The sequence below is a fragment of the Rhyacophila brunnea genome, unplaced genomic scaffold (genome assembly GCF_057557595.1).
Source record: "Rhyacophila brunnea isolate RB1 unplaced genomic scaffold, BYU_Rbru_1.0 scaffold_7, whole genome shotgun sequence".
Taxonomy (NCBI): domain Eukaryota; kingdom Metazoa; phylum Arthropoda; class Insecta; order Trichoptera; family Rhyacophilidae; genus Rhyacophila; species Rhyacophila brunnea.
Window position 1 is genome coordinate 1,162,439 of NW_028233339.1, and position 564,237 is coordinate 1,726,675.

General features: G+C 33.1%; 1 protein-coding gene, 1 long non-coding RNA gene and 2 other non-coding genes across 5 annotated transcripts; 2 read left to right on the forward strand and 2 right to left on the reverse strand.

Annotated features, from left to right (window-relative positions):
- Positions 1-40,391: 40,391 nt before the first annotated feature.
- Positions 40,392-432,639, reverse strand: Eip75B (Ecdysone-induced protein 75B). 2 transcript variants are annotated; one of them, XM_085957892.1, is made up of 5 exons: positions 430,810-432,639; positions 118,407-118,495; positions 68,520-68,664; positions 47,808-48,043; positions 40,392-43,906 (listed from the first exon to the last, which is right to left on the reverse strand). In XM_085957892.1, the coding sequence occupies exons 1-5, from the start codon at positions 431,570-431,572 to the stop codon at positions 42,296-42,298; spliced, it is 2,844 nt and encodes a 947-aa protein (XP_085814018.1). In that variant the 5' UTR covers positions 431,573-432,639; the 3' UTR covers positions 40,392-42,295. The 2 variants fall into 2 exon arrangements, with proteins under 2 accessions (XP_085814018.1, XP_085814019.1); XM_085957893.1 differs by lacking the exon at positions 430,810-432,639 and adding an exon at positions 136,260-137,225.
- Positions 51,692-53,451, forward strand: LOC147064368 (uncharacterized). The gene is made up of 2 exons (XR_015071911.1): positions 51,692-52,425; positions 52,619-53,451. It is a non-coding gene; the product is annotated as an uncharacterized LOC147064368 (long non-coding RNA).
- Positions 432,640-489,709: 57,070 nt separating the features above from the next.
- Positions 489,710-489,781, reverse strand: TRNAD-GUC (transfer RNA aspartic acid (anticodon GUC)). The gene has a single exon. It is a non-coding gene; the product is annotated as a tRNA-Asp (tRNA).
- A 36,241-nt stretch (positions 489,782-526,022) lies between these two features.
- On the forward strand, positions 526,023-526,094 carry TRNAD-GUC (transfer RNA aspartic acid (anticodon GUC)). The gene has a single exon. It is a non-coding gene; the product is annotated as a tRNA-Asp (tRNA).
- The last annotated feature ends 38,143 nt before the right edge of the window (positions 526,095-564,237 follow it).

The following is a 564,237-nucleotide window of genomic DNA, read 5'->3' on the forward strand; positions in this document are numbered from 1 at the left end:
CATCATTGTGACGTACTACCGGAGTGATAATAGCATTCGAGAAATTAACGCTACTCAAATACTGGCGTTATCCATTGTCCCCATACACAAATAGGTGTTTCAGCTCTCATCTATGATGAGCCGTGTGCGTTGGGCGGCTTGCCTCGAGCGTGTATTTGCTTACGTCACAATTACGTCATGTCGTCGGGTGACACACGAGTCGATAGTTAGGAAATCGCAGGCCAGTCGTATTAATTCGAATGTGGAATGATGTAGATATTGTGAGGAAGGAAACAGAAAGGAAATCATTTAATTCCTCTCAATAGTGCCGTGAAGGAGTATATGCTATGACGTGCAAAAACCACATCACGTAACAGTATCAGCGCATGCAGGACTGTGACGTAGAAGACTTGATATACAGGGGTTACATGCAGAGACGTATACACGCTCAAAATGGCCCTGGGCTAATATTTACAGACCTACAAACTTATCTGAAGAATGGATGGGGGAGCCACAGTCGAAAACTACCCAATCAAGACTCGCAACTCGACAGAATCTGACATTTTCAAAATGGCGTCCATATGGTAGTTCGCAGTTCCATTTTTGACCGTTCTTCAGATAAGTTTGTAGGACTGTACCTACCTAACAGAAAAATATTTATTAAAACGGCATTTAAAATATTTACATCTTTTTTTATAGTACTAAGTACGCTTACTTCTTTGCTTTATATTACACGTCTTTCAACCACATACGTTTTGGCTGATACATGCAAAATTGTCATGACGTCTGAGTTTGGTGGTTTCTGATATACAAATTTCTGCACAGTAAATTTTAATATCTCTTCTAGTTGCCTAAGTGTTGCTAATATTTTTGCAAATTCATTTGCGTGAGGACAGTTGCTTAATCTGCCTCGAGGCATTTTCAAAGGCAAGGAACCCCGGGGCTCCTATCAATGTGGGGGGGCCTGGGCCATAGCCCTTTAACCCTGGTAACATGCGATTAAAGCGCAACCCACATTGAGGTACATATCGCCTACTGTCACGCTATTTCGTCATTTAGCAGAATATTTTGAACGTGCACCATCTGCGTAAATTGACTGAAGAATGACACTAATGAAGAGTGCCAACTATAATGCATTAGTAATTTGAATTATTATTAATTATTCATGGTAATTTCAATTAATTTTAACAGTTTCTACGTGTGCGTACGTTAAAATTACTTTTGACATGACATCCATAGATAATATTTTGAATAGAACCCAACCTGCAGACCATATATAATAGACAACATTCTTATAGAAAATACATTGTGCCAACCGCTAAAAACTTGTTTTGACATGACAATCGAAAAGTGTAGGCATGTGGAATATGATAAAAACGTTCAAAACGGCATGCAGGTGTCGATGCAGTGCAGTTCAACGTGAGGTGACCTCATTGTTGTTTTAGTGATTACGGCAGATTTTGCCAAATGACAATGTTCGTTTAAAGGTTCAAAATGTGCTACGGGATGGGAGCATCAGTCTGATAACATTTTAAACACCAAGAACAACGACATTACAGACTTTTTCCCGTAGCGTCAGCCCGTGACAGTAGGCGACATGCATCTCAATTTGGGTCGCGCTTAAGGGTTCTTTCAGTGTGTCAGACAAGATTGAAAAAATGTATTTTAAATTATTTTTCTTTATCAATTTTTCTTCGTTATCAGTGAGCGATTAACCTTACTTAATGACTGTCTATTATTACCTGTTCAATGATAACATTATAGGTAGATATATGCCATTCATTACAACAAAATTGTCCATCAATTGCTTTAAAAGTAGATTGTCCTCGTCTGTGAAGTTTTTATCGTCGAATTATGTTAATTCTTTGTAAGATAAAAAGTGTCGCTTGCAAAAATTTATTTCATTGTAATGAGATGAGATATCTCTCTTGAGAGATTGACATTGAATTGTTATGAATACCCTTGGGGGAACCTTGCGATATGGATTTGCATAAGAGGTCGCAGTGACGTACCAATAATGGATATGAGATAAGAAAACTTGGCATTTATAAATTAATAAACACTAATAAAGTATTTTAGAGAGATGAGATCGCGAGGGATGTTTAACCGGCTCTCATATCTAAACTCGCCTCGTCTGCCGCACAGCCATAAATCAAACCTTCTAGGAACGTCGATCCGGTGTTGAATATGAAGACCGCGCAAATCTACATAGCGATAGTCGCACGTAACCTCTCGAAACATATAGATATTTGGATGAGGCGATCGGCGAGCTGGTATAGGAATGACCAATTCGTAGGTTTTTGTATGAATTCTGGAGTCTTCGACTTGCACTCGACTCGCAGCACTAGATGGTTTTTTCAAACTAAGAAGCCGCATTAAACCAATCTGCGGAGCTCCATTTGGCATAACGTTTGTGAATAACGATGACGTCACATCGACGTTTTCGACACGTTGCAGACGAGGTGAGTTTAGATGTGAGACCCGGCTTAGCCCAGTCGCATATTGAAAATCGTCTCGACTGGGATAATAGTGATAAATCAAAACTGAGCGCAACATGCAACTTTCTTATGTGGCCGTGCGAGGACAGTGACGCCACTCGGCAAGCCAAATTGAATGACGAAGTGCGACATATCGGGATTATACCTGCGCTGCATGTTGGGGGAAAATAGTTGCATGTGCCTCCAGATGTTTTTTTCAAACTAAAATGTTTTATTCCAGCATTGTGCGAAGGTCCATAAGATATCGTGTTTGTGAATAATGATGACGTCACATCGACGTATTCGACACGTTGCAGACGAGACGAGTTTAGACGTGAGAGCCAGCTTAGGGTCCTATTCATGGCCCCCACAAGGGGAGGGTTGACAGGGCTCTAGCCTATGGGCCCAGCGTGGCGTGTCGACCACATAATTGAGATAAACACACATCTTAAATATGCTACAATACTAAAAAAGGCGCTATTTTACTGTAAGGTTATTACCATTTTAAAATATAATATGGTTGTGCGGTGCAATTTTTGTTTATTGTTTGTTGATAGTCGACAACTACATAATTCGATATGTTAAAATCGCCAACAATACACTGAATTTTTATTGACCTCAAACACCATTCAGAAAACGCCACTGTATAGCGTTAGACTATAGGTATTTAACCTTGCTGATAGATAGGGGGGCCCGTCAAAGATCCTGGCCTAAGGGCCCGCTTCAGGATGTATGGAATGAGATCCTTATGGGTGACACTTTTTCGCGGTGTTATTACTTGCTTCACCTTATCGTGAGTCATTCGTGTACAAGGTCGCACCATTTTCTTCGTTCTCATACACATTTAATAAATAATTATTATTACATTGAAGCAAATAGGATAACAAAATTAGTGATTGATAAAACAAATTCTAATATAAAACATTGTTTAGATTATTCATAAGATATAATCAATTATTTATAATACGATATCGTGACTAATATGACAACAAAATATACCATTCATAAGGAAGCATTTCATGTCATAGTGGTCGCTAAGCAGATTAAATAGAAATAGTCTGGACATGTCGTTGGACAAATGCCGGCATATAGTGGTACCCAAGGTGTACTAAACTACCACAGAGACGCCCTAAAACCCGCTGGAGCGATGAATTCATAAAGTTAGGTGAATATACATGGCAGCAATGACATTAGGATCTGGAAAAAAAATGACACTCACTTTTTTGTCGCGTCTGCCGAATGGCATAATCTGTTCTAACGCCATTACAGTAAAGATGATATTGCTATAAATTCCCGATGCTTTTTGTCGGGTCTGCCGAATGGTTCGGTTCGAACGGGTTCGCTTAAATGAACATTGACACTAGAAAAACTGTTCTAACGCCATTACAATAAAGGTGATATTGCTATAAATTCCCGATGCGTGATATCGCATAATGAAAATACCTACAGTTGAAATTATAAATTATCAAAAAAATGTCTCAAATTGCAAGCTTCGTATTTTTCCGCTAGGTGCCTCTGCTGGCATGCCTCTCCCCCTTAAATATTATAGTGCAGGATCCCATAGACTTGTCGTATACATAATATGCGGAACGCATTCTGACAATTGGAATAGGTTTTAGGGGTCACCAAGATATATAATGTCGATGTTGCCAGGCGATATTAGTGGTCAATTTTTTTTTATTGAGGTTTTAATTTTTTTTCTTATAACCCACCAAAAATTGTTCTGAGTTCTTCAATAAAACCATGGCCGAATCAGTAATTGATTGAAAATGCAATAATTGTACCATGCCATCGGCATGGTCGTAGAACGGTTCGTCCCATTTGAAAAAATAAAAATAGCGGGTACTGCAATGTGTTCAAAATTATCGATTCTTAGGATCCTCCTTGGCTTAAATTATATTTTTAGTAGCATTTGTGTATAGAATCACCCAGATTGCTTTCTTTACTATGTTATATGCATATGACATTGTTTTAGTATTATGGTTAATACAGAAATAGTGTAGGTTGCACATATAGGTTGGTGAATAAATGAAATAACGATAACGACTAACCACACTAAGTAAACACTTAATAAAAAAAAGAAACAAGTCAAGTGTTCAAACTGCTTTAAGTATCATGATCACAGTTTTTCCAACACTACTTACACATTTGCACAATGATATGCATGTCAAAGCCGATTTCTTATAGCTACATGATAGTGTACGGCAGTTAGAATTACAAATAGTGGATCAGATGAGCTTTTCCATAAATTAACTTGTGCTGAAGCCTAACAGTGTAAATACAATGAATCATATGTGCATATCACTCTTGACAAATTTAAACTAAATCCAATATTTTTGGAAATAAATTTATATCGAAGTTCATCCGCTGTTGTTTTTTGTTTACATAATAAGTAAGTGCAAACTTTTTCCAGGTCTTGAAACTGCTGTGGTCTCCAACAAACCATTTCCTAAAGCTGAAAGTGCATCCTGAACAAAACTCTTTGACGAGATGGTTAAAGCTTGTTTTTTTGTACCTATGCAACTAGTGGTGTAGTAGCCGGTTAAAGAATGTAATACTGGCAAAATATTACAAATATTTTCACCAAGAGATTCAGCTGCCAAATGGCATCCTAAAACACGGGATTTCTTTTGAGATCCCTCAAACCATAATCCACGGCAACCAATCGTTGCAAGTTTATTCCAGAAATAAATGCCTAAGATTAAAACATCTGTATCGGGAGTGTGTTAATCTCCAAATTTTGCATTTTTTACAGCATGAAATATATAACAGAACATTCTAGAATCTAGAGTTCATTCTAGAATCTAATGATTTTGATTTTAAATCAATGGCGTCATTAAAAATTGATCACTACAATTTAAACCATTGTGTGGGGTCGTCAAATCCACCACAAATCTACAGCTCACTTTCTTCGTTGATTTTTGCAAATGTGGGAGCATTTTCGCAAATAAATTTAACAAGCTGTAATTTATTTTGAGGGCTCACAAAATAATCTTTGCAATTAATCCACAACATCTAAGGGAAAATCTTCAAGGATCTTTCTTTATCTTTAACGCTGTTTAAGGGCTTCAACACAAGTTTATTTATGGAAAAGCTCATCTGATACACTATTGAGCCTACTGATTTCCTACAACTTGGCTTTGAGTAACGAGAAAATAATTCGTATCCAAGAAAAATGACGAATGAACCTCTACCAAATTATTTAGTTAGGCCATGCAAATGTAATTCTAACTGCCGTACATTATCATGTAGTTATAAGAAATCGGCTTTGACATGTATATCATTGTGCAAATGTGTAAGTAGTGTTTGTAAAAACTGTGATCATGATACTTAAAGCAGTTTGAACACTTGACTTGTATCTTTTTTTTTTAAATAAATGTGTACGTAGTGTGGTAAGTGGTTATCGTTATTTCATTTATTCACCTACCTATCTATATGTGCAACCTACAAAGTTTCTGTATTAACCATAATACTAAAACTAGTGTCATATGCATATAATATGGTAAAAAAGCAATATGGGTGATTCTATACAAAAATACTACTAAATAAAATAATTTAAGCCAAGGAGGATCCTAAGAATCGATAATTTTGAACACATTGCAGTACCCGCTATTTTTATTTTTTCAAATGGGACGAACCGTTCTACGACCATGCCGATGGCATGGTACAATTATTGCATTTTCAATCAATTACTGATTCGGTCATGGTTTTATTGAAGAACTCAGAACAATTTTTGGTGGGTTATAAGAAAAAAAATTAAAACCTCAATAAAAAAAAATTGACCACTAATATCGCCTGGCAACATCGACTTTATATATCTTGGTGACCCCTAGAACCTATTCCAATTGTCAGAATGCGTTCCGCATATTATGTATACGAAAAGTCTATGGGACCCTGCACTATTAGGTATGGCATTCTCCGACGACAGTATCCGGGAGATGGGAGTTTGAAACAATAAGCGATAAATCAAATCTTTATCAAACGTATTGCCAAGACATTCATTGTACTGCTTATTAACACTTGATAAGAATAATATAAAGATAATTTCAGATCGCTGGGCTATAGCAGCATAACCCGAGAGCAGGTGTCAGAAAGAAGAACAAGCTTAGAATGACGTATTCTTGACAGGTGTTTAAGTTTATCGCATATTCTGCCACACTCGAGCTCGGTTGCCTCTACAGCCGTGTATTTCAGTTGGCATTAATTCCGTGTTCCCTGGTCGGGGTCGATCGAAGATGATTGTGACTCATTATTTTTAAGTCGTGAAGATATGGTGTATATAAAACCATACACGGGACGCTACTGTGAAATGAAATAAATTCAAATTTAAGTTTCTCAGAAGGCTTTTAGTCTAGCCTGTTAGCAAATCATGAATTAGTTATTTATCTCTCGCTATCAAGCAGATCCAGTGGGACATTTGTTTTTATAAATCGCAATTATTATAAGATCCTTATAATAAATTAATGAGATAATGCCTATCATTAACAATTGACAAACAATATTCAAATGCGTACAATATAAAATTACTATAAATTATTGAAAAATTAGTTAAGTTAAAATGACACATTTAACAACTCTAAAATTCCGCTTAACCGTCATGAATCAATCATCGGATTGCCAACATTGTACCTACTGCTAATAATACTTTTCAATATTCTAATAATTAGTTGTTCAAGCGATTCGCTCGTTTCGTTCACCGCCTTGACGAAAATATGTATATTCCAAGCTTGCTGGCTATACCTCAGTTGAGGCATGGTCTAAAAAGATCGTGGCTAGGCGATCCGCCGATTGTGAAAATGACGCGTGCCGAACGAAATATAATGTGTCATATAAATCCAACAAGCATCCATTTAATGTTCTGTTTATTGTTCTATTAGTAACAATAATAATATATTCATTGACATGTTTTCTTTTTAACGTAAATGAGTAACGTTTTTAGTCATCTTTACACGATTTAAGAATTAATACCCCCGTCGCCATCACGAAACAAATTGACGCATTCACACCTCGACGTTCGCTCTCCGAGTGCCAGCGAGTCCAAAATTACGTCACGCCTATATTTGAAAATTATTTGCCGTTTCACTGAAGTATCGCCTTAACGAAATGATACATTGAACATACATAACTCGAAAACACCTCAGATATATACTTACCCACTAGAAAAAATTAAATTTGAAAATGATACGACGCATGACGGGATTTGAACCCGTGTATCCACTGGCATCGCGCCAATATGCTTTAACCAATTAAGCTACAGGCCTCCTACTTAATTATGATAATTTAAACTAGCATGTCATACATGAAATTCTTATCAAATTGCGTTATTATTGACTATCAGTTTTTATTTTTTAAATCAAGGAATATTAACTGCTTTAATTAAATTTAAAAAACAGATTTTAATCATATTGGCGCTTTACCAGTGGATGCACGGATTCAAATCCAGTTAGACATCGTGTTTTTTTCGAATGTGATTTTTTCTAGTACCTAGGTATAATATATCTGAGGTGTTTTCAATATATGGATTTTTACATTCTCAATACTTGTAAATTATTCATTGAATAAAAGAAATGGTTTATTAGAAATTTTACATAGGTACTTATTTAAAAAAAATCTTTTATTCAATAAGTAGATATTGGATATTATACACAGCATTTAAAAATGTTAAATTCTTTCTTATTGAAAATACATCATTTTGGAAAACTTCATACTTACAGGTATATTTAAAAAATCATAAAAAAAGTATTGGTCCAAGGCCCACTATAATAGTCAGACCGTGACATGAAACTATACACTTCGATGGCACCTAGTGCTAATTATTATTACCCATACTTCGAATGTAATATGGGAAAATGTTTGTAGAAAATGATTATTTTTGCTTATTGACATAAAGTATGCTATGAAGAAAAATATTCACTTATTACGAACAGGTTACCGCACTGTATTTCTAAGTTAATCAATATTTCGAGGGCTTAGTGTCAAACAACACTATCTACAAAAGTGCAACTTTACAGGAGAGCCAAAAATCGATATTTTAGATTCTTGTAACTTAACAAGGGAAACGTTTATTTAAAACCTAATGTTAATATTTTATAATTTATTGTGTATTTATTTATCTTATCATTTATCATTTATCTTGCTTATGATGATGTTAAAATTTATAGGGATAGTTTTAAAAAAATATGAAAACAAGGGTAACTTATGTAATTAGCGTTAAACTTTACTGACGATTTAATAAGAAATTAGAAAAGATTGACATAACGTTGTTTGACTATCATGTAGCCGTAAATGTAAAATAACGTTATCTAAAAAAAAAAACACTTTTTTGTAGATAACGTTGTCTGACTTTAAGCACTCGATTTAGTAGTACTATCGTAATTCTCAATTCAGTGCCATGGCCTGAATACAGTTGACCTTAGCTTTTATATCATACATTTGCGGTGTTGGCAGCGATCCCTATAAAAAGCCCTTATTCATTAGACATTAAACCCCATCCATCACAGTCGTATGGCTGATTCCCTGGTAGGCGGTTGTGGCCTTGTGGACCGTGTTTTTTTTTTTTTTTTTTTTTTTTACATATTGTGGACATTACAAATTATAAGTTTAAGACGTTCACAACATGACATTTAGAAACAAAGAAATATTATTAAAACAGTACTATGTACATAAAAAAGAGATAGATCAGTATTAAATTATTCAACAGTAGATATGTGAAAATACAAAAAATATAAAGTATATAGGTACAAGGAAGTACACCGGATGAGTTAAGCAGATCCTATTTTAAGAATTTATAAAACAACATCCACCTATACTCATCTCACGTACATGGAATATATCAACATCCTAAGCGATTTGGTTGAACAGAGTTATTGCCCTCCCAATTGGCATCACTAATGGCAGGTTAGTTCTGCTCCTCGGGAGAACAAACAACTGATGCTCCCGATTTCTAAGATAGTTATTATACTAAGGGTCGTATGCATGAGATTCCCAAAAACCTTATAGGCTATATACTGCACGTTTGTATGCATGAGTACAAACGTAATTCGTTGTATAGTGACTAGTAGATAATGGCAATCTTATAAAATTACATTCCCCGATCAATAATTCAAAATTTTGAAATTGTAAATGTGTCTGAAAGTGTGCGAACGGTACCATATAAATTTAATAATTATAAATGAATAATTATTATGAACTTTAAATAATGTATCAGTTATTTTATCACATTTATTTTATAATTCTACTGTACGAAAGGATAAAATATTTCCAGTACATAAACATTTCTATTTGGTGGTAATATTGAATATTACATACATATTATTATGACTAACTTCACTTCAATTATGAGATGTCAAAACAGAATAAGAATAAATGACAGAAATGCAAATGGATTTATATAATAATAAATATGTAATGATCTCTGTATGATATTATCATTTATACCAATCACCGTATGACACTAATGATGTATCCAGTGTATTTGAGAGTTGTGCCTTGTTTATTACAGTTATCTTACAATAATTAACTAGGTAGGTAGGTACCATAATATTTTGAAGAATGCTTCCAATTGCATATTTTAATGCTAGATACAGAATTAGGTACCTATTTTTGCGGTCGTTAAGCGGAGATATTTTATCGTAATCTTACGTAAATCCATCTTATCTCTCCATGAGAAATATTGCGCTTCGTACTCGAAATAGGTACGAGGCTTTGTATCAGTTACCTACTAAAATGACATTTGAAAGTGACAGATGAAGCAGCCATTTTAAATGGCGTGTGACGTCAGATTGCTCACGTCACAAAGAGTGCTATACGCTATATGATGGAAAATCGGTTAAATAGCTTATTAAGAATTTGGGAATCTCATACATACGGCCCTAAGATAGCATTATTTATACCATTTAAATATCAATTAGAATGATTAGATAACAAGGCGAGAGCAATACCCTGAATTTAAACTACGGAGATAAATGTTGTTTAACCACAAACAATAAATATTCAACAAAACGGACGCCACAGATTTCATTGATAAGATAACAAACATTCTAACAATTGTATTTCATCATTTTTTTTTTGCATAAACACAAATGACATAACAAACAACTTTACCCAATAAAAAATAACACAACAAAAATTTTCCTTGATTGATAAATAAATTACCGACGGCCAAGGTCGCGCATCTTTTCAATGCGTATTGGAACTCCTGTTTTTAATAGTTTCCCAAGGTCAAAAGCAATCTGTGTGAAGAGAGTCGCAGAAGAAAACGCGGAAGCGATTTGCAGCTGAGTGTTGAACGTTCTATTAGCGATTGGTCACCCTACAGCTAGATTTATTACTCTAATTTTCTTGATTTAATCGTATGTGACATATCAACTGCGACTTGCCAGAATAAGTGATGATCAACCAGGTTTGGAAGCAAACTAATTTAGTAAATATAACTTAGATACACTTAATAATACGGTATTTGAAATATTGTGCTGGGGAAAGATATTGAGAGTCTCGTGAACGGTCAAATGAACAAACAGGTTCATAATCAACGAACTCCAACAATTGAAATAAATTCGCCTTAGTTTGCCTATGTATCATATTCGTATCACAGTGAAGGTGGGAGAGGATGAAATAGCTATATCTGTATGCCGGGAATGGTGGAGCCAAGTCGTGAAGAAGACTGACCTAAATTTACAGTCGATTCCCAATATAGAAGAGTTATAATATACTTGGTAGAACATCACGGATAATCTATTTATATATTACATTCAACAGATTGGTGTATAAAGATATTTCGGTTATCACACCATCATCAAAATCTTATATATTGGCCTCTATTACGCTCATTTTTACTACTTACCTAAAACTTTTTATTAATGTAACTTCTCTTCTCTTTTATAAAGTAGTATTCAATGAACACATAAAAATGAGACGATGCCACCATTCTACTATAGTCATTTTTCAAACCAAAACCAATTAAAATATTTTTTTCATATTGATAAAATTTTTAGCCAAATATTTTTTTGATTTCTGAATAAGATTATAATATGACAATGGGGTGAGGACGGGATCCGGGACTTATGGGCCCTATTTAAATAAAAATATATATTCGCAACTATTTTTAAAATAAAATTACCTTTGTGATAGATTTATAAACATATTGCCACTTGCCGAAACGTGTGTAGAGGATGAATCGAATGAACCATACCATTGTTTGAGGTTACACAATATAAATATCTACCTACTTCATACACAATAATTGTAAAATGTTATGATATTATCTTCATAAAATTTCTTCGCATTTCCCTCAACTCTTGGTAAATCTGACAAATAATAAGGCGTTTTTTTTAATTTGTACTTACCACGACAAGCAAAAAAAAGTCGCCGGTGGTACAAGATTATTTAGTAAGGACTTGTACGACACAACATATTTTTTTTAATTTTTCAGCTTTTATGCGAAAATTTTGGTATAATTAGATCGTTCGGATGATTTATAATAACACATCTACAGTCGAATAAAATAAATTATGTTGTAAAATCATTATAATGAACTTATACATATTTTGACTTTTTAATAAGTTTGTTTACATAAAATAAAGTGATTGGATATTACTTTCGATCTTTATGATATCATGGAATCCTTGATTATTTTTAAAAGGGGGTCGAATATTAAGTTCCGCTACTGCTCTGGGAGCAATATCATATTGTTTGTGATCCAATTGTTGTAAACTCCTCCCAAATAGATCATTGTAACAAATAGACATAAATACATAATGGCGGCGATTTAAATCAGTTTCCACGTGTCAGTCACGTAATTGTCATTAAAACTGACACCAGACATAGTAGGTTTCGCTAGGCAACGTTTGTAATTCCGTTTGAGGCATTTCAATGTCCAGTTTAACAATATATTATGTAAGTAACTATCTACTAGATAAAAATCTCTTACATGACAATATTATGGTAACATAGTCTGGCAGAAAACACTAATTTGAAAAATGACATATTGAGTTAGTACCAAAATGTTCCTTATTTCAATCTTTACCATCTGGAAACCTTCTTAATAAATAAACAGACTTTATTTTAAAGTCATCCTTTTTACGATTACTTAATAAACTCACATGATAGACCATTATTTCAAACATTTTAACAACTTCAAAGTCAAATTACTCAAAACTAGTATTCTCCAGTTCGTGTGTTCTGCCAGAACAGAGACGGTATGTTTCTCACCATATTAATAATGTTTTGGATAGGTACCCAAAGAAATTGAACTAGGTAATGTAACCTCAAGAGTCAAGACTGAAGGTTACTTTTGAATGAGAGGCAGAAGACCAGATTGCAAGGTTTAAATGACAGTCCTCGCGCAGTCTCTATGTTTTTTTTAATGTACCGCTTTTACATTCTTACGGGGATATTACGGACAAAACCTTCTCTGTACCAATAGGCCAACCAATAAACGGTTAACTCTGCCTTACGAAATGTCGAAACGATAGGTAAGTCGGCTCTCACATCTAAACTCGCCTCGTCTGCAAGGTGTCGAATACGTCGATGTGACGTCATCGTTATTCTCAAAACACACGTCGCCATATTATGGAGCTCCGCAGATTGGTCGAATGCGACTCTTTACTTTGAAAAAAAAACATCTAACGTTTCTATCAACAAATCGCATGCTTCTCGGGCTGCGACTCGAAGACGCCAGAACGCATAATATGAACACTTACAAATACACAACAAATGAACAGTTAAAAAACACTCGCCGATCGCCGCTTCCGATCGATGGTACCTAAATATACGATTGAAACAAACGGTTGAATATCATATTATTATTAATATAATTATTTCGGTTATATTATAGTTTCACACATTACTATTTTATTTATTTACATTACTAAGTTTATCTAATGTTATAAATTTATTTAATTTTTCCTTTTCACGCTTGTTCGGTCATGGTTGAAGATCGTGACCCCTTTGAATTGCAGCCGTTTTGTGTCTTCGGCCAAGACTCCCGGGTCCCGGCCTTCTTAGATAGCAATACATTATTTTTCCAATTGAATCAACACAGGAAATAGCTAAGTATATATAAATAGTTCAGACTATTCTAGTATTGTTGTGATATTTTTACTTGATACTTTGTTGACATGACTTTTGAAAAACCCTGAAAAAACATTTAGGTACCTACTACATACAGAAATATATTAATTTACTTTCAAAATGATCATATTATTTTTCTTTATTCATCATAGAAGTTTCTTATAGAGAAAGGTGTCTCAAAACCCTTTAATTTGTTGCGTTTCGGTGAAGCTTCCCCTTAACAGTTTTGACATACTTACATACTATTCAATTTTCACACCAATTATGAACATATGAAAAAGAATCAATTTAAATCTCTCAAATCTAAAAATGGGATGGGATGGGGCATAGTTAGTAAAGCACCCATCCAGTGACATACCTACCTATACATATTGGGCCACTATAGAAAAATCATGCAAGGCACTCCCTGTGTTTTTTTTTTTTTTTTGAAAATATCCAAAATGAGTATCGAGCTTTTTTTAACGATTCCTTCCAAAACTAGCTTGTTTCAGATACCCATATATTACTTTCTGTATTTTTTGTAAACAGTATAATATTATATAATCTAAAATTTAAAAACAGTTAATATCGGGCTGAGGTTACTACGCCACTGTGCCTGTCTATGAAGTCATGAATCACGAAATCCCGCGGATGGCTAAAAATACCTATTGTTTTTTCAACGTGTGTTTATCCAGTGAAAATTTCTCATGTAAAATTCATTCTGAAGAAGCCCATATTAATGCTCCACTTAAGAGCGACAATTATTTTTGCGTTACTTAGTATAAAGCACACCTCTTTTCAATCGACAATATACCAATATTTATGATACATATAGGTTTACCATACGTCCCAGTTTGACCGGGAAAACCCTGCTTAGGGTAGGGTATGTCCCGAAGTCTCAGCTGGTTGATTATTTTGTCCCCGGTTTGAAATTGAGCATACATACCAATCAACTCTTCAAGAATTTAACGGATCAACATATTATTTGAATACCGAATCTAAGCCTAATTATAAAGAAGGTGAGTATATTAAATCATATTTACTACTCCGGAAAATGTGTCTTCCATCCTAAGCAAAGTTTTTTTAAAAAAGGCGCGATTTGGAATTTGAATGAAAACTTTAAAAAAAAGCTCTCGACTTGTTACGTTTTAAAACTTTTTTGAAAGAAAATCTTAAACACGGTCTAAACCCGATAAAAAATGTATCTAACAATATAAAATATATTAAACCTACCTATTACTTATGTTACACTTATATAATAATATACGAGTATATAACTATTTTATTAGTTCTCTGCCGCGGTGTATTTGTATTACATCCTGGTTGGTGTGACCATGTACAGAAAAGCTTTGACCTTGTCACTCGGGACAGGTCGATTGGTGGTTAGTGGATACTTGCTAGTCGCTTACTCAATATTGAAAGAGTCAATTTAATTTCGTTTATCGTCACTACACAACACAACACAACATTATTATAAGCCAATTTTGACTCGCTGCTACGTTACATTAAATCATTATTCACTACGAAGCAATGCTATAAGAGGAACGCTTGCTTTCAACTGTGGGAATTCGACTTCACCAATGTATTTTACTGGACGATTGCTCTTTTCTATATTATGTCATTATGAGGGTCCCGACAAAACCGCGCGGACATTAGGTACCGCCAAACAATTCAGAAATGAGACAATTTTTATTTATATTTTAGATATTTTAGGTACTTACCTACTTAAAAAATATAAATTATTTCAAAACAAATTTCAATATTGTGTGCTCTTCTTAAATATTTTAAATTAAAATAATTACAAGATAAAAAGAACTTTTTATATACAACGTTTTTAAATTTTCTGTTCAATTATTATGCTTAAACTTGTACTTGATATGAAGTAAATAAAAAACAAACAAACAAAAAAATATAGAATCCTGAAATGTCATTTTGATTTCCATAGTAACGCACGTATATATTAATAATTTAGTTGCTAGGACCACCCTCTTAGCAACCAATAACAGTCTTTTACTTTTTACGGATTTTTCTGAAATAACTTTCCATACAAAACAGAATTAACTGAAAATGAATTCAATTCTGCTTAAAGATGGCTAAAAGTATTAAAAGAATGCATTGAGCATCGTGTTCTGATAGTTTAGTATATATCTCTGATAGTTTCAAATGTCTAGCTAGTCGGGAAGTTAGTTAAAAATCGATTGCAAGATTTATTCCGGACAACCTCGTAGCATAGTGGATAATACGCGGATTGGGGCGTAAACCCAGGAGATGCAGGTTCGATTCCTGTCGGGTGTCTTACTTTTTTCAAAAAGATTTTTTCTCTTGGTTATAATATATTTTCTCAGAAGTGTTTTTCAAAGTTATGTATGTTCAATAATTAGAAAGGTACATTCTTAAATATTGTGAATTATTCGTTGAATAAAAGAAATAGTTAATCATTATATTTATATTAGAAAAACACTTTATTTTAATATTTAGCAGCAATAGTATCTATTAAAAAATGAACTGGAACAATATAAAAAAATATAAAAATTAAAAAAACTAAAAATGTCATCTTCCCCCACTTTGTCGGGGGAAGATGCCACAAACTAAAAAAAAATAAGACTTCAGCTACAGGTCGCAAATGTCCGGATTAGACGTGCTTGTTGCATGTATCCATTTTTGGCACCTTACACATGCAATCTAATCAACTGTATGACCTTCTTTATCAAAGTAATATCCCTTGCAAATGGCGCAATAGGTTTCTTCATCACTGAATTCACTGACATCAGAAAGATCATAATTAATGATGAGGTTTTGCAAAATACTAAAAACTGAGATAGTGAATGATCATAAATATTCAAAATGGCATCTTTTCCCATTTGTAGGGATAAGATTCGAAGGACAGAAATAAAATAACGTCGGTATGCAACATAACCTCAAACAGTAAAATGTGATGCCAAACATAGTGTATTTATTCAATGAGACCGAACTTAACCATGAATCAAATCAAATCTTTACGTTGAGAATATTTTGAGTAAATGTGTAAATAAGGTAGGTACCCACCAAGAAAAATGGGTACTTCCCTCGTTTTTTAAGCATATTGTTTCAATTTAAAATTTGACAGGATCAACGCCTAGCATGTGTTCACCGGTACTAATGACAGATCATAAAAATGGTTACTGCACCGACATTGTAGCGACGGACGAATAAATTAATTGAGCTTTCGCGTCTTCTCCCATTAGGCATATTCCTCCGACTTACCTTATGTAAAAATAAGCAGATATAAGGAATATTATATTATATATCACATCCTCATCAGCCTGATTTTATCCACTGCTGGATGAAGGCCTCTTCAAGCTGCTTCCACTTCCCTCGGTCATGTGCGTTGCCACGTACTTCCGCAGAACTTTATCATCTCATCGATCCAGCGGCCTCTACGTCTACCTCGTGGACGTTTTGTACCTCTTGGATACCACTGGATGACTAAATTTGTCCAACGATTGTCTCTTCTTTGAGCTATGTGTCCAGCACATCTCCATTCAAGGCATTTAATGAACTCTATTAAATCGCAAACCCTTGTCTGCTTCTTTATCCACTCATTCCTCTTTTTGTCCTTTCGCGTTATGCCCAGCATGCACCTCTCCATACCACGTTGTGCTACTCTAAGTTTCTGGATCTCTCTTTTACTTACGGTCCATGTTTCGCACGAATTTGTGATTACGGGAAGCACACACTGGTTGAACACTTTGCGCTTTAGGCACAGTGGAAGCTCACTTAGAAGACATTATTCAGGCGGCAAAAAGCACTCCAGCCTACACTCACAATCACATAATATTATGTTATTAGTTTTACGTTATAAAAATCAATAGATCAATTCACGAGCCACAGTTGGGATGTGTGTCCACATTATAGTGGGCGGGTTCGTCGTCCGCCCCAAGGTCACCCGTCCAACGAGTTTCGCCCGGTCAGTGACGTCATCGGACGCTTCTTCGCCGAGTGACGAGTGGCAAATTATGGCAAGTGGCAAGTAGTGGCAAGTCGCAGGTTGTGAACCCCCAGAGACGCGCCAAGGGTAATTGCTACCTTTGGCCAATGCCGGAATCATTGGGAATTCGAGAATTTCAGCGATGTTTGAGTAGGTAATATTATTTGCTGACCTGTCAATATGACTATAACCACCATCACCGTATCTTTATTATATTATAAGTCGTTATGAATCAATAAAATAATTAAATTTGTATTATACTGCCACAACTAGACTACTCAATGCTATTTATTTTTATTACCATTAATATCTATCAAAAATGATAGTAGTTGATATATTTGTTTTCTACGAATTTCTTCCTCTTCATTCTGTCCCATCTTTTATTGAAGGTTGGCGACCAACAAGCAGTACACCTCCCTATTCTGGGCCAATCGTACCTGTGCATCTATTCTATACACAAGACTGCTTTCGGCAGGTACAGCAGCTATTTAGGGTAGATTTGTATCGAAGTATTAACACTTATTGTAACAATTACAATAAGTTAGCCGTCTAAACAGTCAAAACTGTCGATCTCGCTCTAAAAATTACCACAGCCAAAAGAAGTGCTGTTAAAACATAGCACTTAACAACTAACGTATTATAATTGTTACAATAAGTGTTAATACTTCGATACAAACCTACCCTAGTTAGCTGCCGTAGCGGCCGAAAGCAGTCTTGTGTATAGAATAGTTGTGCAGATCCCCAACGTCTTGAGACATTGGACTGCTTGCGGAAGTTGCGTAGCCAAGCGTTCTGGTTGAAGTAATTAATAAATCATACTTGTCATTTCAGAAGATCGAAGTATGCAGCTTTCCAGCTATAAGTATTTATCTTGTCTTATTGGTTCGTTGAAACATCATCCCAGGAAATCTGTAGGGGCCACCGATACAGACACATCCTGAAAGCCTTCAGTCATCTTATTTACTTCCCGTTCCTTAAACGTCCAGGCTTCGACTCCGTAGAGAAGCACGAGTATGATGTAAAACCAGATCGCCTTTCATGCCAGGTCAAGCCAGGCTAAGTACTCAGAGCTATTTCTCTATTACAGAAGAGACGTTTGGTTTTTTAAAAAGTGCTTCTTCTCATCTCAATTATATGATCTTAAGGGGGGACATGCTCGTCGTAGGTCAAAATTGAGTTACACGCGCGTTAACATCATTTTACTCCCTACTTCAATTATAGTTTGTCAATTTATGGCTACGGCCGTATGTTGTAGCTTAACCACTGGGGAATGCCAAAAGAAATGGCGTATTTCAAAAAAACACTACCTTATTCTTAGGTCAATAATTATTATAAAGCACTCAATATTCGTAGGATGTTTATCACACTTGAATGGTCAAAGACATAACTTATAATTTATATCTGTAGAATTATCTTCAAATGTGTTAATCTTGCCGATCTTTTGAATAATAAAATGCCTAATTCTTGTCAAATTTGGGATCACAGAGATTATCAATATAATTTTTTATCGTAAATATTTTACTAAATTTATCTCGTCATTAATTATACTAATGGTTTTATAAATGCGTTTAAAAATTAATAAATGTTAAAAATCTTAACACCACTGCACATTCATGTACCGAAATATAACTATATTCTAAAACATTAGAACGAGAGGTTTAAAAGAATACTATTTTATGTAATAAAAATACTTTACGCAGTCATCAAATGTTTAAAATAAATATAAAGGATAATAAGGCTTCAAAATTATATATATAGATTATCTACAACGTTTAAGGAATGTCCAGGATCATGGTTTGAAAATACAAAAAAAACTCAATTTTGACCTACGACGAGCATGTCCCCCCCTAATCTTATGGTCAGCGTCTCAATAATTTTTTTGCTGGTATTTACCAAACATCTTTAATTTTAAATTTTAACCGGAAAAACGGAATGAAGTATTCACTTTATAATATAAATAAATACTGCCTGTAAAAGTACAGACTACTTTGATTATTGTACATATGTAGATATGCCCGCGATGGACGAGTGGTAGAGTGTCCGCTTTTGGATCGTGGGCTCGAATCCCGAGCATAACATATTCACATGACTTCATATTATGTTGAGATAATAGCTAATATCCATTCATCCATCAATTTGACATAAAGGTTCAAAGTCTGGGTTATTGTTCAGAATGTTTTTAAACGTTTCTTTAAGTTTACGCGGGAATACCTCTGGCAATGAAGAGTTCATTTGGCGGATTTAATTCATTAACTGAATGGATTCAGTCAACGCCAAACCTTGAGTTTCAAGCTTTTAAATAACCGCAGGTATGTGGGAAAAATGAATGCCAATCACAGCTATGTTTTTTTTTTATATACACACTAGAATCGTTAAATGCTTCCTTGAACTGACAAACTGCCATAGTCTCTACACCATCGAAGCCATTTACTAAGCCTTTGATAGCCTTGAAATGTGCATTATAAAACAGTACAGCTTCAATCCACGTTCCCCATCGAGTTACCACTGGTTCGGGAGGTAAAGGCACATTATTTGGCAGTTTTTCTTTATATGCCTTATTGGCAGTGACATCCCTAGACAAAATGCCGCCCCATTTTTGTATACAATATTTTTTATCATCCGTGTTCATATCGTTTCTGGTCACCAAGGACGTCGAAGGGAAACGGAAGTAAACTAGACATCATGTAACCGACAAAAAAAATACAGCCCTGTTAAACGTTTTACGTTAATTAATGCATTTTGTTTCTAACTAGTGAGCTGATTTTTATGAAATATATTTTCGTTATAAAGTACTCAGTTTAGGTAACTATTTCTATATATCGCTCATGAGAAAACAATACCTCGTATGCCACAAAACACGAGATGAAGAAAACTCTCTCTAGTCACTATCAAGGCATAAAAATTCTTCATTTTTTGTATATCACTATTAAGATTAATAATAGAATACGAATAATACGTGATAAATTTGATGGAATCATAGAGAATATAGATATTTTTTCATCTCATCCACAAAAAGTGTCATGTACGTATGCGTACATGACACTTTTTGTATATATGTATATGTACCATGCGACGTATTGCTTTCTCATAAGCGATATACCAAAATATTCTCCTCGATTTGCCGCCCTTCGAGTAACTGTCGCCCCCAAGCGACGCTCAATCTGCCTACCCCCACGGAACGTCACTGCTTATTGCAACCAGGTGCGAAAATATGCATCATCACTAGATTTTAGCTAAAATATGCAATAACCGGTGAGAATGTGCTAAATATGCAAATGCATATAATCCGGTCTCTAGTAATGATTATCCACGTTGATGCCTCCCTGGATTAGAGTCGAGCGGATAGTATCACCGCGGGAGCGTTGCTCGCGGCCATTAGTTATAATTTGGATGACTTCTCATCACATTATTAGCCGGCAGAATACTCAATTCGAAGGCCAGGAGGTGGCCACTAACCGGTACGTTCACCCGGCCATTATCTATTTTTTTCAATACAAATTACTCGTTCCTGCTTACGTAACTACACTTCATATCTCATATCGAGGGGGAGGAATAATATTATTGTTTTATTGCGACGTGCATTTTGTAGACGAAGCGACATTTCCACGATATTGCGATACAGGATTTTAGTATTTTTCAGTGGCCGTTTTAAAGATGTGGGAACTATTTTGGTATTCTAATTTTTTTTAATTGATTTTTTTCCGACCATGTCCGATCCTAATAAGATCATAATATATGGGCCTCCACAAAGTGGAGGTTTGTATTAAGGCGATACTTCAGTGAAACGGCAAATAATTTTCAACTATAGGCGTGACGAAATTTTGGACTCGCTGGCAGTCTGAGAGCGAACCTCGAGGTGTCAATACGTCAATTTTTTTCGTGATGGCGACGGGTGTATTAATTCTTAAATCGTGTAAAGATTACTAAAAACGTTACCCATTTACTTTAAAAAGAAAACATGTAAATGAATATATTATTATTGTTACTAACAGAACAATAAACAGAACATTAAATGGATGCATGTTGGATTTATATGACAAATTATATTTCGGTCGGCATGCGTCTTTGCACCCGCGACCCGCAATCCGCACATCGCCTAGCCACGATCTTTTTAGACCATGTCTCAACTGAGGTATAGCCTTAAGGCTTCAGCTGAGGCATGGTCTAAAACGATCGTGACTACGCGACGCGCAGATTGTGCAAACGACGTGTGACGAACAAAACATAATTTGTCATAAAAATTCAACATGCGTCCATTTAATGTTATGTTTGTTGTTATTTAAGTAATAATAATAATATATTCATTGACATATTTTGTTTTTCGAGTAAATACGTAACGTTTTTTAGTCATCTCTACACGATTTAAGAATTAATTCCTCCGACGCCATCACAAAACAAATTGACGTGCTCACAGGTCGACTATCGCTCTCCGAATGGCAACGCGGGCGAAATTACGTCCCACCTATTGCTGAAAATTATTTGCCGTTTAACTGAAGTATGCTCTTAACAGATTTTGTTTTTACGAGAAATGGATGTCAGCCACTTGCTCAACCTATTAGGTACATACTCTGACTCATACACAAATTGTAAAACAATATGTAGGTATGTGTACTTTCCAGACCCAGGGTTCGAACCTGGGGGACGACGCTATAAGCCGACGCTTAAGCCACGCGGCCATTGTGTGTTAAATACTTTTTTTACCCTATAATAATATGTAGGTTAGGTACCTACTACTATCCACCAGCGGAGTAGCTACCTCAATGGATAAAGCTCTCAACCGCCAAGCGAAAGTTTTATGTTCAAATCCCACTTGATTCAACCCTATTTGTTTATATTTCATATTGCATTTAATACATTTTGCGGCGTCGTATTATGGACGTGATGATCTCTTCACATAGTTTTGTCGGTCCGTGTTTTAGATTTGTTTTTTGTATCATATCTATATATCAGTAAATTCATTTATTTCTGTTAAGTTTCCGTGCATTTCTGTCCCATGGCACTTTTTATTAAATTACATCTTTCAGTAAACTCAGTCAATCTCAGCGATCTCGGTATTGGGCATCTGCTCCTGAGACATTCCCAGGCGTGAACAACTGCTGCTGCTTCACATCCAAACGTAGGGCCTCGTGATCGCTCGATTAAGACCGAATGTGGTGCGGGGCATGCTAGTTTGGAGGGGTCCATGGTTGTGTTGTTTATATGCTACGCGCTATATATATGAATTTTCAATAATAAAATGTTAAATTCTAAATTCTTGAATTGGTACATTTTGTTTTCAGTGACAAGGAATAATTAATGTTTTTCTTTTCATTTACAAGGACCTCAAAACATTTTTTTTAATCTGATGCCGTCTGTGGATCAAATTTATTAAAGTTGTTCCCTTGGTTTAAATTAAAATACAATCTGTAAACATTCTCAGGTAGGTTGCTAGAAATTATCCTCAATAAATGACATTATTTTGCTTGGTATATAATGGATAAAGCACTCGCCAGCCAAGAGAAAGTGTGTGCGATTCCTACATATTATCAATTATGATGGTCCAAGATTAATTTGTTCTACGACTTCTGTATTTCTGAGACTGTCACAAAATTTGTATTTTCAATAAAGAGAATGCTAGATTCTTAAATGTTGTACATATTCAATATTCGTTGTTAAAAAAATATGTACCTGATAATAATTGGTAGAAAAAATCGGCTTGATTAACGATTAGGTACTTCAATACAATGACATTATTAATGGACAACGCACTCAATACAGTAGCTAGCAATTAAATTCACGCATAGCGACATTTGCACATCTATAGGTAGACGTCACGCAATTTCCATCATGCGATATCACGCATCGGGAATTTATAGCAATATCACCTTTATTGTAATGGCGTTAGAACAGATTATGCCATTCGGCAGACCCGACAAAAAAGTGAGTGTCATTTTTATTCCCAGATGATTCGTCCATATTAATGTCATTGCTTCAATAAATCAATCCGTAAAACTAGCAAAGCTTGATTGGGATGAAATCGAACTCTATTATAGTTCAAATTCTATTTGGTAGGTACACATATTTCTCTATTATTTCTGAGGTAGGTATTATGTATTCACATTAAATTGGTTAGTACCTAAGCTTAATCTTATCTACCGAATAATCAATTAAACACTGTATGAACGATGGATGTACATTATGAATATTAGTTTACCATCTACTTGTCCAGATATAATATACAGTTAGTTATCTTGTTATGTATAAAATACAATAACACCCAGATTTATTATGATGTCAGATTTTTATTAGATGTTGGAGCTGTCTGGGAGTGGAAAAGTTCAATGTCAGTTGGACAGGCTTGTGGCGCGTGCCGGTGTCTTTCAGTCACTGGAATGGGCGGGCTGAAATTTAAAAAAACATTACTTAAGAATTTTTATACTCGTTCAAGGTCAGGCGATAGTATTTTTAGAGTTTCTGGTAAACAGCATAATTACTGACATCACCACACGGAATTTCGCACGAAGTTAAGCTGAATATTGATTATACAATAACAATATTATTATTGTCTATTTTTCACAGTGATGAAAATTAATATACAGCTGACCCTAGATTTACCGGGAAAGATATACATAATATGTATACTAAATCACATAGGTACGTATTATAAAATGACAATGCGACTAGAGATTGCAATCTTGGACAGAATATTCAATACCGTGATTTCGGGACTTTAATTCTCGAGCCACATTCCCGGAATCGCACAGTACCCAGTTTAAAACATAAAATTAAAAATGAATTTTTGAGTGTTCACGTTTTTAATTAGACTAGGTACCTACCTACTTAAGTTAAAAGTTATGCATGTTTTTTCAAAATTGCGGGCAATCGCAAAATTGTAAGTATAAAATTTTAAAAAAATCTATCTATCGTTCCTATTATTGTGACGAAGCGTCTCCACCATAGATGTATTAAATAAAAAGAGGTGTTAGGAATCAGCTTTCTCATACAACTGAATGAAGCAGGCCAACAATAGCCGACAACTTATGAGAAAATAGCGACGCGATAAAAAGAAAATGCAGGGCATCACGGAGGATTTACTTTGGTTATTATAACGTACCCAAATAATATAATGTTAACGTGGAAAGTTTGCCGCAACTTGATTACCAGCCTGCCTCACCATACTTTTTCACCATACTTGCCTGCTTCACCATACTTTCATATAACCTGCAGCCCCTAGGTCTCCACCCTCAAGTTATTGTAAACCAGAGATACCTGGCCCTTTGTCCGCGAGCACTTTCGCGTGCGCCCATGGACTTGTATTTTTTTTAATATATTCTATCGTCGATGTATGATTGTACAAGTTAATTAATTTATTTAGAAATGTTTAAAACTGCGTACATTGGGCGCCGCAAGGGTGACTTTTGGAGAAAAAGACCTGTAGAGATCTGAGAAAAACGACGCGCTTATTCGATGAAATTTAAATAGCTCACTGACGACATAAAATTGAGCGATGAGTTTCAATTACGTATTTTCCTAAACATTAATTAATACACATCAAAAATCATTAGATAAAATTAACTGTTTTATTTATAACGGTAAATTATCTAATTTTTAATTATTTTGGACAAACCTGCAGTCATAGACAATAATATTATTCGCAAAGGTTTTAGGCTTCGCCATCGGAGCCTACGATATTACATACAATGCAATAGACAGACTGAGGTCACGTGACGTAAAGTCCGAACAAAAAAAAACATCAACAGTCCTCGACGAATAATCCGATATATACGTTAAAGACAGACATCACGCTGTGGCATATTTTTTTAATCCTTTGACAGATTGTTCTGTAATCTGTACTTATTTATACCTAATACACAATTAAAAATTATCATTCTAAAGAAGGTAGGCTTTGAATAATCGCCTATTATGGAGTATTTGTCACTGTTGGGAGCAACCAGCGGTCCTGTCGCCTAGCGCAGGTTAAGTCTATAGTCTATACCAGAGGGGGGCAAACTGCGGCCCGCGGGCCGCATGTGGCCCGCCGGGTATTTTTTTGCGGCTCGCCATCATTAATTGCACTTCTGATTACGAATAACTTTTTTATAATTTACAATAATATATATTGATATAGATTAAAATTTGTTCAGCAATAGTATGCGATCCATTTTCAATAGATATTGATAGTGTACCGACAGAAATACAACTTGAAATTATTGATCTGCAGTTTGACACAGATTTAAGAGAATTGCATGGTCGTGAAGAAATCTCCAAAATTTTACAATGCCCTTAATTCAGATAAATTCGACCAACTTAAAGATTATGCAAGAAAAATGTTCGTTATTTTTGGATCAACCTATACATGTGAACAAACATTTTCGATCATGAACCTCAATAAAATTTCTTAACGATCAAATATCTCCGATGCCCATTTACAAGCAGTTTTGAGAATATCAACTACAAAACTAACACCTGAATTTAAAAAAAAATGTTAAAAAATGTACAACAGTTTTATTCTTCTCATAATTTTTTTTGTAATGTTTATTTTTCGTGATAATAAATAGTGTATATCTAAAAATGGTATTTTACTTGCGGCCCGCCGCTCATTTTGAATTCTTGAATTTGGCCCTCCATCCAAAAAGTTTGCCCCCCCCTGGTCTATACCTATGCGCATACTGGGTTGTAACTTTTATCATTACACTGCTTTTTTGACATTATTTTTTTCGTACCCAACAAGGAGTACTTAATCCAAATAAATTAAACTATGAGGCTATAAATTCAACGTAGATTGAAAAAAACATAATTATTGTTTTATTGAAATAAAGCATGATAAATCAATTAATTTATTGTTAAATTGTCAATTACTTAATTAAATTCTCATTCTTTTTGTTACATATATTTTTAAATTCGACGTTCATACTTATATATTATTACAACGTTTTTCTTAGCTCGTATTCGTATTTGTCCAGTGGTTGTTTGTACGGCACAAATCTTGCAATCGATTTTTAACTAACTTCCCGACTAGCTAGACATTTGAAACTTTTAGAATATGTCAAAACACGATGCCAATTCCTTTTTTTAATACTTTTAGCCATCTTTAAGTAGAATTTATTTCATTTTCAGTTAATTCTGTTTTGTATGAAAAGTTATTTCGGAAGAAATCCGTAAAAAGTAAAACTATTATTGATTGCTAAGTGGGTCCTAGCAACTAAATTATTAATATTAATATATACGTGCGTTACTATGGAAATCAATATGACATTTCAGTATTATTTCTATCAAGTACAAATTTTTTTGATCGTTTAAGCTAGTCAAGTCAAGTTTATAAATGATTCAACAGAAAATTTAAAAACGTTGTAGGTATATAAAAAGTTCTTTTTATCTTGTAATTATTTTTTTATTATAAACATTAGGTACCTAAATATTTCTAGTTAGGTATCTGTGTCATTATAAATAATGGTTTATTATTAAATAATAAACCATTTACAACTTCATTAATACGTTAATATCGATTAGGAATGGTTCAAAAATCAAACTAATATTTCTTTGTCAATATTGTTTGTCTAAGTTGTGTAAGTTTTGATGGAAACAAAGAAAATACATGTTGTAAGTATATTAAAATTATTTATTAAATTAATCAAGTATTAAATTATCTACTAAAATTAGATGTTACGAGTATTTTTTCGTTAATATTGTGAGAATTACTGTAGATAATAAAGTAGGATTATGTATAAGTAGGATTTGACAATGCTCTCTGTTTCTGAGGGGTTGAAATGAGGTCACCAATAACTATTACTACATCGTTGTGTATCGCGACAATTGCGATGTTTGGCTGTGTGATACGAATCGTTTGCCAATGCGTTTACCGGTAATACCACGAATCTGACTGATCCATGTATTGACATTGACATCTATCGATAAATAGCCGATCCCACCTGGTAAAGTAGAATGGTCTCTAGGCCCTGCCTTCCTGAAACTCGGCAGTCGAAGAATATAGTTTTTTATGCAATTTTGACATAAAACACAAATTGATATTTTCCGGCTTTATATTATTTTAGGTCGTCCTACGCTGGTTTTGGCATGTTTTCGGAGGGTACCATAAATATAAGGTATCACTACCTCTACAATGAAAACTATATGTTATAAGAAGGATTGTGGATTTATGATAGATTGCCCTACGCCAGTGGCGGCTCGATGACTTTCTAGGTGGTGGGGTTTAGTTATTAATTATCAAATATATACAAGTATGTACATACCTACATTCTCATATTATTATAGGTACGTTATGTACGAAACTACTTACAATATGATTTTATTAATGAGGAAATGATCAATTTTTCAGAATAAATAATATGATTATCTGAGTCGTTACTTAATCACATCTCAAAATCGTGCTTAAAAATACAAACTTAATTAATAATAATAATTATTATAGATTTACCATCATCAGTTTTGAACAACAACAAACGAGCGTTTTTACTCACCTATGGGGTCATTCTGTTTGGTCCCTAGTATGCATATAATAACGCTGATGCATTCACATACTTTGTAGTAAGAGATTTGTACCGCAGCAACGGGATGGGACTGAGTGACCCCGATCAGTGAAAAGTAGACGCCATAGCTTTCTTAATTTGTACATAGGTGTCACCGTGAAATAGGGCGTATTTAATTTAATAAGCTATTTTAATACCGCGTAATTATTATTATGTTATTACATAATTTACAATTGGTGCTTTATTTATTTGTATAATAATAATAATAACTATCTTTCTAAAATTGCGACGGGCTTAGATAGATGAAATAAATTAAATAATTCATTTAATCATTTAATTAACTAGGTATATTATGACAATGATAAAAATATCGGACGTTTTTTACGCATTCTCCACATGATAACGATGTGGGGATGGTCCCTGTAAACCCTTAAGGTAGAGCCGCCCCTGCCCTACGCCAAATCGAAATCCCACCAAAATTCCGATCGAATAAACTGAATTATTGGAGAGAGAAACCAGCATTTATTAGTTGCTCAGTGAATATCATCTTATTTATGTGTGTAATATCTCACACTCAGATAAGATCTTTCATAAATTTTCCTCGCTATTATTACGCAAGGCATGGCCAACCCCCCGGCCCCGACCGCCGTTTTCCGTTCGCCGCTCGCGTGCCGAGGACGTTCACCTCAGTCCACAAACGGACCGTTACTCTATACTAGGTATAGTCTTAGGTATAGAGACGTCACTGCTAAGTTAGCCAATATTATTTTTGAACTTATAAGTATTTGTGTCCACGTTTCATGACCCCACATTCTTCGCTTTACTTCCTGGACTTTACTTGAAATGTATTGGATACACCTTATACATAATGTATAACAATTGGGTCTAGGAACGTTCGCCACCGAAAATTAAAATCACTTTCCGACAATTCATCGCCTCAATAGAATATATAATTATAATAAAATATAATATTTCGCGTTAATAATAAACAATGAGTGGGTGTATCAACCTTATTCTTATTGTGTCATCCCTTACCAATGGTAAGGTTTCAATCGGGGCGATATATATTACATACGAATATCGGCGAATTATATAGCTTAATTTCACGCTTTCAACTAGTAAAAATAACGGCGGATTATAGAAGTTGTCGGATAATCGAGCGGTAGATTACTGAGAGTGAACTGTATATGTTACGCTGAATGTGCGAAATTGACTATTACATGAAATGGGTAAAATTTTGCCTAAATCATGAAAAATGCAAGCCCGTTGCCTTATTCATGAATTATGCAAAATATTTGCCGAGTGCGCAAATTCGGCAGTAATTTTTCTGCCTAGTTCATGCATTGGACCAATTAAATAGTAGCGCTACGGACTACGGTGGTGTTTTATGCAACTAAACCAAATGTGTCAAATGCTCATGCATTGGTCAAAATAGATGGTCACGCTCCGGTGGTGTTTTTTTGCAACTAATCAAACTAATCAAATGTCATTGATTATATAAAAATATACCAATCAATAACTACAATGGCGTTCATATCCATTTACTGTACCCAAAAAAATCTAGAACTATAATATGATAACGGAAGAATTTTATTAAAAGGTATTTTCGCGATTTGATTCGTGCATGGGTATCAATCGTGCAATGGTTGATTGTTTGTTTGTGATAGTATGATTTGATAGTTTGTTGACACTTGTTAGCTAACCTCAAAATGGACATTCAGTTGAATTCAGAACTATAAAACCTAACCTAACCTAACCTAATAATAATAATATTATATTATGTCCAATTATAACTAATAAAACCATCCGTATTAAATTTACTTTTTCTACTGTCATGTTGACAGTTTAAGAATTCCATACCCTGGCGAATTCACGCACTCGGCAGATAATTTACCTAATTCATGAATAAGGCAACGGGCTTGACTATTACATGAATTACGCAAAATTTTGCCCATTTCATGTAATAGTCAATTTTGCACATTCGGCGTAACATATAATATACTATATATTATAATCAATCTTGGGTAGAGAACTGGATTATTTGCTGTTCCCAACGCACGGCCTCATAGAATATAAGCCTTGCTATCTCGACATTTGGAACAAGGTAAAATGTTTGTTACACGCCTTATAACTAACTTTTATATACTATGACCTTAATAATACATATTATTACATAAGCAGCACCCAACTCCTTGTAATAAAGCCGTCAGAAGCCAGCTTTGACCCAATGCCTGAAGGGGAGCTCATTTTGAAGATGTTACTGTGACCATAATAAAAATATTGTTATTTGCAATACTGTATACGTACAATAAATGATTTTCTATTACGGTCTTTAACGAAGTTATGATCATTTTCGATTAGGTAGTTTGGAAATTCGTTTTATTTTTATTTTGAAGCATCTAATGTAATAAATCTAATTAACTTTGTCTTTATTCAACGAATAATTCACAATATTTAAGAATGTAACATTCTTTTTTATTGAACATACATAATAAAACACTTCTGAAAAAATATATAACCAATAGAAAAAATCATTTTTCAAAATAATACACACCCAGCAGGAATCAAACCAGCATATCTCGGGATTCTCGCCCGCGCACAAAGAGCAGTTAGTGAAAATTTGTCACCTATAGCATTGTAGTTGATGTGCGTGGGCGCGAATCCCGAGTTTCCTGCTGGGTGTCGTATTTTTTTCAAAAAAGATTTTTTCTATTGGTCATAGATTGTCTCAGAAGTGTTGTATATCTAATACTCTAAGTATTAATACTGACTGATATTGAAGGCCCGTTGAGTTTTCCCGATGTAGACCCGGTCTCATATACATTGCATGCTAATTCATAAATCTCACTATTATCTAAATGTTTTTTTTTGTCTTTGCTATTTGAAAGTATTTTCTCTAAATGTAAGTTCTATGTATTTCAGTTATGTATCTAAGTATGTAAGTATCAAGTCTAAGTTTCTAAGTATGTATTTCAGTATGTTTCATAGTGCGATTATGAATAAAGTAAGTAAGTATAGTATTTTGTTTATTTAGAATTACTAAAAATAAATAAACCTATTAACACATTTATTTATTTAGAAAAGAGTATTACGGCATTACAGCGATTGGCCAATGCGCCGTAATACATAATTAATACAAAATTATAAAAAAATGACTTAATTACAAAATAACAACCAGTACATATAACATGAAAGTAGAAAAGACAGTACATATGCTTATGTAGATATTATAGTAAAATGATAAACACAATTATATATTTAACCTATTTAACACGTCCACCAACATGATATCTAATATATAAAAATTAATATTTGTGTGTTTGTTTGTTCGTATTTAATGCGCAGCCATACCGTTCATCCGATTGCAATAAAACTTTGTAAACTTATTGCTTGCACTTGCGGGAAGAGTATAGGCTATACTAATATATAAAAATGAATGTCTGTCTGTCTGTGTGTCTGTCCCGTATGCGTTCCTATACCATTCATCCGATTGCAATGAAATTTTGGTAAGTGGTTGCATGCACACCCATGAAGGTTTCTGAATTAGAAAAATCATCATCTTCTTCTTCTTCTTCATTATATTTTCTTTTATTCGTATGGTTCCTATACCATTCATCCGATTGCAATGAAATTTTGGTAAGTGGTTGTATGTACACCCATAAAGGTTTCTAAATTAGAAAAATCATCATCTCCTTCTTCTTCTTCATTCTATCTTCTTTTATTCGTATGGTCCCTATACCATTCATCCGATTGCAATGAAACCTTCGTCAGTTGTTGTGGTAACACCCTCAATGGTTTTTGAATTAGTACAACCATCTTCTTCTTCTTCTTCTATTCTATATTCTTCTATTCGTATGCGTTCCTATTCCATTCATCCGATTGCAATAAAATTTTCGTCAGTAATTGTGCCAACACCCGCGAAGGTTTCTGAATTAGTACAACCATCTTCTTCTTCTTCTTTTTCTTCTTCTTCATTCTATCTTCTTTTATTCGTATGGTCCCTATACCATTCATCCGATTGCGATGAAACCTTCGTCAGTTGTTGTGGTAACACCCGCAATGGTTTTTGAATTAGTACAATTATCTTCTTCTTCTTCTTCTTCTTCTTCTATTCGTATGCGTTCCTATACCATTCATCCGATTGCAATGAAAATTTGACTAAGTGTTGTGTTCACGCCCGCAAAGGTTTCTGAATTGATACAACCATTTTCTTCTTCTTTTTCTTCTATTCGTATGCGTTCTTATATCATTCATCCAATTGCGATGAAATTTTGACCAGTTGTTGTGAGTACGCTCGCAAAGAGTTCTGAATTAGTACAACCATCTTCTTCTTCTTCTATTCGTATGCGTTCCTATACCATTCATCCGATTGCAATGAAAATTTGACTAAGTGTTGTGTTCACGCCCGCAAAGGTTTCTGAATTGATACAACCATTTTCTTCTTCTTTTTCTTCTATTCGTATGCGTTCTTATACCATTCATCTAATTGCGATTAAATTTTGACCAGTTGTTGTGCGCAAGCCCGCAAAGGTTTTTGAATTAGTACAACTGCCTTCTTCTTCTTCTTCTATTCGTATGCGTTCCTATACCATTCATCCGTTTTTTTGGATCCATCCGGAACTTTGGTGAGTTGTCGTGCGCACGCCTGCAAAGGTTTCTGAATTAGTACAACCATCATCTTCTTCTTCTATTCGAATGCCTACCTACACCATTCATCCGATTTCAATGAAACTTTGGTGAGTTGTCGTGCGCATGCCCACGAAGATTTCTGAATTAGAAAATCATCTTCTACTTCTATTCGTATGCGTTCCTATACCATTCATCCGATTGCAATGACATTTTGATCAAGTGTTGTGCCCTTGCCCGCGAAGGTTTTTGAATTAGTACAACCATCTTCTTCTTCTTCTATTCGTATGCGTTCCTATACCATTAATCCGAATGCAATGAAACTTTGGTGAGTTGTCATGCGCGTGCCCACGAAGATTTCTGATTTAGAAAATCATCTTCTTCTACTATTCGTATGCGTTCCTATACCATTCATCCGATTGCGATGAAACTTTTGTCAGTTGTTGTGCGCACACCTGCGAAGGTGTCTAAATTATTATTATATAAAATACAAAGTTTGTTGTTTGTTTGTTCCATCCAATTTTGATTTTTTTTTTACTACATATTAATAACATTAATAACGTTTTCATATTTTGGATTCGATTTTAATTTAGTGTTCTTATGTTTGACCTTTACTCCTATTAGAATTATTTTCATATTGCCATATTGTATTACAAAGATATTTTAATATTAAAAAAATAATTACCTATTATTATTTTTCAAATATCTAAGATAAATATAACCACGAAGCGACCCTGTGCGAAGCCGGGTACTTCAGCTAGTAATTAATAAAAAACAAATCAACCGTAATGGTGCCATCACATAAGTCGTTAATTGCACGATACACAGCATCATGAAACATCACATCTGTTCTGCGACGGGCTATCATGAAGACCGTAGAGCTACGAGTGATATTGATGGGAACATGAAAATTAATATTTGCCAGTATATACGGATTGTAAATGAACACACGAAGAAGTAAAAAGAAATGCTTTAAACCCCAATTGCTTCCGGTTTTCATGATTTTATAACTTGTAATTTTAGAAACTATTCCACTCCCAGATTCCGGAAAATCTTACTCACGCGCAACGGAGCAGAAGTGGAATTTCGATGTACGTGCAAAAATAAATATTGTCAATTCTCGTATGTCGAGATAATACCTACATAATATTCAGAACACCGGTAAACCAATTTTAAGAATAATATTAGTAAATAATTAATGTGTGCACATTTTAATTTTAGAAAATGTTAAAGAAAGGATGGCGATATTAAAAAAAAGTATCATTTTTACGCATTAGGCCAATATTTCCAAAATTGGAATTCGTTAAGACGTGGTGGTTTTTTGAGGTTTTTCCAGAGTCATGAAATAGTTCAGTCAGCAATAGTCAGTACCTATTAACTAAAACCCACTATTATTTTTAATTCCTGCAAAATTACACAGTAGTTACCATGTTGTGTGTAGTTTTGGTCTCCTTTCCATAAACATCGCAATATTTCATCAATCAACCAAGTCTTCGATACCGGAAATTCCACTATGTAATATACATATTCCAAAATCAAATATATTTGGTTCAACCTCCAAACTCAAAACTAACAAATCCCACAAAGGTACCACAGGTTGAACTGGGGTGACAGTTTCTGTAATCAACGATAGATATATTATATTACGCAATAATATATAATTGGAGAAAACTTTAGGAATATATAATAATAAGGTATTACATACAAAATATTCCGTGTACCAATATCTATCTCTTTAGAGGTCATTAACGTAACTTTGCGAGGAGCGTTGACCTGCCGTTGAAGCTTTACTAGTTGTGCCATTATTATATTCTGCCAACATTTTATATTTACTTACAAATATAATATAGCTTTATTCTAAACATATAATATAGATAGTACATTAAATATAAATACATCTACTGAGGAAAGCAAGTATAATTTTCGCGAAAATAATGAACAATAATTATACCGTATGTCTATCAATATTCTTCTTGTGCCATCACCTATCGGAGGTCCGCCGCAATCAGGGCGATATTCCCTTTATTGAGGAACAGTTTGGATATGCACGCGTATCAATCGCATTCTTTAGTCAGGAAATGCAGCGTATTTCTTTGCCACGTAAACTGTTGAATTTTATCAATTTCAAGTCAATAAGCCAAGTAATATAAAGCCCCCAGAATACCCACAAATATTAGCAATATTGAATGCACGTCGCGTTTGTAATTAATATCAAGTGTAGAAATCGAAAAGGACGTAACTCTCACCAGTGATGTCCCGTGGGGGTAGGCAGATTGAGCGTCGCTTGGGGGCGGCAGTTACTCGAAGGGCGGCAAATCGAGATTTGGTATAGGTACTTATAGAAATAGCTAAAAATATTTTGTTTACATGTTGTACCTATCTGTCAGAAATATCAACCAAATACGACATCAGACTTTGATGATTTGGGTAAGTGTCTAACTTAATTATATTTAATTAATTAATTTTAATTTTGTATGCTTTATTGGTACTTATATATTTTGTTAGTAATGTATCAATACAACACATTTCTTAGATACTGGAGTCATGAAAGGGTGATAAAAATACTATATAAAAAATGAGGCGGCTTTTTAGCGCTGCCTAGGGGCGGCATTTTGCCTAGGGACGTCACTGACTCTCACTTTTTTCAAAGAAGGCTTTATATATTATATTGGATAATAACGTTGCACACAACTAAATAAACGTAGTGTCCAAATGATGTAAGCTGCAAATGCCTATTTATTATCTAAAATTAGCTGACAATTTAAAAAAAAAGAATGAAGTGAAGTGGGAAAAACGACTTAACCATCTATTCTTTAATTAGGTAAATTAATAATTCATATCAGATTACGAATATAAAAACTAAATTACTAATTACGAGGGTGGGTCAATAAGTCCTTAGAAAAGCCGACAGGTGGCAAGACTAGTACTGTAAGCGGTTTGTTTTCATGCAGCGGCACTACCGATTCAGTATGCTGCGAAGTTTCAATCAGATTGGTCGGGTTGTTGTTTTTTATTTTCGTACATTTAAAAAAAAAATTTGCTTGTTTACAAAAATGGAGAAAATTGAGTTTAGAGCTGTTATTAAACATTTTAATATAAAAGGGTTAACAGCAAAGGAAATAAAAAATGAGTTGGATTTAGTTCACGGCATATCTGCTCCTTCACTTGCAACTATTTATAACTGGTTAAATGAATTTAAACGTGGTCGTACATCAACAAAGGATGAACCACGCTCAGGACGTCCTGTAGAGGTGACTACACCAGAAATGATCAATAAAATCCACGATATGGTGTTAAGTGACCGAAGATTAAAGTTGAGTGAGATAATTGAGGTTACAGGGATCTCAAAAGGTAGCGTCATTTCTATTTTACATGACAAATTGGGCATGAAAAAAGTTTCTGCAAGATGGGTGCCGCGTTTGCTCACAGTCGACAATAAACGCAATAGGGTGGTGGCCTCTAAAGCCCTGTTGTCGCTCATGCAACGCAATCCGGATGAATTTTTTCGTCGCTTTGTGACTGTAGATGAAACATGGATACACCACTATACTCCCGAGACGAAAGAACAGTCAAAGCAGTGGATTGCGAAAGGCGAACCATGTCCAAAGAAGGCGAAAACCGTAAAATCAGCTGGTAAGGTTATGGCTACTGTATTTTGGGATGCACGTGGAATTATTTTCGTTGACTATTTGGAAAAAGGAAAAACAATAACAGGGGATTATTATGCATCTTTATTGGACCAGCTAAAAAACGAAATTGAAGAAAAACGGCCTCATTTAAACAGGAAAAAAATCCTCTTTCATCAGGACAATGCCCGTGTTCACACATGTTTACGATCAATGGCTAAAATTGAAGAATTGAAGCTCGAATTGGTCGACCACCCACCGTATTCGCCAGATTTAGCCCCCAGTGACTTTTTCCTTTTCCCAAACTTAAAAAAATGGCTAAGTGGACAACGTTTTTTTTTCAAATGAAGAAGTCATCGATCGGACAAATGCTTATTTTGAGGACCTTCCGAAAACTTATTTTTCTGACGGTTTAAAAAAAATTGAGAAACGTTTAACCAACTGTATTGAGCTCCAAGGAGATTATGTTGAGAAATAAAAAAAAAATACAAAAATAAAAACTGTTTTAATGCTTTTTTCTAAGGAATTATTGACCCACCCTCGTATCATGCACTTCAAGGTTACCTACGTCTATTTTGTATTTTGACTTTGACCGAAAAATGTAACAAAAACCGTTTTTGTGTCTCCTGTAAAATTTGATTTGTGTGGATTTCGTCCTTTTTCCTTTCTAAAGTCGAATGGAAAATAACATTCGTTAACACGTGTTTACGTTGATCCCATATATCTCATACCTTCTCACAACCACACCCAGAAGGAAACGTTCTTCCCATTATTTTTGTGTTCCCTGTTGTCAGTATCCCCAATCGCTGTTTCTATTACTATTCCAAAAAAACAAAATTTAAAAATTTAAAGAAAGAATAATAAAAATAATTAAAAAAAAAACATTAAAAATAATTGATTATCACTAAATAATTCTCTTTTACTGTTAGTAAGTTTTATAGATGTGCAAATAAAAATGTTTTTTCTAGACTTTCAGTTGCCAGCTGAGAAAAAACGAAAGGATGTTTACTCGAAGCGCTTTCATTCAAAACGTTCCACAATCTATTTCAAGCACTCCACATTCCATTAGAAAATACTAGACAGTAGTGAATACTTGGTGAAAGATATTATCCATGTCTACTAGGTATGTCACAGTTACTAATCACTATACAATTACCAGTGTACAAGCGCGCACGCAAGGGTGGATTGGTCCGAACCTCCCCCTCGTCACCCCAGGAACCAAAAAAATATAAAATATTTTGGTAAATGGAACATTACATCTTCATCAGAATCGTGGCACTGATGCTTTGGCTCTCGAACATCGTTTTCAACAGGATGGCCCGATTCTTCTCGGCATTATTGGTGTCAGCGGAAGACCTGTTAGTAGCACTCATGAGTTGATGCAACCATCTGGCACATTCTACTCTAACTGATATTCTGACTTGACATGTGCGCGAATGGTACAAACGGATGCTTGCGATCCTATTAATAATTATAGACCACATGCACACTCGACAACCACTTGTGGGCACGACAGGTCGCAGTAACTTGTAGTTATAACTGCAGGCCAGATGTTCATCGCTAGGCTAAAATTAATATACTTATCAAGAAAAGTGCGGACCCAGTGGAACCGGCGTAATTCCATTAACACAACTCTCGGAGCTTTAAAATAGGTTTCAATACAATAAATAAAATTGGACATTTTTTTCGAAATGGATGCCAATTTCTGCTAGTGTAGGTACTAACTATTATTACTTTTACGCATTTGAGAGAAAACTGATTTATAATGGCAATTGGCGAAAATAATAATTACAGTTACCATTTGTAATAGGCCATCCATGGACTGAAACCGTATGCGGTTTCGAACCGTGTGCTTATACTAAGCTTATCTTTTCTGGTCATGGAAATATATTTCCGCAAAGTATATTATAAGCATCTGATCGTATCCGTTCATACCGTAACACTTACACTTACAAATTTAGTGAAAATATATTTTCATGATCAAAAATCTAATATGGTATTAAATTTTAAAAAAATAAAAAATAAAATAGTAAAGTAAAATAGTAAAAAGTAAAATAGTAGCACACGGATCAAAACCGTATACGGTTTCAGTCCATGGATGGCCTCTAACACTGTGTTACAGCCATCACGGATTATGTTTAGAAGAAAAAATTGAGACTTCCTTAATTGAGCTTGTATGGATGCTATCGATGGTTTCATCCAAATGAATTTCCTTATGTATGCTAACATAATGTAGTTTCAGATTTAGAAGACATCTTTATTCGGATACGTATTTTTCCTTCGTATATGCGCGGTCTAAATGAGAACTCTGCCGTTCTCGCTATTTTTGATATGGGTTCCTCTGTAACTTGCCTTATAAATCGAGAGCAGCAGTTGTTTGTTCTCCTAATATACAGTTCCTACTAGCCTTCTATCGGTAATGCCAATTAAGAGGGCAATAACAGTAATCAACCACGTCGCTTCATTGGCAAATTAATCTTGACTGCTAGTGAGTTTATGAGGATGTGTTTTTATGAACTCTCACTCGGTGTACTACCATTTTTCTATTACACTATTTAAATTTGAAAAGAAGGTATCATAAAATGTTGTTTTTATCTGTCTGCATACTGTTACTGTCTGTTGTCAAATCAATATTCATTCTTATACTTACCTATTTTTTTTATTTCCCTACCCATCTTGCTCGCCATAACTGTTATTGCTCTTCTAATTGTATTTTAGGAATGTATTTTCCAATACTCTAAAATCCAACAATAACATTTTGTTTTAATTTGCTTGTGGGCCAGGTGCCATTTTTTGTTTCAATCTACAGTTTACATAGAGGTTTAGATTTGCATCAGTTAACATAATTATAATTGTCGAATAAAATATCAAATGATATAAATTAAAATATATTTTTGCAAGTGCAATATTACAGATAAGAATGAAAGATGAGAACTCTGGCATCTAAAACTGATAACCAATCAGTCACGTAAAGTAAAACTCAAGACAGCAAGAAGACAACTCACAAAGCAACCCTAATGCATAACGACGTGGTCTTTTGTGTCCACTTTATTGCAAACGTTTTTTAAAGAAAACATTGGTACAGTCTTCTTGATCCAGCAGTGGATCGACAAAAGATGATGCTGCTGATGATAAAGCGTATATAGCTAATAACATGATTTTGATTTCTTCAAAATTTTAAGGTGTTTAGGATAAAGGTAAATACCTACCTATTTTCTGTTCTATTACATTATTTGAAGTGTAGTTTACTGCATTGTGGGTGACGTTTGAATGTATAATCCTTATTTAGCACCTCTCTCTCTCTAATGTTTTAAATACATACATATTAAAACTCTGGATGTACTACCGCTTTCTCATTTGACTGTGTTCTTGTAAAATGTAGTTATTCATTATTGGATTTGTAGTATTACCGTTCTGGCAACGGTAAAAATACTTTTTTTCAACCACCTATTTTATTCTATCAATCTGCCTTTGCTATCAGCAGTGCTAATCTGTCATGCACTGTCATATAATAAATAGGATTCAATCTTTAATTTCAATTGACTCAAAACAAATCAATCGCATTTATAACTGCGAGCATGAATATTTAAATTGAAAAGGCCTATATCAATTATTAATATAAAATGCAGTGTGTCAGTCTCAAATATGTTCAGGAACTCTACTGCCAGATAGAAATTTCTGTGATTTCCCTTTCAAATTCGCTGATGCAAGTTCCAATTGTCCATGCAAGCTCGACGAACTACTCCTCCATCTCTTCGTAGTTTGTATGAAAAAAAAATGTTTAACGAGTTGTTTTTGGTTCACTTCAATTTGTTTAGGGCGTTTAGACTCCCATCTTTACAGAGTATAGAAGATTTCCGTTAGCATAGTTAGTGCGTATTTATTTAGAATTGATAAATTATAGTAAAATCTCATATTTTACTAAAAATATCAATTAGAAAAGAGTATCTCTTTGTAAAGTATCATCACCCAACCTGAAAAGCTTTGTGAAAATATTGTCTTCATTTATGTCACAGGTTTCTAGATTCTTCTGGAGGCTTTCTTCAACGTCTGACGCTTGTAAAGTAACCAAGTATTTTGTACTATAAAATTACAGAATTTGTAATTTTTCAAATTATTTTTTGTATCAGTTAATTCTTGTGTGTTGGGGAAGGAAAAAAGGAGAGGAAGCAATGTATTATTCGAAATGAAATGCATTTTTAAATTTCACCTGACTTTTTTTGAAATTTTTTTTATTCTGACGCCCTCTCATTTTCATCGTGTAATATAACAATTAAATTGAGAACTGACCCAAACTTACAAAATACTAAACATACACACTTGGCAACCGTCTTTGATTTGTTCGTCGACTACTCTTTACAATGATTTCAATAGATATTTAATCTTAATACAGTGCGGGTATGAATGATATGTCACGCACGACCATTACAGATATAAATGAAATTTTACAATCAACTGCTCGATAAGGAACACCCTGCATTATTTTATGACAATCCCGCCTGGCTCTCGCTTCTTGCGCTTACAATACTATTGATTTGGGCTTGCGGAACAGCGAGTACCGGGCGGTCACCAAGTGAATATATCATATTAAATAAAGTGCACACGGCGGCGACCGGAAATTTGGTCACCGCCAACCGGGTCGATCGATTATTATTTAAAAATTCTTTCAATACACGGTGACGCTACTGTGGGGGGAAACAAACAATCGGACAATATGGATAATTATATTTGTTTTACAAGTATATCACACTGTCGTCACAAAATGTTGAATTATTTAATAATGGTATAACTGCAAGAGCTGTATTTTTAAATCAATCAATTTACAACGAATATATTATGTATGACGATACAAGTCTCATCAAATCAGTTAATTACAACAATAATTACTCTGTTTATTTAAAATTATTTTTAAGCTATGTTTTTATACAATTTGATATCGACCGAGCGCTCGGGTGGTGAGAAAAATAAAAAAAAATGGCGCCGGTTCGATCAACATGGAAAATGAGTAAATGCGAAATCAACTAGACGCTACGCAGAGCGCCAGCTTGGAAATAAAACAGTCGAGGGTGATCGGTCAAGACAGTGTGGGTTAACTACCGTTACTCGATAACGGTGGACTGTCGGAGATCAGCCGATAACCCTCGATCCGTTCTCTATAATTTGGATTTAGTCTAAATCGGACTCAGCCGACCTATTCGATTTTTCTAGTGGGGAATTTAACATCGATCATGCTGAAAATAATGAAGATTTACACGCGAGACCGGAAGGCTTTCGGGGGTTGTACCTCCGAAGCCGGCCGATCGCGTTGAGAGGTGCGCGGGGAACAAATTTACTCCTCATCCCCTCCCTTCATCTTTTGTTTACAAGTTTTTTTTTGTTCATTTTTTTACATTTTAATATAGTAACATTTTATTTTACGAGATAGTTTGTTCACACGTACTGCTTTTGTTTGTATTTGTTTAAATTATTTATTATACTAGTAATTAATGATAGCGAATAGAATGAAAGAAATGCCGGGCCTGTGGGGCCGACCTGCACGAGGGTGCAAGTCCTGTCGGCGGATTGCACCTTCAGACTCCCCGAGAGTCCTCGCCGTTTTTCTTTTTTAATTTAATATGTACAACCGGCCGCGCCACCAGCGCCACTGTCGCCAACGCGTCACAACTATCATTATTATTCACAAATATAATAAACTAAATAATTACAACAATAATAATAAAACGTAACATTTTCATAGAAAAGGTAAATAAAATTAATGTCCGATACTTAAAATAAATAGTCAAAATATAAAACATTTCGATCCGGGCTTAAAAAGGAAACGCGAGCGGCCGATGCCGCCCGTCAGGTAATTAATCGTAACTAAACTTTACAAAACTAAAACGCTCCTCGCTCAACTTCCGGCGCTTCATCTGTCCATCTGTCCATTTTACACTCTAACTTAGCGAGGTATAAAACAATAAAATGAAAGTTTATCACAAATATATTTATTCAAAATTTGAAAATCCTAACTTAAGCCGTAACACGATAATAGGATGGCGGCGGACGCGTCCCTCTGTCGTCCGACGTCGCTCGACACATTATTTGGTTGTCGCTGAGAAGCGCTCACTACGCTTCCAATAATAGTTTTCGGGGGCGGTAGGGCGTATGCGGCGGGGAGGGGGACTTCTTCGAGAGGTTCAGGGGCTGCGGAGAATCCGCGATGTCCACCTGGAGCTCCAGGCGGGAAGGCGCAGGGGGAGAGAGTGCGGTGGGTGCTGGCGGTGCGGCCGTCCACCGCGTGCGAAAAGCCGCGGGATCTCTCGACGCACTTTCGCCGCGCATTATATAATTTTGGATGATGTCCGTGCGCTTCATCTGCTCTGGCGTCATTCGCGGACCCTCCATGAGTGAGCGCGCCAGCACCGAATGGGTGCTGGAGAGCGAGGGTGTGGCGCGGGAGAGGTGCATCTGCAGTTGTGAGGGACGGCCGGTCATCGGACACTGTCTGCTTTGTCCGACGGGCTCGGCCTCAGCAGAATCTCTCTGGCGCATGGCGCGGAATTTCTTATGCGGTTTATACGCCTCATCCATTAAACTGCTCGTATCGTAGAGCGGTGGCGCTTGGAGTACGCGTTTAAGAACGGGCATGTCATCGACGGGTCGAGGGCGGTCGTCACTTCGCTCTTCGAGGGACGATCTCGGACTCGAGCATCCGGAGGAAGTGCCCGCCCGCTTTTCGTGCTTTTCATTTCCGGATTCGATTCCTGAGTCGGTGGGTGAATCTAGTTTCCGGTATCGCAGGTGGGGGTGTGCATGAGGGTTTATGTGCGCGGGGCGACCGAGGGGAATAACGGTTAGACCCGCACCTCCAGCGGCGGCGGGCTCATCGTCCCCGGACGAAGCGGATCCTCTGGATCCGCCGGAGTCAGCTCGCGGTCGCACAGGACAACGTGCGCCAGCGAGCGTCGCGGCAAGCAAAGGTGCGCCAGCGAATCGGTCGGCCTCGCCCGAGCACATAGATTCAGTGCTCGAGACGGATCCGAGGGGACTCTTTACGGCTTCGTCCATCGTCACGTCCGAACCTGAAGACCAGGACGAACTGCCGGCGGGACTTTTGCCACTTTCGTCTTCAACTGACCACATTTGCTGACGTAGAAGTTCTTTATGCTCCGTTCTAAAGACGACAAGTTTTTCCGTGTGCAACGTGCTCAGCGTTCTTAGGTCGGGGAGTGTCTTCATTAACTCGTGCAAGAACTCAGGCTGTCCAGGACGGTTCTGGTTGATGACCGACTGCAGACAAGACTTGAGTTTAGTGTGCATGCGCTCGACGAGTTCAATGTTCCGCAGGCCGGGGCGGTCAGGGGTGATAAGGACGATGGCGCAGAAGAGGCCGACTTCGGCATCTGTCAGACACATGGAATTAATTCTCTCGGCGAACTTGAAGGTGGAATCGACAAGGAATCGAGCATTGGCGCCATTTTGAATGGAATCACGTTTCATGAACTGTCCATTGAGACAAATGATTCCGTCCGAGGGGGCGTCGAACATGCATATCAATCTGATAAATAGCGCGTCGAAGAGGCCGCTCTTGAGGAGGGTAAATTTATCGTCTTGGGTGAGCAGCTGGAACCCGGGGATGAGGCCGGCAAAATCGATCACGCCGCGGATGACGTGCGCGAATCTCTGGGAGAATTCTTTTTCAGATTGTAGTTCAGGGGCGGGGTTGAGCGGACAAGCCTGTGGACAAAAAGAAAAGAAAAACATTAATAACCAATCAAAAATAAACTTCATGAAACGGTCTTAACTCCTTGGAAGATTATATTAATAATTATAAGTTTCGATAGGAGATCGACAAGGTGACAAATAATCTGGGGGTTAAAGTACATAAGCAAGTTTACGCGTGCCGAAACAAATAAGGGATGGGGGAGCGCCTCGTGGAGACTTTCAAGGTCTGCAACGTGCGTAATCGCTGACGATCGATAATGACACAACTGATAAAACCGGAATTAAAATTTTAACTTTGTAATATTCACCTGACCGACACGTTACTACACAATAGAGCGTTGCTTTCATCACGGTAATAAAACCAAAATAGTATTATAGTTGTGCGTAGATTAACATCAGCATGTGCATAGGTAACACGAATGATAATAAATAAATAAATATAAATTTAACTAAGTAGACGTAACTGACCATTTGAATTGACCTTTAGTGCTCAATGAGAACTGGTTCTGCGGCGACCATCGCGATCGCAATAAATTAAAGTTACTTTCATCTAGGAAATGATTGGAGGCGCGCGAGACTGCGACCTCTGTGGCCGGATTCAATGGCATTAATACTAAAATAACGCTTCCTCATTGTCAGTTGAAATGCACTCGTAATTGTTATTTGTATCATAGTAAGTCAAAACACCAATCAGGCAATTAATAACGTAATACTTCCTAGTCATTTAACATTTGGATTGAAGCAATAGATTATAATAATAATTAATATAATCACAAATGGTAAAATATTGTTTTATTGAAGAATTTTCATCACACGCATATTAACACTGAACTATAAAAAAATACGTTTGGTTTTATCATGCGATTTTCGTAAACTTTGAACGGAATTTATTTACATAAATATTTGAAGGCAGCTTTCACGAGAAACGATATCTCCCAGAGAGAAAGAGACAGCGATAATAATTTTATATTAAAATACGTAGTAATTTTATTGTAGAAAGGAGCGAGCGAGGGAGACACAGAAACCTTGAATGTTTCCGTGTGACGCAAGGTCGGCTAGTCTGGCTGAGTGGGTTGATCGCTTTGTTCTCATTTGCCCTTGCCAATAACGACATCGAGCCTATTACACGTACGCAAAAGGGTGAAAATACTCGGGCAGAAATCATTCAAATTGTGACGTTCCGTTGTGAACCCCACCGAAGGGTTAGATTGCGTTAAAAAAATAAAATTCAAAATATCAATATAAACTAAACTAACAACGATAGTTCTATCTCGTTTAGATGTATACATAAGTATAGAGATGAAAGACGGTAGTTCGTATTAAATATAGAGGTTATTCCATTTGTATTAGGGGTCGAAGCACCTTTTGTGTCTAGAGTTCACAGTAGAGGTCACGTAACGCTGTTATTCTGAAGGTGGGGCAGTCTATGACATTGTGTGATCGTGCTAATTTAAATCGTTCAGAAGACGATTCGACCGTCGACTAATTTAAATAATCCGCACACGTTACAAAATATTTTTATATAAAATTACTGAAACATACACTGCACAGCGAAATAATAATCAAGTGCTTTGATGTGCGCTCATCCGAATATCCTCATATCATATCCTGTGCCCTTGTATAACAAAGGGCGTGGACGGGATCCAACTGATATGTGGGGGAACTCGGTAATAAATAGGGACAAGACAGCGATGACTTCCGCCGCGGCCGGTCGAAGGTCCGGGGAGAGAAAGTCCAAAGCTCCCAAGGCTGACCCAACTGACGAACATTTGGTTCACAGCGAGGCGTCAACTCACCAAAACAAATGCGTCGCGATACTTATATCTCTCGTGAGTCAGTGTCAAGAAAGTTTTTAAAAATTGAGATTATAATATAAAGAGTGGCGGCCTTGCCGTGTAACCTTGCGAGGAAGCGAGCGAGGGACCCTCAAAAACTTTCACCTCGTAGATCACCGCTGCCCAAAAGTGTGCCACCGTTGTAATAAAAACAATATTTTTGAGAAGAATTAACGAGTGTTGCCACAAATCATAATATTATTTACCGAGAAACGATAATAAAAGAATTCGTTAGTATTGTATACAACTGGATGAAATACTATGTCGTCCATTGATCACTACTAGAAAGTACCTCGCGACGGCAGTTTGGCCAAAGGGTCTGCGATAATGTCAGACATGCGGGAGGCAAATTAACCAAAGTTGCGCATTCTAATCAGTCATAATAAGTTTTAATGATTTGAAACAGCTCTGGTACTAGTGAAATAAAATCTTTGGTAAGCAAGTTGGCAATTGGTAGCAGACTACAAATGTTATTGATATGCAGGTGTTGGCCACATCATTAATGACAATTCTATTTCGCACATAAGCAGTTACTTTGTAACGATTGCAATTTATTTTTGTATATTATTGAAACCGTAAAACGTAGGGAAAGGGCAAACCGCACCTGGTTTTACTGTTGGCACAACGGTTTGCAATAATCAGTAATGACACTGTAATCATGATTCCATTTCCGTGTGGACTTAAAGTTCAAGCGTGACCTCCTTGCCAATAAACCATCTACTCGATAGCCTCCAAAAATTTTGCAATACCTCTAAAACAATCACCGTTTAATTAAAATATTATTTATTTATTTACCGTTCTGTCTCTACTTACGTCAAAATAATAATTAAATGAATGAGCACCGCGGAAATAAGTTACGATAAACAAAAAAAAACATTAAGTAATAGTGAATAGTGACCAGATTTATTACTGTTCTGAATGCCGTTTTATTCAGAAGGCCAATAAAAAAGTACACATAATGCAACAAAAATAAGTTAAGTAGGTATAAACAAAGAATAAACTTCAAATATTTAAATCATTTCTGATATTATACCTGCCGATAAACCGAAGGTGGATACATTTTTATAGCGAAAGTATAATGTAACATAATGAATTACTATCAATGTTTGAATCACTTTCACTTTGTATGAAAACTAGCCCCGGTCTAATATAATAACAAACTGAATGAATTCGCTCTTCGTCTCTGTCAGATCTTAAATCGATATGAAGAAACAGGAACCAGCTCTTACATGCTGATAAAATATAAAAAAAACTACAAAAGTTATCGAGACTTTATATCGTATTTTGAATGAACGAAATACTTTAAATAAGTTGCTGATAGCTTTCTATGTATGACAAGAAAAAAAATAGTCTCACAGATTGACAGTATAGAATATGAGGTGGAAAGCCAGTTTAAGGGTAAGGGACGTGCGACAATAATCTAGTTAATTGATACATTGATTGAATCAATGTTTAAATACAGTCAAACTCGGTTATTACGAGGAAGATGGGACTGACTTAATTTGCTCGTTATAAGCATTACTCGTTATATAACATTTCGCGTCATGTTCTAAGCATACAATATTGTGCTTAGCCGCCGGCGCTGGTAGGTATCTACTGACTTCACAAAGCTTGGATTTTTACGCGCAATTTCAACCATATGCGTGGATACTTTTTCAATATTGTCGGCAAAAATACCCATTAGGTACAAACGATTGACACATTTACAGTTTTGCTCGGTATACCCGAGAAGTAGCTCGTTATTAAAGTGAATAGATGTATGGAGAAAATCATAAAACCAAAATGTCAACGAATGTTTTCCTCATTATATCCGAGATCTCGCTATTTCCGTGATCGTAATAACCAAGTTCGACTGTAACTAATTTTTCAATGTGTGATGGATTTTGAAAACGAATGACAGCAAAACCATGTGTTTTGAAAATCTATCACAAAGTTAAAATTTTAGTGACGTCTGTGGATCCTTTGCCACGTCAATGTCAAATGTTGAAGATTTAAGCTTCTAAGAAGTTTGGCAATTATTTGGAGAATTGAGACCCAACATAATGTTGGATTGATGATAATAAGGACTTGAAACTTACCAAAGTAGGCATGGAGTATGTGGGGCAGTCCCTCGCTCGCGCTCGCATGGCTGCGACGCGGTCGCGAGTGAACTCGCACGTGTCGACGTGCGCGCGCACCACTCGGGAGAGTAATCTGGGCTCATCGTCCAGCTCCTGGGCCGCGGCCCGCTCTTGAGATCGACTGCTGCTGGACTGCTGCATGGCGGCGAGGATTCGCGCCTTCTCCCGCTTCGGCACGCGACCGAATCGCACGGCTGGAAATAAAAAGAAAAGGGGACGTTAGCATACATCGTCAATGACAACAAACAAGAACAGTATTGTAAGATAGATAGATATCAAAACAATTTTAACACAAAATGACTACCTTCGCTCTCAAGAGTTAGGAAATACATAGTTCACTTTGTATTGCTTAAGTCATTAATTATAGATCCACCAGTATAGGTTGTCGTGATGGCGCCACATGCCAACATTTGACATATTATCATCATTTAATATTTTTTATACTGTGATGAACTTTGTTCTAAATTCGAACACGGGACGATTTATGATGGTATATGTATCATAATACAAATAATAAGACATTTTCTAAATAACCCTGCTATAAATGCATGTTTTAAATTAGATAAAAAGCATGAATTACCAGTTACGGAATACAAAATAACGTTGGCTACCTCGCAATGGACGAGTCTAGACTAGACGCGGAAGTATTCGGAATAGATTTTATGGGCCGGTCAGCGACGCGATGCATTGCCAACTTCAAGTAGGTACCGACCAATTCATCAACTCGATAATAATAGAATAACTGCACCACGTTACTTCCGCACGTGACGTCACATTTTCAATCAATCCAAGATAGTGACGCACTTCCCTAGCGCGCTGATCGTCATCAGCGACCATCGACAAAATGTCACGCCAACAAAGTTTAAAAATATCCATCTAATTGCGGTTTTATAACCTTCTAATGATACAACACAATTGCGTCGTATCGAAAGAAGTTACTCCATACATGTACATATATTTTTTTAATTCAACGATTACAAAAATCCGTTAGAGTGAAATACGTTACAATACTGAATAGGCAACAGTTGTAAATAGTAAAAAAACACCCCTCTTAATTTAAGAATAAATAACGCAGTTGAGGACAAAAGGTTCATCGAATCGGATGAAATGAGAATGCGGCGGGAGCGGCGAGGGGTTGGCTTGCTCATGTAGCCCGCGTCTAAATTTTGGGGTAGGCCTGCCAGACAGACAGATGCAGGAGCCGCAACCTTCAGACGGGTGCAACGACCTCGCGACGAACCCCATGCATTTTCGACTCGTGTGCCCAAGGAGACTGCAGCGTTGAGGGTGAAAATAAAAGATTCGTCGATTCAATAGCCATACATTATACATACGAAAGTAACTAATATGGCTTCGAAAAGGTGGTCTTGTAACGGAAATAATGTATTTATAACAATAGAAAATGTAATAAACGTGCATTTAAAATTTGGTTGAGATTTAATTTGAAGATTATTGTACTATGCAAAGAGTCTTATAGAGAAAAATAATGCTACGTATAATACGTCAACAATAATGAATATTTAATACAACGAGTTTGACATATTAAAAGGTCTAACTTTTATTCGTTAAAACTCATCCACAGTTTTAAATTCATAACTGTAATAGGTATTTATTTGTGGCAGTTGGTATGAAACAAAGTTACTATAACCATTTTATGATAACGGTGTATATCTTTGCATCATTACGAAGGGTCGGCCATCGCCATCGTGACAGTGTAATAAGAGGGAAGGGAACTTGAAAAAATAATATATTTCGGGGAAAGAAAGAAGAATTAATAAAGAAAGAGCTGGGCTCGGTTGGTAACGGAGCGCCAGGTGGCGTGCGCGTGCGACAGACATCTGCCAGCCAGCTGCGGCCCCCGCGACAATCAGCCCGACGAATAATAATGGGGGATGATCACCGCTGAATCGAAGCCAGCGGCAAGCATGGGGTCAAAGCACTGGTGAATGCACACCCGACGCACGAGGGTCGATGCGAGGCAGCCTATCTAATGCTCCCATCGGCAGCCACGACAAATAGATTAGAATACATCCGAGGGGTGAAACTACACGAGAAAACTGAGAACTACTCTATGAAAGCTAGCAACACGACGAATTTTTATAATAGGGAGTTTATTTGTTATAGTAAATCTTGACTTTAATTTAAATCGAAAATATTACTAGCAATATCAGTATGGTTGATAAATAGTAATTGGGTCTGACTTGTCATTTCGTGACACAGTTGAATGAATGATCCAATTTCAAGAAACACAGAGAAAGTGAAGAGGCAATGGAGAACAATGGCAAACAATAAAATTTCTATCGTGGTGCGAAAGTGAAGCACAATAATTTATTCTTCTTAATCATGTTTAATTTGCGGGTCCATCCGATCAATTATTGAAAAACAATATAATATGCTACATTTACTTCATTATAGTATAATAAAACAAGTGTGCGCCAGCCTCTTGAATATTATAGTATAATAAAACAAGTGTGCGCCAGCCTCTTGAATAATGATTGGCAAAGTTAGGATAAAGATTGATACAGCGTTGATCATGCCGTGGAAATCTGCAACCAATGATTATTGATATGTGATATCAATAACAAATTATATCGATAAGAAACGGATATTTGTGACTGCCCACGATCGTCTTGTCTGTAAAAGTCACGAATCGAGAACGGGGAAAGTAAAAGTTTTCGGTAACACACTTAGATCGCATCGAGCACTAAGTAGTGTACCTTTGAGTAAAGCCTGGTCGGAAAATAAGGTTTCTATCGATAAGTATATTTCACAACATCAATCAAATAAATACCTAGTTTAATAAAAAATGAATTTTCATTACAATTGCTGAGAATGACATTCTGTACAGAAACTTAAATCTTTACGTGTTGTATAGGAAGATGACCTACTTAACATTAACAAAGTTTGATACACATACAACCTGACACCTATTTCGATAAATCCTATTTAGGATATAGGATAACAATAACAAAGAATAGTTCAGTATATCTGATTATCCTATTCGTAAGTAGTATATTAAATATTATATCTACATGTTAAAAAATACATGTAACCGAACCATTTATAAATACTTGGTTTGATTCGCATTTTACAATGAAGAAATTTTAAATTTGAACCTGAATTAGGTACACTTCTTCTCTCAGTTCTAAAGCATTTCGGGATGATTTTTAATAATCCTATTTCACTGAAACAATATCAGACATGAACAAAATTAGTAATACCTCATATATAAGTAATATTATATTATCTACCTATTAGTTTTGGATAAATTCCCTGTCCAATGTGTATTTTCATCTCCTAATGTTTTTTTTCGCTTTGTGTAAAATGTAGGTTTCTCTTTGGATTTGTAATAAATACAGCGCTGTGCGTTTTCTGTCACGGTGTTAAATTTCATATTCAGTGGTATATTCTCCACGCGTCGACGTACAAATGCGGAGAAGAAAGGAGAGAAAGTGTTGGCCTTTACGGTCGACCCACGTACGGCGCACGGCGGGCGACGGATACAGGTCACGGGACCTGGTATTGTTACAACGACTGACCCTCTCTACACTCACTCTCTCAAGCCATCGTCGTAGCAATGAGGCAAATTGCATACACAATGAATGAAAGAACAATATAATGAGATCTCATATTCTCATCAAAAAAAGACGCATTCGAAATTTAATTTTTGAATTTGACTGTGGAATAAATTTATCAACGTGTTTAATAATTGCATACTGAATGCTGTTTGGAGCTTCATGGAATTTTAAATTACGAACAGAGTAAAGATTTATATTATTTAGTTTTGGAACATTTACAATGGAAATAATTGTGTAGAAATGTTTTTTTTTTTTTTTTTTTTTAAATATATGTAAGAATATGGCACAAAACACGAATTACACCAGGACTTTTGACAGCATAATAAAATTTGAGACTTATTAATTCATTCATTTTAATTCCACAGTCGAATACCTATATAGTGAGATATAATTATGTTAGGAGGGTCTTAATAAGCATTTATTTTTAACATTACGCGATTCTGAGCCGAGATGTATGTGGTCAATATTCACTCTGGAGGGCGATTGGTACAGACCATCGAGGTTCTCTCATCGTAAAGTGTGTTACCTACGGCAATAAGCAGTTGAGCGAGAAAGTTAGTCGGCGAGGAGCTCGGCGCCCGAATCGCTGCCATTGTAGGTCAAATTTGAATGCCGATATCGCCCCCCTCTCAGTCAATTAGAAGCCACCATTAGCGATAATAAATAAACAATTGAATATTGACAAGTTGTTTGCCAAAAACCTTGCAAAAAAAAATTTTGAGCGGGCAATATTCGAAAAAAAGTTTTAATCAGATGTTATGAAATTTATAATTTCTTTTCGGCTGGTGAGAGTGTCTTTATAGAATTCGGTAGGTAGTTAAAATGGCATTATCAATCATATTATTATAGCAGGGTACCTTTTTCATTACACATTTAATATTTGATTAGTTCAATGTAAATTCGCGAGATTATTCCTCATCATTAAAAGAAGTACCTACCTATCATCAGCTCACTACACAAACCTTCCATGTCTGTTTTACATAAAAGTTCAAGAGAGAGTTGAAACGTAATAATAATATGTATAACATTTCTTTTATAAATAAAAAAGTATTTTCTAAAATATTATTTAAAATACTCTTTTTTATAATATATAATATGACAAATTTTAAACTTTTTTTTATTTATACATAAAAGAATTGTAATAAATAATACGTTTAAACTCTCTCTTGAACTTTTTTCTAAGTATAACAGACATAGAAGGTTTGCATAGTAAAATCCGACACTATGTAGGTATCTAGATAATGTTGTCTATTATTGAGACCGATCTTAAAAGATTAATAATAATTGTTTAAAGTTGGAAAAAACAATTTGCATTGATTTTGCAATTATTATTTCCGTGTTTGTTTGAAGTATTGATTAGCAATAATAAATTATATTTTTTAGATTTAACTAAATTTGGATGTACGTATTAAGTCATATCTATTCAGATTGGCTGAAATCTAGACCGTTTATGAATGAGAGAAAACATCAATAGGTTGTAGACTTAATAATTTGGGGTTGAAGGTAGATAACTCTTATAAAAATATGTTATACTATAAAAATAAATAAATAAATTGAACGTACGAGCATTGTGATATTTCACGACTCCGTTAAGGATCCCTTTAAGTATTGGTAACTCTTCACCCATTTCCAAAATCATCAAAACAGTTTTCACAAAACTATTGAGTCACTAAATTCGAACTAAATCACTTCACCACTTCAGGTTATCAGACACGTCCTCCACGTCGAAACTGTAACCAACAATCCACGTGACATTTGAAGGGAATATAATCCAACAAAGCAACACCAAACTACCACTGTAGATCCTCGAAAACACAAACAGACACTTTCGGAAAACTTAGCAACAACTTTCCACTGCACACAAAAACAGACTCCAAAAATGAGATCAACGTTTCACACTTCCACAATATTCCACTAATATGATTATATTCTTTAAACTTTTGTTAGAATGTATTTGGATCGAAGTTAGAATTCGCGACCGTTTGTCTGTCACGACCGGCCGTTGTCAATAAACAGTTGAGAAATGCGCGCAAGTTGGAAAACGCTTTTCGTATAACGGTACTTTCTCGTAGCACTGGCTTGTACTATATGGCTTGGGCTACACAACCTGCTCGCGAGGCGGACTCCCTCGCAACTGGAGAGTGCGCGACGAAGCGGCCGGCGGGAACTCCTCCCGCCCCCTCGCCCCCCGCGCCGCATGCCGCCCCGCGACCGATACAATAACTCTAGTGCCCTTGAACTTGGTTCGAACGGCGAACGAACGAACGCGCGCGCGGCGCTAGAAGCAGACGACCCCTACCAACTGTCACATTCGAAGCGCGTTCGATTCTTTTGTTTCGTTTTCGCGGATAGCGCAAACGAATATTAGGGATGTTTTAATAAATTATATTATATAGGTAAATAAGTGGGTATTTAGATACCTATACCCAATTGATTTATATACAAAAATGTATTAAATTAAACTATGGAGCACATGGAACGTTCTACAAAAAATATACCTTCGAATATTAGGGATGTTTTAATAAATTATATTATATAGGTAAGTAAGTAGGTATTTAGATATCTATAGACAATTGATTTATATACAAATGTATTAAATTAAACTATGGAGCATATGGAACGTTCCACAGAAAATATTTCTAAACAAATGTTTTATATTATGGGCATGACAATAAATAATTGATTTTTTAGGAGTAGCGTTAATAATAACATAATATTAATTTGATTCAGATTTTTATTAATTTTGCGCCATTATAACGAATTCAAGGAAACTGTTTTCGTACCTGATACCGATGTGTTGAAGAACATTTTCGTACCGTTAAACCTAGGGTCCTAGGGTCATTCGCAAATGGTCAAATAATACGTTGCCATTCTGTCAGGTTGGTAAATCGACAAATTCAGTAAACATGTTGTTTACAAAAAACACGTCCACGAAAAATACCAATATTTCGTCATTGAAAATTATTTAGAATTTGTTGGTAGGTATCGGTTGTTGTTATAATTAATGTGTTTCCATCGACATTGGCCGGTCGGGTTTATTAAAATTCATTTGTCTATAATTAAGCTCGCCCTTCCAATGACACAGGACGAATGAAAAACGAACCGGGGTTACTCATTCGTTTATCGCAATTTGTGGACACAAATAATGAGTTGAAATTATTAATAAATAAACAAAATGTTTTATCTTTAGTTCGTCATTGCATTGTTATTTTGTTTTATTTGCATGTCTTGTGTTATTTAAATAAAATTCTGATTCGTGGAAAAAACGGGCGATTGTCTGGAGCGGCCGCAGACGGATTCCATTTGGACAACATCGTTGCCCTTTTTCGACCTTGCTGGATCCATCATAATAATTAATAATACGAGTGTTTAGTCTGACTTTATCGATTAGTTATATACTCTACTATGATTCGCAAATAATGAATAATATTAGGCACCTATGTATTTATTAAATTTAGTAGGAAAATGATAGATTTTATTATAAGCATGTATTGAATAAATTAATAATTTAATTGAATTATGTACATATCACATACTATTTAAAATTAAATACTCGAGTAGTATTTTCATTAATTGCACAACAATATTTATATAGCTATTCGCGTATATTTTTATAATATATTTTAATGTCTTTTGAGAACATATAGATCAATAAATTCCCAACGTCGAGTATTGAAAATACCTCTATAAGAGTTTTTAAAATAATTCTGTAAAATGTACAAATAAAAAATAACGTTGTAATTTAATCTACCTATTTAAAGAAATCGAAATTAATTTATAGTATACACAATAATAATTATATGTAATAAATAGCTTTTATTATATATAATTACTCTTGTTATTTATACGTCTTAATTTTGTGGACAATGTGTAAATTAATGAACACCACAAAAGATCGCTGGTGGTACAGTCAAATAGAATAGATACACGAGCGACAATGCACGCTTTTCTGCTGCGTGTTCGCGAATGACGAAATGAATAAAAAAAAAATGGCGTCGAGTATTACAACTTTGCGAGGTCGCCGCGAGCATAGCGCGGCGCTAAAAAGGCATTTTCCAACCGCTGCCTGCCATCTAGCGCCGGTGAGCTGAGGCTCCGGTCATTGGCGGGACCGAGGCGTTCGCGAGAAGGAGAGCGACAACAATAACAGTATTTTATTTCAGCGATTAATATCAACAATAAAAATAGAAAGGACAATTTCTTTCTTTAATTATAAGTTAATCATAGTGCACTTAGAACTTACAACTAATCGAAAAAACATTGTATTTATAGTACCTCGGTAAAATTATTTTGCTATTGTCAAGAATTTTATTGTGCACAAAAATTTTAAATTTAAGAGATGCGCATAAGAGTATAAAATTTTAATTATATTGAAACTATTTATAAATGATTATGATTCCCTATACATTATAAACTAGAAGGAAATAATAAAAAATAATAATTATGAAGGTCCGTTAACATCAGTGGCTGCGGCCGTGGAAGGTCGCTGACCGTTAAGTCAGGCGTTTGCCGCCAGATGTCGTTGCTCGCGCCAAATTATTATAAACGTGAAATAAATAACATTACCAACACCAAAATGTGTCTCGGCTAAATAACCGAATTTTCATATACATAATAATTTTACTATCATGATATTATTACGAATAATAAAAATGTTCTCAGAAAAATTATCAATTACTTAATATTCTGTTATCGACACACTGTTTTTAGCATACTTCATAACAATTATATTCAGATATCAAGAATAAACCAGAGACTTAATTATTATAGGACTCGTAGAATGGCGTTTCTATTTTTGACGTATGTGTATATAAAATATTGTTCATTACGTTTACTATAAGTACATATTATAATATACTATCTACAATTTATTATATTTTGCATGCTTCTGAGATTAATATTGAAACCGGTTCAATAAAATTAACCACCTTGACGATTACCATAGTAAACAGACATGGCGTAACAGGTTAATCAAAGTCAACACAATCTCAATCGCAATGGAAATGAAGAGAAGGGCCATTACTCTCGCAAAATAAAGAGAGATCCGAGAGAACATTCACCTTAATGGGAGGCTGTGTTATTATTATAAAGTGGTGACGGCCAGTAAAAGTTTTCGCTTAGAAATCGAAAGTGAAACTACGTGGAGGAATCAAATTTCTAACTGCCATAAAAAATATTGTCATCGTCCAAAGAGAATTATAATCATAATAACATAATTGGACGCAGATGGCGACAGGGCCCGAGGCGGATATGAACACAAAAACTTTAGAATGTAACAATTACATCAGTATTCCAAGAATAATTATTGTCTATTATCGAATATTGACATCGGTGGGATTCCCAGTATGGCAAAAAAAAACCACCGCATAGGACAATGACAATAATATATTCACTTAGCAAGCAACATACTACATTTTAAAATGCAAATTAATTATAATATTATTATTACGGTTTAAATTAAAAGAACTCACAGGATAACATTTAACTAGTGTAAACTGAAATACTTCGCTGTGATAGGAAATGTTTATTAGCCTTTAGATGAATTGAAATAAATATTCCTAATTATATAAATTCTTAAATAATAATATGATAAAAACATACAGATGTTACTTATATTATTTATTACAGGACAGACAAAAAAAAATTGTATAGGTACCTATACCTATAATATTATAATATGCCAGTTAAAATATAATATGTTTCAAATGGCAAAAATACAAGTTAATGTTACTTTACAACAAATTAAATATATATTTAATCAATCAATTAAAAGAACTGATAATTGTTCTTATACCGGCATAGAATAATCCCGTATATTTTGATTTTAGTAGAAGCTTCTGCCTAACCTACTATAATAGTATAGTAGTAGGAATTCCTATTGGTCATTATAGCAACTACATAATAATCTGTCATTATTTGCACTAATATATTTATTAACGGGAACCTACTGACACCCACCCCATGAATGACACCTGGGTTGGGGAGACTGGGATAAATGCGATAAAAAACAATTAATAAATACGTCTTCCAGTAATTGCTAAAAAATGTTAAATCTTTGTATATGGATTGATTAATTAATTTTAATTCTAATCAAACGTCTATTAAAATATTTTTATTACAATACAATATAACGCTAATGCATATTTATACGCGACGACTATACAATTTACGATAGTGATTTGATGGTTATTATTAGAGATTGGTTACATTATAAACTTGATCGGTGTCTATGACCTTAGAATGGCAAACGATTATCCAAGAAAAGAAATTGGATAACGTACTTACAAGTTAATAATATCTGCTGTCGTTATTTCATTACTTTATAGACAGACGGCTATCATTGCAGCAGCAATGATAATAGGAGGTATGTACATTATAAACTTTCAGTTCTAGTAATAGGCGCATAAACAAAACAGCTTAGATATAATAACAACAACAGCGACGAGTAAAAAAAGCGTGTGTAATTTCTCTTTGGTTACAAAACAGCGAACAGCTCGTCGAAGTGGCGAGCGAGCGAGAGAAAGGAGTCCCACTTTCTCCGAGCGGCGGTGAACCGAGTTCAGTCACTCTGTTCGTTACCCATCCACTTTCGCTGCTTTCTTCTCGGCTCTTACTTCACCGCCGGCGCCGGAGAGGTGGTTCAGCCGTGGTCGTGGAAACCAAAGCCACTCTTGCGAAACAAGACTCGCTGCTGCTTGCGATAATTCGCACGATATGTTGGTATTATTTGTTGTTATCATTAAGATTTGAATAATATAAAATCTGCAGAGTTATGAATGTTCAACTAGCATCCATCACCCGAGCCTATGAGTGTTAAACGGTCATCTCACTCATCATAAGAAAAATGTTACGCCAAAATGTCCTATGCGAAAACACTCTCATTACGCTCAAACACGCTCTTCCCTATTTTTTGCTATTAAGAGATAAATGGAATTAATAATCTTATTAACTTAGCACGATTGATGAACTACAGATTTTAGTTTTTATTCGCTACTAAATGACTAAGTAATAATAATATAATACATGGTCATGGGTTCCTGTACATTTTGGCTACCTACTTTTATTATTACATTTTTTTCGAGTCCAGCAAGTCCGATCCTAATAACGGAGTGGAGGTTTGTATTTTAACAGATTTTGTTTTAACGAAAAATGGGTGTCAGCCACTTGCTCAACCTATTCGGTCCATACTACTCATACACAAATTGAAAGACAATATGTGTACTTATCAGGCCCAGGATTCGAACCTGGGACCCACGGCGTTATAGGAAGACGCTTAAGCCCCGCGGTCATCGTGGGAAGAATTTTGTGTGTCTGTAGATGATTCAAATCTTTGTATTTTCAGAATTTGACATTGATAAGTCACACAACATAATATTATTATGGGTATGTCATGTATCCCATTTGTATTTAAGGTAGATACTGAAATTAATAAAAGAGTAAACGGGGGCAACTTCATACGATTATATATGTATATGGGTAGTAAATTTGTATCCATTATCTTTTCTCCATCCTACTAAAGTAATGAAAATCGCTCTAACGTATCTATATACTAATCATGAGTAGCTTAGCTTCTAGCTTAGTTTATTTTCGGAAAGAAAACTAGGTTAGGTTAGAAGGCGTTGATAAGACAATAGATATACAACACTACGTACCTACAGACTTTTATTTTTCGCCTCGCACGAATCGGCGAAATTTCATAAGCTCGGCCCACATCGCATAATATTACATGCAGAGATCCAATAATTTATTTTGCTATCCTACTTTCAAGTTTACATCCGTATGCAGACGGCGTGCGATGCGGTCAAACCGAGTTTGTATAACGTCATGCAAAGATTATTTAAGAATTCACTTTCATCGAGCTACAATATAATACGGCTCATTCACAAGCGGAGATGTTACGAAAGTTACGATTAACTAAAGCAATACTCACACTTACAATACACACACATATTATAAAAATATAACTAAGGTAAAGATGGTCGATTCATTCTTGCATCTTAGCATCTTGATTAGCATGTGACGTTGAAATTTAGAACGCAAAATACATAATCTAATAAATCAAGGAACGTTTTATGAAATACAACGTCGCCTTTAAAGTTTTTCTTTTTCATGTTCGGTGAAATGGTACCCAGGTATCATCTATAACAATTCATCTGCAATTTGATAACTTCGTACATCGTAAATTATAATGCGAATTGTGTAATAGGTATCCTTCTGTACCTAGAGCGAAAAATCTTGAAGAAGTCATGGTGTTATCTTTTTATAGCTAAATAGGTTATAGGTGTACAGAAGATTTTCACATTCTTTTAATGGTGAAAAGATACGTGTGTACTTGTAATCACAGAACAATTTCATACTGGAACTCGTATGAATTCAAGAGATACGATTGTTCAAACTTGTAATAGAATTGTGCAAATAATATGAGTTACAGACTTAGTTATATGGGCTAGTTGGATGGGTATCAGTGTTGCTATCTTTTTCTATGCTGATTATAGTACAAAGGCGTAAAAAATTTGGTATTTTACATTTTTCGCCGAATCAAAATTGTAGTATTGTACTTGTAGTACGGTTGGAAACACTGATTGGTTTAGCTTTTATTGGCAGAAGAAATTATTGAATATATTGGTCGGTGAAACGATATATCGGCTCATACGTGAAAAATAATGAATGATTATTATATGTTTTGTTACATTATGATTCTTTCTCTTATCGCGTGCGTCACAAATTCGCAATCCTCATATTATTATTTCATGCGAGCAGCTTGCTACATCAGTGTGGGTGAGCATGCAACGAGCGCGCACACAGTCGCACGAATTTCGGCCTATTTTTCGGCAGAGTTCATCGCACTCGGAGTGCCAAAGCGTCCAAGTGGTGGCAGTGCTGCCTTTCCAGTCTGCTAATATTGTTTACCGCCAGCCATTAAATTATTTTATTATTGCGAGACGATTCATGTCGCTTGGCGAATTTTATTGGACGGACAAGACGAAAGGAGAAAGAGAGTAGCGCTCCAACGCGGGCACAAGGACGTGTTGCGAAAAAAACTCGCGCATCGCCCAAATTTTTAGAAAACGCCGTCAATTTGCAAACATATTATACTCACTACATTTAACTATCAACTATAGTAAAAAAAAAAACCTTATTTTATCCATTAGAAAGTAAACTTTGTTCAAGATTATAACGAAGAGAAAAACAAAAACTACAAGGAGCGTAACGTGGCATGAAATAGCGTAATGTGCATGTTGAGAATAACACGGAAATATCACAAAATAAAGTAAGGAGGCAGAGAAGAGGAAGAGATCGCCAAGCTGATCAAATAGCTATCGGTCAGACGTGTCACTCAGTAAGTGGATAACCGCTGAACAAATACAAATGCAGTAATATTCAAAGGACATTAAAGCCCGCTGGATTTACGAACTGAGTAAAAAGACCTGGGGTGAATTATTTTCATCAAGCATCCGATCAACCGCGCTGATGATGATGACGAAGAAAATCAACTGACTTCTTGAATGATTTAAATTATAATGTTATTTAGAAATACACCTGTTTTAATTTGTGGAACCACAATTCGTGAGAAAATTCCATATTTCGCTGTTATTATTAAATACATTTAAATTGTCAAGATACCAAGCAAAAGAATTTAATGCAATTAATACAACTTCAATAAAATTGTAATACAGACATTCTTCCGTAGAAAAATAATACAGCTGAAATCGAAATTAATGAATGTGTTAATATTGTAACTTGACAGAGAGATAATATTATCATCTTTTGGAGTAGGTATACGTAAATCAATGCTCAGTAAAATCAAGCGATCGACGCGGTCGGCTAGTTCTCGCATTGAGAATGCAATAACGCGTCCAGAGGAGAGACCGTGTACTCATTTTCCCCGGCCTACCCACTGCAACAGTTGCAAAACACCGCGACCTTCCGGAGGAATTTGCTGCGAGCCGCTCAGACTAAAGACCAATAAACCTATCAATATCAATTTACGCGAACAAAATTAATACCAATATGCAATGCTTGGATATACTAATAGGACGTTTATCGTATCGACAATGCAAAGCAAAATGGCGTTTAGTTACAAAATTAGCAAATTTATAATATACTACCTATAGAACCATTTGAAAAAGGAACATAATTTCTTGGATACACTAATAAGACGTTTATCGTATCGACAATGCAAAGCAAAAAGGGCGTTTGGTTACAAAATTAGCAACTTTATAGAACGATTTGAAAAAAGAACATAATTTTTAGTCTCGCCATATTAGCAATCTCGGCACTATTTTATTGTAAAATTAATTATTTTCGCATCCAAATATAATTATATAAAAAATAGGGGGGGTCTGATATAATGTGATAATTTGTGGAAATCAGATCAGGGGGTGTAGACATTGTGACGTCACAAACAAGCACCAACGATATTATTTGATTTTGATATAGTATTTAGAATTATTGCCTCGTATAATTAAATTTTGTCAAAAAAGGTTGATTTTCATTTCTTCCTCAATAAGTTTTAGTTTAATTATTTTGTTTGAACTAATTATCACTGTTTTATTGTATTTAAATAAAATGGTAAAATTAGGTGACATTGTTTCGTTTGTACCTATGACAATATACCTACTTTGGATCACAATAATGTGGGTACTTTGACATATAAGTCTAGTATACCTACATACCATAGATATTCGCGTTTTATAGCCGTTATTGTGATCGCTAAATCCGAAGACATAGTGTTCAGAAAGAAGACTGACGATAAAAAGACCAACCTCTATAATATAATAAATAAATAATTCTATAACAACAAATTACGCGAGGACAAAATAGCTCCGGAAAGTAGGTCGGCTCGGGGCCGAAGCGCTCGGAATCGCAAGCGACGCTTTCGACCCCGGCGGAACATAGCCTCTAAAATGTTAGACACCGCAATGTCGATTAGGTTCATAATCGTATGTAGGTTACGGCGAGCCGCGAGAGGAGTGAATGACCCGCCGTGGCCCGTTTACGAGTCACTCACACTGCCGGCGAGAGGGACGGCGACAGGTCGGACCTCTCGCTCGCACAACCGCGGCTTGCGTAACCTAGCCGAACAGTCGGTGAGGTTGGTGTGCGTGCGGGCCGCGATTTAAAATTCCCGCTTCGAATTTGAATCAACCTCGCGAAGTCGCTACGATTGGGACCGAGGCTCACGTTCGGATAAATCAAACAAAATGGAAATACTAATATCATTTTAAAAGATAATAAAAATCATGCAAATCCTTGATCGGAAAATCGCTTTGACTCTGTTTCATGCAACACGAATTATTTATCAATAAATTATTGACATTCTGCATTCCTGCCATCAAAAAACAAAGTATCTAGTTCTAATATTGTGTACTTTCCAAACTCAGGATTCGAACCTGGGAGCCACGACGCCAAAGGCCAACGCTTAAGCCGCGCGTGTGTATGAGCCAGAGTATGGACCCGATGGGTTGAGCAAGTGGCTAACATCCATTTCTCGTAAAAAAAAAAAAAACAAAATCTGTTAATACAAAACCTTCACTCTGTGGAGGCCCATATGATCCTATTAGGATCGGACATAGTCGAAAAAAAATAGTGTGTAATTATTTTTTGTAGAAGCAATCATACCTCAAACTTATAAAAAATATACACAGATGGTAATAATGGTTTTAAGAATATAATTTTATTAGTCCCTAAAGACATTAATATTTTTCATTAACTATTTTATCGATTACATATACATTTTTGGTTATTTATTTGACGTCATTTCGCGCGTAGATTAGCAAGAAACAAAAACATACACGCCTTTGTTGTTTGTCAGCCATTTTTACTACGCGAGTAGACAGCTTTACACACAATATTGAGTGTACTAATATAATTTGATCTCAATTCAGGTATTGAGGTGGCTCGAAATCGAGGCGAAATGCGTTATTATTCGTATGGTACGAAGCAGCCCGGGGTCTGGCCGACTGACTTAACTAAATACCCAAGTGGGTCAGTCAGCGAAGGGGTCAGCGCTCTCTGCGAGCAATATGGAACGCGCCGAAGGATTTTATGCCGAAATTCGTACGCTGTGATCTACATTTCCAGTTTATTCTCGTTGACGCTGCATGCCCCGATGCGAATTAATACTAGGCGGCTCGCCCGAAGAAAAACATATACACCTCAACACCTACGTGACGCATTTCTGCTATGCTGCCCTGATATCTCGAAAAATAATATTCTTAATCAGAGACAATTATTTAAATAAAACAAAATTAATACCCAATAATTTATTCCATCTACCACAATATGAGAACAGAAAACTCTCAATTTTATTCATTAATTTTTCTAAAGGTAATTATTTTTTCGACCATCTACTCTTAGTCAGATATATTATATTCTTTTATTATAAGTTATTTTTTTGTGAACCTTCTCCTACTTCTGGTTGAGTCAAGTGTAAAAGAGATAAATAAATAAGACACAAGATGTACTGTGGTAGCAAGTGGCGCCCAATAATATTGATTAAGAAGTAAGTGGTTAAACACAATTTTGTGTTATACCTACTCAATCAATTCATTAAACATTCAAAAAAGTTGATTTCACTTGTTTCGAATGTTCTATATTTAAAATGTGTCTTTATTGTACCTATTCTGGTTCGGTTATCTACGTTCGAATCGAATACCTCCTCGAATAGTATTGCTGCCTGATAACTTATATATTATTAATATGATATTTCGTGACGAATGTTGGTCTCACATTCCTTTCTTTCAGACGATTTTAATTCAATAATACAAACAAACGCATTCTTTAATTATTGTTTAAATAAAATTTTGTTTTAAATTGTTTATGTAATGAAAAATATAAATAATAATATATCGGGGCTCCGCGATTTCACATTTTGTGACGTTGACAGGTGAAACTGACAACATTATTATATGAAGCGCTGGACAGCAAGTGAGGCAGATGACGCGCCTTGCGTCACCAGCAATGACAGCAACGTACAAGGCGGACGAGGAGTATTGTGCAATGGGCTGGTCTCGCTGATAAAATTACCATGGACCACCTCCTCTCCACGACAGATTAAATTGTTTCTTATAATATTATCCATCCATCAAATGGTGCAGATAAGCATAAACTAAAAATGAAATATTATGCATTAATAAAAAAATGGCTCGTGCAAATTATTACAGCGAATACGAAAAACTGATAGCAAGTTTTTGATTTAAATTTTTAATTCTATTACAGTATGTTTACGTAACATATGAAATTAAATATAGAGAAAAATAGATCATGTTTAAAATATGTTGGGACAGTTTTCGCATTAATCCACAACAATTGGAAAGCTTGATGTGTCCTTAAAAATTTATATTACCGTGGGTAAGTCATTACGTTGAGAATCTGAAAACATTTGTAAATAAAATGTAGGTAATTCGGTGACAAATTTAGTAATTTGCCGATATTACTTTGCGTTGGCCATTGTGATACATCTCGTTTGTAAAATACATTATAATCGTACGTGATTTTCGTCATTGTCCACAAACAGTGCGTTCTTGAAGTCGAATCACGATGCCGTAACAAGACCAAATATATATTTTTTCATTATCTATTTTCATTATTCACGGGTCGTAGATATTAGTACAAAAACCAACGGTCTGAGCAAACTATGCCGCCATTGAGAGCGAGCTAACCGACGTACGGCCGCGAGCGGGAGAGGGAGACGGAGCGGCTCGGTTCTAGCGAACGAGGGAGAGGTAAACAATGTAAAAGTGTCTGAGTGAAGAGGGCCGCGGTCGGTCGGTGTGCCAGATATTGGGTTCAATGCTTGACGGTGGCCCTGTGGCCAAGGAATGAGTGACACAGAGCAAGCAGCGAACGGCATATTTTGTAGCGCGATCATTGAACAAATCTACGTGACTGATATAAAATAACAATTCATAGAAACACAATATAGCTAGTAGCTACTAAAAATATATTAAAGAATCGTTATACATCAAAGATCCTACTGGTAAGTCAAAATCATAAAAACCATACACTCATCAGTATAGGAATTTTCCAATTTCCGTGGGAGATAAACCTGTGATCTTTGGTAATGAAAATTTAAAGATTTTGAGAGTACTTTTGTTGTTATAAATCCAAACTACTAAAATAATATGATCGTATTTGAAGACATGTTTTTCTTTCGACCATGTCTGATCCCAATAGGATCATAAACAGATTTTTGTTTTTACTACAAATGGATGACAGCCACTTGCCGAACCTATTAGGTCCATATACTCTGATTGATACCTACACAAATTGAAAAAACAATATGTGTACTTGCCAGACCCAGGATTCGAACCTGGGACCCACGACGCTATAGGCCGACGCTTTAGCCGCGCGGCCATCGTGGGTATTGCAGTCACTCTGTTTATAATGAGAAAAATGTAAGTGTTGTACTTAATCATAGATTTTTGTATAAACAGTATCATTTAATTCCGACTAAAAATGTAATAATACCTACTGAGTTTACTACAGAATGTATCGTATTATTTTATAAATAAATAGGTAATCATAATTTTACTGTTTATCTTTATGTACTTATTATTTTACTAGTTGCTTGCTATTCATTCTGACTTGAGATTGTTTGATCGCATACCTATTGGACGAATTATTTTAATTGCTAAAATCTGGACTACGGTAGACTGGGGTAAATTAATGAAATTCAATTATTATTTCGTACCCTATTCGTTCATTCAGCGATGAATATTGATAAATATATACATTTGTATCCTAATTTAAATCATATAAGATAGTTTGGATATTGCTTAGTTTACGTCTCGGCTATAGAAAGAAATATCTCTAGTCATTTGTAAACAATTGTTATTGATTTTGTTATTGTCTCTTATCGAACCTGCAAATGTGGTGAGAAGACAGACATTTTGGATTGAAAAGTGAATTGAAAACAAGAGCGCGCGAGATCGAATGCGACGCTGGTACAGTGTGTAAATATGCAATTATTAATCGGGCGCGCTTCGAGTGAGTGGGTGACCTCAACACGGATTCTATTTCGAACCGCGGTCCCTTCACCGCGCACGCCTGACACTACTGGCCCACGCGGTCCAAAACCCCCCGACGACTACTGTGACAGCCTTCAGAGACGGGGACCGCGGACTGCGAGTCGTACAGCCCTGAACGGAGTAGTATCAATGTATCAGAACTGTGTACTTTATTATGATCTAATAACAATGACGCGAAATATACGTGTGGGCTAATTTAATAACAATAAATACATAATATCAATTATTAAACACTTTTTAAATATATTCATTCATATTGAAATATTTACTACTCTAATGTTGCATAAATCGCATATTTTGTTGTTTATTTCAGTGTATGGGCGCCCAAATAGATTGAGCAAATTGCCAACATGCAATTATTTTTATAATCATTATCTGCATTAGAAACATAAACGCTACTTATTCATTAAAAAAGAATATGCATCTACCTACTTGGAACTTTTATTTATGTATTCAATATTACAAATGACGATATACCTACCTATAGTGATTTTGATTATTTAAAATAAATACAAACTATTGCATTAATATTGTCAAATCAACAAGAACTAAGAGGAAAGCTTTCTTTATAACAAAAATGTTAATATCACGGATAAAAATGAAAAATATGAACATATTAAGAACACAGATTATAATTATCGTCTGTACAAGAAAATTTAGTTTACACACTCCCTCACAGAAAATTCATTAATATTAATCATTAAATGTATGATACATTAGGTAATTTAATGTTTATAATAATATTAGTTAACTTCTAACTAATTGATATGCTACCCTGCTGTCGACGGTCATACGAAGTAGTTAGACTGCGGAATAAATAATAAGAGACGGATTGTATGATAGAAAATCAGGTGGCTAGTTAAGTCATTCATACTACGAGAGCGTAGCACGCCGTAGGCCGTAGCGTGGCGTAGAGATCCGTAGGTCGTAGCGTGACGTAGACCCGTAGGCCGTAGCACCACGCGTAGCAAATAAATCAGATTCATTTAAATAACGCATGGATTATTTATTACTTATTTGTCACTATTACTACCTACGTAAAATTATTTATTTTATTATTTTGTATATTATGTTGTATAGTTGTATAGTATATTATTTTGATGATTTTCGGGAACAAAACATTATACAAATTAATTAACTACGTCCTACCTACGTATTGTATAATATTTTTAAAATATCCATTAATATCAATAAATTTGATAGAAATGAATAAGCTTCAGAAATATGAGTATTTTTTTTTCATCTGCTATACCTATTTATCTAATCATACTTTATAATGGAATGATTGCCAGCCATTTATTTATTCAATCTGTTGATTAACATACGCAAAATTATTGAATTTGCAGCAAACGCTGGGATAAAATTTGTGAGGGCAGATAAAATTAAAAATATAAGAAAATAATCATTTAATTGGAATATCCAACGTGGGTTATTTGTGGATGTAAAACATAATAAATACATTTTGAATTAGACAAAAGGGGTTGGTTGCCGATGCTTTATTGAGGGCAATAAGTTGTTGCTGAATGTGTGAAATTCCTGCAGACGTTAGCTGCAACACAAAGTGCTGGCTCGATAAACCCTAGGCAGGCGGGTTGAGTACGCGAGGTCGCATTCGGTTCAGGCCACGGCAGGGTTTTGTGTCAGACCAGGTTGGTCGGATGGTTTAAGGGTCGTCGGGGTGGATGACCGTCGGCCTCCACCGCGCATGCGCCACAACCTGCTTCACATCCAATACACCCCGCCCCCGCCTTCCGACTGAACTGCTGATACCCACCACATCCACTGTCACTCGTCAATTATTCAACGTCACTGGCTTTTGTTGAGTTGATTGATAGGATACTTCCCTTTAGCACCCTCGCGGAATACAATTTGCGAACGACATTGCAAAAACCCTAATTGCCTGAATACATTATTAGAAATTTTCTTATAGGATTATTTTAAATGGTGAACTAATTATTATTCCCCAACGTTAAACGAGTAAAAAATATGGTAATATTATATAGTTAAATTAAAAATAGAAAAATAGAGTAAACATTAAAAAAACAAGAGAGTGAACTCACCATCTCTGCTCATGCCGACGGCGATGCACTTCTTGAGGCGGCAGTACTGGCATCGGTTCCGGTTGATGCGCAGGATGGAGCACTGCTGGTTCTTGGTGCACGGTCTGTACTGGATCTTCTGCTGGATGGACCGCCTGAAGAAGCCCTGCGAATCATCATCATTGTCAGCACAGTCGCTCATTTCCGAATCAGAAGCGGGCGCGCAGCGACAGGAGGCTTCGCCCCCCGAGTCACTATCGCACCCGGAATCACTAGACAGGCTCTCCACTTGGGTGCCGTCGAATAAGGGTTTCGATTCTAACATTTGTACGAGCACACTGTGGGTCTTTTTCAACAGGTCCGATTTTTTTGTAAGCATGTCGCCCTGCGGCGCTGAATGCTCTTCGTTATTATAAACGCAACCCATTTTGCTAATTTTTCTATATTTGACTATGAACAACGTCGATCAAAACATCACAATAACAATAGAGTTATTTAATTAGTATTGTCTCAGAAAACTATGCGTCGAACAAAACATCACAAATCACAAGATCCGTATGTCATTACTATCGTTCAAATAAACACAAGTTTTTTTAGCGTAGCAGAGTGTAACACAGACGACTTGCTCGGTTGAAGTCTCACGTCAAACTGACCGACTGAGAGTGCAGAGCGGTGGAAGAACGTCCACTCGATGCGAAACGTTAACGTGAACTGCGAGTTCATAGCTCCCGCGACGTCAAACGGGCAGAAGGGGGCGAAGCGGAGAGCGGGGGGCACGGGGGCCGAGGCCCCGTGGCCTACTTGCAGGCCGCTGAACTGCAAAGCCCCACCGAGGGAAAGTGAGAGTGTCACACCGCGCTCCCCCGCGCCGCACCGCGAGAGATATCATTTTGCAAAAATACTTTTCCAGGAAGACATAAGAGTCATATAAGATAACGTCCGATGGAAAATTGCTTCACAGAGTCCTTATAATCTCGACAATGCATCGCCCTTTGGACCGAATTGGAAGAGCGAGTCCGGTCGACCATGTCTCACTGAGCTGAAACGACTTCGCACTGAAGGTAAACGCGGTTCGTCGACCCCACTCACCGGCTAGCGTAATATGGCACACTTTTTTCAGTTCAACTTGTGAAGTTATGCTGTGACTGTTTTCAACGAAATTCTTGAAACAGGAACGAGCGCACACAAGCTCCACAATATGCAACAATTTAAATTATTATCAGCCAACATTATGTCTCTGAATTCCAAGCATATGGTTAATTACATCGTACAATATGGAGTATAAATACATATTATAAGCTTACTATTTTAACATATTGTTTTAAACAAAGAGACGATGAGGTTTTTTTGTTTTAACTCTAACTGACTCTGACCGACTAGGTATACTGACTTCTTCTAATAAATTAATTACTTGGTGGTGATTTCCCGGTTTAGTGTGATTTAACCAGTGCCAAAAGATAATATTATTATGTATAGCATTTTTTGACGTTTTATTCTAATGAAGGTATAAAATATCTACTGTTTTTTGCGTTTAAATATTTTCAATAGGTAATAAATTGTTGTTCCTTGTATTACAAAAAAAACTTCCTTTATGCTTTCAATGAGTATTGTTGATTAATTTAATAAAACGCATTATTTTAGTAAGTTCTTATTCCACTTTTATTATTTAATAAATTTGGACGGTGACAAAGTACTATTGGATAGATAATGCTATGTATTGGTAGATTATTTGTGCCTCCTTTTTGGTAAATCAATTTTATAATAATCATTCAGTTGAAAATGTCTCTTTGAGACGGATGAAACCGGTCCAAATTTATTAAACAGGTAATAAAAGTGGAATAAGTGCTAATTTTTTTTGCGTTTTATGAAATTAATAAATAATACAATGCAGTTCCATCATGACTTGACAGTTAACACAATAAAACGACTTTCAATGAGTGTTGGAAGGCTTTTTAATATTAAGAAGGACAAAAGGCACACGACAGACGCTATGTTTAGAAATGGGAGACCCTTATTCACTTATCCAGCAGTGGACGTTTAAAGGCTGAATGAAGAACATATAATATATAGGTTTACTTCAACGTGCTCGACATGGGCCAATCTTCTTTGCACACATACAGAAGAATTTTAAATCAAGGTACCTACGATCGGTTGCCATTCGAAAAAAATTGGTGCAATATTCATAAGTTAACTCTTATTATCTACTTACTTTATTGTGTCATCGTTATCATTTTCATTGAATTCTACGAAACAAGGATGGGTGGCGAATCAAAAAACACAGATAACGAAACTATTTTTTTGGGTCGTGCGAACGATCGAGCGAATTCGGCGACGCGAGCGTTGCGTCACACGGTCGCAGCGCAGGTGCGGCTGCGATGTGTCGGTTGTGAGTTGTGACATCGCGCCGCTTTGAATAATCCACCAAGGATACTGGATTGAGTGCACGTTACCAATTATTATGCACAATCCGATTTTAATAACTAGGAAAATTTTAACTGTTATTTGCAAACGGCTAACGAAATGACTAACTGACCGTACGGGTGAAGTAACTAGGTGTCAATCATTCAAGATAAACCGATTTTCCATAACTTTGACAATCACAATTATTAAAAAATATGGAAATTGATTGCTAACAACGTGACTGGCGCGTTTGCATTACCTGGCCATTAGATATAATTAACATGATATTTAAATGTGGTACTTGAATATTAATTAACAGGTCAGCAGTGATTGTGTTAAACCAAACCTTCTTATATAAAGAGTAAAGCTAAATATCACAAAAATCATTGCATGTGTAGCATTAGCAAAACTCACATTTTTGCTTGGCATTTTTTTGTCAGGTCCGCACTGAGGGTATTATTTTTTTTAATTAGATGTGTTAAAAATAAAAATTTAAAATAACAATGAAAAACATTCACAAATAACATTAGGCAAAGTAAGCAACCAAAGCAAGATGCCATCGCCTATAATATTTTTTTTATAAGCCAACAATGAGAATATTAATTTTTCTATAGCTATAAAGTAAGATAAATTAAATAATAATACCAAAATCGTAGTTACTTCGCTATCAAATAAAAAAAATATCAGTTGATTCTCGCATGCTACCTAGTTATAACCCCTAACTCTTGATATATTTTTTGTAGTAGTCATTAACTACATAATACTGAGATACGTGGATGGTAATAATTTTTAAATTGTAGATAATACTGTAACAAAAAAATATAAGTTTGTTAAACACTTTGAAAGAATAATGTGAAATTTTCCTTAAGTATTAGGGGATCAGAAGCATCAGGATGCGGTTTACCATAAATAATTCATAAGAAGGCAAGTGACCCACTAGTTTGAGCACCATTCTGGAGAGCGGGGCGACAGGAGGCGAGAGGGTATCCCGAATGGCCCGGCCGTTTAATCGGTCATCGACTCACAAAGGTCGACGACCGACATAGACAACAGAGCGGCGTTGCACAACTCTGGTTCGTGCAGCGCTCCGTACCTCCTACCTCCTGCGCTCCTTGCTGCCCTGATACAACCGCCCGCTACAACTCATTCATGCGTTTTTACAAATTTACTATCCGAACGATTTATTTATTTTACGAGCGACAATTATTATTTAAAACCCCCAAATTATAACATAGCATAGTATTCATTCATTATGTACTTATGACTCCAATAGAATTAATGATTCATGAATATAAAAATAACAGCAACAAAAAAACTTTCAAATTACACGTAAAAAAATTAAATCACTGTTCTATATCGAGTCGCAATGAGAAGGTAATTTATTTTACTCTTAAAAGAAACACAATAATTTACATACATCTCCGAAACTTGCAGGCAACGTACTTGAACTACCCAGGGTGTTCTTTACGAATTTTTATTATTATAGCACTTACTAGCGTGGTTGATTTGGTAACAACAGGAAAAATAATATTTACCACGCATTTAAACATGGCAAAAAGAATAAGTAAAACCTAAGTTATAAATTATATAAATTCTGTTTTGGTAATATTTTAATATGATTAAATTACTATTTAATTCAAATTCTTGCGACATATAAATACACTTTTAGACAAGTATTATATAGACACTTTATGACTTAGGTACCTATTTAAATTCTGGGTCACTTTGATAAGAATAAATGATAGTAAAAAATAAGGTGCAATGACTGATAATAATAAGTCGACTTAATGCAGAATAATATGTCAGTTTATTTACGGATGTATTGTAAAATGAATTGATAAAAATGTCTGAGAAATTTGATGAAATGTAAGAATTATCCATACCTATTACAGTGTTTTAAATTTACATTAAAAATTAATTCAATAGAATTTTAAAATGTTTTAAAATGCAAAATAAATAGCGCTTCAAAATAGAAATTGTGCAACAGCGAATGATTGATTTAAATCCAGTGAACATGTGACTGCAATATTCTGTTGTTCAGTGATGTACGCGAATGTTCGTCAGCTAGGGCTAAGACCTGAAAACGGGTCAGCAGCCCACATTTCGTTCGTCAACTCGATTTATATAATCGTGGATAATATTTCCACTTGATTCTCAATGATTTCTCAGCGGCCCATCTTATGTGACTGATTCGCTATGTGGGCCATCAGGATAAGAAGTCATTGAACCAAAAAAATTGCCACCTACATAACGCTGATCGTCGATCACAATAATAATGAATCACTAACACGATTGGACTCATAGAACGAATCATTTAAGTCTTCGAAAAATGATCAGTTACTTCTATTCAGCTTATGAGTCAATTAGAGGATGGGTGAACTGGATAAAATGTCATTGAACCCAAAGAATCTTCCCCTTATTCATTATTGGTCAGATTTAATTCTCTAGTAGCAGTGTAATAATTATCGTGAATCATCCGAGTACTGGGAAACAAAACGAGGTCTCGACGATTCAAAAAAAAAACCATGACTACAAAATAATATGCAGATGATACAGAGAATAGAATAGACTAAAATAGTAAAATAATACGATTCATATTTTGAGCAATTCTACTGAAGATTAGAATGAACTACTTAAATATTTATTATCTATGAATTTGACATAATCTCATTTTTTTAAATAACACATGACAATTTTTTGCATTATTTAATTCACTACTTATCGTTTCCATACGTAGATTATGACGTGGTCTTATCAGACCATTTAACCTAAAAAGATTCTTTGTTACCCAGAGATCTTTGATCCCATTCGTTTGCTAATTTTATTCGCGACATTAAAAATCACAAATCGCATAAGTAGACTGATCGGCCTTTATCGTGTATATTTATTTTATGTGATCACCACGCACGGCAGAAGTAAAACGTAATAACGACAATTAAAATGGTAATTAACGACTAGATATTTTAACACATTTGAATAAAATCAGAAGTACCAACAAATAAAACATGAATTTTAAGAAAATCGTAGAATATTAAATTTATGACTTTTGTGTTTTTAGGACTAGGATCCTCTATCCTCTTCATATCACACCGTTTTTGTTACCAACATTAGCATTTGTGTTATATTATTAATTTAAGCCGGGAAATTCATATTAAGAACTTACTTCCAATGTTCTACGAGTATATTTAAAACATTGTCTTTATTTATTTTTGGTTCATTGCATTCAAATCGAATACCTCCTCGAACTTTATATTGCCCTGATACTTTATATTAATATTTCGTGACGATTTTTTATCTCAAATTCTTTTCTTTCAGGCGATTTTTAATTATTAACTTAATACATATTTTCCCGGTACGTTACATTTTTGCACGCGCTTCAATGTCCATCCTGCTAAGTATCCATCTACCTGTAAATAATAAAGTAGGTACCACGACTTGACTCGTTTGTGTGTTGGCTGGAGCCGACCGAAGGGCCTAGGTTCATTGCCCGGCCATGAGGGGCCAGAGGAAAGAGAAGGGGGCTACAATCCCTCCCACTCATTCTATCCGTGCAATAACACAGAGCTACGGCGCGGAATGGCTCGCACAGACAGACATGCCAATACCAACGGTTTCCCGTTATATTTGGAGCCGATGTACCTAGTTAAATAATGATACTTTTGTTATTGTTTTTTTTCCGTGAGAGTAGATAGGTAAGTAAGTAAATACCTGCTGTTCGTACAAATTACAAATGGTAGGAAGTCCAAATAATAATCGTGCGCGATATAAAGGTGTTTATAAGAAAGAAAGAGTACCTACGTACGTAACAAGAGAATTGCGTGATTCGTCAATTGCACAATGCGCATTAGTGAGTTAAAAATTCACCTTACAATAGATACTTATTAAATTCACAATCAACAAACTTATGATTTTCTGATATAAAAACTATGATTGCGCTAGGTACTTTTACTACAAAGACTTCTTTTGATAATATAATAATTATAAACAATTCTTCAAATTATATTTTTCCCTGTCATGTAGATAGGTACCTAAGTTCCGTAGAACCATCTCGTGAACCCAGCTGCCCTCAAGTGTACCTTTTCTCGAGTCTTCTGTAATTCTGATAACCACTGCGTGACTATATTCGTCCTGCTTTTTAACAAGTTTTTCACTTTCCACACCTAACCTTGTTTCTTTAGTTTCTATAATTAATTTTTGTCATTAAATTTTATGCCCATCAATGAATATTTGCATACGAAGTTTTTAGACGTCTTTACTCTAGTCTCCGTGAATCGCGTAGTACATAATTAGTAATATTTTCAATGTATACGAACTATCAATAGTTTTAATTGCATACGATCAAAATAGCATTGTCGATTCGTGTCATTTTTTGTTGAAAAAAAAACTACAAGCACGCTTTCAGCGTCGATTTCATAACGCTAGCAATATTGTTCAATGTGACCATGGCGCCGAATTATTCAGGCTGCGCGTAAGAAAAAAACGCCAACGTACAGTCCTTTCTCTGAATTCATTCAATTCATAAGCATTATAAATTTTCATAAATATAATATACCTATTATGTACATACCAGTGACCGAATTGGAAAATAAAATGAATATCTCGGTACAACATTTTCATTAGTTAGGTAACTCTATTAAATTCCCAATACGTTACCATTGTTCCCAGAATGGACGATTTTACACCTCTTGAGTGTAGTATTTTAATTGTTTATAATTACTCATGATCTATTATTAGGTTTTGACGATTTATACGCTTATCGAGTGTATTATTATTTATTATATCATTTTCTTAAACTTAAACCAAATATCATAATAAATATTAGCATTTTATTAACTAAAATCTTTCAGTGGGTGGTAACTGGCAATTATTGAGAATGTGGGGTGATCATACCTACGCAAAACAGATTCAATTAAACTTGCGGAAAACCGAAAATCCGCGTCTATTTCCAGTGCTCGGAATGGGATCAAGCGTTTGCATTCCATTATTATTCACGAACAAATAAATCAAAAAATTGGCCGCTTTCTGTGCCGCCCCCGCCTACAAACTCGAGATTTCTTGCTCGGTCTCCAAAAGCTGCACGCTTCGTGAAGAAAATTATTTAAAAAAAATAAAAATGTCGAAAACAACTTGATCGCTTCTCGGGATCCGTGTTTGTTTTTTTGACCGACATTTGGTTATTTTGTTGCCACGGTATTTTTACTCGGTGTGCGCGCGGCGCTACTAGTAATCGGAATAGCTTAGTCATTCTCATTATCGGCCATGCGAGGGGCGAAAGATGCAGAGCAGAAAATAATATGACGATGACCGATGGACTTGAACATCTCTCGAAAGAAGAAACCGCATTACAATCGGAAAAAAACAGACAAAGAAATATGAAACAGACAAGAAAATGTTTGATTAATCACGCAGGCTTTACTCTTCATAATATTATTTTTAATATATAATAAAATATGTAAGTATCAATATTCTAGCAAAATATACATACCTATTGACCATACTTGCTTGAAGATGAATTTTCCTTAAGACCTATAGGAAGATAAATAATTTGCCCATAATCTACAATTAATGTAAATAATATTTGACGCTTTCAATAATGTATTGTAAGAATTTAAAAAAAGGGCTAATTAGGGAATGTCATTATCGTTACCTAGCTCTACAGTCTACAACTCTACAGTATGGTGTGATAGGAATAATATCTCCATTTGTTTAAACTAATATGTCGATGATATAGGTTCAACGATTTGAACTTGCCACACGAGTGATTCAAACCATCAAACAGGCCATCAAACATCAATTCAAAACACATTTAATATGAACTCCTTTGGTGAATAAAAAAAGTGATAGATACAATGCGAAATTAGTGCATGAATAAAGAAGTTATGATTGATACATGAGAAGTTTTAGTAGGCACGGTAAAAGTAGCCTGACAATTTTGTTAGTCGACTTGATGAGAATTCCGAGATTATAGAAGAACGGTATTCGGATCGATTCAGGCCGCGGCAGCTCTTCCTGAATGCCCTAATCAGCAGAGGAAGCGACTCCTCGCGTCCTGCGCACCCACACACGCGCGACGCACGCAACGCGCGTACGTGCAGCACGCAACTACACTCGCACCTCGCCGATATGCAAAGCCAAAGAGCAACGACCCGCCGGCCGTTGGCCCCGCTGTCAGAAAGTATATTCGCTGGCGTGACGTCACTGCTACGTCACGGCGCCCCCTCCGCGGGCGGCGAGCACTTGCCTACCTCAACGATCCGTCGCGCCGGCGCCCCGACGCCGTTTGCGAATCACCGTCCATCCCCCGCCAAAAATACGCGGCGCTCGTATTCGAATTTTGAAATTGCCGACGTCCTTCTGCAGCTGCGTAACGATACATTCAACTCACGGCGTTTCAATTATTTGTATTTTTTTAATTCCCGCATTTTTTTGCGAAATGCTATCATTACAGTGTATTCGTTTACATTACAGTCTATCGCAACTCGATTTAAACGAAATCAACAAACTTTGCTGAATGCATTTCTCCTAGACTAGAATAATGCATTTACATTATTATTAACCAAATTCATTTCAAATATTATAAATTCCAACACAAACTTTTGCCAAATCATAAAATATATATGTAGCAATGTAATTATATTATTAACGTTAATCCAACAGGATCTTCAATTGTTATCGGCAATTCGCTCAGCTAAGTTCAGGAATAAACTGAAGGAAAATCATGAGCAGAGTACCCAGGAACTGGAATACGAAAACAATAATCCTCAGTAATAAGACAACGACTGAGAAGTAACACCCTATATTAGATAGGTAGCTAAATTGTCAAAAAATTGACATCGACCATCATATTGGGTAAGAATACCTACGTTGAAAGCTATTAAGCTTTCAAAAGGCGATAATCGAAATTGTCATTTTAATATTGTAGTTTAAGGACAAGAATGAAATTTCAGTAGACATCGTGACACCATTAATTAATAATATTGTGTAAATACAAAAGTTTTAAACTCGTATATCTATTGATTTATTTATTTCAAGCATCCAACTTATTTGAATATATATTGATAATAATTATTATAGTCTAATGCGTTTTTCAATTTAGTATGGATCCTTACTTTTGGTCAAATGAGACTAATTTGATACTACTCTGTTCGACGTGAAAATGGAAGTCATTATTAAATTATTTATAAAATACAAAACGTTGGCTCGATATGAATACTTTTACCTGAGAGTTGTGTTGATAATGAGGTTCGCTGGAGCGAAGAATATTTTCATTACAGCAAACGTGAGACTGTTTTCATCTCGATTCTCGATCGAGTGTTGTTATTTTTTGTCGTGCGCCACATAAGGCGGTCGGTTGCGCAACAACCACTCATAATAGCGTATCATTTCAATTGCTAATGGCGAAAAATATAACAACTACTTCAATGTATTAAAGTAAATGAATTCACAAATGGTAACAACGCTTATTGCGCCTTTAATTGTATTAATTGTCTGCTTGACACCGATAGTAAATAAAATGGAACGATGTAAATATTGCGTTAGACAGGAAATTAATTTGATTAAAATAATAAAGAAATATTTCGCTATGAACTGAATCCAGTACTAATTTACGTTACTTCGAACAATTCAACACTAATTGTAATTATTGTCTACGACGTACGTCCTCATGACGTACGGGGTTGTTTTTTTAAGTTCTACGCTGGACAGATGTTTACAGTAGGTAACATTAATAACAAGCATGTCCATTTCGTTTGTTGAAAGCAGTCAATTAAAACGAGTGTCTTCCGTCTTCAATCGAGATTAAAATGAATACTTAGGTACTTATAGTTACCATTGAAAAAAATATAAACCCATGTAGGTACGGTACCATATTTAAATCGGTCACCATATTTGGAATTGGTCAAAGATGATCTTTTGCCTAAAATATAATGTAAAAAGAATTTTATAGTAATGATAGATATAGGTATAAACGTCAACCGAATTCTGGAGCCCTGAAAAGCTGCTAAATTACTATTCGCAGGGTTTATACGGTGTAGCTACGGGACGTTACCATAACGTGGAAATACGTAAGAGCCTGACGAGCGTCAGGGATTTTTGGAGGCGCCGCGTGGTGTCCATATCTTCCAACTAAATAAGCAGATATGAGAATTATATTACGATTTACTTAATTTTATTTGAAGGTAGGAACAGGGTAAATTTGTTCACAAATAACTTAAATTAATGTATACATAAATAGGTAGACAGTATACATTACGTGTGATTTGTGGCCAAGAAAAGGATGAACGTCTAAATTATTATTTTTAGACTTCGTTCAATGGGTAATAAATGAATGTAATATTTTATATTACAGGAATACGAATATGATTTATAGTTTTAAAAAACTTCTTAACGAGTGTGATCAATCGTCAATAATCTGTGTGATTGCTTGCCACTCTTCAAATCGATTTAAAAAGAAAGGAGGCAATTTACATGCTATTGATGCAGTAACAATAATCTTCATTTCCCACGACCCGCAGACATCCATCAGCGCCAAGTCGCGTGATTTGGAAAAGCGCACGCGGATTGCATCGAGGCGGAGAGGCGGACCTAAACTGTCATCCGTCCAGTTTCTTCGCGTCACAACTGGACAAGTTCTGTAACTTTAGCAGTCGGTGAATTTAGCCGGTGATCTCTTTACTGAAGAGTGAGGCGGCCGCGACCGTCTCGTAACTCCGCGAGAGTTCAGTGCACCGTAAATCCAACGTAAACAGTCAACCGACGTAAGATGCCAAAAGATACAATTTCATGGAGAACCATATTAATATCTAGTTTACCACATTTTAGTAGGTAATTATTGAAGACAATAACTGACTGAATCGAAAAACACTCAGTCAAAAACACGCAAGGAGTTATATTATAAGCTGTGAAGTATCATTAAATTTATAAATGTTTTTGAAAAACTTAAAAATCAATGTGACCTAACGTCATCAGGAATTACCTATATGGTGATTAGTCAACGAAAGAAAAAATGGGCTTGGAATATTTTGATACCGGTTGTTTCCATCCAGTTAAAGATTTAATCAGGACCACTAATACCGTTCATTGTCCCAAAATCCCTCATGATACTCCAGCTAGTAGCTAAAAGCAAGACATGTAATATTCAATGGCCAGATTTAATTTCGGAAGTAATTATACAGGACGAATCCGTCAATTTCCATTTTGTTTCCACTCTCGCATGTAGTGCCGGCGGATATGCAAGTCCCGTGGCAAGATGTGAATCCAGTCTGACCGGAGATAACTGGTAAGGCGTCAAGCGACCGAGATCGCAATGCGACCACTGTCTCCGTTCACGATAGGTCAGCAGCATGCGAAAAATACACATAATCGTCTCATCACTACTTACTCCATTATTGCATTGGCAGGGTTAGCAATATAACATAATTGAATTCGTATTGTTTATCGCACATCGATTGATTGTTGATTTATAATACTATAATATTTAAAGTCAAAAAGACGTCCTCGAACATGCCCACGGTTGAAAATAAATTAGAACACGCAATGCAATGCATTTATAGATCAAACTACACGTTTTTGTAAACCCGAAATAATTAGCTTTTAAGTTTTATGTTTTTAAAAAATAAACAGGGAATCAGTTCTCTTAATTTGTGTTGTAAAACTTAATATTTCATTAAATTGTTTTAATAACAGTTGACAAAACATTTTCTTGTAAATTTCTACCGTGTGATACGTTTATTTTATCGTAAAAATGATTTATTAAATTTTATAGCGTCGTGGGTCAGATTAGAATCCTGGGTCTGGCAAGTACACATATTGTTTTTCAATTAGTGTATGGACCAGATAGGTTTAGCAAGCGGCTGACATCAATTTCTCGTAAAAAACAAAATCTGTTAACACAAAACCTCCACTCTGTGGAAGGCCCATATGATCTTATTAGGATCGGACATGGAGTAAACTGATATTTTGATTATTCACGTCATAGATTTAAATAAATCAATGTAAAGAGGGTTAATATTTATTAGACGTAGACACATGATCATATCACCAGATTACAATAATATAGTATAATGTAGCCACACAATGTAGTCATACCAAAAATAGCTGCAATCACTTGGTACATTCGACTGTCAAAACATCCACGTGAATGCAGTAATACTCCGTTTTAAATCAAGGAAGCGCCAAACCAGTAAAGAGGCTAAACATTTCATCACATCGTTTTTCAACGTCATTTTAAAAGAGTTTTAATTTAAGCGTTGCCAATTACTATTGCGCGGAGGAATACTTTCTTGCGGTGCATATCTCATGGTGTCGCAACCCTCGGCTCGTTGCGACGACGCTGCTATTATGGTGGAGGCAGTCTCGTAAATATCTGAACTCTTGCTACTACTCACTAACCAGAGAAATGACGTGAGAAACTGCATTTGCTAGAGCGAAACAACTGCAACTAGGCTTGACTTCCTCGTTGCGTTGCATCTACTACAGAGATTATCAAGTCGCCAATACACATAATGTCATTAACCATTATATTCTTACCATTTCATTTAATATAACGTACCTACCAATGTTTTTTACATTTGCTCTATAATCCTTGGCCTCCTCGCGAATAATGGTTGTCAGCCATTCTATAAAATAATTCTATAAATAATATGTTGGGTATACATTGGAAAAAATATGTAGGATTGCAAATTAACCATTTAAAACGTGTTAAAACACGAATTTCAATAAAATTATAAAAAAATATGTATTTTTTAGGACTAAGAAACCGTTTTCTTCTCACACCAACGAAACATAGATATGATAAATATTAACATACTATTTTGTAAGTTATAGTTAATAATGTCCATTGTCAGTGTGTTTACCTTTTGGTAAGTATACACAGCACCTGAAATGCCGAAAGGCGAAACCCGGGTCGCAAAAAAGGACTCAAATGGAATTGTACAAAACTTAAATCTATTAGAATATTATTTTATGTTATACTTAATCAATTCATTGATCTGATAAAAAAAATATTTCACTCGTTTCGAATGTTCTATATTTAAAATTTGTGATTGATTTTTCAGATCTGTTCCATTCGAATCAAATAAAATACCTCCTCGTTTATCATACTGTCTTGATACTTCGATACAATAACTTCGTGACGAATATTGGTCTCACATTCTTTTGCATCAAGCAATATTACATACTTAATTAAATAATTACTACTTAATTAAATAATTATATAATTACTAACGTTTATAATAAAATTATCCTAAATTGAGTTACATTTTGTTTTAAATTGATAGCATCTGACCTAATGCAACTGATTCTTGGACTTTTTCGTAAACGCGGAAGAGCCGCCGGTGAACTCGTGAGTCTGTGATCATACGTACCTACCTGCGTCTCGGCATCCATCCCGAAGCGTCATGAGCTCAGAACGCTCTCGATTCCAATACCAACAGAAGATAGCAATTCCAATCGAGAGCGGAATGCAAGACGCAAGGCGGTCAGGTCGACGCTCAAACCATACTCCTCTCGCGTCATATAAATTGTCTATCCGTTAGTTGGATGCATAGCGAGCCAATTGCCATTTACTTCTACCTCCATGTCGACAGATGGATCCTTTTGGAACCAATATATTAGAATAGTAACAAAACGAGATAGGTTCAAAGAACCACTTTATGATATAAGATGAAATTTTTTAATGAATTAATTACCACCATTTAAGATAAAACTATTGTTTTATAGAATGTAGATACACTCGTTCTACATGTATATCGTCACCTCAATACTACAACTAGATAACTCTGATTTGGTTATTGTTGGGAAAATGAAATTTAAACTTTACTTGTTGATTAACATAAATCTAGGCTATAATTATTATTAAAAATAAAAATGCAATATTGTGCTTATCTAATTGGGAAGAAGTTCCCAATTGTATAAAAATATATTGTAGATATACATATTATTTTATTTAATTAATGCATTTGTGGTTTTAAAGTTATCTAATAATTTCAACACAAAATTAATACCTACAGTTCCCATTAACTTCTGACTTATCTAGTTTTATCATTTAGTAGAGAAGGAAATGTAGAATCATATTCAATACATATCTAATAAACAGTGAACGATATAGGTACACAATAATATGTGTATGTGCGAATACTAAGGATGGGTTGAGTTATATTAACATATTTATTTACGTTAATATTATGACGTAAATAATAAATAAAACTTGATAATGACAATTAAAATCCAAATTAACAATTTGAAATCGGTTAAAATACGAATAAAATCAGTTAAATATACTAGGTACTAAATAATAATTATTATTTTAAAATCTGTAAAATCTTGTTTTAATTTATTGATCGAAATTGTGTTACGTATATCTAATGATTTCATTCTTATGACATGAAAACTCATTTCACTTGTAAGGAATGTTCTATATTTAAAATGTGTTTCTATCTTTTCGGGTTCAGAATGTATTTATGCTGCCTTGATACTTTAAAATATTCCGTAACGAATTTTGGTGTCACAGTTCTTTTTTTATGCATTTTTAAACTATGATAAAGAAGTTTACTATAAATAGTATAATGAAAAATAATAAAATTGTTAAGAAAAGCGCCAAAAATCCAGAATCTCATTCAAGCAAGTTGCGAGTTTCCCGGGCGAAGTCAGGTAGACGTTCGCGTTCGAGCGGCTGGAGGAAAAACAGCGGTGACCCGGCGCGCAGGAGCGGTAAGATACTTTGCAGTAGGTCAATGAACCAAAGGCTTCTATTTACCCACATAGACCGCGCAGCGATCTATTTGCGAGCCTACGGGGCGATATGCAGTTATCCGGGCGCATGTGTCTGTGCGGCGCGCCGGTGTGCGTGTGACATACAAACCGTGTCGTCACATGCTTTCCTGGTAATCCGATTGTAGGCAACCGTACCTATTTTGATATAAGTATTATAAATAATAATTCGAACGGTAAATAGCGGCGGATTCCAGAAATTTTGTTTCTTGAATAGGAATGTAAACACGTTTTACCTGGTTTGGGTCAATGACTGGCAGCGCCGACGATGACATCATACGCGAAATTCCCCAATGAATGGAACAACGTGGAAATTATCCATCGTTAATACTGAGAAGATGGTATGTTGATTTTTCTAGATAACACACTCGACACCGGAAAAAATACTAGGTATTTCTAAAAAAAACTTTTACATAATGTGCATATATTTCCGAAACAATAGAGTTCTAGCAAAAATACTACATACTTTGTAATAATATTTTAGTATAGGTAGGTGCTATACTGCTATAGTAACCATTCTGTGATACAATAGAGAATTCGTAGGTATGCTTACAATCGTTGCCGATACAACTACGAATCGCTTTTGCCGTCCCATCCACGGTACGACTGTTGAATGATTTACCTACCAATACTAATCTTCGTCACTGTTCTGGCAGAAGACACTAATTCTAAAAAATGACATTGAGTTATACCAAAATGTTCCTTATTTCAAACTTTACCGTCTGGAAACCTTCTTATTAAAATAAACAGTCTTTATTTTAAAGTCATCCTTTTTACGATTACTTAATAAACTCACATGATAAGACCATTTCAAATATTTTAACAACTTCAAAGTCAAATTACTCAAAACTAGTATTCTCCAGTTAGTGTGTTCTGCCAGAACAGAGACGTCTTATAGATTATTCTGCAAAACAATCATTTTGTTATAAAGAAACATTTCTCATATATTTCGTAATTCTTGATAAATTATGTATTTACAGATTTTGTCCAAAAATGGCCAAAGATATTAAGACAGAAATTTGCTAGTATTGTTCTACTATTGATCAAATTAAATTATTTATTAATTCAAATACCTACAACACAACAGGTATACCTATAATAATATAGTACATTGTCAAAAGTTATTTATATGTACAAATAGATTTTTTTTAAAACGTGAAATGTGTCGAATATAATTGGTACCTATGTTTCGTAAACAGTGTTGCAGAATAGAAAACAAAAATATAACATCTCAGCTTCACCTCCATTTTGATAACAATGTAGGTATATTAATGCATTTTACGATGGCAGGTTAGGTAATTCGTGACTTTGGTGCAAATACACTCACATAGGCTTGTAATTTAAAATGTAGTTTTAAGAATTAAAAATGAATTTAATGATTGTATTGAAATAAAGGTAGATGCAGTTTACGAGGGCAGGGTACTTCATGAGTTTGTTGTAGAGACACTTTTGAACATTGGCTTGTAATTTAAAATGTGGTTCTGCAAATTTAAAATGAATACCTATATAACAGATGATTGAAATAAAGGTAGATAAATGAGTAGGTAGTAATTGCGCCACAAAGGTCGAAGAAATCCATCCGATTAAAGTTTTGGCTAACAGTAAAGTAAGAGTCGTAAAAATGTAACCGCGGTTCGATAGTCGAGCAAAATTTGATCGCCTAGGTGTGCACCGCGCGATGCAAGGAAGCGTGGTCGACCGTCAGTTGAGTCGCTCACTTGGGCAGGGGTCGGCGAACCCCGGCGACCTTCCGGCGCAGCGCGGGCGTACGCGCGGGGGGCGGGCGGCCGCAGGAGTCAACGACCGCCATACTCCTACTACGAAGCCGCCCCGACCAGATATAGGTCACGGCGGCTGTGGGCTGTGGGCGGGTCGCCTGCCGCTGCTGCTCCACGAGCGCCGTTTCCGTTTACCTCCTTCGACCACATGCTCTCCTGTGCAAATTGCGAAATTTAACTCGTCCAAAGTAGACACATTTAAAAATCTAACTGTGATTCATTATTTTGTGAAATAGGTATTACATCAAAAATTCCATTATATCGAAGATTAATAATTAATGTATATTTTTGATTCAGTTCGGCAATTTACTAGTATCATTGGCGAAGGGTGGAGGTAGGCTGTTGCACACTAAACTTTGTCAGTCATACGTATTTGTTTTCATTGATATAAATAAGACAACAATTTACAGACGGTGTTGGTTAGTTTTTAAAATTCAATTAAACCCTGCGAAACCAAGCCATAATACATAATAATAGTCAAAAAATACTCGTATATCTATAAAATATCTAAAATTATGCAATTAATTCATACATAACTTTGAATATTTCATAGATATAATAATATTTTTTTATCTATTATAGTTTGGTTTAGGCAGGGCTTAATAAATTTAAAAATACCTTATTACAACATTGTGAATAATATTGATAGGTATGGCTATTTTATGAATTCCAGTTGCAGGACGGTTTTAAAATTTAATACCAAATACCTAGATATATCGTTCAACATATTAAACAGAAAAATTGAAAAAGTCGTTATTATGTTAGTGGGTAGTAGTAGTATTCATGATATTATCTTCCACTCTTTTTGATATGTTTTAATTTAAACTTATAATATGGTGTACGTATTTAGAACTTTAAATTCCTAGATGTAAAACATTGTGTGTACATGGATTCGCTTATCATAAGAAGTCGTACGGAAAAATAAAGTTCCAAAAACAGTTTATCAATTACGTAATTATTGTAAAACCACATGTTCATAGCGACATTTTCGGTCGGGGTCAATATCCGCAATCAATACTACAAACGCGTTAATTGCTGTAATTAGGTAAATCCACAGTCTTTTGTTTGTAGTGTCCATATGAGTCTTTTGGAGCACATTACTTATCTTCGAAATCCCATTTACAGCTCACCTGAGTGTCGTGAATCACAGGAATGTGTTTACTAGTGGAAATAAACGGTAAATAAAACTACTAAATGATGTGTTAAAAGTGTCGTAAATTAGAGTAAGAACCGTTAAAGGAAAGAAAGAACCTATAATACTACATTACAAACGCACTTGTGTGACTTATGTAGTAGATAAGTACCGAAAAGAAGTTAGAATTTGTCACAGAATCAATAATGATCTCTATTCGATTGTTGGTCAACACATTGTATCTAACGACAAAAATTAACGGTGTTATAATTGGTTTATAATTGTTTAATAATGATAATTTGGTTACTTTTATTATTGTAAACATACACATTATAGTTTATAAAATACAATAAAAACAGCTGAAATAATAAATTGTATTTCAACATCAACTATGAGGACATCGCGAAAAGTAATTATTCATTATTTGAACAGTTTTTTACTTGAATGAATACAAACGTAAATAAATACGTTTGGTTTACATGCCGGCAAATACGTGCAGGTTAATAACCTCTGAATTTTTCATAAACAAATAAATGAGCCTACTTTAATACACTGTTACTTTGTCTCTATAACAGCAGAGCATAATTTTGTGAACATTATTTTTTTTTTTTTTTACACAGGTAATTTCGATTCAACTATTTTGTAATAATTATTAGCAGCACAAATAACAGACGGAAAAATCAATATTATTATATTTGACCTAATTCAAAACGCATGTAGATACGTTCTTAATAGGTACCAACACATTGTTTGATAATATTGTTGAACTAGTAAATTCTAAAATCTAGCAACAACTACAATTCCGATGGTTAACGTAACATAGTTTAATATATTTCTAGGCTTTAATTTACCGAAAATGCAGCAGTTTAATGGATAAATTATTCAAAAATTGCGCCAATTAAAACGCGGCACGATTGCCTGTCTTCTTGCTTCCTGTTTGGGTTGATGAATGGCAGAACACTAGCGTGTGTGTAGAACTTCGGAGTTGAAAACAAATCCAGGGTATAGGGGGCATTAGATAAATGCAAGATATTGGGAAGACGAATAGGTATGTCCTAATATGTTATAGTTACATATTGTGCCCGCTGTAAGGCAATGGTGAACATGCTAGATCAGTCAAACTAGGAGCTAGGGTTTTAGGTTCATATTGGGACGCATTTAGAAAAGCTTTTGAAGTTCATTTCTCATTCGTTACACATCGGTATAGGTACTCACTCCTGTAACGGTGGGGGGAAAATCATGCATTGTTTTTTCCTAGCATGGCCTAACTCCAATTTAAATCAGACGGGTATGAGGAAACTATGAATGAATCAGTTTCCCAACGCTGTGTTAACGTAAATTATTGGAGCCCATGTTAACTTATTAAATTTATTTTATGGAAAACTACTCATGCATTGAATCTTATTTTGAGTATACGATAGTTTTTCATTTGGACAAATGAATTGAATGAATCACTAAGAATCGATCCTCGTAATAACCATTGAACATCTTGGCTCTAACCTTCTTGAAAATTACCGAGACTTACTGAAATAAATTTAACTTAACTGTTCCTATGTTGACAAATCGTAAGTGCTGACGGTATTACAATAGAGACCAAGTCCAGTAGAGTTCGACTGACTCGGTTTTGTGACTGAGGTCGACGAACTGCGCTGCCTATTGACCTAGCGCAAGATTTTTTTCGCGCTGAAATACGCTGAACACTATGAAACGCGGATTGTTCCAGCGAAAATCAAAGACAGCTGTTGTTCGACAGAGGACCGAACCGAGTGACAATCATACGGTAATTTATTTTATTTTTTTACAATCGATTTGAATAAAATATTTAATAAAATAATTAAATACCTACATGCAATTTAATTTAGTATGCTATGATTTCTCTCAATACAAACAAATTACTTTCAATCTGATGATGTTTAAAAAAAAATATTAAAATTTAGAACAGTACCTACATTATATTGAATGCATTCATACAGACGGGTAAAGGTAGGATTTGTACTAATGCAATAGAAATTAAATGCATTTGTCGATTTAACTAAGGTTTGAAATGCATTAATTATCTAAAATTTACCAATAGGGAGCAAAAAATAAAGACAATTGTTTCTGAAACAGATTGCATAGGTACCTATAGTAATGTTAAAAAAATGAGTTTAAAGTTTTGTGAAAAGATTGCTTTATTTACAGATCCATACATAAAGCTATAACGCGGATTGGTAGACATTGAAAATTCGAGACGATCTGAAAATTAATGAATATGAAAATGTAAAAATATCAAAGAGCAATTTTAGGTTGGGAAAAAAATGTATAGATTCGCGAAATTTAAATAAGCCCCGTTACTAGATGTACCTAATCTGACCCTACGGTGTTTAGTGTGTTTTGTGTACACACATTTGTGACGATTAGGTCTCGTTTGGAGGCAACGACCGGATCGCATTTTTTGCGGCACACGAAATACTGTTAGGCATCCCAAAACCTGCGTTTAAAAACGAATTTAGCTTTTTTGGGTAATTTTTACCACAGCAACAATGGTGTAAATTTGCATGAGGATGTGTGGCACGTGCTCTCAAAATTATTTCAATGATTCAACAACGTGCAAATTATCTTGTATGAGATATTATATAAAAAAAACCGGAATATTATTTACATAATATGACGATACCAGGCGGAAAATTAAATAAAAATCTTTCCAGGAGGTTAAGTATATTAAACTTATATTATTTTTTTTTGATCGGCCAATAATTAAAGCTTTCACAGCACACAACAGATAATAAATAGAATACCGATAGGGTAAAATTATAATATACCAATACAGTTTTTTTGACGCAGAGTTTTGAATTTGTGAGTGTCCTACGAAAATGAACCACGCATTATAGACGTACAATAGTGTGTGTAATACACGAATATTAAATGAGCTTCAATGCATAAACCGATAGTAGTTGTCAGTATTCGACGTATGACGTGTTTACATGTCGTCGGTGTTTTGAGAAAAGGGCGAATTAACCAAAATGCTACTTTACAGGAGGAGGATTTTTAACTTTTAACATTTATTTGTTTTTTACCTGTAGATGATTATAAACATCTAACAAGTTTATAATAAAGCTTAGAAAGAATACTGTCATTATAATAGGTATTATTATATAATATTTTAAAAGGCCTAAATATGTCACATTTGCTTTTTATTTCGTAATTTTAATTAATTTAATTTTAGTCGATTATCGTTTTTAAGTATTTTCCTGTGGAGATAAAAATTCGCCGTTTTTACACAACAAAGCTAGTGGGGTACATATTGTATTTTCATTAAAATCTCGATTTCGCCAAAATGGTTGATTCGCCCTTTTTACAAAACACCGACGATGTATCCCGTATTCTTCCTTACTCGAGATCGGTTGCCTGCTTCTCCTTACCCGTTAGGTATTTCAGTTCCCATTATTTCAGAGTTCCCTGTTTCAAGTATCATATTCCATTTTTGCTATCATTCGCACTGCCAATCCTAAATAATTGTCCTTTCAGAATAAGATGTCAACACCACAAATCATTTATTATAACATATCGTCGGTGTTTTGTAAAAAGGGCGAATTAACCAAAATGCTACTTTACAGGAGGAGGATTTTTAACTTTTGACATTTATTTGTTTTTTTACCTGTAGATGACTATAAATATGTAACAAGTTTATAATAAAACTTAGAAAGAATACTGTCATTATAATAGGTATTATTATATAATATTTTAAAAGGCCCAATATGTCACATTTGCTTTTTATTTCGTAATTTTAATTAATTTAATTTTAGTCGATTATCGTTTTTAAGTACTTTCCTGTGGAGATAAAAATTCGCCGTTTTTACACAACAAAGCTAGTGGGGTACATATGGTATGCCTCAAATGTCTTAACTAAACCTACAAGAATATGTAGGACGACATTTTTATACACATAAGAAAATTCATACAAAGATAACTAAGTAGTTTAACGGTTTTGAGGAAAAAGTAACAAATAATCTCCTTATTATTTTTGAGATGCCAATAGAAGTGGTAGGTATCTTATAATATGTAACTGAAGTACATATTGGTGTTTGCTGTTTGCACCAGGTCAACGAACTGGAGAGATTTCGTGAACATACACGGAAAAACCGTGGCTAAAGAACACTACATCCTACATCAAAATTTAGTTGACATTACTATGCTTTCGAACCGCACAAACATAATATGACGATTTAATAAAAATATTGAATATGTACAAACGTCATTAAAAAGGTAACTATTCCTGTCAATGTTGTGTATCACATACATATTGCAATTAAATACAATTGTCATTCAAAAGGCACACTGCGAGAAAAAGCTAATGTTGTTTAGACCCCTATGCTATTAAGATCCTAAGCTTCAAGGGAAGAGAATCGATGTCTCCGCCGAATCTTAGGGGTACATTGGTATGACAGCGTTACAAACACCCGAGTTCGTGAGCAGACACAGCAGCCTTCGGTGATTGAGGTAAACACGAAGACACGTTTTACGTGGCTGGGACATGTGTTCCGGATGCCGCACAAATAGTGTGACACTTCGTACCCTTGTGGCACGGCCTCAAGGGTTCCATCGACGTGGCCGGCCTTCCCTCACCCTGCGGCGGTGCTACAAAAGCCATCTACGCGCTGCATGTCTGGTATGGCGGAAGGCGCAAGAGTTGGCGATGGATCGAGGGAAGTGGCGTGAACTTGTGCTTGCCCTATGCCCCAATATTGGATCGCGACAGGGTGAAAGAAGAAAAAGAAGTTTAGGCCCCATGCGCCGAGCGTGCACCGCACAGCTTCTTACAGTGTGCTCCGCCACAAACGCAAGGCTTAAAAAATATTATTAAGTGTGTAAATTTATAACAAGTACATAGACGCATACGCCAAGAATACAATTTAATTATATAATTTATTACATGGTATATAAACATAATTGACTTCTTAAATAAAATCCAAAACGATAAACAAAATTAATTAGTGTCTAATATAAACTTTCAGCAGATTGGTATGAAGTAGATGTTTTAAATGTTTTAGGTTTGCCAGTCTGCACATAGAGGCTGACAAACCCCAATCACTGGTTCAGAGATCTGGTCCGCCGAAAAAATCGCATTGTACGGAGCGAGATTAAATTTCGATGGCGTCCACTGTAATAAATTAGAAATCTGCCTGAGACACCTGTCCTCAGGTCAAGATATAAATAAAACTAACACAGCTTGCCTCTAATAGAACGCTTGCGCAATAAATCACTTATTTATCTCGACATTATGTTAATATTTTTTTTACTTTACGACTTACAAATCTTACATTTTGTAAATTAAGCAGTTTGATAAAAAAAAATCAATAAGCTATGAACAGTAAAAATATTTGAATATTATTCAATAAGTTATGACTAAAAGGATTTACGCCCACGGTGGCCGCGCGGCTTAAACGTTGGACTAGTGTCGTGGGTCCCAGGTTCGAATCCTGGGTCTGGCAATTACACATATTGTTTTTCAATTTGTGTATGAGTCAGAGTATGGACCTAATATGTTGAGCAAGTGGCTGACATCCATTTCACGTAAAAACGAAAATCTGTTAATACAAACCTTCACTCTATGGAGGCCCATATTATGATCCTATTAGGATCGGACATCAAAAAAAGGATTTAAGGAAAATTTACCGCAAATGAAAAACTAGTTTATAAGTAGTTTAATTTAAATTTTTCAACCGATACTTTCTTTATTTTATGGTTGCAGTATTATTCAGTGATGTAACTATACAAAATAACAATAAGGTATGGTGGGTCATTTAAATTTCCGTTAACTAAAATTATACCTTCATATTAAATGGGGATACTTAAGTCCGTATTGAAGGAAGGCTATGGGTGTGGTAAAATAACATAATAAACAGAATTATAGTTGTTTTGATATAGTTTTTAATAAGATTGTGGATCTGTTTGCAAGTACAATATACCTAGTTCACGACGATCAATAATAATTGTCTATTTATATGGAAAAAGTTGTGCCAAATAAAACTACTGTAGTACATACAGTATGTCTGTGTACCTACTTTGTATTTTCAAATATGGAATGATTCAGCTCAAAGACAATTAATTAAGTACAACATCTTGGTACACTTTTCAACGTGTCAGCCACGTGGCAACCAATAGAGTTATTTTTATATACACGCATTAGGTAAAAATTGAATGATAAAAAAACACTGAATTCTGTATGTAGTTATTTTATTTTTTAATTAATATATCTAGAAATCAATAAAAATAATTGCAATGTGTGAAAATGACAATACAATAATTAAATTATAGATTTTTGTGGTGGGTATTTGTGTCTTTCAACTGTGGTCATTTCGTTTCAGATGATGCTGTGACGAAACACCAAATCTTGGCGCATGCTCTTGTTTACGACAAGATGATCAAGCTATGGGATCGCAAAAATAGTTCACAGAGAAGAAGTGGCAGGTGGCAGGTACCTGGTGTCTAATGAATTATTATTGTTGTTCGGTCAGCATACGTGTTGGCCGATACGTAAGCGCCGCGGGTGGGTCAATAAACTAGGACTCAAGAGTAACTACATTGAATAATCCCTTTATATAACCTGGGAATGTTCATAAACATTCTCATTGCGTCAACCGCCATCTTGCAACAGATATTTAACGAAAGCTGACCTGCAATAACTGCATAAATGACCGTGCAACGATCGACAATACTGCCTGAGATAAAATTGTTGCAAATTGCATGGCTGCAACTGCCTATATAGGTATCTCAATAATTCATTCTATACTTACATTCCGTAAAATAGAAAATTTAATGATTTAGTAAAGTGATACTTATGGGAAATATCGTGGGAATACGATCGAAATCGTAGGTGTACCTATTTGATTATAAATGACAATATAAAGATATTGAAAATGTATACATTTTCTCATTTGATCGAGCGGGAGGCTGTAGAGAAGACAGTAAGTATATAGAAATATAACACATAAATAAAACGGCATTATCAGATATAATCCACACTACACTAGAACGACAACTGTAGAGAAGCCATCCGTGAACAGCATGTCAGAGCGTTTTAAATCAGATCGGTGGATGGCAGAACGTCCCCTGGAGAAGGCATATAGGACACATCTCAACAATATAATGTAGACAGATTGGATGCCTCTGCGATAAGACTACAACATATTTGCGGGAAAGTTAGAAGTCTGGTACCTAACCTAACCTAACCTAACGGGTGTGGAGAAACAGGCAACCGATCTCGAGTGTGGAAGAATATGGTATAAACTTATACACGTGTTAAGAATACGATTGTCTTTAGTTCTGACAATTGCTCTCGTTTTATGCACCGCCGTTTACTTTAATATTGGTGTATTTGAAGGTTGCAACACACACTATTGCACCCTATGTGTGGTTCATTTTCGTAGGATACTTATTAATCTGTTATGTCTGTCACTTTTCATCCGATTGAAATCTACATAGCATTTTTTTAATAGTTTTTATAATATATCGTCAATTATATGTCATTGAACCAAACGGTCACCAAAGTGAATTTATATAAAATGTGACTGAATTATAAATAATTTTTGTATTATATGATTTTTCGATGTACAATAATAATTATGGAATATTAATGGAATTATGACCTCACTTAATTTGCGGTCAGGATTTCCATTTTTATTAAAGTCGTAAACGTCATAAAAAGGTTACGTGGGTTCATAAACAATAAGGAAAAGTATAAGAAAGAATACAGTCGGCTAATTTGCCGTGATAAGAATACTGTACTTATTGCTGAAGTACTTTGGTTGAACAAAGCATCTGGGTGCAGTACCTACCTAAGCCGGGCATTATCCGATGCATGTAATTGGTCATAATAAAGAAGAAATTCACCCCACACGTAAGTATAATATGCTTAATTTTAAACGGTAAATCGTTAAACAATGCACTTTATTGTAAACCCGGTCAATAATATCGCCGGCTGACCATTATCGCTCTTGTTACGAAAAAAATTCTTTGTCCGACGATTATAAATAATAATAAAAAAACGATTAAAACAAAGCCCAAGAAAGAGAAGGGACAGCGAGAGATCGTGCGCGAAACGAGCCCGAATTTTACAATGGGAGGTGAAGTGGCCATCTTGCTTCCCGCCTGAACTCTTTCGTACACAAAAATCTCGGTCTTTAAGATACCGAAAAATAACAGGTAATTATATGAACATTATGTATTTGTATGACACTTCTTAGTAAGTTTACCATAACAGAACATTATACAACGGTGTACATACTATGTAGCAGTAGCGAAGGGTGGAGGTAGGCTGGATCCTTAAGATAAGATGTTTTCATTTAAATAAGACTACAATTTACAGATGGCGTTGGTTAGTTTTTAAAATTCACTTAAACCCTGCGAAAACCGGGCCATAATTTTTATAATAGTCAAAAAAAATACTCGTACCTATATCTATAAAATAAAATATCTAAAATTATGCAATTAAATCATACACAACTTTGGATAATTTATAGTAGAATAATATGTGTTTATATATCATTGTTTCGTTTAGGCAGGGCTTAATGAATTTAAAAAAATTAACCAACAATATAATATGTGTAATATTATATTGTATTCTTAATTCAACGAAAACAAATAAGTACTATTATGGTTTGGTCTATGCAGGGTTTAATTGTTTTTTTTTTAATTGACCAACTCTATCTGTAAATTGTAGTCTTAGTTCAATAAAAACAGATACGTATGACTAACAAAGTTTAATATGCACTATTTACGGCGGATCTTAACAGCCTACCTCTACCATTCGCTACTGCTATATAATTAGCCTTAGGGGATCATGAGGATAATCCCTGGTTTACTTTAATAAAAAAACATTATTGATTAAGTATACCATTGAACAATATGTAAGTATTAAAATTATTATATTAGGAAGATTTTCCAATGCCTTTTTTTATTAATCTGGTGTATTTTTAATGACAATAACACACTGACCAGATTTTTACTGATTAATTAATATTAAATATTTACCACAGATAGGTAATTCAAAATATTTATTAAGTGACTTTTTGCATATTGTATTGATTTTGAGTTTTCTTTATTGTATACTACGTGGAAATCCCTATTTATTCAGCGCGTCATTTTTGTGTTACCATCTTTTAGGGATGTATACGTATAAATTAATTCATCCCGGCCTTGTTTTCACAATATAATTTAAAGTACAAAATACACAAATAAAACCGAATATATAACTTTAGTTCGGTATAATAATAAATTAATCCCTACGTTGGCTCTGTTGCGATATTACAGCACAGAATAGAATTCGTTCGCACAAGCCTCTCTGATTCTCAGCATTGTAAAATGAAAATACAAATCTCTTTTCATTGCTATTGTAGTAGGTATCTGTATTATTTTATTTTTTGTATTTTCGTCATCACAGTAGGCAGGCAGTTAACTTAATGCCCACTTTCTCGGTAAAGAAAGCGAGCGATATGAGAGATAGTTTTTGATGTTTATTGTTTTTAGGCGCTGAGTTTATCAGCCGCCATTTTGTTTCGTTGACGAAATGAAATTTCTCTTTTGTGCACAAGACAATGAAAATCGATCGTTTTAATTGTCGCGTTTATTATGTATCGACACGGTTTCGCAAAAGAAAATAAACGCAAGCGAGTAACCAACTATTCGATTCGTTTGAGCAACTCTGCCGCGTACCTATTTCAAGAGTCATCATGAATTTGTTATATAACTCTCTCCGGGTATTGCTTTTATTAGAGTGTATTAATTAAATAAAATTACATGGCGCAAAGCACACTGAATAACACACCTAAAATTAAAATGTTGATACTTTAAATTGGTGGAGGTAATAATATTATGTGCCTTTATGAAATCACTCGAAATTATTATTATAATTTAATAATTTCATTTATTAACACATACGAACATTATAAATTTAAATCATTCACACGAAAATATGGCAATAAATTAATTAATAAAAACCATATTGTGTTAAAAATTATTTTACGTTATAATTGACAGCTGAGTACACTGAGAGACCTACCCAGTTGTCCGAATTTCTAAAACAACGTCCTCCTCGTATACCTATAATATTACTGTCATGTTTCCTGATTAATGAAAATACAACTTTACACTTAATTCATACATTGATCAATATTATAAATTGGTTATTTTATTTAAAAAAAACTAATTTCTTTTTTTAATTAATAACTATTTTTTTATTCAACGAATAATTCACAAGATTTAAGAATGTAACATTCTAATTATTGAACATAAATAGAAAAAATCCCGCAGGGGTGGCTTACTTTTTTCAAAAAAAAATTTTTTTATTGGTTATAATAATATTTTTTCTCAGAAGTGTTTTCAAAATTATTTATGTTAACTAATTTCTTATTAATTTATGTATGCATGTAGATATTATAATTTGTAATTTGTACTTTTTGAATCATTGTTGTTTTTTTAAATTTTATTTCTTTTGTATAAAAATATTTTTTGCTTTCTTTTTTTCCTCCACAATGTTTTTTCTGATTTTCCGAACTGATTACTTATAATTTTTATTCTAAATGTCATGTTGTGAACGTCCTGAATTCATAATTTGTTATGTACTCAACGTGTCTTTTTCAAATAAATAAAAAATAAATAAATTATATCAGAGCAAATTGGTAAGATAAGATAATAATTATTACTAAAACCTGTCATTAAACGTCGGAAAGGTAAAGGAACTTTGGAATTTGGATGCATGATTTTGAGTAAGTTTGATTTATTGCTACATATCGTGCAAGGAACTATGAAGGTAACGGAGGCGTAGGTAGAAGAAAAGCTCAGCAAGCAAACACAATAACTCGCGCTTAAAAATCCAATAAAATAAATTGACGTACGTTTCCCAGCGTATTATTATAACTTATAACAATATGATGAGAATCAATTTGAATTTTGCGCGGGATACTTAATTCAGTCACATAAGATATTATCGATTACGCTCATTAGGTTTATTTATTTATTTAAAAATCCGATAACGGAGTAGTTTAGTTATAAAAGTGTTTCGTAAGGCGATAATATATTAGCTTGATTACAATATTTACTGAGAGTGCCATAATGTAACGAACGAAAAGAATATTTTACCATGGCGAATTCATGATTCATAATCATTTATATTATCATCATCCAGTGGATTTCTATTCTCCCGTTCGATTCAATGTACCCGTACTAGGTCATCACACAAACAATTAAATTATTCAAACATTCTCAATTCTGATATAATTCCTTTGTAGTAATAGTTACATGATCAGTCAATCACACAAGTAAACTTAAATGAATTTAATATTATTTTTTTCTTTCTTTACAATGCCCTCATATTAATTACCAGTGGGATTCTATACTTATCGACCGCTAAAGTGATAAAGTGATAATTATTATCAAACATAGGGTGGGTTTGTATCAAAGTATTAGCACTTATTGTAACAATTACAATACGTTGGTTGTAATTGTTGCAATAAGTGCTATATTTTAACAGCAGTAAGAGAGGTCGATAAGTATAGAATAGACCCACGGGTATTCATTCTCGCAATCGTTCAGGATTTGCGCAACAATAAAATTATCAGTACGTTATTCGTTCACAACAATAATTCGACGGTTTATGTATGTCCAGTTATTGTATATTTTAAGAAAACTAAGAAATCTTTATCAATATTGGACCCTATAGTTCATCAGTTAAATCGGAAGCCATGGTATCGGATAGACAGAGAGATCAATAATTATATTATAAGTAAGTATCTACTTATCTAGTATTGATATAGTAATACATCAGTGAACACCGAAGAAATTTGATTGTAGTGTATAATATAAATACCCAATGCTGTCAGACGGAATTTTTAAATAATAGTTTGTTAATTAGTTTTCAAAAATATCAATCCTATTATTAATTGAGTAAGCATTTATTTGGTAGATTTCCATTATACAAAATGATAATATAAATTATATTAAATTCTAGAGGTATTTTATGACTAATATTATATAACTAGAATTATGTTAACTACTTAATTAAAGCAGACAAGGCATGTACTATACTTTTATAATCGCACAAATAATTTAGTAAAACCATGGGAACAGTGATAATTTTCTAATATGAAAATTTGTAGAATCATAATCAATAAAGGTATTAGATATTTTTAATAATGTGTCATAGAAAGAAATGTTTCATTATAATTTGGACGAAAAATATTAATTAATGTGTGATGTGTTTTGTATAATGCATAATCATACAAAATTTGATCAAATTAATATAGTCGTCATAATATGAGTAAACTACTGATAGGAAAAGATACATAGGTATCTGATAGTTTCATGCGTAAGTCCACAACTTAGACATACCACATTCAGTTCGATACATTATTTTGACAATGATTTTTCGTATGTAAAGATATGAGATGTAATATATTATTGATGGCTGTTATTATTGCAATAGACACACGGCACAGGTAGATAGATAAGGTGAAATGTTTCCCGCTGTGTGGTGCGCATGCGTGCAACGGTGATCCGTAACGTCACGATTACCGGAAATCTCTTTACAGGCATTGCCCTCTATAAGAGTCATTCCAGTCTCGTTATTTATACATATAATTAAGTACTCACAAGTGACATGTTGGCGACAAATTATTCATCTTCCAAAACAATTAGGTACAGTACATTCTTAAATATGAAAGTAGAATAATTTTATTGTAGACCAAGAGGATAGGTAAATAAACCCGTCGATTGATTAGCTACGATGACCGCCATATACTCGAGGTACACCATACCCCGAATTGGAAAACATCCACAATGCGCATACATACCTAATATTTTATTCTGTTCTGACTTCCCTATAATTAACAGACACCCGTTCAATATTTATCAAACAATGTGTTATAGGAAAAAATCATTACGTATATAGGTATTAAATATTATAAGTCTATGTCACTTTCGATCCGCCATAAATGGTGCACACTAAGCTTTGTCAGTCATACGTATTTGTTTTCAATGAAATAACACTACAATTTACAGATGGTTTTGGTTAGTTTTTAAAATTCAATTAAACTCTTATACCAAGCCATAATAGATAATATTCAAAAAATACTTGTCTTTCTATAAAATATCTTAAATTATGCAATTAAATTGATTAAATCATACATAACTTTGAATATTTTATAGGTAGAATAATATTTTTTATTTATTATAGTGTGGTTATGCAGGGCTTAATGAATTTAAAAAAATGGACCAATAATATGTGTGATGAATGTATTTTCAATCCAACGAAAACAAATAAGTATGCATAAAAATGTGTACAAAAATAGACCAAAACTATTATGGTTTCATTTATGCAGGGTTTAATTGATTTTTAAAAACTAACTAACACCATCTGTAAATTGCAGTCTTGGTTCAATAAAAACAAATTCGTATTATGACTAACAAAATTTAGTGTGCATTATGTATGGCCGATCTTAACAGCCTACCTCCACCCTTCGCCACTTCACTCACCTCTAGCGATCATAACTAATCATTATTTAATTAACATCAATTACATATTAGGAGAAAACTGTCGTTAGTTCGTAATTTTCTCTTGTAAACATCACCAAATGAAATGGTTATTTACTGACCTTTTTATTGCTTAGCGACACAACATGTCTCCAAAAAATGAGACCGCGTGATCTCTCCGAATTAAAAAGACATTTCGCTATGGTTTTGTTGCGAGCTAGTAGTAGTCGACGGCGACCGGAGCCTGCATCGGTCGATGGTCGACCCATTTAGAGGTGAACGCAGTCGCCGCTCGCGAACTAGTTCGTTCGGTCATTTCATTTTATTTCATTTTGTTCCCTCAAACTTTTGAATAGAAGTTGCGCGTCTGCTGCCATTTATTTGATAGGCGATGTCGTTCCCGCTCCTCGCCAGTGACGTGCACGCACACAAATATATTGCCAATTTACCAAAAACGCCAGTATTTTTTTACAAATAAGAAAAGAATATAATATGATCGCCGAGACGCGCTGGCAAAGACATTTTGGTATAGGTAAATTGTTTTACAGTGGCACCATGGGTACGGCAAATGCGGCTTGCAGTTGTAGTGGTATTGTTTGCTAGCATTGAAACAGGCATTGTCGCAAGCAATTCAATACACGCGCGAATCGCCTATGGTGCCTCTGTACAATGATTTACCTATGCTTCGGATTGCATATTAGAGTTGAAACAAGTAAGTAAATTTAGATAATTTAGTAAAAGAGATAATATTATGTATTGTAGCTAATTAATACGGTGACGGGATGACATACTCCTGTGAGTTAGATGAACAAAAGAATATATTAATACATATTTTTATATTCAATACTGAATATACATGAGGTTTAAGAATGTTACATTATATATTGTAGAAAAAAGTTAAGTTACAATAAAAATTAGTAATGTAATTTACCTAAGCACCGATACTATTATGGCTGACATACCATCATAAATCGTCAGGTGTCCGAAATTAGAACTAAGCTCAACACAGTATAAAAAGTATTTAATAATATGTCAAATGTTAGCATGTAGCGCCCTCACTCAGCGGACAACTTATACTGGTGGTGCCAATCTTATCCACAACTACAAAAAATAAACAATAATAAAACTGATGATACTGGTAAATTAATTGTATGCAAAAATAATCCTACATACTTATGTAAATTATAAAAAATATACATATTCATTAATTTGAACGATTGACTCGAAGCGGCATTGAATAACAAAAATGTCAGTATTTAATCTTGACAATATCGAAAATAAAATTGATGTTGCAAAAACGATATAAACGACTTCGGCGATGTTACACACATATCACATTCTATTAGGTGCTACCCGGCAACGCTAATACATTAAAATAAATATTGATACGTTAATAGGTTAATATTATTATATGGCATGGTTTTGTCATGCAATTATCAATGATAAACGTGGTGGCTTGTTGGTACACTATTGTTAAAATAATGCGAAATATAACAGTACTTATTGTGAATTAAATCAATGCAGACTGGCGCCAACGAGTAATTGGTGAGTAGGTATATGTAATTTTGGACTAACTATTGGAATAGATTTTCTATTTAAGCCTCCCGGAAAATAAATTAGGTAACACCGCTGAGCAAGAGCGAATTGCCGTTATTTTTGCCGCCATCATTTCGAAGAAGTCTGCGATGGAATGTCCGTCACTCACAAGTCACAAGAAGTTCCCCACAACTCTTCGCTGCACAGAACAACATTAAATTCTGCGCTTTTCTAGTCACACTTCGCAGACGCCTAACTTGACTGTTGTATGTTTACATTTACATTAAGGGGGTACATGCTCGTCGAAGGTCAAAATTGAGTTTTTATTGTATTTTCAAACCATGATCCTGGACACTCCTTAAACGTTGTAGATGATCTATTTATATAATTTTGAAGCCTTATTATCCTTTATAGTTATTTTAAACATTTGATGACTGCATGAAGTATTTTTGTTACATAAAATACTAAAATAGTATTCTTTTAAACCTCTCGCTCTAATGTTTTAGAATATAGTCATATTTCGGTACATAACTGTGCAGTGGTGTTAAGATTTTTTACATTTATTAATTTTTAAACGCATTTATAAAACCATTAGCATAATTTATTACGAGATATTTTTTGTAAAATATTCACGATAAAAAATTATATTGATAATCTCTGTGATCCCAAATTTGACAAGAATTAGGCATTTTATTATTCAAAAAATCGGCAAGATTAACACATTTGAAGATGATTCTAAAGATATTTATTATAAGCTATGTCTTTGACCATTCAAGTGTGATAAACATCTTATGAATAATGATTGCTTTATAATAAATATTGACCTAAGAATAAGGTAGTGTTTTTTTGAAATACGTCATTTCTTTTGTCATTCCCCAGTGGTTAAGCTACAACATACGGCCGTAGCCATAAATTGACAAACTATAATTGAAGTAGGGAGTAAAATGATATTGACGCGCGTGTTTGAACATGTACCGTTTAAAAAAAAATTAAAAAAAAATTGGTTAGGTACATGTTCAAACACGCGCGTTAACATAATTTTACTCCCTATTTTAATTATAATTTGTCATTTTATGGCTACGGCCGTATGTTGTAGCTTAACTACTAGGGAATGACAAAAGAAATGGCGTATTTCAAAAAAACACTACCTTATTCTTAGGTCAATAATTATTATAAAGCAATCATTATTCATAAGATTTTTATCACACTTAAATGTTTAAGGACATAGCTTATAATAAGTATCTTTAGAATTATCTTCAAATGTGTTAATCTTGCCGATTTTTTGAATAATAAAATGCGTAATTCTTGTCAAATTTGGGATCACAGAGATTATCAAAATAATTTTTTATCGTGAATATATTACAAAAAATATCTCGTAATAAATTATGCTAATGGTTTTATAAATGCGTTTAAAAATTAATAAATGTAAAAAATCTTAAGACCACTGCACAGTTATGTACCGAAATATGACTATATTCTAAAACATTAGAGCGAGAGGATTAAAAGAATACTATTTTATGTAACAAAAATACTTCATGCAGTCATCAAATGTTAAAAAAAAACTATAAAGGATAATAAGGCTTCAAAATTATATAAATAGATCATCTACAACGTTTAAGGAGTGTCCAGGATCATGGTTTGAAAATACAATAAAAACTCAATTTTGACCTTCGACGAGCATGTCCCCCCTTAACGATTCAAATTTAGAACGTCCAAAAATTAAAATAATATTGTATAAGTAAGTAGGTACTATCTTTACACACTCCTGTGGCCCTGATACTTTTGTATTACTAGACTCCAAAACGGCAAGAACCATAAATGATGTTGGAGTATTTGGGTTTCTTTAATATCCACATCCGTCTCCTGTTTAACGCTGTTGGGGTTTAATTAAGTACATCATTTTTACTAGGGTTGGACCATTTTTACAAAAATACCGTAATAAAATACGTAGGTACCAAACATTATAATAGTAGGTAAGGTACTACCAAAATGTGGTTGCATTTTGATTTTTAAAAATCTAGATCAATCGTTATTTAAAAATTAAAAAAAAAAAGAAATAAATAGGTTCTCGAAATTTGGTTAATTTAAAATAAAGCTTTACGTTTACATAAAGAGCTGAACAAACATCGGACTAGGAAACTGGGTCAGTATAATTTCCATAAAGTAGGTTTGTTTACATGTATCTTATAATACATAATTTATTAGTCACATACAACCGTCACAGATGATGGGACAATGATCCAAGGCAGTAGGTATAAATGGCGTTGGAAAAAATGCATGTGATATAATTCTATACCTACACAATTAAATTAAATAATATTTATCATAGAATATATTTTTTAATGTATCAACCATGCCTGAGGCGAAAATAGCCGAAGAGAGAAAAAAAGTATTAGGCGACTAGAATCGCAACATGGTAATTTTCAAATTTAGAAACTTAACGAGGCGTAATTACAGCAGTGTTGTTTATTGGACGGAATATTATGAAATTAATGCAGCTTTGTGTGGAAGGAATGCATGTGACCCCAGGCCGGAAAGAGTAAAAAAAAATGTTTTCGCAAATTCTCGGGGAGCGTAAAAATTAAAACTGGTCGAACGTTCGAGAAGTTGCGGTTAATGGCGCGAGCGCGTTGACCCGCCCGCGACGGTCGTTGACCCCCCGCCTATTCTCACTGCGCTACACTTACACTATACGACAGGCGGCCCGCGCGAAAACAAAAGCGCTATGCGCTCCCGACAGATCGTTGCACTCTCGCTGTGATTGCGAAACCAGTTTCACCGCAACGCTCCCGACGCTGACGAACGACAAGCGGCTCTATTTCAAGTAGTCCGCTACGGTACGACTCGTCTACGGTGCGGCGGCGACTTACGACGTTTGTATATTGAGCGTGCGTCAGTCCATTGCCCTATATTTGAAAAGGTATAACTACGTTACGTTTTGTGCTCCTGTTATATACATAGCTCGCCGTTCGTTCGAGAGTAAGTTCTCGACTTGATCTGAAATTCAAACGAATTTATGCCGAGCAAGCAACAGGGCCGAGCATTAAACAAAAATTACATTAATTTATTTTATATAAGCTTTTCTTTATTGCAAAACATTTAATTTCTTCATAAAAAAACCTTTCAGTGAATTAATTATAATAAGAAAAGAAATTAGTTGACATAATAGATTTTCTTTCGTTGCGTATAATTAAATATATCTGTTGAATGAATTAATGAATAATTTTAATATTGTATACAAAAGAAACCCAGTAAGTAAAATATTTAATGAACGAGGTACAATAAGTGTATAAATCAGTAGGTAACGACATAAAAAAATTAAAAACAAAGTTTTAATAGTGATTTTTAAACACCATAAATAATTGTTTATATAAAAAAGAAAATTTAAAACTTGGTAAAAAAAATATAAGAACATAATATTTTTGTCGCTACATTTCAAAATCAGCTTAGTACACCTTTCGGTATTTTTTACTTTTTTGTGAATTGCTGAAGAACTACTGCTTTCTATCATTTCTGCATTATCAAAACGTGGAATTTATTAATTTTAAATATTCTATACTCGAAATAATATAAACTTTCACCCTTGTCACTGTGTATTTCAGAAAACAAAAAGCTGTTTTTCTCCTATTCATCCATTATGGTCTTAGCTGATTTTGAAATCTAGCGACACAATTGAAGAGTGACATTCCAAACCGGCCTAAGTCTAAAAATCTGATTTTGAGATAATCATATTTTTGTGATTTGCAATTTACCTCTTAATTTTTCGGTACTATAATGTTTGGCAATTTCATAGAAAATTCAAAGACTCGAAAACATAATATATAAATAACATTAAAAAGTATAGTAAAACTTCAAAAAAATTCATTCAAAAACTGGCTTTTTTTTCAAAATGGCCCTAAGTCTGTACTAGGTACAGTTTGGGACACAATAAAGTAAAGTTGAGTGTCTTTTGTGTATACAATTATGATTGTGTAATAGAATGTGGTCATGGACAGGTCTGTTGGGATGATTAGTGAATAAAAATAATATAAAATTTCTTTCACTTTATTGCATTTTTTGATAAAATGTAAACGTTGTAACTTTTACAGCAAAATAATATATTATATAATAATACTACAATGTAGGATCATTTTCAATAAAAAAAATAGTTTACTGATGTGCACATGAACTTATAAAACACAAATTCTCTAATATTTCGTCTGACATTTCTAATCTGACGGGTTACAATATTATATTATGGCCGCTTGGAGCGTAAATGTTGCAAAAAAGTTCAACTGCGCATGCGCATATAACCTTAGGCCAGTTTGGAAAGAATCAACCGTTACCTTAGTGCTGTTTTGAGAAAAAAAGGCACATTTCGACATCAAATTTAAGAGACTTAGGATTTTTTGTAAAATATAAGTTTTAGTGAGAATATAGATCTCAGCACACTCTATCGGATTCCATCAAAACATGAAAATTTGTAATTTTGGACTAAGGCCGGTTTGGAATGTCACTCTTCAATTGTTGTCGGTTGTCACATGGAAAATGCTAATAATTGAGAGTCAACCCTTGAGGAGACGATGAGTCGATGACTAGATGAAGAAATACGCATGTATTTTTACCGAAGAGCTTTTTCAGCGCAGTCGTTTTAAATTTAGAAAGAACACGTAGACCACTCGCGTGCAGATGCTTTTCGAAAATAGAATACAGTTTATAAAAAAGTGGGCGAACACAATAATGTGAAACGCTGTCTCGACAGTATTAATTGGTGTACATAGAAAAATACGCTACAATATAATATAAGTGTCAGTCACTTAGGAGTTGTTTACGTGTTGTAATCGCGTAATGTTGTATGATTATTTTATGTACTCGTTTAAAATTGGGAAATTGTAATAGTTACCTAGTCTTTTCATTGGTATACTTAATTTTTTATTGGGTCAAACTGATACGTAAGAAAGTGTTAAGGAAATGCACCCGGTTTCTTGTGAAATGATAAAAATATGATCAGTGATGCTGACAATATTGTCGTCAAGTTGCATCGGTTCAGTTATTTTATTTGAGCCGACAAAAGACTGTCGCAAACGCAACAAAACCCAAATCTTGGAAGTAGGTTTCCAGAAATTGAGCAAACATTTGGAATAAAATAAACTGGCGAAACGTTTGAACGTTCAATGTTTCAAGTGTAAAAGTGTCCGGTCGACGACCCGATGCGCAAATTCAGCGCTTTACTATTATTATAACCAGGCAATACATCCAAAACGACGGCACGTATTTATTTATCTACGAGACTGTAGTTGTAGTGGATTACAACTCATTTACTCGGGGCCAAAGCAGACAACTTACCGTACACCGCCAGCCGTTGCAGGTTACGTAACTCGTCACCCATTCGAAAATATGGCGCGCGTTCACGAGCTACGAAATGAATTCATTATAATTCTATAACGTAGTACTACCACCTAACCTTTCCCGCCAACGCACCACCATCACCAAAAATGGGCATCAAAATTGACTGCGAATACAATAGCCTAAGTGTGTATCGTAGAGAGGTAGATAGTAATGCTTTACACACACTAAAATGGCTTCGAATAAGTTTCTAAGTGATTAACTAAGTGAACAAACAATACAACAATTTGGAAAACGCTTCGGAGAGTATCAAAAGCCATTAGTTAAAATTTGTTGCAATTAAGTATGGCTCCTTTAACATAGTGATCTATGTGGGTGGGCGCGATAACCGAGAGGTTCGATTCCGATTCAAAAAGATTTTTTCGTTATATATATTTTCTCAGAAGTGTTTTCAAAATTATGTATGTTCAATAAATATTAGAATGTCACATTCTTAAATTTTGTGAATTATTCGTTGAATAAAAAAAATATTTGAATATAAACAAGGATTACATGCATATAAACGAAAATGTAGATTATTATAAATACAACTAACACCGTAATTCTGGAAAAAAGACTAGTTAAGTATTATATTTTTTTTATTGCTGGATTACCTTCCTACCTAATTATTTATTAGACATAGATACGTATTACATATTATAAATAAGATAAATTTAAATTACTGTTAATAACAATCTACTACTTATGCAATCAATAAATTAGTAATAATAATAATATGTGCGATATGACATTTGTAGGCAAGCATAGAAAACGTGTTTTTCACTATAGGTGTTTACTTTTTTTTGGTCAAGTTCGTTCATTGACACCGAGCGACGATATTCGCGCGTAAAAAGAAAAGAATATCATCGTATTCTTTCATTCTATTCCGTGAACTTTCGTACACTCCATAAGTATTATAATCCGCATAACTGTAATATTTATGTTTGACGTAGAAAACCATGTGAAAATTAACATAATCAATCGGGACACAAGTTTAAATAATTTATGAGCGATTTTTGGTAAAAAAAATAATAATTATCCTTACTAACGGAGTTATTATATCAAACTGAACCAATAACAATATATTGTAAAAAAAAAAACAATAAGTAATATACCTACATACTAAGTAGGTATTTACTATAAATTAAAAATAGGAAAAAAACATTACAATTTTTTTGTCCCTGCAAAGAATTTTTTTTTGTCATTTACTTTTTATTATAATTATTGGAACCATTCAAACGTCATGTCAATAAAATATTGAAACAAAATCTTTCAGTGACTGTGTAAGTATGTAGATCGGTTAGTTTTGTTATTTTAGTTATTTGAAAATAGAACGCTCGTGATTCGTGAGTGAGCGAACAATGTTTTAGACTGCGCCATCTGTGATTCAATAGCGAAATTTCTCTACGAACGGTAACGGTACCGCACGCCATGTTGCTTGTGACGCAATTCGTTCGTCAGTATAAAATTATTATTTTTTATGCCACTAGATTTTACTTAACAATCGGTCAATGAAACCGAGTGCATTGAACCTGCATGCCACACAAGATAAGTGACATAAATAATAAGACCTTTGATTGTATGGAAAAGCCAGTGCATTACCGACATTACACACAGCGCGACAATGATAAATAGAAAAATAATGTAATCATTTCATTACGATTTAACTCTTAACTAATTGCATTACAAACATTTAAAAATGGAACACGATATAAATACTTACTATTAAATAAATATAATCTTACTACAATAATATGTAAAAAGAAACAAAAGAACAATCAATGACAAGACATTTAAGAAAAATATTATCTCCGTTTTTCCATTTTTTAATATCTTAAAAATCATGTCATGAGTGATAGCGAAATTTTAAAAATGTGAGGTTCAATGACCGGGAAATCTTTAGTCAACCAATTTTTTTAAAATTCATAAACAATCAATCAAAGAAAAGGGCATAGTGCAGTGATAGGTATTATGGCACACGCCTTCTAATCTCTATGGAACGATTGCTTTCAGAGATATGAAATCTGGGTGATGTTTAATAATACTAACCGAGATTGCTTGAATATTATTTATTATAAGCTAATGCGATATAAAATACTATGTCACGTTAATGATAACAACATTATTAATTAAAATTTATACTAAATTTAATCGACCAATTTTAATGTGGTCAAAACAATGAAATTTAATTTGAACTTGATCTATATTGTTCTTTTGTAGTGCCATCTATTAACAGTATTATAAAGCACATGTTTTTAACTAATTTAAAAAAAAACATGCTATCTAATATAGATTATAAACTATTTTTTTTATTATTTTTTTTCCTCAATAAGCAATGTTGTAATAATATTTATATTATTTGTATTATGAATACTGCTAGCGCGCCTGTTGGCGTATAGCGAAAGCTGTTCACGAGGTCGCGCACCGGTCAATGACCTCGCCGAGGGCAACGATCCAAGTCACGCAATAACAAACGCACGGTGTAAAATACCACGTAACTACTGTAAACTAACATGTATACGCATACAACTCAGTATCGACATGGGGGGAGATAATATTATAACGATAGATTGGATACCATAATAATTAAAAAAAATATATGTTTACAATAATAATATTGTGTCAAGATTGATCGATGAGCTAAAGCTAACATACCTGCCATGTATATATGTATTTAATATTTTTTGTTTTTATAAGTACAATAATAAATTAAAACAAAAACACAATTCAGAGTAACTAAAGGAAGAATACACATAAACTTTCCTATACCTATAAGTACCTACCTATTGCCAGACTAATTAAAAATGTAAGAATAATAAGAGCAAATTATTATAATAGACTACATACATATTATAACATGGTTTACTCATTTATTTAACATACATAAAACGTCGATCCAATAGCAGTGTTGAATTTATCAAATTTTGGCTGCAGGCTACTTTAAAAAATAGTAGGTATAATAGCATCTGTACAAAATATGCATAATTTTATAATAGTGTACTACATTGAAATTTAATTTAATAATCAAGATACTTTCGAGTCAATCATGCGGTAGGTAGGTTGTTAGTTACAAGGTTACAATGAATATAATATGTAATACGCTACTCGGCCATAGATGGCGCTAGTACTGCGAGAGATAATAATTTTAATATCAATATTTTCATAATAATATAATGTAATACAATATTTTTTTATTATTTACTGTAAATAAATAATAAGACATAGTACGTAATTAAATATTATTTCTTCTCGCATCATTTCACTGCTCGACAAAACGAGACAATGTAAAAAAAATCACAAAACGAAAATAAAAGATACTATATATATTGGAACAGGAAGACAGCGGTCGCAAAACTTAATTTCGATTTCACGCAGCATCCTTTTTAGAATTGAACGAAATTTCTGAAGAAAAGATAAATGGGGTTAAAAAAATTATGAGATTTATTTAACGATATTACTTTGCCATGATCAGCAGATTTTATATGAAGAAAGCAAAATGAATTGGGGTGGGGATGTGCATTGAAATGTTATATTTATTATTGCAAAATGATTATTACAAAATACATAATTTGTTTAGTTTATTATTTACATGCGTGGAACAATTACTATTACTATTACGACCACCTGTGTTCTTCATAATATTATCTAGTACCTATAAAAAAATTGTTCAGTTAATTTCCATTCAAGATAATATTTTTAAAAAGTGATAAAAGTCTTAAAATAATTTATTATGAATAAATCAAGCTCGGAGAAGCATGGTGACCTAAGACCTTTTTTAGACAGATCGATAAACTAATGTTCTTTTATCGATCGTCTTTTGTTTATTAATTGTACTACGAATAATATTGATATTATGTACCTAATACATTCAGATATACTGTATCCGAATGAGTTTATACATTAATTAATAATTAAATTTATTAATTATCCTAAACAATGTTCCCCTCGAATTATTATCGCTATTATTTAAATTTTAAATACTAATGCATGTTTAGTAAATATAATATTATGTTTGTTTACTATCTGTCCAGCCGACGATACCAACGGCGGTGCATGAATGGTCGCCGATCGCCATTGAATTGTATAACCCTTACCTGCCCCAACGGACCCAGACGCAGAGCGACAACGGCTGAGGTATTCGGGATGAAGTGAAAAGGCTCGCGAAAACATCCCCCAAGTCAACAGAGCAGACAGACGGCGTGTTTTGTCCGCATTCATCGTGCAATATCGTAGCTTTGTTTACGAAGAATGCATCCGTATAACCGGATTTTGTAGGTCAAAGAAAATTGCATTCAAGATTTCTTGCGGGCCCCTTTATCGAAAATCATTATTACCCAACGGTCCGGATTTTATTGAAATAATAAAAATGTACCTAATGTGCTATACAAAATTAGTATTTTTCGTATCTAGAATGTATGCTTCATAACATTGCACTCTTGCTCTAGGATGAAAACGATGTAATACCTATATTCTAAAAATATTTGTTTACATATAATACAAGTGAATACTTATCATTTGATCTAATCTTAAGCGAGGTAAACAGGCAAATACGCGTTTCAGTGTGGTAAAAAGTGCGCTAACAAGTGCAAAGTTATAAAACGTATAGGTACTATACTATGCCTATTATCAAACAATGCCAATTAATGATCTTTTAAAATAGCTCACAGACGTCAGAGTATGCACATAGTATGTTTTATTTTTAAGAATGTGTAATTTAATACAGCAATATTCTTGTCAAAACTGGAGTAAGCCAAAAAAATATATGCCTCTAAGTCTAAAAGGGTACCTATGAGGATATCATATGTTTGTAAACACAGATCTTCTATAAATACCTAAATACTATCATTAAAAAATACAATCTTGATTAAAATATAAGGTACCTATTATTAAAAGTATAATTTAAGGAATGGTGCATACCGGGATACAAATCAATCTTTCATGAAGCGAATATTACAAATTGTAAATTTAAAACGTTCACACCATATCGAACAGTAAATAGATACAACGGTATAAATATAAAATAATGTGACATGAAAGAAATCAAATATTTTCAAAGATCTAAAAAGCCGTCATTTAATATTAAAATATATACAGCTTCTGTGGTTCACTTTTTCGATGCAATAATACGAGGGTGGGTCAATAAGTCCTTAGAAAAGCCGACAGGTGGCGCGACTAGTACTGTAAGCGGTTTGTTTTCATGCAGCGGCACTACCGATTCAGTATGCTGCGAAGTTTCAATCAGATTGGTCGGGTTGTTGTGTGTTGTTTTTTTTCAAATGAAGAAGTCATCGATCGGACAAATGCTTATTTTGAGGACCTTCCGAAAACTTATTTTTCTGACGGTTTAAAAAAAATTGAGAAACGTCTAATCAAGTGTATTGAGCTCCAAGGAGATTATGTTGAGAAATAAAAAAAAATACAAAAATAAAAACTGTTTTAATGCTTTTTTCTAAGGAATTATTGACCCAACCTCGTATAATATAAGTGAACCATGATTTGTTTTTAATTATCAAAGTATTAGTACATATTGTACCTATCATACCTATAATAAATAGGTATCCACTTATTAGCGTATTGCTATTGAAATTGATACATACATTTCTGAAATTATTTACACACGTGGGCCGTGGCTGATTAGGTCTCGTTGTCAACAATAGGAGTTAATTTCATGTCAATTTATTGCGTGGCTCATAAATTTAGCAAAAATGAAAGGATTAAAGTGAAATCTATCATGATAATAATAAAATTCGTGCACCAAACTCTTTTAAAAAGTGAATCTTTGTCATACCATCCCATCATCATTGTGTTTTAAAATATCGAATTCGCGGCAGCTGCTGCTTTAGGTTAAATTTAATGTTTAAATGTTTGTTAGCATTTTTTTGCAAAATCTCCAAAATCGGAGCGAAAGGGCTGAACAAGGGTCGGCCGTATCAAATTTAGGGTCGACCTTTTTTATTCGATCCGCACAAATAGTATAAAAGGATAAAATACAAGGTCAGATCTATTTTCGGCCTCAAAAAAAACATTTTCTGTAGCATTTCTCCTCGCGGCTTTGTTGTGAAGAGTTTAATTTCCGATCTGTTGTATGTTTCTTTTAATTTTAACCCTTGCAGCAAAAACTTCAATAAAAGGTTTGAAATTTTAGGGTTGCAAAAGGTATGAAAAAGTTTGATGCAACTTGAATAAAAAAATTGAAATAGGTACCTACTTTAGTAAATATATCTGCACATTGCAATAAAACAGTAGATATTAGTGTTTGCCTCGAAAAAGGATAAGTTATAAAATGATATTATTAGGTACGTAGGTATTAAAAATGTTAGAAAACAGCCCGCACATTCATTCATATTAATTAATATTGTTTAGATAGGTACTTATATATGTACTTAGGTAGGTACTAGATTATTAGAATTAAACTAATATAAGTGGATCGAGAACCAAGTTGAGTGACTTTCCTCTGTTTTCAGCATTCTGTAAATAAGGTCTCATTTTCAAATCATCGTTTACTTTATTATATTCTACATAAAAATATTGACATTCCTTAATTAAGTAATTAGTTTTTTTATTTATAAACGGGGCATTCAACTATGAAATTATTAATGTTTTTAGTGATTAAAAAAGGACAAGTCCAGCCAAAAAAATATTATTATAATATTATAATTACTTAATGTCACTATGAAAACAATAAAGTTATATTTTAATACACCATGTTCGTGGGATATTATATTTCAATATTTATAATAAAAAGTTAGATCTTTTCATACAAAGCAGTTGTATTTTTGAATTCTGTTTCACGTACTTATAAATAAATATGTGTGTATGGAGATGTGAAAACAGCTAGCTCCTTACATAACTAGGTACATAGTTATATGTATATTATTACGTCGCTTAAGTTTAATCTTCGGGGTACTATAATTTATTGGTTCCTATGTTTATCTATGATACGTTTTCAATGTTATGTTCGTAACCATTGTTGTAGGTACCCACAAGATATCCTATTAGGTACCAAAGAAACTGGGTACCTATGCAACATGAAACAAATAAAACCATAGACTATGCAGCTTGTGAAAATGTCGGTTAAAAAAGGAATAATGAATAATTTTTAACCTCGAACGCATACCTACTGTCTGTCCGTTGAATGTTGAATCAAGTGCATTGGACGGGAAACGCATGTGTCGACTGTCGCTGCCCCGGAGAGAGCGAAATAACACACGATAGTGACACACGTCTGAGAGAAATAGAACTATCCTAATGTTTTACATATTTTCTACATATCGGACAATGAATAAAACATAAACGAACGGTGGCGTTTTTTGGAATAAGACTGACAAAAGTTTTTTTCAGATGACAGGAAAGTTTCAAAATTAACTTTTTTTTACTTATACACGAAAATAATTGCAGCGCTGTGGAACTACGGAGTGAAATTTTAGACTATTTTGACAACTGCCAAATTCAGTTAGATTTACACCGATATAAATAAATACGTACTAAAATTCATTTTTATTAGACTTCCTGCTACAAAGAGGCAAGTATTTTAAACCATGTTATGATTTTATCCATGCCAATTTATTATTATCGACTCATCGTGCTATTTTTGACAAGAAAAATCTTCGCACAATTCATTGCTATGTACCTATATAATATTATAATATTCTGGTAAATTTGAATTTTAATACACCCGTCAATTACATGCGAGGTCTTGACTTGACTTGGTCATGACTTATTTTGGGTGAAAACTGTTTCGTCATGTCAGGCTCACCAGGCTGTGCGGCTGGTCAATGCACTCCCTCGAAATGTAGACATTTTTAGCGATTGCATTATGCATTCTGTTTTTAAAATTCTATTTTATTGTTTTTTATATGCTTAGTTTTTTTCTCTAGTTGGTTTACTTGTACTGTTTATTCTAAATGCCATGTTGTGAACCGTCTTGAATTGATAATTTGTTATGTGCTCAACGTGTATTTTTTAAATGAATAATTAAATAAATATATTGTGGATTTTAATTACAATTAATAGTTTCACTTTCCGCTTTGTATTTCGACTTCTGGTTTACCAGGAGCACATAAGATATGAAGAGGTAAATTCGAACTGTGTTGTGGATTCATCCTTTGTATGTAAAATGACAGCGATATATTATTTTCTTGGCTCTGCGATCAGTGACCGCACCGCACCTATGGGACCTTGTGTTGTACACGCACACCACATAAACAACGTCAAGTAAATGCACCCATTCCCGCGATAAAGTAAACGTCTGGAATGTATACGCGTCTCAGTATGCATTTCAGTCGGTTAGTGTGCATCTGGAGTAGGACGAGTGGGGGGCGAGGGCTGAGGAGGGCGGAGGAGGAATCTATACTCAGAGGGATGTGCGTCGACCGACCCTGAACTCTTTTCAACTGCTTTGTGGTAAGGAGCTGGAAACAGACGATGCACTAATGTATACGCAGTACCTACCTATGCGACAATGGACGAGTTCTAAGTAACAATTCATTTATTCTTAAGTAAAGACATATAATAAAACAGATCGTGAATTTGAATCATAGTATAATACATATTTTAAATACCCATCTACGTATATATATAAAAACTAATATATTTTGACTTGTTTAGTTAATTAAAAACTAAAACTTTAAAAAAAATCTATGATTTCTGTTCCAATAATAAAGTTATTTACACAGGATTACCTTATCTGCGAAAATAGATTAATATTAAAATGAACAAACACAGGCACTGGATCTGGCATATAGGTATCTATGGTTAACCTCGAACAATAACCTGGTTGGGACCTTGATGTCCGAGAATGTAGATAGCTACGTGCCTAATAGGATCGTATAGCTTACCTTATTATAAGCTTGCAAGTATGGTACCTATTACTGACTGAGGTTTAATAATATACCTAATACTTATAGGGAATAATAGGAGACGAAATAGCTATAGGAAAGCCTTCATCCAGCAGAGAATCGACCACCAATGGCCGGATGGTGGTGGCAATATCAAATTATCGATATTTTAATCAATATCTATTTTTAATGAGTGGATTTAAATATGATGTACCACGTGAATTCACTATAATGATAATGTAAAACTGCATTCTGTTCGTAGATATCAACAGTGTGGAGAAAGTATTATGGACTGAGTCCCATTTTTGTGAAGTATTCAAAAACCATATTTTTAAAGTAGGTAGGTATCCTGGGCAATGACAAGGTTATGACGAGCATTAAAGATGCATAATTCGGCCATATTTTCCATACTGAGAAGTATGATTTATTACTCATAGTGTGGAGAAAAAGACAGCTGAAACGTAGGTATGTTAAAATAGATTCACTTGGCTACCTACCGGCTGACAGACTGGCCCAGGATATGGAGTTGTATGTACTGCAAGTTGGTCGCAAACCTTCGACAAAAGTCGGCAACAAAGGAAGAAGAAGAAGATTTTAAAGTCTCAAGAAAAGCTAGCCAATAATAACGTCATGTACAATAAATAACCTTCACTGCAGTATTTCAATGTCTACATAATTTGAATGGGAGTCAATTCTTACAATTTATAAAAACGCGACCAGCTCAACAACGCGAATATTTTCAGGGTCACAACTTTCAATGTCACCGGGGGTCATTCTTGACCTTCCCTACCTGTTTCCTCCTTTGAATCGGGGTTGACAGCTAGACTCTATTATGCTTCAAATTTTATTTATTCAATTGAATAAAATATTCTCCCCTATAAATCTCAACTGATTTGCAAAATCGCACCCATTGTGCTGACTGCTCTTTATTTGTTGCCCTCTGAATGAAGGTTGAGGTCAACTAGGTCGTTATTATTTATCACCCTAGGCCCTAGATACACAAATATTTTGTATAATGCACTTATACCTATATTTATAAACATAATTCAAGTGCAAATCATCTTGGAAAATCTATTTAACATAACGTAGAATATCCAACCAGTAGGTATCCAACTTTTTTTGCTGTTATTTTATTTTAGGATAAAAGTACTAGATACCAGCGGCGAAGGATGGAGGTAGACTGTTAAGATTCGACATAAATACAATAAACTTTGTCAGTCATTCGTATATTCGAATTTAAAAAAACTAACCAACACTGTTCGTAAATAAAACTGTATTCTTAGTTCAATGAAAACAAACACATTTGACTTGTAGTTTATTGTGGACTATTTATGTCAGATCTTAACAGCCTACCTCCACCCTTCGCCACTGCTAGATACCTATCTAATAGTTGGCCTCTGCACATTGAAAATTACGAATTTAATAAAAATGGTGTTATTTTGATGATAAGTTACAAATCGGGAGCTATATTACTAATAAATAGGCCAGCCCACACGGCAGGCCGTATTGATTTTCAAATTATTAGCATGTCAGTTGTACACATATATACCTATATATAAAAAATAAAAACAATAAGAAACAACCGTCTCCCACTTGATTTCATAAGAGGCTGTTGGATATTCGTATCTGTTTTTTTTTTCTATATGGGGTTTTAAGGACATCGATCAAATGCTTCCCGGTTCAAAAAACCAAACGAGGTTAACAGGTATTTTCAATGCCAACCGCCGTTTTACCTACCGAAATAATCATTTATGTATGCATTCGCGCAAGATGACTGATGGGCCAGTCGCAAAAATATTCAAAATAACCCTATTATCATATCATTATATAGGCAGAACCTCTAAATATAAATTAAATTTTTATTATACTACCGTTAATTAGAGTTGAGTTAGTCATTTGAAAATTATTTATACCAAATTGTTTAATAATTGAAGGTGTTTTAATGGAAATTACTCATCTTTACAAAATAGTGTAATACACAGTAAAAACACGATAATGATGATCATACTACAAACAATATTACCTATTGGAATCGTTAATTTTTAAATGTATTAGCTGCTACTGTAAAAAAATATGTCAAATTGGACTCTCAATAAAACTGAATACAGGTATATTATTGTTAACAAGTATATTTTGACGGAAAACAATAATTTTAAATTTGTCATGCATACAACAGAAAAAAAAAACGATTGCGTCATTAGTTTTCGCAACAAAAAAATGCCCTAACCCAAGTTCAAAACCGCGACCTTCAAAGCAGGCAGTTATTTTATCATTTCCTTACTATGTAGGCACATAAAAATTAAGGAATTTATACGTTTGAACAATTCTCGTAATATCCACAGTATGCTCGTTTTACTTTAGGTAGTTTCAAAGTAGAGTCGTTTTGTATCAAAGGTAGAACTATCGCATTTATTATTATTTATATGGGATAGTTCTACATTTGATACTAGACGTATCAGTTGATATAAATTTAAAGGTTATAAAATTTGAATTTAGAATGATTGGGGACTTAGGTTACAATAATTATTCTTTAAGGGAGGTTTTTAATTAAATAATAATGTAAACACGGTGATTATTTATTACTTACCTTGCAACCCTCACAGGAATGTACGCCATAGTGGAATCCGCTCGCCTTGTCGCCGCAAACGCGACACAGCACTGTTGTTCCATCAAATTCTGAAATAAAACAAAAGAAACCAATGAAAATCTGAACTAACTTTCATCAATAATAGATCTTTAGGCATTATTTGAACTTATCGTAACACTGTACATAAATTGCAATTATTTCAGAGTAGTTTTCACAGTTGTATTCTCAATGAACGCTGGTTTTGGCGATTGAGTTTAGAGAGCTTTGAGAGCTAAGGTGTACATTTAGGGAATAAAATATGTATTTACGAATATAATTGTGTCGTAAATACAGAATCAAACACAGATACATGAATTTTATTGATACAAGAGAAAAATCTTTAACTATACAAACGAGTGTATTTCGTGTTGATCAAGTGTACAAAAATAACTTCAATGTCATTGTTTTAAAGTGAGTAGGTATGGATATAATACGTATATACAATATTGGTCACGTTTAGTTGTGTAAAAGGATTTGTCTCATTTTGATGACTATATTATCAGCAACCATTTAAATAAAAATCAGCGATGATACGTTATCAAACATTGATATATTATTATGTATTATTATTACATATAATATATTAATAAATATAATATTATGAACGCATAACAGTAAAGTCAAGGCAAGTCATAGGAATAAACACCGATTTTAAAAAGGTGTAAACATAAGACTTATTACTTATTAGTCAGTAAGGTCAGTAAACTTCCAACAGTAAAATATTAATAAGCAGTAAGGTTTGTTGAGCTCGTATCTTGTCCTTATCGCCAGCGACGTCACTCAAATTAGCTGACTCCAACAACAAGTTCCGTATTGTGGAAAAGCGTTAGACATCATTCAAAGCACAATGCCATAGCCTTCAAATTCGCTCGGATTCCTAGCGTTTTATCAAAAATCTAACGAATAATAATAATAAATATCGCGATAGTCTTCCGTAAACACGAATGAACAGTTTGCTGATCATGATCAAACATTGGTAATCACTTTATCGTGGCCTTCCAATGTCGCGGATTCAAACCAGCCTGTATAAATATAATAAACTATACATAAGCCACGCAACACATGTTTCTTTGAGTAATATCTCAGATTGGGTTATTCACAATCGAACGTAATTCACTTTGATTGGAGCGACCTTCACGTAGGTTTATTAGATTATAAATAGGAAATAATAGAAGAACACGTGTCGTCTTGAGTAAGCCTTTTTTTAAATCAATCGACGAAGATAACATTGCACTTAAAATATAATAACGTAACTATTAATAATTAACAGTGGTGATGTTGGCAATATTGCCAACTGTCATTCCCAAAAATATTGCAGAAAATAAAAAATATTGGAGACAAAATAAGCCATAGGTACTTTAATTAGAAGTATCGTTTTTACGAGATCTGTGTTAAATAGGTTAATACTGCAGATGAATTTATGTTTCACAAATAAAAATTAACGCAGTTACATACGAATTTGTAATGTACTAATTCAAAAATGAATAGATCTCGCAAGAAAGACGCTAAATTGGCAAGGTTGATGGTAAAATAATGAAATACTAGTAAAATAAATAAAAATTTGGAATTAAAGACGTGAAAAGAGATACGACTTTCAGAGTAGAATGAAAACGACACTTTTACGAAAATACAATGTGAGAGTTAACACGTTTTTACTTTGGAATCAATTTAATCATAATCCACGAGTGTCAGATGTACCGTATCAACGTGGTCTGCTCTTTTTGGTGACTATTTGAATGGAAGAAAGGTTCTGATTAGATAAAATTAACACTAGGTACTACCAAAATGTTGATAAGTTAGCACGTTTTTATTCTGGCTGCAAGATTATCATAATCCATGGGTGAGGTATCATAGGAGGATGTGTCAATATGACAAGTATGTAACAAGACTTTAACACAAGCCGGTCGCTGATCCCTTGGTGACTATTTGAATGCATCCAAGATTATGCTTAGAACGTAGACAGGATTAGCATAATGTCGGGTCCACACTGGCAACATGTCGCGCGACAACCTCGTTAAATTTTACGATTAGTATGATAATTATCGTAACATTTAACGAGGTTGTCGCGCGACATGTTGCCAGTGTGGACCCGGCATTAGGTACTTCACGCAAGTTTATATTATCATTGTGATTCTATATATTATACAAACGAGTATCAATAATAAAGATTATGACGTATGTAACACAGATTTAATGGGGACTGAAATACCTAACGGGTGTGGAGTAGCAGGCTGAGGCAACCAATCTTGAGTGTGGAAGAATATTGTATAAACTTAAACACGCGTCAATGGTCAATAATACGTCATTCTAAGCTCGTCTTTCGTTCTGACAACTACTCTCGGTTTATGCACTGATGATCATTCAATATTGGTGTATTTGAAGGTTGCAACACACACTATTGCATGTCTATAATGTGTTTCATCTTCTTAGGACACTCGCACATTCAAAACCCTGCTTCCAAATGTAGTGTATTGGACTATTGGAGTATAGTATAGCCTATCTGAATTATATTTATTAATCTGTTCTGTGGTTTTCACAAATGCACATTTAGATAAGTAGGTATGTAAGTGACATAATAATTATTATCTATGACTTATATTATTACGAATTATGACGATACTCAATGATTATCTAATGAAGATATAGTGTAAGCATATAATAAAATAATTTATAGATAATATTATACCTAATTAAAATATTATGATAGGTGAAACAGTAATGGAAAATTATGAATCCAAAAATAGCCGAGAAAATTGTGTTACCCAAAGAAATAAATAAAGTACTTATACTTCACTCGATTTGCTCTTGATGTTGTGACTATTTATTTTATTGAACACGCTTTGGAAAATAATGTGGATTATGAAAATATAAATAGTATTGAAAATGTATGCAAAAATAATAAACAACCAATAAATAGATAAGAGCCAAAAGCAAGGACGTTGTTTATTATGTTTTGTATTTTTATATCGGGAATGTTTTGCTCTGAAAAAATCTTAGCTTATCTTTTCGTAATACACATTACTAGTACCTACCTAGCACCTATTAATATTATGGGTTATATTAATTATTAAAAACAGAATAAGGAAAGAATTTTAAGACAAATTAAAATAAAGTGTGAATTTGGATGGCTGTTACAGTTAGCTATGTATTATATTATTATGTTGTACAGTGGTTATATATCTATACATATTATACTAGTGTTTCTCAACCGGAGTCTGCGAATTTATGACGTCCAAAATGCATATGCTGAAATTCCAATAAAATCATCAAAACACGTGCACCTACAAGTACCAACCTACTCTATTTTATAAATAACCTATTTTTATTTCTACGTTGGCGGTCCACAAAACGTTTTTTCTATTTTCAGTGGTCTGCAGGTGTAAAAAGGTTGAGAAACACGTTGTATAACCGATAACGGTTATACAACATTAATAGAAACTACATTAAGAAAATAGTATAAATCTTATCTGTATTTTTAGCAATTATAATCTGTAGGATTTGTGTTTATAACTGGACACCTATAATAGGGCAGTTGGTTTAATTTTTAAATAATATAGGTAGGTACAGACTGTCAAATAATAACGTTTCTTTGAAGTAAAAAGATAGACACCGTCCTTTCTACGTATTGACATCCTGTCAACGTTTTGGGATATTGACAAATTTAATATTTCGTTCAGCAGATGTTATTCAAATGATTGCTTGCCAAATTTTTGGCCAGTGTGTTTTGTAGATAGGTTTGTATATTATAATGATTTAATAATAATATTATGTTGCCAGTCAGTCTCAGTGATTTTCATTAGTCGAAACAATAGAGAAAGACCGATTTATATTTCTAACGTGCAAGAGCTGTTTATAAAGAAATAACTACTACACACGTCTTCATATATGTATTCATGTAATGTTATAGACATCAAATTAATTTTAAAATAATACGAAACAATGGTTTTACCTTGGTAATTTTATAGTGCTGGTTTTCACAATGGCCCAAGTCAGGCGAATGGTCACCATTGTGAAGAGTGTCACCTACGCGTCGGCCGGCAAATGTTTGTCATTTTATCTCACTCACCTTGATTTGAATCATTTTAAAGGTAAAGGGTAGCATTAAATGTATTATTATTTACCTCAAATATGATTGTTAGACATTTCGAAGGCCCAGTATTGAACGGTAACAAGTCAAAATTCGACATTTCGCGATATTGGTAGGTAGATATCTATCAAAATATTTGTAAAAATGAGCTCTTGCGAGTTTTGTACAGAAACAATTAAAAATAAATAATTTAGATACCTTGAAAGCCAATAAACCCATATGAAATTTTACAAACTTTCAAACAAAACCAGTTTTGTACATATCGATTTCGAACTGTTTCCATTTAAAACTGGCGATAGATACATTCCGACATGTTTCCTGTTAAAAATTGTGTATTGTAAAAATATTCAAATTTTATTAAAACAAGATTTTCTCAAAGTCTCTTCTTGAGTTGTTACTGTTCAATACTAGGTCATCGATTTGCTGAACTCATGTGGGTCATGTTCTATATTCCATTAAAATTTTTAAAAACCAAGTGTAAATTCGATTCATTTGCGGTAGGAATGAGTTATTTCGTGGGTGTACTAAAACAATTTTAATTATTATGTACACTACTTAGGCACATAATTTAATGTTTATCTAAAATTTAATAAATTCGTGTTATTGAAAAAGCGAACGAAAGTGCTTCACTTGGATGTGTGGGTATTCGCTTTTATGGAAAATTATTACGTATAGATAACTTTGAATTTCGGTGTGTGAGAGTTATGCAAGTGTGCGGTGCGTGTGAGAGAATAAACACTCGTATTTGGCGTGAAAGTGTTCGTGCGCGGGCAGCGTGTGTTAGTGCGTGACCCACAAAGAGGACGTCGACCCGCCCGATGTCTGAAAATAATCTGAAAAACAAGTGATTGTGGGGGGAGGGTGGAGGGGGCACAGGGGAGAAGTTCAATAAACCAATATCACTGGCGGACTTAATAGATATGTCGTTGTGATCGAAAGTTTACCGATTATACATAGGTATTATCGCTTATCAATATCGCATAAGTAATAAAAAAGAAAGATCTCATTGGGTACCATGCGCACGTAACCCAAAAGAGAGCGAGTTTAAATGCACATTAATAAAAAAAATATTCTACCAATCCATATTGCTAGGCTGAAGCCATGTCGCAAATCTCCTTACATTGCAAAATGTATGCTAATATTTTAGATATTACCACAACACATACCTACTTATTACATTTATACGTTAGTTGAAAAATTAACATGCATGACAATCATCGTTGTAGGTATAGACCTACAAACTTATCTGAAGAATTGATGGAGGAGCCACAATCAAAACTCGCAACTGGACAGAATCTGACATTCGAATGGTGTTGGCAAAATGGCGTCCATATGGTAGTTCGTAGTTCCATTTTTGACCGTTAGGTACTGTACAACCCTTGGCAGGGCTTCGCCTCCAACGAATAATAGGCACGTCTAATTATTGAAAATATTAGTTCATATTATGCAACATCTATTATAATTATAGGTACTTGAGCATATTAATTTATTGACCAATACCGTGCCTATCTGCTTACAATAATTGAATTGGGTATTTAAAATTTCAATATAACTACCGAAATAATGTAGTGCTCCTGGAGGCTAAGGCCACATAGGCAGGTGTCTTGCTTGGTGGCTACGTGCTAGGTGACATATCCTTGCGAAAAGACGCACACTATACTATCGCAATTGCCACATTGCACGCTTCCACCTAGTGAGTCTCCCGGCGAACAAACGTGTTGGTTATTTTTATTGAGTCACCTAGTGATTTCGCAAGATGGCGAATGTTTCTTCAGTATGACAAACGTAAAACACAGTATATTTCGAGGTTATGGATAATGACGTATGGGATGAATTGACATTAGGTATGCACCCAACAAGTTTAAATTTGAGACTTTCGAAATTTTAAACTTAAATTCTCTGTGAAAAGTAGCTTTCTGGTTAGTTTTGAGAGTGACATATCGTTGTTGACTTGAGCGCTCCCAAATCTCAAATGAATTTGTACCTAAGCACGTACGTGCAATGTGGCAGTAATGTTTTTTGTAGACAAGCATAGCACTTAGCTCAGCACAAGCGAAGCACCTACCTATGTGGCCGAAGCCTGAGAGTTTTCAAATGAAACGTCATTGCGCATTTTGTATCCTTCGGTCTGTATATTAAAACTAAACAATCAATAAAAACTAAGCCGCACAAAGTAGGTAGGTAAACTATAATATATTTACAAAACACAAACATAATTAATTATTTTGGCGAGATTCCTCATCTAGTGTGAGTGAGATACGCAATACGTAAAAATAAATCGCGGACACGAAAATACTTCCCAGTTCACGGTCGTTCAAGATAAATTTGATCGCAGTTTTTCGTTCGCGGAATCGGCGCAGTGGCGCAAGCGTCGACTGCCGCCCTGTTAGCCATTGGCACACTGACATGTTTCTATTTATTTTTCAACGCTGAAAGTAGTTTTAATTTCTCCAATCTCCTGCTAAATCAACAGAAGATTTATTGCTTTGAAATAATCAAGGAAGCGGGGTTTCACTTCCTACTCGCAAGACAGAACTTAGCAAAAGAAATATACGGTATAAGTAGGTACTTGGCATTACAACACCTCCAATTAAAATTCAATACAAAATGACGAATGACATAATTCCAATTCACATAATAGGTACCAATACTTAATAACTATGCTTAAAGCCTCATTGAGCTTCTTTACGAGCTGTTTATTGGCGAATTTAAAAGCGGGCGATTCAGCTACTGCGATTTGATGATTACACACAAAACTTTCATTTCGCTGAGAAGCCACAAGCCAGCGACTATTTTGACGGAACGTAGTTCGTTTTTTTACCGGGAGGTTGGTACTGCGCTCTACTGCGCAGACGCAGTAGGCCCACACGCCGGCGTGTAGCGTGTAAAGTTGACCGGCTTTCAACTTTTCTCGGTAGAGTGTTTACAACCTGCTTATTAGCTTATTCGATGATTACACTGGGAGACTTTACAGGCAGATAGTAAATTCGCCAATAAACAGCTCGTAAAGAAGGTCAATGTAATTGAGGCTTAATTTGTTTGTTATATTTTTTTATTGTGACCCTTGTCTTGATAGGTAGTGGAGTTCTTAGCTACCTACTTTATTGTATTGATTTGTTATATAAGTCAGAGTTAATAGTATTCTATTCTCGGTGTGTTTATTTGCCTTTTGACGAGTTTACACAGTGCTTGAAGATGCCGAAAGGCGAAACCCGGGTCGCAAAAAACGACTCAAATGGAATAGTACAAAACTTAAATCCAATAGAATTTACATTTAAATTCCATCAAGTAGGTACCTTCGGTCGATAGTACATAAATTAGTATTAATATCAATATATTATATGTACAGACTTTGTAATAATAAATATTATTAAGTAGGTACCTTACCTATACATTATATTATACAAAACCCCTATCTCGCCATAATTACATTTACGGCATGCTGTAAGTAAAATATTGTACATACTTAGGTACATCCAAATAGGGCACTTGAGAAGATATTACTATCAATTTATTCGAACTTTTCAAATCAATTTTCTCAAGATAAATCAAGATGAACATACCAAATCTGTGTACGAACCAATCGATATCAACTGATATTCTTATTTTTACAGCATACCTACTATTCCAACGATGCAAAAATAAGTAAAGCGAAAAAAATATGGAATATTCCTATTTGGTGACATTTTTTAAATTATGTACTTACCTATATGTTTATAAATCACACCGTTAATCTTTGCCTACTAGGTACAACACCAAAACAGTATTTTTAATTTAAACTAAACAATACTAGGTAGGTAGTTATACTTTTAAGCGCCAGGTTTAGATAATAATAATAATATGGATTATATTATAATTCATTATGTTTTAAATGCGCTGTCATTTTCATGCATTATAAATTATTATAAAAAAGAAAAAGCAATGAAAGTGGTTTTCAGTCAAGTTTCACTATCATTTCAATGGCTGAACAAAGAAAAGCAGCGTCGCGAAGAGTCCCAAGATATTTTCCTACGCGGAGAAAGTAGGGGTGTGAGTGAAACGGCGATATAAAGAGAGTCTGTTATTTGCCGGCGGAGAAATGATCGTATTACGAGAGAATGCGGGAGAGAGACTGCACGTAACGATTCGATACGGAGAAAGTACGTGGAAGAGCGAGACGCGAGAATTTTTTGACATCTCGCGCTACTTTCACCGGAACGAAAGAAAGAGAGAGAGCATTCGTGTATATTATGAGTACGAAAGAGAGAGAGTTATTTATATTGCTTCAATAAAGTAATTTCACCCAATTTCATGCTGCTTTGAACATTTTGAATGAAAGTGAAATTTAGAAATGGGGTCAGTTTTTTAAAAAATACAGACGATGAACCTTGTAACTTTTCATGTTGTGTAAATACGTCATGCAATAATTAATATCATGTGATAAATCTCCAGAAAATATGAAATTATATAATATCAACAACGACAATGTGCATTTCTAGGTAGGTAGTACCTATTTTAGGACTGGTGAAAACCATTGCAAATATCTCGATTAAATAAGTACCTAGATATGTGCCTGGATTACCTACCGCAAAAAAATGGAAATAAGGTCAAAAAATAACACTGTCACGTATTTTTTATGATAGCAATATTATAACATGATAAACACCGTACGGTGAAGATAATGAACAAAATTCGCGGAAAACGAGTGATAAAATTGATAACATTGAAGTGGAGTTCATTCACCCCGAGGATTATGCAGTCGACCATCATTTGTAGCTGGAAATGGGTCAACAGGCTGTTCTCACATACCACAATTTGTTTAAATTAATAATTACCTATAATAATATTTTGTTCAATGTCACCCTAATTGAAATATAAAATTGGTCTAGTCTACATAATTATACCCAGAACGCAACATTAAAGTCATACACACAAAAGGATAAAACAATTAGTGCGTTTTATACATTTGCTAATGGTTTAATTTTAAAAAATAAATGTAATCTAGCCTTTTCAATAGGTAGTCATTCGATTCTGTCAAATCAAAATAGGAAATTTAGTCTGTCATAAAAGGTGGCGAACACCTAACACATCGATGACCCAGTATTAAACAGTAACAACTAAAAAAAACCTAGTTTTGAGATAATCATCTTTTAATATTTTTAATATTTTACAACACACAAGATTTGACAAGTTTTAAAAGGATACATGTCAGATTTATTTATCTATTCTAAATTGAAACGTATGGTCAATCGCCAGTTTTAAATGGAAACAATTCGAAATGGAATGTACAAAACTGGTGTTTGAAAGTTTGTAAAATTTCATATGGGTTTTTTGGCTCTCTTGGAATCTAAATTATTTTTTTCGAATTGTTTCTATACAAAATCGACAAGAGCTCATTTTTAACGAATGTTTAGATACCAATATCGCGAAATGTCGAGTTTTTGACTTGTTACCGTTTAATACTGGGTCATCGACACGTTCGATTTGTCTTTAAATCTAAAAATAAATTGAAATCTTATTTATGTTCTAAATTCAAAATATAAGTGCATAGTTATTGGAAAGGAACAATATTCATAAGTATTTAGTAAGAAATAATATTCTATTGGATATTTCGCTCAAAAATACATTTTTTTTAAATTAAAAAATAAAATATAATGTTTTACATTTCCATGGATAATAGATAGTTCAACATATCGACGTAATATGGATAGTCCTACTGTTAATTACATTATTTATACGACTCACATAGACAAAGTTTTTTCATGGCAAAAAATATATCGAGCAAGTGGCAGAGATAGTAGTTAGGTAAATAACAATTAAGTATTGCAGCCGGTTGAATGCACTCGATGCATGTGAAGAAATGCATTTCACCGGGGGGTTAGGTAACCGTAGCATAACGACTAGAAGCACATTGATATCAGCGAAGGTAAACTCTGTGAAACAGGTAGATAATACTAAAAAAAATAAGTTTAACGCGATGGCTGGCGGAGAAAGCAAACGTTCAGCGATGCGGCAAGCCGGGTTCGACTCCGAACGAGGCATGACAAAAATAAGCGTGCGTATCTCGCCGTCCACCGACGTGCAAAACGAGTTTGCATTAAACATACACGTGGGTTAATAACCTGTAAAAGTATAAACCATTAGTCGACGATGGAATTCTATTTATTTTTTTTGATTTTATTTAAAACAAGATCAAATTTTTATAATGTCTCAATTTAACAGTTATTATGAAGGTATATTGTATTATAGTATGTATACTTATATATTTTTAATATTAGGTAGGTAGGTACCTACTACAAAGTATGTTAATATGAACGCATAAAAATAAGAAGTGCATTTCCCTGCATAATAGAATATAGGTAGTATGCACAGAACAGATAATATTAATTCTGAGTTCCCTGGTAGTATGCGTCATTGGGTATATAGTCACATAGTGGAACATATTATAAGTATAGCAAGACTCGAAAAGTGCGAGTGATGTTTTCTTTTGTTTCTACATGGTACCTAGTTGTATATTGTGATAGAGATCTATTTAAAGTATATCGACTTCTTAATCTGCAAACCAGCCAATTGCACTTTTGACCAAAACTGAGATTTTGATGGCATTTTATTATAAAACATGTTTTCTATGCTCACACAAAAATTCAATCTCCTAAACCTGTAAATTAATGCGTTACCATTCTTCACATAAAATACTCAACTGCAGGTGCCAAATTTCCAATATCGTAAATGGAACAACTTCAACTAGGTATAAAAGGGAGCTAAAATAATTGTTAAATTCCGCTCGATAGTTAAATTATTATGTTTTTTCTCCTTCCTGAACAATTTGCCAAAATGGAGTTAGCCGGTTTGCAGATTAATCAGTCGATATGCAATAATTATTACACATCATAGATAAGAGTATTATAAAATATTTTCGAATCATAAAGATTCACACCAATCTATCTACATACGCTTTAAATTGTCTACAATAATAACTTAGGTAATTAGCAATTTTCATCTCGCAAAGTATTAAGAATCGCAGTACGATTGTACCTATTATCTAACGCAGGTATGCTGGAATGAGGGGGTCTCACCGCGGACAGGTTTTTTTTATGTAACTTCACTTACTATTGCCTCTTTCACTGGTGTTTGCGACTGGCAAAACCAGATTATCAGGACAGGAGGTCAATTTCTCTCGCATTTCTCTTCTAAGATATTTAGCAATTTGCTAGTATCGTTGAATCATTGGCAGTTAAACACGCTACAAGATAGTAAATTATCTAGTATTTGCCACAAAGTTATAATTACTTGCATATTAAATTAACTAGATATTTAAACGCAGTAACTGTGTCATGCTGTATAAAATTTCATCAGAAAGATAAGAAAATAACCAGATCCATAAGTGAGAGGTAATTAAGTAAAAGGTAGGAACTGCGTGCACTGCAGTAGGCTCAGGTAGAAATAGTTTACTAGTAAGAGTAAAAAGTACGTACATACTATGCAAAATAAAAAGGTAAGTATAAAATATGTTTTAAAAACATACAAATTTTACTTATCTGTTGTTTACTGAAACAGGTAATTTCTCAAAATTGTGACACTTTCGATGATAAAACCAATAGGATAATGTTGACTAATTCAACGTAATCAGCTGGAAGACCCAGATATTAAAATGGCTTCCAAAGAGCTGCCACCACATTGAAAGACATATGTGGAGATTTAAGAAGCGGTTAATATCTACGCCAGATTATAGATAGGGTCAATAAAATAATTTAATCCTCATACATGTGTGGATTACAAATGAGCAGGTTTTAATTAAAATGAGTCGATAAGTAAAGAGGTCTAATGGCTATCATCAAACACTGAAAGGCTGCATATTTCTACCATATTTTCCACAATGAAAAGCATAATTATTTACTCCAGCTCTGCAGGGAAAGTTACGAAGACAGCAGAGCCGTGAGAGATATCCTAAAGAATTGGAAGACACAAAATGAAAAGGCTTCAGAAGAGAAGAGAACCTACCACAAGGACAACAAGTTATGGCTTGAAGCAGCTAGGATTTACACTGGATTAACTATAAGTAATTAATAATATACATAGTATAACCTTGTCGACAGATTTGGAATTTACTTTGTTTTATCCAGACCACATATATTTTAATGAACACTAAATGATAAACTATTATAATGTGAAATAGTTTAAACTTGCATGGAAAGAGATATTATTAATGTTCGCCTTAACTATATTGAGAATAGTAAGAAAATAGATTAACAATAAGTCAAAACTAATATCTAGTTGCAGCTGTCCGGTCAAGAGACGAGTGTTATTATGATTACATTCATGCTTTTCATTGTGGCAGGTTGCATGTTACAATAATACCTACAATGTATCGTCTCATCGCTTGTTACCTAGTTACGTGTTAAATTTATTGTTTGTTGATTATTGAACGCAGTGTACATAATACGAAGGCTAGTCAAAACAATATCTGTGCACAGCGGTCGGTGCACTCAAAAGAGAATTATAAAAAAAATCCAACGACTATGATTACTTTTAATTGAGCGTTTATGAAATGAATCGAGAAAGTAGAATGCAGCTGACATAGCATGAAATTGACGATTTAATCTGTTTAATTGCTGAGATATCACGATAATGTAAAATATTTTATTGCTTTATAATAACTTATCTACATTATTTCGTCTATTCGGCATTAAAATAGTGAAAAAAATAGATTAACCCATCGACATAACAATGCCAGGTAATTTTTCTGCTAATAAGATTTTACTTGTCCATAGTATTGTCTAATATTGATTATCAAAACTAAGTATTCTAAAAACAATTAAAAATACATTTTAAGTAGTCAGTGGGTCTAGCTTTTTTACCGAATCTATGATTTAACCAAATGACATTGCATAGTTGCACCGTACGTCTCTACAACTCACTAATGTCTAATCTAATAGTCGAATGAGATGTTGGTAGGTATAATGTATAATTATTTCTAACGTATTTAATACAACATCCATAATTTGATATGTCGGTTTTTAAATCATATGTCTAGCTGCTAGCTTGTCATGTTATTGAATTTTATTTGGACAGCTAGAGCGTCAGAACTGTCAGAAGGATACTATGAAACTTTTGCTGGCATGTAGGTATATTAATTTGTTGTATGTTTTTATCACAGCCATTGAAATTATGTGGTCAACCCAGTGTTTCCAATTGTCTTTCATATAAATATGCGTAAGAAAATAAACTAGTTGGAAAAAAAATGCTAGATTTTCACAATATTAAAAAGAAACTACTTAACAATTCAAAAAGTTAAGTCATAATCTAACCAAAGTAAGTAAGACCTAACAAATATTCTGTATAATTACAAATGAATGATACGAAAACTGTACATTACTTTTATTGTATTGCAAGTTAGGTCAGCATGTTAATTTTCAAGCAAATATAGTGCAATATTCCAGATTTAAATTTATAGTTGTTTACGGCATCAGAAAACTCAAAATTTAACGTTATTATGCGAGCTAAGACGCCTATTAAAAAATGCTACAGAAGGCCATCCATAGACTGAAACCGTATGCGGTTTATAACCGTGTGCTATACTAAACTTATGATTTCTGTTCATGGAAATAAGCATCTGATCGTATCCGTTTATAGGAAGTACCATACACTTACACCTTACAAACTTAGTGAAAAAATATTTTCATTAACAGAAATCATAAATTTAGTATGGCATACGGTTGTAAACCGCATACGGTTTCAGTCTATGGATGGCCTCTAGATCTGGTAATAAAAACGATAACTTGGCAACGCTGGATCGGTCACATAGCACGCGGGGAATTACACGGGCAATAAACTAGCTCGGGTGCTAGAAAGTGCAGAAGCGGCGAAGACAAGAGTCACCGCTCCGAGTGAAGTAAGATGCTCCGAACCAGCGTGGAAAGTGCAGTGAGGAGAAAGCTTGCGTAATGTATGAGCCGGCGCGCCTATTGCATCGTTCTCAGTCAACATTTCTTCTCCGCGGCACACTATCATTCATTATACCACCTACTTATTGCATCACATGTTGTTTTGCTCTGGGAAGTTGTATACAAGGTGTATCATTATGAAATAGGTGTTGGGTCGGGTGACCAGCTTGTTAAATACCGCCACGGGTGGTCGGATTTGCATTTGGACCGCTCTATACATTTTTGCGAAATATAGATAAGTAATTGGTTTTAAAGTATTATTAATTATTATCACGTAACAGATTTGTGTTACCTGCTTGTCATATTATATTAAGTAAATAAGAAATCGATTCAATCCAATGACATTAATATGGACGAATCATCTGGAAAAGAAAATGACACTCACTTTATTGTCGGGTCTGCCGAATGGCATAATCTGTTCTAACGCCATTACAATAAAGGTGATATTGCTATAAATTTCTGATGCTTTTTGTTGGGTCTGCCGAATGGTTTGGTTCGAACGGGTTCGCTCTAATGAACATTGACATTAGAAACACTACTCTAACGCCATTACAATAAAGGTCATATTGCTATAAATTCCCGATGCGTGATATCGCATAATGGAAATTGCGTGACGCCTACCTATACATGCGAATGCGCGAATTTACTTGCTAGCTACTGTATTGAGTGCGTCGTCCATTAATAATGCCATTGATTCAATCACACTTCAATAAAAACTGCGCTTGGCCAAAAACTCAGTAATACAGTCCAGTTGAAAAATGTATAGATAGATAGATATGCAATGCATTTCAATTAACATTATACAGAAAATGAAGACGAACTCTCAACACCACTAAGTAAATATTTTATGTTCGAGTACTTTGGGATCGTACTTAATACGTATCTACGTAATTTAAACAAGATAATTCTCCAAAAATAATATAAATAATGCAATTATCAGAAATAGCGCGAATTGATTCATAACTAATTGTATTCCATCTGTATGTTCAGTCACTCGTCTAGCAGTAGTTTATAAACGTAATGAAATTAAATTACAATGTAATTTGTGACACATTTAAATACTACGAAATTGTATAGTAGGTACGTAATCGTAACTAATATTTGTATGAGTATAATAATATGCAATACCAAATCTCAATTTTGAAATGCCCGAATACATTACTAAATTATATTTAGTAAGTATGCATATTTTCAAATTCACGAACTATGCTAAATATGTTACGACAAATTGCGGGATCTTACTACTTAGATATACATACTATAATATTACCTATAAGTACTTAACCTACTTAATTTATAAAATAAGCCTAGTTGAAATTAGTATTATTATTGTGAAGTCTATTACATTGAAATACGTAATTTATAATATTCCCATCTCGATTAAAATAACGTAGGAATAATAAAGTTAATAATTATATAGCAAGCGAGCCCCACATGCAGCTCGCGAAAACATGGCCGCCCCCAGTGCAAGTCAGTTATTGGTATGTGCAAAGTGTGCACATTTGAAGCCAATAAAATAAAACAATCCAGCAGTATAACGAGGAAACGATACACAGGAGAAATGCAGGCCATGATATAATATTACATCGATGTTTGCGAAATTATTAATTTCAAAAAGCTGCTGATCGAAAGGATTGATTTCAATTTATTGCGAATTCTAGATAAATAATATGTTTACTGCCAGCACCGTCGGAAGAAAAAAACAGCTGACGGCCCTTTCTTCATGAAGGTTATTAGTACAAATGTATCAGATTATAGGTAACATTACTTATTGATTGATAAATAATTAAAATAACATTAAGATTCGACATAAATAGTGCACACTAAACTTTGTCAGTCATATTAATTTTGTTTTCATTAATTTTCAGTTGGTGCTGGTTAGTTTAAAAAAATCAATTAAACCCTGCTTGAATCAAACCACAATAGTTTAGGTATGCTATGGGCGATACGACAAAAATAGTGCAGACCTTTTCAATTATAGGTATTTAATTGTTTTTGTTGAATTAAGTATAGGTACATATTATGGTGGCTAGTTTTTTAAAAGTCATTAAGCCCTGCCTAACTAAACCAAAATATCTAAAATGATGTATGGTTTAATGTTTAATGGTATACTTTTTTATAGATAATCGAATATTTTGTGACTTGGATTAGGCAGGGTTTAATTGAATTTATCTACACATTGTATGTAGGTAGGTACCTAGTCTTAATTCAATGAAAACACATACGTTTGACTGACAAAGTTTAGTGTGCACTATTTATGTCGGATCTAGCCTACCCTTTTCTTCGCCACTGATGTGTTATATTATATTCCATTGAAATAGGTAAATCTGAACAATAAAAACGAATTAGGATAAAATAACGACATTTCGTCGTAATCAATTTCATGCTTCAGGGTAGCGTATTTCCTTCTACAGCGGAACTAAACAGCAAAATTTGATTGATGACGTTGTTGATTATGGAATGAAAGGGTACAATATTTTGCAAGACGATCATCACATCACAGAATGTATAAAAAAATCACAATTTTCATGAGAAACAGAAAAATACGTAAAAAAAAGTTTTTAGTAAGTAAATAACTTTCGAGGCAACTTGCATGCACCCCAAAAAGGAAATTGCATCATTAATCTTTGTATCGCCGTTATCCTACTGAAGTGTTAATCGTTTTTTACAAGTCGCTGTGGATATAAACAATTGTCAACTAAATACACAAAATAACAATAATAAAAATATATTTTTAAGTAGTATTTGTAATTCAGTGGGCTTGGGTAAAGCATCGTCAATACGCTGTCAAGGTTTCGAAAATTAATGATGTTTGCAGAAGAAATGAAATTTAATTTCTGTTTCAATATTGAGAGGAACGCTCGCAGTCGAATTATTGTTTATTGTAGTTTTCAACGACATTTTACTGTATAACAATTATTGGATACCTGAGATAAAGTAGGTAGGTAACTACACAATATAACATTAGACAAAAGTAACTTCCCAGGTGTTTTATTTACTTTATCAAATTACCTACATAATATTATGTGTCAATCTAAACTGAAACATGAGTCAAATCAATAATAAATTGGTTTTCAAATGAAGAATTTAATGGATGGTGAATAATTGAAATTGTCTTCAATGAGTGAGTTTGTCAGTTTAACCACAATCATTGGTGTTTTAACTATCTGTGTGAAAACAATATTAGAGGTAAAGGAGCACCAATGTCATACCCACCTACATAAAGTCAGGTAAATAGTTTGACAGGTAAGTATCTCGTTAGGGTCGGTACCCAGTTAAAAAAATAAGTACCTAGTAGAGGTAGTACGTACTTGGTAAGTTTTAATTAAATATGTACAACTTTCTGGATTTGGTATGACAAAGGTAATTGATATAAATAATGTTCCCATTATATGCCAGAAAATCTCTATGATAGGTGTACTAAATTCCTGCGACGATGAGATCATATTTATTGAAATTAAATTATATTAAAGGTCTGAAGCAGTTGAAATACAATGTACCTACTTACTGCTAGAAAGGTTACTTATGATGCGTAGTTTTTCTAGTTTTTCCATTTGATCTATAATCCAATGTCGATCTTGGCGGTCATCATAATTTATTTTTAACGAGAAATGGTTATTCGTCATTAGCTCAACCTACTGGCTGGTGCATACTTTGGGTCAAAAGCAATATTTTTAAAAACTACGTAAGTTTTCCAGATGGGGGAAGCTACCAAAAAGTATTTCTAAAATAACCATATACGCGTTATTTTATTATAAACATCTGGAAAATTTTATCGAAATGTAAGACGACAAAAATACACACCAATATGCAGTTCGGGCTCCCTCTGTCCTCCTGAACTAACGGTTGTGTCGCCCATAGGGTAGTTGTCACTGGACGGTCTGGGTTCCACGGGGGACACGAAAGTCCGCGCGTAGGGCTCCCCAGGCGAGAGGGCCCTGCTGTAGGGCTCCTGCTTAATCTGAGAAGGCCCCATAGGAGGGCATGACGTCGTCGAGCCGACTGCAGAAAGCTGCACCTGCACCCTGCAGCCGTAGCTACTGTCCGGGCTCATGATCATCGTCATCTTTGCTTCGCCAATTTAATTTGCAACGAGACTGGTAAAATTCAGCATCGGATAATCCAAGTTTTCAACTAATATTGAATGTCACCAGTTTTATTCAAGTTCTGTCATACAGATATACTTAACACAAAATAAACACTATACTTATTATTTATCTATCACCAATTATTAATTTTAAAAAAAAACTAAATAAGTACTCATAACAGTAGTTTATAATATATAATTTGTAAAATATTAAAAACAGCTTGTTCACCACACCGCACAATTTTTAAAAATGTGTACTTGATTACGTATAGAAAATTTATAATTATTAAATATAAATTGCACATTAGCCGAATAGTTAAAGAGTTTGAATAAACAATATTCAAGTTCAAACAATTACAATGTTAGAAGTTTTCATTCATCGTCATGCACTTTGGAAATTGTTCCAAAACTTTTCCACATACAAATGCACTAGCATCATTCATGGTTCAATGATGCACTTGTCACTACGGAAACACTTCGATCGGTGTTGCGTAATTAGTATTTTCATGCCGATCCACCGGCCGTTCGCGAAAAAATTAGCAGAATATTAACAAGATAAAGAATAATTGAGCTAATATTTTCACAGATAAGAACTCCGAAAAAAACACACGAGAAAAATAGTATATTTTTTTATTTAGAGCCAACGTAAAAGGTCCACTCCGGTGCGCGTTTGTGTTGCCACTGACGGATGGCGAACGTATATGGGACGCATCGAGTCCCGCGAGCGTACCGAACAACCCCAAGAGTGAAAGTCTGCGAAATGAGACGCGGGGAACTCCATACGAATGCTTCGAAACGGGGCGCTAACTCGGCAAGCCAATCTCGCCTCTAACGTAGAAAGAGAACTAACCGGCAACTCTTTTTACTACTCCACTACCGACAATAGAGTTCAATGCATTTCGAACTTCGAGGTCATTGCCGCGCTCGGAATTTCCAGCCAATCGCGACGCGGTACCGAGAGCTGAGAGCGCGGCGATTCGTCGGTTCGAGTAGAGAGGTCCCCCCACCGCCGGCGAGCTGTGTTGGCAGGGATAGGAAGTTCGTAGACCCGAACCTTGGATTGCATTAGCCAGACGGGATGGCCAAGGTCACAGCTCGGAGCGTTCGAAAGCGAATATCGCGCTCTCGATGAGTGTTGGATAAACGCGCGAGAGAGCGGGACGGCGCTACCGGCAGTGCGTCGTTTTGTTCGGCGCGCGAGGGAGACAAGTATAATCAACAGAACGAAGATATTTTCCACTTGGATGTACGCAATGGAATTGATGAACTTGAAAAATAAGCGGTCGATATTTTTACCTTCGAAATTCGAATGGAGGGAATTTGACAGCGAAGAACGTCTTTCTTCTGTTATTGATTTATTTTTATATTTACGAACAAGTTGTTATGGTATAACTATTTCAAAACATTTTTGAACGTGCAAAAGTGATTATTTTTGGCACGTTTAACTCATTAAGTGCATTTTCATACACTCACTGACTAAAATAAATAAGTAAATCAACATCTTACCTATTCAAATATATCTTTTGTGGAAGTATGTATAAAAACATTGGAAAAGTTGCGAGCACAGCATGAACTAGTTAACTGAAGTATCATATTATAAGGATTTTTTAAGTCTATTTTAATTTAAAAAAATGCATATTTTAAGGTATATCTAACTAGGTATAAACAAATGAAACAACCAAGAAATCGAGTCTTTTTGTTGCGATACCAAAACAGATAGAAAACTAAATTTTGATGAGGTTTCTATAATATTATCATTAATGGTTTTAGTACATTAGCACGCGATGGCGGACTTAGTGACCTGGAGGCCCGACGCATACAATAATTTTGAGTCATAAAAACCATAAAAAATAAAATAAAAACCACAAATTCAAACTATTTTTTGTGTATAATAGTTGGTATAATTTATAAGTATTTTTGAATATGCAATATGTATATAAGAAATAAGCATGTATTAAAAAAAGTGTACCACAGGTTTGACCGTTTCGAGGCCCCCTTTTAAATTTTCTGACGAATCGATTGCGTTATCTGCGTCAAATAAAATTGCCGCTGCGCATGAGATGTACCTACATACCTAGATCAAGAGGTGGAAGGATATCGTATTCAGTGACTTATTGAGGTTGGAAAAGTTAACCGCAATTTAGGTACCTACCTGAGTAGGTACTTACCTATACAAAATTGATATTAGATTGAACCTTCCTTACCGGTCGAGGCCGGCCGTCGAACCGACAATTCCGCAAACGAAAATGATCCTTGCAGGACCTTGGGTCGCCTACAGAGGTATGGCCGAATCTCGCTTGCAATTAGCGATGGCATTGCGTCTATTTGCCGTTGGAATTGTCACTTACGAATTGGTATTTTCAATGTCATGTTATCGAATTTTCATGTTATAAAACAATTTACGAAAGGTGAGTCAGTATTATTAATATTATAAATAAATTAAAACAATTACTAACTAGGAAGGTAAATATTACTTATTAGGTAGGTATCTAGTTACATTTAAAAAACAACATGTAGGTATAAATAATATAATAATATAAGTACCTACGTATCTATTTATTTGTCAAAATGATATTTTATTATTAATTCTGCAATACCAATTAGTCATTCATTGGTAACCTACCTACCTTACTGAGTCAATATCTTAATTAGTTGAAAACTTATAACGCGAAATTGAAAGTGTAAAAATTGATAGGTAAGTACCTACCTCAAAAAATATTAACTTTCTAATCCACAATTAATAATACCCGACCATAAAAAGGTTTTTTTTCACAATAAATTTAATTTTCTTAATAATTGAAACCACAGTTTTACCTGAAATAATACAATTGAGTGACTTTAATAGTTTTTATGTTATTAAGAAATCATAGAAAGATTTATGAGGTATTTTGTATAGTGGTAAACATTCTCTGTGCTGTTGTAACTACACCCACGATGGCCGAGCTGTTACGTGTTAAGCTTACAATGTCGTGGATCCCGGGTCTGGAAAAAATCCACGTGTTGTTTGGATTCTGAGCATGCATTTATTTAATAGGATGATCAAAAAGCTAACATCCATTTCTCGTAATCAAAAACCTGTTAATACAACCTCCACTCTGTGGAAGCCCATATCATTATGATCATTAAAAGTTATTTCAGATAATGATTCAATTTGCAATTAACGCATTCGCTGCTGAATAGATAATGAGATTTTAATTGCCTTCTTTAAAATGCACGTTAATTACATCGATCGGCCGCCTGGTCATTACGCGCCGTGTGCGTCTTCCGCGTCCAAAGTATTAAGCACTTCGTATTGAAAATTATGTTGTAGCAAGCTTCACAATTGGTGCTATGAGATTTATTTACTATGAAAGAACAAAAAAATATATAAAAACGCCTTTTGAGACGCGAGTGCAAAAGAAGTTGCCAACTGAACAAGAATACTGCCAACGAAGAGAATATTATCTTTTCAATTGGTAGTTATTTAGGTAGGTAGATACAAATTTAAGCGTTTTAAAAACATACTGGAATTGCTGTAGTTTGTGACCACGTGACAGTTAATAATTGTGAATTTATGATACAAAGAGTTTCGTATGACTATACCTGTCAATTCAGTGGCAAGGTATTGTTGTTTTTATTTAATAAAACGCAATTTTTTAATTAATATATTAGGACCGGAAGGATTAGAAGTGGAATAAGTACTATAAAAAAAAATGCGTTTTATTAAATAAAAACAACAATACAATGCAGTTCCACCATGAATTGACAGTTAACAAAATAAAAGAAATCAGTGGCAAGGGTTGGAGGAAGGCTGTTATGATCCGACATAAATAGTGCACACTAAACTTTGTCAGTCATATTATGTTTTGTTTGCATTGCACATTTTTTTAAATTCTAGTTAAACCCTGCCTAATCCAAATAATAAGTAGATAGGTACTAGATACAGTATAAAAATATTCGTTTATATATAAAATATCTAAAATTATGGCATTAAACCATTTATAGCTTTAAATATTTTATAGATAGAATAATATTTTTATCGATTATGGTTTGGTATAAGTATAGAATTAAAAAAAAACTAACCAACATTATCTGAAATAATATTAATTATTCTTAATTGAACGAAAACAAACAAGTATGACTGAAGAAAATTGCACTATTTTTGTATGGTTTAAATGAATTTAAAAAACTAACTAGGACAATCTGCAAATTGTACCTACTTATTCTTAGTTCAATGAAAACAAATAAGACGTATGACTAACAAAGTTTAGTGTGCACTATTTATGTCTAATCTTAACAAACTACCTCGACTCTTCGCCTCGACTTTTAAATATTACTTGATAAAATAGTGGTATGAGTGCAGCTCCGCTGAACTGTTATCTATAGAGTAATTAAGGAAAGATAGCCCCGATAGTGGCCGACCTCCGACAGGAGATGTCACGAAAAGAATAAAAATAAAATTGGTAGGTACCTACATAATATACCAACGTAGTAGATAGGTACGTAGGTAGCGCGTGTCTGCGCGTTTTGGAAGTTACTATTAATTATTGTAAATAGGTAAGTACCTACCTATCTAGATATCTGCTTATTTAATTATATTATATTATCTAAATGTAAATAAATACATATAATATAACAATAACGTAGTCGTTGCATTGTACCCACCTTCGAAGATAGTGGTTAGAAAAATTATAAATAAAACCTTGAATATAGGAAAATCCTTGCAGGTTCATTTAATCACAATGATAATTTTATTGATAAGATAAACCCGGAAACAAAATTTCAATATGTACAATAATAAAACTTAATTAGTGGATCAACGTGCCATGAGTATGTTAAGTTGTTGGTTGACGTAATGTTTATTAAATCGATGCGTCTTTATAGAGTGAAACATAATGCGTAATTAAATAACTTTAGGAAATAATATTGAAAATACTCAATGTATTATTTCTGATGGAAACTATAGTAATATGTATTATGAAAGCCCATCTCGAAATCCGGATTCCGGTATTATCAGTATCTTGTTTCGGGATCTACAAATCGAGCCGGATCCTGGAATTGCAAACCCCAAATATTTATTACATAGATAGATATTATTTTACACATTTCGTCCCGGAAGTTAAAAAAATCTGGAATGAAATTTTAAATGATCGATGAACGTATAGGATAACGAACGAACTCCTTAAAGAAAGTAGAGTAATATTATATTTTATAACAGCTAAATCAAAATTTTAAACAACCACATGTATTTCCAGCATTAACAAATTCAAATCAATCGATCTCAATATTTCAACATAAATTATATTTAAATTTTAACAAACTCTGAAACAAGCCACAGTAAACGTTAGATAATTGTTTAGTATTGATTATTCGCTACAGGCTGTCAGCAGAGACGATTTTCTTTAACGCAGACAACGCGATCGATTTTTCATAAAATTTAAAGAGGGGCCTCAAAACAGTTCACAACCGTCGATAATAATATTTTTAGTTGCAGGATGTGGTTTCTAATAAATGATATTTATGCTAGATACGTACCTAATGTATTGTTTTTATTTAATAATTGTTTATCGTGAGGGGGGCTCAAAATCGGTCAGCGCCAGAAGTCTCCACTTTCTTAAGCCCGCCACTGGTTCACAGTATGATAATATTGATGACATGATTTGAGTTACCCCATATCCACCCACAATGTATATGCAGCCGCGATCTGTGCACGGCCGCCTTCAATGACGCTACAAATGTGTCAGAATGAAAAGATTTTAGTGCCACACTTCCTTGTCGCGAAACGAAGCTGCACGGGATGATGTAGCAACCATGCACCTTGGTGCTTATTAAAGAAAGAATATTGATGACAATAGTATAATAAGTAAATCCGTTAGGAAATAACCTCGCTAATAAGTGTAACAGAAGCATGATCAAAAGTGTATTGTGAAAATTTTTATCAGCCACGAATGTCATCTCCAAGGCAAGTGCAATACAATATCTCAGATAGCCAATCCAGTCTGGTAGCTCTCCAAAACCCATCATCGACACACCCACTTGTAAGAGACATTTTAACACTGTCAACACAGCTTCGAATGATAGGAACAAACCCCAGATTCTTCTGGATAAGAAGTCACACAGGGATAGCCGAAAACGAGGAAGCTGATAAATACGCTAAACAAGCCACAACTTTGACCTTTAACCTATACACACTTCCCTCTGAGTTACGCAAAACAAAAACTAAACGAAGATACCATAGAGCTATGGAACCACAGATACACAACATCCGCCACAGGATCAATAACGCAGAAATTTATTCCAAACATAAACTGTGCCATCACTCTTGCCAGGAACTTAAAAATATCACACGAACTCACACAGATACTAACAGGCCACGGATCGGTGCGAGCTTATCTAAAAAGATTTAAATTGAGGGATGACGACTGTTGTCCATGTGACGGCAACACATCTCAAACTGTGTGGCATGTCATCAACGACTGCCCTATACTAGAAAGGGAGCGATGGACTCTCACGACTCTATGTAGACAACATAATCACGAAATTGACCTCCAAAAGCCTCACGAAGCACTAAGCAATAGAACAACACAAGAACACTACACAAAATATTTAATCCTGGCCATAAAGAAAATTAAAGATATAAATGGAGGCACCTAATTAGCCCCACATCAATGCAACTAACCCACCCAACCACCTTGTACGAAAAAGCAAGGGTATGGTTATTATATAAAAAAAAAAAAAAAAAAATACAATATAGCTCTACCTAGGATATGAAATAATTGATGTGATAAGGACAGGTGTAGAGTGGCTGATATTATAATGTAATATTAACAACATCCATACATACATACGAAATATAATATTATTATTTCTTATCCAACCGATAAAATAAAATTGAAAAAATACCGCGAGAGGGTAATGGCCTATCGAAGGACATCCAACGGCCAAAAAACAAAACGCTTGGCCAATCATTTGATTTGCGCCGTTCATACATGTTTTCCTAAAACGATTTTACTTATCTCTTCTCAGCGAATATTATTGATTGGAGTTGGTATGAATGTATTTTAGATTTTTTTTGTATGTATGTACTATTTTAATTTCGTTAATTAAAATAGGTGACTCAATGATTACGGATGATAATATGACACATACTAGGTAGGTATCTAGTATAGTATCCCACATCCTAATATTTTTTTATTTAAGTATTTTGTTAATAGGTATCAGGTACCTATACATTTGAATGAAATGTAGATAGGTTACGTACTAAATTTATTTACACTACCTACTTGACAAGTTTCTTTCTTTGTTTTGACCATGTCCGACCCTAATAGGTATTTATAATAATTATTATTATGGGCCTTAGCGTAGGTTTGTATTTTTTATTATGAGAAATGGATGTTAGCCACTACTTGCTCACCCATTAGGTCCAAACACAATGTGTATTTTCCAGACCCAGGATTCGAACAGAATACGACATTATAAGCCGACGATTCAGCCGCTTGGCTATCGTGGGTGTTGGGTGTGAGTGGTGTGACACACCGATGGGTTAATGCACAGATATCATAGTTTTCAACTAGGTTAGTTAATGTTATCAATAATTAATAATTATCATACACAAAACTGATACAGCCATGGTGTAAAAATATTGCACGTATAGATAGACTATTTGACAAGATATCCTATTATTGTCTCATCAAAAACATAATAATAACCCAATAATTGATACTTTGATATAATTATTATATAATAATAATACTTGGTTATATATTAATAATTATTAATGTTGATAGGTAGGTGTTATTGCAATCTTTTCCGTCAAATACATATTTTTTAAAGATCAACATTGGTTCTCAAAATGTAGAATGTCTCATTGTTATCAATATAATAATAATTATAAATACACTGCATTTTATTTGGAAAACGACACTATATATAGAACGTCAGACTGTCTTTAACCTTAGCGATAGGTAGGGAGGCCCGCCAAGGATCCTGGCCTGGGGGCTCGCTTCAGAATGTGGGGGTCATGGTTTGTACATATTAGCTAGGTACCTATATTGTTATACCTACATAATTATATTAGAAAGAATAATGTTCAAAAGAAACTGACGTACTTAGTTAGTATACAGGTAATTACTATTTATGAATGGCATGATATCGTTATGATTGATATAGGTACCTACTCGTACCTATTTGTTGTAGAAAACGTAATTTTCAAAAATAGTTCATGTCTGAATAAATTAGTTATTTCATACGCATCACGTGTTATTCGAAAGTTATGAAAGAATCGTGTTATTGTTATTAATGTTGTTATTATAAAAAAAACATTAAATTGTAGATAGAGCGGTTATCGCTTGGCTCAGTCGACCAAGTGGAAACATCAAGTCAGTGACCTGACGAAGCAAACTTATGCTGTCAACTTCAGTCACCATTCACAGGCCCCTTATCGTTACTTTATAAATAAACAACTCGTTTTAAGTAATGCACATCAGGAGCAAAGAAAAGTGATAAGGAAGAATAGATAAAGAAAACGGGGAAGAAAAAAATTGTTCTCTATTGGGCGCACCTGACCTCTGACTCTAACTAAACTGACAGTACTAATTGGGTTCTAATGATTTTTATTATTTTTATTATCGTTTTCTATCATGTCCGTGTAAAACTAAAATCTGACGAACTGGTTGGTGATGGAACTCATAAACTGGCCAGTGACGCTTCTCACACGGCGCTACTGAAACCTAATAACCTCAAACTGTCAAACGCATTGTTTTTCCTACTTCATTCTAAATTTTTCCGTAATATTTTTACGGGAATATTCTGGCAGCACATACAGGCAGATTTCTCAACATCTGCCACATATTTTAAATTAAAAATCGGTTCGCCCATCTTTAACTTTAGACTTGTTTAGTTCAATTCAGTGCTACCAATTTTGGTAAGAAAATATGATTTTTCATCGAATCTACTGATATTGGTACCACTGTTTTATGGGTGACTGGAAACTTAGAGACCGGGAGACTAGCATGTCGCGTTCTTCGGTTTCGGTCGCGGACGTTTTGAAACTGAGAGATTCCAGTCTTACTTTCATCGAGCCGCCATTGTATTACATTAGCTAGATACTAGAGTTTCAGTCTCATCTTTTTTGAGTATTCACGTTGAACGGATGGCCTAAGGCCCTATTCGGCTGATTTAGGTAACATAGTAGTCGATGGTACAGGTGGTCTCTGCGAAAGGACAGACTATCACGTGTTTCAGTTAGTCCTTCCTCATATTATTATCTGGTTACTCTGACCCGTACACCGTTTATCGCCACCCAAACTGCGAAGTCCTGCATACATATAGGACCTAGGTGAAAGATATGTAGTCGCATCTTTCATGCCGCGTTATATTAACAATATATCAAAACCAAGAAAGGTGGTAGGCAATATTAACATGCGACGCATGGTTATCAGCTAATTTCAGCATGATGCACGTGGCTTAATACTAGGTACAGCACATTAGGCAGAATCGAACGAATTCAAGTAGATATCGATAGTATATTCTCTAAAAAGTATTTTTCTAGGTGACAATTAAATGCATATGCAATAACAGATAGCAGCAAAATGTTTTAGTTTAGTTTAGATCACTCAACTTAAATGACTGGTTCATAATATATTGTGTTATTTTCTGTTGAGTAGTTACTAAATAAAATATTGTATTAGGTATGTACTTATATAGGTACGTATTAATATTATTATAATTAAATCAGTTTTTATCAAGATGATAATACATGATTAAATAAATACAAATAATTAACATGGGAAAGATAATAATATTAGTATCATAAATACGTAAAAATGATCATAAAAAGTTTCAAATTTACATGCCTTTCTTTTTGGGTAGAGCACCGATGAATTCATTGGATCCATTCTAATTGATTAGGTGTTTTTCCTACGATTTAACATTGATTTTTAAATTTAACAATAAATAAACAAGTAAAAGTGACTTTCGCTGTACGGTGGCGCGCAGTCCGCCTGTAAAATTTGCAAATTTAGTTACTGTAACTTAACTTGTAAAAGTGCAGTGAAAACGTACAATTAAAAGTGGACTCCGCAAAAATTCACAACACTTTCTATGATTGTGAGTTTAGTTGATTTGAAATCTGCGATTAGTCAATTATCCTCTAATCGGATCGAATTACAAATTCACAACAAAGGCGAAATTACAATTTTGTTTTGCTTCTACTTCGGTGACTTTAGTCACAACATTCGATCATACGCTGCTCTCCAACAACGCAGTCGTTCACCAGCAGCATTTACCTGGTGCCCCTTTCCACATTGTGTCCCCAGCGAAGACCCGGCAACACGTTACATGGTGTGTCACCTAACAATTTTCATTCTGTGGGCGAAAGCCATCATGTTTTCAGTCAATAGCGGAAATTCATTAAGTATTATGGGACACATTTTAAGATAGCGCGAACATTAGCATGGAAATGTAGGTACCAAATTAAAAAAAAACTTAATTAAATTCATTAAAATGTAATCTACAAAAGACGTTACCTAAGTATGGCAGTATGTTCACTGTCACATTATATTGTTTCAAGTTGAGTTTCAACTGTCAACAAAGTCATCATTGATAAACTTATCACTTTTATTTATAATTGTATTTTTTTTAAATGGATAAAACAATTTTACCGTCCAGAGTACCGTCAGTAGTTCAATGGCAACACATGCACGATATCAATATGTACAGTAGGTATACTAAACCAGGGAACACAAAATTAATATCTATTCTGTGTACCAAACATTAACTTACCAATTAATGGACAAAGCACAAGAAGAACGTCCATGTCTATTTACAGAAATATCATTCTTTCGTACACACTTACAGATATAGTATTTATCTATATAAAATGCTGTGAAAAGTTTGCATTCAATTTAAAGCCAATTCCCAAAATCGTAAATACCAAACACTCCATAATACACCATGGTGCTATTTTTTCATAATTAATAATTCGTTATAGTGCTGTACCTAGGTTACCTAGTTACAAAAAGTTACTTTGTTTTTAATCAACGTATATTCCGGAGGTACTTGGTCGATATAGAATATATTTCAATAAGGGTGCATTTTTCGATTCCGCGTTCAACTCTCTGCAATATTGTAGTTATAATAAAACTCTATGATTGCATTCGGAAAAGAAAGCATTCCAATAAATATTTTTGTTCCAGATAAAAATTAAGAAAAATACAACAACTTCAAATTTATGGTAGGTAAGTTTAAAAATTTAGATTTAAGAAACCATATTTATTTTATGATTTTACCGAGGCTTTGACTGCGACTCGCTGCCATATCTCGCCTCTTCTCATCTGGAAGATGATCCGCCGATCAGGCCCTCACTCCAATTATGAGAACTTTACAATTCTGACAAGCTCTTCCGTCCTACCATCGCCAGGGCACCTTTCAATTCGTCGAAGATATCTGCTAAATCGTGCATTTGACGGCGTACGTTTTGATAGATAAAAAATATATAATAAAATAACACAACACACAACCAATCTACTATATAATGCCCAAAACTACACACATTTGTGATAAATGGTAACAGTGATAACATTTTTTTAAAAACGTCTACTTTCCCCTACAAGACAGAAATGTAGTGACGAAATCATAATATAAGTAATGCGATATGACTGCTACTGAGTACAGTACACCGACATCCACACAAGTGTAACCTAGGTATAAATAAAACCATGCGTGAACCATTCGGTGTGCTATAAAAAATATCCACTTTCCCTTTTCTCCCCTTCTAGGTTCGAGTTTCAACAGGAGAGGCGGATGCCGAATAAATTGGATCAGATATCTTTGTCCGTTGTTTGTCTGGTCGGTGTATTTACTTTCTTTTGCCTCTCATGCGGCACTTACAGCTTTCAGTATTAACCAAGAAGTATAGTTACACCACTCGACAAACTGACAACGTTAAAAATCCCATTTAGGGTGTAAGTAAATAAACCCTAGATTAGCCATTGAAAAGAATTTAACATACAGCATTATGAGTAAAAAAAAACATAAAAAAAGTAATAAAACAAGTAAGATGTATCTAGGTACTTACAATTTTTTTTTCGATAGGTATATATGTATTATATAAGCTATAAGTATGATGTGAGACAGGGATAACTGATAAAATGTCCAAGTTACAATAATATTTTTTGAATACAGGGGATGCCAATTTTTAGTATGTTAATTCAATTCAATTCAATTCAATTTATTTATTTTTACATATTGTGGACATTACAAATTATAAGTTTAAGACGTTCACAACATGACATAAATAAAAAAGATATAGGCGACGAAATTTCTCACTAAACACCAATCGGAGCAGACACGAGGTGTCCACACGTCGATTTGTTTTGTCATGGCGTCGGATGAAAATATTCTTAAATCGTGTAAAGATGACTAAAAAACTTTACGTATGTACTTAAAAAAGAAAACAAGTCAATGAATATACTATTATTATTAGTAATATAACAATAAACATAACATTAGATCGACGCATGTTGGATTTTTATGACAAATTATATTTCGTTCGGCACGCGTCATTTGCACGATCTTTTTAGACCATGCCTCAACTGAAGTATAGCCTTAAGTATGTAGCGTATTATTATTACTGTTTTAATTATTTCTTGGTATTTCAAAGTAGGCAGTACTTACCTATACTTATTTTTCATTTCCATCAAATTAAGTTTTTTTTTAAATAAGTACATAGGTATTAATTATCTAATGAAGAAATAAATATTTTCAATAAGGTGGCCAACAAATTGTAAAAACATTTTTATTACACTAATTAGTAAGTATCGAAACTTCGAATACCTATACATAATATAACTTGTCTAATGTCTTCGACTTATATCCACGAGATATTATTTTCTTTTCCGGTGCGGAAGACAATAATAATAATATTCAAAGTCATCTTAAGGAAGGGGTTTTGTGTCGCCCACACCACCGAGAGATTCTCACCTTGGCCCATCCATTCATTACGCAAGCCATGCAACAATCTTGCGACATGTGTTGCATCAAATTCATCTCTGCAGCACCTCGGCGCGGGCCGATGACACCATCGGGCATCGCAAACTGTTGGGACAACCAGCCATCAGAGTTCGTAAAATGATATATTGTAGCCTCGAACAACAAGTAGTATTGTGTTACACAGTGAGTTACACTAATAGTAACAAAAAATGGTAGTATGGAGAAATGCATGTTGGGCATAACGCATTGGGATCAAAAAAATAATAAATAATTCATAAGAGAGAAAACAAGTGTTAGATATCAAAGAAAAACGTAAATATCTTGGAGTAAACATAGACAGACAGCGAAGATCATCGCTCGAAAAATCTTGGCATAAAGTGTAAGGCACACGAGATACCTACATTAAATGGTCGTCGAATGAATATTGTTTTGTTTCTTGTTAAATGTCGTCTATATATGACGTCACACAATTTTCGGTATGTTTACCTACCAAATTGCATTTTTTTCCATATTACCTAAGCCTAATAATTCGTCTAATTTTAGCAAATTTTACAATAATCCTTATCAGGTTGGTATAACTTTTCAAAAATTATAATAAACTGTTTACCTATATAATTCTATACCTAATAAGTATTCTATAATAAATTAATTAGTGTACGTTCCTATATAATAATATGTTGTCATAAATATATAACATTTAATGCCTGATATGACAGTGGCGTCCTCGCTATAATACGTACCTGCCTACTATTTACCACCCAGTACCCACCATGTTGAATAATTGTAGAATGTAGAATATTGTAGATGCAAAGTTAGCAAATTCTGAATAGTTTATGAATACGAAGCAACATGCGATGTAGTAGCTTTATCAGTTTATCAAATAAAATAGCAAACATTTTTGTAAGTAGCTCTATTTCTAACAAATAATTATAGCGGTGACCATATTTTTTTTACTTTGGCGATATCAGCGTAATTACTGCTAATATATTACAAATTTGCATACAAATTATTTAATTGAGATTACATTACCGACGTGTATGCAAAATTCCACAATATTATTAATCGTTGCTGTATTTTTTGCTGCTAATTCAAATGCATGCAGAAATGTGCTATCGGAGACGTGACTTAGGACGAACTGAACTGAATTTATCATCATCTCATCCACTGCTAAATGAAGTCCTCTCTTTGCTGTATTCACTCTAATCAGTCCTTAGATATTGATATCATTTTCACTCTTTAGGTCTTTTAAATACAACATGTAATACGGAGTTAAATGAATCTCTAGGATGGTTAATAATTCGCTGTTACTTCATTATGCTTGTATTGGAATTGGAAAATACCAGCAATCATAGCTAACTTGGTGATACATTATTCATTTCAATAGTAAAAACACCATCGAGGAATATAAATGAACTGGCACGTGTCGAAGTGCGCACAACGCGTGCTCAGGTGTGAATTGGCTAAAGTACCTACATAATTTTATTATACTGCCCTTTGTCTTTTTAGTTTTAGTGAAATGAGAACTCAAATTTTAGACTACCCTTTCTCTTAGGTACATATTATTTAAATTATTGAATTGTTTTGACATAATCTCATAATAGATAGTATATAATATTTAGTTAGAGTCTATATCAAAACGATTCACCAATAATTTTAAATAATGCAAGAGAAAGGGTAGTTTAAAACATGGTTTTCTCCAGGGAACCCAGAAATAATGGGAACTGAAATACCTAACGGGTAAGGCGATAGCAGGTAACCGACGCGAGTAAGGAAGAATCCGGATTAAACTTACACACGTGTCAAGAATACGTTTTACGTCGAATACTGAAAACTGCTCTCGGTTCATGCATTTACGCTCATTTAATGTTGGTCTATTACACACACTATTACACGTGCATAATGCGTGCTTCATTTTCGTAGGACACTCACACATTCAAAAACCCTGCATCAACATGCAGCGTATTGAATATAGCCTATCGGTATTCTATTTATTATCTGTTCTGTGGTTTTCTCATTTTACTAAAATCAAAAACACTGGATTTTTACTTAGTTAGCAGGGCAGTATGTATTTCTTACCTCACCTGAGAATCTATAAATTAAAATTAACCATTCATTGACATGCAAGTTATCAAGAGTTATGCAGAATCGTGCAAAGGTCCCAAGAGACTAATTTTCTCTGATTTTTAAAGATGAAAGTACACTACAGGATATTAATTTTTATTATGTGAGTACTTATAATAAAACAGTGTTATAATATTATGTAGAATGCGATGGTTATCATCGCCGTAGATTGTAGTACGACAGATTTCTTTTCTGTGGCAATAAGCTAGGTGCACGTGGCGGAGAAAATGGTGCAACCAACAATATTAATTTGAAGGTCGAGAGCATTTTCAACAAAATCATCTTCACACAGACTGAAGAATGGGCGATTTCGAAATTGACTGATGCAATCTGCGTTCACGGTCAATCTTCGGTTGAGTGTACAAAATAAATTATCTCAATCTCACCAAGTGTAAGAAGGTACACTACATTTTAATACGAACATAACTTCAGACACAATCATGCCCAGTTAACAGCATAAATACATTGTAAATTTATGAGTCACGTCGAATTGTATGTCTTTTGATGGTTAATCAAAAAGATTGAGTAATTTCGAGGGATATAACTAATTTATTATAGTCGCCGAATATTATTTACAGTACTTAATAACTTAGGATTAAATGCGTGTGTATTTATAATAATTAATAATATTTACTCACCATGCCTATTTATCAAGATTTCAGTGATGGTAAATGATTGCTCTTAAAGTCACGAGTACTTAATCATTATAAATCAATGTCGGACATACCTATTCACTATTTAGTACCCTTACTTAGTTTTTCTTAGTTACTTAGTCACCTGCGCTTTGCAGATGATATCGTTATACTCTCACAAGACCCGAAAGACCTCCAAGGTAGAATGCAAGAACTCGCGGATGTCAGTCAAACGGTCGGTCTTAAGATAAATGTCCCAAAGACAAAAGTGATGAGTAACTGTTTTTCGGACCCTGCGATTATCTGTATTTATGGCACCCAACTCGAGCAAGTCAGCAGCTACGTCTATCTCGGACAACAGGTGTCCATAGACGGAAGCATGCACGATGAAATTGTTCGAAGAACAAAGCTGGGATGGAGTGTTTTCGGACGTCTGAATAGTATCTTCAAGAGTGACCTACCATTATGTCTTAAGCGTAGGGTGTTCAACCAATGTGTGCTCAATACGAGAGATGTCCAAAGGCTAAGAGTCACACAGCGAGGCATAGAGAGGTGTATGTTGGGCATCACGCTAAAGGACCGTAAGAGAAACGAATGGGTTAGGAAGCAGTCTGGAGTACGCGATGTAATAGACGTTGCCAAACAGCTGGAATGGAGATGGACGGGGCACATTTCTCGCCGAAAGGACGGCCGCTGGACAAATGCCGTCATCCAGTGGTACCCAAGAGGCATGAAACGGCCACAGGGCGGCCCAAAAACCGCTGGATTGACGAACTGGTAAAGTTCGGCGTAAATACGTGGCAGCGAACGACACAGGACCGAGAGAGTTGGAGAAAGCTTGGGGAGGCCTTCATCCAGCAGTGGATTGACCCCGGCTGATGATGACTTAGTTTTTAGTTACCCCGTATTTAGTTACCTAATTAATTGGTATATAATTATTTTCACTATTTAAGAATGACGACATTTACAGATCAGATGAAGTTTTCACGAAACTAGGACGCCTTATTAGTTGTTAAATTCCATTTCAAAACTAAATCGATTATTTATCTGACACATTTGTTGTTGGAGCATTCTTGAATCTCTTGTGGCACAGGAGATTAAAGAATGTTCGGTGAAAGCAATCGGGGAGTGTGGGCGCTGGATCGTCCAGGGTGGAGGAAGTTTTTGAAGTAGGCCAAAACCCGCCATAAATGATGACGTATGTGCAACAAAATTCTGGATGTGCCCTGTAAAAGTTCCGTGTAGTAATTATAGAGTTATAGGCTAATAGACATACATAAAAGGCAAGAATTTAGATGGTAGGTATAGGTATAGTTGCTAGATACAAGAAAACTTTCTAAAGGCAGTAATTTAAAAAATAGAATAGATACATATTTATAATAAAAAAAATTATGTCGGTAGGTAGGTACCTACAGTATAAATGAGGTGTGTTAAAAAGTTGTGCACGCGAGCAAGCACAGTTTGAAGTTTTAAGTTTTTGGAGGACTTACGAGGTGATAGCCGATAGGTAGGCACTAAGGCCATCCTCCCACGGCGCAACTTATGTCCGTCGAAACTGAAACTAAAATTCCAGCCAGTATCTAGCTAATGTATTTCAATGGCGGCTCGCTGACGGCGAGACTGGAATCTCTCAGCTTCAAAACGGTCGCGAAGAGATGCGACATGCTAGTCGCGCGGTCTCTGAAGTTTCCAGTCACCGTAAAACAGTAGTACCAACATCATTAGATTTCGCTGAAAAATCAGATTTTCTTACCAAAATTGGTAGCACTTCGTAAAGCCGCTAGCGTCATATCGTAAAAACCAAAACAACCAGAGACGTCAAAAGTAAATATTAATCGTAAAATTAAAATAACATAATTGTAAACGCTTCAGCGCGCGTATTGTCAGTTTTTGTACAACACAGCTGACAGTCCAGTTTGATAGTTTGAGGTTATGTGATTATTATTTCAACTGGGTTTCAGTAGCGCCGTGTGCGAAGCATCACATTGGTGAGTTTATGAGTTCCTTCACAAACCAGTTCCATCAGATTTCAGTTGCGCCGTGGGAGGATGGCCTAATACTACATAAAAACCTATACAATTGAAAATAATCTAAATTCTTTGACTAATTTTTATTATCATTAATCAATAATACTGAATACGTAGAGACGGATTCAATCTTATGAATGAAAAAATATCGGAAATGGTTTCAGAGATTTTTCATTCAAATAAAAACCTCCATCGGATTACAAAATTAATATCCATGGTAAATGCGTTACATACATAATATATCAGAGGATATAAATAAAGTGACAATAAAGACTTTAAAAATATAAAACATATTGGTGAATATTATAAAATATTGTGGGGCACCGCGTTTAGCTCTCATACAAAGCGAGAGGTTCAGCCGTGAAATGCGATATTTCGTTAAATAATAACAAAAAAGGCGAATAAAAAATGGAAACAGGAACTAAACATTACGAAATTTATTCGCCAATGGTTTCTATCAACAATGGCTACCCGGGAATATACTACCTTTTCGCGCTGGCCATTGTAAATAAATAAAAACTTTCAATTTTATCTTCGCGTGAAAAAATCCACAAATCCCGAGTTTAATGCATTCAATCAATATTTTTTTTAAATGGATATTTCTATTTTTTATCGAATTTCTATGAATCTCCCGCAGGTTTCATATTTCATGCAAAAACTGACCCATAAAATATAACCGAAGCGATAACAAGGGTCCAATTTAATATTGATTTGGAATTTTACAAAAGCCACACATATTAAAATATGCCTACATTCGACTTATTTTACATTATCAATATTCGCCCTTGGGGTTTAAAAACTAATAGTAGGTAGTACCTACCTACTTACCCCAAATAATCGAATCTATGTAGGCAGGTACCTAACCGAACGAAATAATCTCACCCTATAGATTTTTTTTGAAAATATATTATTCTTAGTGAACGCTTGACCTCTGAATAAATAACGCAAAACAAGACGTAATATTAAATATTAAACATTTTTTCATTCAAACTCAACAAATAATTTATTATTCAGAAGATTTTATTAAGAATGTGACATTCCATACATAATTCGAAAACGTCTCAGATCGGCAGACTCAACCCTACATCCTCTGGACTCGATTCGTACCAATGTGCTTTACAAACTAATTATGACGAAATTAACTATCTACTAGTAGTATTTACATCTTGACGCACTTAAGAAATAAGCGTTAATTTTGGCAATCGGATTTTGTGGTTTAATGTATGTATTTTGTACGATACGTAAACACAAAGTTAAGAAGGTTTTGAAGCTGAATTTGGTGTATTACGAGTACTTTAAGACGGTCTGACTACAAACATAAGAACACACAAAACGGGACGAGTGTCCTCAAATACTACCAATATTAAATGAGCGTTTCATAAGTATTACGGATAGACTAAACTTTTGAAAATAACATTATTCGATTCTTGTCTGTTTAGTTGTGGTATTACAAAAAATAATAACGAAAAGGTTGGCGTGGACATTAAGCGAAACAGGTGCTAATCTTGCATTACAAAATGAAGAATAAACGGTTCTCGTCTGTTTAGTGGAAGCCAGCGGCCTTCCAGCGGCAAACAAATTTTGAAAAATAGCCGATCACTGGATATTGTATTCCTTGGAAAGGACTTATTTAATAACGGAATGATTTTTTTTTTGACAATACCTACAAAATTAAAAATAATAAAATATGAACTTGAAAATGAAAAGGTACGGTTATCCTAACTAGGTCTTCTAGATAATTTCTATTGTTTCCTTGAACGGGAATGCGACAATAATATTATTATTTTAAACCAGGCGGCCCGGCAACCCCCAATAAAATAATAAAGTGCAAGGCTCAATAGAAGATAATTCATTTTACAACGGGGATATTAAAATTGGACTGTTGTGATACAAAACAAAAGAAAACGGGCTTTCTCTTTCGAATCGGTCAAGGTTGGCTTAGTAAAACAGTGTCAAGATTTAGGGATGTTTTGCCAGAAGAAAAAAAACATAATCGGACATGTTCCTGGCACGCTGCCGGCGTGGATATATCCGCTAATATTATTATCTTGTCCAATCGCGAAGTTGTTGTACTAACTTATACAACAGATGGCCTTTTTTTGGTGACTGATGATTTAAACATAAATGAAATGGGAAGTCTGATTGATGCTGACATCAAACGACTTCCCCCGCATTTATTGTGAGCGTGTTGCAAAACTGTGCCAAAATGATTTTAGTTAATTAAAATATAACACAATATTGTTTCGTCCGATTCCTCAATAGATGGACATTTTCACATGATACACAAATTCAACTATGTATTTATTTATAGGTACCTACAAACAATTTAACCATACCAATAATGAATATAGAGACATAAATGTTAATAAATAGCATTGGTAAACCTAAGACAAAAATGATAAATTTAAACATGAATTTCAATAAAAAAGACACTATTTGAAGTAAAATTATCGACGTACATATTATAACGCGCCCATGAACAGCAATAGTATGTAATGAGTTTGACGCCTATAGCATAGTGGTCTATGTTCATGGGCGCGAAACCCGAGAGATACAGGTTCGATTGCTGCTGGGTTTCAAATAAAGATTTTTTTCTATTCTTAATTTTTATACAATTACTGCAGCTTTAGACCGCTCGGCCACCGTGCTCGTCGAGATCTTGTGAAAAATTGTAATCAAATGAGTATCACGGTAACATTTTGCGTTACACTCAAATTTGGTGCACAGAATTTTATTTTAATGTCACAGCGAACGGTAAAACATATACATGTTAAAACCAATTGTTTTAGGTAAGGACTATGTTTCTTTTGGATAATTTACAATTTTAAAAATTAGATTTTGTTGGTTCCCGTGATTCACTATAAGAACTTGACATACTGCCCATTTTCACACAGCAACCGCGATGTGATTGAAGCAAAATGTGTGTTAGTTATTCTACGTGTCTTTCTTGGTTAGAAGTAAACAGATTGACTCGCTGAAACGTTTCGCTTTGAGCCAATTTTTATTTAAAAGAAATAATGACACGCTCTATCTTCTATCACTCTGGCAGATGCTTCGAGAATCTAACCGAGGTGGGTGACCTACCGAAGTACCAATGCCAAGAAGACAACAGCTATGAACCATGGGAACAAAACAATTCGCAGAATATTTCTCCTCGTTTATTAAAATGTAAAACAAACATTTTGAACTGTCTTTCAATCACATACTTATAGAAAAAACGATGGTTGAAACATACAATAACAATATTACGAGGGTGGGTCAATAATTCCTTAGAAAAAAGCATTAAAACAGTTTTTATTTTTGTATTTTTTTTTTATTTCTCAACATAATCTCCTTGGAGCTCAATACACTTGGTTAGACGTTTCTCAATTTTTTTTAAACCGTCAGAAAAATAAGTTTTCGGAAGGTCCTCAAAATAAGCATTTGTCCGATCGATGACTTCTTCATTTGAAAAAAAACGTTGTCCACTTAGCCATTTTTTTAAGTTTGGGAAAAGGAAAAAGTCACTGGGGGCTAAATCTGGCGAATACGGTGGGTGGTCGACCAATTCGAACTTCAATTCTTCAATTTTAGCCATTGATCGTAAACATGTGTGAACACGGGCATTGTCCTGATGAAAGAGGATTTTTTTCCTGTTTAAATGAGGCAATTTTTCTTCAATTTCGTTTTTTAGCTGGTCCAATAAAGATGCATAATAATCCCCTGTTATTGTTTTTCCTTTTTCCAAAAAGTCAACGAAAATAATTTCACGTGCATCCCAAAATACAGTAGCCATAACCTTACCAGCTGATTTTACGGTTTTCGCCTTCTTTGGACATGGTTTGTCTTCGCAATCCACTGCTTTGACTGTTCTTTCGTCTCGGGAGTATAGTGGTGTATCCATGTTTCATCTACAGTCACAAAGCGACGAAAAAATTCATCCGGATTGCGTTGCATGAGCGACAACAGGGCTTTAGAGGCCACCACCTTATTGCGTTTATTGTCGACTGTGAGCAAACGCGGCACCCATCTTGCAGAAATATTTTTCATGCCCAATTTGTCATGTAAAATAGAAATGACGCTACCTTTTGAGATCCCTGTAACCTCAATTATCTCACTCAACTTTAATCTTCGGTCACTTAACACCATATCGTGGATTTTATTGATCATTTCTGGTGTAGTCACCTCTACAGGACGTCCTGAGCGTGGTTCATCCTTTGTTGATGTACGACCACTTTAAATTCATTTAACCAGTTATAAATAGTTGCAAGTGAAGGAGCAGATATGCCGTGAACTAAATCCAACTCATTTTTTATTTCCTTTGCTGTTAACCCTTTTATATTAAAATGTTTAATAACAGCTCTAAACTCAATTTTCTCCATTTTCCATTTTTCCATTTTCCACAAGCAATTCTTTTTTTTAAATGTACGAAAAACACACAACAACCCGACCAATCTGATTGAAACTTCGCAGCATACTGAATCGGTAGTGCCGCTGCATGAAAACAAACCGCTTACAGTACTAGTCGCGCCACTTGTCGGCTTTTCTAAGGACTTATTGACCCACCCTCGTATTAAAGAATGGCTAAATGTGTACCTACTTATATTTTTGTGATATTTCTGAAGCCACCTATGTGTCAAGCTCTATTCAGGGTTGGTGTTAGATATAGATACATAATTTAATTATCAAAAGTTTTCAGTCAATACGTATTGTAAGGGTTATTGTCTGTTTAGTCACTAAACTTAGTGGAAGACAGCGGCAAACAATTTTTGAAAATAGCCGATATACTGTATTATTTGTTAGGTTAGGTTAGGTTTTTTTCCGACCATGTCCGATCATAATAGGATCATATGGGCCTCCACAGAGTAGAGGTTTGTATTAACAGATTTTGTTTTTACGAGAAATGGATGTCAGCCACTTGCTCAACCTATTAGGTCCATACCCTGACATTCTTGAATTAATGAAGTTTGCCGAAATCGGCTATGAAAATTGCCGCTGTTCCCTTCTGGCTTCCAGTTAATAGACTTGTACCTACCCATTTTTCTTTATAATGCTAGAATTACAGTGAACGAAATTTGTTTAAGTATGCAATAATCTATATAATATTATGTCCAGTACTACATATTACATGTAAGTAGGTATAATGCCTAACAATGTGATGTCAAAACATATTTTTTTAACTGATTGAAAGACTGAAGAAATCTTCAAATTCTAGAGAAGGTGTTAATGAACTCGCCAACATGGCCCGTAATAGTCATTTCGTCACTGTTCTGGCAGAAGACACTAATTCGAGAAATTGACATATTGAGTTAGTTATACCAAAATGTTCCTTATTTCAAACTTTACCGTCTGGAAACCTTCTTAATAAATAAACAGTTTTTATTTTAAAGTCATCCTTTTTACGATTACTTAATAAACTCACATGATAGACCATTTCAAACATTCTAACAACTTCAAAGTCAAATTACTCAAAACTAGTATTCTCCAGTTAGTGTGTTCTGCCAGAACAGAGACGATTTAATATGAAAAATATTTGAATTAAATTTGTTTACTAATTAACGACAGAATGTACCTATACTAAACGTTAAATTAGCCCGAATGTAGTAGGTTTTACCTACCAATACAAACATGTTATTTTAACCTTTACCACTCTGTTCACTTTTTTGAAATGTTCACTTTTCATAAAAAGGATGGTCCTTATTAAAGGTGGTAATATGTAATAATTACAAATTTCTTCCCTTACATCTGCAGTGCATTATGGGCGACACGTCAAAGCAGTCATCTGGGGGGCTAAATCTATCCTGCCATCTCATGCACAACTCTCTCCCCCTACACGTGTACCTACTTAGGTATAGTAGTTTTTCAATAAACGATTTATGGAGATAAAAATAATATCCAGGAATATTAAAATAAATGAGTACTTATGTAGGTATTTAGAGTAGAAACTAATTACCAACACACTCAGTATATTCGAATAATATATTGACATTCCATCATTTTATTATTCTATGGACGCATTTACGTACAACCCTGAAAGAAAGAATGCTAGAAGAACGAAGAAAAAAAAGAACGTACAATACACTACGATATCAAAAACAGAAATCTAGACCTTGCGATTTTTTCTAATTAAAATGACTTTCTTCTTGTATTAAGTGTTTTAAGTTTAAAGAGTCCTTCAAAAATTTCACACAGATATTTAAATAAAAAAATTATTTTGTAAATGCAGATAACGTAATCCAAAAAGGCTGAGGTTTGAGTAGAAAAGTAAAAAAAGTTACCGAAATAAATAATAAAATTAATATTGATACGGTAACAATAATTTAATGATTAAATAAACTTAGAAATATTAATAGATATCTCCTTATAAATTTAATACAATAATATTTTTATTTTTCATTTTACAATGGGTAAAAACATAAATTAAGATCAGAAGCATAGATGTAATGGAATATTAATTGTGAGACACTGGATTCGAATCTGCACCTACGGTTTCAGATACGGCGAGACTCTACCATAGGTATGTCTAGTAATTAGTCGACTAATACCCTACTTTAGTAAAACAAAAAATAATTGTCATATTAATCAATTCAAACAATTGTGACACTATATCATATAGGTAAGTATAATATACTTATATATTACGACAATCAATGTCGTTTGTTTTTATATATGGATATCTAATTACAGATCTACCCTCCCTACCTTCATACCATCAAAATTAAGAGCAATCTAATAAAATACAATAACAAATTAATTCAATGACTTTCCGATTTGTATGTGAACGGAATTGACTGAAAATGCGGGGTTACGCTGGAGGTTACAGCGCAGTTAAACTTGACTCCTTGATTGCACCGCAAAGATCTTATCAAAGTGATGCTAGCAAATGTAGATTTTTTTGTTGCAAATTATTTAACAACACTGCAATAAAGTTTAGGTAAGTACTAAAAAAATACCTGCCAACATTTCATTTCTTGCATGAAGGCAGACGGCGCCAAGTAAGGCTATCGATCAAACGACTTACATCATTTTCATTACGTCCAATAGATAAAAAAATGTATATATTATGTATATTGTATCACAATGGTGGAAATTGTTGATAGTACAAAATATGGTCGGTTTTGCTCGGGTGTCATCGTCCGTCAGCGTAGCAGGCGCTCGTTGATTGGACGGCTGTGCGAGTTTGAATTTCGAATTCGCGAGGTCAGGTGATGTCGTTTACCCCGCGCCGCGGACCAATGGCCGACCATGGCCCTGCGGAGCTTTTCGGAAACGGAGCTTACTGCTACAGTGCGTCTCAGGAACAAGCACTCGCGGAAATGGATTTGGAAAGTGTTTCAAACTTGAGAATACAGGTAGTGAGTGTGCAAAATCCATGTCTGATATGAATGTCAAGCAGTCGAAATGCCTACCTAACTTACAATTAGATTTATTTTTTTGGTTCAATTCCTAAGGCTTTTCTTACATTTAGGTACTAAAATATGGACACATTTACATATTACCTACTATTTATTGTATTTAAACGATGTTAAGAAGTATTTTACAATCAACATATAATATCATGCATTATATATAGTATAAATGAAGAAAATAGGAGTCAGGTTTATAATATTTATAGTTATACACAGGGAACACAGAATTATTAATGGGAACTGAAATATATACCTACTTAACGGATGTAGAGTAGCACGCTGCCGTTCTCGAGTGTGGAAGAAATGGGATAAACTTAAACACATGTGTAATACCTAATAAGTCATTCTAAGCTTGTCATTCGTTCTGACAACTGTTCTCGGTTTATGCACTGATACTCATTCAATATTGATGTATTTGAAGATTGCAACACACACTATTGCACGTCTATAATGAGTTTCATTTCAGTAGGACACTCGCATATTCAAAACCATGCTTAGAAATGTAGTGTATTGGTGTATTTATAGTTTATCTGAATTATATTTATTAATCTGTTCTGTGGTTACACATAAAAGAGCCGGAAGACAGCCTATGTACTAGTTATGTATAGAAGACAATATTTTTTTTATATGCCAAGAAAAAAATCAAGTGTCAAGATTATCTCTAGACTGAGGGCCTTAACGACTGTACGATCTCTTTTCTCTTCTTGGTCGTACACTCATGGCTAAGGATCGTGACCACATTTGAATTTCGTCATCCTTTGAGCGACCAAGACTTTCCATCCATCTCGATCTTCGATGGGATGTGACTAAATCTGTCTAGGGCTTAGTGAGTACAGAGAGATTTAAACCATTGAATATTTTGTTGTTTTATAGGTATGACGTGTTCTTTCGGAAACTTTCTGCTGTCAACCAAGCTGATGCGAATGTACTGACATAAAAAAAGTCTTAACAGGTGGCTGTATTGTAGGTAGTGACAACTAATTCTAACAATATGATCTTGTTTTTGAGTGTCTCTCCATGCTGCAGGGCTCGAAATGGACTGGAGCGCACCGGAGCGCCGTTCCGGTTGGTGAAATCGGTAAAATTATCGCTCCGTCTCATGGAAAAAATAATTTGACCGTTTGAGCTAGATAGGCTACACAACAACAAATCTAACACACTTATTTTTATAAAATACACATAAAATTTGATACCTATGTAAATATTTTCAGAAAATTGTCGAGCGCTCCGGTTCGTAAACTTTTCCATTTCGAGTGCTGCCAGGCTGTCTTCTATATACGTACTCATACTTATTTTTGTCGACATATTGTCAATCTTAATTTCTATTTTTAAATTTAAATGTGCAGATATTACAAAAATAAAGTTTGCAATAAAATGCAGCACTGCATATTTAATATAATATCTACCATCTACCCAATACTAGGACCTAAGTACAGGTACCTATGTGTCTATACAAATTGACAATTTTAAAAATATGTAGGTGGTTATAAATACGAGCGAGGAAATTTTCGGTAAATATAAAATATTAAAAAAAAAAATATTGATAACGAAACACTAATTTTTCATTTTTCTCATATATCTGCAATGTTTGATTATATGTAAGTACTATTGACACTTACACTTACAACGGTAGCATATTAATAATAAAATTAATTAAATCGCATGAGGCTCTTGTGGTACACTCTGTACATTGGAGTAGCAAGTATTTTATTATTGTAGTTAATCACATGTTTACGAATTTCTAGGAATATTTCTGTCAAGGATTATTTTACCAACAGATTATTAGACTAATTGATGTTAATAATTAAAACCCAGCCATTTTATCAAGACTTAACTTTTTTCAAAGAACAAAAAGATGTTTCACTTACGTAGAGATGCACATTGCATTATATTATATATAGAGGATGTCAATATTAAGAAAACAACTATACAACAGAATGAAGTATAATTAACAATTTGAAAATTTTAATAGAATCTAAACAACTACAATAGTGTAAATAAGCGTAAATAAATTATTATTAATAAAAATATCAAGGAATAGTAGGTGCCCGTCTACATGACTAGAACGTCATACATTTACCTGTCGCACAGTCGAATCAGAGATCAACGCACCTGAGCTTGCATTACGTAATACTAAAATATTTTTTTCCCTCCTAGAACAGGAAGTGAGCTCGCCGAGCCAGCAGTTGGCACCTCGGAACATCGAAATATTTCGCTATTACAACTTTCATACTTACATACCGGCAACCGTGGATGATCTGGTCTAATATTTGTTGTAGAATCTTACCTGAAACAAGACAGAAAAATAATATTAGTTAGTTAGTAATTACTAGATATCCGTGGCGAAGGGTGGAAGTAGGCTGTTAAGATCCGACATAAATAGTGCACATAAAACGTTGTCAGTTATTCGTATTTGTTTTTATTGAATGAAAACTACAATTTTACAAATGATGTTGGTTAATTTATAAAAATCAATTAAACCTTGCCGAAATAAAACCATATTAATAGTGTCATGGGCGATCCGACAAAATAGTACACACTTTTTCATTCATACTCATTGGTTTTCGTTAGATTAAGAATACATAATATGATAGAATATAATATTGTTGGAACATTTTTTAAATCATTAATCCCTGTAAAACCAAACTATAATAGATTAACATATTATTCTTTCTATGAAATATCCAAAGTTATGTATCATTTAAAGGCATAATTTTAGATATTTTATAGATAGAGGGATATTTTTTGATTATTATCCATTATGGCTTGGTTTCGCAGGGTTTAATTGAATTTTAAAAACTAACCAACACCATCTGTAAATTGTAGTCGTATTTCAATGAATACAAATACGTATGATTGACAAAGTTTAATGTGCACTATTTATAACGGATCTTAACAGCCTACCTCCACCCTTCGCCACTGCTAGATAGGTATATATTATCTCAAACGAATAGTTAAATATCAACCACAAATAAAATCGTGATAATCAATTAATATGTATTAAGTAGATGACATAATATCCAGGATCGGTTAAATTAAAACATAAAATATGTCGAAAAGTACAGCATTCCTCAATTCAGTATTCAAAAGACATGGTGCAGATCCACAAGCAGACGATAAAGCAATGATTGCCCTGAAGATGGCTGCCTTCCGATAACCCTATCGGATAGATAGGGGATGGCCCGTGAGGAAAATAAGTCTCACGTTATTACCACGTACCTATTTGCACTAGGCTTGATTATCTTATCGTTCATTGCACTATAGGTATTTTTTATATCTCCTGGGTTCAAATGGATGGATGGATAGTGACAATTAAAGGGTTGAAAGTCTTATAGGGTCTAAGTGCCAAAAATGCGAAAATGAGAAATAACAAAAAAAAGAATAAAACAATATATTTATATGTAGGTACTATACCTATATGAAAACTTACATTTTTATTTTTACAAAGTAACAGAATAATATAATAAGTTTACATAATTCTAAAGATAAAATAAACAAAAGAAGAATACAATATTTAAACATGGACAATATTGAAACGTTCTATGTAGAGGGGTATGTAGGGGCACCTAGATCCACCGCCCATATTTCAAGGTACTTGTTTGACAAAAAATGGAAGAGTTAGGAACTTAGACCCTTCAGAATATCATTAGGCTTGGCATATACATAGATTGTATTGTAAAAAACTTGTTATAGACTTTTTTTGGCACTTATACCCTATAGACTTTCAACCCTTCTTGTCCAGCGAACGATCTGTTGTTCTAGTAATGTCGCACATCCATCTTCACTTATATATTATTATGTTTCATTACTTCATTAAAATGCGCTATTAATTTAAAAAGAAATCGGTGTGTGTACTTACGTACACGCGTTAGAAGTTATACTTCTTTGGCGTAACAAAACAAAAACAAAACTTGTGATAAACTAGATTCTTTGACTGGCTCTTAATTATCTTGTTAAATTACACAATCAAGAAAAAGGACCGCTTATTGGAACACCGTTGGTTTATTTCTTTAATTTATATTTCTTTAACTTACATTACTAAATTGTAAAATGGTTTCTCGTTGTTTTTATTTTTCAAGTACCAAATGTCAATCTGACGTTTAATCGTTTGTTTACGTAAGGAATTGCAAATGGCCGACAATGATAAATTCGCTACCTAGGCAAAGGAACAATTCTAAACTATAATATTATACTGTATAATCGTCACGATTGCAGTATCACACTGTGGCGTAAAGGTAGTGCGTTCGGCTGATAACCGAACAGTCGGTGGTTTGAATCCATTGTGTCGGGTCTGCCGGATGGCGAAATTCATATTTTAATATCGGTATCCTACGCTCAAATGAACATTCTGCTTGCAAGCGGTCTGGCGACACCGCTGGGTCTGCCTATACAAAATTTCTGACTGTCAAGTTTCGACTCCACCGTTATTATTGTGTTACAAAATGCCAATGTGCCTAGTTAAAAATTGTAAAAAAATCTACTAAACACTCCAAGAAAGATGGGATATCACTTTGCATGTGTTAGTATTATTTATTATTTATAAAATGCCATTTTAAGATATTGGTGAATGTTTATTCAATGCAATTGAATGACAGGAACCATTGGACAGTCAGTCGCCTGTGATTCGCTGAGCTCACTGGCGTCTAATCTCCGAGAAGTCGTAAGTAACCGAGAATCTGTTTCTAACGCAATGAGTCATGACACTAATACGCCATTACAATAAAGGTTATATTACTATAAATTCTCGAAGCTTGTATCGCATAATGGAAACGGATACGTCAATGGTCACGTGACATCTACCTATACATCTGTGAATGACTTTCATGCACAATTTGTCGTGCGCGCCGAGTATGAAGTGAGTCGTCCATTTAATATGTCATTGTTTGAATCCAATCGAGCGCGTTATTTTTCGTGTGAAAAAATAAATTATGTGTTACTTGTCACACGCCAAAAATACACTTTCATCTGATTTTCCAAACGAGCCAAAAGAAGTATAACTTCAAAAATACATGACATAACAAGTCACGGGATTCCATTAATCTTTTTTTCTACTTCATTTTCATAATATATTCAGGCTCCTTTTAGTCATTTAGAATAAGGTTATCGTCGACATAACAATTCGATGATGTGTGATGTTGATGTGACTGATGTTATATTATTGGGTATTAAACCCGACAGAGAAATGATAATATTATGGCCATTGCAAGAAATGTAATAGGCCGCCCCACTGAATTAATTAAACTAGATTTCGTCTGCATCAAAACATTTAAAACATAAACACGTCTTATATAACAAAAATTACAATCGCTCTCAATATAGTAAACAAGTTGGCCTAACATCTTTATGGAATATCTCGTAACTGGTTTCGGTTGAAGTAACACATTACTCTTCTTCTCTGAGTTATTGCGAGATGATTCTTCATCAAAATTGGAATTTCTTGATTCGGGCTCTTGTTAGATTGCCGGGTTTGATGCTGCGATTGTGATGAATTCGTACGGATTTTCCAGCACACGATTCGTGACTATTGCGTAATTGCTTGACCCACAATCAAGTTCGGTTTGATGATTACAATTCTATTATGGTGACCAGCCGTCGAAATTTTCAGTAAGAGCTTTATGAAAAACAAATCATTAAAAAATCTAATCAAACCTAACAGAGTGAAACAAAATAGAGAATACGAAAAGAATTCCATCGAAAACGTCAATAGATAACTACATAGTAAAGAGGTTCTCAACCTTTTTCGGTTGGCGAAACATTTTCTAAAATCTCGAGAATCCCTACCTGAATGACACATAGGCCCGTTTCAGACGGGACACCGATGTCACTCTCGATATAATATAGGAGGCCCTTGTATTCGAATAAATATACCTTTGTATTATGTTTATGAACGCCCCAGAGCTAATGAGTCAACGCATAATTTCACGTTATAAATTAGAATATAAAACAGGCTGCGGTAATAAAAACAAGTGTATCGGCGGCTTGACAATGTAGCGGCCGACGGAAAAGTGTACCGGACACGCGTTGACTCATTAGCTCTGGTTCGTTCATCAACATAATACAAATGACCCTTTATTCGAATACAAAGGCCTCCTTATTATACACGAGCGCGACACAGGTGTCCCGTCTGAAACGGGCCATAGGTGTTATTAAGATTCAGAAAGAAAATTACAAAAACATGTGTGTAAATCAGTAAATAGTGACATAGGTACCTAAGTAAAGTGCTGTCCATAGCCAATCTCAAATAAGAGTATACATTTTATAACTTTGCACTTTTTGCACTCTTTACTACTGGTACTGATACGCCTCTTTGCCTGATTACCTCGCATAAAATTAGTTCAAATGATATTTACTTGTATGTATTAATATGTGTAGTAATAAATAAATAGACATATAATATATATACAAAAATATGTTTAGAATATATTAAGTAGGTGCATCATTTTCATCCTAGAGACGGACTGCAAAGTTATGAAGCATATACTCTGCCACCCCTATTATCTGTATTTAAATGTAGGTATATAAGTTCATCATATTCTGCATTTTATTATTTCCAAAAAAAAATGTCTAAAAATCTGATATTCACAATAAATTCATTAAAAAAATAAAGGATGTTGACACCACAGGCGAAAATTTCGAAAATTTTATCATCTCCAAGGAATTTACTTTAAATAATTATTGTATTATTCACATTCCTTCATTTATAACATATTGCATCTAAATAAAGTACCTACCTACGATCTACCTGCCGGCACTGTACGTCATTAATGGTAGTCAGTAAATGAAATTTTAAAATTGGAAAAAAAAAATATTTCCTACATTTCGGATACACAATTATTAATCTTAGCACTTGGAATATAAATCAATACTTAGCGAACATAGTTTAAGCTTTAAGCGATTTCATATAAACATCATTATGTTGCAACGTTCATTCATTAATTTTTATTCCTTCACCCATTGTTGCTACAAAATTCTCTCTTCCAAGCAAAAATCTCGCTAGATTTGTACTTCTATAACATGATATTTTTGGTTAAGATAATTAAAAATACTTCATTGTATATTGTATTTTAAACTTCTTATCATTACAAAATGCGGATTGTCGCGGAGCCACTGGCACTCCTCGCGGTACTCGGTTGGGAATCTCTGACCTCGTAAGTATATCTCTCGACTATTCAAAGAAAATGTTTATTAATACGACGAATCTAACACATATTATGATAAAATGTCACACACTATTATCATCACTTATCAGTACACAATATTATAATATTACAATAGGTACCTATATTATGAACCATACGTATATGGTCAATTGATAGCTGCAGACAATTTATTATTGATTATTGCACGCACGGAAATTGGCCTTGCAGACAATTTCACGTAGGTGTTTACAGATGATAAATTGAGCTCGTGGACAATTTTTCTCAAAAATTTATTATTACTGTCGAACAAGATCTTCTTGTCAACGTGTTAAAACTGTGAACTAATAAGCCCCTCCTGTTTTTAACCGCACTTCGACTGCAACGACTCCCAGTTATCGACGAGTTGTCCATGTGTTATCACTGTGAACTAACAAGCCCCTTATATTTAGTTAATCGCACTTAGACTCGAGCGGCTTCCAGTTATTGCCTAGATCTTCTTGTCGGACAGTAGTCAGTACATTACTTACTTAACTTAGCTATATATAAAAAAAAAACGCTGCAACCCTCCCCCATTCCCTATATTGTAATAGGGATATTTAAAAAAAGTAGAATAAGGAAATATTTAAATATATATATTTTTTATTCGAAACTTCAATGCAAATAATAATCAAAGAATGTTTGAGTTTCATGACTTGTTACAACATTGAAGTTCAGATTCTTCAAGATTATATTGGTTACCATAACACTTCGAGAAGAAAAAAAAGGTATTGGCAAAACAACGTTCCGCTGATTAAAAATAAAAAGTTGGCATAAACAAGTTTCACCTCGCGCAAAAAATGATCCACAAAATCTTTGCGGCTTTTATTTACAGATTCCATTACCCATTACTTTTACTTCTCTTTGAAAGCTTATAGTATGTAGGTACTTTGGATATTGCTATAATTCATAGCCTTTTTAATTTAAATAATATTATAAGACATTTTTGTCTGCAGAAACCAATGACATTATAATATGGACGAATCATCTGGAAAAGAAAATGACACTCACTTTATTGTCGGGTCTGCCGAATGGCATAATCTGTTCTAACGCCATTGCAATAAAGGTGATATTGCTATAAATTCCTGATGCTTTTTTTTGGGTCTGCCGAATGGTTCGGTTAGAACGGGTTCGCTCAAATGAATATTGACATTAGAAACACTGCTCTAACGCCATTACAATAAAGGTCATATTGCTATAAATTCCCGATGCGTGATATCGCATAATGGAATTGTGTGACGTCTACCTATACATGCGAATGCGCGAATTTACTTGCTAGCTACTGTATTGAGTGAGTCGTCCATTAATAATGTCATTGGCAGAAACTTATTGTGGAGAAATTGACTGAAAATTTAGCCTATTTTAGACAAAAAAACGTTTTGGGATTTCAGCTAGACTGGGTTCATTGTCATCTACCGAGGTTCGTCAGGATCTCACGACTGAGGATCGTGCCCCGGATGATTTCGTTGTCGAACAGTCCTCTTCACAGGTTGGCCCCAGTCCTCTCGGCATTTTACGACTTGCCACTAGAAGACCCGCGGCACTCATAAATCAGTGCGACTATCTGAGCTATCCAATGCTTACTTTTATATTCCGATACGGCATACCCCATGCACCACACAAACGGATATAAAACGATCCTAATAATTATGACTGTTGACCAACGTGCATTCGAACCCTTGTTATATCTACCTGCGGAGGCCAGGTGTTTATTTTGTCAAAGTTCTGAGTGGGAATGTACTCTGAAATATATAATACGTATATTCCGCGATTACATCGATTAGACTCTAAGGGTAAATAATATGGAAATCAGTATGGAGGGCCGTCTTAAAAATCAATAAAAATGGACTTTTTTTTTCAAACCATGACCATTGACCACCCCTCACGCCAGTTTTCTGTATGCGCGTCTGAGTTTAAGGCCGTACATCAGTTGAGGCACGGTCTAAAAAGATCGTTGCTAGGCGATGCGCGAATTGCGGGTCGCGGGTGCAAATGACGCCTGTCAAACGAAATATTATTTGTCATATAAATCCAACATACGTCCATTTTATGTTCTCCTTATTGTTCTATTAGTAACAATAATAATATATTCATTGACATGTTTTCTTTTTAAAGTAAATGGGTAACGTTTTTAGTCATCTTTACACGATTTAAGAATTAATTGGCCCGTCGCCATCACGAAGCAAAGTGACGTGTGTCTAGCTCGACGTTCTCTCACTGAATGCGAGCGAGTTCAAAATTTCGTCGCGCCTACAGTTGAAAATTATTTGCCGTTTCACTGATGCGTCACCTTAACAGCGGGGTGTCAAAGCATTACTTGCAAATTTCTGGATAAACATTGCAAGCAGGGAACTATGGAAATAATAATGGGAACTCGGTCAATGGTGTCGAGGGTCCCAGGTTCGAATCCTGGGTCTGGCAAGTACACATATTGTTTTTCAATTTGTGTATGAGTCAGAGTATGGACCTAATAGGTTGAGCAAGTGGCTGACATCCATTTCTCATAAAAATAAAATCTGTTAATACAAACCTCCACTCTGTGGGGGCCCATATGATCCTATTAGGATCGGACATGGTCGAAAGAAGAAAGAAGAAGAAATACTGTGGAGATACTGTAAAAATGAGTGTGGAAGATAAACCGTGTCGAGAATAGACTTATCCTTTGTTCTGACAATTGCTCTCAGTTTATTCACTGAAGCTCGTTTTGGTGTAGGTATTTAAACGTTGCAGCATACACTATTGCACGTTTATAATGTGTGGTTAATTTTCGTAGGAAACTCACACATTCAAAACCCTACGTCAAAATGTAGTATATATAGGTATAGCCTATCGGAATTCTATTTATTATTAATTTAATTTAATAATACAATGCATTTGTTGATTGCATGCATGAATTAATTGACAGTGAAGTCAATAAAATAAATTAAGGAATTTTATTTATTAATCTGTTCTGTGCTTATGAGCAATGAAGAAGCATAACAAGTAGGTACTATAATTATATTTATGATTACCTAATTTAATTTAATAATACAATGCATTTCCACCATGAATTTTGACAGTTAAGACAATAAAAGAAATTAAGGAATTCTATTTAATAATCTGCTCTGTGCTTGCAAGCAATGAAGAAGCATAACAAGTACCTACTATTTTTTTTTATTAATAATGGATATACGAAAAAGCATACATACAAGGAGATTAACCCAGACCTTTAAAAATCAGGAAATTAATGGGTTAGGCCAGAGAAAACGTTTTCCAGTTTGCTTTTGCGAATATACTTCGAGTAAGCAGTCGTTTTTATGTAGGTAAACAAAATTTTCATTGGTAATTATTATTAACCTCATTAAAATGTAACTTCCATTACGTGCCTTCTGCAGTATTTTTTTTTACAGAATTTTAATGTTTTCATTTGAATTTCAAAGGCCAAGTATCCGATCTTCGTTCCATTTTCAAAAAATGGCAAATCAAGAGGCAGTGCATCGTCTTGCTCTGGTAACTGCGCGCCACGAAATTATGTATTTCAGTTCCCCACTGCAAGTATTTTCGTCCGGGAATTGGAGCATGCGAAGATGCCTCAGAGATCCCAGCGAAAACAACATGATAATATTGAATAGTATTATCAAACTTGTCTACCTTCTTGCACGCATATGACATAGGCCACCACCGCCATCTTTAGATTAATAAAGCATGAGCATAACTTTTTGCACAAGCAACGAGTGGTTCACTGTTCAGCTGTTAAAATCAGATCCCAGATAGCTTGACATATTGAGTCGCCCTTTCTCGTTTCAAATTGAATTATAAAAAAATCTCACATCAAATATATTAACTATCAGTGTTATTTATAAATAATATACATTCCTGTTATTCACCAGCTGTCAAAGTCAGACTAGTTCTTCACACAAAAACCGGTGGTCATATCGATTTCCAAAAAATATGTAGCATTGATCTATGCATTACATTTGTAGAAGGTGTATTAATGCTAGTGCATTATTTATCATACTCAACATTTACTCATTATCAACTCATCTATCCAAATCAAACCATTCCCTGTGTGAACACGACAGACGCGTCAGTATGAACACTCTATAGTCTACAGAACAATGACAGGTCATCTATAGACAACAACGGGAGGGCCGGAAAAAGTAGGACCAGTCGTTGTGAATGTATCGGCTTTCTACTTGAGTCGGCAATGCATAGGCACATCCGCATGCTGTAACTCGGGACATTGAAGTCACTCGAAAAATTAAAAATATTACCCAGCTGTCTAGAACTTTTTTTATACATTCATTCGTGCAAGTCATCAGCATTATCGGAGTATTCTGATTTCTGATATGGCACAGAAGAACAATAAATTGATTCATAGAAAATATCCGATACATTTTATTAGTGAAATTATAAGTGACGTTAAAAAACAAACGTGGCCATCTCCAGTCAATGACTTTTTTGAGATTTTTGGTTGGTATGATTGCTTGTGTTGTTTTATATAATATTATTTAGTTAAGACATGGCTATCTCCTCAATTTCTGCTTCAAAAATTCAAATAAAAGATGTGATTTTTTTCAAACTTAGTCATATCCATTGATTTTTTATATCAAACGTGGTCACATTCGTCTTGGCCAATAACGACGTAGCACTTTTTCAAAATGGCCAATCATGTCGTGGCATTTTATCAAGATGACTCCCATCAGCAAAAAGTTTTCTCTGTGTATACGATGTGCTCTTCAAGTTTTTAAGCGAAATAATTGTCAAAGAATGGAAAATAATCCAAATAAAGTTTGAAATAGTGTCTCCAGATAATGCACGAAAGTTAACCAGATCAAATTATATCATTAAACGTTCAAAGAAGACTGAAAAACGGTAAGTAAATTTTGATTTTCAAACGTTTTACGACAGTTAGCATTTTAGAACCTCAGGGCTGTGCCTTGGCTGTTCATATTTTATGTTCAGTTTTAAAGCTGCATAATATCGTGTAAACTGGTTCAGTCATCTTTATTTTTTTTATATATTTTTATTCAAAAATATTGTTATGTTTGTTTAGTTACCTTTAATTCTAATATCATAAAACTCAAAATAAATTCATAAACCCAATTATAATTTTCAAATTATGAAGTGTTAGTTGTAAATATGAAATAAGTTATACATTTATAATGTTGTTTTTTTCGGGTGCCGGTCGAAATCCCGAAGGGCCGAAATCCCGAATGCCGAAATCCCGAAAGCCGAAATCCCGAATGGCCGGAAGCCCAAGGGCCGAAATCCCGAAAAATAAAAAAATATAAACAGTAATAGTTTTCAACCAGCGGCACCCCAATAGGCGGCGCTTTTTCTAGAGTGTGTAATTTAACAAGATAATTGGAATAGTTATATAAAAAACTATTATTGATTATGGAATGATGCAACAAAATAATTTTCAACCAGCGGTACCCCAATAGGCGGCGCTTTTTCTAGAGTGTGTAATTTAACAAGATAATTAGAATAGTTGTATAAAAAACTATTATTAATTATGGAATGATGCCACAAAATAATTTTCAACCAGCGGTACCCCAATAGGCGGCGCATTTTCTTGAGTAAGTAATTTAACAAGATAATTAAAATAGTTATTTAAAAACTATTATTTATTATGGAATGAAGCAACAAAATAATTTTCAACCAGCGGCACCCCAATACGCGGCGCTTTTCCTCGATTGCATAATTTAACAAGATAATTAAAATGGTTATATAAAAACTATTATTAATTATGGAATGAAGCCAGAAAATAATTTTCAACCAGCGGCACCCCAAAAGGCGGCGCTTTTTCTCGATTGTATAATTTAACTAGATAATTAAAATAGTTATATAAAAACTATTATTAATTATGGAATGAAAATTATTTTCTTGCTTCATTCCATAATTAATAATAGTTTTTATATAACTATTTTAATTATCTTGTTAAATTACACACTCTAGAAAAAGAGCCGCCTATTGGGGTACCGCTGGTTGAAAATTATTTTTTTGCTTTATTCCATAATTAATAATAGTTTTTATATAACTATTTTAATTATCTTGTTAAATTACACACTCTAGAAAAAGCGCCGCTTATTGGGGTACTACTGGTTAAAAAATATTTTTTTGCTTCATTCTATAATTAACAATAGTTTTTAATACTACTATTTTCATTATCTAGTTAAATTATACAATCGAGAAAAAGCGCCGCCTTTTGGGGTGCCACTGGTTGAAAATTATTTTGTTGCTTGATTCCATAAATATTAATAGTTTTTATTATAACTATTTTAATTATCTTGTTAAATTACACACTCTAGATAAAGCGCCGCCTATTAGGGTACCGCTGGTTGAAAATTATTTTTTTGCTTCATTCTATAATTAATAATAGTTTTTAATACTACTGTTTTAATTATCTAGTTAAATTATACAATCAAGAAAAAGCGCCCTCTTTTGGGGTGCCGCTGGTTGAAAATTATTTTGTTGCTTCATTCCATAATTAATAATAGTTTTTAATACTACTATTTTAATTATCTAGATTAATTATACAATCGAGAAAAAACGCCGCCTATTGGGGAACCGCTGGTTGAAAATTAATACTGTTTATATATTTTTATTTTTCGGGATTTCGGCCTTCGGGATTCCGGCCATTTGGGATTTCGGCCATTCGGGATTTTGACATTCGGGATTTCGTCCGGCACCCATTTTAACACAACCCTGTTTGTAAGAATACAAAACAAACCGATCGAATACAAAACAAAACTGTCTATCTCCAATAGTATTTATGTCAAATCCAGATGATACAAAACAAACATAGCCATCTCCAACATAAAATCGTAAATATCTTGTTTATTAAGGATCCGCGATTATTGAGCATTGTTTAAATCGTATTCTTTAAATAAAATATAATCATAAATTAGGAAATTATTAACTCACGGGTTCAAATTAACCACAAAAACAAAAAAGTTGATTTACTCAGTTTCACATGTGATGGAGATGACCACGTTTGTTTTTTAGCGTCTTAAATACTTACCTAGGAACCTATTTAGAATAAATTGTGTTCTTTCGAATGATTATAATATTGTGATACCCTAATTATAGCAGCTTGCCTGATCCTAAATTTTTACTCTAATTACCGTTACGTTGTAAACTATTTGCGCAATGATACTAAACTTTACCATGTCAATATTTTTTTTTATTTCTACAAATTCCCCTAGAACTCAAAACAAAATATTTGAATAACAATTAAATCCACAGTTGTGTGTCCACTGGGTAAATTTATCAGGGGATTAGTTTTAAAGACATGTTAACTATAATTATTCTGTATCTTATATATACACGAAGTAATAATTTGTAATACACAATAACAACACACCAAGTGTATGATTATTGATTAGAATGATTAGTGATCGCCAGGTGGGAATGACCCTTTGAAGGTTGAATATAACACCATCACTTGACTAAACGAAGATATTATCTAATAGGAAACGTGTTATTTTATAATACCTGCATAAAAATGATAATAAAAGTTCTAAATACAGGTATTTTTCTGCATTAATCAGTTCATTACCTAAATGAAGAACTATTTATTATCTAAGTCACATTATATAATATTTCAATAATTATTTCAGTCAATGTTTCATTACTTTCAATATTAATGTAGCAAGAAACAGGCGCGTACACAAGGGGTGATGATATTCCTTTAAAATGTACCGACGTGCAAATATATTTTACGTCACTTTAATAACGCTAACTATAAATTCTTAGATATAATATGCCATCATAAATCATCAGGTGTTCGAATTTAGAACTAAGCTCATCCCAGTATAAAAAGTATTGAATTATAATAATGTCAAATGTTAGCACGTGGCGCCCTCACTCCGCGGATAACTTATACTGGTGGATCTATAGTATACATACTTTACATAATATGAAAATTGAATAAAGATGGCTCGATTATTCCATTGTATGATTAGATTATCATAAGATCGTGGCCCCCACAAGGGGGGGCTGACAGGGGGGGCTGACATTAAAAATGTATGTAAAATGTCAAATTGTAAATAGTATTTTATTTCAAGAATATATTTTTTGCGGCTTGGCTATTTTCAGCAGAATGTAGAGAAAACCTTCTCGCATCTGATCTATATCAAATCTCATTTTTTTATTTTTTGTGGACTGGCTACTTTCTGCATAGCTATGTCCAATTATTCAAGTGGATGTAGGTATGTATTAAAAGAGATTAGAAAGAAGACATAAGATAGGTACTTAATAAACTGTCTATATGCCTATTAATTAGATACTTCTACCCTTTCGCTATTGCAAGTTCATTTAGGAATGTTCCAGAATACATCATGAGTTGAATTCAAGAATCCTAAATATTGCATTGAAACATGCTCTAGTGGTGTGGACTGTTGAGAATAAACATAATTTTATTATTATGAAACTACAAAAATGCACGTATATTACACGGCATATGAATTTCATTGCGCTACTTCCTACAAGACTTAGAGCGATGTTGAAGAGTTGCATAACGTATTTTTATATCGAGTTTTCTACGCAATAACGCGACAGTGTTTGCAATAATTATTTTCTATCGAGACAGGACCAGAAATTTGCAACACTGTGATTATAGAACTATTTCAATCAAGCACCATCATAAAAAAACTGCAAATCGGTTAATAAACATTTAGGATTTTTGTTTCAATTTTAAACGTTTATAAATGAGTCGCTTGGAGTCATAACTCACATTTTCCAAATTTGTCGTTTTTGAGTTAAATATGCCAAGAGATTCTAAATGCATTAATCTATAAACTTAAAGAAAAATAATTGGTTATCAAAACTAAAAAGTCACTTTAAACTTAAACCACGTGAAAATCGTTGACAAAGTTCACTGTTGGTGTCATAACTCACATATTATTTCAAAGAATAATGTGAGTTTTGTCACCAAGGCCTTTCTAACCAATCAGGGAGCTCTATTTCTCATTTATTATGCTGTTTGTCTGTAGCGTTAGGACTGTTAGGAGTATTATAACATATATATATCTATTTTTTTTTAAATATGAAAATCGACTCACTCACTTATAATATTCAAGGGAGTTCAATACTTTTCTTCTAATTACAAAAAATAGTTCTCTGGTGGTTTTTTGGCGATTATCTCAAAACTTGATTTTTGGAATATGACGTGAGTTATGATTCTAAGCGACACAAATACACTAAGTAACATACATTTCATAATTTGCATTGGATTCATACCATACTATTTCTATATAATAATTATTAAATTACCTACATACTTACACGTTATTATAGTTCTACTGAGTCTACTCCATGGATTCTATTACCGAGCCTACCTTACCGTGCAACGTTTCTAAAAGAACAATCTACGCGCTGCACGGTTGACATAGCAAGAGGCGCCAAACCCAGCACGCAACTCGGGAATATGTATGAATGTTTGCACTATGCTTCGAGACTGGAGTGTAGTGATTGAGTACTCTTTATATTATTTATGACATTTACCTATGACGCACCTAGTGTACACTGCGAATGTTTGTAAGCAAGATGCACTTTCTTTGGTAACTGCATGATGCACTTAGTTTATAAAAAGTGGTCAAAGGTTAAACACACATTAAGAAATTCATTGTCATAATAATGACAAACAATTTTAATTGAATTAGCCAATCATATTATTGATTACAAAAATTAAAAAATTTCGACGCAGCGTACTGCTCTTCCTTTATCGCAGACATTACACACGAATTCAAAATTCGGTTTGACTTCCCAGAAATGAGGTTAGCAGTACCTAACTAATTCGACATGGAAACTGTTTAGTCGTTTAGTGAATAACAGACTAATAATATTATCAAAAATATCGACTGTGGAAAGGAAAAAGGGCGTAATCCACACAAATCAAATTTTTACAAAACACGTTTTTATTATGGTTTTCAGTCAAAGTTAAAATACAAAATAAGTCATAACCTTGAATTGTACGATATTTGATAATTTGGTTTTTATATCTCTTATCTGATATTAATTATTCAGTTAATTTTTAAAAAAGCCAACAAAAATTATGGTTAAGTCTTTTTTCCCACAACAGTTCCTTCTTTTTTTATGTTAGCTAAATTTAGATAATAAATCGGCATTTGCAGCTTAAATCCTTTAGACACAACATGTATTTAGTCGTGTACAACGTTATTATGCAATAAAACCTATTTTGAAAAAACTGAGGGTTACGCCCTTTTTCTATTCTAGAGTCGATATGTTTAAGTCGCCTCGAAACAAAGTTTGAAAACAACTGAGTGAAGTTATTAACCCCTTCGGGTGTATCTCCGATTAATGTCTACTTAAGCAGACTGTGCCAATACCAATAATTAACAATATATAGAGCAAAAAACTAGAACTAAAATCGAGGACATGAAAACCGTGCTTCCTCAATTATTGACGTATTGTAAATTGGCCGTACCTACTTCGGCACTTTGGGACCGGTTACAAATTGGAAGTGAACACAATTAGGTAAGTAATGAAATTAGGTTATTTATGCACTGGCAATTATTCTTCGATATTCGACCAATATATTATTTACTTTTATGGCATCATGGCGGTCGAATCTAGGGAGAAATTATTAATGTCAATGACGAAAAACAAATCGCGATTCGCAAACTCCTACATCAATTGCCTACATACACATTCTTGACTGGAAGGCAATGCAAATACGTCGGAGGCTGTATCTATCAACAGCTATCAACCGGAATTGATCATCGGAGGCAAACGTGTTTTCTGGGTAATTTAAGAACTAAATTAGGTAGGTTTTTATATTAGACCTAGACTTGTAATACGTATGATTAATTAAAATGACGCACTGGAAGATAAATGCAGAGGTTAAAATGCTAATTTAATAATACATACATTATTGTTTGGATACAATAATATACTTTCTAACTAACCTATATTATAAATTATAATCCTACTATAAAAGTCAATAAACGTTTATTTGATTTCCTTTTCCTACTACTTGACCTCAACTGACATCTACATATAAAAAATACAAAGTTTGTCTGATCAAATTAGGTAGGTACATACCGTTCCTGGCAATTCTAATTTTGAATTTTCACGAGAGATAAAGTTTGCATATTTTGAATTCGATTCGAATTTCTTTTGTTTGAATTGGCTGTCAGAATTATTTTCATTTTTACATGTTGTATAATGTATATTATCCTAAATACAGATATTTTAATATTTAAGAATGTACCTAATTATTATTGTTTTTTTAAGTAAGATAAGTGTAATTTGATCAATGAAGCGACGACGTGCAAAGATGGTTATTTCAGTAAAATAATTAATAATAAAAGTAAGTCAATATTAAATTTTCTTGATTAGGTTAGATTCAATCAAAGTGTCTTCTTTCAAGTGTATAAGATAACGCACGCTTTTGCATACGCCTTTGTTCTGGATCAACATCATATCCACAACTTCACTGCAGGTAAGTATGTCAAATTTATTTAATAGAACGACAATATTAATAGTAAAAATAGGATAATGTGAATGTTTGTTGGACTGTTTTTTCAACTGTTGGGATCCAGAGCATATTGTATTCAATGGGTCTCGCGAATGGTTCGTACAAAATCTGTCAATATAACCTACATTCTGTTGGATCGGAAATGGTAATTTAGGCATTACCCTTTTTTACATTAAATATTACAGTATATTGCATGCTTATTATGGAGATGTCATAGTATCACATATGTATGTGTGTCCATGTTCGTTACCCATACGTAGAAAATACAAAATAAAATCTACCTTGGCATCAGCATTGATATTCTAAATTCAAAATGACTAACAACGCTATTGCCAGTACAAAAAATTCTGTCAAAATAAGTTCACGGCCGAGTGTTGACTTGGGCATTACACAATGTCGGAACGACGTAAGTCCGACACCAGAGGAATTCGCGAGTTCATACTACATTGATAGACCAGCCAATGTTGTTTGTTGCCAGTGTAAAAAAAGTTTTATTAACCATTTTTACGACCGCTGCGCCATAGTGTGACATCCGATTTAATGTGATGGATTTTTTTATAAAAATATCTTTTTTTTCTAGATAAAATATGCAGGAGCGTGTCGATTATTTTTTTTATTAAATAAATAAATTTAAAAAATAATGAGTCTCAAATATTTTACGTCTAATTTGGATTTTCGAATAAATAATTAATACTGTATGACGACAGATTAAAAACATGATAATATTATGAAACATAATTTACTGCAGACCATAGCCTAATCTAAAATAATAATATGTACAGACCTATAAACTTATCTGAAGAATGGATGGGGGAGCCACAGTCGAAAACTACCCAATCAAAACTCGCAACTGGACAGAATCTGACATTCGAATATCTTCCATATTATGGTAGTTCGTAGTTCCATTTTTGACCGTTCTTCAGATAAGTTTGTAGGACTGTACTAGGTATCTAAATACGAGATAATACAACATTGACCCATAGACAAAGCTAAGACTAAGGTATCCACAAAAGGTAACTTCCGGTTTCCCTATATGAAAATTCACTGTGTTGTTGAATAGAAAATATATAAAAAGTTTTTCATTCAGTCATATGGCGACAGTTAGTCAAAGGCATAATAAACAGACAAACTATGACACAAAGAACAACCACTCTATCTGTCGTTTTATTAAGTATATTACACTGTTTACTTCCACAACTTAAACCAATACCTAAAAATATTAATTTATTTCAGGCGCGCACACAGAAAAACGGTTCCTAGAAAAATCTAGGAGGTGCCACTCACTGAATAACCTCTTCAATTACTTATAAAGTATCCGCTTCAACCGTGGACTCCGCGCTTTTCCGGGTACCTTCTTCATATCCAAACACTCCGCAATTTGAGTCGTTCGATAAACACCTGGCCTGCAAGTGTAACTAAGGGTGTTAATAATGTATCCATTAGGTGAGTGTTAACAATTTTAACATAACAGGTATGTACCTACTTACTAAATACTTAACTACGTAAGTATATTATATTTTATTAACGAGTGCACGAGAAAACAGGTTAAATAACAAAATTGGAGAAAAAAATTACAGAAAAATATAATTTTGTACTTATATTATTCTGGCTTCGTGTCGTTGGCAGCCATACAAAAATTGAAAAGTTTTAATTAATATAAAATTCTAAACTCGTTCAAGAGCACTCACAAAATTCATTTGTCAAAATTTACCTACCCACCTACAAGCGGCTGAGGTGACGCCTGCTTTTTATAATATCTTTTTTTTTATTATTGCCTCGTTTAAATAATTCGTGGTTTGCTGACCTGGCAACCTTGAAATAGAGCTGGCCAATGAAAAACATATTTGAATTTCGAATTGATAGAACACGGAGATGGCTCATGACGGTTTGAGCATTATTTGCATTTTATTATTGTTTTTATTATGTATTCGCATTTTCGTTGCCATACATTTTCCTGCTGCGCAAAAATCCAAGCAACATTTTACCGTAAACACGACGATTTGTTTATGTATGTAAAAATATTTTTACATAATTATGTACGACTAAAACAAAGCCAAACTTACAAATAAATAAACGTATGGACTGTATCGATTTGTTGCATATCCGCGTAACAAATTAAATGTAAATATCTATTTACATTAATTGAATTTTAGAAATTGAAAATTCAAGATATTCAGAACATGGCATGAAAAAACAAAGAAATACATATACCTAAGCAATATTAGATAAACAGCGAGTATTATTGAATTGATAAGAGTCCTGCAGATATGAGGAAACGAATGTAGAATAGAGGAAGAATTTGTACTAAAATTTACCCTTTCTACTGTTTAATAAGTTAATACTGCATCTATTTCATTTTTACATATAGGCAGGTAGGTACTGTTTTAATAATATTTTTTTTTGTTTTTAAATGTCATGTTGTGGACGTCTTCAATTAATAATGTGTAATGTTTACTATACTTAATGTAAAATAAATTAAATTAAATTTGATTGATTTGAATATAGCACATATTGCGATATAGGCACATAATAAATAATACAAAAAACGTGAAAACCTACTTCATATAGGTATATTCGTGAATCTCATTAATTCTATAATAATTGTTTTTGAGCATAGGGTTTTGAAACACAAATAAGAAACACCCTTCTAATTAGATACGTATTTTTTATCCACCCCTAGCTCCTCCGCCCGCATGCAGGATTGAAATAATTTGAAATGAAATAGGTACTTAAGTATATTTTACTTTTCATGTTTCCTGCGCACGATGGATACTATTCGTGTTTTGACTAACCAACCAGTCTTAGGTCTTAGCTCCTCTTTATCGGTGACATAATCAGCCCGGGAGATCACAGTCCACCAGCAAATTAATGGAAATCCAATCATCACGAGCTTATATGCTTACTTATAGTCAATGATGCTAAAGACAATAGAATTTGATTTGATTATTAAACATATCATGTCCAAGAGTTCAAATAAACAAAAGTCTATATTGTAATAGTAGTGTAACAGGTATATTGTTAATATGCAACAGATATATTCTGAAGAAAAATGGTGGGCGTGAGATAATGGAGCCGAAAGGCATTTCCCACCTTCCGGAGTCGCCTTATATGGCAACACAATAATAGTAATTATATAAATAAACAATAATGTTCGTCTCGATCTTCTCGTAGTGTTGTAAAAACTCCAGTCCGTTCGCTGACCGAATAGATCTGAATTTTCCCTAATAGGAAGGCAACAAACAGGTAGGTAGGTGAAAGAAAGAATAATGACGAAATATGCAGTCTGCACAAAAGTTAACTGTTATTCCACTATTGGCGTAATAGCGATCTTAAATTTAAACTTTAATAGGTAAGTAAGGTGGGTACTTTACTTACATAATATAACTATTTTCTTTTTGACATGTATACATGTATCCTTATGAGGTTTCCTATAAGCTTATTTTAGAACGCTTCCAGAAGAAATTTCTTCGATGTTTTTATTTTAGGACATAATATAACTATTTTCCGACTGCCTTTCTACAAGGCATGCATACTTTTTACTCTCTTGAATTTCGTAGGTCTCTTCTGCTCTTGAAGCATTTTTGCCTGCTATCGCGAGGGATGGTTTCCTATCCTGGTGTCCTAAAGAATCTGATTTTACATGCGCCTGTCAATTAATTACCTACGTGGTCGCAGTTATGATTTATTCTGGATCGGAACCGTTTCCTCGTGTCAAGCCTATCAGGCACCATTAGCGAGTGGTGCAAGACTAGTCAATGCGGTCACCGAAGACGTAGACATTTTCGGTGACGTATTTACTATTTTGTATTCGAAACTTAATTTATTATTATTATTAATATTGTTGTTATTGTATATTCTTTTTTTCTCTCTTGTGAGGGTAATATTTGTTATAATGAAAATCTCATGTTGTGAACGTATTGAATTTAGATTTGTTATATCCACAATGTTAAATATATATGTTACGCCGAATGTGCGAAATTGAATATTACATGAAATGGGCAAAATTTTGCCTAAATCATGAAAAATGCAAGCTCGTTGCCTTCCTTATTCATGAATTAGACAAAATATCTGGAGAGTGCGTGAATTCGGCAGTAATTTTTCTGCCTAGTTCATGTATTGGACAAATTAGATAGTAGCGCTACGGTGGTATTTTTTGCAACTAAACTAAATGTATCAAATGCTCATGCATTGGTCAAAATGTACATAGGTATATTATCTATGGTCAAAATAGATGATCGCGCTCCGGTGGTGTTTTTTGCAACTAAACAAATGTGTCAAATGTCATTGATTATAATATAAAAATATAGCAATCAATAACTACAATGACGTTCATATCCATTTACTATGCGCAAAAAAAAAACTGGAACTATAATATGATAACGGAAGTATTTTCGCGATTTGATTCGTGCTTGGGTATCAAACGTGCAATGGTCGATTGAATGTTTGTGATAGTTTGTTGACACTTGATAGCTAACCTCAAAATGGACATTCAGTTGAATAATTTAATTCAGAATTACAAAACCTAACCTAACCCAACCTAACCTAACCTAACCTAATAATAATAATATTATATTATGTCCAATTATAACTAATAAAACCATCCGTATTAAATTTACTTTTTCTTCTGTCATGTTGACAGTTCAAGAATTCCATACCCTGGCAAATTCATGTACTCAGCAGAAAATTTACCTAATTCATGAATAAGGCAACAGGCTTGACTATTACATGAATTAGCCAAAATTTTGCCCATTTCATGTAATAGTCAATTTCGAACATTCGGTGTAACATATACATGTATAATGAGTAAGAGTAAGATAATGGAATTATTTCAATTACATATTATATTATTGATCTAATTTACAGTCAAATTAATCCGTTCCAAGGCATGCAAGAGTGTAGTAAATTAGTTGAGTTGGATACGTAACGAGTAAATGAGTAGATACCTATGTACTTAGGAAACCTATTTAGTAGTAAAGGAAGTATAAACATAGGTAAGTAGATAACTACCTAGCTACTAGTTTACATGCCAAGTACTCAATTGTGGCAACATATCGAAGCGCGTGGCGACGGTCGTTTACCTGCCCCCATCTCTATTGCCAGTGATTCCTAACTAGTAGTTGGCGTACATGCACTATAATAATATTCTCTTGCAGTAGGTATGTATATTTAGTTACATCACATACATAACTATAAATCTTTCTATATTTCAAATTAGGAGGTCCCGTTTCTATGAGGTAATTACCTACTGCTAAACGCTTCCTTTGTATCTTGTGGCTTTTGGAACAGGACAATTTTACGGTCTCCTGGCTAGAGATAAGTACCTCATTTATATCTGGACAGAATACTATTAAATTCATATAGTTAGACCAGGAAACTTAGAAATAATGGGAACTGAAATACCTAACGGGTAAGGAGTAGCATGTAACCGATCTCGAGTAAGGAAGAATTCTGGATAAACTTAAGGTTTTTCAGCTGAGGCATAGTTTAAAAACATCGTGACTACGCGACGCGCAGATTGTGCAAACGACGCGTGCAGAAGAAAACATAATTTGTCATAAAAATTCAACATGCGTCCATTTAATGTTATGTTTAGTGTTATATAAGTAATAATAATATCTAATATGTATATTCATTTATTCACATGTTTTCTTTTTCGAGTAAATGCGTAACGTTTTTTAGTCATCTTTACACGATTTAAGAATATATTCCTCCGACGCCATCACAAAACAAATTGACGTGCTCACAGCTTGACTATCGCTCTCCGATTGGCAACGAGTCAATTTCGTCTCACCTATTGTTGAAAATTATTTGCCGTTTCACTGAAGTATGCTCTTAAACACGTGTCAAGAATACGTCATACGTCGAATACTGACAACTGCTCTCGGTTTATGCATTGATGCTCATTTAATATTGGTGTATTTCACACACTATTGCACGTGCATAATGCGTGTTCCATATTCGTAGGACACTCACACATTCAAAACCCTGCAACAAAATGTAGTGTATTGAATATAGCCTATCGGAATTATATTTATTATCTGTTCTGTGAGTTAGACCTAGTACCTACATAAGTGCAGAATAAAAATAATATTCTGCAATAAGTGTAAAGTGTAAATGATTTCAAATTCCTGTAATTTCACAATAATACCTATAATTGTTTTCTTCATTCTCCGTAGAATCATAGACAATGATGATAATAATTGGCTATTATTATTATTTCTGATACAGTAAATTTACCAACTACACCTGAGAATCAACAGTAGGTACATAATCGATTATTAAGAAAACCAAAGTAGAGCATTCATGCAAAGCAGTCTTTTCCAGAATTGTCGATGATATCGGGAAACCCACCTGTATATTTTTGTGGTTATTCTTTTTTCAAAATTCAAAACTATTCCAAGTAAAGAGACGAGAATCGAATACTGAATCATAATAATTGAAAACAACACTCAACAATGTTAGCGCTGAACTTATGATCTACATACAATTTCGTAGAAAATTTTCTAAAATGTATGAATAGTAAACTTATTATTATTGTTAATACAATGCATAATCTCATAATATCTATGTATCTAATTTAAGCGTTTCTAATGTTATTTAAGTCAAGTAGCATACGACCCCTCAATTTGCATAAAAAAGCATATTTAATGGGTTTATTTTGATATATGAAAAGTGTCGAACATGGCACTCTACGAGAGCATAAACGTTGGAAAAATTCAGTAATACATCGGTTATAAAACAGTAGCGAAGGGTGGATGTAGGCTGTTAACATTCGACATAAACAGTGCACATTAAACTTTGTTAGTCATACGTATTTGTTTTTATTGAACAAAAGACTACAATTTACGGATGGTGTTATTTAGTTTTTAAATATCAATTAAGCCCTGCCTAGACCAAACCATAATAGTTTTGGTATACTTTGGACGATACAACAAAATTGTGCATACTTTTTCATTCATTCTTATTTGTTTCGTTGTTTTATGAATACATAGATATAACACATATTTTTGGTTCATTTTTAAATTCTTTTAAGCCCTGTCTAATCCAAAATATAATAGATACAAAATATTATTATATCTATAAAATATCCAAAGTATGTATGATTTAATTGCATAATTTTAAATATGTTATAGATAGGCAGGTATTTTTTTACTATTATCTATTATGACTTGGGTTTCGCAGGGTTTAATAGAATTTTAAAAATTAACCAACACCGTCTGTAAATTGTAGTTTTAATTCAATGATAACAAATACCTACTGACAAAGTTTAGTGTTCACTTTTTATGGCGGATCTTAACAGCCTACCTCCACCCTTCGCCACTGTTATAAGGGAACCAAATAACCGCATTGGCGGTGTCATCAACTTCGGCGGAAGCTCGTGGTGGGAATAAATACTTATAAAAACGAGAAGAGTGGACGGAGATAATATGGGGAGACCTTCATCCAGCAGTGGATTGACCCCACCTAATGACGATAATAATATAATGCTTAAAAAAATAAAGCAAAAGAACTGATGATATTTTTCTAAGCTTGAAGTTAGTTAGGAAAAATAATACTTATATAAAAAAAAACTGAGATTTCCTGCATGAGTGATCGCGTGACACGGCAAACGCGAACGCCTCAAAGGACGTTTACCTGTAGTGGACTGAGGTGGAGATTACCGTTATCATTTTGTATAGATTTAGCAAAATTGCCTATTATCCCCACATGAAAATAAACTGCTAAGGTATCCTGGATTACAGTTACTATACGAGGAAATAATCACTTACTTTGACTTATTAATATGTCGTATTAGATATTTCTTTGTTTTCGGTTTGAATATTAATTTATAAATCATTTAATGACTTACTAAAAAGTGATCATTTGAAACGATCAACTGCGGAATGGTCTATCCAAGGGCACCAACAACAGATGCCAGTTTTCATCGGCTTGTTGAATAGCAGGAAGATCATCAGGCAAGGCATACGGGACGAAAGGTAATTCACTGTGTTTAAATAATAGCAGTAAATCCGAAATACTTCAGAATAGTTTAAATGTAGGTATCTAGAAGCACGGGACGATTTCACATATAATTTTATAGTTGCTTTCTGTATGAAATATTTACCTCGATGTTCGGATGAGCTGACCGTACATCTCATGATTATAAATTATTATGTAATCATTCATTAATACAATGGACGCTAAATACGCGCCCAGCGCGTAACGATTAGGTGGTCATTCGATATAATTAGCATGCTATTTAAATGTGGTAATTAAAAAGTAATTATTTAGTCAGTAAATATCGATTAATTGACAATAATCAATTAAGAAAGTAGGATTTAACTTAGCTATGGATAAATTGGAATTTCATATCTCAATATTTGAAAACAATATTTTTATTCGGTACATGTCTGTTTACTGGAAGCCAGGAGGCCGATTCCTCGATTTCATAGCCGATTTCGGCAAAATTCATGAATTCAAGAATGATTACCTCTAACCTAATCTAACGTAACAAATAATCAAGTATATCTGCTATTTGCAAAATTTATTTGCCGCTGACAACATTTTATTTTTCATTTTGTAATGAAAGATTAGCACCTGTTTCGCTTAATGTCCACGTCAGTTGACCTTGTCGTGATTAGGTACCTATTTGTAATTAATTAAACCAAATTATGACCATAAATTAAAATGTCCTACCTGCTAAACATTAAGGAATAATAATGCGTCATGAGAGATGCGAAATAATCTTATATGCTTCACTAATGTGACATTTCCAATATTGCAATGGCGGTAAAAGAATACCTGCAGCGGAATTAAGATGTCTGAATACTCTGTCTGAATAGTGAGCCGGCCGGTTGTTACATAACACGAAGTGTATCGCCCCGAGAAGAAGAAGCGAGTCAGTGGAGACAAGAGAAGAGAAGACATCATGTTGCTGGCGGAATCAGTGTTATAATGGTGAGTGCAATGCGCCCTGCGCCAGGTCGCTAACCGCATGACGATTCACTCCGTCAAAAAATATGCAATCAGGGTTGCTATGTAAATTATTGTTTTGTTGCACACCAACGGTTTATGGTTAGCACTATACTATACATAATAATATATGATTGTCTTATATAATCAACCGTTCGTGTTATAACTGTGTTCAACCAAATTGCTTCAGGTGTTGATATATTCCACTTGCGTGAGAGCGAGTTTAGGTGGACGCTATTTTATAAATTCTTAAAATAGGGTCTCCTTAGCAAAACTTGGTGTACTTCTCTGAACTACTATAGATGTATAATTGTATTTTCCTGTTTTTGTGTGTTCATACAATTATGTTCTCTATTTATATTTTATTTTTTATCGTTTTTATTACTTTTATAATACTGTTTCATGTCATGTTGTGAACGTTTCGAATAAAGGGGCCTTTGTAATATGTATTTATGAACGCCCCAGAGCTAATGAGTCAACACATAATTTCGCGTTATAAATTAGAACATAAAACTGGCTGCGGTAATAAAAAAAGTGTATTGGCGGCTTGAGAATGTAGCGGCCGAGGGAAAAGTGTACCGGGCACGACACTCGAGTGTCCCCCGCCTGGACCCTCCCATTTACTTATGTGTAAATGCGGAATCTCAGCCACGCCGGTTGCTCAACAAAAGTGCGACACTCGTGTGTCCCGTCTGAATACTCCCTTATCATTATTATTGTAATGCAGAACTATTCTAACTCACATTTGAAATTTTTGAGAAGAGAGTTTTTTGAAACAACTTACTGACATTATTTATTATCTTTATGGATAAATGTACTGATGATATTTTAGTAGGATTATTGATAAAAAAAATGGTGCATACACTTGTCTATATAAATATTAAATAACTGAAGTAGGCTGTTTCACAAAACTCTTCTGCAAAATATTTCAAATGTGAGTTAGAATAGTTCTGCATTCAGCTTTTAATGTTATGTATTTTTATTATGTAACTACAGTGGCATCCCTAATCTTAGTGTCAACCTACATACTATTATTCTATGTAGTCAATTATCACCCTGGCGATATTATTTCAAACAGGTATAACACATACTTAGTAAGTAAAAATTACACTTTATCTACGTATCTGCCCATAACACAATTTCTAAGAAACTGTGATGTAAAGCTTTTGCAGAAGCAGGCTTGGCTTGCCTCTATCTTGGCGTAACGAACCTAATTATTATAGTGCTGGCGATTCACCAGAAAAATAATCAAATTTTTAGACACGTAATAATATTATTATCATCCTCAAGTTCTCGGTCAAGCTATTTCCGACGAAGTATTCAGACTCATGTCTGACGTTCGCTGAATAATGTCTGCTCGGTTATTTGTAGTAATAATTTACCAGAATGAATTGAACAGGCGCAATAATGATGAAAAATTTAGAATCACTAGATTCAGAGGCGTGGTCAACTCATCGCAAAAGTGAACAAGGCATTGGGGTCCAGCAGAACGAGGGACCCTAAATAAGTGATAACATACTTATAATGCGTCTCTGTTCTGGCAAAACTGGAGAATACTAGTTATGAGTACTTTGACTTTGAAGTTGTTAAAATGTTTGAAATGGTCTATCATGTGAGTTTAAAGGTTTCCAGGCGGTAAAGTTTGAAATAAGGAACATTTTGGTATAACTAACTCAATATCTAATTTTTCGAATTAGTGTCTTCTGCCAGAACAGTGACGAATGCTTGTATACGTGCATGGATTTACTGGCAGCAATAGTGCGTATTTTAAAATATCGTTACAATAACTTACTATTTACACGTAAAAGTGCCGACTGTCTCTCCAATCTCATTCTTCAAGAGTGAGCAAGACGCGATGTTGTCATTTTATGGTATACTATTTGACAGGTCGTAAAAATCGGTTAACCTCAAAATGAGTTTTTTCCGCGGTGTAGTTATTTTTTTTTCCCGGCAGGTTCGCCACTATCGTTGTACTGCGCAGGTGCAGATCGAAAAAATTCCAACTGTCGATGAATGAAAATTCGGAAGCTTCCGAACTTTTTTGATTCATGCATGCAATCTTGCAACTGCAGAATAATATACTTACATGTTTAAACGTACATTTTATTGTTATGGCCGCGATAATACTTACTGCTATCAGTAAATCCGTGCACGTGTAAAAGGAGTTTTAGTTATTAGTGTTATTACATATTATTATAATATCGTTCAAAGAAGATCAATTTTATTCTAATATAATAATTCATTCAATAAACTCGACACCGAGCATTTAATTTTGAAATGTGTTGCCTTTTTCAGCTATAAATAGGTACGTCCACAAAAAGGATCAAGTATTTTTGTGTTCCCTGGGTAAGGACGTTGTTTAATCAAGAGTTTCCCAAATTACTGTCCCTTTTTAGTACATACTGATTATCAAGCCCCCAATATAGCCATACAAAAATAAGCAAAGCACATACAGAATTATGGGATATTTTGGTGTTTTTGTTCATGAAACTTTATCACTTCAACATACAACATGATACAATACTTATACAGGCGAAGTTAAAAGGTTTCAATTTATTCTTATTAGCCTCCCAAGTCTGCCTTGAGACTTCTAGTGTCCCGTAAGCGGACGGTAATGCCCGCTTTGGGAAACACTGGTATAAACAGTAAGCAACACAATAAAAAAGGCAATCCTGATTGACTTACATTCAGATTAATCTATCGATCATGTTGCAAACAAGAACAAGGTACGAATACAACGTAGCAATAAACAAATTATTGTAGCGCCGGGCGACACGTTTACCTGGGAGGCTTTCTTGGATACAGGTAACTAACAATCTTGTATCATTATCAATTGCCCTTGTTTTATCGTGAATACTTGAACCATATCTATTTATGTTTATCCTTTGAACTACAGAGATACAACCATATAGTTATCGTATCACTAACCTATGGTTATGTTTTTTTCGCTTTTTAGGAATACCTATAGATGTATGTACCATCATTAATCGTCAGGTGTTCGAATTTAGAACTAAGCCCATTACAGTATAAAAAGTATTAAATGATATTAAATGAATGACTGAGAAACTCAGCGGACAACTTATAGTGGTGGATCCCATTCGATTATACTAAGCCTAATATTAAGAATATCGTATTATTATTAGACAATAATTTAAACTAGATATTATTAATTAAGTAACATCGATTGTTTTTATTTATTTGTGTCAATTGGAGCTTTGATAATAATTTAAGGCTATACCTCAGCTGGAGCACGGTCTAAAAAGATCGTGACTAGGCGATGCGCGGATTGTGTAAATGACGCGTGCCGAACGAAATATAATTTGTCATAAAAATTCAACATGCGTCCATTTAATGTTCTGTTTCTTGTTCTATTAGTAACAATAATAATATTATTTTCATTGACATAGTTTCTTTTTCAAGTAAATGGGAAACGTTTTTTAGTCATCTTTACACGATTTAAGAATTAATACCCCCGTCGCCATCACGAAACAAATTGTCGTGTTCACAGCTCGACTTTCGCTCTCCGATTGCCAGCGAGTGCAAAATTTCATCGCACCTATATTTGAAAATTATTTTCCGTTTAACTGAATTACGCTCTGAAAAGCATTTTCATTATAAATAATTATATGACAACCGGTTGCAAAATCGCGGAATAGTAAGTAATATGTACTATTTTTTTAATGTTGTCCTTGCTAGTGCCGAAATCGTAGTCAAGTGATAATATAATTTTGGTACAAGTCTGTTTACTGAAAGCCAGGCGTGAATTTTCATAGACGATTTCGGCAAAATTCACGAATTAAATAATGATAACCTAACCCTAACCTAACCCTAACCTAAACCTAACCTAACAAATAATCCAGTATATCGGCTATTTCCAAAATTTGTTTGCCGCTGGCTTCCAATAAATAAACAAGAACCACAATTTTAATCGAGGTTGTTTCGTGGTTCTTTCCAAATGTTGCGATATTAAATATCTACATATTAAAAAAAAAAACATCACGGTAGTGTTGATAATATAAACAAATAAATATACATACATAACTACAAAAATTCTTCAAATTTACTTATCATTATCGTAATTTAACAAAAAAAGTATCAAAATCAATTGTTGGTCATTCATCGCATGTTTAAAAAAAAGTTATTTACAAAGTTTGCCAGATGCAAGGTAGTGAATAATAATATAATTAATTGGCTCTTATATGCGATATTTTACACCAGGCGTCAACAACCGCATGTGTCGGGTGTGCTATTTTTAATACAGTCACGAATTTCTATAGAAATGGTGTTTACAGTTATTCGCTGCAACTATACTAGGGAGTCATAGATAAGTATCAGCTGAGGGGAACTAGTGGTTTTCGGTAATATAAAGCAAATCATATTGTGTAGATGTCTACTGAGCAGTGTTGCAGTTTTTAAATTCATTATTTATAATAAAAACTCGGTGATAAATTTCCAACAAAAAATAGTTTTGCTGTCAATCAAATTCAGAATAATTCAGTACGCACTATTTTTTTAATCGTGCACAAAGTGGAGATTGTATTAGGAGATTTTTGTTTTTACGAGAAATGCAAGTTAGCCACTTGCTCAATCTTTGGTCCACAATCTGGGTCCAAACACACATAGAAAAACTGTTAACGCCAGACCCGGGAATCGAACCAGGCACCCACGACATATGCAGACACGTTATTCGTGGGCGTCCACTTAAAACTAATTGCAAACTATTTTGATGTCAACAATTCATTCAAATTTGAATGTTGATTGAATACGTAATTACCTAATTACATCGCCCGTGTTATATAAATAAGTCGTCAGGATTTTAATTTTCACTTTTCTGCGAAGTTACATTACATTGTGCACATGCCTACATTTTTAAAATGAAATATGTAAGATTAATATTATAATAGTATAAGGTTACATAAATTTAAATGCTTAGTTGGTATCTAGTGTATCCTATTTCTATTCACCAAATTAATTAAGTAAACCAACGCTAAAAGCTTTCAGTCAGTTCATAGGATCCAGAAATATTGTCAACAGTCAATATGTACGAATAATACTTATCTAATAATATTAAAACTTATAGTTCGTTTGAACTTCAATTCCAACTGACATATTGAAACAAAACAAACGTAAGTATTTATTTTAGAAAGATAGTTTCCCATAATCAAGGTGCTGATGAATGTTTATATCCACATTGCCTGTGCAGATACCTTCTGATGTAAAAGGAAGTATTGCTTAATATGTTCATGGATTAAGTTATTAGAATATTTAGGTATGTACCAACATTAGTATTTTTACCGGCCAGTAAAAAGTTTATAGCAGCTGAATTGGCATGCGCCTGGCAGCCAGGGCCTTCAACTGTCAGTCACAGGCTGTCAGAGGACACGCGCAATGCGCAGGCGCTCCTCCCACAGCAACGCGTCAAGGATCAAATCCGAAACCGCTAAAAGGATCGAATCAATCACCTTTTACGGATAAAAAATAAAATACCTTTATAGTATTCAATGAATACAATGGCGCATGCAAACGCGTGGTTATGCAATGCGTAGTCGGAAGATGCACTAAAAAATAAATGAGATGTGTTGAAGAATTAAATGGCGAGTGGGGGATGAATGCAGTTTACATCCGGGATGCATAAAAAACTCAACGCGTGTCAATAAAAACTATACCTACAGCTGCTACAGAATGCAGGAAGACAAAAACATAGATAGGTAAGTATCTATATATTATTTTATATAACAATATTGTGTACCAATCTAATAATTCATAATTGCTGCTTACTCTTCAATAACGACGTAGTTCAAATGATGTAGATTTATAATTCTAATGGATTCAAGTTTTGTACTATTCCATTAAAATTTCAATTCAAATTCCATCAAGTACCCTCGGTCCAGAGACGTCCCGTGGGAGTAGGTAGTCAAGAGAATAGATACTCAAAAAAGACGAGACTGAAACTGAAATTCCAGCCAGTATCTAGCTAATGTATTTCAATAGCGGCTCGCTCACAACAAGACTGGAATCTCTCAAATTTCAAAACGTTCGCTACTAAGCTGAAGAGACGCGACATGCTAGTCTCCCAGTATAGTCTAAGCTCCCAGTTTCTCAGTTTCCAGACTCCCATAAAACAGTGGTGCCAATATCAGTAGATTCGATGAAAAATCATATTTATAAAATTAGTAGCATTGAACTTGAACAAGCGATAACAAGTCAAAACGTCAAAAGAGATGGGCGAACCGATTTTTAATTTTAAATTTGTGGCAGAAGTTGAGAAATACTCACGTCTGTATAAATTACAGGCTGCCAGAATATTCACGTACATATATTATGGAAAAAAAGCTTAGAATGAAGTAGGAAAGACGGGTGTGACAGTTTGAGGTTATGAGATTATTATTTCAGGTGGGTTTCAGTAGGGCCGTGTGCGAAGCATCAGTCACTGGCCAGTTTATGAGTTCCATCAGCAACCAGTTCGTCGAATTTTAGTTTCTCCATGAGCGAAAGGCTAAATACAATCACTGCCGACCTTTTAATTACCACATTTAAATAACATGTCAATTATATCTAATGGCCAACTACTCCAAATGCGCCAGTCGCGGTGCGTGAATAAAAAGTCCTTGGCTTCCGATATAATCGCGAAGCATACCAGGCCGAAGTAAGTATCCGGAGTGCATGCCACAACAGGAGGTAAATAAACGTTGCGCTATCTATATCTACTAACGGTTGCAGCGTCATCTCGTCGTCGGGAGAGAGAGTCTATTGCACTTTTGCCGCGGTGCACTTTTCTCAGTGAACTTGGCAGGAAGTGTAAATCACAATAAATCTTGAATCACTCTCTTGTGGACGAACAGTTCTGAAGATATTACGAGTACGTAAATGCATAGATTGAATCTAAATGAATTAATTTTTTCATTCATTACCGTTCCTGTAACACATATTATTTACAATATAATTTGTAATATTATTTAAACTACTAACTGTCTTATGTTCTTCCTTCTCCTTCGTCTTCATCGATTTCCGGGCCCGACACTGCAAACGACACTCTCGAGATGACGGAAATTTAAAAAAACAAAGGTTATTAGTTAAGTAGGTACTAGGTATTTACTAGTATTAAGTACTAGGTACTTTGAAGGAATATAATAATATTATATTACATTTCATTATCCGTCGTTTGCCCTAACTGGAAAGGCGTGCAGTACCTACAGGTTATTTTCAATGAGATACAAGTATATTCAACAATAATATCTACCGATTATATTAGATAAAGTAAGAGTAGCACAGCGTGCATGCTGGGCATAACGCAAAAGCGGAATGAGTGGATAAGGAAACAGACAAGAGTTTGCGATCTAATAGAGTTCGCTAAAAAGATGGGCTGGACATATATGTAGTCGAATAAGGGACAATCGCTGGACAAATCTAGTCATCCAGTCATCCATACCCAAGAGGTACAAAACGTTCGCAAGGTAGACCTACAGGCCGCTGGATCGATGAAATGGTTAAGTCATGCGGAAGTATATGGCAACGCAACACACAGGACCGAGAGAAGGGGAATCAGCTTGGAGAGGCCTTCATTCAGCAGTGGATATTTTCAGGCTGATAATGATGATATAAGGTAATACCTACTTAATTATTTCAACAAATAAAAAATGACATTATATTATTTTGCTAGTAACTAAGTAAAATATGATGAGTAGAAAATAAAGTTGTTATTAATAATTATTCTACAATATTCCTGTTGGGTAATTTGGGTAACAATAAAGTTTGTATACTATTGAATTACTATGTAGAGTAGGTATGCACATAGGTGCATTGATACGGCATGCATTTTGTGAAGTCTATGTACCTACCTAGGCAATAATAATAATAATATGTATAATGCATTTTTCAAAAGGCATAATTATTAAGTAGGTACTTATCCGTTATTTAGACGTAATGGTGAAAATATTCTGGTCAGTAAAGCACAAGTAGATTATTTATGCACAAAACTCTTTGTTTCTAAGAAAAAAGCGGAGCTTATGGTGATGAAACGAACAATTCCAACGATTAAGCTCTAGTGAAGCTTTTGTTGAAAAGGGACGGTAAGTTGTAAACCGATTAGTGCAGCAGAGATTGTAAATCATTTCAACGGACAAAAGACAAAATAATGCATCTCTGTAAATGGCTCACATCCAACGAGATGTACTTATTTTCTTATAAAAACTTTCTAGTGTCTCACAATCAATGCTAATGTAATACTTATTTATTATATTGTAACGGAAAATTATTATGAGTAAAAAATAATCGAACACATTTTTTTATAAAACCTGATGACATTTCAATAATCAGATTTATGTTTTTGTAAATTTCAATACTTATGCTTTTGCCAATGTAGCTAATATAATTTATGCAACAAGCTAGATATTTTTCGGTATTATAAATAAATACACACGATAATTTAGTGGTCATTTTTATTTCAAATGTAAATATTGCATTTGGCATAAATGTTATTTACGTCGTATAAAACTTTTCTGAGCTAGACCTCTAATTTTGAGAGAATTAGTTGTACCATTCGATTATATAAAATAAGAATATAAAAATACACATAATATTATTAGCAAAAACAAATAATTAGTAAGCCGAAATGTATAAGTACGTATTAGTATTTCATAATATAAAATCGCCATTTCAAAATTTACATTGGATATAGGTAGTGCCAAAATATGTTTTGAGATAGGTAATTAATCATCAATGAATTATTAATAATTTAGGTTCTTGTCGGTTTACGGAAAGCCAGCAGCAAACAAATATTGAAAATAGCCGATATAATAGATTATTTGTTAGGTTAGGTTTTCATTCTTGAATTCATGAATTTTGCCAAAATCGGCCATAGCGTGGTTCTCGTCTGGCTTCCCGTAAGCCGACTTGTACCATAATTTACAAAATGATGGGGTGAAAAGCTTCTTTCGTATAGGTGTATTTGATTTCTCAGAATTTTGAGACGTTCTGAACTGATTGATCAAATTATGATGTGATATTTATAAAGATATATAATACTGTAAAAATATGTAGTAAAATAATTGTTTTAAATAGCTACCACAGTACTGGAGTTCCCTGTTACATACGTTATATTATCTACACTACATACATACAGGCCATACAGCTAGTAGCCTAGTAGGTATTGTATAAACATATCGAGGGATGATTTTCCTCTGAATAAATGATCAAATTCTATAAGTATTAATGAAATGTTTGCAAAGTATCACAATGTGTGAATTTATATAAAAATATTGGACGTTGTAATGGTTTTACCATAATTAACTTTATAATTATTATATTCCTCATTGCGTGAAAATATTGAAAATTTTATAACATACTTAAACATTTTTATGCGTTTACACAATCAGAAGCGTTTACTTACTATTTAGATCTGCAAATGTCTACTATACGTACTTAGGTACCTAGTTACTAAATCCGTTTTAAAACCATTGATATATATTATACAATATAGATTGTAGTACATCAATGTTTAAAATGTTTAAAACGATAAAGCTCTGTAGGTACCAACTTTCCACTGACATTAGGTAGGTATAGCGTGGGCTTAATTTGGCATACTTTCAAACTGCGATAATAATAATAGGTACTTCCTTGAGATGTTCAAGGGTGGCATTTCCCAAGAAATACGACCCGATAATGACAATGAAAGGAGAAAAAAGGTGACGTTTAAAACCAACATAAAACCATCATGGCACCGCAATTATTCCAAATAACTCCGCTAAGTGAAGAAAGATTTACGACCAGTCATAAATTACTGACGACGCAGGAGTGCGGGCGGCAAGGACGCTATTGTTTCATGAAGACATATTTTGTACTCCAAGGGTAAGTTTTGTTGAGGTGGACAGTAGACATTTTGACATGGAAGCCGATTTGTAAAACTGCGGGGTGCAGATTTTAAATACCACCGATGCATAGAAACCTGTAGACATATTTATATACGTGAAATGAATTTAGAACAAAATAATACAACCAATGATTACCCACCTATAGTAATAAAAAATCCTATACTAATCTTATACCTGCCTACTATAAATATAGATAGTAGTGATAGTACACAGTCATTGGACAGCGATAAGCATTTTTTGCCGTAAGAGCGTTTATATTTTAACGAACATATAACGCTTTCAATCCAATATCTATAATATTCTCGAAATCTTTGTTTGATCGATCTAAAATTGCACAACGCCTTTCAATTAATGGTAAATAGGTAATTAAAACAAAATACACACGACGCAAGGAAATTGATTAACTTGGAGACGCCTTTATCAAGAATTGGATTGATTGCTGATGATGGTGATGCTTTATTATTCCAACAATTTGTAAAAACACTCGAAATGGCCGTTACATCAATCATTTCTATACAAATATATAACCGTCGACGTTTTCATAATTTCACATAGAATATCGCAAACCCTTCCTGAGCAATTATAAAAAACCAACGACTAAAAGGATGGAAAGAAGTATGGGGTAAATTTCATTTGGATTATTTTGGTCCGTCACAGAAAAAAAATAATTCTCAGGGTCGCCACGCATAACCGACATTGTTAAAAAAAAGCATTCGCCAAAAATACAACCCCTTACAGCGCTGCAAAAAATATACACAATGAAAATTTTACCCACCCCGGGAATACACTCACAAGACGACGCATTGTGAGAGTGGTCCTTTGCGATAATGATGTCGAATTTCTATTTCTACCCCCGTTTCTTCGACGTTCGCAAATAATAAAAAAGAAGGAAAACAAAAAATAAATAAAGGGATTCGAAATACGATCCGTGAATTTGGAGCAAAGTGTTAACCTTGGGGTGAAGATTAATCTATCGCAACTACCCTTTATGTCACCCCGGCCGATCGGGGTTGAGCGTTCGGATTTCTCTAATTATTGTAAAGAAACGATTAAAAAAATGAACCAACGGCGGAAATAAAGGATGTGAAAACGGATATACCCCGAAAGGTATTTTATAGCCCAAAACGATGAGGGATTCGCAAAAACATGTAGATAAATGAATGATCTATTTTTGGGTTATTAAAGATTTTTACGATTTCTTCTAGCATCCTGCTGGTTTGGCATTGTTGAGATTTCATCCTATCTGATTTGTGAAAAGACAATCTTGATAATATATACCTATGACATTATTGTCTATGATCCCTTGAATCCCGTATTACCTACTAGCTGAAAAGTGAGAAAAAATTAAATCACAGACATTATTTTGTTTAAATTAACTTTTCATATAATATTATGTAATTGCCATTTGCTGTACAGTGGTATTCAAGGGGGCACTAAAATACCACCAGGGCGAGCTAAAACTTGCAAGATTAAGTTTAACGGACATACACGGAAGCGAAGAACGAAATACCGAGAATAGTGTAAGGAGCTATGGCAAACCTTCACCTAGCAGTGGAACAACTAAACCTTGAAACTGCGCAGATTGCGATTTTTTATACTGCGCACAATATACTTAGGTATTTTTTTTACCACGTTTTTCTTAGCTCGTATTCTTGTTTGTCCGGTGGTTGTTTATCCAGTACAAATCTGGCTCGATCGATTTCTAACTAACTTCCCGGCTAGACATTTGAAACTTTTAGAACACGATGCCAATGCATTCTTTTAATACTTTTAGCCATCTTTAAGTAGAATTGAATTCATTTTCAGTTAATTCTGTTTTGTATGAAAAGTTATTTCGGAAGAAATCCGTAATCCAATCCACTATTATTAGTTGCTAAGGGGGTGGTCCTAGCAACTAAATTATTAATATATACGTGCGTTAATATGGAAATCAAAATGACATTTCATTATTCTATATTTGTTTGTTTGTTGCAAAATAGCAAAAAATTATTTGCTGACAATTGCCTTATTTGTCCTACATTATTAATACATAGAATTGTCAGGTTTATATGATTCAACAGAAAATGTAAAAACGTGGTAAGTATATAAAAAGTTATTTTTATCTTGTAATTATTAATTGTTGTTACTATTACAATTTCCGACTGCATCGTTTATCTCGCTCGGCGTCACTCTAATGACGTTATATGTACCGTCAAAACTATCTAACTTCACGCTTATGTGGTAGGTATGTTTATAGAAGTGGACCAACCCCTCATGATCATTAATCATGAATCAACACAAATTAATTCGTTGTGTCGACAGCTATTCGACGCCTCCGTTGTAATAGTGGTAGATAGGTACTAACGCAGCATTGCTACAAGGGCGATATACGCGCCGAAGGTTGTGCATGGCGATGTCTTATGCGTAGCCTGCGCTTCGACTACTTTCTTGGTACCCAATTACAGATAAAGATAAATAATGATGCACTGCCACATTAGGTATTTTTTTTAAATTCTATTCTATTGTTTAAATTGTTTTTTTTTGTTTTTTTATTTCGTTTTTTTTTCTAGTTGATTTGTTGTGAACGTCTTGAATTAATCATTTGTAATGTTCTCAATATATTTTTTTTCTAAATAAATAAATAAATTTAAAAATGTACTTCAATGTAGTTATCAAAATATTATAAAATGGAATTCTGCTAAATTCTAACTGACTCAATTTATTATCAAATACTATAGTCATAAGTTTCTTATAACTACCTACTTCTCAGTCGTAATTGAGTTTTTTTGATCTTATCCAAATATGGAAGTTCAACCAAATAATAATTATTAATATCAAGTCTCAAGGTGACCCAAACGATATTGCATAATTATTATTTTTAAAACTAATGGTCGACAATTTGCATACATACCGGTTTCCAGGATACAAATTTAAAAGATTTCAATTCATAATGGTTTTACAAACTAAAATAATGTAATGGGTACATTTAGCAATCGGCAAAAAATGTCCTTTTTGATATTTCCGTACATAGACAATTACTTTCAGTCAAGGTCTGTTAAAATGTTACCTATTTAGCTGAACAAAAGTCATGGTCATAGAGATCATTATTTTTGGTTAATATAACTTTGTACTTACCTACATTGTACGTCCTCATACAAATTGACAAACATGGTTCGTGTAACAAAGCAAAACTTGGCCATTGGGTAAACCGCAAAATAAGACACAATAGAACCTAAGTCCATGACGTCATGATTGCAATATGAGATATTTGGGTAGGTACTATATTATTCAATAACAATACAAATATATTTTATTATTTTGCTGAATAAGGAGACATGACGTCCACTAATGAGACGTTTTGCCCAGTCACAAACTGACGTCCTGCTCAAAGCACTGTGGTACCTACATATAAATATATAGGTAAATACATATAAATAATTCTAAATTTGCCTAATGGGGAAATGCTTTCAAAACTCATGGTCATTCAATTATTGTAATACATTCATTATTGAGTTGACATAAAATTTTAAATAACACATCAGGCATGTCCAACTTCAAGAAGTCTGTATCAAAACTGGCAGTGATCTCCCACACTCTTTTAGCAAACTTTAATTCTTTTTCACCATCACAAAGAAATACTTACCCAATTTTCCATTCGTTGTGTTGGTCTTCTTTTGGGCAATCGTTGCACTCATCGTCAAACTAAACTACTGTGCAACGTCACACTTAAAGTTTAAAGTGCGGGGATTCACGTCATCTCTTTCTCATACTACTGCGGTAAGTCATAAGTGATGCAAAACACACAAAAATTTTCCGCATTATTCGAATACGAATCTTTGAGTAGGTAACTAAATAAATCTTCGATTTGCGTATAAATTATAGGACCTTCTGGCTGTCAATGTTGTCTTTGCATAGCAAACGTATGACTTTACTATTAATCATGACACGTGTTTCACGTTGCTGTTGCATGTTGCTGTACCATGAGCTGGTACTACTTATTTTGGGAATGTGAATGTTACACATATACTTCAGGAACCAACTTACTTAATAATAATATCTGCTATTCCCACGTGTTGCAACACTATGTATATAATAATAATTATATTGAATTAATAGGGGGCATCCATAGAACTTAAGTATTATTTATTAATATATCTATCTAATTTCAATTTGCATCTAGCACCTACCATCGTTGACAACACCTGCATATTTTATCAATTATTGCTATTTATAGGGGTAGGTTTTTATTATTAGATTTAAAATTGATTTTGGTACTGCAGCCTTTGTGTGAATTTGTTTGGTTATTCCTATAATAATATTGGCTAACTTAGAAAGAAACAATTACGTTAAGATTATAATATAAATATAAATAATAAATACTTATTAAGTATATTAATGTTTTTAATAAATAAATGTTTTCTCGCCGGTCCGGTTTAACGTTTCCTCGGGTACCTACTTGCAAATTCAAATATGTAGTCAAAATGTAGTTTTAATTTTTTTCGCTATTGCAGTCAGTGACCCTGCGCAGCCGCATTGCGCATCGTTCACCGACACTATTGAACAATTTGAACGCGAAATATTCGCGCTATTTTTGACCCCGGCCATTGGTTTGGTGTCTACCTGTTCTATCTTCAAACTCCAGAGTTCTAGAAATACACCGTGGACAAAAATTCCTCGACCAATAAATTGTATGTTTGCACAAGTAAGTAGGTTTATGCATAGTATTTTTTATTGATATTGGTCTATTAACAAGCTATTGTTACGTACTATTTTAAGGTGGTTTTATAACTAATATTGTCGATTTCTAAAAACTACTACCACTTCTTCCTATCACGTTTTCTCTTGGTCCAGTAGGTACCCACAATTTGCATTGTCTCCCTTACCAACCTTGCACCATATATTTTATATTGTATACCACCCATTTAGCATCAATGCATAAATATATTGTTCAAAAGAATTTGCTTAAATTAGTATATGTATTACTGTATAGTGTATAGAAACACTCCACCTGTTTATTTAATATAATTTGAGGCTATAATACTGGAAACTGAAAGTTAGCCTGTTAAATACTGGAATGGAGATACCTATGTACTTTAATATGTAAATAATAAATTATTGGTAATAAACTTACATTAACACATGCTTACGTAATTCGGACATTGGTGGACCAGTAATCTTACCTGTAAAGAGATAAAACAAAATTTTAGAAATCATTCACAAACAACGACACAAAACAAACGATTGTAAAATTTCTAGAATACTCGACGGAAATTGATAGTGTCTAATAGTGCCAAACTCAGAAATAATTATTTATTAATTATTAATCTGTCATGTCGTGCGGTGCCAACGATTTAGTTAGGTATAGGTACCTAGTCTTTTGTAGACAGTACAACATATTATTATTTTTTTGTTTTTAGATGTTCATTGTTTTGAGACCACCTGTACGTAGGTGGATGTAATAATGGCGCGAAAATAGAATTTGGAACGAAGTGATTTTGAAAAAACTTCGCGGCCATTGTTTGGCTTCGATCCGTGATCGGGACATTGGCCGGTCAACAGCGCGGCCCAATTCCAAGGCTAAAAGTTGGGTCAATGGTCCGAGAACACTTTTGACGCTCGGGCAGAATCATAGTTCAACAAGAACTTAGTACCCACATAAAGTAGTACCAAACGTAGATATCTAACCAGTAACCAGTGGATATGTAGATACCTGGCTAATGTTCATATATGTACTGTAATGTAATTAATTACTTATATATTTTTCAAGATCAGAAAAAAATTGGAACTAGTGGATTATGAATTCGCATCTTTCACTAGTTCACTCTCTCAGTTATGGCTTTACTAATATCATTAAATGGACGATGTTATGAATTTATAAACCGAATTAAGCGTGGATTAGTGGAATTTAATTGATTAAATTTTCATTTGAAAGTCTTTTTAAATACATATTGCTTGATCTGTGCATAATGCGACCAAACAATCTGCGAAGGACCGACCCACCAACCCAACGATCCACCGACTATCTAACTAACCATTGCCGACTCAAGTAGAAAGCCGATACATTCATAACGACTGGTCCTACTTCTTTCCGCCCCTCCTGTTGTTGTGTAATGGATGACGTGTCATTGTTCTATAGAGTGCTCATACTGATGCGTCTGTCGTATTTGGATAGATGAGTTACAATGATAAATAATACACTAGCATTAACACACCTTCTACAAATGTAATGCATAGAAATCGATATTACCAACGGTTTTTGTGTGAAGGACTAGTCTGACTTTGACAGCTGATGAATAACAGGAATGTATATTATTTATAAATAACACTGATAGTTAATATATTTGATTTGAGAATTTTTTATAATTCAATTTGAAACGAGAAAGGGCGAATCAATATGTCAAGCAATCTGGGATCTGATTTTGACAAATGAACAGTGGACCACTCTTTGCTTGTGCAAAAAGATATGCTCAGGCTTTATTAATCTAAAGATGGCACTAAACTAACCCGATATATCCTCTGATATAATATGGTTAATAATTAATATTGGTAGTCATAGAATCACACTACAAACGGCTCTTTAATATTTTATTTACTTTGGTCAGTATATATTTTTAATTACAATAACTTAGATTAGATTACTATGTAGAACGCTAGATTTTAGAAGCCTTGTAATTATAAAAAGATTTGGGTTTTGATTATGCATGTTTGTTCATTTTGTGTTAGGACAAACAAGTAAGAGATGTTATTGTTTGACGACTCCCACAGGAAAAATGTATATTATTTCGAGATCTATCTGTGGATAACCCGAACACTTGACCTCAGTCACTGCGCAGGTATATGACCGAACGTTTTATAGTTTAACGGTGCAAAATAATCGCATAGTAACTACATAATGTACCTACCTACCTATTAGGTAATGTTTGCAAAAAATAAACAGCGTTGTATATCTACTTATAATAATTCACAACCTGCAAATTTGTCAAATGCACGCTTCAGCGTTATTTAATTATATCTACTTATAATATTTGTCCATGATGGCCGAGCGGCTTACGCATCGGTCTATAATGACGTGAATCCCAGGTTTGAATCCTGGGTCTGGCAAATAGACATATGATTTTCAATAAGTGTGGACCTAATAGGTTGAGGAAGTGGCCAACATCCATTTCTCGTAAAAAGAAAAAAATATGTTACATGTAATCAATGACATTAATATGGACGAAGCATTTAGAAAAAATGACACTCACTTTTTTGTCGGGTCTGCCGAATGGCATAATCTGTTCTATCGCCATTACAATAAAGGTGATATTGCTATAAATTCCCGATGCTTTTTGTCGGGTCTGCCGAATGGTTCGGCTCGAACGGGTTCGCTCAAATGAGCATTGACACTATAAACACTGTTCTAACGCCATTACAATAAAGGTGATATTGCTATAAATTCCCGATGCGTGATATCGCATAATGGAAAATTCGTGACGTCTACCTATACATGTGCGAATGTCGCTAGTACAAAAAAGTATTTATTAATACATAGGATTGTCAAGTGTACATGATTCAACAGAAAATTGAAAAAGTGGTATATAAAAAGTTCTTTTTATCTTGTAATTATTTTATTTATACCTACTAACTTACCTATGTATTTAAATTCCTTCTAAACAATCTAAACCGATGGATGTAAAATAATATTATAATATTTTTCACTTGTTAAGTAGAGATAGATACTTTTGGCTAATATACCCACGTTTTGATTTACAATCATTTATGTTTTGTAATTGCATTGACCTCTTTGCGATCTGGAGACGTAAAAACACGAATTGATAAAACGGCTCTCGTTAATTTCGCTTTGCAAAAAGATTGCGTATTGTTGGGTTTACTATAATGACATAAGGCCTATTAAAGAGTTATCTGTCGGTCTCATTATGTCGGAATAGAGCGGCCACGGGGTCGGTAACATGTCGTTCACCCTTCGCCGGTCATGCAACCACATTCTCAATGTATTCCGACGTCTTCGTTCTTCCAGGTCAACCCCCATGCGGACAAAAGCAATATAAGTCCAGGAATATTGACAGAAAATAAAAAAATTATGCTTTCGCCGTAAATCAAATTGTGTATACTAGTATATATCAGTGGCGAAGGGTGACTTTTGGAAAGAGGTAGGCTGTGGACATCTGATAGAAAGAGCACACTTGTCAGGTATAATATAATAAGACTATAGAGAAATAAGAAGACAATACGATATTTACTACTAATGAATACTTTAATAAATAACGACACACTAATTCAATGAAACTTCAAAAACTCACTGACGACATAAAAATGAGCAATGTGCTTAGATTACGTATTTTTCAACACATTTATACCCATCAAAAATCATTAGATACAATGTCTTTTTATTTTTAGAAACAATCTATACGTATTTATTAATATTCGATTAAACGCCGTAGAATTTTTTTTTTTTAAATTATCCAATTATTAATGATTTTGGACAAAGTGCGCAGTCATGACAACAATATTATGCGCGAATGTTTTAGGCTCTGCGAGAGGAGCTTACCTTATTTCATACAATTCGACAGACTTGCGAAGGTTACGAGACGTAAAGTCCATACGAAAAGAATTCAGAATTATTTCACACATAATCGGACCTTTATTTACGTCAAGATATATGGCGCGCTGTGGTATATTTTTTTATACCTTTGCAGATTGTTCTGTAACTGTGTAACACTGTAATACATTCCTACATATACGACATCTCTCCTTGGCAAAATAAATTATTTTTATAGAACATAAAATAATGAAGTGATTAAGTATACAAATACCATGTATATGTCAATATGCAATTAAAAAATATTTTTCTTAAGAAGGTAGGCTTTAAATAATCGCCTAGTATGGAGTCTTCGCCACTGGTATAGGTATATATATAATTCAAGCTTCTACAATCTACCCCATGCATTATCTTAAACTTATAAGAACAATCGCATGATGCACACTAAAGTTAATGATTTTTTGTATTTGTATGCCATTATATGCCCCTATTTTGTAAAATCGATTGAAAAAATATTTTTTTCATTTATTTATTTGAATTGTGGTACCTTCCTATATTTCTTAATTTCAATATTTTAATGGATATGTACCAATTCTTGTTTATTAATAAATGAAGCGCCCAGTGTCAAAGTGGGCCAAAGGGACCTTGATTTTTTTTACAGGAAGGGTGAAAAACTGTAGTTGTACTATTGACAATGTATATTGAAGTATTATATTTTTCTTAATAAACTGTAACCTTTCCAGAATACTTTTAAATAGTAAATTTAAGTGTAACTTTATCAAAAAAGCTCAATTTGACATCTAAAATTTAATATGCTCTCGGCCACTTTTGATACTGACTATTCTAGTTCTATACTAGTTCGGCCGTTTTTGATAATAAGTGATGTGATGATCTTTCAGGTCTTGCAGACGAAAGATGTGTTATGGCGGCCATATTGACTTTGGCCGTTTTTGATATTCATTTACATTTAAAAAATCGATTTAGACTAGGTTCTGGTCGTTTTTGGTGCACGAAATGTTTAAGAATGGTAGGTATTGATATAAAGAATTTTTTGGCATTAAAATGTAAATAATGCTGAAAAGTGCCTTTGGCCCACTTTGATACTGGGCGCCTCAAATATATATATAATATGATTGTAAAATTAATACATTTCGGGGTAAATTATCGAGACCTAGTTAATCATTTACTTATCATGGGTTCAATTATAGTGCAAAATACATCACAAAATCACGTGTGACCACGTACGGCATTGGACTATGGGGCGGCTGCTTATTATGAAACATGTCCTCTTTTTATTATCGTTCAATATGGGAACCCTACACTCATTTTGCTTGCATATAAAACCAGTGCAGTCTCGAGACAAACCCTTTTAGTTCACTATTATAGTTCCTGCGCATATATTCTATACACAAGACTGCTATCGGCAGCTATTGAGGGTAGTTTTTCATATGTTTGTATCGTAGTATTTTAATTGTTACAATAAGTAAGCCATCTAAACAGTCAAAACTGTCTACCTCGCTCTAAAATTTAGCACAGTCAAGAGAGGTGCTGTTAAAACATAGCACTTATTGTAACAATTACAACTAACTTATTGTAATTGTTACAATAAGTGCTAATACTGCCATACAAAACTATCCTCGATAGCTGCCGGTAGCAGTCTTGTGTATAGAATAGGTGCGATGGATATAATATGACCATGTCCCTACTTTATACCTATATTAGAAGTTCGTAATGATATCCAGATACCTACTTACCATTTAATTGGCATCCTCATTATTGAAGTGATGAGATGTTATTTTCTCGTACTTTCAAATCGAAATATATTTGAAAAAAAAAATATACCTAACTGAATGAATAGTAGGTATTCATGGAAAATAATATGGACCAAAAGTTGAAAAAATATGCAGTTAGAATGAGTTAGTCACCTTAATTTAAGTAACTTCGGTGTTAGTTTCAAAGAATCCATTGATTACTAACAAAAGTTACCTGTGACTAAGCCATATTGACCTGGATCCATTACTCCATCCACATTTCGGAGGTAGCATATGCGTCACTGCCGGCTTGTCATCAGGAGTTGCGCGGGGAGCAGAAGACCGAGGAGGTAGCGGGCAAGGCACCGAGGTAACTAACCCGCGATATGGAACAGGCGAGTTCTTTAACCCGCGGCTCGCGTTCGTTTACCCGCGGCTTCGCATTCCGACAAGTCGCGGTACGCCACTACTAACTCACCCCACATGTTACGACGTTACCTTAGAGGGCTATGCTCTCCTGATACCCATACAGAAATCGGTCCATGCGTGCTACCTAAATAAACCCCTAAAGTAGGTTATCCGAACATGTTATGCGAGCCTGATCGATTATTACATATTAATCAAAAATGTACAGGTAAATATTTATCTAAGTACCCTATTACATTATTACTACCAGTGAACTCAGAATTGTTCTGTGCTTACTACCAAAATGTTAATAATTCTAACATCTGTATCAAATCATAAGAACTACTAATAATTAATTTGTCTCCAAAGATTACTGTTTGTTAGCAAGTTTGGTGTGTAAGAAATTATTTACATGTCCGATGTTGAAGACTACTTTCTTATATTAAGATGAAACCTAATCATATGAAAGTTGAGCTGAAAAACGGTTAAGTATGTAATATTAATATTATTACTAAGGTTAATGATTAAATTATCTGCAAGCATTACCTCTGTATACCTATAAGTCATTTGATATTATGGGATTTATTTTAAAATATACAAAGGCCACGCTGAGAGACAAAAACAGTTTGTGTTACAAATCTAAAAGAAGTTTCAATACAATTATTTAGATGACAAATCACGTAAAATCGAAAATTATAATATTCGTAAATAGGTTATCGTGGCAAAACGTCAAACAGCATGTCACCATTTCGATTTATAGTCAAATTCTTTGTTTATATTATTTTGAACAAAGTTTTGTGTTTAATATTTTTTTTTTTCATTATAATATCGTTATAAATACGAATGAGTCTAAAATTGCCTAGACAATTATATTTATTATATAATTGAAAAAGAAAACAGGAATTTACACAAAACGTGATAGCTATTAATATTATATAGTAGAATAGTATTAAACATAAAAAAGATAATTCTTCCAGTTTGCCAAAACTGATATTACTGACAAATTCAAATAATATTCAAGTTACCGCGCCAATTGACCACGTTTCCTGTGATCTTCTGTTACCTATCTTGGAAATTGAAAATCAATCAATCACGTGAATAATATGAGCTCATCTCTTCGACTCCCGGGAGAAATGTGAAATGGCTAGGTACGTATCATTTTCAGACGGTCGCGGTCAAGTCACTGAGTCAAGTGTGAAGTGTCCCGCCAAGTCTGAACGAATGGTAAACAAGTGAGTCATGCGTCGTGTCCCGCGTGCCGCCCTCCTTTCGTGGAAAGCGCCACTAGACCAGAAACAATTTTGATAAAACGACACAAAACACCGCATGCCATTTCTGCCAGCCTGATACTAAATAATAATGAACTATGTATGCCGTAGGGGTGTACGTGTACCTACCTATGAATTATTTTGAATACATTTTTAGAGTCATCTCAGTCATGAGTCATGACGGTGTGATTTACCAATTAATAAAAAAATCACAGTAATTAAGTAGGCACCTAATCAAAATCATTTATAAAAACCTTTTATATTGAAAATTGAAACATGGTCTAAATATAAGAAAGTGAAGCTGGAAAAAGTGTACTTATACCAAAGTACAAAAAGCTATTACAAGTGTGCTTTCAATGCAATAACGTACAGAATACTTTTTTCTATGGTTGCCAATGCAAGCACACTGAAAAGTTTTAGAATCGCTTGTCAAGTGTTATCATCATCATCACCAGGCTGAATCTATCCACTGCTGGATAAAGGCCTCTCCAAACTGATTCCACTTCTCTCGGTCCTGTGCGTTGCGTTGCCAGGTACTTCCGCAGAACTTTATCATTTCATCGTTCCAGCGGCTTTTAGGTCTACCTTGCGGACGTTTTGTACCTCTTGGGTACCACTGGATCACTAGATTTATCCCACGATTGTCCCTTCTTCGAGCTATGTGTCCAGCTCATTTCCATTTGAAGCCTTTAGCGAACTCTAGTACATCGCATACACTTGTCTGTTTCCGGAAACAAGTGTTAATGGAATACAAAAACTTCATAGGTATTATGATTCTATTTAGTTATAGAAAACTTTTTGTAATCAAAACGCCCATAAGTATATGTTTCTATTACCAGATATTAATTAATCTACGATTGACAGTTATAAAAATCATTAAATTGTAATTTGTTTTGTTTCCTAAAACGATCTTCACAATATGTTGTGTTTCGTTGTTCCGAAATATAAATGTAATGTAGCGATTAGTAGATGACGATTGGTGAAGGTAATTAAGTACAAAAAAATACGTTATTTATGCAGATGGGTTTAATAACCTATAATAATCGAAGAATAAGTACATACTGAGAACCTAATTCAAATATTTGTAGTTGTTGTCTCATACAGACAGCAGTCGCTCTATATAGGTTACCCTCAGAGCGTCAACCCTCCTCAGTCACAGCACTGCTATACTTTTACCTGGGACAGGTGCATCACCTGTCGGCGATCAGGCAGTACACTGAACTCGCAAGAACCCTATTGTTTGTTACACAAGCGGCCACTCACGCAACTCAGCGATAATAACAACGTATTTATTATATTATGTGTGTCCACTTAACTGTAGGTAGGCACTACCTGTAGGTATACTTTGTCAGCCATAAAACGATAAAACTTAATTAATTTAATGGTGTTAAAAAGGCAACATACCTACGTACCAGTGGCGGAGGGTGGAGGTTGGCTGTTAAGATCCGCCATAAATAGTGCAAATTAAACTTTGTCTGTCATACGTATTTGTTTTCATTGATATAATACTACAATTTACAGATCGTGTCGGTTTGTTTTTTAAATTCAATTAAACCCTGCGAAACCAAGCCATAATAGATAATAGTCACAAAAGACTCGTGTATCTATAAAATATCTAAAATTAGGTATACAATTAAATCATACATACCTATTGATATTTTATAGATAGTATTTATCTATTATAGTTAGTTAGCGCGTAATGAAATTTAAAAAAATGATCCAACAATATGGTGTAATAATAATATGTATTCTCCAACGAAAACAAATAAGCATGAATGACAAAGTGTGTACAATTATTTTGTCGTATCGACCAAAATACACAAAAACTATCATGGTTTGGTTTCGGCAGGGTTTAATTGATTTAAAAAAAACTAACCGACACCATCATTCTGCGAATTGTAGTCTTAGTTCAATAAAAACAAATAATACGTATGACTAACAAAGTTTAATGTGCACTATTTATGGCGGATCTCAACAACCTACCTCCACCCTTCGCTACTGTATGACATATGTATGTAAAGATACCATTCAAATCATTCGTTTTCTAAATTATAGAAACGATATCAATATTCATATGTCACTAATGAAAATAGTTGAAAGTGTCCCTCTGAGGCGGACGAAACTGGTCCTAATCTATTGATTAAAAGTGGAATAAGTACTACAAGAAAAATTGCGTTTTATTAAATAAAAACAACAATTATAATTATACGACAGTTGGTTTTGAAACAAAGTTTTAGTCAACTCCACGATAGTTAGTTGATTTGAATTTTAAGATGTACATACCTAACTAATCTTATGCTGGCTTACTGGCATTAAACAAAATCTTATCGTCACCTCAATACTACATCTAGATAACCCATTTGGTCATTGTTGGGAAAATGAAATTTAAAATTTACTTCATTACCATAAATCTAGACTATAATTATTATTTCAAATAAAAATGAAAAATGATGCTTGTCTAATTGGGAACAATTAAATAATGTTCAATTGTATGAAAAAATATTGTAGATATATTAATCTATTTATTTAATGCATTTAAATACAATACCTATTAACAATTCTGACTTATCTAGTTTTATCATTTTGTATAGAAGGAAATGTAGAATCATATTCAATAGCTATCTCCACAGAACAATTATTTCTGAGTTCCCTGACTATCTCAACACACAGTGAAAATCAAGACGTTATCTAGTTGTCGTATTGAGGCGACGTATTAATTGTTCTACTTTAAGACTTCACAGTACACACCCGTTACAAATGCCTAATAAACATGCTAATCTCAATAGGGAAAAAAATACTCGGGACTCATTTACCACTTAATAATAAAATGATTATTATTCACCTCATTCGATAGAAAATGTTGAGAGGCGGTGGCGAAAAGCTCGCGGCCCCACTTCGCGATTCGCCATAAAAAGAGAGCGAATGAGCTTAGTGCGAGGCGACAGAGACCAAGTTCAATGGTTCGTAATATAGTGCAATTGGGTTCCTTAACCCTTTAGCCTACCTGTAACAGAGGACGTTGGCCCTACCAAGGTAATTTACCTTTTGCCGCTAGCAAGCATTGCACTTGGGCGAATGTACGCGCAATACGGCGACATGCGACGCAATCCTACTATCGTTTTGCCACTCGACGCCTAACACCACCTTGTTACACGGTATTATTTTCTTTCGTCAATATTAACACAGTAATCCTAAAATAAACTATAGTTGTTATGTGTACCGCGATACACGTTTACTATGTTTACGCTGTGTTAGTATATCATAGCAATTAGGTAAGGTACCCATTGAAAAATTACAACTAATGTTATCAATCAATAATGCAGTGGTAAAAATTGCCCCCTTAAGAGGACGTTCTACAGAATTGGCCTTGAGAATTGAAAATATGATTTTTTAACATGTGGTCCATAATATCTGGTCTACTAGTTAATATAAAAAGGTCGTGTCAAAGTTGTTTGTGTTAATAAATTTGCTCTGTGACTGATCCGACTCATATTTCACATTCATTTCATCAGGGCTGTCGAAGACATAAATCATAATATATATTTATAATTTTAAATTTTTATTTATAATATATATTATTTAAGTTTTGTGCATCTAATGCCGGGTCCACACTGGCAACAAGTTAATTTGCTGGCAACCTCGTTAGATTTTACGATAATTATTGTAAAATTTCTTAAGCAATTATGGTAAGTATCGTAAAATTTAATGAGGTTGCCAGCAACTTGTTGCCAGTGTGGAAATGGCTTAATATCCACTGTGGTTCACGTAGTGGCATGGACCTGGGGTTAGCTAATTCAGGAAGTCAACACCCATGATAGAATTTTTTCCAGTTTTGGTTGCATTATATTCCAAAACTCTTCTGTAAAAATCGTTTCCGAGTTTATAAATGGAAATTTCTCGGTGTACATAGTAAACAAACCTACGAATAAAAAAAGACAAAAAGGAACATACTGATTCATCGCAGTAAAATCTGGTAATCAAATTCGCCATTTTGAAAAGCGACGATTTTGCGTAAACAAATATCACGTGGTCTGTACGTGTGCGGCAAACTTCGAATGTGTTTGTAATTTTGTGCAAAGTGCGAATGTAATGTTTTCAAATAATTGATATGGATTAATTATACCATCGTATTATTTTCTCGAAATCATAAACATACTATAATAGTATTTGAGTATCAACCTATGTTCAATTTGAATTGGGTTATAATAATAATATACCCGTATATATATCAATAGTATGTTTGCTACAAAATCCACCCAAGTTATCAGTACGTACTTGCACAGGTTTGATTAAAAACCATGATGAAATTAACATTTAAAAAATATGAATGCTTAATATTATTTTGACAGCCCTGTTTTCTGATCGGCTTCATCTCGCAGGTGTTCATAAAATAATAATAATTCTCCGCGCGGCAGAAATTATCAGTAATAATAATAATATTTCTTGAAATAAAATCTCCGATGATTAGTGATTTTTGCGAAAAGATCGATTTAAATTGACGTAGTTACGACGCCGAGGTCCTTTTTATACTAAATTATATTTGAACGGCGGGCTCTTCAGCGGGCCCTTAATGGAGGTACACAAATCGTTTCTGTGACGAGCAGTACACACTTGAATAGTAAAATTAAACATACTCACGTGACATAAAGTAACGTAACCTAACCGTAACTAACATAATCTATCGTAACCGTTAAAAACTAGGTATTTCTATTGATTAATCTATCCATCAGCCGGCAGTGACGTCCCTAGATAAAATGCCGCCCCTAGATAAAATGCCGCCCCTAGGCAGCGCCAAAATACCGCCCCATTTTTTATAAAGTATTTTTTATCATCCTTTCATGAGTCCAATATCTAGGAAATGTATTGTATGGATACATTACTAACAAAATATCAGACTAATTACTCGCAAATCTGCACGTGTTGTTTTTGGTCACCAAGGACGTAGAAGGGCAACGGAAGTAAACTAGATGTTGCAAGCCCGACAAAACCAGTGAGCTGAATTTTTGTATGATATTTTCGTTATTACTAAGTTTAGGTAGCTATTTCTATATATTCCAAATGATTCTCCTCGATTTGGCGCCCTTCGAGTAACTGCCGCCCCCAAGCGACGCTCAATCTGCCTAGCCCCACGGGACATCACTGTCAGCCGGGATCTATTCACTGCTGGATGAAGGACTTGAGAGAAAGAAGGAGAGAGAAATGTAAAAAAAAATAAAACAATATGGAATTATTTTGTTAAGTATATTTTAAAGTGCTTGATAAATAAACCAGAAATTGAGTCGTAAATTTGAAAGCAGCAAAAATGTCTACATCTTTTATTTGTAAATGCTATATCATGCCGTTTACAACATATTTTTTTGTTTATTTGATCACTGAACGGCGTATTATTATTATCGTATATCTATTGTAAATGCGAAAATTATAAGCTAATAATCTAATAGAAACGACGTGTCGTAAATGAAATCATAATAGGTAGATATACGTTCAATAATTTAAATACGGAAAAATAAATCAATAATTCTCATTAAAAATAACAATTAAAACATTTCTTCAGATTCTAATGGAATAGTACAAAACTTAAATCCGTTAGATTTTAAATTATAATTCCATCCAGTATCTTTGGTCGATAGTAATTTCTTTAGATATGTAGCTAATAGTTAAATAACAGTTTAGTACTTATTAAGAGTGCAATAATGTTTTGCCAACGCAATGTGGAGTACCTACACAGCCTCAGGTAAACAATAGTTAATAATGCAATGTGTTTAGCCAGGTGATAATAACATTATCGAATAGCGTTAGGTATATAATTAATTATGTACGTAAGGTATGAGGGCGTGTTAGTATTTTAAATAAATAAACAACAATAAAATTATTAGTTATGTATTGGATGGCATATTAGCGTTTACCTAGTTGAATTGTCGGTACTTCCACCTGTTACCTGTTGATAAGCAGGTATACACATCGTAAAATGTGTCAATTCTAACAGTTTTAACAAGAAAATGAGACAGTATCTTTTTGAACCGAAAATTATAATCAATCAATATAGAATTAAGATTCGATCAATCCATCGGTTACGTTGCATTTTGTACACCTACAAAGCATATCTTCTCGCACATTATTATGCTACAAATAGAACGATCTACATTCTACATGTTATTGTAAGATTAATAAAATTGTAGAGCCTAGAGCCATAGAAATCCTAGAATGATAGATAAATGGCTTGCCTTACGCTCTGCATCAAGTGTGAAGTATTTTATTAATATCAGTGGATGAACTTTCGTGAAAGTATAAAATGTTGCTGTCATTTTCATACCTAATTTAAACGTTTTTGTCTGACATAATTATAGTTAGGTACCCCATTGGACACTATCTAACAATTATAATGAAATATGTATCGATAATATATTGTCTTATATACAGTAATTGAGGCTTTCGAGATGTGGCTGTATGGACATGGAGTATACTAAGTTCAGCATTCCCCAACTCGTTATCCAATGAAAGATCATCGATAAAAAATGTAGCAGAGAATTGGTACTACCTAGAACAGTGATTAGTACTACCTATTGCAGCTCCGTCGAACTGTTAAGGGTAGTATTATACAGGGGTTGACACAAAAAGAAGAATACTGTCGTATACATACGTGATGATCAAACAATTAATAAAGGTTTCGTGGATTACATCCGGCAAACAAGACAATGCGGTACATAATCACAGAACAGATTAATAAATAGACTTCCGATAGGCTACATTCAATACACTAAATTTTGATGCAGGGTTTTGAATGTGTGAGTGTCCTATGAAAATTAAGCACGTTCAATAGTGTGCTTAACACCAATATTAAATGAGCGTCAATGCATAAAGCGAGAGCAGTTGTCAGTATTCGACTTATGACGTATTCTTGACACGTGTTTAAATTTATCCCGGATTCTTCCTTACTCGAGATCAGTTGTCTGCTACTTCTTAGTCCTTACCCGTTAGGTATTTCAGTTCCCATTATTTCTGAATTCCTTTGTGGTAATATTATAATATATAAGGAATAAGGATGTACGCGTAATTGCAATATGTATATGAAGGTGAGCACAAAATTGATAATTGAAATACTAGAGTGCGAAAATTATTAGTTGAAGTGTCATGGCCGCCCTCGTGGCGCTGCGATATATGGGTGGTTCACAATAGTTATGGATCTAGTCCATCAAAATGGATCCGGAGATACTTGGACCTAAAGTTAAAACTCCTTTTGTAAAATTTAGGAATGTTTTCATTGTATATACTTACCATATTTTGATAGTACATAGATCAGTTTATTTAAATAAATAGTCGAAACATAAAGAGGCTTCATTAATATTAGCAAATCCCTCTTTATACTGCTCAAGGAACTGTCAAATGGACATGATTCACATTCAATTCGATGTCTTATCAATACTAATATTGCCATTCATGCGGAAAATTGTAGAGCTACGATTGTGATATTAAGGCGATACTTCAGTGAAACGGCAAATAATTTTCAACTATAGGCGCGACGGAATTTTGGACTCGCTGGCACTCGGAGAGAGAACGTGGATGTGTGAATACGTCAATTTGTTTCGTGGTGGCGACGGGGGTATTAATTCTTAAATCGTGTAAAGATGACTAAAAACGTTACCCATTTACTTTAAAAAGAAAACGTGTCAATGAATATATTATTATTGTTACTAATAGAACAATAAACAGAACATTAAATGAACGCATGTTGGATTTATATGACAAATTATATTTCGGTCCGCATGCGTCATTTGCACCCGCGACCCACAATCCGCGCATCGCCTAGCCACGATCTTTTTAGACCATGCCTCAACTGAGGTATAACCTTAACACACAATATAGAAATATGTTTTATATAGCCAATGAAATAAAAAAAATCCTTGATCCATAATTATTGTGAGCCACCCATATTATGAAAGGATTGTCAGTATTGTAGTTCTCGAAAAGGCCACGCTTCACGTTAAACTTGACGCAGTGTAAGCTCCTCAATTATTACAGCATCTTGTTGCTATCTCGAGGACCCAGTTTTGACAATCCGATAATCGCCGTGACCGGTTTGCGTACCCGCGATGTGACAGGCCGTGCCATTTATGTTGCCGTGTATGAAATTCGCCACAGAAGCGGGCCGCGGCAGTAAGCTATTACGTTTACAGCCATAAGGAAATATTACGTGGCAACGAACTATCGGCTCCGGTCAAGGGCAGGCGCTTCACACGGCGCTGCTGGAAGTGGAGAAAGACGACCAGGTAGGCGGCAGGAGCGAGCGAGCTGCACACAATACGTTGAACTCCCGCGAATGTGGCGACACGGCGCTCACAATGGAAGCACGTGAACGACCCGACACTCGCACGTTTCCCGTTCGACTTTCAGACGGGTAATTAATTCACACATTTTAAGGGTGGTGTGCCTGATAGACAACTTCGCACGAGTCTCGGCCGTCCTCACATAATGCGGACACGTTTTGCAAAATATTTCAAATTTGTGAATGAATCTGTTACGTTACATCGTGTGATACGCATATTTTATATTCACGGGAAAACTACATCCAATTGGCATTACCAATGGCAGGTTAGTTTTGCACCTTGGGAGAACAAACAACTGATGCTCCCGATTTCTAAGATAGTTATCAGGGACACACACGACAGTAGTGTAATTCAATACTAATTATTTATACATTGATGCTTGGTTATTTGGTTCAATCTACGAAACAGATTAATAAATTTAATATAATTCGGATAGTAATATACCCCGATCCTACTTTGGCTGCGCGACTTAAACGTCTGCCTATCAAGCCGTGGGTCCCAGGTTAGAATCCTGGGTCTGGCAAGTACACATATTGTTTTTTTAATTTGTGGGTGTCAGGTTATGGACCTAATAGGTTGAGCAAGTGGCTGACATCCATTTCTCGTAAAAAACAACATCTTTTAATACAAACCTCTACTCTGTGGAGGCCCATATGATCATATTAGGATCGGACATGGTCGAAAGAAGAAGAAGAAAGAACATCATATTATATATCTGTAAATTTCATTCGATTCTGGAAAATGAGACTGAAATTAACCATGTCTTTCACGAGATATGCTTATATTATACTGTAATTTAAATGCTAGAAGATATCAATATTTGGCCACGTATTTTTAGACGTATACGTGGTGTAAATGAGAACTCTGCAATTCTTGGTGGTATTGACTTGTGTGTCCCTGACGATGACATTAGTCCCAGATAACTATCTTAGAAATCGGGAGCATCAGTTGTTTGTTCTTCCAAGGTGCAGAACTAACCTGCCAATTGGGAGGGGAATAACTCTGTTCAATTAAATCGCTTTGAATGTTGATATCTTCCACCTACGTGAGATGGGTATCTGTGGGCGTTGTTTTTTAAATTCATTTAAGTAATAGGGTCCACTTAGCTTTATAATTTATATTTTTTATAATTTTTGTGCCTTTTACTTTACTTTTATATCTACTATTCCTTTGTTTTTATGTCATGTTATTAACGTCTTCAATTTATTACAACGTTTTTTTAGCTCGTATTCTTATTTGTCCGGTGGTTTTTTGTCCGGTACAAATCTTGCAATCGATTTTCAACTAACTTCCCGACTAGCTAGACATTTGAAACTTTTAGAATATATCAGAACACGATGCCAATGCATTTTTTTAATACTTTTAGCACATCTTTAAGTAGAATTGAATTAATTTTCAGTTAATTCTGTTTTGTATGAAAAGTTATTTCGACACCATTATTGGTTGCTAGGGGTCTGGGGTCCTAGCAACTAAATTATTAATATATACGTGCGTTACTATGGAAATCAATATGACATGTAAAAATGACATTTCAGTATTATTTCTATCAAATACAATTTTTTTTGATCGTTTAAGTCAAGTTCAAGTCAAGTTTATATGATTTAACAGATAAATAAATAAATGTGAATTTGAATTTGAAATTGGTTTGCCGAAAAAAAATAGCTAAAATAATATATGTTTGATTAAATCTATTTATAATTTTGAAGCTTGATTTCAATACACATAATCTAATAAAATATCAATGCTTTTGTTATTGCACAAGCAGAGCCATAAACAATAAAATTTGAAACAGTTAATCTGTAGAAATCAATGATAAATGGATCGATAGTATTCTTGATATGCAGCGCACAATGGCTATTACGTGTATTTATCGACATGGCGACATTGCATGTCAGCTAAATAGTGTGCCTACCCGAGATACCGCATCTCAAAATCAGATTTAGCAACAACATAACAAACAGTTCGTGCACTCGAAACAGACAACACAGATGCATAATCTATTATAGATATCTGCATTCTAACGATCGTAATGTAAGCTTGAAATAGTAATTAATGATTCAGCATAAATGGCATGCAGAGAATAGCAATATAAAAAATGATCTATTGAGGAAATAAAACGGTACAATGAATAGTAATAACCTATTAAATTATTGTTAGTAATAATGTTGGTAATCTTGGTATCTCTCTCATAATACGCAGCATTTTTAAACATATATTATAGAGGTATTCACATCTATATGTATTTATTATAAGAGAATATTAATTAATAAGACACCTGATTTTTTTCCGACCATATCCGATCCTAATAAGATTATATGGGCCTTCACAGAGTAGAGGTTTGTATTAACAGATTTTTGTTTTTACGAGAAATGAATGTTAGCCATTTGCTCAACCTATTAGGTCTATACTCTGACCCAAACACAGAATTGAAGAGCAATATAGGTATGTGTACTTTCCAGACCCAGGATTCAAACTTGGGACCCACGACGTGATAGGCCGCGGCCGTCGTGGGAGACCAGTGGTTCTCATGTGCGGCCACTTAAAAACCATTTTAATAATACCACGGTTGAAAAATTTTGGTCGAAGTTATTCGTTGACGGAGGTCCAAGAATCAAGTTAATTCAAAGAATTGGCAACAATTGCTTTCTTAATATTGTCGATTGTTCCTACTACTAACTATTGTATAGTGCGAAAGATCATTCTGTTTAATGCACTTCATAAAAAACAAATATCGAAGTCAGTTGACAGAATAATGTAAACTCAGAAGCAGCCATGCGGCTCGCATTGGAAATAAAGAGTATTGAGGAATTTCCATTTGCATTATTTTTAAATAAATGGATATAAGTACTAAAATATTCAAATGTCTTTTAAAATGGACTTGTCTATAAATAAATTGTCCATTTTTTTAGTACTTAAATAAAAACAAAGGTAAAATTTGGTGCGCCTACCAGACGTTTCCATAAAACTGTCAATGTCGATTGTGCGGCCACAGTTAAATTTCACGTGAGAACCACTGGTATAGACTATCGGAATTCTATTTATTAATTTTTTTCTGTGGATTGAACCAAAGAATCAAGCAAATAATTCGTATTTTATTACATTACATTCATACAGTTATAGTGATAATAATTATATTTGGATAGGTAAAATGATTACGTATATATTATAATATAATGGTTATTTTCGAAACTAGAATGAAGTAGCTGACATTATTGAGTTGTATTAAATGCCCAGAAGTCAAATAAACGCCACAATTCTCAATTTATTACATTTCAAACGAGGTGAAGTTATCAGGATAGCAGATCTGAGTCGAGCTAGGCTACCGTTGCGCAATAAAACAGCGTCCGCTTTTCAATTCGAAATGGTCCGCGAGGAGTTCGCGTGGTTGTTGAACCAACTGCGGCCGGCCTTGGCTCGGTCAGCGGTCTTACATCGCATCCGTTCGCCTCTCTGCTACCCTGATACATATTTTTTTATCGCCCATTGTTCGGTAACAATAAAATTAATTTAATTAAAAAAGAAATTATAATAGTAGGTACCGTTATACAAGCGAATATAATATTATATTATATAGACTGTAGAAAAGAAAAAAAAATAAGTTAGGTAACTCGCAGTTTTTTTTCAAAATGAACACGAAAAAATGAAGTGAAGTTTTAATTGGGGTTTCTTTATTTATCTACCTCAATAATTAATTCATATGCACACCCATATAATATATAAGTAGGTAAGTAGGTATAAATAAATAAATAAATAAATATATTATTATATTCGTCATATTCTGGTAATACCAAAGTATGTAGTACATAAAAACAATTAGTACCTACAATTTTCTTATCAATTAAAATAAAATATAAGTATTATTATATAGTACATATTCCGCTTTGTTTAATAATAATAATCAGGACCGGTTTCGACCGTTTTAAAAGGGACATCATCAACTGGTATGTCAAGTGGAATAAGACATATTATTATAATATAATATAGGTACGTATACAGTGTTTATTTTTAAGGCGAAGTCTTCACTGAGCCTTTTTTAAAGAGGCACCTAGCGGAATTTCCAACATGAATAAAATTGACACAAAAGAAAATAATATTTTTGACACGCTTTACGATTTTTAATTGAGTTTTCAATGATACGATATTGTAGAGGAAAAAAAAACATATTTATAAAGCCAAGTATCTCGGAAAACTTGTATGATCTGAACCTGCAACGTACCCTTATTATTATTAAATTTAATAAATACGTTTTTATTTCCGACAAATAATCACTACCATCTATCGGGGAATAGGATAACTAACAAACATTCCGGTTAGTTCCAGCATTTTCCGCAGGCTGTTAGCGCCGCAACGTCAAAGCGAGTTTTCCTCCGTCCCTCTCTGGTGGCGTGTGAAAGTTGAGACGGAAATGCTTTCCGCCTATAGCAAACGCACCCCCGCCCTCGAGCGACGGAAGATTTTCAGGGTCGACCACGTGTTCTAAAAATAAATGCCGGTATGGATCCGCCTCCCTATAGAGGTGCTATTTCAAAATATTGTCGGAATCTAATGAAAATGCATGAATACAATATGAATATTGCTTTTTGTTTTATAACAATAGCACTGTGCCAATACAGGGACCTTTTATCTCAAATGGCAGGATTAATTAAATAACAGGTAAGTAACTAAATAGCTTATTATTTAGTAAGTAATATTTCACGATTTTATCCTGATAAAGGTTACACATTTTATGTACATAAACAATAATAATTATATGTGTAGGTATGTAATTAGCGAAATATTAATACACTAGAAAAAAGTACCAGGTGGCAGTGCCACCTGTCAAAATTCTTGGAAGTGGCTTTGTTCAGCAACATAAATAATTTTGATTGACCACCACCACCAGACAAGACATTTTTTTATACATACATGTTAGTCAATCTGTCACAAATCAATCTTAGTCTCTTAATACTTTTTATAATATATAGTACCGACTCGATATGCAAGTATGTACTGCAATGTTAGGCATATGTCAAAATATTATGTGAGTATTCTATCATTTGTTTTCTTTCACGACCCGATTAAAATAACCGATTCCTTTATTTGCGTGACAGTTTCTTTTTCAAATTTAGAATTTGCATTTACCTGTATGTTTTCTCTCACATTACCCCTTTTAATACGTCTTCTCCCTGTCTCGCTCTCTTCTACACATTTACATATTTTTTCTCGCATGCATCACAGACAGACAGATATAGGTATAAATGAAGACATATGAATTAGGTAATACTAATTATCAGCATATTTTTTTTTTAGATTAAAGAAATAAAATTTTAAATGATGTAAGGACATAATATTGTCTAGAATAAAAGTCCATATACTTTTTTGAATGTTTGGATTAATTATTATTTAGAAATAATATTGATTAAGTTCATTTCATATAAGAACTATGGAATAGAGATAGATTAAAATATTATATTTAAAAATTAAGGACGTACCTTCAATGCTGAGGTCCGATAGATTTTTTTCTATTTCATCAGATGCCATTTTCAAATCCCAAAGAAACTATTTATTACTTCAAGTTATTCTGTCACACTTTTGTTGGCGTTCAGAGTTTTATAAAACACATTTTTTAAAACAACATTAATTCACAACATGTTGTTATTTTCCAATACAATTTTATTTTAACAATAGAAGTCAATAAACCGTTACAGGTTACAATAACGAATCTGTTCAATAGTTTTGACAGCGAGGTCCTTCCGACCTCCAGGGGTCAACAAAGTGCGCGCAAATAACAACTCGGCCGTGAACTCGACTCTGCCTTTAAACAGGCAACAACACTTTAAAACTTCCCACTGACGACGGAAACAGCTAAAAACTATTCAATTAAAAATTAAAACACACGTAATATGATCGAGAAAAATAGTTTTCGAATAGTTACGGGTTGTTTTGTATTAAAAACAATAGTTAAAGATTTGGCCGACGCCGGTAAGTTCAGTGGAGGAAATGGAAAAGCCGGCTGATCCAACCGGGGACGTAACCGGGGTAGAAAATACGCGTAGGCGGGAAAACAGTGCGCCTGCGCCGGTCGGAGAGGCGCGGGGTTTGGAATGGTGGCGTAGGCGATATTACATGGGGTTCAACTCGTGTCATGGGGGTCACTGGCTTGGGGTAGCGCTCCTCGAGGACCCACCCCCCGGTCGGGGTGACAGGTGGCATGCAGAGGTCGCTCTTCGGATTGGAAAGGGCGACGACATTGAGGCGAAAACAAGGTCGAAGGGAGAGTCCGACAATACTTTTAGAGGTTATTTTCAGATGCCTATATACGCGTTACGCATTCGACTTGCGGCGACTTAAAGTTGCCAATACTTTGCAAGTTACGTTACATAATAATCATTATGTAGAATTGTAGATGGATACCTTCTCCAAGTAAAATATTTTTTTTCAGAATGATAAACAGCATAGTATCTATCTATCATAGACAGGCAATTCTGATAAATATAATGACAGAAAATGAAGGCAGTGGTAAAACACAATTTTTAAGCCAAGTATACTATATTATAATAGTGGCGAAGGGTGGAGGTAGGCTGTTAAGACTCGCCATAAATAGTGCACACTGAACTTTGTTAATCATACGTATTTGTTTTCATTGAAATAAGACTACAATTTACAGATGGTGCTGGTTAGTTTTTTAAATTCAATTAAGCCCCACGAAACTCAAGCCATAATAGATAATAGTCAAAAAATACTCGTCTATCTATAAAATATCTAAAATTATAAAATTAAATCATACATAACTTTGGATATTTTATAGATAGAATGATATTTTTTATCTATTATAGTTTGATTTAGGCAGAACTTAATGAATTTAAAACAAATAATCAACAATATTGTGTAATATGTATTAATGAAAAAGTGTGTACAATTTTGTCATATTGCCCAGAGCATATCAAAACTATTATGGTTTGGTTAGGCAGGGATTGATTTTTAAATACTATCCAACATCATCTGTGAATTGTAGTCAAATTTCAATAAAAACAAATACCTACGTATGACTAACAAAGTTTAATGTGCGCTATTTTTTAGAGCGGATCTGAACAGCCTACCTCCACCCTTCGCCACTGACTATATATACCACATTTCAAATTAATGTATATCTAATAATGAAATTGTCACGCAATAGCAAATCTTTTTTTAAATATAGGGCATATTATGTACAATACAGTCAAACCGTAATAATATTAAATATCTAGCGGGCGACTCGCAACGATATTATCAGCACAAGTATTTTGAAACAAGTTTATTGGGCCACACGTACTGAGTATGGGTAGTTTCATCGGATACTTGAGTACACAAACTGGTGACAGTATTTCCAACTCACCTCCACTGTCTACACTATGTTAACTCGACACTTTAATATAACAGTAAGTTAATATGTATAAGTGTCTACTTACTTCAAATTGTCGATGGTTTCGTATTAATGATTGGTTTTCAATAATTTATAGTAGAATCTTGAATATGATCTTACCTGAAAACAAACAGAAAAAAGAAGTCAGTCAAAAGTGTTAAAATGAGCCAGTATAATAAAATTGTAATAGTGAGGTAAATACAGATCTATAACTACCGTATACGGACAACTGACACATTCACAACCTTAGAAAAAACTGATATTCACTACGGCATAAAAATCAACCAGTACATATATTCGAATTTATAGTCAATTTAATGACGTAAGTACATCGGTCGATTTAATAATACCAACCAGAAAGTAAACAATGCTATGGTAAAAAAAACCACATCTGCTTTCAATTATTGGCCATGGATCGAAACAATATACGTACAGTACGTAATAATATTATTTTAATAAGTCTTGCCGACGCACTTTTGGAACGTTGAAAAGGACATTCTAAAAATCTAAAATAAACAATCTTAAATACTTTATATTTGCCAAAATGTCACTTACACTATTCTGACATTAAAAATTGTATACGTCAGTGGTGAGGGGTGGAGGTAGGCTGTTAAGATTCGAGATACATAGTGCACAGTAAACTTCGTCAGTCAAACTTATTTATGTCTTCATTGAACTACCTACTCGTAAGAATACAATTTGCAGATGGTACTGGTTAGTTTTTTCCAAATTCAATGAAACCCTGCCTAACCAAACCACCAGACCACAATAGTTAAGGAACGCTATGGGCGATCCGACAAAAATAGTGCCCATTTTTTCAGTCATACTTATTTGTTTTCAACATATATAATTTAGAAAAACACTTTCTGAGAGAGTATATTATAACCAATAGAAAAAATCTTTTTTTTTTAAATTAAGCCACCCCGGCCGGTAATCGAACCCTGCATCTCCACGGGTTTACGCCCCATCCGTCGCATTTAACCAATATGCTACGGCGTGACATACTAATTGCGATAAATTTTAACTATTGGTCATTTTTAATACCTACTCATCAGCGCTCTTCCAAATCAAGCTACTTTGTTTTCGTTGAATTATTAAGAATGCATATTATTACAGATTGCGATGGTTAATTTTCTTAAAATTCATTAAACCCTGCCAAACCAAACCATAATCGATAACAAAATATTCTTCTATCTATAAAGTAGGTACCTATCTAAAATTATGTATGGTTTAATAATGGTATAATTATAGATATTTTATAGGTATACGAATATTTTTTGACTATCGTAATATATTATGGCAGGGTTTAATTAAAATTTAAAAACTAACACATAATTTAGACATTGTAGTCTTAGTTTAATGAAAACAAATAGGTACGTTTAGTTTACAATTTTCAATGTGCACTATCGATGTCGGATCTTAACTGCCTACCTCCACCCTTCGCCACTGATGTACGTACATGCGTAAAGTAGCGTTATCATTATACATAATAATATCGACAATTACATTCAATTTATTAAGTTATTATATAACACCACAATATTATGAATTCTTATGTAATATAAAAATAGTGATGGGGCAACGAACTGACATTAATAATTATAACAGTTCATTTTTATTAATATTATAACAAAAGTTCCTACTCAATGATTAATTGATGTTGGTACACCGTACCACCTACATACGTATTCATAAACCATTAATTATTTTCCAGTTCAATCGATATACTTATTAAAAATTGCGGATGTAATAATATTAAAAATATGATACATTATAAATTGTTTGTATTCGACTATCGAAGAAATCTAACAAGTATAGGTTGTTTATCAATTATAATTCGGCGCTTTAGAGTCAAAGAAACCTATCTTAATTTTTAACAATTTTGAGTTAAATGACATGTTATGTTAAGTGACAAAGAAACTTATCAAAAAATTCAATGGATAAAAGATAAGTCAATATATTATATCTCCTGCAAACACTTTCTTGTTAATGTCTGTGGAATGTAAATTTACTTGTGTTTGGGGTCTCCTGTAAAGTAGAGAAAAAAGAGATACGTTTCTTCGACTCTAAGGGGCCGAATTAATAATTAAAGGCGTCCATATAACAAGGGTCTATATGCAAAACAAAAATGTTCAGGAGAGATAAAAAAATACCCATTTCATTGTTTTATGTGTATATTTTGAAAGATAAGCATTTTCTTGATTTAAAAATAATATTTTAAGATAAAACGTAAGTAAGTAATAAAGCACACAACAAAAATATTCAAATATTTAAAAAAAAAAAAAGTAAAAGAATCAAATTGTACCTACATCGCATGTAGTGTAGACCCTTCTTCCACATTAATTAGCGAATCTTTCCGAACAAATTTTTGCGATATTACGAAAACTAAATTCTCCACAATGTGAATACTGTTATTATAGCCCCTTTAAATACAATAAAATCACTTTTGATACCAACGTATTATATTATATAGACCCTTTTTATAGGGACGCCTTCAATTATTATTCAGGCGCAAGGACGTTGAAGAAATCCTTCTTTAGAAGAACGAAGATTAAAAATATTAAAGCTGACAAGATGGCTAATAAGACTAACATTAAAATTAACTGCGAGTTATTTCATATTGCGGATTTGTTTGTAGTAAACTTCAAATTACTATCGCCAGCGCTTATCAAATGCCATAAGCATTTAACAAATAAAATTTTAGATCCACTCAAACAGTGTATAAATAATTATTGAACGTGCAGATATTAATTTACAAATATGACTTGAAACTTGAATTTATTGGATTTGATTAAAATATAGAATACCTAGATCAGACGTGGGAAAATGCGGCTCTTCATTGGGTTAAATGCGGCTCCCAATCTTTTGATAAAAATATAGGTACTTATTTTCTTTCCCCATTATACTTGTATTTTCGCGAGTTTTCCTTTCTAAATGTTGTGATAAGCCGCGCGTATTAAATTTGTTTGATTTATTGGCTCTTTATAATATAATATATGATGATATATTATATTATAATATATGAAAATCTAGAATTTGGCTCTCGTTGACCTCATGTATACCCATTCCTGGAATTATCATTATCATATTATAAAACAATTTATGAAACTAACAAACTATTCAACTATAATTAAGTAAGTAATGCCATAGCATTTACGTAATATTAATCTTAAGACGATACATCAGTGAAGCGGCAAATAATTTTCAACAATAGGCGCGACGAAATTTTGGACTCGCTGACATTCTGAGAGCGAACGTCGAGATGTGAATACGTCAATTTGTTTCGTGATGGCGACGGGCGTATTAATTCTTAAATCGTGTAAAGATGACTAAAAACATTACCCATTTACTTGAAAAAGAAAACATGTCAATGAATAAATTATTATTGTTATTACAACAATAAACAGAACATTAAATGGACGCATGTTGGATTTATATGACAAATAATATTTCGTTCGGCATGCGTCATTTGCACCCGCGAGCCAGAATCCGCGCATCGCCTAGCCACGATCTTTTTAGACCATGCCTCAACTGAGGTATAGCCTTAATTAGTTATAATTGTTTTCAATCAAAGTTGTCAATTCTACGATTTGTGTGTTTCTATTTCATGCTTTAAACCCGTTGTCAAAACGATTAAAATACTGGAGTTATGAACAGCCTACGTTCTGTAGTTGAGGGGTGTATTCCTTTTTTAAATTATACCTCTAATTTAACATATTTTTCAGTTATATTACTTTGGACTGTTCTGAGCAACATGACGGTATCAACATAAATAATTTAACTATCGCGGAATTGACCAAAACTTCGCTTCAAAACCAAATGTCATATAATTATAATATGAAATTTATGTAAAAAAAATAATTCCGAATATGTTAGGTATTAAAACAACATTATTTTTCATTAGTAACATAACAATATGAATATTGATATATACTTAAGTCAATAATTTTCATATTTGTTACAATAATAAAATACAATTAATAACAAAATTATTTCTCGATAGAATGTTCAAAATATTCAGTTTCTTGTTCAATGTTATGCTATATAAACAAGTCGGTGACTTTGTTTCTTCCAGGGTACACATTGCGAAGGTTAGTTTAGAGGTGAGGCGTGACGTCACAGGGGGTACTGAGGCGTCAAATTTTCGCGGAGTGGGTGGTAGGCCTATTTTTATTATATCACACTATCGTGTTTCTATCTCAGATAATTTAAACATAAAGCGTACATTTTCACACAAAGAGATTGACATTTTTTTGTACTTCATTTCTTTTTGTTGACAGTAAAAATAATTTTAACAAGCAAACGACTTAAAAATAAGCATGCCCTGAAGATCCTTATGGTCATTATACCAGTTGTATGTGCATACAGATTATACAATTGTTTGTAATCTTTTGCCACATTACAGATGCACTTACAGTTACACAATCATTTTTTTGACACTCAACACGTCATGTCAACACCCGCGGCAAACATTGCTATCAAATTAAAAGTAGTTTGGATAGTCCATAACGTACAAAATGCGCGCTTTAATTAAACAACATTCCGAAAGACCACACGTCTCTACTTCAAATGAAACAGTGCACATATGGCTACACTTGTTTGTCAGTTTGAACAATTTTACAGTAAAAACGAAAAAAATGCGGTCGGTCGATAGTGTGCGTGCGTATGGGGAGCCGTGATAAATGCCTGGCAGCCGATGACCGCGTATTCGTACGTATACGTACATATACAATCGACGAACCGCATCATTGTTTCGTTTTTACTGTCTATATTTATCATCTGCGGCGATATAAAAAAATATGGTCATTTGTATAAAAACAGTTTAGATTTTCTTATACAAACGTATGCAAACAGTTTTAATACAATGCTAATTGAAGATCTTGGCATAAAAACAGCAAATGTCACAAAACACTTTTTTTTCAGGAGAGGGTAAAAACATAATATCTTGGTTGTGAATTTTTTTTTTATTAATTTGACAATTAGAAATTATAGAGAAATTGTATATGCACTATATGAATGTAAAAAAAATATTAAATTTATTTTGGTTAAATAGATATTTAAAAAAGAATGAGTGTGACATTTGCTGTTTTTACACAATTTTTGGACATTTGTTGTTTTTATTGCAAAATTGAAAAGATCGAAATGTAAATAGTACGACTAAAACTATAATTTTATTAAATAAAATAAAGAATATATATTTCTGTTATTTTTAAATCATAATACAACTTTTAATAAGGTTTGGACATATTATTTATCTATTAACAAACGACTTCAATGTTTCTAAAAAATCAAGAATTAAATATTTGAAAAAATGTTTTAATCATGTGCGGGTTAATACTGATTAGCTTCATATTATTATTATTGATTTAATTTAATGAAACACATTTTTTAGTACCTACTTATTCCACTTTTAATAAATAAATCTGGACCGGCTTTGTCCGCCTCTGTTTTTCTGCCAACTGTTTTCAACAGTTGAAAATGTCTCTCTAAGGCGGGCGAAACCTATCCAGATTTCTTTATGAAAAGTGGAAAAAGTACTAAAAAAATGTGTTTTATTAAATTAAATCATTAAAACAATGGATTTCCACCATGGATTGATAGTTAACACGAAAAATGAAAACCGATTAGCCTCGTCTGACACCTTCACTGCAAATTAAACGATACATTTATTGGGTTTTGTAAATATTTAGCTAATTTTAAAATATTTTTTTATTTAGCTCCTTTCAATGGAACTAATCCACCATTATGTTGTTTTAAATGCAATCGTGACTTGCATTTGATTTTTATTCACTACATTGAATCTATCCCACAGCCTAGAGAGAAACTGAAATGTTCGCAAAGCACTTCTCCCTTACTAGCCTGGTCTATTTTGTACATTATTACTAGCCTGAAATGCCAAAGTTTTAACCTATATTTCATATTAAAAAAATCTTTTTCTCCGGTCTCTTTAGATTTTATAATGAAGGGCCCAGAATTTTCCTTATTGCATCCAACTGAACAATAATGAAAGTCACCGTTATTTGGTAAAAACGTTGCATGGTTTTGTTCATTTTTCTCTTTCAAGACGTTTCAGATGTCTATGCTAGTAATATCCATGATAAAATATAAAAACAATCATAAGAAAACGTTATAAAAAGCAATAATTAAACGAATCAAGGATAATTTGACAGCTCAGACACTAAATTGTATGGAATGTATACTAACATTACTAACGCCGCCTGGTGATAAAAGTGTAGAACTACTGGACCTTTGCTGTTTTCACACAAAAATGCCTGGACTATTGCTGTTTTTAGAAAAGTGGCATATTTTTGAGAGCAGATTTGAGGGTCTTATGATTTTTTTAAAAAATATATCTTTGCACAGTTGTATGTAATCATACACAGGGAATATAGAAATGCAATAAAACGAAAATGGAAAAAAGTGGACATTTGATGTTTTTATCCCAAGATCTTCAATTTGTTTATAATTTGAACTCATTAAGCACTAAGCATAAGAAAAACTGGATTTATGTAGCATTATATTATTGAGCTATTAAATTCAACATTATCATAATAATTGAATAAAGCAATTATTAGGAATGTTATAGTTATTATTTATAATGATAGTAATATTTTTTTTATTGAGGCATTATAAATTATAGCAGACGGCGCCATCTAATAGAACGTAGCGGAAGCAAACAACTTTTGACCGAGAGATGGTACTGTTCTGCAATACAAGTCATGGCGCGTACACATAAATAAATAAATAATTGTATTTATTTCACGTTGATAAATAATATCATATATTTTTTAACCCGGCCGCCGCGTCAGTTTCAATATGAAAGGGGCTCTCTCTGCGGTATCATTTTTCTAAATGCTATGCTTCGCTATATTATGATAAATACGGCAATTAAAAATAGCTGGTATTACTGTTATCATGCATAGATACATAAGGTTCGAAGTGCCACACTAAAAAATAGAATCGATTGCTGAATTTAGCTGTGAATGCTTGAATAAAATCGTCCATAGTCCCTTGTACCGAAAAAATACGCAGCCATGTTTGTGACGTAAAAACGCGTCATTGAGATTGTGCGCCTATGAAAAGAAATAAATCACTGACACTAATTTTATTTTAGTCATGTTAGAAACACTTAAAAATGCCGTTAAAAATATTGAAAATAATAGCTTTTATTGTGTCGCATATTATTACAAGTTTTATGGGTCGCGTAAAGTTGAGTCCACAGTGGTGGAAATATTGTAATAATTTCTTATGTTCTTTTTTTAGTGTAATTTGGATTTTTACTAGATTAAACTTTTCAGTTTTATTGAGCATTGTGTTATGTTAGTGATTGTCGTTTTATGTTTTATAAAAAAAAACAATATTTATTTTGTAAAATCTGCTGCGTGCTTGTAAAAGTGCTATAAAAACATTTATTGCGTGAGGTTTTAAAATTTCATAAACATTAAATTGCATACAAAGATAATATGTAATACAGTTGAAAAGTCAATATTCCATGATTTACATTTTATATTATGTTGTATACCCGTGTGTTTTTTTTTATACTTACGTTTATTTTTACGTTTTATATATTCCTTCCTGTAATTTATTGGTAAAACTCGCAATCGTCCTAACTAAAATATAATAATATATTAAATTTTTTCATTCCGTGTGGACGTATCTTTACGACATATTTACGACTTTCAATAATGAGCTCGATTTATGACTTTCAAACAATTGGGGTGACACATGACGACATGACCATGAGTAATAAAAATAAATGACATAATCCAGAACACAAGTTCAAGTACATATTTATAAATATTTTGACGACACAGGTTCGTTTTTTTGGTTGTATTTTATTCCCGCAAACATGGTGTTGTAAAGATCGCGGTGAATATTCAACTTGACACGATAAATCACTCGGCGCACACTCAAACTCGAATGAAAATATTTTGTATACCTAGTGCGCAGGCGCTAAAAAATACCGCGTAGATTTGAACTGATGCAATCGTACCGGCGAATCTCAATAGATCGAGAGGGTTCGAAAGATCGATGTTTATGAAATTAAAACAACATATTTTTGACAAAGTTATATAGGTGGAAGTAGGCGGATGGATCGGGCTATTTTTTAATAAAATTCTCAATGCCGCATGAAAAATATTTCTTGCGTTATCCACAGGTCAAGGTTTGCGTATCTGACTGCTATACGGTCGCCCATGTGTTACGTACTAGCTGTATCCTACTGGAATACGGTCGCCGGGAAAGGGTTAAATTCCGAAAACATCTATTTATATTGGATTGTTAATTTATTATATTGTATTGAGTCATTTACTGAGTTTTCAAAAAAATATGCAAAGTTTAAGTATTAATATATAATTTAATAATGATTGTTCAAGGCGTGAAAACTTTAGTAGATAACTGAAAAAAGCATTACTTACAATATGATTGAAAGTAACTATCGTTTTGTAAGTATCGTAATGTTATGATTGTATGTTAAATCCTAATCATTATTTTTCGAAATATTATTTGAAATACGAGCTTTTCTTCCGCGTAGAAAGGTGAGATAAACCCCAAAGTATGTCAGGCTAATGAACCCGTAACTCGGCAATGTGTTGCGAGGGAGTGGGCACCCCCTGAATCATTTCAACCCCCATGAAATGTCGGAAAGTTCGCCAGGCAGACGACGGAGAGGAAACAACAAAAGGGCCTGCTGGCGCTGGAAAATTGCCCGCTATCGTAAGCGATTTTCTTGGTCGTAAAAATGTTTATTCCCCTATCACTCCACTTTTTTTAAGGGGGTGATAATCAGCTTTCTTTGTTCGATGGTATAAATTATAATATATACTGTCATCACAATGGGTTTTTATATAAAAGAGGTTTCCGTCACACAGGTAATGAAGTGACTAATATCTTTTAACGTTCAGTAGGAAATTGACTTAAATAAATATTATTTTAAAACAATCAACAATTAACTATCGTATTATTATACGTAAAATGGATTACAGGTTTACATAGAGCCTGATTTTTAGACAACTTTACGGATACAAAAGAACAATTTATTAGTTAAGAGTTTAGTTTTCAGTATATTATACAATATCGAATATTATACCTACTTAAAAATATTCCATACAATTGAATTATTTTATATTAAATTAAATTAACAATAAAATTAATGCAATTTGCAAATTGAACCCGGTTACAATCCAGATGGATTTCATTATTCCGTCACTTTTATCTCTATTTATATATATTTTTTTTTTTCGACCATGTCCGATCCTAATAGGATCATATGGGCCTCCACAGAGTAGAGGTTTGTATTGACAGATTTTGTTTTTTACGAGAAATGGATGTCAGCCACTTGCTCAACCTATTAGGCCCATACCCTGACACACACATATTGAAAAACAATATGTGTACTTGCCAGACCCAGGATTCGAACCTGGGACCCACGGCGTTATAGTCCAACGCTTAAGCCGCGCGGCCACCGTGGACCGAATAATATGTAAATAAAAATATGGAATAATTTATTCTGACAGACGTTTAGGGCAGTTTAATTTATAAACCACTTGATTTTCTCTCCACCACCCACCACGTCTGCACACCCGGCATGCAGGTGAATACCGTGGCGTAACGAACGTTAGGCGCCCTTAAATTTAAACCAAGAAGCAACATCACAATACTTTGGCATGCACTAGTTAGTGTGTGTAATTTATTGCTGTTGGAATTGAATTTATTATCCTAGTCGGGCATTGATGGGATGGGACGGTCTGCTCGCCACAAGACGTCAAAATCTTTATAAATCACAATATTCACGTAAGGCAAATGAATTGTGAGAAATTTTTATATATGCTATTTGGATTTCGCAATGTCATTAATTATTATCAGTGGCGTAGAACTATTTGTAGACAAATGTATTGAAATTATTTTATTTGAGTGTGTCCGTATGCGTGAGTTTGTGTAACAGTGCAGCGCTATCGTCACGAAATTGTTTTATTATCTAATAAAACCAAATCAGTCAGTCGTCTGACCTGTCAATTGTTCAAAAGCAATGCGGCTCGCCGGGGACAAGTGGACCTCTGATGATGACGGACAGCTTCGCTTATGGAATGGCATGGCAGATCGCTGATGTATTGGTGGAAACCAATGAAAACTCACTCACGCAAAAATAATAGCGAATCAGATCAGGCGACAGCCGCGGCCCATATCTGCCAATCGGTGTGAATGGGTCAAAATATATTAGGAATGACCCAATACTTTGCACTGCACTGTCGATAACACAGCGCGTTGATTTCGGTGTGATCAAATTTAAGATTTAAAAAAATATATAACTATGAGGACACAATATAATTAACAAAAAATAACAAATATTACTAGGTGGCAGTACCACCTGTCAACATTCTTATATGTGTTCTCTCTGTCTCCCTATCCCTCATACGTTTACTTGTTTGATTGGTCTTATTCTGACGTGGGTCTTCCTAATCAATGTTTCTATTTTTTTTATTGATTGTGTATGTTGCCTAATGTTGCAGCAATCTATCCCTATTAACGATTACAAGTTAGCGATTCGCGATATGCTATAACCGCACTGCATGCATCTGTCAAAATTATTCTAAGAGTATCATTATTTATTTTCTTTCACGACTCGATTAAAATAAACAAAAAATATTTACACATTTTTATGTTTTCTCTTATGCGTTACAGATAATTCAAGAACAGTGTGTAAAATGTAATAATGTAGGATTTTTTCCAGTGTTATAGCGATATACCTACAGTTATTTGTAAGAAAAAAAATTCGCGCTTCACGAATTCATATGTTATTTTTTTTATTTTGTATTGAGAATCTATGTAATAAATGACCAATGGGTTGAATGAATGACTATATTTCTCATAAAAAAGAAAAACGTCATTTAGAGAAACCTTCACAGTGTGCGGTTTAGTTAAACACGTGAGTCAACTGGTAAAAACATCAAATACAATTAATTGTTAATAGTATACCATACAATGTTTAAATTTTAAACATGTATTTCATAGACCACATGAAAACGTAACTAATATAAATACAATACAACTTTCAAAATAATAAAATATGGTGAAAACTGTTTAAGAAAATCTCGCGGTTCGTTTGTCACTGCGAGAACAAAGCTTGAGTCCTAATGACGCGCGAAATAGCGAAATCTGTCCCACGTTCGGCTTGTAGAGTCGGGGGTTCTAAAGCTTTTCTCGGAAAATAGCAATCATATCCACACAATCTCGGTAGGTAACCAAACAATCGAGGGTTGACATCAAAACATATTACATTATAAAATCCTATTAATTTGAAATGTACGTATTAAATGAATGTAGCAGGTTTACATATTTTTTAGTTATCTCAGTCAGTTTGCAGTATTTTTTATTGTGTTTACGTCAATTTAACCTCAATTGTTACATGTATCCTTGATATTGTGAAAATGTATGCTATGATTCTTATTGTAATATCAAAACATGTCGTCCCAATTTGGAATTCAAATAAGCACACCAATAATAATATAAGTACTCTACAATCAATTTTCGTTTTACAAATATTGACATACTTATGAACTTAATTTGAACCAAACTGTAATAAATGTAATTAAATTGAATTTCTTAAATCTTCAGTATTGAACTAAATCTAACAAATTCTTCCCCCTCGTCGTTGAACGTTGGAACTGGAAAGCATGGTAAATAACACCATGGCGTATTTAAAAGGCACTTCACCACATAAGGAAATATACCCGCCTGGACATACTTCTACCAACGAGTATTTTCCTTTGATCCTGCAATATGTGTGTGTTTTCATACTTTTTATATCTCCCAAGGAATCGAGCTTTAGTTTTATGATTGAGACTAGTATGCAGTTGTATTAATACGAAAATCAGATTTCGCTACAAACGTTGGTGTTTAATTATTATATATGTTATATTATTATTATATATGTATGTTAATTAATTGGGTACCTAGTTAAAATATCATAGAGGAAAGTATATAAATCAATAAATTATGTAATAATATTTGACTTCTTTAATGGTATTTATTAACTGTCAAGTCTTGGTGGAAATGCGTTGTATTAATTAAAATAAAATATACTAATATATAGTATGTACTAATGCCAGTGCCGACTAATAACACTTGAACATATTTACATAATTTTGAAAACACTTCTGAGAAAATATATTTTCTATTGGTTATAATATATTTTCTCAGAAGTGTTTTCAAAATTATGTATGTTCAATAATTAGAGCGTTACATTCTTAAATCTTGTGAATTAGTCGTTGAATAAAAAAAAATCTTTCGACCATGTTCGATTTTAATAAGATCATATTATGGACATCCACAGAGTGGAGGTTTTTGTATTGACAGTTTTTTTTTTGTTTTTACGAGAAATGGATGTCAGCCACTTGCTCAACCTATTAGATCCATACTCTGACTCATACACAAATTGAAAAACAATATATTATGTACTTGTCAGACCCAGGAATCGAACCTGGCACCCACGACGCAATAAAAATAGTAATACTTGTTACAATAAAATATCATTGAATTTTTTTATCAGTTAAACCACCAAGATTGTGCTGCGGTGAAGAACTTGGGACTGAGAATAGTGGAATGAGCTAGGGGATGTCTGTTGATTGATTGATCACAAATCACAATTATGCGAGTCCGTCGATTGACTTAAATAAAATGATTTATTTAAATTACTATTTTACATTTAAATAATTGTGGGTATCAGGGATACATATCATGAATTCGGTATATCGTTTAAAAATTAGTAAGAAAGGTACAGGCATCCCTGGACGCTTTACAGGCCTAGCGATGTGGAGCGGGGCGACCTCGCTCCGCTTGGAGGTGGCTCAACCCGACCGAGTGACCACCAGAGCAACAGAATAGAGGGACGGCAGGCCGACCTCACTAGTCACTTCGCACTGACAACGACACCGAGCCACACTAACATTTAGAATTACCAATACCGAACGACCTACGTAACAATATGATAAACTCTATCTTATTTTATTAATGCATTCTAGCGCCCTGATACTTCAAACTACAGTGGCATATTGAGTAGGTAGTTTTTAGAGTAATAAATTATTACTAACAATGAAAAATATTAATTATTGTGTACTTACATGAAATAACAAGCTTGTTTAATTTTATCGTTGCATGTAAATTGTACGTAAGACATTTCAACGTGGCACACTTCGCCGTGAGCTTTCTATCGGAAAGAGATGACCGTGTACTTTACGGTCTCCAATTTTATTAATTCAATTGTCATAGCTGATTTTGGCAAAATTCATGATTTCAAGAATGAAATCCTAATCTAACCTAACAAAAATAATCCAGTATATCGGCTATTTTCATATTTTTTTGCTGCTGGTTTCCTGTAAAGTATAAACTGACAAAAACCGTGTTTTATTTAGACATGAATTTTATGTCAGTACTATACGACCCAAAAAGGTTGGATGGTCTTTAATATCCTACGGCCATATATTAGCGATACAACATTTCACGGTGGTGTAATACGGCGAACTGCATACATACAAGTTTCCGGACACGTGATTTTATAATATAACAATAATAATTAGCAATAAAAATATTTATCTATGAAAACTCCAATAAGAAATAACATAAGTGTAAAAGGGTTATTAACAGGTAGGTCAGGTAGGTAAGGTACATAGCATAATATGTATTTACTAAGATTTTAAATAAACTATTGTCATGTAAATGTAAGAATTAATTATTTTTTAATAAATTGGTGTGTAGTATTTATGTTATAAATTCTGATAATTGAATGAATATTATTTAGTTACTTTTTACTAAAAATTATATTGTATAATATACTGTATACATTATATTATTTGTATTTTTTTATAATGTTTTATAAGTTTTCCGTAAAATAATAGCACGGACACGAACCAAAAGAATATAGGTAGGTATGTATCTATTATTAACGCATGAGTGTCACAGCTGTGAATAACCCGGTAGAGAAAATATAAATGCCTTGTCTGTTACAGATGTGCGAACGAAATAATAATGATGTGTAAAATACCAAATTAATCAAAAGCGAAAAACGGTGCGCGTGCCAACCGAATGAATTTTTCACTGGCGCTGTTTTATTTTCTAGTACGAGCAGGAAAATTCATTCAGTCAGCCGGGACGCAAACCGCAGGTCGGCCAACTGGGTTCAACCTTGCACTCGTACGTCAACCTCTGCTCTAGATCATGTGTTTCCAGTACAACTAGCGCCACCCTCGCGGGGCGACGCTACCAGTTCCCACCCACCACATGGTGACGATGTCATAGTTTCGTGGTTATTTTCCTAGCACTCAGTTGTAAATAATTCTACTGGAAACAACGAAAAAGGTTCACGCGATTCTATCCGGGTCAAGATGGCTTTTATTTGTGTGGATTTTTGTTGAAATATATCTTACAAAACATCTTACTTGTATGTTAGGGTCACAATTTATATACTTAATAGTAGTGCATTCACGCGTACAATATAATTATTGAAATGACATTGTAGCCACGAGCACGACATATAAAATTTATCTATTTCAATAAAGCTATCTCCAATCCGATAATGTATCCGATCACCGCTTTTATTTTTTTTTAACTTTAAGGTTATTTAACGGTTTATTTAGCGGTCTATTTAATCTATTTAGGCGTTATATACAATATGTATTATCTGAAGTACTAGACATTTAGTCAGGTGTGATTTATAATACCTATATAATATTTCGTTTTAGGTTTAAGTCAGGTTTGATGTCGGGTCGGATGTACGTTCAGGTTAAGTTCTGTAAATAATCCTGACAGCACAAAAATTCAAAATAATATGTAAAAAAACGCACAAACATACTTTATAATATAATATATAAATAATTATACATAGTAAACCATTCATAAAATACCAGTTCTTTGCAATGAGGAAATATCAATATTTTAAAAAATATTTTTATTTAATGCACTTGTGATTTGGAGATTATCATTTTTGCTGATTTTTAGCGAATCCATAGAACATGACCTCAATTTAACATTTAGATTCTTTTAGATAAGAAGTATCTATCTACTTAGTATGATAAAAAGTATTACATACTACTACTAGGATTGTAATATTATATATGATACGATATACTTAATACCACGATGGTTATTGTAATTTATTGGGTAATATATTCAGTCTAATTATCCGACCTTTGTGTACGTACATACAGGATCTGGTATTAATATATTATTAACTCTACACAAAGCTCATATAATTAGACTGAATATATTATATTTATACAGAACGCGTCTACGCCTGATTCACAAGGGTTTGTGACGTCACAGTATTAGAGATATCATTGAGCTCGTCTGAATTTGTATGACTCACGAAAAATACATAAAAGACCATAGAAATTCAACAATCTTTCATTTTGATCTAATAAAATGTTTATTAGATTAAGGAGATTTTTGTGTTTTAGAGTAAAATGCGATTAGAAATGAATACATATTAATATGTCGATGATCTAACATTGACACTTCGTATCTGACATTCAATATTTTCGATATAGGGAATTAAAATGTTATAAAAATCAGGTAATCAAATTAAATAAAACAGAAATACAGTTAATTGCATTAAAAAATAGACTATATTTTTTTTGCACTTATTTTTGTTCTTATTTAATTTCATTTCATAGTTTTTGTGTAACATTTCAACCCCCCTTGTCAAAATTGAATGTCAGATACGAGGTATCAATGTTAGAGCATCGATGATTAGTTAGATATTACTTAGCCAATAAAGTTAATACAAAATAATATGTTGGTACATTCTTACAACTAACCCAAATTACGAATATGAGTACGTCTTATGATGTCAACTTTTTACCACACCAATGTTGTGTGCATGAATATTATATGTACGTAGTTTAAATTAAAATCAGTTTCACATTATTTGGCAATAATATGCATATATAAAAAAACACCAATAGTCATTACTCATTACTCATTAGAGTCATTAGTGTATCTAATTTTATTGTGTAATAAAATAATTGTCCAATTAGGTTTCTCTTATTAACGGCTATATTAAAATAATAATATATATTATGTACATATTAGTTAGGGTCGAGCTCTACGCCGTAGCACTTATGGCTAAGATGAGTTTCAATTGTATTGGAGTTTATATAAATATATACACATTTAATAGCATATTTATTTTATTGATATACATACATCTGATTATAACTTATTCTTATAGTTCGTTGTTTATATAGTATTTTTACGTAGGCATATAAAATAATAGGAAAAAAGTATGACAGAATAATTAAATACGTAGATCCTTGGCTGGTGTAATTAATTGAATTGCAGATAATCGTAGATGCATTCTGCCAGCAAATATGAATAAATAAATTGTAATTAATACCTACATCAAAAATGAAATCCCTAAAAACCTTCAGAGAGGCATTAACGAAATACTAGATTAAAATATATTGACAGGGTTTTAAAAAACTTTTTTGAGATGAGAGATTCTTACTGAATATATATATTATACCCACTTATGTTATATTATTAGTTTAAAGAAAACGCCGGTTATATTAATTAATTAAAGTGGAATCAGTATACAATGCATTTCCATCATGATTGACTGTTAACAAAATATATAATATATATTTTATATTTTATAATACGATTTCAATAAATTGAATAGATATTCTTAGATATCGCCAAGCTCGGGGTAACACGAGGTCAAGTGACCCGCCATGACCCGTTGCTGGGGGGGATGATTTCAGGGTGGCGTGGGTGCCATTATTCGGAGAGTGAGCGGGGCGTCACAAAGCCATCGGGGTGATATTACTCCTCTTTCGCAAGGGATGGGAGTGAAATGTTTCCGATGTGAGGACGGTTCAAATGAGCTGAAAGGAGGTCGATTTTTGAGCGCTTCGAGAGAGCCCCATGACTATCACGACGCGCTGATGGGGGGTGATGTAAATTAATGTGGACTAAATAGAAATCGTTTTAATAAACTTGGTCAATGAACCTGGGCAAAGTTATTTCCGGGCTGCAATTTAAATAAAAATATTGTGGTTCATTTTCATTAGATATTAAGCAGTAAGTTGGCTGGCATTAAACCGATTAGACATTTTTTTTATTGCAGCAAAGATGACTTATTTTATTTATTTATTTATTGTGTAAATTGGACTTTCCGCTTTTTAGATCACATACTTAACACATATTATTATCATCTCTTGGAAAGAGGTAGGCTGTGGAGATCGGAGAAAAAGAGCACGCTTGTTAGGTATACTAATAAGAAGATATCTAATAAGATATTACTACTGCTGAATAGGTACACACTAATTCGATAGAATTTCAATAACTCACTGGCGAAATAAAATTGAGCAATGAGTTTAAATTAAGTATTTTCCTAAACATTTATACACATCAAAAATCATTAGATAAAATTATTTTTTATTTTTAAAAACAATCTAAGTACCTACCTAAGTATATTTATTTATATTTGACTGAATTCCATAGAAAATATATTTTTTAATTTTTTTTATTATTTCGGACAAAGCTGTAATCATGTAAAATAATATGATTCGCAAAGATTTTAGGCTTACGTAACAGAGCCTATCGTTTTGCATACATTGCGATAGACGTGCTGACGTTACGTGACAAAGTCAATACAAAAAAAAACATCAGCATTCCCGGACAATAATCTGATTAGACAGATGGGCCCTGTGGTATATTGTTTTAGACTTTAAACAGATAGATGGTGCTGTAATCTGTATTTATTTATATTCCAACATATACGACAGATGTCGTTGGGAAATTAAATTTACTTTATAGAATATAAGTGATTATTTAAATACGTCAATATGCAGTCAACAATTCTTTTTCTTAAGAAGGTAGACTTTAAATAATCGCCTAGTATAAAGTCTCTTCGGGATCTTGAGTTCTTCACTACCACGTATATACAATGGAGGGTGACGTGATGTTTAGTCTGGTTAAATAGGATATCAAATCAAGAGTGTCGTCACATGTTTTCTATTGATACAGGCTCTGCGTGCTGCTGAATTCTGGAAGGGTTGGGCTGACATGTGGGAACATGACATGCTGCCCAAATTATCCTGGCCAGGTTTAGTGTATATTAACATACTTAATAATAAACCGGCAATATCGCGATCAAATTTTAATTTATTTAATGAATCAAGTGTTTTTTTCATATTTCCAAGTAACGTCTAATAAAGTATTGAGCTTTGGATGAATTAAACATTTTATTACACGAACTTTATAAAGCACTCTAAGTGACGTTAGAATTTCTATGGTTACAAAATATTAATCATTTTTGTTGGAAACTGGAGTTTCATTAATTCAATTAATTTATTCAAATTTTATTATCTTACAAACGTAATGTCACCGCGAGCAACGTTAATAAAAATATTAATTCAAGTTCCTCGGTAACGTAACTGCGAGCTCAGTGTCCTCCAACTGCGATGGTGTAGGTACAGATGGCTATAAACACAAATAGCCACGCACACAGGCGCACATTCAAATAATTTGTGAATTGGGGTCACGGCACCTCGTCCAACGGCTAAGTTCGTCGACCCGACCGACTTCGTGAAGTATAGCATTTATTTTTATCAGATGCGAGTCGAATTGCGCTCGCCTTCGCGATACTTCATTGGCTTTAGACCTAGAAAGTTGAAAAGAGTCGACGTAAGCGACGACTACTGTCCTATATTATTAAATTTATCGTAATTATTTCGTGAAAAAATACGTGCCGGATAATTTTATTTTCATCTAGGTATGACCAAATACTTAACAGGAGATAATATTATAGTGTGACAAGTTATAGAATAGGTAGTTACTGTCAAAATTAATCACACGTATACCTAGCCGCCTTACTATTAAAACCTCGTAAGTCCGATATTATGGAAAAATTAAATTTGTTCGACAAAATTTAAACAAAAAAACATTTTAAATCATATTAAAACCTCGGTTATCTAGCTAGAGTCTAGACTAGTATGCTGTCCATCTATCGACAAATTTTAAAAACACGTAGGTCTCGTGGTTTCCAAGATGGAATTAAAACCTCGTAATTCACAATATATATATATATATATTCATTAGATATAGTCAATTAACGGTCATTTACTTTTGTTTGTAAGAAATAAAAAGGCTTTTTTATTTTATTTTTATTTATTAATTCACAACCAGTGTTAGCAGATTCATCGATAGAGGGGTGTTTGAAATATTGTTTTTATTACGTTTTTTTTCCTTCCCCTCAACATTCTTCTCAAACAGACGTACGAGGTTTTAATAGTAAGGTGACGGCATACGATATTGATTGAATAGTTTTGGTACAAGTCCGTTTACTGGAAGTCAGGTGGGAACAGCGGCAATTTTCATAGCCTATTTCGGCAAAATTCATGAATAATTCAAGAATGATAACCTAACCGCTGTCTTCCACTAAACAGACAAGAAACATAATTTGTATTGGTATTCCTAATACCTATCTACTATTACTATACAATAAGACCCCCTAACGTATTCCATATTCATCTGTGTGCAGTGTTTACACCATGATTTAGTTAAATCGAAGCCGATGTCTCAAAATTTTAAGAACCCCTTTTAAGGCATGTGCCTACCTAATTTATATGCGTCCACATAAAGTCAGCCAAAAATAAACATTAAAAATTAATTCAAAATAAGCAGAACGTATTAATACTTAAAAACACATACATGGCACACATTGGTCATAAATTACAAATACATATTGTTACCTATATGCACTAAGTACATATAGTTTTTTTCCAAGCGAGACAAATGATAAGCCTTGTCGCAATGTCAAAAAAGAACAAGATAAAAATATAACTAGGTATAAATCAGCATGCTTAAATTTCAATTGCGAATTGCTATTAAACCATCAGTATATTGGTGTGATAAGAAAAAATGGTTGCTATAAGAAGATAATTCGTTTGATGATCAAATGTAGAACTATCCCATGTATAGATGGGAGAGTTCTACATTTGATACCGGACGACAAATTGGCGCTAATATTCCATGGATAAGCAGTGGCAGGATACCAAATCTGTCGGCCGTAAAATTTCGCATTGTGTACTTTGTTCTTTTGTGCATATTATTATTAGTGGATATTTGCACAACGAGCGACCGCCTTTCATACTCTTTTGGCATTACACAATTTATTATTCATATTATGGCGGAGGTCAGACGGACTACCAATTACTTTCACTTGTTATTTACGGCATGGCAATATCCGCCTGAAGATGCTCTGCAGCAGGGCAGTTCCACGAAGAAACCGCGACAATCTTGCGATCCCAAATTTTTTCTTATCGATTGCCACTGTTAAAAACTGACTTGTTCGGTAGATATATGCAATATATACATTCTAGTTATTGAGATAACTCTAATTTATCTACTAATTCTGTAACCTCACTCTGAGATTCAGTTACACACAAAAGTACCTAGATAAATGCAATTACTAAAATGATGCCAACACTTATTATGACACTTAAAGCTAGAGAGGTACTTACCTAACTCTAACCCAATAATTATATTTCAGTCGTCAAGTTTAAAGTATCTAGTTAATACGTCTTTATCAGAGCGTTGGAGCGGAGCACGGAGCAGGAGCAGGAGAACGGAGGAGTGGAGCAATGGGTTTTTACCCGGAGCTGAAGCACCAAAAATTTGTAGTGCTCCACTGCTCCGTATTTTTTTTATAATCATTAAATTTTCGTCCTAAAATACAATGAAAATATTATATTGGACACTTTGCAACACTGGAATTATTTGAAATACGGGAACACTGCCGAGTGATAAATTATCTCACTTTTTTTATAGAAGAGGCAGATAATGAACGACGATTTGCTGTCGGTTTTGTTTAATAGAATTAATATTGAAAATGATGAATAATAAACCTTATTTTAAAACTACTTATTTTTTAAATTTTATAACATTTGTATACATATAATACCTATTACCCGGAGCGTAGCAGACCCTGGAGCGGAGCTGGAGTAAGTATTAGGTCCCGGAGCGGAGCAACTCAAGAAAGGGTCTACTCCAACCCTTTGCTCAATACCATTAGAACCATTCATAGAAATAATTACTTATAGGTACATACATATTCTACAACTTAGTTTTTAGATTTATTTTTAGGTCGATATTACTTAACAGTCGAGTCAATAGTATAATGACCGAAATAGCCATAGAATAATAAAAAAAATCTTTAATTCCTTGAGAACGTCGAGAAATTGACATGTGCCTTGGCAGTGGGGGAGATAGAAGACTTCGGTACAATCGTAAAGATCTTCAACAGAATTGGAGACCTCTGACCAACTGATCCATCACTTAGAGGAGAAAAAGCGATATGACAGCCGGTCACAAAGAGGTGCACATGACTCACGAGCAATCTACGCGCTGCAGAGGTGACACAAAAGAGGTGCAGAACGCAGCCTTTGCCCAATCCAATGGTTCAAGTCTGGACCGTGACCAGGTAAAATAACTAAGTAGGTCTTCATTTACCTAAATCCCTGATTCCTTGATGTAGGTAAATAACTTTGTATTGACATGGTTAATCCGAATATGTTTGCTTTACTGATTAATGCGCAAAAAAAGACAGGGAGATTATTCATTCATGCGAACGTGTATTGTTTTAAAAGGTCATACCGGAAAGAGAAACCAGTAAAATGTAAATTGCGACCCAGAAATTATGGAGAAAAACAGCAGCTGAACTATTTATGACTTCCAGCAATGAAATGGGTAGTAGGTACCTGTTTCAACGTTAGGTACGAAATAGTAAATTTAATAATTATTATAGCTAAAGACACCTAAAGTTTTAGGTAAAATATTAGTAGGAATGTTTTTAATGTGTCATGCGTTCTATAAGTCCTACAACACCACACTACGGTAGAAGAATGAGGTAGAATAGGTATTATGAATAGGTAGATATGCAATATACCTATAATAATGTTTTATTTATCGAATTTAAGTAACAGAGCGTTTGCTGCAGCTTTTTTGAAAAATATATTTATTATCTTTAATATTTGACTATGTTAGGTTATATTCAATTTTATGAATTAATTACTTAGTACTTACTCTTAGTAAGCATTAATTTTATATTTATAATGGTATCTTATCATTTCAAGAGCTTCTGCGAATGTTTGAAACTACCCAACCATTCAATAAATAAAGTGTACACAGCTTCTGTCAATAACAGTTGTAAAGATTCGATACTTAACAACGACTTCAAATTCATTGTGACTTGTAAAAACAATTAGGTACATAACTAAAAAAAAAAAATGTTAAACATGTGTATAATATTAATTGTGAGAAATGCTTGAAATTACCTACATATTGAATCATTTAATCCGTATGTAATATAATATATTAACATAACACCAGACAATTTAGAATTCCAGAAGCAATGAAATTATTGTGCTGTTAAATAAAAAAGATTCAGAAATCTCTGTTAGTTCCTACAAAAAATACTTAAGTATGTACTTATTTAAAAAAAGGTGACTATTAAGCTTTTACTTGAAAGAGTTTGTCACCTATCACTGTTAACCTATGTGCATTGGTGGATGGACAATTATTATTTTTGTTTGACTAGCAGGCAGTCTTCACCACTCATGGTCAAGACATGAAAAATTATTATTTCAAAGAAATACAGATTTTCTTTATAATAAATGTACATATTATATTATTACGATGGTTTCAATCACTGTCAATCATTATTTATATTCGTAATTCATACACGTGCTTGATTGTTTTCAATGGTATTTCAGTGTTTATATTTTGTTGTGTTTAAATCATTAAGATAAGTTAGTGAACCTATAAGATGCTCACCTTGGAATTGAGCGAAGGGACTTCTAGCTTGCGTAAGGGGACCTTCGCTTCAACCTCAATAACGATTAATGATTAATTAACTATTATTTTCTTGACTTCAAATAAATGCAACGCGCGCAATTAGTAGGCACAATATGGAAATGCGTATATCCAGAAATAATCTTTATTTTTAATATTTACTTTGACATTCATAGAGAATAAAATTATCAGTAAAGTTACGAGACATTGGACAATATTTATATGATTACTTCCTAATATAATATATATATTATATATATTGTGCGTCAACCAGATCAAATTAAGAGATATTTAATTTAACATTTAAAAAAAAAAACAGTTTCAAAGTATTATAAAGTAAAATAATGTGATTTTTATTCACTGCATTCTTAAGGAAGCTCACACAATTAAATATAACATTAGATACTTATTAATTTATGTTATAGTTATTTTTATAATATGTATTTAGCTACTAACAAACCGCCATCGGGATCGGAGTGAATACTGATGATTTGGAAGACTGTTAAGAAATATTTTTAGACTATTATTAATTAGGCTAGGATTTTTTCTTTTTATTCCCACGATAAACACACGAGACAACTTTCCCGGAATGCATCCAGATGTGAACTGCGATAAAAAGACGATGTCGATATAAGCAGTTGACATTTAATCGTATATAGATATACTTTATAATAATATTTTCCATATTATTTTTTTTTCACATAACTAGGCAAATTTATAACAAAAATAACAAAGCTTAACTACTTATCATTGACAATTCATGAAAAAAGGCTAGAATATTATTTAGGTACCTAGGTAAATAAAATACTTTATTATTTGATTAATTGATTTTTAATTTTAGGATTCTAGTTAGTAGTATATAGTAGTGTAAATATTAGGTACTATACATACTCGTACATATGTTAACAATTCGCTAAATCTAGTATATTATATCATGAGATTTTTACGGGTAAAACTATATATTAACTTTTTTGAAAATACATAATTTTGAAAACACTTCTGAGAAAATGTATTATAACCAATAGAAAAAAAAATCTTTTTTGATAAAAGTAAGACACCCAGCAGGAATCGAACCTGTATCTCTCGGGTTTCACGCCCATGCGCATAGACCTATATGCTGTAGGCGACATACTTAATTGTGACAAATTTTAACTAATGGCTCTTAATACTTTCTGACACAGTTACCATTGGCGATCGGCTTTTGTATTTTAAATCAAAGTAGGTAATATGTACTTTAATTACTAACCGACGTCACGGATCACTCCAAGATTTTTTATTGTAACTTATTTGAACTTGCTAATAATTTTTAATTAACCATTTTTTTATTCCAAGAATAATTCGCAATATTTAATAATGTAACATTCTAATTATTGAACATACATAATTTTGAAAACACTTAGAAAATACATTATAACAACCAATAGAACAAATCTTTTTTGAAATATATTTTTTAATTAATGATACTGAATCGTACTCGACTATATAGTAGTCGTAGAAAGAAGTCTCAGAAGAGTTACAATAGGCCGATATATAAAAATGAAAAGGAAGCTTAATAATACATATTATGACTCGACTATGAAATACAACAACATTCCGTTTAGCAGTTTCACTTTCTATCCATCCGTTCCCATCGCATACGTCACAAGTTATGTGAAAAGCTAAAAGCTCACGCATACAATCGTAGTCACATTCACTTTCGTCGAAAGCCTGTTTTGGCAGTGCGTCGCAGTCGATACGAACGCGTATAATCTTTGTAGAATGTAGGCGCAACACGCAATTCGATAATACAATAAAATTATAACGTTGCTTGGCGCGTCCCACGCGTCGCGCATCGCAAAAATTTCGCGCATCCGGTACTGGGTACCTAATCGCCCGCCATTTATTTTAAAATTACAACATGAACCAATCGCCAGCGCATCGGATCTATTGCGACATTTTTCTCTACGCTACTCTTTGGCACATCGTGTAAGATTAACACGTCTAGCTATTAATAATTGTGTTTCCCATTAATACTCACCGTTCAACTATTCTTATATTATAATATAGAGGTAAATTAAAAATCATAAAAAATGAATTTATCAAGGGGTGGATCGGATCGGTTGGACACTACTAAGTCGCGATTGATTATTTTTGCTAAAGAATTTTTGCAATTCGATTCAGTGGGTCTATTCTATACTTATCGACCGCTAAAGTGATAAATATTATTACTTTATCATATTTATGTATTGAGGTATTATAATTGTTGCAATTAATTAGCGTCTAAAAAATCAAAACTGTCTATCTCGCTCTTAAGTTAACACAGCCAAGAGAGGTACTGTTAAAATATAGCACTTATTGTAACAATTACAACAAAATTTTTGTAATTGTTACAATACGAGCTAATATTTTTATACAAACCTACCCTAGATAGATGCCGTAGATGCCGAAAAGCAATCTGGTGTATAGAATAGACGCGCAGGAATTGGTATCTTTAGTACATACTTACAGTGATGAGCAACACCATACCATTTTTTGTGGGCCGCATGTAAGTATATTTTCGCATAAATTTCCAAAATCAGTGAAAATATTATTTATTATAATATGACACATCATACAAAAAAATCCTTGCCGGACTGCATGTAGCCTAAATAAAAAAAGCACTAAATGTTACATGTATCATTTTGAGTGTTTTGACAATGACAATACGTGCAAAATTTCTTGTATAGAAACAATTTTTTTTAAATATAGGTACAACACAAATATTAATCTTCGCTATTTAAGTTTTTAATTGAAGATATTGCAGTAACTAATTAGTATTGGTGGATCATCCGTCACCATGCAGCAGTGCTACAAAAGCGATCTACGCGCTGCATGTCTCGCATGAGGCGCGAGATTTGGCGATAGACCGAGGGAAGTAGCGCGACTTTGTGCTTACTCTATGCTCCGATACTGGGCGTGAAGTCAGTAAGTAATTAGTGAACACAGACAATTTGAAAACATCTCATGCCTATACACATTATAAAAAATCTTTTTGTAGAAAAAATAAGAAACCCGACGGGATTTGAACCTTTATCCGCTGGATTCGTACCAGTGTGCTTTTCCAATTACGACGATTTTAACTAGTAATAATTTTTCTAGTGTGTATAATATGCGTGAGATGTTTTCAAATTATGTATGTTTAATATATTATATAATGTTGCATTCTCAAATCTCGTGTTTTATTCGTTGAATAAAAGAAATAGTTTATTTAATTTTAAGTAATTAGTATTAGGTACATAAAAGAACCGTGCCATCTATAATTTTCTTTTATTCCATTACTTATATAATAATATTATTATCTGCACCATCTGTTAAAGGCAGAATTTTCCGAATAGGAAAATTAAACGGCAAAATCCTAGTCATTTAAATTGAATACTTTACCAAATTGCTGCGAAGACGCGGATTTTATATACCCGCCGCGTTAAAAAGACTGGAATTAATGTGTGCCTTCAGAAGCTCTCACAGGGGGTATGATTTTGATATGGGGTGGTGTAATTGGGGGTGGCGTGACAACCTCGGCCGCCACCCCCTCGACCCAGTTCCCCCAGAAGGCCAATGACCGCGGAAACCTTCGAATTCTTCGCATGTATGGAGAAAGCTGTGTACGCAAACATAGTATGTGTAAGTGTTGGTTGATTCTCGGAAAATTTTGGGTTATTCGATTACCTACCACCGATTCAATTTCACACTAAGTATTTTATTTGTTTATTACCTTATATACCTACGTATTCATAGGTACTTTAAAATATTTACTAATCTAAATCAAATCGAGGGAACAAAACGAATGCATGCGTTGTCAAGACAATAGACAATTGGATGGATGTAAGGAAGTGCTTCGTTTAATTTAAAATTATTTCGAAAAGAATATATTGTATCGACCTGAAATATAAAAAAAATCTTTAGTATATTTTGCCCTCTTTTAATTAAATCCTACTTATCTATGTATGTGTAATTATTATGTTTATTGTTTAACGTTACAGTTTCATTATTATGATATAAACCATATAAACCGTATCAGTGGCGAAGGGTGGAGGTAGGCTGTTAATATTCGCTATAAATAGTTCACACTAAACTTTTTTAGTCATATGTATTTGTTTTTATTGAACTAAGACTACAATTTACAAACGGTGTTAGTTAGTTTTTAAAAATCAATTAAACCATGCCTAAACGAAACCATAATAGTTTTGGTCTAATTTGGGCAATACGACAAAATTGTGCACACTTTTTCTTTCATAGTTATTTGTTTTCGTTGGATTAAAAATACATATTACACATATTGTTGGTTATTTTTTTTAATTCATTAAGCCCTGCCTAAACCAAACTATAATAAATAAAAAATAATATTATATATATAAAATATTCAAAGTTATGTATGATTTAATTGTATAATGTTAGATAATATTTTATAGATAGACATGTATTTATTGACTATTATCTATTATGGCTTGGTTTCTCAGGGTTTAATTAAATTTTAAAAACAAACCAACACTATCTGTAAAATGTAGTCTTATTTCAATGAAAACAAATATGTATGTCTGAAAAAGTTTAATGTGCACTGTTTATGACGGATCTTAACAGCCTACCTCCACCCTTCGCCACTACCGTATACATATACAATATTTATTATGTGCAAGCGATAAGATTGTTATTTATTTATAAAAAGATTTGAGAGTTGATACCCTGAAAATTATATCGTACAAACTTCGGTTCAAGGCGAAGATCTGCATACAATATGCCCACAAAGTAGTTATTAAATGTTATATTATTAAATTGCAACTTATTATATTTGATACGCCCACGGTGGCCGCGCGGCATAAGCGTTGGACTATCATGCCGTGGGTCCCAGGTTCGAATCCTGGGTCTGGCAAGTACACATATTGTTTTTCAATATGTGTGTGAGTCAGGGTATGGACCTAATAGGTTGAACAAGTGGCTGACATCCATTTCTCGTAAAAACAAAATCTGTTAATACAAACCTCTACTCTGTGGAGGCCCATATGATCCTATTAGGATCGGACATGGTCGAAGAAGATATTTGATCTAGATACACTTATAAAGGAAGGTTTGCGAATGAGAGTATGTACTATTTTATTTATTCAATGTCATATGATAAATATTTCCTAATAGTATATAGTCGAAAGACTTCAATGAGAAAATTTGATTAGGTAGAATCAATTTTCAAAAACCAATATACCTACCTAGATATTGTATTGCAGTCTGGATTATCAATTACCAAGTTGATTTTTAATAAAGGAATTATGGATTTCTAACATTTCTTATCTAGCGTAATAGGTATGAAGATCGTTAAGATAAAATGTAGTAAGTTATTATTCAGTTTTATATAAGTATGCTTAATTCAAAACTTTCTCCCAACCAATCATGGATCTATATTTTTTAAGTATGGTCACTTCATGTTCGCAGTTTTCACTAAGTACTTATTTAGCTAACACTAATAATTCAATTTCTTTATGTTCCAATGACATTAATATGGACGAATCATCTGGAAAAGAAAATGACACTCACTTTATTGTCGGGTCTGCCGAATGGCATAATCTGTTCTAACGCCATTACAATAAAGGTGATATTGCTATAAATTCCTGATGCTTTTTGTTGGGTCTGCCGAATGGTTCGGTTCGCACGAGTTCGCTCAAATGAACATTGACATTAGAAACACTGCTCTAACGCCATTACAATAAAGGTCATATTGCTATAAATTCCCGATGCGTGATATCGCATAATGGAAATTGCGTAACGTCTACCTATACATGCGAATGCGCGAATTTACTTGCTAGCTACTGTATTGAGTGCGTCGTCCATTAATAATGTCATTGTTATGTTCATATAAAAATAAATCTGTGCATTTCAACTGTAAACATAAGCGATCTTATGCAGAGAGAAAAAATATCAACCTAATAAAAACAATGTAGGTATTATTTTAAAGGGTTGTTGAGCTCAGACAATTTATAGACCGGAAATAAATTTGATTCCGTAATAGTGAGCGAGTCATTAGATCGATTACTTGTTGCCGATGTTATGATGTTGTCAACTCGAGTCTGGCTAGTACATTTTTTTATTAGAGACTACTACATATTTTTACAGCAGCGCGTATGTCAGTTCCAGACATTTTGTATGAATCTTTACAGATGGGCGTTCGCAGATGAGAAGCGCTGCTACTCCTAGGGCTGTTGAAAATAAGTATTGACACCTGGTATTGTAAAGATACCAAAGTATCGAAATATCAGTCAAAAAGTATCAATAGTTGTTTGACTGTCCTAGTTACGCCATTATTATACAAAGCGTATGTGAGCGGACAAACGCGCTGCTAGTATGCGTTTGAAACGATGCTTCAAAGTGTGTTTAATTCCGACTAATATAAGTAAATATGTCTGCATACACATAAAATATAAGTAGTTTGGACAGTCTATATCGAAAACATTAGCGCATCAAGAAAACATTTCATAAGACCACGCGTCGCTACTTCAGATAAAACAGTGAAATTCTCATCCCCAATATGGTCGCTTTACACTTTATAAATCGTAGCGGAATAAAAAAAAAACGGTCAGGATGTTGCGGCCATGATTGGAGGACATTAGACGTACTTTGTATTTCTTCGTGTTTTATACGGCTTCAAAACCATGGTCCACTGGCACGTTGGAAGTATAATAATATACACTAGGGATTTTTATGTAGTTTAACATTGTTCACCCTGTAACTTTTTTGATATCTATGTAATTTATTTCTACAAAAAAAATATGGTAAATTGTGTGTTTTTTCAGCTGGATTCCGCTCGTAATGGTTTCGTTGTCATTATGAAACGTCTGTCATAAAATAGATAAGCGACGCATATAATCATGACAAAGTATTTCTTTGTTTGTGTATTTTGCCATTTCTATGCATGTTTGCTCTATGCACGCTCAGCGGCAACCGCACAGCCCCGTTCTAATGCGAAGGCCGCATGATCGAGTCCTGACTATTCCATTAGTTGCGTACTACAACGTAGTCAAACTAATAAACCCAATACAAACCTATAAAGTAAAATAGTTACAACACATTCATCGTAAGTCGGTACATATTGACTCATTTTCAATAGATGACCGCTATACGATACAATAAGTTAATATTAATTACATTTAAACAGTAGTGGATTATAATTTGATTATATCATACCACATAACCCATAGATTGCAAAGGGCCTCAAACTACACATAACATTTTAAATAAACAGTTATTTAGAATAAATATTTGAATAATTAGTTTTGTTTTACTTTATTTTTCACATTTATAAAATACATGGGAGCCAATAATGTACTTTAATGATAAACTGTGCAAATTTAGTTTATAAAACTCAAATGCACTTTGCAGAGATTTTTATTAGATAAAATAAGAACAAAGGCATCGGCTCTTGTCTATTTAGTCAATGTAGTCCAAAGCCAGCGGCAAACATCTGGAAAATATCTGATATACCTACCCATTACCTACTCGATTTTTTGTTAGGTTATGTTATCATTATTGAATTCATGAATTTTGCCGATATCGGCTATGAAAAGTGACGCTGTTCCCGTCTGGCTTCCAGTAAGGCCTTTCACTCATGGAGAAACTAAAATACGTCGAACTGGTTGCTGATGGAACTCATAAACTACTGGTCAATGACTGATGCTTCGCACACATCGCTACTGAAACCTACTTGCAATAATAATCTCATAACCTCAAACTGTCTCAAACCCATTATCTTTTAAGCTTTCTAAGCTTTTCCCGTAATATATTTACGGGAATATTCTGGCAGTCTGCTATTATACACGCAGGAGTATTTCTCAACTTCTGCCACAATTTTTAAATTAAAAATCGGTTCGCCCACCTTTAACTTTTGACGTCTTGACTTGTTATTGGTTGTTCAGTTCAGTTCAGTGCTACCAATTTTGGTAAGAAAATGTGATTTTTCATCGAACCTACTGATATTGGTACCACTGTTTAATAGGTAACTGGCAATTGAGAGACTGGGAGACTAGCATGTCGCGTCTCCTCGGTTTCAGTTGTGGACGTTTTGAAACTGAGAGATTCCAGTCTTGCCGTCAGCGAGCCGCCATTGAAATACCTACATTAGCTAAGTACTGGAGTTTCAATCTCGTCTTTTTTGAGTATTCACGTGAGCGGAAGGCTTAAAGAGACTTTCACCGCATAGTCATTAAATTCAATTTAAATCAGGGGCCTTTATGATCCTTAATACGCCACTGTATTTTCAATGTATGTAATATATTAAATTATTTATAATTACTGATGTTTTTTTGTACATAATAAAATGCTCATGAAGTATTTTTTTAATAATTAAAAAATATACTACAAATTCACCTTTCAACTATGGTGAGTTGTCTAGTTGTATGCAGTAGCATATAAATAATTTTATTTTCAAGGCAACATCGTGACCGATATATCATGTCTCTTTAGATCGCTTTTATCCGCCGTAAGTGCGAAAGAGATGACGCGCTACAAAATGAATGGCGAATTTATTCGCGATTACCGGTTGAGTCTGATAAAACTTCTCTTTCTTATCAATACACACGGACTAATGTAAAAAAGAGAAATAGCTATGTTTCAAGGCTCATGCTCGGCGCACATAAAGAATTCTTGTGCAGGCTAATTCCAAGTTGACCTAGATTTTCGCTGAGGTTATTGCCCTAGCCTCATACTACGTCAAATGGCCTCGAAAATATTTTTTATCTATAAAATGTGTAATGTTTAACTGATTGATTAACTAATGTTTCAGTCATACTCACTAGAGATAAATATAGAAAAAATAGTATTGCAACAAAGACTTCAAAGATCCTTTATAATATTACGTAAGTATAGGTATTATATTAATTCATATCATGATTTTATTATGGTATTGCCTATCTACTATGTACTTATAACATTTTTATGTTGCATATTAATTTGCATATCGATCGATGTATATTCAAAATATTGTATGTATTCAATTACTACATAAATATTTAATAATTGCATAAAACAAAAATAATTAAAACATGTATTGCAGGAAACCAATGGACACAATATGACTAAAACAATTCATAATATGAAGTGCAAAAATGGGAGTATAAAAATCATTGGCTACCAGTCGTATTATCTATAAAACACAATCAAAGACAATTAGTATGTAGGTACCTATGTAGTTTTAAAATTATTTTTGTTTACTTAACTGGCCTAGTTAAATAAACTAAACTTTAAAATAATTTTTACTGATATTGTGTCAAAGCATAGTGTACAAAAGAAAGGGAAGACAAGCAAAATCAGCGAGAGTAAGTGAAACAGAGAGTCGCGTAATAAATAGCTTGGAAGGCCACAGTGCATTGAACTAGCCTCGCGCAGGGTACTTTTGACCTAGATTTTTCGACGCTCACTCTTGTGAGACAGGAAAGTGAAAAGGCGGCGATTTTCCGTGGGCCCTGTCATAGGCTATCCATCGCGAGCACGAGGAAAGTTGTACTAAATATGCCTCATATCCACAACGTCATATATCATAAAAAATGTCAAGCGAGATTTTTTATTCGCAATACTCGTCGTTGCGAGCTAAGGATTATTTTTTAGTGCCATGCGTTCGGTTGATTCATTACAATTTTCGTTCACTGACCCTGGTGTCTACGATATAATATTTTTTGTACTACACTACACAATATTGCCAATATGATAAATTTTATTGTATTTATAAAAAGAAACTCAGAACTTTCACGGCCATTTTATTTTAAATTACGCAAATCAATTATTTAGTGTTGCAACAGAATATTGCAATCTCACTTATATAATAACAATACCAATAAATATGTATTATTTCATCTTTACATAAGAAACAAAAAAATGTAATTTATAAATTTAAAAAAAAAACTATTTTATGAAAATGTGAGATTATTTTTGAAATTAATATAGTAAATTTTTAGGTATGGTTAGTAATATAGTAGATTTTTAGGTAGGTACTACTAATTTAGCAAACATTTTCATTAAAATAATTAAAAAAAAAAAAAAATTGGTATACCTAGGTACTTATGAATAATAATTTTCTCACCTGCTAGGACTCTTCCAAGTAGCACTTCCGAATCGTGGTTATTCTGAGGAATCTCCGCAGTCTCCTGCAGGAATGGATCGACTTCCATTTCGGAGTCATTTGAAGTCCCGGAGCTGTCACCAGCCCCTGAACACGGGGCTTTATACTCTGTGATGGTCATCGTTCCGGTACACTCTTTGCACATTTAATTAAATTTATAGTTTCCCACAATCAAATCTTTTTTTTTAAACTTTGACGAAGTCCACTGAGATTAATAATAATTAACTCCAGTAATAAATAGTTATTCCCTAAATTATTTATATCGACACAATAATGGGTATGTGTGACAATACCTAATAAGGTAAGATGTATTAGTAATATACTAACACGAATATAATATTATTTTAGTCCGAGTTTGTGTCTAGTTCCTAATTAACATTTTTTTATGTGGCAATAACTTTTTATAATAATATAGTCTTTTGATTAAAAACAATATGTCACTGGTTGATGGCGAGTGATATAATTAATAGTAACTATGATGAAATAATTAATTGACTAAATATAATGTTTATTAATTGATCTGGCCCCCCTTTGATACATTTGCAGAATAATCCTCGATGACTATTTTATTTGTCAAATAACCAATGGCACAATCACTGACAAGCATCATTTTCCTTATTGCTGTTTAAATATCATTAAAAATCGTCCAATGTGTTTAATAATTTATTTAATATTATAACATAACACAATGCGTTGAAAATTTTCAGTCTTTATTTTTGTCAAATTGCGAATGGCAGAAAACAGTTTGAATGTCAATTATTATATTAACGATGTTAATATTGTTGAATAAATATTTATATTATTGTTTGAATAACAGTTGGTTTTTTTTAATATTGCAATGCAATAACACACGCGCACTGTCGGTTTGTTTACATCGGCGAAAACATCCGTGATTTGCACACTGTTTTATTTTTGAACATGGTGGGATATTTGAATTTGGAACACGGTCCTTAGTTTATTCGTAAAAATAGCACATAGACCGATTTGAGATTAAAACAGAGTTTGTTTTTCGGGTCGTTAAGCCTGTTGACGTGCAATAACAGTAACAAGACGGTAAGAACGCTGTAGAGTTCCGCAGCGTGGCGCCCAGAGCTGATTTGTGCTTGCAAGTTGGCAACACTGCTGCCAGCGGAGGCGGGGCGGACATGCGCAAACTTCACTTCTGTCATGTACCTAGCGGGAAAATTCACGCCGCGAGCCGAATAGTTTTTCCGGACACAATGAAAACGATTTGTAGAAGAACATTCACAATAAGTCCAACAATGGATCCAATTAATAAAATATAACATATTCTATATACGTAGGTAGGTACCTAAATAATTTGACACAATGTATTTGATAAACCCACTTATTTAATTCTACAATATGATTAGTAAACAAATGTTGCTTTAATAATTAAATTAAATACTTAACTACTTATACCTAGAATTAAATTGATGAAGGTTTTGTACTATTCCATTTCAGAGAGTTTCACCTTTCGGCATCTTCAGGCATCGACCTCATCACTAGTAAATGCACACTCACGACACATAATCCAGTTAATTCCGTTTATATAACAAATTAATTCAATAAAAGAACGTTAAAGCCTTATTACTAAGTACAAAAAATACGTATTATATATTATATATTATATTATATTAATTAGCTCTATACCAAATAGTCATTGATTTATAAATTTGCTCTATGTATTATTTTGTAACTACAAAAAGTATATAGGTATTATATATTTTAAGTCTACTAATCTGAAAAAGAGGTGTTGATTATAAAATGATAAGTACCCATTATTATGTACCCATACAGACAGATGTAAAATTATTGGACGTCGATTGAGTTTTAATATTCAAATTGGATTAGGGACTGCTTACAACCAATCCTCGTAAAATACGGTTACCCCCAGAGATTAGTACCTAATAATGTTATTAATAAGACAGATAAAATATCCGAAAGGTAAGATTAGAGACCGCTAGATCGACGACATTAACAAGTTTACCGGAAGTAGGTACTTTGTTAACGAAATACTAATTCAGACAAGACTGGAGATCAGTGGCGGAGAGTGGAGGTAGGCTGTTAAGATCCGCCATAAATAGTGCACACTAAACTTTGTCAGTCATACGTATTTGTTTTCATTGAAATAAGACTACAATTTACAGATGGTATTTGTTAGTTTTTAAAATTCAATTAAACCCTGCGAAAACTAAGCCATAATAGATAGGTAATGTAGTCAAAAAATATCCGTCAAAATATCTAAAATTATGCAATTAAATCATACATAACTTTGAATATTTTATAGATTGAATAATATTTTTTATTTATTATAATTATAGTTTGGTTTAGGCAGGGTTTAATGAATTTATAAAAATTAACCAACAATATGTGTAATATATGTATTCTTAATCCAACGAAAAAAAAAGTATGAATGAAAAAGTGTGCACAATTTTGTCGTATCGCCCAAAATATACCAAAACTATTATGGTTTGTTTTAGACAGGGTTTAATTTATTTTTAAAAACTAACCAACACCATCTTTAAATTGTAGTCTTAGTTCAATAAAAACAAATGCGTATGACTAAGAAAGTTTAATGTGTACTAATATTTATGGCGGATCTTAACAGCCTACCTCCACCCTTTTCTACTGCTGGAGATAGTGCAGAGAGGCCTTCATTAAAATAAGCGAAAGTAGCCTCCATCTAGCAGTGGATTGATGCTGATGATGATTATGGCAAGTCTAAAAGTATTGATGAAATAATAATTTGAGTTGAAATATTTATGTTTTATCTACGTTGCTACCTACCTACCGACACAACATCCGGTTATGTCGCTTCGATATTTTTTGTCGTATTGAACTAAATTCGAAAAGCGAACAATCAGGAATATCGCGATACAGTTTACCCACTAAGATTGTTTTGTAGGTCATGTGTTATCTGAGTTCCGTTATTCCTTACACAAAGGTAGCTAAGTTTGTATAGTATAAGTATACCATACCTTCCATACCCACTTACATAGATAGCGATTGGTAATTTCAAATACTTATTCCTATCGCTATCTCCTAAGTTTCGAAAGACATAGGAGACCGGAGCTTAATAAAACTAACGCCATATTGTCTATTAAGATATCATTAATATTCATATTATGATACCTACATCTTTTACCTTAGGTACCTACCTATTTAAATGGTTAATTAGAAGCTCACATAGAGAAATACAGTAAATGCACGTAAAAAAAGACAGTCAGCACGTTTAAGTGGAAACAGTTATTATCGCGATAGTTTAAAATACACACTATAGCTGCAAGTAAATCCCACGCACGTGTACAGGCGCTATAATAATGTTTTTAGACAAAAAAATGAACAGTGTCGTGTTATATTGAGTAGGATAACCATGACCTGGCGCTGTCGTCGGATTGTAGTAACTACCTAAACGAAATTATTAAGAGCATACTTCAGTGAAACGGCAAATAATTTTCAACTACAGGTGCGACGAAATTTCGGACTGGCTGTCAATCGGAGAGCGATAGTCGAGCTGTGAGCACGTCAATTTGTTTTGTGATGGCGTCGGAGGAATATATTCTTAAATCGTGTCGAAAAAGATAACATGTCAATGAATATTTTATTATTATTACTAATATAACAATAAGCATAACATTAAATGGACGCATGTTGAATTTTTATGACACATTATGATTTGTTCGTCACGCGTCGTTTGCACAATCTGCGCGTCGCGTCGTCACGATCTTTTTAGACCATGCCTCAGCTGAAGTATAGCCTTAATAAAACTAACGTCATATTGTCTATTAAGATATCATTCATATTCATAATTATGATACCTATATCTTATACCTTAGGTACCTACCTATTTAAATGGTTAATTAGAAGCTCACATATACAAATACGGCTTGCATCTAAGTGTACATCAAATTTGACGAGAATCAGTAAAAGAGTTTTTACGCGCACCTAGTAAATATATATTGCATACGAATAACAATTATCTTGTACATGTAGGTACACTATCGTTCATTAGTGCATAGTATTCTTGATTATGGGTCTATTATCTGGAGACCTTATGAAGTATCCTACACAAATTTCTCTACAAAGTACAAACTTATTTTAGAGAACATCTAGAAGAAATTTCTTCGATGTCATTATTTTAACACAATATATTATAAATATTTCCTTTTCGATGCTTCATCAAACAACATCGCGTCTCGCTTACTCTTGAAGAATGAGATTGGCGAGACAGTCAGCACTTTTACGTGTAAACAGTTATTATCGCGATAGTTTAAAATACACACTATAGCTGCAAGTAAATCCATGCACGTGTACAGTATAATAATATATTAAAACAAAAAATGGACAAAGTGTCATATTATATTGAGTATAAATAAGCTAAGGCGCTGTCATCCGATTGTAGTAGCAACCTAACCGTAAGTTGTTTGTAAAGTTAGCGAAAGAAAAAATATAGTAACTATAACGTATATAACTACTTTATTTAACTATCATTTCCTACAAAGGTATGATGATTTCAAACATCTATAGAAGATTATCGAAATAATTATAAATTTTCAAATTTAAATTTTGTTGTAGGTAGCTAGATAATAATGTCGGTGTCGGTTGGTAATACCTACATATTATAGATAGATATTAAAAATCACTTAAATAAAGGTTAGGTAATAACTAAACATACTTAAAATTGAGTATGTAACCTAGATATCTACCTACCTTCTTAATAGGTACCTACTTATTCAGTGAATTTATTACTGACATTTTTAAATGAATAAAGCAATGAATGGGAAAAAATTAAGATAACAAAAATACTATTAATCAGAATTTATAAATGAAACTATCGATTTAGTCGACACAATACGATCGTGACAATGTAATTCGAGTAAAATTGAGTGCTATCTTGTTAGCGTATTATGCGGGGTTACGCTGGATTGACAAGCGGGCAAAATAATAAATTCTATACACAATATTATTATTATGATGTACATAAAAATAAATAAAACATGTATAGATATATCTTCTGAATATAGGATTGTTTTGTAAATTCACAATTATTTAATAGGTACGTATAAATAATACGATATAATATTAAATTTATTATATTAGAGTTAGGTTATGCAAAATATTTTTTTGAGTTTACTCTACGTTAAATTTGTTCGAACTACCTAATTACACATAGACTACTTAGGTACATATTTTGATTATTATTTAAATAATATTCACCTATTTATAGCAGTAGCGAAGGGCGGAGGTAGGCTGTTAATATCTGACATAAAGAGAGCACATTAAATTTTGTCAGTCGTATGTATTTGTTTACATTGAACTACGACTATACATTACAGATAGTGATCGATAGTTTTTAAAATGAATTAAACCCTACCTAAACCAAACCATAATAGTTTTGGTATGCTATGGGAGATCCGACAAATTATATCACTCTTTTTCAGTCCTACTTATTTGTTTTCATCGAATTACGAATACATATTGCAGATGGTGGTAGTTAGTTTTTTTTTTAATTCATTAACCCTTCCTTGCCTATACTAAACCATACAATATTCTTATATCTATAAAATATCCAAAATTATGTACTCGTATAATTTAATGGCATAATTTTAGATATTTTATAGATATACGAATATTTTTTGACTGTTATCTATTATGGCTTGGTTTCGCAGGGTTTGATTGGATTTAAAAAACTAACGAACACAATCTGTGAATGGTATCTAGTCTTAATTCAATGAAAGCAAAAACGTATGACTGACAAAGTTTAGTGTGCACTATTTATGTCGGATCTTAACAGCTTACCTTCACCCTTCTCCACGACCACTGGATGATGACATATGTCTAGTGACGCTTATATAATAGTCACAAAATATATTAAAATGCATAATGGACAACCAAGAATCCGCTGGATCGATGAGATTATTTAGCTTGGCGGAAGTAGGTTCTTTGGTTATGAAAGGTTGAGGACCAAGAAGACAAAAGATATCAAGGAGAGGCTTTCATCGAACAGTGAATCGAGAGTGATTTAGGTGATGTATAGAAAATAATAACATTTTATTTTTAATAAATAATCCACGAAGAGAAATTGAATTCCAACAATAATTATTATTGTAATAAGAAGTATTGCATAAAAGATCAGGTAATATCACTTTCTCCCGAAGCGGTCTTTGCAAGTCAGCCCGCCGTGTCACAGCGTTGTTGCGTCCGCTCGCCTTTTCCAATATGGCGGCGGCGGCCATTATTGTTAAGCGGGCCAGTGACGTCACCGCGTGTGACCCACTAACGGACGCGCAGCCTTCCAACGGTCGTTCACCCGCGAGGTGTTGCGTCCGGCTAGGCCTGCGACCCAAAAATAAGTCCCCCTCTACGAGACATTTTCAGCTTCAGCAATATTCAATATATTTTATATACCTACTCTATTTTGTTTCAAGCCTGGGCTCTACGCGGAGACGTAGACCCCGAATATAAATTTACCTATGACTAATTCGTAATAAGTTTCTCAAGTATGTACACTGAAATAGTAATACACTAATGACAAAAATGTAAAATAATTAAATTTACATTTTTTAAATTAGAAATAACAGTATTTTGTTACACTTACGTATATAATAAAAATAAAGATATTTAATGGTATATTCAGAGCATAAGCCTGGACATTCCTTAAACGTTGTAGATAATCTATTTATATAGTTTTGAAGCCTTATTATCCTTTATATTTATTTTAAACATTTGATTACATAACATAGTATTCTTTTAAACCTCTCAATCAAATGTTTTAGAATATAGTCATATTTCAGTACCTACATACGTGTGCAGGGTGTTAAGATTTTTAAGATTTATTAATTTTTAAACGCGTTTATAAATCCATTAGTAAAATTGTTGTTAACATTATATAGTGAAATATTTACGATAAAAATTTATGTTTATAATCTTTGTGATCCCAAATTTGACAAGAATTAGGCATTTTATTATTAAAAAGATGGACACATTTGAAGATAATTCTAAAGATATTGATTATAAGCTATTTCTTTGACCATTTAAATGTGATAAAACGTCCTACGAATAATGATTGTTTTATAATAATTATTGACCTAAGAATAAGGAAGTATTTTTTTGAAATACGCCATTTCTTTTGCTGGAATGACACACTGTTATTAAAAATTACTAAATCAAATCAGTGGATACCAGAAAACCTGGACTGGAATGAGGCTATAAAGAAAATGGGCCAAAGTATGTGGATAGATTTTCACCATAGGGCATCATTATAAAAGGGGAAATGGAGTAAGTCTACCATCACTACGAGCGGTGCCCTGGTTTGTAGAGTCTTCTTTGACGAGGAATGAGCTTAAGTTAGTACTGAGGCTAAGAACAGGGCACACAATGGGCAAAAGATTTGATGTCCTCATGGGAAGAAGCGAATCGCAACTCTGCAACGAATGTCATGTTTTAGAGGACATTGTACATATAGCACTACAATGCCCTAAATATGAACTTCACAGAGTACAGCTGCGAATTGCGGATATCTATGAGAATGTCGACGAATTGAAGGGTGTACTGGCGGTGGGTTAAACGGAAGAGCTAGGCAAAATTGTAAAGTTATTTAACAGAATCGGAGTGAGGACCTGATCAACGGATCCCCTTCTAGAAGAGAAGAGGCGATATGACAGCGAGTCGCAGTCCAAGCCTCGGTAAAATCACAAAAAAAATAATTACTAAATATTATTATGGAAAAAAAATATTATTTTCAGGACATGGACACTAATGCAATACATTATACTAAGATTTTCAGTTCATTGACACACAACACAACGTTATAATTTTTCCAACGTTCATTTACGTAATGGTTATACTTATCATTAGGTATGACAACACGCCTAGTATGTTTGCACTGATATTAAAATAGATTATCTTGATAAATAATTAATATAAATTTGCCGATAGCATAATGCAAACATTAATATCTTGCGGTTACTCTGCAATGGTTTATTCAGTATGCGAGCGATTAGTTGTCTAATTAAAGGCAACATTACCACCAGTAGGTCGCAAGAGACCTTCGCTCTGGCAGCATTCTAGTCTCTTGATCAGTCTGAAATAAGGTCGGTCAACAAACTGTTAGAAACTAATAGATCTTCAGGGCTATTTGCATTGAATCTCGGATTGCGATAAAATTATTATCTAAGCATTCGTTCTTAGCTAAAATATATAACCTACGCACATTATATGCAATAATCCATGCTGAATTAGGCATATAAATGCTATGTAATACATAAAATAATAAGTTGTAAAGTAAATAGATACTTGAACATACATAATTTTGAAAACACTATGCTATAGGCGGGGAATGGGACAACTGGACGCCAGGACAATAATTGGACGCCACACTGTCTAAAACACGTAAACAGAACGTAGACGATTAATTTAAATCAGTTTCTATCTACTACTTCATAGTTTTGAGTCATTTTAATTCTCTTAACGTAATATTTTTTATTGTGGATTGAGAATTAGCATGTCTAAGGCTTTATATAAAAATAAAAAACTCTTTTTTCGTTGGAATTTAAACATATGCACGATTAAACCATTATTTACATGTGCATATTTAAATTCTCACCAACTATTAAATCATAATATAATAATTTAAATATAAATAATAATATTAAATATTTTTTAAAGTACGTATAAGTAAGTACCTAACGTCTATTTATTTTCGAATTGCGTGGGGTCCAGTTGTCCCGGCGCCAAACCGTCCTAGACCCATATAGGCGCCATACGAATATTTGTTTACTATTATCTACTATTGCTTGGATTAGGTAAACTAAAACTTAAAAAAAATGTGTGAGATAGGGGTTTTAAAAATTAAATTAAGGTTTGGTTTACATCCCTTACTGATGCATTATTATGTTGTTGAAAGTAGGTATCAAAAACAATAGTATTATTTATTAAAATATACAGTCTAACAATTTATACGATAATTGTAATAATATTACTATAAGAGAGTCTTATGGACGTTTAGTGTTACAATGCTTGTGGTGATTTAGAAACGTTTTTAATGTAATTAACTATTTCTTTTATTCAACGAACAATTCACATGATTTAAAAATGTACCAATTAAGCATGGCAGTCGTAGCATAGTGGTAATGCAAAGGGCGCTAAACTCAAGAGACGCTGGTTCGATCCAGCCGGGTGTCTTACTTTTTTCGAAAAAAGATTCTTTTATATTGGCTATATTTTCTCATGAGTGAGTTCTGTACATTCAGGCTTTGAGATAGGTATATGGTGATTATAATTATTTAGAAGTTATTTAGTGTTAATAAAGAATACTACGTTCCTAAACCTTGTTTATATTCAGTTTTGAATAGATACAAATTAGAATGACTAATAATTATTATATATTATATCTCAGTTGGTTTAACAGAAACGTGGCACGATTTTTAAATGCACCAACGACGTGGTTTTGAATTTCAAAAGGATTTTTCTGTAAAGCGTTTGAAAACTGGGTTAGCGAGTGAAATTTAAAAACAAAAGAAAGTGAAATCTCGATTGGAACGATTCACTCGAGGCTTGATTCAGATCACGACCGACCGTCCCACGAGGCTTACAGGCCAATCTGATTGTGTTATTGCAATCTGAATGACGGGCACCGATGTGCATCACGAAATGTTTAAATAATATTTTGAAGTCTCTATCATTACAAGCATTATTTTAATTCATTATACTTACTCTATTACCTCTCACACGAGTTCAACGTTTTCAACTAAATAATTATGTATTCATAGAACAACACAATTAAATAAAATCAGACTTTACGGCTGTAATACCCAGTAGGTATTAATGTAACAAGTATAGAAAATGCATGAAAGGTTTTTGATATTACAGACGTGAAGATTATGTAACTGAGCTATGCGGTTATAATATGTAAATTGTACTTATTACATTTCACCGTAGCACAGTACGCCGTGAGCTTTCTTATCGGAAAAGAGATGACCGCATATTAATCGGTCATCTCTATAGCACCGAGATGAAAAAATACGCGTTGTTCGTGGAGCATTGCAGGCAATAATGTCCCAATTTTATTAGATTCAATATGAAAATTAATTTGATATTTATCGGTTTCAAATATCTTATAATAACGTTATTATATTTGAATTTAAGAATGAAAACCTAGCTTAACCTAACAAAATTTAATAATCCAGTAGGTATATCGTCTATTTTCAAAATTTACTTGCCGCTGGCTTCCTGTAGTAACAGTTGCAAGAACCGCGTTTTATTTAGACATGAATTTTATCTCAGTACTATACGACCCAAAGAGGTTGGACGGTCTTTAATATACGATCATATATTTCAGATACAACATTTCACGGAGAAGTGTGATACGGCGAACTGCATACGTACAAATTTACGGACACGGAGATCAAAGATTTCTTATGGATCTAAGCATTAATTCATTTTTTTGTCTATGAAATCATATCTCATAAGTTCATGTCTAAATAAAACACGGTTCTTGTCGCTTTACAGGAAGCCAGCGGCAAACAAATTTTGAAAATAGCCAATATACTGGATTATTTGTTAGGTTGGGTTTTCATTCTTGAATTCATGAATTTTGCCAAAATCAGGTATGAAAATCTAATAAAATTGGAGACCGTAGGTATAGTATACGTTCACCTCTTTCCGATAGAGAACTCACGGCGAACTGTGCCTAAGTGAAATGTTTTACGTACAATTTAATTGTAATTATCAACCTCAGCCATATTAATAACGTTAATTGCATTATTTTTGAGAAGATTCTTCATAAATATCCAGGATTGACATAAAAGTCTACTATGTTATTGCCAAGAAGCTGTAAGTTTCATTAATATTGATCGAGTATTTTTTGAGTTATATTATAACCGAACAAACGGGCGAACAGAGAGCCTCTCCAATTTCGTTTAGTATTATAAATATTTTAGCATAGTCTGAATGTACAGGTATTAATTAATTATTTTAAATACTTGAATGATAATACACGTAACTATCAATAAATGTATTAACTGTAAATCCAGTGACCCGGAATTGGAGGGGAAATAGCGGTATCGTGGACACTAATTTATTAGTATTTATCATCGACCGACTTGATAACGTTGCATATTGTTACAAAACACCATTCAACGTAAATGGGCCAAACGTTTTCCTCATGATAAACAAGCGATACAGGGAAGCTTAAACGTTGCATTAAGTAGTACAATGTTGCAATCTATTGTGGATTCGTAAATACAATAAATAAATTCAATTCATTATGGTTCACTGGAAAAATAAATCACAACAAATGCACAGTAATTATTGCAATAGAGTGCTGTCTTATTATGAAGACTATTTTGTTGTATAATAATTATTATTAGTTTTTATTTTAAATGTATTTTACGTGTGTCTACAGACTACAGTCTACGCTTTTATTGCGAGACGTAGCCTTTTCTGTAGACCTATTCTACGGTTGTGATTTAATGATATTTAATTAACAATTATAGTATATAAAACCATTTCGTTATTTTTTTAAATAAGAAAATATATGAATGGTGACTATTTAATATTATGTAAACCTTTTATTTTGTTAACTGCCAATTCATGGTGGAACTGCATTGTATTGTTGTTTTTAATTTAATAAAACGCATTTTTTTGTAGAACTTATTCTACTTTTAATCAATAGATTAGGACCGGTTTCATCCGCCCCAGAGGCACATTCTTAACTTTGTTCAATTTGAAAATGTCCCTCTGAGGCGGACGAAACTTGCCCTAATCTATTGATTAAAAGTGGAATAAGTACAAAAAAATGCGTTTTATTAAATTAAAAACAACAATTATGTAAATCTTTATTCCATTATACCTAATACATATTGTAGCGGCCATGACTTCGAAAAGAGACCCAAAGATTGGAAGACTGGAATTCGCAAGCGTTATGCAGACGGAATAGGATTTAACCCTATGTTCACTTCGTAATCTCACTCACAATCTTTCAGCTTCAGCTTTGTCTGATTAGCTCTGACCATTTTGAGCATACAGGTCCTCTATTTTGAGACGAAGCATCTTACACTATTGAGATTCGTTTCTAGTGCTAAGTGTGGTTATCTAGTTGTCAAATGCGATATACACCTGAAGTGAACAGTTAATCCTTTGGCAAGTTCATCTGCTCATTGGGTCGAGCGAGTCACCTTATTTTGTTAATCTATTCCGTGTACCGTTTGAAATATTCTCGTTTATTGTTGATCAATCTCTGTGAACTCTGAATAAATATTAAAACCGGACATGTCTATTTCTAATAAACAATCTTATAATATTTCATTATTATTGTTTTATTGACTTTATAACCCTATGGAGTTCTAGATACCACTTTAAAGATAGTTCTCTATACATACATACATACATACATGTTCAAGCCTGATTCTCTTAAAATTTGAAAGTCTACAATCTTGTAAGGTATTATAGTCCATATATTATCTTGTAAAAGAAATTAAGTACTTCTATAAAAAATCAAGCATTCAATTACGTAACGGGAAACTCCTAGCTGAGGAGCATGTTCCAAATATCACACGTAGATCTGCATTCACCAATGTATCGGGAATTTGATATGATACAGAAAGAACAAAATACTTTGCGCTGGGGGTTCGATGAACAGTAGAACTGGCGCCATCTCGTATTATTATATAGTTTCTATTACCGACCCGTTTCATATAATTCTTTATTGTCATACATTATGTAGCTTTCCGGAATAATGTTATACGTTGTAACTCTTTGCGATATGCTACTTACGTAGTTGGCAATGGTCGGGTTGTGATTGTCGAGAACAATATTAACATACGAAGAAAAAAGAATTCTACTAATATTTTATAGAATGAATTATTTAGCATTGTAACATTCAAGACGGCGTATAGTTTCTAATTTTATTTGCAGCATCAATTATTTATCTAGTTCATCTAAATGTGATGTTGTTTACAGTGTTTACATCACTAATCGACGCTTCATAAAAGAAAACTTACTTACCTGGTATTGAGTAATCCAAATATTCTCTCTCTTCTGTGTAATGTAATAATAAATAATAATGTTGCCCCGCCAATTGAAAAAAAAACTTTCATCTAATCACGTGCTTGTGGCGATTGGTGAAATTGAAAACTTGCAGGTCACTGACACCGATGACGTCTGACGAGGCTCATTGCACCACTGGGCCAGCCATTCTACTTTTTAAACCACAGTACAATTCGAAAACAATGCGACTCTTTATAATCCATATTACACACATTGCTAACTGTAAAAGTAAATTGATAATTTGACAGAATTAAATAAATGATTGACCTATTAAGAATATTGACATCCCTTGAATAAACAAAACAATAAAACACTCATCTGATCCACGTGGACCGATGTATTGGAGTGTTGGCAGTATCAAAAAAGGATAACGGAGCAGGAAATATATAGGGAAGACATTGAAAAGAGTATTCGAAGTCAGATATTAACAAAACCTTCCATTTGACTTCGCTGGCCCACATTCGTAGAGAAGTTCTATATGACACCACATATAAGAAGGAGCTTTTAATAGATCTTTTCAGGAAAAAATATTTCATCCAGAAACCACCAAGTCGAAAGTGTTTTATTTTAGCTCTCTTCGTTCAAAAAGCTCTTTCCAGAATTGTTTGCGAAAATGTGCGATTTAAAAAAAGACAAAACTGGATTTTGGGACTTCTCATTAGTAGCTGTCCATAGGTTGGACATGCATGATTTAGATCAGCGTTTCTTAACCTTTCTGAACCTTGACCCAATTTAGGGTAATAGTTTTGGTTTTGCGACACAATATAACTACCTACCTAATATAAATAACAAAAATTAAATTAATTTTAAAACAACATTAGATCTTGTAAATGTGAACTTTGGTTGTGGATACATTTTGATAGTTCATAAAATCTTGGAGTTATATTAGACAGGCTCCGGTCTGTTTCGAAATTTTGGTTTTCATTATAGTTAGAACTGAAAAACCTGCCTCTCACATGTATGTTGTTGCAAAGGGAAATAGTGCGGTTAATGCTTCGTTTACTAATATTGGTTTTTCATTTTTTTAATTTCAACCAGAAAGCACACAAAGAATAAAAATTATAAATTGTAGATTAAATAAATAATTAATTGATATTCTTTGTGACTGACAGCAGCCCGTCACACAGTGTTGCCATCTCAATTTGTAACATGTTAAATAAAATATGTGGCATGTTATTACCTCAATAATATTGTTTTATTGAAAATATTTTGCGGCCTACTAAAAATTAAATTCGAGCCAATTTTCATGTCGCGACCCATAGGTTAAGAAGCGCTGATTTAGATGGACGACCACGTTAAATCGAAAACACAATGCAAAACATTTAATACACGATTTATTTTACAGGGTGATATAAAAACAAAAAAGCATTTTATTAGTTTTTCAAGCGTAGGGAAAACACATTTTTTCTTCAATATTGATGACCATTATTTAGATTTATTAGTTAGTTAAAAATCGTAAAATGTCAAAAGTAGCTGAAAAATATTTTTTCTATTGCTATCAAAAACTCCACTAAACGTCAACAATAACCATATGGAATTGTAAAGTGTAGTAATATGATATACTCTCTTTTTTAAAAAGAAAGTTTAAGATTAAACTTTCAAGCGATTGCAGTATTGTATGATTATTCAACAGCATGATTTGCATATTACTTGGGTCGACCAGAGGGTTACGTGGGTAGATAGGTACTTGGTGCAACTTAACCTAAAAATAGCTGAAACACCAAGAGCCCTCCTCCCACACGTGTCCGTAGAATTTCCCGCGCGCCATTTTCCAGAAGCTTCGCAGCTTTTGCGAAACCTGCGGCCGACTTCGCGCCAGGCCGATCGCGACCGCTCGGTTGCGTTCGGGCGACGTCGGGAGGCCTCGGCCCCGAGCGCGGGAGCGACGACCGCCGAGTGGAACGGTGACGTAAATCGCGAGGTCGCGGACGACAGATTGTGAGGGGCAGGGAGAAGGGGGTTACTGAAAGTAAAGGCAGTTGTGCAGCTCTATTTTATCATATTATTCTACAAACTACGTAGGTATGTACTACGAATGAATTATAATCATTGATCATATTCTGTGTATAATTGTTTCGGTTGTGTGCACATAGATAGCGTGGGTTGTATATTGTAAATATTACCAATTTAATGCTAACATTATGGAATATCATTAATCATTGTGATACTAAACGACAATCATTCAATAATCATTCAAAACTTGGCACAAACATTTATGATAAATGATCAAAATCATGACAAAAACGTTATTATAAAAATAATTAATTAGGTAGGTACTAGAATGAAATTAACTGGTAATCGATTGACTAGGTATAAGGTACCGCGAACGGAATATTGTAGGCTTTTTATTGTAAGTATATAAAATGAATTTTTTAATACATAGTTAATTATATATTTTTTTATTCAAGATTAGCCCATGGAGAGCCCATCGAGGTACTGGGCTTCTCATAATAGCGCTAAGCGTTCGATTCCCGCTGAAGTTATAACACAACCAGCGTACCTACTTCTGTGGCGTGTTTCACTATCTACTGTAGGTATTTGTAGAAAAGGAATATACATAGGTATTTAAATCACACTCGTTCCAAGATTATTTATATTAATTTCTCAAAGAAACGTCAATTAATATTTTTGCCGTTGGTTTTATTAGCACACAATTTGCTATTATCTATCCAAGATCATATATCAGGCAATTAAATGTTTTTGATACTTATGGATTTTCTATGCGGCTATTATGATCTAAGTATGTTTTTATAACATGCATATAAGCGATATTTTCACCCCCTCCCTGTTCAGCAAATTATTTAAAGAAAGATTAACAGTGTATGTAGCGTAGTAAAACCCCAAAAGAGTGCTAATGTAGATGTACTGAAGGCATCTAGCGACAGATAAGAAAAATGTAATTTAATACTATTCACCGATACCTTATATTGTAAGTGTTCTAAATAATCTATATCTACATAGGTATTATCTAAAAACATGAAAAAGTTTTTGTATGCAAAGGTGAACTTTAAAAAAATAATAAAATGTCTGTTATCTAACTTGATTTTTTTTATTTATATTTAATCGAGCTACGGAATGGTCACAATAATTCATAACAGTATTTTGATTTATGATTTGTTTTGGAATTAAACATGGCAACAATTATTGCAACTACATGTCGCATGTTTGATTTTACAGTATTTGCAGTCAAAAATATTTGGATAAAAAAATAGGCCGTCAATATATCTTACGGTTGGTTGTCGTGTGCGGTCACGGCCATAATGAACCACCCAATTATTTTTACGGCTGAAATACAAATGTTGGTACTAATTTTAAAAAATAATATTAGTAATTTGATATTTTTTTCGCTAATCTTTACTATGGAAACAACGAATCGTGCTGCTTTCGTAGAAAATCATTTTAAGTAGTTCTTTACAGTCGCAATTTTAAGCTACATATAGGGTACAATTCTTGAAGCTTTGGAAGAGCTTTACCCAGTATGAAACAATTAATATGACAGATGTTTCAGCTTTCAGTTTCAGATAATAAAGATGGTGACGTTTGCTACGAATCTAATATATTATTATAGCATCTAATTTAGCGATAAGTAATTAAATTGTTTATCGGATTATGCATGTCAAAATATAATAATATTAGTACGTTATACATTGTAATGAGGTGTTGTGTAAAATATTTATAATATGACGTACATCGGAATACAGTAATGACTTGCAAAAAACACGAGTAGAATCAAAAAATGATTGCTTATATCGGTGTAAAAGCAGTATCTATCAACACAAGTTTCTTAATATTTTAATTAAAATTACCCTATATAGGTATTATGTATATTATAATTATGTAGTAGAAAGTATCGCGATATGGACATAGTCGGTTATATGGACTTACTATTATTTGAACTATTTAAGTATTTAAATTAAATTGATACATATTGGTATGAAGCATCTTTGTAATGTGAAACAAATTATGTAGTACCGACCTACCTACTTGTACAGAATTTTCCGCGAATATTCCCAGTGACAAACCAGTGCCATCTATGGGTGGCAATATTACTATTGTGTAGGCCTGATAGATATCATTATTATTAAAAAATATATAATTTGAAATATTGGAACATTAACAATATTATTTTAAAGAGGTTTTATTTATAACATTATAACTTATATTACGGATAGGTAGGTACGCGTAATTTAAATTTAGAAACAATTTCATTATAAAATAATTTAAAATTAATATTTTGTATTTCATTTGTTACTTTATTTTACTGACGAAAGTGAAAGCTTTTGTTTATGTATTTTCAATGTATAATAGTATAAGATAACAAAACGTAGCACGAGATGTTTATTCGATATACCTACCTAGTATGCTTTCAGTAGGGCGGCGCACCTCCTTTGGCCTTGCGTTTGCAGGTTAACAGTACTTTTAAAATGAACGGCGATGACAGTCACTGTTTTTATTATTGTGATAATACTGATAATATAAACTTAAGTATTTGTAAATATAGAAAGTAAATAAATATAGCCAAGAGGTTTGGTGATAGTGTTATTATTTCTACAGCGAGTAATTAACAACGAAACTATACCTACAGCGCGTTATGTTATTAGGTATTATTATTTAGTTCACTCAATACTTATAAAATTGTACCTATAATATTAGTATTAATTACTACTGAATTTAAAGAGATATTTGAAATGTAATAAAAAAGACACATTTGTGTATTATATGTGTTAGAAATATCATAATTATATTTCTTGCAATTGAGAAAACACGTAATGCTATTGCATTTTATTTTAATTACATAGAAGTTATCGAAGTGATTACATATATAATAAAAAATACAATATCTACTACACATTAGGTAAACGATAAGAATCAATATCTATGTAATCGTTTAAAATATTATAATAATTTTCTCAGAGGCACAGCTTTTTTCTAGCTTTTTCTCAAAATCTCTGCAAACTCAGTAGACTTAAACTGGGAACCATCACATAGAAACATCTAAATATGTTTAATCTTTTATATTTAATTATTATAATCTACATATTTCTTATTTAAAATCTTGCAATATATTTTGTTTTTATTACCATTAAATATATTTAAACTACCTATGTTCTTTAATTCACTTGTATAAGTTCATTTTGGCAACAATTTATTTCTAGATGTGGCAAGTGATTTTGATTCTGACCCCTTCAAACACTACTCGTAATTATGTTTGTAAAAATAAATTTGTATAAATCATATTACTTGTTAAATAATTTTTTAAAAATGTTAAGCATTTTTTATTGACTAGAACTAGCACAGTATTGCTTGTTTTTTACAAATAAAAAAAAACTATTTTTCACGACTTGCATTGTTTAATGGATTTTCATGATCTGTAGCAGTGACGAATGGTGCATGTAGGCTCTTAAGATCCAACATAAATAGTGCACATTAAACTTTGTCAGTCAAACGTATTTATTTCAATTTAACTAAGAATATACAATACTACGTGTATAATATAGTGTTTGTTAGTTTTTAAAATTCAAAAGATAATACTCAAAAGATACTCGTTTATCTATAAAATATCTAAAATTATACCATTAAATCATACATAATTTTAGATATTTTATTGATAGAAGAATATTTTTATCGATTACGGTTTGGTATAGACATGGCTTTGAATTTTAAAAAACTAACCAACACAACCTGTAATATGTATTCTTAATTCAACGAAAATAAATACGTTTTACTGAAAAGTTGTGCACTATTTTTGTCGGATCGCCTTTAACATACCTAAACTGTTATGGTTTGGTTTAGGCAGGATTTATTTGAATTTATAAAAATTAACACCCACCATCTGTAAATTGTATACTTGGTTCAACGAAAACAAATAAGTATGACTGACAAAGTTTAATGTGCACTATGTATGTCGAATCTTAACAACCTAACTCCACCCTTCACCACTGATCTCTGGCATATATTTAAAAGTATATATTATATGTATGTATATATTCACGCATTTGATTTATATTTGAATGATTTATTGAATTTAATATGATATTAAGGAAATGTACAACATAATAATGTAATAAATAATCAGTATGTCAATTAATACTTGATTCGCCTGTTATTTTAAAAGCTTTTTATCATACAAAATACTCAAATATTTACTAAATGGTTACAATGTATTACCAGTTCAAGTTTTTATTACCGGCGTAATGTAGGACGTAACATCAGATACGACTCAGTTACTTTTTATTCACGTTGTGTCCCCAGGAATCCGAACCGACACGACAAACTACCTTGAACCATTTGAAAACGTAGTTAGGTAGGCACTGCGCACACATACATTCTACTATTATACTATTTATCCACACACAAACACTTATCTCTTATTAGCATTTCCCCCTTTTCTAGCGGGACAATGAGCAATGGAAAGTTTTCATGGAAATGGATGTATATAATATTATATATTATATTCGTATATGTACATTATTTTGTAATATATTATAAACTGTTGAAATGTCACATAAGTATCTATTAGTTATATGTGTATGAACTAGAGCGTTGGAGCGGAGCTCGGAGCAGAAGCACGGAGCACTGGAACAATAGGATTTTACCCGGAGCAGGAGCGGAGCCGGAGCGCCGAAAATTTGTAGTGCTCCACTGCTCCGGACGTTTTTTTATTATTAAATTTTCGTCCTAAAATCCAATAAAATTAGTATATTTTGACACTTTGCAGCACTGAAATTATTTTAAATATTTCACACTGCCGAGTGATAAATAATCCATTGATATACTACTAGATGAGGAGTTCCCATACAAGTGTCATTTTAAAAATGTACCACAAAAGAAGATATTACGAATATCGTCTATAATATTTCCTTGTAGGTATAATGCGTTAAGACCATTAACATGGATTCCCGAATTTCACCCGTATTGCCCAGGCTGTAAAACTAAATTTGCGTTCTTGGAATAGTGACCCTAAGGGTGTTTGCAACCCAAAGCTTGCAAGCTAATTCATGTCTGAGCGGACAGAGCAAGTCGTCATGCGCTGACTATTAGTTAGAGTAAGATGCAAGCTAGATCGGGCTTACTCATAATTATTGCCAGGTCGTTTTCGAGACAAATATTAAGTGAGCTTATATCGAGTTAAGTCCGCTGATATTAAAACAGTAAGTTTTAACACTGGCCGAGTCGCTGAAAATCGGGCGTCATTTTAAGAAGCATATGATTCATCCAGTAGTATATCAATGAAATAGCCTCACTTTTTTGACAGAATAATGAGAGACGATTTGCTGCCGGAAATTTTGTTTAATAGAATTAATAATGAAAATGACGATTATTTTATTTTTTTAACATTTGTACATATATGCACATATAATACTTATTAAACTTTATACCCGGAGCGGAGCAGACCATTGAGGGGAGCCGGAGCGAGTATTATGACGGGTATGTTAATTAACTAATTTTGTTGACTAATTTTAAAAACTAACCATCCAAATAAACCACCATCTGTAATTTGTATTCTTAATTCAATTAAAACAAATAAGTATTTCAGAAAAAGTGTGCAATATTTTTGTCGCGTCTCCACAGCGCACGTCTTAAGTCAATATGATTTGGTTAGACAGGTTTTAATTTAATTATAAAAACTAACCAGCACCATCTGAAATTTGTATTATTGGTTTAATTAAAACAAATAATTAGTATTGTCAAAATTTAGTGTGCACTAATTATATCAAATCTCCATAACCTACTTCCACCCTTCGCCACTGACTAGAGTATACGTTTTATAACTTTGCACTCTTTACTATACTGATACGCCTCTTTGCCTGATTACCTCGCATAAAATTAGATTATACAGATAATATATGTAAAAAAAATATTTATAGAATACATTACATCATTTTAATCCTAGACCCGAAGTGCAAAGCTATGAAGCATATATTCTACCTACTTATTACTTTTATAATACTTTAATTCCCAACCCATTAATAAATGTATGCAAATATTATAACATTTAATCTCATAGCATAATTTATTGTTTCTACCCTATCGTCGCGTGGCAAAGGTAAGTACATTGCACGAATACCTTTGATCGTATTCTTTATTTACGCACGAGGGAAGCTAAGTTTCCACTGACTACAATGTGTCGAGTGAGGATAAAATTCCGCCCTCGGTTTTGTTTTCCCGCCCAGAGCCGGCTGTTGAAGGCGAGGTCGAAGTTCGCCGCCCGTAAAGCGGACCAGGTCACCCCCCCCGCCCACCGCAACGGCTGACTACTCGCAGTGAAGACCTCCCCACGTCTCCAGCCCGGGGCCTGATGGATTGGGGTTTATTGTTGACGCTTCCCGTCGCCGTTGTTCAACAGATGCCGACATAGAAATTAGGTTAATGCCTGCAAAAATGGAATGCATACAGTGATTAATAATCCCGGGGAAGTCACATTGAAATATTTTACTGAATATATTTACCTGTATAATCAATCAAACTATTATTTTTCCTAAACCATTTCTTTTATTCAATGAATAATTCACAAGATTTTGAGACTGTAACATTCCATATATTGAACATACATAACACTGTGGTGTTTTCAAGTTATGTATGATCAATACATGAAGCGCTTAGTTTCAAATGAAAATTTTTGAGTTAGATATGTATTTAGATGGATATTTTTGTTACCTATATGGCCAAAGATTGAACTTTAAAAAACGCCAAAACCCGTCGTCAATACGTATGATCAAAAATTATGGTAAATTTCAAAATCCGCTAAAATGGTTGGGTGTGCTTTTCAAATAGGTGCCCCTAAAATGCAAAGCCAAAATACTCTTTAGAATGTAACGAATTAAAAAATAAATACATAAAGTTCAGATATTTAATGGATATGAGTTTTTCTAATTTTGCTCAGAACTACCTAAAATCATTTTAGGGGCTTTTGAAACTAGGCGCTTCATATGGAATGTTACATTCTCAAAATCATGTGAATTATTCATTGAATAAAATAAAATAGTTTATTAAAAATTATTAGCAAGTTCAAGTAGACGTTATATAAAATATTTGTCTAGAGCCGGGCGTCGGTTAGTAATTAAGGTAATTTAGATTCCTTGATTTAATACACAAAAACCGATAGTCAATAATAAAGCAATTTGATAATCATTTACTGTATGACCTATTAGTTTAAATTGTCGTAAATATATAGGAGGCTCGTATCATAATCGGTTAATGCACAGATTGGCGCGACACCAATAGTTATACGAGTTCAAATCCTGTCGGGTTTCGTATTTTTTTCAAATGTGATTTTTTCTAGTGTGTATATATCTGAGGGTTTTCAAGTTATGTATGTTTATAATTTTTCCATTTTAGATGACCTCTTATATACATGTCATATCTTTTTGTAGTCGCTGATGTAGGTATATATCAATTAATTGCAGATATTAAATGTCTATTTTCAATATTGATTTTATTGGTTCGATGTAGCACGAGTATCTACCTGAATTTAATATAATTTTGAACTATTTTATCAACTAATGTTTACGCCAGGGTGAGGATATTAAAAACGATGTGTTTTCTTAAATAACAGTTGATATTTACTTAGGAAATTAAATCGGAATCGACTTCGGATTGTCTTATAAATGGGAGTAGCAAACATTTGTCTATAATTAATATTATTCTATATTTTAATAATAATTATTATTATTATGTTTAGCGTTCTCGTTGTAAAGGGACGAGAACCACTTTAGAGGTGATATGTGTAGAGATGAAAAGAGGCTGGTTGGAGGTTGCTCAGATGAATAGAGCAGTGAGAGTTTATTGCTGCGCGACGGTATATAGTTGGTACAAGAGTAAATGATACAGGAAAGATATCAGCGGTCCTAGGCACGTTGAGAGAGTGCGCTGGTCTGAGGTTCGGTGGAAGTTAGTATTGTGCAGCGTGATACTGAGACTGAATTTGATCTGAGATACTGGATGGACTGAGACTGAGATTAGACTGAGACTGAGAAAACCCATCAACGATGACTCGATATTTATATACATGAATATTCGGTAAATTGCGAGAGTCATTGTTGATATAGTTTACAATTGGAAAATCTGGTGAATCTGTTGACCGCCGGATCATTGCAACTTCGAAGCGTTTCGATGACCAAACCCGAAGTAGTCGACCCTATACATGGAAAGTCAACCAGCGACGGCACTCAGGTGTCAAAATGTGGTCACTGTAGTGGACTGGCTTGTGGATTGTATAGGTGGGTTAATTAGTTAATTTACATGCTAGACACGTCACTCAGTGAGTGGACAATTATTGAACAAATTCCGTCACGAAACATTCCAAACGACCACATGGACGCCCTAAAACCCTGAAAGTTCAGTGGATGTAGGAACATGGCATTGAGTGAAGAACTTGCGCCGAGCTTAATAGTAGGAGCTAGGGTAGACCTTCTTCCAGCAGAGGATCGATTCTGATGATGTTGATAAATGGAAATAATAGATTTAATTTATTACTTGTGTATTTCATTCTATTGAAGTAGATATGTACTTGTACAGTAGAAATACTTACTGTAACTAAGTAAAAGAAAGTGTAACCGCGCATCCCTGAACATGACAGTAATAATTATTGTTGGGAGTTATTTTTAATTTCATAGTAGGGTGGTAGATTTATTTTCAAGCTAAAAATATAACAGCGACATTATTTTCTATATGCATGACTTTCGAAATTTGAAATTCTGTGGAACTGTAATTTCATGATAAATATTTGAAAATGTTCTAGAGCGCGTTTAGTGTTGTTGAATAAAGTCCTCAAATTGTTGGTCTATCGCGCTCCTGTCTTACCAAATTTACTCTTTGTTATAAATATATTATTAATTATTTATTTTTTCAATTTTAGACGAATGACGCAAAGGTACGATGAATGAACTGACGATTCAATACACCTTGACATACAATAACGAGAAATACAATGTTATGTTAGAAATGTGTATCCGTTTCGTGAGTGATAAAATTTTACAAGAAGTCGAACAAAACAAAATGCAAAAGATCGCTTCGATTTCAATAATAATTATTGCAAAGAACCTTGATTTCTTTACGTTTAGTGTTCGTATACAGTTTATTGAATACCCTTTGGTTCGGATTCATTGTATCCATTATACGGTGCGGTTTGTATAATTTTACGACCGACATGTCAAAGCTTTATCTAAAAATATTAAATTCGTATTTGCGGGTATTTTCCGATATATTATGTTAATACGAGTATCATTGTAATAATATTATTATTATGTAACCGTTCCAAATTCAAAACCGATATCAACTCATTTTAAACAAGGCAAAAAAAAAACAAAAGAACATCACATATTATGTCACTTGCATACTATCCGCTATTTTATACAACATTTAATACAAATAAAACAAACGAATACCTATTCCTTCTGTCACTGTTTATATGACAATTATTGTTGACTAGGCAATGGAAATAAGCTGTTTCAAAGAAATTCAAATTGACTACAACATGATATGCAATTATATCGAAGTGATTGGACTTACATGCAGGCATGTGATGTGATGGATTGGTTCAGCAGAATAACTTATGTGCCCTCAAATATTGTTTCTTTATCAACTTCTGACACTTTTATATCCATTTTTGGCCAGTATCGATTTAAGAATTGACATCTAATAAAAATACGTGTGAAGTGGGCAAGCTAAACGATATTAACTTATTTACAAATTATTTGTCATATATATTAGCAGATACATATTTATTATTTCACTTGTATGTAATAAGTAATAAAAGCAAACCTAAAATTTTCACTATACTTACAAATTTTATTTTTTATTAGTAGGGAGTAGTTCCGGCCAGTTATTATATTATTTTAGTGTGAAAGAATCGAAGCGTATAGAGGGAAGTCACACTATAGCTAATAAATATTTTGAAAAAACAGTGATTCACAATAAAATTAATAATATCCATTGAGAGTATTTGATGAATTTAAATTGTAATCGATGGAAGTTAGTCTAGTAAGAAACCCGAAGATGCCAAAACTTGAAACTCCGGTCATTAAATCCATTAATATATCAGCAGTAATTATTAGCCAGCCCTGCGGGTCTATTCTATACACAAGGCGACTATCGACCGCTAAAGTGATACTATTTATTACATATATTATATTATTGTGTATTTAGGTATTATAGATTGTTACAATAAGTTAGCGGTCTAAACAGTCAAAACTGTCTATCTCCCTCTAAATTTTATCACAGCCAAGAGAGATACTGTTAAAATATAGCTTTTATTGCAACAATACAACTAACTTATTGTAACAATTACAATAGTTAATTGCTAATACTTGGATACAAACCTATCCTAGTTAACCATTGTAGCCGCCGAAAGCAGGCTTGTGTATAGAATAGAACGGCTGGGCGGAAAACAAAACCGAGGGCTGAATTTTATCCTCCCTCGACACATTATAGTCAGTGGAAACTTAGCATCCCTTATGCGCAAATAAAAAAATACGACCATAGGTAGACGCGCAATGTACTTACGTTTGTCATGCGACGATATGGTAGAAACAATAAATTATAATATGAGATAATAATATTTAACGTAATATTTGCATACCCTACTGGGCTCTTGCTCTGACTCAAATACATGTATTTTTATTAAATGCGGGATTGGAACCCGCACGCACGGCTTCAGAGACCGGCACTCTTACATTTGGAAAGCTAACTGAACACATATAGTTAAAAAAAAAAACAAATTCAATAACATACGTTAATTTAATTTATATGAGGGGTCATACATGATACAGACCATCGAATTGGACCGACTTAGGACGAAAATTTATGGTAAATTTGAGACAAACAAAAAGCTGTTTAACCTCATAAAAACGTAATAGAAGATTCCAGGAAACCAATATTTATTTTAATTAGAGGGAGGTGGTCTTAAACAGAACTAAATTGACGCAAGTACCTACTTGAAAGCTTTAGACAGACATAGTATTGACTATTGACTATTGAGTAGAGTTGTAGCTGGAAGAATAACTGAACAATTAGTCATTACATGAATGAATGATTTATTTACTAAACTATCTATTGAAAATATTTATTATTTATGTTGGATATATTTAGATAATTATGTCTTAAATTTTCACTAAAACTATCCGCGCTATATCCATATTATGTATAACGTATACGTAAGAGCTTTTGTATAAAAGAGCACAATTTCATTAAAACATTCGGGGATTATATTTATTTAGCAGACTGGTTTTTGTTAAGTATAATAACTTCAATAATAAGTCGCTAATCTACTAAATAAATAATAACCGATCACTTGTAAACCATTAAATTTTATTCTGTACCACTATTCAAATAGACCTCAACGATGGAACAAGCGGGCACAATAAAATCATAAACAAAATATTATTAACATGGGACATGTTTTATTCATAATCTCCGACGCAAAAGCGTTACGAAAAATAGACGTAGAATAACTTTACTAGAGACGCGCAGCCCGCCCGCGACCCGCGCCCCGCCCCGATTACTTACGCGCGCAGATTATTTTCATTTCACGTTCTGTAGCCTACATTTTGTGCGACGTATTGTTCGTCTGTTATTATTACTTCTTTAGTTTTATTATTGTAATTACATAATTTTCGAAAAGTAAAATTGTTTGACACTTAAATTTTCTTTCGCATTTGGACAACCAGCATTCAGAGAATCAGTAGGCAAAGCATGTTCCATGTTTAATATTTTTAGCCATCAGGGTTTAAGTAACCATCATCTGAGGGGCCCAGGGGGCGCATACACACCAATCATGTCAGGTAAATGACAAATCTTGAATGACTTCAAGGCGTAGGTATATTATGGATATCCAGAGGTTACTTAATACTTAATAATTTAGAGGATCTGTTGCCATGAATTACATCAAATAATTGTGTTAAATTCGATTGAAACACAAAACGACTGTTAACATGATTAGTTTTGATTAATTCATGCTCTATTTCTACTCGACTGTAATATGTGTAATATAAATCGAACAATCATTAATGAAATCCACGATAATATGTAAATCGTTTTGTGTAAAAGACTACACTACTGCCAATTTGCATAAACACCTTGAATAAAATTAATATTGCGTTGCGTGTAAGATTTATTAGCTACCTGAATTAACATATCGTCTTGCAGTTGGTTATGGCAGGATTATATCGATATTATTAAGGCATCATTTTTTGAGATACAATTTTATTTAATAATGTAAGTAGATAGTATATACCAAGGATCGCGAACCTTTTTAAGCTTACGTCCCAACAATCTAATATCTATAGTATTTTTTTTAAGTTAGGAACATCATTTTTAACTTCAAATGAGTGGAAATGAGTGAGTAGTGGAAATCTATCAAGTATCTACCTAAATGCTAAATCTATTAATTTGTAAAATTATATTGTTTTCACCAAAAATAGAGTACTTACTTATACATAATTATCGTCGATACCTTGTTTAGCTTTCCTGGTTTTCTCCAGAATAAAAAACATCCATACAGAATGGAAACCTTTTTATTTAGCACTGTTACTAAAACAATCCATCTGGAATCAAAATAGTTTTTTTACTTTTCCTTCCCATTTCTTGTCATTATCAGTGCCTTTTGAAGTTCTAAAATTCTACCGCGAACCAGCATAATTTCTACGGGTGCCAAACTAAGTAGGTACGCGTATCATACGTTCGTCACTGCTGGTATATACTATGTACAACATATAAAATCAACATATACAATAATGACTATGAGAAAGAGTGTAAAATTAATATAAGTAGACATGTGTAATAAAATCTAGATAGTCAAGTTGTCCTTTAGACCAGTGCTCCGCAACCGGTGTGCCGCGGCACACCAGTGTGCCGTCAAACAATACCAGGTGTGCCGCGGAGCATTGCTTCAAAAAAAATACAAATACTTTTGTATATTATACAATACTTTTATACAAATAGCCAAATTTGCGTACGTGGTTGGTAATATATTTGAACACCTGCATAGACTTAATAAAACAATGCAAGGTCAGAATGAAAATATATTGACGTGTTCTGATAAATTGGAAGGAGTTAAGACAAAAATTTCTACAAATGTACCAAAGGACCTACCAGATTATTATATTGATAATACAAATACATGGAAATATGTACATTTAGTTCTTCGTCGTGTGTTATGTTGTTTGAATATTTAGTTTTTTATCAAAAAAAAAAAAATTAATGAAATTTTGGTGCATGGCCCCCACAAGAGGGGGGCTGACAGAGATCTAGCCTGGGGACCCAGGGGAGGGGGAGGGGGCGGCGTGGCAGGTCAACCAGATAAGTGAGATAAACAGAAATTACAAATTTGCTCTAATAGTAAAAAAGTCGGCGCTATATTACTACGCTAATATTGATATTTTCAAACATGCGATTGTAGGATACAATTATTTAATATTATTATGTCATTACCCGAAAAACAATTATTCGTAACCCGATAACTAACCATAATATTCAAATGGATATATTAATAAATACAAAAAAATCGCTAAACATACAATCAGTACCATTCATTTTACCTCTAAGACCAATTAAAAAACGCTATTTTAGAGTATGTGGGGTCCATGTTTTGGTGTATAAATTGTTTTACGTGAGGTGTGCCGCGGAATTCTAGTAAGACCTTTAGTGTGCCGTGGGTGAGAAAAGGTTGCGGAGCACTGCTTTAGACTGTAAAAATATCTTCTATCAGTGCCCAGGATATTTCAAGAGTACCAAAAACAGTGACCGCTTATCTCATCGAATTCCCCTCATAGCACCTGTGCCCCCTACATTGAGTGTTTCGATTGCAGAAGAGATGTTTATTTTATTTTTAAGTGCATTATGTATTCTGAGATATATTGTAGTAGCTTCCTTGATGGGAAAACTTTTATGGATGAATGGCCACATTAGGAATATAAAATGAAAGGCGGGCCCCAAGCAAAATACTATTTTTAGACTCATATTATTATCACGAAAAAGGAATTTCAAAATAAAAAATAAATGATTGTCATAGCCAACAATTTAATAGAATTAAACTGTTTTACATTTTTCAACATTTTTTAATTTGTGTTAATTTTGTAGTTGAGAAAACTGCTTGTAAATGTTCATCAGTGATGATTGATCGTAAAGAGTTTTTATCGATATTCATAGTTGAAAATGTTTATTCACATATTATGTAGGTTGAGTCAGCCCGAGCAGAATTTTTAAGTTGTTCAAATTTGTCCGAATTAAGAGTGTTGTACAATTCGCAGATTTTTTCTCGAAGATGCAATTAATGCATGTTTAAATTTTATTTTTAAAAAGGCGTTAAGATGTAGAAAAAAGTAGTTTTTTTCAGAAATACCATAAAAGCACGTGGGCTATACAAAAATACTTGATAGGCCTGCTCTAGACCAAAATAAATGGCATAACCTTGTGATTGCCCTATGTTCTGAGATATGCTGGATCGTGACAGATTAAACCACGAATAGTGCAAATACTAACTCAATTTATGAGTTAGCATTTAAACCACACTTTTATAATATTATGCACAATGACATTTGCATTTCAATAGTAAACTGCAGTGAATAGCAACTTATATCTAATAATAAATATTATCTATGTAGGTATAACTCATGCATAAGATGCATTTATGAAACTCTAGCTCCGTAGAGGAAAAAAATGTCAGCGAGCCTTGACTGGCAACTAGCAGTTGAACGACACTATGGCATTGATTTTAAATACTTTTAACAGTTGATAGAAAAAAGTTATTGCAGTTATAAAACATGATGCAATTCTGAGAGTGTGGGTGCAGTTATGAGTGTGTGTTGAAGTTAGTATGTAACTACGTGGGAATACATTGTGTGAATATTATTATAACATGTATTTTATTAATTATTAATATGAAACCATTAGTAATACAATATGTGAATAATAATAATGCTCGATTATTACCAAGCGAAATATACAATAACTGAGAATATTTCATATTTACTTCAGTCAAATAATTATTTATAAAATCACTTGATATTCACTGCGTAGTATAAAATATTGTTACGACACGTGTTTCACTCACGTAGTAAGTTTTATCAGTACCTAGATTGTCATTAATAAATTGTATACATTATCATGAATGATTAGTGCTAGGTAAAGACTGAATCTTTTGAAAACAGCCGTATTCAAGTTATAATAGACGGCTTAAACCAAGATAACATACATTTAAAAAAATGTAATAGATAGTAGACGAAACGTAAGTAATTCACAAGTATTGTCTACTAATATATCTCCACAGAAAAAAATGGCACAATAACTAGGAGATTTAAAAAAATATATAATGACGATTGGAAGTAATTAATACTGTTTAAGACTCACCATTCTTCAAGTATCTGTTCTGGCTTCCAATAATTCTATATATAATAATTGTAGCGGACTCACCTGAAAAAAGAAGAAAGAACACCATTATTATATTATGTCAATTAAACATTGTGAAAATTTTATCTTTTTCCCGATAAAAGTCTTTAAAATATTTTTTCATACACTCATCTCACACACTATTGTAAAAATGCATAGTAAAAAAAATCGCCTGCGGTGCAAGGCAAGGTGTAAAGTTTGTCTTTTTTAATAATAAAAAAGGTAAAGTCTGGTTATATGCTATATATTTTTAAATTTTCAATTATTGTTTATCGTTAGTTTAACTCACTTTGGGTGGTATTTTATATTACAAATATCTTATTTTTTGCCGTTAAAGCTGATATTAGCTTATATTAATTATTATCATTCGTAGTAATAAGATATTATGTTAGTTATTAAAAATATTTTTTTTTGGGGATCATTGAATTTTCCCCCAGATTTAGGTGGCGGTACAATGAAAAACAGTTTGTGAAGCACTGTTATATGATAAATAAATATTTCTTTACAGCAGTGTGTTATTCCAATTTCAAATTCAAGCACCACGGTACAATAACCCCCAGTTAAATATTACAGAACACTTTTGATTACAAATAAACGGTGCACATTTAATTTGATGTCTTAATAAGTGCAATAGAGATGTAGTACAACATTGTACCACGTTGTATAATGGCCGTACTGTAATATGTGCTAATGGTTAATTTTGCAGTTTTTTTTAAACTGTGAAACATTAATAGTATGCACAACGTAGACTTTTTGAGTAAAAGTTTTGGTTCGGCCTCATTAATATAATGGATATTTTATTATTCGGATAGACACCGTGAGGTAACAAAACGCATGGAAATTACAAAGAAATATTATTATAAAAAAATGATATGAATTAAACTGGAATATATGAACATTGCATGTAGGTAAAACAGATTTATTTACTGTCCCTAATCTATTTTTTACAGTCAATCATGTCCTGAATTCGTAGTAAAATGATGTCATTATTGTACTCATAATATACCTACTTGTAATTATCAGAGGTTACCTACAAGTTATTATTCCTAAAGTTACAAGGCTTTATAATAAATTTAATTAATATTTACATGTATTCATAATAATATTATAATACATATATTTATATTTATTTATAAGATTTAAGACGCGGGTTCGAATCTTGCATAAGAATTTTAAAAGGGTATTGATGACAAAAACAGGATTTTAAATTAAATAAAAACATACGTAATTGTTTTTTTTTTGAGTAAAGTGTATTTCTGTTTTTATTTATTTTTAATTCCTAATTTTTCTGTTACTTTTTAATTATTCCTTGTAAATTTGATATTACTTATTTTAACCATACCAAAATATTGAACTGCCAACGTAATTTCTTCATTTTATATTGTTTACGGTTTCTGCTAATAGACAATTTTAAATATTTCCATCGTATAACTGATAAGTAACTGTATTAGTTAAAAAAAAAACGAATTACCAGGTATCAAGGTGCGAACAATATCGATCCGTTAGTTAAAAATATTGATTGCATAACGTAAACAATTTAATCAACTTTGTTGTGGAAATATATTTTTTAATTTGGTTTAAACCTCGAGCTACATATTGGGCAGCTGCGATTAATAAACATTATGTAAGTACGTACCTACCTACTTATAACTACCTACTTACCTATGAGAATTAAAACACCGTTCTCCAGCAAACAACGTAATACAAAATTACGTTTTTGCGCCGGTACATAATGTGTTTTTGATTGCCAAATTAGGTTGATGATTATTTTGATTGATGCTTTGGGTAAATTGCATGACATTTCAAATTATGTTTACTGGTTGCAATGATTATTTTTCCTTTGAAATCAAAAATACATAAGTACATTATTTGATTCCTCTATGATGATATGTCATGTTTATTAAAAACGTTTGAAAAAAACTAATTTTATGTAAGGTCGATGAACTCGTATCAATGTTTAAAGTTAAAAGTTTGTTTTATAATTAATATTCATTAAAATACTCAAAATTTAACTACATTTTAAAGGTAAAACAATGATCGACACATTTCGTCACTAACATAAATAAGCATGACCCCCACATCTTGAAGTGGGCACCCAGGCCAGAATCTTTGGCAGGTCCCCCTACCTATCGATAGAGTTAAAGGCAGTGTGACCCTATACAGAAGCGTTTTCCAAATGATGATCGAGGTAAAATTAAGGACAGGGATGTTTTGTATTTTTGAGTAAATCCACTTGAATTATGAAGTTTTCGAATATCGACACACAATAATCAAAATTTGCATCACACAACCACGTATTTTAAAATGTTAATAATTTTAAAGTAAAATAGCGGCTTAGGCGACTTTTTTACCATTAGAGAAAATTTGTGATGTGTGTTTATCTCACTTGTTAGGTCGACCCGCCACGACGGCCCCCCAGATCCCGGGCCCTCAGGCTAGAGCCCTGTCAGCCCCCCCTTGTGGGGGCCATGATCATAAGTATATGTGGTTTTAAAAAAAATCTAATTATTTATCAGTATGATATAACGTTTTGATGTCTACATTTTTTCATACCGGAAGTGGGTGCAATATTTTGAAAAATAATAAAATTTATAAAGTACGTACTAAAGAAAATAGTTTACTGTGGGAACATAATATATTGTATCATAATTTACAGGATTTATTCATGAAAAATGGTCCGCCCACCAGAGACAGCCAGCAGACAAATACGAAGGTCGCAATTTTAAGGCAATTGCCTAATTATATTTTAAAGTGGTTTATTTGATAAATACATATCTAAAACCATTAAAAAGAAAAATATTTTTCATTTTAAGTCTAAGTAACAATTATAAAAACATTGTAAAACGTGATTAATTATTAATACATAATATTATATGATTACATTTATTATAAAAAATATTATTACGTTTTATCAAATGCACCGAAAATAATTTTTGATTTTTTAAAAAATAAAAATGTATAAATTAATATTTTTTTTATTTTAATACAGTTATACATTTCAAACTGTTTAACAGAAAACTTGCTGTCATTGATAAATAGAATATCAATTTAAAATTTATTTATTTATACTGAAATCATTTTACAATGCCTGTTGTAATAATAGCAAATAATACCAATACAATTGAGAATCACTTTGACGTACCCACGATGTCACTGTATAATGATTCCAGTATACATAATATGGTGAACATAAAGCCAATGAGTGCACTACATTACACACAAAGGTAAAAATAAGTAATAACAATATTAAAACAAAAACAACGGACCTAGGTACCTAATAAGAAGAGTGAATACAAAAGCCATAAAAAGGTATATGGAAGTACACTGAGTGAGCTAAAAGTAGACTATGTTTATAGAATATTTTTTAGAATTTATAAAACAACGTCTACCTAAACTCACCCTCAGCCAAGTATAAAAATATATTAATACTCTGAACACAGTTATTGACTTCTAAATTGGCGTCAGTCATTAATTACCAATGGGAGAACAAACAACCGATGTTCCCGATATCTAAGATGTGGGACACAGGTAGAGTTAGGTATTTCCCGAGAAAATCTCAATCTCGAGATTCGGGATTTCCCGAAATGATAAAATTTTGAATTCTCGAGATTCAGGAATTCTAGAAAAGAATTCTCGAGATATCGGGAATTTAAAAAAAAAACCTGTAAAAATCCTAAAATCAGTGTAAAAACAGACAAATTCCATTTTTTTATTTATGTAAGAAGACAAACAAAATAGAAGTAGGAAAACATTGAATTGAAAAAACTGTGAATCGCTGCGTCTGTCAATCGCGTACGCTTTTGAGACACAAAATTCCCTGATGTAAAAAAATTGCGCTCATTTTGAGTCGACGTTGGCTTAATTGTGTTAAATGCCCCGACCAATCTTTGAACGTTTTGTGTTTCCTATCCATTTTTTTCATATAGAAAACCGTTTTTTTCAATTAATATTTGATAATAAAGAAATCCCGAATCCCGAGAAAAGATTTTCGAGATCCGGAATTTCCCGAAATGTTAAAAATTTCAATTCTCGAGGTTCGGGATGGAAAATCTCGAAAATTTCTCGAGAATTCCCATCGGGAAATTCCCGAAACCCAACCCTAGACACAGGTCAATAATATTAATAATTACAAAGTTCTCATTTATACAGAGTAGAAGTGGAAAAAAATGTAGGTAAATATAATATAATACTTGTATGATATATCTAATGACGTTAGTGTTCGGTTGCGAGATAGTAGGAATATGTAACGAATGTTGCAATGTACAGGTATGTAATTCGCTCGATATTGCGGTTACTCTAGTATGTTCACGAGCGAATCTACCAGGAGCTCATATTCTGCTCAGGTATATTTATTTTTCATCACAGCTTTATTAGTTTTCCCGAGTCGGCGCTGCTGTCGCAATGGTAATGCGATTAGCTCGGCGGGCAGCGTTGGCGGAGGCGAGCTCAGAGTTCTCATACGAACCAGCGCCCTTGACCACCATTCCGGTTAATGCCTTCGAGTGACGACCTTTCAACGAGAGACCAGCGAGCTCCGGAGAATGGATCGAGCACGAATCGAGCTAGGGAGTCCGGGGCCACGGCATAAATGCCGGAGTACCACCACCTTGCAGCACCAACAAACTTAGAGACCTATAAATTCTAATTAATTAAAATATTACTAAAACGAAACAGTTTTATTATAATCCTATGGAAACCGTTATTAGATTAGAGCTGAATGCATAAACAATCTTAAGTGTAATTTTAAACAAAAATAATAGACTAGTATGAGGAAACATTGAATGAATCACAAAGATCATTCATCATTGAAATCGAATATTATATCTTTAATAAAATCGTTTCCGTGTATTAAAAATATGGTAATATTGAAAACGTTGCGAGTTAGCATTTATATTATTTATAACCATTGTCATGATATGGCTAAGAAAGCGTGAAATATTGTTAAAGGAAAATTGTGTTAACTTCAAAGGTAAAGAACAAACGTAACTCTTGCAATAATGCTCTTATTAAGAAAAATAGCAATTTGCTAGTTAGTGTAGTTACAGTTAGATATAATGCAGCTTCCACAGTCTACGGTTAACGATGATATTTTGAAACGTAAGATCAGAATACTAATCCTCGCAATATCGCTCGATAAGAACGGAAATTTTGAATTTTTATGCACCCGTAAATTACATGCGTGATCGCAGCCATGACCTATTTTGGGTGAAAGCTGTTTCCTCATGACAGACTCACCAGGCACCAATAGCGAGGGCTGTGCGGCTGGTCAATGCACTCCCTATATATTTTTAGCAATGCATTATGTATTATGTTTTTAAAATTTCATTTCATTGTTAAATTAGTTTTTTTTTAATTATATTTGTTTTTTATTTTATTTCTTTTCTATAAAATAATATTTTGCTTTTTTCTCTACCTTGTTTTTTCTCTAGTTGATTTACTTGTACCTTTTATTGTAAATGTCATGTTGTAAACGTCTTGAATTAATAATTTGTTATGTGATCAATGTGTATTTTTTAAGTAAATAAATAAATAAATAAAAAATATACCCTCATTAGATTACCTACCACCTTTGACGAAAAACAGAAATAAAGCACAGTAAAGACTGAAATTATTATTAGTTAATTTTATAAAATGTAGAAATGACGTGTCATATTATGTACCGATTCTACATATTTTTTAACAGGTAATATTAACTAATCACCGCAGTAGAGTAATATAGTGTCATTCTATGAAACTGTGGGTGCTTATTCGATTCCCGCATCTGGCAACAATCGGGTGAAGTGAACCCAATGGATTTGGTGTTGATAAAACATATTTTCAATATAACCCTCACTATGTGAAGATCCCTATGGTCCATTTTGGAACGAAATGGTAAATGGTAATGTCATTATTAAGTAGCTAATGTTGTATGTACATATCAGAACATAAGAAACTATTCCTACAAAGACGCATGCTTTAAATTAAATATATTAAGTCGATTATCTCATATTCAGATAGTTTGACGTTTACTCTGCATTCGATATCAAATAAATCGAATCATTGTTTCATAATGAATATTTATTTACATTGTGGAATATTTTATTAGATTTAACAAACAAAAATATAATTAATTAACAATAAAATAACTAGATTAAATTAATTAAAATCGTCGTTACTTTATTTATTCAATAATAATTTAATTAATCATGTCACACGTAGAGTCAGCTAGGTAATTACCGAAATAAACACTTAACTATGTATAGCTACTCAAAATATTTTTTTCCCTACACAATGTATGATGACCAAGTGACCTTAATAAAAGATAATATTTTTGTAATACAAAATGAAAAACACAGTCCTTGATCTCACAGCGACATCTATTGATCGTCGTAACTGATTAAAAATAAATAAAATTGCAATAGATTCAATCTATTAACGAATATTTTGGTTTTTCCACAACATATTATATTCATTAACTGGACATAATAATATCTCGAGATTCGATGTAATAGATTTAAAAAATAGCCATTTTCTATGAAGATAGTACTCTCTGTTTTTTGGAATTCGAAATTCGAATCGCGTAGCTAGTAAATTCGTATTTTGTTTTTAAATAATATGTTTAAATCCATAGCGTGGGTCTCATAGATTGGTCAAATCAAATGGCTTATGATCATTAATCAAAAAATAATCTGCTCATAAGGTGGACAAGATTCATACCGGGTTTTTACGGCAAGATGAGAGGTTTTTAGCAATTTAACCAATCCTGTGAGTCTATTATATATAGGTTTGTATATTAAAACGCACCTTTGATATAGACTGGGTAAATAGTGAGAAGGGATAGTAATAGTTTGGAAAGACTCATAGAGGGTAAATGCGGAAGAACGAGGTCGCCTAATCGATAGTAATGCTATGGGCCTCTCAAGACCTTCAGCTATATGGATAGTGGAATACAAGAGTTATAATTCTCAACAGGGATACAGAAATAAGAATATTAGAAATTATGTTGTGGAAAGACAATAGAAATTTAACACTTATAAAAATATAGTTTCAAACAAGAAAATTGAATAGTATTTATTTTAGTTGGAGTAAGTACATTTTGATATTGTCAAAATTTTCCTTTTTGGTGTAAAAGGGTAATTCAAAATCATTAATATTTTATTTTATTTAGTAATTCAATAGTTAAACATGAATATGGCTTGATATTGGTACTTATACAGAGTATGAGACTTTCACGGTTATTGGATATAGTCTGCCGTTTCTGGAATATCCTGTCAATGTGTGTACTTTATTTTCCGCCTTATTTCGACAGTTTTAGTTTGTGTCAAAGTTCATTCCCAAGAGATATTACTGTTCTAAACAGTACACTTGAAGACATGATCTCTCGAGAACAGCATTTGAAATGAGCGCGAAACATCTAGGAAAGAAGAAGAAAGAGGTAGTTAAACATGAATGACGTTTTGTAGAAGGTTTATGAGTTTATTGACATATCCAACAAAATTTGATATGCCGTATTTTCCATGGGAAATCACCAGGCACTGAGTTTGCAAATAGTTAACCAATTTGATACGGGCGCCAGTTTTCACTACCACTGACGTATTTTGCTGTTGCTGTTAGTCAGATAGGCGAATCGTAAATAATGAGTACGTAAATATATTTATGCCGCTGGCCAGTAGCGCCCAACTGACGGCCCATATAAATTATATTAACGTTTTAATACGTCCAAACGACGAGCTTAATTATGATTAATAATAGATTTTGATTCATTGTAAATACTTACTTAACAATTTCGGTACTGCATTGAATAACCGGAATCATTCCAATTACTCACTCAGCTCAGGTAGGTATATCATGAATGTGTTCAACAAAATTGTCACTTAGGATATTGATTTTAATTTTCTATTTATTAAAAAAAAAACAGTATTACAAGACAACATTAATTTGCCAATGCGCTGTAATACATAGTAAAAGTACAGATTTTTCAATAATTATAAATAGTAAAGGAAATGTAATGGACACAGAAAACTATATTAAGAGCTAATAACAAGAAATATCAAATAATAATATAATAGTGTAATACAGTGAAAGTACATGCTTAAAATTAAATTATGATATATTCCACTTGGGTGAGAGTGAGTTAGTATGATGTTATTTTATAATAGTTATATATTTAGCCAACCCGGTGTTGTCATATTGTAGTATCTCAGTGTTTTCCCCGTATTATGTACCTATATGTGTTAATATACTACGTTTATGTATTATGTTGTGAACATCTTATGTGAAACAAAAAAATAGTAGTTTAAATTATGCAGTTAATAGGTACTTTTGTACATATTTGCATACGTGCCTATATAACTAACAAATCATAATAGTATACATAACGAGCTAAACTGTGACTATGGTCATACAATAAAATAATATTTCAAGACCTCTTAGGATGTGTAAAAAAATGTTTATATCACTTTCCAGATATATGTTCATACTTATATGTTGTTAAGTAAGTATCATGTCATCATTGAAGAAATTTTCATATTGTGGTAATCTATATTACATCTACGCAGTATGTAGCGTCGTGGGTCGAATCCTGGGTCCGACATGTACATTTATATTGTTTTTCAATTTGTGTAGAGTCATAGTATGGACCTAATAGGTTCAGCAAGTGGCTAGCATCGATTTCTTGTAAAAACAAAATCTTTTAATACAAACCTCCACTCTGTGGAGGCCCATATGATCTTATTAGGATCGGACATGGTCGGAAAAAATATGTAATTTATATGGGTGGACTCAACAATAATAATTAAAGTGCAACATATATCCAGTAACACAGTCATTGGCATGGGGAATGTGACTAATTATAGCATTTTAATGTGGACAAACAAAGCAGTACCATAATTTGATAATAATTTAATTAAATTTAGATTGTCTAATACAACAACGTAGGCCGTAGAGCGTCTACGCTTCTACGCCAACTATGATTCCAAATCCTTATTATTATTTATAAAAAGTTAGTCCACACACATTTTGGAGTAATTATAATGCAATTTGCCTATTCTATCAATGACAAATACCTTTTACAATCCACCTTAATCAGATAAAGGCTCATTCTCGATATAAAATTAGCACACCTCTACTATCGCTGAAATAATTATGCCTATGTCATCCGGCTTTTGATAAGTAGTTGAGTGTTTCAAGTATTTTTGCAAAATAGCTTTTTTTAAATAAAATAATTAAAATACGTGTTTCCATTAAAATAATGTAGTGATATCAAATTTAACACAACTGCCGACAGATTATCGTGTAATATAATACGATAACTAAACTTGCCGCAGTGCAGCGTATAGACACCGCTGAAACGCTTTTACCTAGATGTCAGTTTCGCGCGTACGGAATCCAGCGGATACGCCGTTTGCGATTGCGGGCAGCAATTTTCCAATGTCCTCGTTTTTTGAGGTCAGCCTCTTAGCCGGGCGTCGAACCCGCGTCCTTTTATCGTGTAGCAACGTAACGCTGAAATGGTACACACGTACAATCAAAATAATCACACTCTATACATGCACACCGAGAGCTGTGACGTAATCATTGACCGATATAACATTTTCACCGCTGAAAAATAAGAATATAATGATTGGTTCGCGTTCCAGCTAAGCCGAGACACACTACAATAGTTATTAATGTCTTTGTACAATTTTTCCTGTTGGGTACAGCCATTGTTCAACATATTATTATGTACTAACTCTTTTTACTTTTTCGTTATATTATTTATAAATTTACATGATTTTCTTTATAGTAGCCTATTTTACAAAAATAATACGTAGAGGATTTTTTTAAAACTATACTTCAGCTGAGGCATGGTCTAAAAATATCGTGACTAGGCGATGCGCGGATTGTGCAAATGACGCGAGCCGAACAAAATATAATTTGTCATACAAATTCAACATGCGTCCTTTCAATGTTATGTTTATTATTATATTCGTAATAATAATAGTATATTCATTGACATGTTTTCATTTTCAAGTACATGCGGAACGTTTTTTAGTCATCTTTACACGATTTAAGAATATATTCCTCCGACGTCATCACAAAACAAATTGAAGTGCTCACACCTCGACTGTCAGTCTCCGATTGGCGACGACGGCGAAATTTCGTTCCACCTACTGTTGAAAATTATTTTCCGTTTCTCTTATGTATGCTCTTAACATCCCGAAAGAAATATTACACATTATTTACCTCTATAGTTTATTAAATGTTCTTAAAGTAACATATTATTTTATTTATTTAAACCCCACAATGGAGTAGTTAGTGGAGTCAGTACCAGTTTCTATAACCGTATTTGCGGATTTGAATCCCGTGCCTGATAAAAATTACATATAGTAATGTTTTTCAAATATATATCAAATAAATATATATCAATGGCGAAGTGTGGAAGTAGGCTGTGAAGATCCGTCATAAATAGTGCACACTAAACTTTGTCGGTCATACGTATTTGTTTTCATTAAAATAAGAGTACAATTTACAGACGATGTTGGTTAATTTTTAAAATTCAATTAAACCTTGTGAAACCAAGCCATACTAAATAATAGTCAAACAATACTCGTATATCTATGAAATATCTAAAATTATGCAATTAAATCATACATAACTTTGGATATTTTATAGATAGAATAATATTTTTTGTCTATTATAGTATTTATATGGTTTTGTTTAGGCAGGGTTTAATTGATTTTTAAAAATGCTATCTGTAAATAATTGTAGTCTTAGTTCAATACAAACAAATACGTATGACGTATGACTAACTAAGTTTAATGTGCACTATTTATGGCGGACTTTAACAGCCTACCTCCACCCTTCGCAACTAGAAGATATTGATTCGGTAAAGTCTAAATTATTTGTAACCGATCACTTTTATTTTTAAAATATTTTGACTAAATGGAGACAAATAAAACATAAATTCGTAACTATGACAGAAATTTATGTAGGGATTGCAAAACAATTTCATACATTATGAAATAGAAAAAATCATCGAAATAAATAAATAGGTACCTAATCTATATTAAATTATAGTAAAAAGTAAAAAGACTCGTTATATTCCATATGAGCAATGATATATTATATGAATCAATCGTAATTCCATTATAATACACAATAAATGAGTAACATCTAAGTACGACATCAAAGGAAGACATTTTCTTTTTACGCAATGACTTCACGACAATCCGAGTTGAAAATGCGGTCAAGTTAATTGCAATAAACTGAATATATCGCCGTCCTCTTCCAACTTTCTTTACAGCGTTCACTTTCTTATAACATTCTCTCTTTCTACGGCAAGGGAAAGTTTGACATAATTTATCAATACGTTCAAATTTGGAACTGATTAAACAACTCCAGAGCTTCAGAAAGTTTTTATTTATATTATTAATATCTGACTCGAAAGTATTTATTTGATTTATCAATAATTGATACATATTATTGATGCTACCATATAACCACGTATTAGTTAGTAACAAAATGCGATAACCCAAATATATTGTGTGAAATTATAACATTATTATAGAGAAACAAAAATTTATATATTTTTTTTAATATGCAGTGATTTTATTTACTAATTAATAAACTATAAACAAAATTATTCGGTTGTCGCTTTAATTCCGTAGAGATGCACACATGTTTATATATTTTTTTGTTATTTTATTGAATGGTGTTTTGTAAAACTTAACTTAATAATAGCTAATAGTTAAGTATATAATACAATAATAATCACAACCAAACGGACAAAATTCAATTATAATGAACTATGTACAATGAAACAAACATCAAGCCTAAGTAACATGAAAATGATATGTTTTACCGTTGATTTCGGGTAGCATAATGTATGAATTTACGTTTTGCTATTGTTTATTTTGATTTTATATTTGTCTCATAACAAACGAGTTGTAAAAACATTGGCTCTTGTCGGTTTAAGGGAAACCAGCGGCAAATAAACTTTGAAAATAGCCGATTTACCTACTGGATTATTTGTTAGGTTCGATTAGGTTAAATTAGGTTAGGTTAGGTTGTGTTATGTTAGATTAGGTTAGGTTTTCATTCTCGAATTCATAAATTATACCAAAATCGGCTATGGAAATTGGCGCGTTTCCCGCCTGGCTTCCTGTAAGTAAACCGACTTGTACCAAAACATTAACAATCCGAAATGGATTAAAAATAATTATTATAATTTTCATAGTGAATTTATTGAAAATGTTTGAGAAACACTACATGCAGTGACGTAGTTATTCGCTGACTTATGTTGTATTACATCCTTCTTGCTCACGTTACGTCAAATGATAAATGAAAGAGAAACAAATATTTGCATTATTACAAATTTTTATCTGAGTAAGAAACGACACACTTAATTCATGCATCCATATTTTTTTGCGAGAAATGATTAATATTTATTTAAACCAATTTATAAATTACTTCCTTGTCTGTGCACTCGAAACAGAGCACAAACCTACTTTACTTACCTACTCGCACTTGTGACATCGAATACTTTGGATAGAAAATAAAAGCTGCATTGAGAAACGAAATTGAACTAACGGTTGGCAATCATGAAATTAAAATAAAGTTAATATTTTTTAATGGATTAATGAACCGATACAAACGATTATAAGTACTTACACATAATGAGAAATGACACCCGCTGGTACATAAGAACTAATCGTATTTGTTTACGCCGTTACCTTTGACTAACACTTGGACCATAAACCTTCATCACATAAACATCGTCTCAATATTAAAGTTGACATATTATTATCAAAATAGGTGAAATACAAATTTATAACTAATAATTACAAGATAAAAAGAACTTTTTATATACAACGTTTTTAAATTTTCTGTTGAATTATTATGCTCAATATGCTCAAACTTGTACTTGATATGACGTAAATAAAAAACAAACAAATATAGAATACTGAAATGTAATTTTGATTTCCATAGTAACGCACGTATATATTAATAATTTAGTTGCTAGGACCACCCACTTAGCAACAAATAATAGTGGATTGGATTAGGGATTTCTTCCGAAATAACTTTTCATACAAAATAGAATTAACTGAAAATGAATTCAATTCTACTTAAAGATGGCTAAAAGTATTAAAAGAATGCATTGGCATCGTGTTCTGATATATTATAAAAGTTTCAAATGTCTTTTGTACTGGATAAATAACCACCGGACAAATAAGAATACGATCTAATAAAAACGTTGTAATAAAATATGAAACAATCATCTTTATTTCGGTGAAAGTAGATATTATTTCTCAATCACATTTATCTGTATTTTATTATGGCACGTTTTAACCAGGCTATTATAATTACTATAATTAGCCAAAATTAGTAATTAATTAACGATTTTGTCTTATTATAAAACTTTATTTAACAGGTATTTGAAACAAGAGTCCCTTTTTACATTCACTAGAATTTTATAGGTCAAATACTGGATAGATTTCTTGTACTTGCGATATTATGTTTCCACGGATAAAATGTCAATCAAGGGGAGAATATTTAAGGATATAATAATCTGTATAGGGGATATTCCATAAAAAAAACATCATAAACTATCGATTTAATGATGTGAACAATTACAACCCTTTACAGTATTGTGAGAATATAGCTGGTTCTTAAATTACACAATAAATCTAGTCTATAATCAGTATTTAATCTAAAAAGTATCCCTTATTTATTTTTTTCGAAACAATAATATAGTAACACAATACTGCGGGAATTCGGTCAGTCATAACTTTACTTATTGATTCTTGTCGTATATCTAATAATATTTTACAACAATTTACATGTTTTAATGTGTATAAGAATACTCAGATGTATATGAGCAGGGTAGTTTATGAATACCTTTTTAATATTCAAATAGTATGTCCATACTCCATTAGTAAGTTAATGGCAATTAGTTATATCTAGTTTTAATTTAACATTTTAATAGGATGATGAGAATTAACATGATGATATTAAGATCTAATCTGAAATTGTTGGATTGTGTAAAAAGAGACACACTATTCTTAGTGATATTAAAAGTCGAACAACAAAGATTCATAAAACCTGATATCAGGAAATCAGAATGGATGGAATGGTATTAAATTTGAAAATGATATTCGGGTACTAAATAGAATAAGGAAATGTTCATATTTGTTTGTAGGTGGTAGTAAGTATAAATACACATACTGATTTTAAATTAAGAATCAATTACAATGTATGTCTTGTCTCATTATCATAGTAAACTACATCTCCTAATGTCTTATGAAAGCCTAATAACTTCTCGCAACATGACCCAGTGTCCGTACGAATATGATGCGTGAGTGTGAATTATTTTTCGAATGTGTGTCCCGCTCTGATTTCGTAGAGCGCCATAGAGCGGCGTCTCACTCGCTCGCGCGCCCCAATTCCAACAGGGTTCAACACACCCGAACGAGGTAAGGCCATGGAGCGGATTGGGAAATGGTTTTAAAAGTTCTCGCTACAAGTTGCGCAAACAAGCTCGCAGCGCACTCTGCTGTCGCGAAAGCGAAACTCTAGGAGGTGTTTCTTAACTTCAGTATACCTATCTGTATGCAATTGTGCGACCCTGATAGCGCCGAATTGTAAAAGTGTACTGAAAACCGTAATAATTCAAGATGGTGACTTGCGAAATTAATAATGGACATGCTAACAATAAAACATTACGCAACAGTAATGAATGTCACTATTGTTAAAATTAATAAACTTTAAATACACTTAGAAAACTTTCCAGGGTCTACAAAAGAGGAGTTGTAAAGTGTATGAAGCCATTTGTGCAAATAACACGTCTGGAAAAATACATGTTGTCTTATGTGTTTGTTGATTCGCAGTATGGTCCTAATAGATTAAGCCAAAGAAGTGAATAACATTTATTTTTCGTAAAAAAGAGTTCAGAAACCTATTTATTAGGCGGCATAGACACATATCGGATTGTAGAGCTAAAAGAAGCAGAAAAAGAAGCGTTCAATAATCGTATAAAAGTAAGGGATATGACAATTTTATTATAATATGTGTATGAGATTTTTTTCGGAAAACAATTAATTCGTTTATCATTATTGTTGTGTTAACTGTGTATAGTGTATAAAATAGTACTTGATATTTAATTAACTATTTTTTCTATTAATTAACGAATAATTCACAAGATTTAAGAATGTAGTAGTATTTTCAAAATGATGTATGTTCAATAATTAGAATGTTACATTCTTAAACCTAGTGAATTATTCGTTGCATAAAAAAATAGTTACTTAATTAAAAATTATTAGCAAATTAAATTACAGTTAAAAATCTTAGAGTGATCCGTGACGTCGGTTTACCAATTAAAGTAATATCTACTTTGATTTAAAATACAAAAGCCGATTGCCAATAGTAGCTCAATTTGGAAAGCACTTCAGTGAGTATTAAAAAGGCAATAGTTAAAAATTTTCGTAATTAAGTATGACTCCTTTAGCATAGTGTACTATATATGTAGGCGTGATACACGAGAGATGCAGGTTCGATTCCGGCGAGGTGTCTTACTTTTTTCAAACTAATATTTACTTTCTCAGAAGTGTTTTGAAAATTATATATGTTAAATAGTAATACATAATATATTGAGTAATTACAATGAATATAATATAGTCGAGTTCTGTAATACAATATTATATTATAGTAAAATAGAGACTTGGTCTATTTACAGTTATTTTACCTACAGTTATTGCATGAAAATCGCGGAACTGTAAGAATGTCGTGTATTCTGTGTGGCAACGCACAACCTCTCACTTGGTTTTCATGTGTAGATACAGTGGATTATATTTGGTCGAAGTATTTTAGTCTGGTAAATTGTTTTAATCGTAATATTCTGTTAAATGCAATAATTATAAAGCTATTTCTAAAATTGAAAAAAAATGTTTATTAGTGTAATAGTTTTTTGGGTTTCGACCGCGTGTTCTTCTTCATTCTTTCCTCGACGTTTCGGGATCATTGCAGAGGCTCTTAGCTCAGATTATTTGTTGCGAATGGTCTCTGCAACGAGTCCGATACGTCGAAGAAAGAAAGAGGAAGAACTATTACGATAAAAACAACCGTGAAAGTCGTAAACATTGTAATATGTTTGAACATACATAATTTTGAAAACACTAATGAGAAATTATATTATAACCAATAGAAAAAATCTTTTTGAAATCTGAAAAAAAAAGAAAACTCTCAGGTATCGCGCCCATGCACATAGACCACTATGCTAAAGGCGCCATACTTAATTGCGAAATTTTTTAACTAATGGCTTTTTTTAATACACTCTGAAGCGTTTTCCAAATTGAGTTGCTATTGGCAATCGGCTTTTGTATTTCTTTAAATCAAAGTAGGTATTATTTTAATTACTAACCGATGTCACGGATCACTCCGAGATTTTTTGTTGTAACATACTTGAACTAGCTAATAAGTTTTAATTAACTATGTTTATTATTCAACGAATAATTCACAAGATTTAAGGATGTAACATACTAAGATAATTTTGAAAACAATTTTACGTTTTTGACTTATTTACTTTTTGAAAAAAGCACTATGTTTATTTTAAATCATGTTATCCAGAGAAAGAACACAATATTGTTGAATACTGAAGTATTTATCAATTAAATAATTAATTTTGAGCGTATTAAGAGCGTACATAAGTGAAACGGCAAATAATTTTCAACTGTATGTGGAACGAAATTACGGCCGCGTTGCCATTCGGAGAGCGATAGTCGAGGTGGCTGCACGTCGATTCATTTTGTCATGGTGTCGGATAAAATATTCTAAAATTGTGTAAAGATGACTAAAAAACTTTCCTACTATTATTATTTATTACTATACTATTATTATTAGTAATATAACAATAAACATAACATTAAATGGACGCATGTTGAATTTTTATGACGAATTATATTTCGTTCGGCACGCGTCATTTGCACAATCCACGCATCGCCCAGCCACGATCTTTTTAGATCATGCCTCAGCTGAAGTTATAGTCCTAACTACTTGTTTAAAATTATCAAGAGAAAAGCATATTTTAAACATTGCATTTAATAATAATTGATTTTTTTTGTCTATAGGTAAATCGTGGATAGCTACTAATTATATTTGTGTACAGTACAATAATAATAGGTAAGGTAGTCGATCGGTGATGATTGTATGCTGCGTTTAAACGTTGTTTACTGACTAGGTCTTTATTTGCATATACGATTATTGCAAGTACATAATTATATGGCAATAAACTGGATCGGAGATATCGAAAAAGATTATAACGATCCGCATTCCATAGTGAATGAAGTATGCAGAAGTCCAACTGCGTATTATCATATTTCAGCAAGGCAAATTTTCAGATGGCAGTAGGCAATGTTGTGCACGATTTGAAATTCTAAAATAGAACACAATATGTAATAATAAAGCAATTGCACAATTAAAAGTTAAATTTAATTGACTGTACAAATTTGTAGTATGTAAGACAAATTGCTATCGTCCATAACGTAGCAGCGAAATTTTACGAAACCAGTGAATTACTATTAGCGAAATATTTATTATTAGGTGTTAAGAAATGTTTTTTTAAATGATTACTTCTTTGGATTCATGTGAAAAAAATAAACGGACATTACTCTTGATTCTTTGTATTGTAGTAGGTATATAAACAATGACAGCGTTATATAATAATAATACTGTCTGTTATAATTGGTTGACTCTGATGCAATAGAGATCTAACTGAGATGGCAAAATAATATCGGATAGCCATTAAGACGATACATCAGTGAAAAAGCAAATAATTTTCAACTATAGGCGCGACGAAATTTTGGACTCGCTGGCATTCGGAGAGAAAACGTCGAGCTGGGAACACGTTAATTTGTTTCGTGATGGCGACGGGGGTGTTAATTCTTAAATCGTGTAAAGATGATTAAAAACGTTACCCATTTACTTTAAAAATAAAACACGTCAATGAATGTATTATTATTGTTACTAATAGAACATTAAATGGACGCATGTTGGATTTATATGACAAATTATAATATTTCGTTCAGCATGCGTCATTTGCAGCCGCGATCCGCAATCCGCGCATCGCCTAGCAACGATCTTTTTAGACCGTGCCTCAACTGAGGTATAAGTCTTAAGGTAAGTGATTCATAGAGAATATAGGTACATACCTACACAGATTATCACTATATAGATAAATCAATAATGAAATTTATGACTGCCCGAATTCCCACAGTATTATGTTATATAGTTAAATATTATAGCAAGTGATGTTTTTATATAAATAATTAAGGGATACTTTTAGATTAAGTACTGATTAGACGAAATTAAGATTTATTGTGTAATTTTAAGAACAAGCTATATTCCCATAATGTTGTAGTATGTGTAGTTATCATGAATTGTAATGTTCACATAATAAAATTCATAGTTTATGATGTTTTTGTGGAACATCTACTGTATATGGAACCTAGATATCGCAAGTACAATAAATCCCTATTGAGTATTCAACAAACAATATTATTGAGCATGTAGTGAATATTAAAGGGACTCTGGATTCAGACGCCATACCGATAAGGTATGTTAAATACACAATTTTACAATTATTGTCAATTAATTGAATCCAATAAATTATTTTAATAAGAGAAAATCGTTCATTACAAATTTGGATAATTATATCAGCTTGGTAAAACCGTGCGAAAACAATATTGTCTATAGTTTGTATGTTATTAATTCGAACAAAACAATCTGTATATAAATTAAAACAAGTTTATTAGGACTATATACATAGGTAAAAGTAAAACCATTGCCCACTAATTTGTAAATTACCTATTTGAACACAATACGAATAAAATCGTGAGTTAATGTTATCAATAAAAACTCTTTAATTTTAATAAAAGGATAAAAATATCTTTTGTGATTTTCAACACTAGTGTATACACCATATTATGACGTAATTCATTTCACTTGTTTTGTTTTCAATGTTCTATATTTGTTCAGATTCGTTATCTCTGAACAAAATACCTTCTCCCGTATCCATACTATCATGTTGCCTTAATACTTAAAAATATTTTGTGACGAATTTTGGTCTCAATTTACATTCGATATGTCATCTTCATAGATGGATATCGTTTCTTTGGTCATCTCAATTCAAAATAATTCACTGTCGATAAATATTATGATAAGATAGATGACAATAATTATGAGACATGTTCAATTTTGATTTTAACAACAACATAGAATTAGGCAGATCATTGATTGTTGCCGATCTGGTAGAGCGGATGTCCATAAAGTCGTCGGCCTATCCAGCGATTGGGCAATAAAAAAAATGTTGTTTTTTAATATGTGTTTGATACAGTACAAGGAAGGCCTTCTGGTTAATAACGATTCCTCATAAAAATATGATCTGGTTGAGACCGAACAAGGTTATTTATGTTTTTTTTAAATCATGCAGTCGAAAGAAGGAAACGGGAGATTGTTTTTGAACTGCAAAATTCTCTTGTATTCGCAAATGGACAACAGAGACGACAAACATGTGGTCATATTCATATTAATTTGTCACTATTTCTGGTAACCTCATTGTTTATCTGATATATAAATAAAATGTAGATTATTACGAAAAAATAACAAAATCAAATAATATATTGTGTCTTCCATAAAATTAATACTTACGATAAGATAGAAGTAACTTTTTATAAAATTCTAAAATAATATTAGTTGCGTTATTGATAGTGTGTTCAAACACACAAAAACATTACTATAATAATAAAATTAGCTCATTCGCAGAAACATAAAATTATCTAGGCTAGGCAATTACATTGATAAATTAAAAATCGTACCTAGTAAAGTCTTGATTAGATACCAAAGTATTGAAATTAAGTTTAAAATAAGAATACTTAAAATCTATGACTATTTTAAAATGAGGTATTTCTAAATTTCTAATGTATACCTATTTTGTATGTACAGAAATCTCTAATAATATCCAAGCATTGGGCAATTATAAGATACCTCAAATATTCAATATAACATTGAGTGATGAGATGATGCCGTCCTAAGTGAATTATTATCAGAGTCTTAACGGTGTACTGACTAATTAATTTATAGATAAAGTACATTGAGATAAAAAGGAAATATTTCTGCTTTCTTTTTTCCAATACCTACATTATCTGGGGTGGTTCGCATCCGGATCCCCTCCCCACGTGAACGAAAAAGATACAGATTGAAGAAAATATAAATAAAACATTACTTATTTTTAATCGACACTGATGATTGTGGTCCGGATGATTTGGCTATCAAACCGCCCTTTCAACAGTTTGTCCCCACTCTTCGCAATTCTACGACACGAAAGGCTCGTGTCATTGATTTATTAATATACGGAGCGTCTGGGTATGGGGAATGTAGCAGGTGCGGACATGGCCCGCACAAGGGGGGGGGGGGGGCTGACAGGGCTCTAAGCTGGGGGCCCGGGCTTAGGGAGGGCCCGGCGCGATGGGTCGACCAGTTAAGTAAGAACAACACACACCACAAATTTGGTCTATTGGTAAAAAACCTGCGGCACTATTTTCCTTAAACATTAATATTAAAAAATATGTGGCTGTACGATGCAATTTGATGCTTTGACTTGACTTGAGATAATCCTCGGTTTCGGGGCACCCGAGCTAGTCCCACATCCCCTTCATCTGTATTATTGTCTGAATTATAGGATTGTATGATTTTACGTGTGCGATTTTATTTTTAATTTCAATTTCAATTTCCCGGTTCTTGAGGAAGACCGGGAGAGGTTTATACCTTTAATGCAAGGGTGTTGTTTTGTAAAATTTGATTTTAGAAGCTACTAATTAATTTAATTTTTTTTTTAATTTTTTTAGTTTTAGTTTTAATTTTAAGTCCTCATGTTCTCGAGCCACCCCCTCGGCCCACACCGCACCAACCGCGTCACCGCCTTTGTTTCCAAAGTATCGACCATCCTGCCGCCCGACCGGGATCCGATATGGTGATTGATATATGTACCTAATTACAAATGATAATTCACGTGTAGAATTTTATTTTATAATTATTTTAAGGGCTCTTTATCTAATATGGCGAAGGGTTGCATGATTGATACTTGGCTACCACAAAAGGATGTCGCGATCAGTGACTTCATAATATGAGGATGAGTGGCGACAACTCAATAAATCGACTGGATTTATTTAAAAATCGCTATGAATATACGGAATAACCTTAACTCTGGGGATCCGCGGAAACTATTTGAATTTGACGAACACTACTCTCGAAAACCACAATGCCCTTATCTTAGTGATATGTAGGGGGCCCGCTTCAGGATGTGGGGACATGGGTGCGGAAGCCAGTGATACCCGCCGTTTTAAAAATCAATTAAATCAAATTATTATGGATATTATTACGATATGGGCTTGGCCCCATATTTATCTGTGTGCGTGCCTGTTTTTCCTAATAGGTAGCTAGCTATCAATAATGTCCCTTGATTTGTTAATTGTTAATATACATCACTCGCTTTAATTATGTTATAATTTTATTGAAGCGGCGATTGAAAAGAGCTGGCGTTCGCGCGATAAAATCATAAAGCCGATGGTCAAAGGCGGCCAGATGCCAATAAACTCGACAAGGCCGCTGCTGTTGCCGCCCGCGCCCCTCCAGGAGTCGATATTTCCCGCCTACTCTCGCTGTGCTCCTGCTAGAATACCTCGCTATCAGCGCGGCCATTCGCTGATCGCAGAGCAAATTGATTTATTTATTGCAAACTTTGATCCGTGCACTTTGCTGCCATCCCGGTGGGTCACTTTTGCTTGTTCCAGAAATCAACCGGCACAAGCATATTATTATTTCCATGCCTGTAACGTGTAAATTATCAATTTATTAGTCTTCAAAATGATATTTATATATTATCTTATCATAATGGATTTAATTTTTATATAATGTATAAATTATAGTACGAATTAATAGACACCACCAGTAGTAATTCATTGTTGCTGTGGTGATAATAACATTAAATGTGTTTTTTTTAAAAAAATATATAAATCTTATATTAATGATATAAATTTAATCATATAATATTAGTGGTACAATAATGAGACAGCAATTACCCAGATCAGCGGAAGCTTTCGCAGCGGAAGGCAGCTATCGAGGGTAGTTTATCATATTTATGTATTGATGTATTATAATTGTTGCAATAATGTTAGAAGTCTAAACTATCAAAATTATCTATCTCGCTCTAAAAGTTAAAACAGCCAAGCTATTAAAACATAGCACTTTTTGACAGTTCAGACGGTTAACTTATTGTAACAATTAAGCGCCTCACACATACATATGATTAACTACCGTCGATAGCAGTCCTGTGTATAGAATATATGCGCGAAGGACATTGTCTACGGTTGATATCACCGACGGTGTTTACACCATTTATGTCCCATTCTTTCTCGTTACACGCCTGTGATGTCGAACTTTACATTATAACGGGATACTTACGTTTATAATAAAGTAAAAATTAGAATGACTATATTATTGAGAATAATATTTAATATTCTATGTACATAATTGATTATAGGCGCATTGAAGTCTTTGTGCAGTAGGTTATAAGTACATGCATGCACTATTTTATTGATTTATTCATAATATTATCATAAATAAATAAATTTTACAAAACATTTTCTTGTTTATAGTTAGTTTGATATAAAATAAAAACTATTCTACGCCGGTTATTTAGGTGCGAACTCCACATTATGCAACAAGTGTTATTCTTATCGTTGGTCATTGATTCTGCAGCTTTGATTTATCGCCGATGACGTCAGAGACATGCATCGCATTGCATCTCAGTATCGAGATTATATAACGCAATGAAATTGTGTTACGATTGTAAATATTTTGAATTATTTCGATTAGAACATAAAAATAATTGTGAGGTTATTAATTGTTACTTATTCATGTTTTTATAAATCGATTATATATTACAAGGCTGATTAATTGCGTGTTGTTTGTTATCTTGTCTGAAACCGTCAACACAGTTCAATTCACTCGAAATCGTAGACATTTCGACGTTTTGTTTTCGTAATTGATGCACTGCGACATCTAGGGATCAATAGCACAACAACATACATATAAAGTTTTCCTGTTATAAAATGAAACGGCTATTTTATAAATTTATGATAACATTATGTAAAAAATATTAATTGGTAATTTAAAAATAAAAATCGGTACAATTTCTGCTTAGCTATTCTAATGAACATTAAAAAAAACTTTGTAATGTACAACATACCTAATGTAATACACACACCACAAAATATTTCATTCGTAATAAGGCTTCCTAACTAAGTAAATACCTACATATTAATTAAACTATCACTGTCAGATATAACTATTAATAATGATATCGCATAACGCTTTCAAAAGTCAGTGAAATAAACTGCAGTTGTTGCATTTATTGCCAAAAATTGCGTCAGTTACCAGAACATTTTCGTAACTGTTTTTGGATGATATGATTAATTTGAAGTAGTACATCGTACATCATAAATAATTTAATAGTAGACATAAAACATATATAGTATACATTATTACTAGAGTGCTATCCTCGAATTATGAAAAGGGCTGTTTGGAAAACTGTAGGAATTGTGTAATGAGAATTACTGCCATCTGTGTGCGAGTAGTATATTTTTTTTTATTACCAAATATATTTTGTAAACACCCGAAAAAATATAATTTTAATACCACTGTAAAAAAATGTTAATTTATTTTTGAGATCAATAAAATAAAATAGTTATTTCAAAATAATATTCAATACTATTATATTATTAAGTAAATGCCATCTAACGGTATTCTATGAAAGCTTTATAAGGTAAGGTTCGTTTCCTCGCTTAGTTTTCCTATAGGAAAATGCTGTCAGACTGCAAAAGCGAGCTAGGAAATTTTCAAATGCAATCGCAATCAAAATACACCTTGCTGCACTTGCGCCGCGACATCTAGCAGGCGCATAGCGCACTGAAAAATGCAAAACACGTGGGCAAATATTGCACTATTATTACGCCGACCAATATACCACAAGCGATTTATGTTGCCCTGATACTAGAAAATGGGTAAGGTAACCGCCTAGACATTTCCACCGGAAAATGAGCTGGATTTTCCGATGCATATTGTACTCGTAGTTACGAGGATTTGAAATATTATTATCTAGTCTTGATGTATATATTTGAGTAAAATAGAATATATTAACATTAATAATTTTAACTTTTGAAATTTGTTCTTGAAAACTATCAATACGTTTAACGGTTTTTCGATTTATCATTAGCGATCGCTGTGGTTATTTGGCCTAAACTAAATGGTTAGCTGTGAATAAGCAGTTTCTTACGTATTAAGTATGATTTTGTCATTAAATTCAAATACATACACTATTCTAGGTATCACGTTGTTTGTTTTTAAAGTGCAATAAATTATTGTCGTATTTATTAAACTGGTAATTACGTGATAAATCTATATTATTATGTGTTGGTTATAATACCATCGTTCAGGAATACAACAGCTGTCATTTTTTAACAAAATTAAAAGTTTATATAATTGGCCAAACTTTTGTTTCATAATAATATATAACTATTATATTCATATTTTTGCCATAATATGTATATGAGAATAATTACTCAAAAGTACAAACTAGACTGTGGCTCTATATCGAGACACACTTCACATATAGAGGCGCACAGTAATACTTTATATTGCACTTTCATTCACACTCACTCGTATGGCAGTAGGTACGCATCAATCACAACACAATTAATCATAGTACCTATTCTAATATCAGGTACAGACACAGACACACCCATCGCCATGGAAGGTTTTGAAGCAGGGTAATTTATGACATTCAGGCCATAAAACTCAAGTAACTATAACAAAGCGTGCCGACTGCCTTCAATATTGAATGCGCGTTTAATTTACGTGACAAACTTTAATGCATGTTATTATCATACAGGTGTAACTATTGAAAATAACATATTCTAACATGTGTTTAAGTTTATCCCATTTTTCCGCACTCGACATCCGTAGTTTGTTATATCACACCAAGGAGGGAAGCCAGTTGCCATTATTTTTGTGTTCCTTGAGTATTTAACATTTAGTAGGTAAGTAGGTACATTTAAATACATTTGTATGCAAAAAAAATGCGTACCTTCTGCGGTTTATTAGTTTATTTCGAAAATTATACTATTATATATTTTTGAATAGGTACCGGAAGTACTTCGTGCGAAAAAGCAAGGGCATACCCATAAATTAATTTAAAAAAAACCTCGTATGGCAGCACGGTGTGGAATACGCTCCGAATCAAAACCACATACGCCCCAATAAAATCGTATTGTCAGAAATAGTTATCAATATATGTCGACAAAGCATCGATTGTTACCGGGGCTTTTACATCAGCTTGGTGGATGGTAGAAAGTCCCCCAGGAAACAGTGGGGGAAAGTGGCAGTTGGATGGTTTATAATAGTCAAAAAGATGAAATATGTACGCTTGAACATTAGGTAATTAATATATGTAGTATATAGTTACATCAAGGCTAATTACCCGTTAATTTCTTTAATATAACTCGAAAATTTCAGAATACATAAATTGAAAATATTCTATTATTTTTATATGGATATTGATATATTTATGTTTTTCCAAAGTGCGGATTTCATCTTGATATATTGCGCTGACACAAATATCAGTTACGATTACAGATAAAACAAATTCATAGATATTAAATTTATGGAATCACCAGTTTCTCACGTTTGGTATTAATTATTAATTTAATTTAATAAGACGCAAATTTTTCTTAAAAATACCTTTTCCACTTTTAATAAATAAATCTGGACCGGTTTCGTCCGCCTCATAGGGATATTTTCAAAAATGGCGTTTTATTAAAAATGGAAAAAGTACTATAAAATTTTTGCGTTTTATTATATTAATTTAATAATACAATGCATTTCCACCATGAATTGACAGTTAACACAATGAAATAGGTATTCATTTTATTGTGATAATTAATTTATTAATTCGCGCTATTCGTAGCAGCTGCCTTTAACAAATTATCGGAAGGTAAACGTTGAATAATCGTTCAATACCCCGAATTCGCTACAGTCATACTTAGTGGTTAGGATTTCTTGGAATTCGCATATAGGCAGATTCAACTCCCGATTATGTACCTACTTCAGTTGCGATGATGTTACTATCAATATAGGTTCGTGTTATATAATTGAAACTATTATAGAAGGAGTCATTTCAATATATTTTGTGTATACAATCTATTTCGGGAGAGCAGTGTTGGGAAAGTAGAGTGGGATGGAAGATGTTGCGATTAGTTCGTGAAACGGCCGCCCGTTCGGATGGCGGCGGGAAAATGCGTCGTTGCCATGGAGATGCTCTATTCCCGCGCGAACCAAGGCCAATGTCGCCAGTGGTGGCAGAAGTGCATTTTATTTATATTATGTTTTATTATTTAATATATATTACAAACGATCAGTGACGTAAATACATTATTAATGTAAATTGATATGACACGTATGACAATAGTATATTATTAAACCTTATAAATATACTACATAAGCGTGAGGTTCAAAAGTTTTGACAGGGATATGACGTAGTTGAAAACGATGCAGTAGGTTTCATATAAGAACAATGGTAACAATAATAAATGCACTCTAATATGTAATTCCTGCTGTAGAATAATTTCAAATTTACGCAATTTCAAGGTTAAGTTGTTTCACTATAGTCTTCTAGTATTTAATTAATAATGCGTTTCTTTTTCACGGATAAAATAAAGATTTATTAATTATTAAATATCCTGTATATTATTTATGATGCTATTCAAAAATATTACTCATTTTTAATCAAAATTAGTGCTTTAATGACAGACTTATTGCTCGAAATGTATCATTATTATCATTATCCCCGATCAATTTGTCAAAAATACAGTAGGTTTCTACCAATAAAATTAGTGAATATATTATATAATAATATACTAGCTGTTCGTACTTTATAATATAAAGATGACGTTTTGTGCATAACATGTGTAATATGTTTGCTACGTCAGCGCATTTATTCTATTAGCCGCTGTCGACAGCTATCGAGAGTAATTATTCATTTTTTGTATCGAAGTATTAGCACTTATTGTAACAATTACAATAAGCTAGTTGTAATTGCAAATTACAATAAGTACTAAGTTTTAACAACATCTCTCTTGGCCGTGTTATATATTTTTAGAGCGAGATAGACAGTGCTAATACTTCGATACAAAAAATGAAAAACTACCCTCGATAGCGGCCGATAGCAGTCTTGCGTATAGAATAGATGCGCAGTAAGAGATAGAAATCTTTCAACATCTAATATAATATGTAAGATAATATATAATAATCATTCAATTTTGTTATTCAATACGAGTATATTATCATCATCATCAGCCTGAATCTATCCACTGCTGGATGAAAGCCTCTTCAAGCTGCTTCCACTTCTCTCGGTCCTGTGCATTGCGTTGCCACGTACTTCTGCAGAACTTTATCATTTCATCGATCCAGCGGCCTCTAGGTCTACCTTGCGGACGTTTTGTACTTCTTAGCGATAGTGCCCATAGAACGCGTCGAGCGGGTGAAGTCGGCGTATGAAGCGTTTATTCATAACCATAATTACACGTCTCTTGCCGCGCATTACCCTTAACCTATGTAATAAGCGGCCCAAGCAGCACAAAATAATTATTATTACAGCGTCTCTCATAACAAAGCAATAAAAATATTACTTATATTATTTCGGGCTTGTAATTAATATTTACTACGACATTATTCAACCAGCGAAATATAGGACATGCAATAAAATTAAACAATGAGATCTCTGTTATTAAATAATGACTTCTCGCCCGTCGATCGACGACGCCGTCCAGAGCGTGATTTTGCTCGCTGTGTTCAATGAATGGACTCCATTGTATTTTCTTTCATTCGTATCGCCGAGAAGCGGTGATTCGCGAAAAAACGATGATTCATGCGGCGGGCGCGTATAATGCGTCGTCAAATCCAGTGGGCGCTGGCGTATTTGATTACGTTGTATTTTCGTTGATTTACGCGCCACTTGTGAAATTTTGCGCGAGAGCCACACTTGCTGCGTTAAGTGGGTTTTACGCCTTAGATACCACTGGATGACTAGATTTGACCAACGATTGTCTCTTCTTCGAGCTATGTGTCCAGCCCATCTCCATTTAAGGCTCTATTAACTCTATTACATCGCAAACCCTTGTCTGCTTCCTTATCCACTCATCTCATAACGCGAAAGGATAATAAGGGAAATAGAAATGAGTGGATAAGGACACGAGTATATATTAATCAGAAAACAATTTAGGTAAGTATATAATGCACCCTTAAATTGACAGTATAACATTACATAATAAGTACCTATGTTATATCGAAATTAGAGTCTTTTCAATGTGAAATAAAATCAACGCGTAAAAATACCTCAACTAACTAAATGGCATACGATTATATACAAATTAGACATGCCTGCCGCAATCGTAACAAAGCTACTGGTCAATAATACGACCGGTGAGGCAGGCTAACTAAGAAAGGTGCGTGTTTGCCAGGCGTCACGTAGATTGCTTTATGGGCGGTTTTCCGCCCATCGCGCCGCGCCGCTCGAAGAAAGCACGCGACATTCATTTATTTTCGCCGCCCTTCCGACTTCTTGGCGGTCAATGCCTCAAAGGAAAAGCCGGGGGGGGGGGTGAGTTACGATTTTAAATTTTACGTTTATGTGTATTCCCCGTTAGCCACTTATGTAAGCCTAATACCCCGATAGTATTATTCAACATTATTTTAACGCTTCGCAAATTTTTACACTGATATTTATTTTATTCAACGAATAATTCACAAAATTTAAGAATGTACCATTCTAATTATTGAACATACATAATTTTGAAAAACACTTCTGAGAAAATATATTATAAATAACAAATCTTTTTGAAAAAAGTAAGACATCCGGCAGGAATCGAACCTGCACCTCTTGGGTTTACACCCCGTGCGCATTGTCCACTATGCTACAAACTGACGTACTAATTATGACAAAATTTAACTATTGGCCTTTAATACCTGCTCATCAGCGCTCTTACAAATCAAGCTACTATTGTCAATCGGTTTTTGTTTATAAAATCAAAGTAGTACTGACTACTATAAATACTAACCGACGTCACGGAACTCTCCAATACTTTATGTTGTAACTTACTCGAACTTGCTAATAATTTTTAATAAACTATTTCTTTTATTCAACGAATAATTCACAAGATTTAAGAATGTACCATTCTAATTCTAATAGTTAAAATTTGTCGTAATTAGCATTTCACCTTGTAGCATAATGGACAATGCGCGTGGGCGCGAATCCCGAGAGGTTCCTTCCCTGCTGGGTGTCGTCTATTGGTTATATAATATCTCTCAGAAGTGTTTTCAAATTATGTATGTTCGATAATTCGTTATACAAATTATGTATGTTTTTTTTCATATGAATAGTTTTATTAATAGTGGGTACAAATGCGTCATAATAAAATGATATCCACCCCGGCGGCAAGTAGGCACGCTTTAGCATTGACCTTTAACACGAGCCTCGGTGCACTGTGCAAGTGTGCAAGTGTGCAATCGAGATGCAATTATTGCTATCGCCTATAGACAGAATGAGAACGCATGCATATCATAATATCATCAAACCCTGCTCTTCATTTATTATTTCAATATAGGAGTTTACCTATTTTACAAAACAGAGGTGAACTTTTTGTAAAATTTAAAATAAACACTGTATTTATTTGTATTAATATTTTATGGGGATGTAGACAAATAATATGAAATGACATTTTAGATAATAATCACCAGGGGAAAGATTGAGGAGTATGCACGCACAAATAAATAGTATTTCATACCTGTTTATTTCAAGACTATCTGATAAAATTGACATTCATTGAAAATGTAGCGTATGCTAAACTCCGGATGCTATTTTTTTATTATTATTATTAAATTTTCGTCCTAAAATCCAATAAAAATATTATATTTGACACTTTGCAATACTGGAATTATTTAAAATACGGCAACACCACAGAGCGATAAATAACCTCACTTTTTTGACAGAAGAGGCAGATAATGAAAAGGACGAATAATAAACCTTGTTTCAAAACTACTTGTTTTTTCATTTTTATACATATAATACCTAGTAAAACTTTTTACCCGGAGCGGAACAGACCCTGGAGCGGAGCTGGAGCGAGTATTAGGTCTCGGAGCGGAGCAATTGAAAAAAATGGTCCGCTCCAACCTCTGGTATTATTTATTTTTAAGAGCTAAATGTGTCGTTGTAGACGTATTAGTTGAATAATTTTTAATATCTTTAATTTGTAAAATGAAACCAAAAACTTCTTTGAATGCGGGTAGGTACCTATTTATTAACTTTATATCATAATATTATTATTAAAGGCGACAGTAACCGCCATGTACAACCAATATTATCATACGGCGATGTTTCTTAATACCTACAATAATAAATTACGCCTAGGATAATTACCGTCAATCATAATAAGTTAAACCCACGGGGAAGATCTATTAAATTAAAAAGGAAATCTGAAATACGTTCGCATAGTTACCGGAGAAAATAATAAAAAAATCGGTGTGTGTACTTATGTACGCGCTTTAGAAGGTATACTTCTTTGGCGTAACAAAACAAAAACAAAACTTGAGATAACCTAGATTCTTCGTCTAGCTCTCAATTATCTTGTTAAATTACACACTCAAGAAAAAGGACCGCTTATTGGAACGTCGTTGGTTTATTTCTACACACTTTAACTTATGTTACTAAATTATATAATTATTTATCGTTGTTTTTATTTATAAAGTAACAACTGCCACTATGACGTTTAATAGTTCGTTTACATAAGGAATTGGAAATGGCCGACAATAATAAATTCGCTGCCTAGGCAACGTAACAATTCTAAACTATAATATTGTACTGTATAATCGTCACGATTGGAGTATCATACTGTGGCGTAATGGTAGTGCGTTCGGCTGATAACCGAACAATCGGTGGTTCGAATCAAATCGTGTGTGTTTATTTTTGTGTGATTATGTGTTACATGAAACACGCCAAAAATACACTCTGATCTGATTTTCCAAACGTGCCTAAAGAAATATAACTTCAAAAAGTACTTAATGGTGCTTACTATTGAAATCGTAGTATATTAAGTTTGTTAAATTCAATTTTATTAATCGTCAGCGATCTGTGACCTTAGTTCGGGCGGGTGAGCGAGTCTAATGCGGAGTCCTGCCGGTGCACACTTGCACCCCATATAAACGCAACGAGAACCTGATATTGATTTCCAAGTTTTCAGGGCTAAAGCCTTGCACTTGTTTGCTCGATAAACTACCCGGGCTCCACACTATTAATAGAGGAACCTGCCATGCGCTCCTGGTAGATCAAATAAAAATTATGCAACATGGTTGTGAAAAACAAATGAAATAACGATGTTCCGATTGGAGAATTTTTTAATGAAAATATGCAATTATGCAGGTATGGCTCCTTTTTACAGTATTGTCATATAAACAGTGACAGATGAAATAGGTATTCGTTTGTTTTTATTTGTTTTAAATATTGTATAAAATGAGTTGATAGCAGAGTAATGCATTTTAAAAGCTTCGAAGAATACAACGTCTTTTCAATGATGCACTTAAATAGACTGTTATAAATTAATATTATTAGATAGAATACATGAATCAATAAGTAAATTTATGATTGACCGAATTCTAGTAGTATTATGTTATATTGTTAAATATTATAGGAAGGATTTTTTTAATTTAAATAAATAAGGGATACCTTTTAGATTAAGTACTGATTAGATTAGATTTATTGCGTAATTTTAAGAACTAGATATATTACTGTAGAGGGTGTAATAATATGAAATGTAATGTTCACATTATAAAATCGATAGTTTATGATGTTTTTGTAGAGCATCTGCTATATCCCCATTACCGACAGATTATTATATCCCTAGATATTCTCTCAGTGACCTTAGCCCGTGAGAGGATTCCATGTATGTGATAATATTATATACCTGTGCAGTGTTCGACCTATATATTGATTATATAGTTAATTCAAGTGCAGGACTCTTGTTTCAGACGCCATACTGATAAGTTATATTAAATACATGATTTTACAATTGTCAATTAATTGAATCCAATAAAGAATTTTAATAAGATAAAATCTTTAATTAGATACTATTTTTTTTTTTAATTATTTTGGATAATTATAACAGCCTGGTTAAAGCGTGCTATAAGATTCAAGACTGACATAAGCAAACAAACAAAAAATACATAAAATAAATATAATATAATAAAGTACATACATTTGTTATAATATAGCAGTGACGGAGGGTGGAGGTGGGGTTTTAAAATCCGCCATAAATAGTGCACATTAAACTTTTGTCAGTCAAAAGTATTTTTTTTTCATTAAGACACTACAATGTGTAGATAGTGTTGGTTAGGTTAGGTTAGGTTAGGTTAGGTTAGTTTTTGAAATTCAATGAAATCCTGCGAAACCAAGCCATAATAGATAATAGTCAAAAAATACTCACATATCTAAAATTATGCAATTGAATCATACAAAACTTGAAATATTTTATAAATATAATAATAGTTGTATCTATTATAGTTTGGTTTAGGCAGGGCTTAATGAATTTAAAAAATGAACCAAAAATATGTGTAATATGTATTCTTAATCCAACGAAAACAAATAATTATGAATGTAAAAGTGTGCACAATAATTTTGTCGTATCGCCCAAAGTATACCAAAACTATTATGGTTTGGTTAGGCGGTGTTCAATTGATTTTTAAAAACTAACCAATACCATCTATAAATTGTAGTCTTAGTTCAATAAAAACAAATACGTATGACTAACAAAGTTTAATGTGCACTATTTATGACGGATCTTAACAGCCTACCTCCACCCTTCGCTACTGTAAATTATAGTATGCATAATATTACAGTTAGTATTATCTAATTGATTTGTGTTCGGCATTGGTATGAATTATAAACAACAGGGTATGGGGGTAAACCTTTTCTCGATCATCACGACGATGACGTGTTTGCGATCTTATGCCGGGTCCACACTGGCAACATGTCGCGCGACAAACTCGTTAAATTTTACAATAATTATCATAATTGCTTAAGAAATTTTACGATAATTATCATACTTATCGTACAATTTAAAACGAGGTTGTCGCGCGACATGTTGCCAGTGTGGACCCGGCATTATAGCCACAAGTTTATAATGAAATAATGTATGTACAATCGTCGTACATTAATAAGAAACTCGTCTATTTACGTTATAATTCAACTTGTTTTCATAATTTGTTATTTTACTTTTTTTAAATTTCAAATGTAATGATAAATAATTTTATTTTGTTTTATATTATATTTTACCAGACTCGACATAATATTTTATTATTATAATTCTGGGTGTTCTATTTTACGTTTTTATTAGCTCGTATTATTGTTTGTCCGGTATAGATTTTTTCTTGTGTGTCCAGTATAATTTTTTTCTTGTTTGTCCAAGATTTGTATTGGACGATTGAAGATTTTTAACTAACTTCCCGACTAGCTAGACATTTGAAACTTTTAGAGTATATCAGAACACGACGACAATGCATTCTTTTAATAATTTTAGCCATTTTTAAACAGAATTGAATTCATTTTCAGTTAATTCTGTTTTCTATGGAAAGTCATTATTGCTGGTTGCTAAGGGGAACCTAGCAACTAAATTATTAATATATACGTGCGTTACTATGGAAATCAATATGAAATGTCAAAATGACTTTTCAGTATTTTATATTTATTCAGTATTTCTATCAAGTACAATAAAAAGTTTTTATTAATACATAGAATTGTCAAGTTTATATGATTCAATAGAAAATTTAAAAACGTGGTAGGTATATAAAAAGTTCTTTTTATCTTGTAATTATTTATATTTTCTTTCATGCATGCATGCAGTTTTTAAATAAATAAATATTACTCTATTACGTCTATTATGTTAGTTAAATCTCTCTGCAGAATGCCCACCGAGAACGACCAGTGTCATCAATGGGTCATGGCCGCCGGCATAGTTGTACTACGGAAGTTGTTTTACATAATTTTGTTTCTCAATTGACAAAACAGTATAAATACAAATATACACAATGCCAGTCTGCCGCGGAAATAATACCGTGTAGAGCAATTATGTTCGCTTTGGATTTTATACAATAACGACATTGATTGGATGCGGCGAATCGAGAAAAAAAAACATATTATACATCCTATTTCAAACTATACCTTTAATATTTTTTTTCTTCTTTCTATACCAAAGGTCAGCACTCTTATTGCAATAAAGGACGCGTAATATGCTATTAAGACTGGGGAGATAGGGGTCAATAATCAAACTTGGATGGATAAGGTTTATATTTTAAAGAATATGAACACGAACGACAATAATTGATACAGGACATGAATCGGCAATTACCGAGCACTCGATGGATATTGGACACAAATTTGACTTTGAAACTAAGATATTGGGTCGGAATAAAGGATATTTCGCACGATTGGTAAAGGAGGCCATTGAAATCCATAGAAACTCCATAGAATATCCATAGAAAATCCATAAAATATTAATAGGGATGATGGATTACGGTTAAAAACGTCATGGCTTCCGGCACTATCAGCAAAATCCAATATTCGAGCCGGTATCCCTGGTCTTAACGATTGACAGTTTACTCTAAGAAACGTTTGCTCTTAGCTAATCGGATTCCTTTTGACATTTTTAGAGCAATGTTTACATTCACATACCTACACTACATTTTCATCATAAAACATATCATCTCTTGATAATGGCATCTGCAACGAGCCCGAAACGTCGAGTAAAGAAGGAAGAAGGACACACGGTGGAAACCCAAAAATCTACTATGATAAAAAACAACCGTGAAAGCCTCAAGCATTATATAAATATTATGTAGTTGATAATTTAAATGGAAAGTCACGATTAAGATCTCAGAATATGAGTTGAATATTATATATTTAAATATGTAATATGTAACAATACTAAACGATAAAAAAAGTTATAAATATAATAAGTTATAAGGTAATCGAGTGGTTGAATGGTCGGTTGTTCGCTGCAAAGTTCGTGCGCCGTGGACAGAGGGTTCAAATCCCGCAACTGTCAAATTCACATAGTTTTTTTAATATGTACCTGGATTTCAAAAATACAGTCTATTATGATAATTCCTACCAATTAAAATATGTTTATTTAGTACAGATGTATATACACACCTATAATATATGTGTCTATAATAGTACTGCGATGTTTTAGAAGAATCGCGTTAAGTAAAATAAAACTTAAAATAAACCCCTATTATTAATTATAACTAGTTATTGTAGTGTCCACTATTTATATCTTGATATTTATTATATTAAATAAATGTTAAAGTAGAAAATAAAAGCTTAATGAAGAATTTAACGATAAAATGAAAAAAATATATACTTATATTATTAGTGATTTTAATCTTATAATTTAGTTGACATTGTAGACGAAACAGATAAAAATCCTCAATTTTTTTCAAAAACATTGAATTCTTTAAATAACTTCTCTGTCCTTACTATTGAAATGAAAAACAGGGTAGACGTCTACCCTCTTATAATATCCAAAAACTTTTGCTTCTCTTGGTAGGGTGCTTGTACTTACCCGACTTGAATTAGGGTTGACAATTTAAATGTAAAATATAAGCCATTGGTATCTTTTTTACAATATTATGAAGCACAGTATTAACAGTAATATTTTTTTTAAATAGAGCAAATAGTATATTATTTTTATTTATTATTATCCTAATAAGATCATAAGGGCCTCCACAGACTAGAGGTTTGTGTTAACAGATTTTGTTTTTTACGAGAAATGAATGTCAGCCACTTGATCAAGCTATTAGGTCCATACTCTGACTCATACACATATTGAAAAACAATACGTGTACTTGCCAGACCCAGGATTCGAACCTGGGACCCACGATAGGCCGACGCTTAAGCCCCGCAGCTTAACTTCATATATCGATATATATAATTATTATATAATATTATGAAATACATAAACAGAAAATTTATATTATGTATCTTGTATAATTATATTAAACACGTGGTAGGGTGGTGAAAAAATGTCAACTTCTGAAGTGGTGAGTCGCAGATTTGAATACTACGTCTTTCATAAAGCTAAAAATCATGCATTGTAAAATACCTATTAATAAACCTACTCGGAATACGGTCAAAATTACGAAACCAATGATAACGCTAATTAAAATTTAATCATCAACAATTAATTATTAATTATATAATTCCTGTTATATGATAAAAGAGTAAATCAAATCAAGTACCTAATGAAATTTACGAAGGGTGAATGATTATTTTTTAATAGTTGCTAAGGAATTAAGATAACGACATATTAGTAATTATTAAAAGTAGTTACAATACCAATATCCGACGATTATTGAAAATCTATGCTAAAAAATTAAAATTAAACCTGAACTTTTTATTTTTTAGTTTCGAGTAGACAATTAAAACTGAAAAACCGGTCTTAATTTTTTGATATATACGATTTTGATATTCCGTCACTTCGGTATCTTATTATTACAATGGCTTTTGTCAAAAAAATAACTCGCAAAATCAATATAAATATGTATATCTAAATTTATATTATTTAAGTATATTAGTTTAAGATATAATATTGTATAATTCGAAACATGATGAAAAATATGCCTTCTAAAAATATCGGCAACCTTATTTCATGTACAATGCGTCTGTGTATACATTTGTGCACACATCGGAGATCGACGCCGGTGTGCGTTTCGGGCGTCTTCAGGTTCCCTGACCTCGATATCGAGGAACGTCTTGCATCCGACGCCCTCCTTCCCTTTCCCAAGCCGGCGTCGCCTTTCCCTATAGCCCTCGTAGCTTACTTACTTGCCAGCCCTCGCCGAAATTCGTTGGGGTGCGTTCTAGACATGCCGAGTTGTCTTTCTATTTCTAGGGGGCGAAGACGCGTTCGTCTCGAGACGGGTTTTTTTTTATTTTAGTGAGAGTTGTGTAAGTAATAAAAAATATAATAAAATAAATTTTATTATTTATTTGTTTTCTCGTATTATTGGGTGGTTTTTCCCCTTTTTTACATCGATATATGAAATAAAAATCTTTTTATGGCTATATAAAAATACATAGTGCACATACACACGTATATTATAATTAATATTAAAAATAGTATTAATTTAAATGAATCGATTGTCAATCTTAACCGCTCATGACAACCCTTTTAAAATCATCGTTTTCCTCTCTGGCTATATGACCAACGAACAGCAAAACTCTTTACAGATAAATTTTAGAAACCCTGTTCTTCTTCATAACTAAATCAAGAAATAAATATTTAAATGTATAAAGAGTAAACCATAATATTATTATAATACTCAAATTGCAGTATCTGTCTGTCCGTTTATATGACTATAAATTCAAAATTTCAAGATAAAAACAACTTTTTAAATACCACGTTTTTAAATTTTCTGTTGAATGGTGATATAAACTTGACAATTCTATGTATTAATAAATACTTTTTTTGTACTTATAGAAATACTGAATAAATATAGAATACTGAAATGTCATTTTGACATTTCATATTGGTTTTCATAGTAGCGCACGTATATATTAATAATTTAGTTGCTAGGACCCCCTTAGCAACCAATAATAGTGTTTCACTTTTTACGATTTTTTTCCGAAAAAACTTTCCATACAAAATAGAATTAACTGATAATTAATTCAATTCTGCTAAAAATTGGCTAAAACTATTAATGAACGCATTGTCGTCGTGTTCTGATATATTCTAAAAGTTTCAAATGTCTAGCTAGTCGGAAAGTTAGTTAAAAATCTTCAATCGTCCAATACAAATCTTGGACAAACAAGAAAAAATTTGTACTGGACAAACAAGAATACGAGCTAATAAAAACGTGGTAAAAATAAGTATATACCTACCTAAAGTTTATTTGCGATATTTATTATTTTTTCAAAATTTTTGATAAAGTTTACAGTGTATACACTACACAGGGTAGGTACTTAGCTATATATTATTATTATTATTAACCTTTTAATCATTCTAAAAATTCATGTTTTTCTATCAATTGGTTTCGGCAAAGTGTGTTCGTAAAGATTACATGACGTATCGCTAAGTTAGAAGTTTTTACATGTTACCTACTACGGTAAGTATTACTAACTATTTTCAACGATTCATAATCTAAAAATAGACGTTTCTATTTATAAATACATTAGCAAATTAGATACAAAACGCCAAACACGGAAGACTTTCCGCGCTTGACGTTTCAATGGGCGCATTCGGGCTATTTGAAGAAATCGTGGGGTTGGCAGCCATGCAACGGCGAGGACAGGGGATGAGTCGCGAGGGTGAGTGGGTGCAGGGCGCAGACAGGGCGGCACTTGTAGACAGGGCGGGTGCAGTCAGGGTAGGTGGCACGCTCGTCGACGCTGTGTCTCGCACGTCGCGACGCCCGAGTGACATGACACGCGAGACTGTATTTTTGAATCGTCATGATATTTTTATGTCAGAAAATACATTCTTAGATGTTTCCGTTATTTTTATATCATATGTATTCATGACTGTGATAGTCCAATGCGTAAGGTACTGGCATCTCACAAAAGAGTTTCCGGGTTTGCTTCCCGGTGAGGTCACAACACAATATATAGGTATCTGATTTTCTGAAGCTTTGGGTATTTCTGTGAGTGCTCTCGTGGTCTGGGGTTATGTTAAAAGAATAAAAATATTCGATAATAAATATTTTTTTTGATAAGCAGCCCATTGACATTTTAATAAAATATTTTCATATTTCAGTGGCAGAGAGTTGGTACTTAGCTCATTAGCTCTGGGGTCTTTATAAACATAATAAAAAGGCCCCTTTATTCGAATACAAAGGCCTCCTATATTATATCGAGCGCGACACCAGTGAGGCAAGAGAACAAAACGGTTCCATTCAATCATTATATAATTATGATACAATAAATCAATTGAATATACGGTAAAACGTGTGTCACACTTATGTAACAATCGGTCATTATAATAATAATTATATATAATATGTACATTAATTTATTATTGTCCATTTCCAGGGCTTAATTTGCATTCAGTCCCTACCGGTTAGGCCGGTAACGGATGGGTACATTGCATCGCGTTCAAGGGCTCGCCCGTGAATCAATGTCAGGAGCAGAGTACGTCAACTCGGCGGCCGCGGCAGCAATCGGGAACGCTCGTGTCCTCGGCCGCAGTGAGCGCGGGGCACAACTGCGAGCGACTGCATTGATTAATACACATTGCATTGTTTAATTTTATCGGCAACACAATATATTATATACAATTTAAATTGTCTTGCCTAATTGTGATAGGTGTTGTTTGAATGGTGATTTCCATTGGTTTTCATGGAATATTAAATGATTATTACATCATTAGAAATTTGCACAACGGTGATAATGTATTTGTTAAGTCAATAGTTGACAATATTGTATATTAGGGGCTCTCGTGGTGAAGTGCGTAAGGCGCTGGTTTTTCACTCGAGAGTTCTGGGTTCGATTCCCGGTGAGGACACAATATTTATGTGTTTTTCTCAAAGCCTGGGTGTTTGTGATTGTTAAAAAATTACTAACAACCACTTTGTATGAAAAAGCAACGATATGGTTATTAATAATTCTAAAAGAAAAAAAAATGTTTTAATATTTTATCACTTAACATACCTACCCATTATTAAGATTAAAGTGTTAAAAATATATATTTAAAAAAAAAAACACGTTATTAGGTCTAGCTTACTGTTTACAAACATTGTGGAAATAATAAATTGTAATTTTGGGTTAATATATTTTAGTTTATAAGAATGTTCAATAATAATAATCAAGTAAATATTTAACGAATCATTTTTTATTAAAAGTTACGTAAAATTATTTATTTTTGACTCGATTACAAAAGAAATAGCACGTTTCCACAAGTTTTTTCAAATAGCCACGGAACCCTCGTTTGTAATCAATATTCTCGATGAACTCGGTCATGATTGCTTTAAAATTATATGGACTTCACTACCTACTTAATAAAAAATTATGGTTTATTTTATTTAATATAATGGCTTTCCATAAATTTAATAATAAACAGTTAACACCATTAAAGTAATGCTATGTATTGTTACCAGTCGCGGTTTTAGGTATGTACCGAAGCACAGACAAAATTTGGAGGTCCTCTTGCAAAAAAATTGTCCATGCGATAAACTACCATTGGTATTTAAAAATATAACAATAGTTATTTTGGAAAAATTATATAATTATATAAAAAAACAACAAACAATAGTGCATATGAAATACCTAACACGATCGCCTTTCATTCTGAATGGTTCATCCCTTTATCAAACAAGGGTTGATAAGGTTTTTCTTGAGCTCATCTCCACCCTATCCCTTTACCCTCTTTCAGAATTGGCCTGCGTTTCTACGATAAATGTGCTCTTCGTGTGGAACGCACTTTTTTGGGTTTCCCTGACGGTTTATAAAGAGAGGACTATGGTAGAGATGGCATATTCTGTCGTCAATGTAAGCTTTTGTGTATTGAGATTTTTAATAATTAATGAAACATTTTTTATGTGATTCTTAGATGCTTCCAGGAAACGTCTCTACTACTTTCTGTATTGCGTAACCTTCACTGTCTACGTCACAAAAATGCTGTTTATCTTTCTACACAGTAAAACCACCTTTGTCAAGATCGCTCGACCAATTTGTGAGTAGGTAGTCTTTTGGGTAATTGTGTGTCTTCCATTCTTGAGACATGGCCTTTCAATGAAGCAGTCTTTTACATTTCAAATGATGCGGTTGTATAGCTGTCAAATATCGAGTGACTAGGAGTAAAATAATATTTGTTTTACATACTATAATATGCTGCAATCGAAATGACATGACTAATAAAATTGTAGGTTATGTTGATATTATGTTTGACGTTTCAATAGAAAATTTTGGGGTTCGGGTGGATACACCACCACCCCCTTTTCCCCCCTTACTTTAGTTCAGACTGTGAATATCGAATATAATACCAGACGACAATATTTTTCCAATCTGTCGGGACATTTTTAGTTATATGGTAACACTGAAATGTCAAAGAATATCTACCTGTAATTGCATTGAATTTATTTATAGGCCCAGTGAGCTTATTTTGTTTTTTTTCTTCTTCTTAGTAGGTTATACCACGACTTATAATCCTCCTGCTACCACTTTTCAACACTTTTTGCATTATTAATACGTTTAGACACTTTACACGAACTTGCAGCACGCACAAATAACGAAAGTCAAATGATTGCAGGGCGAGGGCAACGAAGAGGAAAGAGCTAGGGAGGATTGTAGTTCGATCGAAACAGCCACGCTTCACGTTATACTTGCCGCAGTCTAGTTAGATCACACCTACTATGTAATTTTGTCAAAAAATTGATGGCTATTTTCGTATGTTTTTTTTTTGGAAAATAAGTGCTTGTATTAAAACATTTTTTATAGTAGTTAAAAATAAAATAAAATTATCAAGGCGTAATCCTCTCATTTTGTTATATGCAGTTTTCCCCTTGCAAATATTTGGGCCGATTCTATTTAGGGGAGTGAGGGAATGACCCTCTTTGCCTCGCAAGTCGGGAGTCCCAGATGGAGCACCGGGCTAAGAGGGTTGCTGCATACGTCTGATCAAACGAGGATTACGTGCAAAGCAAGATTAATGTGCCAACGAATCGACAATATTGCGAAAATCAAAGGAACCTTCTATCTGCACACAATATCACAGACAGATACTCTTATTATCAGAGAAATCTTGCGTTATGTTTTTAATTAAAATGTCGACACGTTACAATAAGCCGGATAAAAGAAAAAAATAATTGAGTCTATAATTATATTAAAAAAACATGTCATTAATTTTCTTTATTGTTAAGGCTATACCTCAGTTGAGGCATGGTCTAAAAAGATCGTGGCTAGGCGATGCGCAGATTGCGGGTCGCGACTGCAAATGATGCATGCCGAACGAAATATAATTTGTCATATAAATCCAACATGCGTCCATTTAATGTTCTGTTTATAGCAACCGAAGCTAACTTTGCGGCATTCGAGGAATTTGCAGCGTCGTATGGGGAGCGGGATAGTCCCGACTCCTCTGTAGACTCATCCATTTCAATTCGTGACACTCAGTATGCGGGTACACAGGGCGCTTAACGTCAGCGGACAGCAGAGCCAGTCCAAAAAACAACAAAAGAAATTCTTTCTAATTTTTCTTCTTTAAGGCACTACAGTGCATGGTTGACACAAATTGACGTATTCACACCTCGACGTTCGCTCTCCGAATGCCAGCGAGTCCAAAATTTCGTCGCGCCTATAGTTGAAAATTATTTGCCGTTTCACTGATGTATCGTCTTAATCTTTACCGATAAAAATATGAATACAAATACAATTGATTTAGTTTGTTTTTCATTTTTAGTTATAATACTTTTCATCATTAATATTAAGCCGAGCACGATTATAGTTTGTTACATATAAACTTTAAAAAGAAGGATAGAAGATATATAGTTTTAATAATTTTGTTAGTACCTACTTTGTTTGTAATTCAAATAACGGAATGGTGTAAAAAAATAGGTTTTTCTAAATGATGACATTTTAAAAAGTTAAAAATATAATAATTCTTGGTTAGTTATTTTCTCCTGTAACTTTATTAAAAATTGTGTACCTACAAGAGAATAGCTATTAACTAGTTTTAGTGAAAAAATTAGTTCATATCAGCTATAATAATGATATGATCCAGGGAATGGATAATTGAAGAAGGGCTTCATGGGATTATAGAGTTATCAATTATCAAACACACCGCATCAATAATCTATATGATTACTGGAGTTAAATTAGATTATTTTTATTTATTTTGCACTCTTACAACACAAAATCACCTACCATTGGTTATACAAGATTGACCTACGCGGTGTGCATTTGAAATGGATACTTATAGGAGTAACCTAAAGCCATGAACCGATGGAAATTACTCGAATGTATGTTTCCATTAGGCTCATAATAAAGTTTGTGGTAGTCAGTGGCAAAGGGTGGAGGTAGGCTGTTAAGATTAGACATAAATAGTGCAGAGTAAACTTTGTCAGTCATACTTATTTGTTTTTATTGAACTAAGAATACAATTTGCAGATGGTGCTGGTCAGTTTTTCAAATTCAATTAAACCCTGCCCAACCAAACCATAATAGTTTAGGTGTGCTATGGGCGATCTGAAATAATAGTGCACACCTTTTCAGTTATAGTTTTTTCGTTGAAGCCTTATTTATAACAAACCATAATCAATACTGATCTAGCAAAATGCTTGGTTTTGTTACGAGGGTTTCAAAATCATTCGAAAATGTCCGAGTGCTACATACATTATACGTATCATTTGTGTTGAATATTCTTGAATATGCCAGCATTATTTGGAGTCCTAATAGGTCCATCCACATAATTAAGTTGGATCGAGTCCACAATAGATTTCTTAGATTTCTCTACTTAAGAATATACGGGTTCTTTCCTTGAAATGCATTTCCCGACTCGTTTTCTTCTGGGTATGCTATCAATGCAATCCATGCCCACCCGAAGAGTGATTGCTCTTTTAAAGCATTTCTTTTTATTTCTTCGTGAGTTCATTTACAATCCGTATATACTGGCAAATATTAATTATCATGTTCCCACCAATATCACTCGTAACTCTACGGTCTTCAAGATACCTCGTCGCAGGACAGATGCTATGTTTCACGATGCTGTGTATCGTGCGATTAACTTATTTGATGGCACCATAAAGGTTGATTTATTTTTTATTAACTATATAATGTTTGTGGACGTGTTAAATAGGTCAAATTTATAATTGTATATATTATCACATTTCTTTAATATCTACATAAACACATGCTGTCTTTTCTACTTTCTTGTTATATTAGTTGTTATTCGTAATTCAGATATTTTTATAACTTTGTATTTATTATGTATTATGGCGCATTGGCCAATCGCTGTAATGCCGTAATACTATTTTTATAAATAAATAAATACAAAATATTCTTCTATTTATAAAATATCTAAAATTATGTATGAATATTTTTTGACTATCATCCACTATACTGCCCTTCCAAGGAAGAAGGCAGTAACTCGCAAAATTTGTGAAATTGAGTTATGAATGCCATCCGTTGGGTTATTTTGAAAGCTGTATATTGTGTTCACTTTAAAATTAGAATTATCACTAAAATACGGTTAGAATCCTTGGTGAAAAAATGGACATCTGCTAAAATAATACAAATTTCTTAGCAAAAAACCAGTAATTGCACCTATTTATTACAGTTACTGCTTGTTTATTATTACTTTATTTGTATTTTAACATCCCACTAGTAAAAATTATCACCGTTTTTTATTAATTCACAGTACTAAAGTTGTAAAAAAACTACATTATGTCATTTATCTCGAAAGTGTGTGAGAGTCAGTTACTGCCTTCTTCCTTAGAAGGGCAGTATAGGTCCGATTAGGCAGGGTGTAATTGAATTTTAAAAACTAACAAACTCTATACACACTGTAGTTTTAATTCAATGAAAAGAAATACGTCTGACTGACAAAGTTTAGTATGCACTATTTATGTCGGATCTTAACAGTCTAACTTCGCTCTTCGCCACTGGTGGAAGTTAATATTCAAAGATAACCTTATATTATATCCTAACATAATAAATGCAAATTTTCTCGATTGTATTATATTTGACTGTTCAATGAGAATTATAATTTAGAATATCAAACAAAAACTACATAAACTTGATACAATGTTAAGCGGCAAAAGAAAAATATCGCAATCAATTATTTTCATCCCCTACGTGTAGAGGAATGTTATTTTTGGAGGGTGGAAAGGGGAGGGTGCCCTTTCATTTTTATCTCCCTCGAAGGCACTTCCTTGTAGGGATCGAGGGCACAGGATGTACAATGCACCGACTTACCCCCCGAGGGATACCGAAAAGTATGGGTGGTCGTGGATTTGCGAAGAATTCATATATTCAGCACACGAAAATCATTATTTTTGTACACTGTAATAATGGAAAAATATTGCAGTCTTGTCTTCGATAATGATGACCATGGATCAGAATAGAAGAAAAAAAAATAAAAGAGGAAAATAAACGTGTCAAAAGACATTTTCATTTATTGTTTTGTTTGATGTAGCAGTTTTGCTTAAGTGGCTTAATAGATAAGGGTGAAGGCTGTAAGTTAAATATGTGAATTCAAATCCAACTTGGTGCATTTTTCCTAAGAATTTCTGGGGTTTAAAAAATCAATAAGAAAGAATGTTACATTTCTAAAAAGTGAATTATCATATACGATTCTACGCTTAGCATATGGGCCTCTACCCTCTACATGGTGAAGTTATATTATCAAAAAAAATTTTTTTCCAGAAATAGTTGTGAACCACTTACTCAACTTATTACACCCATCCTATGGGATCAAAATGACATTGAAAAAACAACACGCGAATCTGCTAGACCCAGGATTCGAACCCAAGAGCCACAACTTTATAAGCAGACATGTTACAGCACGACTATCACGGCTCAAAAAATTTATATCTTCAATCTTGAATAAAGAATACTTAAATTATTATTAATTTGCCGTATTTATAAAATTTTAAATAAATAATTACATAATTATTAATGTAGGTACATTAAATATTCAATGAATTAATATTCTTTCATTAATTCCTGAGGGTAGGTATATTGTATTTTGTAAAATCACCGCCTGTCTTATTACTGCACTAGCTGGCTACTTTGATAATTATTATTGTCTCTCATATGACGGCCGCGATGGCCGCGGGGCTTAAGCGTTGGCCTATTGCGTTATGGGTCCCAGGTTCCAATCCTGAGTCTGACAAGTATACATATTGTTATTCAATTTGTGTATGAGTCAGAGTATGGACCTAATAGGTTGAGCAAGTGGCTGGCATCCATTTCTCGTAAAAACAAAAATCTGTCAATACAAACATCCACTCTGTGGAGGCCCATATGATCCTATTGGGATCGTACATGGTCGAAGGAAGGACATATGATACCTATCACATTTATTTTCTTTTATATTTAAAAAAAAAGATACATTACACCCCCAATAATTTGCCAATAATCAATCAACAGAAGAAAAGCTTGTTCGATTATCGATACCTATGATATTATATTATGTCGTTAGTTATAAATTAGTTACATCGTATAATAAAAACATTATTTACTTTATTTCTCTTGCATGGATAATATGTCTAATGCTCGTACATAATTAAAAAAAAAAAAAAAACTGTTTTTCAATTGTGTTTCACGGCAAACAATCTTGGAAGGTTTCGCCACTTCAAAATAATGGTAATATATCTCACATGTGAATAAAAATATCAACATGAAGATAATACTACAACTACAATATTCCACAGAGACTATTTCTCATACATAAATGTATGTAAAACAACGTTTATTGTCGCTAAAAATAAACGCGACATGACAACGTGGGTTATTTATTTCGGCGAAGTGCCCTAGCCTACATTTATATAAGACGATGGATTCTCGTAGTTTCCTATTGAGGGCCCCTTCCTTTCCCTATGTAATGGAATTCCATTTTTCTTCCACTCTCTACTAATATATAATACGCATACTAAGAAAACTACAGGCTATTCAAAAAGTATTTGATGGTTACTTGTTTTATCTGCACTGATAAATTTAATTATCAAGATAACCATTATAGTAGCATTACACAATCTGAATATCTAGTAATGGTGTAAAAACTGCAACCCCGAATCATTTTTTCGTGACAGATTTTTGGGTTTTCACTGCGTGTACTTCTTCCTTCTTTCGTCAACGTTTCAGGCTCGTTGAAGAAGCCATTACATTCATCTTTTATGATGACAAACAACCGTGAACGTCTCAAACATTATATGAACCAATTTTCATTATAATAATATGGTAACTGAATCAGTACTATGTTTACTATTTACTATGTTCTTCCTTATTTATCGACATTTTGTGTTCTCAAAAGACCACATTCAATAAGTAGATTCTCTAGAGTCTAGACTCTAAAGAGAGACGAATTATGTGAGCGTCGGCATATGTGTTGATAAGATAACGGAGTATGTATATGGCGTCTATATAATAATACATAAATTGTTCAAAAACTATAATATATAATATTACGAGTATATTGGATGAAGGAGATACCTACAAACTCAATAAAAAGTTACCATATTTTAAAGGTTTAGAATAATAACCCTAATACATAATTTGAACATAAAGATATAATTAATAATAATTATTATCAAACATTCAATATTCAAGTAATACTAATTTAAAATACATAATTAAGATTTTTGAATTAAAAATGCTTATTACTTATTATAAATTGTGTTGGTTAGTTTTTTTTAATTTCATTAAGGGGCCTGTAGAAAACCATAATCGATAAAAAATATTCTTTTATTTATAAAATATCTAAAATGATATATGGTTTAATGGTATAATTTTGGATATTTTTTGAGTATTCTCTACTATGGTTTCGATTATGCAGGGTTTAATTGAATTTTAAAACTAACAAACACTATCTACGCATTGTAGTTTTAGTTTAATGAAAAGAAATATGTTTGACTGACAAAGTTCAGTATGCACTATTTATGTCGGATCTTAACAGCCTACCTCCACCCTTCGCTAATTTTGAAACACCTTAGAAAAATATCTGTTGTTTCTAAGGTTATTACATGTTAAGTATATACATCATTAATTTAATAACCAATACTATGTTGTAGAATTTTAATTTACAGAAATTGCAGCACTGTTCATGTTAATAGAAGTGCATTAATTTCTTGGTCACCCTACGTATAGTCTCCGCCAAAGTCCATGACCGCGAAATCCAGCGCAGGCGGCAAGTAGCAAGCTGTAAGTACCACGCCTCGTCACCGATCGATACAGTCCTGAACTTGGGTAACGTGCAACGGGCCGTCTACCGCTTCCCTTCTTTGATTCTTCGCTATACCCTGCGTCCCTCGCATTATGTTCCTCTTCACCGAAATTCAAGCAAGCTCGTACTGACTGGGTTGATATTTATTAATGCATAAGTGCCCGACGGAATGGAGGGTTGTGGGCTAGATCAATACTCAACATAGTCATTCATTGAACTTGACTATTGGATAACGTCGTCTTGCAGTGAAATTTAAAGATTATACTTAAGTATGTATGTATTTAAACAAGCGCTTTCCAATTTTTTTACGGCATACTATTCGAATAATTAAATGTTTACGCAAACTGAAGAATATTTTATGAAATAAATGCATGAAACAATATTTAAACATGTAACTGTTATAAGCATCGTCCTAACATTGGATTCGTACCTATGGACTCCTCTGTGTATAAAATACAGTTATTATGTTCATAGCAATGTAAATAATTTTAATCCTCTGGATGAACTTGACTTTTCAAAAATACTAAACAGATTATTAAACATAAATATATATTGATATTATTTGAAGACTTCATTTACAGAATGTTAAAATTGTTTGTAAAATTTACATTCGTATATTTAATTTGCTCACCGGAGCACTTGTATTTGTCCAATATTCATCATGAGGTCACTATTACAAGTTATATATTATAGTTGATTACAAAAATTTAAATAATAATGAAAAGTTATTGCAACCAGCAAAGTTTCCATGTATACATTATAATATAGTTAAGCCTAACAAGATAGAGAGTAAGAATAACATAAATATAAAGAAATTACATGAGAAAAATGAGGAAGAATAATGAATAATTAAATTATATACAAAATAAAGTAACATAAAATATATATATATATATATAAAAGTATATATATCTATTTATATAAAATTTTGGAGATAGTGCGTTTAAATGAAACAGGTGAATTATTAAAAGGATCAACGGTGGAGAAATACATATTATAATTTAAACAAGAGCGCCGAATAAAAGAGTTTTGTGTATAATTAGAACCGCTACGACTGATATGGTACAAAGTTTGGTTTCGCATAAATCTTGATGGACAATGGAAACCCACCCTTTCGAGGAGGTTTGGCGAGTCAACAAAACCATTGATAGTTTTAAAAGAAATAGTATCTACCTGTCATTGAATAAATCATCTAATAAATGATGGTCATTTTTTTCAGTCAACTAGAACGTACTTGAACTGAACTTTAACACTGTTCAAATCTAGGTTAGAATTTCAGTGAAATATCATGAATAAAACAAAAGTGCGGCGTTGAGTAGATGTTAGAATTTTACTATACGCAACAATATCTTAGGGCATGCCAACAGTTGGGAAGCTTTGATTTTAGATAACCATTGGAGAATATATATTTTTGGTTATTTTTGGTCTGTTTACAGTAGCTTTTTTAAGGTTTCAATAAGATTGTAAGCATGCTATACTCAACATTATATATATGTAGTATACAATATGCATACATACTTTTAATATCTGTATTCACATACGTCTTATGGTAATGTGTTTATTGGCTTAATTTTAAAAGAATGAATAGATATACTTAAATGATGATTGATGAAATAATGATTACGCAGATCAAAGTGTGATCAAACTGGCTATCAATGTTAAACAAAGTGTGACAAATCAAATCAGGAAAGCAATAGTTTGAATAATAACTGACAGCCCGTTTGTTTGTTACAAGGGATTCGATCACAAACACTATAGAAATCCCGACAAGTTGAAATCCCGATATAGTAAAATAACGGAATGTCGATGTTAGGTTTAAGTTAGTTTGGAAAAGTTAACATAGGTACAACTGTCTCACTACAACATCTATGTAAAAGCGAAACTAACCATCTGGCATATGCCTCCGCACATATTCCTGGGAGTTTCATTGTGAGGATTATGACCCAAAGGTCTTAAAGTCTTGTTGTACATATTATTATAGTGAAGACTTCTTCATCACCATTTTCTTCAGTGCCGTCTTTCATAGACTGTTCGCCATCTTTTGCCAGTCACATAAATTTTCCAATGTCTTGAACATTGGTTCAACGTATTCAGGTTAAATAGACAAGAAAACTTGCATCTCCTCTGCGATTAACTATTTCATTATCGACTGTAAAAGATCATAATTTTAATTAATTTATAATAGATAAGTACGGAAATTATCTTCAAAGCAAAAGAATTACACGTGTTTAACGACCAATATTCTGTCTACACATTGAGTCGGTTTTATAATTTTATAGATGATGTAATATAGAAATTCTACATGAATGAAAAACGGTATTACAAGAGCGATCTACATATTGAATGTCTGTCATGTCAAGAGGCACGTACCATGACTGAGAGGAATGTCGCTTGCCTATGTTTGTCAATAGGCTGAATTTGGTACGTATGCAATATAGTAGGTATTGTCCACATAATTTTATAATATGCAGCACCCGTTTCATTAAATTATAGGGACATTGTTAATTGATGGTAAGTTACCTGTTTAATTAATATAAATAAAGACACAAGTGGATGAAGGTGTTATGTTACGTTTTATGACAATGTCTTTTTATTGCGTGGATGAAGGTGTTATGTATCGTATGTTACTTTATTTTTTTTTAGTTTTAGTTTTGTTATTTTCTCTAGTGGATGTAGGTGTCATGTACACGTTTTTATAAATAAATTACACATTTGAAGATTTTAACAAACTATTTATGATGTTAGTAAAATTGTGTGATCCTTAGTTACCACTTGAATACATCACTAGTTAAATTATCCTCAACTGAAAAAAAATACATCAAACAACTTTGACTTCAATTTACTCAAAACTTTAATTTTGTAACATAATTCCTTCATCCACTCGTGTCTTCAAATCAATATAATTTTCATGTTGTTAATTATACCTATTAATCCCAATAGTATTCTAAAATATTATAGAATAATTACCATCGTTAACATTCATAATTATAAATCTCAATTATTAGTTTGTCAGAGTGATAGAGCACGCTATATTCTATAATATACGTCATCATGAAATTATAAATACTACCAAAGAATTGTAAAGATCAGACATATAATTGTATGGTGCGTTTACTTGCCGCATTGGATTATTAGTTAAGTAAGCAGGCATTACTTAGGGCGTACGTAGCGTGCCGCATGCACTATTGTGCATCAGACTTTATGAGTTCAGTGCACCATTTGGGGCAATTGTGACCATTTCTCACAAGTTAGTAGAAGTAGCAGGCCGACAGGAAGACACTGAACTGCATAAGTAATAAATTATCGCAGTTATCGTGGCAGTGTTTTCAATACCATTTGCTAGATGGTAATAGAATTGGAATAGTTTGATAAATCGCCATACTTACCGAAGACTTGTATTTATATCCTAATATAATATGCTAAAATAAATGTAATAAAAATGAAAATGGTTTAAGAAACATTATTATATAAGAATGAAATTGAATTTAGTAAAAAATGTGACAAGACATAGAGAAAGAAATTGCCAAGATAATAAAATAATTCATACGTTATTTTAATTGTTTGTTAGACTGTTCTGTTGCCAGCTCCGTAAAACTCTGTAGAAATAATTACAAGATAAAAAGAACTTTTTATATACAACGTTTTTAAATTTTCTGTTGAATAATATAAACTTGACTTGCTAGCTTTAACGATCAAAAAATTTGTATTAATAATTCGTATGAATCATAATTATACGGGTCGATAGCTTAAACTTAAAGGCTAGAGCGCTCACCCCGAAAATGAAAGATGTTAGGTTAAGCCGTACTCTGATCAACCTTTATCGAAGATTTTTTCTAATAATATGTAGGTACCAACCTATGTTTTTGAGGCTACTGTATTTTTTAATGAAAAAATATAATACATACATTTACTATATCTATAAATTTAGTATTTAGCTCAATAAGTTTCATTCACGTATATTAAAACACTAATATAAAATAATGTTAATTATAATAATCTTCTTCTTATTGTGCCATCCCCTAGTGGAGGTCGGCCACCATCAAGGCGATCTTATCTTTGTCGTCTGCTACCCGGAACAGTTCAGTGGAGCTGCACTCGTACCAATCACGGAGCTTCTTAAGCCACGAAATGCGGCGCCGTCCTCTGCTACGCTTCCCATCGATCTTTCCTTGAATGACAAGTTGGGGAATGCCGTATTTTTGTCCTCTCATAATGTGGCCGAGGTACTGTAGTTTCCTGGTTTTGATACTACGTAGAACTTCTCGGTCCTTCCCCATTCGATTGAGAACTTCAACATTTGTCACCCGGTCAGTCCAAGGAATTTTGAGGATGCGTCTATACAGCCACATCTCGAAAGCTTCAAGTCTCTGTGACATCTCTAGGTTTATTATAATAATAAAGGCAATTTTTATCAAAATATTAAAAAAAAAAATAATGGTGTTCCATTAATGAAGCAGAATAAAAAAAACCAAAGATTAATCAGCCATCAAAGATGTAGGTATATAAAATCCGTAAATTGATGATTTAAATAGCAAATGTGTCTTTGCAACGCATGATGCCATGACCTGCTTTTTCCCATGGGACGTGACTGATTTTAACATAGCTGAGCGTATGTTTTATAAAAAAATAAATCGACAATATTTAAAAAAATATATAATATACATTTTTGAGAAATACTCATTTTTTTAGATTTTGGTATAATTTATAATTTGATGATAAGTTCGAACTATTTAAATTATCTGCCGAATCGATTGAGTCATTTGCGTCAAAGAAAATTGCCACTGGTCTCAGTACTCGTGATCATGTATAATATGAATCTTAAATATGTGTACCGTTTGGTTAGTTCTAACTATGAGCCATTAAGAAATATCACAATTTTACGTTTACTATTAAAAACAGAGTTTATACAACTATAATATTCCGCATTATAATGATAATTAAAACGCAGGAAAATATTTTATTTTAATGTACGTAGACGAGCGGTAATGATTCTACTAGGTATGGTTGGATAACAACACCTAGGCCGTTCACGTTGCTCCCCCCTCCTCGCGCGCCGTCTGCTGCAGCGGGTATTGCACCTACCCTCCCTTCCGTTTTTCTCCGCCCCTCATCCGGTCCTACCTCACCCCAGTGAAAGGCGACGGTCGCCATGGAAACGGCCCAACCCTCCGTGCCCGATATACAGGACCGACGCTATTTTTCCTCTGCACGTTTTCGTGGAAAAATATGTTATTTGCAGATTGAGATTTTAGACTGCACACTACTCTCGGACAAATCCTAATGTCTCACTGTAGGAAATGCACGAAATTATATTATCTTTTATAAATCCTAACTAATCGCAGTTTCTAATCGTTATATCTGTGCTAAATAATTATTTAGTAATGTTTTTGTTGCAGTAGTCAAATGCTTATGAATGAAAAATTGTATGAGATCTATATTGTTAGTATTAGGTTAGGTTAAGTTAGGCCGCTGTCAAAAATGTATAATCTTATATTATTTTTATGAATCTAAATTAATCACAGTTTTGTATCGAAATTTTCGTGCTGGGACAAAGAATATTTTATAATTTTTTAGTAATGTTTCTGTAGTGTTTTTATATTAACAGTCAAACGTATAAAATGAAAAATATACGAAATTATATTATATTAGTATTAGGAACCCAAAGTAATCGTAGTTCTAATCGTTGTTTTTGTGCTGAGACAATATGAATTCATCGGAATATTTTTTTCTTTTTATATAATATAAAATTGAAAACCAACAGAAAAACTTTATCTTATAAAATATAACCGAAATTATGTCGTCTATTTTAATTGAAGTAGCTTTCTGTAATATATAATAATGGATACTTATCGTTATGAAATTATCAATAAAGAGATGTTAAAAAATGCTATAGGTAAATAACAAAATATTTGAATTAAATAAGAAAAATTAAATCAGTTAAAAAATATATTCATGCTGTTTTTCAGAGAGTTTTGAATAAACAGTCATTGCGGTATAAGAAGCTATATCATTTTAAAGCCGATTATTTTAGTTTAGTGAAAACGTCGTTTGAATTTCGAATACATATTATAATATACAGCGAGCTTATTTATATAAACTGAGAAGGTGAATGAGTTGATTTACTAAAATACAAATCTTATCGTAAATTACTATTCATTGATTTTATATATGCAACAGCTTTTATTGATTAATTCAATTAATTATAACTTTCATTTATATTAATTAATTATTGTGATTTTTATAGCGGTAAAGTACTTATTTACAATTTATATTACTGTATTCTGTGATATTCTTGTTGAAAAGATAATTTTATTATTTATTGTATTTAATTAAATAGTGTTCAATAAATATTTTACCTATACAATTTGAAATCATCTCACAAACATACATATAAAGAAAATATCTTTGAAAAAATACGACGCCGGGAAGGACTCGAACCCGCACCCATTAGATTCTAGCCAATGTATTTTATCAATTTAGCGCCTTATTCAATAAGGAATGTTACATTTTCAAATCTTGTGAATTATTCGTTGAATAATTCATTAAGTATTGTTTATCTGTAAAATGTTAATATATTATTATATAGTCATGTATTTACAGTCTATAAGTTGAGAAAATTATATTATAGCTGGCGAAACCGGTTCTGATTGTTATTAAATTATATGGAATGAGTAGTATTTATAATAGTGTTTTACTACTAATTAATATTTTCAAAATTATATTAAATAGCCTTAATAACTTATATATATATATAAATAAGATTCAGATAATATAGAAACACCGCTGAAAACTGGTTAATATTATTCCGACTAACTATAGTATAAGATACACTAAAGTAAATTCACGTATATGTACGTAATGTACACGATACATAATATAATACAACACTAGTTATACGACTAGGGAAGCTCGTCTGTAAGCTCCTCCGATCACTTTCCCTTTGCTGGGTGTAAAAATATCCCACTCACTAGACCCTACTGCCCCCCGAAGCAAAAACAAATTCCTGACTGCGAAGCCCTTCATCAGGGGGTCGTCTGGGTCCCCCTCTACTTTGCTTTGGAGGTCGGCACCCTCTTACCCTCTTCAATGCGCGCCGCTTTTGCCGCTTCCGCTGCACGGAAAACTCGAGAAAAACACGCCGCTTTCCCGGCGTCGAAATGTACACAGACTTGTTTCAATATTATACTATTTTATTATGAACTTATTTATTTTATTACGATTTTTCAAATAATTAGATTAACTCAGATGGAGAGTACTTTATAAAATCAGATCGGTCGATTGTGGTTGATTATTATTATTATTTTATGATTAAATATTGAAATATATAAACATCCCCAAAGAGGATTAATTAAATTATCCATTTTAATAATATTATATATCAATAAATCATTGGTAGAAATGTATTATGTATACTATACCTACTGAATATATTAATTACAAAATGATCACACAATTTGCTTATAGTCTAATTGCACAAGGCACTGGTTTCTCGGTCGGGGGTTTTGGGTTCGATTATCAGAAGATCATAATCCATATAAATAATTATATCAATTTTCAAAGCCTGGATGTTTATGTGATTATTTTACTATTACGTTACTGTCATTGCATGTTGTAAGATAAAATTAAATGATATAAAAATACATTGCCTCAGTTAAAATAAAAATAGTTTTAATAATTGAACATACATAATTTAGAAAACATTGTCGTAAGTAAGTATGACTCTTTTAGCATAGTGGTCTATATGCATGGGCGCGATTCAATTCCTGCGGGGTGTCTTACTTTTTTAAAAATATTTTTTCTATTGATTATAATATATTTTCTCAGAAGTGTTTTCAGAATTATGTATGTTCAATAATTAAAATGTTACATTCTTAAATCTTGTAAATTATTCGTTGAATAAAAACATAGTTTTAACAACGTTTAAAAAAATCGGTTATTGAATAGGTTATATAAAAAATTGCATAGTTGACGAAAATATTAATATAGTATGCTTTAAAATATTTATTATTATTATTATTATTTTAAACATTTAAATGAATCGTTTCTAATACAACATTTCGATAAGCTAATAAGCTTGAGCATTATTATCAATGGCTTTTATTGTTGATTTTTTATTTTTTTATTATTAAATTTAGATTTTGGATAAGGTTACATTGTTATAAAAAAATCATTGCTTCTAATATGTGTTAATAATCATTTGTAATATGAAAAATAAAGAAATATCAGTTTTACTAATATGTTGATACAAATGAGTGCTCAAAGTAGCCTTATAAAATATATGAACTTAATTATCACCTTTTTTGAATATGGATTAACTTATATGAGTACTGATTAATTTAATTCTTATTTATTCAATGATGGCAATACAACTAACTAGTAAATTTAGAGTGTAATGATATGTATTTACACATGCACTCGAGACGCCTACAACTTGAAAGAGGAAGTACCTACTATTACATAGATAGATGTGAAAGTATCTACAATGTACATCCCCCTTTCATCCTCACACCCTCAGTCCGCAGAATCCTACAGAACTAGCGACCCAGTCTAGACTAGACTAGCAACGCAAGTACACATTTAGTGCGCTAGGTAGTACATAGTACAGCGGGCTTTCTCCTTTGCCCTCCATTGCCACGCCATGGTACATCACTTCCTCTCCCCCCCTGCCCGATCCCCGCCGCAATTTTACAACTTTACTATTTGGTGCGGCAGAGGCGCAAAACGAAACCGGAAGAACAACATATTTTGACACAATATTGTAAAAAAAAACAGTTTTCAAAGAACCATTTCGGAATACTCAATTATGTCGATCTCTGTGAATCTCTGTCTATGAATCATTATCAGCCGGGGTCGATCCACTGTTGGATGAAGGCCTCATCTATTTCCTGCCACTTTTCTCGGTCCCTTGTCCTTCGCTACTATGGACATCCTCCGAACTTCGTTCGTAGTTCGTCTATGCAGCGAGTTTTAGGGCATCTTTTTGGTCGTTCAGTACTCCTTGGATACCACTGAATGATAGCATTTGTGTAACAGTTGACCACTCGGAAAACATGTCCAATCCAATACAATTTCTTCTGCATGGCGACTTATATCATATTGTATACTCTTGTCTGCTTCTTTATTCATACGTGAGCACTGGTAGCACACATTAGTTGAACACTTAACGCTTAAGACACAATTATAGCTGCACAATTTTGAAAATACTATTCAGACACCATGCCAGTTTGCTTCGCGAGCAATCTCGTCACACATACATACTACAGTCAATTGACATTTGTTATACGAGATAGACGTAGTTAAATTCTAGTGGATTTAAATCGTCAATCGTTCGATTTGAGTGCCATCGACGAGGATCCACGATGAAAAATGTTCAGAATATCAGTATATCATTACTTTCGTCTTTGAGACATGTATATTTAAATCTAATCTGTAGCTTTACATATAATATGTAATGATTATTCTAAGTCTAGATACTAATGTAAAACACATCTCAATGATTATAAAATCTTTATTTTGGGTTGGAAAAATACAATTTAATTTATTTTAAAAATTATACTATCCGACCAATAATGAAAAATTATCAGTAGATATTTAAATTACGAACTATGCGAGAAAACTTCTAAATTCAGTCATAATGTCAATGGTGATGTCTAGTTTAATTTATATTAAAAACTGTGGAGTTATCCAGTGGTAAAATAAAAAAATCTGCATTTCTTAATTGGATTAGAAATGGCAGCTTGAGAGAGCAGTTCTCATTTTTTTGTTTCAAATTTTCAACTTGTACTTACATACTTTTATATTGTTTGTAATAAATAAAAAAATATTTTCATTACATGTAGAATTAGTATACAGAATAATAAATTGTTACTAGACAAATTAATATTATATATTCCGATAATATTGGTTACCACCACATCGTGCCTACGTCGCTACGCCGAGCATCTACAACTCGTAGCTATGTATATTACTCTAAAAATCAAATCAACAACAGAGAGTTATGATTCATTAAAAGAGCTTATTAACATAATGTATATATTAACGTATATTTTGATTGATATACGTAAGAAGTATTATAATGTATAAGGTACTCAGAAGGCTGTTTATTTTGAGAAATCTAATACTTCCAATATCAATCCTTGTTTTAATTTCAATAACTTACACTCAAAAATTGATTATCTTTAATTCAGTCTAATTAAAATAGGTTATAATGGTTATTACATTATTTAATATCTTATGATTTATTTTAACATTGTACACACTATTTCGTTTAGTCCATAGGTAACAGACGTATATATGTATCGACTGTATAAAGGAAAAAGGCCGTAACCCTCAGTTTTTTTCAAAATAGGTTTTATTGGATAATAACGTTGTACACGACTAAATACACGTTGTGTCCAAGTGATGTGAACTGAAAATACTGATTTATTATCTAAATTTAGTTGGAAAAATAAGTAATCCCTAACAGTAACTACTAACAACCAACTCGTACGAAAAAGCAAGGACATTGTTATTAATAATTCTCAAAAATACACACATATATATATATAAGTATGTCTAAGGGCAGTTAGTGAATCAAACCGTCCACAAATTACCGGAGTTACCTGATCATTTCGACTTATTGGCTCATTTGTCACTTACTTGATCATTGTCAGGTATAGATTTATATGCAGTTGTGACCAGCTCGACGAGCTGATGCCGTAGGTACCTATAACTCAATTTGATAAGGTAAGTGATAATTTCGAAGGCAGTAAATAGGCTCCTATATACTTTTTTATCCCTGAATATAGAACGTGACTTCGTTGATTATTTCCGTTCATTATTAATCGCCTTTAGCTGATCGGAGAGTGCGACGTTGCCACTGCAAGGAAGAGGTGATAGGAAGGTGAGACGGAACGGGAACGGTGCGTGAAATTTTATAATTTCAATGATATGCGAAAATATCCTTTGCGTAAACTGCATAAGAAATATTTTTTACTGTAGGTACAGGTGCTGGAGACGGGTCCATTGTTTACACCTGAATAAAGTGACACCATTATCAAGACTATTCAGATAGGCCGTTTGCCTTTGCTTAAATACTATACGTATAGATGAAGACAGAATACATTTTCTTATTCGTTGAAACAATATTATGACTTTGTATACTTATTATTAATTGTAATATTATAAATACTTTGCAAACCCTAAGTGGGTTTTTAATGGATATCAAAATACTTTTAGTATTTTGATACTTTTTTGTTTAGTATTTGGACTAGAAGTCATTTCAAGCAACGTTTCGATTCTGAATTGTCTTTCACGATATTGAGAGTATCCACCGCTCCGGAACTTGCCGCAAGTATACTATACTATAATATTTTATAGTAATTAAACGTAAAATAACACATATGAATCAAATAAAATTGACTTAGCACGCCGCGTTCGAACATGCGATCTCCGGATTCGTAGACGAGAATCTTAACCGTTCGTCCACGGAGGTCGTCAAATGATTTGAATAGCAAAAAAAGTGCGTAATAATTGTATAGACTACATTTTAGTAGATATGTGCTTAACTATAAGCATACTATTAAAGTTGAAATAAATGGCACGACCTACCAGATGTTTTATTTTTGCTTGCTTGTATTGATCCAATATAAATACATAAATACACTCAATAAATAAACATCTTTGAATTAACCATTTCTTTTATTCAATGATTAATTCACAAGATTTTGAGAATGTAACATTCCATATATTGAACATACATAACTTGAAAACACCTCAGATATATACCCACTAGAAAAAATCATATTTGAAAACAAATACGAAACTCGACGAGATTTGAACCCGTATAACCATTGGTTAATGGATTTAATGCAATTTGGCGCGACATGGAAATTTCGAAAATTATTTCCGTCGAAAATAATTACATATATGTAATCAAAATAATACCAATCACTTTACTTACACACACGCATCATTAAAAAGGTATTTTGTTTTTCACTTGAAAAAACAAAAATTTTACAGTTCGTGCACTATTGAAAAATGATGTGAAAAATGTTTTGTTTTGGTACCTGTAAATTTGACTGTATTTAGGGTTTTTAAGAAATTTTGGCTCTCATGTTTTTTCAAATATTGCCTATTGGTTAAAATAACAAAAAATATAACTATTGATAAATAATATTATAATCTCTTGTTTTTTAATGATTTGGGTTCTGTAGGTAGATACATAAGCTAGATAACATTAAGATCTTCGTTGTTTTTTAGGTTTGCATTTATCAACAAAATAATAGTACAAAACAGGCATAATATTCACTGTCTGAAAAGCCCACGAAAATACTCTTGGTATTCCTCTGGTATGTATTTAGCGTTGTCACTAAATCACGATATTTTAATTTAGAAGTATGATTTCTTTGGATTCTTAATTATTATAGGTATATCTGGAACAATAACAGGAATTCTTTCTATATTTCGTCGTTAACCAACTACCATAAAATCATTTTCTTCAAATGATGTTTATATAAAAAGAGTCTCTCAAAATCATCTCTTCAAACGTGAAACCACGCCATATTGTATATGGGAACTATTTTACCACACAATGTTTTTTTGTAATATAAATTAAATGGTGCGTTGGGTTATCATATTTAGATGCGAATGATTTAAAAACCTGAAACGTCATTGATACAATGAATTTCCGCATTCTTTGACAAAATTACACCAGTCATTGAATGTGAAAATTCTCATCGTAGACAGTTTTTTTTTTTGCTTTATTATGCTTTGGCCATGTTCCCCACATCCCGAACCGGGGCCCTATGCCAGGATGTTTGGCGTGCCCCTTTACCTATCACTGAGGTTAAGGGCAGTATGATGTTCTACAGTAGTATTCCCCATATTATCCCCAAATGATATTCCGTAGAATCCCTGGGTTTGGCGAGGTAAAATGAATGGTATTCTGTGTATTTTTTGTAATTTTCAAATAAATCCACTTGAATTATCGAGTTGTGGCTTATTATGAACCATTAATCGCGACCCCCTTTCATGGTAACATAGTAACATGCGACCCTTCTACATATTGGATAAATAGCCATTTATATTAGTCAGGAAACACACTACAGATAACTATAAAATAAAATTCCAAATGTGAATTATCATCAAATTTAGATAATTTATTATATCACATAAAATTGCATCATATACATACAAATATTATAAAATCTTGGGTCAAGTTGACGCTAAGGTACAGATTTGGATTTCGCGTTATACACATTTTTATTTATCAAAAAAATCAAAAAAATGAATTATTCAAAATCATTTGAATTTGGGCTGCACAAGAGAAAAACCAATAATCATAGGGTGAAAAACATAACCATAAAATAAAAATTAATAATAAGATGGTATCATTTCACAAATTCAAATTGTATGGTTATTTTATTAATATGTACCTTTAAGGTGGAGAATTTATATTAATAAGTTATAGAATAGTTGGGGTGCATCGAAAAGATTAACAGTAGGCATAATAACAGAATGATTTAAAAAACGCCAAATATAAAATTTAATACAGTTCTAAAATCTAAAAAGTTTTTATGAATAAACACGGCATAAAATGAGAATCTCGTAAAATGAGTAATTTTTCAATTATTAGTAAACAAAAAAAGGTAGCCATTGTTTAGTGGAAAAAAAAATAAGCCCAAGCAGTACAGTGGTCATAATGCTATGTATTGTTTTTACATGCACTTCACAAGATAATTTTATTCATACAAAATATTATTTGGTAGTATGGGTGCCACTGGCACTGGAGACATATTTATAATTGCCAAAAAACTAATTAGAATTATTACAGTTCACACCTTCATCTGTCTTCTCCAATAGTATGTACATATCCCTGGTGTGGACGAATTATTTTTTTGCATGTACCTACTTACCTTAATAATTAAGGTACACCACACCGTACACCACTCATGTAAATCATTCATTTAGGTACAATACCTATCGTCTTAATCATTTCTAAATACTTTTATTCATGATTTTATCAAGATACCGACTAAAGAGATATTTTTCTTATCGATAGTCAAATTTCATTTTTCAAAGCAACAAACTCATTCCAAAATAATATAGCAACTTGATTTTTTTTGTAATTGTCAAAATACTTATAATGTTAGTACACAAATTTTAATTTTATTTATTTTTAGAATTTACATTCAAATATAAAATGGCCTTAAAAACTCTCATCATAACAATACAACAGCTGTAAACATTAGTTGAACTAAGCTAGCTCTCAGTTCTGTGTATTCTGAAGTCAAGATAATTTGGCAACGTTGCATGAACGAACAAGTGTGTTGATCAAAATGATCAATGTAGAGACATTAAAAATAGATGATATTTTTTTGGGTATAAACATTATATTTATAGTTAAGTGATAGCTGACCATGTTTTAAATATAACGAAAAAGACAGCAAGTTGCTACCTCATCCATGTCATTATATATGACATGTGAAATAGTGATCGACGAAGGTCGTCTATTCACACATGAGCCGCTAAATGTGGTCGGATATAAATATATATATATATTATATATATATATATATATATATAAATAAATGTTTAATCTACATGGCATGCACAGTAGCCTCTTTCTGCCAATATTGTCAATCGTTATTGTACCTAACTAACTATTTCAAATGAAATTGAACAGTTGGAAGTCCAAGGTATGCTAAATGTGAATGCGTGAGAACATCATTCCTTCTCTCCAAGTTTTCTTTTGATATTGCTTGAACAACTAATACAATATTTTAATAGTGCGTTATATCACACTCGTGTTGCAGTAAAAAAATCAACAATAATTAATTACATATTATTGATGATTGAATATTTTGAAAACTCGGTTTCATTGGATTGTAGGTATTATAAAGATGTCGCACGTCTACTATTTTGTTTTAATATATTACCTACTAATAATATGAGGAAAATTTAACGTCTCCATATGACATAATAAATTATGTATGTCCGCCTCACCATTAATTGGTTTGTGTTAGTTTTTACTGTCCATTATTACTTCTATCATTTATAATTCGTGTTATAAATTGTTTTCCTAGTAAGTACATATTTTCATTTTAACTGACATGCACAGATCTAGTATTTATCTCTATTCGATTCGATTGGCATTGGTTTTCCTTGGCTCATTGGGATTCTTATTATTTGGGATCTAGTAATAAGTACATAGTCTTGTAATTGGGATCTTAAATAAAGAAGTAAGTGAAGTGGGAAAAACGACTTAACCATCATTTTTGTTGGTTTTTCTTTATTTAACTTATTTTTTTAAATTAATATCAGATTAGAGATATAAAAACCAAATTATTAATTATCATACACTTCACGTTTATGTTTATTTTGTATAATATACATATTATATATGTTTAGTCGTTATAATAAAAAAATAAACGATAATTTAAAGAAGTAATGACATTAAGTATTCATATTTATGTTGTATTATTTGTTCACTGACAAAATTGAAAATTGGGGTCAGGATTGGGAATATTAATCCTGAAATTTTAATCTCAAATTGATACGTCATCGTCATTTATGAGGTTTATTTCTTTGCTAAAGATAAGAGAATTGTAAAAAAAATCTAGCTATTATCTACCGAAATTCCAATTTGAAAATTAAATAAGATATACATTGCACATGTAGAGCCTTGTAAAAAGCTGTTGTCAGTCCATTGGAAATATGTATGATTACGCCAATTAAGGTCGCCCTCATCCTATATTTCCTCCTACCTCAAATCCACAGTTATTGTCACAAGTCAGTGTATAGCTCAGTTATGGGTCATCAGTCGACCGTGATTGTAGAACTTTTAGTTACTCAAGAGAGCGGACGGCTTGTTAAAGCTAAGCCGTCGTGTAACGAGTAATTTGATTGAACATACTGATTCTGAAGTTTTTCGTGGACCACAGCCGGGTCAGCTTGATATAGTGTGACCGTTGTCCAAGCGGTAATTCTGAATAACTGGAGATCCATGATACCAGGTCTTATCATTTATCATATCATTCATCAAAAGTATACCGTCAAGTGCCGTGCACCGAGTCACGAAGCCAGTCTAAACAGCAATAAGGTTAGTACCTGGCATCCTAACATAACCCCCCCCCCCCCACGGTCCACATCCACCATCACAATCATTATATCAAAGTCAATTACAGTCCACTATAAAAAGTGCAACCAATATGACATATATTAAATAAAGATAGTATTATTATCATTACTTAATAATACAAGAATAGCTCAAATTTCATAATTTTGATTGAGCAGTCTGGGTTGAATACCTTCAGTATAAACATACTATATAATGTACTTTGTCTGATCTGTTTGTCTCTCTCGTATAAATGTATTTTTCATACAGAAAGAGCGAGATGAAATGGCAAGCGTTTGACTCGTGCATAATAGATATACGTCAGTCTGGGTCGATGGGACGCACAATTAGGCGGATGATGGTATTAATAGTAAATGCAACGTGTCTACGCGTCACGGAATAATGGCGCATTTCGTGGACGATTTAATAGAATATTATAATACTTTTTGAATTTATAAGTCCATTGATATGATTTTATAAGGCTTGTCGTATATACGTCTTATGAAGACAGTGGCTAAATATGAGATGAGGAGCTGAGAATGCAACGGATCTACGTGAATTCATGAATAAATCGAAGTACTGAAGGTGAGTTTACTTAAAATAAATATAGGTTGAATATTCTGTATAACTTACTATTTTTAACTTCTTTTAAATGTAATATTGTTTTCTGATAACAGCATAAATATAATAATACCGAGAAAAGCTGTTGATATTTCTTTATTTTATTATCAGGTTTAGTAAGTTATAAGATGTTGTTATGACGTGACAATAATAAATATAAGTCGACTTAATAAATTCTAGTTTTGTTTTAATTTCTAATATAATAACTATTTATTTTTTTACTATTTTTTATTAACTATATAACTATTAATAAAATAATTTTAGATAGCTACAATAGTTCATTGAACACTAGAAAAGCTTTCGAGTAGCTTACGTGACAAATATCAGGTTAGCTTTCACGGTTGCCGAACTTTTATCTACCGAGTATTAATTCTATATTGGTGCATATGTATACCCGTTCGAAGATTATTTTAACTAATCGTTAGTAAAGTTTATTAACTCATTTATATAACTAGTAAATATTAATTTCAATGCTAACTATGCAGTTGTCAAGCTATTCTATCGCAGGTTAGATGTAGGTATGTAATGTTTCACAATGTTGTATATCATGCGGTTAACCTATTTGATAGCATCATTAAGATATTTTTTTTGTGAATGTCTTAAATAAGATTGTATAATTATTTTTATTAACTGAAGCATCGCATTTATGTACTTTATTTTTCTTGTAGATTTTGTATACTTATGTACTTTATAATCATTATATAATACAACGTATAGTGGCGCATTGGAAAATCCACTGCAATATCATATACTACTGTTTTATAAAATAAATAAATACATTGTTTTTAAGGTTTAGTTTTCAACTACAATAATGAAACATATTGACTGAAGTAAATACTGCCATAAAGGCGCAGTCTCGTTCTGCATTAAATAGCCTCTAATTATTTCAATTCACATGGCAGGTAATAGTAGTGAATGCCCTGTCGTGCATTTTAAGCTAATACCAGTGCCGCATTAGCGGGCATGCACACTCGCATGTCGCGCCTCAATTTCGGGGGCGGCAATACGTACTGCAGTCGGGGTGCAGCGCGGCTGTACATAGCCGGGTATTTCAGGGGCGCCCGTCGCCCTCCTCGCGCCGCGCCCCTCCAGACGTGCACTGGGTTAGTGAGAGTGACTGGCCCCGCTCCGCCGCCGCCCATCGCTACAATGGGTTAGGCGGCGACCCCACAAACCGCCTACCCAACTTTCCAGTGAGGCGGTGAAGGTTAGCACACCGCGCGGCGCCGCGCCCTGGGCGGTGTTATTCATTTTACTGCGCTTGCGTTGCGTTTTGTTACGTTACTTCCGCTTTGTACATTTAGTAAATAAGTAAATTGGGGGCCTGTAGATTAAACGTGAGCATGTTATAAAATATATGATGAAAAAATGTAACTGCCTCGTATGAACAGTTTTAAAGCATTTTTTAGGTAACATTTTATTATATCACATGGACTCTTGTTATTATAATTGTCATATAATACTAAACAATATATTATTACAGTGGATAGTGGCAGTGACGACCTTAAACAAAATTCCGCCCCTAGGCAGCGCCAAAATGCCGCCCCATTTTTCATACAGTATTTTTAATCATGTCAGTCATGAAAGACTCCAATATCTAAGAAATATATTCTACTGTAATGATAATATGTTTAGTTTGAGATCGCAAAGGTTTAGGCATTATTAAATCGATAATCAATGATGGCGTGACGCTTCGATACAGACTAAAATCGAGGACTGGAGTGGTAGGTGAGACGCTCTGTAAGAGGAGGGAGCATCTTTAATTTCGACGACCAACGCAACTTCCGTGCGTACTGGTTAATAACTAAGACCGTAATTAATAAATTTGCACGTGTCGTTTCTGGTCATCAAGAACGTCAAATGGCAACGGAAGTAAACTAGACGTCGCGAACCCAACAAAACTAGGAAGTTGAATTTTTTTTAAATAATAATAGGTATTTATATATATTCCACATGATTCTCCTCGATTTGCCGCCCTTCAAGTAACTGCCGCCCCCAGTCGACGCTCAATCTGTCTACCCCCACGGGAAGTCACTGGATATTGGAACCCCTATTTACCGTTCTCGCATAAATCGTTTTCCCGCACGGATCATTCATTTTTGAAAGTCCCGTCAAACACCCATAAGAACAATGTTAAATAATCCTTGCATTAACGATTTATCGTTTTCCTCGATCTAAATATTATGGTCCCGTCACACATATTATCCTGATTGACCGTTTTTGTTGAATATTTTTAATTTCGCTTTCGTTGAATTGTTTATGATACATACAGCCAGACCTTTCAGTCGCGTCGCTTTGTTTGCACAGGTTGGTCGGAGCTTGGGCTTGCCTCGCATCTCGTATAAAGCCGCAACTAAAATGCCCCCCATGAAGAAAACTAGAACTCTTGCTGAGAAACTGAAAATAATTCAAGACGTCGAAAAAAATCCAGGAGAAAAACGACTTTTTTTTTTTTAAATTTTTCTATATTATATATATTCCGCATTTATCGTTTTTTAGGGTCTCTTGAAAACCGTAGAATCAGGGTTTTACTGTATATACATAAAGAGATATATCTATATATATATATATATATTTGTATAGTTATCGAGTAGGTAAGAAGCAAAAGGTCTTCTCTCCATTTTTGAAATTCACAACAGTCACTCTTTCAAATGTTGAAATTAATTATTTTTAATTTAAACAATGTTTAAAGTAGTTTAGTACCTACACTCAATTGATATGATACCGTGGGCATCAACTTAAATGGATGGCTTAAAATTCAAAATTGCACTGTACTTACATAATACGATAAACCGTAGCAATTTGCATTCGGCGTCTACGAGCTACGTTGCCAAACCTCTACGCCTTTACAAATGCACTCATTTCATATTGTCTGCATTTGCTACACGCAGACCCGCTCTGGGTGAGCTTTTAAAGATATATATTATTATTATATGTGAAGTATAAACTTTTCCATTTAAAGCAATTAAATAGATACAACAAAAATATAATAATAGTGTGTACTCACAGAAATTATGAAGAGTGTGATATCAAGAAATTGCAGTTTACTCACCTGAAAATAAAAAATAAACATCATTATTAAAATTATTTTAATGATAAAAATATGTTCATTCATAATAATTTTAATTAGCTTTTATTTGACCGTAAATACTATCTATATAGTGTATACGGTGAAGCTATGAGATTCTGGTTTGACCTGGAACAACGATGCAAGAAGACTGGCGAGCGACAGGGATTCTTGGAGGCGCCTCGTGGTGCTCCAATTAAGTGGCGGATATAGTCGAAAAGTTATTTTATAGAATTGTATAGATATCGGCTTTCTCCAACGTACATCTGTGTCTCACATGGTGATAATATTTAGTGACGGTGATTTTATAAGGCTGTATTATTTATCTTTCTAAATGAGGTAATTTGATCAAATATTGTAATTATTTTGATTATTGACTGTCGTTGATAAAAATATTTTATTAATATGGTTAAATCTTTCTAATAAAATATATATTATAGTTGAGCAGAAGTTGTAGAAGAGTAACGAGTAATAATGAAATGAAACCGGTTATTATCATTATTAAATTATGTGTATTACACTATATATAATATTCCAATAGATGAAATTTTCAAATGAATTCAAATGGAATGGTATAAAGCTCCCATCACTTTAAATCACATTGAATTTAAATTCCACTAAGTATCGACTGACGTAGGTACTATTAAATTGTTTCATTTTATTCGATATAATAACTTTCAACAAACGAATGAATACTTGAAATAAATAAGGCACTATGTCTTGAACAGATGAGATTAAAGAGTTATAAATAAATTGAACAATGTATCAATGTACCATAGCTTGAGATTCTTGAGACTCCTTTACTTGAGGTTGTATGGATACTATCCGTGGCTTTATCCAACTGACTTTCTCTTAGGCATGCTTACATACTGCAGTCTGCAATTTAGAAGAAATCTTTATTTAGCTACGTATTTTTTTCGACTTATACAAGGTATAAATGAGAACTCTGCCATTCTGGGCAGTGTTGACCTGTGTGTACCTGATAACTATCTTAGAAATAGAGACCACCAGTTGTTTATTCTCCCAAGGTGCAGAACCAACCTGCCACTGGTAATGCCAATTGGGAGAGTGATAACTATGTTCAACGAAATTGCTTCGGGTGTTGATATATTCCACCTACGTGAGAATGAGTTTAGGTGGATGTTGTTTTATAAAATCTTAAAATAGGGTCTGCTTAACTCATCCGGTGTACTTCCTTGTACCTATCTAATTCATCTACTGATATATCTCTTTTTTTATGTAATACTGTTATATTTATATATCTTTGTTTCTAAGTGTCATGTTGTGAACGTCTTAAACTTATAATTTGTAATCACAATATGTTAAAAAAATAAATGAATTGAATTGAATAGCTGACTGTGGTATATCGTGTCTTTCATATATAAAAAAATATATATATAAACCTTGGACTTATATCTCGTCGACTTTTATATAATTTTTGTTAAATAGAAAATTTTATGGGACGCAGAGACGCTGAGTGTAACCGATTGGAAAGAAAGAGTTCGTAATAGAGATACCTGGATGTGAATGGTATATATCGTGAGCTAGTAAGCAAATATAAAATTGTTACGGCATGTTGTATCTTTCAATGAGTAAATTTACAGTAGATAATATTAATATTAGAGTAATATTTAATTATGGATTTAATATAAGAAAATTTATATTATATATGGTACGTTTAAATGATCTTTAGAATGTGAGTGACTTTGACTTGTACTTGGTACGGCCCAGATTTAAAAAGGAAAAGCCCCAGGCTGTTAAACATTCATTATCGACTTAACATTACTCGTAAAGTCAACAATGATTTCTATAACAACCGAACCAGAATAGCCAAACATCAAACATGCACCGAACTACCCCGCCGTTGCATCTGGTGACTCACGCGGTGTGGTTCAGGGGTTGGGGGCGGAAATGTGGCAAGGGGGTGATGAGAGGGAGGCTCACGCACCGCCCTGAGGCCACACAGCGCAGTGCATCGTACGTACCGCGGGGGTGCATGTAGGATCGATAAACTTTTTGTCTGCTCTGTGATCACTTTCCATTTCCATTTATAGTCAAGGTCAAATGTGATTGAAATGTAATTTAGTACGTAATTTGGTATAGTCAACATCATTTGAACTACCGTTTCGAAAAATAGTGATAATAGTCAGAAATCACAAATTGAAAACATACATTGCTTTTAAATGATTCTGAAAATCAAAATGACAACCGAAAAAATTGATGTTATAAATTTTATTTTTATTATTTCGAAATATCAATATTACTCTTCCAAGTCTTCTCCATTATTTCTAAAGATTGAGGGTTTACTTCGTGGTAAATTAATGAAAAAAATAAATTAAAATTATGACACATCGTTTACTCAAATAGTAAGTACATAAACCAGGGGTAGCGAACCTTTTCATGTACGCGTGGCAAAATTACCCAAATATTATTTTTCGACGTGCCGAGAAGTTTTTCATGTGGAAAAACTAAAAAAATAGTTTTTCTCAGTCTCTCTAACAGAAGGCATATCTGTTATTCTTTGAATAAGTTTTTCCTGGTTCTAAAATTTTCAGAGAGATCGTGGGAGAATATTAAACTTGCTTCTTTCAATATATATTTCCCATCACTGAACGATTTTTCACTTTTAACGATTATGTTTGAAGCAATAGCAAGCATCTGCTATATTTGAATGACTGCTTTTTAAAATTTAATTAGGTTTGTTGATTGAAAATTTTTATTTAATACTTACTTAAATATATATTCATTTGTATTTGTAAAAAAAATATTTTTTTAAACTATTATAAGTATTTTTTTGGATTCAATTCGCCATCGCTGACATATTATATGAAGTATAATTTTCTAATAACGTTTGCAATGTGATCGAAAAACTTGTAATAAATAATTACTAGATATATGTGTTCGTACCCTTGTGGCACAGCCTCAAGGTTTCCATCGCCGTGGCCGGCCCTCCCTCACCCTGCAGCGGTACTACAAAAGCGACCTACGTGCTGCAGGTCTGACATGGCGGGAGGCGCAGGAGTTGGCGATGGACCCAGGGAAATGGCGCCAACTTGTGCTTGCCCTATGCCCCAATGTTGGGACGTGACAGGGTGGAAGAAGAAGAAGAAGAAGATATGTGGTGAATATCAAGTCAATTATGAGGACAAATTATCACAATCATTATTAATATCTAAAATACTGTAAATTTTAATTAGATTTAACTAAAATGTCATCATTAAATTACAGCAACGACTATAAAAATTATGCCAATATTCTAAATTCGTTCGTTAATGTGCTTTATTGAAATGAGCTTTTAGTAAAAGTAAGTGTACAATTAAACGATTTTAATCATATGGAAGCTTTATATGCATTACTAAATCAGTAAAACAGACTCAATATAAAATGCACAATCATCTCTCCAAATAAATCCGTGGCAATCCATGAATAAAATATAGCAACTCATTTTCACTTTAATCAGAGCTTTTTTATGAATTCCCTTCGTCCAATCCCCCAACCTATTCACAGAGCTTATTTTCTTTGTGACGCTCGTAAATGCGTGCCATAATGAGTCTAGTCTGCGCAGAATGAGCTGGCATCCAGCTAAATCTACGGGAGGTAAAGAACCTCAATTCGCCCTTCATTTGACCGCAGCCGCGTCTCACATAGCGCTGGGATTGTATCTAGCTAGATTCTAGCTTCAAGTTTATTATCGTAACATCCTTCTGCTACTTTTTACCTGCCATAATATGGTGAATTACTAACCATGTTTTGCATATTATATAATTATTATCAACGGCAAAAAGCCCCGTAGTCAGGGTTTAAATACAAATTTAATTATACTTTTTATTGTTGAACATAATACACCTAACGCAATTAGAAAAAAAATAGTGAAAAGAATTTCATTTTTCATACATTGAAAATATCTAGTATTCATACATGAAAATAATAAAATTAACGACGCGTTATGGACAATAAAAAAAATTCGTTAATAATACAATATTATTAAAAATAAACTGGTCCTAGACAGTTTTTTTATGTTTTCAGGTTAAGGCGTAACTGTCTATATAGTGTAATAGCGCCTGTACACGTGCATGGATTTACTTGAAGTAATAGTGTGTATTTTAAACTATCTGGATAATAACTGTTTACATATTGTAAAAGTGCTGAATGTCTCGCCAATTTTTTTCTTAAAGAGTAAGCGAGATGCGATGTTGTTAGTTTATGGTACTATTTGACAGTCGTGAAAATCGGTTAACCTCAAAATTAGTCTATCGCGGTGTAGTTAGTTTTTTTTCTAGGCAGATTTGCCACTATCGTTCTATTGCGCATGCACAGATATCGAACAAATCCCAACTTTTGCGTGGAAATTCAGAAGTTTCCGAACTTTTTTGATTCATGCATGCAATCTTGCAACTTGCAAAATAATACATGATTTCTTGTGAAGGACCCGCTAATACGTACTTCAGCATTAAATCCAGGCACGTGCATTGTATTTTATGCATGGAATAAAAAAAATCAGAAATTTTAAATAGAATTTTCACGTGACATTTGGAACCTGCCGATAGAAAAACGAACTACACTGCGCAGACTCATTTTGAGGTTAAACTATTTTCACGATCTGTCAAATTGTACCATACAATGACAACGTCGCGTCGCTTACTCTTGAAGAATGATATTGGCGAGACAGTCAGCACTTTTACATGTAAACCGTTATTAACGCGATAGTTTAATAGTTAATTAGATAGTTTTTGTTTACTCATTTGTTCACCTTTCTAAAATAAGCTGTATTTGGCAATGCTAATGACGTTGGTTAGGTATGGAAAATAATGACCAATATTATGATAATTTGATTTCACTTGATAATATTGGCAGTCAATAATTAATTACTAATAAATTATATACCTATATTTTGTTTTTTTAATTGTAAATACCAGTTAATACATTAATGAACCAATACATGAGTAATATAGCTGTCCACAAAGAGAATTTGCCAGGGTCCACACACAAGTTTTGAAAGTTTATTTTAATTATATTTTAATGCACAAAAGCTGATTGCCAAAAATTACGCAATTTGTTAAGCGCTTTAAGATGTTAAAACTAATATGTAGTTAGTTTTGTCAAAATTAGATGGGTTTCTGCAAGAATAGACCGACAGGATAAGAAAGAAACTTGTCAAATCAGACTAAATAGTTTGATTGATTAATCAGCAAAATTGTGAACGTGGTATTAAAACCATAACGATGTCCAGTGACTTTGCAAAAGTATGTATTTTAAGAGTATATTGTTGATTCGATTTATATTTAAAAAAAATCATATTAATATACTTACATAATTTGAAAAATTATTCATTATAAAAATCATTCATTTGTTGAGTGAAAGCTCTGTCAATTAATCAAATAATGCATTGTAAATAGCACGTACGTATTGCGACGCTTAAAAGATATTGATCGATTATTATAAAAGTAATGAATAGTAATTTAATTTATTCATGCGTTTATAATGATTTTACCACATTTTTCTTAGCTCGTATTCTTGTTTGTCCGGTGGTTGTTTATCTAGTACAAATCTTGCAATCGATTTTTAACTAACTTCCCGACTAGCTATACATTTGAAACTTTTAGAATAAAATGAAATTTTAGCCATCTTTAAGTAGAATTGAATTCATTTTCAGTTAATTCTGTTTTGTATGAAAAGTTATTTCGGAAGAAATGCGTAATCCAATCCACTATTATTGGTTGCTAAGGGGGGAGGTCCTAGCAACTTAATTATTAATCTATACGTGCGTTACTATGGAAATCAAAATGACATTTCAGTATTCTATATTTGTTTGTTTGTTGCAAAATAGCAAAAAAATGATTTGTTGACAATTGCCTTATTTATCCTAAATTATTAATACATAGATTTGTCAAGTTTATATGATTGAACAGAAAATTTAAAAAAGGTGTTATATAAAAAGTTCTTTTTATCTTGTAATTATTTATTTTATTTATTAAATAATTATTTATTTTATTAAACACTTTAGGTTTCCGATAATACTAATGACACGCAAGATATATCTTAGTTGAATACCTCCATCAACTCTCTTGTGGCATATAGCATACTCAAGACAATGACTACATTACGTATTTGAATTTTAATACTAATCCGTCGCCTTAAGCGCTTAAGCTTAGATATTATTAGAATGACAGTCACCAGTTTTTGTCCCTCCGCTGAACGACGCCCAATATCCGCTACTGTTTTAATTGTTGAGGTTCCCCACGGTTAAAATGTTTCGAACCCAACGTGCAGAAAATATTATTATGTAACAAAATAGCATAATATTGATAATACAAATTGAAAACATTAATAATCAGTATTCACAGTAAATAATATCGACCGCAGAAAGAAAAAAGGACGTAACCCTCAGTTTTTTCAAAATAGGTTTTATTGGATAATAATTTACACGACTAAATACACGTTGTGTCCAAAGGATTTAAGCTGCAAATGCCGATGTATTACCTAAATTTAGCTGGCAATTAAAAAAAAAGAAAATAGTGAAGTGGGAAAAACGACTTAACCATAATTTTTGTTGGTTTTTCTTCAATTAACTCAATAATTAATATTAGATTAGGATTATAAAAACCAAATTATTAATTATCATGCACTTCACGGTTGTCTATTTTGTATTTTAAATTTGACCGAAAACCATAACAAATACGTTTTTGTGGCTTCTGTAAAATTTAATTTGTGTAGATTACGTCCTTTTTCCTTTCTACATATTGATCGGCGATATTAAATATCCATTTCCCGTAGTGTATAATTATGGCAAACTCAGTAGATAGATAATTGCAATGATTGTTTCCGCGATATCCATTTTTCCACATAGTCTATATACCCTATATAGTAGCTGACTATAATTATTTCCTAAATATTCTTTTCAATATATTATTTTGATTGTGAGAACGTTGATAAATAGCGGATCATAATTTGTTGGACATGTCACCCAAATATAAGTTCCCGGTCTGTCAGAATCTCAGTATCTATATCGCTCCGCACAACATCTCATCCTACCGAGATTCGGACCTCGGAACAGTATCATAAGTATTGTAACATAACTACTGTAACATACTATTGTACCGACTGTTTACGCTGCAAATAAAATTCGCTCCTCAATCCATCGGAGCAACCACCAAATCTCGACCTCTTCATCCACAACACCATGGGTCCACCAGTGATGATCCCAAACACTTTGTATTTAAAAAGCAAGAATTAAAATGTTAGAAATGTGCTTTATTGATAAGAATTAATTATAGAAATCTTGTTTTTCAAACAGGTAAGTGAATTATTCGACAGAATAAAATTATGTATATAATAATTTTGAAATCTCATATCAACATTAATTTAGCAATAACGAATTATTCATAATGCGTAATTTCTGTAATGCAATACTATCTTATAATGATTCCAGTCTAAGTACAAAATGTTGTTCGTTGTATCAACCTTGACCTGAAGTTTCTTTGCACTCTGCAAGACTATTGTAACTCCGCTTCCAGTGAGAATATAATTTATTTTCTAACACGCGATTTTAGGACATTGACTTCAAAAATATTATTACGTGAGTATGTAGTTAGTACCGAAGCCGTAGCTAATATCAGTGGCTCCCGCTAACAGATGCTTGGTGCTTAGTGTAAATACGATAGTTTGATTATTATGACGTTTCTATCTGAGCGAAACACGCATACGTTAATGGGCATTATAATAATTAATTTCAAATAAATATGTTACAGTTATAGATGAATTATAAAGTTCAATGTACCTATTCAATTTTTAACTACCGTAACGGATGAAATAAAATTCTATGTGATTCCTACTTACCTATTGGTTAATAATTACTATTCGTGTAATAAAAAAAATCATATTATTACAATTGGTATCCGGACTATTAACCGCCTAGATAATTCATCGCCTCAATATATTATTTAAATTGGTAGATACAAAAACTATAATTTGTTTAATTTTAAAGGGAAATAATAAAATTATAGGAATATAACCATGCATGTTGTTTTAGGAAGTACTGTTATAAACAACACCTCTTTATATTACAATCAATAGTATTGCTGTTGTTCCTTCAAAGCCCCCATTACCATTTCGAATAATATTTTTTATTGAAGCGATGAATTTTCATCGCAATGAATTATTAGGCGGTGACAAGTGAATTTTCTTAAGCCAACACTATATTATAATAATGTACTACTTGTAAAAAAAAATCACAATTCTCCATCGACGAAAATGTACAATATTATTTATGACGTCTTGAGTAATTGATATACTAAATCCAAACCAATCATGGTTTCTTCTCGTTTTTTCGTGCATGGGTGATTTTTTTTCTGGTGCAAGCTTAGAGTTTTTTAGTCATGTTTTTATAATTTGACACTTTTTTAACGAATACATGTATGAAAAAATGTGACACAGTTAGTTCAATAATATGAGTAACACAAATATACGATTACTGCAGCAGTTCACTTCGTTTAACATTAGTTGAAATCTTCCGATAATTATATACATTTTCAAAGAATTGTATTTTTTGCTCTTTTCATTAATTACATGATACAGAAAAGGTACATTTGAAATAATGAGATTTCCTTTGCATTTTATTTATTGGAAAGGACATTTTTTAGTTTCGAGATTCACTCTCATTTGAAGCAAGTGCCATTAATACAATATCATACATGCCTTGAATATATGGTTCAAAAACATAAAATATTGTTTATATTTACAGCACTAAAGATTAGATTCATCAAAATAACCACAGCATTCAACACACTGAGACATGCCTATAATACGTATCTACATATAATTTTCAATTTACTTTACGATTATTGCAGGTTTGATGAATTGAATAAAGTTAGACGCGGTAATAAACATCACCATTGCATTGATGCAAGCGCAAAGGTCAAAGGACTCCAGTTCGATGATCCATGGCATAGCACAAAGGGTTCAACTGACAACTTCCGTAGGGTCCGCCGGTTGCGACATACTGAACTATTTTTTATTGTGTCTCTTTTGGTTTAATCGAGATGTTCAAATTACGACCGGATGCATCAAGGTTAAATTGTTTAACTTATCTAAAAACATTGGGCGGTGCTCGGATGCATTTGATTTCTATTTATGTAACAAATGCATCTGGCCCAGCATACAAGTCGTATACTTACATACAATTGAGTTGTATAGAATCGAAATTAAAACTATCCACAATTCAAATAATTACAAGATAAAAAGAACTTTTTATATACAACGTTTTTAAATTTTCTGTTGAATCATATAAATTGACTTGCTAGCTTAAGCGATCAAAAAAATTTATACTTGATAGAGATAATTCTGAAATGTCATTTTGATTTCCATAGTAACGCACGTATATATTAATAATTTAGTTGCTATGACCCCAGCCCTAGCAACCAATAATAGTGGATTGGATTACGGATTTCTTCCGAAATAACTTTTCATCCAAAAAAAGATTTAACTGAAAATGAATTCAATTCTACTTAAAGATGACTAATTTGTACCGGACAAATAAGAATACGAGCTAAGAAATACGTTGTAAAAATAGAACTCTGAGTGAAAAACATTATAATATATTCGTTTTTAGTAGCGAATTAGTTATTTTAGGATATATTTTCAGCTAAATATACGATAAAAATAAATATCTAATTATTGCATATACACAATGTCGTAGCTCCAAATATTGAATTATTCAATTATACATATAATTCCATACAAATCTATGATGTCTGGAAGTAAATGCAAGAATATAATATGTTCTCTACAATCTATTGATGAATTGGCAAATTAAAATTTTATGGGGGAGATCTAAAACCTTCTTTATAAGCACAAACGTGAACGAAGACTTAAATTTTTTTGTAAGTCTTAGAATAACTAAATTTATCTAATTAGCAAGTAATTGGGACTCCATAGAGTTTTTGTAATAACTCAAATGCGATGAGTACGTATACGTACCTACATTGGAGACACATTTGGGGATGATGAGGTGTGTGAAGATAAAGTCGTGTTTCCTGGGTTTCGAGCAGGGCGTTTATTTGTCGATACAAGAATAAAATAAATACAATGATAAATATGACAGGGTGAGATTATAATCGCGGATACGGATGTACTGGTGAGATCGATGTGGTCAAGAGATTGATTATATTAATGAACCGAGAGACTTGATTCGAGTGGAATGACGGTTGACTATGTCGAGTGAAGGACTCGTGACAATAGTAGTGCGTCGCGTGACGGACTCAATGAGTGAGTGAAGATTCATAGATTGTTCTTTAAATTTATACAAATGTAGTACATAAATTACAAGAAATATTGTCGCAATTAGCTAATCATGACAAACCGTACTGATCTAGTTATAATTGAAGAAATGCTGGCGATCATTATCGCTTTATTGTTTTGTTGTGACAACAAAACATACATATTGAAGTGGGTCACTCATTTAATACTGGGTGGTATGATTGCTACATACATATTACGATTTTATTAAAATGAGATTTGTTAAGCGATGTCGAGAATTATTAATTATATTATATTTAAATTTGCGGGTATCAAATAAATGAAATGTATATAAAAAAAAATTACATAATTGTCATATCATATTTAAATACATAATATACAGATACAATATAGTTATTTATCGTTAAAAAATAGATTAATAAAATCACTGTTTTTGTTTTGCATAACATGATAAATTTGGAGATAACATAATTATGAGATACACAAATTGGTAATATCCCTATTCAATTTTAATAATGGCTATAAACATTGCGGATTAATAATTGAGATAAAATACGTAGATATTGTTCATATTTAATTTGTATACTTAACACTGTGTATTTAATTTAAAAAAATGATTATTAAAGGTTCATCTATATGTAGAAACTCCTAATAACCCGAAAAATAGCTGTGAATAGAAGCACTAAAGATCTTTTTAATCAACCATGTCGTCAGCTTGTAGTGTATTATTTTGCAAAAAAGTTCATTACAAGCCTCTCAACTATTTGAAACAGAGCTTTATATAATACAAAAGTATTCATATTATAATATTTAACGGAAAGGTTCCAAAAGTATGTGTCATAGAGACGTCATAGGTATTCCCGATTACAGTATCCGGAAAAACGGAAAACACTTCCGGGTAGAGATAAACAGTACTTACTTATTTTCAGAAATTATTGTGTGTCATTTCATATATTATGTACCTACAGCTTTTCTACCATATTGTTAAAGTGATAAATTATTATGGAATGTAAAATGAAGGAAAATGTTTTATTAGAAAGGTACCGATAGCATGTCATATGAAAATGTTATGAAGCTTATTCCTTAGTTTACGACACTTTTATTTGTACTCTATATTCTATTCAAATATAAAATAAATAATTTTATTTTCTATAAATTTTAAAGATTAACTTAGCATAGTTAGTTATTTGGCGGCTGGTGAGGTGGAGGAGATGAAAGTCATTGTTGGTTGGATGTTGTGAGGATAGAGTTTATTGGTCGGTACAAGAATACAATAAATATGATGATAAAGATGACAGCGTGAGGTTATAATCACGGGTTCGGATGTACTGATGAGATCGATGTGATCGAGAGATTGGATGTATTAATGAACTGAGAGACTGGACTCGAGTGGAATGACGGTTTACTACGTCGAGTGAAGGACTCGACGAGAGAGTGAGAATTTGTGGACTGTACTTTTTATTTATACTAATGCAGTCCATATATTACAAGAGACATTGTCGCAATTAACAAATCGTAACAGACCCTACTGATCTAGTTATTATTGAGAAAATGCTGATGATCATTTTCGCTCTATTGTTTTGTTTTGACAACAAAATATATAATATATTAAAGTGTGTCATCCATGTAATGCTGAGTCGTATGATTGCTACAGTTACTTAATTAATCTAATTTAAATTGATTTTTCATTGCATGTTACATCGATGGTAGTTGAATATTTTGTCATCATTTTAATCATTTGTCACCTCCAAAAAACTCACATCACGCTCCACAGTCCAAAAAGTCCACTACATTCAAATAAATTTTGTATGAAAACAATAACTAAGTTGCTCGGTTACGGGAATCAAATTCGCGATACACTGCTTACGTGAACATTACTAGCTTATTACGGGCGCATATTTATTATTTAATTTTATATATTTTTACAAATTGTATATAAATAAATTAACTGTGAATTTCAGGAAGGAAGAGAGATTGACGAGGAAAAAATAATTTACATGAGTAATAGTTGTTGTCAACAAATTTTGTTACTCACTAAAGTTATCATATATAATTATTGAGTCCATAGAATTTGTAATTGGATTATAAGCAAGTGATCGATAGATCAGGTTAGGGAAGGTTTACACATGCAATTTGGGCACACCTGTGAGCGCGTGTGTGTGGAAAATTACATGACGGGGAAAAGGGAAACCCCCCAATGAGCCAGACGGCCAACCACCTTACCCTTGCGAGGCGCATATTGCAATGGGGTGGATTTTTTTACAGCTACCAATGATGAATAAATAATGCGTTTAAGTGAATCAGTGTAGTATAAGCATTATTGCAATTAAAAATGAACGTGATAAATATATCACCTCAAATATATACCTACTAGATTTTTTTTTTGTAAAAATACGACACCCAGCGTATCTTTGGGAATTTGATTTATCAGCGCTCGTGAAAATGAAATAAAAAAAAACGAGAGTGGTTATAGATGGTAGATGAGAAGTTACGTGTTTGTTTATCTAATTTAGAGCCGCGTTTTGAGAGAATTCTTTTTAAAAATCAATTACATCCTTCTCACATGTAAAATTATTACCTCCTATGTACAAATATTAAAATATTAAAAAAAATGTTACCAACACTATTATTTTGTTTATTCATATTAATAAGGTGCATTTCCTTTTCAAAGGCATTTTGATTTGGTGTGCCGCGGAACAAATCCCATCCACCAGTGTGCCGTGGAGTAAAAACGTTTGGCAGACACTGTAGTAGAGCTATAGAAAACTGGTCAGTGACAAGGACTTTTAGAGGTGCCATATGGATCCACCTAAGAAGCAAGCAATGGCGAAGAAGAAAGATTCTCGTCTTGATCAAATAATATTATTGTAATAATATTAGCTGACATCACAACTCCACCCTTAAATGCAAGGGATGAATTGGAAGGGGTTGTGAGTAAAATACACGCCAGCCTTGCATTATTCACATGTATTCCTTTCAAATTATCCCTCCCGTCTGGATTTTTATGTATGTGTGTCTGACAGGCAATTATACAAATTAAAATCTTCATATGGATACTTTTGCGGGTATATTATTGATCTTACCCCTGAAAAGAGTTATTGGTGATAAATACACACTAAGTTATTTGGTACATTATAAAGACCTAACACACGTCATTGTTAAAATGGCGCACGATTCTCACTCATAAGTGACAATAAAAGTCGCACATTCATAACTGAGAGACTATCTTATTATATCTAAAAGGAACACTTTTGTCAAGTGTTGTCGGAAAAACACTATTTAAAAATTTTCATGACCTTAATTTAATGTTAATGTAATTACGACTTTATTGTTTTGAAAAGTTCGGGTTTCTGTTATTACTATACTCAATGTGTGAATTGAGTGAGCCTGACAGATTTATGATAAATTAGTTTAAAAATCCGTACTTAGCGAACTAATTTTAGGCAAGATTGGCTCTGAGGTCATAAATGCATTAACATTAAACAATTCAAAATGCGTTTTCACGAAAATATTTATTTGTAAGGCATCCTGTCAACTACAGATAATATGGTTTTATTTAACTTTTAAATAACCATATTATATTAATAGATTCATTGAATTTATGTCCAAGATGATATGACTAATAAATCATTTAGTAATTGTCAGTTAAGAATAGTTGTAGTTATTTAAAAAAAAAACACTGCAAAACTGCATACATCTTTTTTAATCAATGCGATTACACCGGTTGTATGAACCTGAGGCAGGAAAGAGGAAGAAATATAAATGCCTATGTCTGGATGTGGGGAAGAGTGAAAAAGAAAATGCAAATATTGGATGCATGACAGTCGTGTTAGTTAATATATTATGCAGTGTCGTATGACTCGTATGGTAGTCCTTGAAAATGCTAATTTTTAGCGTTACGTATAAAATGTATTACAATAATTTAATAATATAAGTATTTACAGACTTTTGTTTTAATAGATATCTGTTATACGCTATTTAAAAACGTATTTCTGTAACTTAGAGCCAGTGTGTCGTATGTTCAATTTTGTAGGAAATGTATTACTTAAGTACAAATTAATTATGTATGTACTTAGAGTATCATATTTTTGAAATTCACATTTTGTTTCTGTTCATTTCAATTTCAATTTATTTACTTTTTACATATTGTGGACATAACAAATTGTAAATTTAGGCGTTCACGACATATATACACAACATATGAATATATCAACACCCGAAGCAATTTGGTTGAACATAGTTATCGCCCTCCCAATTGGCATTACCAGTGGCAGGTTGGTTCTGCACCTTGGGAGAATAAACAACTGCTGCTCCCTATTTCTAAGATAGTCATCAGGGACACACAGGTCAATACTGCCCATAATGGCAGATATAATGGTATAATAATATAAACATTAAATTACTAAAATCAAAAAAGTCCATAGACATCAAATGGCTGAAAAATCTTAAATTGCATTTTCCCGAAAATATTCGTTTTAGATAACTGATACAGCGGGTTTCTGGTACGAATTTAATAAGAGTAAAAAATGTATAATACAATAAATGTACAAAAAACCGCTTTGATTTTATTCCATAAGATTTTTTTAATTCATTTTAATTTATAGTTTTGTATAATTTAAAGTAGGTATTATGATTTTACTCATATGCGTTAGACGGATTTATGATAAATTAGTTAAAAAATCCGTACTTAGTGAACTAATTTAACACGAAGAGTAGGTATAGCTAACGGTCATAAAATACACATATAGTATAATATTTATTTTATGTACAGGAATTAAAAAAAAATACCTGTCGTTGAAAGCCGATTTTAGTGTACATATTATTTTATCATGTGTATTACACTATTGAGTACACACTACATATTGTAGTATTGATAAAGGGGGTTGATATATCAATATATACTATATTATAGGGTGCAGAAAAGTGTATAAATACGTACAAAATTTATTGCGATCACCCCTGTCCTGACAGACAGTGTCATTGTATAAGGTGGCTTATGAATCGTGTCCCAGTTAAGAGATGATAATTAAATTATTCATTTGAAGAGGGTGGTAGATAATAAAAATAAATAAAAATTGTGGACCTATTCGTAACAGAAACAAATATAGGTACGTAACAATGATGTATGATTGGTTATTAATCTATACAGAATATTATGTAATTTATTTCAAGTATCTAAAAATAATACTTTTTCGGTTATCAAAAAAAGTCAGTTTTTGTATAAACATATTTTTAATTGAAATTATTTTCTCCGTACAAAAAATAAATACGTAATGTCTTTCATATTTTTTAGACAACAAGAAAATCAATTAAGGAAATATTTTTTTTCAGACAAAAATTTGTTTTGTAATGGTGTTTTCATTTTACATTATAATTTATGTTCAAAAGTATGTTTGGTTTAAAAACATGTTTGTTCTGTCAATTTTAGATTCACATGTTTCGCAGAGCAATATTGTAATATTATGGAATTTAAAAATATCATGCATCTATTACTATATATATAAACTACATTATATAGCATTATCAAAAATTTAATTGTATAGAAATTAAGTAAGCAGATATTCGTCATTCTATGATGTTCAGCATTTTACTTGATGGTAATTCATAATAATAATATGAAGAGCGAACAAAAAAAAAAAATACTGCTTACTCTTCCCGATTTTAGCAATGAAAATTCCCACCATCTTTACTCATTGGTAATTTTGAAATTAACCAGTTGTCCTTATTCATATTATGTAGCTCTCTTTCTCTCACATTCATCTTTTATAGTATTAATAATTATATTTATTAATATACAATATTTTTTATATTAAGTAATTAATATAGGTACATTAATTAATACACATATTTTTCTGGCAGTTCTAATAATATAAGATCGCTAATTAGCGCTAGTATTCAGTAGTTAATAATGTTAGAATTTAGAAACTTATATGTAATTTTAAATGCATCAAAGTATAGTAAAATAATTCAAATTATTGGTTAAATATTAAATTGCATTCTCCGAATATCGAATGTCTGGTGGCTTTATTAAATTGAACTTTTTTGCTCCCATATTAATGGTAATAAAGTAACTTGGAATGTTACGCATCGACGCTTTACAGTTGCAGTGTACAATAATTGTTACAATTTCATCCAAAACAACACTTCCGTCGCGAGAGAAAGAGTTACAATATCGCATCAGGATATGCGCGAACTTTACCAATGTACCAACTAGACATAATTAATTGTTGCAGACTGTAAAAATATTCTGCATATTCAACAAATACATTAATTTTAAATACATTACCATCTACCAAATTTCAAAGTCTTAAGGGGGGACATGCTCGTCGAAGGTCAAAATTGAGTTTTTATTGTATTTTCAAACCATGATCCTGGACACTCCTTAAACGTTGTAGATAATCTATTTATATAATTTTGAAGCCTTATTATCCTTTATAGTTATTTTAAACATTTGATGACTGCATAAGGTATTTTTGTTACATAAAATAGTATTCTTTTAAACCTCTCGCTCTAATGTTTTAGAATATAGTCATATTTCGGTACATAACTGTGCAGTGGTGTTAAGATTTTTTACGTTTATTAATTTTTAAACGCATTTATGAAACCATTAGTATAATTTATTACGAGATAATTTTTGTAAAATATTCACGATAAAAAATTATATTGATAATCTCTGTGATCCCAAATTTGACAAGAATTAGGCATTTTATTATTCAAAAAATCGGCAAGATTAACACGTTTGAAGATGATTTTAAAGATACTTATTATAAGCTATGTCTTTGACCATTCAAGTGTGATAAAAATTTTATGAATAATGATTGCTTTATAATAATTATTGACCTAAGAATAAGGTAGTGTTTTTTTGAAATACGCCATTTCTTTTGTCATTCCCCAGTGGTTAAGCTACAACATACGGCCGTAGCCATAAATTGACAAACTATAATTGAAGTAGGGAGTAAAATGATATTGAGGCGCGTGTTTGAATATGTACCGTTTAAAAAAAAATAAAAAAAAATTCGGTTAGGTACATGTTCAAACACGCGCGTTAACATAATTTTACTCCCTACTTTAATTATAGTTTGTCAATTTATGGCTACGGCCGTATGTTGTAGCTTAACTACTAGGGAATGACAAAAGAAATGGCGTATTTAAAAAAAACACTACCTTATTCTTAGGTCAATAATTATTATAAAGCAATCATTATTCATAAAATGTTTATCACACTTGAATGGTCCAAGACATAGCTTATAATAAGTATCTTTAGAATCATCTTCAAATGTGTTAATCTTGCCGATTTTTTGAATAATAAAATGCCTTATTCTTCTCAAATTTGGGATCACAGAGATTATCAATATAAATTTTATCGTGAATATTTTACAAAAATTATCTCGTAATAAATTATACTAATGGTTTCATAAATGCGTTTAAAAATTAATAAACGTAAAAAATCTTAAAACCACTGCACAGTTATGTACCGAAATATGACTATATTCTAAAACATTAGAGCGAGAGGTTTAAAAGAATACTATTTTATGTAACAAAAATACTTTATGCAGTCATCAAATGTTTAAAATAACTATAAAGGATAATAAGGCTTCAAAATTATATAAATAGATTATCTACAACGTTTAAGGAGTGTCCAGGATCATGGTTTGAAAATACAATAAAAACTCAATTTTGACCTTCGACGAGCATGTCCCCCCTTAACAATCTAAATTTTCTCATAATTTAAGATAAATAGCTACCCAATTTGAAATAAAATAAAAAAAAACGCAAATTTAATGTAGTTTATATATATTTATCTATGTTTAGGCCTTGTACACATTGCGTGTTTTGACTCTCGCGCATTCCAGGTATATGTGAGCTCATTGAGCCGTCCACATGCATTCGCGCCGTGACGACTGTCGCACGCGGTCGAGGTACAGTTGACCTAATTGAGGTGTCCACATGCACTCGCGGCGAGATACGCGCCATGTGGACAATGTCTTTGTAGCATTTAATATGAAAACATATATGAGTTATATCTCATTTAAATTTTTTTAAATGAAAATTAGTGATTTTTTGTTACACTGTCACATTTAGGCTCCATTTTTATAGATTAAGGTTGTCTTCAATATCTCTGACAAACCCCAAAAAATAATGCTTTTAACCGATATAAATCGATGATATGAATTTACTTGAAGTGCCTACTTATCATACTAAGATCTCAGAATATCAATGAATCAAGTCCATAAAATGGTGGAGTAGAATTAAATTTAATATTAATAGCAGGCTGTAAATTTAATATATTTTTCATTCTATTTAACTTAGCATTACGGTAATATATCTACATTCACATTGATATACTATCATATTACATTATCAACAATTATACATATTATAAGATTCTGACTTAACTACCAATAGAAAAAATAAACAAAAGTTTTTTTTTTAATTTTGAGATGATCCATGGTTTTATTTTGACCCACCCATTTATATTTATATAAAGTTTAACTTAATAAAATGTAATTTTTATCGTTCTTATTACATTTTTATTAATTAATATCTGGACCGGCTTCGTCCAGTTTCGTTGAGTTGAAAATGTCCTTCTGAGGTGGACGAAACGGGTCCGGATATTAATTAATAAAATTGGTAGGTATAAGTACGATAAAAAATTGCGTTTTATTATTAAATTGAATTAATAATACAATGCATTTCCATCATTAATTGACAGTTACAGTTGCAATAAAAGAAATTAAAGTATAAAGCGTGTATATCCGATTAAATTGTGACGTTTGTTATGACGAGTTTGACAATTATTTGAATATGTCATATTCTCACCTAAATGTAACCCAAAAATACAAAACATAATATGATTGCTTCTAATATTATATAAATTTATTATTTGACTTCAAAAGATATCATGAATCACGTCCGAGCCCAATTCGTCCCACTGCTGCAAAAATACCGATATAGCGTACACTCGTGCAGCGTGCAAGTACAGAATGTTCACAATGTGTCTGCACTATCTGTGTACCTACTTACTGCTGCTATTATAAAGGGAGTGTAGTTGCTAGTAAAACAGGCGTCGCGAGTGACGAAGAGGGAATTTCGAGGTCAGTGGCACTTTGCGACCCGGGAACGGCGCGAGGGGGTTGGGAGGGGGAGGGATCGAAGGGAGAGAGTGTTTCACGAAGCAGGGTGAGACTAAGGGAAACTAATGCCGAATTATAATGAAGACAACGTATTATCATATTTTTCTGACATTATAATAATAATAAAATTAATGTTAACAGCAAAAAAACAACATTCATAATGTTGCAACTGTTGTTTTAAATGTGTTACATATTATTTGGCATACTTTAAGTATATTTATCATTATTTGATTGGGTGGACTCCGTATTGTAATAATATATGAAATGAAAAATTGTGATTGAAAATATTTCTTTGCAATCAATTGTCGATTGACAAAGTAAATTTAATGGCTAATAAATCATCTTTCTATTATCAAAAGTGTGGCAAAATAACACTGTTTGTTTTTAAATTACACATTGTGAACTCATCAAATAATATTTTTTATGTATAATATAATATACACAATAGAATTTGATAGTACTTACGCCGTTTTGTAAAGAAACATTTATATTAGACAAAATCATGGAAATAAAAACTAAATAAATAAAGATACCTACCCTTGCTACTTGCTTAGATTATATAGAGTGGAGGCATAGTCACTGATATAAAACTTAAAACTTTCGAAAAGTGAATCTACAAACGGATGCTCCGTATCAGCAGGAAGTAACGCTCTGAATATCGGGCCGATGTCGAGAATGGAGAAGGTCAAAGAAATAATCAGTCGAAACTAAAAAGTTGACAGTCTTTGGCCACACTATGCGTCATCGCGATAATCAAATTCTGCATCATATCATTAAAGAGATATTTTTGGTTAACAAGTTCCTGGCGGAAGAAGGAATGCCCTGACTACCCAATAGTTTCCTCCAAACTAACCCGCCACGTACCACACCCGGTCATAAAGTCGTGAAAGTCTCAGGAGCAGTTGCCTAAGTCTTAGACTTACACTCAAGTGTGCTTTGACTGAGTTTATAGAGACTTTCTAATAACAGTGTCCAGGGGAGAGAGGAGCACGGGAATTAACAAAAATACAGGATTCTAATTAGCTTATATGTATATATATATAAACATAAAACAATACGGACATACTAAGCTATTTGAAGAGATCTTCACGTCTGCAATAAGATGCCGCAAATGAAGAATGACTCTCAAGAATCTCAGAGAATTGGTCGAGTTCAGGGTTTCATCCCTGTTCAGAACAGTGAGAGGCAGGGAAAAGATAGTTAATATCAACGCCAACGTCAAAGAACGGTATGACACATAAAGCAGTGTGTATAATTCCATGTCCGGAAACTTGTACGTATGCAGTTCACCGTATCACACTTCACCGTGAAATGCTGTATCGGAAATATATGGCCGTATATTAAAGACCGTCCAACCTCTTTGGGTCGTATAGTACTGACATAAAATTCATGTCTAAATAAAACACGGTTCTTGTCGGTTTACACTTCGCAGGAAGCCAGCAGCTAACAAATTTTGAAAATAGCCGGTATACCTACTGGATTATTTGTCAGGTTAGGTTAGGTAAGGGTTTCATTCTTGAATTCATGACTTTTGCTAACTATGAAAATTGAATTAATGTTCATATTGAATTTAATAAAATTGGAGACCGTATAGTATACGGTCATCTCTTTAAAATAGAAAGCTTATGGCGAACTGTGCCACGGTGAAATGTTTTACGTACAATTTACATGTAACCATATTATTAAGCATTGAAAAAACTGGTAATAAAAAATGTTCCCACTGCTGTACCTACTGACTTCCTCGATTCGACACTGCAAAAAACTGTTGTATAATAGTGCATGTTGATCTACGGGCAACACATAAAATGCACAGGATGCGGGAATGAAAGTACATTACTAGTTGTTATATAAATGGTTTATTGAGAATCATTGTCAGACTGTTTGGTATATAATAATAATATTAATGTGAGTGATACAACTTACTCGTGACAGTATTTTAAATATTAGTTTAAGCCCTTTATTATTTTGATGAAGCTAGATAACTAAACCACTGTATCGATCTCTATAGGTAATTTAAATAATTGTCTATTATTATACAATAATAATTAGTATAGAACATTTTTCTGTACAAGTCGGTTTACGGAAAGTCTGGCGGGAACCGCGCTAGTTTTCATAGCCGATTTTGGCAAAATTCACGAATTCAAGAATAAAAACCTAACTTAACAAAATATAATTCAGTATATCAGCTATTTTCAAAATTTGTTTACCATTTTTTCTATAGAATCTTTAGACAAAATCACATGGAACTGTTTTTTGAAAGCACATTGAATGAAAATAAATACCTATACAGTTTAATAATTTATTCATAAAAAGCGTTGAACGATTTATGCAAAACAGTTGTAATGAAAACAGAGTAATTTAGATTTCATTCAATTCACAGTCATCAACTGGTTTTGTTTGCGTGATATAATAAAATTATGAATCATCCAACTTTGTCAACGAAATAGTTTTGGCATAATTACATAAGAAGTAAATTTTTGACAATAGTAGATAGTAACTAAAAATCTTAATTGATATTTTGTATCATAATATTGAAAAATTTATTTTCATTATAATAGCCCAACCCTTATAAGGTATAACATTCATTATAAGTAGGCTTAGCATCCGTCTCTGTTTGACCGGGATTGATTTGATTTGATAGTCAATAATAAATTGTTATGATTGGCCATAGTAGCGTATATCTGATGAGACAGCGCGAAGGGTGCGAAAAAGGTTCATTCCAGCGAGAAGTACGACTGGTACCATGGCCCCCACAAGGGAGGGCTGACAGGGATCTAGCCTGGGGGCCCGGGCTTAAGGGGGACATGGCGTGGCGAACAAACCAGCTAAGTGAAATAAACACGGATCACAAAATTGCTGAATAATATAAAAAAAATATTCGACAACTCCACAATTCAAATGGGTGTATTAAAAATACAAAAAAAAACGCTAAAAAATACCCTAAATTACACTATTTGTATTACACAGCTGTAGATCGTCCTATTGACTTTAACCTTAGTGATAGGTAGGTGGGCCCGCCGAAGATTTTAGCCTGCGGGCCAGTTTCAAGATGTGAGGGCCACGACTGGTACAATACATAAATAAAATATTTTAAATTGCTGCTGCGGTATAACTTTTTTGGTTAGAATTTTGGTGGTTAAATTTGTTTCTTTGACCTATACCCCGTTCTTGTCCCGGTTTAGAGTTTCGTAATTATGGTGAGCCTAATTATAAGGCTTTATTAAAATGTGGAATACCTACAATGAACGCATCAATTATTATGCATAACATAATTATTGCGAAAACAAATATAAAACATAATAATTATTACACTTTTTTATTGTTTGAGGTCGCAGTCGCGCGTTATGAGAGATCTTCAATCGTTATAATAATAATATTGTTATATTATTATCAATTCGCGCGCTGCGTGCGAGAGAGAGAGAGACGAGACATCTGTTCTCGGTTGAAGCGAGAGGGCGCTCTACAGATTCAGCGCCGGGCTGCAGTAGGGACTGTAAAGACGGTCGCATTGCCTGCATTGGAGGTCACTGGCACTTGCAGCGACGGCCAATGCCTTACTATCGTTGGCAGGGGTATAAATCACAGTCCTGAGAAAGATATTTGGCGGTTACATAATATAAGTAAAGTTTTAGTGAATTATAAGCACAACGCTTATTAAATAATATACTTACTTATTATTACCACATCCAAACATTCCACTTTTGATAAAAAGTATACCTAATCTAATAATTTTAATTAAAAGACTTTTTTTATTATAGCGCTTGTACACGTGCATGGATTTATTTGCACCGATAGTGTGTATTTTAAACTATCGCGATAATAACTGTTTCTACGTAAAAATGCTGACAATATTACCAATCTCATTCTTCAAGAGTAGGCGAGACGCGATGTTGTCATTGTATAGTACTTTTTTTACTATTTGAGGAAATTTCTAGAGTCTGTCTAACTTTAACTGGTTTACCCCCATGCCGTCCTTCCCCCTAAGCCCTGCCCTCTCCGTATGGGAGCCATGCTAGTATCACTACAATCCTTCCAAAGTAAAATTTACTAATAAACAATAAATTATGGAAAGTGTTATACGACTATATTTAGATGTTTAAAAGTCTTTCAGTGCTAAAGACGCGCTAGGCGCGTAACGATCAGGTGGCCATTAGATGCTGTTTAAATGTGGTAATTAATTAGTAGTTATCTAGTTAGCAGTCAATGTGTTTACACTGATATAAGTCATATTTTACTGTCGACATGAAATAAACAGTCAATTCACACATTAAACGGAAATTAAACAATTTTAATACGAAACGCGAATCGAGAAATACATTAATTACTCCGTGTTAACTTTTTCTTAAATTTAATTCTATAAAAAAAACTTCATAAAAGACTAATTTGTATACATTAGTTATATATGCTACCCGCTCATATAGATGATTAAAAGTATACAATAAATTGTGTATTTAAATAATATAATAATTGATAGATTTAGTAGAAACTTTTCAATTTCCTGGCAAACGGTAATGCCAACTGAAGCAAAACGCATGTTATATTTAAATGCAATGTAAGCAAGATCTTGTTAAAATAACATGCCTACCACAATAGAAGGGCACAAACATGAACAGTGAGAGATTGATACGCGAGACATTTTTACTTTGGCGACAAGAAGCTTTCAAAGCTCGATGAGTTGAGCTTTACTGACTCATTACAATAAGACCGACTCAAGTATGGTCTCAAGTACATGGTATGTATTTACAAGTGACGCATCATGATCATTCTTATTAAAATACCTTATTATTAACATGCAAGTTTTTTTCGAAATGATAAACAAATTATCACACAAGTAATTTATTCATTTTTATGTACATAGTTATATTGTACCTACAGGTGTCTACAATTTTGAATAAGTAAAATTACTACAAGCGTACTACCACTTCCCTATTATCTAATTTTCTTGTAATGTTTACTGTTTAGTTTTAGTGTGGTAGAAAAGTAGCATCATCAAAAAATGATGATTTCTATTGGAACTTATTATGTTACAATTATTTAAATTATATAAAATTTTCATGAAGCTTTTACGCATGTAGAAATTACATTTTTTGATCATAATAATAAAATGACACAGATATGGACATGCTTGATTTTCATTTTTTTTAATACTAAGGTAGGTTTATATGTATATGTCGATAATTTTTATGAACACATTATATCGATAATTCCAATTATTGTTTTGGAAAATTTGTATAAGGAAGAATTTGGTATACCTATCTAATTTATAATTTAATGTAACTATTACAGTTTTTTAATAGTAATTATTATTAAAAATTAAATACATACCTACTGCCATTTATACGTGCATGTCCGGAAATTTGTACGTATGCAGTTCGTCGCATCACACTTCACCGTGAAAAGCTATGTCGGAAATATATGGTCGTATGCAAAAGACCGTTCAACCTCTATGGGTCGTATAGTACTGACATAAAATTGATGTCTAAATAAAACACGGTTCTCGGTTTACAGGAAGCCAGTGGCAAACAAATTGTGAAAATAGCCGATAAGTTATTGCATTATTTTTAGGTTAGGTTAGGGTTTCATTCTTAAATTCAAGAATTTTGCCAAAATCGGCTATGGAAATTGAATTAATGTTTATATTGAATCTAATAAAATTTGAGTCCGTATAGTATACGGTCATCTCTTTCCGATAGAAAGCTCACAGTACAATTTACATCTAACCTTATAATTGCTAATACTAACCACCTAATACTATTGTGTGGCAATGGCGTGTTAGCAGTGTAGGCGACTGGTAATCTTTAAGGCCAATATTTTAATTAGTATGTAGCGTATTTTTTAGTTCGTTTTAAAAATATATCTGAACAAAAAACGTAGCACCACCGCGAAAGATAATCAGAGCTTTTCGAGGTAGGTCCTGTCAATAAACGTGTTCTATGTTAATCACATAATTTCAGTTCCATGACGTAGCGTGTCGATCATAAATGGTCAACGAATCACAGCGCAATGTGCCAGTATCTGTTCTACGGTGTGTGGTAAAAGAATAGTAGGTATAGGTACATACACTTAAAAAAAATCGCATAAAACGAAACTATAGATTGTATAAATTATAGGTACGTGAATATTTTTTCATATAACGATAATACCAACCCCTCTATGTTATATAATGTTAAATAATAGAAAAATAAAAGTAATTATACGCATTTTTATTTCTTTCCAGGTTTTATTATCATGAGTCACGTGAGGGGGTACGTATAAATACGTGTGCATATTCCCCTTTTTATAATAATTATTTATATGAAATTATATTAAATTACTGTCAACATGAATGAATGGATAAATATTTCTCGCAACAATTATTAATATATATTTTTTTATAATTGTCGTGATTCAAAATATATTTAATACATACCTAAAATATAATATAATTAATGTGGAATAATTGCCATATATTATATTGTGCTATGAGTATATACTATTTAAACTTATACAATGTTTTTCCACTTAGAACACTTTTACAATAGTCACTTATTATGATGATGAAGACCAAAAAATGATAATAAATGAAAATCTTTTTTTGAAATGAAGAAAACCAATAATTAATTACCAAAAATATATACAATAATTTGTATGTGTCACGTAAATATTTATTTTATTGCACTCTTCTTCTCTATTAGTATCTACATATCAACTTTTGTTTGTTTTACTATAATATCTTTATATATTTCGAAGTTTACAAATAAAATTGTCGGGAGTTTTGTATTATTCCATAGAAATCGGGTTTAATAATCCCGCTTTTGCATTTCGGCATTTTTTTTTAAATTTATATCAAAGTCAAATCAAATCAAATTTATTTATTTTACATATAATGAATTAAGTTATAATTATAAATTCAAAGCATTCACGACATGACATAAAATAAGTGTTAATAATTTAAAAAAATAAAAATACAGAAAAGTGTGAGTTAATAATACAATAAGTAATAAAATAAGAAATAAAATAAGAAAATAAATAACAAAATAAAAGTAGATGGAAGCACACAGTGTGAACTTTGATAGACCCTATCTTAAAAACTTATAAAACAACGTCCACCTAAATTCACCCTCACGTAAGTGGAATATATTAATATCCGAAGCGATTTCATTAAACATGGTTACTGCCCCCCTAATTAGCATTACTAATGGCAGGTTAGTTCTGCACCGTGGGAGAACAAACAACGGATGCCCTCGATTCCTAAGGTAATTATCAGAGACACACAAGCCAACACCACCAAGAATGGCAGAGTTCACATGTACACAAAATCTACCTATGGGTCCTATGGTATACACTTGAAGAATATTAAAGAAAGTGTTTTAAAATTTATTTGCTTACGTATTATGGAGAACATTTTGTAATATTGTCCTCAGTCATCATCATCATCATCATCATCAGCCTGAATCTATCCACTGCTGGATGAAGGCCTCTTCAAGTTGCTTCCACTTCTCTCGGTCCTGTGCATTGCGTTGCCACGTACTTCCGCAGAACTTTATCATTTCATCGATCCAGCGGCCTCTAGGTCTACCTTGTGGACGTTTTGTACTTCTTGGATACCACTGGATGACTAGATTTGTCCAACGATTGTCTTTTCTTCGAGCTATGTGTCCAGCCCATCTCCATTTAAGGCTTTTAATAAACTCTATTACATCGCAAACCCTTGTCTGCTTCCTTATCCACTCATTCCTCTTTTTGTCCTTTCGCGTTATGCCCAGCATGCACCTCTCCATACCACGTTGTGCTACTCTAAGTTTCTGGATCTCTCTTTTACTTAGGGTCCATGTTTCACACGCATATGTCATCACGGGAAGCACACACTGGTTGAACACTTTGCGCTTTAGGCACAGTGGAAGGTCACTTTTGAAGACATTATTCAGGCGGCCAAAAGCACTCCAGCCTAGCTTTACTCTGCGAACAATTTCATCAAATATACATCCATCTATAGATACTTGTTGTCCCAGATAGATGTAGCTTTTCACCTGTTCGAGCTGAGTGCCATTGATGAGGATCTCTTTTTGGCCTGCAAAGCAGTTGAACATGACTTTCGTCTTTGTTACATTTATTTTCAAACCTACTTTGTTGCTTACTTCAGCGAGTTCCTGCATTCTGCTTTGGAGGTCTCATTTTGTATATAATATATGTATAAGGTCGGCATTTTTCCTAGAAACATCACTGGCAATAATATATAAAGTGTATTTTTCCAAGTGATTGAGCATTGACAAAAAAATCCTAATGATTAATTAGTTATCATAGCACAATTTAGATTTTTATAATAAAAACTCTGCATCTTCTAACTGGCCAGGATTAAAAATAGTAAAATAAGTAATATATAATATCATATTTCAAAAGAAAATCAAAAAAATATGTACCTATACAATTTCGTCCGAGAATATTCCAAGTGGAGAAATGACAGTATTTCTCTTTCAAAAAATACAATTTTTCACGAAAACATTCCAAATAATAATTAATAATATCAAAATACATTCAATGTGAAGTAGACAATAATAATACCTATGTAGTTATATATTTGAGAAACCACTTCTGTCGATTTTTTTTGAGACACGCTATATTTAGTCTGGGATTATTGAAATACCTATTGTTTTTTACTCTATACGAGTTTTTTTTTAATAATTCTATTTTTCTGTTTTTTCGTTTAAATATAATATTGTACGCTTGGAGACAACGTTTTTATTGATTATCATGATACAAGACTCATGTGCGGGTCCATCATTCATCGATCCACTTATAATATGTTTCATATCGATTATCTTTATTGTGCATTCTATTTTTTGATATACAACATTTTTTTCTCTAGCATATATCAAATGATGTTTTTTGCACACTTTAGAAAAAGGGGTAGGTATATAATAATATGTAGTAAGAGTGACGATAAAATTATAAACACCCTCAGAATTAGACATATTATGTATATGATATATTGATGATTGAAAACATAACATTTATTTCTTTCAGCTGACGGGGTTCGAACATCATTACTTATCATCATCGCGAAACGTTACAACTAAGATGTTATCACATCTATATTATATAGTTGCAGTTTTTTGTAACAGATTATTATTATTCAAAAAAATTATCGAGCAACATGAAAAATTTAAATCTTAATTTTTTTATCCTCGTAAAAAAGTATTGAACATACCTATATAATTTAGAACAACCCCAAAAACGCACATACAATCATACTATGATTAGAAAAAAATCCTATAAAAATATTTGTGCCGATTGGGACTGAAACCCACTTTTATCATAATCCAGGTGGTGAGATTTACCGATTAAGCTAATCAATCAAAATGTTCCTTTATGTGTTACTATTTACATAATATCTTACCTAACCGATTTTTTTTAAACGGTACATGTTCAAACACGCGCATTCACATCATTTTACGCCCTACTTCAATTATAGTTTGTCAATTTATGGCTACGGCCGTATGTTGTAGTTTAACCACTGGGGAATGCCAAAAGAAATGGCGTATTTAAAAAAAATACTACCTTATTCTTAGGTCAATAATTATTATAAAGCAATCATTATTCGTTGGATGTTTATCACACTTGAATAGTCAAAGACATAGCTTATAATGAGTATCTTTGGAATTATCTTCAAATGTGTTAATCTTGCCCATTTTTTGAATAATAAAATGCCCAATTCTTGTAAAATTTGGAATCACAGAGATTATCAATATAATTTTTTATCGTAAATATTTCACTATAATAATGTCGATATAAATTATACTGATGGTTTTATTAATGCGTTTAAAAATTAATAAATGTAAAAAATCTTAACACCACTGCACATTTATGTACTGAAATATGACTATATTCTAAAACATTAAAGCGAGAGGTTTAAAAGAATACTATTTTATGTAATACAAATACTTTATGCAGTCATCGAATGTTTAAAATAAATATAAAGGATAATAAGGCTTCAAAATTATATAAATAGATTATCTACAACGTTTAAGGTATGTCCAGGATCATGCTTTTAAAAATAGAACAAAAGCTCCATTTTGACCTACGCTGAGCATGTCCCCCCTTAAGCAATCAATACAGAATATAGCATTTTTAAATCGTCTGTATCTAGAAAGCATTCATTGAATATAATAATATATTTTATTATTCCTGCTCATTTTATAATTAAATTGAATCCCTAATATGACTCTGCTCGATACAGAATGTCCACGTTTCTCGCATGTCTTCAGTTATATTATGTGGGTACTGGTTTTCAGAGTGCGAGCATTTTGTTCCAGCAATTATGATATGGCGTAGGAGTCCATAAATCTTGGCATATAATTGAAATCGATTTTTCCATCGCGGGGACCGACCCTGAAACCCTCGACGAGTACTTCTGAAGGCGGTTCAGCTATTTTATTTGCTTCAAATGCCCTTAGCCTTGGAAAACTTGTAAGGATATGCATATTTTATGCGGCGTGTTCGTACCCAAGTATGTGTATTACTATATTGCAGTGGAAAAGAGTGGACGTAGGCTGTGGAGATACAATATAAATAGTGCATACTAAACTTAGTTGTTCATAATTATTTGCAGATGGTATTGGTTAGTTTGTAAAATTCAATTAAACCACCCTAAAGCAACCTATAATAATTAAAATTAAAATTAAAAAATGTTCTTCCATATATAAAATATCTAAAATTGTGCCATCAATTCATTCATAATTTTAGCTATTTTATAAATAGAAGAATCTTTATTTATCTATTATGGTTTGGCTTAGGCAGAGTTTAATTAAATTTTAAAAAAGACTGAAATTAAGTTTGTATTCTTAGTCCAATGTAAACAAATACGTATGACTGACAAAGTATCCATTATTTTTGTCGGAGTCACAGCCTACCTCTACTATTATGGTTTGGTATAGACAGGGTTTACCTGAATTTAAAAAAAAACTAAGGAATACCATCTGAAATTTTTATTCTGGTTCAATGAAAATCAATAAGTATGATTGACAAGGTTAAATATGCATTATTTATGTCTAATATCCACAGTCTACATCCACTCTTCGTTCCTGCTGTATTGTACCTTTTATTTAGGGATTTACTTCAAAACAACTATGATTTATATGTCATAGTGATACTACATAAAAATACTGCGGGCGTCGTAAAATTCAATCATTGTTTATTTACTATTACTAATCCAAAAGAATTTTATTAATTTCGTATATATTTTCACTAATTACACAATTAAATAATTGTAACTTCATCACGGAATAAAGCTTACTAACCTACATATTAAATACATACTTAACTCATTTTCACAAACATTTTTCTTATGCCTTTTTGGTGTAATTCACTGCACATAACTTTTATACACATACATTCATTCTGATATCATTTATGCGACCTTTCTTAGGAACTATAAATTATATTAGTATCTACTGGTAAGATGCATTTTTTTATTGATGAATAGTTACATGAAATTCGGTACATAATCATGCAATGCGAGAATATAATAATAGATGTGGCAAAATATATTATGAATCGAATGAAAACTGCCACTACTTTAAATGGTGTTAAGTTGACAGGGATGCAATGCGCAAAAAATAACTCTAATTTAAGATGATAATACTGTATTTTGTGTGGTTATTTCTAAACTATATTGTCATAATAATACATTGTAGATTTAATATGAAAAAAAAAATTAAGACTTTTCCGACTTTAAAATTTACTTATTATGAATACTTCTTTCAGTGTCATATTTTAACCACCTAAAATATAGCAAAACATTTTAACTAGTATGTATGAGAAAGTATTTAGTATGATAAAATTGGTGGGTAATTATAGAAAAATTAAGGTTTCTCAATTAGAGGCAAAAGTAAACGATCAAAAAAATGGCGGACTACTATTAATTGACGTTTTATTACTTGTTATTTTCGATTTTAGGTGATTTAAGTAAGTATTTAAATAGTGATATTATTTGGTTGAGTGTAAAGTTTGATAAGTTCGATTCGAAATTTAATTTAACTACAACCTCCGTAATCTTTTTTTAATAAACATAATTCGATACTTGTCGGTCAGTGGATATGGAATTAGGGTTGAACGTGCTGATTGGTCGATTTGTTCCATTAAATATGTGCATTCAATTTGACATAGCTTGCTCATTAAGCGTGTCATTCCAGTCTGATAGTGCGACAGTAAAATTGAATAGCCCTTTTGAAAAACGCAAGTATGTACAATAATGCAACGAAATTGTCAACATTTCCCGGCCTCTGACGAACAATAATAATTTCAAGCGACGATCCCACAGTCATAAATTCAATCGATTCGCCCCGATGCATCTATAAAACTGAGTGCATTTTTGTGCACTGTAATGTAAGCTGTTCTGATGGTGCAAAACGCAGTATTTGCATTTTTACACAATATATTATAATTGACTTATATAGGAAAATATATCATGTTTTACGTATATTCTCTCATTATATGTAACATAAAATTATACAACTAGAAAAAACATCAGAAACACGAATAGAAAATAGGAAAAAAAGTTTGAAAGTCATTTTAGTTCTTCTTCTTATTGTGCCATCCCCTAGCGGAGGTCGGCCACCATCAAGGCGATCTTATCTTTGCCGTCTGCTACCCGGAACAGTTCGGTGGAGCTGCACTCGTACCAATCGAGGAGGTTCTTAAGCCACGAAATGCGGCGCCGTCCTCTGCTACGCTTACCATTGATCTTTCCTTGAATGACAAGTTGGGGAATGCTGTATTTTTGTCCTCTCATAATGTGGCCGAGGTATTGTAGTTTCCTGGTTTTCATACTACGTAGAACTTCTCGGTCCTTCCCCATTCGATTGAGAACTTCAACATTTGTCACCCGGTCAGTCCAAGGAATTTTGAGGATGCGTCTATACAGCCACATCTCGAAAGCTTCAAGTCTCCGTGACATCTCTTGGTTTAGCGTCCATACTTCCATACCATAGAAAAGAATTGAGAGCACATAACAACGTACCATACGCAGTCTCAGACCTAGGTTAAGATCTCGATGGCTAAGGAGACGTCTCATTTTGAGAAAGGCGCTCCTTGCGATCTCAATTCTAGTTTTTATTTCCTGAGACTGGTCCCATTTCTCATTGACCCATGTACCTAAATGTTTATAATGGGTCACACGTTCGATTGGTTCGCTGTTAATGACAAAATTTGTGTTGGTGTCTGGTGTCGCTGTTTTTGATACTAGTAATAGTTTTGTTTTCTTGAGGTTCATTTTTAAACTATAAGTATTACTGACCTCATTACCCTTTTCTACCAGTTGGTGTATCATTGTGTCAATATTTATATTATTAGATTTTTTTAGACTTAAAGAGGACTCAAGATCACATCTTGTGTACTTTAAGCTATCGATACGTCTAACAAATTATTTCTAATAACATTTTATCTGAGGTATTAACATTTTCGCCAATTGAATGGCAATCGGTTTTGTAATCAACTTAGGTGAATGACATTTCTAACCTAATTGTAACCGATGTCCAGCGCCAGTGAAGTTTATTATTGATATTCTTGTACTTGTAGTACTTGTGAATACTTACATTATTAAATAATAATAAGGTATATTTCTGAGATTTTTCAAGACGATGTATTTTCTGTAATTCTAAATTGTAATACTGTAACTAGAATTCGTAAATCTTGTGTGTACTCAGTATTAAATAAAAAGTAATATTTTTACACATAATTTTATTTTTGGTGATCATTCTAAATTACGTTACTACTCTAAGCCCTCAAAATTTCAGTTTATGGGTTTATTTGGGCAAAATGTGTATATTTAATATACTCAACTGTTACGACCAACGAGTCAAGGACCAAACCAGACCGGAACGTAGCTCCGGTTCGTGAAATCTTCAAGATTCTCGTGGAAAAATTATTAATTGCATTCTGGTAGGTACGTGAATTAATAAGTAATACTAAATTAATATACATTAGGTATCGTTTTGTTAAAGTTGAATACAAATTGCATGGTTGATGTAATATAACCGAAAATCGAATAAGTTTTAATATTGAGCTCTCCGGTTAGTAAAATATTAAATTTCGAATGCTGGGTTGAATGGATCTAAGAATGCTTGCGGAGTTTGATAGATATGTGCGTCTATTCTATACATAATACTGCTTTTCGGCCTCTACGGCAGTTATCTATGGTAGGTTTGTATCGAAATATTGTTACAATAAGTGCTATGTTTTAACAGCTCTCTTGGCTGTGTTAACCTTACAGTGAGATAGACAGTTTTGACTGTTTAGACAGCTAACATATTGTAACAATTATAATACCTCAAAACATAAATATTGTGATAATATTTATCACTTTAGCGGTCGATAAGTATAGAATATACCCAATGGGATATTAGTGTAGATATTTCTACAAATTAATCAAAAATACTAAAGGACTCTTAATTTTATTTTCATCTACATTTTCATTAGGTCTTTGTGAGAAAATTTTCTTGTCGGTCTTTATGGATGTACCTACACGGTAAATTTAATTAATTAATGATATAAATGACCCGAGTTTGTATTGATTAAATTAAATTTTATTAACTGAATAATCATATTCATGCACATAGTATGTTTTGAAGTATTGCCGTCTACGTAGTGCACTCAGTGTCGTGATCCCCACCCACCCGCATGCTCCCCTGGCCATCGCCAGAAGCGCATCGCAAAGTATTTATAAAGTGCAAGTGCATTGACCGGCAATGTGTCAAGGTTACTCGCTCAGCGAGTCTGGATTTCTTTGGTTCCATCCATACCAGTTCGTGCCTCAGATGCCTGACTTATAAATTTCGCGTAGATATCAATCGATTTGTATGCAGAAAAGTCGCAAGATAGGCGCAATAAGTGTGTAGTGTTCGAAGGTAGCAAGAACACTTACGAGCGACTGACAGTGACAGCTAAATAGAATCGATTAATCCAGAGCAGATCTTACCAGATTGCAGTGGTGAAGATTTTTTTTTTTAATTATGAGCGTTTCACTTAATTTTCAATTGCCACATGTAGTGAAAATTTTACACTTTATACGATAACTTACTTTCAATGAAATTATTAGTAGTCAGTAAACATCGTTCAATTTTAATTGAACATTCATAACAACGTAATGTTTACGTTAAGGTCATGTTTACGTAAAATTATCAAAGCCGACTGACTGTCAGTCTATGTCCCTTAAAAGAAGGACATCCGAAGTATGCTATCGGAAACTCAAGTCTTAGGTATAAAAACAAATCATTTTGAATAAATAAAAATATAATTTAGTATATACGCCTTATAACGTTGCACTTTTTACTACAAAACTGATATGTCTCTTTGCCTGATTACCTCTCATAAAATTAGATCAAATGCTATTATTCACTTGAATTAATAAATGTATGCAGTAATAAAAAAATAAAGAGAATGATAATAATATGTACAAAAACAATTTTAGAATATATTACATAGACCCAGTTATGAAGCAGCAATTCTACTAGAGTATTATAGCAATATAAATGGTTTATTAAATGATAGACATCGAATAGTTTAATTTCATATTTAAAAAATTTTAACATAAATTTCACTTCAGAGATATTTTCGATAAGGTACTCAATCCAAGAGATTTGATAGTTTTATTATTTACCATAAAAACAGAATTTTCCAGTATGGAAATTAACAATATAGATTTAAAAAAATTAATAGTCCAGGTACGTTGTAGGACATATAAAAAAAAAGAATCAAATAAAATGCTAAGTATTTTCACTATATTTATTTTCAAACAATAACATAACATGAATAGAAAAATGGTAGGTACATATCTACAGTGTGAATTTACACAAGTTATGTAATGTTATATTCACTTAGGAAATTAAAATATTATACAAAAGTAAATAATATAATTAACGTGATTCTGTGAGTTCGGCAATAGGTTATATAAGTTAATAAATACCTGACGAATTGCTGGACACAGCGAAAATGCCACGTTTATTTTTCCATTTCCGCTTTTTCGCACGGTGTGACTGAGTCTACAATATTAGAAAAGTACTATAAAATCACGAAATAAAAATAGTATGGTTGCTGTGAGTTGACAAAAGAATTTTTTAAACGAATATTCTATTTTTTGACGTTTATCTACGTCGATCTATATCTAGTATAGGTTCATTGCCACGTGCACGTTCAGAAATAAGTCTGGTGCATCGGAAGACCGCTCGCAGCGATGCACATTGCGCTCCTTGATTACCAGGAGAACATAAAGTGAAAAGGGTAACTGAAACCCGGTGCATCATCCCACGTACACATTGCACTGTCTCGAGCGAGTATACCGCCAGCAGCGAAGCAATTAATTAGCCCATCCCTTTTAAATATATCACAAATGTGAGACAAAAACAAATACACGACACCTTGAAATGGTAATTTATATTCAATTCATGATACGATTGCGAATTGTAATAATTTGTTACTGCCCCCGTCGCGATTGTGACGTCAGAAATCGACAATGCATTTTACTCGAATAATAAGCAATATTTGAATAATTTTAAAAACTCACCTACGTGTATATATTATATAATAAATCGAATTAAGAATTTCACTGTTTGAATTTAAAGGAATAATTTTTTTGTTCATAGTAAATACATAAGTATTTAATTAAACATGGTACTAGGATACTGAAAATAGTGACAGAGTCAAGATTTTCATTAGAATAATATTTGTCTCGAAACCATTAACTATTATTACATTTAATCTTTTCGTCAGTTTTAGATCACAACAAAATATATTGCATAAACCCATTTGAGAACTAGATTTCGTAGTCTTTTTCAACAAAAAAATCATCCAACGTATTATTGATAATTCGCCCCTCAAATTTTGTGAAATAAATGTGAATTTTAACATAATTATTTACAGAATATCTTTGACAAATCATGCATTTATTGCTTAGGTTGATCGCCCTATGTCATCGTATATAATGTACTTATTTCACTTGCAGTTATTATGAATAATATTCACGTCTATGTAAAAAATATTAATTTGTTCAAATGGCAGTTAGTATTAAATATGATAGTGCAATAGTTAAATTATAAAATGTTCCATATTTGAACAATGTTGTGAAAATTTTATTTTGAGGTTATTGCAATAATTTTCTTATGGGATTTGCGCTTGCGTCCTCTTTTCCTCAAAGCTCCGCCTCTTGAAAAGTGCACGGAGAGCGCAACGACAAATTGCACAAAACTACCAGGAGAATATAAAATGGAAAATGTATCGCGAATATCCACTGCAAAATCCAACACACTTTGACGATAATAATTATTCCCGCCATGCACTTTTACGATGAGAACCGAGTGCATTTCCACGCAGCGAAAGAGACGGAACAAAGTGCATCTTATGGTCTTCCACCAAGAATGAAGGAGAAGGATATTTTAGATACCAGACTATCGTGAAACGTTCAGTTTATCTACGTCAAACTCGTCAGCGCCGCGGGGGAAAGAGACGGAAGGAATGCACTTTTGGACCGATATGAGCAGGACGGGGTATATGCACTCTGGCTTTACCTTGCATTTGTATCAGGAGGCAATGAAAGTCAGAAGGTTTGTCTGAAAAGGGAATGAAATGCATTTTATAAAGTACCTAGGTACTCGATAAGTAGTGAGCGAAGAATGAAACTTACTTGCAAGTGCACTCTACATTATAATAGCTTATCATTATAATAACACGAGCAAAAATGACAAGTAACTTTAAAAATTGAGTTAACATGTAAATCAAATTTTCAATCGTGGTGATATTCAAAATGTTTACATACCATATGAAAGACTGCCTACCAATTTATTTACCCAGGCTGTATAAGTTTCTTTTTTAAGGTACTCATTTTCAGTAGCTGAGTAAAGGAAAACATTGTTTATATCAATATTTTGATGGGAGAGTATTTAAATCATATTTTCCATTTTTAAATGTATGTATAAAATTAATTAGGTCATAAAACATAGCAATGGAAAAAAGTACTACCATAAATGCTTAATTTTTAGTAAAATATGACTTTCAGTACATACGGCATGCTTTTCATATCACTCGTTGTGTAAAATTATTTATCTTCTAACAATATGATATCCTGGTAACGACGTCATACTGTACGAGAAGTAAAATACAAGAAAACTGCATAAGTGAGAGGAGGTATCCGCTAACGGAAAACCGATGGAACTACACACCTACTCGGTCACAAATGCATTTGCAGTGCCCTAGAACAAGACGAGACGATATCGTTTCATTTCACTCTTGCGCGAGTGCATCGGAGGACATTTCAAAATGGTGGACTTTATAAATAAAATGTGTAATAATGACTGTTAAACTGCAAATTGACAACAAGAAACGTGTTATAATATGAAGAAAATCACAAAGTTAAAGGTACATAATATACTCTAATTAATTTTAAGCTAATTGTGACGATAATTATTTTAAATCAACCAAAGATTGTCTGGATAGTCAGAAAAAAATCATAGGTTAGAAGTCATATTATTATCTTAGGATAATAAATATTTTGTATATTATAAGACGTAGTATAGTTTAATGTTAATGCTACCGGATAGATACTCAACAGCACATTTATTTAGAATTGATCTAAAGCTGAATTGATAGATACATACACACACTGATATGATAATTATCCGTCACTCATCATGTTTCCCTAATACTTCGTTCTCCACATAACGAGCGTCGAAGCATTCGAGCCTAGGTGACTATCAAGCGAAGTGCAGCGGCATGCATTCGTTCCCGACCAGCGCCAGTCAGTACTGGCCGAGAAAACCGCTACCAGCGCAACAGAAACTAACCTCAAAATGCATTTTACATTAACGCCGGTTGCAACGACATGCCCATACGTCAGGCACGGTGCATTCGAATCGAATCGAACACCTCCTCGCTTATCATGCTCCCCTGATACTTTTATCTTTTACCTTATTCAGCCCTTTGCTATATATGACCTTATTCAGAGCATTTTCCAGTTTTTCTTTGCTTACTTATTTGCCCAGTGTACTTCAAAGTACTTGTATAGATTAAATTATTATAAAATGCAGTTTCGCCAGACTACGCAAGTTAAATAAGAAGCAATGTATGCATTTATTGTGGTCGAGAGAATGGTTGCATTGGCGAAGTGCAACTGAGTGCATTTTTTATTCGCACGCGCGATATTGAGTTACAAAAAGACAGTTAAAAATAATTTATTAGATGACAGATGAAAGTAATCTGTCCAAAAATGATTTATATTTTAATATTCAAAATAAAGAAATATATTGTATAAGATTACTTATTACCTACTACGTTAACTATAGAGAGTTTTTGTCGATAGGCATTTCCATTGCAATAATATTAATTTTTAACATTTAACATTTTCTATCGAACAATCGTTTGTATAAAAACTTGTTCGACAATTAAAAAAAAATGTGTTAGGTTAGGGCAAACTATATTATTTGTTTTGAATTGCTACAAATTGTTGAACGACGTCCGTTAGGATTTGTATGAAAGTATTTTTGCGTAGATATCGATGAAAGTAAACATTGCTTACTGTTATAATACTAACAAAAATTCGTAAAATATCATTACACTACTAGTTTTTAGGCCAATTATTCATCAAAATAAAAAAATAGGTATATAAGTATTTAATAAAACAGTATCATAAAAAGAATTCAATGTATATGGACAACATCTAATCAGACAGATAGATTAAACATAACAAATTCTAAACAATAAAATTAATATTCTTTTTGTAACATTTAGTAGTGTTGTAAAATAGCAGTGGAGTAATTAAAAGTAAAATAATCACAGAAACACCCAGGATTTGAAAAATCTCATAAATATATTGTGACCTCACCATAATCACCGACGCAGGCGAAAATATATTATCATTTCGACATAACCCACTCTCAAACGAGGTAATATTACAATTTCTTCTTTATTTTCCATTCATAAGAAACGCATGGCCCACCTGCCAACTTATAACGGATATCACAAAACAGTTACAATTTTCAATATTATATAATGAAATTATAATACCGGAAAATAGATGTATATAAACATTAACATTAACCCATGTACATATTATATAGCTCATGTTACTAATTTAGATAGTGGTGTGGCTGACATTAAAAGTAGTTACCTACCAGAGTATGTACATAATTGAATGCATCACGTCCACGAAGAAATTACTTGCGGTGGAGAGATCTCTATTTAAAATTAAAACTAGTGCAACGACCTCCGCAATTGCTGGCGCTGTTCGAATCGCTCCTGCGTCTATTTCTAAACATCCATCCATCGGAGGACACGTGCCGATGGAAGCGTCGAAATCCTGGAAGCTTTCAACAGGACCGCCCCAGGACTTCAAAGAGAAATGCGCGAATGGGCCGCACCCATTTAAATGTTTTGTAAATCAACGCCAATCTAAACTATGATATACAGCCATGATATATAATTAATTTCTGGTACTTCGGTTATTATTGTTGGTAGGTTTGATAATAAATTGTTTATACTTGCATATTATTATGCTATACATATTCAATTGTATAATTATATTGATACCATCATAAAATTACAATAAGTGAACATAGCAAAGCGAGTATGGACTGTGCGTAGAGAGATTCATATTGTGGACTTTTTGTAGGTACGTACCGTCGATAGACTAAAATCCGAAGAACCAGTTGCTGATGGAAATCATAAACTGGTCAATGATTGATGATTAGCACACGGTGCTACTGAAACCCACTTGCAATAATAATCTCATAATCGCAAACTGTCAAACCCATTGTCTTTCCTACTTCAGTCTAAGCATTTTCTGTAATATCTTTATGGGAATAATCCGGCAGCGTGTAATGTGCAGGCATCAGTATTTCTCAACTTCTGCCACAAATTTTAAATTAAAAATTGGTTCACCATCTATAATTTTTGACGTCTTCACTAATTGTTATTGCTTGTTCAGTTCAGTTCAGTGCTACCAATTTTGGTAATAAAATATGATTTTTCATCAAATCTACTAATATTGGCAGCACTGTTTTATGGGGGACTGGAAACTGAGAGACTGGGAGACTAGCATATCGCGTCTCTGGATACTGGCTGGAATTTTAGTTTCAGTTTCGTCTTTTTTGAGTATTCCCTTTAGCGGAAGGCCTAAATGTTGATTTAAAAAGTTTTGATTGTGACTGAACTGGTAGCCAAAGAAAACAATTTTAATCCATTTCCCGGCAGCATTGCCGAAATGGTGGCGAGCTATTTTGAGTTTTTGTTATACTTTGTACGATTGACTATTATTTTTTGGATGCCGTTAGCTATGAATGTTATGATTGTTCATATAAATAATGTTAATAATAATAATGGTTAACAATATAGAACACGAGGGAATGGGACGGCTGGCCTCCGGACAATTGGACGCCGCACTGTCGTAGACACGTGTAGACGAGGTAGTTTAATCAGTTTCTATCTACTGCTTAGTAGTTTGAATTCATTTTACTCGTAACATAATGTATTCTTTATCGCAGATTGAGAATTACCATGCCTAAGGCTTTATATAGAATAAAAAACTCTTTTTTCGTTGGAACTTAAACATATGCACGATTAAAGCATTGTTTACGACTGCATATTTACATTCTCACCAACTATTAAATCATAATATTATAATCATTGAAATAAAAATAATAATATTGAATATTTTTTTAAAGTACCTATAAGTATGTACCTAACGTCTATTTATTTTCGAATTCCGTGGCGTCCAGTTGTCCGGTGCCAAATCGTCCTAGACCCGAACACGACGCTTTGTGTATAAGTACTTGTAATACTAATACAAAACGTTTACTATCTCATTGTAACTCTAGAACAGAAATCTCAGAGTAGGTACAGCATTGCAATATTTGCTATAAACGAAAAATTACTTTCAACTAATTCAATAATTTGGCTCAATACTTAATCGTTTTTAAGATATTTCCGACATAACATAGACAAACCCTACAAGATTTAATCAGAGGGTTGGAGCGGATCCTTTTTGAGGTGCTCCGCTACGGGTAAAAAAAATAAGTAGTTTTTAAATAAGGTTTATTATTAGCCTTTTTCATTATTATTTCTATTAAGCAAATCGTCTTTATTATCTGTCTCTACTGTCAAAAAAGTGAGGTTATTTATCACTCGGTAGTGTTGACGTATTTCAAATAATTCCAGTGTTACAAAGTGTCAAATATAATATTTTCATTGGATTTTAGGACGAAAATTTAAAAATAAAAAAACATCCGGAGTAATGGAGCGCTACAAAATTTCAGTGCCCCGGCTCCGCTCCTGCTCCGGGTAAAACCCCATTTCTCCACTACTCCGTGGTTCTGCTCCGAACTCGGCTCCAACGCTCTGGATTTAATATAAGGTAATTTTATGTCTAAACACATTGAAAAAAATATTTTAACTTATTTTTTCGGACAAAAAAACAGCAAATAGTATTTAGGAATAGTTAAGTGTGTCGTTTTTGTTTTTTTAAGTGGTGTTTTGTTTACATTGCATTTCTTATTATTATTTTTACTTTAAACAAACTTTTTGAAAATTTTAATTGATTAACTTTATATTTATTATTTGTGTTTTTTGTTATTGTATTTTATTGATTAAGATTATTAATTTGTTATTCGATTTTATATCAGTCATATTGGGTGACGTGAGTATTTACAATTTTTTTCATTTCTGCGGATTTAGTGCACATTTTAATGATTTTAAGTGCATACATATAATCATGTTTTTTGTTGCATATATCCGCTCCCTATTGATAACTATAAATCATTCTTGTCTAATACCTATGACCACAGACGATGTTGTCAAACTTCGTCAACAGATGTCTACTGAGTTAAATAATTAATACTAATTTTGCAATAGGTTTGTTTCTAAGGTTTTCGCAAATTATGTATTACAATAAAAATGCCATGCATTCTAAAAATCTTGTGTATATTATTATAGTGTATTGTATAAAAAAAATTATTTGTATAAAAGTAATTAACCAAAATACTGGCCTGACATTTGATGCACACAGAGAAGTAGAAGTAGGTACCCAGCAACGCAATGTTGGGACAGTTGACAGCTAATTCTAGAGATATGGGAGGGCTATGTGACAAATCTATTTTCGTTTTAATTTCAACGACGAGAGATGCAATGCGATGCAAGTAAGTCAATCGGAGTAGGTACCCTCCCTCCGCTGGAGAAATAAAATGTGCATTGTTCTTGCACTATTTATATTGCACTTTGGTGACTAAGCCAAGTTTAAAAGAATCACAAGCGACATAATACAATTTGTACGCGATAACTGTATATTCATCAGGGAACACAAAATTTATTTTCACTGAGTTTGACTATCTATTGATTTAAGAGATGTGGAGTATAAAATAAACGAAAATAAATTATGTAAGTAATTATCCATATAAATTAATTACAACGAGTGCATATATTCTATACACAAGACTTTTATCAGTAGCTATCGAGGGTAGTTTTTCATTTTTTTTATTGAAGTATATATTATAAAATTGTTGTAATTGTTAGAATAAGTGCTAAGTTTTAACATCGCCTCTCTTGGCTGTGCTAACTTCTAGAGCGAGATAGACAGTTTTGACTGTTTAGACGGCTAACTTATTGTAACAATTATAATAGGTACCTCAATATACGAATATGATAAACTACCCTCGATAACACACAATGGCAGTCTTATGTATAGAATATATGCGCAGAACTAGTTTTATTTGCTTAGATAGTTAAATTTTGATTAAATAACGGTTTTGGGCAGCTATTATAATGCAATTCGTAAGGCACTAGCTTCTCATCCGAAGACTGATATGTTCATATGTGTGTTTTCTGTGATTGTTTAACTGCTGCTAGAGTATCCTCCACGTAACCTTGCCATTGTATACAATGACAAGGATTTCTGTGTATACGCAACCATATAATTGTATTAGTAAAAGCCAGGCACTTGATTGGTTTACTCACATACGCCGTATAATTGTATTAGTAAATTCCAAGCACTTGGTTGGTTTACTCACGTTTTAATTTAAAAAAAATCTATTCCCAATGGCAAGGTTAGGTGGCGGCCACTCTACCACTATCTCACTACTTAGAATCACGTATGTTGTGTTAACAATAAGAAAAAAATGTGGGAACGCATTACACCGAACTATGGGGAATGTAGTGAGCTAAAGGACGCCTTCATTCAGCAGTAAATTGGCCTTATGTATAGTCTTATGACAATGATATTAATGTTATATTTAATCATCATAATCATTTTAATAGTATTAGACAAACTGTAGTAGCACACGGGAATTACTTCGTGTTTTTCTTTTTCCATATATTATGACCAACAGTAAATATTATGTTACGATCGTAGTGTATAAATAAGATGACGTATAACCGTAGGTAAACCTGTCTTGTGTATTTTAGTTTAGCTTGGTAGTATGCCACTTTGCCTTCACACAAATTTCTAAATTCTCCGTAACATAATTTTGTATATAATATAAAATAACGATTCGTGTTAGAATATTCTGAAAAAAAATAAAGGGAGATTTTTTATTACTTGCCCTCTGGCCTAGTCGAATGTTATTTTTGAGTTAGGATATTTACGTCACAAAATGCATTTGATTTAGGGAGAAGGGTGTGTAAACTATTTTTACGAGATTGAAAGAACTGTTGTTCGGATCGAAATGGAGCGATATAGGTTAGTTTTTACTGCTGGCACTAATAAAAGCTGTAGGGATTATAATTAACTATTGCATGGTACAAGTTCAATGAACCAGTTAAAATATAAGTAAGAAATGTTATTTTTACTCATACGGAATACATATTATCATATCGGGAGAACAGTGACGTCCCTAGACAAAATGCCGCCCCTAGGCAGTGCCAAAATTCCGCCACATTTTTTTTATACAGTACCTACTTTTTATCATCCTTTCGTGATAATGTGACATCGTGAAAGATATTTCCGTTATTACTAAAATTAGGTAGCTATTTCCATATATACTTAATGATTCTCCTCGATTTGTCGCCCTTTGGGTAAATGCCGCCCACAAGTGACGCTCAATCTGCCTACCCCCATGGGACGTCACTGCGGGAGAAACTAATAAAAATAAAGCGTTGCTTAAGTAAATATTGCAAGAATGTAAATATATTTCAACAAATAAGTTTTAGTTGGATAATTTATTTGCAAAAAATATTCACATAAGATCACCTACTTACCTACGTAAAAGCACATATTATTTTGGGTTCAGACAAATAAAGTTGCCTTTATTGAAATTATATGATTTTTTTCCTACAAGCATTAATTTTAATCTACTTGTGTAACTCATTCTAAAATAGATATGTACCTACTTCAATCTGTATTTTTTAAATATATTATTTATTGTAATTAAATTAAAACGGTCATCACGATTTATATAATAATTATATACTTACAATAATAAATGCAACATTCTATAATCTTGTACTTATATATGTTAATAATATATTTATTTAAAAAAATATTAGCAAGTGCAAGTATATTAAAACCAATGACGTTTGATTTTTTCACTGCGCTCGTAGGACGTAGAGCATGAATGACCCCAAATGTATTACGAACTGTCAGAAACCATGTACGCATCAAATCTACTTGAATTTAGCTAATGGCATAGCCTATAATATGGTAAATCAATGATTAAAACCATAACTTGGAGCGATCCTTATACCATCTAGGAATCAAGGTAAAATACCTCGATTACAAAGGTTATCGCCTATATTAACGAAATTTGAACTACATCGCACGCATAGTTAGTTTCTAGGAAATTTCGAGTGGTTAGTATGATTACATATTATGTATAAACGAGTACCGCTTAGTATCTATAGGGCTCTAGCCTGGGGGCCCGGGCTTAAGGGGACCCGGCGTGGTGATTCGACCAGTTAAATAAGATAACCATACACCACAGATTTGCTGTAATATTGAAAGAAAGTCGCCTGCGGCGTTATTTTACTTAAAGAATAGTACCATTTATAATGACTGTGCGATGCAATTAAGTGTAATATTATGATGATTGATATAATTAAATGATAATTTAACTGTAAATTTTTATTGTATAGTTATTTATAGTGTATTTCCTGACTAATGACAATGATTATTTTTCCAATACGATGAAGGTTTGCAAGTTACTTGACTACAACAAAAGGGGGTCGTGATCAGTGCTTTATAATATGATGCCAAGTGCCGACAACTCAATAATTCTAGATTTATTTAAAAACACAAAGTATCGCTAAAAATAGACTAAAACCCCTAAGTTTACCTCTCGGAACCTTGGGGTTCCACGGAATACCAGTTGGGGACCACTACTGTAGAACATCACACTGCCCTTAACCTTAGCGATAGGTAGGGGGTCCGCCAAACATCTTGGCCTGAGGGCCCGCTTCAGGATGTGGGGGCCATGATCTATATATTATCTATGTATTTTAAAAGTATTTTTTCAAATTTGTATATTTCTGAGGTAATCAAATTAATAATGAATGTATATCAATGACGATTGCTTAATTATTAAATTTTGTGTATTATATTTTATTCATTGAATGAAAAATAGCTTAATAATTACAACTCATTGTTTTGTAATGACATAGTGATAGGTAGGTACTTAGTTTTCTTCAATGTCGTAGTTAGAGAGGTATAAGTTTTTATAATAAGCATGTGAATCTGTATGCACATGAAGATTGTCAATATATGGTTATTTTAATATAAAACACATATATATATGTCGTTCTCACGACTTCAAAGACAGGCATTCTCCAAATTCAGCAAACATGAATATAACATACTTTAAGATAAGTATGTAAGTACTGTTCTTTCATGTTAGAAGGCCATAGTAATTAAATTGATACAATTTAATGTTCATAGTTTTATTTAGTATTTATTAGTATACTAGGACAAGTACGTGATATAAAACTGATAGTTATCGGTTGAAAATGTCCTAACAGATGAGACCGATCATGGTTAGGTTTATGAAAGTGAATGAAGTAGTTTCGAAAGACTTGTGATATTTATTTAATAATTGTATTATTATAGATGCTATAAATAGTAAAGTATAACATTTTCCACTATAAGAATTGTCTATGATTTTACTTTTTAGTAATGTTAATGTGATGGCAATATTTATATTTATTTATTTTATTTTATTTATTAAGGAAACAAACAGTTACATATTGGTTACAAAAAATTAAAATATAATAATGAAAAGTTATTGCAACCAGCAAAGTTTCCATATTGTGTACATTATAATATACGAGTAGTTATGCCTAACAAGATAGAGAGTAAGAATAACATAAATATAAAGAAATTACATAAGAAAATTACATGAGAAAAATGAAGAAGAATAATGAATAATTAAATTATATACAAAAAAGTAACATAAAAAAACATATATATCTATTTATACAAAATTTTGGAGATAGCGCGTTCAAATGAAACAGGTGAATTATTAAAAGGATCAACGGTGGAGAAATACATATTATAATTTAAACAAGAGCGCCGAATAAAAGAGTTTTGTGCATAATTAGAACCGCTACGACTAATATGGTACAAAGTTTGGTTTCCCATAAATCTTGATGGACAATGGAAACCCACCCTTTCGAGTAGGTATGGCAAGTCAACAAAACCATTGATAATTATAAAAAGAAAATATTGATCAGATATAGAACGTCATGTATTGAATCAAATAAACGTTATGTATTGAATTGAATTTTTATCATTAGGGTGTTATCTTTTGGGGAACTCAATATTTCCACTGCTGGATTACATTGAACTGACCGAAGAGCGTCATCAATTAAACAGTAATTGTGTTGACCAATAATAACAATACTATATTGATTGCTTTCACCTCGCATAGAGAAGGACAGTCTCGTTCAATGCCAACGGGTTTCGATCGCTTCCTGGTGCAATTAATATAATATGTAATCTACCTGCACACTTTGTAAATAAAACATTATAAATTATAATATACATATTATTACCAACCTGTACCTTGTGTGACAATTCACAAGAGGTGAGAGCCTAATATATTATATCACAGTAAAGACGACATTTAAAAGTATGTAAAACATTACTAAACGTTATTGAAATAGATTTTTGGATTTTGGACAGTACTGCCCTGCTTAGTAAAACGACAGTGCTTTTGGTTATAGTGAAATGACAACCAAAGTTTTAAACTACATTTTCTCGTATATAATGTAAAATTATTGGACTGTTTTGTCAGTAAAACCAAAAATACTGTCTTTTATACTTAGCAGGGCAGAGTACACATCCTAAAAAAATCATCTCATGAGAATGGTATCTGCAACGAGCCCGAAACATCGAGGAAAAAAAGGAGGAAGAACACGCTGTGAAAACCCAAAAATCTATTATTATAACAAATAACGTCAAAGTCTCAAACATTAAAATAATAAATGTCGTATTGTTGACGTTGGAAAGTTGGAATATCCAAGGCAGTACCTACGACACTCTAAATACAGAAGTTAGGTTCTTGTCTGTTTACTTAGTGAAGGCCAGCAGCAAACAAATTTGAAAATAATCGATATACTGGATTATTTGTTAGGTTAGGTTAGGTTAGCATTCTTGAATTCACGAATCGATGTTCCCGCCTGGCTTCCAGTAAACAGACTTGTACCATAACTTATAATTGATAGAGTTAAGTTGGTATATCTTTATTTACAAACAAAAAAACTCACACTCATACTCATTATATTCTCTTTATCACTACAACAGGCAATGAGGCCTAATGACAGTAGTGTAGGTGGTAATATAAGTAAAACTAATACAAACACCCATGTTTTGAGAAAATAACGTAAATATATTGTGACTACACCACTGAATTGAACCCGTAACCGCCGGATGAAAAGCCAGCGCCAGGATCAGTATCGGTTTAAAGTACGTAAGGAGTCCATGCTGTGAGCGATTACTAGCTACTTTAAAATATTATATAATGTATAAGTATTCTTTAATTTATATTATTATATTATCATTATAATATTATTGAGGCAAGTGCATAGCTGTTCTGTGTACCTATTATTTGTTCATATTTTACAAAATGTGGAATTCCACATAGCAACATTCTTTCCCTGTCCACGTTTTTCTAACTCGATGATATTCAAACCGCGGAACTTCGGGTTTCTATGGAACGTTTTTATGGGTTCACTAACCCCTGAAAAAGACCGTAATAATACGTTTCCCACTACAAAAACAGTCGCTGCGTTTATTGTACTAGGGTTGTAAAGAAATAATATTTCAAGCGTAGAATTTCGCATTATTTTTCAGAAGTTTAAAGACCTCTATTTTAACCGAATATAAATCAACACAAAGAAATCGTTAAATAGTTCACGACAGATTATTTCACTATTGATTAATGAATCTGGACAAATTATTATGTTGGATTTAAAATCAACAACGTTCAGCTTTCGTTAAAATTCAACGGAATCAGTACTTGCGACAGAGGTGTTCAGTTGATGAAGATTATTGATTAGATTCAAATTGGTGATCATTTATTTGATGACCATCGCATTACTGTCGATAATGACAATATTTATTTATTTTACTATTTGAATTGGCGTTTACGTGGTAGAACTCGATTATAGTGGTTTAAAACTAAGTTTTTTGTTAACTACGAGTATATTTATACTGACAGCTGTTTCAAGTTATGAACCAAACTTCAGAACGTAACTAAGATAACTAATTTTCAAAACTCAAATCTGGCATATTATATAATGGCAAATATAAAACGAAAAAAATTAAGAGTCAATTGCAAATTCCTATAGAAAGTTTACCAAAAGCAATAATAATTTTCAATAATTTATAACGGAATCGACTTTGACCGGAATTCGGAGTCCAAAATATGTTTCTATTTTCAATTTCAAGCGACGATGTTTCCAATAATACCCTTTGGAGGTTCTAGAATCAGACAATATATGACATAATATTAATAATAACAAATACCTACGTGTTTCCTAAAAAGTGGAAAGATTGTTCAGACTCAAATACACCCCAATTATTTTTCGACTTTTAACTTGACACATGCACCATGAATAGTCCCGTCGATCTATAGCAATCACTAATAGATTCCTCATGGACGGTTCCAGATAGAAATGTAAAAAATAGTGTTGCATATGTATTTTTAGAGATGCTTTGCACGTTTGCACGTCGTCGCGGCTAGGAGACTAGGAGGTATGTCAATATATAAATAATCAATTAGTTCATAATCATTTTAAATTGTATAGGTACTTAAGCTCATAATTACATTTTAATGTAGTTAACACAATCACTGCGTACCTTTTGATTAATTTTTAATTACCGTATTTAAATAACACGCTAATTGCATCTAATGGCCGTTTAACGTAGACATGGAAGCCGTGTCGTCCACGTCAAACGAGTAAAAAAGGGTTAGTAATGTCGTTCAGTGAATGAAAAATCTCTGGACAAATGCCGTCGTAAAGTAGTACCCAAGGGGCACTAAACAACCGCAATGGCGCTTTAAAGCCCGTTGGAAAGATGAACTCATAACGTTCGGTAGATGTACGCAGCAGCGAATAACTGAGAAGAGTTGAAGGAGCTAGGGGAGACCTTCATCCGATAGTGGAACGACCCCGGCTGATGATGATGATGAATAAGGCACGAACCTATGCAATATTTTGCTTATAATTGTTTTTTTTTTTAATAGATGCAGATATCTCAAATAATAAAATGTATGTGATGCATTTAACAGAAACGAATGGTTTATTATTTAATTTAAAATAAATAAATATTCTCCAGACGTGGCAAATAGCGAACACCTAACAAAACGCGTTTAATGCATAGATAACATAAAAATAACAACGATGCATTTAACGTATTTCAATGTCACATTGACATTCACAAAGATTATACGTAGGTGATGCATAAAAATTAGGTCACTGTTGAAAAAATGATTATGTTAAAAATGTACTATTATACCTAGTGACTAGGAAAAAAAATATCGTCACGGAGAGTATGAATCGCCGTCTATGTGTATTTACGATATTAATATTCAATACTTAATGAATTATCTACAAGTGCCGATGTAATATTTGTACGAATAAGTCGTTGAGTTGTTAAAACCTCTGACGTGGCAATCTGTCAAAATATGTGTATTTTATATTGTTCGTTTATATCAGATCGCATAGTTAAATAAAACCCTCAACGGTCACTATGTACTACCATAATTAAAATATTATTAATCGTATACATGTCCGATGTCATAATATGTTCCACTTTAATAAAATTTTAATCCTCCGTTTCATGTGGGCAGTCATCTACATCACTTATCACATGTCTGCTATTACAAATAATCGATGATGATGGCGAGCCCCCCACTTCTTACTCATTATTTAGATGAATCAAGTCATTCAAAGACATTCAGAGATTTCAGAGATAATATAATTGTTAGTAGCGGAGCACACTGCAAGAAGCCGTGCGTTGCCCAGCGCGGGGGGCCTAGACGGCACTAACTTATTTTTTATGACTTTCGTGCCATGAGCGTATCTCACAGTGTGCTTTTGCCCTAAAGGTAATTCATATGAGTCACGTCAAGAAATATTAATTCATATGCGAGATGTGCATACCAAATCGAATTTATAAATTGTAATAGTTAGGTAGCAGTGGCGAATGGTGGAGGTAGGCTGTTGATCTGTCGTAAATAGTGCACATTTAACTTTGTCAGTCGTACGTATTTGTTTTCATTGAAATTAGACTAGAATTTTCAGATGGTGTTGGTTAGTTTTTAAAATTCAATTAAACCCTGCGAAACCAAGCCATACTAGATAATAGTCAAAAATACTTGTATATATATAAAAAATTTAAAATTACCTATGCACTTCAATCATACATAACTTTGGATATTTTATAAATAGAATAATATAGTTTGGTTTAGGAAAGGTTTAATGAATTTAAAAAATTGAACCAACAATTTGAGTAATATGTATTCTGAATCAACAAAGTGTGCAAAATTGTGTGGTATTGCCCAAAATATACCAAAACTATTATGGTTTAGTGTAGGTAAGGTTTAATTGGTTTTTAAAAACTAACCAACACCATCTGTAAATAATTGTAGTATTATTTCAATAAAAAAGTACGTATAACTAACAAAGTTTAGTGTGCACTATTTATGGCGGATCTTAACAACCTACCTCTACCCTTCGCTACTGCTAGGTAGGTTGGTACTTGATGATATAATGTACGTTTTATATAGAATGTTTTTAATTTGGTCTTATGTTATTTCACGTAATCTTAAAAATTGCCAACATTATTGTCTGTATGTCATAAAACGAATGACAACGTCGGCTGGCAGGTTACCTTTCAACTCGATAAATGTCATATTTATTATATTACTGTGGTCCAAATTTATTGTGCAATCATTCGAAATTGATATTATGCAACGGCCAAAAAAATCGCGCGTTTTTTTTGGTAGACATTATTTTAATAATATATGAAGTGTACTCGTACGGCGGTGAATGTCATTTTGTGAATAGTACCGAGTCGGGGATTCATTTTATTGGCACGGCCAATGTCAACCGGTGACTTTGCGCGGCCTTAACATTACATTTACGTTACATTCCTGCGAAACCTTTTTTTAAGGCTGTGTTAGAAATAATTAAAAGATAAAAAGAACTTTTTATATACAACGTTTTTAAATTTTCTGTTGAATCATATAAACTTGACTTTGACTAGCTTAAACGATCAAAAAAATTTGTACTTGATAGAAATAATACTGAAATTTCATTTTGACATTCCATATTGAATTCCATAGTAACGCACGTGTATATTAATAATTTAGTTGCTAGGACCCCAGACCCCTAGCAACCAATAATAGTGGATTGGACTACGGATTTCTTCCGAAATAACTTTTCATACAAAACAGAATTAACTGAAAATGAATTCAATTCTACTTAAATATGGCTAAAAGTATTTTTAAAAAAATGCATTGGCATCGTGTTATGATATATTCTAAAAGTTTCAAATATCTAGCTAGTCGGGAAGTTAGTTAAACATCGATTGCAAGATTTGTACCGCATAAACAACCACCGGACAAATAAGAATACGACCTAATAAAAACGTTGTAAAAAAAATATTTTAACATTCATGTTGTGTAAAATAAAGACCTGTCCACCGCAGAATGTTTATGGAATATAAAAAACATTACAAACTTTGATAATTAGTATTAGTAGTAGCTAAAAATATTTTAATCACAATTAAAGCCATGCTGAATGAAGCCTTCTAAGTTATTTTTTTTATAAAGAGTCGACGATACTACCACGATAATTTTTTAAATGATAATGAACAGGCGGCTCTCGTGGTGCAGTGGGTAAGGCGCTAGCCTTCCACCTGAGAGTTCTGGGTTCGATTCCCGGTCATGACAAAAACATTTATGCGTTTTTCTCAAAACCTGGGTGTTTGTTATTGTTCAAAATTACTAACAGCCACCTTGTACGAAAAAGCAAGGACATGGTTATTATTAATTCTAAAAAAAATGATAATGAACGCATAGTTCAACATAAGAACAACATTATTTTTTATTAAAATTAATTTAACAGGAAGGAAACACGAGAACAAGGTACCTAAATATATAAAAAATAGAGGAAGAATTTGAGTTAGGAAATTGTACAAAATGCTATATAGGTCAGACGGCACGAGGTTTAATTACTAGTTTAAACCAATACAACTGATTCAAAGTTCGCTAAATGCTATAATAATTAAAACAATTCAAATTTATTTCATTTGATTTACCTTATTTTTTTAAATACTAAAACAAGCCATGAAATCCAATAACAGTAGTGTAGTTAGTAATCCCAGACTGAGAAAATCAGATAAATATATTGTGACCTCACAGGAATCGAACCCCCGCATGAAAGGCCAGTGACTTACGCATACCGTCTCCGCACATTAAACACCATCATCGTATAAGATAAACAAATACGAATGGAATCTATTTCACACCACAATCTACCACAGTCCTACTATGCGAATGAATTTGTCTACAGTCAGTGGCTGACATGCGATCGTGTTTTCATTCAAATAACAAAACGGGATATTCGTCGCTACATTACCTGTGTGCGGAATAAATTTGATAATATCATAACACGAATTAAGCAAGGTGATAAGAGATAACAAGCTTTCACAAAAAAACCCTTTCATGGATTCAACCTTGACTTTTAGCACAAAGCTAAAAATAGGTTTATATAAATAATGAAAGGCTTATACACGCGCGTTAGATAATAAATAATAATAAAAAGATACCTTTGCGTATCTCGCAATGTTGCTCAGGCAGTTACACAAATAAGTGGTTTAAGGTTTTAGATCATGACTTTAGTTTAAAATTTGTGGGTAATTTTTGTCACCATTGTAATATGTAATAAATTAAATAATATACTCGTAGTATAAGGATAATCAAGACTAAATTATTTTCATTGAATATCGATGACACTATTTGGTGAAAAAATATTGTCGTTTGTAGTAATATTAGATGTCGCGGAGACTTGAAGCTTTCGAGATGTGGCTGTATAGACGCATCCTCAAAATTCATTGGACTGACCGGGTGACAAATGTTGAAGTTTTTAATCGAATGGAAAAGGACCGAGATGTTCTACGTAGTATCAAAACCAGGAAACTACAGTACCTCGGCCGCATTATGAGAGGACAAAAATACGGCATTCCCCAACTTGTCATTCAAGGAATGATCAACGGGAAGCGTAGCAGAGGACGGCTCCGCATTTCGTGGCTTAAGAACCTCCGTTATTGGTACGAGTGCAGCTCCACTGAACTATTCCGGGTAGCAGACGACAAAGATAAGATCGCCTTGATGGTGGCCGACCTCCGCTAGGGGATGGCACAATAAGAAGAAAAGAGTAATATTAATTTTAATTTTTTATAAATAAATAAATTGTTTGCTAAAATCGTATCTGTGCACCTATATTCTATACACAAGACTACTATCGGCGGCTATCAACAATAGTTTATCACATTTATGTATTGAGGTATTATAATTGTGACAATAAGTTAGCCGTCTAATCTGTCAAATTTATCTATCTCACTCTAAAAGTTAACACAGTCAATATATGTGCTGTTAAGACTAGCACTTATTGTAACAATTAAAACTAACGTATTGTAACAATTATAATACCGCAATACATAAATATGATTGACTACCCCCAATAGCCGCCGATAACAGTCTTGTGTATACAATAAATGCGCTGATTTTAAAACATACTATGTATGCCGGTATACTTATCACTTATAGAGCACACGATTTCCCATTCTAATCAGAATGATTATTTACGTATTGTCAAAATATTACTATCATCTTCTAATATAAATGTACTTGGATGTGTGCATTTAAAAAAAATACGTAGGTATATTAAGTGACATTTCTCATTAGTTAACTTTAATAAGTTCCAAAAACGTTACCTAGTCCTATTACTTTCGAGTACCTAGGTAATGAGTAATGGCAATTGAATGCGCTTACACTATGTATTAATATTGAGTATCTGATTATCTACTACCGGTTCAAACATTTCAAATATTCAAAAGCTATTTTACTTAGTAGATAGGCAATACGATTTTTACGTTCTTTTATGGTATTAATTTATTATATACGAGAACATTAACTGTATTCGTCAAAAATTCAAATAGAAGTACACAACTTAAATCAATTAGAAATATTATTTTAGGTTACCGATCGTTTCAATCTCAATGCCTATGTATACCATTTCCAAATAAAATTCGTAATATCTAAAAAAAACTGTGGAACGTTTCTAAACTTGTGACTACAAACAACCATAGCCGATGATACAAATTTATACATAAATATTTAAACATTAATATAATAAAATCTATGTTTCTAAATTTGAATTAGTTTTTACATAGGGTTTAGTTTGTTACAAAATTGATCACACCTGATTCGATATGACGATATGAGTAATAAATGAATAAATTGTCCGAGGCCAGTGTCACATTGCTTCCGTATGTTCCGCTACTAGAGAGTGGTTTTGATGGAAATACAACCAATAAAAAATATGTATTAACACATTTAAACTATATGTAAAAACCGTATACTTTTGAAACTATAGGCATAAATTCGTAAAGATAATGTTGATCCTCGATCAAAAATTATTCAAATTAAGAAAATGCACGCAATTACAACAATTAATTGTTTTATAAAAGTAACAAACATTATTTTCAATGTGACAAAACAATTGTACAGTCTAACTCTAAGCGAAGGAGAATGGGATAGACAAAATTCTTTCAATCGTCGCGCCGTAAAAAAAATATGCCTGATAGTAAATAATAAAACCTTGAATGAATTTTAGCTAATATAACCAAAAATAATAATTGCAAACGGTAAAAATATTTATTCAAACAGAAACACTAATTTTACAAAGTTTTTATTAGGTCGTATTCTTATTATTTTGTCCGGTGGTTGTTTATCCAGTACAAATCTTGCAATCGATTTTTAACTAACTTCCCGACTAGCTAGACATTTGAAACTTTTAGAATATATCAGAACACAATGCTAATGCAATTTTTTTTAAATACTTTTAGTTATCTTTAAGTAGAATTGAATTAATTTTCAGTTAATTCTGTTTTGTATGAAAAGTTATTTCGGAAGAAATCCGTAATCCAATCCACTATTATTGGTTGCTAGGGGGTCTGGGGTCCTAGCAACTAAATTATTAATATATACGTGCGTTACTATGAAAATCAATATGTAATGTCAAAATGACATTTCAGTATTATTTCTATCAAGTACAAATTTTTTTCATCGTTTAAGCTAGTCAAGTCAAGTTTGTATGATTCAATAGAAAATTTAAAAACGTTGTATATAAAAAGTTCTTTTTATCTTGAAATTATTTCGAGTTCTTTTGCTGATTTACAAGATAAAACTTTAATAGTGTATTATTAAAAACATTAAATCAGACTAATTCAATTTTTTGGTCAATAGCCAAAAAAATAAGACACGAAAACCGATGCGTTTAGAGATATAATAATTAAAATCTAATTTGTAAATTAATTATATTCGTCAGTTTTCAGAATATTACTATAAAAGGTTTAATATTTTGTATTTAAAGCCAATTTAAAAAAAGGAACCTTATAAAATCTGAATTCTTTAATAATAAATAAAAAGGATGTCAAGTTATACAAATTAATATTTAGTCAAAAGAGGTTTGTGCATGAACGAAAACTTAATTAACTAAAATTTAAAAATAAGCATAGCAATACGATATTATGTAATTATAAGATGGAATTTTTTAACGATTTCACATTTATGACTATTTTAATTGAAAGATTATCTTTTACTTAAAAAAAAATATTATTCTTTTCAAGGTACTTAAAAATGTAAATAATCAAAAAAATGTCTTATATTTCACGCTAGGTATCTCTGATAGGTGGAATATTAATTTGGCTTAAAAATGATTTTTAATTATTGCAACATTTAATTATGGATATTTTTTCATAAGATGTACTTTGGCTGCTCATGGTCAATCGGACTAACGTTTTTATTATGAAGAAGTTTCCAGGACTGGCAATCGATGTTAGAAAAAGTCGAAACAGTCTCCTTTATTTTATATATACTATTTCGTATATGCGAATTGCACACGAACAAAGTGGATTGCTGGTTAAGTTGGACTACTAGCATGGTATTTTTTTTTTAAATATAAATCAATTCAATATGACGTTACAGTAAAGTTGTGAGTAGAGTCTAAATATAATGTGACTTGCCGTATTGCTGTGCGTGTGTTGTGGTTTTATAATTAAATAGCAAGGACACTTCCTATCAATCATTAAAGATTATTTTTTAAATACACGACGTTAAATTAATTGTAATGGTTCAATTATATTATGAAATATTTTAATTGTTTTAATATTATGTTAAGAAGGATTTCACAAATGTTCAATGATCTTCCACTGTAAACTTGTAAATTATTATATTTCAAACGTCAGGGTTTTACCAGATACAGTGACGAATTGAGACGTGTATAGGCATCCGATTTAAAAAAAAATAGACCATAATATAATAATAAGTATACAAAAGTGTCTTCTCATTATCCCTAAAACGTTATCAATAAAAATAAAAAATAATAATTGCAAGATAAAAAGAACTTTTTATATATAACGTTTTTAATTTTTCTGTTGAATCATATAAACTTGAGTTGACTAGCTTAAACGATCAAAAAAAAATGTACTAGATAGAAATAATACTGAAATGTCATTTTGACATGACATATTGATTTCCATAGTAACGCACGTATATATTAATAATTTAGTTGCTAAGACCATCCGCTTAGCAACCAATAATGGTGTCGAAATAACTTTTCATAAAAAACAGAATTAACTGAAAATGAATTCAATTCTACTTAATGATGGCTAAAAGTATTAAAAAATGCATTGGCATCGTGTTCTGATATATTCTAAAAGTTTCAAATGTCTAGCTAGTCGGGAAGTTAGTAAAAAATCGATTGCAAGATTTGTACCGGACAAAGAACTACCGGACAAATAAGAATGCGAGCTAAGAAAAACGTTGTAAAAATAATATTTTTTGCTTTCGAGTTGTTAGTTGTTGAGAATTATTAATGTTTGTATTTTTTTATTTTTCGGGATTTGGCCTTCGGGATTCCTGACATTCGGGTTTTCAGCATTCGGGATTTCAGCCTTCAGGATTTCGGCGTTTGGGATTTCAGCCACCCTTTTCTAGTGTGTATATGCATGAGATGATTTCAAAGTATGTATATTCAATAAACGATAATGTAACTACATTGTCTTTTAACTACTGTTGTAAACCTAAATATTAATTCACGTCAGAAATAAAGTACAGAACTTGCGTCAGCGTAACATTACTTTGCGTCTTTGAGTATACGTTTAAGTCTAACGTATCTATTGATAATACCAAATACGATTGCAGAGAATAAGGAAGTGAAAAAATCAAGCAAATTATTACTAGCCACTGGCCAGCAATGCCGAGGTCCGCTAGAACGCCTTGAAATAATGAATTACTTTGCCTACTTGGACCTCTTCACACTTAGTGATACACATATTAGCTACAATTAAACTATTAAGTCAGATTGATATTGTCAGTTATTTTAATTACTTATAGTAACATCGTTTGTTCTACAATTGAATGCACATAGACAAATACTGTTTATAACACAGATGTATTGTATTTATTGTCAACACACTATGTATTTTTTTAAATTTTAATTGCAATTATTATTGTATTTGTTAAATTTTCTTAAATAAATAAAACTGTTTTAGTTTCACGTTATTATTTACTATATTAAACTTATGTATTCCCAAGATTGAACGAACACAATATTTACAATAAATTTTTTAAATAGTATAAATTACAATAGACATTTTTGACCGAGTTTATCAATGCTATTTGTATAAGTATATAAAATGTAATATTATGTAACGAAAAAAATGCCAATCCCGGGATAGTCAAATTGTAATCCTGAAATCCCGGGATCAAAATTTTTACTCGGGAATGGATTCTTTAGTCCCATATCCCATTCTTTGTATCAGTTAACAATGTTATTTAATGGTAACGAAACCGATTTTGAGTGATTAAATAACAATAATGTGTACTATATACTTATGTGTGACTGGAGAGATTCGAGATACATATGCATTTCGGATTACATAATTCGATAGCAATTGCACAACGTTTTTATGGTAGATTATTTGGTAATAGTAAAAATAATATTCAACAAAGTTTGAGTTATTACTATTTAGATATTTCGTTATAATGTCAAACACACCTATTGTCTTTAGCATGTATATAACTGTAGTTTAGTATATAATTTAAGTAACTTTTCCAATTACTCTGTAAAAAGACTGCTGTTTTCGGATTTGGTCTAAAAACCTCTTACCCCAGAAACCTTTTATTATTAAAATTATACCCGGAAAGGACAAGTTATCGTAAAAATAATGAACAGATGGAAGCAATCCCCACAATTAATATTATACATGTCATGTATTTTTAAGGAAGCAAACAAGATACAACCGCTGGACAAATTCCGTCGTACAGTCTTACCCATGTGGCACTAAACGCCTTAAACCCCATTGGATAGACAAACTCATAAAGTTCAGTTGATGCACGTGGCAGTGAAGATCTAGTGAGCGATAAGGGTGGAGGGAGCTAGGGCAAGCCTTCATCCACTAGTGAATCGATCCCAACTGATCATGATATTATGTAGGTACTTTTATTACAACGCAAAACCACTAATAAAACATATTATTTTGAACATACATAATTTTGAAAACACTTCTGAAAAAATGTATTATAACCAATAGAAAAAATCTTTTTGAAAAAAGTAAGACAACCCACAGGAATCGAACCTGCTTCTCTCCAGGTATCGCGCCCGACGCGTATAGACCACTATGCTAAAGCTGTCATATTAATTACGACAAATTTTAACTATTGGCTCTTATTCTCTGCGGGTTTTCTAACTTTTTTCATAAAGATTTTTTCTATTGGTTAAAATTATGTATGTTCAATACTTAGAATATTACATTCTTAAATCTTGTGAATTATTCGTTGAATAAAAAAAATAGTTTATTGTATTATTATGAAACTGATTGTAACGTTTATTTGTGGTTTGCTCACTGTATATTTTTAAATTCAGATTCTTTAATGAATTCTGTGAAAATAATTATAAATGGAATGAAACAATCGCAAATTGAAATAAATCTGAATAAGTAGGTATTGGTAAACTATTGCCAGTAATTACCGTAACATGATTTTAATTTGCTGCAGTGAATGCACTTCAACTGGTGTTTTATTAACTTAAGTGAACTCAGGAATTTGAAATTCACTTTGCAATTTAATTAGAATTGACCCTGGTTACCCACATATTGCTTGTGACTATGACTGCTACGTTATTGTTCGCAAGTACGCGACCGAAATATCAAATCGACGATTGATTCTTTAGAAAACACTGACGAAGGAAAACTGTCTTACAGACACCGACTGATGGAATTAATTTCTTCTGTTTTGGCATGTTAACCTTGCTAACATTAAAATAGTATCATTGGATATATTCGAGTTCCGGCTATGGCTGGAGGCTTTGATAAAATTTATTTTTATATTTGAAACTATATCCGACTCAGAACATAATATGGGCTTCCACATATTGGAGGTTAAATTAGCATATTTTTTTACGATTAACAGTTTATAGCCATTCTTCCAATATATTGCTTAAGACAGTGGTTTCCAAACTTTATACTACTACGCTTCCCTTTTAAAAAAATCTAATGTTGGGGCCTCCCCCCCTATTTCATTAAATAATACAGACACCTTTTAAAATAGTCAACAATGTACTAATACAAAAATGAAAAAAAAAATATATAAAAATAAACAAGGTTTTACTACTTTATATTCATTTTTAAAATAATTTGTTTTTCATGCGATAAATGTGCTTGTTTATTAGCACAATCAATTTCAATAGTAGTCGATTCAAATTCATCATCGTTCATTGACAAGTGGATTCTATCATGGGCCCCACATCCTGAAGCGGGTCCATCATATAGGTATCACATCAAATTACAACGCACAACAACATATTTAAAATATTTAATAGCCCCGAAACAAACCAGGCAACTTTTTTTACTATTAATAAAATAATGTGAAAAATGCATTAGCAAACTAACCAAGAACTCAGTAAATAGATTTTTGTTTGCTTCAATATATATGGCGCAGAAATCATTTAAAAGTGGAAACATGACTTTTATTGCAATTTATTTATTATTGTAATTTTGATTTCCAAAGCTCATTTTTTTTATGAATGCCTTCACTTTGTCTTTTTAAATGTCAACCAAACAGACAAGTATAACAACAAAATTATCGTTCCTAAACAAATTTGCCTCAAATTTCATCATTATGATTTGACCCATTTATTTATTTTTTCACGAGATAGCCAGCATGCTTCACAATAGTATAGAAGTAAGGTATTATAAAATTAGTATCCATATTTTCAGACAGGTTTGCAAACAACCTTTTATAGGACTATCTTTTATGTAGTTTATAACTAGCGGCCGTTTTATAAAATATGCATTTGCAAACTGCAAACCTGTGGCTAAATTAATTGTGTTAAACTTTTCGCGCCTCCCTTTGCAACACTCCGCGCCTCCCAGTTTGGAAATCGCTGGCTTAAGAGATGGCCATTATCTCAACTAGACTACCGTGGGAAAAATACTTTAACTACACTGATTTAATATACTTGTATGAGTCGATAACTATTATGGATTTTATACCATCATTAAAAAGTAGATTGAAATACAGTTAAATAAAGGGAGCAACACGACATTTTTGCAATACAACACCTGCGCATCTATTCTATACACAAGAATGCTTTCGACCGCCACGGCAGCTATCTAAGGTAGGTTTGTATCAAAGTATTAGCACTCATTGTAGCAATTACAATAAGATAGTTGTAATTGTTACAATATGTGCTATGTTTTAACAGCACCTCTCTTGGATATGCTAATTTTTAGAGCCAGATAGACAGTTTTGACTGTTTAGACATCTAACTTTACTTATTGTAATTGTTACAATAAGTGCTAATATTCCGATACAAATATATCCTAGATAGCTACCGTAGTGGCCGAAAGCAGTCTTGTGTATAGAATAGATGCACTGATTTGATTACACATTTTTTATACGTTAACGACATTGTATATTTTGTGATTTAATAAAAAATACGCCGCCTCTTATGATAACATTAAAGAAAATGATTTCTTATTTTCATTACTTATTCACATCGGTACTTAATATTATTTCGATTTTGTATAAAATAAGTACATATTTTAGGCCTGTCGCAATAATGCAGGGCGTTTTTATCTGAGTGCAAATAAGTCTCTGAAGAAAAATAATGAAATTTACCACAAATGAATCTATACTGTTAAATGACTTGTAGATATTTTAATCATTAGCTTTAATAACCCACATCTCACTTAATTTTCATATAAATTGGCTCTACAATCCTATATGGATCTGGGCCGCCTCACTAAGAGGTTTCTTAACAGATTTTTGTTTTTTACGTGAAGTGGATGTTGCTCAAGCTATAGTAGAAGAAGAATCGAACCTGGGACATTTGACATTATAAGTCTGACGCATAGCCACTCAGTCATCGTGGACGTTTATAATTTTCCTCACATCATGAAGGGTGTTCTTGTTAAATTTTTATTTATATATTTACCTCAGTATCCGATCTTTATTTTAAAATAATATATTATAAAACTTCTATTAGTATGTACAAGAATATATATTATGTATATATTATTATATATATATATTATTGTAAATCAAAATTTATTAATTAAACTTAAACTATTGAAAAATATAGTTTTAAAATTAAATTAATATTTATTGATAGGTAATAAATTGTAATTGTTGTGTATATATTTTTTATTTATATACTTACCTAAATTGCTCAAGACTGAAGAGTACCTATATCAATTTAGGATTTTTTATAAGTTAGCTGATGCCACATGCAAACATAAATTGTTATTCTACCTTCAACCGTAAGCATGAATGGCTTTGTACTACAGCTATTTAAAAGTAGCACGTTTAATCGGATAGATATAAAAAATAAACAGTATATCGGTCAATATGCCATTAAGAAGGAGAATGCCATAAGCATATTTGGAGGACTTCCAGTATAAAAAACAGTATTGTGTCAATACTAAATAGTTCCTGGCACACCCACTCATTATGCTATTAACGACTTTATCGACAGCGAAACGAAATCTGTACATGACAGTGACTGGGCCGAGTACTAACTTATATAAATATCTAAATAAGTATAAAGATAATTATTATTTGAAAAGAAAAAAAAACAATGCATTAATTCAAATTAATGTGAACTTATATTAAAAATACTGAATAGAATCACAAAGTCTTGGGTAAAATGTATCTTTTTCTTTTGATCATTTCCTATTCTAATAAGATCATAATATGGGCCTCTATAGAAAAACAATACGTATGTGTTTTTGTCAGACTCAGGATTTGAACCTGGGATCCCACAATATTACAAGCCGACGCGTAAGCAGCTCGGCCATCGTGGGGTACACTGTATATTGGTAGATAATATCAGTTAACATTAACTTAGTAACAGTTTCTAACTAAAATTCAATGTTCTTGGCATGTATGCATTCTATTGTCTTTTATTAAAACTACATAGGATTCAAAATTAATGAATGACAAATAATACGTTTTGCTACAGTGATATATGTAATATCGAAAAAAAAGTTTTTAGAATATATTTGATTGCTTCATTTATTAAATTTTAATTGGTGATACAACATATTATTGACTGGTATGTGTATGCAAACATGTTTTTATCTTTAATGGAAAATTTAATCGGTTTTTCTGTAAACAACTTGATTTTAATAATCGAGATCATTCTTGAATTCAATTTGAATAAATATATTATCTCTGAATACATTATTTCACAAAAATATAAAAAAAAATATTGACAAATAATGTAAATTTATAAAATATGTAATAAAATCATTCTATGCTTTTATTATTAATAGATTACATCAAAAATAATTTGAATGAATTACAATAATACCTGCAAAGCTATTCTATACACAAAGCGGCTATCGACAGTAGTTTATCATATTTATGTATTGAGAGGTTAATTGTTACAATGAGTTAACCGTCTAAACAAAGGGCTATGTTTTTACAGCACCTCCCTTGGCTGTGTTAACTTTTAGTGCGAGATAGATAGTTTTGACAGTTTAGACGGCTAACTTTTTGTAACAAGTATAATACCTCAATACATAAATATGATAAAAAGATAATATTTATCACTTTAGCCGTCGATAACCGCCTTGTGTATAGAATAGACCCGACGACGTAGATAGAAATTAAAACAATAGCCATAATTCATAAAATTATCAAAGATGTATAATATTTACTATAAATAAGTGAACGTAAATTTTAATAGATTTAATTTTTATACTTAACTATTTAATTTATAACTATACAAAACTTAAATCAATTAGAATTTATATTTATTATTGTTAGAAAAGTAGCAATGTTGCAATTATGTTTCGATGCATTCATAATATCAAATGACATAATTGGTTTTATTTGTATTTAATGCATTTTAATCTTGACCTTTCCAACATATCACATTAGGCACGTTATAAAAAAAAAACATCGTATTTAGCTTATTTTGACACGTTTGTGCATACTACGCAAGTAGCTAGTACGTGTACAAATTGTGAACGTGCATTATTTTGTATATTATATGTACATAATATAATGTATAACACGAGACAAGAAATTGCAAGGTGAAATAATCAATGTGTTTTAGATAAGATAGTTTTGACTCTTGAATACATATAGTGGTAATGGTGATTACCATATTACCATTCAAACAAAAATGAAAAATTTCAGAAAAAAAAATATTGTATTGATTATACAGTTCTGAGATTAGAATATTGATAACTTTTTCTTGGTTATGACTAATAAAAAATCGCAAAGGACCATTCCTCGTAAAAACCAGTGTTAATAATATAATATCCACGCTGTATACGATAAAGGAGGAGAAGATGAGAATTCGAGTAATATTACTGTAGGTATTATCGGCAACAATCAATTTTCCACAATGGTTTTCTTATAATCAGCTAGGCTAAGTTAAATAAAGTATACATACCTACTACTAAATAGTTCATCAGAGAATTGAAGCAAATTCAAATAATGAATACATTTTGCTATCAACGAGTACGATTTAATTTAAGTTGAGAGAAAAAATACAATTTTGAGATACATACTTATTGGAAAAAATCCTAGAAAAAATGTTTGATCGAGTGGGAATTAAACTCACATCTTCCAGTTTGCTCAGAGTCCTCTAGTTTTTATGTTTGTGATATGTCTCTGATCAGTCTGAATCTATCCACTGCTAGACGAAAGCTTCTCCAAGCTGATTCCACTTTTCTCGGTCTTGTGCGTTGTGTCGCCTCGTACTTCCGCAGAACTCTCTGATATAATACATGCAAATTACTTCTAATAACTACATTTTAACTGAAATACTTCTGATTCTGCCAATCGAAAGGCGATTGGTTTTGTAATCAATCAATGTAACTAGCATTACCCACTTAATTTTCTATAATAAAGAATCAAACGTTCTTAAATCGAAGGTGTATTAAATATTGAATACAAAAGAATAATAATTTAATCTTAGAGGGATGAATCGTCCTAAAATTATTTCTGCCAATTGCATATTTAAAGTTATGTTGTTTTCAATCGATTTATTCTCCGGATTCAGCATTAGCATTCAGAAATTACTATAGTATAAAAAATACTACAGTGTTTATCGAAATCAACTTGTAATACGAGTATGTTATGTATATTAAAAGTATTACTAAGCTACTAATAAACTATTTTATTTTTGTCTGCCCTGCGTAATCTAACATAACATCCGATGTTATGTGTATTTTATTAGTCATAGACATTATACTCGTGCATTTTGATTAAAAAATAACATGTAGATTTAACCCAACCACGGGCTTTGAGCTCTTGACCCACTGATTAGGAAATGAGTATGGCAACGTCTACTCCAATGTGGACTTATAATAATAGTGTCTACAGTACAATTGTTTAGATATGTGAAATAATTCAAACATGGCATAGCAATTATGTGATATTATGTTAGAAAACCTCTGATATTTTCATTGCATGATCCGGTTGAAAATGAAAACAATCGGGGTATATCCGTGAAATGATTTTTTGGCAAAAAGCAAAAAACTGCTATCGGGTCAATGTACCTACAGAGATTTTCTTGGCTATGCAACATCTGTAAGTGACTTAAATACTGTTGAAGGCATTAGGGATGTGATACGATTGGGCCAGGATAAAGATGTGTACTGCAAATTGGTAACCAATCTTTGGTAGAAGTATAAAATAATTTAATTATTAGCAAGTTCAAGTAAGTTACATCAAAAAAATCTTGGAGTGATCCGTGACGTCGGTTAGTGCGATAGTCAACTTATGCGTGGTGTAAATTTAATGGAAACTCTGGCGTTTTAACATATTACGTGTACTGGAAAACCAATTTCCAGTTCGTAAGGTGTTGGTCTTTCATCCGGTGGGCCCAAGTTAGATTCTCGGTGAGGTCATAATAATTATATTTATGTGATTTTTTCAGTCTGGGTGTTTGTGATTGTTTCTCTTATATTACTAAATGCACTAATGTGTCACTACACTACTGTCATTCGGCCATATGGCATGTTATAGTGTTTAAAAAAATATATGTACCTAAAAATGAGTTGTTTCCGCAAATATTGTTTGTTCTAATATATAAGTATTGTTAGTTTGATTTGTGAAAATATATTACACTTACATGAGTTGAGTTCAACTAAGAGTTCTTTATACATTCTTAAATAACAACCCTGTTGGTTTTTTTCTTGGACGTATATTATTTTATATAATTTTGATACAATATTATAATATCTCAATATATTTTGATAATGTTTTCTTTAAGATTTTTCGTATGAAAATGATAATGCATTAAACTTGTAATTTGTAGTGTTCGCTGAATTTGAATATAAAATTTAATAGTAGGTAAGTAAGTAATCTTACCAATATAATAATATATTGTCAGAACATATAAGACGAAGTATTATTGTGTTTAAAAGACATAACCAAAACTGACTGGGAAAGCAAGGTTTAAAAACAAGACGAATAGACGCCATCCCAAGAGCAGTCAGTGATCAACTCGATTCTACCTGACAATATTTTTTCAGGAGTTGACGGCGTGAATCATTTCCGCAATATTTATTATCTATCAATAACTAAACTAGAATTATCTAATAATATAACCAACTTATTTAATCTTTAGATGTGTTGAATCTGTGCCCCATGTATATAAAAATATTTCTTATATGACTGTGTCAAACTGACTTCACGATGCTTAATGTAAATATGTTGTTTAAATAATAATACAAAATAATGTTATCACGTGAGAATTTTCGTTTTTAAATACACCAAACTCCCATATTGAAAACTCGTTCGATCCCCTTACGTCTATCACTCAAAAGGTAACACCAGTGACGTCCCGTGGGGGTAGACAGATTGAGCCTCGCTTGGGGGCGGCACTTACCCGAAGGGCGGCAAATCGAGGAGAATCATTATTTATATATATAAATAGCTACCTAAACTTAGTAATAACGGAAATATATTTCCATTAAAAATTTCAGCTCACTGGTTGGAAACAAAATGTATTAATTATTACTATAAAATTTTTAAAAGGACTTGTCAGGTTCGCGATGTCTTGTTTACTTCCGTTGTCCTTGAACGTCACGTCCTTAGTGAACAGCAATGACACGTGTAGATTTACAATATTTGAATTGTAGGTAGGTACATACTTTATCAATTTAAAATCTATCCAAATATGTTTGCTAGTTAGTCATTCTGGAAGTTGTCAGGCGTATTTTAAATGCACCTATCTGAAATCGCACATTCGCAATATTGTCTACTGACGCAGAAATGGCATTTAAATTAGATTAATTAGTGGTATCATTAGTAATGTATCCATACAACACATTTCTTAGATATTGGAGTCGTGAAAGGATGATAAAAAGTACTGTAAGTATAAAAAATGTGGCGGCATTTTGGCACTGCCTAGGGGCGGCATTTTGTCTAGGGATGTCACTGGGTTACACTACCTACCTATCATCTCTATAATTATGCAGATAACGATAATACTTAATATTATTCTAGAGTTTCCATTGATAAATCGATCGAGAAGTATTTTTGTTTACGTTCAACTGCTATTACGTACCTACTGATTGACAGCAATATACAGGAAATAGGTACAAGCTCCAACAACTAGTTCTCAAGGCTTATTATTAATTTGTGATATTTAGATTGTTATTTACCTAGTCAGCTGTTATGAAGTGTTGCCATTAATATTTACTTACGTTAATTCAAGCATATTAAGTGATATATTCGGTGTGCTAATTGAAACGAAAACTTTAGACAAGAAAAAATAGATTTATAGGAAAATATTTGGAAATTTCAACTATTTCTAATTGAAAATATTTTGGTTCTTGTCGGTTTTTGGAAGCCAGCGGCAAACAAATTTTGAAAATAGCCGATGTACTAGATTATTAGATTAGGTTAGGTTTTCATTCTTGAATTCATGAATTTTGCCAAAATTGGCTATGAAAATGAGCGAGGTTCCCGCCTGGCTTCCCGTGAACCGACTTGTACCAACATTTTATACAATAAACCTATAAGTATGATTTTTTAACTCATAGTGTAGGAAGTGTAAAGGATAGATTCTCTTGTATAAGTAACATCTCTCAACGTCCAACTAAAGTCTTGTTTACACAGATTTAGTACTAGTCATGAGAACTCGCACTAATACTAACACGTGTAAACGAGTACAAATACGAATGTGAGTGAATAAAAAACCATTGTAATTACTAATCATTAGTACGTATCATCATAACTCCATTCGCACTCGCAACATGTCGCAGCGTGTTCACCACCCAACTCTTGCCCAACTAGTATTTAGTGAGAAGTAAAAATACGAGCGTCGTAGCATGCATATTTTTTTTTGTATTTGTTATTTTAGGTACATACTACTAATACACTGTTGGTTGTCAACTCAGCGTTTTAAGTAGCTTAGTGGCTTATGCGACTACCAAGTACTAATAATTAGTACAAAACTCGTGTAAATAAGCCTTAAGGCGTTGTTGATCAGTTAGAACTTGCACATCTAGAAAGAGAGGCGATTTGGTTGCCAATTGTATATAGAAGACGATATCGAAAGAAGAAAATTATATTAAATATTAAAATTGTTTGACGACGCATCGCCCCCTGTAAATAGATTCTCGTCTTAACCACATTTTCATATTTTATTTAATATCTTGACAGAGTATATTAACACTAAAACTATTGAATTGTTTCCAAATACATTAAAATAGGTACCAAATATATTAAAGAAAACATTCTTGGAGCCTAAATGTACGAAAATTATGGTAAAAAAAAACACTTAGGATAAATAATTTTCATAACCACTCTAGTAGGTTAAAATGGCACCTACGTCAAATTGAATTATGCGCAAATAAGAGAAGGATCCAATTGAAATAAGGTTGAAAATCTTCAGTACCTACTATAATTGGGTGATTGGGTGAAAATATTTTCGTATGACAACACTTATAACGTTATAACGATTCCAGCGCAGCATCTATTCTATATACAGGCGCTATCGGCGGCTATCGAGGGTAGTTTTTCATATTTTTTTTATTGAGGTATTATAATTTTTACAATAAATTAGTTGTAATTGTTACAATAAGTGCTATGTTTTAACAGCACATCTCTTGACTTTTAACTTTTAGAGTGAGATAGACAGTTTAGAGGCTAACTTATTCTATCGGAACCAATAATTGATAATAGAGAAATGGTGTAAACACAGTCGGCGATATCAACCGAAGGCAATATCCAAATTAACCCCGCCTTCGCGTATGAGAATAAATACTACTGCGCATCTATTCTATATACAAGGCTACTATCGGCGGCAATCAAGGGTAGTTTATCATATTTATGTATTCATGCAGTTAATTGGTACGATAAGTTAACCGTCTGAACTGTTAAAAAGTGCTATGTTTTAACAGCACTTCTGGCTGTGCTAACTTTTAGAGCGAGATAGACAGTTATGACTGTTTAGAAGGTTAACTTATTGTAACAATTATAATACCTACAAACGTATGATAAACTAACTGCGATAACCGCCGATTGCAGGCTTGTGTATAAAATAGATAATAATACTTATTGAATTAATACTAAGTAAAATAATAATAATATTGAATGCGTTGCAGCATTTAGTCAATTGCTTGTAAATAAAAAAATAATATAACTGCTGTCGACATCTTGCTTTGATTAACTACGTAGTATTATTTAAATGGTTAATTATGCCTAAGTGTATACTGATTCGGCTAACTAGGGTCAGTAACTCAGTGGTCAGTACCCTCATCCGGCAACCGAAAGACAAGTGTATGAATCAGACTCAGTTTAACATATTTTCTAGACATGTTTCAGAGCATTTTTTAATGAGTTTTAATTATAATTCTGTTGATTGCAGTGTTTCTATATTGATGTCATGAAAATATCACAATTTCAGTATCTACATTGTTCATGTTATTATGTCTACTTAATGATGATCAGTATGTAATTTGTCTGAATTTGTTGAAATCATTGTGAATCATTTCTCATCGTATACAATGTAAACCTTTATTGCATTGTAAATATTTTTTTTATTATCAATTTAAATAAAAATAAATAATTGTATGCGTCGGTATATTCGGAAAAACGATAGACGCATCGGATACAAATTCTGATAAGGAAATAAAGAGCACAGCACGGCTTACATGCAAGTGGCATGTAAAAATGCATTTCGCGATAAAAATGGCGGGGGGTTATCTTGTCATATTATTTCGGCAGTGAGATAACGTGCAACACAAACAAGATATTGGGCATTTTCCATTGCGTATACTGTGATTATTATTCACATAAAAATAATAGTTCAATCAAAGAGTTTGGACTATAACTATAGCCTTAGCTCTGAACTATACAATAATACAATATTATGTACTATAGAACTTCACGGCGATACGTCAACGTTTTCAGAGTTTTAATTTGTAGCCATATAAAAACTAATAATATGTTGTATATTAAAATATTGTAAACTTTTGTTTAATAAACCCACCATTTTTTACCTGTTGCAATGTTTCGTTATTATATTTACTAACAATATAGCCTGTTTCCTAATGCAACATTTAATTCAACGGGTTAGCGGTTTAGTTTCGATATAAGTCGAAGATGTATATATGTAGGGATTAATAAAAAAATAGCAAATTCAAGATACAGAATATAAATTGATAAATGAAGTGAATATCTCAGATTAGGTTAAATCAACAGATACAATGTTTCTATACAAAAATAGCCATGAAATAAATTTGCCACAATATTCTGACAATCGTAATGTTGAATACGTCACGGTGTTATTTTTTCACAAATGACAATTCGCCACACGGCTGTGTCGCAAATGGGATACTAAAATTTACGTCGTGTTCTAACTAGTACTTGGTGAAATCTTGTAGTTTTTGATAGATAAGGTTCAAGTTTAACCCTGCAATGCGAATGGTATGCATCTAAATTGGTCGTTAGTTTTAATAACCCTTTTCAGATTAATTTTCATGTAATAATATAAAGGATTTGTCAATACAGAGAAGGGGTTTTGTAACATTTTAGAATTAAATAGATTTATTATCACAGTAATTAATGTACGTGTATTTTTTCACTGGAGTGTTCGATATTTCAACGTTTTATAATGAAATTAATTATGTACGGTAGCTAATAATAAAATAAACAAATTAGTCAAAAAATGAATGACAAGTATTTTTTGCTAAATTGTATCAATCAAAACTAATAAAAAAATAACTACCTACCACAAATTTATTTACCTGTTATAAAACTGACTAAGGTCAGACGGAAACATATCACTAGGCCACGCAACCTTTTGGCAAAACATGTTCAATGGGTACTGCGTTCGATTTGTTTATAATAAATAAATACTTTTATACTCATAATATTATGCCATAATTTATTTAATCTATGGCCATAATATTATATACAGGGTATTTCAGAAAGAATAATAAAGATTTTGGTAGGTTATAGAGGGTGGTCATCGTAGTGCTAAGGATTAAGTTTATATAAGTGCATCCGGTGAGTAAAGTTGTCTAAAATGAGTAAATCGACTTCAATGTTAAATATTCGAACGTAAATTCTACGTAACTGTTTTAAACATTAGGTAAATGAGGTCTTTACGTATAAGTTTTACCTATGGTGGGGACTTATTCTTAAAGTATCATTTATTATAGTTATATTATATTACTATTTGTGGTACAAGTCGGTTATTGGGCCAGGAGGGAACCGCGCTAATTAATTGTCATAGCCGAGTTTGGCAAAATTCAGGAATTCAAGAATGAAAACCTAACCTAACCTAAACCTAGCCTAACCTAAACCAACCCAACCTAACATATAATCCAGTATATCGGCTATTTTAAAAAAAAATTCTTGCCGCTGGCTACCCCATAACGACTTTACCACGAATTTTAGTACAATGATTATTTATTTACTAATTTTCATTGAAGTATTATACTTAAATCTTATACTAATTGGAGAAATATGAGGATATCAATTAATATAAATTTTTGGTTTGCTTGCAGAGTTATACAGAGTAAATTATGAATCCCAACCGCATGCACGACACGGTTCCTTAGCCACGGATTGAGGAAATGCGGTGAACATATACAACTTCAAGAGAAAACAAGTGAAAGTCTCACCTAAGTCAGGAATCGAGCTGGAAGGTTCCTCGTGAGGGGCTGCCCGTTCCACGTTGTGTCTCGGCGGCTTGGGCGGCGGGGGCGGGGGCGGCCGCATGGGACAGTGCGCTATGACGCCGGTGCTCGTCGAAGACACCTGTGGCGCATGGGGCGCCCTGAACTCCTTCACATCTCGACGCTCTTCCGGCGGCAGGGCGACAACCTGCAGGCCAGGCCGGCACAGTTCAATCGCCACGCGCTGTTGCTCCCGGAACCTCATCTGCTCCTCTCGGCAGCCGTTCGCTTCTCTAAATCTGCGTTCCTCCCTGCGTTCTTCTATTTCTCTATACCTCTGTGATAACTCTTCGTCATCGTTATCTAAAAATCTTAACTGATCGTTGTCTCGATATCTAGGTTCCCGGCATCCATTTGTCGCGTCACCATTTCTGGGTATATCGCATAATCTGTATTCCGCTAGCGATTCTGTTGGTACTTGAATAATTCGGCTTGGTTCAATTATGACACGTGGATGTTCTGTAATCACGGGAGCGGCTCTCATTATAATGCTGTGCTCAGATATTATTTCCTCGCGTTCGGCCGCGGGTACTATGAAGTCGCCGCAATCGAGATCTACTTCCCGCTTGGGAGAAAGCATAGGGAAGTTCTTCATTTCGGTTTTTACTAAATTTGGCATGTTAACGCTATCAGTCGAGTAAATTGTTTTTTCTGTTGCTAGTTGCTGAGCCAGCGCTTCAGTGCGCGGCTTAGATGAATTATTTATCATTTAGGTATTTTATTTATTTTTTAAATCCACGATATCTTCAAAGTATTATTGAGTATCAGTTGGTGATTGTAATAATCGAAGATTCATCGTGTGGAGTGGTGTATATGTTTTCGCGAAGCGATGCGCTTCTGATAAACAGAGATGATCGAGCGCTGCGCGCGGGAGGCTCGTGGGGGCAGGGGCGAAGCGGCCTTGACCGCCGTCACGGCCGTCGAAGCAGTGCGCCGCTACTGCGAAAGGAAAATGCCTTATCCGAAACACGTTATTCAATAGCAACGTATTACTTCATATCGATCTAAAGGTCAGATCTCATTTCCGAGTTTGTTTCGATTATATCCAATAATAGCCGGATGAAAGACAAGTATGCGATGTGCATCAGTTTATTACGAGATGGCATTCACCTTGAGATTGTCTTTAAAGTTGCGCGCGGGCGTCAGAAAAAAAATTCGCTTGCACTCTTTTATTTTACTCGGCACTCGATTTACTTCGCTAATAAAAGAATTGCACAAATTTCAAACAACGTACTAAATCACTGCGCTTGGGAGAAGAAAAACAAACCAAGCTGTCTCTTCAGTGTTACGTTTAACTTCTTTACAACCATTAGAAATGATAACACATTAATAAAAAACTAACAGTCAAAACTATGTTCACTATTGCACAGTCACATGAAATGAAAACAAAAAATTGAAACAATAGTATAAACTAATACTTAGTTTTTTTGTAAATCATTTATAACATTAGTGTCATCAGAAGATTGTTATAAACATTAATTAATAAACAAATAATAAGTGTGTAAAAACGTGTATCGTTTTTTCAAAACAATAACATAACCGGCACAGCACGTGTAAACTGTCAAATCTCATAAAACTTTTATGAAATATATATTTTTTAATAATTATTGTACAAAGCATCCAAGACATACGCCCGACGTTAACTGTCATAGAAAAATTATCGTCGGTTTAAACTCGGGTTTGTTTGTGTTTTTTTTTTTTAAACTTCGTCAGTTGTGTAGGGGCGCTACGACCGTAGTGCTGAGAACTCGACCGCTCACCGCGGCCAACTTTCTCCTACTGAGCGAGTAACTGGCAGCGAGCGCCGAATGTCAGCGAATATTGTAGTGATATGGCGCATGGGGCGAATGGCGATAGCGAACAGCCGCTCGGTACTGGGGCCCGACGAAAGTGAATCTAGCGAGCGGCCGCCTAGAGCGCAGCGAACACGGGGGCGCGTGCACCGCATCGATACACAAACACTGCCATACATTTGCGAATGCATTATGCTACTGGGCGCACCAAAACGACAATGAAAATTGCACCGAATTTTCCTCGATGAGAATTTCTTTTTCGGTTATACATTTAATATAATATGCAATATTATAACGAATACTCGTGAGACGTATTATACGACTTGATCACTCATCACATATTTCCATCTGGAAATTCTGTCAATATAATCATTTATTTTTTTCTTTTTCGTGGCTTAATTATAATCCGTAGAGACCAATGACATTATTAATGGACGACGCACTCAATACAGTAGCTAGCAAGTAAATTCGCGCATTCGCATGTATACGTAGACGTCACGCAATTTCCATTATGCGATATCACGCATCGGGAATTTATAGCAATATGACCTTTATTGTAATGGCGTTAGAGCAGTGTTTCTAATGTCAATGTTCATTTGAGCGAACCCGTTCGAACCGAACCATTCGGCAGATTCAACAAAAAGCATCAGGAATTTATAGCAATATCACCTTTATTGTAATTGCGTTAGAACAGATTATGCCATTCGGCAGACCCGACAATAAAGTGAATGTAATTTTCTTTTCCAAATGATTCGTCCATATTAATGTCATTGGTAGAGACTGATGAAGAAGTGTGCATACTTTTGCCGGATCGACCAAAATATTCCAAAACTATTATGGTTTGGTTTCGCAGGGTTTAATTAAATTTTAAAAACTAGCCAACACCATCTGTAAATTGTAGACTTACTTCAATGAAAACAAATACGTATGACTGAAACAAAGTTTAATCTGCACTATTCATGACGGAACAGCCTACCTCTAGCCTTCGCCACTGATACACATTCTTACACATTTGTAAAACAACTTTTACATTTTCTATTTTTGATAACCTGCACCCGACATAATATTATATTATTGTATTACATTAAATAATATAATATGATGCAATAGTCAAATATTTTAATTCCATAACTTTACTTGCAAATGAATAAGTAATTGGCAACAATAAAATTATTATGGTACTTTCAAACGTTCGCATTAAAGTAGTCTAAAGCTTCGGATAATATGGTTGAGTTCCATGGTTGTCTTGAATGTGTTTCTCATTCAATGTGTGTTGATCCAGAGCGAAACCTCAAAAGGCTGAGCGAATAGGTAACAATTATTATGCAGATTCTTTTGTCTACTGATGCATAATATGCATTCCCTGCTTAAGAGTCAACACGAAATTCATTTTTCTATACCATTTGATAGACTCAGATCGGTACGATTAATACTTTGGACACTGAAGACGCACCTGGCGCGTAATGACTAGGCGGCCGTTCGATGTAGTTAACGTGCACTTTAAAGGTGGTAATTAAAAATCATTATCTAGTCAGCAGCGAATGAGTGACTAGGAAATGTATATTTTATGCTAAATGACAAATGGGTATCGCCATTAATTTTCACTGAAAACGCAAATTGCAATGCTTTAGTGAATTTAGGTAGTGAAAGGGGGCGCATTGAAGCTGGTTAGTGTGTAAACTTCTTCAGAGACTGCTAGAAAAATGAGGAGAATAGATAAATGATATTGATTTGGAGTATTTGGACTATAGATGCCACCATTCGAAGAAAAAGAACTCTTATTAAATCGATGGTCAATGAATCAGAATTTATGCTTGGAAGTTTAAGAATTTAATACCATTGTTAAATCATTACAATCTTTTAAATGGCCCAGAAAGTGGTTGACATCCAATCATCAATAATCGAATAAAATAATAATACGTATACTGAAATTATTATACAGTAGTGCCATGTGTGATTCGCAGATGTATTGGTATACTTTGCTAAAATGTTTATTTAGTACTAAAAAACATTACCTACCAGTAGATTATTGCGAGTCGCGTTTGCTATACCCATGGTAGTATGGTATCCCTGTAGCATAATGACACATATTTTGTAAGTTTTACATGACGTATTGTTTTTAAAATATTATAATTACTCTTCGTAATTCGGTTATTTTTGTCAGTAATCAATAGTCATCAACGACTGCCCTATACTAGAAAAAGATCTCAAGAAGCATAATTCACGACAGCATAATTATGAAATTAACATCCAAAAACCATATGAAATACTAAGCAACAAAACGACACAAGAACACTACACAAAATATTTAATTCTGGCCATAAGGCAACTTAAAGATATAAATGGAGGAACATAATTAATGCAACTAACCCTCCCAACCACCTTGTACGAAAAAGCAAGGGTATGATTCTTTATATAAAAAAATAGGATTCTGACTTCACAAACTAGTTTTTAAATTATTTCCTTCATCTTTACTCATACTTGTTCGAATTATCTGTAATATAGATTCAATTTAATAAGTCATAATTTAAAATATTATTTTTGAGACACTTGTACTTTCTCACGCACACATTCACAGAAGCCCTTCGCGCTGTCTGCACTCTCGCACACACGCAAACCTTCCCTCTCTCACACACATACGGGCGCAACCACTCTCACACGACTGACTCACGCACGGCTACTTTCTTATAATATTATTATGATCGCTTGCACTTACTCGGCCAAGTAGATCAACGCTTACACTTGCAACTTGACACACATACTGTAATGTTAATTAAGAGAGTTGAGATAGGAACACATGCTATCGAATATGTTGTTATTAGATTCAAAAATATCTTGTTGTTATGTAAAAAATAAATCGATATAACATTCTCCACACTATTGTATTTAATAATTATTATACAAGTCACATTGGAGGATCTCATTAGTCATTATCTAATTCTGTGACAAAAAAATTGAATAGATGTGACCTGTATACTCCTTATAGAGATGTAATCTTTAAATAGGAACACAGGAATTACGTTGGTACTGGAAATTTTCCATGGGTAGATATTATTAATGAAAAAGGAATTGGCGCGATTACCTAGTTTTTTTTTTAAACCATGTCCGATCCTAAGAACACCATAACATCTCTGTTCTGGCAGAACACACTAACTGGAGAATACTAGTTTTGAGTAATTTGACTTTGAAGTTGTTAAAATATTTGAAATCGTCTATCATGTGAGTTTATTAAGTAATCGTTAAAAGGATGACTTTAAAATAAAGACTATTTATTTAGTAAGAAGGTTTCCTGACGGTAAAGTTTAAAATAAGGAACATTTTGGTATAACTAACTCAATATGTCTCTCCAAAAAGTCAAGGATGTATTAACAGATTTATGTTTTACAGGAAATAGATAATAGCCACTTGCTTAACCTATTAGTTCCATACTTTGGGTCCAAGAACACATTGAAAAACAACATGTGAATTTTCCAGAGCTGGGAATCGAACCCAAATATCTCTTCTGTTAATTTTATTAGACATTTTAGTTAGAAAAAACACATCTAGTGTTGCAAGCAACAAGTTTCATGCGATTCACGCTGCGAGTCGAGGCCGCCAGTGTTGCGGTCACGAATGTGCATTGGCTACGAGTCGGTCATTTCACTCATTTCTACCCTTTCATTAATTCAATTCTAAAAAAATTAAGTGGTATAAGAAAAGATGTTGATTAAAATGGGCTACGGAGATGTAGCGCTTATATATTGGAGCTGAAAATAAGTTCCTTATGCTGATGATTAAATTAACTGAGAGTCATTTGGCGTAGTACATTAATATCTAGCAAGTTTCACTAGTGTATTCTGCGATTTAGAGATGTAGCAAGCTTTTTTTACAATGACATTTAGATAAACAATCAATTAATGTATCACTAAAAAAAGACCACATCTGGCCGCCATTTTGTTTTTTAAATTATTTAAAAATAATTCATTTAATGATACAATTTAACGTAGAGATTATTAATTATTCGAAACCAGTCTATCCAAACTAAAGACGATCTGGAATCAGTATCAAGTAAACCTCCTCCATTATAGTAGTTAGATATGCCTGCAGTAGCTTAACGGCAATAAAATAGCTATTTTTTCTCTATGCGGTAAAATAGATATAATTACGTCAAATTGTCCATCACACATGTATATTGAAATAGAGATTTTTTTCAGGCACATGTATAGGACAGTATGTATATTTGCATTAGGCACCTACCCCTATATTCCCTGTTTACACTGCATAGATTTACTGCTGACAGTACGTATTATCGCGGCCATAACAAACAATGCACGTGTAAACACGTATTATCGTACAAATTGCATTGCATACATTAATCAAAAACGTTCAGAAGCTTCTGAATTTTCATGCGACAATTGAATCGTGCAATATCTTCGCCCGCGGAGTATAACGATAGTGGCGAACCTGCCGATAAAAAACTAGCTACATCGCGCAGAGACCCATTTTGAGACGAATTGAGATTGGCGAGACAGTCAGCAGTTTTACGTGTAAACAGTTATTATCGCGATAGTTTAAAATACACACTATTGGTGCAAGTAAATCCAGGCGCAGACGTGTACAGGCGCTATTATTTTATTTTTCACCACCAAAAATGTCACACCACACCTTATTTGCTTCTTATTAATTAAAAGTTAGCACTATTACATAATTAAAGAATAAATACCTAATTATTCAATAGTCTTCATAATATTATAATTTTATTATAACAATATCTAAATATTAACTATTTTATAAACGTCATATAAACGTGAAGTTTGGTAGTTTTTTTGGTTTTTACTGAAAATATGACATAGTACAGCGACGCCAAGCGAGAGAAAATGAAGCAATAGGCTGCATGTAAAAGAGGTATAGTAGCAATAGGTAAGGAATAGTGGTAACAATAAATACAATTATTACCCTATTTCGTGCGCAGTAGAAGAAATCACAATCTGATCCACTTCAAGGTTAACTCAAAACTTTCTAAGTTGTTGCATTATGAATCCCTCATACGAAAATTTCATTTTTATATTATGAAGTCACGAGTGATTTAAATATGCAATAAATTGTACCTTTACTACAGTTTTATAACTTTAATTGTAGGTATGATACAATGAAAATATTTGTTTAATTTTATTGATTAAACTACTGCTCCAAATATTGAAATAAATACAAGATAAAAAGAACTTTTTATCTAACACGTTTTTAAATTTTCTGTTGAAATAAACTTGACAATTCTATGTATTAATAAATACTTTTTTTTGCACTTGATAGAAATACTGATTAAATATAGAATACTGAAATGTCATTTTGACATTTCATATTGATTTCCGTAGTAACGCACGTATATATTAATAATTTAGTTGCTAGAACCTCCTTAGCAACGAATAATAGTGTTTTACTTTTAACGATTTTTTTCCGAAACATACAAAGCAGAATTAACTGAAAATGAATTCAATTCTGCTTAAAGTTGGTCAAAAGTATTAAAAGAATGCATTGTCGTCATGTTCTGATATATTCTAAAAGTTTCAAATGTCTAGCTAGTCGGGAAGTTAGTTAAAAATCTTCAATCGTCCAATACAAATCTTGGATAAACAAGAAAAAAATTGTACTGGACACACAAGAAAAAATCTGTACCGGACAAACAAGAAACGTCTTAAAATAATTGAGGTGATGGGGATTTGACGAATATGCGATAGTAAATTGCTCAGCTTTCGTGGATAAGGCTGTATTTGTACTTTCATGCTGGTGGTGTACAACCAAATGCGTTGACCGGTTTGTGTGCAAGGTAGATGCAACATTTAGCGTCGGACAATTCAACGACGTCGCATAGAAGAGCGACGCCAGATTGCATTAGGTCGACGCCCGCCGCCCAAGCGTTTAACTGGAGTCATCACTTAGCCGAGCTAACCTTGAATCAGTTTAATATATATTACCTCGATATAATATGGGTGTTGGAAATTTTTTATGAACTCATAATACAATATTATTAGATAATAATATGGTCTAGTGCAGTGGCTCTCACGTGAAATTTAACTGTGGCCGCACAATTGACATTGACAGTTCTATGGAAACGTTTGGTGGCCGCACCAAATTTCACTTTTGTTGTGATTGAAAAAAATAAAGCTAAATTTTATTTACTAAAAAACTGCAAATGGAAATTTATTAATACTCCTTTTTCCAATGCGAGACGCATTGCTGCTTCTAAGTTTACATCTCTCAACTGGCTTCGATATTTGTTTTTTTATGAAGTGCATTACACTGAATGATCTTTCACAGTATACAGTAGTAGGAAAAAACGACAATAATAAAGCAATTGTTGCCAATTCTTTGAATTGACATGATTCTTGGTCAACGTATAACTTCGACCAAATTGTTTCAACCGTGGTATTATTAAAATGGTTTTTAAGTAGTTGGCCATGTGTCATTTCCAACAACGCATATTTAACGTTAGCTCAGTTAATTAAATTAATTACTGAACATAATGTCGGTGGTAGCAACAAAATCCTCTAGTGGCCGCACATGAGAACCACTACTCTAGTATAATGAAGGCGAAAATGATGAAATGAAAAATACACATTTTAAATGGATACACGGAAGGTAAATTCTTTAATTTATACGAAAGACAATTAATTGGTTGAAGTCAATTCATAAACACGCATTCAGTCATTCATTGACCACCTCATTGTCAAAGTGAAAAATTGTACGAATTAAAAATAAAATGTTGCGTGTGTGAAATACAAAAAATATTGGTAAATAAAATAATGTACCATTTAAAAAGAATTGAACATGAATTCGAAATAAATAATATTATGTAATAATAATTACATTATTAATTTGATTAATTACGTTTTAGTCATTCTGAATGCTCCTGATACTTAGGTACATTTTAATAAGATATTCCTAATTCGAGCAATTGTAGTTCATTCAGAATGACTAAAAGGTAAATTAATAGTTACCTAAAAAGCAAAGAATCGATGAAAAGTTCATTCGGTTTGAAAGCTTTTCTTCCATATGTGAGTCGGCCTGATGGTATCGGACAATAAATTATTGTCCTCCGTAAAAGAGTTTTTGCACAAATTACTGTATACATTTTTAAATATACAACAAAGTGATATTATTATAAAAAAATATATTACCTAATATAAACCATTTTTTACGGAAATAATTAACACACACAACTTTTAAAATTGGTGTTATGATTCATATGATATAAATATTTGGTGTTACTCTCTTCTATCTTTGAGTCAGATATAGGTATACATCAAATTGAAAAATAATGTCAATTTGACAGCGATTTGTATTAAAAACTCCTACTAACAGATTATGACAGTAACGTTCTAATTTTTACTTTATGTTGGGCATTTTTAAACTAGAAAGACACAATATACCATTTATTTTTGGACATATGAAATTAACTATTTTTCATAGATAAGAAAATCAACTCGTAATTCGTTTAGATTTCATGATACTTTATTACTGTTACTTATAATTAGTAAAATGTCAAAGACCTTACTTGTGAGACAAATTGAATGTGGAATGGTTGTATAAAATATAATAATATATTCTATGCAAATCCTAACTGAACATTTAACCAGACTGTCATTTACCTCATTGATGAATCACAAATACCATTTGAAGCGTATTAATTTGTTAAGGTATACAGATAATTCTCAGCTTTAAGCGGTATTTTATATACGATTCAAACATACTGTATACTATTTTGCACGTATATTTTCCAATAAGCGCCAGCTACTGGAGTGACTACTACACAAATGTCTGAAAGCACGCACACCACGATGAGGTAGACGCTGAATACATCGACAAGTGCATATATGTATAGGGTGCAGCCGTCTCCCTAATGTCTGCCCTCTTGTCTGTATTATGTTGACAGGAATACAACCCTCTGGTTTATCATAGTGTACGTTTTGATTGGTTTGGATGTATTAGTACTGCGTGCAAACGCATCGATTTAGTAATTGAAGGGTGACCCGATGGCTATGATGTAAAATGGAACCAAATAATTATTTAACCAATCTGATGATTATAAGTAATCAATGAATACCATTATTAAGTAGACTTATATATATACCATTCGGAAATATCGAAACATATTTACAACACGCAGAAACATACTTATACAGTAGAAAACATCTTTAAAAATAAAATATGGTGCCGAGTGGGACTTGAACTCACGTCTATAGGATTCAAGCCAATGTGCTTTACAAATCTAGCACCCTACATATTTACGACGAAATTAACTAATACTGTCCTACAACAAGGTTTTGTCGATAACCGGAAGTGACTCTAGTCGCATATAGAAGACTTCTCAGTGACATACCTGTCATGGCGTCAACGCGTGTTTAAATAATGTATCGGATCTCTTTTTAGATAGGTACGACTCCTTTTCTTATTCGAAAAAAAAACAAGAAGTTTACTAATAATATTTAAAATATTTTTCTGATAGTTTTAGACATGTTTTTATTGTAAAAAGCATAAAATTACGTACATTTATAGAGCTCTACACCACGGAAGCGTAAAATAAAATGATAAATTTAGGGGCGATTCTCAGTTGAAAACGGAAGTGCGATTAACTAAACAGGAGGGGCACGGTTTTAACACGTGGACAAGAATTTATTGTTCGACAGTAGTCATATAATTGCTGTTTTTTTGGTTTGAGTTGAAATGGCGACATTTTATTTTCATAAAAAAATATGTGACTCTTATATTAAGACAATGGTTATTTTCCTATTATTCAACCTATAATTTTAAACAAACGACTTGTTACCATAGCAAAACTATTTTATGTCATGTATATATTATATTGTTACAATATTATTGTATGTAGCTTGTTAATTAAATACTTATGTATACAGTAAGAATTAATTTATAGCGAAAAATTACCAAGTCAATTTTTGTAATTTTCAAGCTTTTTTGAACAAGTCATTGTGCTAGAAGAGGTTTTTAATGGGATAAATGACCTAGTAAAATTAATTCCCAAAATATTGACATTTGATCAAGGTGGCTATCGATGGTAGTTTATTATATTTATGTATTGGGGTATTATAATTGTTACAGTAAGTTAGTCATCTAAGCTGTCAAAACTGTCTCTATCGCTCTAAAAGTTAACACAGCCAAGAGATGTGATATTAAAACATAGCGCTTTTTGACAGTTCAGACGGTTAACTTATTGTAACAATTAACCGCCTCAATACAAAAATATAATAAACTACCCTCGATAGTCGCCTATAGCCGCCTTGTGAATGGAATAGATGCGCAAGTCAGTTTAAGAACATATTCTGGTACTTACCTACAGAAAAAAAATTACCAAATGTACTTAAACACTTTTCAATATACCAAGATATTTTAATTAACATAATTACTTTTTGCTGTATTCATTTTGTCCATATAGGGGTGTACTTTTTTGAACTTCTATATATATGTATAATTGTATTTTCACTGCTTTTGTATGTTTATATTATCTTCTCTTGTTATATTTTCATTTTTATCGCTTTAATTTATTAATTTTTTTTCTTCTTTATAATAATGTTCCATGTCATGTTGTGAACGTCTTAAACTTACAATAAATTAAATTTAATTAAATTGCTCAGTCTCATTTAACAGTTATATGTGTGAAAATTATATGTTGTGCTAATCAAGGTAAATATTAAATTTATTAATTTGCAAACTATTAATTTTGTCTTGACTTAAGTCGAATTTATGGTGACACTCGTATTTTTGACTGGGTAGACGAACTGCAAAGGTTTTGTGGGTATTGGCCGTGGCATGTTCTCAATAGGGAGGGTTCACTTACCCAAAAGAAAGTGTTTGAGAATTCAGAGGTCCTTTACTTCATCTCGCTGCTCGGTTTGTTTTGTGCAACGAGTTTGATGCATTTATTTTTGAACTCGTGTGAAGGACCTTTATTTTATGTTGTCTTCTTGTTCTTGGTTATTCATCAATACTGACGTATCTCAACGGACAGATTGAAAGAAAATAAAAATTGAGTGGGTACCTTTTACTTTTGGAAAAGTTTTTATTTCGGTGACCATTTTATTTAAGAAAACAATCAAATTTCGTTATTATAGAAGTTATCAATAATAAAATCAGTGATTATTTGATAACAACAATCCAATGTTCTTAATAGACAACCCACATTTTTTAAGCTATCATATTATCGTCTTTGAAAAAGTAACATTGTAACAATTACAAAAAGTTGTCTAAACTGTCAAAACTGTCTATCTCACTCTAAAATTTAACATAGCCAGGAGAGGTTCTGTTAAAATATAGCACTTATTGTAACAATTACAACTAAATTAGTGTAATTGTTATAATAAGTGCTAATACTTCGATACAAAAAATGAAAAACTAACTTCGATAGCTGCCGTTAGCGGCCTATAGCAGTCTTGTGTATATAATAGATGCGATGAAGGTGTTTGTCATTTAAGTGATTTTTCATCTAAATAAATAAGATTATTCATTCGTTATATATAGGATAACTGTCGAAAGTTAGTAAAAAGTAATATGGAATAACAGCAAGGCAGATAATTTAATAATTAGCCTAAATTAGCCTCAGCTTTACTTTATTATATCGAGTATACTAATCCAAAAAGACAAAAGTGTATTTTTTCAGTGTATTTGATAAGAGTTATTAAGTTTCGAAGTTATAATTTTTTTTTTGTTTCAGTTCAGTTAGTGAAAAATGTATGATACATTTATATTCATTAGTCAATGAATGATTTAATATTGCACTCTTGTAAATTTGCAAATTGTCACTTAGGAACGTCTTTAAATTTCGTCAGCAATTTAAATATATCCGCTGTTTGTTCAGAAGAAGATTCATCTTTTGCTGTAGTCATCTTTCAGTGGTTGGCGATCAAATTGGAATGCATCTTCCTAACCATTCATAGTCGTCTTGGATCACCAACATCTTGTAGATGTGGCCAGTTAGGGAGATTGTATAATTAAGAAAATCATTATCTACATATAAGAAAATGACTTACATAAAAACTTAGGGCCTCGTGATACACCAATTGATTAAGACAGGGCGTGGTGTGGGGAACCTGTAGTTTGGAGCGTATATTCGTGTTACCATCAGAATGAAGTTGATATATTTTTTTAATAATCTTATGTTCACTTAGAAACATGCAAATATCTAATACTTACAGTAAACTTGTATTTAAAAAAAGACAATTATCTTATGAAGATATTTTTCAGTATTATAAATTTTCTACAAATCATGTTAGACAATTTGAAAAAAGTTGGCTATCATGCACATATCAACTTGAATATTATTCTGCTGTGAACGATGTGTGTATTTATTTGAAATGTTTTTAAATATAAGCGTTTTGTATATTGCATGAACACGATTTTGTTGAAGCATTCGTCATGCGATTGTTCACCGAAATTGAAAGTTTTCATAGAGATATTTTAATCAAATATGTGCAACACATGTTCGACTTTTTTAAATACATATTGTCAATAAAGGAGAGAGATATTGAATGTATCTTAATAATGTCTCAAAATTTATTTAATTTGATGCCCGCTAAATAAAATATCGTTGGAATACCGTGCTGTGGGTCCCAGGTTCGAATCCTGGGTCTGGCAAGTACACATATTGTTTTAAAATTTGTGTGTGAGTCAGGGTATGGACCTAATAGGTTGAGCAAGTGGCTGACATCCATTTCTCGTAAAAACAAAATCTGTTAATACAAATCTGTGGAGGCCCATATGATCCTATTAGGATCGGACATGGTCGGAAAAATAAAATATGATTATAGAATTAACGTAATATCATTTTAAAGACCAACACTCCTATACCGTTTACTTCCCTATTCATTTCAATATTAGATCATAGGTCAAGTACAAGGTCGGGCAATTTATTTGTGGTTCAACATTATGTCACATCTGTAGTGCGGAGATCTCTCTTGTACCATCACTGCAAGGTGAAGGAGAACCGGTAATAACTACGGAACCTGTACGGGGAAGGTTTTTTTGAAAAACATTAAAATTATAAATTATTTAAAAATATTAGCTCCATTAGAGAAAACTTAGTAAACCAAATTTCAATAGTAATAACATGATGGGATCCTTTAACGAATTCACATTTTATAACGTTTATGTTGTTTATTTACCTACAACTTTAAATATTTTTTTGAATGTTTTTAGATACGTATTGATTAATTAAATTACTTTAAAATGTAAACTGTCTCAAACAGCAAGCTTCGTATTTTCCCGATAGGTGCCTCTGGTAGGCAGACGTTCACCTTAATACAATTCCTTTCATCGACCACACTCACAAACAGTACACACAATATAATAATAACGATCAATAATAAATTCATAAATCTTATTGACAATTCGGAGTTTAAATTAATATGGAAATGCTACCTAATATTATCAATAAATGCTACGATTTAAAACATCTATTTAGAGTACATCTAAAGCATTAATAAGAAAAAGATATATATGTATGTTTAAATTAAAAAATATATAGGTATACCTGGGCGGTGTCTAAATGTTATAAAAACTTGTAAAAATGTATTTAAGGCGAAGTTTATCCATAAAAATAATTACAAACTTAAATTACAATCAGGCGCTTGGAATATTGTCTCTCCTGTCAAAAGATAGCTGTGAAAATGTTTGTTATTTTCATTTATTTCGTAATAATCGTGTTTTTTCTCTTTTCATCCCTTGAGACGTTGATGACATGATGTTGGGGGTAACGTCAGAGGTTACCAAACTTTTACCTATGTTGATTTATATATATATATATGTATATATTTATATGGTTATATAACCTCTCATATTGTAATTAAATATAATATATAAACAAATTTGGTACGTAGGATTATCTACAAATTTTATTATATTGTGTTTCACTCGATTAGAGTAATTTTTACATAATGTTTTGTTAAACCTCAACGAATTGGCCAGGCCAAATCAGGCTTATATTGATGCAAAACATCATTTCAATTGAATGGAATTTTCATCGAGTAAATTTTTGCTGCATCTGTAATTTGAACGAATATTTTTTTTAAATTAGACTTTATTCGAGTTTCAAGGCTTATTTAAAGACAATAAAAAATAAATAATTACATTACAATTTTTAACAAATATTTTTTAAGTAAGTTTGATTAATATAATACATAATATGGTTTATTTACTTGTATGTATTGATTATCCTCATAATTAACAGTTGAAATAATGTATTACTTAGGTATCCATTATAAACGTGAAGTTATATAGTTATATTACTTTGTATGTAGTAGAAAATCATTAACACACATGTAAATTGTCTCTATTGAGTAAGATTGTAGAGGATTACAATGGAACATCTCACATAATAAATGCCACGTGTGTTGAAAATTCGTAGAAACTGGCTTTTTGGCGAAGAGCTGATCGATGAAAATTCCAACCAGTATGAATGTTTTCGGTCAATTTATCTTATATTTGTGTACAAAACAATCGATGAATTCTGAGTTTAAATGGGTACCTAAATTTTGAGTTATAAGATATAAATATTATATAATAGGTAACTTCCGGATTAAAATTTTGAACATCGTTTAGTAAAAAACTATTTGCACCAAACATGACTTAAAGCCGCGATTATCGCATTCCGGGCAATGTGTTTTATCAATAAAGTAACCGCTGCGTTACTAAGTGTGCCTAAATTATACTTGATGTGTTAAGTGTTTCTCAATACATTTTTATATTGCACCAATTGTTTAATAAGTAAAGCACATTGCCCAGAATGTGATGGATACGGATTCAAGTCCCGCTCTGTACAAATATTTTTTTTAGTAGAGAATATATTTCTTCTTCTTCTTCCAACTATGTCCGATCCTAATGGGATCATATGTGCCTCCACAGAGTGGAGGTTTATATTAACAGATTTTGTTTTTACGAGAAATGGATGTCAGCCACTTGCTCAACCTATTATGTCTATACTCTGACTCATATACAAATTGAAAAACAATATGTGTCCTTGTCAGACCCAGGATTTGAACCTGAGATCCACGACGTTATAGGCCAACGCTTAAGCCTATCGGCCAACGTGGGTTTTATATTTACGAGATATTTAAAATTGTTTAATAACGAATGTACCATTTGTATATTTTTGTTTGAATAGTAATATTTTAATTAAAGCTCAGTGATTACATTGAAGATAACAATTCTTTCGAAATAGATCTATCGGAGAAATGAAAATTATAACAAGTTTTAATTAGGTACACGATAGTAAGATTTAGAATAATAACTTAATACTTATATATTTTCCGGCGAAGAAAAGTCTTATCATGTTAATAAAAATAATTTAAAAGATTATTTTGAGGATTTTCCACAACTCAAGGTTAAAGTTCATTGGTTCAAGGTGGCGCTGCGGGAGGGGGCTGGGGTGGCGGCGTGCGCGCGCAACTAACCTTGTCCTTGACGTGCCACCGGGGTTCATTTAAGTACATAGGGAGGCTGAGATATTATGGGGCCCTTACACCCTCCACACCCGCACAATTCCACGTTTGTACAAAGGTTTTGTGAAACGCTCGAGCTAAAAATATACGAAAAATACCTAATAAATAATATGTAAAGGAATTTTTGTTAAACAAAAAATAATGCGTGAAGAATAAAATACAATATAATGTTTAGTATTGGTTTGCTTCCTTTATTAACATATATTATTACAAAGTTTTTAAACATAAAACTGTTAACATAAATGACAATTTATTTATTTATAAGTAAAAAAACTGTGGCTTATATGACAATCGGAGAACAGCCCATAAGATATATCGTTCGAATATTACTTAGTTTAATAAATACTATATTAAATCACGACATGGATATAAGGGCAAGACGCCGGAATAAATCCCGATAGACCAACGAGACTTAAATGAAAATTCTTTTTCCACACATTTATATTAAAAATATTCTACAATGCCCTCTGTATATATAATTCCAAACATGATACATATAATAGCAATTTTAAACTTGTAAAGAAAATCATACTCAATGTATGTACTTTTTGTTGTATTTTTATTATATTTTATCACCCTCCCAGCCGTTCAATATTTGAGAATATTGTTACAGTTATTGTTACAGTATTTAGATTCAGTTAGTTATCGTTACAATATTTGAGAATATTGTTACAGTTAGAACAGTTTTATATCAGCACTTTCTTTTAATGTACTTCAATATTGATTATTCCTGTTTGCAAGTACATATTATTATATATTAATTAATATATTATAATGGTCAGAAATTGGGCTGATACCAGGTTTCTAATCTACCCTACCAGGATGCAATAAATAAAGTACCTATATAATGACTTGCAAAATATTCAAAATCAAAAGAACTTTATTTATATACCTACTACTCAGTAGCGAAGGGTGGAGGTAGGCTGTTAAGATCCGCCATATATAGTGGACATTAAACTTTGTTAGTCATACAAATGGTGTTGGTTAGTTTTTAAAAATCAAATAAACCCTGCCTAAACCGAATTATAATAGTTTTGGTATACTTTGGACGATACGACAAAATTGTGTACACTTTTTCATTCATACTTATTTGTTTTCGCTGGATTTAAGAATACATACTACACATATTGTTGGTTCTTTTTTTAAATACATAGATAAAACATATTATTCTATCTATAAAATAAATTATGTATGATTTTAGACGAGTATTTTTGCAGCGTTTAATTGAATTTAAAAAATTAACCAACACCATCTGTAAATTTTATTGTAGTCTTATTTCAATGAAACAAATACGTATGACTGACAAAGTGTAGTGCACACGGTTTATGACGAATCTTAACAGCCTACCTCCACTCTTCGCTACTACAGTGCTACTAGTTAATTTCACCGTAATTAGGTAGAAAATATGTGACTCAATTCGTACATTATTCAAAATTTAATGGAGGAAATTCACCGGGTTCGACTTTCACCCGGCGTCGTACTTTTTCAAAGTTTTTTTCTAGTACCTAGGTATGTTTATGTAAGTGTTTGACTGTTTTTTCTCTTTGTATCTTGCTCCAGATCGTAATCCACATTATACTATCAACATGGGAATTTTACGAAACATGTGATTTGAATCGAGGATCCTTGATTTCAGAAGCGGACCTGTCACTCGACTACTACGGATACAGAAGGGATTACTAGGCTATTTATTAGTTATTTATTATCATGTTGTGAGATTTTTTGGAAACTAAATAATATTTTTGTTTGAATCCCTGACACTATAAAGTAAAAGACAGTCGGGATTAAACACGTTAAACGTAGGTAATCAAATGGAGCGGTCTAGGTTTGACCTTTCCCATTTCTGTGGGTCTCACTTTTTAAAAATCTTATATTTTTCCACTTGTTAAACCTTGCATCGTTCTTTTTTTACGTTTAAACCGATAAAATATAGATAAAGACAGAAAATAAAAACAGTTTAAGCGCCTAAAAGTTGGACATTATTATACGTAGGCAGTCCAAAAAGAACCCATTTTTATATTCCGTCATATTGATCCATGGTTTATTTTATATTCAAAATAAGATGACAGACTTGTCTCATATATATAACATACCTACCTACTATTACCATGAATCATGTTCGGTTTTGTTTACTACTAACCCTTGAGGCTATTTTAGAGGTTCTATTGACCAACGTAATATTCGTATACTATACGTCAGTGATTCCCAGCATATTATTATAATATTATTATTATTGTTAAAAGAACCCTTGAAATATTTATACTTTGTTTAATCTCTGAAACTCCTACATTTTAAGTTCGACAAGGTTCAAAAAATTACAAAAAAATCCAATATAGGTACAGTTAGCTTTTCGTTGATAAGCAAACAGTGTGTGTACTAAATATTTTGAAGAAATTATTTTTGTATAGAGATGGAACATAAACGTATGAAAGTGATAGTAAAAAAGATCACTAAAAGTACTAATTTCCACACAACCTCTAAAATAAAAGGAGTACGTTTGTATTTTTTTCATTAAAATGGCACTTATGTCAAACTGGAATGTCATTTTGTGGGGAAACCGGCTCCATCTGAAAACGGCTCCATCTGAAAAAAAGTTTTACATTTTTTGTTGTAAGTACATAATATTATATTGTATATACATAAAGGTGTTATGTTATTATAATAATCGTTTTTATGTATTATTAATCAATATTAACCATCACGCAATTATCTAACGAGTTTATCTTTCAAAATATTTCATTTATTTGTAATATTATGTATAAAATAGTGGAAAGTTTCAATTATTGCAACTTTTTTGAATTCATTTGGAAGCTGGTTAGGAATCACTGCCACATACTAAATTATAAACCAGTAAACAAAGTAAGCTTTGTTATTTATAATACATGTATAAAAAACATACATAATGCAATGATTTTATTAATTGAGTTAGCATTTACTTGGTAGAATTCCATTTTACAAGAAATGAAAATATAATTAATATTAAATTCTACAGGTATTAATAAAGGTCTAAAATTAAATTTACTTGAACAGTTGGAAATTAATCGCGAATTATCCAAAAGTAATCACATAATTAATGAAAATTTGGTAATGTATTCGTCGCCACTATTAAATATAATCTAAACACACGATTAAGACAATTATACTAATAATATTTTAATTGATTAATAATGTCAATAAATAACCATCGAACACTGTAATTTTGATAAATTTTGAAAATTTTGATATCCATTTTAAAAAACCCACTTAGGGTTTTCAAAGTATTAATAATATTACAATTAATAATAATGTAAAAATTCATAATATTGCTGGAACGAATAAGAAAATGTATTCTGTCTCTATCTATACACGTATAGTATTTAAGCAAAGGCAAACGGCCTATCTGAATAGTCTTGATAATGGTGTTACAACCGAAATAGCTATCGACAAACCTTTTTAAAAAAAAAAAACCTGTAGAATTTAATGTTAATTATATTTTCATTTCTTGCAATGATTTTACATTCAATATTACTTAATAAATTTTATTACTAACACTCTTATATAATTACCAATTAAGAAACCAAATTATAACGTCTGTCCCCTAGGTTTCACACTTTGACTATGTGGACCCTATGGTTTGAAGACGGTGAACAGGTGAGTGCCATTCAACCGAGTATTAATGACAACGAATAAGACGTAATGCAGTCGCGGTTTTTGGTACTATTGAGGATTCCAGACGACTGGAGGAGATATTTTATATACTAAGGGAAACCTAGGATAACAATTAATAGTTAAGTATATAAATATTAGTTTATTTATATCACTTAATTTCACAGAGGTTCTCCCTGTTATTTTGTTTTACTCTTATATTATTATTATTTTTAACCTATGTATTAATTACCTTTATTATAATTCTCTATGTAATATAAGATTTTAATAAACTTTAAAATTTATATTAAGAAATCAGCATCTAAAGTTATTGTATGATAGATTTAAAATTAAATAACACTTATTTTAAATTTTAACTATTTTGTATAGAAAATAGGCTTTGAAATTCTATTTCCATTTTGTCTTGATTATAACAATTAGGTAGGTAGCTATAACAGATTATTTACTTCCCTTACTAGTATTGCATGAGATATAATCAGGGATTGAAATGGACCGGAGGGCACCGTAGCGCCGTTCCGGTTCATAAAATCCCAAAAATTATCGCTGTCTCGTGGAAAAATTAATTCGACCGTCAGAGCTAAATAGGCCATATAACAAAAAATCGAACATACTTATTTCTATAAAATACCCATAAAATTAGATAACTAGGTTAATATTTTCGTAAAACTATGGTTCTCTCTGCTCTGAATCGTAAAATTTTCCATTTCAAGTGCTGGATATAATATTATGTAAAGACTATGTACGTAACATGAGGTGAAATGGAAAAAAAATGAACAATAAATACCTACTGGATAGTTAGCTGATGAGTTGTATTACTATATAAAAGCATTTTGCTAAGTTCTATTACTTTAAGTTATTATAAAAATATAATTTACTAAGTATTTAACTTTTAATCAAGGATGACTATGAACACTTTTTCTAAAGAATAAAACTCAAATATTTTAATTTGAATCTGAAAAAATATTACTGAGACTGATAACTAAAAAAAAAAAAACTAAATAAAAACATTTAACATATATTACTTTTCAGACAATTTTACACTGTTTAAATCGCATATAAACACTATCTACACAATATGGTGACATACTATAATATATTGAATGGTCGGGAGATTTAATATCCAACCTTTTATTGTGAATTTTTAAACATGTAGGTATATAGTTGGTCAATGATTAGGTATCAACCAAATTTTATTGTGACAACCCTACTCGCTGGATTCCATTTTCAGATATTTAAAATAGGAAGTAGGTTTGAAAACTCGTAGCTATGATAATAGTGTACACAAATTTTACATAATGAATGCGTGAAAATAAATCTATGTCCTTGGAAGGAAGTGGTCGATCTGATCTTTTCACGGGAAACCACTTAACAGGGGTAGGGGTGAAAAAAGAGTGGACAGGCGGTAAAAACACGTATGTTAGAAAGAGAAAACAAGTATTCGTTCGTGCCGTGAAAAACAAAATAGAGATTGATTCGGTCGCCATGCTTACGGTTATGACTGGCGTTATGAAACTGTGGGCCGTAGTCTTATATACCTATTATATATTTAAGGAAATGGAAAATATACAACAGAAAAGAATAACTTTTTTATTTGCATAAATTATTCATAGAGATTTATATATTTTCGGACGAAAACCTAGAAATTTTAATACTTATAAACTTATTATTATTTCTCTTCTTTACTGTGTATTTTTTTCATTTTTTGGGGTATTTTAATTTTAAAAGATATTTTTTTGTTGTAATAGTTAGGAAATGATTTAATTTAACTGGCGTTAAAAACCACGTTTTAATTAATTCTACAAGTATTGTTGTTTAATTTAATAAAACGCAATTTTTTTGTAGTACTTATTCCACTTTTAATCAATAAATTAGGACCAGTTTTGTCCACCTCAGAGAGACATTTTCAAGTGAATACATTTTTTTAAAAACAATATTTATCAAACAAAATCCAAAGCGACAGAAATAATATATATATATATATATATATATAATGTTATTGTAATAAATAATGTAATAATGTTATTGTAAGTGTTGATTGTTTCATATTTTATGTTTTGTTAATATTTTAAAATAATTTGTTTAGTGCTCCTGTGGGTCTATTCTATACTTATCGAACACTAAATTGATAAATAGTATCAAACTTAGGGTAGGTTTGTATCAAAATATTAGCACTTATTGTAACAATTACACGAAGCTGGTTTTTATTGTTGCAATAAGTGCGATATTTTAACAGCACCTATCTTGCTGCTGTTAAAATATCGCAATTATTGCAACAATAAAAACCAGCTTCGTGTAATTGTTACAATAAGTGCTAATATTTTGATACAAACCTACCCTAAGTTTGATAATATTTATCACTTTAGCGGTCGATAAGCATATAATAGACCCACTGATGTAGTATGAAATATTAATGTCCAACCTCATTAATTTTAAATTAATTTGTTATTGGGAAGGTATTATTGGACGGATAATTTATGTACCTATTGTTATATTATTTCTGTTGCTTTGGATTTTGTTTGATAAATATTGTTTTAAAAAAATGTATTCAGTTGAAAATGTTCCTCTGAGGCGGACGAAACCGGTCCTAATTTATTGATTAAAAGTGGAATAAGTACTGCAAAAAAATTGCGTTTTAATAAATTAAACAAAAATACAATGCAGTTACACCATGAATTGACAGTTAACAAAATAAAATAAATTAATTCTACAAGTTTCGTGTTATTGATGTTGACTCGTATTTTAATATAGAATTTATCGATAATTTCCAAAATAATAGTAATAATTTATTTTTGGCTTGTTCCGTTATGGCTTGAAATAGCTGTTAATATATTTATCAATACATTTTAGAATTTAAAAATGTTCTAGAAACTCGCGACGCATTTTATAGTGGACTGTAATTTGGGATGATTGTGGATGTGAATGTTGGGGGAGGGCGGTTAGAACGGGATTCGATCCAGGCACTAACTTTGATGTTGTTCGGTTATCTGGCTGGAGCAGGTTCCAGATTAATGCACTCAGGAACTGAGTGTCACTCTCATTGGTATACTTATAAATATGAATGATGATGACAATTGACAAGTTTGTATGAATGATGAGACGCAACGTTCGCTCAAACCTTATCAAATTTAGCGCTTGGAAGGTCGTACAGATGTATTATGCATGAGATACCCTGTGCCGAATCACGGCTTGATAGGTGATCTAATTGACTGAGTTTTAATGAGACTTGAATTGAATTATTGCTTGGACGACGGTCACATTATAGCAAGTTGGGCCGGTCATGGTGTACGAATAACTAACTGGTTATCAATCACGGTCGATGACCCGTAACTGAAACTGGACTTGCTACAATAATATGGATTATAGGTAGAAGGGAAATGTTAGGATGAGGGCGACCATAATTGGCCCAACCATTAGTTAAGTAAAACACAAATTCAAGAAACATGAACTAATCAATTAGTAATATGATTTATGAAATTGACTATTAATAAGGTACCATGCTACAATCTAATATTTAACTCAATACAGATTAATTATTCATATCACTTGTCAACCGTATAGAAATTAATAAACAAATTGATATACAGAACATTGGGCTCTTTTATTCATACGGTTTAGAGAAAATTTAAAATGCGAAAATGAGTTATATGATAAAGACTTCGATGTATTGATGCGGTCAGGAAAGATGATAAAATCTTGAATCATCTACTTAAGAATCTTGGTATCTGCCGCGGATATCTCTAGAAGGAGATTTATGGTTATTTATTTGACGTCAGTGCATCCTGCATCAGGATTGGTAATCTTCCGTGCCTTTTTCATTTGTCCTTTCTATTATTCTGTCTTCTTAGAATTTTAAGCTGTCTACTTTAGATCTCAATCATGTCTCTGAGATTATTGCAATTAATATTTTGTATCTTATTAAGTAGAGTTCTATGTCTGACTTATTTTTCCTCAAACTTCCCTGAATTTCATTGTCATATTTCATGTTTGTTTTTGAACCACACTAAATGTTCGGAAAGATAATCGAGAAAAGTTATTATATTATTTACAAATAAATATTTTAATTGATTTCACAAGCTGTTTGGAGATTGTAACCCCTGTTGTAAAGGGATCAACTCAATAACAATATTCATAGTATGGCGGCAAAATTTTTTCTTTGCGGGTCTTCCTGCCTCCCTGGTATTATGTGATGTTGTCATGAAAATGCTAAACACTTCCGGGAGGCTGTGGCAACCATAAAATTTCTTTGTACCGCGTAATGGTTGACAATAAATACATTTTCACTAAATTTATTATTCATTTAAAATGGTTTCAAAAAGTTCAAATGCCGTAATACTCGTATAGCAAGAAAATTGTTATTACAAGCTTTTAAAATAAAATCTTTCTTTCATCAACAAGAATTTAAATGTAAAACAAACAAATTTATATTATTATGTCATTATCATCACCGGCCTCTTTCAATCTGTTGCTGGATGAAAGCTTTCTCAAGTTCTTTCCACTCTTATGGGTTCATTGACCTCTGCTGCTACCCATTTCCCTCGAGCCTTAATATTTCGTCGTCTTCTTATCGTGCCATCCCCTAACAGAAGTCGGCCTCCATTAGGGCGATATTTGCAATTTCAATTTATATTTTATGTATATCAAATCGAGCATCAGTATTAGGACCATACCTAAATAAGATTTGATATAAATTGAAAGGATTTCAAGTTATACACATTTATATTTTTATAAAAATCAATGTTTTTTTAAAATGAATAGAAAAAAAATTAAAACTATGAATTAGTCAAAAATCTCTATAAAAAAAATAGAAAACTTAATAAACTAAATTAATAATAAATATGACTATAAAATAAGATGTAATAATAACGTGGTACCCTGCACCAAATTCATATCTTATAACATTTTATAAGTTGTAGGTTTATCTTTGGCTTAAAATAAAAAATATTTTTCTTTTTGTTGTTTTCAGATACATATTTAAATTATCAAAAAAATGTCTCAAATTGCAGGCTTCGTATTTTTCCGCTAGGTGCCTCTTATATAAAGGCTGAGTAAAGGCTTTATCTTAAATGCTTTCTTTTATTTTTGGTAATAAGCAAAAAAAAGTTGTCCGTGTAACTTAGAACGATTTTTCGTTTGGTAATAGTTGAAAATATGTATAAACTCACTAATAAAGAAGCAAGTGTGGATATTTGTGTTGGATTCTTTTTTACTCTTCATCGGCATAAGCAAAAATATTTTATTAGGAAACTGTTTTATTAATTCATACTGTTTGGTTCATATAAACTTATTATGAATAATTACAAGATAAAAAGAACTTTTTATAAACAAAGTTTTAGGATTTTCTGTTGAATCATATAAATTTGACTTGACTAGCTTAGACGATCAAAAAATTTTGTACTTGATAGAAATAATACTATATATATTAATAATTTTGTTGACCCCAGACCCCTAGCAACCAATAATGGTGTCGAAATAACTTTTAATACAAAACAGAATTAACTGAAAATGAATTCAATTCTACTTAAAGATGGCTATAAGTGTTAAAAAATGCATTGGCATCGTGTTCTGATATATTCTAAAAGTTTCAAATGTCTTGCTAGTCGGGAAGTTAGTTAAAAATCGATTGCAAGATTTGTACCGGACAAAGAACCACCGGACAAATAAGAATACAAGCTAAGAAAAACGTTGTAAAATAGTCATGTAAGTTAGTATGTTAAGTGGACTGTGAGTGGTGTGTTTGGTTTTATTATTTTGTTCGAGCCTTGAACTTATTGCATGCAGTCTGCGACATTGAAGCTAATTCGTAACGTATACGCGACGTGAGAAGAATCAACATTTTGCATTGCATGCCGACTAGCAACAGTAGTTTACACGACAACAGTCAATTCAGGGCATTGTGTGATGTCAGAAATAATATAGGATTATAATCAAAACATTAAACTACTATACTGCCCAGTGACGTACCTAGGTAACGTGCCGCCCTCAAGCAGACTTAGAACGCCATCCCCTTTCAAACTAATTACGTTAATTAATTATCCAACGCAACTATTGCCTTGCCCATTAGATGGCCATTAGAAAAATAATTAGCATGTTATTGGGCAAGGCATTGGGCAGAATGGGGGCACCATCCATTCTGCCCTGAGAGAAGCGGAAGATCGAGAAGGATGGAAAGTCTTGGTCGCCCAAAGGATGGCGAAATTTAAATGTGGTCACGATCCTCAGCCATAACTAAGAAGAAGAAATGAAGTGAGAAGTAGTAATTAATTAGTAATTAACAGGTCCGCAGTGAATGAGTAAATCATAGTCTCACATTGTATGCGAAATTGTTAAGTGTATAGGTACCTGCAGGGAACTCAGAAATAATGGGAACTGAAATAGCTAACGGGTAAGGAGTAGCAGCTAACCCATCTCGAGTAAGGAATAATCCAGGATAAACTTAAACACGTGTCAAGAATACGTCATATGTCGAATACTGACAACTACTCTCGGTTTATGCATTGACGCTCATTTAATATTGGTATATTACACACACTATTGCACTGCATAATGCATGTTTCATTTTTGTAGGACACTCACATCAAACCCTGCATCAAAATGTAGGGTATTGAATATTGCCTATCGGAATACTATTTATTATCTGTGAGTACCTGTCTATTTTATTATCTTTGAAATGCATACATACACATAATCTACTGAGGATTAATTCATTTTCACGAAACCGACTCTCAAACAGCAGTGGCTTTAGGTACGTGGATGCCTGAGGAACTGAAAGTTTAGAGGCCCCCGCAAACAGAGGAAATTGAAATGAAATATACGAACTTTTGGCCATATCAAAAACGATTTTTTTTTTCCGGCTAGGTACATGTTCAAATACGCGCGTTAACGTGATCTTACTCCATAACTCATTTATCATTTGGCAATTTATGGCTACGGCCGTATGTTGTAGCTTGACCACTGGGAATGTCAATAGAAATGGCGTATTTCAAACAAATACTACCTTATTCTTAGGTCAATAATTATTATAAAACAATATTTATTCGAAGGATGTTTATCGAATTTGAATGGTCAAAAACATAACTTATAATACGTATCTTTAGAATTATCCTCAAATGTGTTAATAGTGCCCATTTTTGAAATAATAAAAAGATTATAAAATATAATTTTTTATCGTAAATATTTCTCTATATAATGTTAACATTAATTTTACTAATTGTTTTATAAATGCGTTTAAAAATGAATAAATCTAAAAAATCTTAACACCATTGCACATGGATGTACTGAAATATGAATATATTCTAAAACATTAGATCGAGTGGTTTAAAAGAATACTATTTTTAGTAATAAAAATACTTTATGCAGTCATCAAATATTTAAAATAAATATGAAGGATAATAAGGCTTCAAAATTATATAAATAGATTATTTATAACGTTGAAGGAATGTCTAGGATTATGCTCTGAAAATACCATAAAATCTCCATTTTGACCTACGTGGCGCACGTGGGCCCTTAAAGCTTTCTGTGAGTGTACAGACATAATGCTCTATATCAACTGGAAAAACAATGTTACGAATGTGATGTCGAGAATGAAAATAAACAAATAAGTATCAGATAAATAAGAACTAGAGAGATGATATACGTTGGTTATAATATCATTTATGATCTCAAAAATATCAGCTTCTGAATTTTCATATTAAAGGGAATATTTCTAGTAAGCGAGGCGGAGGAAGAAGAAAATCGTCCTGGCTATGAATCTCAGATATCAGTTTGACCTCAGTACTCCATCCCAACTAAGAGATATGAATTTAGCACCAAATGAAGGAAAGTAGAGGCATAGCCAGACTTTTAAAGACTCGTATCGTGTACATATGTATGGTATCTGATAATAATCTATAAAAAATGGTATGTAATGAATTTAACTGAAGTTTGGAACTAAAAAGGGGATGGTATTTTGGAACATAACTTACCGAAAGGGTGGTACTAGCCATAGCAAAAAAAAAAAACTATTTTTATTGAAGATAGATAAACATATAGGTAGAAGAGGGTTCAAATACATCATAAACATACATCATACATACGTAGCTATCATACCACTCAAAATTAAATGAGTGACACACTTTAATATCTATATTTTGTTGTCAAAACAAAACAATAAAGCGATAATATTCGTTTGCATTTCTTCAATCATAACTAGATCAGTAGGTTCTAACATGATTGGTAATTGCGACAATATCTCTTGTAATATATGTACTGTATTTTGTATAAATTGGAAGGATACTATATGAACCTTCAGTCAACTCATCGAGTCCGTCACGAGTCCTCCACTCGACATAGTCAACCATCATTTCACTCGAATCAGTCTCTCAGTTCATTCATATAATCAATCTCTTAATCACATTGATCTCACCAGTACATCAGTACCCACGATTATAATCATGCGCTGTCATCGTTATTACAGTATTATTGTATTCATTATATTCTTGTAACGATCAATAAACTCTCCTCCAAACATCTACGCAACAATGACCTTCTATCTCCTCTACATCACCTACCACCAAAGTGGTGACCCCGTTGTGATTGGTTCCGACCTCCATCATCATCATCCCAAACATATATATATATATATATATATATATAATATGCATATGAAAAATAAAAAATCAACGAAATAAAATAATAGTTTTGCTAATCTGGGAAGTCACATAACTTTTGTTTAGATTCTAAGTTTAGAAGACTGATTTAACAGCAAAAAAAGTAATGATTATATAAAACAACAATCATTCACCCTAAAAAAACTCTCATTACTCAACAGATCAAATGATTGAATGCATCCCTCGTTTGACACGCGTATTCCACGTGCCCTTACATAAATATCGTCCCTCCATGCCAGACTTTAATCCATTTCTGGCCTTGAACTAGAAATCAGCAATCATTCTCAAATATACAGATGCTTACTCCATCAAACTACCCTTAATAAAATAGCTCCCTCCCGGATATGACGTATTCTCGCATCCATATAATATGAATACAACTCACTCAAAAGCGGTTTCCAACATTTCGGTAACGAATCGAAGAAATTTATCAGGTTTGTATACAGAATGGCATTGGTGGGAGAAATGCTCGAAATTTTATACAATGCAATTGATACTATAAGTATTTTATTATATAACAGGAACAAAAGACGACTTTCAAAGAAAATACTGCACAGATTTAATCTGAGAGCACAAAAATATACATGGCACTATTTGTTGAAAAAGTAATGCGCTCAATATTTTCTTTGCATAGGTACATATGAAAAACACAAAGTATAATAAAAATAATGTTTTCAAAAAACATGATAATAATTCGTGTAAAAAAATCTGTGCGTCTACTTATGTACGGGCGTTAGAAGTTATATTTCTTTGGCGTAACAAAACAAAAACAATACTTGTGATAGCCTAAACTCTTCGACTAGCTCTTAATTATCTTGTTAAATTACACACTCAAGAAAAAGGGCCGCTTATTGGAGCGCCGTTGATTTATTTCTATATACTTTAACTTATGTTACTAAATTATATTATTATTTCTCGTTGTTTTTATTTTTAAAGTAACAACTGTCACTCTGACGTTTAATCGTTTGTTTACGTAAGGAATTGCAAATGGGCGACAATAATAAATTCGTTGCCTAGGCAAAGGAATAATTATACTATCACACATGCGTTTGTATACAGCTGACTGATTCTCAGCTAACTTCATACTGTCGCGCACTTTCGTAACGGTGTGCACGCGCAGCTCTCAATTTCACTCTACCAAACGCCCCAAAAGAAGATTTTATAATTCCACTTAACTTTTTTTAACGAAAAACAATTTGAAATTTGATAGTTTTTGACACCTCTTTTATTGTATTATACTTCAATACAATGACTAAGTAACTACGATTTCGATATTGATGTGAAAATTGATATTGCTTCTTGTCAATTTCCAGACGAGTGATTCGTTGATACGTCCCACGACTTCGGAGACAGACACGCTGCCACTACTCCACAGTGGGTATTCAAATATATAATATTTTGAGACACGTAATTTTATAATAATAAACCGAAGGTGACTTTACGAATCGTCTTAGATTTTTTTACCATGTTAGATACTAAAAAGATTATATGGGTCAACACAGAATGGGTGTTGTATTAACAGATTCCTCTATTTACGATAAATTTATGTTAGCCACTTGCTCAACCTAATAGGTGCATACTCTGACAAATACTGAAAAACAACATGTAAATTTGTTAGTCCCGTGATTTAACCTACGACATTATAAGCCTGCGCGTAACCGCTCGACTATCGTGAAAATTAGCGAATTAAATAAATTATTAAATGGCTCTCAACTGTATGTTGGATACTCCATCCCTTAATTAAAATATCTATCTTTTTCATGTACCATACCCCATAATCGGCAATGCATTTGATGTTCCTGTAGTCTCGGGTGTCTTTTGCTCCATATTTTCCCTGTAGTTTTCATTTCATTTCAATTAAATTCAATTATTTTTTTAACATATTGTGGACATCACAAATTAAAAGTATAAGATGTTCACAACATTATATTATGAAACTTTATTATAAAGAAGAAAAAAAATTAAAGCGATAAAAATGAAAATATAAAAAGAGAACATACATAAGATAAACATACAAGAGCAGTGAAAATACAATTATACATCTATAGTAGTTCAAATAAGTACACCGAGTTTGCTAAGAATTTATAAAATAGCGTCCACCTAAACTCACTCTCACGCATGAGGAATATATCAACACCCGAAGCAATTTGGTTGAACATAGTTATCGCCCTCCCAATTGGCATTACCAGTGGCAGGTTGGTTCTGCACATTGGGAGAATAAACAACTGATGCTCTCTATTGCTAAGATAGTTATCAGGGACACACAGGTCAACACTGCCCAGAGTGGCAGAGTTCTCATTTATACCTTGTATAAGTCGAAAAAAAATGCGTAGCTAAATAAATATCTCTTCTGAATTGCAGACTGCAGTATGTAGGCATACCTAAGAGAAAGTCAGATGGATAAAGCCACGGATAGTATTCATACAACCTCAAGTAAAGTCGACGTATTAATATTCGCTCACAAGACATACCCAAAATAATTGGCAACTACATTTTGAATGCTTCCAGACTGTAGATATCTTTTTATTTAAATCCGTTCCAACTCAAGTATTTACAAGTCTTGGTCTTCTGTTGTTCTTTCAACAAAACTTGAATGTATTAAGGGCCCACATTCCCTGTGTTTGAACATGTACCAGCTAACCGAAAAAACGATTTATTTCGGTTCGGTACATGTTCAAACACGCGCGTTAACATGATCTTACTCCCTACTTCAATTATCGTTTGTCAATTTATGGCTACGGCCGTATGTTGTAGCTTAACCACTGGGAAACGCCAATAGAAACGGCGTATTTAAAAAAAATACTACATTATTCAATAATTATTATAAAACAATCATTATTCGTATGATGTTTTATCACTTTTGAATGGTCAAAGACATAGCTTATAATCAGTATCTTTAGAATTATCTTCTAATGTCTAAATCGTGCTCATTTTTTGAATAATAAAATGCATAATTCTTGTCGAATTTGGGATCAAAGAGATTATAAATATAATTTTTTATCGTAAATATTTCACTATATAATGATAACATTAATTTTACTAATAGTTTTATAAATGCGTTTAAAAATATAAAATTTTTTAACACCACTGCACACGGATGTGCTGAAATATGACTATATTCTAAAACATTAGAGCGAGAGGTTTAAAAGAATACTATTTTATGTAACAAAAATACTTTATGCAGTCATCAAATGTTTAAAATAAATATAAAGGATAATAAGGATTCAAAATTATATAAATAGATTATCTACAACGTTTAAGGAATGTCCAGGCTTATGCTCTGAAAATACTATACAATCTCCATTTTGACCTACGTGGCGCACGTGGGCCGATAAGGGCGAGGAAATAATTAAAGAAACCCAAACTACCAAAATAGTTTATTATCATAAAGTTCTATGGAATCTAAACTTGGAGCTTTTAATCATTTAATCGTATCAGCCATCGTAAAATGACTATCATGAATCGTCGAGTAGTGTTTGAGAAGCCCCTCTTCTCTTCTTCCCTCCCTTTCCAACTGTGATTGATAGAGTGTCATAAATCGCTGTGGATTTAATTCAAGCGGGTGAAAGGTTTATTTCGCAACCCCTGAATATATTATTTTTAATGAGAGCCGCCATTTTTCCATCACATTACGCGTGTTTCTGGTTAATGGAAATTTTAAAATGAAATGTAAATTAGTATTCCGCAGCAGCATAACAATCTAATATAGATAGACACCTATACACACGTGAACTCAATTGTTTTAGCATATACATAAGGCTCATTTGAAGTAGTATTTTTTGGGTCTAATTTAGTCATTTAGTATAAGTTCACTTTTATAATATTGTTGTTAAATAGTGGTTAGGTTTCTTATTTTTTCTCCTATCATTCCCAGTCCCAATTTTTTTCTTTTAAGACACTAATATTCTTAAATTTGTATTCTGTATCGAATATTTTTGTTTTTTTTAATAATAATCGCCCAGGATGACGCGTCAGGCTTATAATGTCGTGGGTCTTTTGTTTGAATTTTGTGTCTGGAAAAAATCACATGTTGTTTGGACCCAATTGATCGAGCATGTGACTAATATTCATTTTTCGCAAAAAGAAATCTGTTAAGAATCCTTTCCGTGAGGCGGTTAGTTAGGATTATAGAGCGAATTAAAAAATATATATTTAATGATAATATTTAAGTAAGTACAGTAAACTTGACTTACGCGAACTCGGAGTTACGCGGTTCTTTATCCGACACTTCAGACCCAGTTCCACTAGAATAGCACATGACAAATTCCAAGCTTGACAGAACGTGTCAGTTCAATTGAAAAGGACCTAAAACTTTTAGAAATCATAGACTTAAACTAAGAATACGTTATAGCTACAATGTAAGGAATAAAAAAATATTAGCTTGCTACGAAGAAATTCTGTGTTAAAAAAAGTAGGCATTATGTCGTCAAACGAATTTGTTAGATTGAAGCCATCGAAATCGAAATAACCATTTACGTAATTCATTTTTTTAGCTCTAGTGCATATTAAGCCGCATTGAGACCAAGCGAGCGAAAGTTTGTTCTTTCCCTACTCCAGCGAAATTTTCTTGAGCGAGCATAAAAATTTCGCTCTAGTGGGACAAGAACAAACATTCGCTCGCTTGATCTAAATACGACTTTAAATATATTAATATAAACAAACAACTACAATAATTGCAGTTATTGTATTAAATATTTTTCTTCTAAACTAGTAGTTTTGTTAGTCCCCCAAAATTTATATCTATTTATATGCAAAGTTGTATCCTGACTTACGCGAATTTGACTTAAGAGGGGACGTGCGCCGCATAGGTCAAAATGGAGGTTTTATGCTATTTTCAAAGCATGATCCTGGACATTCCTTAAACGTTGTAGATAATCTATTTATATAATTTTGAAGCCTTATTATCCTTTATATTTATTTTAAACATTTGATGACTGCATAAAGTATTTTTATTACATAAAAAAGTATTCTTTTAAACCTCATGATCTAATGTTTTAGAATATAGAATTTTTAAAGGCATTTATAAAACCATTAGTAAAATTTATGTCGACATTATTATAGTGAAATATTTACGATAAAAAATTACATTAATAATCTCTGTGATCCCAAATTTGACAAGAATTAGGCATTTTATTATTCAAAAAATGAGCAAGATTTACACTTTTTAAGATAATTCTAAAGAAAGTGATTAAAAGCTATGTCTTTGGCCATTCAAATGTGATTAACATTCAACGAATAATATTTGCTTTATAATAATTATTGACCTAAGAATAAGGTAGTAGTTTTTTGAAATACGCCATTTCTATTGGCATTTCCCAGTGGCTAAGCTACAACATACGGCCGTAGTCATAAATTGACAAACGACAAATGAAGTAGGGAGTAAGATCATGGTAACGCGCGTGTTTGAACATGTACCGCTTTTAAAAAAAAAAATTTTTTTTCAGTTAGGTACATGTTCAGCCGTGTGGGCCGTTAAGCGATTTTCGTCGAACCTATTGCTTAAATTTGGGGTATTACTGTATATAAACATGTGTTGTCATGAATAAAATAAATTAAGTTTTAGTATCTGTATAATTCTAGAGATCACACTAATATTAGAAAAAGAATAAATATTGTCTGTGTATACCTTAATCCACCAGTGGACAGAATAAAAAACTATGACCATGATATTAATAATAATAATGATACAGTATTTTAATACTAGGTACTTACCTACGGAAATAATTTTCTTATTTTCTTAATAAAATTGTCTCTTGTTACGGAAGCATAACTATGACTCGACAAAGAGGAGATGATAAAAAATTCTAGGGCACACTTAATATTCATTAGCTTTCCCATCCAGGAAGTCAGGTCGCTGATGATAATTGACAGAAACATGGCGCCAATTAAGTTTTCGGTAAGATTCAAATAAAAATATATTTTCTTCGTAAATACGAATAGTATTATTATTAGTCTCAAGTAAAAATAACTGAAACGTTTCATGGTTATTTATTTCTAGAATTTATTAATTCAACATAATGCTTTTGCTTTCGTTAGATTTAACAATATTATACTGTTTGTTAAAATTTTAGTTTATTGATTGAAATGGAAATTTCTTTATAACGTACAAGCTGAAGTACCCGGCTTCGCACAGGGTCGCTTCGTGGATACATTTATATTAAATATTTAAAAAATAATAATAAGTAATTATCTTTTTACTATTAAAATATCTGTGTAATACACAATTGCAATACGGCAATATGAAAATAAGTCTAATAGGAGTACAGGTCATACTAAAGAACACTAAATTAAAATCGAATCTAAAATATGCAATCGTTATTAATAGTACTACTATATAGTCAAAAAAATCAAAATTGGATGGAACAAACAAACAACAAACTTTGTATTTTATATAAAACTAATTTAGAAACCTTCTCGGGTGTGCGCACAGAAACTGACAAAAGTTTCATCTCAATGTAAATGTAAATAGTAAAATTGAATTTTTTTTGATAAAAGTCACCTATTTTTTATTATCAAGTAATATTAAATAACACCCTTAAAATAATATGAGCTACCCTTTCCCTCTATGCACAACAAAAATCCTGTAAATATTGTATCAAATTATTATATTACTTTACATAAAGAAATTCTTTGTCAGTTAAATGAAATATGGCCGAATTTAACCTGATATAACCCGCTTTCTATTTATACTGCGGCCATACAAATATTTTTGTTTTAAAAACATTTTTTTTTCACATTTATACTGGACAACTGCGCGGTTGTATTATTGCGACAGGGTAAGTAATATGTTTTATAAATGTTTTTTTTAATAGCTAAGTATGTACGTGATTTTTGAAATTTTATAACTTATATTTATTTTATTTTGTACATTTTTGCACGTAGTTACATCTAAATTATATCATCTAAATCCAAATTTTAATTCAAAATATCTCTAGAGCAGTAGCAAAGGGTGGAGGTAGGCTGTTAAGATCCGCCATAAATAGTGCATACTAAACTTTGTCAGTCATACGTGTTTGTTTTTATTGAACTAAGACAACAATTTACAGATGGTGTTGGTTAGTTTTTTAAAATCAATTAAACCCTGCATAAACGAAACCATATTACTTTTGGTACATTTTGGACGATACGACAAAATTGTGCACACTTTTTCTTTCATACTTATTTGTTTTCGTTGGATTAAGAATACGTATTGCACAATATATTGTCAGTTATTTTTTTTAAATTAATTAAGCCCTGCTTCAATCAAACTATAATAGATACAAATATTATTCTATCTATAAAATATCCAAAGTTATGTATGATTTCATTGTGTAATTTTAGATATTTTATGGATAGGCGAGTATTTTTTGACTGTTATCTATTATGTCTTGGTTTAATTGAATTTTAACGAGCACCATCTGTAAATTGTAGTATTGTTTAAATAAAAAACAAATACGTATGACTGATAAAGTTTAGTGTGCACTATTTATGGCGGATCCTAACCGCCTACCTCCACCCTTCGCCACTGTTCTAGAGAGTGTTACAGTTATTTGGTCACACAGCCAGAAAAGAAAATGATAAATTGGAAAAAAAACTCATCGTCAGTGAAAATATCAAGGGTTGACGCGAAAGAGGTAGTTCGAATAATTGATTATCTGATGAATTGAATAACGATACAAGTATTTTAATATGTACATGCTTTACACAGATATAATCGTAATAAAACTTAATTCTCAAAAGTGAGAAGTACGAAAAAGAAGAAGAGATATGATCTGCAGAATGAGGAATTGATCGTCGATGAATTACTACCGTGAAGTAGGTAACAAAAAGCAGACTACTTAGTCAATTAGTTTAAATCAATGACATATTAAATGGACAACTCACTTCATATCGGCGCGCACGAGAAATTCTGCATGAAAGTCATTCACAGATGAATAGGTAGACGTCACGTGACCATATGACGTACCATTTCCATTATGCGATACAAGCTTCCAGAATATATAGTAATATAACCTTTATTGTAATGGCGTATTAGTGTCATTGCGTTAGAAACAGATTATCGGTTACTTACGACTTCTCGGAGATTAGACGCAAGTGAGCCCAGAGCATCACAGGCGTCTGTCCAATGGTTTCTGTCATTCAATTGCATTGAATAAACATTCATCAATATCTTAAAATGGCATTTTAACAATAATAAATAATACTAACACATGAAAAGTGATATCCAATCTTTTTTGGAGTGTTTAGTAGATTTTTTTTACAATTTTAACTAGGCACATTGGCATTTTGTAACACAATAATAACGGCGGAATCGAAACCTGACAGTCAGAAATTTTGTATGGGCAGACCCAGCGGTGTCGCCAGACCGCTTGCAAGCAGAATATTCATTTGAGCGTAGGATACCGATATTAAAATATGAATTTCGCCATCCGGCAGACCCGACACAAAGTGAGTGTCATTTTATTTTCCAGATGCTTCGTCCATATTAATGTCATTGGTTTAAATACAATTAAGTACCATTATTAGTACCTGAATCAAATAAATCTGATGAAGCAATATGGGTTCTGTTTTAGTTCAATGAAAAGTTCAAGTACCATATGTCTGGAAACAATAGTGTACGTGAGAACTGAGAAAAATTTGATGGGTGGTTGACATGGCAATATTTCAATTATATACTTTGGGAATCAGTGACGTCCCGTGGGGGGCGGAGATTGGGGGGGGAGATTGAGCGTCGCTTGGGGGTGGCAGTTACTCGAAGGGCGGCAAATCGAGTAGAATCATTTGGAATATATAGAAATAGCTACCTAAATTTAGTAATAACGAAAACACCTTTCCATTAAAAAAATCAGCTCACTGGTTTTGTCGGGTTTGCGATATCTAGTTTACTTCCGTTGCCCTTTGACGTAGATGGTGACTAGAAACGACACGTGCAGATTTGTGAATAATTACAGTCTGATATTTTGTTAGTAATGTATCCATACAACACATTTCTTAGAATCGTAGATATAGGACTCATGAAAGGATGATAAAAATACTGTATAAAAAATGGGGCGGCATTTTGGCGCTGCCTAGGGGCGGCATTTTATCTAGGGACGTCACTGTTGGGAATGTCTTGTAATAAATTAATTAATACAATGATAAACTATTAATCATTTTTCTTTATTCGAAAGATTAACATTAATATTTTTACATGATTTCGAGCATATGACCACCGTGGTTTTTCTTGACGAAGCACTCACTTTCTGGACGTCTAATTTTGGGCCACTTTTTCGAGTACCTCTGGCCGTATATCACGAATAACATGAACAATGTTGGCTTCCACGGGGGTTAATAATTGTTGGTGATTTATAAGCATAAACAGTAACTCTATAGAAAATACTTGCATTCGTCGTACAGTGTACAGCACCATCCTGTTGAAACTATATCTCATCCATATTTTCAACAACAAAAAAAAATTGATTATGGTCCGGTTATGATCTCCATTAACCGTATGCGAGTTTAGGCTTCATCTTTGAAGAAATAAGGTGCAATGATGCCACCAGCGTGTAAACAGCACCAAACGGTGGATTTTTGTGGATGTAATGTAGTTCGTAGGGTCTCTTCTTCTGGATTGGTAACACTTTATATGTGGGAATTAACAAACCCGTTAAGCAAAAAATGAGCCTCATCGCTGAACGCTGTTTTGCGGTAAACCAATGTCTATAAGTTGAGCGAATTAACGACTGATTTTTAAATTAATGTGGATAATTTGCAAGCCTTGTTCAAGACTGACTCTATTAAATGATAATTTGGTAGACTATACTGATAATAAATGTTTAAAAATAAGCGCAGGTTCATAGCTCAGCTTGATAGCTAACCCTTTCGTAAGTTATATTTAGGCTAAAAAAACAACAATTACAACCACAAGCTGATGAGAAGTTAACACAGTATTAACCGTTGATAAAACAGATTTTAGAATATCCAACCGTATACGATACAACAACGCTTCGAATTCAGTAATTCATAGACAGTTGCAAGACTCTTTTACTTGAGGTTGTATGGATACTATCCTTGGCTTTATCCAACTGACTTACTCTTAGGTATGCCTACATACTGCAGTCTGCAATTTAGAAGAGATTTTTATTTAACTACGTGTTTTTTTAACTTATACCAAGTATAAATGAGAACTCTGCCATTCTGGGCAGTGTTGACCTGTGTGTCCCTGATAACTATCTTAGAAATAGGGAGCATCAGTTGTTTATTCTCCCAAGGTGCAGAACCAACCTGCCACTGGCAATGCCAATTGGGAGGGCGATAACTATGTTCAACCAAATTGCTTCGGGTGTTGATATATTCCACTTGCGTGAGAATGAGTTTAGGTGGACGCTATTTTATAAATTCTTAAAATAGGGTCTCCTTAGCAAACTCGGTGTACTTATTTGAACTATTATAGATGTATAATTGTATTTTCACTGCGTTTGTATGTTTATATTATTATGTTCTCTTTTATATTTTAATTTTTATCCCTAATATTAGTTTTCTTTTTCTTTCTTCTTTATAATAATGTTTCATGTCATGTTGTAAACGTCTTAAACTTATAATTTGTAATGTCCTCAATATGTAAAATAAATAAATTGAATTGGAATTGAATTGAAACAGTTAGGTTTTTCAAATTATGTATTTCCAATTAAATGTACTTATTATAAGTTATCTAATAACGAATGTCTTTTCAAGATTGCCAAATCGCATCGGTTAGTACCTAAATAAGTTGCCCACCGTGTAGGGGTGAAACACTTTGCCCGGATATTTCCGGAACACTTTGTCGTGACCTCGCCGCGTGGGTTATCATCGGTGAAGGTCGGCTCGGCCTACTGCCGGCACACATTCGGAGGGCGGGGGGCGGCCGTGACGTAGGCGGGGTGGGCGGCGCGATTACGGTCGTTCACCCCGACAAAAACTGGGTTTTCAGAGCTTGTTACACGAGTCCCCTCATTCCTCAAATCGATGGAGCATTCTGAGAAAGCAAAACACTTTTCAGATCCTCGGGTCTCTGACAATTTACCGCAAAAAGCTTCCGTTCTAAAGAATCCATTCATAGTATATTTAAGCTTAATTCAGGTTATTTAATTTGAATGAATCTAAAAATTGATCAAAACTATAGTATGTTAACTAAAACACAGTTGTGTTTTTTTTAGTATTTCATCCAAATTGCTTAACTTACATTTGCAATTTTTGAGGAGAGAGTTTTTTGAAACAACTTACCGAAATTATTTATTATCTTTATGGATCATTGTAAGTATCAAATTTTAGTAGGATTATTGATGAAAATGGTGCATACATTTGTCTAAATACATAATAAATAACTGAAGTAGGCTGTTTCAAAAAACTCTTCTTGCAAAAAATTTCAAATGTGAGTAGAATAGTTCTGCTTCACCATTCAGTTTTATTTGTTTTTATATCACGGTCGGTTTAATCTCACTTTAATCGGTTCAATCCCAACTTATTGATATGGTAAAAAGGGTAATTATTTATTGTTTCTGAATTCTAAGATATGGTAAATTTGAATGCGTTTGTACGTCCTTTCTACAATATGTTATATATGGCCTGGATTCATCTTAACCTTTCCTTTATGATGCTAATAAATTAACCGTTTCGGTTATGCCACCTTGGGCTACCGTAAAAGATTAACATTATATTAAGTAAAAGGAAAAATCCTAGTTTGCAACATAAAAACGGTTTATAAAAACTGTAAAATGGTCAAAAGGACTTAATTATAATCATACAAGTATTTATATTTTTTCTTACAGCCTACTGGTCATAATACCTTACTTACTAATTTAATGTCTCTTGCGCTATGCTTGCAATGTGTATTTATAATTAATGACAGGTAAATAAAATCTGAAGAATATCTATCAATTATATGTAATACCTGAACAATACTATCGATTTTTAAAATAATAACATTATAATTATATGTAATATTGATGATTGTAAGAATAGCCGAAATAGTAAGATGACAAAGTGCATGTTAACTGAAATCTTTGGGCTGGGTAACTTAAGGTGACATTACAGTAACGGGGGTGTTAAACTGCATAGTATTTACTGATTTTTTGATATAACATTGTTTGTGCATTGAAAAAATTTTGTTTAATTTAATGTACTTCTACTATAAATTCTTTATTATTTTAATCTTTCTCTGTGGTTAAAACATTTTTAACTGGTTGATTATATTGATTTTGATTAAAAACACATTGTTATACAATGATAAATTCAATAATTATGTTGTCAAGCATTAATAATATAATAAAAAGAAGCACATACAAGCGTGGTGTAAGAGGTTTAGAACAATGGAGTGTGGTGATTTTTGATGAATTAGAAAAATATAAAAAAGGTATAACTCTTTTTTGCTACGTAGTTATTATCAATATAAGGCTTTTATTGCTTCCAAATAAAGAAAAAAAAAACATTAAATCTTGGCAGTGGTTACATGTAAATTCTACGTAAAATATTTCACTGTGGCACTGTTCGTCGTGAGCTTTCTTATCGGAAAGAGATGACCGTATACTATACGGTCTCCAATTTTATTAGATTCAATATGGACATTAATTCAATTTCCATAGCTGATTTTGGCAAAATTCATGAATTCAAGAATGAATACTTAACCTAACCTCACCTAACCTAACAAATAATCCAGTATATTGGTTATTTTCAAAATTTGTTTGTTACTGGCTTCTTGTAGTGTAAACCGACAACAATCGTATTTTATTTGGACATGAATTTTATGTCAGTACTATACGGCCCAAAGAGGTTGGACTGTCTTTAATATACGGCCATATATTTTCGATAAAACATTTCACGGAGAAGTGTGATACTTCGAACTGCATACGTACAAGTTTCCGGATACCAGTAACCTCCTGAAGTGGTATGGTTGGTAATACTGAAAATTTGTAGCTCTAAATAATTACAAACACATTTTCGAAAAAAAAACAGGCAAAAAAACGTCACCTGAATGCAAAACTATTCTAACTCACATTTGAAATATTTTGCAGACGAGCTTTTTGAAACAGCCTACTTCAGTTATTTATTATTTATGTAGACACGTGTATGCATTATTTTTTTCATCAATAATCCTACTAAAATATTATGCATACATTTATCCATAAAAATAATAAATAACTTCAGTTTGTCAAGTTGTTTCAAAAAACTCTCTACTCAAAAATTTCAAATGTAAGTTATGTAAGAATAGTTCTGCATTCAGCTGACGAATAGATTATACCAATAATTATTATTATGTACAATAGTAGAAGAAGTAGTAAAATATGGAAATAAACAGTATCGGGTGGTAATTTATGTAAGGGTTATTGTTCCGGGGGAGTGTTGTCTGAAAATCGTCAAGTTAAACCTAGCCCCACAATTTTCACTACGCCATTGAAATTCAGAAGTGACGTAACATTGTGAGGAAGCGGGAAATAATATTGTTTATGTATTGGTTTATAAAAACAAATTGTTTATAAACTTGAGATAAAAGTTGCTTTTGTTATTTTTGGCATGTAAAGAAGTAGACTTGATAGCATTATATTACAAATTTGTTATATTAAATAAATAACATTACCATTGATTTTTTATATTTCTTTCACGGATTATATTTCAATAAATTAAAATAAGATTCATGTTGAGTAAACAAGGGAAATGGATAGATTCAGTAGGAATATTATAACAATATAAAATATTATACTTGTAACTAGGGAATCCATTTCCGAGCCAAAATTTTGATCCCGGGATTTCGGGATTACGATTTGACGATCCCGGGATTAGAATTTTTTTCGATAGGTAATATTAAATTTCTATATATACAAATAACGTTAATTAAAGTCAGTCAAAAATATCTAGTAAATATAATATTTAAGACATTTATTGTTAATATTGTGTTCTTCTTGGACATACATAGGTTTAATAAAGTAAATAATATTGTTATATAAATAATAATGTGAAAGTAAAGCAGTTTTATTTATTCATACTAAAATAAAAATAAATATTGGGTACTGTTCGGTTATCAGGAATACAGCGGAAAACACATTTTGAAAATAGCCGATAAACTGGATTATTTGTTAGGTTAACCTAACCAAACCTAACCTAACCTAACCCAACCTAACCTAACCTAAACTAACCCAAACTAACAAATAATCCAGTATATAGGGTATTTTCAAAATGTGTTTTCAGCTGTATTCCTGATAACCGAACAGTACCAAATATTGTTATAAAATCAAAAAATAAGAGAATTTAACAGTTAAACAATTAAAACATTATAGTGTTACTGAATACGCAAATTTCATGGGGACCACCATGTTGTGATTAAACCTGTATGTAGACCATGTACATAGATATTTGTGGGAAAATATTTAATGAATCTCTACCTTCAGTTAGTGATATTATAATAAAAAAAAATCTCGCGTGTGTGTGTGTACCTGTATTGACAAATACTGTTTTTCATACTTATCAATCATTTATTATGCATGCAATACCAATAATTAATTATGATTGATAATAGAATCAATCCGAAAGTTTCTAGATTATGTTTACTAATCCCGGGATTCATATGTATCAAAAATTGACCGGGATCCCAGGATTGGAATCCCTACCTGTAACCCTTTTGGCGATAATGAATGATAAGTACCATCCTAATTTAAATCAGTTGATTTAAAATGTGAACGAAATAAATTCTGTTTAGCTAAAATAGTGGTTTAAATAATATGTATTTTAATTGGATAAATATTATCGCGTGTTATTTTTTGTTGGTTATAGAAAGTTTGAAACATTTACAAAACAGCGTTTCGTTAAAATTCGCTAGCATCAAGAAAAAATATATACGAAATTTATTTTATTTTTCTTTCGATATTGTTTTGGTTCGACTAAAGTGAAAAACACCCGCCTTAAACTTAAACTAAAATTGTTTCAATTACGATGCTGCTCTTTTGAAAGTCTCGCAAATCCTTTACTAATAATTATTACTATATTATTATTTAACATTATTTTGGTGCGGCTCTCTTCCAAAAGAGGGGGACAGATGGGCCCCAGGCTTATAAGCGTGCAGAGTCCCGGGACGCACATTTTCCGATCGTGGATTCACTGCTTGATAAAGTGCGAGGTGATGGATTCCGTGGGCGTGTGGCTTATTGAGCACGCTCAGGAGGAGTTGAGGATTGTAGTAGAGCGACGCGATCACCACCTGGAGACACACAGTTCCGAGGTTTTTACCTCCCTCGTTAGCCGGGCGAAGACAACTCCACGATACGATAGAAGGTATGCAGCGGTCGATTTTCCCCTTACATTGCAGAATTATGACTTCTAGATGTTTGGCCGTGCAGCATTCGGGATCCTCCCCTGAATCCCCATTCAGGACCGCTTTACACATGTTGAATATGGCTAATACGTAGTTTTCATTGGATAGGACAACTGGAATGTTGATTGTACTGGAGTGTACAAAACGTTCGCAAGGTAGACCTAGAGGCCACTGGATCTATGAAATGATAAAGCTCTGCGTTAAACGCAGCGCACAGGACCGAGAGAAGTGGAATCAGCTTGAAGAGGCCTTCATCCAGCAGTGTATAGATTCAGGCTGATGATGATTATTTAACATAGTTTCATTGTAGTTGTTTTCTTTACTACACTATCAAAATTATGGAAGTTTTCTAAATATATGACGAGTCTATAAAATGTTTGTGAAAATAAAATAAAATTAACGCTATTTTTACAACGTTGTTATTAGGTCGTATTCTTATTTCTCCGGTGGTTGTTTATCCGGTACAAATCTTGCAATCGATTTTTAACTAACTTCTCGACTATCTAGACATTTGAAACTTTTAGAATATATCAGAACACGATGCCAATGCATTCTTTTAATACTTCTAGCTATCTTTAAGCAGAATTGAATTCATTTTCAGTTAATTCTGTTTTGCATGAAAAGTTATTTCGGAAGAAATCCGTAATCCAATCCACTATTATTGGTTGCTAGGGGTCTGGGGTCCTAGCAACTAAATTATTAATATATACGTGCGTTACTATGGAAATCAGTATTATTTCTATTAGGTACATTTTTTTTTGATCGTTTAAGCTAGTCGAGTCAAGTTTATATGATTCAACAGAAAAATTAAAAACGTTGTATATAAAATTATCTTGTAATTATTTTAACTTAGCTTAGAGAGGCAATAAAACTAATGATAGTAAAATACACGAAGACGTTAATACAAAAAGGTTTTCCAGATATATCCGGCATAAAAATAATAGTAGGTTTCATGTAGTTCCCTGTTACATCGTTACTTTGTGGTTGAAAATCTTCGCCCACATTGTGTGTATTTTGATTACAACATAATATGTATTTTCCCACTATCTTTCTTCAAGGCATGCTCGCCTTTCAAGCTCTTAAAACTCGTCTGTCACTTCTGCTCTTAAAACATTTTCCTCTGCTCTCGCGTGGTATAGTTTCCAATCCTTATATTCTGGAAAATTTGAATTTGTATGCATGGTTAGAGCCATGGCTTCTTTTTGATGAATACTGTTTAATCGTGTCAGGCTTGTCAGGCACCAATAGCGAGGGGTGTACGATTTCTCAATGCGATTCCTAGACACGTATACATTTTTAGTGATGCGTTATATATGTTACCGTTATAATTCCATGTTATGGTTAATATTTTTTATACTTTGAATTATGTTTATAATGATATTAAGGAAAAGTGCTTTCAAAATATATTTTTTTACTATGCTTATTGCCTTCACTAGGATTACATAATATTATTATTTATGTATATAGATATACATGTAATAGATTTTTCGTTTAAAATTCTTTTTTTTTTTTTTTAAAACATTCGTGAGCATTACAAATTATAAATTTAAGACGTTCACAACATGACATTTAAAAACAAAGAAACAGTATAAAGAAGAAATAAATATATGCAGTATCACAAAACAGTATGAAAAGTAAAGTAAAAGGTACAAAAATTATAAAAAAAATCATTAAAAACATAAATTATAAAGCATGGAAGCACACCGAACGAGCTAATTGGACCCTATTTTAAGAATTTATAAAACAACGTCCACCTATACTCATCCTCGCGTAGGTAGAATATATCAACATCCGAAGTGATTTGGTTGAACAGAGTTATTGCCCTCCCAATTGGCATCACCAATGGCAGGTTAGTTCTGCTCCTCGGAAAAACAAACAACTGATGCTCCCAATTTCTAAGATAGTTAGTTATCAGGGTCACACAATTCAGTACTACCAAGAATGGCAGAGTTCTCATTAACACCATGTATAAGTCGAAAAAAATACGTGGCCAAATATTGATATCTTCTGACATTTAAACTACAGTATGTAAGCATACCTAAGAGAAAGACAGTTGGATATACCCAGACTTAGTCCATATATCATGGTGATTATCAAAATATTATGTATTTTAAAATATGGGGGGAAGAATGTATATTTTAAAATGTAAAAACTAACTTTTCTATTAATGGTTCTTTAGTAGGTATGAATATTTTATTCAGAATATTCAATACCTAGTAGTGGTGGGCAATCTATTTGACAGAAGCGGCCAATTTATTTCTTATTTTTTAATTAACTATTTCTTTTATTCAAACGAATAATTCACAAGATTTAAGAATATATCATTGTGATTATTAAACATTATATAATTTAGGAAAACACTTTCTGATAGAGTATATTATAACCAATAGAAAAAATCTATTTTGAAAAAAGTAAGCCACCCGGCCGGGAATCGAACCCTGCATCTCCACAGGTAAATGCCCCAATTGTTGCATTTATCCAATATGCTACGGTGTGACATATTAATAGCGACAAATTTAAACTATTGGTCATTTTAATACCTACTCATTAGATTTTTCTATTGGTTATAATATACTCTCTCAGAAAGTGTTTTTCTAAATTTTATAATGTTCTTATTTTTTCTTCACAGTTCGCACTTGGAACTTATTATCATTCCTATCAATCATATTCAACGAAATACTTAGTAAATAAGTACTTATTATTTTGGGCCGCATGCGAATCATGCGACTCATTGGCCGCGGGTTGTGCAACACTCTTCTAGATTAATCTGTAGATAGACCGCAAATAAATATATATACATATTATAGATGTCAAATTTAATATTTTTTAAGATTTTTTTAACCAACTTCAGTATCTACGTTATAGTCAAAAGTTTATTAAAAAAAATCGATGCCAGAGAAAACTTTTATCTTGAGGGCTAATTTTTTTATGTTAAAAAACGTCTTCAGAATTGTGTGACCAGAATTGATAAGAGCAGGCCGACATTTTGAAAGTTGCCCAAAGATGTCGTCCATGGTAACGATAACTTTTATTTGGAACGACCGAAAGTATCAACATTAAAGTTTTAAATCGGTAAAGTTTTGACTCGTCGAGTGATAATAATTGGATAAGTTCACTTGAGAATGAAATGTAAATAATAATTACATTCGTAATAATTAATACTCAACCCGCTTATAAAACTTTAATTTTCATTTTAAAGCTCCAATTAAATTCTAGTAGGTATTTACTTATTTATTTAAAAAAAATATTATTTTTCATTATCAAACATCTGTTTCTCAACGTCTTCTTCTTCGTCGTGTCGTGTCTTACTGCTGGCGAAGGCAACACCATTTTTCTCGACTTGTAGGATCTTGTCGAAATTGCAGCTTACTGTGAAAGCCTTGCATGAACATAGGTGCTCCATGCTTACTGCACTCGCATGTTTGGTCATCGGAGAACCCCCACTTCACCATGTTGTCTTGGATGCGCCATACCATGGTTCTCAGTCTGTTTAGGGTTCTCCATGTACGGTATCAGAGACTTGCTACGGGTGGAAGATGCTCTGCTGGCCCAATCTTCGAGACCCTCAGAGGCTACGTTCGCCTCCCATGCGGATAATCTATCTTCTTTGGGTAGCACAGTCAGAGGTATGGTTGTCGCTATAAAGCTTTATCTGGATTTTAATAACGTTTAAGCGACAAAAATACTAATAAATATTTAAACTTTTACTTGTCACACGTGCACAATATTTTTTTTATAACTTAGCACACGTCCATACCTGCGAACATTGCTATTAACAAACTTATGTATAGTTTGGATAGTTCCCATCGTAAAAACATGTGCGCTTTGATCTAAACAATAACTCCACAGAGACCACACGTCAATAATTTTAATGGAAGAGTAAATTTTTCCCATTTTTGTAAATTTTGTGATATTTATGTTAAACAAATTTTGTTTTTTAGAAATCATTAACCAATGCAGAGCACTAAGAAAATACATAATGCTAACTATTTATTTACATTTCTGAAAAGGTCCTTGCGTCGAATGATTCGCGAATTAAAGTAATATAAATTGTTTTATGCAGTAGACCATAACATAAACCTTTTCACATTTACATACAGACGTGATAACTATTGCATTTGCATTCAAAGGTACAGTATAAAATATACATGATAAACACTTAATTCTTAATACAATTTTCATCAAAATATTAATTAAAGAGATGGGAATCGTTTGAAAAATTAACATGGGTTTTTAATTACTTAGGTAGGTACTGAATATTTTTATGTTTGTTTCAAATCTATACAGCCGTGTACACAATGGAGAAAAAGTTGACAACTTAATAAAATGAGTCATAGTCAATTCTAAGTGCCATTATTTATTTTAATCGGTTGATCTAAGTTGGCGATTTTTCTATAACTTCGCGGAAATAAATGGTAACAGCTTCGTTATATTGCTATTTCTGATATTGAACGAGGGAGTTGAGACATGTTGCCGATTCAAATATGTTTTCAACTCTAGTTAGGCCACTACTTACTAAGTAAACCATTAGTTTTATTATTTTGATAATCACCAATGTGGAAGCAGTAGATCCTAATAGATATCTCTTGATATCAAAGGCGCGTTTGACAACGCATGGTGGCCATATCTTCTTCAACAGTTGAAATCTAAAAATTGTCCCGCTAACATTTTCAGGCTCATCAAAAACTATCTATCCGACCGAGAAGTCTTCGTCGAATATGCTGGAGCATCTGCTACCAAAGAGACATCAAAGGGATGCATACAAGGTTCGTCTTGCGGCCCTGTACTGTGGAACATAGTTCTCGACGATCTTCTCTCTATGCCGTTTCCTGAAGGTGTACACGCACAGGCCTTTGCTGATGATGTATTGCTGATTATGGAATCCAAAGAACTTGGTTCTCTAGAATCCATGACTAACAGCGTGCTGGAGAGCGTCGAGGCCTGGGGAAGGAAGGTCAAACTGTCTTTCTCCGCGGAGAAAACGAAGGCCTTATTCTTTACTAGGAGGCGCGTCTCTCCGCCTTCGCTGGTGATGAATGGGCAACCTCTATATTTTTCTAGGGATCTTAAACTTTTAGGGGTTGTAATCGATGACAAACTAAATTGGTCAAAGCATGCGGACAGCATCTGCAAAAGAGCCGCGGTGACTTCGCTCAAACTAGCAAGAATGGCCAAACCCACATGGGGTGTATCTTCTGCAGCTCTTCGAATTCTCTACACTTGTGCTATTGAGCCTATGATCACGTATGCGGCCAGCATATGGCATGAAGCTGCCAAACGGAAAAACATAGCAAAAAAACTCAATACGGTTCAGCGAGCACTAGCGATACGAATATGCAGAGCTTACCGAACGGCTTCGCTCAATTCAACGCAAGCTCTAGCAGGACTTATGCCTCTAGATTTACGTTTAAAACAAATCGCTCTCATTTACAGAGCTAAGAAGGGCGAGGAGGGCCTCGCAGGTTTTCTGCCTGACGACAGGCTTTACGAAAAACCGGTGGACTATAGAAGGCTGCCACACCCGGCTAGACTATTTTCTGAAGTGGTTTCTTATCCTGCAACGTTGGAAAGCAACGAATGCAATAACATGCCGATTTTCACGGATGGGAGCAAAATTGATGGCGGTACTGGTGCAGGGTTTGTGGCATACATTAATGGCGGTGAGATAGCGGCTCGTAAGTACCGCCTTGCCAGCTATTGTACGGTAATGCAGGCCGAACTCTATGCCATCCGATGCGCTCTGGAGTGGGCAGGCTCAGATCCAACTCAGCGAAAGCTCACCGAAAACCATAGTATTTGTATTTATTCGGACTCCAAAAGCTCAATCCAAGCAATTGGAAATCCGTTGTCTACTAATCCGATTGTCTTTTCTATTCACAGCGAGTCCGCTCTACTGAGACGGCGCCACCCCGAGGTGCACTTCAAGTGGATAAGGGGACACACCGGGATAGAAGGAAATGAAAGAGCTGACAAATTGGCTCGGCATGGTGCCTCTGAACCCAAGACCGCGGTAGCTTATGACAAATTTCCTCTGAGCTACGCGAAAATTACAATTTCAGACATGGTGAAAAACGAATGGAACTCACGATACATAAACTCATCGACAGGGGAGTTGACCCGAAAGTTTTTACCTTCAATTTTAGCAGCACGAGACGTCAGGGTGCATAAGGGACTGTGTTTTGAGATGACTCAGATTCTTACAGGTCACGGAGTCATGCGAGCATACCTGCACCGGTTTAAAATAACATCTGATGGAAAGTGTCCATGCGACGACGGAAGCGACCAGGACGTCTTACATTTACTCCTAGATTGTCAAATCTTTAGCAAGGAGCGGCACAACCTGAACTTTTTATTACAGATGGCAGATGCGGACATTCGAGACCTTCCGGGGACCATGGCAAACGAGGCCGGAAGAGATGCCCTTTTTAATTTCTGTATTGATGTAATAAAAAGAATAAAAATAATAAATGGTGACATGTAAAGATGATTCATGCCTTTCAGATCCAGTGACTGCAATCATATAAGATAGGATAAGTATATACTTAGAACATTAGTCCAATGCGACATTTCTTTTACCACGGGAAAAAACTCGACTACAAATCGCAGTCCTCAGTTCCCAATGAATACGACAAAATATTCATCAGAATCACCTCCGCCTTGCGCTACTAAGAATTTTCCAGGGTTTTTGCAAGGCGGTATCATAGGCCCTGGCCGAATTCAAATCAGCAATACCCGATGCGGGTAGAAGAACAGTTTTCAATAAGGCATATTCTCTCAGCCGGCACAATTTTCATTTGACTAGCATCAAGTAGAGTAGTTTGCGTGCCAAAGTCCTTAAGAAACCTCGATAGTACATGCGAGGTATCCATAAAGGCATCTAGAGAAAAAAAAAAAAAAAAAAAAAAAAAAAAATAACAATAACCTAGAATAAATTATTCGATTAAAAGCCATACAATTATATGCATAATAATTATACTAATATACTATTCATGTTTAACTAATGTTATGTTAGTGCTAGAGAAATTTAGTTTATTGCCAATCCGTAACTATAACTCAACAAATAGAACACACAAGTACACTCATTTTTTTAATACCTACTTGATGTATATATTACTGTATTAATTAGTGTATGTGTATGTATCGGCGTAACATGAATGGGTTGATCACATTATCAATGAGGAGGTTTTAAGATGAGCCAATAAGGCAAGAGAACTTATGATACGTTTATATCTGACACTTATATCGTGATACTTATGTGTTATGTATGATACCATAGTCGCTCTGTATAAACAATAGTTATACTTATTCCAGCCAATTATATACGCAAATGTAAACACCACGTATACAAGTCCGAACTTCCAGAGATCCTATATCACCGAAGTTGTGCTGCCGTCTACTTTTATGTCAAGTACCTGACACATTATTCGTAATTGACAGCTAGTGCAGTTGATATTATTTTGGAAACAGTTTATAATAGATTATTATAAATGATGATAAAAAAGAGTGGTTAAAGACAGATATCTACGAATTAATTGATAGATATTATTTAAAACCGGAACTATGGGATGCAAATTCTGAAGAATATAAAAAATAAGAATGAAGAAAAATGATGCGACAACAGAACTTAAAATAATAACACTCCCTGCGACTTTCTGAAGTATACGAGAATTTATGTCAGATACCATGACATAAGTAAGTATCACCATATAAGTGTCAGAAAGCTACTATCAAGAGCAGAAAAGCCTTTTCAATATACATAGTTTAAGAATCGTCAAGACCATTTTCGTCCAAATGGACATTATAGACTGATTAACAACTGATATGAACTACATAATATTGTTTTTCATATAATTAATGCAATGTATTTCTACCAATAATTATTGTCAGTCACCGTTAAAGAAGAGACACATATAAATATAAAAACTACCTACTACTATACTACTACCCCCCCCCCCCCCCTAGATCCGTAATCCACCAGCATCCTCAAATTATATTCCACTGCTAAAAGCGCCACCAATTTTTTACAAAATACTTCTACTTAACTAATTACTTTTACCAACTAACTAGGTGCCCGTATGTTGATTATTATTATTTAGAAAAAAATGAGCTAAGAGGGATAATATAGAAACAAGTTTTTATTCTGAAATCTAAAGCTCATTTATAAAAGTAGTGAAAAGTCCCTGTAAATGTAAGATAGTCTGTTATCGACATGTGTATCACAAAGGCCAAAGCTTCATTTTTAGAATCAATAACGCGTTGACGAATCTTTTTACCTTATTGAATCTCACGAAGAATATTAGCGGTAAAGGGATATTGATTTTGACAAGATAATACAATCGTTAAAAGACTTTTCAACTAAAAATATGTCTATGATTCATAAAGAAGCTCATGAAAACCCCAAATACAGAGATCTATAGCTATTTGCCGTATGGAAAATGCTATAATAACGCCCTACGGATGCATACTTTATATTATGACTTATTAGCAGTATCACCCGACGCTGCCCGGGAGTGGAATGGTTTAATATTTGAAAATAAAAAATCTAAAATATAATACCTATTAGAGATTTTTATTTTTAACATAATATAGTATATTTTTATACATTTATTACATTTAAATATCTTAAAAAGTAGTACATATTCAATTTATTATTTTAAGACTTTTCTATATAATATAAATATCCAATCCATCATTCCAGGGCTTTTCGATATACAATATTAAATTTGTGGCTTTTCCATTTGGTGCCAAAATATATAGATTTTTACTACTCCCCACTCTTGATATCGCTACATACAATAATTGTCCGTGAGTGAAGCATTCCGATCTAATGTGACATCACGCGTAACGCCCGCGCCAACCTGCCGATTAGCGATTCTAATAACACAATTATTTGCATCTACCTTTGCCATTTGACCTCCGATCGAGCTGAAATAAACGCCGATATTTTTTTAATGTACACATTCTAGCGACATTTTCAATAAAAATGGGGGTTCCGCGTGTCAAGGCTCTGTACATGGCGGCATTTCCGCAAAAACCGTAAAACTGTCCCCGGGGTGCAACAGGTTAAATCTGAAATTCTAGACCCCCACCACGCACTCCGGCTCGTCGGCCTCCGTCAACTGTCTAAATTTTGTCGAAATCTGACTGCGCGTGTGGATTTGTATAAAGAAAAACCGACCAGGATGGTACATACAAACATCCAAATATATTCTTAAAATTTAAAAAAATGCTAGATCTGGCAAGAAATACTCTAAGTTGGCAACAATGCCATTCGCTCGCTACTTAAGTATATTTGAAAAATCTCTCATTTTTTTGTAATTGTCCCAGAGTTTTTTTTGTATCGGTAATGTCAGTTTATTTTTCTCAGAATTACATATATATTTATATAATTTACCTAGACTACAAAAATAAGTACCTATATTATAGTTGATCAACCTAACATAGTTAGCAACCATCTCTTTCTTTCAATACAACGACCTTGAAACGAATTGGTCCGCATTGTTGAATAAATTCGACAATCAGCAGTGCACACCGTCGACCTACTAATGCACTCACAATAATGTATTCGACACTTACAAGTGACAGTGGCTTGCTTGAATAACAATGAATTGCTAATTTAAAATTATTTTGTCAGTACATCTACATTTTGTAATAATTTAAATATTTAAACAAATGGTAGGTTGAGTATTACGTCTAGATAGAATAATATTACGTTGAACTTGCTAACATTTTTTTTTATTCAACGAATAATTCACAAGATTTACGAATGTAACATTCTAATTATTGAACATACATAATTTTGAAAACACTTCTGAGAAAATATATTATAACCAATTGAAAAAAATCTTTTTGAAAAAAGTAAGACACCCCGCAGGAATCAAACCTGCATCTATCGGGTACCGCACCCACGCACATATACCATTATGCTAAGGGAGTCATACTTAATTGCGACAAATTTTAACTAATGGCTTTTAATACTCTTTGAAACGTTTTCCAAATTGAGCTACTATTGGCGATCCGCTTTTGTATTTTAAGTCAGAGTAGGTATTACTTTAATTACTAACCGACGTCAAGTATCACTCCAAGATTTTTTGTTGTAACTTACTTGAACTTGCTAATAATTTTAAATTGACTGTTTTTTTATTCAACGAATAATTCACATTATTATGTATGTTCAATAATTAGAATGTTACATTCTTAAATCATGTGAATTATTCGTTGAATAAATAAAATAGTTAATTAAAAATATTAGATAAGTTAAAGTAAGTCACAATAAAAAAATCTTTTTTTGTTTACAGTCGGCACAATTATTGATATGAAATGATTACATGCAGTTTCACAGCTATAAATAATATGTTATTTTGAGTTATTAGAGATTTGGTGTACCTACATAGAGGTACTTCGTGGTTTTCTCAAATGATAACTCAATTTATTTTAATTTATATATTTATATTAAATTAAAATTAATTTATTCAATTAACATTCAATGTTTTCAGATTTTCCCTTTTCGCACCCGTATGTGTATACGGTCACAGCGTCATTTTAGCTGTCGCGAATGTTAGCGATTTCCCAAGGGAAGTGAAGAGCATAATATCCCGGTAATATTATTATGTTGGGAGAATAATATGTGGAAGCAATTTTTATTTATAAGCAGGCCTCAAAGCGCGCAGTTTTCTGAGCGATTTGTTTGAACATTCGCGATTACTTGGCACCGAATCCACTGTCAAGGCCGCGATATCGTGACATTGAATTTTTACAAAGCGAATTATGTAAATAAATCGGAAAATGCAGCTGATGTCAATCATTTCGGATTTATTTGAATTTATAATTATTACTATTCACACTTTTAACATTTGACTCGCCGACATGCATGCGTTTATTATATTAGCATTATATAAACGGTAATTGAGTCAACCAGAGTCATAACTCACATTTAGCAATTTTGTAATTTTTGAGTTAAATATACCAGTGATTTTAAAGGCATTAATATTATAAAGAAAATCTTTGATAAAGTTGACTGTTGCTGTCATAACTAATAATAGCCTAACCTAACCTAACCGAACATAGAGCTCTATTTTTCATAGTGTGATGTGTGTCTGCAGCCTTATGAGTATTATATATTTTTTCAATAATTTAATACTTTTCTTCTAATTACAAAAAAACAATGCTCAGGTGGTTCTTCGCGTTTATCTCAAAACTCGATTTTTTTTAATAATATGTGAGTTATGACTCTAGACAACTCAATTTATCTCACTAGTAATGACTATTTTAACTCGGATAACTGATGGGAATTTAAAAAAAATGATAATCCCACACTGAATAGCGCCTGGTTTTGAAGTCGTTGGTACGGGTTTTTAACGTGTGATTTGTTCAACAAAATACCTAATGGTTGAGCGAATGGTTAACGACCAATATTTATTTAAAAAGTCTGCTACTCACTGCTACGTACTCTGACGAGTAACGGAAATTTTACTTTCCACATACTCTCACAGACATCCAAAACAATCAACAGATATTTAACTTAAATATTAATATTTTTGCACTTAGAATAATTTAAAATACTTACTGAACTGACAAAATTAGCCATAAAACGTTAATTTAATTAACTATTTTTTTTATTCAATGAATAAGACACAAGATGTTTTCAAATTATGTATGTTTAAAACATTAATATTTACATACGTTCGATAATATAGAATATTTTTGTAGAGCATACCGTAATTTAATTTCTCGGATTCGACATAGGTAATATTATTGTTTTGATAGAACGATAGGTAGACAGTGAATGGTAAGTTGGTAGGTGATACGGAATGTAAGTATGTATATGTAATACGCAGAAGATACACTCATATTCATAAAACTGGCCAGCACAGACTGCTCTAATGATATGAGTGCAGCAGCGTCTGGTGACAACTTTATAAGTTATATATACCTCTCGGCAGCCAGTAAAGTTAATTTACTTGACTATCATTATGAATTACCGAACGATAAATTCTTACATTTTGAATTAGTTGTTCAACGCTGTGTGATAAACTGATAAATCACGATCGTGTGTTAAAAATATTGCAATAGTTATGTTTTATTTTGTGATTGATTTTTTCATTCATATTGGGGAAAACACACATCCTTTCATTTCATGATTTTAGTGCTTTCTGACAATGCGACGACCTCACCTCCTCAATATACGTTTCAAAAAAGGATTAGAAAATGTTATATAAAAAAAAAATATCTAAATTAGACCCACACACTATATTATATTAGATAAATATTATTATCAGTAAATGAAAAAAAGGTTGAGGACTGTTCAGCATAGTTCTGCCAGACAACAAAGATACGTTAGAATAGAAAGACACATAAATTTGAAAACTATTTAATATTTTTCAGACTTGATTATTAAATATGTCTTTCCATACTGACATTAAATACACATGTCGCAGATCTTCAATAATCTTAATTATATATTTTAAAGCGATACATAGGTACTTCTTTAATTTAATATTTTATCAAAATTTGGTTGTTCGCAGTACCTGTCACGATGTTTTTGTCAAGGTTTTAAATTGTGTTACAATTTAATAGTAATACATATCGTCCTACAAAATATAACTAAATAATCTTTTCACTACATATCTTTACGTAAAGTTTTGGATAAAATTATGTGTATTCCTATATCTTGAAAATTGTTGGAATAGTAATAAAATAATATAAGGGTTAAAATAGGGACAATGTAATAAAAAAACTCCCATTATATTAACATGCGCATCTATTCTATACATAAAACTGCTATCTTCCCCTATCGGCGGTTGTCGAAGGTAGTTTATCATATTTTTCAACTGAGGTTTTATAATTGTTACAATAAGTTAGCCGTCTAAACAGTCAAAACTGTCTATCTCGCGCTAAAAGTTAGCACAGCCAAGAGAGGTGCTGTTTAAACATAGCACTTATTGTAACAATTACAACTAACTTATTGTGAAAATTATAATACTTTAATACAAAAATATGAAAAACTACCCTCGATAACTGCCAATAGCGGCCGATAGCAGTCTTTTGTATAGAATAGATGCGATGGATCAAGTATGGAATCCAAAAAGATCTTGTTTGGGTCATTCAAAGAGATTTCGGAAATGTCTGCAGCAGAAAAAATATCAAAATGGTACAGTGGTGCCCGACGAGAAGCAACCACGCAGGACTTGGAGGACGATGAATCTAATTAAACTAGAACTAAAAACAATATGTTAAAATAATGTACACAGATACTTCAAACTGCGAATATGGCGCCAAGTAATCGGCGCAATACGTGATGGTTTGTCCGATAGTTGACAGACAATGAGGCGGCAGTCACGGTAGTCAAGTTTGGTTATGAAGAGTTTAGGCGCATCTCTCGCACGGACATGGTAGAAGAAGAAGAAAATCATATTTATTTTAAATAAGTTACCAAGGCTAATGGTTAGATCATCAAGATTAACTTGTGTTAGACTGAGATTTATTAATAAAATTGCTTGGCCTGTACTTAGATAAACACACGTTACAAGTTATTAGTACGTATTACAAGTTTAAAATAGTTTGTACACAATGAAACATTTTTATTTAGATTTTAGATTAACATTCGCGTACGAACGTCAGTGCAATATTTTTTTTAATTTCGAGACTACCTCTGTGTAGACTGTAGAGCTTACCTATTAAAAAAAAAATTATATATTATATTTGAACATACATAATTTTGAAAAAAAGATAATATATTATAATCAATCGAAACTTATAAAAAGTAACGCAGAAATCGAACCTGCGTTCACCTGTTTTCAAAATTATGTATGTTCAATAATTAGAATGTTACATTCTTAAATGTAGTGAATTATTCGTTGAATAACAAAATAGTTACTTATATTTTACCTAGAATTTTCACCGAATATCTCGTTGGTGAGATGCCACATATTATAAATTATGTTTCATTTTCTTCTTTCACCCTGTCACGTCCCAACATTGGGGCATAGGGCAAGCACAAGTTGGCGCCACCTCCCTCGGTCCATCGCCAACTCTTGCGCCTCCCGCCATGTCAGACCTGCAGCACGTAGGTCGCTCTTGTAGCACCGCTGCAGGGTGAGGGAGGGCCGGTCACGGTGACGGAACCCTTGAAGCTGTCCCACAAGGGTACGAAGTGTCGCACTCTTTGGCGGCATCCGGAATACGTGCCCAGCCACGTAAAGCATCTCTTCGTGATAACTTCAATCTCCGTTGTGTCTGCTAACGAACTCGGGTGTTTGTAACGCGATCGTACCAATGTACCATTAAGATTCGGCGGAGACATCGATTCTCAAAGCTCAAAAGCCGAGACTCTTGAAGCTTAGTAAGATGCCATGTCTCACAGCCATACAGGAGCACAGGTAGCATGCACGCGTTAAACTACATACTAAGTTTTATACATTAGAAATATAAACATGTTGCTAGGCAACATAATTAAATTTAACAAAAATATTATTGTCAATCACTGAAAAACAAGAAAATTATCATCTATTTCGTGTGTGTGTATCGGCATGAATGTGTGTGAATACAAAGCAATTTTTATTAGGTTCGGTTTTTATTGATTTTTGATAAGAAAGCGAGATTTTCGCGCGGTATTTCGACAGGATGACGTCACTGCCATCAGCTGTGAACTTGCTACCATTTGTAGGTCAGACAGAAATAAAAATTTGCAAAATAATTGCGCCGTAATACTGAACGCGTGCATGCATAATGTATTAGATTGGGTACTAAATTTCTTACATGTTTTTTTACAAGCACGTTGAAATAACGTTCAAGTTGGTTGGCAATTGAACATAAAGATTTTATTTCAATACAATCTGTCCATAAAAAAATTATTATTATTATTTTTAAGAATGTCAATAAAATGAAATATCCACATGCAGTTGGCATCATTCCAAGTATAGAATAAAATGATAAAAAATACATTAAATTGTGTTACAAATAGAAATTAATTATTCAAAAAATCTCCCCGGCGGGGAATCGAACCCCGGTCTCCCGCGTGACAGGCGGGGATACTTACCACTATACTACCGAGGAATGTAAACAAGTGTGCTAATTGATAATTTTATTTATTTGTCTCACGATTATTGCTAAGATTATTATTATAAATATTTTTTTCTTTGCCAAAATATTAATCAAAAATAAAATTAATACAACTATATAATACTGTGCATATGAAATTATGCATAGTGATTCTTGCTTGTTTTGCTTTATAATGCTACTTAATGCAACTGATGCGTTGTGTGATCCTTGAGCACAGAACAGATTAATAAATAGAATTCCGATAGGCTATAAGTATCCCAAATACACTATATTTTTACGAAGGGTTTTGAATATGTGTTCTACGAAAATAAACCAAACATTATAGACGTGCAGTAGTGTGTGTTGCAACCTTCGAATACACCAATATTGAACGAGCATCAGTGCATAAACCAAGAGCAGTTTGTCCCATATTCTTTCATACTCGAGATCGGTTGCCTGTTACTCCATACCCGTTAGGTATTTAATTTCCCATTATTTCTGAGTTCCCTGTCCTCGAGGTACCTACTCTTTTGATTTATACTCGGTAGGATACTTATATATATGTATAAAGATCGATCGAGAAGCTATTCCATAAATAATTAGTTTTGACTTTAACGTAGCGAAAAAAATTGCGTGGGAGAAGATTTTTGATGGGCAAGGCCGGTTGTGACGTCATCGGAAAAGCGTTGCGGCGCTCATTTCGGGCATCGCGACGCTATTTCACACGTACACCAACCATATTGTTCTCCCATTTTATCAAAATATATACTTGCACAATTGAAATTTCGTAGTGTTCCCATATTTAACAATTTTACCCTATACGGCAGTGGTTTTAAATTTTTTCACTTCACGGCGCCCTTAGTAAATGATTGTGTTTTCATGGCGGTCGTGTTGTTTACCCATTGTTGTTCCTTAGGCATAGTGCCACCCTTAAGTAGACGTAGAATACCTTTTATTTTTAGTTTAAAATTTTCTGCAAATTTGTTAGGTACCTACTTACCTATTTTATTATTTATTTTCGACTGCCTTAAGCAAACACACCAAACATATTTAAAATTACATAGACACCCTCCACTGAAAACTAGTTTCCACGAAACCCACTCAAACAGTAGTGGTTTTTAGATACGTGGAGGCCTGTGGCGCTAACAAGTTCGTAGGCACTGTCCTGCCATTACAATATGTATAACAATACAATAATAGTTATTAGATTGACGTTAATGGTCCCACCAAACTACTCTGCCCCGCACCACACCCGGTCTTAATCGGGCTCATCACGGAACACTATGTTTGGATGTGAAGCATCGCTTTTTATGTCTCAGGAGCAGTTACCCAAGACTGAGGTCGCCACGCTCTCAAGTAAGCTTTGACTGAGTGTACTAATTGTACTCTAATGCAAAGTACAGGGGGAGAGAAAAGGCACAGAGAATTAACAAAAAGAAAATGAATTGTCTGGATTATTTATGCTTCGATTATTTTGTACACAATTTAAACTGCCTACACATATATGTTATAACGTATACAAACAAAATATTCGTAGTTTTCGCTATATGACAATATCAAAATGAAATTTCCTTCTCTTCGACGTCATATCCTAGGACCTAGGGAGTAGGGTGTGATTTAACTTTCTCAACAACTCCTCTCTACTAATTGCTCCTCTCCTCCGGTTCCTAAGCCTTCCAATGATAATGTTTCTTGTAGCTCACTCGTCTCCCGTTTCCTCGTTGGCAACCACTTGATTATTACGTTTAATCTATATTCTGGCATTCTATCTACATGACCCACTCATTGCAGTCTTCAACACTTAATTTCTCTCCATACAACTTCATAATTCAATTTTCATATATGATATCAATTATCATATAAGTAGGTACATTTTTGAGAGAATATTACATATAATTTAGTCACAAATGTCACAATTATAATCGTAGCACAGTGAAAAAATTACATCATATTATTATTGAGAATCGATATCACAAAACAATAAAATTATTAATTTCGATTGTCGATAAAAAGATATGGACAATATTATATTTTTACTAATCAGTTACATTGCTTAATGAATGATGATAATATTCTGTACATATTCTTAATAACTTTTCATGTTGAAAATGTTGGTATCCTATCTCTTAAAACTGCATTAATAATGATAAAAAAAATAACAATCCTTACACATGAATTTATAATTAAAACATATTTTGAGTTATCATCACTCTTGTGAATGCATTATACATTACACAATATATTGGTTGAACTATATTTGAAGAGTAAAATTAGATCATAATAAAAATCACGAGTTTTTGAGAACTCAGTGAGAAATGCAATCATTTGCATTGAACCAGACATTGATGCATTAGTTCCTAACACATTTTAATTTTAAAATGAAAACTATATTATTTGATTTAAATTAAGATCTTTTACTTGTATTTACTATGATATTATTTTATATGTTATGTGCTGTCCAAGACAATTATTTGTTTTCACTCAGTGTGGCATATAAAAACTTAAAGGTTTGGCTAAGTTATGGTGTATATTATGTTCATTATACAAACGTATAATACTGCATATGCACTTTTAGGATAACCTTTATGACATGTGCAAATAACATATCTTCCAACTGTTCGTTATTATTCACGCATTGTATACCTAGTCTTTGAAAATATGATAGCCTAACTGCTCAAACATATGTCATTCTTTAGAAAATTGGCTATATATACTATATAGAAATAATATAATAATATTAATATCACTAATGCACATCGTATTTACAAAATCTGACTCAGGCCCGCCCCAACAACCTCGAAATTGAATATGAATGTTTTGGTTCCGATCGTATCGCTTATGAAGTCTTGGGTATGGGTGTTGGGTTCGAATTCTGGATCTAGCACATTTACATTCACGTCTTGCTTTCCAACATGACATGTTGTGTTTCGATCCGTATCGTGGACATAATAGATTGAGCAAGTGGATATCATCCATCTCTCGTAAACAAAAACGGTTAAGAAACGTATCGTGAGGCAGCCAAGCTCCACGTCGGATTGTGTAGCCATTAGGTAATTTGTACAGATGAATCTGCGAAATTCTTCTTCTTCTTCTTCCACCCTGTCACGTCCCAACATTGGGGCATAGGGCAAGCTGGCAAGACAAGTTGGCGCCACTTACCTCGGTCCATCGCCAACTCCTGCGCCTCCCACCATGTCAGACCTGCAGCACGTAGGTCGCTTTTGTAGCACCGCTGTAGGGTGAGGGAGGGCCGGCCATGGCGACGGCGACGGAACCCTTGAGGCTGTGCTTAGTAAGATGCCATGTATCACAGCCATACAGGAGCACAGGTCTGCGAAATTACTTAATGGATAAATTACGTAATTATTATCCTTAGTGTCTTTTCTTGAGTATTTTGTATGACGAGTTTTAATTTATAATTATTATGATTGTTAGTTTTGAAAGTGTGCATCTTTAATGACCTCTGCTTATCACCGGGCGATGTAATCAAATTCGGGCAAAGCCGATTGCAGCCGAAATTGGCTCAAAACACTCGCTTATCAGTTGCAGTAACCTTGTGAGAGTACACCATATTATGCCGCAAACTCAGCAAATATTTATTTAAAAAAAAATGCACTATTTTATCGCTGTATTTTTATTACTTGTGGTCTAATATAGATACTATTATCGGAATTAAATGATATTCATCTACATACATTGTAAAGAAAATCAAAAACATTTATTAATCAAACAATATAATATAGCACTTACTTACCTATATTTGAAACATTAACAATAATAAGTAGATAAGGATCAAAATGTTAACTTGGGAAATAAGCATTAGTCAAAGTAATAGACCGCAGTATTAACTCAGCATTGCCAACTTAGCGTTTTTCTTGCCAGATCTAGCATTTAAAAAAAACTTTTGAAAGATACGCATCTGGCATATGGCGTTAAATCTAGTGTTTTTCGATACCGCAAAGTGTTTTAAATTTCTCACAAAAAGCTAGAATGTTACACAAATTTGCTTGACAATCAACGTGTTGGCCTCTTGTACCTTATAACTTATATTTAATATAATATATATAATATTATATATTTTAAAAATATTAAATGTGGCTTAGATTTTTTTTTAAGTATGACCAAATTTCGTACCTGATTAGTTTTTGGTTGTAAGACTATTTATAAGTTACAAAACATTAATTCTCTATCAAAATATTTTATTCTAGTAAAATAATGTTGAAAATTACGACTTAAGTTCTAGTTTCTAGGCATTTTTTAATTAAGTAGTTATAAGAAAACCAACCGTTTTTTTTCTGCCAAATAGATTATTTTCATACCTTATCTGGCATATTTTTGTCAATGGAATTTGGTAACACAGGTTGGGCTGCTTTCAATACTCTAAAGCAGCCTTCCCAATCTTTTTACACACGAGGACTGATAAAAATAGGAGAAATATTTCGGAGACTGTTAATGCAGACAAACTATTATTAATATATATTATTATTATATATAGGTATACGTAGCAGACAAAATCTAACAGTCTGTCAAAAATATATTGTTAATTGAAATAATTAGAACAATTAATAAACATGACTTCAGTGTTGTTTCGGAAAGACCAAGCACTGCATTGCCATTCATTCGGTGTTTCTGTTTAGTTCTTTTACTGACATAGCTGAAAAATCTATAAAAAAAATTTTTTGACTATGTCCGATCCTAATAAGATCATATTTGCGCCTCCACATGGTAAAGGTTTTATACTAACAGATTTTTTCACGAGAAATGGATGTTAGCCTCTTGCTCAACTTATAAAGTCCATACTCTGACTCGAACACAAATTGAAAAATAATAAATGTGTATTTGCCAGATCCAGGATTCGCACCTGGGACCCGCGACATTATAGGCCTACGCGTAAGCCGCACGGCCATCGTAGGGCCATAAATGTATGCATTTGATTACTAATCAATTATATTTATTCTTTTTTCACCAGTTCTCTAGTTAGCAAAAATCGCATCTGACATGTGGTACCAAATCTATCATTTTTTCAATAACGAAACTACCTTAAAAGTTTTCATAAAAACGGTAGACATTTACAAATAAAAGGAAAAGAAGGAACGAAGTAATAAATGCCTCCTAAAAGAAGTTCCAGAATTGGGCACAACTAGTATATTTTAAAGTAGACGTTCTCCAATAAGACCCTCTTTTATGAAATCTAGTATTTTTCCTGCCGAATTTTTTTCTCGTATTTTTGTTTGTGTAATATGTTGGCAACATTGCCGTCATTTGATAATCTGAGCACTACAGTTATGTTATAATATTATATTTAAACTGCTAAAAACATAAAAACAATATTTGCGGCCCACCTAATAAGGAAGTAATAATTACAAAAAATGAATGGTGTCTTTTTACTCTTATTAGAAATGATTATTTAAATTCGAGATAATTGGTATCTCTTCAATTACGGTCAAGTTTGAATTATTGAAGGTCAGTCTGATTATCATCGTACCCCTATTTAAGTGGTTTTATTGGAAGTCAGACTGTACGCATGATTCCCTACTCGAGGGTCTATGACCTATTTATTTATGAATGACAGAAGCCCTTCAGTCGTCTGGAAGGGAGACAAATGGCATCGCTTATAATATTTAATAAGATGCAATTATTGTTACATTGTCGCAAAGTATCATTCAATACATAATGCAATAAATGCAGTGCTAATAAAATACTTAAACTTACCTAGTTAAATTGTTTTTTAATATTCTTTATAATAGCATACATAATTCGCAATGAGGATTTTTAGAAAGTCGCCTCTTGGAATGCAATGCATATTATATAATATATATATATTATTTCTCTAATATATTTTAGTAGTATTTTTGTGTTGATTCGTCCAATAATATAGCCATTTTATGGAATTTAAAATAACTAATTTTACATCGTTGTATCATAATAATAAGAGTAATGTTTTTGGCAAAAAATGCAATTGAATATATTTTACAACTTTAATTTTAAATAATCAATACTCATCTAAGAACATTTGAGCATTTTTAGTTATAAAATAATATACTTTATTACTTTCTAATTTAAATACGTTTTTTGGAAGTCGTATTTTAATCAATACATCGTTTTTTTATAAATAATTAAAATGTAGTATGATACGATTTTTAGAAGGTGACAAAACTATATTCTTTAAAAAATTCATAGTTTTAAAGTATTTTTTAATGGTTTTGAAATAAAGAAAGCTCTACTTAACTGAGTCATTTACGTTGACGGCTATTTAGGGCTATAAATCCGTCTCGGGAACGGTCGACTATAACTGAATTTAAAGATTTTTTTTTTAATTTAAAAATTTCGATTTAAAAAAAAGTATTTATTTCAACTCAAGCTTTCACGCGGTTACAATACCAAATCTCAAATTGATAATATATAAATAAAAATGATTGGATGTTATATTGAACGCAAAGAACACCCAGCTTACATAGTTTTTTTCTAATTTAAAAAAAAAATAGCTTTGTAATGTTTTTAGATAGATATGTGTTGATTATTTAGGATGAAAATTTATCAATAAAATAAATTAAATTACAATATTAATACTATCGACCGAGGGTACTTGATGGTATTTGAATTTAAATTCTAATGGATTTAAGTTTTGTACTCTTCCATTTGAGTATGTGATGTGGAATAGACATTAGAATATTTAATTACAGTTTTCAAATTTAATTATTTAATAAATAAAAAAATCGGTGTGTGTACTTATATACGCGCGTTAGAAGTTATACTTATTTGGCGTAACAAAACAAAAACAAAACTTGTGATAACCTAGATTCTTCGACTAGCTCTTAGTTATCTTGTTAAATTACGCACTCAAAAAAATGACCACTTATTGGAACGCCGTTGGTTTATTTCTATACACTTTAACTTATATTACTAAATTATATAATTATTTATCGTTGTTCTTTATTTTTAAAGTAACAACTGCCACTATGACGTTTAATAGTTTGTTTACGTAAGGAATTGCAAATGGCCGACAATAATAAAATTCGCTGCCTAGGCAACGGAACAATTCTAAACTATAATATTATACTATATAATCGTCACGATTGCAGTATCACGCTGTGGCGTAATGGTAGTGCGTTCGGCTGATAACCGAACAATCCGTGGTTCGAATCCAATCGAGTGCGTTTTTTTTTCGTGTAAAAAAATAAATTATGTGTTAGGTACATATCACAGGCCAAAAATACACTCTGATCTGATTTTCCAAACGCGCCTAAAGAAGCATAACTTCAAAAATAATCTCGATTGACACGTGAATATTATTTCTTAATTGTTGGTGGAAAAGTCATTATACTAAATTAAATAAATGCATAACTAAATCTATATACATTTTATTTATTGCTAGAATGCATATTCAAGACATAAAGAGCGTCAGATAGTATGTAAAATACCTATGTCTTGTAGTCAGATCAACGCTCTCCTCAGTCGCCGCCCTACAGGATTACCGCCCTAAAGCATTCCGCCCAAAGATGTCCTCCAGCCGCCCACACCCTGCAGCGTCATGCTGTATTATGACTCACCACTATCGTCAATGGTTTATCCATTGGATTTTTAAATGTCGCATTGCAGATTTCGCTTTCAAACATAAAATATAATAATTTTGACATTTTTTGTATCATACTTATACTTGGCTTGTCCTGGTAATGCTAAAAGTTTTAATTTCACACTAATGATTATAATATTATAATCAGGAAAAATTTGAGGACAAAAAGATAAGAAAAACGATTTTCGTTCGCTTCCAAAATCTCTTCAGTTTAATTTATTAAATGTTTGTATTATTATATTATACGAAACTTTTAATATACGCCTTTTGAATGGTAAATTTGTATTATGTGTCAATATAATCCATTGTTTTTTTCAGAATACATACTTACCCAAAGATTAATAAAATTATATTTTTTTAAATAACTATGCCCTTTTTTCGTTCAAAATAGTTGAGAAAGTTAAGTACATATTCGCAAGAATGGTAATATTGTCATTTTCGTTGTGTTGGGTCTTCAATAGCTACAATGTGTCGCTCCAGAAGTTGGCGAACCATTTTCCTCGGCCTGTAGAATCTCGTCGAAATTTCAGCTTACTGGGAAAGTCTTGCATGAAAAAGGTGCTCCATGCTTCGCATTTCATCGCACTCGCAGGTTTGGTCGTCGGAGAACCCCCACTTCACCTTGTTGTCTGGAGTGTACCCTACCATGGTTCTCAGTCTGTTTAGGGTTTTCCATGTACGGTGCCCGAGACTGGTTCCAGGTGGGAGATGCTCTGCTGGCTTCACCCAATCTTCGAGACCCTCAGAAGCTAGGCTAAAATACTCGATTAAAGTTGTTAGGTAAACCGTGCAGTTAATTATGTTATTATTCCTCCATTTATGTCTTTAATTTGCATTGTGGCCAGAATTAAATATTTTTCGTATTGCTCTTGTGTTGTTTTGTTGTTTAGTATATCGTGAGGTCGATTTCGTAATTATGTTGTCTACACAGAGTTCTAAGAGTCCATTGCTCCTTTTATAGTATTGGGCAGTCGTTGATGACACGCTACACAGTTTCAGATGTAGCCGTCACATGGACAGCAGTCATTGTTCCTTAATTTAAATCTTTTTAGATAGGCTCTCACTGCTCCGTGGACTGTTAGTATAGTGTGAGTTCGTGTGACGTTTTTATGTTCCTGGCAAGAGCGATGGCAGAGATTATGTTTGCAATACATTTCTGCGTTATTTATCCTGTAGCGAATGCTATGTATTTATGTTTTTCCATAGATATATTGTGTCTTCGTTCAATTTTTTTGTTGCGTAACTTGAGGTGAAGTGTTATAATATCGTTTAATGCATATGAATTAAAATATACTATTTTTTAACAGTGTTAATTGTCTATTCTTGTTGGAAATGCATTGTTTTAATTAAAATAAAACATAACATGTAATACTTATGAGTCTTATGAGTTATGACACATCATTTAATAATTATCTGAACTGGTTTCGTGGGCTTCAATGGGGTGGGGTATTAATTGTCAATTGATATAAAATATACAATCTCACAGTTGTATGAGGGTATGGAGAAAAAATAAATACAGAATTCTCATTACTTATTTGTTCAAAAACAAGTCAATTGAATTTATTTAGGTTTTCATTAGTCAGTGAATATGTCTTCATGGAAATAGGTGTTCCTTACTTTATAATATTATAGTGACTAATATTGCTACGATGAGGGAAAATAACGTACAATTTTCACTTCAAAGCGGGTTAGTGCAGGATCCCATAGACTTTTCGTATACATAATATGCGGAACGCATTCTGACAATTGGAATAGGATATAGATAGTCACAAAGATATATAAAGTCGATGTTGCCAGGCGATATTAGTGGTAAATTTTTTTTTTATTGAGGTTTTAATTTTTTTCTTATAACCCACCAAAAATTGTTTTGAGATCTTCAATAAAACCATGACCGAATCAGGGATTGATTGAAAATGAAATAATTGTACCATGCCATTGGCATGGTCGTAGAACGGTTCATCCCATTTGAAAAAAATAAAAATAGCGGGTAGTGCAATGTGTTCAAAATTCTTAGGATCCTCATTGGCTTAAATTATTTTATTTAGTAACATTTTTGTATAGAATCACCCAGATTGGTTTCTTTATTATATCTATGCATATGACATTAGTTTTAGTATTATGGTTAATCCAGAAAAAGTGTAGGTTGCATAATATATATGTAGGTGAATAAATGAAATAACGATAACCACTAACCACACTAAGTACACATTTATTAAAAAAAAAGAAACAACAAATCAAAGTTCAAACTGCTTTAGGTATCATGATCACAGTTTTTACTACTTACACATTTGCACAATGATATACATCAAAGCCGATTTCTTATAACTACATGATAATGTACGTTTTGGTGTGTTATAAGAAAAAAAATTAAAACCTCAATAAAAAAAATTGACCACTAATATCGCCTGGCAACATCGACATTATATATCTTTGTGACCCCTAGAACCTATTCCAATTGTCAGAATGCTTTCCGCATATTATGTATACGAAAAGTCTATGGAATCCTGGATTAGGTTAAATGGGCTACCAAATAGTTGAGGTTATCATATACTAACAGCTATTTTTACGTAGCACAGTCATTGCCCATTTGGAAGTTGCTCTAAACTAAATAAAATAAACATTAAAAAAAAAACAATAAGTAAGATTTACCGGGCGCGAGATTTAAATTCGAGGGAAATGATTTTAAATTTTTTATATTAAGTATATTGTATTATTCATTTTACAAACATGGGGCTATTTTTTAGAATTTTCCGGCGTGATATGCAAGCTATTATCATTAACAATAGTGAATCGTCCATTTTGAAAAGGAACATTAGTGTCAAAGGAATCATGTAGGTATGTTTTTTTAACATTAAATCAAAGTTTATTTGGACATCCATACAATTCTTATTACAGTCGTAATAAATAGATATTTTTATTCTATATAGTATAAATACACTAGGTATCTACCAATACTTGCTGAAATGTTAGAGCACGTAACATTACTTCTATCGACGCATTTTTATCTCGACATAAGGTCATTGAAAAGATAATAAATAAAACATATATACACACAAATTAAATATATGCATAATCACTCAGATAACTTCTTTCTTGCAAGTCTTATCAAAAATAAATAAAAATGCACTTATTACATTGTCTACATAAATGTCGCGACCACAGTTTTGATCATAAATAGAATTAAACATATTTCGGTAATTTCATCTTCAGAATTTTTCATATACTTATGTAATTTTGCATGCACAATAAATTTATAATTTTATATATATCTATTAATAAACTACAAGAAATGAAAACCATAATTAATATTAAATTCTACAGGTTTAACCTGTAGAAACCTGTAGAATTTAATATTAATTATATTTTAATTTCTTGTAAAATGGAATTCTACCAAGTAAATGCTAACTCAATTAATATATTAATAAACTATTTCTTTTATTCAACTAATAAGACACAAGATTTATTAATGAAACATTCTATATATTATTGAACATACATAATTTGAAAACGTCTCATACATAATATACAGAGTAGAAAAAGACACCCGACGGGACTTGAACTTGTATTGCGCCAATGTGCATTTACAATTAATCTACGGGCATCCTACTTAATTACGACGATTTTAACTAGTAGTTGTTACATGAAACCCACCCATATATACCCACGATGGCCGCGCGGCTTAAGCGTCGGCTTATAGCGTTGTGGGTCCCAGGTTCGAATCCTGGGTCTGACAAGTACACATATTGTTTCTCAATTTGTGTATGTGCCAGAATGTGGACCTAATAGGTTGAGCAAGTGGCTGACATCCATTTCTCGTAAAAAACAAAATCTGTTAATAAAAACCTTCACTCTGTGGAGGCCCATATGATCCTATTATGATCGGACATGGTCGAAAAAAAATGGTAGCATGCAGTATCAGCGATCTCACTAGAGCTGACGTTGAGTTCTATCGTGTAAATATTATGTAAGTAATGCATGGTGGAAAGTGGCCAGAGTATTTGATCTGTATGACTATTTTACCACGTTTTTATTAGCTCGTATTTTTGTTTGTCCGGTACAGATTTTTTCTTGCGCAGTACAAAATTTTTCTTGTTTGTCCAAGATTTTTAACTAACTTCCCGACTAGACACAACATACACAATATACACAACATACATTTGAAACTTTTAGAATATATCAGAACACGAGGACAATGCATTCTTTTAATACGTTTAGCCATCTTTATGCAAAATTGAATTCATTTTCAGTTAATTCTGTTTTGTATGTTTCGGAAAAAAATCGTTAAAAGTAATATTTACTACTCACCATTATTGGTTGCTAAGTCGGTCATAGCAACTAAATTATTAATATATGCGTGCGTTATTATTGAAATCAGTATGAAATGTCAAAATGACATTTCTGTACCTATTCTATAATATTTATTCAGTATTTCTACCAAGTACAATAAAAAGTTTTTATTAACACATATAATTGTCAAGTTTATATGATTCAACAGAAAATTTAAAAACGTGGTATATAAAAAGTTCTTTTTATCTTGTAATTTATCTGCATTTCATTTAAATATATAATCATATGTCTAGACTTTGGATAGACATCATTATCCACGACACTTGTTCCATGTAAACAATTAAAAAATCGATACGTTCTCCCTACTAATAAAAAGGTTACTTAGCTATATTTTATATAAATAACAGTTCTTTTACTAGATTCCACCTGTGCTTTGCAATGCTATGACTATGTACAAAGAGAGTAGGCGGTATTTATTTCCCAAGATTGTACTGCTATCGAAGGCGGAGAATTATTGTACGCACCGAGGGCGAGAGAGGCGTCCATGGTGTCATGATATTGTCGCACCCTTGGCCCTGTAGGCCGACGATCGCGTTATCACTGCTCCTCGCCACTCACAGTATGGCATCGAATTGCACTTAAAAGATATCGCATATACGCAAGGATTTTATGCGTTGCTATGAGTTTTCGCGGGAAATTAACAGCCCTTGACAATATTGAGCTGAGACGAAATACTAAATTATTTTTCAATTCGAGGATTTAAAAAAACATTTTTTTAGCCACGATAATAATTTTAAAGAAATAATAAATGGGACCACAAAGTATCAAGGTAGCATAATAGTATACGTGTTGCCAGGGATGGTGTGATGAGGGGTAGGTGATGAATAGAATCAGAAGGTTTTGATGCGTATAAAAGTAATTCCCCAAATTTATTATCCCTTAAGGGGGGACATGCTCGTCGAAGGTCAAAATTGAGTTTTTATTGTATTTTCAAACCATGATCCTGGACACTCCTTAAACGTTGTAGATAATCTATTTATATAATTTTGAAGCCTTATTATCCTTTATAGTTATTTTACACATTTGATGACTGCATGAAGTATTTTTGTTACATAAAATAGTATTCTTTTAAACCTCTCGCTCTAATGTTTTAGAATATAGTCATATTTCGGTACAGAACTGTGCAGTGGTGTTAAGATTTTTTACATTTATTAATTTTTAAACGCATTTATAAAACCATTAGTATAATTTATTACGAGATATTTTTTGTAAAATATTCACGATAAAAAATTATTTTGATAATCTCTGTGATCCCAAATTTGACAATAATTAGGCATTTTATTATTCAAAAAATCGGCAAGATCAACACATTTCAAGATGATTCTAAAGATATTTATTATAAGCTATGTCTTTGACCATTCAAGTGTGATAAACATCTTATGAATAATGATTGCTTTATAATAATTATTGACCTAAGAATAAGGTAGTGTTTTTTTGAAATACGCCATTTCTTTTGTCATTCCCCAGTGGTTAAGCTACAACATACGGCCGTAGCCATAAATTGACAAACTATAATTGAAGTAGGGAGTAAAATGATATTAACGCGCGTGTTTGAACATGTACCGTTTAAAAAAAAATAAGAAAAAATTCGGTTAGGTACATGTTCAAACACGCGCGTTAACATAATTTTACTCCCTACTTCAATTATAGTTTGTCATTTTATGGCTACGGCCGTATGTTGTAGCTTAACCACTGGGGAATGACAAAAGAAATGGCGTATTTTAAAAAAACACTACCTTATTCTTAGGTCAATAATTATTATAAAGCAATCATTATTCATAAGATTTTTATCACACTTGAATGGTCAAAGACATAGCTTATAATTAGTATCTTTAGAATCATCTTAAAATGTGTTAATCTTGCCGATTTTTTGAATAATAAAATGCCTAATTCTTGTCAAATTTGGGATCACAGAGATTATCAAAATAATTTTTTATCGTGAATATTTTACAAAAAATATCTCGTAATAAATTATACTAATGGTTTTATAAATGCGTTTAAAAATTAATAAATGTAAAAAATCTTAACACCACTGCACAGTTCTGTACCGAAATATGACTATATTCTAAAACATTAGAGCGAGAGGTTTAAAAGAATACTATTTTATGTAACAAAAATACTTCATGCAGTCATCAAATGTGTAAAATAACTATAAAGGATAATAAGGCTTCAAAATTATATAAATAGATTATCTACAACGTTTAAGGAGTGTCCAGGATCATGGTTTGAAAATACAATAAAAACTCAATTTTGACCTTCGACGAGCATGTCCCCCCTTAACACAAATTACAAATTCAATTTACAGCTTGTACAATATAAAGTTTATAAACTAGATTTACGACGATAGTGTTTGTAATACAAATTATTTTAACGTTGAAGCGAGAAGCGTGTGATTAAGACGAACGAATTTAAGGTACTGATCTCTTGTTGGATTGCCACGTCTGTTTTTATATTGAAAGTAGACAAAAAAAATGCTATCCACAGCGTGGGTAAATTATTGTTCTTGTTCCCACACTGCGGATTGATTCCTGGGATTTTGTCTGCGAAATTTGATCAAGGTACAAACGTTATCAATCCAACAATGGATTTTACACGACACAATGACAGGAATGCACTGTTTACTCGTTCATTCCTGTGATGCGACAACTGACACCCGGCACGTAAGCATTTCTTCAGCCGGCGAAAGGCGATCATATGTCCGTTCGCACAGCAGTGTTTTGCTGATTATTAAAATATTGAATTCTTAAAATGTTGTAATTTTTAGGTTTTAACTGCTATCTACACATTGCACTGTCTGCGGACTACTTCCACCCTCATACCCCCCTTCCAGCGATATGCGGCACGCAGATCGCGATGAAAGTAGGTAGAGGTAGTCGCTTGAAGGTCCAATCAGATCTGTCTCGGTGGATGCTGCTGTGGTCTGCATCCCGGGACGTCTGCTCTCATGTCCTTGATGACTCTTTTGGTGATGTGCTTTTTGCAATTTGTCCATAGCAGGTAGCTGGAAACTGCGGCAATGATGACGATAATCAAGGCAAGCGTTACCCACGACAGTTGGCCTGTCGACGTGTCGTTGGCAATTGGTCCGCCCGACGCAGTCTGTGCGACGATGATCTCTTCCTTTGTCTGTTGTGCACCCATTTTCGTATGCTGGTGTCTCCTGGTGATGATGATTGTAAAATACTGAATAATTCAGTTGAGTTATCCGTATTTATCGTGAATAAATTGTTTATGCCTGCATTTTATGTATTGCGTACGCCACTGACCTACATTCTAGGTCGGTGTGTGTCCTTGCATTTGCTAACGTAACTGTTTTGAAATCGGAAACTCCGCGTGCTGTTTTGAAACGCGACCCCGATTGCTTTGTTTGGCTCGTGCCTGATGTTGTTAACCGATATTTGCTCCACTGGCCTAGAGACGGTCTGGAAAATGCACACGTCTGCCGTATCGGGTAACACGATCTCTCACGGTGTCAGGATTTTTCTCAGGCTGTTCCATTGTTTGATTTTCCTTGAGAATGTACGCTGGTTTTAAATGGTCGATAGAAACGGTGACGTTTTTTCCTCTCTTGCAAATGACATATGTTCGCGTATTGCGCGTGATGACCTCATATGGTCCGGTAAATGGAGACCTTAGTGGAGTTTTGACTGTATCATCGCGTAAGAACACATGTGTCGATTTGTCAAGGTCTTTGAAAATGAAAACGCGTTTCTCGCCGTGTTGCTGGCTTTTCACAGGTTGCAGTTGTTGGAAATGTTTTTTTAGGATCGTGACGTAGTTGCTCGGGTCTTGGTTTGTGCTGGTTTGATGGCACAAAAATTCCCCCGGTAGGCGTAAGGGTTCGCCGTACACAAGCTCATCTGCTGTCGTCTTTAAATCTTCTCTCCAAGCTGCTCTGATTCCCATTAACACTGTCGGCAATGTTTCGGTCCATCTCTCATTCTCGTGGCATTTTATAGCGGCTTTTAATTGACGATGCAGTCTTTCGACCATACCGTTTGCGGCCGGGTGATATGCTGTCCTAGCCGTACCAGTCAGACGATTTAATTGTCTGAAAAGGTTCGACTCAAATTGTTTGCCTTGATCTGTTGTCACTCTCAAGGGCATTCCAAAACGGGCGATCCAACCATTGTAGAATGTACGGGCGATCGTTTCCGCTTCTTGGTCCTTAATCGGAAATGCTTCCGGCCACCGCGTGAATCTGTCAACGCAGGTGAGGCAATATCTGCAGCCTTCAGACATAGGAAGGATGACGATGTCGATGTGGACATGCTCAAATCGTCCTGAAGGTGCGAAGTTTCCGAGTGGTGCTGATATGTGACGTGTGATCTTGTTCTTCTGGCATTGAAGACAGTTGCGGGCCCAATTTCGACAATCCGTTTTAATCGACGGCCAAACAAATCGTTGTGTGACAAGTTTGACGGTCGCATTAATTCCGGGATGTGAAAGTCTGTGGATATGATTAAAAGCTGCTTGTCGGTGCGGTTTGGTAATGAAAGGTCTTGCGATAGGTGTTGACAAGTCACAGAATACTTTTATGTCTGTGTCGGGAATAAGTACTTGTTTTAACTGAAGTACCGATCCGTCACGTAAAAATGTACTCATTTCGTTGTCAGTTTCCTGGTCGGCTGCGAGGTTGGCATAATTCAGTGTGTCTTCAACGACTTCTATCCTAGACAAGGCATCAGCGACGATGTTGTCTTTTCCAGCGACGTGACGTATGTCGGTCGTGAATTGTCCGATGAAATCGAGGTGTCTGAATTGTCTTGGTGAGCACTTGTCCGATTTTTGTTAGAATGCGAACGTAATGGGCTTGTGGTCGGTAAATATGGTGAACGTGTGAGCTTCTATCATGTGTCGAAAATGTTTGACAGCTAGATAGATAGCTAAAAGCTCGCGGTCGTAAGCGCCATATTTTCTCTCCGCTGGACTTAGCTTCTTTGAAAAGAATGCCAGCGGTTCCCATTGATCGTCAACCCGTTGTTGAAGTGCTGCGCCAACGGAAGTATCGGATGCGTCACTAATTATCGCTAAGTGACTCCCCTCACTTTTCGGATGTTTCAATAGCGTTGCTTCCGCCAAACTCTTCTTGCGTTCCTCGAAGGCCTTGATTGCTTCTGGTGTCCAGATGATAGGTTCTTTCTTGGAAGTTTTTCCTTGCAGGAGTGAGTTCAGTGGAGCTTGCGTTTCTGCGGCCTTGGGGACGAATCTCCTATAGAAATTCAAAATTCCCAAGAACCGTCGTAGTCTTTTTTGAGTGTCTGGGCGGGTGTAATCGCGAATAGCGCTGACACGATCTGGAAGTGGTCGAGTTCCGGTGCTGGAAACCAGGTAGCCAAGGAATTTAACTTCCTCTACTCCGAAGTGGCACTTCGTGGAGTTGACTACCAGGCCGTACTCCTGTAGGCGTTTGAACAAAATTTCCAGGTGTTGAAGATGCTCTTGTTCTGTTGTGGAGGCTACCAGGATGTCGTCTATGTAGGCGTAGCAGAAGTCCAGACCCTGCAGAACCTCGTCAATGAAGCGCTGAAAAGTCTGGGCCGCATTCCTCAAGCCGAACGACATAAATGGAAACTCGAATAATCCGAAGGGTGTTGTGATGGCAGTCTTCGGAATGTCCTCTTCAGCCACTGGGATTTGGTTGTATGCTCTCACTAGGTCGATTGTGGAGAAAACTTTCCTATCACGCAATGTTTGTGTGAAGTCTTGGATATGACGCACGGGGTACCTGTCAGGTACGGTTCGAGCGTTTAATCCGCGGTAATCACCACATGGCCTCCATTGATCTTCAGATTTGGGCACCAGGTGGAGGGGTGACGCCCAAGAACTTTCAGATGGTCGTGCTATTCCAAGTCTGGTCATGGTTTCGAATTCCTTTTTGGCGATGTGAAGTTTGTCGGGAGCTAGGCGTCTAGGACGTTGTAATTTTTAGGTTTTAACTGCTATCTACACATTGCACTGTCTGCGGACTACTTCCACCCTCATACGTTCCATTCTGAGCATGAGAAAAAATTAAGTTGAATTTGAAATATATAGAACATTCGAAATAAATGAAATGATTTTTCCTCTCCGATCGATGAAATTATTATAATAAAAATGCTAATCGCTTTCATTCATCCATATTCTTTTTCTCATATTAGGGTGCAAAATAAAATACAGAAACAAAACCACATAAACACCAATATACACGCGCAATGCCTCTAGATACCATTGTTATAATTATTAACATTGTCAATTTTACCTTTGCTTCTATAATTTAAATTCAAATTTATTTATTTTACATATTATGAACATAACAAATTATAAATTTAAAGCGTTCACGACCTGACATAAAATACGTGTAAAATATGTTGACAATTTTTCAAATAAAATACAGAGCAATTTGAGTTAATAATACAATAAATAATAAACTAAGAAATAAAATAAAATAACAAAAATAATAATTACAAGATAAAAAGAACTTTTTACATACAACGTTTTTAAATTTTCTGTTGAATCATATAAACTTGACTTAACTAGCTCAAACGATCAAAAAAATTTGTGCTTGATAGAAATAATACTGAAATGTAATTTTGACATGTCATATTGATTTCCATAGTAACGCACATATATATTAATAATTTGGTTGCTAGGACCCCAGACTAGCAACCAATAATGGTGTCGAAATAACTTTTCATACAAAACAGAATTAACTGAAAATGAATTCAATTCTACTTAAAAATGGCTAAAAGTATTAAAAAAATGCATTGGCATCGTGTTCTGATATATTCTAAAAGTTTCAAATGTCTAGCTAATCGGGAAATTAGGTAAAAATCGATTGCAAGATTTCTACCGGACAAAGAACTACCGGACAAATAAGAATACTAGCTAATAAAAACGTTGTAAAAATAGATGAAAGCACACAGAGTGAACTATTGATAGACCCAATCTTAAATACTTATAAAATAACGTCTACCTAAGTTCACACTCACGTAAGTGGAATATATCAATTCAATATATAAGCATACCTAAAAGATAGTCAGTCGGATAATACCCATAAAGCCGAAAGTAAAGGAGCTTCAAAAAATTCTTCTGGACCCTCTCCACCATAAGGCCGTACTTCAACTGATGCGGAATTAATAGTACTATCCGGTTCCATTACAAACTGAATTATTTGAATAAAACTAGAATCATGATTCGTGATACATAAGAGCGATTTTATATAATATGTTACGCCGAATGTGCGAAATTGACTATTACATGAAATGGGCAAAATTTTGCCTAAATCATGTAAAATGCAAGCCCGTTGCCTTATTCATGAATAAGGCAAAATATCTGCCGAGTGCGTGAATTCAGTAGTAATTTTTCTGAATTAGTAATTTTAACTGAACCAAATGTGTCAAATGCTCATGCATTGGTCAAAATAGATGGTGAACTAATAACAAAACTAATCAAACTAACCAAATGTGTCAAATGTCATTGATTACATAAAAATATACCAAACAATAACTACAAAGACGTTCATATCCATTTACTATGCCCACAAAAAATCTAGAACTATAATATGATAACGGAAGTATTTTATTAAAACGTATTTTCGCGATTTGATTTGTGCTTGGGTATCAATCGTGCAATGGTCGATTGTTTGTTTGTGATAGTATGATTTGATAGTTTGTTGACACTTGTTAGCTAACCTCAAAATGGACATCCAGTTGAATTCAGAATTAAAAAACCTAACCTTACCTAATCATAATAATATTATATTATGTCCAATTATAACTAATAAAACCATCCGTATTAAATTTACTTTTTCTACTGTCATGTTGACAATTTAAGAATTCCATACCCCGGAGAATTCACGCACACGGCAGATAATTTACCTAATTCATGAATAAGGCAACGGGCTTGACTATTACATGAATTAGGCAAAATTTTGGCCATTTCATGTAATAGTCAATTTCGCACTCGGTAGATAGTTTACCTAATTCATGAATAAGGCAACGGGCTTGACTATTACGTGAATTAGGCAAAATTTTGCCCATTTCATGTAATAGTCAATTTTGCACATTCGGCGTAACATATATATTGTTTTCAAATTTAATGTAGTGAGCAGTTCTGTTTCACATATGACATAATCCGCCAAAAGACTTGTCATTCTATGTCTGATGCAAGCATTGCGAGTGCCTACGAAGTACTCGATAAGTAGGTATGGTACCCCCGCGTCTCACCCGCATAATAAACCATACAAGACTCCGAGACACTGCTTTCTAAACGAGATTCTCATGGATTTTATAATGGATATCCAATAACTCTAAAGTTTAATATGGCCACATAAAATATAGTGCTAGGCCACTCACTCTATTTTAAAAATATTACGTGGTCGTTAACATCATAAATGTTAGCAAATGTGGATACATTAACATTAACAAAATTATACGTTTTCGTTTTAATAATTCGTCAAACGATTACTTTCCGACTGTCTTTCTACAAGGCATGCTCATTTTTCACTCTCTTGAATCTCGTAGATCACTTCTGCTCTTGGAACATTTTTGCCTGCTATCACGAGGAATGGTTTCTAATCCTGTGGGTCTATTCTATACTTATCGACCGCTAAAGTAATAACGTGATAAATATTATCAAACTTAGAGTAGGTTTGTATCAAAGTATTAGCACTTATTGTAACAATTACAATAGGTTGGTTGTAATTGGTGCAATAAGTGCTATATTTTAACAGCACCTCTCTTAGATATGAAAAATTTTAGAGCGAGATAGACAGTTTTGACTGTTTAAAACTTATTATAACAATTCTAATACATCATTCATTACAAATATGTAATAAATACTATCACTTTAGCGGTCAATAGTCGCTTTGTGTACAGAATAGGCCCGCTGGTGTCCTAAAGAGTTTAAATTTATGTGGGCCTGCCAATTACCTACGTGGTCGCAGCCATGACTTATTCTGGGTCAGAACTGTTTCCTCGAGTCAAGCCTATCAGGCACCATTAGCGAGGGGTGCAAGACTAGGAAATGCGCTCCCTAATTATATACTTTGCATTTTGTTTCTGAAACTTTATTTAATTGTACAAAATTTTTTGTGTTTATTATTATTATTATTATTATTATTTGTCTTCTCTCTTGTGAGAGTAATATTAAATTTGTTATTATGTAAATCTCATGGTGTGAACGTCCTGAATCTTGATTTATTATGTCCACAATGTTTTGTTTTCTTAAATAAATAAATAATTACTGTTCGGTTATTAGGAATACAGCGGAAAGCACATTTTGAAAATACCCGATATACTAGATTATTTGCTAGTTTGGGTTTGTTTAGGTTAGGCTAGGTTGGGTTAGATTAGGTTAGGTTAGGTTTGGTTGGGTTAACCTAATAAATAATCCAGTTCATCGGCTATTTTCAAAATGTGTTTTCCGCTGTATTCCTGATAACCGAACAGTACCATAAATAATAATTATTACCTGACAATTTTTCTGCAAGGAGCGTCGAGGAAAGAAGGAGAAAGAACCCACGGTGGCCCAATTCCCAAAACCCAAGTCGATAAACAACGGTGAAAGTCTCAAAACATATTATAAAACGTTGCATTATATATTTAAAAGATTAAATAATTAAATTCTACAGCAAATTATGGTTTTACATCAATTATGTAATTATGTCACTTTGAATTGTAGAATGGAATTATAGTAAAAATTATAAATCAATTAATCATAATTTATTATCATGGAATTGTCAATAAAAAAAATTTTCATAATAATTCTTTCAAATCATTGCATTGAAATAAGATAATTGTATACTTTTTTTCATTTTTATCAGATGATGATAAATCAACTGTTTGGCGGTTATATGTTAATTGTACGTAAAACATTTCCCCGTGACACAGTTCGCCGTGAGCTTCTTATCGGAAAGAGATGACCGTATACTATACGGTCTCCAATTTTATTAGATTCAATATGAACATTAATTCAATTTTCATAGCTGATTTTGGCAAAATTCATTAATTCAAGAACGAAAACCAAACCTAACCTAACCTAACAAATAATCCAGTATATCGGCTATTTTCAACATTTGTTTGCCGTTGGCTTACTGATAAGACCATTGTTTTATTTAGACATGAATTTTATCTCAGTACTATACGACCCAAAGAGGTTGGACGATCTTTAATGTGCGACCATATATTTCCGATACAACATTTCACGGTGAAGTGTGATACGGCGAACTGAATACGTACAAATTTCCGGACACGCTGTTAGACTCGATCAGCTTCACGCCATTTGGCGATATTTCAGCCATGCCGAATCTTGATTGGATATAAATAAAAAGAATTTCAACTAAAACACATTTTATTTTATACTTACTAAACGACAACCGAGGAGGGTAGGTCTTGACTTTTTCCAAAAACTCTCTCCCCTAACCCTATCAAAAGTGGCCACTTTGTTGGTTTAAGTATTTATACAGCAATCTTTAGTTACTTTAGTAGCTGAATTGATCCAAGGAATTTGGCCAGCCTCTTCGTCTGTGTACTATTCGATATGCTCAATTTTTATTACAACGTTTTTATTAGGTCGTATTCTTATTTGTCCGGTGGTTGTTTATCCAGTACAAATCTTGCAATAGATTTTTAACTAACTTCCCAATTAGCTAGACATTTGAAACTTTTAGAATATATCAGAACACGATGCCAATGCGTTTTTAATACTTTTAGCCATCTTTAAGTAGAATTGAAATCATTTTCAGTTATTTCTGGTTTGTATGAAAAGTTATTTCGGAAGAAATCCGTATTCCAATCCACTATTATTGATTGCTAGGGGTCTGGAATCCTAGCTACTAAATTATTAATATATACGTGCGTTACTATGGAAATCAATATTATATGTCAAAATGACATTTCAGTATTATTTCTACCAAGTACAATTTTTTTTGATCGTTTCAAGTTTAGTAAAGACAAGTTAGTCAAGTTTATATTATTCAACAGAAAATTTAAAAACGTTGTATATAAAAAGTTCTTTTTATCTTGTAATTATTATGTGATTAGTTTTATAGATTATTATTTGAGCGTAGTTATGCACAAAACAGCCAAGCCACACAAACTTCAAACAGAGATAGAAGCACTTTTATGTAAATTGTGTTTTTTTTTAAATCAGCAAAGCCTCTGTATACTGTTTACACTTTTTGAATGATAGATATTATATGTATAATTGATTTTGTATAACTTTTGAAGAGATAAATGCATATAATCTATGAAATTTTGGTGTTTTAGCAGTCCAGGGTGTTTTGTGTAAAACGATTTTTTTTAGAATGTTCATTCTGCAGAATGCAGCCATCTCTTATTTTTGTAAGAAAAGTCTTTATTTTTGATTATTTTCTTTAAAAATAGCCTTCTAAGTTACTAAATTATTATGGGAATTGCAAAACTCTGAAAATAATTCGAAAAACTATACATAAATTATACATAAATATTTAGCTGCCTGGCACTATTTTTTATATGAAAAATCTGTATATTATATAAATTAAAATGAAAAACATATACTGTAATTGAGACAATAATGTTTACTAATTGAATATAGAAAAACACACCTTACAGTCACGATTTTAAAAATTAGGTAAATACATAATATTGTCATTTTGGCTGGTTTTTGCGGAACGAATATGGCATATTTTTAGAACGCATTTATATGACATTTTTGTATGACAGCAGCTTGGTTGCTTTATGCAAATCGAAAATGTCATATTCTGCGATTTGAAAAATCTTTAAAACGCATTTATATGAGATTTTTGTATGACAGCAGCTTGGCTGATTTGTGCAGAACGTAAAACAAAGTGTGAGATTATGGAAATCACAATAACTTATTTTTTTCAAAATTGTGGCTGCTTTATGCATAACTACGCTCATTTAATCTGACAGTTTTACCTCTGATCCATCTGTGTTCTTATTTCTAAACTTTGGAACATGGAAACATTTTGTTTAGGATATGTCTACTCTCGTCTCAATCCTATCAATCCTCCTAGTCTCAATCCTAATCTCGTACCTATTATCATTATTGATTTAAGGCACTTTTGTAAATTTGTGTTTTGCTATATATTTTTATGTTTTTTGTTTTTGTGAACAATGTCACGAATGAAATTTAATTTCACTATTGTTATCCGAAGTTTATATTGCTTCTTTCCTTGAAATAAATACGGTTATTCATGAGTAAAAATATTGTAATAATTTTCTATGTTTCTATTTCCATAGAAGTATTAATTTGGTGGCGCTTTTAGCAAGTGGACTGTATTTTTTAAGGTGATGCTGAATGGTGGATTCCGCTAATAGTCTGGTCTTGTGACAACACTACATAAGGGGATTTGAGTAGATGGGGACTAAGGATGAATGCCACCACAATTTGGCTCAACCAGTATTAATTTTAATCCTTTTGTGTTTCGAGATGAGATTTTTTCCTCGATTTTAAATGTCGAACTTGGTTATTACGAGGAAGATGGGACCGACTGAATTTGCTCGTTATAAGCGTTACTCGTTATATCAGAGAATAGGTATTTTTAAATAAGCGGTAAAATAACACAAAAGTCGCAATTCAAACAAAAATACTAAATTAGAATTTTTCCCCGAAACGAGCATGGCATTCATAAACTACAAAAGAAGTTGTTTATTGTAACGAACGCTGGTAGGTACCTACTTATTTCAAAAACCTTGGATTTTTTTTCTACCGTATGCGTGGATACTTTTTCAATCTTGTCGGCGAAAACACCAATTAGATAGGTACTTAGACACTTAACTAGTGTCATAAACGTAATCCGAGCCCGGCGGCATCCTGTTCGGTCGGATTTTATTGCTTTGGGTGGAAATGTTTTTAAACGATCCACACATTAAGGTGGGACATGCTCAGTGTACGTCAAAATGGAGTTTTTATGATATTTTCAAAGCATGATCCTGGACACCCCTTAAACGTTGTAGATAATATATTTACATAATTTTGAAGCCTTATTATCCTTTATATTTATTATGACTGCATAAAGTAGTATTCCTTTAAACCTCTCGCTCTAATGTTTTAGAATATAGTTATATTTCAGTACGTCCATGTGAAGTGGTTTTAAGATTTTTTATATTTATTAATTTTTAAAAGCATTTAAAAACCATTAGTAAAATTTATGCCTACATTATTATAGTGAAATATTTACAATAAAAATTATATTGATAATCTCTGTGATCTCAAATTTCACAAGAATTATACATTTTATTATTCAAAAAATGGGCAAGATTTACACATTTAAAGATACTCAATATAAGCTATGTCTGTATAGAATAAGGTAGTATTTTTTTGAAATACGCCATTTCTATTGGCATTTCCCAGTGGCTAAGCTACAACATACGGCCGTAGCCATAAATTGACAAACGATAAATAAAGTAGGGAGTAAGATCATGGTAACGCGCGTGTTTGAACATGTACCGTTAAAAAAAATCGGTTAGGTACATTTTCCACAAAAAATGGTTTTTTGTCTCTCTTGTAAAATTTGCGCAATTCAAGATAAGTGGTAAGATTGCGCAATTATTTCTGTTTTTTTTCATTTTTCGGGATTCCGGCCATTCGGGATTTTAGCGTTCGGGATTTAGGTATTCGGGATTTCGGCTTTCGGGATTTAGGCTTTCGGGATTTCGGCCATTCGGGATTCCGGCCTTCGGGATTTCGACCCAAACCCCAGATAAGGAGCTTCGCTCATAAACTAAAATGTCAACGAATGTTTCCTTGTTACATCCGAGATCTCGCTATACCCTTGATCGTAATAACCGAGCTCGACTGTATATTTTATTGTTAGCTATTTTTTGTAGATTTAATAAAAACTGCCTAAATGCATTTTTCTAAAAAGTTTTGCAACCGAGAAAATGTGTGTGAGAATATTAATTTATCGTCGAGCAGCTCAATAATGTATAAGCGGTGTCACGTTTTTATCAGCGAGTGAAGTGGGCATATTACATATGTATGTAGTAAATAAGTAAGTAGGTAAGTGTTGAAAACACAATCACAATCTTTTCAGGGCCAAGGTTGCCACTAAAACATTCACCGCGATAACGCAGCTATGACATGCTTGCAGCGAATACAAACTTGAGACATGCGAGTAATTTCACCCAATTTTAATTTACTCTTTCAATTTTATTTGTGAGTAGATATTGTAAGTATTTAGTTGTTTCAGAATAATTGCTTCATGTTAATATTTTTTTATCAAATTAAATAAAAACGAACTATTATTATTATTTTATTAGAACTAAAAAAATAGAAAATAATTTTAAGCTCATTGAATCAATAAGTATATGCGTGACATCATCAACTTTAGTCGGGATTGATGCGTGTGTTTTGCTATCAATATCTATTGTCAAAATTACAAACCATGCAATTAAATAACACCAATTTGCTGAATATTGACATTTAAAATACATTAATTAGTTGATAATATCTACTTACAATACTTATATACGGCCACGATGGCCGCGCGGCTTAAGTATCGGTGTATAACGTCGTGGGTCCCAGGTTCGAATCCTGGGTCTGGCAAGTACACGTCATATTGTTTTTCAAATGAGTCAAAATATGGACCTAAAAGGTTAAGCAAGTGGCTAACATCCATTTCTCGTAACAACAAAAAGTGTTAATACAAACCTCCATATTATGATTTTATTAGGATCGAACATGGTCACATAATGTATAATATTTTTTTTTTTTTAATTCAAAAATGTTTTAAAATGAGCGTTGCTTGAATAGTTTCAGTTTAACATTTCATTTTTTTTCAAAGTTCTCTTGAAAGAGTACAGGAGAATTTTTGATAATTAATAATTTTAATATTTCATTATTTTATTAGAAAATCATAGATACCAATTTCTAGCATATACAAATGTGTTTAACTTGATTTTTTTAAAATATTTATAATCGAAATGGCTATTAGCTCGATTAGTTGTTATTTTATTAAATTTAAAATGTATTATTGTTGACGTTCTTAACATATATATTTGAAAGATACAAAAATGAGTGTTGATTGGATTAAAGTGAACAATTTTAATACGACGATATTTTATAATAATATAAGTTTATTGTCGTAATACTCGTATTACTCATTAGCTGTTTGTAATATTTATCTAATAAACTCAGCCAAGTTCCTACTATTTCGAATTCACCCATGGTTTCTAAATAGTATACTAACAAAGAGTACAAATTATACCAAAAGAGATTTGCTTGAGATTTTAAAATAAAGTAATTTTCCTAAAATAGTATATATTGTACCTACCTGTTGTTGGACTTAGTCTTAAGAGCATACTTCAGTGAAACGGCAAATAATTTTCAATTATAGGTGCGACAAAATTTTGGACTCACTGGCAATTGGAGAACGAAAGTCGAGCTGTGAACACGTCAATTTGTTTCGTGATGGCGACGGGAGTATTAATTCTTAAATAGTGTAAAGATGACTAAAAAACGTTACCAATTTACTTGAAAAAGAAAACATGTCAATGAATATATTATTATTGTTACTAATATAACAATGAACAGAATGACAAATTATATTTCGTTCGGCACGCGTCATTTACACAATCCGCGCATCGCCTAGTCACGATCTTTTTAGACCGTGCCCCAGCTGAGGTATAGCCTTAAACCTTTCACGTGTTTAATGTTGAAAAATGTTCAGCTCAGCTGTAGTATTTATACAAATTTGTCTGGTAATAGTTGGCATGTTACATAAACACAATGTGAAGGCAACAAAAAATAGAAGTCCGAAATTAGAATGAACGGACACCACAAACATGTTAATTATCATTAATTGCCACAAATGAACCAAGATTTATAATAAGTTATTACAATAACATTTCTTCGTTCCGTCGAATCGATATCAAATTGAAGGGTACACCGCAAAAACAGGCTCATCTCATTTTTTCATTGTTTAGATTTAAATGCCAATTTTTTCAAGTGCTCAAGAATGGTACTCGTATCATTAAAACTACCAAAATCGATTTCATTGCTTCATAAATTAAGGGAGAAGAAAGTGTAGTCAAGGCATACTGTGAACTGTGAATAAAACTACACAAAACGTAGGATATGTTTTTATTACTTTTTTCCACTTTTATTATATTTAAAAAAATATGAGAAATCAATCCATATATAAATTCTTTTACGTAATATTAAACCCATTTTCCAACCAATAACGATGTTATTCTTCTTTTTGCTCTTCTGCACAATTATCATTTTGCCGATGAGCCTGTTTTTGCCATGTACCCTTCAACAATTAAGATTATTCTTATCATGTAAGCATTAATATCCACTAACGGTATCTAGCGAGGGAATACAAAGCATGTAATTGAATACCATTTTAAAACGTTGATGCCGCTACTGGAACTACCGTAGCACTGCACTTCGCCATACAATTTAATCTATATTATATGAATAATAGATCATTTTAATAATAATAAAAATGGATTTATATGAGTGTATAATGTATAATATAGATTAAATAGTGCCATCTCTGAATAAATTACTAACAGAACAATAATGATTATCGGAAAATCTAAGCGGAGTTCACAACCAGAAGAAAATTGAATAATATATATTTATTACAATATTAATATATTATGAGCTGAGTTGGATCTATTTTTTATATTTGTTTTATTCATATATAAGACTAGGTATGTAATATAACTTAGGATGTGTTTGAAAACTAATGAAATAATAATTCTTGAAATTTGAAATTTGAAAGAAAATCTATAATGCAAGGTATCTACGATTTTTTTTATGCAAGATGATTATCGGGATTAGGAAATAAATTTATTAAATACATACTGCAGAAGTTTATCGTTTTCTCGGAAAAATATTACAGAATGCTAAATTCCCGGTCCAAGGATAAATCCCGGGAACAGTTCAAGGATTCGCCAATGGCATTGCTTCCCGGTTATGGTTCAAGGACATCTGCCTTGCCATTTTGTAGATAAAATCACTAGTTAGAGTTTTCAACAATTTATTGTCAAAGTAAATATGAATTAATTAAAATAAAACACATTATGTACCTAGTACTTATTTTATACACTTCTTCTTCTTCTTTCACCCTGTCACGACCCAGCGTCGGGGCATAGGGCAAGCACAAGCTCGCGCCACTTCCCTCGACCCATCGCCAACTCTAGACCTGCAGCGCGTAGATCGCTTTTGTAGCACCGTTGCAGGGTGATGGAGGGCCGGCCACGAGGGTGTGCCACAAGGGTACGAAGTGTCACACTCTTTGGCGGCATCCGGAACACATGTCCCAGCCACGAAAAACGTCTCTTCATGATTCCGTCAATCACTGAAGGCTGCTGTGTCTGCTCACGAACTCGGGTGTTTGCAACGCGGTCGTACCAATGTACCCTTAAGATTCGGCGGAGACATACATTTACAGTGTCTTATTCAATAGGACATTCTAACTATTCTTTACTGTTTATGTCTTCAATAAAATACATGTCTCTCTAAATTTGTTAGTATAAAATAGTAGGTAGCCATCATAATTTATATGTTGTATCAGTTTAAAATGTTTTATTGAAGCGAATGAAACACTTTTTACAATTCAATTAATAAATGTTTATTGCCAATTGGTTTATATTATAACATTTGTTATATTATGTATATTCTGTCAATTATTTATACTATTTTCCTTTCGATAATTCGTAAAAATGATTATTTTCCGACTGCCTTTCTACAAGGCATGCTTACTTTTCACTCTCTTGAATCTCGTCGATCTCTTCTGCTCTTGAAACACTTTTGTCTGTTATCGCGAGGGATGATTTCCAATCCGTGTGTCTCCGTTGTGAACCGTTTCCTCGTGTTAAGCCTATCAGGCACCATTAGCGAGCGGTGCAAGATTAGTAAATGCGCTCCCTAAAGACATATACATTTTAAATGATGTACTTTGCATTTTGTTTTTGAAACTTTATTTTTCTGTATGCGATGGTGCCCATAGAACGCGTCGAGCGGGCGAAGTCCGCGAATGCAGCGTTTATTCATAACCATAATCACACGTCTCGTGCCGCGCATTACCCTTCACCTATGTAATAAGCGGCCCAAGCAGCACAAAATAATTATTTATACAGCGTCTCTCATAACAAAGCAATAAAAATATTATATTATTTCGGAGCTTGTAATTAATATTTACGACGACATTATTCAACCAGCGATAAACTTGACACGCAATAAAATTAAACAATGATTCTCTGTTATTAAATAATTGCTTTTCGCCCGTCGATCGACGACGCCTTGAGCAGCGTGATTTTGCTCGCTGTGTTCAATGAATGGACTCCATTGTATTTTTTTTCATTCGTATCGCCGAGAAGCGGTGATTTGCGAAAAAACGATGATTCATGCGGCGAGCGCGTATAATGCGTCGTCAAATCCAGTGGGCGCTGGCGTATTTGATTACGTTGTATTTTCGATGATTTACGCGCCACTTGTAGAAATTTTGCGCGAGCGCCGCACTCGCTGCGTCAATGGGCTTTATGCCTATAAGTTGTATGTTTTTTGTTTTCAAAATGTTATTTTTCTGTATTAAATTGTACTTAAGTATGTTTTGATTTAATTTAATTTTTTTGTTATTATTATTTTTACTATTTTCTATATTCTTTTCTTCTCTTTTGTGGGGGTAATATTTGTTATAATGTAAATCTCATGTTGTGTACGTCTTGAATTTAGATTTGTTATGTCCACAATATTTTGTTTTCTTAGATAAATGAATAAATAAATTGGCGGTAAAGTGTTCATCACACATGCGCTCTCGATTGAGCGGGAAAATCGTCGAAAGGTGGCAACACGCGCTACAATACAACCATGAGTGGAGGGAGGGTTCGACGGAGCTTGTTGCCCGTGCACCTGACATTGCGCCGAGCGCCGGGACGCCAGTGTGGGGTACTGCGACGCCGCTAAGGTCGGGGTCGACACACTCACCAACCGCCGACAAACAACAGGTTATTTCTACATTACCTGGAAATTTGTTGTTATTTTTCCTTTATTAAATCTGACATTTTATTTTACCACGTTTGATAATACCTAAATGACAATAACACGATAATTTAGGACAGTGATGAGTAACCTTTCTTTTCATGAAGGCCACATGAAATAGGTACCGAAAACTTTTTGGAGGTCGCATAATTATCCAAATCAATCATTTTACCAAACAATAAAATCTTAATGATTCTTCGACAAATTATAATATAAAAAAATATTTCTGGGCGGTTGGTTGCTCATCACTGATTAATTAAGACACGTGGAACGGTGTCCAATAAAACCAATACATACTACAAACTTATTTATAAACGTGACACAAATTAGCATAAACTTAACATGTATATTTTTGTTTCACCTTTAATTAACATGGTATAGTTTCCAATTTCGATATTCTGGAAATTTTGAATTTTTATGCACCCGTCAATTACATGCGTGGTCGCAGCCATGACCTGTTTTGGGTGAAAGCTGTTTCCTCATGTCAGGCTCACCAGGCACCAATAGCGAGGGCTTTGCGGCTGGTCAATGCACTCCCTAGAGATGTAGAAATTTTTAACGATGCATTATGTAATCTGTTTTTAAAATTCTATTTTATTGTTTAATTAATATTTTTTTTTTAATTATCGTTGTTTATTTAATTTATTTCTTTTCTACAAAATTATTTTTTGCTTTGTTTTTTTCTCTACCTTGTTTTTTCTCTAGTTGATTGACTTGTACTTTTTATTCTAAATGTCATATTGTGAAAGTCTTGAATTAATAATTTGTTATGTGCTCAATGTGTCTTTTTTAATAAATAAATAAGATCTTCTGACTAGCGAATCGAGAAATTGGTAAAGGATAGGGTAGAGGTGCGGCCCTCGTAGTTCAGTGCACACGACGCTAGGCTTTCATCCAGGGGCTCCGGGTTCGATCTCGGTGATCTCACAATATATTATTTATATGTGGTTTTATCAAAAGTTGAGTGTTTCTGATTATTTTCCTTCTGTTACTAATTACATTATCATTTCACTACTGACTACATTACTATCATTGGGCCTCATAGCGTATTGTAGTGTTAAAAAGAATATAATATGTACTCAGTTTGAAAACATAAATTCACAAACTGTGCTTATGAAAACAGGTTACTTAAAATTATTTGTCAACAGAATAATATCAAACATTTATACGCAAAATTTCTGGCTACTTGTTCATCTAACCACGTTGGGGCCCCTTACTCAAATTACCTAAATATATTATTAAACCTTGCATTTCTTTTCCATAATGAGAACAACCAGTAAGTTTTCGGTGCCTTGATGAAAATAGTTGATTTCCACGACCTGGTTAGGTAGCAAAGACCCTGCAAGCGTCGAATGCCAGTGAACTGTCTCCCACCTGTTTCCATGGCAACCGCCGGCCCCTGTTCATACCTCATGCTTTGCCCAAACCCATTTTTACCCCCTACACAAATGTCTGCAATACCCTGTATTTCCTCCCTTAGACTACAACCATACTCCTCTGGCTCTTTAGGTGTGAAAGAGGGTAAGTGATCCCGATATTATTCTTGATTACAGTTCCATAAGATCAAATTTTCATTTTACTTCTTCATTTTATTGAAGGCACCGGTGATTTAGACAATTTATAGAAAGAGATGATTTAAATCGGTGTGCAAATATCAATTAATTTGTAGCAAATCCATACTTCTGATCCGAGGTCGAACTGAGATAAAAATACAGTGCAATAAAAAGCATTGTTTAGATGAATAATCTCGTAAAATTTGAAATAACGTGTCAGCGATTTCCGCGCGGCTTCAGCGTTGGCCTATCGCGTCGTGGGTACTAGGTTTGAATCCTGGGTCTTGTTTTTCAATTTGTGTATGAGTCAGAGTATGGGCCTAATAGGTTGTGCAAGTGACTGACACCCTGGCCGGGGAGAATTATTGAAAACGGAACTTAGTAAACAGTCGAACGCGTGTTTTTTTTAAATTTAAATACATCTAATCCGATATCACTGATAATATTATATTCATGGCCCCCACATCGTGAAGCGGGCCCCCAGGCTAGAATTTTCGGCGGGTCTCCCTACCTATCGCTAAGGTTAAAATCAGTGTGACGATTTACAGTTGTATAATACAAATAGTGTAATTTAGGGTATTTTATAACGATTTTTTATATATTAATGCACCCACTTGAATTGTGGAGTAGTCGAATATCGACAAACAATAATCAATGTTAGTATATTTGTGAAATAGCGCCGCAGGTGAAATTTTTTACTATTAGTGCAATTTTGTGATGTGTGTCGGTCCGCCACGCCGGGTCGCCCTAAAGCCCAGCCCCCCAGGCTAGAGCCCTGTCAGCCCCCCCCCTTGTGGGGGCCATGATTATATTTATTATGTAATATTGTTTTTACAGGGGAGAATTTCAGGAAAAATGCTCTAAGCCGAAGATGGACGTTAAGCCTGACGAATTTAAGTACTTCGTTTCAAAAGAGCATAGCCTAGTTGTTTCAGTCATCTGTCAAGGTGGAGATCGCTTTCAGGCTTCACTTAAATAAGAATAAGAATATTTATCAATTCTACCTTACTAACACATTTCCAACCATCCCGGTAAAGAAGTTACAGTCCAGGATCACCGTTGAACCTTAGCTGGAACGCTAAACGTCCAGGAACTTAAGTGGCTATTGACTAATATACGCTAAAAGTTGGTACATGCGTATTATACAAGATTTTCTTAAATAGGCAGCTCGAATTACGGAGTAAAAAGCTCTCGAGTCTTGAATGTGGACATAAATTAGACTTTTGGTAAGGGACTTGAAAAAATGGATAGAAAATTTGGAAGAAAGGATAAAAAGGATGTCATTTATTCTGGCAAAAAAAATCAATATGAAAATAAGTTTAAATACAAAACTCCCCATATTATAATATGTAGGTAGTTAAATATGTTTGCAGATTTAATTTTATTACGTTTTACCAATATAGGTTATCCAGAGTTGGCAAACCTTTTTATGTACGCGTGCTAAAACTTCCGAATTATTATTTTCCGACTATCGGACGTACAGAGCAGTTTTTCATAGAGAAAAAATAGTTGTAAGAATTTTATTAAAAAAGTTCAAAAATTAGTTCAAGAATTACTCCGGTCAGATAAGGCATTCTCTCGCTACAGTGGCATTGGCATTGGCAAGCGTTGGTAAATCGATCAAAATCAGAGGTTCGCAGTGCGGCTTCTCCCGCTGCCTGACGAGGTCAGTGCGATAATATTATGTGACGCATATAACCTAAAAACCGACCAATTAAATTTAAATTAAACGTAATGCTTATTCTTGAACAGTATCTGACCGCTATTTTTCTACAATACGATCTGTCATTTATGGATCGATTGGTATATCATATTATCAAAAACCGAAGAGAACCAGCATGGCTATGTCGTCATTAATTTTTTAATATCAGCGTCTCTTCAACATTCGCGTGCCATGCAAAATCATCTCGCGTGCCACTAGTGACACGCGTGCCATAGGTTCGCCATCATTGGGTTATACAATATTATAAAACTAGAATTAGGTATGGATTATTAATAATATTTCCATATTAAAATATAAACCATATACTATAAGTCGAACTCGGTTATTACGATCACGGATATAGCGAGATCTCGGATGTAATGAGGAAACATTCGTTGACATTTTAGTTTATGATTTTCTTCATAAATTTATTCACTGATATAGCGAGCAACTTATCGGATATTCCGAGCTAAAATATCGTCAAAAAAAATCTTAAAACTGTTATTGTGTCGATCGATTAAAAACATTTCGACTCTAAGCAATAAAATCCGACCGGTTAGGATGCCGCCGGGATCGCATTACGTTTATGACACTAGTTAAGTGTCTAAGTACCTACCTAATTGGTGTTTTCGCCGACAATATTGAAAAAGTATCCACGCATATGATTGAAATCAGTATACAATCCAAGGTTTGTGAAGTCAGTATATAGGTAGAAACCTGCGTTCATTACAATAAACAACTTTTTTTGTAGTTTATGAATGCCATGCTTGTTTCGGTGATTTTTACTATGGTTATCTGATTTTTTATTTTCGACTTTTTGTGTTATGTGACCGCTAATTTAAAAATACATATTCTCTGATATAATGAGCAAATTCAGTCGGTCCCATCTTCCTCGTAATAGCCAAGTACGACTGAACTTGATTAATGTCCTGGTTTGAAAAACAGTACCGAAACGACTGTATTAATGAGTATCATAATGTGATAATTAGATTATCTCTTTATGGATTATTACTGCAGTAATTCTTGCGGATAAATTTTAAGTGAGTATCTGGTTTAGCTATTTCTAAAATATACCATTTAGAATTTTAGAGAATTGTGGTGTCTAGACGCATAAATAGTAATAATTATTGCCAAAGTATTTTGTTGTGTGGGAGAACATTTCGTATTGTTATGGAGAAAGTTTTGCGTTTTAATTTGAACCTGAAATATTTTCTAATAAACCAAATAAACATGGGCTAACTAAAAATTGCTGCAATATAATATGTACTATACCTACAAGCTCTGGAGATTTGGATATTTATCAATAATTGAGGGCCTTGCATTAAAAGGGGGGCAGATCCAATTTGTGGCCGTTACTCTTTTTTTCACCTACAATATAACTAAAAATAAATATCACAGATAATTCCGTCAAAAAACAAGCGTGTTATTGCGAAATTTGGATTTGCCACCCACGTCCGTTTAGTGCAACGAACAAATTTTGCTATGTATTGCTTTGTTATACATTGTTAGCTATTTAAGTGTTGATTAATACCTAGTATCTGAAATACAATATTATTGTGTTTAATTATCCATAACACAAAACATTTTAGTAAAATTTTAACATTTTGGTGCAGAGCCAAACTTTCAAAATTCGTCAAAATTCTAAAACTAACTATTTACCTTAAAAACTATATTATAACATGTAAAAATACGGTATTTTAGTATTAGTGTAAAGATAAGTTTATTAGCCAGTTTTTTTAAAATTTATTAAACTTTTTAAAAGTTGGATCTGTCCCCCTTTTAATGCAAAGTCCCCATTTATATACACGTAGATAGCATAGCGTGCGATGTTTTTGACTTTCCAAGATGATAGGATAATATTCTTCCTTTGAATACAATTATTTTGTTAAATGTTTGTTTTATTTTCCAAATTAAACTCATTACATACAGAAAATAAACAAATAATATTATATTGGAAAGTAGGTAATAGACAAATTAAATTAATTATTTTGGGAGAAAATTACATAAGTGAAATAATATTTTCATAAAATTGAAGAACAATCTCACGTAAGAATATTAATCTGTCACTATCTTTAAAATATTTATGTTTCGCTAGGCGATATGTCCTCGGTAGTATAGTGGTAAGTATCCCCGCCTGTCACGCGGGAGACCGGGGTTCGATTCCCCGCCGGGGAGACTTTTTGTTTATATGTTTTGCAGTCATCATAAAATAAGCTAAAAAATATATCGTTGATTGTGACATTAGAAAGAAATCTGCAACCGTTTTGATCCGTAACAAAATATCGCAAAAGCCGATACTAATTTTCAAATATATTTACTTAATTATTTTGACATTACAATATTTTATGAAACTATATCGGGTGATGTAAATGTCACCACCTTGTTGGAATTGAAAAACATGTACTAATTATTTGTAATTTAACCTCACTCAAGCAACATACTATTGTCTATATATAAATTAGTACTATTGATTTTAAAAACATCATGGCAATTTTTTTTTCTAATTCCCACCAAAATTGACATTTGTGTTCCGTTTTTTTTGATAAATCATCATGGAAAAATATACAGTTGTACAGTGTATATAAATTATTACAATATATTACAACAATAATGAATCTATTCGAGTTACGTTTCGGGCATTAGGTGAAATTTATAGTCAAAATAATCGACCAATAGCTCTTACTTTTAGTAATTTAATTGGAAAATTCGAGTGAAGTGTTTTGTTGAACATAATATATGTTTTATAATATCATTTTCAGTGTAAATCTGCCCAAATATAAATTGTCGGTGTGTTAAAATGATCTATTTGATTCTTCAAAATATTAAATAGGCTAATCGAATCGATGTGAGTTTAATTACCACACATAAAGTACACAGACAATATATACAGATTTAAGAAATGATTGAGTGTGAATTTTAATCTTATTCTGACCATCAATAGCAAATTAATCATATGAAATGATAGATGAAGTCGATAGATGCCAATAAAACCGAATAATTTTATGAAAACTACCGACAAGGATATTGTCTCATTTCATACCGAAGAAAAATATATATATAAACAATATGAAAATAAACAATTTACTGATATTTCAAATTTGTCCTTATTTTATTCCATGTTTCTTGCCTCGCATAGGTCGCGAGTTCAAGCCCCGTGGCTGGTCAAAAATGCGCGATGTTACAACTAAAAACGCTTTTAAAAATCATTCTGCCTTTTGTGTACCCTGCTCTGTGGAGGCCTATATTCTCCGGTTAGGATCAAACATGGTAATGAATTTTGTTTTTTGTATAGTCTGCAACCCACGATCCTTTCGTTCAAGCGAGCTTACGCTACTGCGGAGAATAAATTATATTTTAAAAAACAACTTAATTATTTTCAACATTATAAGCACATTAAAATCATAATAATATATACGCCACATAATTTTATGACGGAATAACAAACAAGGCGTCTTTCTCTCTGTGAAAAACTAACATTCTAAAAAGTATATACGGAGAGTTATGTATGGTATTAGATTTAAAATAATACGTAAGTAAATAACATGACGACAGAAAGTATTCATTTCATCTCCTTTGTGAAGAGATAAAAACAACCCCACAGGAGAGAAGTGAAAAGCCGAATCAACATATATGCAATGTGACCGACTCCGTGACCTTAAACCGCTTCGCAGAGGTGAAAAGTGAATGTGCCCGAATGCCCGCGGAGTTAGGGGTCGCGACCCTTCCCCCGTTTCCCATCTTTACCGCGTCTACCCCAACCAACCCCGAGCGAGCGACGCGGTAGATATACGTATACCTTTCCGCTAGACTCGGGGCAATTGCACTTTCTCGCTAAGATAGATTTCTTCTTGCTGGATACTTTCCTTTGCTGCTAAAGAGCTCGGGTATTATGCTATTCTTATATGATTGTTTTTCTTAGTGAAGTTTCTGAGACGGGTGTTGAATTTGAGGGTCAAGGTACGTTGTATACAAATACCTAAACTATAGCATATAATATACATAGTTGTATTTGATCATGTCAAAATGGACAATTATTTTATTATTTTTATATGATAATATTGCTGCACACTATTTTGAAAATGATTATTAGATTAAGTTAAACATTATGAATTCAGCAATTTGAAACAATTGATTATTAAAAAAGGCTATAAGCCTTAATAGGGATCACATGAGTAATTGTCACATTGCAGTTAGTTGTACTGAAATAGTTAAACGGTTAAGTTATGGTTAACGTTAAAGTTAACGGTTATGGTTAAAGGAATATATATATATATATATATATTAGTATCAAATGTTTGGATTATAATAATTGTGTGTATTAGGAAGAAATCAATAAACATTACGCAATTACAATATTTGATAGCGATTTCAGAACAATTTGTATGATTTGTAAAAGTAATATTCTCTGGGTTGGCATAATTGATAGCATTTTTTGTAAATATAAAAGATAATGGCGGCTTGTTTGTCAGTCTTGTATAACTTGCTTACGTTCTGTTGGAATTTTACGTGATTTTTTAGCTCAATAGTGATGGTGATTATGGGAAATATAAAAACGCTTTGTATTGGTATTATAATATCTGAGTAGATGGACACTGCCCTTTAAGCAAATCGACACACCGTGTGTCGGCTGCATTTAAAAAAAATATTATAATTATTTATTGTTTTTGCTGAAATCATATTTTTTAAATAAATATCTATTTGTTCGCAGGTTATAATTTAATGGATTCGACACCCCCTCCCCTCAATTGTAACAATACATACATAATATATGGTACACGGCACACATAAAAATTGGATGTAACTTAATTTTTAATAATTTTCTCATTGTCAGTCGTATTCCGCAGTATGTGAGCTCTTCCGTGCAAAAGCAAAATGACAATAAAGATAACAAACTGCGATTATATTGGATTTAGTGTAGTATATATAGGTCATTATTTAAAATATATATAATATCGTAAATTTTCCCATATATACAACTGAGACATATTACAGATCATTTCTCGACTTGTGCGCCTGTACACGTGCATGGACTTACTTGCAGCAATAGTGTGTATTTTAAACTATTGCAATAATAACTGTTTACACGTAAATGTGCTGACTGTCTCACCAATCTCATTCTCCAAGAGTATGCGAGACGCGATATTGTCATTTAATAGTACTATTTGACAGGTTGTAAAAATCGATTATCCTCAAAATGAGTCTGCGTGGTGTAGTTCGTATTTTAAACGCAGATTCGCCACTATCGTTTTACTGTGCAGGCGCAGATCGAAAAAATCCCAACTGTCGCATGAAAATTCCGAAGCTTCCGAACTCTTTTGATTCATGCATGCAATCTTGCAACTTGCATACATGTTTACACGTGCATAATACGAACTATCGGCAGTAAATTCATGCGCGTGTAAACGGGGTGTTTGTTACTGTCATCAAATAAATTTTACAATACGTTTGAATTTTTGACACGCAATAACAACTTATGTGTGAGTGGTAAACATAATCATAACATCCCCAAAGCAATGAACCTGAGTAGAACAACGGGGTGTTGGGAGAGGGGTATGAGGGCAGTAACGTATAGGCACGTAGTTTTTCCACATCGATAGCCTGTCACGGTGACGTCACAACAAAACAAAACAGAGCCGACGCGGCGCATTGGCCTGTGAAAACAAAAGAGTACCTACTGCAGTGCGCGCCTCAAAAAGTTCGTGTCTCTTCATTTTATTTAAGTGGGATGAGCAGATAGACTTCGGAAAGGGAACCTTTTTGATTTTTTGGAATCTTTGTTTAATACATGTCTTACACAATACGCAATAAATTATTACTAACCCCTAAACCTACCGTTATATCCACAGGAAGATTTTGCGGTGAATATACGTGGGGATATTTTGACGTGTCGTATAACTAAAGATGTGATTATATTGAGATGCACGTCTCGTACTGTCACGCTGTCCGGGGTGACAAATTTAGTCTATGGTTTCGTCATTTTACAGAATATTTTGAACAATCACCATCTCTGTAAATTTAATGATGGAGAGTGCCAACTCTAATGTATTAGTACTTATTTTGAATTATTATTCATGCTAATTTCAATTGATTTTAACAGTTTCTACGTGTGCGTACGTTAAAATTACTTGCGATATTACATCCACAGATAATATTTTGAACAGAACTCAACCTGCAGATCATAGATAAAGACAACATTATTATAGAAAATACATAGTGCCAACCGCTAATAACAAAAAACACGCGATTTTGACATGAGTCGAAAATGTGTAGGCATGTAGAAAATGATTAAAAAAAACGTTCATTGAGTCGTGCGTGTGTCGATGCAGTGCGGTACGCGTGAGGTGATCTCATTTTTGTTCTGGTGATTTCGGCAGATTTTGCTAACTGACAATGTTCGTTTAAAGGTTCAAATTGTGCAATGGGATGAGAGCATCAGTCTGATGACATTTTTAACACAAATAAAAAGGACATTACAGACCTTTTCCCGTAGCGGCAGCTGACTGTGACGTCACGTGATAGTACGCGACGTGCATCATAGTATATTTGGCGTTTAAGAGTGACACCTATACATATCGAATATATCCTTCTTATAATTTAAAAAAAATATTAATATTAATAATTTATTACCATGTATAAAGTATTGATTTTACGACATGTGTTTCGCTCACACGGTGAGCTTTATCAAGTATGAGTACCGAAAATCAGATAAATTTATATTATAATTATTATCAATACTCTGTGGTGGAGGTGAAGTGATGAACGATATTTTATATGAATTGATTAAAACCTTTTTCCTAATAATGCTGTCCAGATATATGGAATTGCAGCTGGAAAAGAATACTTTTAATATGATTAAACTACTTAGTTATTTATGATATCGCTTTACAGATTCATTTGTAGCAAAATTCTCGCTCATGTCCTGAGATTTATTTGCCTGTCATTAGTGTTACAAACTTAAGAATTACAAGATAAAAAGAACTTTTTATATACCACGTTTTAAAATTTTCTGTTGAATCATATAAACTTGACAATTCTATGTATTAATAAATTAGGATAAATAAGGCAACCGTTTTTGTTTGCTATTTTGCAACAAACAAACAAATATAGAATACTGAAATGTCATTTTGATTTCCATAGTAACGCTCGTATATATTAATAATTTAGTTGCTAGGACCACCTCCTTAGCAACCAATAACAGTGGATTGGATTACGGATTTCTCCCGAAATAACTTATCGTACAAAACAGAATTAACTGAAAATGAATTCAATTCTACTTAAAGATGGCCAAAAGTATTAAAAGAATGCATTGGCATCGTGTTCTGATATATTCTAAAAGTTTCAAACGTCTAGCTAGTCGGGAAGTTAGCTAAAAATTGATTGCAAGATTCGTACTGGATAAACAACCACCGGACAAACAAGAATACGAGCTAAGAAAAAGTGGTAAAATAAGTGTTTTTTACAATGCGCTATTATTATTATTTAGATAATCAATCACGCAAATAGCCGTTCAAAATAGGACGTCAACACACGTCAACAACGTTTCATGACATCATTATTTAGATGAGGAATTACTGAACGAGGTAAAGTTTTTTTTCGTGTATCCAGCGCAAGGGTTGGGCGAATTGTTGACAACTTTCCTCATGTCCCCCCCCTCCTCCCGTAAAATAACGTAATTTAAATAACGCCGTATTTTGCTTGTGCTATTTTTATTTTTAACCTAATATTTCCATATTACATACCATCGAACATATGTAGATATATGTAGATAAAAAGCGTATTGTAGTATATAATATATTCATATTACAACAGTTTGTCAATGGCATAAGAAATAAAAGCCCAATTAGAGGTTGTCCAGATGACGCGTTACTCGCCGCGATACGCCGCGAGTGTATGTGGACAGCTCAATGAGGCCTGTATCCCGAGCGCGCGAGAAGTGACATGCGGTGATCACATGTGGATGGTTTAATGAGGTCACACGTACCTGGAATGTACGCGAATTTTTCCGCGCGAGTCAAATCGCGGCCTAAAGCCTTGTCCAAATGACGCGTGTCTCACCGCGATTCGCCGCGAGTGCATATAGACACCTCAATGAGGTCATCTGTACCTCAAACGCGCGCTACAGTCATCACGACGCGAGTAAGTGTGGACGGCTCAATGAGGTCAACGAAATGTGCGCTAGTCAAAATGCGCCATGTGGACAAGGCCTAAGGTTGGTGTGACCATTTAGTTAATTAATGCTTATTAGATCAAACTATGTGGTACTGTTCGCACAGCCGAAGCCGGGAGATATTAATAATCGCCACCCCCTTTTTTAGCGACGTTTATTTTTAGTTCACCAAATAAGTAATGGTAATGCTGCTATCAAATCCGAAATATACCCGCCATTTATGAAGAACATATGAAAGTAAGTGATTAAAAATCATCTTTCTTCATTAAATATGAAATAATTAATTGACACCTGGTCGCGGATATTATGTATTGTTATCAAGAAAAAAAGATTTTTCATAGCTGCAGTAGACTGCACAGTGGGCGGACAGTGCGGTGTGCTGGAATCGGTGAGGGGGTGAGTTAGTAGTAAGTACCTACTATGACAGGGTTTCCAGAACACTTTCACTTGCTAGAGTCTCCTCGACTCAGGGTCGGCACACTATCCATAGGTCGTGAAACTTGGACCAGCAGTATGTAACCACATATTATTATTATCAATTATTGCGTATAATATAATATCGAAGAACATATATTATGTATTATAAAACCGTAGGAAGCATATACGTAGGTCAAGTAAAAAATGTAAAGTTCAAACGACTTTACTATTATATAAATGGGGATATTATTTATTATTTTTAGCTTATCAAACCACAAGTCAAAATACTATATTCGGTAATTTAATTATGCGTTTATTATTATTTGTGTCCAATAACGAATGCTACATTCTTAAATCTTGTACCCCGTTTTTACACGTGCATGTATTTACTGCTGACAGTACGTATTATCGCGGCCGTCACAAGAAAATACACGTGTAAACACGTATTGTCATGCAAATTACAAAATTGCATGCATGAATCAAAAAAGTTCTGATGCTTCCGAATTTTCATGCGACTGTTGGGATTTTATCGATCTGCGACTGCACAGTAGAACGATAGTGGCGAACCTGCTGGCAAAAAAACGAGCTACACCGCGAAGAGACTCATTTTGAGGTTAACCGATTTTTACGTCCTGTCAAATATTACCATAAAACGACAACATCGCGTCTCGCTTACTCTTGAAGAATAAGATTGGAGAAACAGTCAGCACTTTTACGTGTAAACAGTTATTGTCAAGATAGTTTAAAATACACACTATTGCTGCCAGTAAATCCATGCACGTGTACAGGCGCTAATATATATTATTCAACGAAGGAAAAAATATATAATATAATATGTATATACTCGTATTTTAATTAGCTCTACAATCCTATGTGGATCTGAGCCGATTCACGAGGAGGTTTCTTAACAGATTTTTATTTTACGAGAAGTGTGATGTTAGTCAGTTGCTCAACGTATTAGGTAAATAATCTGGGCCCAAAGACACATTGAAAAACAGCATGTGAACTATTGCCGTATCCGAGATACTTACCCGGGATCCACGACTTCATAAGCTTTACGCGTAGCTGCTCGGTTATCGTAAGTGAATGCTACATCCATGTTATAATCATTGATATACTACTGGATGAATCATAACATGCTTCTTAAAATGACGCCCGATTTTCAGCGACTCGGCCAGTGTTAAAACTTACTGTTTTAATATCAGCGGACTTAACTCGATATAAGCTCACTTAATATTTGTCTCGAAAACGACCTGGCAATAATTATGAGTAAGCCCGATCTAGCTTGCATCTTACTCTAACTAATAGTCAGCGCATGACGACTTGCTCTGTCCGTTCAGACATGAATTTTTGGTAGCTTGCAAGCTTTGGGTTACAAACACCCTTAGGGTCACTATTCCAAGAACGCAAATTTACTTTTACAGCCAGGGAAATACTGGTGAAATTCGGGAATCCATGTTAACGGTCTTAACGCATTATACCTACATGGAAATATTATAAGATGATATTCGTAATATCTTCTTTTGTGGTACATTTTTAAAATGACACTTGTATGGGAACTCCTCATCTAGTAGTATATCAATGGTTATAATAATATATTATTCAAAGAATAAAAATATTAATTGTTTAATTATTATGTTTGTTAAATATTTAGGTTTTTCATAACTTATCGTATACCTAATATAAAATTGTGTAAAGTACAAAAACATTTCAATAACATAAGTAAATGAAATATGTAGGTTTCTTTTATTGTGATAACTGTCAGTTCATGGTGGAATTGCATTGTATTTATTATTGATTAGTTTAATAAAACGAATTTTTTTTAGTACTTATTCCACTTTTAATAAATAAATCAGGGCCGGTTTCGTCCGCCTTAGAGGGACATTTTCAACTGAATAACATTTATAAAACAGTACTTATTGCTTCATAGTAATTTTAGAATATTTTGTTTAGTGGATGTGGTATGAAATATCAGTGGCGAAGGGTGACTTTTGGAAACAGATAGGATGTGGACAAAGCACACTTGTTAGATGTATTTACGGGAAATAAGAAGATAATCCGTCATAACTACTGATGAATAGGTAGGTACACAAAAACCGATGAAATTTCAAAAGCTCACTGATGGTATAAAATTAAGCAATTAATTTGAATTATGTATTTTCTTAAATATAAACGCAAGATACGCTCAAAATATATTGAAAATATCCGTTGTTGTGAATCTATCAATTTATAATTTAACCCATAAACTAGACATTTTAAAATACTTCTATATTTAAAACACAGACTTAGATACAATATCACATTTCGACTTACATAATCGGCTGAATAAATTGTCTTAGTCTATGTATAAACTAACTGACAAATAAAAATTACGAGATAAATTATTTATTATTTTTAACAAAAATCAATATTTATATGTGATTGAATCCCTAGAAATTATTTTTTTTAAATTATCTTATAAATTATTTTGAATAAATGTGCACTTACGTAAAATGTAAGCGCTCCTTAAATAGCTTACCAATTTATATGGGCCACCGCAGACGTCTTGAAATTATAAGAAACAAACTTCATATAAAAAAAGTTTTCGATTCACGCGAACGTAATTCATACAACATGTGAAGCGAAACGAGATGTCGCTTATTTTTTTAAATCTTTGAGACATGCCATAAATAGTGCTTATTGAAATAGTGGAAACGATCGTAAAATTATTATGACAATTATACGATAGATGTCGTTGGTCATATTGAATATATTATTATGTGATTATATTATTTAATATGTCAATATAAAATTAAAAAATATTTTTCTTAAGAAGGTAGGCTTTAAATAATCGCCTAGTATGGAGTCTTCGCCACTGTGAAATATTAATATCCAATTTCATTCATTTTAATTTAATTGTTATTGACATTGGACGGATAATGCATTGTATTGGTAAATTATTTCTGTCGCCTTTCGAATTTGATTTGGTAAATACCTGTTTTATAAATATTCATGTGCAAGTACTTAGCTACTTTCTTTCCAGTATGGGACTTTTAATTTCACTATAATAGTGTAAAGCTTCGCTTATGTCTCATCCCCTGGAGATGAGAGCGATGTTTAGCAACCTGCGAGCTGGTTGCAAGCCGCGCGCGCGAGGGTGAGAAAGTTACTTCTCGGTAGTCGGTAACCTTCCGAAGAGTCCAGGGCGTCAGTCGCAGAGGGTGGAAACGGGGAAGGGGCAGCGAGGGCGACGACCGCTGCGCCCTCTCAGTCTCGGTTGAAAGGCGCCCCCCTCCGAAATATAGCTGCCACCCAAATACCGCCATAACAAAACTCACTTTTACCGCTTTGTTCGAAGTTTTCTCACAATGCCATCGATATTGTGATTTGTGATATTATTATAAGATAAAACTACATTAATGATATACATATTAAAATACCTAACGATTAATATCAGTTTATTATGATAGAGTTTCCAGAATAATTTTAAAAGATGATATTTTTTTTATCGTTTTTACAATCTGACCTTGGCTGCCTCATAAAGAGATTGTCAACCATTAGCAGTGATGTCACATGAGGGTAGACAGCTCATTCGTTGCTCGGGGCGATACATTAAGGGCTTGCGCAGACAGAGAGCGGTCGGAGTTCTGCGTTCAACCGACCGTTGACCGCTAACGTCCAGGGACAGCAGACAGGTGGCGGTCAACAATAAGCGTTCCATTTGTTTACAAACGTTGTACTGACACAAGCGCTGCATAATGCGAGACCGCTATATTCCGACTGCGAGTGGAAGTGAGAAAGCACCGCTGTTGCGTACTCACTCCCTCGTGTGGTTTCGCTCTATGTTGTGTGACTGCTCAAATTCCTATGACGGGACTGGACGGGAGGTACGGCGTTCTTTGTAATTCCGGGCATAGAACTCCAGAACTCTAGCGTTCCAATTGACCGGCGCGGTCTGACCGCCGGCTGTGTACCCATACAGTATGAAGTCCATACAGTACAAAGAACGCCGAACTCCGAACGCGGAACGCAGACCGCCTGACCGCGCTCTGTCTGCGCAAGCCCTAAAGGGCTGCAATTGAAGAAACGAATACTACAACCATTGAAAGCAGTGTAGGTTTTTCAATACAATAGAAAAAATCATGCACAGTTGGCGCGATACCAGTGGTTATACGGGTTCAAATCCCGTCGAGCATCGTATTTTTTTCAAATATGATTTTTCTAGTGGGTATATATCTGAGGTGTTTTCAAGTTATGTATGTTCAATTATATTATAGCTATGACACTTGAAACAATGGCAATTGAAAATGCAGTTATTGACACATATTTAATTCAGATTTTCCATATTTTTTAAAAAAAAAAATTAAATTGATATAACACCGATAAAAGTACGAAAAATGTGCAAGATAAATTGAATAAAAGAGTGAAAAAATGAAAGGGCATGACTTTCTAAGTCTGCCTACAGGTGGCAATTTACCTAGCCACATCACTGGTCATTCGGAAAATGTCCTGGGCGAAAATACTATGAATTTATAATTATTCACTCATGCTCACAATGGCCGAAATGTAACGTGTCAGCTTATAATATCGTGAATCCCGGATTCAATTCTCTAGTCTGGAGAAATAAAATGTTTTTTTCAATGTGCGTTTGGACTAGGGATTGCAATACCGAATGAATATATCAATACCGGTATTTCGGTATTTCTTATTGAATACCGGTATTCGTCAAAACATGTTATAGAAACAAAGACGTACACTTATCAATGAATATAAGTATTAAAATATATTTAAAACACCATCGTATAGCAACTTGTAGTACCTACCTACATTTATTATGTTGACCTTTGTAAATATGTATAAATCATAATGTTTTAGAACTGATAATTTTTACAAAAGCACGGGTACAGACAGATGTCTCTAAAATTCAACGTATGTTGGATGCATCTACTATCAACGTTGGATCAATAGTTATAGAATAATTGGAAATATTTGCCACGAATATTTTCTTTTTTGAAATAATAAGTATATTTGAGGGATTTTGTTTTAATATTATTTAATTTTTGTTTGTATCGGTCAATATATTTACGCTTTGGCAGCATAATACTTATAAGTACACTAAATTTAATACATAATTAAAATTCATTTTTGTAAAACATATACGTGTAGGTATGCTTTTTTGATACCGAAAATACCGATATTTTGGATTTTTGAAACCGGTATTTCGGTATCGATAAATAATTGAATACCGGCTTTGAAATACCGGTATTGGGATCCCTAGTTTGGACCTAATAGTTTGAGCAAGTGACTAATATCCATTTCTCGTAAAAAAAAATCTATTGATACTGTCTCCATTATGAGTAGGCACATAATATTATGATCCTCTTAGTATCGAACATGACGTATGTAATGTGTATAATTATTCTGTTTATATAGAAAAGATTTTTTCAACATCTTTTGAAATAGACGCATTTTATACATACTAATTATTATAAATTAAAGTATGCTTGCAAAAAATATTTTTCTTCAGTTTTTATTAACAGAATCCGAAAGAGGCTTGTATACATATTACAAACCACTGATTAGGGATTATTAATGTGTCTCGAAGAGAATATTTTCTCTAAACTAATTTTTTTTTTATATACAAGGCAATAAAAATAAAATTTTATTTTACTTTCAGCATATTGTGGCCTACGCATTATTACCTTTTTAATGATGGTGTTTTGCGGTCTTCAATCTTTTAAGTCTACATAGCTTATATTATAAAATATAAGTTTATAAACTGTGAAACCACTTGAAAGTTTGTAAACGTTTATATATACGTTTGTAGATATATGGGAAATTAAAAAAATCTCAGCGTTTAAAGCAGATTAAGAAAGATTTCCATATTTATAATTAAGCCTACTATCACGTCAAACATTTAAATTTGTAATATTATGTAGAAACATTAAAAATACTGGTCATCATGGCCCCCACCTGGGGGCCCGGGCTCAGGATGGCCCCGACGAGGCGAGACGACCAGATAAGTGAGATAAACACACATCACAAATTTGCTTTAGTAGTAAAAAAGTCGCCTGCGGCGCTATTTTCCTTCAATAATATTATTATTTAAAGTTATGTGGTTATACGATACAATTTTTAATTGTGTTGACTCGACATTTCCATAATTCAAATGGATGTATTAAAATATACAGTAAAACCCTAAACATACACATTAATTTTACCGCGTACACCATTTGGAAAACGTTACTGTAGAGCGTCACACTGCCTTTATCCTTAGCGATAGGTAGGGGGGGTCCGCTTCACGATGTGGGGTCCATGCTGGTCATTATAATTAGTTATTTACGTACCTACTCACTTTTTAAAATTTTAATCGCCTAATATAAATAATAGCATAAAGCAATAATATTTATAACACTATGTCATATTATTGTTCACAAAAACAGTTGAAAGGATAAAAAATGGTCGGAGATTGATTTTACAGCAATTTTGTTGCACTTGAATGTATTGGACATCAATTCTAAGCAAAAATGTACAAGTAACCCTCGTTTATCGCGACCATGGCGAGTGCGAATTCGTTATTGTTTTAACATGCGCCACGTGTCAGGAATCATCATAATAAGTGGAATCGCGCACGTACAATCAGATTATTTGACAGTTATCGACAAATTTTACATACAACGTCCAGACAGGCCAAGCACGGTAGACTATAATATAGATTCTTTTTTGCAACACCGAACAAAATGAATCTTTCAGTTTAGGTAGGTACTACACATTTATATAGCCTACTTTTTTTGTTCATTGATAAAGTGTTTACATATTTTAATATCACCCGTTGATCGCGAAATTTTGCATATCGCGACCGTGTCCAAAACGTAACCCCCGCGATCAACAGGTCAAACTGTATTCGATAATTATTATTACAGTACCTATGTATTTACTATTTTATTCAAACTAAAGGATTCCAGACTCCTAAAAGGCTATTAAATACTATCCACTTGCATGACCTTCGAAGACAGAGAGGATACCAAACGACACGGATTATTGGAGCTGCCGCATGTTGTTCATTTATTCTGATTGTGGAACTGATATGAAAGAAGAAGGAAAAAGTATTCAGTATTCACTTACCGGCTTACTTCCTATTTACTGGATCTCCGAACCGCCGCACCTCAAGTTATAGTTATCAGTCTATAGCATCGGCATTCGGTAATAACACAATCACCCCTCCACCATTTAGGGCTATTCCTGAACACCTCCTTGCACGGCTTGCTGTTATTCTGCATAATAAAACACCTTTGATATATAAAGATGAAATGGTCCGGATTTAAAAAAAATATGTACCTATGACATAAAAAGATTGTAAACCGCTGGAGTTCAGGTAGGCTACACCCCAACACACTACATTTTGAAGTAGGATTTTGAATATGCGAGTGTCCTACGAAATTGAAACACACATTGTAGACGTGCAATAGTGTGTGTTGCAACCTTCAAATACACCAATATTGAATGAGCGTCAGTGCGTAAACCGAGAGCAGTTGAGGTATGAGAATGGAGGTAAAATATGAGTAAAAATAGAATAATAATGGGTATATTCGTCATATTACGTATTTTAATATAATATATCAAAATAAATTTGAATGGCAAGCATTTTAGAAACCTTACGTAATATACCCATTATTATTATTTTTTACATATTTTATAATAAACCATTTCTTTTATTCAACGAATAATTCACAAGATTTGAGAATGTAACATTCAATAATATATTGAACATACATCACTTAAAAACATCTCAGATATATACCCATTAGAAAAAAATCACATTTGAAAAAAATGCGATGTAGGTATGTTAAATATAATATGTTTAACCAAAGATGTTGAAATTCTCATTCTAAGTGTAATGAAATTTAAGCAAAAATGGTCCACATATGAAATTAGCTTCAAATGACTTTGCATTGCAGGTTCATTTGCAGACAACTTCACACTGCTGCTATGCAATTTATTTGCCAATTTTCAGGACTTCTAAAAAGACAATCCATTTTAACGAGTAGGTACTAATTCTCGGCATTGTTATTCAGTTGAAAAAACATGCAACATTTTTGTAAAACTGTTATATCTAACTGCACCCGAGTAAGTAATATATTCACAATCAACATAAAAAATGACCCGTATGTAATAAAATCGGAATGGCAACTGAGAGATCTTAATATTTGTGGACTTTGCCAACTTAACTATACTTCATGCACTTGCAAAATAATTTCAAATGTCATAACAGAAATAACGTAACAAGACTCATTCTGGTATATGTGAAATCAGAAGCGACAATGAAGATATAAATCACGTTGTTTGGCAATGTCCGCTTTATGATCGTCAAAGACGAAGGGTCATTGAAAATTATCAATTACCACAATCTTGAAATGTTTATAGCTCAGCCGAACATCAAAATTTCACAAAATATGATTAAAGTTAACATGTAATATTATGTAACCATTCATTATGAATTATATCTGAAATAATAAATTTTCGCCCGGTGGCTGTTCTATCTGCACCAGCTAAGTTATTTGAGTCTATTTTGCATAGGTACATTTATAAACATGTAGACGGTCAACTGACTGACGCTCAGCATGGATTTTGATCAGCTCGGTCAACAGTTACAAACCTTATGACGTATACTGAGTACATATCTCATTCGCTGAACGTAAATTGTCAAGTGGACGCAATTTATACAGATATGTCAAAGGCTTTTGATCGGGTAGATCATGATATTCTCATTAACAAATTAAGTGCAGTAGGTGGATCTATAAATTTTATCAACTTTTTCAAATCTTACTTTTCGCATCGCTGTCAATATGTGGAGTATGCAAGGTGTAGATCCGACATCTTTCAAACTTATTCAGGTGTTCCCCAAGGATCAAATCTTGGTCCATTTATGTTTCTTATATTCATCAATGACATTGTCAATGTTATAAATGGAATCCAGTTTTTACTCTTTGCAGACGATTTAAAATTATATGCGTCAATTCACAGTGAATTAGATTGTCACATATTACAAAATAATCTCAACTCAATTGAAATTTGGGCGAAAAAAAATAAACTCGAATTTAATACTGATAAATGTGTGTGTATTAGCTTTTCGAAATCAAGATCTCCAATTATTTTCAACTACAATATGTCAAATAGATTACTGAACCGTCAATCAGAAATTAAAGACCTTGGCATATTGTTTGACTCACGTTTATCATTTCGCTCGCACATCACTTCTACGGCATTGCGTGCGAGCAAGCTTCTAGGATTCGTCATGAGACAAGCCAAGTCATTCAAGAATCCAACTGTTTTACGTACACTCTATGTGTCGTTAGTACGGAGTATTCTTGAGTATGGCTCCATCATCTGGAGTCCTTATGAAGTTTCCTATAAGCTTGTTTTAGAGCGTGTTCAGAAAAAATTTCTTCGTCATCTCTATTTTAAAGTTTATAATTATTTTCCTTTTGACACCTTCTCAAACGAGTATTTTCCGACTAACTTTCTTCAAGGCATGCTCGCCTTTCATTCTCTTGAAGCTCGTAGGTCACTTCTGCTCTTAAAGCATTTTTCCCTGCTCTCACGTGGTATCATTTTCAATCCCGATATTCTAGAAAATTTAAATTTTTACACACCCGTCAATTACATGCGTGGTCGCAGCCATGACCTATTTTGGGTGAAAGCTGTTTCCTCATGTCAGGCTCACCAGGCACCAATAGCGAGGGCTGTGCGGTTGGTCAATGCACTCCCTAGAGATGTAGATATTTTTGGCGATCCATTATATATTCTGTTTTTTAAATTCTATTTTATTGTTTAATTTGTATTTTTTGAATCATTGTTGTTTTCTTAAATTTTATTTCTTTTGTATAAAACTATTTTTGCTTTCTTTTTTTCCTCCACTTTGTTTTTTCTGATTTTCCTAACTGATTACTTGTAATTTTTATTCTAAATGTCATGTTGTGAACGTCCTGAATTAATAATTTGTTATGTACTCAACGTGTCTTTTTCAAATAAATAAATAAATAAATATATATATTATATAATCATTAATCTTATAGTAATAACAGTGTATAAACGTACGTACAGATAAGTAAGCGTCAGCTGAGAAATCGTTGAATATCTTGAAAATCTCAAATAATATTAATTACTCAGTAGGTACTATAAGTATATCCTATACTATTAATACTATCGACCGAATGTACTTGATGGAATTTGAATTTAAATTCTAATAGATTTAAGTTTTGTACTATTCCGTTTGAGTCGTTTTTTACGACCCGGGTTTCCCAGATCGCCTGAAGATGCCGAAAGGCGAAACCCGGGTATATAAGTATATCCTGTATAACGTGTTGGATAATGTATCTTGTACATATGATATAATTAGCATTTAAAAAGAGTTTGTATGTACTGAGAAAATGACACAAAACGTACAAACAAATTACACGTTGTACACAATAACGGGTAGCCACTGTAAGTATAAGAACGCATCCCCAACGCATCCGCAGCAAAGGGGGTGAAAGTTGAGGGGCGGAGGAAAAGAGTTTTCTGTCTGGAGACCTCATTCCTGAAACGACCTTCCAATAACCTTCCAACCCGCTCCTATCTCCTCGACCCTCACTCTCACTCCTAGGGTGGAAATCTTGCATTGCCCCTAGCTAGAAGCATTCAGCCATAATTCGCTTATTTCTTTTCATGTTATTATCAACTGACGCTGGGACTGGCGTATCTCAGTATATGTAGGTATATGTAACAATATAATATATGTATATTATAATAGCACGTATTATTATATATAATATTAACTCGAAAATGTGCATATAATCGAAAAAATGTCACTTCTGAATATGAATGTGTCATATATAATTTTTCTGAGAATTTTACGTGTCTAATAATATATATATATTTAAGTATATACCTACAGAATATAACTATATCATAATTTTCCTTTTCTTAATGAACTTCAGTGATCACTGACATACGTAGGATTATATTTATGATAAAACGTTGAGGTAGAAAAATAAATTTACTAAAAAATATACGATTGCCAGAAAATAATCCTAAGACTTAAGGCTATACCTCAGTTGAGGCACGGTCTAAAAAGATCATGGTTAGGCGATGCGCGGATTGCAGGTCGCGGGTGCAAATGGCGCATGCCGAACGAAATATAATTTGTCATATAAATCCAACATGCGTCCATTTAATATTCTGGTTATTGTTCTATAAGTAACAATAATAATATATTCATTGACATGTTTTCTTTTTCAAGTAAATGGGTAACGTTTTTAGTCATCTTTACACGATTTAAGAATTAATACCCCCGTCGCCATCACGAAACAAATTGACGTGTTCCCAGCTCGACGTTCTCTCTCCGAATGGCAGCGAGTCCAAAATTTCGTCGCGCCTATAGTTGAAAATTATTTGCCGTTTCACTGATGTAGCGTCTTAAATAATATTAGTTCTTTTTTAAGATTATTTACTTGGTATATCTCTAAAGAAACGTTTAATGCCTTTTATAGGAAAGTATTTATAAACCGCGAATAGATGTACATAGTTATATATATACCTACTGTTAATTTCTTTAATTGACTCTGCAATTCGACGTGAATCTTGGCTGTCTCACACAAATATTTTGTTTTACGAGAAATGGATGTTAGTCACTTTTTCTCAAGCTATTGGGTCAATGACAAAGCATATATTGAAAAACAACATATGATTTTCACAGACACGGGATTCGAACCCAAGACCCACGACTTTATAAACACGTTACTCTGACTCGCCATGGCGGTGACTTATATTGTTTGATACATTAGGTAAAAGACTCCCTAAAACCCGTTGGATAGACGAACTCACAAAGTTCGGTAGATGTACGTGGCAATGAAAAACTAGAGACCGATACGAATGGAAATAACTACGGTAGGCATTCATCCAGCAGTGGATAGACCCCGGCTGATAATGATGATCATAGTAATAATAATATACATACCACATAAGCGTGCAGTTCGATAGTTTTGACAGAAAATATGACGTACATTCCCAGAAACTTATCTGTCGAGCGGACAAAAATGGAATTACTATCACGACATATAGATACTGGATAGAATACGTCACTTCACTGTCAGATTCTGTTCAGTTGCGAGTCTTGATTGGATAGTTTTAGACTGTGGCTCCCCCATCAATTCTACTGATGGGCTTTGTAGTTAATGCGACGCCGAGTGAGGGAAAACAATGCAATAGGCTTCCTGTAGTAGCAGTCAGAAATAATAGTGGTAACAATAATAAAATTTATCCTATGCAAAAAGAAATCACAGTTTGGACAATTTCGACATTAAGTTATTCCACTATTATAATTGACTGTTATTCCAGCATTAAATTGCAGTATGCATGCAAATTAGTATGCACCCCGAGCTTATCGAAAAAAAATATTATTTTAATCACAATAATAGATTCGTAGGTATGCATCAGTCATGGCCCCCCATAAGAGGGGGCTGTCACGGCTCTAGCCTAGGGGCCCGGGCTCAAGTGGGCTCCGGCGTGGTGGGTCGATCAGATATGTGAGATAAACACACACCACAAATTTGCTATAATAGTAAAAAAAAGTCCAAGAGGAAATTATTAACATTTCAAAAATGAGGTTGTAAGATACAATTTTTGATTGTTTTGTGTTAATATTCGACAACTCCATAATTCAAGTAGATGTATTAAAACTACAAAAAGATCGCTTAAAATGCACTGAAGGCCCTCACTTCTAACAGAAATTTGAAAACGCTTCTGTTGTGCGTCACACATGCTATTAAACTTAGCGATAGGTAGGGGGCCCGCCAAAGATCCTGGCCGGGGCGCCCGCTTTGGGATATGGGGGCCATGGCTTCAGTGGCTATTTTCTTTAGGCTTTAATTCTCTAATCACATATATTCCGCAAGGATATATAGTTAGCTATGACTTTCAGAAAAGGTAATGAGAACAAATCAATCGGTAACTCAGCAGTAAGCTGAAAAAGAAAATATCCCAAATGTGATTATTACGAGAAAAATTTTGATTCGCCTAAATATACATTTTTTAGATTGAAGCGAAAAAATCTTTATACGCCAAGGTGTCGTGAAAGTTTGTCGTCTAATGAAACTATTGTTTGAAATGTATTTACTCCGTATCGACAAACAACAATAATAAGGTTTTAAGTTACTTTGTATTTACCACCTACGAATTTATTAATACGATACCGTTTTTGTCTACAAACCCGACATTGTCTAGTACCATTAGCATTACTCTACTTGATAATATCAATTAAATTGACCACAAAACACAACCAAGTTAACGCCGAAACCATTCATTAAATGAATTCCTTGTCGGCTTACTTATAGACATAGAGTACCAACCTAATCGGTATGTCTACGTACGGGCATTTATTATCCCCGTCGATTTGCACAGACCTGCTATTTTCATGGGGATGTTTTCCACGCGACAAGCGACAAGGGAGTGTATTTTCACACAGACCTAAATACAAACGAAGAATATTTTTGAACGCTATCCGCATAACCGACGCACACATGCACGATTTGAGAGATACGGAAACTTTTCCTGATCATTTAGATTTAGACTATTTAGAGAATTAGTAGATAGTATCTAACTAACTATAACAATCCTGGAATCACCCGGATTACGTCGCTTGTAAGCAAACTAATACAAGAATCTACACTCTTGACTAAACAATGGAACCAATTTTTATTACTGACACAGTTTTACTAGATTTCTATAAAAAATGCACAAGGGTGATGTGTAGAGGTTTTACCCAACTGTAGAACTGATATGTTATTGTCTATGCTCATTTTAAGAGCATAGACAATAACGAGACGGAAACGTCAGTACACAGTTGTGAAAGCGAGCTTCGAAAATGTGGACGTTACGAGAAGCTCGGCCTTACATTAAAATATCAAATGTAAACGTATCTTTATATACCCGTAGGTACGTGTAAATTCATAGATTAATATACTTTCGTGTTAATCTGCCGTGTAATATTACCAGTGTAATTGTGCTTTATATAAGTACAAAACGATATAAATACCCATGCGTGTTCACTTAATTGAGACCCATATAATATCACATCACACATCCAAACGCAACCGTGTGAATATAATATAATATTAGATGACCACTCCAAACACCCCCCGATAGATGGCACCGAATATTGTCTATGACTAAACCTTTTGATTTTCATCCTGGCTTATCTTCTGTTTTCAAAATGGAATGTTGTGTGAATACCTACAATATGTCAAATCACACTTGTTCCTTTATTGTATATCTCATATCCAATTAATAACATAGGAATAAACGAATTAGTCATCAAGAGACTTGGTATATAAGAACGACTGTCGATAATAGATGTATTATTTGATTTCGTGTCGTGGAATCTAGATGAAGCAGTTTTCAGAATAGACAAAACAGAGGAAGAGCTCCGGGTCTGTATAAGTAGAAGACCAAGAGGGGAGAAGAATTAGAGCGAGAGAAAATAGCTAACTACTAGCTAACTAGCTAGACGACCCGTTTTTTGAGGTTTCAGATTTCACATTTAAAGCAAGCCAATTATTTTACTATTTAATAAATACCTATGATTCGATCCAAACGGGTATCGGGAGGCATGGTACCCACATCCTGAAGCGGGACCCCAGGCCAGGATCTTTAGCAGGCCCCCTACCAATCACCAAGGTTAAAGGCAGTGTGACGCTGTATAGTAACGTTTTCCAAATGGTGTTGGAGGTAAAATTAAAGGTGGGTATTCAGTGTATCGACATATAATAATCAAAAATTGCATCGCACAACTACATACTTTAAAATCTTAACACCCCTGATTTAAAATAGCGCTGCAGGCGACTTTTTTATAAATTAAAACAAATTTATGACGTGCATTTATCTAGTCCCCTGAGCCCTGTCAGCCCACCCCTTGTGGGGGCCATGTCGGGAGGTAACAGGACCCAATGGGTTGTGCTAATCCACGTGAAACTTCCACATGTAGTTCCATATTATATGCTGTCACTTCATAGAGAGGAAATTTTGATTGGTATAATTTATATACTTACCTTTATAGTTTTTTTTTTTAATTCGAAATACCCCTATGGAAAAATAAATATGGATACCCCACGTTTAATATAGAGGTTTCTTTACATATTTTGGCACCCAAATCCAATTGATGCTAATTCAAAGAAAAAAATGTTCGAGTAAGAAACATGCATTATTGGAAATCATTCGTCTAACAAAATCGGGTACTGCCTTATTAAACCCCTATGTAAATCTTTCTATGAATATTTTGTTATGCGTATTCATTGGAAACATTGTTGCAATTACATTAAAATTATTAATCCGTATTGTTTCCACTAATTAATGCATTTCCCAAAGAACCACCGGTTGCGGAAGGCTGACATTGCGGTAGGTGCATTTATGCGATCGCCAGAACGGCAGTTCATTCGCCGTCTGGCCCCATCCCTTCCTAGGGCGGGCGGCATCCGCCCACCCTGGCGGGGGAGCAGCCCGCTCTCCCCGCCCATACCGCTCACAGCTCCAGCCCTGACCCACATGACTCGTAAACCTGTCGGCAGAGGTTGCTGCAGCGAGCGTCCGGGGTGATAAAACTTTTGGAAGTACACAGATATTGATAGAAACTATGCTAATTAATTACTGTATTTGACGACTTGCTGTCCTGATATGTTGTAGTGATGATTAAATTTAATGGCGAACGCCAATATCACAATATTGCTAGTTTTATTAATGCATGAACGCTTCCCAAATAAAAAAATATAATGTCCTTTTTATTTGGTAGACGCTCAGGAAAAAACGGCTGAAGATATTATTATAACGGATAACTTCATTCCTTCGTAGGTAACCCTGTGTGCGAAAGAATATGGGAGGTAACTGGTAATTCTAACATCACTACTTTCCAGGAAGCCAGTCAAATATTAATTTTTGACAACTTTATACACATATATTTTACAACGTTTTTCATAGCTTGTATTCTTATTTGTCCGGTGGCTCTTTGTCCGGTACAAATCTTGCAATTGATTTTTAACTAATTTCCCGAGTAGCTAGACATTTGAAACTTTTAGAATATATCAGAACACGATGCCATTGCATTTTTTAATACTTTTCGCCAACTTTAAGTAGAATTGAATTCATGTTCAGTTAATTCTGTTTTGTATGAAAAGTTATTTCGACACCATTATCGGTTGCTAGGGGTCTGGGGTCCTAGCAATTAAATTATTAACATATACGCGCGTTACTATGGAAATCAATATGTCATGTTAAGTACAAATTTTTTTGATCGTTTAAGCTAGTCAAGTCAAGTTTATATGGTTCAACAGAATTTAAAAACTTTGTATATAAAAAGTTCTTTTTATCTTGTAATTACATCCTTTTTTCGCACACGTTTCATACAGATTCTTTAAAAAATTAAACTTTTTAATTCAAATATTTAATATGTGAGTAAATTATTTTTTCACCCGGGCGGGTTAGTTATAGAATTAATATGTTCCATACCTTTTGAATTTTGAAATTTGAATGTATTAGGATGTATTAATATAATAAAGGTACACTTTTAATACATTCAAGAAGCCATCACAGGGAAACACTTAAGCTTTTCCCGTACCCAGTAAATTCTTGACTAAAGCCTCAATTACATTGGGCGAGTGTACAAGCTGCCAGTCGGCGAATTTAAAAGCGGGCGAGTCAGCTATTGCGATAGTGATGATGACAGACTCGCTCAGTAAGTAGCCAACAAGCTAGCGAGTTGAAACCATGTGTTGTTTCTTTAATTTACTCGTACTCGCAGCTAATTCACTAGCAACAATGATGACACACGGTTAGTTTACTAGCTAACAAGCCCACACAGGTAGCAGAGAGTAAAGTAGCCCGGCTTTCAACTTTTCTCGTAGATTGTTTACAATCTGTTAGTTAGCTAGTTAGATGACTACACTGGGCGAGTTTACTACAGATAGTAAATTAGCCGGCTAGTAGCTTGTAAACTCGCTCAATGTCATCGAGCCTTTTGTAAAGTAATAATGTTTTCACTGTATTTGAATGACGTATTGATTTAGTACCATACAAACGGTTATTAATTATATGCTGTGTCATTTCCCATTGGTGAGTATGCATACTGCTTGAAAATGTAAAAATGCGAAACCCGGGTTGCAAAAGATTAATCAAATAGAAAAGCAAAAATTCTTTGGTTGTTAATATTAATTTTCTAAATCCAAACGTATTGTATCTGTGTCTATTTTTAATTAATGTGACATCGTGTTTAGCAGATACACAATCAGATGAGGCAGAAAGTACCAAAATATTTAAAATATTTTCCACGATCTTTAATTACATAATCAAAGCATGAGACATCAAAATTATTATTTTTATAAATATAAATAAAATATTTATATTAATATAAATAAAAAGGATTTCAAGTTATACACATTTATATTTTTTATAAAAATCGATGTTTTTTAAAATAGATATAAAAAATATTAAAACTATGAATTTGTCAAAAATCGCTTAGGTGATGCTTAGAAAACTTAATAAACTAAATTTTAATAATAAATATGACCATATAATATATGTAATAATAGGGTGCGGTCCGATAGAACTAATTTACATTTTATTACATTTTTTACAATTGTAAGTTTGTCTTTGATTTAAAATAAAAAATATTTTTATTTTTAATGTTTTCAGATACATATTTATTCATTAATACAGTTGAAATTGTAAATTATCAAAAAAATGTCTCAAATTGCAAGCTTCGTATTTTTCCGCTAGGTGCCTCTTTAAAAAAGGCTCAGTGAAGACTTCGCCTTAATTATCTAATACCAAATAAACGTTAATACAATTCAATTAAAAGGTCCACACACATAAAGGACGGCCGGATAACGACGAGAGTAAAGGATACCATTTCATACCTTCTGTCCAGGGATTCCAATCCCGGGATCTCGAATCCCGAGCTATTTTCGATACCTATGAATCCCAGGATTGATCCCGAAACTTTCGGGATTGACTTTTTTATCAATTTTTATGGAGAATAAAATAAAAACGAAAATATAACAGAAAAAATACTTTTAATAACAAATAACTACATTAGAAATAAACTGAGTTTGAATAAAGTTTGATTTATATCCATGTGTAAGTTGCCGATTCATTTTATTTTTTCACACAAATTAATAAAAATGAGAAATATTGGAAAAAACAATGCTTCGCACTATTAACAAAGTAATTCCACCATGATCTCATACGTTTTACGGCAGTTTCATATTTGGCCAACTAATTAGATTTATGAAGCGGAAAGGCCATAAGTATACCATGATTTGCTTTACTATTTTAAATCTCGCTAACCAATGTCATTGTCGCTAACCCATTCATTAAGTCTTAACTATCAGAAACAGCAATCTCATATTAAACTCACATTATTATTTATATTACAATATTATTTACTCCATTAAACTTATGTATTTCCAAGATTAAACGTATACAATATTAACAATAAATGTTTGTTAAATAGTATAAATTATACTAGATTTATTTTTGACCAATTTTATCAATGTTATTTGTAAATATAAAAATTGTATATTAACAATGGAGAAAAAATGCCAATCCCGGGACCAGTCGCGGAATCCCGGGATTGTCAAATTGTAATCCCGAAATCAGAATTTTGGCTCGAGATTGGATTCCCTACTTCTGTCGATATATTACAGATGTACATTTTAGACGTGCCCGGAATCTTGTAGGCATGTATGTAAGTGTAAGTATTTGTGTCAAAACAATTAAAATATTAAATGTGACAATGTAAACAAACACTTTTTAAAAACGTGCTGATTTTCAAACTGTCTTTGTAGACTTGCATATTTTAGCTAGAAAAATGTGCGTGACTGACAAAATAAAAACACGATTTTTCTACTGAAGGAAACGTTATAGGGAAGAAACGCAATATAATATGCAATTCGTTGTAATTTCATGCCTTATTTAGCGTATATATAAGATGTATTAATCAAATGTATATTAACAATTATAGTATACCTAACGAAGAGAAATCAACACAGCAATAAAAAACTATAAAGTGTTATTTTTAATAAATATTATTGAAAATGAATAAAATTATATCAATATTAGTGGTAACCGCAGTAATTGCATGTGTATTCACCAATGAAGTAAGTAAAAACCAATAATTTTACGTTTCTTATACACTCAATTATCATAATATTATATTTTTTCATATATTTTTCGTATACAAACATTTAATATTGTCCGAAGATCGCGACTCCGACAGGCGATACAAATAGACGTATATTTTATAGGACCTATATTATGTATTGTCTGAAAAACTTTAAAAAACACCTCATGCTTTTATTATCTTTATTTTATAGAATCGGTGACTGACAATCGCTATAAAATCCAATATTAAATATATCTACCAGCAGTGGCGAGGGGTGAAGGTAGGCTGTTAAGATCCGACATAAATAGTGGACATAAAACTTTATCACTCAAAAGTATTTGTTTTCATTTAACTAATAGGTACTACAATGTGTAGATAGTGTTTGTTAGTTTTTAAAATTCAATCAAATCCTACATAATCCAAGCCATATTATACTATAGTCAAAACATATTCGTTTATCTATAAAATATCTAAAATTGTGCCATTAAACCATACATAATTTTAGATATTTTATAGATACAATAATATTTTTATCGATTTTGGTTTGGTTGGGCGGGCTTAAAGCATTTAAAAAAATTAACCATCACCATCTGTTAATATGTACTTATTCTTAATTCAACGAAAACAAATAAGTATGAATAAAAAGTGTGCACTATTTTTGTCAGATCGCCCATAGCATGCCTAAACTATAATGGTTTGCTTTAGGCAGGGTTTAATTGACTTTTAAAAACTAACCAGCACCATCTGCAAATTGTATTCTTAGTTCAATGAAAACAAATAAGTATGACTGTCAAAGTTTAATGTGCATTATGTATGTCGGATTTTAACCGCCTACCTCCACCCCTCGTCACTGATCTACATATAGCACAGTAGTTTAGTTGTTTAGTACCACTACGCAACTCAATTCAATAAATATCGCAACACTGACGTAGATATTCTCTGTTATTCATTGTTGTTGCACACTTTCTTAGTGACAAACCTTGTCGCAACTGGTGGTGGTGGTTAGACGAGACTAGTTCTTCGTTATAAAGTACAAAAATCTTTTTTAAAATATGCGTATTTTTAACGATTTGGGTGTAAAAATAAATGAATTATTTCCAACTGGCTATATTTTTAATACCCGATTTTATCTAAAGGAGAGCCTCGAAACCCAACTACTAGAAGGTCTATATTTATCACAGGGCTAAAGGCTTTATAACCCATAGCCCCTAATTGACAGATGCCCTAGGGTCTAAAAAATAAATTGATTGGCGAGAAAAAGTCTTTCCAGATTTCCACGAATGAAATTCATTTGTCTGTTCTGTTCATTTCGTCTAAAATGTCAATAATGTCGGAAATGGGAACTTCATCAATATAATAAATGAATAAAAAATTAGGTAGGTATTTAAAATAGGAACGTTCTAATAATTTATTTTTTTCGAGTCCTGCATATTTAATAACGCATGACCCTTCAATGGAGAATTTTGAGGTTACATGTAAATTATATGTAAAACATTTCACTGTGACACAGTTCGCCGTGAGCTTTCTTATCGGAACGAGATGACCGTATACTATACGGTCTCCAATTTTATTAGATTCAATATGTAGAGTATTAATTAAATTTGCATATTTTGACAAATTCATGAATTCAAGAATGAAAACCTAACCTAACCTAACAAATAATCCAGTATATCGGCTATTTTCAAAATATGTTTGCTGCTGGCTTCTTGTAAAGTTTAAGCCGACAAAAACCGTGTTTTATTTAGTCATGAATTGTCAGTACTATACGACCAAAAGAGGTTGGACGGTCTTTAATATATGACTATAAATTTCCGATACAACATTTCACGGTGAAGTGTGATACGGCGAACTGCATACGTACAAGTTTCTGGACACGGAATTTTGATCTAAGTACCTCATTACTTACAATACTGATCATTTTCAGGTATCCTGTATGTCGACGAAATCAGCTGAAAGGATATTCAAGAGTGCCCTCATGAGAGATTTGCGATTGGCGAATGAAGATGCACCAATTCCTCCTGAAGAGAAAATGGCCATCTTGGAAAAGCTTCAGGAGTCTGATGAATATAAAACACTGATGACCCTCTTTAGTTTGCTTGACGATGCTTCTCAAAAGGACGTTCTCCAATCCATTGTGAAACCACGATAACTTCTTTCTAGATTATAATATATCGATACCATATTTCAATAGGGAAACGATTCAAAAAAACCTTGTTCCATGATTTACGCTTGAAATTTTTGCAGAAATTCTAATTTTTATTTTTAAAACCTTGATTTTGAGGAAAATGTACGTTTTTACCACGTTTTTATTAGCTCGTATTCTTGTTATGTTGAATACAAATCTTGCAATAATTGATTTTTAACTAACTTCCCGACTAGCTAGACATATGAAACTTTTAGAATATATCGGAACACGATGACAATGCATTCTTTTAATACTTTTAGTCATCTTTATGCAGAATTGAATTAATTTTCATTTAATTCTGTTTTGTATGGAAAGTTATTTCGGAAAGAATTCGTAAAAACTATTATTGGTTGCAAAGGGGGTCCTAGCAACTAAATTATTAGTATATAAGTGCGTTACTATGGAAATCAATATGAAGTGTCAAAATGACATTTCAGTATTCTATATTTATTCAGTATTTCTATCAAGTACAAAAAAGTATTTATTAATACATACAGTCAAGTTTATATGATTCAACAAAAAAATTAAAAACGTGGTATATAAAAAAATCTTTTTATCTTGTTATTATTTAAAATTGGTTTAGTGGATTTCAGCAATGCACCATGAAATTTTACAATTTAATAAGGAATTAATCCAGACATTTCAGTATCTAATTGAGTTAATGATTAATCTCAGAAAGGGTTATTCGATTTTAAGAAATTTTTAACTCTTGTTTTTTTCCGAATTAAAAACACCTTTTTACACCAAAGTGAATTATTAACCTAAAACTTTGAAATATTGAGTTGTTTCCTTTTTTAAATAGGATATCGATATGCATTATCTACCTAACATAATTATTGTAAATCCACGTCAGAGGATGAATACTTAGGACTAAGTACCTCTTTTTGGAAATAAAGTTAGAATAATAAATATAATTACGGCGTTTGACTAATTATCAATAAAATAAGTTATATAAAGTTGGTAAGTACCTAAATTATAAATACGGTGATCATACGTGTTTCGTTAAAGAAGAAAAGCAGAGCGTCGATTTTCTTTGCTGCAGATGACGCAATCGACTCGTCAAAATATTTAAAAGGGGGCCTCGAAATTATTGTTAAATTATACCAAATCTCAAAAAGATTTAACACTAATTGAGAAATATAAAATAGTATCCAATGCAAAATCAAATCCCTTTAACTATCATAAAGAACCTTTAACATAAACACTCAAACAGAATCAGGGCTCGAAATGGACCGGAGCGCACCGGAGCGCCGTTCCTGTTCGTGAAATCGGTAAAATTATCGCTCCGTCTCGTGGAAAAAATAATTTGACCGTCTGAGCTAAATAGGTCATAATTATAATAGAGAATCCAAAACACTTATTTTTATGAAATACACATACTATTTGATAACTATTTAAATATCTTCAGAAAACTGTCGAGCGCTCCGGTTCGTAAACTTTTCCATTTCGAGCGCTGAAACAGTACATATCGTAATCTTCAATAATTTTATTGGATAGTGAAGAGATACATTGATATTTTTGTTAGGTAAGTTGGTAGTTGGAATGTATTGATTTTATTTTATTGTCTATTGTGAGGGCCTCAAAATCAGCACAGCTATTCAATACACAAGGCTGCTATCAGCGACTATAGAGGGTAGTTTATCATATTTATGTATTGAGTATTATAATTTTTACAATAAGTTAGTTGTAATTTTTATAATAAGTGCCATGTTTTAACAGCACCTCGCTTGGCTGTGTTGACTTTTAGGGCGAGATAGAAAGTTTTGACAATTTAGGCGGCTAACTTATTGTAAAAATTATAAAACCTACCTCAATTCATGAATAATATGATAAACTACCCTCGATAACCGCCGATAGCAGCCTCGTGCATAGAATACATGCGTAGGGACGCGCCAAGGGTGTCTTCCGCTCGGGTGCCAACGCAAAATTTCTACATATGTTTATACATGACTTGACCACATTAAAATAATAAAATGATACTTGAATGAATGAAACTTCTGCCGTAAAGCATTGAAATTCATAACATCATCTACATTCTACAGACTGCATACCTATACCGTATGGGTCCCATACGATACGTAAAATTTGACGTAATAGTTAGTATGTAAGTACAATATTATTCGTCCATAAACAATAAATAATATTAGGGCTATAATAAGTACTTACCTAAATAGTATGTATGTTGTTTCCGTTCTCAATCCAAATAATAATTTATAACATCGACATCTGTACACGCATGGCTTATACTTTTAGATAAGATACACTAGAGCTATCTTACGGCTATTTGGTATACACACTATGCTTAATTTTAATATCTTATTTTTCAGTGAAGTTTTACACCTTTTCATAGAAAAATGTTTTTGAAATATTTATATAGATGTCGATATATGGATAACAAACCAGATACTAATCCCAAGGTGACCTAATAAAATAAATACTAGATACATTAAAATCATTCATCTATGTACAAGGTGAGATTATTTCTTTTGCATCTCCATTATGTACAAAATGAAAATTCAGTGAAGTTACGAATTTTCATTTTTTCAAACAGACGATTGTTGGTTAGAAAAATATATAGCTGCTCCAAAAGATGCTGTTGAATTTATTACATTCATCGAATTGATTTGTATTTTTTGAAAATACACATTCTTTTAATTATAATACTTACCTACATAAAATAATCAGTCTTCGTTCTTTTTATTTTTGTGAATTATTCTTATATTTACTAGTGTAATCTGGCCGGTGATGTCTCGTAGGGGTAGGCAAAAGGCAAAATTTTCACAAGGGTGCCTCCTGTCTAATATTTTACAAGTGCACTGCACTGCTCAGTACCAACCTTAAGATCAAGAACGCTTCCGGCTTCCGACAAAAGTGGAGATTTTTATTGACTAAAAAAAATCTTTTGTTAAAAATAGAATAAATCAAGGAAGACTAATTTCGCTCCATGCTTTAATCATTGAATATGAAATATAAGTTTTTTCAAAATAAACACCGAATACATCACATTTTCCAATAAGGGAAGTCTCTAGGGCACTTTAAACTGCAATTTAAAAATTCACCAACCATCACTGATGTTTGCAAACCTGTCAGTGCCACAGACCTCCACGTACCTAAAACCACTACTGTTTGAGAGTAAGAGGGCCTACGTTTGATTTTGAAGCATCAGCAGTTTTTTATGCGTCGCCACGCTCTCAAGTGAGCTTCGACTGAGTTTACTTAAGTTAATAAAAAGTGGCATGCGAAAGAAATGCACGGAGAATCAACATAAAAGAAAATGAATTTAATTATAAATATAATGCAAAAACAAAGCTACAACAATACGGACATACAAAAACTATAAAGTTGATCTTTGTGGCGACCAGATCGGACGGCCTGATGGGTTCAACAGTTAGTTGAACTGACTTGAGTATCAATTCCCTCTCGGAGATTCCCAGAGGATGTGGCTAGCATCGTGTACTTCTCCGCCACATAGAAATGTTGGTTGGGTGACAAGTCCAAACTTAAAGAGCTTGGCAGTGAATCCTCCAAACGGATTAGCAGACAATTAAAACTAAAAATGAAATGGGATAGCATTCAATGTCTGCTTAAAGGCAGCACTTTGCCTAAGTACATCTCTGAATCTGGCTGAATAGCCTCCTACATGTAACAGAACTGAGGCTTTTATAATGGAAGTAATTTGCAAAGGTCTGCATCAGAAGTTCTGGTAGAATTCCCAAGACTGTAAGAGTAATCTGTTGGTGGCTCCGAAAATGCATATATCTAAAGTGTGGGTAATAAATAACACTTTTGTAAGAACATAATTTCGTCAAAAATAGGTATTTCTTTACTATCCCTGCTAGCAATGAAGTTTAAGTTATTCCACGAGGAAGTTGATAAACTAATGACATATTTAAGTGAACACAAATTGGCGGTCAGGTATAAATTGCATAAATCCAATATCTTCCATCCTGCATCTGGAGTTCTTCGAGGATTTAATTTAGGTCCCCTGCTATCTTCAGTGTAAGGCCAGGGTGGACGCGTTCAGCAGCGTGCGCAACTCAAATGTATAATCGTGTGTGAAAATGTTCGTAGACAATGTCTTTTTTTGGTTATACATTTATACGTTTTTGTTGCGCACGGCACTCATCGCTCCGCCAAATGCGTCCACCCTAGCCGGGGCCTCATAGTCATTCATGTTCTTCTTTTCGCTAATATGAAAATTTTAATTGTGTTTCCAATCCTGAGGATACTCTTATGATCCACGAAAATCTCAAAAGATTGTAAGAGAGTGGTGTAATGTAATAAGGTTAAATCTTAATGTCAACAATTGTCTTTTTATTAACTTTCACGATAAAAGAAGCCTGATCGTATTTAACTATTCCATTGATGGAATCCCTCTATCACCAGTCACCAACACACAACCTAGGAATCGTTTTCTATTTTCAAAATCACACATTAATCTTATATCCTAATCCTTGGTTTTATAATGCGATCCTCTATAGCTAGATAACTAATCCACGACCATGCGCAGATGGATGCATCTTTTCGTGCGCATGAAGTAGGTGGGAATAATTGATATATCCCTTAACTCCTTCATGTTACCATCGGTGTCTGTTCGCTAAGTCTGTTTTCCACGATTGAATAGTACTTATATTTACAGTTTTATTTTTTTTGGCGATGATTAATATTTAACCCTTAGAATGCTACGCAACGATATATCTTTGTTTTTGATAATGGCCAGAAATGCTAACAACGATCGTCGTTTTGCTTTTGATGCCTGAAATGTTAAGTTAATTTGAGAACATACTACTGCACCAGTGGTACGAAACATTGTTTTATCTATCTAGTTTTATTGTTGTGTAATATAACCCGATTCATATATCGCACCGTGAGTGTAAAACCAACGCATCTGCAAAAGACATTTTTGGATATATTAGGGTTTGAAGTCTTCGTTTTGTTAGAAATAGATTTTCTAAAAAAAAAAACATAATATTTGGTTTATACCTACATTATATTGCATGTTCTTTCAGTTACTTCACTTTTACATGATCAGGTTCGCGACTTCTGCAGTTGTTTTGCATTTAATCTCGAAATTGAAAAATTTGCAGATACGTTGGTTTTACACTCACGGTGCGATATGTTAGTGACTGGGTAGGTTTTGTATTTTTTTTCATGGCATCACCCTTTTTACAATAAAAACATTTCCAAATACAAATTTCAGTTTACGATATAAAAATTTGTTTACAGTCAAATTCTTGGTGGAAGGACAATGTTTTATTTTATTTTATGCATTTGAAATAATGGGAAAGACTTTTACTCAACTCAGTGTTTAAAGTAGAGTGGATTTGTGCTATATAAAATTTTCATTTATAAAAAAATAATGAAATAAAATCATTTGCAATACGTATTTTAAATATTCCAATAAACAAACACCATGAAGACCTTTTTCACAAATCACGCATATTGTAAGCAATCTCTTAACGAGACCACCATGCAAAATTTTTCTTTTCAGCCGGGTAGTTTCCTAATTCCACTACTTTGTATTATCCCTCATGTGGGATAACCGATTGTTTCCAATAACTGATAAAAATCAAAACTCTGTGCGCGGATCGTGCATTTCGCTCGATCTCGCGATCGCCCGTACGATAGAGCGAGAAAGAGATATATTAATTACTTGCCTCGTTATTTATTCAAAACGATAAATTTATTACGAAACGTGTTTTCATAATACGAGGGTGGGTCAATAAGTCCTTAGAAAAGCCGACAGGTGGCGCGACTAGTACTGTAAGCGGTTTGTTTTCATGCAGCGGCACTACCGATTCAGTATGCTGCGAAGTTTCTATCAGATTGGTCGGGTTGTTGTGTGTTTCTCGTACATTTAAAAAAAAAATTTGCTTGTTTACAAAAATGGAGAAAATTGAGTTTAGAGCTGTTATTAAACATTTTAATATAAAAGGGTTAACAGCAAAGGAAATAAAAAATTAGTTGGATTTAGTTCACGGCATATCTGCTCCTTCACTTGCAACTATTTATAACTGGTTAAATGAATTTAAACGTGGTCGTACATCAACAAAGGATGAACCACGCTCAGGACGTCCTGTAGAGGTGACTACACCAGAAATGATCAATAAAATCCACGATATGGTGTTAAGTGACCAAAGATTAAAGTTGAGTGAGATAATTGAGGTTACAGGGATCTCAAAAGGTAGCGTCATTTCTATTTTACATGACAAATTGGGCATGAAAAAAATTTCTGCAAGATGGGTGCCGCGTTTGCTCACAGTCGACAATAAACGCAATAGGGTGGTGGCCTCTAAAGCCCTGTTGTCGCTCATGCAACGCAATCCGGATGAATTTTTTCGTCGCTTTGTGACTGTAGATGAAACATGGATACACCACTATACTCCCGAGACGAAAGAACAGTCAAAGCAGTGGATTGCGAAAGGCGAACCATGTCCAAAGAAGGCGAAAACCGTAAAATCAGCTGGTAAGGTTATGGCTACTGTATTTTGGGATGCACGTGGAATTATTTTCGTTGACTATTTGGAAAAAGGAAAAACAATAACAGGGGATTATTATGCATCTTTATTGGACCAGCTAAAAAACAAAATTGAAGAAAAACGGCCTCATTTAAACAGGTAAAAAATCCTCTTTCATCAGGACAATGCCCGTGTTCACACATGTTTACGATCGATGGCTAAAATTGAAGAATTGAAGTTCGAATTGGTCGACCACCCACCGTATTCGCCAGATTTAGCCCCCAGTGACTTTTTCCTTTTCCCAAACTTAAAAAAATGGCTAAGTGGACAAGGTTTTTTTTCAAATGAAGAAGTCATCGATCGGACAAATGCTTATTTTGAGGACCTTCCGAAAACTTATTTTTCTGACGGTTTAAAAAAAATTGAGAAACGTCTAACCAAGTGTATTGAGCTCCAAGGAGATTATGTTGAGAAATAAAAAAAAATACAAAAATAAAAACTGTTTTAATGCTTTTTTCTAAGGAATTATTGACCCACCCTCGTCTTCCGATTTCGCAGAATCAATTAGAGTGGTAAGGTGTCTAAAAATAATACAATACTTTAATTTATCGACAATTATTGGTAGCAATCCTCGACCGGATTTTGCACAACATCGTAGCAGCCAAAGGGTTAAATTTAAAAAGTCATGTCAGAGTCATGCGTATAACACGCATTTATTTATGTATTTTTTTTTAATTATTGTACAATATTTACGATGAGTAAAACAGGCTGCCCCCACTTAGCCACACTCGTAACTAACCAAAAACAGACAAACCCAACCCAACTTCTGGAATACATTTCTACAATATAGTCCCCTTTCCATATCATTATCCAAATCATTGCATCAGCTGAATGCAGAACTATTCTAACTCACATTTGAAATATTTTGCAGAAGAGTTTTTTGAAACAGCCTACTTCAGTTATTTATTATTCATATGGACAAGTGTATGCACCATTTTTTTCATCAATAATCCTACTAATACATGATGCATCCATTTATCCATAAAGACAATTATTATTTACAAGAAAATTATTTTAGTAAGTTGTTTCAAAAAACTCTCTCCTCAAAAATTTCAAATGTAAGTCAGTAAGTAGCTGACAATTGGAAGGAGTAAATACTACATTTTATTATCAATCTATGTCATAGAAACTCCAAAAACACTACTTTACAGGAGACAAAAAACATCATGGTTCCATATACAAATATATATGGTTTTGGAGTCAAATCATCCATAATTTAACAATGTTACAATTTCTTTGGAATTACATAATTCGCAAGACGGTTAGGTATTAACAACGGCCACTAGAAGGCATTCAAAGTAAATTTTCTATTAAAACGGAGTTACACATTTTTCTAGTTTCAATGACGTATAGTAAATTGTTTAAAAGCATACATAAGTGAAACGGCAAATAATTTTCAACAATAGGTGGGATGAAATTTCGCACTCGTCGCCAATCGGAGAACGGCAGTCGAGATGTGAGTATGTCAATTTGTTTTGTGATGGCATCGGAGGAATATATTCTTATATCGTGTAAAGATGACTAAAAAATGATACCCATGTACTCGAAAAAGAAAACATGTCAATGAATATATTATTATTATTGTTACTAATATAACAATAAACAACATTAAATGGACGCATGTTGAATTTTTATGACAAATTATATTTCGTTCAGCACGTGTCATTTGCACAATCCGCGTGTCGCATAGTCACGATCTTTTTAGACCATGCCTCAGCTGAAATATAGCCTTAACCGATGCAGTTGACCTTTTGCTTATGTAAAACTGTATATCATTCAATCTTCGTCTTTCTGAAACTATTAGGTAAGATTCAGTTACGTGTCCCCTCACTAGGCAAACGAGAAATTGTGACCATTCTCTAATACTCTTATTCTTCAATACCAAGGATTCATTCTCCATCGAATACTTTTATTATATTGACGTATTGAACACCTCCGTTCAGTCACTCAAGCACTACGGAAAATGATCTTTTTTTCATGTTTATCTATCTATTCAATTTAGTTTTCATTATATACCTACCATAACTATTGTTCTGTGTGCTGTTAATGTTTATAAATTTTCTTTCATAGGTGCATGCGCTGAATAACTTGGCATGGTATTGTGATTTTGATGAAAATAAAGAAAAAAACAATATTCTACTAGCTGAAAAAGAACTACAATTAAATAATAATAAAGTCGATGTATTTAAATTTTAATTACAAAATATGTCCAAAAAATAAAAATCATTCTTTTGAATATTAACACAATCACTGCTGACCTTTTAATTACCACGTTTATGTGGTATATCTAATGGCCAACTACTCCAAATGCGCCAGTCGGGGTGCTAGCACTAAATGAATAATAATAATAAGTAATTTTCATAATAATATGTGGGTATTGGAAAGAACAGTCTTTGTTGAAAAGATTATGGTTTATTAAATAAAAATAACAATTCAAAATGTATGCTGAAATATAACTACACATATTGGAGAGGTGTTAATTTGGATACATTATTGAAAAACAATTTGAATTCAAGAAAAAAATATTTTCTTTACTAACCGCTGTTTCATACACAGCGAATATTAACACGCGATATAAAGTCACACAACCATTTTCCATCCAGCAACTGTAATGGATCGTGGAATTGTATAGAAACAATCATATTGCATTGATGTGATTTTTTTTGCAACGGAAGGCAACTTTTGGTGAAGCAAACCTCAGCGGTTTCTGTTACCAAGTGTCCGTCATTACTCATTAGGATCTCTGTGCACTTTCATACGGAGAATATTCATATAGAACGAAGTTCCAATTCGTTTCACTTCTGTTTTTATTTCATTTAGCTACCGAGATTGTTACAATGCCAATACTACTACAATTTACTCAATGTGAAAGTGCATGTTTCACACGTCCATCAGTGAAAAATGGTTGCGCGATCCACTGCATATGAAACAAATGTTAATCTGCTATTTATGCATTATGCATATTCTGCATTATTTCAGATCTTTCTTGTCATGCAATAATTTAAAAAACAAGGTATCTGAAGATTTCACACCTAGGTATATATAAAAAAAATTGATATGGATGAACGATTCAATATACAATACATCTAATAATGTTTCCGACAATAATGGGCAACGATTTAGTATGTGTAGATTTTTTATCTTACGAAAGAGTATCACCACTCTACTTGGCAGGATATGCAGCAGTAAAATTTGGTCTGCGCACGCAAACACCTTCATAACATTAAAAAAAATCTGGTTTCTTGTTGGTTAAAGGGAAGCCAGCGGCAAACAGACTTTGAAAATAACTGATATACTGGATTATTTGTTAGGTTAGGTTTTCAGTATTGAATTCATGAATTTTGCCAAAATCAGCTATGAAAATTAGCGCCGTTCCCACCTCGCTTCACGTAAACCAACTTATACCAAAATCTGTGTTCTTCAGAAGTTAATGTTTAAGAAACATGTTTATATGCCCATCCCTGACTGATGGTGGCTTGTGGCCTTACCTGCAGTACCTAATATAAAAGATATCAAATACTAAATGTAAATAAAAATTAACATAAAAAACAGATAATTGCATGTGTGTTATGTCAAAATCATTCTTAATTTATTTTTCAAACTAGTACTAATAATTATTAACATTTATTGAACGATTTGAGTACTTTTAATTGATGACAGATCAAAATAGATATAAATAATAGTGTTTAAGTATATACCGAAGATCAATAATGAATAAATTATTCAGAAATTATGCTATTCATCGAGATGTAACCAATTTGGCATATAAGACAAGTTAGAAGTTATTTTTACAATAATAAAAGTACTATATGGATATATTATATTAAAAGCAATTAGACAACTAGCAATATTGACAATTTGCC

Bases quoted from the DNA above. Each gene is read 5' to 3' on its own strand.
- Eip75B (XM_085957892.1), bottom strand. From the start codon at position 431,572: ATGATAAATAATTCATCTAAGCCGCGCACTGAAGCGCTGGCTCAGCAA. The intron at 68,665-118,406 runs GTAAGTAATAAA...GATGATTCGCAG, and splicing joins ATTCCTGTGAGGGTTGCAAG to GGCTTCTTCAGGCGGTCCAT. The intron at 48,044-68,519 runs GTGAGTTCACTC...TTTTATTTCCAG, and splicing joins CGTCGGCATGAGCAGAGATG to CCGTGCGATTCGGTCGCGTG.